The sequence below is a fragment of the Cervus elaphus genome, chromosome 13 (assembly GCF_910594005.1).
Source record: "Cervus elaphus chromosome 13, mCerEla1.1, whole genome shotgun sequence".
Classification (NCBI taxonomy): Eukaryota; Metazoa; Chordata; class Mammalia; order Artiodactyla; family Cervidae; genus Cervus; species Cervus elaphus.
In genome coordinates, this window is record NC_057827.1 from 59,865,717 (window position 1) to 60,442,432 (window position 576,716).

At 41.4% G+C, this 576,716-nt stretch overlaps 7 protein-coding genes and 1 non-coding gene across 19 annotated transcripts; 4 read left to right on the forward strand and 4 right to left on the reverse strand.

Moving 5' to 3' along the window:
* Positions 1-4,265: 4,265 nt before the first annotated feature.
* TMEM251 (transmembrane protein 251) lies at positions 4,266-6,104 on the forward strand. 2 transcript variants are annotated; one of them, XM_043922318.1, is made up of 2 exons: positions 4,266-4,390; positions 5,284-6,104. In XM_043922318.1, the coding sequence occupies exon 2, from the start codon at positions 5,300-5,302 to the stop codon at positions 5,693-5,695; it is 396 nt and encodes a 131-aa protein (XP_043778253.1). In that variant the 5' UTR covers positions 4,266-4,390; positions 5,284-5,299; the 3' UTR covers positions 5,696-6,104. The 2 variants fall into 2 exon arrangements, with proteins under 2 accessions (XP_043778253.1, XP_043778252.1); XM_043922317.1 differs by having other exon boundaries at positions 4,325-4,848.
* Positions 6,105-9,803: 3,699 nt separating this feature from the next.
* Positions 9,804-9,910, reverse strand: LOC122707280. Its single transcript, XR_006344792.1, has one exon. It is a non-coding gene; the product is annotated as a U6 spliceosomal RNA (small nuclear RNA).
* A 7,160-nt stretch (positions 9,911-17,070) lies between these two features.
* Positions 17,071-24,763, reverse strand: GON7 (GON7 subunit of KEOPS complex). Of its 2 annotated transcripts, none has more exons than XM_043921815.1 (2): positions 24,468-24,763; positions 17,071-18,157 (listed from the first exon to the last, which is right to left on the reverse strand). In XM_043921815.1, exons 1-2 carry the CDS (start codon positions 24,673-24,675, stop codon positions 18,063-18,065), a joined length of 303 nt encoding a protein of 100 aa, XP_043777750.1. In that variant the 5' UTR covers positions 24,676-24,763; the 3' UTR covers positions 17,071-18,062. The 2 variants fall into 2 exon arrangements, with proteins under 2 accessions (XP_043777750.1, XP_043777751.1); XM_043921816.1 differs by having other exon boundaries at positions 17,071-17,580; positions 24,468-24,743.
* On the forward strand, positions 24,717-42,490 carry UBR7 (ubiquitin protein ligase E3 component n-recognin 7). The gene is made up of 11 exons (XM_043921814.1): positions 24,717-25,079; positions 26,977-27,110; positions 27,730-27,790; positions 28,674-28,769; positions 29,829-29,882; positions 30,286-30,391; positions 32,327-32,535; positions 32,710-32,859; positions 33,356-33,518; positions 35,103-35,164; positions 40,212-42,490. Exons 1-11 carry the CDS (start codon positions 24,930-24,932, stop codon positions 40,302-40,304), a joined length of 1,278 nt encoding a protein of 425 aa, XP_043777749.1. The 5' UTR covers positions 24,717-24,929; the 3' UTR covers positions 40,305-42,490.
* Positions 42,491-51,715: 9,225 nt separating this feature from the next.
* Positions 51,716-142,282, reverse strand: BTBD7 (BTB domain containing 7). Of its 2 annotated transcripts, none has more exons than XM_043921385.1 (11): positions 142,000-142,282; positions 110,798-110,985; positions 109,214-110,293; positions 77,296-77,504; positions 72,456-72,531; positions 69,017-69,177; positions 65,438-65,581; positions 63,403-63,592; positions 60,423-60,601; positions 58,411-58,848; positions 51,716-56,997 (listed from the first exon to the last, which is right to left on the reverse strand). In XM_043921385.1, exons 2-11 carry the CDS (start codon positions 110,877-110,879, stop codon positions 56,185-56,187), a joined length of 3,372 nt encoding a protein of 1,123 aa, XP_043777320.1. In that variant the 5' UTR covers positions 110,880-110,985; positions 142,000-142,282; the 3' UTR covers positions 51,716-56,184. The 2 variants fall into 2 exon arrangements, with proteins under 2 accessions (XP_043777320.1, XP_043777321.1); XM_043921386.1 differs by lacking the exon at positions 142,000-142,282 and adding an exon at positions 141,465-141,810.
* A 19,889-nt stretch (positions 142,283-162,171) lies between these two features.
* On the forward strand, positions 162,172-163,416 carry LOC122706855 (cytochrome c oxidase subunit 8C, mitochondrial). The gene is made up of 2 exons (XM_043922370.1): positions 162,172-162,477; positions 163,089-163,416. Exons 1-2 carry the CDS (start codon positions 162,232-162,234, stop codon positions 163,179-163,181), a joined length of 339 nt encoding a protein of 112 aa, XP_043778305.1. The 5' UTR covers positions 162,172-162,231; the 3' UTR covers positions 163,182-163,416.
* Positions 163,417-204,853: 41,437 nt separating this feature from the next.
* Positions 204,854-472,486, forward strand: UNC79 (unc-79 homolog, NALCN channel complex subunit). Of its 5 annotated transcripts, XM_043922505.1 has the most exons (52): positions 204,854-204,968; positions 252,910-253,030; positions 260,523-260,668; positions 264,678-264,848; positions 274,187-274,279; positions 283,232-283,287; positions 283,959-284,088; positions 308,486-308,550; positions 313,609-313,697; positions 314,343-314,383; positions 316,927-316,955; positions 323,356-323,585; positions 325,441-325,612; positions 327,187-327,417; positions 342,631-342,821; positions 343,507-343,630; positions 344,159-344,299; positions 346,778-346,999; positions 348,972-349,199; positions 352,707-352,848; positions 358,193-358,272; positions 358,357-358,505; positions 362,723-362,880; positions 366,562-366,743; positions 368,803-369,004; positions 369,642-369,821; positions 371,231-371,296; positions 379,705-379,991; positions 384,045-384,227; positions 384,835-384,997; positions 387,495-387,644; positions 388,227-389,444; positions 399,139-399,246; positions 402,862-402,978; positions 405,595-405,678; positions 410,032-410,134; positions 412,248-412,388; positions 416,963-417,001; positions 420,911-421,023; positions 421,105-421,190; positions 422,330-422,503; positions 425,189-425,257; positions 429,331-429,441; positions 436,864-436,968; positions 444,772-444,849; positions 450,013-450,102; positions 452,436-452,611; positions 453,842-454,028; positions 455,705-455,902; positions 457,743-457,820; positions 469,889-469,930; positions 471,568-472,486. In XM_043922505.1, the coding sequence occupies exons 1-52, from the start codon at positions 204,947-204,949 to the stop codon at positions 471,766-471,768; spliced, it is 7,962 nt and encodes a 2,653-aa protein (XP_043778440.1). In that variant the 5' UTR covers positions 204,854-204,946; the 3' UTR covers positions 471,769-472,486. The 5 variants fall into 5 exon arrangements, with proteins under 5 accessions (XP_043778440.1, XP_043778441.1, XP_043778442.1 ...); XM_043922506.1 differs by lacking the exon at positions 402,862-402,978; XM_043922507.1 differs by lacking the exon at positions 387,495-387,644.
* Positions 472,487-487,829: 15,343 nt separating this feature from the next.
* PRIMA1 (proline rich membrane anchor 1) lies at positions 487,830-554,198 on the reverse strand. 5 transcript variants are annotated; one of them, XM_043922395.1, is made up of 5 exons: positions 553,896-554,022; positions 553,134-553,257; positions 545,327-545,462; positions 502,842-502,971; positions 487,830-488,594 (listed from the first exon to the last, which is right to left on the reverse strand). In XM_043922395.1, the coding sequence occupies exons 2-5, from the start codon at positions 553,224-553,226 to the stop codon at positions 488,492-488,494; spliced, it is 462 nt and encodes a 153-aa protein (XP_043778330.1). In that variant the 5' UTR covers positions 553,227-553,257; positions 553,896-554,022; the 3' UTR covers positions 487,830-488,491. The 5 variants fall into 5 exon arrangements, with proteins under 5 accessions (XP_043778330.1, XP_043778331.1, XP_043778327.1 ...); XM_043922396.1 differs by lacking the exon at positions 487,830-488,594 and adding an exon at positions 489,316-492,133; XM_043922392.1 differs by lacking the exons at positions 487,830-488,594; positions 553,896-554,022 and adding exons at positions 495,344-495,745; positions 554,060-554,198.
* Between the last annotated feature and the right edge of the window lie 22,518 nt (positions 554,199-576,716).

Sequence of the window (576,716 nt, forward strand, 5' to 3'; positions counted from 1 at the left end):
CGCTGCCACTTAGTTAGGAAAGCCTGGGCAAGTTACTTGACTTCTCTTTGCCTCCCTTTCATCTGTAAAGTGGGAAAACAAAAAGCTTTGCTTTCAGTATTGTTGGAGGACCAAATGCACTCGGTGGTGTTCAGTGCTTAGTCCACAGCAAGTGTTCAAAGTCAGCTGTTATTGACTCTGGGTAGATCTCTCTCCATGGCTGGGCTTATAACCTAAATTTAATTATACAATCACCCCCCTCCATCTCAATGCTTCACATGCAGGAGGGGTGCAGCATTTATTAACACCTATGTGTGCACACATTCACAATGTCTGTCAGCAAAACACAGCTAATACCACTTCCTAAGATGGCAAATGACTATATGCATATAAACAAGATCGGAGTTATATCTCTGATTTTATCCAGAGTCTATGTGTCATCTCCTGTTTAGCTTCATTTTCCTCACTTTTGGGTTTCCTTGGTGGCTCAGATAGTAAAGAATCGGGTTTGATCCCTGGATCAGGAAGATCCTTTGAAGAAGGGAATGGCTAGCCTCTTCAAAGTTCTTTACTGGAGAATTCCATGGACAAAGGAGTCTGGTTGTCTACAGTCCACAGGGTCACAATGAGTTGGACATAACAAAGTGACAAACACACTTTATTACACACTTGTATTTGACAAGTTAAAATTACATACATTTAAGGAGGTGCAACAAGATGGTCTGATATGTATTTAACCTTCTGTAGGGGGAACACAGGTGAATTTATGAAGAATGAAAGCATGATATTTATTCATTACAGAAACATTATACTATGACTTTGTATCTAAACCCAAAAGTGTATATCCCAAAACTGGTTCTTTGGGGATATTTTTATTAAAGACTTTCAGTATGATCTTTCAGCAATTTTCAACTTTCATGCTTTCATTCTTCCTTTTTGAGACCAAATCACTAGCCCATGTCCACCCTCCCTGCTGCCCACTGGTTTCACAGGTTCTCATGCTCCTCATTACAGCGTCCAGTTGGCAGTAGTGTTTAAGAAAGATGTTGTCTAGGGACTTTTCTGGTGGTCAACGGTTTGGACTCCGCACTCTCACTGCTGAGGGCCTGGGTTCAATGCCTAGTCAGGGAACTAGATCCCATATGCCACAACTAAAAACAAGATCCTGAGTGCCACAACTAGAGATTTTGCATGCTGCCTGCATGCTGCAACTAAGACCAGTCACAGCCAAATAAATATGTTCGTTCGTTCATTTGTTTTAAAAAAAGAAAGATGTAGTCCACACTAATTATTAAATGTTGTTAACAATCTGCCCGACTTCCCTTGTGAGGCTGGGTCCAGACACCCTTAGGACTGTTTCTCTTTCTTGGCAGTGGGAAGAACACGGGTCTTGCAGTAAGGCAGATGACAGAATTCTGAAACTAGTTGTTTCCCCATTTTGCAGGATTTTTACAAGGATTAAGTGAGGAAGTACATGGACCATTTAGTCTAGTTTGCCATCCAGAGGTATGCAATGATCCTGTCTTTCCCTTCACCCTCCAGATTCAACACATTGATACCTTGGGACCTGCTACTTGCAATCATTTGTGCAGTCTCATTTCATTCCATTGTGCTTCAGGAGAAGGTCCCACCAGCATTCTCAGTTTGAAAACTACTCCCTACCCCTGGGCACCAGGAGGAAAGTGTCCAAGGGACTAAGTGTCCAAAGGACTAAGACTGTGCAAATTCAGTGGCTTTCAGATTCATGCTTTTGGAACACCTTGTTCAAGTGAAATCGCTCTTGGAAACCTGGCATAAACAAAATAGGTAAAAAGGTCATTTTATTCACATTTGTTTATTTTATAAATTCACATCTATAATTGAACTGAATTCAATCTATAATTGAATGCAACCTATTAATATGACATTCACAACTAGATGCTTTGATGACGCACATGAGAAATCTGGGGTTAGAGATGGCAGCTGCAAACTCACCAACTACAGCATTGAATTCTGCCTCTTGTTTTGATGGCATAGATTCCTATTCACACAGAAAATAAAAACCACCGCTCATGATCTTCATGATTAATATAGGGCCAAACTTACCTAACTGGACATCCTTGGTGGCTCAGATGTAAAGAATCTGCCTGCAGTGCTGGAAACCCGGGTTCAATCCCTGGGTCGGGAAGATCCCTTGGAGAAGGGAATGGCAACCCACTCCAGTGTTCTTGCCTGGAGAATTCCATGGACAGAGGAGCCTGGCGGGCTACAGTCCATGGGGTTGCATAGTCAGACATGACTGAGTGACTAACACACACATGCACACCTAAAAACTACCTATGACGCATCATCACATCGGACAGCTATACTGGCCGCCCTACTATCACACAAGCCGACATCTGAAGGAGATCTGATCAGCACGTGCACCTGAGCCACGCCCGGACGTCCTCTCAGAGTATCACATGTGTGTAGTGATGACACTTTCTGTACAACTGTGAATGACTGAAAAACAAATCCATGGCTACACCCTTCTAATCAATGACTAGAGAGACATTTAGGAGACATCACACAGGCACAGAAATGACAAAGGATTATACGAAGAACTGCACAAACATGAGTTACTCGGCAGCACAAGGTAGGTTACTGTCTATCACTGAGTATACAGACTGTTCTGCCTCTATGCTCTGCTTGCTGAAGATGGCCCTTCCTGATTTCCCAAGATTCAGGTGAAATGTCCCTCAAGTCCTGCCTGGAGGAGGGCATCCTCCTCCTCTTCAGCTGCCTCTTCATACTTTATTAGTGTCAGTAACTCTACGAAGCCTGCCTGCGCGGTGTTCCGTGGACTGCTCCAGTAAGGACCTGCTCCATGTTCACTCAAAGGCTCCTCTCTCTACCAGTTTCTGTAGTCAAGTCTCCAGCCTTAGTACCTAAGCAATTTTCTCCCTCCTTCTCCTAAGTGGTCAGGTATTTGACCTGCAACTCCCAGAGCCTGCAGGCATTCAGGAGTTGTGAGTAAAGGATTGTTTATCTGGAGGACACAAATGATACTGGATGCTGGGTCTCTAAAGCTCTCTAGCAATCGCCTTCTTTTTTCAGCATCTTACGTCTTTCATAACCTCATCATTTGGGTAGTATGAAACAGCCAGGATTCACTCTTCTTCTGGCTCTGGAGGATCACTGCCTGAGAAAACTTTCGGTTTTTTGTATTTCAGGTGTTGAAGGGCAGGCTGAAGAGCCTCAAGAACTGTCAGCCATCAAAGGGGCCCGCATTCCTAGGATCACATCCTAGTGTAGATCAAAGGGTCGTTTCCATAGGCAAGAGCTCTGGTAAACTCACCCTCACCCTAACCTAACAATGTCACGCCCTCCCCCTCTAAGAGTTCATTTAATCTGCTTAAAAATTCACTATCTGGATTAGGGGGCTTAATGATCACTCTTCAGGCACCCCCGCCTCCGGATATCTCCTTAGGGACCAGAGCAAGATTTGTCTCCTCAGTAAGTCATATTAAGGCTACATTCCTGATCTCGTCCCTCCGGGACGATGTCCCGAGGAGTCGGTACTCCCCCAAGGGGGCTACACCAGCTCGCAGATTTCTGCCACATCACAGGTCTGGGCGATGTCGGCAACCAAAGGCGCTTTCCGTGAGTTCACATCCATCTCCCTACACCAGTCTCCTAAGAGCCTCAGCGTCATGGTGCCCCAAACAACAGATTTAAATTCCAATTTTTCCCACACCACTGATACCACCGCAATTCACAGTATTTCTTCGCGGTACTAGAGTTAAGTCTGGTCAATGTCCGGAGTTTCGACGGGCTGCGAGGACGAGGCAGTCAGGTCAGTTTGAAGGTGTCAATGAATGACCCGAGACTCGAGCCCGGAGAAGGCCCGCGCACCCGCGCCTGCGGCCAGTCCCACTGCGGCAAGGAGTCACCGGAACATCTCGGAGCCTCGGGTCTAGCTGTCGGTGTCCATCGCCTGCAGTCGAGGCACCAGGGCCTGCTCGCGACGCTTCCCGGACCACTAGGCCCGAGGAACGCTAGGGCCGGCCTCTTCTTCACTCGACGCACACCCGAGGAGGATAGCAGAGGCGCGCCGCGGGACAGCTGACCGCCCGACGCTGCGGAGTTTTCCGCGGGGCGAAACAGCTGGGGAACCAGAATCGCGAGAGAAGCACTAGGGCGAAGCTTTGAGGAGGGCTGAAGCGGCCAGGCCCGGACGGCCGCCCACCAGAAGGGGCTCTTTGCCACCACCCGCGCCTCCGCAACTTTTGCCAACGAGACAGCAGGAGCGATTGGAGCGCGCTGGAGGAGGTGTTGCCGCGGCCTGACGTCACGGGGAGGGGGCGGGGCACGCGCGCTTCCGGCCTGAGCCGGAAGCCCCGAGTGTGGCAGCATCCGGGACGGCGGGCAGGCGGGCCAACCCGGACAGGAGGTGAGACCCGGGACCTGCCCAGCTCTGCAACCTCGGCCGGTGGCCGCTGCCCGGCACTGGGCTCTCGGCGCTGCAAGGCGGAGAGGCCCGGGTCTGGCGCCGCCTGCGCAGCCCTGGTCGCGGCCAGCGGTCCCCGCTGCGCGACAGGGGGCGGGGCCGGCTGCAGGGAAGGCCCAGGTGTCGGGGGAAGCCTCCCGGCTGGGCCGAGCAACACAGGCTGGAGCTCGGGCAGCAGCGACGGGGGCCAGCCCGCCGCGTGACCGGCTGCAGTCACGCTGTGCTTAATCACACTTAGTCTTTGCTCCAGGCTGGCCGTGCTCACCATTCTCCCAGCCGGTGACCCCGGGGGATTTCTTTTATGGTGGCTTTTTCTCTGAAATGCCAAAGCAACCCGATTATTCAGAACTGAGTGACTCTTTAACGCTTGCCGTGGGAACAGGAAGATTTTCGGGACCACTGTAAGTGTTTAAGAGTTACTGTCTTAACTTGGGGGCTCCGACATAGGTTTGACTTGAAGAACCAAGCATTCATGTCTGCAGCAATACTATTAAATCAGAAAATATCTTAACTGTTAACAGTGAAATGTTCCGTAGGAAATTAATTACAGTTTAAGGGGCGGTGTGCTGGACCTGTTTAAGTCAGATATAGTGATTTATCTGTGGGCTTCAATAAAAAGCATGCTCAATATATAATGAAACTTTATCATATCTATTACATAAAACAACCTGTAAGTTGTTTACATTTCTTAATATATGTAAATTTAGTTATTTAAAACCTCAAGTGCGTTATGGGGTATTTTAGAGCTCACTGGGGAAAAAAAGTTAAGTATATTTGGAATAGTTGCCATGACAGCATTACTAGACCCTAACTGAGTTGTTGTTTTTAATTGGAAGGCACAGAGCATGGAGAATGATGAATTTCCGTCAGCGGATGGGATGGATCGGAGTGGGACTGTATCTATTAGCAAGTGCAGCAGCATTTTACTACGTTTTTGAAATCAATGAGACTTACAACAGGCTGGCCTTGGAACACATTCAACAGCACCCAGAGGAGCCCCTTGAAGGAACCACGTGGACACACTCCTTGAAAACTCGGTTACTCTCCCTGCCTTTTTGGTTCTGGACAATTGTTTTTCTGATACCTTACTTACAGATGTTTTTATTCCTTTACTCTTGTACAAGAGCTGACCCCAAAACGGTGGGCTACTGTATCATTCCCATATGCTTGGCAGTTATATGCAATCGCCACCAAGCATTTGTCAAGGCTTCTAATCAGATCAGCAGACTACAACTGATTGACACATAAAATCTGTCATCATTTTTTCCTTACAAGTACAAAACTGCCAGTACGATATGGAGCCTGATCACAAGACTGCAGTTTCTTCACAGATCTCAGGAAGTTGTGGTGGGGCAGAAGCTTTTTAAAGAATGTGGCTAGGGGGCTAACTTTATCTGAATAATGAATTTTTAGGTGAAGACTGAGAATCAGTACTACAAAATCATGTGGATGACTTCAGATTTTGGAAGTAAAATTTTATCTGTTATTTGCATTCCTTAGAAACTTGAATAAGTACCTGGACTCATATTTTTATTTTACTGTGCAACATAGTGATAATTCAGAAAATTTTCCTTTGGGGAAAAATGAATATGAACATTTCCATTGTGCTTAATGTAAAAAGGTCCAAACATGGTCATAAAATTTAAATTTTATACAATTACTTGGCTTGCTTTAAAATTCTTCAAACTAAAACACCAGTTCATCCCATTGTAGCTAAGGCACTATGCTCATTTGCTACTAGCTTGTGAGAAATTGGTATGAAATTATTGAGGTGATGGGTGTCTTGAGAAGCAAAATGTGATCTTCCTTTTGGTAATGATACCGGCGCTATCCATTAGCTAGAATTATTAATGCAACTTAAAAAAAAAAAACTACTTGGGGAAAGACAATGTTTGAAAGCTGAGCAATCTAACATATAGAAGGTGGAAACAAGGTGTCCAATGAAAATAGTTCAGTCCCTGTCAGATGTGTGCTGTCTAAACGATGCTCTCAAGTCACCATCCCTCTGATTTTCTTTTCTGCCTAAGGTCTAGTCTTCAGGCAATAGGTTAACTGCATGAAGATGTGATCCCTGTACTGCCTCTTTTGCATTTGTACTCACTACCTCATGTCTGGTAACAATACAAATAACTGAAAAATGGAAAACTAGATTTTAGGATTTTTTTTTTCCTTTTTTTTTCTGGGTGAGATCAAGATATATTTTTATAGTTATGTCATCAATACCAGAGAAATGTTTTACACTGATTTTTAATAAGAATCGTAACATTTTTTGGTGCTTCTCTTGGGCTCTAAGAGCTTTAACATGAATCAACTCATTTAGTCCTCCAATAGCCCTATGAAATAAGTTATTATTATCCAGATTTTACATTAAGGACAGTGAGCCGCAGTTCTGTAACTTGCCGGAGGTCACATAGCCAAGAAGCAAAGCCAGAGTCTAACCTGGCATCTGATGCCTTTAGTCCTAATCCCTGAGCTGTAGGGCTTCTCACAGATGACAGATGTTTCAGCACTGGGTACTGTCTGCCTAACCATGCTAATAAATGGAAAAGAACTGAGAAAGGTTTTTCTCAATTTGTATGAACCACTGAAAATCAAAAAGTTTTCAAGCAACTTCAAGTCAGGTTTGACCAGAATGGAAGGCTGAGCATTCCATAGGAAGCTTTTACTTGAAAGATAAAGCAGGTGCCATTGTAACTCAGGAGAGGCACAATAAGATTCTTCTCCAGTAGTCTCATTTCTCTCCTTTACTACTTCCAAAGGTCTAGTTACTGAAATGTTTTTTTGCTATAAGACGCTAATACACTGAGTCTTCAAATTAAGCAACAGTTTGAAATATGTGTTTTTCCAAGGGTCAGGTAACCAAATCACTTGCATCTTTTGAGTACTTACTAAAAGTTTGCATGGCTGCAGGCAGATTCCTGAGATATACACATTCATGCTGCATTAGAGTTCTATGATGCAAGCACGTGTTGGTACTAGTACCACTTTACAGAAGAGGAAACGAGGAAGCCTGAGGCACACAGAATTAATAACTTGCTGTTGGTCACACCGCTAGTGGAAGAGCCAGGATTTGAACCCAGGCTAATCTGGCTTCAGATCTCCAGCTACATCATTCTACTATACTGCTTATCAAAAGACATTAAGAAGTCACTGCACAGTTTCTTGTTTTATTTGATTTGTCCTAAGGCAGTGCTAGTTTGGAAATCGTTTAAGAACATTATTTCCATCACTTTTTGTTTTACAAATGATGTAATGAAAGGTTTGTGAGTTTGCTATTTGTCTTGTAGTAATTCCTTATTTTATTGAGGTAGACTTTCTTAGACTTAAAATTCTAGTATTTTGGAATTTGCTAAGTAAACACTCAGTCCTTTTTTTTTTTTGCCATGCAGAGCACCATGCAGGATTTTCATTCCCCAAGCAGGGATTGAACCTGTGCTCCCTACAGTGGGGGCATGGAGTCCTAACCACTGGACTGCCAGGGAATTTGGGGACATTTTCTGGTTTTAAAGACGCTACATGGAGAAGGAAATGGCAACCCACTCCAGTGTTCTTGACTGGGAAATCCCATGGACAGAGGAACCTGGCCTCCATGGGGTCATGTCTGAAGAGTCAGACATGACTGAGGGGAGGAAACGGTCCCACAAAAGTTGAGGCACTTGTCAAGGCCCCTCTAGAGCCCGTAACCACAACTACTGAGCCCAAGTGTACAACTACTGAAGCCCACGCACCCCAGAGGCTGTGCTCTGCAACAAGAGAAGCCACCACGATGAGAAGCCCACACACCGCAACTCTCCCACATGCTGCAACTAGAGAGGAGCCCTGTTTGCCGCAACTAGAGAAAAGCCCATGCAGCAACTGAAGACCCTGCATGGACAAAAAGTCATTAAAAAAAAAAACAAAACACGACAGTTTTAAAGGGAAAAACGTGATTCCCTTAGAATTTGATTCTACTTCAAACAAAGCTTTCATAAATTTCAAACAAAATTTCATAATCATTTTTCTTTGGGAAAGTGGAATCATCAGATAAAGTGCTCTGAAGTGACAGCACCCACAGAATAATCAAACCTGTATGTTTGTTCACCATGAGTTGTGTTAAAGTCTTTGTTAGAATTATCTACTGCTGATTTTCTTCTTGATGGATTTAACATTCTCAATCTAACACTGGCAGAAAAGGTTACCACAATACCACATGACTGATTTTTGCATCAAATATGTACCATACTTTATAAGTTCTCCAATATGCTTATAATGTTTTACATAATTCTAGACCATGGTTGGGAATCATCATGCATTGATATTGTTGTTTTGGTCTAAGGCAGTGAGTAGGTCTTGAACTGTGTCTGAATATTAGAATCACTCAAGGAAATAAACAAAACTGCAAAACTCCTCATATAAACAATGCTAGGATCCCTTCCCAGCTATCAATCCCTGGGAGAGGGGCCAAGGCAATCATGTTTTGAGAGCTCTTCAAGCAAGTCTGTTAGGGTTGAGAGTCACTGCACTGGAGTGTTGTTTTATTTTTTTCTTTTGGGCCAGGGGTTTTTATGCACCATAAAGCCTCAACTGTTAGTCATTGAGAGTTCTCTTTAGAACAGTGTTAACAAACATTTCATGGTAGGCTCACGCCAGCTGTTTGAATTCTGCAAATCTTTAAAAAGGTGTCTATATATCCTTTTTCAAAATATTTTCCCCCAAGGTTTAAATACACTTGTTACAAGGAGCCCTACTGAGCAGAGCCTTATAAACTAATATGTGTGGTCCTGGGATGTCAGCCATGGAGAGAGGTCATGAAGGTCAGATGCAGAAGGTCACTGTAACTGAAGGCCAAGTTCTAGGGGAGGCCAGCCAGGAATGCAGTAGACATGATCAGTTCAGGCTGGGGGTGGCCAGGTCACAGATAAAGGAGAGGACTCCTGCTTCTTGTAGTTCTCCAGGTGTGGCAAGGCCCAGCCCCAGGCAGGAGGAAACAGGAAGCAGGAGCTGGGCCCAGTGGCAACATCCACGGTCCTGACTGCTCCTGTAGTGGCTCGGAATGGATCTGGGCACGGGGCACTGGGAGCTGCAGGCCGGGCATGTCAGGACCCTCAGTGGCAGGGATGTCAGTGTAGACAGGACCACACCAGGTAGACTGCAGACAGCTGCCAGCCCAAGCTCACGGTGGGGAACGAGATGTCTGTATTTTCTGATTCTAATTCCTATCGTCCAATTTATCCTGAACACACTTCTGTCAGGTTTTTGTCTCTGACTCTATCAAAGTCGCTCTCTTGTCAACAGGTTGCCAGTCATTTACATATAACTAAACCCAGTGTCAAGTCTCAGTCTTCAAATTTTTTTTTTTTTGGTTTAAGCTGTGCCTAAAAATATGGAACACTTCACGAATTTGCGTGTCATCCTTGCGCAGGGGCCATGCTAATCTTCTCTGTATCGTTCCAATTTTAGTATATGTGCTGCCAAAGCAAGCACTCAAATTACTTTTTTTGGCCATGCCATTCCTTGGGGGATCTTGGTTTCCTGACCAGAGACTGAACCCACACCCTTGGCACTGAAAGCATGGAATCCTAACCACTGGACCATCAGGGAACTCCCCCTCAAATTACTTCTGGACACACTCCCTTGTCTTTGAAGTATTTTCTTCTGTTGGCTTCTGGAACAGTACTGCTCAGTAGAATTTTAGTGATGATGTAAATGTCCTCTATCTGTCCTGTCCCTGTCAACAGCCAGAAGCCACATGAAACGAGCCCTTGAGATGCGGCTAGTGTGACTGAGGAACTGGATTTTTTACATTTTAATTCAACAGCCACAAGTGGCTAAAGCGCCCAATTCTAGATACCTTTCTGTTAGTCTTCTTCCTCACCAGCTTTTCATATGCCCTTTGCTGGTTCCTCTTTGGGGCATCTACTCAATTTCTAAGAGGTGGCATGCCCACGTTTTCTTTTCTACTCCCTTGTCATCTTATCCAGGCTCACGGCTTTAAAGCCCAAATTTCTATCCTGAGTTCCAGTCTCGACTAGCTAACCACCTGCCTGACATTTACTAAGGTATCTTACCAGGACCTGCAATTTAACCTACTTAAAGATACGCTGCTGATCTCTCCAACCACCAAAATCAGCTCAAGTCCCCTACAAGTCTACCATTAAACAAGTGGTGAGGGATCATTTAAAAATGTCACTCTTCTCAAAAATCCTTCTATAGTTTCCCTTCTCAGAGTAAAAGTCAAAGTCCTTAACGTGGCACATGAAGTTCTAAGTGGCCCCGACTTCATTTTCTACTGCCTTCTCCCCACCCCTGCTCCACGCCACCCATACTGGTCTTCCTGCTGATTCTAGAACAAGCCAGAAAAACATGTTTCAGGGCCTCTGGGCTCAGTGTACTTTCTGCTTGGATGCTCAGCTCTGACCAGCTCCATCATGTTCTTTAGACCTCTGTTCAACTGTCAGCTTAGTGAGGCTGCCTCTGACCACCCTAATTAAAATGAACCATCCGCCTCCCCCGCTTCTCTCCAGAGCACTTCCCATCATATGACATGTTACACATTTTGTCAGAATCTAAATTCCATAAGAGCAGGCACTTGTCTGTTCATGTCATGTACCCTATGCCCAGAACAGTGCCTGGCACATAGCAGGTCCTTAGTAATTACTTACTACATGAATGATTTTTACTGCCACTCGACAACTCTCTCACTAGGCTACAAAACAATCTACTTCACTCTCTAGAGAGAAAAAAGATTAAGGTTATTGAGTGCATGGGTTTCCCTGGTGGCTCAGATGGTAAAGAATCTGCCTGCAATGCAAGAGACCCAGGTTTGATCCCTGGCTCGGGAAGATCCCCTAGAGAAGGGAATGGCTTCCCATGCCAGTATTCTTGCTTGGAGAATTCCATGGACAGAGAAGCCTGGCAGGCTACAGTCCATGGTGTCGCAAAAGAGTCAGACACTACTGAGGGACTACCACTTTCCAAACAAAAACAAAATGCATAGCATAATGTGTCACATGTTCTAGGTAAGTTTGGTTATTAAGCTCTTTCAGGTTTCAGCATGTGGGGATAATTTCTTTCCAAGGCCAAGATTTAAAATGAGTCTCCCAATGTAGTTTTGCCAACAATTCTTGTGATGTTGGCTGTCTTGGGATTTTTCTTACTGATATGAGAAAAACAAAGACCACATTCACAAACACGGTTTTCAGGGTCACCACTTAGAAGTTCTTAAATTACAATCATGAAGACAATGGCTTCCTAAACCACCAAACATATGCAGCAAGTTATCTTGACATTAAAGCTACAGAATACACTTTCAGTACTCTGGTACCAGGAGGCAATATCTTGGCCCTAAAAAGCACTCACTTAAACTAGTAATGGTGCCTCTAGAAGTTACTTCTATTCCCAGCAGAATTTTGGCATGAGAGTAAATTTCTATTTAAAACTGTACCTAATAGCCTTGTGCTGCTCCAATGTGAGCTGCTACTTTTTAAAAGATATAAATAGAGGCTTACTGTCTAGCATTCACTGTTTCCTGGGCCATGTCTTTAAATAGAGCAATTCTGATCCCAAAGGTCACCTGAGAACTGGAATAGTTACAATAACACTGGGAAATTCTTTTTATACTTTGAGAATAATGCATTCGCTAGAGGGTTACAGCTTTTTATACAGTTGTAATGGACTGTATAAATGTACCAATGCAATGGACATGAACTTTGGGAGACTCTAGAAGATGGTGAGGGACAGGGAGGCCTGGCGTGCTACAGTCCATGGGGTTGCAAAGAGTCAGACACAACTGAACAATAGAGGGTTACAGCTAGGACCATCAGTTTTAGAAATACCTCCTCTTTTATTAAAGTTACCCTATGCCGTATTTAGCCCAGCTCTCCTGACCTCTTTAGAAACTGCATTCTACTCCCCTTCTGACATAACAGTAGTCAGATGGGAAATGCAGACATTTTAAAGCCTGGATTGCTTAATTTCTGACCTGAATTACTTACACGACAATGTTTTAAACTGTTAACATGGCTGAACTGCCTTATTTAAAAAGCATGGGGGCATACGACCCAGTAATCCCACGGCCTGGCATACACACCGAAGAAACCAGAATTGAAAGAGACACGTGCACCCCAATGTTCATCGCAGCACTGTTCATAATAGCCAGGACATGGAAGCAATCTAGATGTCCATCGACAGACGAATGGGTAAGAAAGCTGTGGTACATAAACACAATGGAATACTACTCAGCTATTAAAAAGAATGCATTTGAATCAGTTCTAATGAGGTGGATGAAACTGGAGCTTATTATACAGAGTGAAGTAAGTCAGAAAGAAAAACACCAATACAGTATATTAATGCAGATATATGGAATTTAGAAAGATGGTAACGACGACCCTGTATGTGAGACCGCAAAAGAGACACAGATGTAAAGAACAGACATTTGGACTCTGTGGGAGAAGGCGAGGGTGGGATGATTTGAGAGAATAGCACTGAAACATGTATATTACCATATGTGAAATAGATCTCCAATCCACGTTCAACGCACGAGACAGGGCGCTCAGGGCTGGTGTACTGGGGTGACCCTGAGGGATGGAATGAGGAGGGAGGTGGGAGAGGGGTTCAGGATGGGGGGACATATGTACACCCATGGCTGATTCAAGTCAATGTATGGCAAAACCCACTACAATACTGTGAAGTAATTAGCCTCCAATTAAAACAAACAAACAAACAAAAGCATGGGGGGGCTTCCCTGGTGGCTCAGTGGTAAAGAATCTGTCTGCCAATGCAGGAGACACAGGTTTGATTCCTGATTTGGGAAGAGCCCACATGCTGTGAAGCAACAAAGCCTGTGAGCCACAACTGCTGAACCCCGCCTACCCTAGAGCCCACCCTCTGCAACAACAGAAACCACCGCAGTGAGAAGCGCCTGGGCCACCATCGACAGTACCCCTCCCCCCATCACTGCAACTAAAGAAAGCCCCCGCGGCAATGAAGATCCAGCAGGCCAAAGAAAAACCAAAACACGGGGTTTTTTTTTTTTAAAGCATGATTTTTTTTCCTGCTTTTGTAGAAAAATATGTAGCACGCGTTTTCTTTCTTTTTTTAAATATTTGGCTGCACTGGGTCTTCACTGCTGCACAGGCTTTTCTCTAGTTGCCACAAGCAGGGGCTACTCTTCGGTTGCGGTGCTTGGGCTTCTCATTGCAGTGGCTTCTCTTTTGCAGAGCACAGGCTCTAGGGCGCATGGACTTCAATGGTTGTGGTTCTCGGGCTCCAGAGCACAGGCTCAATGCTTGTGGCACACAGGCTTAATTGCTCCAAGGTATGGGGGATCGTCCCAGACCAGGGATCGAACTCATGTCTCCTGCATTGGCAGGCACATTCTTTACCATTGAGCCACCAGGGAAGCCGAGCATATGCTTTTTAAAAATGCAAAAAGGAAAATAAATAAATAAATAAATAAAAATGCAAAAAGAACAAGAGGATACATTGAAAAATCTCCCTCTCACTCCCAACCCCAACTCCCTCTTCCCAGACGCAGTCTGACTCTCCCTTCAGAGATACTATATGTGTATCTAGCCAGTACTCTCCACTAGAAGCATTCTACACACTGTCCTGTATCTTGCTAGTTTTCATTTAGCATCATATCTTGGAGATAGAGCCTGAACAACACATGGTCTTTTTAAATGGCTGCACAGAATTACTGTACTGAAATGCTTCTACTTTAACTAGGGGCTTCTGCTGATAAACATTTAGGTTGTTTACAATCTGCTGTTCTGGAGAAGGAAATGGCAACCCACTGCAGTAATCTTGTCTGGGAAAATCCCATGGACAGAGGAGCCTAGCGGGTTTCAGTCCATGGCACTGCAAGAGATGGACATGACTTATTGACTAAACCACCGCTACCAATCCTCTGTTACCAAGAATAATGCTGCAATCAATAGTTCTGTAAATATATCTGTGTATATGTATGCCATTATCCACAGGATAAACTCTATCAGTGAAACTGCTGATAGGGCCCAAGAGCATGCATCTTTTGACAGAGCCAACTTGACTTATAAGGAGCTTACACCAATTTACACTCTCACCACCAGCATCTTATAGATTTCACACCCTTTTCAGCTCAATATTGCATCAAAACTTTTGACCTTTCAGTCTGAAAAGTAAAAAAATGATTCCGTGTTGTGGTTTTAATTTTCATTTCTTTGAAGTGAAATTTCTGTTGTCTTTCTGACTTGTACACGAGAGCTATAAAAGGCATATTAGTTCTCGGTCATTTCTGTTGAAAACACTAAATACTTTACCCCACTTTGTCTTTTAACCTCATTTACAGAATGTTCAGAAATTTTTATTACATATAATTGTATTCATTAATCTTTTCTATCACAGTGTTTAGATTTCTAAAAGTCTTGCTTAGGTATCCTTACTCACTCTGATACTATTAAAAAAAAAAAAAAAACTCAGTCCATTTTTAGTACTTTTGTGATCTTTTCTTAAAATGTTATTTTATACACTAAAAATCTTGAATCTACCTGAAATTATGTTCAAAGTTGTGAGAAAAGAACCCAACTTTATCACAAAAACGAACTCGTTTTTCATTTGTTATTTGACAAATATCCTCCAATTTCTATAATAATTTTACATGCTAATCTTATTATATACTTAAATATGTAAGATGAAATCACAAAATGATCATAGTATAATTTCCCCAAACATGTTAATTTATTTGTAACTACCATAGTTACATCATTGCAAACTCTAGTACAGTTTTAACTCAGTGGTGCTCAGCTGCCCACCAGGGTAAGTTCAAACAGGAATTTCTTGTAATCATTTTATCACAACATAGTGGTTGAAAGTGAGTTAAAAAGCCTATGTTTTCAGGATGTTTTGTGTATGTGCCTTACTGCAGTATGTTAGTGTATCATAAAAAATGATACACTATATTTGTAAAAGAAATTAATTCTACTGAGGAATAGGTGTAACTTTAATAGGCTAAATAGGATCTAGATAAAAGTACTACAAAATAAACTGAGAGCCACCGATGTCTCCAACAGATTGTCCCATTTGGAAGAAAACATAAATTCTATTTTCTTAAAAATACAAGTCTTCTCAATAAAAGTTTTTTAAAAATTGAGCAGCTTGAAGAAATTCTAATATAGTACACTTCATAACATGAAGGAGTCAGTACAGGGGGCTAAGCTCCACAGAAACACATAGTAGGAGTCCTAACATCTCAGAAGCCAAGAAAGTTCTGCTGGAGGAAATTTTTTTTTTTTTTTTTTTGAGGAAATGTTTAAATGTTCAAATTTCCTAACTAATATTGTAGCCAAGCAACAGTAACCTGTTATAAAAGTGAAAGTTCTTGTCCTTGGTCACAGAATTCTATTGAAGACAAAAGCACTTACTTTTAGAGCACACATCTATTTGTATATGCCCATGTATTCCACATTTAGAACTCCATGTTTCATATTTTAAAAGATTATCTCAGTCTAGCATCAAGCTTATTTTTAGGTAGGAATGTGGGGTTGACTTTCTTGTATGAAAGCAAAGTTGTGGAGCTGTTTCAGACATTAACTGTGTCCTATACGCCTGTGGCTATTGTTATTACTTTTTAAAGGCAGCAGATTAGAAAACCAGCAAGGGATTTCTCTTCTACTGGTTCTTCAAACTACTCCCTCACACCTTCAAAACCTTTTTTGTCATACACGTGGCTCACTTACGAAGACAGTTTTAGAATCAGAAGATGATCCATCAGATGTATAACCCAGACCTCCAAACACCAGACCACAAGCATGAATGTCTTGGCATTTCTTCTTTATAAACTTATTTACTAAAACAAAGGAGATAAATGTTCAGGAGCAAAGTTCAGGTATTACTTTAAAACCATGAACTATTTTAATTTCACATGTTAAGCTTTTTTTCTTATTTATTTGTTTGGCTGTACCGGGTCTTAGTTGCAGCACTCGGTATATTTAGTTGCAGCATGTGGGATCTAGTTTCCTGACCAGGGATTGAAACCAGGCCCTGTGCATTGGGGGCTTGAAGTCTTAACCACTGGATCACCAGTGAAGTCCCAAGTTTTTTTAAGGAATGTATAAAGATAAAAGATTATTGTAAATCAGTAACTGAGCTGAAGTTCCAAGGTTAGAGACATACCACAAACTAAACAAACAAGGTAATTTCTGACCATTTATAACTTTTTCAAGTTGGTATTGTTTTAATTACATAAAAGTACTTGGTAGAAGCCTGATGTTCCAAGTAAAACAATGCTTTAACATATAAAAAGGTGTGTAAATTCAATTTCCTTAATACCATGTACTTTGTAAGCTACAGATTTCAGAATGTGTAACCGCAAAAGTACTACGGCAATCTTTTAAAGGCTGTGTGTATAATCCAGCTCTGCCAGTAAGTTCTGTAACTCAGGGAAAATACCTAAGATTCAATTTATCTCTGAGTAAATCATATCATCTGTAAGGTTACTTCCAACTCTAAATTTCTGTGACTACTTGTGTTTCAGTAGGTACCTGTTACTTGATTTTATTCTCTGTAGTTTAGCTATCAAAATGAATCAGGAAACATTTATATGTGTAGTAAATGAAAAATACCTTAGTCCCTCTGACAAGCAGAAAAGGAATACATACACACACACATTTTAGGAATATATACATATATATATTTAAAGGACCTGATAGTTCCTTGTTAATCAAAATCAAAGTCTGACTACAGAATGACATGAAATATCTAAGTTATAGTCAACACAGGTTGCTATCCATGTTAACATAAACAGTGTATCACAGCATAAAAGCACACCCCAACTTGACTCTCTTAAGGTGCAGGGCAAACACCCGTCCATGAGTGGCATCATCCCCAGAAGTCCGTGCACTGAGTCCAGGCGCAGAGTCAAGGTTTCCTGGGTCTCTCAAGGGCTCTCCTTCCCTTCAGTACCTCTCACTATCCCATTTCCCTTCTACTTACACGGAATTGCCATTCTTTAATTTAAATTAATTAATACATTTATTTGGCCGCACCAGGTCTTAGTTGTGGCATGTGCAGAATCTTCAATCTTCATTTCGGCATGCTGGGTCTTTAGTTGTGGCATGCAAACTCTAGTTGCAGCATGCAGGATCCAGTTCCCCGACCAGGGAAGGAACCCAGCCCCCCTGCATTGGGAATGCAAAGTCTTAGCCACTTGACCACCAAGGAAGCACCTACCATTTTTAAATTTAACACCATTTTCATCACTTGCTCATGTCAGTTCCTTGAAATGTCCATAAACCTCGACATATATTTTTATAACAGAAGCAGAAGCTAAAACATGTAGACACCACACAATTTAATCCAATGGGTATTTAAAAAGTATAAAGTAAGAATTCAGTTGCCAACTTACTGGATATTATACATTATTAAATGTCTATTTTATTTCCATAATTTGAAACTGACTTCTCACCGAAGAAAAGTGATTCATTTCTAAGCATTTATGTCTTTCTTTGATGAAAACAGAAGAAAAGTTTCCTCTTTGACAGAACTGTCCCAGGGGGAAAAAAAAACAAATGCTTTCCAAATTAGAGTACAAGTCTTCCTTAAAAGTCAGTGTGTGGTAAATAAGATATGGTAGCAGTCTTTTAAATTTCATAAAAGCTAGTTAAGGTGGTGTTTTTTGCCGTTTTGCAGATGGTCCATCTGAATTAGTTCTGTTATCAGTGTTATTTTCATCTTCTGAATCATCTTCATCATCACCTTTTAAAACAAATATTTGTTGTATGACAATATGTTCAGTGGTTGAGAGAAATATAGATAAAATGGTTGATAATGAGACCATTTCACTTCAGGGATTAATAAAACAATGCATATATCAAATCAGCAATATGTACAGTTAAAAAGACTGCAGGAATTATGTTGTTTAAAACCTTTCTCTTCTATCACTTTTTTTTTTTGAGATGTAATTCATACACCATAAAATTCACTTTCAAAGTGTACAGATTATTGATTTAGATAGTCACTAGGTTATAAAACCATCACCACTAATTCTAGAACACATTTCATCTTCCAAGAAAGAAATCTCATACCAATTAGCAGTCACTTCCCATTCCTGGGTCGGGAAGATCTGCTGGAGAAGGGTTAGGCTACCCACTCCAGTTTTCCTGGGATTCCCTTGTGGGTGAGTTGGTAAAGAATACACCTGCATTGTGGGAGACCTGGGTTCAATCCCTGGGTTGGGATGATCCCCTGGAGAAGGGAAAGGGTACCCACTCCAGTATTCTGGCCTGGAGAATTGCATGGACTGTATAGTCCATTTGGTCACAAAGAGTCGGACACGACTGAGCGACTTTCATTTTCACTTCCCATTCCCCTTCGCCCTTGGTGACCACTAATCTACTTTCCTCATTTAACTTATATGCAGAGTGTATCATGAAAAATGCTGGGCTGGATGAAGCACAAGCTGGAATCAAGACTGCCGGGAGAAATATCAATAACCTCAGATATGCAGATGATACCACCCTTATAGCAGAAAGAGAAGAGGAACTAAAGAGCCTCTTGATGAAGGTGAAATAGGAGTGAAAAAGCTGGCTTAAAACTCAACATTCAACAAATGAAGATCATGGCATCCGGTCCCATCACTTCATGACAAATAGATGAGGAAACAATGGAAACTGAGACTTTATTTTCTTGGGCTCCAAAATCACTGCAGATGGTGACTGCAGCCATGAAAATAAAAGATGCTTGTTCCTTGGAAGAAAAGCTATGACAAACCTAGACAGTGTATTAAAAAGCAGAGACATTACTTTGACAACAAAGGTCTATACAGTCAAAGTGATGGGTCTTTCCAGTAGTCATGTATGGATATAAGAGTTATAAAGAAGGCTGAGTGCCAAAGAACTGATGCTTTTCAACTGCGGTGTTGGAGAAGACTCTTGAGAGTCCCTTGGACTGCAAGGAGATCAAACCAGTCAATCCTAAAGGAAATCGACCCTGAATATTCATTGGAAGGACTGATGCTAGGCTCCAATACTCTGGCCACCTAATGTGAAGAGCCGACTCATTGGAAAAGACTCTGATGCTGGGAAAGACAGAAGGCAGGAGGAGAAGGGGACGACAGAGGATGAGATGGTTGGATGGCATCACCAACTCAATGGACATGAGTTTGAGAAAACTCCAAGAGTTGGGGATGGACAGAGTCCTGGCGTCCTTCAGTCCAAGGAGTCGCAAAGAGGTGGACATGACTGAGCGACTGAACAACAAAAATCTATTTTCTTATCCCTTTGTCTGTTCTGGACATTTCATATAAATGAATCAAAATATGTGGCCTTTTGAGTCTGCCTTCTTTCACTTATGCTTTCAAAGTACATTCACACTGTATAGCATTTATCAGTACTTCATTCCTTTTTGTTGCTGAGGAATATTCCACTGTATGGATACACGTTTTGTATATCCACTCATAAGATGATGGATATTTGTGTTATTTCTACTTTTTAGCTATTATCAATAATGCGGCTATGAACACGTGTGCATTTGTTTTTATGGGAACATGTTTACAGCTGTCTTGGGAGAACTTGGAGTGGAACTAAGAATCTCTAGGACTAGAACTGTTGGGGTCGAATGATAATTTTACATTTAACTTTTCTGAGGAACTATCAAAGTGTTTTCCAAAGAATGTATCCCATTTTACATTTCCACCAACGTATGAGGGCTCCAATTTCTTCACATCCTAGTCAAAACACGTGTTACTGTTCTTTAGCCTTTCTGGTGGGTATGACACGCTATGTCATTGTGGCTTTGATTCTCCTTTCTCTAAAAGCCAGTGATGTTCAGCATCTTTTCACATGCTCACTGGCCATTTGTATATCTTATTCGGAGCACTGTCTCTTCAAGTTTTCTGCACACCTGGCAATTGGATTGTCTTTTTTTGGTCATTATGATGATTTTTTTTTCAACTGAAGTATAACTGACCCACAACACTGTTAGTACAACACCATGACTCAGTATTTCTGTACATACAAAATGATCACCATTTGTCATTTTAGTATTGCATTCTATCACTTTTGTAATTTTTACATTTAAAAAATTTTATACTTGTTAATTGAGATATTATTCATATAAGACAAAATCCATCATTTTAATCTCTATCACTTTTTTTTTCTGGGCTGCACCACAGGGCCTGAGGGATCTTGGTTCCCCAACCGGGGATCAACTCTGTGCTCCCTGCAGTGGACGTGCAGAGTCTTAACCGGCGGATCGCCAGGGAATCCCTCTACCGCGTTCAACAAAGGACATTCAAACTGTAACTCTCTGGGGGCTTCGTTAAACGTACAAAAGCATGTCCTCTTATATGAAAATATTACTGACCCACTATTAGCAGAACAGGTAGAAGTTGTTTTTCCAGCAAGCCATTTTTTAAATGGCTCCATGTGTACCTGTCCTTATTCCAATGACAGTATTTTCAATGGTTTAGAGAGGATCTTTTGGAGCCAAGAACCAGGACTTCACGCTAATGGAAACAATCTACTGGCTGAAATTCATGTAATATTCTGAATTGGTTCCATCACATTATCTGGCACTATCAAGATGTAAACAAGACGGAAAGAAAAGAAAGTACAGTACAGTTTAAGCTTCTCTACAGAGGAGTTACACCTTCATGACCACAGCCTTGTCATGGCGAAGGGGCTCGCATTATTCAATGAAGCTATGAGCCATGATGCACAGTGCCACCCAAGATGGATGGGTCATAGTGAAGAATTCTGATAAAACATGGTCTACTGGAGTAGGAAATGCCAATCCACTCCAGCATTCTTGCCTAGAGAACCCCATGGACAGCATGAAAAGGCAAAAAGATGATGCTAGAAAATGAGCCCCCCAGGTTGGAAGGTGTCCAACATGTTACTGGGGAAGAGCAGAGGGCAATTACTAATAGCCCCAGAAAGAATGAAGCAGCTGGGCTAAAGCAGGAATGATGCGATGCTGTAAAGAACAATACTGCATAGAAACCAGGAATGTTTGGAAGGTAAATTGGACACAGTCAAGTAGGAAATGACAAGAGTAAACTTCGACATCTTAGGAATCAGTGAGCTAAAATGGACAGGAATGGGCGAACTTAATTCAGATGACCATTATATCTACTACTGTGGTCAACAATCCTTTGGAAAGAAATGAAGTAGCCCTCATAGACAACGAAAGAGTCTGAAGTGCAGTACTTGGGTGCAATCTCAAAAATGACAGAATGATCTCGGTTTGTTTCCAAGGCAAACCAGTCATCATCACAGTAATCCAAGCTGAAGTCTCAACCACTGATGCTGAAGAAGCTGAAGCTGATTGGCTGTATGAAGACCTACAACTTCTAGAATACCAGAAATGATGTCCTTCTCATCATAGGGGATTGGAATGCAAAAGCAGGAAGTCAAGAGACACCTGGAGAAACAGGCAAGTTTGGCCTGTTTCAAAATGAAGTACAAAATGAAGCAGGGCAAAGGTTAAGAGTATTGTCAAGAGAACATGCTGGTCACAGCAAACACCTTTTTCCAATAACCCAAGAGACAACTCTACACATGGACATCACTAGATAGATGGTCAATACTGAAATCACATTAATTATGTTCTTTGCAACTTAAGATGGAGAAGCTCCACACAGTCATGATCTGGAGCTGACTGTGGCTCATATCATGAACTCCTTATTGTAAAATTCATGCTTAAATGGAAGAAAGTAGGGAAAAACACTAGGCCATTCAAGTATGACCTAAATAAAATCCTTTATGATTATGGTGGAGGTAACAAATAGATTCAAGGGATTAGATTTGCAGACATGAGTGCCTGAAGAACTATGGATGGAGGTTTGTAACACTGTGCAAGAGGCAGTGACCAGAACCATTCCAACGTAAAAGAAATGCAAGAAGGTAATGTGGTTGTCCAAGCACGCTTTACAAAGAGCTGAGGAAAGAAGAAAAGTGAAAAGCAAGGGAGAAAGGGAAAGATATACCCTTCTGAATGCAGAGTTCCAAAGAATAGTAAGGAGAGATAAGAAGGCCTTCTTAATGAACAATGCAAAGAAACAGAGAAAACAGCAGAATGGGAAAGACAGATCTCTTCAAGAAAATTGGAGATACCAAGAGAATATTTCATGCAAAGACAGGCACGATAAAAGGACTAAAATGGTAAGAACCTAACAGAAGCAGAAGAGATTAAGAGGTGGCAAGACTACACAAAAAAACTATACAAGTCTTAATGACATGGATAACCACAATGGTGTGGTCACTCACCTAAAGCTGGATATCCTGGAGTCTGAAGTCAAGTGGACCTTAGGACTATGAACAAAGCTAATGGAGGTGTTGGAACTCCAGCTGAGCTATTTAGAATCTTAAAAGATGATGCTGTTAAAGTGCTACACTCAATATGCCAGCAAATTTGGAAAACTCAGCAGTGGCCAGAGGATGGGAAAAGGTCAGTTTTTATTCTAATCTCAAAACCACATTCGCGTCAAGAATCAACAGTTAGAACCAGACGTGAAACAACAAACTTGTTCAAAATTGGGAAAGGAGTATGTCAAAGCTATATATTGTCACTCTGCTTATTCTGAGCTGAATGAAGCACAAGCTGGAATCAAGAGTGCCAGGAGAAATATCAGTAACATCAGACATGCAGATAATACCACCTTAATGGCAGAAAGCCTCTTGATGAAGCTGAAAGAAGAAAGTGAAGAAGCTGGCCTTCATGACAAATAGAAGAAGAAAAAGTGGAAGCAGTGACAGATTTTATTTTCTTGGGCTCCAAAATCACTGCAGACAGTGACTGTAGTCATGAAATTAAGACACTTGATCCTTGGAAGAAAAGCTATGACAAACCTAGATAGTGTATTAAAAAGCAGAGACATCACTCTGACGACAAAGGTCTGTCTAGTCAAAGCTATGGTTTTTCCAGTAGTCACATACAGATGTGAGAGTTGGTTCATAAAGAAGGCTGAGTGCCGAAGAATTGATGCTTTTGAACTGTGGTGCTGGAGAAGACTCTTGAGGGTCCCTTGGAAAGTATGGAGATGAAATCTGTTAATCCTAAAGGAAATCAACCCTGAATATTCACTGGGATGGACTGATGCTGAAGCTCCAATAATTTGGCCACCTGATGCAAAGAGCTGACTCACTGGAAAAGACTGATGCTGGGAAAGATTGACGGCAGAAGGAGAAGGGGGAGACAAAGGATGAGATGGCTGGATGGCATTGCAGCTTAAATGTCCATGAATTTGAGCAAACTCTGGGAGACAGAGAAGGACAGAGGAGCCTGGTGTGCTACAGTCCATGGAGTTGCAAAGAGTTGGACACAACTGAGCGACTGAACCTCAACAACGACAAAAGGGGAAGTAAGCCCTGATTCCAATATTTAGTTCTTAGGTTCTTCAGCTCAGGGTATTCAAGACAAGACTTAAGGATACGGTTAAATTTTCTGTTTCTGCTTTCAAACTGCACCTACCACACTGGGAAATGAAAGGAGTCCCTGACAGTGAAGCCTTGTTCATCTGAAATCTATTCCAATCTTCAGAATCTGTTCCTATTCTGTATTAGATGGCGGTCTTTCAAACATATTTGTAAGTTCACGCCTGGGAAAATTCCTTTTCATCTTTCTAAGCCCAGCTTAGAAATCATGCTCTCTCTTAAGACTTCTTGGGTTCTCTAGGTTTGCAATAGTTACAGAGAAGCCTAGGGTCATTCCTTCTACTCTTTAATGTCTGTCTGTCTAACCTCCCACAGAGTTCCACAAGAACAGGAAATGAGTCGCATTCACTTCATTCTTTCTCCAGAGTTCAGCCCAGTGACTGGCATAGGGCCGCAGGCGTTCAGTACGTTTTTTGTGTGACATAAATGAGAAGGGAATCGTGAAAGCAGTCCTACATTTAGAGTCCAGGTACAGCCCAAATTTAGCGAAAATAGCTAAAAATTTTCATTTGGAATTCTTCTTCCCCCGAGGCTCACCTTCTCCAAGTTTGTTACTTTACACGTGTCATTTCCCCGACTCCGGGCGCCCCTGCCCGCCCTCCTGTCGCTCCCAGAACCGTCTCAGAGCTCACCGTCCAAGGCCTCGTCGGGAGCCGCCGCCACCCGGTCCTGTGCTTCCTGCTGTACCTGAGAGCCGAAGAGCTCAGTCACCAGCTCCCTCATCTGAGCCACACCGGACAACAAGCTCTGGAAAGGGTCGGTGACGCCCGGCGCCTCACAGGGCACCCGCAGCTGCTGTCGCTGCCCTTCCAGTCCGATGTACTCGCCCAACAGCTCCATAGCGACCGCTACGCTTCAGGAGCGCGCCACAGAGAGGCGCCACCGGAAACGGAAACCAGCACGCCGCGGACGCAGGCGCGGAGAAGGGAGAGGAGCGACTTCCGTTTGTCGGAAGTCGCTCCTCCCCCTTCCTTCGCTCCCCGTCTTTGGGATTGGTGCCTGGCGCCGCGGCCCCGCCTCCTCCGGCCCCGCCTCTCGCGACCGCTTTTCCCGCCTCCGCCGGGGCCGATCGGCGGTCCGGGTGACAGTTGAGGATGGCCGGAGCCGAGGAGCCAGCTGGGCGACAGTCGGAGTTGGAGCCCGTGGTATCGTTGGTCGATGTACTTGAGGAGGACGAGGAGCTGGAGAATGAGGCTTGCGCCGTCCTGGGCGGCAGTGACTCGGAGAAGTGCTCCTACTCGCAGGTGGGCGCGCGGCCCGGGCCTCGCCTCCCCCAGGCTCTCCTGAACCTCCCTTTCCCCACCTGTCTTTCCCTCTTACTTCCCGCCGGCCGCGGCCGGCACCCCATGGTGGTCCGGCGCAGCTGTTGGTCTTAGGCTTCCCCATCCCAGGCCCAGGTGCCCTTTTACCCTTAGTCTTCTGAGCCCCCTTCCTAACCTGTGGCCAGCAGGACGCCCCTCCTTTCTGGATTTTCCTCTGTCCGGCCCTCGATGTTTCTCCGGTTTTGGCCCCGGAGCAGCTGCTTTTTCCTTCCTTCCTCGTCTCTTCTCGGTGCCCCGGCCGCTTTTCACCAAACCAACTCCGTGACCTCTCACATCCTGAGCATCTTTGTCCCTACTTTTCCCATCCTCAGAGTGTTTGCTGGGTATTAAACGGGAGAGTCAAAGCAGAATTAAAGGAGGGAGCTCTGGATTTGAAAATCTCTCCGCGTAGGCTGGACTCCTGGACAGCTGGTTCCTCTGCAATTTAGTTTGACAAGTGCTAGCTGGTTTTTTGGCGAGAGGAAGCAAGACCACGTCTGTCTGCAGTCGGCCCCCCAGGGGGATAGACCGGAACCCGAACAGCTGGTGGCACTGGCAAAGGAAAGGAGGGGAGGAGAGATGGCATTCGGAAGATGGTGGGAACAGGGACTGGAGGGGGTGTGACGTAGTGTTTGGTGACTCATCCTATGTTTCTAGGTTCAAAAATGGAGAATGGTGGGTAGAAGAAAACTAATGAGAGATGATACTTGATAGGAAGAAGAAGGTTACCTTCCAGGCTGGTGGAGTGGAACATTGCAGGATGTGGAGAGAGACGTGGGGTCTTTATGTGGTGTGGCCTGAGATCACAATACCAGTTGTCATCAATGACCAGTTTACACTGCAAAGTGGTTAGATTTTTTTTTTAATACACCTGATATCAGAGGTATTTAATGTTGGCTGATATTTTAAAACCTTTGGTCACCACTGAAACAACTTTTTCTCTGCTTGCCTTTTAAAAAAAAAAGCCTGTATGTAAGTTATTTTTGAAAGGTAGTTAGATTTTTAAAACTGACTTCCTTAAAAAAATTTTTTGTATTGTTGTAAAATATATGGAAAAGTGCAGAAACCATGTATAAGTCTTAGGAAAGCAAAACCGAAAACACATGCAGGTACATACCACCCAAATCAAGAAATAGAACATTACCAGCATCACAGAAGCTTTCCTGGGACTCCTTCTTCCCAGAGGATGGCAGCCATTATCAGGATTTGCTTTTCTTTCAACTTTTTATTTTGAAATGTTTAAAGTCTACAGTTAAATTGAAAAAATAAAATTTTGAACACCTGTGTACCTTCACATATATTCACTTTTTAGCATTTTACCACATTTGTTTTATCTTTTACTTCTTCATTGTAATATACTTTGTTTTTTTTCCTGAACCAGTTGAAAATAAATTTCAGACCATGACACTTCAACTCTAAATATGTCAGCATACATCTAAAAATCAAAGGGATTCATTTAATGCATTGGTTTTCTCTTTGGTGGAATCACAAGCATTTTCCAAAATTAAAGTATGATTATTCCTTACATAAGCATACACACATTCTCCTGTATTTTCATGTGTTAAAATAGTTAAGCAGACCGGCTTATTCAAAGCTGACTGAAAATGTTAACTTCTATCACTTTGAGAAAAAGTTATATGAAACGTGTATGAAGCCTGCAACAGTGTTTTGGTATTCTATTGTATATGCTTTTTTATTAGTCTCAGTGGTTTTTACAGGAAGATCTTGACCACAGATAATCTGATTTCAGTTATTTCTCAGATCATAGTATGGGCGTTAGGTCACTCTGCCAATGTTTCATCAATTTTCTGACTTTTTCCATTGGGGGGCTGTCTTTTAGGGTTCAGTAAAGAGACAAGCACTATATGCCTGTAGTACCTGCACTCCAGAGGGAGAAGAACCAGCAGGAATTTGCCTGGCTTGCAGTTATGAATGTCATGGAAGTCATAAACTATTTGAGCTATACACAAAAAGGTAAAGTGGTCAGAGGATAAATGATCAAAGGTAAAATGATGCCAGATGCTTTGCAAATGTTTAGATTCTTTTCCAGTTGCACTTTTTTCCTTAATCATGTTTTTGCATTCAAAGTAGTTGTGCCCTGGTAAATTTAATGCAACTGTTTTATATAATATAATCAGAAAGAACAGTTTTTCCAGGGGACCTTTTAAAATATAATTATGGGGCAAACTCAAACTACTCCTGCTGTTCTGCCACTGTTTTATGTGTGTTGTGTGAGATACAGATATTTGTCTTTATGCATGTTAATTTCTTGGAGAAGGAAATGGCAATCCACTCCAGTATTTTTACCTGGAGAATTCCATGGACAGGGGAGCCTGGTGGGCTACAGTCCATGGGATTGCAAAGAGTCAGACATGACTGGGCACATAGCACACACATGTTAATTTATAGAATTATTAAATCTTTTATTATAATGTGCTTGGGAAAATTGAGGATTGGATACATGAACAACAACCAAGTCCAGTTTTTAGATCCTAGAAGCCAGTTGAAAGGGAAGAGGCTATGATATGAATGTAAAGAGTAGTCTTTAGATTTAGAAGAAAAATTAAAATTGGCTCTTCCTCCTTTCTTTCAGAAATTTTCGTTGTGATTGTGGAAACAGCAAGTTTAAAAATTTGGAATGCAAATTATTTCCTGTAAGTAAGCACAGTAAACGATAAATGCATGAAAAGTAGCTAAGATTGGTATCTGTCCTATGGGATTAAAAACCAAGAATTTTCAAAAAGGAAGTTCTATGCTTCTTCTTTGCAAATGAGCAAATCAGTGTTAGATTGTACCCCATTTTTTATTTGTGAAAACTAAGTAACCTGTTCAGAGCCTACCTTAGATTGTAATTAATATGAAAGGTTTTGGGGGTAGTGTTCTAAAGTCATTCAGGTTTAGTTGTGTTGATTGTGCTCATGCTCTGAGGCTTTTTAAAGAAAAGGGTATGACTTTTAAAACTAAATAAAACTGGGCAATAATGAGCATGGGTTATTTGCATTCAGAAGTTTTTCACTGCTTTTTGGATAATAAAGACTATCTTCTACAATAACTTTCAGTGAAATAACAAAAATGAAACAGAAAATAAGGGACTTTACAGTATTCAATCATGATTGCTAAAGTTGTCATGCTCTTTCCCTCCTTCAAAGATTATTTTTAGACAACTTCTTTTCCTACTTTTTACCTCCTAGTAATTTGGGGCTTTGACTATCACAGCTGGGCATTAAGAAATATTTTGAAATTCTAGACCAGTGTCAGCTTCCATAGGTTGATAGTTAATATTTATGATTCATTCTCCCCCAATTAGTACAAAGAAGGTATAGAAAATAAATTTTATCTTTTCCTTGTATTTCCTTGTATCCTGCAGAAAGTATTACTTTGTAGGATGAATTTTTTCCCTTGTACTTCGAAGACTAGCTTCCAGGGGAGGGAGGGGGTACAGATATTTAGTGCACAAATTTATTGAATGCATAAATTCCATGATGCATGAAATTATAAAGTTAGGCCATATTTTATATTGAAATTAATATCTTTCAGGACAAAGCAAAGATAAATTCTGGCAATAAGTACAATGACAACTTTTTTGGATTGTACTGCATTTGCAAGAGACCTTACCCTGATCCTGAAGATGAGGTAAGAGATTTGGAAGTCAGCACCAGGACTGTGTCATCTCCAGCCTTCACTCTCCAGCCTCTTGTCATATTTGGCCTTTTAGCTGTTGAGCAGGGATTTGGGGATTGTGAAAGTATTCTAGATTTATCCCTTCTTATGATCTGACCTGAAGCTACAAGTAGTACGGAGCCCAACTATTTTTCTCTTTCTTACATCATGAGAAATATTGGACAGGACTTTGTTAAGGTCAGAACTTTTTTCCTTCTTCCCTCTCTTTGCCTGCCTGTTTGCTCCTTTTCTCTGAATACTTTCCAGAAAATGACCTTCAACTTCTTGCATTCCTACAAGGAAAGAAAATAGGGTGCACTAATTGGATTCTCTTAAAAACTTCAGTTAGAGGTGTATGCAAAATTTTAAAAGAATTTTTATTCTTCCTCATTCTTGTACCTTCTTACCTCCCAGACATAACCACTGTTAACACTTTTGGTGTATATGTTTCTAGACCTTTTCCTGTGCACATATAAGTGAGTGAATGTGTGCTTTAATTTCTAGTTTCCTTTTCTTTTGACAAAGGCGAAATTCTGTAATTAACTGTGCAACTTGCTACAATTCACATTACCTCCCTGGGCCTGGGTTTGTGTGTGAAATGAAAATATATTACTTATTCATAAAGTTTTGTGGTAATCAGATAGAATAACTGATACAAAAGTTTTGATAATTACTCACAAAGTGCTTATCTCAATGTAACCCTTTTGTAACCCCAGTTCATGAAGAAAGAACTTCTTTGACCCCTTGAACTGCTGTTTCTCCCTGTCTCCTTGACTTTTTGCATGTGGATAGTGGCCTTACAGAATTGGTAGAGAATTATTTAATATCTAATTCTAATGTGTGCCAGACTTACTTTGATATTCCAGAGTTCATTGTCAGTCAGTTCATTCGCTCAGTCATGTCCAACTCTTTGCAACCCCATGGACTGCAGCACACCGGGCTTCCCTGGAGAAAGGAATGGCAGTGTTCTTGCCTTGAGAACTCCATGAATTTACTGTAATCATTAACAAACAAATTGTTTTTCTATGTTAGATTCCAGATGAGATGATCCAGTGTATAGTCTGTGAAGACTGGTTCCATGGAAGGGTAAGGAGAGCTTTGACCTTTTAAACCCATTGTCTTTACAAAGAGAAAAGATCTTGTCTTTTTTTAATTTTTTATTTTTTTGTATTAAAAAATTTTTTTTAAAATATTTATTTATTTGGCTGAGTCTGATCTTAGTTGTGGCATATGGAATCTAGTTTCCTAACCAGGGACTGAACCGAGGCCCTTGGCATTGAAAACACAGAGTCTTAGCCACTGGGTCACCAAGGAAGTCCCAAAAAGATCTTGTCTTTTGGAATTCAATTATATTTCACATTATCACTACTCTTCTAAAAAATACTATAGAGATATGATCAATGTACTGTTGCAATATTTTATAAAACAATGAACTTTTCGGACAACTTGGTGATGACAAGGAGAATAACTTGGTTTTCCGTGTTCCCAGCATCTTGGCGCCATTCCCCCTGAGAGCGGGGATTTCCAGGAGATGGTGTGCCAGGCGTGCATGAAGCGCTGTCCTTTCCTGTGGGCGTACGCTGCCCAGCTGGCAGGTAAGCGTCTGTGGAGTTGGCATGCCTCCAGCCTGGGCCATATGTTCAGTACAAATCAGCACAATTTGTTCAGTGTCTTAAGTTTTAGCTATTATGTTCTTCACTGTGTACTTTTACTTTATTTTATGTGGTTTGTTTTCTAACTTTTTATTTTGTAGCGGGGAATGGCTGACAAACAATGCTGTGAGAGTTTCAGTGAACCACAAAGGGACTCAGCCATAAGTACACATGTGTCCACTCTCCCCCAAACTTTCCTCCCATCCAGGCTGCCACATAAATTGAGCAGAGTTCCATGTTGCTAACATGGAACTATTTTTAAGGGACTCTGAGGTATAGAAAAAAGTATAAGAGCTGTTCCTTCTCCACAAGGTGCTTATAGATAGATTGGGAGACTGCCGAGAGTCAATTTATACTTAAATGGCATGATGCAGAATATGGATGAGACCAGATTGGAGAAAATGGAGAAAGCAGTTTTTAAGGGGATTTTGAAAGATAACAGAGCCGAAACAAGTTGTTCTTAAATATAAGACATGCTATTGGTTGAGGAAGGGGTGGCGACAGTTTGTCATCTAATGCTTTTACTGTACTCCGAGAAATTGACCACAAACCACTAATTAGTAATGAATGTTCTTAAGGTATGAAATACTTTATTTTACTCTTAATGCTATATGTGTTTATTTTTTAAATGGTAGTAATTCATAGTAGCTGTTGTTCCGGCCTCATAACTTCTTGCCCTTCTCACTTTTAGGGAACACTTCACCATTCAAACCTCAGGCAGCGTCCTACGTTTTTGTTTTGTCTCAAAGTTCTTGTACTTGGTGTGTCCTCTTTCTGTTCATATGCTTTTTTGTGTGTGTGTTTTAAAAATTTATTTATTTTTAATTGAAGGATAATTGCTTTATAATTACTGTGTTGGTTTCTACCATACGTCAGCACAAATCAGCCTGTTCGTATCCTTTTCAATTACGTCTCACTTTCTGCTAGACCTGAATCTTTTTCTCATTCACTGGATTTTCTTGACCCTTTCTCTCTGCCCCTTCTTCATTTCCTTCCCTGTCAGCAGATGGCCTCATTTCCTAATAAACTGAAAAGCCATCCTGCAATGTGAGTTCCCTTGTCATTTCTCTGCTCTCTGTCATTTCTGTCTCTGCAAGCGTCCTTTCTAATTTCCTCCTTGCATAAAGTAAAACTGTTGTTTTTGCAAAACTACCCTTCTCCTGTGTTTGCAGCTTAATCTCTTCCTATGGCCTCTTGCTTCTTGTGGTGTCCCTGGGTCTTTAACATCTATAGTATTTTCTGTTCTCATTTACATATAAAATGTTTAAGTAGTGATTGATATATTTTTTTAGCTCTTTTTTCCAGATGGTTTTTTTTTCTGTTCTTGGTTCACATTTTATTTTTTACTGGAGTGTAATTACTTGACAATATTGTGTTAATTTCTGCTGCACAATGAAGCGAATCAGCTATGAGTGCCCCTACAGTGTCTATTGCACATGCATGCATACTCAGTTGCTCAGTCATGCCCAACTCTTTGTGACCCCACAGACTGTAGCCTGCCAGGCTTTGTTCATGGGATTTTCCAGGCGAGGATATTGAAGTGGGTTGCCATTTCCTCCTCCAGGGGATCTTCCTGACCCAGGGATTGAACCTGCATCTCGTGCACTGGCAGACAGGTTCTTCACCACTGAGCTGCATGCATCCCTTCCCTCTTGAAACCACCCTTCCCACCAGTGATTGGTGTTTTTAAATTTTCTGTTATTTGACACTTTAGAATAGGCAGGCATAACCTAAAAAAGTGTCATTTCCTTTCTCATTATTCCAGAGATTCAGGTTAACTCTCTCCTTTTCCAGATTCTGAAGTATTTTTTAATACTAAGTGATTTCATTGTCTCACTAGTGTGTGGATGTGTGTGTGTGTTTTCATTGAACCTACAGTAACCAAAGTAACTACTGAAGATGATGGGTTGGTGCTGAATGTTGATGGAGTAGGTGATCAAGAAGTTATCACAACTGAAAATGGGGCTCATCAAGACAATGCCCTTGGAGAGGATGTTCCAGAACACGGAAAGGCTATCGTGAAGGAAGTTAAAGCAGAGCAGACAAACGAACCATGTACCAGCTCTAGTTCTGAATCTGATCTCCAGGTAACAAAATGAAATCTGAGCTGTAAAAGAAATAAAACTTAAGCAAAATTAATTCTGTAAGCTATGTAGCTTTAGATTTCAGTTGTACCTTTTGCCTAAGAAAATCCTTTTACAAAAATCTAAACTTTGAAAACGATGATAGTTTAAAATACACACTTCAAAACTTAATTTCAGAAAGCATGTCAGAATCAACATTTCAACACAGAATCACAGTCTGGCTGCAAACTTCAGGAGCTTAAAGCTAAGCAGTTTATAAAGAAAGACAGTGCCACCTATTGGCCCCTGAACTGGCGTAGCAAGTTGTGTACCTGCAAAGACTGTATGGTAAGTACCTGATCATGTTCAACATTAAGTGTTTTGTGGACAGATGCCTAAAATAAGAACACCTGGGAAGTTTATTTATGAAATTGGTATTAGAGTAAAGGGAATGTAAGGTGCTTTTTTTTATGAATTAGTGTTTGCAGTCTGAATGTTTATGGAAGCAATTAAGAATGATGCAATACTTATTTACTTATTTTCTTTTCAGTGGAAAATAGCTTTTCTATATCATAGAATTACTTGGAAACACAAATTTCTTGAAAGTTACAGTAAGTTGGTTTTTAAATAAAAATCTCTTAGATCATGCAGCATCTACTGGAAGTTGGGAGATTTCTAAGAGAAATTTGGACAGAAAGAATAAATCCTTCAAGCAACTCTGCCAAAAGGCTGGGATTTTTCTGGATATTAGGAAAATTAAATAAATTTTTGGTGATTCTCATGAGGTTGACTTTCTGAGAATGATATACAGTTCTAATGGGGAAACTGGTTTTATTTTTTAAAGAAAATGTATGGCGATCTAGATGTCCTGTTCCTGACAGATGAATATGACACAGTTCTGGCTTATGAAAACAAAGGCAAGGTTGACCAGGCGACTGACAGGAGAGACCCTCTAATGGACACCCTTAACAGCATGAACAGAGTCCAGCAAGTGGAGCTTATTTGTGGTAAATGCTGTTTGTGAAAATTCATAAAGTTCATGAAGTTTCCTTCACTATTAAAAAAAATTATATAGAAGGAGGACAACTAAAAATGGTTTAAATTTGGAATTGTATAGTAAGCCTCACTTATACTTGCTTGATTGTAACACTGCTGAGTGTTTAACTACTATTTCCATTGAGTCAGGGTTAAATGCTAGAATAACTGCATGCTTGAGAAACCATAACATGCTATTTTGATTAAGGGTAGATGTATAAGTACAGAATAAGAGGAAATCAATTTCTTTTTCCATCCATTGAAACACTTTTCACTGAACATTACATGCCATCTTTTTGACAGTTCTTGAGATGCTTCAGTGGTTCACAGGAAACCACTAGAGGGGAAAATATTCCCAAACCCTTAATTGCAGGCTTTTACATTTTTTCTCCCAGCATGCCCAACTTATTTTAGTGATTTCTGTCCTACAGTTTCTACTCTGATGCCACCACTTTTGTAACCCTTTTTTGACAGTGGTTATTTCTGTCTTGCATATGTAACTATTTGATTAATTTCCTTTTGCCTTTATTAGACTAAAAGCTTTTTGGGGATAGAGGCTATAACTTGAGGGATATAACCCTCAAGTTCCCATGTATATAATACAAATTGTTAAGTGAGTGAGTTTTAAAACTTAATGTTTGACAAGTCCAAGATACTTTAGCACTAGAATTACAGACAGATGGGAAACCTTTTAAAAAAATTCTCAGCTACAGGGACGGATTTTATTTTCTTGGGCTCCAAAATCACTGCAGACAGTGTCTGCAGCCACAGAATTAAAAGACACTTGCTCCTTGGCAGAAAAGCTATGACAAACCTAGACAGCATATTTCAAAGTAGAGACTTTACTTTGCTGACAAAGGTCCATATAGGCAAAGCTATGGTTTTTCCAGTAGTCATGTGTGGATGTGAGAGTTGGACCATAATGCAGGCTGAGTGCCAACGAATTGACGCTTTCGAATCATGGTGCTGGAGAAGACTCTTGAGAGTCCCTTGGACTGCAAGGATATCAGACTAGTCAATCCTAGAGAAAAATGCAACCCTGAACATTCATTGGGAGGACTGATACTGAAGCTGAAGCTCCAATACTTTGGCCAGCTGATGCTAAGAGCCAACTCATTGGAAAAGACCGTGATGCTGGGAAAGATTGAGGGCAAGAGCAGAGGAGGGCAACAGAGGATGAGATGGTTGGATGGCATCACTGACTCAATGGACATGAGTTTGAGCAAGCTCCAGGAGATAGTGAAGGACAGGGAAGCCTGCCATGCTGTAGTTCATGGGGTTGCAAAGGGTTGGATAAGACACAGTGACTAAACAACAGTCTTTTTGGGAGTGGGAATATCTGTTCCTTGAGGGTTTATTTAATGAAAAAGGGTTCCCAGATGTCAAAGTGAGGGAATTTGGGAGAAATTGAGGATAAATTTCTATGCAGATTTCACTTGAAGAAAAATATAGATTAAACTATTAACATACTCAAATAATGGTCAGGAAATCTTTTGTTCCTAAATGCAAATGGATTGTCTAAAATTTATGTCCTTTTCTTTGTTGTTTTGATTTAGAATACAATGACTTGAAGACTGAACTTAAAGACTATCTCAAGAGATTTGCTGATGAAGGCACAGTAAGTAGCGTTAACGAATTTTAATCATAGCCCTGTATGTTTTGAATAAAGTTTCTTTTTTTTTGAAGTGCAGTTGCTTTACAGTTTTATGTTACTTTCAAGTGTACAGCATAATAATTCAATATTTTTATAGGTTATACTCCTTTTAAAATCATTATAAAATACTAGCTATATTCCCTGTGCTTACAATATACCCTTGTAGCTTGTTTTATGCGTTGGACTTTATGCCTCTTAACCTCTTCCCCTGATGTGCCCATATGCCATCCCTCTCCCCATTGGTAATCACTAGTTTGATCTCTGTCTGTGATTGTGTTTCTCTTTTGTTATATTGATTTCTTTGTTGTATTTTTTAGATTCCACACATAAGTGATAACATACAGTATTTGTCTTTCTCTATCACTAAACATAACAACACCCTCTAGATCCATCTGTGTTGTTGCGAATGGGAGAATTTCATTCTTTTTCAAAGCTAACATTCCATGGTGTGTGTGTGTGTGTGTATACATACACACAACACCTTCTTTAACCATTCATCTCTTGATGGACACTTAGTTGCTCCCATATCTTGGTTCTTATAAACAGTGCTGCTCTGAGCGTTGGGGTGCACGCATCTTTTGAATTAGCGTTTTTGTTCTCCCTGGATGTACACCTGTGTGCTGTGCGGTGCTGAGTCGCTTCAGTTGTGTGCAACTCTTTGAGACCCCACGGACTGTAGCCGGCCAGGCTCCTCTGTCCCTGGGGAGTCTCCAGGTAAGAATACTGGAGTAGGTTGCCATGCCCTCCTCCAGGGCATCTTCCCAACTCAGGTATCAAACCCAGGTCTTCCGCATTGCAGGCAGATTCTTTACTGTCTAAGCCACCAGGGAAACCTGGATATATACCTAGAAGTAATTAACTGGATCATATGGTGGTTCTGTTTCTTTTTTTTGAGGGCCCTCCATACTATTTTCAATAGTTCATTTTCTCTGATGAAAAAGATGACTGAGAGCGTAGTATAGGTGGAGGGAAGGGAAATGAATAGTAGTGAACCGCCACCAGACCAGCCACATTGGGAGTCCTGCCCAAGCCTCCAGGTGAGGGGCGGGACCATCACCCAGGGTCTTGAGAGAGCAGTTGTAGCTTAGGAGGGGCCGTTGGATGGGCCACACTGGTTCTCCCAGTCCTGATCTTCCAGCAGGATTTCTTGGAGGAGGAAGCAAAAATGACCAGTCAGGGAAAAAATTTAAGCCAGACCTCTTTTCTGTGATTTGGGGTTCTATAGTTTAGAATAAAAGAATTTGATAATTAGGGGCTAAAACATTTGTCTTGCTGGTTAGGAGAGTCTAACAACTTTTAAGAGTGACACTAACACTATAATGCGTAATCTTTTTTTTTTTTTATTCATTTATTTATTGATTTGGCTCTGTCAGTCTGAGTTTTGATATATGGGGTCTTTAGTTGAAGCAGGGCAACTTTTGTCTAGTTTTAGCATGTGGGCTTAGATGCCCACGTAGGCATGTGGATCTAGTTCCTTGACCAGGGGTCAAACCCACATCCCCTGCATTGGAAGGCAAGTTCTTAATCACTGGACCACCAGGGGAGTCCCTACAATGTCTAGTCTTTTAAAATAGTTCTCCAGATGAATTTTCAAATACTTTCTAGTTCTTTACTACTCATATGTGTTTATGATGGAATTTTTTTCTAAAATACTTTTCTATCTTCCAAAGGGAGATATAAAATAAAACTTAACTTTTCTCTTCATGGCCTATAGTTGTCCTCCTGGACAGTAAATGTTCTGCTCTGCTACCGCCAGACAGACTAATGAAGTCAGACCTGGATCTGACAGACACTTAGGACATGCCCTGAGACTTGCTTTCTTGGGAGAAGTCTCTGCAGGTTGAGCGTTTTCTTATAAATATGGGAAGGTCTTGTAGCTGCCTGGATAGCTGGCACTGCTGCCTTGCGGCAGAATGAATTGTGAAGTCTGAGGGTAAAGAGTCTTCTGAAATGGTTTGCTCATTTTTAGAGAATGTTCCTCATTGTCACTGTGGATGTCCTTTTGTTTCCCAGCAGCTCTTAACTGTCAGTTATTCTCATTTCTGTTGCAGAGGCTGTCCTCTGCTTAATGAGGCCTCAGCCTTCTCTCACGGGAACTCCAAGTGTCCACGAGTGTAACTGTTTTAAGGTCCATGCTGTTAGTGGCTGTTCCAGGTCTTTCAGCTGTGTCAGTCAGCAGTGTCAGAGTGTACACTTGTGCCTCTGCTTCTGTGTAGTTTGTGGTTGCTGTGCTCATTATTGATTTTGTTTCACACACAGTTAAAATTACACACAAGAAAAAAAGCAGGTGTGGTGTCCTTTGCTTTTCACATTTGAAACAATTTTATCCGGAGTATTCACATGTGTCTTCAACATATGGGTCTTTGTTATCACTGGAGCCATTCTTAATGAGTCTGAGGTAATTTTTAAATCAGATGTGATGATTTGAAAGACAGAAAAAATATTTTTTATTGTTTGTTTTCAACATTACTAACTAGATATTTACAAATACCTCAAGTTGTCATAAAGCTTGTCTGCTTTGGTTGTGCTTGTCCATAATATGGTCTATTTTTTGTTTGTTTCCTTTTTTTTCTTTTTCTTTTTCATAATAAGGTCTAGATGTTGTCAAATAATGGCCTGCCCTTTATTTAATGTTTGTGTCTGACTTAAAAAAAAAAACACTTAGAAATGCACATTTTCTGAGACAAACCAATAAAATGATTTATTATTGGACCCAAGTATTATTAGGGCTTCTCCAGTGGCTCAGCAGTAAAGAACTGGCCTGCCAATATAGGAGATGTTGGTTCGATCCCTGGGTCAGGAAGATCCTCTGGAGAAGGAAATGGCAACCCACTCCAGTATTCTTGTCTGGAGAATCCCATGGACAGAGGAGCCTGGTGAGCTACAGTCCATGGGGTCGCAGAAGAGTTTGGACAGAACTTAGTGACTTAATAAACATTTACTCTTTAACATTTCTACTCTTTATGTTGGCTGTGACTGTTTGAGGATGTCTGGAAACTAAAAATGGCACACATTGTATGGTTTGTGGGTTCTTAAGTCTCCTCCTCCTGTATCTTTGCCAGAGAAATGGTTTCTTTGCATCACCTTTCAGTATTTAGTGTCTGTGATCCAAGCCAGGGACAGAGGCTTCACATGCGAACTCCCTAGTAGCCTACCTAGCAGCATTTGTAAATGGACATTCCCAAGCCCGGTCGCTCAGAGCTCTGAGCTGCGGTGACCTCAGTGTGTGTTAGCCGTGTGCATCTTGAGTCTGTGAGGGGTTCTCATTCCCACTGGTTGACCTCCAGCTTATTCTCAGTGTCTGTGAGGCTAGTGTCAGCTACCAGTCTGGTAGAATACTGACGAAATGTGAAGTTCTTTGAAGGATTAGTCAGTATCTTACCCCATTGAGTTCTTCAAGTTGGCTTTGCACTTGGGGGTGTTCGCACTCACTCTTGGGGAGAGGAGAGGGAGGTTTTCACTTTACACACAAGTATTTGTCTTCTGTCTTCCTTCTCTTTCTCCTTCTTCCTCCCTGCATTCCAGTGCTTTCTTTTTCTCTTTCCTTCTCCATACCCCACCTTTATTTCCTCATAATAATAAGAATGTGCTACAAAATTAAAAATCATGTTGGTAACAGCGTGCTGCCTTTGTAATTAAACATCTCATCAGGACTTCCCTGGCGGTCCAGTGGTTAAGACTCCTGTCTGAAAGCAGGAGACTTGATTCTATCTCCTGGTCAATCCCTGGTCAGTCAGGGAACTGGGATCCTGATAAATAAATAAATAATAGAAAATAAAACCCACATTAACAAACCTGTCAATTGTGGCACAAACTCCCTCTTCGAGTAAGCAGGAACTCCTTCCGGGTCATCCCGGTTTACTTTTTTAATCCATATTCCCCCTTATTTTCTTATTTTTAATGTTCTATTTCGCTGATATCATGAACACTTTTGATACATGAACAGTGTGATGCTCTAATCCTTTTTCCAGTAAAATACAAGATAAATTTCTCATTGTATAACATGAATATTCCATTGACTGAGAGTACTGCTTCCATACTTTTGCCAATTATTTGTCTGTTTATGTAGCGAATATCTTTAATTTTGGACTCCTGAAAGAGGGAAGAGTTTGGGGTTTCTTCTTTTTTTTCCAGTGTAAAGGAGAGAGCTTGCCGCTGCTGCTAAGTCACTTCAGTCGTGTCCAACTCTGTGTGACCCCATAGACGGCAGCCCACCAGGCTCCCCCGTCCCTGGGATTCTCCTGGCAAGAACACTGGAGTGGGCTGCCATTTCCTTCTCCAAAAAGGAGAGAGCACAAGTGTCAAAAAAGCCACCTTTGTTTGCTGGGGTGCTTGTGCGGAACTGAGGGACATTCCCAGGACAGCCGTGTCTTGAGGGAGCACGGTGGCCTCAGGAGACCTCGGGGCCCTCAGCATTCATGCTGGTTCTGTCACTTCTCTTTTCAGGTGACAGTATTCATAGAGAACCTACTCTGCCAGGCAGGGCTTTTACAGGCATTATGTCTCGTCTGTTCTTCAAATGGCCCTATTAAATGGGTACTACTTTCATCTCTCCCTTTAAAAAAAAAATTATGTATCTGGCTGCATTGGATCTCAGTTGCATTATGCAGGATCTTTCTTTGCCGTGCACGGGCTCTCTAGCTGTGGCGCTCGGGCCTAGTTGCTGGACAGCATGTGGAGTCAGTTCTTCGGCCAGGGATTGAACCCACATCCCCTGCACTGCAAGACAGATCCCTAGCCTAGCGGACCACATGGAAGTCCCCCTTTCCTCTCGTTTCAATGAGGAACCCAAGGGTGGCGGTGGAACCCCCACGGCACCTGTGTGCCATGTGCCTGCCATGCGACTCTGACCCCGCAGTCTCTGAGCCTGCATGAGCTCGTCTGTGCAGCGGAGACAGGATAACTGGGCGCCAAAATAATCCTCATCACCGATGTTGTTGGACCTGACTGTGACTATTACAGCTCTTCTGTAATGTGGCTGCCTTTCCTAATCTTTGCTTTCCATCCACAGGTGGTTAAGAGAGAGGACATCCAGCAGTTCTTTGAAGAATTTCAGTCAAAAAAGAGAAGAAGAGTGGACGGAATGCAGTATTATTGCAGCTAGAGAGGAGTGCAGCGCCTTCTATCCAGGCCGAGGAAGACCCACTTCCTGTTCCAGGAATAAAAGAGGCCGCCGCCGCCTCCAGCCTTGAGCTTCCTTCGCTCTCCTAACGGCAGTAGCCACAGTGTTTATGCTGATTTCACAACCAGCATTCTTCTTTCTGACTCAGCTAAGTGCAACTCATTCCATAGACTTGAGCCCCCCCACCCCCAGTCTAGCCAGGGTTATTTGTTCAGAAGTTTCAAGAAGTTTGATTTGTTTTTGAAAAAGTAAACTCGTCTTTTTTTACCCACCCCCCCCCAATGATTTGTTCTTTTAACTCCCAAGTGTGTCTGCTCTGCCACAGCCTCTGTCTTCTAGGACCTGCTTTGAGGAGTGTCGCAGAAGCCCTGCTCTCAGCTCCACAGGTCCCCTCACCCCTCTGATCGTGGTGCCTTGGGTCAAAGCTTCCTCAAGCCTGGTCTGCTTCTGTCCCGTGTCCCTGTTTTCTGAGGTTTGGTCATGGCCCAGAAGGAATCTCAGAGCTCACTTCATCTAGGCTGAACCTCCGGAGTTAGCCAGGACTGCAGCTTTTTGGTCTAGACGTGTGTCACACGCAAGGAGGTTGGCTGATGGCAGGATTGAGGAAGCCTACCTTTGTTACAAATTTTACTAATAAATTTAAAGTGAAAATGTCATTCACAAATCTACTGACACTAGAATATTAGAACTTCAGTACTGTAGTGCTCACAGGGCTTCCTGGAGAAAATCTGCCATTATATCAAGACTAGTCCCTCTCTGCTGCCTAGAAAATAGACCGGGTACTACCCCGTGAAATCTTGGTGGTTTACAAAGTCCTCTGAGTTTCTTTATATTATCAGGGATATTCATAAGCATATATTAAGAATAGACCTATTTTGATATTGTTCTGTTAAGAAAATGTTATTAGAAGCCCAGTAAATTATTTCCCCCTTAAATCTGTGCTGAAGAAAAAACATACTGGCTTAGCTTACTTGTAAGGAGCAGGGGCAGCGAGTGCCCTGTTTTGGGAGAGGCAGACTGTGGAAGAGATCCCAAACAAGGCCCCAGGCCGCGCAGATGGTGAGCTTTAAGTAAAGCATAGTCCCTAATGTCAGTCCGCAGCTAAGTCCCTAATGACTGTGAGATCTTCTTTCGAAGAACCTCATGGGATGTTGTTTAAAAGCCCATATTTGAGGGGATGTCCTTACAGTTGGTTTGAAGTGTCTTTAAAGCCCCTCAGTCTGTGTGGAAAACACCTTTCAATAAACAAGAACCCTCAGTTGCTCTCTCCCTCTGGAGGAGCATGGTCTTTCCTGATGGTAGACGACACACTTTGAGGTGTGTGACTATAAGCATTTGAGGCTTTGGGGCCACAAGTGTATATTAATTTTTTTGTGTGTCCAGCAGTCACATGTACCCACTGATCCCCGAGTACAGTGAACTCGGCCTAGAAGGCAAAGGCCTTCAAGAAATAGTACAGTTCATATTTTTCTGCCTCATACCTCCTAATTACAGATCCCCAGGAAGAGTGATGTGTGGAACGGGAAGATCTCGTGGCCACAGGAGAGGCGTGTGTGCTCTGAGCTGGCCTTGTGGAAGGCTGAAGTGGCCAGGGCCAGGGCTCCAGGCATCTCCGAGAGGGCCGCCACCCCCAGCTTGGGAGCTCTCTGTTCTGAGCCTGAGGATTTTTGAACCCTTCTCTGCAAGGTGATACTTGTTGTGTACCATTACGGCCTGAAAGGCTCTATCTTCTCAGGCATGTGAGTTAACCACCAGAAAGTTCCTTCCTTCCTTATGACAGGTCAGGACCAAGTCTCGGCATCACTGCACAGCACACCACAAACCCCCAGTGCTGAAGGGCTTGTTTTAGGAAAGGTACTGTTCCTCTCACGTTAACCAGAAGACCTCTCTTTTTTTTTTTTTCTTAAAACCTGTTGTTCACAACTAGTTTTCTTATTGACTGTATTGGACCGTCTCTTCTTGTAGAGACTGATTTTGGCCAACATGTGGCAGTTGATATTAATGCATGTTTTATGCAAAACAAGAATATGATATTAGTTACTTTTAAGGAGTTCTGGCATTGTATGTGCATTTTTGTAGAATTGTTACAGGACTTATAATTACATACTTAACTCTAATCAGGTTTCTGTAAAAATTTAAATAAATCAATTAAAAATAGTGGCTCTTCAGATGGTTTCTCGTCACATTTAAATGTATATGGCCTCCGTTTGCAGAAACAGGAACCATGTGAGTCCACTGTGGCAGCTCCATCCGCCCTGGGGCCTGCTCCAACAGAGGGGCTGGCTCCTGTCTCCCCAGGACGATGTGACCTGATCCCAGGACACACACACACACCCCAGACCTCAGGTCTTGCCAGCAGAGCTTCTTTGCACATGGGTGCACACGCATATATACACACCCGGCTTTACAACACCTCTGAGGAACACACACTCACCCCACTTTACAACACCTCCGAGGAGAGAGGGTCCATAATTTCCTAGGTGAACAGAGAACAAAGAGGGGTGAGGGTTGTGATGAATTGCAATGCGCTCAGGTCTTGCTCTATACAGGGGAGACAGCCAGGAGCCCACAGGCCAAGGAAGAGATGCTGTCCACCTCCATGGTAGCCATTATTTCAAAAGTAAATGTGAGGACAAACCAAGAAGCTAGTGAAGAGGCCCATCTGTGGCCTTCCCCCAGCTCTTGCTTCCTGGGGAATGATTCACAGTTGCAGTCATCGCCTGTGATAAGTGCTGGTGAATAAAGTGCTCTTCATAGCCCTGGAGCTGCTCTCACCGGTGAACACTCAGGATGAAAGAACTGTCCATGCCAAGAAAACAGCGCACCTCCCAGCTCCCTGAAAGGACCCTAGTGCAGCAGAAGAAAATTGAAAGAGCAATCCAAGTGATAACCGGACCTTGGCAGGGACCTAGTTCAGCACCCACAGAAGGTGAGTGTGTGTTGAGAACGTGGGAAGCACAGGAAACATGGAAATCAACCCAGCAGAGCCCCCAGGAGCCAGTGAGTCTGCCTCCCCGTCGTCCACCTTGAAGCAGCTATCAGACGCAAGCCTTGGCCTAAGAGGGCATCCGGGCTACAGCCAGAAGGGTGCCTCACTGGTGCCCTGGGCCACTGGGCACTAAGCGAGCATTCCATACTTAGGGTCCCAGGACCCCTCGGACGAAGGGACCCGAGAAGCCCCCCAGCCTCACGTCTCGGGACAGGGTCCCGTCTCGCAGGTGATCCTCAGAGGGTCCCGTGCTGGTCTCAGCCCCCTGGCCTCCGTGCCTCCATGCTCCTGGGGCAGCGCCAGGTGACGAGGGCACTAGGCCTTTCTTCTCTCTTGGCTGCCGGCATAACTCCTGCGAGCACCAGGGGGCCAGACTCGGGAGGAAGCCAACACCCTGGAAGGCAGAGAGGAGACAAAATCATCCAGGCCTTTGTTGTGGTTCAGGCACTCAGCCACTGGAGTAGTCTGGTCTGAAGCTTGTGGTCTGCAACCCCTGGACTCCGCTGCAGCAGAGAACACTTCTGCGGTGCTCTAGCATCTTCTGAGCACTGCCCGTGACAGAGCACTCCCTGCCACACATGGCGCCTGTCCCTCACTCTCCCAGGGCTGGTGCCTTTTCCTGTGGAAAAAGGCTGGACACTTCTGGACTTTTCCATCAGCCTCCCATCCAACGTTTTGTTCTGGTCTCTCCCAGGGATTCCTAGGTTGTTCCTGGCGATCTCCAGCCCCCTACTCAGCTTTGTCTCAACTCCCCCCACCTGGAGACTCCCACCTGGGTTTCTCTTCAGCCGTCTTTCCTCCTGTGTGGGGCCCATGCCTCATGCTACTCGGTTTTTCTCACTCACATCCCCACCTCCTGGCTTCCCTCTCGCCTCTCTGCCTCAGGCTTCTGGATGCAGCTGAGCTATAATGAGCCAAAATGCAATGTTCTACAACTGTATTGGGTTTCCCCTGGTGGTTCAGCTGGTAAAGAATCCACCTGCAATGCAAGAGACCTGGGTTTGATCCCTGAGTTGGGAAGTTGCCCTGGAGAAGGAAATGGCAGCCCACTCCAGTATTCTGGCCTGGAGAATTCCATGGACAGAGGAGTCTGGTGGGCTACAGTCCATGGGGCGTCAAAGAGTTGGACAGGACTGAGAGACTAATACACAACTGTATTAGGTTTTCCAGAGAAACAGAACCAACAGGAGATATACACACCTACCTCTCTGTCTACCTAGGTCTATAAAATAAGGAATTGATTCATGTGATTGTGATCTGCCGTCTGTAAGCTGGAGACCCAGGAAAAGTCAGTGGGGTGGTTCCAGCCCAAGCCTGGAGGTCTGAGAACCTGGGAGCTGATGATGTAAGTGTCCCAGTCCTGGAGGAGGCCAGTATCTGAGCCCCAACAGGCAGAGAGTAAATCCTCTCTCCACATTTTTGTTCTATTCAGGCCTTCAACGGATCGAATGATGCCACCACTCCAGGAGGGGCATCCGCCTTACTCAGTCTACAGGTACAGATGCTAAATGCTCTCCTAGGTGCACCAGGATAATGTTTAGCCAGACGTTCGGGCACCCCGCGGCCCAGTCAAGTTGACAGAAAATCAGCCATCACAACTGACCCGTCTCTTTGTCTCCTTCCACCCCGAGCAGCGCCCGTGGAGTAAGGAAGCCGCTGGGGTCTGCAGGGATGAGCCTGTGTGCTGGCTGTCCTCACGTCCTCGGGGCTGCAGGTGCCACTCAGGCCGTTCCGGTGGTAAGAGGCCCGTGGAGGCGCACAGCCGGGGGTGACCACGTTGGGAATCTCAGCACCCGATACGCGGAGGGATGGGGCTCTCCACCCCATCAGGAAAGCCTACCCCCCTGGCAGGCCTGGAGCTGGGGATAAAATGGGGCGGCAGCTGAGGACAGAGACCCTGATAAGAATGACAGACGCCCCTTCCCAACCAGTTTCTTCGCAAAGCTGCAGAGTCAGCCACAGATTTCATCCCCCAGGTTCTGTTCTCGGTGAATCAGCAGGTCAGCTGCCCTGACGGAGGCCCCGGGCTCTCTCTTTCCTGCCCGGCCTCCCCTCCCCTCCGTGACCTCTTTATTATAAATGGAGAGACCCCGCAGTGTGGCTAATATTCAAATTGTTGTTTTACTTTGTAACAGCATGTACCCCGGTCAGTAACGATATATTTGTGGGTTTATTTGCTTGGTATCTGTTCTCCCCACTAAACGGTAAATTTTTCAAGGTCAGGGTCCGTCCTTCCAACTTATGGTTAAAGGGCTGGAACGTGGGCCCACCTGCCCCCCTGTTGGGTGCATGGCCGTGGGCTGCATGCGCTTGTGCACGTGATCTTCTTCTCCTACCCACAGTGGCCCACAGAGTAGGATTGCCTGTCCCCATTTTACAGATGTGGAAACTGAGGTGATGAGAAGCCGGGGGGGGGTCCACCATCAGTGGTGATTCCCAGCTCATTTCACTCCACAGTCCAGCCTCCTTCACATGGGGGCACCGGAAACAGTTAAGAATCTCGGGGCAGAAATGATGGGAGATGCTGACAGCTTTTACCTAAATCAGGGTATATTGTGTTTGGCCCTGGGGTAGGAGGGACCCTGACTCTTTTTCTGAGTTTTCTTTTGGAAAATTCACTACACGACAGGACTGGACTGTCTTCCAGTGTCTAAACCACTCCAGGGAGGGGTTCCTACGCCTTCCAAGAAACACAACCCCAGCGCAGCGTGCCCAAGCAAGAGGCTGGGGATGGATGGTGACCCTAGGGGGAGAAAGAGGTGCCTCAGCTCACCGGAAGGGTCACAGAGGAGAGAAGATGAGGGACCTGGGGGTAGCTTATTTTGCCCGTGAGATTGAGCAGCAAGCTGGAGGGCGGCAGCCGTGAGAGGAGGCAAGGGCGCAAAGTGGCCGGGAGCCTGGGGACTGTGGGGACCGCGGCTGTACGACTGTCTTCAGCTGTCCCCAGAGCTGGCTCCAGATCCAGGAGATGGACGTGTCTATTATTTATGGGTTGAATCTGGCCAGAAAATTGGTGGCAAGGTGAGCAGGTCGAGGAGGCAGACACCTAGGGAGGCTGGGCTGTTCAAAGGCCAGAGATCCAGAGGAAGCGGGAGGTGGGGGGTGGGGGGCATCTGGGACGAGGTGGCCTGAGAGCAGGAAGTGAGGTAGGGTTTCAAAGGTGGAGCCTTTCTGGGGACAGGGGCGGGGTGGTGGAGTGGGAGGCAGGAATGGTGGAGCAGGCAGCTGGGGATGGTCCCGGCTGCTCCCCAGGCTGATGGCGGAGAGGCCAACAGCGAGGCTGAGCCGAGGCCCCAGGGTGTGACAGGAGGGACGGGGTGACAGTCACAAGGCTGAGGGTGGGACAGGCAGGTGGGGGAGCTGCAGGGATGCTGGGGTGCCACACAGGGGGGCGGCCTCACACCGCTCACTCTGACCCTTAGGTGTGGGAAGTGTTCCCGGGAGAGGCCTGCAGAGTGGGGGGAGGGCTGGGCCTCAGCCGAGGAGAAGGCCGGTGAAGAGGAGATGGTGGGAAGGAAGAGGCCATCGCAGAGGAAGGGCGGGGGACCGGGTCAGGGGATGGCCGTGGGAATCCAGGGGTGGAGCTGGATCATGGGAAGAGTCCAGGGGGCTGTGCAAGTGACTCGGCAGAGGGGAAACAGCAGGTCCAGGGGGACAGCTGACCCCCTCGCCACAAAGAACACAGTACTGGCAACCCCTTGTTTGGTGGTGGGAAGTTGGGACACTTGGGCCTCTCGGGGTGACCCACACCTGGACTGACCAGAGGGTGGGTGGATCTGTCCAGACGTGGAGAAATTACAAATGGTTGTAGTCCAGTCACAGAGGGTGGTGAGGTATTTGGTTCATCTGATGGAAGGTTCCAGAAATGGAGGACGTTTAAGGTAAGGGATTTCAGCAGGAGAGTGCAAAAGGCAAGAGCTGCCCATAGAGCCTCACAGCAGGCCTGCCAGGGGTATCGAGGAGCTTCTTCACCCGAGAACAGGAAGGCAATGCAGCATGACTCAAGGATTAAGAGGCAAAACGTGAGAAGTCCACACAGAGCTCAGACAGTGAACTACTGACACCCCATTTAAGGATGAGGACACACCGGCTGAGGTGGATGAGGTGGCACCCCAGTGATGGTCCCCACCAGACAAGCCCCCACTCTGGAACAATCCCCGTCCTCCCTTGGGATTTCTGGCCTTGGCTTCCTCAGTCTCTCACCAGCCAGCAGTGGTCACAAGCACGCTTGGACTAGCAGACTTTGTGGCTGCAGATGTCCACCCAAGTTTACAGACAGGTGACGCCCCCAAATCCGAGGCTCTGCAAGTTGTGAGGCTCACCCCAGGGCAGACCTCAGAGGAGGACGTCTTCACCCTGCCGCTGACACAAAGCCTCAGGGCCATGTCTGGGCTATTCAGCATGGTGAGCTCCGGGGGTTTTAGAGGCCAAATAAAAAGGGGCCAGAGTTGTGCAGATGAGGGACACACTGATGAGCCGTCGAGGCGAAGACAGAGATGAGGTCCGTGATGCCGGTGGTGTTCTCGCTATCAAGTGTAAGCTGCGTTTGGAGCTGGGACATTTCATGCAGGCTTAGTGGGGGATGGAGAGCAGACCCACAAAGTCACTGCCATCCTTTCTTTGCAGGGAGCATCCCTCAAACCTGGACAGATGAGCAAACGTGCAGACAAGGGTCTGGGAGGGTCCAGGGAACAGGATGGTCCCTTCTGGGGAATTCTTGTGTTCCTGGCATTCGGACAGATGACCAATACTTGTTGTTCAGTCATTAAGTCATGTCTGATGCTTTGCAATCCCACTGACTGCAGCACACCAGGCCTCCCTGTCCCTCACCATCTCCCAGAGTTTGCCCAAGTTCATGTCCAGTGAGTTGGTGATGCCATCCTCTGTCGCCCTCTTCTCTTGACCTCAATCTTTCCCAGCATTAGGGTCTTTTCCAATGAGCTGGCTGTTTGAATCAGGTGGCCAAAGTATTGGAGCTTAAGCTTCAGCATCAGTACTAGACCAGTACTAGAAATGACCAAAGGTCTCAATTCATCTGCTTTGGTCCTGTTACGTGGGGGATAGCAGGTTCTGGTAACAGGACAGGGACTTTCACAGGGTTCTCTACGGATTCGAAAATGAACTTTTGCTGCTGCTGAATGATTGCTGATACTTGGAGAAGGCAGCTGTGATTAGAAACAGGTTTTTTTTTTTTTTTTTTATTTGGCTATGCAACTTGTGGGATTAGTTCCCTGACCAGGGCTTGAGCCCCAGCCCTTGGCAGTGAGTCCTAACCACTGGACCACCAGGAAAGTCCCAGAACTAAGAGTCTTTTAAGAACAGATGATGCTGAGCTGGCCTCCTCCTCTTCCATGAGGGATAGACCCCCGTTGGGCTGCATCTGAGTGTGACTGCCTCTCATGATGGACACGTGGGGGTTGGCTGGGGCCCCTGACACCTCACCACTGCCACAGCCTCTGTCCTCTCTGCACTCATCTCTGCCCCAGCTGCTCCCTCAGGCTGTCTCCATGTATCCCACGTGGACTCCCACCCATCCCACCTGGCTTTTCTCTATCCTGCCACCAAACTGCTCTTGCCAAGCTCACTCACTCACCTTCTCCACGGTGCTGACCCAAATCATCTCTTGAGCCTGATTTTCCAAAAATCTCTGAGCAGCAGCCACCACTGAGTTAACTTTGGGAGAGGGGTGGAATTGATCCTTCATCTCAACCTTTAACTTGAAAAAGTAACACATGCAGGCAATTTAAAAATTCAACCAGTACAGAAAGTATACAATTAAGTTCCCCCCACCTGATTACAGTGCCTCTCGTGCAAATGTTCTCATAGGTTTTTGCAGACATTTTCTTGAATATGAAATTTATCATGTAGCTCCTTTTTCTCATCTTCTCCACAACTGGGGGTGTCCATATGCCCTGTTTTGTATTTGGCTTTTCACTTCATTCATTCTGAAGATCATATTCCACCCTTTTTGAACAGTCCCTCCTGCCCTTCTGAGAACCACACTGGTTTTCTACCTGGTAGGCAGCCCTTGGTCAGCAGCAACTCCCTCAAGCTGACCAGTAAAGGTGAGACTTCCTTGTTCATTCTTGGCCTTCTTTTAATTTCAACCGTCCCCCTACCTCACCCCGTCTACTCCCAAGGCTTTCACTGCCACCCAGTATGTGGTGGGCTATGGTCTATAGGGTCACAGAGACTGAAGCGACTTGTCATGCATACATGCATGTTTGTGGACAACTCTCACTGGCACCTCCAGCTTGGCCCTTGCTTCTGAGTCCCCGGCTTATATGGAATCACCAAGTGAACACAATCAACATTAAATTCATGGTTTTTCCCCTTGACCTGACTCCTCCCACTCTCTCCCCATGCCCAAGCAACCCCCAAGTCCTGGAGATACTACTCCCTAACCATACTCCTCTCTGCTCTGTTGGCTATCCAAGCTCTCCCCTGGAGGCTGTGCCAGCCTCCTGCCTGGTTTCCTGATCCACACCTGCTCCTCAGTCCTGTGATGTGGAACATACAAATCTGATTACATTTATGTCCCTGTTGAAAACCCTGCAGCCCTTCCTGTTGCTTTGAGGATCAATTTCAAAATCCTCAGGCTGTCCTGGAAGGGCTGGCAAGATGGGCCCAAACCACCTCTCGGCCAACTCTGGCTTCCCCAGTGCTCAGCCCCGGAAACTGCTGGAAACCGGCTCCTCTTCGCCCTGGGACTCTTCCTTCACCTGACTTTGATTCCACCTGGAGGACTTCCCAGTCCTGGCACCAGTCAGAACCCCAGCCTTACCTCTGTAATCCTGCGTCTTTTTTTCCCTCGAGACCCTAACATTCTCACTGCTAGGACTGTGGCTGTCTTGTTTATTCCTGTCACCTCAGGGCCTGGCAGAGCCTGGCAGGTAGAAGATGCTCATTGGGTGAATGTTTGAAGACACAAGTGCCCCGCTTATGCCTATCTGCACCCCCTGCACACTCTGGCCCCTTACCTGGGCACCATGCTTTCTGGTGTGCGGTACAATACCGTGGCTGAGAACTTGGGCTCTGGAGCCAGAATGCCTGGGGTTTGAACTCAGGCTCTGCCAACGAACTAGCTGTGTGACCTTGGACGAACCATTCAGTATCTCTGTGCTTTGGTTTTCTCATTTGTGGTGTTGTTCAGTCGCCAAGTCGTGTCCGCCTCTCTGCGACCCCATGGGCTGCAGCACACCAGGCTTCCTGGTCCTTCACTATCTCCTAATTTGCTCAAATTCATGTCTACTGAGTCGGTGATGCTACCCAACCACCTCATCCTCTCTTGCTCTCTTCTCCTAGGCACTAATAATAGTATGTGATTCACAGAGGATTAAATAAAACAATTCCTAAGTCACTGATTACAGGAAAAAAACAATCAAGTGCTCCGCAGTGAATCCAGTGTTTCTCCTCCCTTTCATCCCCGGCCCGAGGTGAGCCAGCTGTCCCCTCAGTCCCTCTGTACTCCTCCAGTGTCTCTCCAGCTACTTTAAGGCCTCTGAGAATAGGTATCCTCTCTGCTGTCTGCTGCTCCACAGTCCCCTGGGAAAAGCGGACTCAACACTTACTGCACTGAACAGAGGTTAAGGCTAACAGTGGCTAGGGAAGCTGGCCTCGACTCACTTTTCCAGGGGAATCTACAAGAACACAAGTGAAAGCTGACTTATTCGATTTCCTGTTTTAGAATTTGAAGAAGCTCACCTCCAGAAACTTTAGGTTTTATCTTGATACCCCACAGTTAAACCTAAGATGGTTATAAAACATTGTGAGAACTGCCATAGTGAGGAACAAAGGGTGAAATGCTAGGATGGAACTTATTAGTGAAATGAATAAAAGTTTTAAATAGTGATTTAACAAAATGCAAATTGGAAAGCTTTCTATTTTACATGTTTTCTTTTTTTTTTTCCAGAAAACTAGGCTCTAGATCATGACATCATTCCCCTTTCAAACTGAAAAGTACTAATTAATGCTTGGAGTTTGAATCGAAGCCAGGTGTCTGACACTTGGAGGCCTGTGAACCTTGGGATGTATCTGTGTCTCTCACCACAGCCCTTCCAGGCGCTGACTCATTCCAGGTGTTGGGTTCATGTGTTTTGAAAGCTGAAGTCCCTGTGGTGGCCCCTGCGCAAGTTACTTTTGTTTAAAGTGTAAAATGAAATCTCTCAGGAATGCCCCCAGTGACATCACAGGAAATTTTGAACTTGAATCAAATGAGAAGATGGTTATTTCCAAGAAATCCATTAATACTTAACAAGTCTCTGAATACCTGAAGGCCAAGAGACAGAGGAGAAGTCCATCTAGAAGACCTCCCACTTTCTACCCTGCTGGTGGGGACAAAATCGCTTCTGTAACTGAGGACTGTGTGCTACCTGCTAAAACAGACTGTATCCAACTCAGCGGGTTCTATCCAAGCCATTTATTTGAAACGCCAACTATATGTAGGATAAAGTCAGTGTTACATGCTTGTCAGTAACAGTAGAAAAATAGAACCAGTGAAAACCTCTGTACAACCGTAATGGTACTCAAAAGAGAAATGGATCGATCGTTTTACAATGCTTCCCACAGACGAGTTCAAGTTCGGAGGTACCTAAATAAAAATACTATGTATTTCTTTAAAAAACACTATGTACAGTCGAAGCGTAAACAAGTTTTACAAAGTACTGGTTATGCAGGTTGTAGAAAACACTTGCATAGGACATGAAATCAGTTTTAAGAAAAATTTCTGAGCCTTTAGCATTGAAGGCACTTGACTTTATACCAGTAACAGCACAACCACAAGAAATGCAGTGTTGTAGAAGACACCACCTCTCTCAAGTGCAGACGTGGTGCATAAACAGCAAGTGGAGTTCAGGAATCTCTCTCTCAGCCACCCCACCGAAGGGCAAGGTTCCGTCCCACCTGCCCATCGAACCCACACACACAGTCATGTGCAGGTACACCATGAAGCTTCCAGAGCTCCTCTCAGCTCTTGAGACAGAACCCACGTAAACACTCAAACACAAGAGGTTATTTTCAAGATACACACTTGCGAGTCATCTTTCTACAGAAATGGCCACAGCATTATAGTATTCAGAATATGGAAGATTGAGACTCATGGTCTGAGGGTTTTCTAGAGGAAAAAAAAAAAAATCAAAAGACTTGCCAATACAACAATTACATAACAGCTATTGCAATCAATAGGACAAAGAGACAACTTAACATTTCATAGAACATTGTTTACACAATAGTGTTAATGGAAAAATAGCACAATACCCTTTAGTGTGTGACGGTAACTCTTTTAGTAAGGTTATCTGTAATGAGGTTTGAAAGCAAACTCCTTAGTAGACAAAGTAAACTACTGCAGAACGGGGAGTAGCACCCATCACTGCTGCTTTAATAGTAACTTTCAACAGTAAGTTAAAGGTCAACCAAATAATTAAAAAGTCAAACATTTCCCTTTGAGTTCAGTCCTAAGATAAAAACATAAATGCTTTAGAATTGTGAACAGGTATCTTACAAGTGTTTCACGAAACTTATTTTCCCTAAAAGGCAGATTTAAACATGAAAATACATATTTTGCCGAGTTGTTACTGAGACCTCTAGAGACCGACACACGGCGGGGTCAGCTTTGTACCCTCTGCTGAGACGGCACGTGCTGTTTTCCATCCATCAATGGACAAGCGCTATCCACTGCTACTCAAGTTTGAAGAACAAATCCAAAGAAAACCCAATGAAGAACAGGTTTTTTTTTTTTTTTTTTTAAGGAGGGATAAACAAGAATTAGGTAAAGTTTCATAGAGAGTTCAATAATAACAAAAAAGAACTCAAATAAAAAGAAGTCATTTAAAATCCTTAAAATCTACCTGGTTACCGAAATGTCAGGAGAGCTTAGGTCTAGGGATGTGCCTAGAAAAAGCTACAGGGGCGCTGAGAAAGCTTATGCATGGTACGTGGACAATTCAAACGACTCTTTTTTCCGGAATATGTTTTGCCTTTCTTGCTATCTTTTCCCCTTAGGAGTCATACCTATGACTCTGAACTGAAATTATTAATCAAGATCATAGAATTAAAACAAAAATGTAAGAACAAGACCAACAGCATCTTGAAGAAACGCGGATCCTCTGCTTCCGCTCCAGGGTCTAGCTGGCATTCGCCAACCTCAACATGGTGGGCCCCAAAAGTGGCGATTGTCTAACGGCCTGATTGTCCATGGCCTCAAGAGGAGATCTGGTGTGTTGAGATTTGGTTCTCAGGAAGTTTCTACACCGAGTAAAACGCTAGGCCCTACGGCCTAAGTTTTATATTATACATGTTTTCTCAGAGCAATCTTACTCAGACTTCACATTTATCTTAGTACAGCACTGAAAGATTTTAATGCTTACGAAGCATTAAAAAAGATTGAAGAGATGGGGTCAAAAGCCAGAGGCACATAGCTATTCAACCTACCCTACTGACCATATTTCACGAGACACATTAAAAATCCATTAACCCTACCCTAACCCACGTCTGTTCACCCTCTGCAAGTCACAGCAGTCCACAGGCCCACAGCACGTTTCTCTCTATACACAGTTCAGCCAGGTATGCTGCCAAATTATTAAAAACAAACTTCATAAATTAAATAAAACTAGTAACAGTGGGTCACTTCTTTTCTATTTTGGGGACATGAAAGAATATTTAATAGATTTTCAGAAATATGCCATGTGGGGGGTCAATAGCTCTTATGTCTTTAAAAAAAACAAACACAAAAAAACAGGTTGGAGATCAGAAAGACTTCCCCACCAACTATATCTACTCACTCTTAATTGCAGTACCAGCACAGCACAGCACAGTCTGAATTCAGAAGAGAAATTTAAAACTGTATCAAAAGAATTCATGTCAACACATGTACATAACAAACCTTAAGGAATGCGATGGAATGAATATTTTTTGTTTCTGAGGAGAGACAGACCGAGATTAGTTTCAAAAGACACCATCATCTTATTACAAAAGGTCAAACCTCCTAAAAATGAGAACAGAGTCCTAAAGTTTTCCGTCTCTTAAAAAAAAAAGGAACCTCAGAGGTGATGATATGCAGCTGATCTCATAGCAGCCTGGTGCTGACTCTGGGAGACCCAGGGCTTGGTGTGCAGCGTGGCCAACATCGACGGATGCACGGGCAGCAGCTAACTAGTCAGGCAGCGGAGCGAGAGGCAGCAGTTTGCCGGTGTAGACAGATCAACTGACGTGTTCCCAGTTTTGAGACTATCTACTGTTAGGATTTTTTAAAATGTCAGATTATTCCTGAGTGTATATCCACAGGGTAAAGTAGGAAGAGACTGTAAGAGAAACTACAGTTTCGGGAAAAATCAGAGTTGTTGACATCCAATAGAAACCTATTTACTTAAAAGTGCATGTAATTCATTTATATGATAGCTTGTAAAGGCTCCCTAGCCCTGCATAGTTTTAGAGTGAGTGTGAGTGATTCAGAGTTGTATATATGTATATATACATACACAGAGAGGAGGCTCCCGAACATCCTTCAAGCGAGGGAGTGCTCAGAAAGTCTCTTTTCTTCTAAGTGCTACGGCTGGGTGTTATGTGTAAAAATACAAAGTGAATGCTCAAATAATGTTGAAGTGATTTAAAAACTCAAATGCTAATATATTTACATTGGAGAGTAAGAAAACAACAGTCCTTAGCTCACACATTGCCCTTCTAAGGGAAAGGATCTTAAAAGATCCCATGTGCTCAGTGGTTCAGTAAAATCCCAAACCAGCGTCCCCAGTGGAGTTCAAGTAGGACATGTAGTGTTTCACTGGAAAAAAAAAATGGTTTTTCTTTTTTGGTGACAAAGCATTATGCATTATACAATAACTTTTTAAAGGACACCAAAATTCTGACACACTTTGAAAAACACTTAAAACATCTACTTACAAACACCAATGACATCCATAAAACTGAAGCCCTTTTGTTTTTTTTCTTCCCCACCAGAGAGCAGGACAACTGAAGGCAGCAAGCAGTCACTCCCCTCTCAGCTGCTGAGTTGATGCTCAGAAGCAGCGATCCCGTAGTGCAAGCTTAAGTTACTAATTCCACTGCTTTAGGATTCCAAGAAAGCTGATCTCTTTCAAACCTCATCTAGTGAAACTCTAATCCACATGACCAGAACCTGCAGTGATTCTAACAAGAGTCTGCACTGTGGATGAAACAACAAGCTTTTGCCTGGACGCAGAAGGCTTTTCTCCTTGTTCTTTCCTGAACCAGGAAAACTTCAGGATTCCTGATTGGGCTCCTGCTGGAGGAATGAAGATCAGCTTCCAGGACTTATTTAAATAGGATGACATGAGATTTACGAAGACTGAGCAGGAAGGTTTCTGAACTGAAACAACTACGGAAAAGAGAGGAGCATTTTGATGTGCTGTTCTTTGGAATTTCTATAATTAAAAAATAAACACAGAACTATTTCATAAGAAAATACATCTTAGTGTGCAATCCAATGCACGTGGAAATAGGTAGATGAAAGGTAAAATGCAAAAAAGTATGAAAATACAGTTCTTTAAATGTGGCAATAAAGTTTAACATACTGATATAAAACCAATACAGATAAAACAAAGGTACAAGTGCAAAAAAATTCCATTGTTTGTAAAGAGGGAAAAAAAAAAAAGTGCCAGCTTGCTTGTTCTTAAAAATGCTTTCCCACCCAATTGTTCAAACACAAAACAGACAGATGCAGCATTCAAAATAACCCTCTTAGCATGCCATGTCTAATAAACATGTATATACAAAAACTAGAATAAAATAATGTGAAACTGAGTTATCAGCTGGCATCAATAAACTGGTCTCTAAGTTGTTGGGTTACATCATAAAATGGGATGTTTCACATCTCAGGCACGGACAACTTGGAGGTTGCTCTCAGAGGGCAGACTTTTTGTAGAGGAAGTCTGGCTTGCTCGGGGACCTCCTTCCTCTGCTGATTGAATCTTCCCTTTCCAAATCTGTATTTCGCTGAGCTACATGGCCCAGGGACTCATCTGCCAGTCTTCTGCCAGATCTCTCTTCTGGAGCTTCAGAGCTACATGCAGAATGTGAAGGTCTGTTAGGAGTCAGCCCAAAAGTCAAGTCAGTCTCCATTGCTGCTCGCCCCCTGACATGGGCTGAACCACTGCCGGCATTTTCTGGGGCTGCCAAGGGAAAATCTGGCCGCTGGGGAGGCTGCTCAACAACGTCGAGGTGTATCGGCTCACTCTTCTGTCTGTGTGGATGCCCATCGGGGGGAAGTGGATATTCTCTCCTAGTTTCTTCCTGCTTTTTAGGCGAGGTCTGGCCTGGTAGGTAGGCTGACTTTAAGCCACTTGGTGATGCCTTATTGTGGCTATACAAATCGGGACCAAGATATCCACCTTGTGAAGGGGAGGGGGTACGTCTGCCAGGGGCAGGAGTGGATGGTCTGCAAGCAGCATTTGAGAAGTCATAGAAATCCGGATATTCCTGCTGATTTTCTCGAGCATCTGTTTTTTGCTCTAGTGTGTGTTTCTTTCGAGACGTGTGTGTATGCCTCTGTGAAATACACGATAGATGCTGGGGAGGCCCTGGTCCTACTTCAGAAACTGCCTGGCTTAATTCTGTGTCCACAGCAAGTTCTGGAAGCCTCCTGTCCTTGAGTGACAGCGTGGACACACCCATGGCAATATCTGGCATTAGATCGTTTAGCACAGGTTGTGTGCACTGCAAACAGAAACAAAACAGGGGGAAGGTTAAAAAGGCCTGTGACTCCCTCTTTTTCAAATGATGTTCACTGATTTTATTTACTCATTATAAAAACACATGCTTAATTTTAAGAATAATAAAAATCTAGAAAACTATAAAAACCCCCACAAAACCCCAAACCTTCCCTACTGAGATAACCACTATTATTAACATTTTGAAGCAGTTCTCTCACCTTAATTTTGCACATATACTAATTTTCATAAAATTTAGTGCATATATAATACTGTCACTAAATTTTCTTTGAGATTTCTATTTAAATTACTGCATACTATTCCACTGTATTGATGAGGCATGACTGCTTAACTATTCTTCCACTGTGAGAACTTAAGGCAGTTTCCAATTTTTCATTATTATAATCAGGACTCCATGGAACATACAGATAAATTACCTTCAAAGGGAGTTTTATTTAATTATATAGTAGAATTTTTGTAACTGTGGCACTGAGGCCCAGGCCGATAAGATGGAAATTGGGTTTATCCAACACTATTAACCTTTGTTATTTCTTTTTTTTTTTTTGAGGGGTTGGAGTGGATAGCAGGGAGAATAGGCAGAAGGGTAAAACGTGAGGAAGGACCATAATTTGACTCAAGATATACACTCGTCCAGTCATCTTTCAATGGAGATTCCCTGAATATATGTATCTTTTATCTCTTATGTTGAATGCTACTGATAATGTGTGACTAAGCAGGAAGACTTAAAAATCAATATTGGTTTTTTTTTTTAAATGTATTATATACAACAGAAATTCAACCTTCAATGCAGTGCAAGATTAAGCAAGGAAGTCTCGCTTAATTTATTAGCGACTAGAGCTGGCAACTGTGATTTCCAATTAAATGAGTGCTCTGATCAAACAGCTTGCTAGAGGCAGAAACACTCATGAGGGTCAATTTTCTGCCTCTTTTATGAATGGGGAGTCTCCTGCCACACTGTTCCTGATGGTATGCTCAGCTACAAGTAGCTTCCCCTTCCCGCCCCAGCAAAGCCTTTGGGAGAATAGCAGACTCTACAGAATAGAGGCCAAGAACAGACTCTAGACATGCACATGCTTGAAGAGTACACTGTGAAACCAGTAACATCATCACCTGTGTTGCCCAGTAACTCCACCTCATCCAGACACCTGCACGTGAACATAAGGGAAGGCACTCACTTCTTCCCACCACACACATCTTGTCTCTTTTCTCTGGACTTTCTCATCCACCTACACTCTTTTTTTCTCTCCAATTTCCACACTCCGTAAGTCTATGCTTTCAGCTTGTCAGTTACACTTCTGTGCACTGCTGAGTCCCAGGTAGGGCTCCTGGGGCCTAGGAAATTACTTTTAACATTCCAGAAACTTTTACCTTTAGGTAAGTCAGTGAAGTGCGGACTCACCACTTGTTTCTCAGATGCTACTGCTGCTGAGGCGGCGGCGGCGGCCACCGTCTGTCTCCCCAGCCCCGTGGTGCTGGCACAGTCAGGGGCCGCTGCCTTCACACCTGGCAAGTAGACTGGAGGCGGGCCAGCTTTAGGGGCTGCTCTGGAGTGAAACAGTGAGTGATTACAGGGATACGAAAACGAACGCGACGGATGCTGACTGGGAGGTCTCTGCTTCCAGCCTGCTTTGAGCTGGTTGTGGACTGGGGTCACTGGCGGGTGGTAGGGAGGTGGTGGTGGGGGTAAGGGTGGATGGAAGGCCACGAAAGAGTCCAGGTCTGTAAACATGGTTTCTGCAGTGGGCGTGCTGTTAACTCGACCTCTCCCAGACTGTCTCATTGTCAAGAGTGGACTTTCATCTCCAAAGCGTTCATCAGGGAAGAATTTGTGAGGATTCTAAGAAAGAATGGAGGGGGAGAAAGTTAAGATATTTGTTAGCAGATTTCCTGGACAGAAATTTACAGGCTGAGAGAGTTAAGTGAGTACCTAAGAAAACCACATTCCATAAAAGTAAAAGGCACAAGATATTTTTCTAGGCCTGAAGCTCAAGGAAAAATAACCTTAAAAACACTATGTAAAACAGCAGAGTACAGCCTCCAAAGCCTAAAGTACAGCTATTAAGGAGAGCTGCTTAACTGAATACCCCAGAAAGCAGGTCAGTAATGTCTTGCAAGATTATGTGATTGATAAAAAACAGCAAATAAAACCTAATTCAAATAGGTCTTTCGTATGAAAATAAAATTACCATTAAAAACCAAAAGCAGAAAAAGCATACAAGTGAAGATCCTCCTATAACTTTCTGATAAAACATCTGTACGCATTCAGTCTGAAATAAAAACTACAAAATACTATTATATAGGAAAAAGTTTGATTAATATTTTGATAAATATATGGGGATACTTAAATTATACAACTTACACATTTAAGAGATCAAATTAAGATGTAATTTAGAATGGCAAAGAGAACAGAAATGAACAAAAACAAGACTTTTAGGGGTGGAAACTACAGTAAAAATTGAAAATCAAGAACCTACAAATGGTCTTCTCCTTGCCTAGGGCCACCATACCATGTTCCCCTTTGAAAACTCAGGCTAAAATGGTTTGCAGTCAGTGGCACGAAAACAATGCAATCACTTGACCAGATGAAATCATAGTCTCTGCTTTAGTTGCTGTGAAGATTACACATTTTATACAAAAATACTACTGTTTTTTGTACTAAATAATTATTAGAAATGGGTTTCTTCCTGCTAGTTCAAAAAGCTTATATGGTTTGAACTATCATGCAAAAAAACTTGTAAAAGGGAGGAGAGATGGGAAAAAGGGGGGCATATCAGGGAAAGAAAAGCAGCAGAGGGTCAGAATTTTCTGCTTTCTCTTCCACCTCTGTTGGGTGTACACACCATGAGCTTTCAGGAGTCACCATTTACGTGCTCATTATGTGCAAGACACACAGCTGCTTTATATACAGCCACCTGTATCTTCACAATTCATTTTACAGGTAAAGAAACTGATACGCACAGAGGTTATATAACTTGCTCTAAGTTAACTAACAGCTAAGCAGCATCGCCAGGATATAAAACCAGTTCTCACTCTAGAGCCTATGCCCCATCCACTCTACCACACTGCCCCTCACTGGGGGCTTTCAGGTCATCCAAGACACCAGGGACAGTTGAAAAAGCACATACAAAGAAAAGGACATGCTATGAGGGCTCCTTGGGATGTCTGAAAATACTGCCTGAGTGACAGCCAAGGCTCCTTGTATTTTATTTTTTTCAGGTACAAAGCTGACTATTTGTCTAGACTTAGAAATCACACATTGCAAATTTCAAAAATATGACAAATAACACAAACATCACAAAATCCAAAAGAATACCAATATTTTCCTTATTAGTAACAGTTGATCTAACAGCTGATCTGATAGCGATCTAACACAAGACTCCCTGTTTGAGGGGGCGGAGGCCTGCTCCCCACCTGCAGGAGCTCCGCCGCGGCGTCGGCGAGCCCAAACTCTCTCAGCACGCGGATCTGGATCTCGTAGCTGACCGTGGCGCCCTCCCCGCAGTTGAGCGCGTAGGCCCTCTGCACCTGTTCCGTGTGCCGCAGCTCCTGCAGGCGTCTGACCATGTCCTTCATGACGAGGAGACGGGGAACTGGAAGGAGAGAAACAGTCTGTAGGCACAGTACCTGAGCCACCCAAGAGACCACCTGCTGAGTGCAAGGAAAAAAAAAAAGCATGTGTTCTGCATCAGAATCGTCTCATACATTTTTGATAGTATTTTAATTCCCAGGAAAGATAGTAATTTATATGCATCTAATTATTTTTTTAGGGTTTTAAAATTTCAGTGCCCCAAAGGCTCTTAGTCATACCAAAGAGCCCCTGAACTGCATTATGAGTTCACAGCCTAAATAAAATCTTACTTGCATATATTCTCTGCTGAATCTCAGGATACTTCAAAAGTCTTTTAAATATATTCACTCTTTTATTCAAATAATTTTTTGAGTCCTGACTATGCACCAGGGATTAGACTCAGGTATTAGGGTGCACAGAACAAAAGACATGATCCCTATCCTTACAGAGCTCTGGTTTTAACGAAGTAAACAAAATAAACCAGCACAGCAGAGGGCCGTCAGTGATCGCAGAGAAAGATGTGCAAAGGACACTGAAGGAACTGGAGGAAGGGGCCCCCAATCCAGACTGGAAGCAGGCAGCGAAGGCTTCCTGGACGAGGTGAGCTCTGATTGGAGTCTTGAAGAATGAGAGAAAACCAGGCTGGAAAATAAAGTGGAGCCAAGGTTTTCTGAGCAGAAGGACCAGGCACGTGTAAAACATGCAAGTGAGACACAGCAAGGCACAATCGGATGGTGCAGCCAGGAGACGGTACGAGCAGGAAGGGTAACAGGAGAGGAGGCGAGAAAGGTTAGGGGCAGACCACAGATGACCCTGCATGTCATGACAAGGAATTTAATTTGTATCAGGGGAACAACAGGCAGGCGCTTGTGTGGGGGATCCGAGTTGTGATGTGCTAAGTGCATTCTGAAAGGAGTGGAAAGCAGGGGTTGGCAAACTATCGCCTGTAGGCTAAAACCACTTTGCCACCTGTTTGTAAATAAAGTTTTACTGGCTCACAGCCACACTCATCCGTTTAGGTATTGTGTATGGCTGCCTTTGGCCTATGACTGCAGAGCTGAGCATAGTGCAATAGAGACTGCATAGTGCAATAGAGACTGCATATCCCACAAAGCCCAAAATATTGACTACCTAGCCCTTCACAGAAGATGTCTGCCACGCTCTGGTATAAAGGCCAGAGTGGGAATAAGGTTAGAGACAGGTTCACAGGTTAGGAACCTGGACTAAGGATGCAGCAGAGGGCTGGGAAAGAGGGGATAGTCTCTAAGTACCTATGAGACAAAATGACTTGAGTGGTCACTGATTATTAATTCTGGGAAAGGGGAGCAACTGTTTATGGAGTGCTTACTTTGTGTCATGCAAACTCCATATTACTCACAGAGCTTCCTTAAATCTTCACAAGAACCCTAGAAAGGAGATATCCTCATTTGACAGATGAGGAAATTAGTGCTCAGGGAAGTAAATGTCTTGTCCAAAGTCACACAAAGTGGCAGAGCCAGAGCATGTGCCCAAGAGTTCTCTCCAAAACCTGGATGCCTTACATCAGCATGGTAAGCGAGGAAGGGAGAATTTTGATGGTACAAGCATAGGGCCATGTCTCATTAAACAACAGAAGGACAAGTCCTGTTTTTCTGAGCACACTTAATTGTAGATCTCTTTGGGCTTTTGGAAGTGAGTTCTAAGATTAAATTATACTGCTACTCAATCGTATTAACTCAAGTTGATAAAGTCCATGATAATTACCAAAGGTTCAAAAGCTGCACAAACCAGCTACAGAAATACTTCCCTTCATACTGTTTATCCAACGTACACTTTATTAAATAAATACACAGTGGTCAAATCTGATAAGGCAACAACCAATCAGAGATTAGTTCTGGAATAAAACGAATGTGTTCAATTAAAAGTTCCGTCGTTATATCTTTTATTTATCCTTAATTGAAGCAGACTTCTCAGCAAAAAATGCATAGCATCATTTCCAGTAATGCTATAGCTTGCTGATTTTTTGGACTCTTGCAATGGTAAGTGACAAGAGCTATACATTTCTGACCCCCTAGATCTCCGTGGATTTTCTTGTTTTAGAAACTGACATGACAGCCCTTTGGTTAACATCAGCCCTGACTGACGCTCAGATGTTTTCGGACATGACAATTATACCTTGATCAATAGACAATAAGATGGAAGCCTGAATTACAACGCATGTAACATTCACAAAGCAGATCGTGGGAAACTCGATCTCCCAGAAACCAATGCAATCATATTTTGAGAGGACATATATAGACTTGAAGATCTAAGTCGATAGTACTCTCCCCAAAGACTCTTATAATGTGAGAAACACTCTATGGTGATGAAAAATCTGAATGCCTCTAAACCAGGGTTCTCAACAGGCAGTAATTCTGCCCCACAGGCACATCTGGCAACGTGCAGAAACATAAAAGTGCTTCATGAGACTATCACAAGGTGTGTGTGGGTGCACGCACATGTAAACACACGTGCAACCGGCATCTAGTGAGTACAGGCCAAGGATGACGCCGAACACCCTACAATGCGAAGGCCGGCCTCCACAAGAGAAAACTGTCCAACCCTAACTGTCAAAAGGGCCAAGGCTGAGAAACCCTGAGCTAAACCTAACAACGGCATACATTTGTTACTGTAAAATAAAATACAAAACAAAAAAACTTAGCTTATAAGAATTTATTCTTTAGTGAGAACAATGCATAAAGGGTATTGGAAGGTGGAAAGAATCAGCATATATAGAGGGGTTACAAAATATGACCAGATTATTCACTTGAATATAAACACCTGGCACAAGGTTAACTGCCTTACCTGGGATTTCGTTTGCTACCACTGAAGGAGGGCTTGACTGGTTGCTGCTGATCTGCTGGTGGCTGATCACGTGGCAGCACTGTGGCACAGCGTTATTGACCATGTAGAGTGTGTCTGGCACATTGGACATTCTAACCATTCGCAAACGCACAAGATCTGTTTGTTCCACCATCATCTCGTCTAGCACTGACTGAAAACAATTCAGTATTAACAGAATTAGTCAACCTTACACCTTTGGTAAATCACATTTAGAGAAAGATTACTGCCATCATCACATAAAAAGAGAATTAATTTACTGTTTCCAGTGTATAAAGCCTAAAATTAGTGGTAAAAGGAGAAAGTAACCTCTTTAATTTTTTTTCCTACCTCTTCAATGTTTAAAGGAGCTTTTTGGAGCATCTTTGAAAAGAAATAACCATTTTCTGAAAAGTCTGCTTTAACGGAAGTATTTGAAATTTGAAGAAGGGTAATAAAATGAATCAGAAGTAAAATTATACATTAAATCACTATAAAGAAAACAATGTTTATATGGACTAAATATCCTAGCCAATAAGAAATACTCAAAATATAAAATATTAAAGACTGATATTAAATTCAACAGACCTATACATAAATAATTGTTAAATAAGCTTCAGAGGAATCCAGTTCAACAAACTGCAGAATGGTCGAAATGGCATAATGTAAAACCATTCACCACATTTACTGTGGGCATTTACCCGCGTATGCACGGGTACTGCATATGCGTACATGCACAGGACTGAATGATTAGCTTGCGGCCACTCTACTTTGAGACAGCAGAAAGGAGAGTAAGTCGAGTTTATTATGGACCTTTTAGCACTAGACTCAACCTTCCACAGAGGCCTCAGCTGCTTGAGTGACTTTAGGCATTGACCCAAAGTCACTTTAGGCATTGACCCAAAGACTTGCCCAACCATTCTGCCTCCCCCGCCCACCTCACCCCATTTTACAATTATTTAAAGTGCCAATTGCTTCCCAAGTGGTAAAGAATCTGCCTGCAATGCAGGAGACCCCGGTTGATTCCTGGGTCAGGAAGATCCCCGCCACCCACTCCAGTATTCTTGCCTGGAGAATTCCATGGACAGAGAAGTCAGGCAGGCTACCGTTCATGGCGTTGCAGAGTCGGACACGACTGAGCAACTTTCACTTTCAAAGTGTCAATTACTCAATAAGGGGTAGATTATCAACCTCATCAATAAATCTCTCACAAATCCTTTCATATATGTATCTTAAACTAGGGATACTTCCAATAAAAGGGAGAAAAATTTTAAGGTAACTATGTTTCTATATCCAAACACATTATTTTGCCTGTTAATTCATTTCATTAAGCTTAAAGGTGATTTCTGACTTTCAAAGACTGTCAGTTCCTCAAAAGCTCACCCCGAAGCTCCTTGGCTGAACATGTCTAATAAAGTTGCAGTATTTCATACTGCAGTATTTATCATATTTACTTAGAGAGTTCTTTATGTTATAATATAAATGACAATATAATATAAATGACAATATAATATAATATAATGCCAACTTTTTATTTAGTAGACCTGAAATTTGGTTTTAGCTTGTATACTTTTTTGAAAGCTAAATACAATTTCCAACAGTCAGCACTACAGAAATATGTTATAGGAAGTCATGGCATTTCTTTAGTTTACAAAGGGAAGAAATTATGTTTGCGGTCTTTTTTCAAACATTTTTCCCACCCTGAAGATAACAACATACTGATGACCATTTCAGTAAAATGAAGAAGTTTTTTCCAAGCTAACAGTCTGCAAGAAAAACTAAGATGAGAAAAATGTAAGATACAACTTAATATGATTTAAGTTATAAAAATAAAAACATGCTTGATAATTAAACATTTTGGAAAACTACTCTGGTAAGAAGTCAAAGCAGAATTTAGTTTCACTTTCCTTATTAATTGGACATTTAGGCTATTTCCAAATATTTAATTGATACCACAACAGATATCTTTGTGTTTATAGTTTGTAATAAAGTAGTTTAACATCTTAAAATGGTTTATTACCTTTGCTTCTTCTACGTAGGGAGAGAACAGTCGAGGACGAACATAGATTCCAGCATTTTTTTGCCGTAACCAGGCATTTGACTTTCCACCTTCTGTTGTAGGAAGCATATCTGATGGAGGAGTACTAATCAAGCCTCTTTTCATCTTGAAAAATAAATTATTTTTTAGAGAAACAGACATGTGTGTAGCACGATATAACTAAGATAAAAATAACTATAAGTCAACATGTTCAAACTTTACCATTTAAATATGAACTTAGGAATGCACATGAAACTTAAACATATTTTGAATGTTTAAAAGTATTTAAAGGATTCAGAAAGCCATAAAAAGGTACAACTTTCCATTTTTCTTTAAATAGAGGAATGATATTTTAAAAAACAAGAGTTATATTAATTAAAAATATGAGTCAGACTAACTTTCAGAACTCCGATTATTTTCCTTACTCATCTAGGAATTGATTCCTCCCCCAATCTATCCTCCACAAGATGAAATAAGCACACCCTTGGGCCAGTATCTATAGTGCGAAGACAGCCAGTCTGCACAGTGGTAGGGGCGGGCTCTGAGGGAAGAACTCGGCTCAGACCTTAACTCCCCTTTCGACAGCTACGTGGCCATGGACATCTCCTCTTACCTGGGCGTCACCTCAAGGACCCGAATCAGCCCTGGAGATGGGACACTGCAGGACCAACTAAATGTGGTGGTCCTGTGGTCTCCACATCTATGCTGGGAGAATACAAATCAAGTACTGTAGCCCATGAGGTGGCTGTGAGGAGGAAACGAAGGTAAGGAAGATAAAAGGCACTTGGCACAGTGCTTAACATACTCTGTAAGAGCGCTGTGGCTACCAACCAATATTAGTAAACTTTTACTGGGGACTTATGTGTTGGGCTTCCCTCATTACTCAGTTGGTCAAGAATCTGCCTGCAATGCAGAAGACCCCAGTTCGATTCCTGGGTCGGGGAGATCTGCTGGATAGGGGATAGGCTACCCACTCCAGTATTCTTGGGCTTCCCTTTGTGGCTCAGCTGGTAAAGAATCCGCCTGCAATGTGGGAGACCTGGCTTCAATTCCTGAGTTGGGAAGATCCCCTGGAGAAGGGAAAGGCTACCCACGCCAGTATTCTGGCCTGGAGAATTTCATGGACTGTGTAGTCCATGGGGTCACAAAGAGTCGGACATGACTGAGCGACTTTCACTACACTTATTATGTGTTAGGCATGGGATATTAACAGCAGAGCTATATATTTTCTAAATCTATTAAACAAAAGTTCTAAAGTATTTTTCTAAAACAAATTGAATCTGGTTTTAGTCCCAGATTTTAAATGAAACCAAATATTGTTTCTCTAATATTATTCTTGCTAAATATAACAAACGTCATTGCTGCATTAAAAATGTTTAACTAATAAAATATAGCATTAGACATATTTTGAAAATAGGCAAAAAAATCCTATAACTCTAATCTGTTATACCTGTAGTATTGTTGGTATATTTCCTTCCAATATTTTTTGGATAAATTTTTACCTAACTAAATTTTAGAATACATAAAAGCACACATTTTTTAGGACAGCAAAATATTCTGTCAAGTGGTTATGCTATAACTTACTTCCCCTGTTATTAGACATTTAGGTTATTTCCAACTATACTTAATGATGATGCTACCAATGTACCAGCTACACTTCCCCTATCAGACAGTAATATTATTTCAAAAACTAGTGACCTAATAGGTAAAAAAGTGATAACTTATTGTCTTATTTTGCTTTCTTTATTCTATATGCGCTTACTAGTGAGACTGAACATCCTTCTAATCAGAGATTCCATAAACATTTGTTTTCTTCTAGTTTTTCCATATTTCAACTTAATATTTAATTCTTCAATCTAATATGGATTAATTTTGTGTGCAAGTGAAATGAGGATTTAACTTTAAGCACATTTCTTCCCTCCTCCACTGATGGGTTACTGTAGCACTGTTTGTGATAGCTTGTTTATTATATGTTTAATTCTTATATTAATTAGGATCTTCTTCTGGGCTATTTTGTCTTCTCTATTAGGCTAACATCACAGACTGACTGTTAAGAGTTTTAAAATATATTTTACATTATGGAAGAGTTGTTGTGTGGTTACCCAATCATGTACAACTTTTTTGTGACCCCATAAACTGCAACACGTCAGGCTTCCCTGTTCCTCACCATCTCCTGAAGTTTGCCCAAGTTCATGTTCATTGCATTGGTGATGCTATCTAGCCATCTCATCCTCTGACACCCTCTTCTTCTTCCGTGCACAATCTTTCCCAGCATCAGGGACTTTTCCAGTGAGTCAGCTGCTTGCATCAGATGACCAAAATACTGGAGCTTTAGCTTCAGTATATCAGTCCTTCTAATGAGTATTCAGGGTTGATTTCCCTTAAGATTGACTGGTTTGATTTCCTTGCTATCCAAGGGACTCTCAGGAGTCTTCCCTAGCACCACAGTTCGAAGGCATCAATTCTTTGGCGCTCAGCCTTCTTTACTGTCCAGCTCTCACAAGTGTATGTGACCACTGGGAAGATCATAGCCTTGACTATATGGACCTTTCTCAGCACAGTGATGTCTCTGCTTTTCAACACACTGTCTAGGTTTTTCAGTTTTACTGCCAAGAAGCAACTGTCTTCTGATTTCATGGCTGCAGTCACCATCCACAGTGATTTTGGAGCCCAAGAAGAGGAAATCTGTCACTACTTCCACCTTTTCCCCTTCTATTTGCCATGAAGTAATGGGGGTGGATGCCATGATCTTAGTTTTTTTTTAATATTTAGTTTTAAGCTGGCTCTTTATTATCCTTATTTTTTCTTTTATAACTTAAAAAATTCTTATCAGTTTTTTCCCAGATGACTTTTACAATGTTTCTGTGCAGTTGAAAAAAACTATTATGTTTACAGCATCTTATTAAAGTTATAAACCAATCTGTGAAGAGTATTTTTGCCAACCACAGTAGTAGTGAAAGTCGCTCAGTCGTGTCTGACTCTTTGAGACCCCATGGACTGTAGCCCACCAGGCTCCGCCATCCATGGAATTCTCCAAGCAAGAATACTGGAGTGGGTTGCCATTTCCTCCTCCAGGTTGTCAACCATTAACTGGAGCAATTCTTATAGTCTAAAAAAATTCACATAAAAATTGTGAAAGTAACATGATCAGTCAGCTCCATTAATTTTTACCTGAAACACAATTATAGGATTCATTTACCCCTTTTACACTGAACCAATCTCTTCCTCTCTTGCTCTCTGATTTACTGCTATTCTTAAGACAGTCTCCAAAGGTAACTTCTACTCTTTCCATTTAAAATGAGGACTACTTGATCTACACTGATAAATTGCTGGATTAACTCCATTTAAAGACTATGCTTTTGCAAAAGTAAGACATACACCCAACTCAAGTCTCATCCACTAAACATTTATTTGTGCCATGTGCCAGATACTGGGGACATAACAAAACAGACATCTCTCTCTGTCTTCATGGAGTTTAGTCTCACGATACTCCATTAGGAGAAATGATTTTAAAAAAAGACATTATTTTCATGAAAGGGATAAATGAAGAAAGATACTTACTGCATCACTTAGGACTTCACTGTTTATAGGCAAGATGTGTTCAATTCGCACAAAGGGTAAGAGAGAGGAAAGGATCTCTCTAAGCTCTTCGATGTCCAGGTCCCGTCTTTTCACTCCTCTCTTGTTCACACTATGAGCAGTGCCACTCAGTAAGTTTGGCTCTATGACAGAAACAGAAAATGAGAGGTCTCCACTCAAATCCAAATTTCCAGAGAAAGGTTCTCTTTCTTCTCTAAGTATACTTTCAGTAACCCTCTGTATTAAATTTACCTGCTTCATAAAGTGTTATAAATAAGTTATTTTTATGGCTTAAGAAGTTTCCTTAATAGAGATATTCTTGGACAAAGAAAAAGCATGGTGTCAATAGTATGGTAACATTCTTTATAACTGTTCTGCATTAAAGAAGACAGAATACTTTTCTGCATACTAACTCAAAGGAGAAAAAACAACAATCTATTAAAATCTAGTTTGATCAAGGGCTTTTTCTTAATGTTCCTCACTTTTGGGGCCAGTTTTTTTTTTTTTTTTTAAATATAACTTACAATAAGGGTAATACAGAACAAATGTTATTTCTGTTAATTGTAAGTTATGAGTATGCTCATTAGGCTACTATATAGATTTAATAGGAATTTAATGAGTATCTAAAATTATATCACCTGATACCTTAAAGCAGCAAAACCTAATATACACTCTATTTAAGAATTTTATGAGTCTCCTAAATTTCCACAGAAATGTTAATGCATAAAAGTTCATGTGTAATATATTTCCACTGTCCACAGCAGAGAATAAATGTTTTCTTCATGGGGTATTAGTGAAAGAGGAAGATCTGAAGTATATATATGCTTTTTGATAGTGAGGTGGGAAGGAAAATAACATATATGGGGAATTTTTTTTTTTTTTCATATATGGGGAATTTTTAATCATATCTTTAAACTAGGGGGCTATATATATATATATATTTTTTTTTTGCTTAAAAATAAGATCTTTATCATTCACAATATAAATGCTGGATTTTTTTCATAAATACTACAGGTAAACTGGTATTTTCCCTTAAATAATGTGATAAAGAGATATTGTTTTTTGAGAGGCTTATTAAAATTGTTGCCAGTGTGTGGAAAAGCGTTTTTGTTCTTGCCTTGTTATGCTTTGGCTTCAATATGTATATAAGGCACTGCTTTTCAAAAGAAATTTTTTCTCAAAGTAGTGGTGTCCCATTTTCAAACGAAATATTCCATGAAATCCCAAGATACATAACAGGTAAGGGCAGAAACCTTATACATGAAAGTGACTGAAATAAAGGTGCAGTCTGGTCCGTGCAGCTTCCTTCTCATCTCTGTGGAAGAGACTCCCATTCTAACCCAGCCAGAAAACCACTGAACAATGGAAACTTTATCAATGATGCTCATTATCTGCCCCAAATAAATATGACATATCATTACCAGCCTTACATCAATAAGCCTTTGATGATTATGGAACCCTATATACACTCAGTTCTTGTTACTTGGGGTGGTATTGTTCTATAAAGCCACCACAACAATTAGTGGATACTGAACCATTGCTCCTAAGGGAACACAGAGTTAGGTTCCTTTGAGCCTCTGGTCACAGTATTTTTGTCAGCCAATGAAGACAAAGCCCTGTTTCATGTATGTTTCTGTTTAAGGACACCTTGTTAGTATATACTGTTGATTCATTAACAGTGAGCTCACAGCCCACAGCACTGTAACTCATGCACCTGAACAATGCTTATCTAACACACATTTTCTCCATAAGGCCCATCATAGCCCTCTTGGACTTAGGAACACTAGACAGTATTAATAGTGTTACACTTGGAGGCTATCTTAGACAGTGGGTTTACTAGAAAATCCTACTAAGATATAAAAAACACAGCACTAAAAAGACTATGAAAAGGCCACTTGTTTGAGAATTGACAGCGTATCACTCTGTTCACCATAAGCTGGAAACGTATGACAGGGGACTCAAATCTGTCATTCTGTGCATCTCTGCAAATGACTAAAAGTGTCATGAGCACTGATTTGGGGATCACAAATAAATTTTAGCAAGTAGGTGAATCTGCAAATTTAGAATCTGAAAAGCAGCAGCATAGACCGTATACCGGCATTTCAAAAATGTCCCAAATTAATAGTAGTGGTTTTTATATTTTAAAAATTCAAACAAGTATACTATCAAGGGTGAAACAGATCACCAGCCCAGGTTGGATGCATGAGACAAGTCCTCAGGGCTGGTGCACTGGGAAGACCCAGAGGGATGGGATGGGGAGGGAGGTGGGAGGGGGGGATCGGCGGGATGGGGAACACATGTAAATCCATGGCTGATTCATGTCAATGTACGGCAAAAATCACTACAATATTGTAAAGTAATTAGCCTCCAACTAATAAAAATAAATGAAAAAAAAATTTCAAATCTGAAACTTCTAAAGGCTTCTGCAGGCCACAGATTAAATTAGGAGAATTAGATAGGAGGACTGCTTTTGTTTCCTAGAGCTTGGCAGCAGTATATTAAAGGAACACTATAAAATGATTTGAAGGCAGGTTCAGCTTTACTTTTTAAAAATATTTTAAAATGTGGGCAGAACAACTCTAAGTATACTAAAAGACACTGACTTGGACACTTCAAACATGTGAACTTTATGGTATGTAAATTTATCTATATAAAGCTTTCAAAAATGAGAGGAAAGGGAAACCTGCATTTAATTTTTCAAATTAAAATATTTTGAAAAAATATATATATATATTTTGATTTGGGTTCACTATATAGACAAACACAGAATTATATAGAGGAAATCACACCGGTGGGTGGGCTCACCCTAGACAGAGATGTGAGACTGCTACATAAGCACAAGCTCCCAAAGTTAAGATCACAAGAGACATATGGTGCTGGCATCTTCTTCTGTAGTAGCCCCTAGTTGGAGGCCATGCAAAAGTATCATTTCTCCTTTACCTTTCACAAAAACTTCAAATAAACAACAAACATGCTTTCCTTTGGTAGTCATATTTTTTTTTTCTCGAGCAACATTCACATAGCATAAAATTTACCATTTTAACCATTTTAGAGTGTACAATGTAGTGGCTTTTAGTACATTTATAATGCATCACTACCACCTAAATCTAAAATATTTTCATCAACAACATGCCTTTGTAACACTTTACTCATTAATTGAAAAATTACACTCTAATTATAAATCATTCAATATACATTATTAAACACACAGGAAGAGAACATTAAGAGTTACAGTTTAAAGTGCGAAATTAAACTTTCTGATATGTTTATTTCTAACCAAGTATACCCTTTCCACTAAAGGATTTTTACTGATTGTAAATATTTCTATTTTCACAAGGCAACAGCGGTAACTGTCAAGACTGATGTGCAGCATATACTTCTGGGAAAAACTTAAAGTTGCAAGCTAGTTCTCTGAGCTTACCTCTGTCTGCTATTCTCTTCATTAACTGATGCTCACCCCATTTAATCAGATATTTAAGGATATCTTGTTCACTTGCCTATAATAAAAAAGTTTATATTTATTTTAGTGCAATCAGATAGACGTTAATCTCATTAAAGACTCTTATGTCATAAAGTATATACAATGTGCAACATGCCATGTTTCACTCATTACACTGGCTGTTTCAAACGTCTGACCTAAACCTATGGTATACCAGGAAGCAAATACATAGACCCAATTATATACATTTGGTCCAGTAACCTCACTCTTGGCTCAAACTAAATTTTTACTCTTATTTCCATCTTTATTTATTTTTTAAACTGTTTTCTTTCCCTGTTTTAAATTTATCTTACTGTATGGTTTCTATATAGCTGCCTTAAATTCTTTTGGGGACAAGATGGAGATTAATACATGAAAGTAAAAGTGTAAAGATACAGTGTTACTGCTATCTCCTTCAGGAGCAGAAAAAAACAAGTATGGCAACTTGTCTTGGCAGAAGACACTACTGATCTCCACGAAGTATGCTGCTGACTGGTGAAGGACCCCTCAGGCACAGTCTGAGAAATGGCAATGTGCTTCTCATTTCTTTGTACTGCACTTAAAATCTTAGGGCATAATCCAGGTTGCTCTCCAAGTTTTTTACATTCTAAGAAGAAACGCAAAGATTCTAAACAGTCATCAAGTTCAGTTCAGTCGCTCAGTCATGTCCAACTCTTTGCGACCCCATGGATCATGTCATCCTGTGTCGTCCCTTTCTCCTCCTGCCCTCAATCTTTCCCAGCATCAGGGTCTTTTCAAATGAGTCAGCTCTTTGCATCAGGTGGCCAAAGTATTGGAGTTTCAGCTTCAACATCAGTCCTTCCAATGAATACTCAGGACTGATTTCCTTTAGGATGGACTGGCTGGATCTCCTTGCAGTCCAAGGGACTCTCAAGAGTCTTCTCCCAACACCACAGTTCAAAAGCATCAATTCTTCAGCACTCAGCTTTCTTTATAGTCCAACTCTCAAGACATCCATACATGACTACTGGAAAAACCATAGCTTTGACTAGATGGACCTTTGTTGGCAAAGTAACGTCTCTGCTTTTTAATATGCTGTCTAGGTTGGTCATAGTTTTTCTTCCAAGGAGAAAGCGTCTTTTAATTTCATGGTTGCAGTCACCATCTGCAGTGATTTTGGAGGCCCCTCCCCCCAAAAAAATAAAGTCTCTCACTGTTTCTCCATCTATTTGCCATGAAGTGATGGGATCGGATGCCATGACCTTAGTTTTCTGAATGTTGAGTTTTAAGCCAACTTTTTCACTCTCTTCTTTCACTTTCATCAAGAGGCCCTTTAGCTCTTCTTTGCGTTTTTTCCATAAGGGTGATGTCATCTGCATATCTGAGGTTATTGATATTTCTCCTGGCAATCTTGATTCCAGCTTGTGCTTCATCCAGCCCAGCATTTCTCATGATGTACTCTGAATATAAGTTAAATAAGCAGAATGACAACATACAGCCTTGACGTACTCCTTACCTGATTTGGAATCAGTCTGTTGTTCCATGTCCAGTTCTAACTGTTGTTTCTTGACCTGTATACAGATCTCTCAAGAGGCAGGTCAGGTGGTCTGGTATTCCCATCTCTTGAAGAATTTTCCACAGTTTATTGTGATCCACACAATCAAAGGCTTTGGCATAGTCAATAAAGCAGAAATAGATGTTTTTCTGGAACTCTCTTGCTTTCTCGATGATCCAGCAGAAGTTGGCAATTTGATCTCTGGTTCCTCTGCCTTTTCTAAATCCTGTTTGAACATCTGGAAGTTCACGGTTCACATACTGTTGAAGCCTGGCTTGGAGAATTTTGGGCATTACTTTGCTAGTGTGTGAGATGAGTGCAATTGTATAGTAGTTTGAGCATTCTTTGGCATTGCCTTTTGTTGGGATTGGAATGAAAACTGACCTTTTCCAGTCCTGTGGCCACTGCTGAGTTTTCCAAATTTGCTGGCATGTTGAGTGAAGCACTTTCACAACATCATCTTTCAGGATTTGAAATAGGTCAACTGGAATTCCATCACCTCCACTAGCTTTGTTCATAGTGATGCCTCCTAAGGCCCACTTGACTCAGCATTCCGGGATGTCTGGCTCTAGGTGAGTGATTACACCATCATGGTTATCTGGGTCATGAAGATCTTTTTTGTGTAGTTCTTTTGTGTATTCTTGCCACCTCTTCTTACTATCTTCTGCTTCTGCTAGGTCCATACCTTTTCTGTCCTTTATTGTGCCCATCTTTGCATGAAATGTTCCCTTGGTACCTCTAATTTTCTTGAAGAGATCTCTGGTCTTTCCCATTCTATTGTTTTCCTCTATTTCTTTGCTTTGATCACTGAGGAAGGCTTTCTTATCTCTCCTTGCTATTCTTTGTAACTCTGCATTCAAATGGGTGTATCTTTCCTTTTTTCCTTTGTCTTTTGCATCTTTTCCTTTCTCAGTTATCTGTAAGGCCTCCTCAGACAACCATTTTGCCTTTTTGCATTTCTTTTTCTTGGGGATGGTCTTGATCACTGCCTCCTGTACAATGTCACGAACCTCCGCCCATACTTCTTCAGGCACTCTATCAGGTCTAATCCCTTAAAGCTATTTGTCCAAAAAAAAAAAAAAAGCTATTTGTCACTTCCACTGTATATAAGGGATTTGATTTAGGTCATACCTGAATGGTCTCGTGGTTTTCCCTACTGTCCTCAATTTAAGTCTGAATCTGGCAATCAGGAGTTCATGATCTGAGCCACAGTCGTCTCCTGGTCTTGTTTTTGCTGACTGTATAGAGCTTCTCCATCTTTGGCTGCAAAGAATATCCATCAGTCTGATTTCAGTATTGACCATCGGGTGATGTCCATGTGTACAGTCTCCTCTTGTGTTGCTGGAAGAGGGTGTCTGCTATGACCAGTGCCTTCTCTTGGCAAACCCTGTTAGCCTTTGACCTGTTTCGTTCTGTACTCTAAGGCCAAATTTGCCTGTTACTCCAGGTAGCTCTTGACTGCCTACTTTTGCATTCCAGTCCCCTATAATGAAAAGGACATCTTTTTGGGTGTTAGTTCTAGAGGATCTCGTAGGTCTTCACAGAATGGTTCAACTTCAGCTTCTTCAGCATTACTGGTCGGGGCATAGACATGGATTACTGTGATATTGAATGGTTTGCCTTGGAAACGAATAGAGATCATTCTGTCATTTTTGAGACTGCATCGAAACACTGCATTTCAGACTCTTTTGTTGACTATGACGGCTACTCCATTTCTTCTAAGGGACTCTTGCCCACAGTAGTAGGTATAATGGTATTCTGAGTTAAGTTCACCCAGTCCAGTCCATTTTAGTTTGCTGATTTCTAAAATGTCAATATTCACTCTTGCCATCTCCTATTAGACCACTTCCAATTTGCCTTGATTCATGGACCTAATATTTTAGGTTCCTAGGCAATATTGCTCTTTACAGCACTGGACTTTACTTCCATCACCCATCACATCCACAACTGGGTGTTGTTTTTGCTCTGGCTCTGTCCCTTTCTTTCTGGAGTTATTTCTCCACTGATTTCCAGTAGCATACTGGGCACCTACTGACCAGGAGAGTTTATCTTTCAGTATCCTATCTTTTTGCCTCTTCATACTGTTCACGGGGTTCTCAAGGTAAGAATACTGAAGTGGTTTGCCATTCCCTTTTCTAGTGGACACGTTTTGTCAGAACTCTCTACCATGACCCATCCGTCTTGGGTGGCCCTACATGGCATGGCACATAGTTTCACTGAGTTAGACAAGGCTGTGGTCCATGTGATCAGATTGGTTAGTTTTCTGTGATTGTGGTTTTCATTCTGTATGCCCTCTGATGGATAAGGATAAGAGGTTTATGGAAGCTTCCTGATGGGGGAGATGAACTGAGGGGGAAACTGAACTGACAAATCCTAATTGCTATAATGTCTGCATCAGGACAGTGAAATAATAAGGTTAATGAAAACAGATCCTAAACAGATCAAGACTGATTATGACAACATATGTACTGCAATCAAAGCAATGTATAAAGGAAAAATACAGATGCTAGTGGATTATTTAACCCTTCACTGCACTGCTGACTGAGATGAAAAGCATTTCATAATTTTTCTAGTACAAATACAAAGAAATAAGATATGGCTTAATGAGTTTATAACTTCATAACATTAACACTGCTGTACAGTTACCAGCATAAAAGTCATACAGCCAGTGCAAAAAAACCCAAAAAACCAACTTGAATAAACTACCTCAAGGTATTTTTTTAGCTTATTTTAAATATACTGTTAGTTTAAATTACTTAATTATAAATGATATATAAGAATACAAGAATTTGTTTAAGTGTACTTCTGACTAAAAATAAGTAGTTGAAAACATTAGTATACTTCAGCAGGAATCATACATTGAGTTTTAAGAAATGTCTGAATAGGTCAGAAATTGAATGTTGTTCTTACTTTGTGCTGCTTTAGTGTAAGTATCTTCTGATACTTTACCAAAAATAAAAGAAACTCTTATAGTGAATCTACTATTAACAGAAGCCAAGAGAATCACCACTGGGATATGCTTCTGACCCTGCCTACTGCCACAACCCCTTTGGTGAATAGCTGGTTAGGACCTGGGCTGGTTCACACTGTTCAGTGATGGTGGCAGTGTGCACAAAGGGCCAGAGACCTAGAAATCTTTGGCTGCACAAATATGAAGAGGGCATTCCTGGGTGGGCTGCTCCCTGGATGGGAGAATAACACAGTACAGATGGGCTTCCTGGTGCACATATGAATGACAATGAACTTGAGAGGTGTATAAATGATTACCTGTAGGTAGTCAGACTGGATAGCAGTAAGCAGATGGTCTTTGCTGAGTTCATAAAAAACATCCGAAGTCATGACCTGGGAAAATTCCTCACAGAGGAAATGTAAAGCTTGTCGGTGCACCCACTTAGAGCCATATGGATGAGAGCTCCACTTGAGGATGGCAATTAAGGTATCTAATGAGATGCTTTCAGCAATGATATCCTCACAGCCTAAAAGAGAAGGCAAATACTTCTTGAGATTAACCATAAATATTATTGAACATTAGTGTGTTAGACACCAATCTTAAAAGTAGCAACAGGAAAAAAGAACACAGAGATAATAAAATCTCATGGAAGTCACCAAGACTTGATGGGATGGGGTAGCAACTGGTAACCATAACAGATTTTGACAACTACAGGGAATCTGCTGTTCCACAAAGATTTACAGAAAAAGGTGGGAATCCTCGTAACTGTTTACGAAAATAAACATCTATGTCCAACTCAAAATCTGTATAAGACATAGCAGAGAGCACTAGACCAATGGGGAAAGAAGGAAGAATAGGTAGGAATGATACAGCTATGGGAATTGACAAGTTGAGGTTTGGATGACACCTGACGGATAAGTGAACCCACACTTAGGGATATGGGTGGGCTATCTTCTAGGAACTATGAGGATATGTGTTTTTGGTAATATTCTAGTAAAAAAACAACACTTTGCATTGTTGATAGTTTCATCCCTTAGAGTACTGCAGTGTTTTTTTTCATTTGTTGAACTAAAAAGAAATACATGGTTTAAGTGAAAAGGACCTGGATCCTGGAGAAAGTGACTATGGCACTTTAAGGGCTTTAAGAAGAGAAGAAAAACATCTGAGGATAGTCAGCTATTTTCCTTAGGAAAAATAATTTCAAAATACAAAGATAAAACACAAATAGAATTGGAGTGACAAAGACTGTGTAAGGGAAAATGGCTTAAGTTGGACAGACATTCTTCACAACCAAGTTACCAAAAAACACAAGAAAAATCCCAATAATGGGATTAGATGCCACCGTCACCACCACAAATGTGGCTAAACAGGCTGCTCTCTAATGAGCTCGGAGGTTTAAAAGATACAGTAAAAGACAGAAAGGTCAGCAATGAGCTCTGGAGACTTTCCAAGCTCAAAGTTCTTGTGAACCTATGAAAAGAGAAAGATAATGATTCCCATTTTCAGGTGATGTAAGATCATTAGGAGCCAACAGAGAGTTTGTAAAGTAACGCATCCTCCCCTTTTGATATGACAACAGAGAAACTGAGTATCATAGAGAACTATGTAACCTGATTTCTGTAAAGCATTTAACAGAACACTTCATGATGTCTCCAGATTGTTAGCTCAGAAGATGGGGACCACTGTCTTCACTATATCACTGGTATCTTCTTCCACATGGTAGACACTGAATAAAAATTTGCTGAATGTACAAATGAGATCTTTGAAGGTAAGACAAAAAGATGTGGAGGAGTGACAGAACAGTGGCTAACAGAACCATGTGTAAGAAGCATTGGTCAACTCCTGAGATGGAGTGGAGAGTCTCTAGTTTTCTGATGTTCATCAAGCTGGAAAGTAGGCTTCAAAGTCTTGAGACAGCCTAAAACCGGGAAACACATTTAAAAATATACTGGATAAAATGGTCAAAATTAGCTAAAAAGATGGATCAAAATGAAGGTGAAATTTAACTTAAAAAATCGCAAGTTCTATATTTAAAGAGAGTCAACTACAGAGTAGATGACAGGAAGAGCTAGCTTAACTACAACCATTATGTAAATATAGTATCTGGGTATATTAACTGAATGAATGCAAAATGTGAGATGGTTACTATAAAGCTAAAACAATCATAGGCTTTTAAGACACAAGCATAGAGTCGTAATCAAAGGAATAATGTTGCATTGCTGTCCTGTTGGATGCTGTTTTCTGTTCTAAGCCCTGTGGCTTTAGACCGGCAATGACAAAACTCTAGAATTCTCAGAGGAGGGCAAAAATACCGTGAAGAGTTTGAGACATGTTAATGAAAAAAGCTCTGAACAAACAATATTATTATTGATTTATGTAACAGAAACCCAAGGAGAGACGTAAGAGCTATCTTTCAATGTCTGATGGAACCTCATGAGGCAGAAAAAAAAAAAAGACCAATTATCTGTGGTTCCAATGGCAAGTCCTAGGAAACAGATGGATGGTAAAAGAAGAGTTTCTGACTATTAAGAAATTTCTAACAATCAAAACTGTTCTCCTTGCCTCTCCTCAATAAAAGGATCCCTCCAGAAAAATGTAGGAGCAGAGGTTAGCTCATCACATTATGGGTAGAGTACCAAGAACCCTGGGACCTCCCTGGTGGCTCAGCAGTAGAGAATCCACCTGCCAATGCAGGAGACACGGGTTCGATCCCTGGGTCAGGAAGATCCCCTGGAGAAGGAAATGGCAACCCACTCCAGTGTTCTTGCCTGGGAAATCTTATGGACAGAGGAGCCTGGTGGGCCACAGTTTATGGGGTCGCAACAGAGTCAGACATGACTTAGCAACTAAACCACAACAATAACCAAGAACCCTTATGGAACTAAAAAAGGATGACATCCAAGCTTTTTTTGGTCATAACGATAAAATCATGTTTAGAAATAACAGAGTAAGAGTGTCTGTGTGTGCAATGAGCACTCAGTTGTAACAGAGTAATTAAATCTAAAGACTGAAGATTAATTTATCTAATCTAAACCTTAAAATGGCATCCTTATAAAGTGATATCTGCATGTAAATGACACCAGAGGCATGAATGTGTGCTCATGAAAAGTGGGAAATGTGGAAGTCCTGGATAGTTCTCATGATGTTACAGTAAGTCTTGAATGCCAAGCGGAGGAGGACAGGCCTCGCCCAGTGGCCAGTGGAGGACTCTGTCAGTCTGTTGTTTTAGAGCAGGCGGCACAGTAGAGTTGGGTAGCATGAGTCAACATGACAGGGAAGGCAATCTGGTAGATGTGCTTGGGGACAAAGCAGCACAAATTAAGAGAAAAAGTGGTTATTTAAAGAATGTGTCACAGTCCTACTAAAACCAGGATATTGGCAGAGGAAAGAAAGAGAAAGATAACATCACATGTTTAAACTTTTCAAGTTTACAAAGAAGTAAGACATGATATGAAAAACGGACTTTGAAATCAGATTGTCTTGAAACCCCAACTTGGGCATTAAGCAGAAAAGTCACTTTGGGCAAACCACTTAACCACCCTGAGTCTCTCAATTTTTCCTTCATAAATCCTCCACATTCTCTAAGTCAGCTGAGATATTGCCTCTTTCAAAAGCCTACCTTGAGCCCATTCCCCAAAGCCTAAGTCAAAAGTTAGGTGTTCCTCCTACCTGAAATTTTCCACAATGTCCTGTGTTTCTCCCGTAATAGCATTAAATTCTCATACTAGTCCAGTTTACATTTCTGACATATTTGTTTTTTGACTCCCCTATCAGACTGAGCGCTCCTCTGAGGTAGTGAACCCCCTTTATTTCTGATGCTATGGCACCTGACACCTGGTAGATAATTAAAAACAAAACGTAATGCTAACATTTTTGAAATTTATTATGTACCAAGATCTGTGCTTAATTTTGATAATATTCTTGAAGAAGGTAATGTTATAATTCCTATTTTACAGATGAGAAAACTAAGACTCACAAAGACTAATTAACTTGCCCGAGGTCATACAGCCAGGAAGAAAGTAAGTCATACTTAATGAAGCATCTTTTACTTCCATCCTAAAAATCTCTTTCCTTGTCATGCCTCTTAACTGAGGTCTTCTACTATCAATGCTCATCGTAACTTCTTCACTTAGAACTGCCTCTCTCATGAACAGGAAAGTACCTTATAAATTCACCAAACATGGTGATGTTAACTCAGAAATGTATAAGAAAATTGGGCTAAAACAAAAAAAAAAAGTGGAAGGGACATTTTAAAGAGATTTATCTAGTATTGTCAAAATTAGTATTTTCATGTCATAGTAAACAATTTCACTTGGTGGTAATTTATCTTTTGTCAACGTTGTCAATAATGGAATGAAAATGTAAATACTACAGCAGCAAGGTCAAATGGATGCTGGCAGGGAAAAGCTAGGAAATGAGATACAAAGAGGCTTCATACAAAGACATTTCCTTGGGAAAATCTGGACCAGTCTTGTAAGTAAAAAAACACTACTACACACTCAAAGATGGTCAGATTCTTGGTGATGAAGTGTTAAAAACCCAAATCCTCAAAGACTAAGGGATAAATCAGAAGGTTCATTTATGTGCAGTGCAAATATTCATTTCTAGTCAGCGGAAAGTCTACCTTAGCTCTTCTCAAACTATCTTGCATCAAGGAACAGATTTTTAAGTCCGCTTTTTAAGTTTCCAATCTGCCATGAACCAATACTTTAGTAAAATTCAGTAAAAACACTGATTGAATACTGTGGCAATATCAAATTGCTACAAAAGTTTTAAAATGCATACTCTCAATTTCCTTATTATCTCATTGTAGACCCACTTTGAATCAGTTCAGTTCAGTCGCTTAGTCGGGTCTGACTCTTTGCAACCCCATGGACTGCAGCATGCCAGGCTTCCCTGTCCATCACCAACTCCAGGAGCTTGTTCAAACTCAAGTCCATCGAGTTGGTGATGCCATCCAAACATCTCATCCTCTGTCGTCCCCTTCTCCTCCTGCCTTTCAATCTTTCCCAGCATCAGGGTCTTTTCAAATGAGTCAGTTCTTCACATTAGGTGGCCAAAGTATTTGAGTTTCAGCTTCAGCATCTGTTCTTCCAATGAATATTCAGGACTGATTTCCTTTAGGAAGGACTGGTTGGATCTCCCTGCAGTCCAAGGGACACTCAAGAGTCTTCTCCAACACCACAGTTAAAAAACATCAATTCTTATACGCTTAACTTCTTTTATAGTCCAACTCTCACATCCATACATGACCACTGGAAAAACCATAGCCTTGACTAGATGGACCTTTGTTGGCAAAGTAATGTCTCTGCTTTTCAATATGCTGTCTAGGTTGGTCGTAGTTTTTTTTCTTCCAAGGAGAAAGCATCTTTTAATTTCATGGTTGCAGTCACCATCTGCAGTGATTTTGGAGTCCCCCAAAATAAAGTCACTGTTTCCACTGCTTCCCCATCTATTTGCCATGAAGTGATGGGACCAGATGCCGTGATCTTAGTTTTCTGAATGTTGAGTTTTAAGCCAGCTTTTTCACTCTCCTTTCACTTTCATCAAGAGGCTCTTTAGTTCTTTGTTTTCTGCCATAAGGGTGGTGTCATCTGCATAGCTGAGGTTATTGATACTTGTCCCAGCAATCTTGATTCCAGCTTGTGCTCCATCCAGTCTAGCACTTCATACGATATACTCTGCATAGAAGTTAAATAAGCAGGGTGACAATATACAGTCTTGACATACTCCTGTCCCGATTTGGAACCAGTCCATGGTTCCATGTCTGGTTCTAACTGATGCTTCTTGACCTGCATACAGATTTCTCAGGAGGCAGGTCAGGTGGTCTAGTATTCCCATCTCTTGAAGAATTTTCCACAGTTTTTTGTGAATCACACACCACTTAGAACAGTGCTGAACAGTGAGTAACACCGTTCTATCTAAAATCCCTTCCTCTCTGTCAGTTTCAGGATATATGGAGGTCAGACTGTTTCTTCCCATTTGGTCCTAATTAACTTCCAGAAGGCATGCTCGCTCTTCTTCCCTATAGAACTCACTGACTACATTTCCTCACTACAGACAAAATATTACTTTATTATATATTTCTTTCAATACAACTAAATGACACAGAATGACTACTTTATTTTTTTTTTTACTTTATCTTTTTAAACTAGAAGTTTAGAGCTTATGAGACTATTGTCCACATATGCTAAACTACTGTTTAGAGCTAGTCCCTACTAGCAGTTTTCTGATCCCCACCATCTCTCAATGGGCAGAGTGTTACTTCCCTGCAACAAGACTTTGGAACTGGCTATGAGATCAGCTTTGACCAATTAAATATTTGGAATTCTCCAGGCAGAATACTGGAGTGGGTAGCCTTTTCCTTCTCCAGGGAATCTTCCCAAACCAGGGATCAAACCCTGGTCTCCGACATTGCAGGCAGATTCTTTACCAGTTGAGCCACAAGGGAAGCCCAAGCATACTGGAGTGGAGAGCCTATCCCTTCCCCAGTGGATCTTTCTGACCCAGGAATTGAACCAGGGTCTTCTGCATTGCAGACAAGTTCTTTACCAACTGAGCTATCAGGGAAGCTCAATTAAATGTTAGTGAATGTGATATGACCAAAGGCTTCAAAAGTCCTTTTGGGAACTGGGCTTGCCCCCTTGCCTTCTGCCACTGCCATGGTAAGAACACACAGAGCTAGTTTGTTGGTCCCAGGAGGAAAATGAGCAGCAGCGGGAACAGAACCGCCAGTCCTACTCAACCACGGTGGCCATCAGAGTGACCCCAGCTGCTGCAAACTTAAATCTGTGATTTCAGTTCACCTGGAAATTTGTGACAAACATGTTTTTTGTTAAATGCCACTGAAATTCTCTGGTTGTTGTTATATAGCAATGGTTGACTAATAAACCAGAGAACTTTTTGGATGAATCAAAAGCTTTTAACAATTTCCTTATAACAGAAAAACTCATCTGGAGCCTAGACATTTGATATCTCAAAGACGCCCATGTATTCTGCTCAGATGGGAGATCTTCAATGATGCTGCTGCGAGGCTGGCAGAGAGTATGAAGTAAATATTTTACAGTTCTTTCTTGCTTGTGTGATAACTCCATTTTACAGATCCATCTTCTACTTTTTTAATCCTTTCTATTCTCTTTCACCAGAATATTTTCTTTCTAATCCTTAACGATGGCAGAAATGTTTCTTTTCAAAAATTTGAGCTACATAACATGAATGATCAAGGCAGAAATACAAAGAAGTAAAACAACTTAGACATTTAGTAATACCTATGACTGTTACTCTGCATATTAAGGGCCATTTTCTGTTTTTATTATGAACATGTTTGATAACTAAAATACACTTCGATGTTGACAGATTTTCTGAATACATTGTCAGGATCTGTCTTTACGGCTGCTCTCATACTCTTCATTACTCCCAGGTACATCATCATACATGTTTCACCAGTATCAGTGGGAAACCTTTTCACTGGCTCATAGCCATCAGAAAATATATAAGCTGCTTCCAGATTTAGAATTTCATATTGGGTCTGAGGTGGGAAGAGGAAGAAAGAGACAAGGGGGAAGAAAGAAAAGGAATCAGGGAGGAGATTATGGCTTGCCCCACAACGTAAAGCAATACAGTAAGGTTAAAGGAAGGCGGGCCTCAGAGCAGGCGCTTCAGCGGTGACTCTTCAGTGCCACCAGAGTTAGAATTAAGACTTCAAGTGCAAATAGGCTCGAGAAAAGAGCTGCTTCAATTCTTTCCTGCTAAACTGTACGGGACCGATTCCAAATCCTAAGGAAAGGAATTATGAAACAAGTGGGAAGTGACAGCAGCATGTAGTAGCAGACAGAGCACTGAAGGTTCTGGATTCAGGTAATTATATCACTAACTCTTGGCTCTCACTTATCACCCACTGTTAAGTGCTGGATCAAAGCACCCCACGCTATTTTGGTCTCATTTCCTTATACCCAGGATGAAATAACGCCATCAGAGTTCTGAGGATCATGTTAAAAATACTCAGGAGCCCATGTGTACATGGGGCTTCCCTAGTGGCTCAGTCAATAAAGAATCTGCCTGTAATGCAGGAGACCTGGGTTCAATCCTTGGGGTGGGAAGATCCCCTGGAGTAGGAAATGGCAACCCACTCCAGTATTCTTGCCTGGAGAATTCCATGGACAGAGAAGCCTAGTGGGCTACAGTCTGTGGGCTGGCAAACAGTCCAGCATGACTCTGAGCAATCAACACGTTCACTTTCAACCTGTCCATGAGCGCTATGCTTCTCCTAGGCAAGAAATCTTCAATCCGCTGTGCCAACTCATCCTCCTTTCTCTCTCCCTCATATACACACGAAACGAACTAGTTAATGTTTCTGATTCTTCCTTCAAAAACACTATTTGATTAGTTTTGTTTTCTAGCAACACCACCTTGGTTCAAATACTCCGTACTTCACACCTTGACGATAGAAACGCTCCCAACTGTCGCCATGGCTTCAGTATTCTAGCCCACGATGATCACACGTTGAAAGGCTTGCTTTCTGAGACACCACTATCAGCACGTCACCCCTGCACATGTTTTAAAAAGGGAACCAGAATCCCAGACCCAAGGCAGAAAGGAGCACCAGACACGGGGGTGAGAAGACAAGTCCATCTATGCCTTAGTGCCTTTCATTTCGAGTCCCTGGATTCTGCAACACCTGACAGCTGGTTAGATAAATGCTCCTCTCTGCCGTCCTTCAAGACCATTCTGAGGAAGACTGTACAAAACTCCTCAAGGCTCCTGGCAGGCTTGAAGCCCCGTAACCTGCAATGGGAACCAACACTACCGGCCACTCTCACGCTGCTTTTCCTCCTCCCCGGTTTCATTCCCCCCAGTTCTCCCCTGTTCATGGGATTCCTTACCAAGTAACTTCCTGCAAGCAAGCCTTTGTTTTAGGCTGTTTCAGCGCAGTCTATGGGGGAATAGGAGGGGACACTCACACTATGATAGAAAGACAAGTGGCTCCAGGAAATAAGATTCTTGAGAAAGATTCTGGAACTAGATCATTCCCCGATAAGGTGGCAAAGAGGACCCCACTCCTAATGGCAAGTGGGATGGTGACAATCCCGGCCTGTTGCAGTATGACAATACTAAGATTTTTCACTAAGTGAAGTGTTAGCTTAGTAGTAGTGGTTGTGGTTGCATTTGAATGGAAACATGAGTGATTCTAAAGACCTGGTGCTGGCTGGCTTAAAAGTCATAAAAAAAAGAAAATGACAGTCACTCTTGAAGCCTAAGATTTCTGTCAAAACCAGAAAACTTCTAGATTGGTGTTCAAAGATACCCTTATTTCCTAGAGCTGCAGAAAAGACTGCCAAAACTTAGGCTCAAGATTTAATTTTATCAAATCTATGAAGAAGATATGAACAAAGTCTTGACAAATCTATGACAAAATGTGGATCCTGAGAGGAAGAGCTGGACACAGAAACCTTGAAAGGGGCTATGTGGTGGATGAGGAATGCTAAGCCCCAAGATTCACTTGAACTTTCCAGGCTGGGAGAAGCAGCACCCTGCTCCCAACTCCCTGCTAGAGGACAGCAGCCTTCTCTTGCTAGAAGCCCTGAAGGTGCCTGAAAAGACAATGCTGTCCTCTTCAGTATCTGCCCCGGCCTCCTCTCACTAAGCTCCAAACCAATAATCAGGATCTGTTCAAGCATAATTACAGTTTGAGGGAGAAAGTACAATCCCTGTTCTGGGAAGAAAGAGCATATACAACCAAAGAACTGCACGACCTGGAGGTAAATACTGTGGGAGTGGTTACTGAGAGTCCTGGGCCAGCGTGCTAGGTGTGGGACAGGACAACAGGAGCAGGAAGGAGTTCTTCCAGAATCCAAGGGACTCAACTGCAGCACCTTATGGTGTTCTCTGCTCAGTGATAACGGAACCTGGGCAATTGCAGATACTTCTGGGATGAAGGTCTGAGTCCTCTCACCTGGTAGGCTACCTAGACCTGCTGAAATGTTGGCAAAGCAAGAAGAAAATCTAGGTGTAGTGATAGAAGGTGGAGACTGTGCTGATCTGTACTATTTAAGCTTGTCTAAGCTACAACTCTTTTCCATGATCATCCCCAAAGCTGGCCAAAACAGAAATGTGTGATGTGAAAGGAAGCAGCAGCAGCCATCACTCTCTAAAAATCACTGAAGCTAGATGTGGTGGAAGGCAGACACGGAGGTGCCCTGGACCCTAGCTGGTCCTTGCTCTCTGCACTCTGCATCCGCTCTCCCTCCCAACCGCAGCTCTGCTGACAACACTGGCCCCAGGCCACCACCAGGAGCGTGGCTGCAGACCCACAGATACAATGGCCACTCTGCCCTGTGCAGCCCCAGCTTACTGGCTCCCTGTCCTTGGCTTCCCAGGTGGACTGGTTGTTAACTCCTCTGGGTCCAACCCCCTCCACCACAGCAGACCTTCACTTCCCCAGCTTCTCCCACCACTGTATAAGGACCAATTCCTGTAATGATTCCCTTACCCCACAAGTCAGTGTTGCTCAGCTTCCCTGATCGAAACCCAAGTGATACAGTTATGTTGAGACTATCAATTAAAGCCTCCACCCAACTGCAGCAGCTGGGACTGGTATCATCTTTCCTGAATTGAGTCTTTTACAGAGGTGCGGCTGGTTAGCACCTTGAAGGCTCTGTGGTAAACTGGATTTAAATCACTGCTCTCCTCCAATTAAGTTAAATCACATGAAATTGTTGATATTAAACCATTCTACCCTACGAAACTCAGAAGATTAAATAATGTGTTTGTTTTCTGTTGCTAAGCAACAAATGATCACAAACATAGGGGGTTAAATCAACAAACAAATCATCTCATATTTTCTGTGGGTCAGGAGTCTGGGCACAAGTCACCTGGGTCCTCAGGGTTTCCTAAGGCTGCAATCAAGGTGTCAACTAGGTTCACATTCTCATCTTAAGGCCCAATCAGGGAAGAATTTGCTTCCAAGCTCATTCGCTTGCTGGCAAAAATCATTTCCTTGAGGCCCTAAAGGCCCAGCTTCTTGCTGGCTATTAGCTGAGGATTCACAACCTCCTCCAAGAGGCTGCCTGTAGTTCTTTCCATGCAGTCCACTCAACAGGCCATCTCACAACACAAAAGCTGACTTCTTCAAAGCCGGCAGGGTAAGAAGTCTCTAGTCTCTGGGGAACAGAAAGTTGAGAGGGCAGGAGACCTTTTGATGAGTACCATTTTGAATTCTGCTCCATTTGAATATATTATCTATTAAAACACACACACACCAGGCTATGGAAGGTGCCAGGAGTTCTTTCCCTCAGTGCTCAACATAAAATCAATCACTGTCCACAAAATGCAAGCAAATAGTGGGAGGGAAATCAGAAGGTTCTCTGCTCTGAGAACATGACTCCCTTTTGATGGGGAAGACACAAATCACTGAGATTCACGTTGCTTGTGTGTGAAAACATACAAACAGTGCTGGTGCTCTTCACTCTCATAGCTCTGCCAAGCTGTGGGAGAGGGAAAAAACAGACAAAGATGTGAAAGAAGCTAAAAATATCTACACAACAACTTTGGTAACTAGAGGAGGAGGCTAAAGCACAAAGACAACAAGTGATAAAAGACTGAACGGCTCTCTTTTTACCATGAAAGGAAACAAACGAAAAAGATCAAGATCTCTAAGGTATGTAGTTAAATACAGATTTGTATTTCTCTAATGATTATGCTATAAATTCTAATATGACATTTTAAATTATTTATTCCCTAGTATTTTCGGGGGTGAAAATAACATAATTAAAGGGAAAAGCAGTCATGGAGATGTCCATTCTCTGGACACAGATACTGTATATAAGCCTCTGCTAAATTAAAATGCAAGGAGATCTAATTCTGGGATCTACAGGATGCCTGAATTCCTTGAAATTGACACATGTTCTTTTGTTCAGGCATCTATCTGGAAGAGAGATGTCAAGATACACCACTAGTCAGACTGATCCGAGACCCAACACCATGATCTGAGACCCAATCCCCAACTCCCTATACCTGTGTGATGTGTGAAATTCTGCCTGTTTCCTCATCTGAAAAAATGTTTCCTCAGCCTACCATGTTGGGTTATTTTGAGGATTAAATAATATACACAGAGCACATAGCACATTAACTTATGATAAACATTAAGTAAGTAGCAGCTATTACTATAATTGGTGTGTTGCAGTCCATGGGTCGCAAAAAGTTGGACACAACTTAGCGACTGAACGACAGTTATCGTACTTAGGTTTTCTTGAAGACGGCATCCACTGTACTGGTGTATTCTAATTCAAAGCAAGTACAGGGATCTGTGGGGGTGAGAGAGGATAGGAAAGGAGCACAATCTTAAGAGAGCAGAGCAAAGATCATAAAGGGAACAGAAATGGCCAGTGACAACCTAAATGTATTGGGGCCTCTCACAGATCACTTGTTAAAATGCTACATAAAATCAACCCTAGTACTCAGTATGTGAAAAACTCAGAGGTTTTATCTAAAAACAAAAAAATACCCCTTTATACCTATACCTTGTTTATTACCCATCACTTCATGGCAAATAGATTGTTTATACCCATCACTTCACAGCAAACAGATGGGGAAACGATGGAAATAGTGGGCTCCAAAATCACTGCAGATGGTGACTGCAGCCATGAAATTGAAGGACGCTTACTCCTTGGAAGAAAAGCTATGACCAATACAGACAGCATATTAAAAAGCAGAGACATTATTTTGCCAACAAAGATCTGTCTAGTCAAAGCTCTGGTTTTTCCAGTAGTCATGTAGGTTGTGAGAGTTGGACTATGAAGAAAGCTGAGCACTGAAGAACTAGTATTGGAGAAGACTCGTGAGAGTCCCTTGGACTGCAAGGAGATCCAGCCAGTCCATCCTAAAGGAAATCAGTCCTGAATATTCATTGGAAGGACTGATGCTGAAGCTGAAGTTCCAATACTTTGGCCACCTGATGCAAAGAACTGACTCCTTGGAAAAGACCCTCATGCTGGGAAAGACTGAAGGCAGGAGGAGAAGGGGATGACAGAGGATGAGATGTTTAGATGGCATCACTGACTTGATGGACATGAGCTTGAGTAAGCTCCGGGAGTTGGTGATAAACAGGGAAGCCTGGTGTGCTGCAGTCCATGGGGTTGCAAAGAGTCAGACAGGACTGAGCGACTGAACTGAACTGAACTTGTTTATTATTCTTAAACCATTTTCCCACTAGTAACAAAATAGTAAGTTAGTATCCTTAATTCCATCATCATAATAAAGGAAAAATCCAAAGCGTTTGAGGGAGAGCCATGTAAATAATTAATGATTTTCAGAAAAGTTTTTGATATCTACTGGTTTAGTTATCTCCTCAGTATAACTGTGTGCTCCATTTCAAACAATGCACCTCACAGATGACTTCCACTTACAGAAATCTTATTCCCTTTCCCCTTCAAATAGAAAAGAATAGGTCTAGAGTTGAAAAACCAGGATTCAAATCTTGGCCTTACTAACACTTTCTAGTTGTAATCTCCAGTGACAGTATTTTCAAGCCTCAGTTTATCTGTAAAATAGAGATAATACCTACCACAGAGGACAATGTGAACCGAAAGCTTATACAATACCTGGCCAAAAAAATAGGTGTTCAAAAAAATTCTACTGCATAAACACATAAATAGAGTACAGAACTTTTAAAAAGAATAGTAATTTTTGATGTGTAATTTATATAGATTTTATCTGCTTAAAGAAAGTATACATTTAAAATAAAAACACTATTTCTGGAACAGTTCTTGTGGTCGCCGCTGCCTGCTGCAACCAAAGAGATCTTTCAGAAAATGTAAATTTAATCAGGTCACATGCTCAGGATAAAACCAAATGTCTCAGCATGGTATACCAAGTTCTTATTACCCAGCCATGCTGGTTGCTACATCCTACCTCGCTCTCATCTCTGCAACCCCCACAACCCGCCCCACCCTCCTCCTCCCCTCCAAAACCAGAAGTGCCCTGCTCTCACTTATCTCTAGACTTTGCCACCTGAAGTTCCTTCTGCCTGATATGGGCCTCTTTATCTCCAATCTTTATCTACTTAATGCCTATTCATTCTCCAGGGCACAACTTCTCTGTAAAGTTCTTCTAGATACCATCCCTCCTTTCCTAACTCCCCTGCCCTTCAGGGCCTTACTCTATTAGGGCATTTACACACTGGACCTGCCTACTGGCACCCGCCACTAGACGACCTAACTCATTCCTTTACTCTCAGAGTCTGGCATACAGTAAGAGCTCAGTAAGTGTTTGCTAAATGAACAAGTCGAGGAATCACAGTGCTAATTCTGTAGAAAGGTCCACTGGAATCTAAAGCTTATATTCCTCCCTCCCCCCACAATGTTCCATTTTTACCTCTGAAAACTCAGGTGCTGCTATTCTCTCGGGTTCACAGACCTGCTGCGGTGACCAGGTTTACAACATTCTATCTACTTCTGTTTCCCTTAGTACTTCTAAAAATTTGATAATCAAAAAGTAGGTTAGGAGGGGGTTCACACCACTGAAGACTTCAGATACCTAATACTTTTACTTACACTTACAAACAAAAACGAGGCATTAAAAAAAAGCAATTAATCATACATTTCTGAACCACTCACAATTAGATATAAGCTTGTTAGATATAAGCTCAGAAAGATATCAAGGTTTAGAAAACCAATATGATGTCCATGTATTTTCTACAAATAGTTCCGTGAATCAGGTTCCAAAATTCAGTACTGTCTTTTTTTTTTTTTGGCTGAGCCATGTGGCATGTGGGATCTTGGATTTCCTGATCAGGGAAAGAACCAGCACTGCCGTGCAGCGGAATCACAGAGTCTTAACCACTAACTGCCATGGAAGTCCCAGCATCATTCTTCAAAGGAGACTTTAACAGGACGTAACACTGACAGTGAAAACAGTATTAAAACAAACCCACTTCAGGGGCCTATTATGGTTGAAGAGGAACTTGGTTAAAAACAAAGACATGTAAGTGTGCAAACAGTGTTTTCAGTTTTCTGGCACAACTTTCAGATGTGTGGATACTTCACCTTCAAGTGCCTTGACATGTAAAAACATTTACTGGAAGTCGTATGGACACGTCCATGCTAAGCATGAAACATAAAAATGTTGTAGTGAAGAGAACAAAAATAGAGCTCAAAGCCTTTTAATATATCAAAGCTACCCTCTTTGTGGTGACATATTTAGTGAGGCTAGCTCATGTTAACTTATAATAGAAATTGATACTCCTTTTCATATAAATATGAGAAAAAATAGTTGTGAGGCAAGAACTTTCTAGTCAGTTTATATTCACTGAATATTTTAGCAGGTTCATAAATTAACACTCTAAACTAAGATTCAGTCTTCAGGAGATATTTATAAAAAAGTACTATTTGTCAACAGTGTTTTTCATTGGGGAGTGAGTCTAAAGGGTTTTTAAAACAACTTTTGTATTATCTGAATATCCAATCAGGGCATACTTTATATTTTTAGAAGCAAAAATATAGTTATTAAAATAAAGTGTTAGTCACTCAATTGTGTCCAACTCTTTGTGACCCCATGGATGACAGCCTACCAGGCTCCTCTCTCCATGGAATTCTCCAGGCAAGAATACTGGAGTGGACTGCCATTCCCTTCTCCAGGGCATCTTCCCAACTCAGGGATCGAACCTGGGTCTCCCGCACTGCAGGCAGATTCTTTACCCTCTGAGCCACTAGGGAAGCCTGGGTAGCTATTCTTTACTGACATCATTTTCCCAAAGTTTATTAAGTATGTAAAAAGCAAGACACAGGATAACATGTATAATGTGGTACTATTATATTACAACAGAACAAGAAATGCATTGAAATATACACACACATATCCAAACATATTCAGAGGTTTGTAAGAAAACTCAAACTGTTCAAAGTATGTCATCAATATGCATTTGGGGAAAGGAGTGGTAGTAGGAGATAATATGGTTTACTGATGAGCGTTACCAAACACAGTCTAAAGTTTTTTAAAGTGTAAAGGAAAGGGACTTCCCTGGCGCTCCAGTGGTCAGGACTCCATCTTTTCACTGCAGGGGGCACAGATCTGATCCCTGGTTGTGGAACTAAGATCCTGCATGCCATGCAATGTGGGCCCGCCATCCTCCACCCCCCCAAAAAAAGGAAAAAATATAAGAGAAGCTTCAGTACTTCATACAGAGTTGGGGCTCAGTATGTTTGTTTTGAAGTCCATTTTTTGATCAGCAGACGTGGCCTTGGAGAAGTTAACAACTTCAGTTACTCACCTTATCTCTGAAACGAGCAGGATGATAGCAGTTACCACACAAGCTACTGTAAAGCTTAAGGGAGGTCTTACACATAACGAGTTTAGCCCAATGTTTTGCACATAGTAACAGCTAGATATTCTAATCTATCTGAATTTCTGGAACAGTTTTCTCCAGCCACTTCCAAAACCAAAAGTGGACAGAATGCTTGTGTCTGGTCAGAGTTCTTCTACTTTGGATTTTTTAGGAGTTAAGTGCAATATTTGGTTTTAAGTCAGAAACGGCAACTTTGTACCTCAAAACTGAGTTTGAAAAAGCAGGAGACTTGTTCAATACAGAGGTTCTTCCTTCTACCATTTTCCTTCCTCACTCACTAATACCCTCTCCAAATCTTGTTTTCCACGTATCAGTCTAAGATGCATCTTAGACTGCATTAGTTTCTGCACTTCTTGGCAACAGAAGGTGTAAGAGGAGTAGTCAAAATCTGACAATGGCAGAGTTAGAAAAATAAAAATAACTTGAGGCTTTAGGAAATGGCCCATTCAGGCCATTTTCCTAGTGTTTCTAAGAGAAAAAGGGACTATAACTGAATCAAAGCAAAATGGGAGTTTACACCAAAAAGCCCACCACCACAGGGAACACTGTATGTACCATTTTTTTTAATGGCTCTGTTTTGCCATCTATCATTGGATATTTCTTGCAATTGTATCTTTACATGTATTAAATGTATTAAGACTTTTTAAAAAGTCTTAATTAATCTGGTAAACTTTTTAGGCTTTGGAAACTTGGAACTGTGCTGTCAAATGATGTGTAAGGAAAATAACGCAAAGCTTATCTTTAGAAATTGTCTACTAAGAGTTAATGTAAATAAAATTTAAAACCATTTGTTAAAGCCCAACTGTTAGCCAGGCACAGTGCTTGGTGCCTGCGCTTCTATGAAGAGGAATAAACAAGCTCAGGCTGAGGAACCTAGACAGAATTTATGTGGTTAGTATGTGGCAGAGAGGCAGGATGAGAACACAGATCTAGCTCCAGACTTCAGATTTATAAAATATTAATACCATTAAATTTGGGCATTATTTATGTACCTCTGAATCTCTCTGGGCAAATGGGAGACCCATTCTGCAAGCTTCATGGAGCTGTTGTGAAAATGACACGAAACAGCATATGCTTGCAGTTCAAGATGGTGGAGTAGAAGGACCTATGCTCATCTCCTCCTGTGAGAGCACCAAAATTGCAACTAGCTCTTGAACAACCATCCACAGGAGGTTGCTGGAAAACACTAATAAAGATACCCCACATCCATAGACAAAGAAGCCGCAGTGAGATGGTAGGAGGGGCGTAATCATGATAAAATCAAATCCCATAACCGCTGGGTGTGTGACCCACAGACTAGAGAACAATAATACCAATGAAGTTCTCACACTATTGTTGAAGGTTACATTCTGAACCCCAAGTCAGGATTCCCAGCCTGGAGAGCCGACAAGGGGACTGGGAATCCCAAGGGAATCTGGCCTTGAGGGCCAGAGGGATTTGACTGAAGGCTTTCCAGGGACTGAAGAGCAATCCCAAAGGTCAATACCAAAGAACATACAACAGCACTTATTGCACACGCTAACAAAGTAATGCTCAAAACTCTCCAGGCTTGGCTTCAACAGTTTGTGAACCAAGAACTTCCAGATGTTCAAGCTGGATTTAAAAAAAGGCAGAGGAACCAGAGATCAAATTGCCAACATCCGTTGGATCATCAAAAAAGCAATGGAGTTCCAGAAAAACATCCCCTGCTTTATTGACTATGCCAAAGCCTTTGACCATGTGGATCACAACAAACTGTGGAAAATTCTTCCAAGAGATGGCAATACCAGACCACCTTACCTGCCTCTTGAGAAACTTGTATTCAGGTCAAGAAGCAACAGTTAGAACTGGACATGGAACCATGGATAGGTTCAAAATTGGGAAAGGAGTACATCAAGGCTGTATATTGTCAGCCTGCTTATTTAACTTATATGCAGAGTACATCATGCGAAATGCCAGGCTGGATGAAGCACAAGCTGGAATCAAGAATGCCAGGAGAAATATCAATAACCTCACATATGCAGATGACACCACCCTTATAGCAGAAAGTGAAGAGGAACTAAAGAGTCTCTTGATGAAGGTCAAAGAGGAGAGTGAAAAAGCTGGCTTAAAATTCAACATTAAAAAAACTCAAGATCATTGCACTTGGTCTCATCACTTCATGACTAAAAGACGGGGAAACAATGCAAACAGTGACAGACTTTATTTTCTTGGGCTCCAAAATCACTGCAGATGGTGACTGCAGCCATGAAATTAAAAGACGTGTGCTCTTGGAAGAAAAGCTATGACAAACCTAGACAGCATATTAAAAAAACATTACTCTGCTGACAAAGGTCCATCTAGTCAAAGCTATGGTTTTTCCAGTAGTCATGTATGGATGTGAGAGTTGGACCATAAAGAAGGCTGAGTGCCAAAGAACTGATGCTTTTAAATTGTGGTCCTCTCGACTCTTGAGAGTTCCTTGGACTGCAAGGAGATCAAACCAGCCAATCCTAAAGAAAATCAATCCTGAATACTCACTCACTGGAGGAACTGATACTGAGGCTGAAGCTCCAATACTTTGGCCACCTGATAGGAAGAGCCAACTCATTTGAAAAGACCCTGATTCTGGGAAAGACTGAAGGCAGGAGGAGAAGGGGGATCGACAGAGGAGGCAATGGTTGGATGGCATCACTGACTCAACAGACATGAGTTTGAGGAGGCTCTGGAGATAGTGTAGGACAGGGAAGCCTGGCGTGCTACACTCCATGGGATCAAAAAGAGTTGGACATGACTGAGGAACTAAACAAGAGGACTGAGGGATACAGTGACTCCAGTTGTGGAAAGCACAAACAAAATTCTGCATGTACCAAGATCCAGAGGAGAGGAACAGTGACCCTACAGGAGACTGAACCAAAACTACCTGCTAGAGTCGGAGGGCTTCCTGTGGAGGTGTGGGTCAGCAGGGGCTCACCACAGGGATGGGGGCAGTGGAAGGTCCCCTTTGGCATAAACCCTCTTGGAGTTCACCATTAACCCTACCACAGAGCCCTAGACCCTAGGGCTGGGTCACTTCAGGCCAAACAACTACCAGGGAGGAAGTGCAACCCCACCCATCAGCAGATAATTGGATTAAAGCTTTACAAAGCAAGGCCCTGCCCATCAGAGCAAGACTCAGTTTTTCCCACTACCAGTACCCCGCCCCCCCCCATCTGAAGTTTACCTAGGTTTCTTAGCCTTCTCCATCAGAGGGCAGACAGAAGAAGCAAGCAGCAGCACAATCTCACAGTGGTTAAAACAAAAACCATTATTACAGAAAGTTAATCATGAAAAAGCAGAAAGTTATGTTTCAGATGAAGGGACAAGATAAAATCTCAGTAAAACAACTAAATGAAGTGGAGATAGGCAATCTTCCAGAAAAAGAATTCAGAATAATGATAGTGAAGATGGTCCAGAATCTCAGGAAAAGAATGGAGGCAAAGATTGAAAAAATGCAAGAAATGTTTACCACAGGCCTAGAAGAACCAAAGAACAAACAAAGAGATGAACAATACACTACAAGGAAGTAAAAGCAGAATAACTGAGGCAGAAGAACAGATAAATGACCTGGAGAACAGAAAGGTGGAAATCACTGCCACAGAACAGAATATAGAAAAAAGAAGAAATGAAGACAGTCTAAGAGACCTCTGGAACAACATTAAATGCACCAACATTCACATTATAGGAGTCCCAGAGGGAGAAGGGAAAGGACCTGAGAAAATATTTGAAGAGATAACAGCTGAAAGCTTACCGAACATGGTAAGGGAAATAGTCAACCATGGCCAGGAAGCACAGAGAGTCCTAGAAAGGATAAACTCAAGGAAAAACACACTGAGACACACAGTAATCAAACTGACAAAAAATTACAGAGATAAAATATTAAAAGCAGCAAGGGAAAAACAACAACAAATAACATATAAGGGAACTCTCATCATGCTATCAGCTGATTTCTCAACAGAAACTCTACATGCCAGTAGGGAAAGGCATGATTTATTTCAAGTGTTGAAAGGGAAGAACCTACAACCAAGAACACTCTACCCACCAAGACTCTCCTTCAGATTTGATGGAGAAATCAAAAGCTTTCCAGAAAAGCAAAAGTTAAGAGAATTCATAACTTTACAACAAATGCTAAAGGAACTTTTCTAGGCAGGAAACATGAGAAGGGAAAGACCTACAGAAAATAAATTCAAAACAATTAAGAAAACCTTAATAGGATCGTATGCTGTGCTTAGTCGTTTAGTCGTGTCCAACTCTTTGCAACCCCATGGACTATAGCCCACCAGGTTCCTCGGTTCATGGGGATTCTCCAGGCAATACTGGAGTGGGTTGCTATGCCCTCCTCCAGGGGATCTTCCCAACCCAGAGACTGAACCCAGGTCTCCTGCAGTGCAGGCAGATACTTTACTGTCTGAGCATTCAGGGAAGAACAGGATCAGCAGTTCAGTTCAGTTGCTCAGTTGTGTCCGACTCTTTGCCACCCCATGGACTGCAGCACGCCAGGCCTCCCTGTCCATTACCAACTCCTGGAGTTTACTCAAACTCATGTCTGTTGAGTCGGTGATGCCATCCAACCATTTCATCCTGTCGTCCCCTTCTCCTCCAGCCTTCAATTTTCCCAGCATCAGGGTCTTTTCAAATGAGTCAGCTCTTCGCATCAGGTGGCCAAAGTATTGGAGTTTCAGTTCAACATCAGTCCTTCCAATGAATATTCAGGACTGATTTCCTTGAGGATGCACTGGTTGGATCTCCTTGCAGTCCAAGGGACTCTCAAGAGTCTTCTCCAACACCACAGTTCAAATGCATCAATTCTTCGGCGCTCTGCGTTCTTATAGTCCAACTCTCACATCCATATATATAGATAATTACCTTAAATGTAAATGCATTAAACGCACCAACCAAAAGACACAGACTGACTGGGTGGATGAAAAATGTGCATGTATGCACCTCCACTTACCACATCACTCTGGTTGACCCCCTCCAATTGTATGTAATTATTTTATATGGTTAAAGTTAATCATGTTCCCATTATGGCTTGCAACTATAATTATCTTTTATTTTTTGTCTGGCTATTGATTGTGAAAACTGATAAACATATTTTACTATTGTAATTATGTAACTATTACTAACTTAATATCATTGTATCATTATTGGTCAAGAAAAAAATAACAGAATTCTTTACCATCAAAGAAAGTCTTACTCAATCAGTCGTGTCTGACTCTTTGTGACCCCATGGAATATAGCCCGCCAGGCTCCTCTGTCCATGGGATTTTTCCAGGCAAGATTACTGGAGTGGGTTGCCATTTCCTTCTCCAGGGGATCTTCCTGACCCAGGGATTGAACCTGGGTCTCCTGCACTGTAGGTGGATTCTTTATTGTCTGAGCCACCTGTCTCTAGGATCTAATAGAAAAACCTGTAATCATTTTTTTAAAATCCAGATATGTATCAGAATTGTCTTGAATTTTTTTTGAAAAATACAAACGCTCAAGTATTGCCTTTTTTTCTCTAGAGCTCCAGGTATGTTTCTAATGAGCAGTCATATTTAAAACCAACTGGATTATACGATGATCTTTTACTTTTATCCAGCTTGTTTCAATTTTTTATTTCGTATTCAGCACTCCCATTTCATTTAGTTTATGTTCTCCAATTTCTCCATCTTTTTTTTATGTTCTTTCTCAAGCCTTTATCAAGTGTAGTAGAAAAGCTTTTGTATACATATATATAATATATATTTTAGAAAACATTAATTTTTGCCTAAGAAAATTATGACATTTTGAGTCCACCTGTTTGACTTAGTATGACTAAAATGCTAGATTTCTAATTAAAAAATATATATGCAATAACCAACAAAGATTTATTGTATAGTATAGGGAACTAGAGTCAACATCTTGTAATAACCTATGATGGAAAATAATTTCAAAGATAAAATATGAGTATTTGTATAACTGAATCACCTTGCTGTGCACCTGAAACACTGTCAGCCAGCTAAACGTCAATAAAATATACATGTTAAAAAAAAAAGAAACCCGTGAGATGACCAGAGCTGTCACCCGCGCCAGGCAAGCAAGGCAGGTAACCATCCAAGCCACTCTAGGGCAGAGGACGAGACTCAGCAAGATGTTCCAGAGAGAATGACCCATACACTGAACTCCTGCAGCTACTCACTCGGTGAAGATGCAGAGGAGAGAGGGGAGAAGACTGCAGAGAACAGGAGACATGTGCTGGTGGTTCTGGAAGGCTCAGGCAGGTCACAGAGGATGGCTTCTGACAGAGCAGACACAGCTGAACCAGCAAGGGCACTTCTGCCATCCTCAGGGATCTGAGTTTTATATTAAAAGCCAAGGGGAGGCCCTGAAAGATTCTAAACAAGCCCGCCCCCCTGAAGGATTAACAAACCATTGTTCTACTGTCCACCTTAATCTTTATAGTGTATCTGCAAGAAACCTTGTGTTTTCTCTTTTGTCATCTCAAAAACATTTGTAGTAACACTTATCTGGGTCTTAAAGGGTGACCGATTTTTACGGCAGCGCTAGTTATGAGTCCGTATGGACGACTACTAGATAATAAATGCTTGCTGTGAGATTTGCCCCCTCCCCCCCCAAAATTCTAAGTTGTACAAATTAACATATTATTTATTATGAAGCAGCACCGACAAGCCTAAAGTGAAAATTAAGGTTGCGTTAATCACATTTCCTGAAAATTGAGGTACTTCTCATGAAAAAATAAAGACATTTCAAAATGGATTTTACTGCAAAGAGAAAAAGCAGTGATACATCCAGAATAGGTTACACATGCAAAACTAGTAACTAGTGAACTTGAGAATGGTAGGTAGAGTTGTTCAATGGTAGAGCAGGCAGATACAGAAGGTTAGCAGTTAGGAGGAATAGAAAAACGCTCGTCTACACAGTGCTGGGTCCCGCCAGGACTCTCTCAGACGTTCTCAATTTCCTTTAACGCCTGCCCAGGCATGCCACTCTCACGGCTCAAATGACCACCCATGGACCAACGACAGATGTGGTACTTTGAGTTTCCAGGAACAAGAAACTTTCTGCTACTTTTTTGAATGAAATGCATATCTTTTAAGAATGTAATGGAAAAAAAAGAAAAAAGAAATAGCACATGTGAAGCACCCATTACATACACAATGGCACTGAAAACTGTTTAATTCTTTTTTCCCTGGCACCGCACCTTGTAGTCAGCAACAGTGGTCAAAAAATGGTAAGCTGAAATCAAGTATCTCTGCTTCAGAGATGCATCTGCCAACAGGCAATACCACTGCAGATGCTTTCATACTTTTTCAACAATATAAATGCTCAGCTCTTTCTGATCCCACAGAAGTAGGGCTGTAGGACTATGTTGTTCACAGTTCTGTGTTCATATCCATACTAACAGAAGTATAGCTTCTCATATTTCATCTGATTAAAGCTATAAAATTCAAATTAAGTCCAACTGCTCAGACTCTGATATAATAAACACACAATTCGGATTGGGGAAAAAAACCAAACTAAATAAACCTTCCTCTATTTCATTTCCCTGCACTGTGGCGTTCTTGAAATTTCTGTATTACAAAAAAAAAGGATTTGCTCACTGTTGAGAAAAGCCTTCTAATTAAACTCCGTATAATTTTAAATAAAATGGAACTGAAGACATTATAGACTTTACTTCAAATGAACTGTATATGTTTTAAAATAACACTTCCTGCTATGAGTACAAAGTGCCTCGTATATATTTACATTCAAAAGTCATTTAACAAGTCACAATATTAATCTACACTATCTTTTACATATATAAGAGTGACTAAACATGACATTCAATAGACAAGAAAATGGCAATCTCTTTACAGTTTTACTTTCCCTTAATAAAACACGATAAATAAGTAAAAAGATGCTTAATTCAGAATAAGAATTTCCAAGTTACTTCAACATTTTGAATTATATTTGCATTATTACTGTAATTATGCTTTCATTAGTGAAATTCTAGATACATAATTAGTTCTTTGATCTAAATTATAATTAGCACAAAAGGTAAGATTATTCTTAAATTTTTTTGGCTTCAAAAGATTAACAGCCTTGACCGGCTTTCTAGAATATTCTAAATTCAATTAATATTTTATCTCCTGTTAATGGACCAAGAAAGTAAAGAGCTGATGAGACAATTTTATTTGAAATTTAACTTGAAACTGTTTAACAGTACAGTTATACATCATTTAGATCACATCTAAATTTATTTTTATAATAATACTTCATATTTGTCTCCTCGATTTAGGCTCACTGTTCTTTTTTTTTTTTTAACAACTAGGGTTAAACACTGATTACACTCTCCCCTTTTTTAAAAGAAAAAGTCATGCAGTCTGCATGGGTACTAAAGATAAACAAAATATATAACTGAGAGTCTACCAAGAGCAAAGGCCAGTGTTAGGTTCTTTGGGTGATTCAATGATGACCCAGATGTGGATCTTGTCTTTAGAGAATATAGTTGATACACATTGGTAGAGGAAAGTTACACAGGTTAATTTCAAAACAAGTCAGAAGATGTAAAAACCTAAAAGAATGATAAAAGAAGTGTTTTAGAAGTGTTTAGAAGAATGTAAAAGAAGTGTTTTCTGTTTTGCAAGCAGCAGAAAACACTTAATTTGAAATGTCTAAGACGAAACAAGGGAAGTAGCATATGAGTTTGGTCTTAAAGACAAGGGTAGAATTTGGACATTTAGTGAACAAAGTCAAAGATATTGCAAAACCAAAGAACAGTATGTGCAGAGGGTCAGAGGTGAAGAGTTTATAGTCTATATGAAAAAGTTTGAGTTATAAAATAAAATGTGGAATTAAATATTTTAAATATACACGTTGGAAACTTATTCACAATTCTAAGTGCTAAATTTCATTATGATTAGAGATGTCTAACTTGAGTCATTTGAACTGCCATTCCTGAAACAGATTAATTCTTCAACTATATCCCATGTTTAACTGAAACCTGTATTTACTACTTTGATCTGTTGATGACAGTCTTTAATTTAGCTCCACTGTTCTCTAGGAAGTATATCCAGACTAAGCTGCCGAAGAGGACACAATTACAGGGAGAGGCAAAATGAACTATCAGAGCAACCAAACGGAGACAGAAGGGAGCGTGTTCACATGGCGACAATGGAGAGGACGGGAAGAGGGAGGAATGGATTAGAGTGGGGGCAGTTTTTGTTACTCTGCATTTGTTTCAAGTCACATACTCCTGGAATCTGACCAAGTTGCTAAGAGAAAAAATTAGGTCATTGCTTTCAGTTGTTTCTCTGTTAAGAGTTTTAATTCAATAAAGTATAATCACATGCATTACAACTAAAAACAGGGGCAATGTATTTCAGAAGCTATTTTGGAACTAAAGCTATAAATAAATTTCATATTCCAAAGATTGAAAAATACATTTTTGATCAATAGGAAAAAACCCAAATCTGTATTTTAGAGCACACAACTGTAAAATGTCCCTGACTGGAATATGTATGCAGATGCTGGTGCTAATTCAACAGTATTTATGAAAAGGAAACAGAAGTTCTTTTGGCCTGTGGGTTGTTAAAGTTCATGAGAAAATCTATAGTTCCCCTAAAGAGTGGGTATTTACTAAAAGAATTACAAATCAATAATATATTCTCACTGTTCTCACATTTTCAGAGCTGTTTATGCAGTGTATTCTAAGGTCATTGTGTAAAGTCAGTGACTAACACCTGGTCCTTCATCTGAAGCTCTTCCAATCTAGTCATTTATTTTGGAATTTTATACACTAGTCTTTTAATATAGTTACTGTTATGAACTAGGCTTCTAACTGCAACCACAGAAAACAACTTCAGTTGGCTTAAACAGAAAAGGAATTTATCTGAAAGGATACTGTTAGCCCAGAGCTGCTGGGAAAGTTGGAGAGCAGGCTCAGAGAACAAACAACAAAGGAAGACTGCAAGGTGAGTGCTACAGCACAGAAACAGCCCAGTGGGACCTCGTGTGGCCTCGGGACCCAGGCCAAAACTGCTCCTGGACAGTGAATGCCATCACTGGCACCACTGATACTGACTTCTCTCCTTTTCCACTAGGTGTTGCTGTTCCCACCCTGCTTCCAGAAAGAATTTTCTACAGTCCCCAAATCTCTGTGCCATCAACGCTCTAGATTCAAAAAGTCTAGGTCACGTGGGGGAGCCCTGACCACAGAGACGACTGAGAAAACACCGGGAGGTGGGCTCTGTCTTCTGTGAAGACCTACGTGGTAAGGAATTGCCCAACGCAAAGGAGTTCCTCACTCAGGGCCATTGAAAAAGTCAAATAAGACCTGGGAATACTTATCTATCCAGGAAAGAATGGCCTGCTTAGCACAAAGCCCTCTGTTCTCTGGCTAAGGGCTCAGAAGCAGTCTTGAGTGGTGACCTACCCAGTTAGCCCACAATTCCCCCACATACGCACTGAACCACCCCCAAGCGGTTCAGTACCAACATGCTCACAGCTGAAATTCCTCTGAGTTGTTCCTACACCAGTCTGGTTGGCTCTTACCACTAGGTCACAGTGCCTCTCATCATCATCCTTAGAAACTGGTTTTCACACTGCTCCCCTGTTGCACCATGCCCAGATTCCTGGGCTTCAGGTTGGAAGAGCTGGTGTGACTCACAGCTTCATCACTTACAAGACGGGGAAAATGCTAGTTATTAATTTCTGAGCAACCGTACTCATAGGTTGTCAAGATAACCAAATGAGGAAAGTAAAGGCTCCATGTAGACCAAAATTATAAGTATGATCTCATTAGTTAACAGCCCTGATAGGTATGATAAATTCCCTAGTTTTTCAGGACCGTGGCCAATCCAGATCTCTCTGGTTCTTCAGGGTACTAAAGTCACATCTTTATTATAAAAAATTAATTTTGTAATCAAAGCAATATATGCTCATAATTTAGAAAGTCTTGTACTTAACAGCAATAAAAAGTGTATCCTAAAAGTAAAACCTTCTGCCCTTATCTCTCCTTCACTCAGTCTTGCTTCCCAGAGGCAACTATGCTCAATTTTTTAGTATTTGACTATTTTCTGATATTTATCTCTTTATAATTATAATTTTATAAATTTTATTAAACCAACATTCAGTGTTCAAATCATAATGACTACTTAAATACTACTTACTGCTGAACCAAGCTGTGTACTAGAATTATGTTTTCTTCCATATTTAACTTTAAATTTTTCTTGGAAATTATTAATTTCCTCTTTTCTCACTTGCTTCACTTTTAATAAATTAGCAACAGCTAATTTTTCAAAAGTGTACCAAAAGATCTGTAATACTTCTTTCAATGTCACTTGTCACTTAATTTTCAAACATTCAGGTAATTGGTGTCTTCCAAGATATCTACTTCTTGGAGACTTTCCTCCTCCTCATCCAGTCTAGACTAGATACCCACTAGATCTAATGCACAGCTAGTATCTAGGATTTTCTTTTCTTCTTTCTGGTGTTAGACCCCATTTTTTGGATCCCACACTTTCTGGTTCTTCATTTACTTCATCATTTAGTGGAATACATCCTTAGCAGCTTCCTGAGTAGGGGTAGGGGAGTTTAAATTTTTTGAGGCATGACTAGAAAATGCCTCATTTATTTAGCCTGACATTTGATTGACTGTTTGGCTTTGTGTTTAAAACAATTTTCCATCATCTTTTTAAAGGTACATTCAGTTGTTGTTACTGGGAAGTTCACTATCACTGTTTCCTATTTCTTGTATGGAACTTACCCTTTCACCTCATTTTAGAATCGTCTCTTTTTCTCTGGTGTTTTCTAGTGACGGGGATGAAATTTTTCAAATAAAGAAATCCCTTTAGCTTTGGCAATATTTATTATATTACTCCTTAGGCACTGTCTTCTCTTCCATTTTCTCTAGTATATACTTCTAAAGCCATTATTTAAGATGCTACATTTTCTGGATGTATACTCCAGTTTTCTTATTTGTCTCCACTGTTGTCCATCTCTTTGCTAATCTGTTCTACTTTCCAGATTCCTTCAACTTTCCCTTCCAATCCTCCTACAATTTTCATTTCCAAAAGCTCCTCTTTTCACTTTTATAGCATCCTATGTATGTCTCGTTGTTCAACGATATATTCTTTTATGTAAGGATATTTGGAGTCTATTGACGTTTTCTTCTCTCCCTTCATTGTCTGTTTCCTCTAGCATGTGTTCTTATTGTTGTCTCAATCTGGAAGCTTTTCTCAAACATCCAGTGCACCCTGGATGGGTTTTTATATGGAAGACTAAGGCAGTTAACAGCTATTTGGAAGGTCTGTTGCACAAGCAGGCTTGCTGGCTGCTGCCTTCCCTGTAGGACATCTGGAAGGCAAACCGGCTTTTTCACTGTATAACTCCTGAGCATCACTTCATCATGAAACCCCAAAGCAGGTCTATATACTCTTCATATAGACCACTTCTGGAGCACCAGTTTATTGTCTGGTATCTGTCCAGTTCGGGGCAGAGCAGGGAAGGGACAGAGTGTGTAGGCTCTCACATAATTCCAGATCTCAATCCTGTGAAGGCACAGGATTGTGCCTATAAAGAAGGATCCCCACCCTTCTTTATAGCTACTTCCAGATGTGGAATCTATTTTCCTTTCTTTGAAAATAAGCCTCAGGACTCTTTTGTTTAGAAGGGAATTGAGGAGGCAGGTCAGGATTTGCCACCTAGCTACAAACGATGTCAATGCAAGAACAGACAGGTGGATCACTGAACCAGAAGGAAAAAATGTTAAACCACGTATTCACGGGAGCTTAATAAAGGGTAGCACACATGAGTAAGCTGAAGCCTCATTACCTGTTAATTCACCTCCCTAATAGTGATTGCCTACTTCTCTGAATAAAACACATTCTCAATGTAAGCCAAGAATCCTCCCTTTTATCCACTTGCCAAATTACTCTGGCTGTCTGCCTATACTGCCTCTTTTTATGATGTTCTTAAAACTATTAAATCACCTCTCCACCTTGAAGAGCATATGTTGTCTCAAGGTCCTAGCTTCCCTTGATAGAATTTGTCTCCTTTTAAAACTGGGCTTTAATTTTTAAAGTCAAATCTAATTTGGAATAAAAAGGTTAACAGTCATTAGTTCATAAACATTTACTCAGTGCCTATTATGCCCCAGGCACTGGGGATACAAGGATGAGAACACTATGATCCTACACGCAAGCTGCCAGTCTAGTCTCACAGGCTTTCTTAACCGGGAGTCTTCAACTGAATCATAGAAGACAGAAAATTATTTTGGGGTCTATTTTCTTAATTCTCTCCAAAATGGTATGTAACTAGTACCACGCTAAACGCCGTGGAGAGATGCTAATTCATTACACGTAACAGATGCCTCAGAGTATTATAGGTTTAGTCTGCTTGCAGAACTCTAGTTGAGGCTTGAGTGACAAATGGCCAGATACAACAGTTTGATAAATGGTATGCACCAGTTTGCTAGGGATAAAATTACAATAAAGTCTTAAAAACAGTAATTACTCAAAAAAATTTTGCAAACTAGGCTCAATATGGGGTTTAGTCAATATAATTAAAAAATTATTTTTTAAAACTTAAAAAGTTAGTTTTAGAAGAGACTGTGGTAGTGAATAATATATGCTGTGATGATTTTCATTTAGCAGTTAACATTTATTGAATGCTTACTATGTCCCGGGCACTGTTCAGATCACTTGATATATATTATTTCCTTTAATCCTCATAATCCTACCTCATAGTGTTACTATTCTTATTTCACAAATGGGAAAACAGGGGCTTAGGGATGACTTACTTTAAGGTTAAACAAGTTAAAACATGATAGTAAAGAATTCAAATCCAGTTTGTCTGGTTTCAGAGCCTGAGATCTTAAGCTTTATGGTATAAAATCCCTCTTCAAGTGACTAAATAGTCTCCTTCCCATGGGAATGGGGTAAAAACTATGCTGGTTATGGTTGGTTATATATAAACCCTAGTATGAACAGTCTAATGGGTATGGGAGAAAGGTAACACCTACATGGTGTGCAAAATAACAAAACACCAAATAATTCAAACTCTGTAGTTTGAATAATGAAAAATTTGAATAATACAGAGTTATGTACACCCAAATTTAAGGGAATATTTGCTTGCTTGTTTTAAGTAACCAAAATTAAAAGTTCTACAAGGCGTGTTGTTTTACAGCTCTAAATGTGCTCCAAAAAAAAAAATATCTAGCTACTGATAAATTATACGTATAAAAATTAACTCAACATAAAAAAGAAAAAAACACTCTAGATCAAATATTATCCAAGATCCCAAGAGTTAGTTCACCATTTTACTTCCTGTTAAAAATTTAACAACAAAACAAAGAAACTATACCAAGGGATGCTTTCTCAGTTTTAAAAACAGTAAAGTATACACAATACACTTTGGTTTCTTATTATTTAAATGTTTCAAAAATAAAACCATTTTGAGAAAAGAGAGATTATTATACCTTTATGGTAACGCTGCAAACTGTTTTTCTGTAGAGGTATTTTCTGACAAATTTGGTTTTACAGAATGAAAGAATGGTAAGGCAAGCTGCTAGGTTATTTTTGAGAACATATTTTCCTATAGTCTGACATGTAATGGTCTACTATTACTCATAGTTTTGTTTTGAACTAGCAAGAAAATATTTTAATGACATTTTGATTTGGCAAGAGAACAAAATTACTACTACTACTACTACACAGGAAATGGTAAAATAAGATTTTAAAAGATTCTTTATGTAATAGAAATCTCAACTTTTTTCACTCATGCTTATCAATGTCTTCCAATAATCTTTCCCATTTTATCACTGACACTGTTATTTAACTGGGGCTTTTATTTTTTTCAAAGTGCTACTGACTTGTTGATTTAGCCACACAATACAGATTTTTTTCCAAACTAGAAAAATGTGCTTAGTTTTCCTTACTTAAATATGTATCTTTTACCCAAATCATTAACATTCTCTGCTAATTTGCAACCTTCTAGTCTTCTTTTAGCAAACACTCATCAGCTAAATTTCTGAAGTACCTTCATGTCATATAGCTTGTTTTCTTTTCTTTTTTTTTTTTTTTTAGTCTTGTTTTCTTTTAATATACGATCATAGAAAGCTAAGAGTACATTCTGTCAAGACAGCAAATTCTGTTTCTCTCCCATGGAAGGTCTCTTTCCAGCTCTGAAATGTTATGATTCTAATGTTTACCACAGATATACACTAAAAGATATATTCTTCTAGTGTAGCTGTAGTGCAATTATTTGCCTGTAACACAAAAAATGTGTCATTCCAACTTAGCAATTTTAGTTTAAATTAAATGAAGAAGGCACATGAGTTTAACAACAAACTGTGCTTTATACTCCATAAGCTGTTGCTTAATGCACAGCTGAACTTGAAAAGATATAGAATATTTAAAAAATTTCAGTCAGAAACCTTGTCCAATTCTTTGATTCAAATAAATCTGTATCTAAATGAGACTATCTTCATTTTTGTAATGAACTTCCATTCTTATTCTAAATATTTAACTGAGTGCCTTATATATGAGAATCTAAGTTACCCAAGGAGTCTCAGACCAAGAATAACCTTGAAATCTGGGAAACAGGACTAGCTCAAAGCTCAAGAGCAGACAGGGTGGTAGCTGGGTAATTACATATTCTCACACCAATCATCTTACATCAGGGAAGAAAGAGCCTCAAGTCTCATCTATTCTTAATCATTAGTTTTGAATGCTTGGTTTTAATACCAAATGAAGAGCCACATTAACACTAACGCTCATTCTGTCTCAGATGTCTTAACTACAGATTTGAAAGAACTGACTCTGTCACATCCCAAACACTGAAATCATGGAACATACTGGTTGTGCTTTCAATCTGGAAGACAAATGTGCAATTCAAGAGATCAAGATTAAAATTAAAAATCAGAATTTCATTACCTTGTGCAAGCATGTTAAATTCCAAGAACAGTGCTATGTGGTAAAGCTCCATGGCTTCTTCTGCCCTGGTCATGTTTGGCTTCCCTGCGACGAGAGCCTGAACTTCACTGAGACTCCCCACAGAGGGGCTACAGTGCAAAACGGCCAGGTCCACCATGTCGGTATACATACAGTGTAATATCACTTTTGCGTATTTTTTTGGTATAATGGACTCATCTAATATAATTCTTGTGGGAGTCCTCAAAGTTCGGTCTGTGATTTCTTCACCAGTCCGTATCCTTCTTTGTAATAAATTTCGAAAAAATGGGGACCGTGCTGAAATAATAGCCTTATGAGCTTTGAGCTCTTCATCTAAACAGTTCTGATTTCCACCAAAAGCTTCAACCAGTTCAGAGTCTGAAGAAAAACTAAGGACGACATCATAATAGCACATGTAATCAAAGAGTCCACGCATATCTACATCAAGGGAATTTGGTGTTCCAAATTCTTCCCTAAGCTGAACGAGGATATCAACATTTTGAAACCTTGAGTCCTCCATTCCAAACTCTCCTGTGTAAAGGTAGTGGAGCAAAGCAGAAAACATGGGCATATCTATACCAGCTGTATTGATGTCCATGATGATCTCTGCCCCATACTCAGGTGAGGAGGAAAGTAGTGTTTTAAAAAATGGACATCTTGCCGCCAAAATGGCACGATGAACAGGAAAGCAAGTTTCTTGAAATATTAAGTCTACATCAGTACAATACTTGTACTCATAAAGATCGGCCATATCTTTCTGCAATGTCCGGGCTTCTGGTCTAGCCACACTGGCTTGTAAAGAAAGCTCCTTTAAGGCTGAAGTTCCCTCATATTCCTCCACTAACGCATTGACATCTCGAACATCCCACCCAGAGAGGAGTTCTCGCATCTGCTTGGCGTGATCAGCAGACCGATTAGATTTTCGACGCTTGATAAACTTCTTTTTGAGGGTGGCAAGGCCAGAGGTTCTCTTTTTTTTGTCTTGTGGTTTTTCATGGCCATGGTCAAGACTATATAATTTTGATTCACAACCATAGCCTTGCTGAGAATAGGATGATGTCCCTAAGAAGGAAATTAAACAAGTAAAAATTTATTTCTTTTTTCTTAACGGTCATTTTCAACATTCAATTTAACATACATTTTGTGCTAAAATTTTTACAGACATTTCTGAACCATTCAAGTAAAACTGATTTTTGTTTCTATAAAGGAAGGTTAAAGAGTTTAAATAACTCATTTTTATATTAAATATAAAACTGGGAAAAACAGAGCAGATTATTCATTGTAAAAAAATGCTACATTTTTATGGGCACGATAAATGAAACAAGACACAAGAAACGATCAAAGATCAACTGTGCTACAGCAGCTTGATCAGGATAAGAATCATATAAGCCAGATTTATACTTCTGCGTATTTGCATAGGAAAAAACACGGATGCTACAGAATTATTATATATATATTAACTTTTTCCATAGCTCAACCCTCTTTTCATCCAAAAAGACCACTGAAAACACAATCCTATTTATATCCACAAAAGAAAATGAAGTTAAGAAAAGCTGAAATGGTTACCTATAAAAGTCTGCTGGGCTTGAGAATTTCCCCCTACCCTCGGGGAACATGAATGAGGATAGCTAGATGCATTAGCACCCATTTTCTTCAGTCACTCAGGCATTCCATCTGCTGGTTCTTCAGAGTATGATCCCAGAGGCCTTTACGAACTTTCAACCCTGGATCCAGTAGCCTCTTTTCATCCATTTCTTGATATGAAACAAAAACAATTTTACTGTTTCAAATGTATCTCAAATTGCACAGCTAAAAAAGAAAAACTTATTGAAAACAGCTTTTATTTGCAAATAATAACATACTGTCAAATTCACACGTAAAAATTGCAGAAATGTAATTAAACAGCTACGTTTGAATCATGAATCAGTGCTACCTGCAATTTTGTGCCAGAAAATGCACCAATTATATATATTCTAAGAAAGCAAAAAGTACCATATCACATTTATTCAGGCATTTTGCTGAAAGAGGGGGAAGGACAGTTCAAACTATCTTAGGCTACTTGTTCTGTAGCACAGAGATTTTGAGGAAATTATAATAAGTACAGTGAGGAGACACAAGGAAAAACAAAAACTTTCATCTTTCCTCCCCATAAAGCCTTGAAATAAAAACACTACTTGCTTTTACCTGATATTATGGCTTAGGAAGGACAGGGCAGTACCAGTAAGAGATAATTTTAACAATTACAGGATAAATTCCACATTATAGAACCTTAACTCTCAGAGCTGCAAGCTGAAGATATAAGCACAAAGAGAAGAAATTCTATGAGAGAAGAGTGTTAATAGGATACTTCTAAATCTTTATACCATCCAGATATATAAAATTTATTTGACCAGAATAAATAAATAATGGTTTAAGAGAAAACACAATTTAAAATCTATTATTGGAACTGTTAGGAAACCAGTCAGTAGGCAGTTAATATGGCCTCATGAAGAAGGATGAAACTTTTTAACAGTTAAGAGTTACACACACATCACAAAAGCCCTGCTGGAAAACAGAACTGTGTCAGGATCCTCAGCATTTGCTTTCATTTCTGCTGCGCAGGGTAACCTTAGGAAGTCAGATTTAAGAAAATCACTTAACATCTGTGCTTTCCTTCGATCTTTTCCCACTATGATCATATGGAAACTGGTTTATCTAATAAGCACAGAATTACCTACCTACAGTGTTCAAGAGGAGACTGGGAAACTCTACTAACTAGATACTATGCAAAGGAGCAGTAACTTCGATCAAATCATAAGCTCATGAGTAAATTTAACTTCCTATTTGAAATTCACCTACCTGTCATAGAACACAGAACATTAGACTTTCACTTCAGTACACACTAGTGATGCAGAGCAGCCAGAGATATGACAGTACACTCTGTTAGGAACTAACCAGCAAGGAATCCTGAGGGTTTAATATACTGACCATTTTGTGAATGTTAAATGGTCAATAAATTACTTTTTCCAGAAAAGTCAGTCTTCTTAAAGTCTGATGCTCAGTGTAGGTAAATTTATGTTTTCTAGTCTTAAATATTAAAAAATAGGGACATCCTTGGTGTTCCTGTGGCTAAGACTCCAACCTCCCAATGCAAGAAGCACGGGTTTGGTCCCTGGTCAGTGAACTAGATCCCGTAGGCTGCAACTAAGACCTGGCACAGCCTATATATATACACACACACACACAATGTATATTATATACTGTATAATTATATAATGTACATTGTATATATACATATATATGATATATATAATGTAGAAATATATATGTATATATGTTATATATATATATTATATATAATGTAGAAAACGCATTTTTTTGTAAGTCATTTTGAATGCTGTCAATTTTTATAAAATAGAAACTAAATCTGCTGTGTTAATTTCAGTTCAAACTTCAAAAAACAGTTAAGTTTAAATAACGGGCTTCCCTCGTGGCTCAGTCAGTAAAGAATCCATCCGCAATGCAGAAGATCACCTGCAATGCCGAAGACCGGGGTTCAATCCCTGGGTCAGGAAGATCCCTTGGGGAAGGAAATGGCAAGTCACTCCAGTATTTCTGCCTGGGGAATACCATGGAGAAAGGAGCCTGGTGGGCTACAGTCCATGAGGTCTCAAGAGTCACAAACAACTTAGCAACTAAACTACCACCACTACCATAGTCTAATTAATAAATCTTAGTTTTTGAATTCCTTAAAAGACTCAAGATTCTATTATATTTTTACTGGTTCTTTAAGAGAAAACAGACTTTCTAAAAAAATAATACAAATCAACTTATTTACAAAACAGAAACAGATTCACAGACATAGAAAACAAACTTATGGTTATCAAAGGGGAAGGGGAGGGATAAAGGACTAACAGATACACCCTACTATATATAAAATAGATAAACAAAAAGGATTTAGTCTATAGCACAGGGAACTATAGTCAATATCTTTTAATAACCTATAATGGAAAGGAAACTGAAGGTGTACACCTGGAACTAGCACAATACTGTCAATCAACTATAAATATTACAACAAAAAAGAAAGAAAAAACAGGATCCTGGAAGCCAAGTTTGTGGCCTTATTTACAAGTCAAGTCCTATTCTCAGTCACTAAAAATTTGTATTTAAAACTTAGAAACAGCGTAAGCAATCCTATGTGAACAAAGAAGTCTGAAATACACTAAGAAAAAATCCAGAGTGAAAACATGCAAAATAAAAGCCTTTACCAAAATGAGAAAAAAAAATTTTTAAAAGATGAGCTCTGAATATGGACGTATTGGTGGATGACAGAAAGTGCTGGTAAAGTGTCACTCCTGTGGTAGTCCTCTTCTCACTTCCTTCTTTACTCGTTCTTGAAGTTCCACGTTGTTTCATTTTGTTGTTTTGCTTTTTGATTTCTAATGACTGCAGAGTAAACTTACTAACACAGCACAAAGTATGCTGAAGCAGCAAACCAGGAACGGAGACTTGCGTCCAGATGAAGAAAAGCCAGAGTGTCTACAGAAATGGACAAAGTTAACTTGTTCTCACTCCATCACATAAATAAGATGAAGTTGACTATTCTCTCTTCATCATGTGCGTGCGTGTGCATGCGCACAAGCGTGCACACACACACACACACAAGAATTATCTTCATCAGAGAATTTCACAAAGTTTGCAGGGACAGAAAACATTTTTACACTGGTCTGTTTGAGATTTAAACCAGGCCAAAAATGATTAAAAAAAAAAAAAAGCTCAATTTTATGATTAGCACAATTAGATACTCTATAAAGTATTCACAGAAAGGTTAGAAAACCTCACCAGCCCCAATGAAGACACAAGAACACCCAGCAAACACTAGAGAAGTCACAGCTGAGATACTGATGCTTGGCCATTTGCCACTATAATTAGCACCAGGACAGCTGGGGTCTCTGATGAAGTGACTTGAGATAAAAAAGTCTTCAGGACTTAGGGACAGTGTCTCTTTCTGGCAGCTCCTAGTCAATGGAAATCCCCTTCAAGATGAACTGCTTTGGGTGACATTCATATCTCCTATTAGAGTTCTGATTACTAAAGTACACAGGCCTTGGAAAGACTTGATGGGAGAGACTTTTTCTGGATCAGATATAATCCTTAAATCCCTCCTGTGTCCCCAGTCCCAAATCCTAGGAGTCACTAAAGTTACTAAAGCCATATTTCTCGAAATTCTCAGGAAACAATTTCTTAGGTAACCGAAAACTCATGCCAAATGGAACACAGTATCTTGTTATTTATTTCTTAATTGAATCTGCTGCCTTTAGACGCTAGAAGTGAGCGTTAGTCACAGTCTTAAACTCTTCAGGGATATTTTCATCCTGGGCTAGCTCTGACTGTCTCCTACATAAAACATGATGAAATGTAACCTTTGGATGATAGACAGGAAAGGGAAAGGCAGGGCCTCGGGGACTGGGAGAGGCCCACAGGATGCAAATGGTCCTAGAAAGCTGATATGTCATTTTCCCAGAATCACCTTTTTCAGAGAGCTCCTGCTAATAGCTGACATGACCGATCTCTATTAGAGGACACAGCTGGCTTAAAATCAGCTTCAGTGGCTGTAGCATATCCAGCTATGGGAGAAAGGGGTCACGCTGAATTCAACAGAGAGAATTAACAACCCAGTGAAAAAGGATTTAAAACAAACATCACCTCTCCCCCAAAACCCCCCTCCCCCCAAATCCCTAGGCCAGCATTTCCAAAGAGCTTTCCCAGTGTTTTAGAAAATGCAGAATTAAACAAGGCTTTACTTTTCCTTACTTCAGAACTTTTTTTAGCATCTCTGAAGTGCTAAGGTGCACTGTGAACCTCCAAAAGGAAGTATTCAGCTTAATCTAAAGAAGCCCTTTTGCCCCAAAGAGCAGTAAAATAGACTGGCATAACACACTTGGAAAACTCTGAGCTTTGCCATAAAAATGTTTTTATCCTTTAGGCTGCAGAGAGAACAATGAGGGTCAGGTACAGTAAGTCCCATACATAAAAGCCTTCAAGTCTGTGAACTTTCAAAGATGCTAATGTGTGTTCCATCACCATCAGGCATGAGTGAAACTGCACCTTGCTTTCCATTTCCTATTGCCACCTACCCTTTGGCTCTACCATCTCCCACCTCCTCTCCCTCCACCAGTCAGGACTCTTGCCTGTTCACTTGATGCCAACTTCTCTATGCCAGCTGTTGTACTGTACCACTGTGCTTTTCAAGGTATACTGTACTTTAAGATTAAAAATGTTTTATTTTTGTGTTTGTTTTCTATGTAGTATCTGTGTGAAAAGTATTATAAACCTATTCCATATGCCAGTGCAGTGCTATATAGCTGATTGTGTTAGTTGGGTACCTAGGTTAACTTTGTTGGACTTAACGAACAAACTGGACTTACAAACGTGCTTTTACTGCATCTGAGATAGTTCTCTCTCATAACTAATTTATCACTTACACGGGATAAGTACATTTAACTTCTATGAATCTCAGTTTTTATAAACTGAAGTTGAGATGTATGGGCCACAACATGTACAAAATAAGTCAAAGTAGGGTTCCCAAAATTCACTGAAGTGTAAGACTTATTGATTTGTAAATGAGGATGGGGAAGGGAGTTATTTCTATATTAAATGTTATTTTTTCAATGAAAAAAAAAAGGCAACTGAATTTTGAATTTTAAACATGTTTTCCACCTAGTCCAATTATTAGGTATAATTAAAGAAGAACAGCAATGTGGAATACATGGGACTATGAAAAACAATTCATAATTTAAAAGAAATGCAAAACTATAGTAATATTTCACTTCTGTCAAATCTAAGAGGACTACATTATTCAAATCAGGATACTTGAGAGTGAAAAAGGGTACCACCGAGGCCTAATAAGGCAAAGCAGGATGAATGATAGCCTCTATCGCCAAATCTTACATTTGTAGAGCAGCTAGAAAAAAAATTTAAAAAGAAAAAAAAAAAAACAAAATCTAAGTATGTTTTACCCAAAATAACAGCTATCATTTATATACCAAACTCTGCTTAGAGCCTTTATATGTATTAAACCCATTTGATTCTCCAAATACCTCTCAGAACTTTCAGTTCTATCCTTGGACACATAAGAACAAAGCAAAAAGACTGTGAACAGTAAGTCAGAAGCAGTCAGCAAGACTTTTGCCTTTTGAAGGCATCTTCAAATAGATAAGATCAAAGTGGAAGGGGGTTTAGACCCTTGTCTGGGTCTCTAGCAGAGGTTAAGTGAGACCCAATGGGGCAAGCTGGACCAGAGCAGCTTGGCCCAGCTATCCCCAACACCAAAGCCTCTGTTGTCTTCTAGCAACAAACCATACTCCCCCTAACTGAGGCAGCTCTAGAAGCAGCAGGATAAATGTTCTCTAGCAGGTAGGAATAAGGGCCTACAAACAGAGGGTGGAAAATGATTATGAAGCCCTCCAAGAACTTGCTCAATCAAGTTTTATGGTAAATGGTGCCGTTTGGAACTTCTGTGTTCATAGCAGGAAGACTAGTTTTGAGCCAGGCACACATTATTTGAGTGAATAAATGAAATCACTTTTCTAATTGGGGACAACTGTTTTCACTGCTGGTTTAGTGGGCTTTCCTGGTGGCTCAGACTGTAAAGAATCTGCCTGCAAGGCAGGAGACCTGGGTTCAATCCCTGGATTGGGAAGATCCCCTGGAGAAGGAAATGGCAACCCACTCCAGTCTTCTTGCCTGGAGAATCCCATGGACAGAGGAGCCTGGCAGCTCCAGTCCATGGGGTCACAAGAGTTGGACACGACTGAGCAACTAACACAGTACAGAAAAGCAGCTCTGGATGATATGGAGAAGGAGATGACAAATCTGAGTCTAGACAGGAACCTACACAGGATCAGTAGAGAGAACTATAGCTGAAATCAGAGAACATGTTCAAAGCAACTGAATTTGAAGAAAAAATATGGAATTTCTCATAAACTTCACTCAAAGACAAAGTTTAAATTTTCTGACACCAACTCAGTGAATGTTAAAAAACAAAATACAAGGGCATATTTCTTGTTGATGAGTTTCTGTGGGCTCCCCAGGAAAATCTGGAGAAGAAAGAAAACATCCTGATGAATCTGACAGTAAGCCTGACACTATGGTTGCACATGGAGAAGAGAAGAATAACAAAACAGAAACATGAATACAACACTCAAAGGTACCTTCACAAGGACATCAAATGCTTAACTGTAACTTCTGATTGATCATCAGGAGAATCAGCAGGTGAATGGTCCTATGAATTATTCAAGTTCTTACAAATAGGAAGACAATAATGGTTTAGGAGCTGGAGTTAATTTTGTACTAAAATTCTATTTTTCCTCCCATCACTCAAGAGTAGAAGAGTCCAAACAGATATGAGGGAAAACCCACTAGTTTATATTTTCAGCCAAGAGTAAGGTATATACAATGTTGCTCTAGCCTTAATAATGGTCACTCATTCCATTCTGACAGGCTTCTGTCCATCAGAATACCTCTGATACTCCAGACTGTCAGCACGTCAAATGAAGAGGTATTTCTCCTAAAATTCTCCTGAAGTTCATAGTTAGAAAGAATCTTGCAGACATAAGTCCTAGCAAAGAAGTAGGAACTTCTCAAACTGTAGGTTTGAGGATGAACAAGTTTTAAGAAACCTCCATTATGAAAGACCCCTCTTACAGAGACAACAACGCCTCTTAGGTAAAATGAGAAGTAGAAAGTCAGACAAAACTCTTCCCCTCCTAAGGATTTTATGAGGTCTTTCTTGGATAAATGATAAAATATTCTCCCCTTTCTTTCCTCAATCCCACTGCTAATCCTGTGCTAATTACTCGTAGCTAAATGCTAGATGAGAATATTATAGTCTGAACAAATCAGACCAGAACACATATTCTGTAATTCATGTCCTGTTTCTGTAATACAAGTCGGCATCTTGAAACACTATTTTGCATTTGTTTAGGGCATCTATAACAAAAACTAAGACAACCCAGATGAAGTCCTTATCACAGAACACATAGTAAATGCTCACCTAGTTGGTGAGGGAGGTGGTGGAAAAGAAGTGGGATGATGATAAGGTCTACTTTGCAATGTGGTTGGCAATGCTGTGAGCCAAGAAGAAACACAGGACAAGCAATTTGTGGGTGAACTGGGAGTAATAAGGATAATGGGCTTGAGGTCCCAGAAAGACATACCAAGGAAGACATAATGCAAACAGAGAATACTTTAAAGGAGAAATCTATAAACTAGAGTTTCCTAATATAGTCGACCTTCTGTATCCACAGATTCTGCATCTGCAGATTGACCCAACTGCAGATAGAAATTTTTCAGAAAAAAAAAAATTCCATAAAGTTCCAAAAAGCAAAACTTGAATTGGACACATGCTCTCAACTATTTACATGGCATTTATACCATATTAGTTATTATAAGTAATCCAGAGATGATCTCAAGTATATGGGGGATATGTACATGTTATACGCAAGTTCTAAGCTATTTTATGTATGGGACTTGAGCATCCACAGATTTTTTTATCTGTGAGGATCCTGTAACCCACCCACCTTGGATATCGAGGGATGACTATGATATTTTCATTGCTCTAGAGGCTTAACACTTGGACATATAATACAGCATTATCTCAGTATGATAATTCATCTATTTCTGATGGAAGGTATCATTTATAAATGTCCTGTCAATGTTTGCAAAATATAAAAAAGAGTCTCAGAACGACAGAAGGACTAATATTATGTGATGCTACTTAAATGAGGTACATAGAGTAGTTAAAGTCACAGAGACAAAAAGAATAATGGGGATTGCCAGGGGCTGGGGAGCCACTCGCGAAAATGAAAAGGTCTGGAGATGGATGGTGGCGGCTGCACAACAGTGTGAATGTAACTCATAACTGGTGAAAATGGTAAATGCTATGTTACCTGTATCTTTAATCATAATTTTAAAAAAGTAAATGGAAAAAAGCCCCACTAAGACAGGAAAGCAATGACACGAGGTCCCCCTTTTTACATTCTTCTAATGACTGTAGCAGAAGTATCTTCTAATAGGGATAAATAGTTTACAAAACACTTTTCCACACATGAAGTCATTTTTATTCTCGTATCAAGTCTTCAATGTAGAGAGTCTTCAATTCATCTCTGAATGAGGCAGTTAAGGTAGAAACACAAAGTGACTCATCTAAAGTAAAATATTGGGTTGGCCCCCAAATTTTATCCATACAGTAAAATGGCAAAGCCAAAACTAGATACCAGTCATTCTGATCCCTAATCTAGTGTTTTTCCCCTCAACAAGGAAGCATCTCAATAGTCCTCAATCCTGTATCAACCTTTCTGATGGGAACAGCCATGTCTTCCTTATACTTCTTTACATATAACTGCACTGTTGATTTTGTTATAGTTCTTAAACTGTTAAATTTTCTACTTTATCACCCAACTACGGTTAAAGGACAGATCTTAAATTAATCTCTAGTGCTTCCCACTGTTGGTGAACAATAGAAAAGTTTCCTGATTGTGGATTATACTCCATAAACATCAAACCCCTTAGCATGCAAACACCAAAGACAATTACGACTATGGTTTTCTATTTTCACTTCTTCCTATCACTTGTTTTTTCCTCCTGCGCAGCAGATACTTTTGTAGTTTCTGCAATAAAGGAGAGAAAAACAACAAAAGTAGAGAGACCAGGAAGACAAAGCTCAACAATTACCAATTTGTAGCAGTTTTGTATCACTATATCCCAACCCACTTTCTGTCTAATCTCTTTGGATTATTTAGAAGCAAATCCCAGACAGCATATTATTTCATCTGTAAATACTTCCTTATGAATCTCTAAAAGAAAGGATACACGAGAGCAACTATAGTACCATGATCACATCTAAAATTATGAACAATAATTCCTTAGTATGAACTTCCCAGGGGAGTGCTGACATTTCCATCACTGGTTTATTTTTTCTTAAGTTTGTTTGAATCAGGATTCAAATAAGGCCCATGCATTGTGACTGAATGACTATGTCTCTTAAATTTCCTTTAAAAGGTCCCTCCCCAACCCTTTCCCCCTTGCAGTTTTTTTGTTATTGAAGAAATCAAGTTATCTGGTTGTTTCCCATAGTCTGAATTTGCCAAATATATCACTATGGTGTATCTTAACATGTTTTTCTGATCCTTGTAATTACAGTAATTGACAGATCTAATGACTTAAACAGATTTGGGGTCATTTTGGTACTTTTAAAGTTTGTCAAGATTGCTTCACAGGTAATGATGTATATTTCCAACATAGGTATCAAATGTCTAGTTCTCATTCTCAGTAATCACCAACTAGAGTCATTAATTCACTAGGGGTTGCAACATGATAATATTCTATCATTCCTTCTTTATTCATTAACTAAAACATTTTTGTAAGAGAAACTCACCCATCAACTATTCAGTTGTTAGCACAGAAAGGTCAGAATAAATGATTCTTTACATTTATTAATTTTCTTTGGCTTCAAAATCACTACAGACAGTGACTGCAGCCATGAAATAGAAAGACTCTTGCTTCTTGCAAGGAAAGCTATGACAAACCTAAACAGCATATTAAAAAGCGAAGCTATCACTTTTCCAACAAAGGTCTGCATAGTCAAAGTTATAGTTTTCCCAGTAGTCATGCAGAGACGTGAGAGTTGGACCATAAAGAAGGCTGAGCACCAAAGAATTGATGCTTTTTAAATGTGGTGCTGGAGAAGACTCTTCAGAGTCCCTTGGACTGCAAGATCAAACCAGTCAATCCTAAAGGAAATCAACCCTGAATGTTCATTGGAAGGACTGTCACTGAAGCATACTTTGGCCACCTGACGCAAAGCATCAACTCATTGGAAAAGACCTCGATGCTGGGAAAGACTGAAGGCAAAAGAAAAAGGGGGCAGCAGAGGATGCGATGGTTAGATAGCATCACCAACTCAATGGACATGAATTTGAGCAAACTCCGGGAGATAGTGAAGGAGAGGGGAGCCTAGGAGTGCTGCAGTCCAGGGGGTGGCAAAGAGACAGACATAGCAACTGAACAACAACTAATTTTTAACAATTAATATCCCAGCATTTCTCTAAAGATGATCAGCAAGTTAAAAACAATTATGTGTTCACAGATGTAAACATATTTGATGGGTTTCAATTATTTGTAGTTATCCCTGCTATGACACCACCCTTATGGCAGAAAGTGAAGAGGAACTAAAAAGCCTCTTGATGAAAGTGAAAGAAGAGAGTGAAAAAGTTGGTTTAAAGCTCAACATTCAGAAAACTAAGATCATGGCATCTGGTCCCATCACTTCATGGCAAATAGATAGGGAAACAGTGGAAACTGTCAGACTTCATTTTCTTGGGCTCCAAAATCTCTGCAGATGATGACTGCAGCCATGAAATTAAAAGACGCTTACTCCTTGGAAGGAAAGTTATGACCAACCTAGAGAGCATATTAAAAAGCAGAGACATTACTTTGCCAACAAAGGTCCATCTAGTCAAGGCTATGGTTTTTCCAGTGGTCATGTATGGATGTGAGAGTTGAAGAAAGCTGAGTGCCGAAAAATTGATGCTTTCGAATCGTGGTGTTGGAGAAGACTCTTGAGAGTTCCTTGGACTGCAAGGAGATCCAACCAATCCATCCTAAAGGAGATCAGTCCTGGGTGTTCATTGGAAGGACTGATGCTGAAGCTGAAACTCCAATACTTTGGCCACCTCATGTGAAGAGTTGACTCACTGGAAAAGACCCTGATGCTGAGAGGGATTGGGGGCAGGAGGAGACGGGGACGACAGAGGACGAGATGGCTGGATGGCATCACCGACTCGATGGACATGAGTTTGAGTAAACTCCAGGAGTTGGTGATGGACAGGGAGGCCTGGCGTGCTGCGATTCACGGGGTCACAAAGAGTCGGACATGACTGAGCGACTGAACTGAACTGAATCCCTGCTGCTGCTACTGCTGCTGCTAAGTCGCTTCAGTCGTGTCCGACTCTGTGCGACCCCAGAGACGGCAGCCCACCAGGTTCCCCCCTCCCTGGGATTCTCCAGGCAAGAGCCCTGATAGTGGGTTGCCACTTCCTTCTCCAAGGCGTGAAAGTGAAGAGTGAAAATGAAGTCGCTCAGTCGTGCCCAACTCTTTGCGACCCCATGGACTGCAGCCTACCAGGCTCCCCCGTCCATGGGATTTTCCAGGCAAGAGTGCTGGAGTGGGTTGCCATTGCCTTCTCCAGTAGTTATCCCTGCTGCTGCTGACACTCAAATTGCACCATATTTGAAGTGGAAGCTTATTCATATTAGCTCCCAAGACTTTGTAACCATTGTTACTTGTCTCAGAGAGCTGCTTTGCTTTCTAGGGTTATACCTTATTCTAGGCATATTTTAGCTTTTTCTTAGACCTGTAATCTATTTAAAGGAGCCCTTTCCTTTCAGTGGGAAATGGTATTTAGAAACCACAATCTGGGTGCTAAGGGGTGCTGACTGCCTTTTTAGTACAAAGCTAGGAAATGTCATACACATGTGTATATACATACACATACATACATGAGTATATACTGATGCTTCTAATCCAAACTCAGGTTTAGAGAATTTTTACTTAATCTCATTAACTTTATACCTGTTTCTCCTTTCTCACATGCCAAAACCCTATTCTCAAAGCTGCCTTCATAACTGTTCTTTTATTTTATCTCACAATATACACACAATAGCCAAGACTTAAAATGTCAAACTATCACCAACAATATGATAAACAACAATCTTTCTGGGGGGCAATTCTTTTTTACCCTTAGGATTTACCCAACTCAAGATATCTATAAATTACTGTGTATTTAAGTCACTTGGAACAGGTTGCTTTGGGTGATTACATCACTAACTGAAAGTACACTTTATTTCACTTTTGACTTTCAGGCAGTATATTTTTAATTAATGTTGCCATATATGTCTGCAAAATGTTTAGATGAATCTAAAGTCAAAACCATAAAAAAAGATACACTCAAAGACAAGATGCTCTCTCGGTCTACTTTAACCTAATCTCTCCCTACCCTGCAGGTAACTTTAATAATATTTTTATATAATACCCTAAATTCCCTCTTTTTTGGCTACTATCCACTGGCTCCCTACTTTGAGAAATACTGAAATTGCTAGTATCTTCCTCCTATCTCAATCCTCCAGTATCTAATTTTAAGTAACATATTTATTTACAGTTGGTATCTACAAAGTAATCAGTGAGCTTTTCTACTTTTCATATAGTCTTCCCACATACTTGGTAATTAAACTCTATCTATAGAATTTAACAATAAAGTACTACATACTATATTGTCTCTCAATTTTAGTTTCACCAATAAAATTTTAATGTTCACCACCAACTCAAAATACTAGTTTAAGAGTGTTATTCAGAACACAAGTCCATAATTCTTTATCAGGTAGAAACCTTTGGAGCTAGGTATATTCTAAAATTCAGACTCCTTTCCTTCTCTTTCTCTCACTTTTAAAAGAAAATAATATGATATATGAAATATTTACTATATACCATGGAAACAGCCCAGAGAGGTCTGTCATATTATCCCATATTTTGCAAAATTATTACCCCCTATTTTGCAATAAAATATATTAAATATTTAGACTAAGCTATGTTACTTCAGGTTAGGTTTTATTGTCAAATGAATTCAGGTCATATTATCAGTGTTTGCCATTAAATGAGTCTCCCTTAAAAAAATGGCTTTCAGTACTTTTAGAATTTCGAATTATAAATAAGACATTGTGGACCTGTAGTCAGTAGCTTAAGATCATGTATAAAAATAGTACTTTCCTTACCTACCTACCACCAATAAAAGGACAAGTCAGAAAACATTTTTACTCATTTTAAATAAAGATATCTGTTAAATTGCATTTTATTATAAAATGAAATTGTGTTACTGCAAATAGAGATTATTTGTTAGAGTTTGGCCTACGAGCATTTTACTAAGCCCATGTGGCCTTTTTCTAATATAACCTGTTATAATTTAAAACAGCTTGTTACTCTCCTGCTGCTATTTTTTTTTCCTATTAAAAACTAATTCTTAAAAAGGATATTTTTAGAAGTACATCCCATTCCACCAGTCTATGCAACATTCTTTTAAGGATAACAATTAGAATTTTTAAAACTAGAAAATGAGGGGGGAAATGCTGATAAATGAGGTGAGTCTGGTTCTTAGAACTCTCACTCTAGTGCAAACTCATACTATATATTCTTGGTATTCTTAGTATTTCTTGTTATAAATCATTTCTTAAATAAAATGTCTGCTTTTTAATGCCTATTCAGCATTGTCTGAAATATGTTAAGCCTTAGCTTTTCAAATGATTTTAAAAAGGTAATCTTCAAGGCATCATGAACAACATAGGAGTAATCACAAGGGAAACTATTGATCATCATTCTAAATAGGATAAGAAAACCAAAACCAGTGAAAGAATGATTAAATGAGATACTAAATTATTAGAAATGTTAACTGCAGCAATTTTCTCATTTATGAAAATTAAATGTACATTTAATCTTTAGAATTATTATGCATTCGGATGTGCATTAAAATATAAAATTAATATCAATATTTAAATAGGTTAGCCAAGAATAGCAATGGCAAACATTTAGTGAAAATAGTCAATAAAAAACAAAAACTGGAAGTGAACCATGTTACACATATTTTACTCCTAGACATCAAGCATGTGAATTATCTTGAATTTAAGCACAATATTTTAGGGGGCTGTTCCCAAATTTGGCCATTAGCTACAGGACTTCCATATTATTAACCTAATTATTGTTCTCTATACCCACACATTTGCTTTGCATAAAGAATAGACAATCAGTTTTGAATTTAAATCCCTAAATAATTATTCAATGCTTATGTTTAACTGCTGCAGGAAGGGGGACCCCTTCCAGGGCATGAAAGTGGGCTCTTGTCTAACACTCGGAAATGAACTATCCGAGGAGACACATGTGCTGACAAAGAGATTTTATTGGGAAGCGGCAGCCGGGCAGAGAGCAATAGGGTAAGGGAACCTAGGAGAACTCTGGCTCGCAGTTTCAGGGTTTTGCGGTGATGGGATTAATTCCAGGTTGTCTGGCCAATCATTCTGACTCAGAGTCCTTCCTGCTGACCAACATGGACAGCATATTAAAAAGCAGAGACATTACTTTGCTGACAAAGGTCCGTCTAGTCAAAGCTATGATTTTTCCAGTAGTCATGTATGGATGTGAGAGTTGGGCTATAAAGAAAGCTGAGTGCCAAAGAATTGATGCTTTTGAACCGTGGAGTTGGAGAAGACTCTTGAAAGTCCCTTGGACTGCAAGGAGATCAAATCAGTCAATCCTAAAGGAAATCAGTCCTGAATATTCACTGGAAGGACTGATGCTGAAGCTCCAATACTCTGGCACCTGATGCGAAGATCTGACTCACTGAAAAAGACCCTGATGCTGGGAAAGATGGAAGGCAGAAGGGGACGACAGAGGACGAGAAGGCTGGATGGCATCATCAGCTCACTGGACATGAGTTTGAGCAAGCTGCGGGAGATAGTGAAGGACAGGGAACCCTGGCATTTTGCAGTCCACGGGGCTGCAAAGAGTCGGTCACGACTGAGCAACTAAACAACAGTAACGATCTAATTTGAATAGAAACTAACGGTGCTATTTGGTGACAGCACGCGTGCACTGCCATCAAACAGTGTACACCCCCCCCTCTTAGTTTTGTGATTTTACAAGGTTAAAATGTAATTCTTTTCTTTATTGAAAATATGGAAACAATAATTTTTAGCATCTCTGTAATTTTTAGTTGTCTATTTCTTTCTCTCCCCAAAAGGGTTTTTGCCTTCTATGACTACAGTTTGAAAAGTTGAGATTTACACTCTTGACCCTGCATTTTAAAGGGTATAGAATAGACCATAATATACAAATAAAATACATGCTAAACCTTCTCAGGCCTACCCACTCCAGAACTTACGTTTTCCCATTCACTTATGAGAATTACACATTTGCTATTTAAATTAAAAAAAGAAAAAAGAAAAAAACCAGAGTTTAACAAAAGGCAATTTCCTAAAATCTGCCTCATAAAGACAGCTAATAACTATTTCGACTTTCCTAGCATTTTTGACATAAATCAACTTTAAATAGTTTTAGGTAGGGATATTTTACAAAGAGTTCTATAAAAAGCTATTTTCATTTCATAAAATATCAGGGATAGAGAGACATGGACAAATATAAATTTTACTTTATCTTTTAAAAACCTCTAACTATTGTGTAAATATGCCATAATTTATTTTACCAAAACATACTGAGAATCATTTCTAATTTTTCAATATTATAACAGTCCTGTAATCCTTTTACCTCTATCTTTAACCACTGTAACCTATGCCATTAGAATAAGTATCAGGAAGTAGCATTACTGGATAAAAGGGTATATATATATTTCTGATGTGGAGATTCGTCAGAAAAGTTGCAAATTTACATTCCTACCAACTCTGCATGAGAACATCAAAACTCTGGTCATTATTAATGTTTGTCAATCTGATGGGGGAAAAATGATCTCATTATTTTAATCTTCATATTAAAAATTATAAGAGAAACTGAATCTCAATGTATTTATTAGCCTCTCTTCTTTATACTCTTTGGCTATTTTTCTATGTAGCTGTTCCTTTTATTAATTTGTGATACTTTTTAATGTTAAAATATCAAGGCAGAATATTTATATTAGCCTTCTAAAACTATGATGGCTTTTGTCATAAGTGTTTAAATTTTTTATATAGTCACTTTTTTCCCTTTTCTTTTTGTAACATCTGGGTTTCACGTTCCCTGCTGTAAACGTTTTTACATCAGATACAAAAAAGTTCTCTTAATTTTTGTTGTCTTCTCCAAATTAGATTATGTAGGTAAACACACTCCTCAACCACAGCAGAAAGCTGACATTAGATAAAGAGTTTTACAGCACAGCTATTATTAAGTAATTCAGTGTGCTAATTTTAAGAAATTTATTAATTCCTAATATGAAGATAATTAAATTAACTGGTGTTGCCTGGAAACAAAACAGATATTTTTTCTGACTAACAGGAGGATGCTTTTGGGGAGAAGAAACTTAATTAGCCTTATCTATTCATATGTTCTTTGTTGAAGACATCTGGACATCCAGTGTCAAAACTGCAGGCATCTTTCCCTCATCTTTCTCCTCTATAACAAAGTGGTTCACCAATCCCACTGCAAACCACTTAGACTAAGTCACAATTTATTATCTTCCTTGAATTGTCACAAATCAATCTTGGTCTCTCCTTCTAGGCTAATTAATACAGCACACCAACACTGAATTAACCTAACAGAGGTTCAATCAAACATATACAATAAGTACAAACTCCTGGCCACAAATCCTGACTACGTGAAGTATTTTACACTTAAAAGTGCCAACTATGTGCCCTATGCTAAGTGTTGATGGTTATAGTTATGAGCAAAATATCTTGGTACTCATGTTGCTTACAATCAAGTGAGAAAAATGGACATTTAAACAATCTGTTGTTTTTGTTTAGTCAATAAACAGTGTCCAACTCTTTGCCACCCCATGGACTGTAGCATGCTAGGCTTCCCTGTTCCTTCACTATCTCAAACTCATGTTCACTAAGTTGGTGATGCCATCCACCCCTCTCATTCTCTGTCATCCCCTTCTCCTACCCTCAATCTTTCCCAGCATCAGGGTTTTTTCCAATGAGTAGACTCTGCGGCCAAAGTAATAGAGCTTCAGCGTCAGTCCTTCCAATGAACATTCAGGGCTGATTTCCTTTAGGATTGACTGGTTTGATCTCCTTGCAGTCCAAGGGACTCTCAAGAGTCTTCTCCAGTGCAATCTGAAAGCATCTATTCTTTAGCACTCAGCCTTCTTTATGGTCCAACTCTTACATCCGTACATGACTACTGGAAAAACCGTACCTTTGGCTATACAGGCCTTTTTTGGCAAAATGATGTCTCTGCTTCTTAATATGCTGTCTAGGTTGGTCATAACTTAATTTCATGGCTGTAGTCACTATCGGCAGTGATTTTTGAGCCCAAGAAAATAAAATCTGTCACCATTTGCACTGTTTCCCCTTCTATTTGCCATGAGGTGATGGGACTGGATGCCACGACCTTAGAGTTTGAATGCCGCGTTTTAAGCCATTTCCTTCACTTTCCTCTTTCAGGGTCATCAAGAGACTCTTTAGCTCCTCTTCACTTTCTGCCATTAGGGTGATATCATCTGTATACCTGAGGTTGTTGATATTTCTTTTTTTTAGTTTTTTAAAAATTAATTTATTTTAACTGGAGGCTAATTACTTTACAATATTGTAGTGGTTTTTGCCAAACATTGACATGAATCAGCCATGGGTGCACATGTGCTCCCCATCCTGAACCCCCCTCCCACCTCCCTCCCCATCCCACCCCTCAGGGTCATCCCAGTGCACCAGCCCTGAGCACCCTGTCTCACGCATCCAACCTGGACCTGCGATTCGCTTCACGTATGATAATATACACGTTTCAATGCTACCCTCTCAAATCATCCCACCCTCACCTTCTCCCACAGAGTCCAAAAGACTGTCTTTTACATTGTGTCTCTTTTGCTGTCTCACATATAGGGTCATCGTTACCATCTCTCTAAATGGTTGTTGATGTTTCTCCCAGCAATCCTGATTCCAGCCTGTGCTTCATCCAGCCGGGCACCTTGCATAATGTACTCTGCATATAAGTTAAATAAGCAGAGTGACAATATACAGCCTTGTCATACTCCTTTCCCAATTTTGAACTAGTCTGTTCCATGCAAGGTTCTAACTGTTGCTTTTTGACCTGCATACAGTTTCTCAGGAGATAAAGAGGCGGGAATACCGGATGACCTTGTTTAAGAATTTTCCAGTTTGTTGTGTTCTACATAGTCAAAGGCTTTAGCAAAGTCAATGAAACAGAAGTAGATGTTCTTCTGGAACTCCCTTGCTTTCCCTATCATCCAACAAATGTTGGCAATTTGATCTCTGGTTCCTCTGCCTTTTCTAAATCCAGTCTGTACATCTGGATGTTCTTGGTTCACATACTGCCGAAGCCCAGCTTGAAGAATTTTGAGCATTACCTCGCTAGCATGTGAGTCAAAGTCGCTTAATTGTGTCAGACTCTTTGCAACCCCATGCACTGTAGTCCATGGAATTCTACAGGCCAGAGTACTGGAGTGGGTAGCCTTTCCCTTCTCCAGAGGATCTTCACAACCCAGGGATTGAAACCAGGTCTCCTGCATTGCAGGCAGATTGTTTACCAGCCTAGCCACGAGGGAAGCCCTGCTAGCATGTGAAATGTGTGCAACTGTGTGGTAGTTTGAACATTCTTTGGCATTGCCCTTCTTTGGGGTTGGAAAGAAAACTGACCTTTTCCAGTGCTGTGGCCACTGCTGAGTTTTCCAAGTTTGGAAATAATTACAAAAATAAAATTATACCCTGGGATAAATGCCATGAAAGGCATGGCTGCTATGAGAAAAAATAAGTTGATTTATTGACATGAATAAGCCCATAAGACATAAAAAGAACACATACAGCATACAGAAGAGAGATCTTAAACACATAAATATAAATAATATAGAAACACAAATAACACTTGACATTATTTATTGGCAGAGGTAGTAGTGATGTGATGCTGGATAGTTAAGGCAAAGTCAACAGTTTAGCAAATTCCAGGAAGAGCAAGAAGGCCAAAGTAGCTGATGCAGGGGAAGTGGGGAAGCACAATACTGTAAGACGAGGGAAGACAGGCAGGAGGCGGCCAGGCCACACATATCACTCCAAAAGGCTGAGGGCCCTGTGAAAGTTATCTGATTAATTGCTTAATTCAATCTTCCTGAACCTTAATTAATCATGAAAATCTTTCTAAGAAAAACCAGTAACAGGTCATGGACAGTGTTCCATAGAACATACTTTCAGTCATATGACAGCAAGGGAGTGCAAAGTAAAGGTCTGCACTCTGCTAGTGCTGATACATTTTAAGAGAAAATGATACAATACAAAAACTGAGTTTTCATTTACTTATATTTTGAATTAAGAAGTGTCAGGCAGAAAAAAGCACAACAGGCCTAGAAACTGCTGGAAAGGCTGGCCCTGGCTGGTCTTCAAGGCCTTGGACTTTCTGTTTCTACCACTCCTTAACAGATAAGGACAGCTCTGTATACTTAAAACGTTTGCACAAACAGTATGGTTTATGCTCAATATCTGCTTTTCTTCTGGGAGCCTGGAATTTTGATACATGTTAGAGAGTGGATGCCTACGTGACCAGCCGTCATAAAAGCCCTCGGCGCTCCACTGAGACTCTAACGAGCTTCCCTAGTAGACCATCTTTCACTCGTGCTGTCACAAGCCCCTCCTGGAGGAACTAAGTGTGACCTCTGTGACTCCAGCAAGAGAGCTCCTGGAAACCTGTGCCTGCTTCCCTTTGGACTTTGCCTCATGGGCATTTTTTCTTTGCTGATTTTGTTTTGTATCCTGTGCTGCAATAAATGATATCCATGAGTATCACTATATACTCAGTCCTCCTCTGAGAGGGCAGTGGCACCCCACTCCAGTACTCTTGCCTGGAAAATCCCACGGACGGAGGAGCCTGGTAGGCTGCATGCAGTCCATGGGGTCGCTAGGAGTCGAACACAACTGAGCAACTTCACTTTCATGCATTGTAGTAGGAACTGGCAATCCACTCTAGTATTCTTGCCAGGGATGGGGGAGCCCGGTGGGCTGCCCTCTATGGGGTCGCACAGAGTCAGACACGACTGAAGCGACTTAGCAGCAGCAGCAGCAGCAGCCCTCCTAGTGAACCCAGCGATGTTCTTGGGGATTTCAATGCAAGAACAAAATGGAATACAGCAAGATGCCTCCCTCCACTGCTGTCTTCCAGTCTCTCAAAATGAAACTTAACTGTTTTAGAAAAAATATATAGTTGGTATTCAGGTATAGAGCATCTCTCTCTTTTTTTTATAGAAGCAATTACTATAAAAAGCAGAATAGCAGCTAACTTTAAAGCGACTGTGATTGAGACGAGGCATTGAGTGAGGTTTTGCTCATGTCTGTGCTGTGCTTAGGTGCTCAGTCGTGTCTAACTCTTTGTGAACACGTGGACTGTAGCCCGCCAGGCTCCTCTGTCCATGAGGATTCTCCAGGCAAGAAAACTGGAATGGGTTGCCATGCACTCCTCCAGGGGATCTTCCCAACCCAGGGATTGAACCCAGGTCTCCTGCATTGCAGACGGATTCTTTACCAGCTGGGCCACAGGGGAAGCCCAAGAATACTTGGAGTGGGTAGCCATTCCCTTTTCCGGGGGATCTTCCCAACCCAGGGATAGAACCCAGGTCTCCCCCACTGCAGTCGGATTCTTTACCAGATGTGCCACCAGGGAAGCTTGCTCATGCTTACACTGTTCTATTTCATGACTATGGTGGTGTTAAATTGAAAATAACTTAATAAAAAGGTAAGTTAAAATTGTTTATGTGCTTGTCTATTATTTCACAACAGAAAATGTTCTGTTATAGCTGGTATGGATTTGGAAGTTGTCAGCTGAAGTCTTAAAACCATCAATATATCCATTTCCTGAAGAAAAGGATATAAAAGAATGAACGGAAGGCTAAGTGCTGAGGCTCAGGAAATGCGTAGGTTTGGGTAGCTGGGGAAGAACACAGTTAAGGAAACCATGGAAAACACTCATCAGCTGGGCAGTGACCAGAATGGGCTGCGTGTTCAGAAGTGGTCTATGAATGAGGTTTACTTTGAAATGAGAAGTTGCCCCTTTCCTCTGTGTGACCAGAAAGTTTTGGATACACTTCAGTTTCAGTACTTACCACTCTGTACGGGTAAATAAATGCTAAGAGTTCTACATCCGCAAAGAGTTTAAGTTCTTACAGTACTGGCACTGTGTCCTTTTCAATTAACTTTGTATTCCAATTACCTTGAAGACGGCCTGGCTCGTAACGGGTCCTTAATAAATCAGGTGCTTAGAATGGAGAATGCGATCAGGCCCATATCACAGAAACCATGAAAGGAGAGAATGTATTCTATGATCAGTTTTAAATTTTCTTCATTTTTCTTCTTTTTCTCCTACTTTTGGCAACCTTTCAGGTCATTACTGTTTTTTCACTAAATCCTTTCCGCTCTACCGCTACCTCCTCAGCATTGCTTTAGCAACGACCTGAGCACCGACTATGTGCAGGGCACTCGGCCAGGTCCTGTCAGAGATACAGAGATGAGCTTACTGTGGGGCAGGACATATTCCAGCACATGAGTAACACAAAACTGTACATAGTCTGTGGAATACAGAGAGAAAGGATAGGACAATGGCATGGAAGTTAGAGGAGAGTGATTAGAAACAGCTTTCATGGGACGATGACATCTGCTTTTGTTCTTGAAGAATGTTAGAATTTAAACAGAAAGAAGAACAGGTAAGGGTGTTTCAATAGAGAGAACAGCTTAAGAATTAATAGGTATATGAACGAAAACGTACAAAGAAATGAAGCGAGAAAGGCAGGAGTCGACTAGATAAGAAAAAGAAAGAAGCAAAAATTATGTCATTGTCCGAGTGAGTAGAGCTGATAAAGGAGACCAAAACGGAGCTGCCAGAGATGCAAAGGAAAACCAGGAAAATGTGGTTTCATACAACTGAAGAGAAGAAACTGAAGCGGAAGAAAAAAACTTGGAGTGAGCAGATGTTTTATAACTCTTTTCAAAGAAAGACTGTAAAAAGGTGCCAAGAAGTGAGGTAGTGGGAGAGAGGATGTGAAAGTCTGGAAAGGTGTGTGTATGAAAAAGAGGGAGATATCATAACAAATGAGGAGGGAAGATGCAGTAAAGCATCAGTTTTCAGCTGGGTGACTTTGCTCCCCCAGAGACATCTGGCATGCCTGGAGACATTTTTGGTTGTCACTAGCTAGGGATGAGAAAGGTCACTACTGCAACCTAGTGGGTAGAGGCCGAGGATGCCGCTAAACATTCTGCAACGCACACGACCGTGCCCCACGACAAGGAATTATCTGGTCCAACATGTCAGCAGGGCCAAGGCTGAGAAACCCTGTACTAAAGCATAGCGGACACAAAACAAAGAATGATTAACCAAAGAAGCAAAGTCTTTGGTAAAGTGAGAATATTCAGGGAGAAAGAAAACTTTTCTGGTTCTCTATCTCTAGGACAGAGACAGCTTCAGGCTGGATAGCTTCAAGACATTACTTATTTGAAAAAGTACATTGAAATACAACACCCCAATTTTCCCCATATACATGAACGACAATGTGCATGCCTTAAATCATTACTTACCCTGTGAACAGATAAACCACTTATCTTCTGGGATACATCAAGGTTTAAAATGTGGGTACTTCTATTTTTTTCTAAGTTCCAAATATGTACAGCAGTCACACCCATTAAAAGGTTAATAGATATTGATTAGAGTCCATATACTAGTTAAAAATTTATAATTTGTAAAATCTCCTATGTACTATTTAGAAAGAAGTTACAAATAATCTATATTTTAATAGTTCATTGGAATACCATGTGAAATGGAGGCCTACAAAAGAAAGCACCAGTTTAAGATGCCAAGTAACACTGCTATAAAAGGACAGGAGGAGTTAACAGTGACTATAAAAATGGAGCTTGAACTACCTTTGGAACAAAGTGCAAAATATTTCAGACACAATGAACTTGATCATATACTTTTCACTTTGTATCATAAACATGAAAAGACTATTTACTGACATGCATTATGTGAAAAGTACTAAGAGAAATTTAATAAAAAATTCTGCTCTCAAGAGAATTTTCATTCATTTATATGTTTTCCAAGCATGAACTATGTGCTAATAATAGGCTTATGAGGATATAACAATGAAAAAGACAGACGTAATTTCTGCTTCAAAATTAATTAGGGATAGGACTTCCCTGGTGGCCCAGTGGTGAAGACCCCATGCTCCCAATACAGGGGGGCCCAGTTTGATTGCTGATCAGGGAACTAGATCCCACATGCTGCAACTAAGACTGGGTGCAGTCAAATATTTTTTTAAATTATACAAGGACAAGCTGGTAAATGACCCCAGGTGGCACTAGTGGTAAAGAACCTGCCTGCCAAAGCAGGAGATGATGTAACAGATGCTGGTTTGATCCCTGGGTCGGGAAGATCCTCTGGAGAAGGAAATGGCCACCCACTCCAGTCTTCTTGCCTGGAGAAACCCATGTACAAGAGGAGCCTGGCAGGCTGCAGTCCCTGGGGTCACACACAGTCAGATATAACTGAAGTGACTTAGCACACACACACACAAGCAGGTAAATAGGCAATTACAATGTAGAGGAAGCACAAATTAGTGAAGATGAACTCTAGAGCTGAACTATCTAGGTTTGGATTCAGATCCATTTATATAAGGCTTGTGATCTTGGGCAAACTGTTTACCTTCTCTGTGTCCAATGATGAAGCATTCACATTATGGGGTTGTTGAGAAAGTAACATCTGAGATAAGATCTAAGACTACAAGTGTGAACCTTTTTCTTGGTGAAGGTAATGGGGGGGGGGGGATGGGATACAAAAATAAAGCTCTAAACTGCAAAGGAAACTGACTATGTGAAGGCCCAAGAAAAGAACAAAACTTGGTTCACTAAGGAACTTAAAGCAATTCTATATGCAGAGTGTGAATGGGAAGGGGTTTGGCAGTAGTAAAGATATGAGCCCAGAGAAGCAGCAGAGGCTGGATAACAAAAAGCCATTTGATCCATGAAAAGGAGTTTGAACTTCATTTTAGAATTTTGTTAAACATACACACACACTTTTGCTTAAACTTGCTCTCACTCAAGAGTTAATAAGCCCACACGACAGAAAGAATGCACACATAAAGAAGAGAATTCTTGGCTTCAATTCTCAAAAGTTGAAATCCAAACAGCATTAAATATATTCACTTAATGTGGAAAAGTTGACAGAGAAAAAAAGAGATGCCTGAGCATCTCTGTTTAGAACACTATACTGTGTTTTCACATAGACTATTTAAATTAATCAAAGAAGAACTCTAAGGAAGGTGATACTATTCATTTTACAGATGCAGAAACTAAGGTACAGAAGCAACAAACTAGACATCAAAACATGAAAGCTGTTCACAAATCTGTCTTTGCACGCTCATCCCAACACATGATACTACAATTTCTCATGTGTACTGTATTCTTCTTTACCTTGTTTTGAAACAACTACAAATCACCATGTCAAAGTTTTATTTGCCTGAAGCCAACAGATGGAGAAGTATACCAAGTTGGGAATTTTAACTCTACTTCCCCATCCTTCCTCCTTTCTCAGACTTTACTGTTGAAGCATGTGACAGAACTATGACTCTGTAATTAAGGATAAAATGAGATTTCTCTGTCATAAGCTATTACTAACAATCACTACAAACTCACCTAAGGTTTCTGCCACAAAGCTTTTTTGCTAACCAGAAAATTCTCATGTCTCATCTCAAGCAAGCAAGAAATACTTTGGGAAAAGTCTGATGACAAGAATAATTAAGACTTAAGAAGAATATTATAGAATTTTTCTCTAAAGTAAACTCCAGATAAAACAGAAATTAAGTAAATATAATTTCAGAATGGGCTTCCCTGGTGGCTCAGAGGTAAAGAATCCGCTTGCAATGCAGGAGACTTGGGTTCGATCCCTGGATTGGGAAGATCCCCTGGAAAAGGGCATGGCAACCCACTCTAGTATTCTTGCCTGAAGAATCCCATGGACAGAGGAGGCTGGCAGGCTACAATCCATGGGATCGCAAAGAGTCGGACATGACTGGAGAGACTTAGCACACAGCACAATTTCAGAATACAGGGGAAAAGAATACACTATACTTGAAGTTGTTTTGGCATTCAGTCTCCCCCTAAAGAAGAAAGGAAATTACACACTAACAACACAATTCATTATTGCTCATTCCATGATTTCTGCTTTAGTAGGTAAGATTTTCATAAAATTCAAGGAATTGTAGCCAGAGGAGATTGTCAAACTTTTAATTTTCATCAATATTTTTAGAAAACAAGAGCAAGCAAAGAACACCTTGCATGCCTGGCCTAATTGATTTTTCCATCTCATTTTAGTTTTAAATACAATAATATACCTCAAATTTACTAAAAGATTGTTTACAAAGCATTTTCTCATGCTATTATTTCATCCCAACAACTCACTCTCTACAATTTACCAGACACTATGCCACATCCTGTAGGCTTTTGCTCCAAGTACAGAAGAGTTATGTGAAGGAGTCAAACGTACAAGCAACTGGTGATAATACAGTACAATAAGAACTGGAAGAAAGGTCCAAAGTACTAAGGGAGTGAGTATATGATTACTGGTAAAAGTAACTTTTGAACTGGGTCTTGAAGAATAAAGATGGCTTTAAGAATCAGGAGACTTTTTATTGCAAATAACCCCAAGTTGGCTTACACAATAGGGATTTATTCATGAACAGAAATCCCACCGCAGGCCCAGCACAGTAGGAGTCTAAAATGATATTATCATGGACCTACATTCATTCTACCTCTCTGTTCTGCTGTCTTCAGGGCGTGATTCATCATTCCCTGTGGTCACAAAACAGCTGCCAGTTGCTATTAGCACTGCTCCCTTGTTCACATACAACAGGGGAAAAAAAAAATCTTCTTCCCCCAAAATAGAATCTCTCTTTCCTTGTCCAGTTTAACTTGGACAAACAATAATTTACAGGGGAATGCCTTGAGCTGATTGGCTTGGTGTAATCAAGATCTACCGCTGAAATGGGTGATGAGTCATCTTCTCATAGTCTCCTGGATGGCAATGAAAAAGAACTCCAAACACTGGGATAAACACACTAAAAACAGTACAGGGAACAAGAGAAACAGTTTAGCATGGCTGGAGTGACGGGAAATCTAAGGTTGGACAAAGTTTACGAAACTTCTGTGAGTTTGGACTTTATCCAGTAGACAATGGGAACACAACGCAAGTTTTTTAGGTAGAAAAGTAACATCCTTCAATTGGGTTGTTTGTTTTTAAAGTGTGGTAGCAATATAGAGAACTGCAGAGAAGGAGAGGGAAAGTGGGAGAACAAACAGCAGCGATTCAGCTGGTAGGCCATTCGATAAACAGTCCAGACTAGTAAGGAAGTGGTAATAGGTAGGGAAAGAATGGAATAAAAAATACAGGGTGGCACAGTTGCTATGTAAAACTCTGTGTGCCTGTACTTCTTTCTTCTTACAGATGAAGAAATTATGCCTCAGACAGGTAAAATGGATTGCTTATGACTGCAAATCTTTCACCAGGCAGAAACTCAGACCCAAAAACGAATTTTCTTTTCTTAAAACATACCTGTGAATACACTCAACAAAACAGGAATATAAGGAAACTAGCTCAACATAATAAAGGTTATACATGAAAAATCCACAGCTAACATCATACTTAATGGTCAAAGACTGAAAGCTTTCTCGCTAAGATGAGGAACAAGACAAGGATATTCATTTTCATCATTTCTATTCAATATAATACTGGAACTCCTAGCCAGAGCAATTAGGCAAGAAAAAGAAAGAAAAGGTATTCAAATTGGAAAGAAGTAAAATTATCAGTTTGGAGATAACATTATCGTATATATAAAAACTCTAAGATCACACACACACACAACCTGATGGATAAGTGAATTCAGAAAGGTTACAGGATACAAAATCAATACGTAAAAATGAGTTGTGTTCTGTGACAATGAGCAATCCAAACAAGAAACCACATTGACAATCACCAAAAAGAATATTTAGGAGTAAACCTAACCAAAGAGATGGAAGACTTTTACACTGAAAACTACGAAACGTTGTGGGAGGAAACTAAACACAAATAAATGAAAGACGTCTGTTGTTTACAGATTGGAAGACTGGAAAAGATGTCATCACTATTCCAAAGAATCTGTAGATTCAATCCAATCCCTATCAAAAAAATCCCAATGACATTTTTTTGCAGATATAGAAAATCTATATCTAAATCTATTCTAAAATTTACATGGAACAATCTCAAGGGACCCTAAATAGCCAAAACAATTTCAAAAAAGAATAATGTTGGTGGCCTCATACTTCTGATTTCAAAACTTACTATAAAGCTAGAGTAATCAAAAGTGTGGTACCAGCATAAAGGCAGACTTACAGACAAATGGAATAGAAGATTTCAAAAATAAATCCCTGAATGTATGATCAAGTGATTTTTGACAAAGATGCCAAGACCATTCAATGGAAAAAAGATAGTCTTTTTAGCAAATGGTATTGGAAAAACTGGATATTCACATGTAAAGACCTAACTATAAGAGTTTTTGAGGGGAAAACTCTTAGAAGCGTTTTAAAAGGGGAAAGCTTCATGTCACTGGATTTGGCAGTAATTTCTCAGATGTAACACCAAAAGTATAAACAAAACAAAAGAAAAAACTAGATCAGTTGGACTTCGTTAAAATTAAAACCTTCTGTGCATCAAAATACACTCCACAGAGTGAAAAGGTAATGCATGGACTGGCAAAAATATTTGAAAATCATGTATCTGATAAGGGATTGGTATCCAGAATATACAAAGAGCTCCTACAACTCAACAGAAAAACAACTTAATTAAAAAAATAGGCAAAGAACTTAAATAGATTATTTCTCCAATTCAAAAGGCTGATAAGCACAAGAGATGCTAATATCATAGAGAAATGCAAGTGAAAACCACAATGAGATGTCACTTCATACCTATTAGGATGGATGTTATCAAAATAATGAAATTAACAAGTATTGGTGAGGATGTGAAGAAATTGAACTCTGACACATGCTGGTGGGAATGTAAAATTTTCTGGATATATACCCAAATGAAATGAAAAAGGCAGGGACTCAGATACCTGCACATCTACGTACATTATTATTCCAAGAGCCAAAAAGTGGAAGCATACAAAGTATCAACTAACAGATTACATACAATGGAATATTATTCAGCCTTAAATATGAAGGAAATTCTGACAAATGCTACAACTTGGATGAACATTATGCCAAGTGAAATAAGCCAGGACAAATATTCTATGAGTCTACTTATAGGAAATACATACAGTAATCAAATTCATAGAGACGGAAAGCAGAAAAGTGGTTGTCATGGGCTGGGTGTAAAAGGAAGTGGGGAGTTAGTGTTTACTGGGTACAGAGTTTCAGTTGGGAAAGATGAATAGAGTTCTGGAAATGGGTGGTGGTAGCGGTTGCAATACAAAGCGGATGCACTTAATGCCATAGAACTGTACAATTAAAACTGGTAAAAATGGCAAATTTTATGTTATGTATATTCTATCATGATAAAAACAACAACAAAGTTATACCTGCCCTGCATCTTTTCTAGGGACTCTATCAGTGTCAGGATCTCATCTCTTCCTACCCAGGTACTGCAACAGCTACTATTTTCCCTGGTTCATTCCACTCAACCTTATTCTAACTCAATCAACGGATCACTGACAGGTGCATCTTGGCAGTTTCATCAAATTAATGTCTGGCCTCCAAAGTTCCAAAGACTCCCCATATCTTGCCCAAGAGGATAAAAATCCAATCTCCTCAATCTGGCACTCAAACCCTTCTACCAACAGATACCCTTTCAATAGTCTAATGTCTTCCCAAGGAACTTCAGTGGTCAGCTCATTCAAGTTTTCCTCTTTTCCCCTCCCTTAAAACTAATCTCCATCTTATACTCCTGTTTTTCCCTCACAAAGTAACGGCTCCAATCTCTCTGTAAATCTAAACCCTCACAGAAGCTAGCTCAAGTGTTCCAGGAAGTTATTTAGACTCCTGAGGCCTCACTCACCTCCCTCTAACCAGAAAACGTACAGCATTCTTTGTACTAACAGAACTTTTAACTAGACTGCTTTCTAGGATCAGAGGGGTACATCTTATCTTTTCTGAGGGCAAAGTCTATATATTACACTTGTTTCTTCTGCAGCACCTAATACTGCAAAATACAAAACAGATCTTCAATAATCACCTGTGTAACTGAACACAAGGCACAACTTTGGTGTGTGAGTTTCAATGACTAGAATATGAAATCAGAATCATGTGGCATGACTATCTCTGAAGGTTAATCTGTGACACACAACACAGAAATTTCTGCGACTACGTGGAAACCAGGTGGCATAACACAGGTATTTTAAAGCCTAAAATGAGAGTCTGCTACAAAGAACCTTTTTAAAACCTGGTATTGCTGAACCAAACAACATAGTAGTTAGGTTTTGCGGGACAGAATATGAACCTATGGTTTTACTGAATGCATGCAAACACGAGCAATGCTATAATTGGACAGAAATACAGTCACAGGCCTATGAAAACTCTAAATGAAATGTCAGTTGGTTTTTATTAAATTCAGGTCAGGAAAAAATCTTCCTCAGTTACTTGTGGTAACTGACAGCAACTGTCAAGAATCAGCGTGAGGCGCACTCTCTGACTTCTCCTTTCAAGTCTATTGCACAAAGACCCAGCGAGGATGGTGGAGAAGAACGCAATCAATGAAGAACAGGGGCTTCAGCAGTGAGCGAAAAGTGCTCTCTAAATGGGGCGAAGAGAGGCCTAGATCCCCGTTTTGGTCCAATCCCTGGGCAGCTGCAGGACCCACAGTGAGTCGCTGATCTCCCTGAGCCTAGTTTCCCGGCTCTAAAACAAGTCACACCAGATCGCTCAAGGTTTTTCTGACTTCAAAATTCTAGGACAAGTTTCGTCACAGCTGCCATTAACGCGTATGATTCTTGCAATTTCAAATCTTTCTTCCACATCTCTAGGAAGAAAGTAATGGATTTCAGCAATCCAGAAGAAATGGATGCCATTGAGAGACAAAAGATTCTGTTACTTGGAAAAAAACGAAGGAATTCTGTAAAAATGTCTATTTCTTTATCACGCCAAGATATTTTAGCAGAGGGAACAGATTTCTGGTAAAAACCAAGACTGCTTCTGCAAATTAGGCCTAATCCAGATTACTTATTACCTGTGCTGGTATATGAAGAGGTGCTATTGTATTTCAAAAGAGGAGCAAACACTGCTCAGAGCTTCCCCCCAGCAAACGGTGAGAAAGTTCTCATCTTCGGGGCAAGGCTAGTAAATATCTGTGCAAATGACGAGATGCTGAAAAATGCACGCTTTTAGCCTTTCAAGTACTCCAAGCACAGACTTCTTTATCAAACACTCTGTATTGTCTCGTCTCTCTCCCAACCTACCAAAGAGCTGATTTCAGTTCGACCCCGAAACAGTAACTTACCCGGACAATCCAACTTCTCCCCGGGAGCAGCGGTCCCCAGGCCTGCTCTCTCCGACCCCCGAAGCCGGCCGGCTGCTCTCACGCCCACCCCAGGGCGGTCGCAGCCCGGCAGCCCGGGTAAACGCGCGCCCGAGCCTCGGGAGCGGTTTCCCGGCGTCCAGGGAGCGGCGGGTCCCGCCCCTCGGAGCCCTGAGTCGGGAACCAGCCGGGCCGCCGCTGCGGCCACCTCCGGCCGCTATCCCAGCTCGGGAGCGCCACACCTCGCAGCTCCAGCCCCCGGGACGGCGGCGCACAGTCCAGCCCGCCCCTCGGAGCGCACCAGGACCGGTCAGTCTGCCGCCGCCACCGCCGCCGCCTTAGCCCCAGACGGACCACAGCCTCCCTCCGCTCCGCGGCCCCGCGCCTCTCGCGGCAGCCCGCCCCCAGCCCTGCGCCCCCGCCGCTCACGCACAGCCCCTTCCCCGCCGGGACGCCCAGCGCCGCGCCGGGCACAGCCTCGCCTCACAACCTCGGAGATATCGAGGGGGACACTCACCCCGGAGGCTCCTCCCGCCGCTGCTGCTGCTGCTGCTGCCGCCGCTGGGACCGCGGCCGTCGCCCCCGCCGCCGCCGCCACCAGCACCGCCGTCCGCACCGGTGCCAGCGCCCCGGGCCATCCTCCTCCTGCCGTCGCCGCCACCGCCCCCCTCTCCGCTCCTGTCAGTGGCTCAGGCTCCGGGGCTTCTCCAGGTTCCCCTCGCCGCCATTTTGACGCCTGGAGCTGGCAGGAGGGGCTCGGCTCAGCGGGGACCTGGCGCGCCTGCGCGGCGCTGCGGAGCCGGCCCGAGCCCCCGCCCGTCCCCGCCGTCGCCGCGCCCGGGGTCACGTGGACCACCGGCAGCGCGCGCGCCGGGGCTGGCCCGGGAGGCGCGCTCACGGGATCCGGGAGCGGTCGGAGTCGAGTGCGCGCGCATTATTCCCGCTCTGTGCTCGGAGTTGGCAACTCCTCTCCTGCTTATTCCGGGGAATTGTGGCAAATCGTTTAAACCTGTCAGAATGGAACTATAATAACAACGTTACCGGACGACCGGTTCTACCAATTTTTGTTTCCATTCGGGGGCCGGCATCCTGATCTAGAACTCACAGTGCATCTTTCTCAAAACGAAGGCTAAGTCCGCGGAAATACCTTGTTTTTTTTTTAAACAGTCTTGGCGTTTGGGTGACATTGGCAGTTTATTTTAAGCCGTGTCTGTATGATACGTTTACAAACACCATCTTGCCAGTTATATAGATATATATTTTTTTTAAGTCATACACTGAAAAGTTTTCCTCAGCAAGATAGTCCCATAAACCTGAGATAAGAACTGAGGGAAGTTCACAGTCGCCACGTGGGAGAGCCAAATCGCTCTCCCCAGATGCCTCTCTTCTGGGAGTTTGCAATTTCAGTGGTGCATTAACAAAAGCACATATTTATGGAACACCTTACAGTTTGCAAAAACACTGTTAAATGCTTGGCTTCCTTTGAACACCAAAGCCCCACCCTTTGAGGTAGTGGGGACAAGTATTACAAGTATCCTTTACAAGCTTACTTTTACAAGAAGAAGGACAAGTATCCTTTTACGACTAAGGAAATAGACTCGAAAATACTAAGTCGTTTGCCCCCCGGGCGTACATGCTGCATTAGTAAGTGGACAAGCCAAGACTAGAACCCAGACATTCTCACCCTGGTCATCAGACAAATTACCCCTCACAGTTCTCCGACAGGCTTTTCAATACACCGTGTATTTGTCCTCTGGGAATTTATTGAAACCCCTCTTGAAAGTACTTGCTTTGTCAATCTCTACCCATCCTTTGAGAAACAAGCTTTCTAAGTCATGCCTCTAAGTCTTCTTGTTCTCAAACCATCTCTAAGCTTAAAAGACTAAGAACACTTTCAAATTTTGTGGTGTGTGTTTAACCATTTCTTGGTCTTTGGTTGGGAGATTTAGGTTTCTTTCTTTTTAAAAAAATTTTTTTTTACAAGGGAAGGACTTTATGAATGTGATCATTGCTTTTCTCTGGACTTTGTTCAGATTAGATGTATCTTTCTTGTGCTCATTCATCACCTCCTTACTTCCTTACAAAGATATTTCTTTCCAATTGGTATTATTTAATTTCCCCCTCCCCCAACCTTTCTCTCCATGCCTCTCTCCTCAACCCCAGTCCTCAAAAGGTTTAGAGATTGTAGCATTCCATTGTCAGGAAAAAAATGCCGCTTCTAACTGGTAGGAGTTTCTTCAACTGAGCGTGTGTGTGTGTGTGTGTGTGTGTGTGTGTGTACATGTGTGTTTGGGGTGTGTGTGCTTGTGGTGACAGGAGATAAGTACATGGAAAAGTAAGAAAATACAACGGAAATAGACCCATCTAGTTGGAGCAAAGGTTTGGCTCTGGGTGCGCACATCCTGTTCCCCTGTACTGTTATACTTCCCGTAAATGCATAAATGAATCTTATCTAAGTTCAAGACACCTAACATTATTTTCTATTATTTTGCCTTTGTTTTTAGCTAAATATTACACTAACTGAAAGACCTATTGTATGCAAACTAAAAATTTCATTGTCCTAACCACGTTTTGATAATTTACAAAACATTACATAAGATTGGTCCCCACTATTACACTTTCGGGCTTCCCAGGTAGCACTGGTGGTAAAGAATCCACCTGCCAGTGCAGGAGATGTAAGAGTTCAATCCCTGGGCGTGAAAGATCCCCTGGAGGAGGGCATGGCGACCCACTCTAATATACTTGCCTGGAGAATTCCATGAACAGAGGAGCCTGGCAGGCTGCAGTCCATACGGTTGCACAGAGTTGGACATCACTGAAGCACCTTAGCATGAACATATTTACAGTTTCTCATTTATTCCAAACCTTCATTGCTTGACTTAGATTGTGCTTTCTAGACACAATTTAACAAACAAAATTAAAACAATACAAACAATAGCAGAGATATTACTTTGCCAACAAAGGTCTGTATAGTCAAAGCTATGGTTTTTCCAGTAGTCATGTATGGATGATGTGAGAGGTGGACCATAAAGAAGGCTCAGCGGTGAAGAAGTGTTGCTTTTGAACTGTGGTGCTTGAGAAGACTCCTGAGAGTTCCTTGGACTGCAAGGAGATCAATCCAGTCAATCCTATAGAAAATCAACCCTGAATATTCATTGGAAGGACTGATGCTGAAACTGAAGCTCCAATACTTGGGCAACTCATTAGAAAAGAGCCAACTCGTTAGAAAAGATCTGATGCTGGGAAAGATTGAAGACAGGGGAGAAGGGGACGACAGAGGATGAGATGGTTAGATGGCATCATCAACTCAGTGAAAATGAGTTTGAGCAAAACTCCAGGAAATGGTGAAGGACAAGGAAGCCTGGTATGCTGTAGTCCCTGGGATGGCAAAGAGTTGGACACGACTGAGCAACTGAACAACAACAACAACAGCATTCTAAAATCTGAGGGTGGCACCGATTTTCTAAAAGCTTTTGATGTGGAAATCTATCAAAAGGCTTTTTGAAAAGCCAAATAAGTTCTGCTGGTTTCACCTTGTCCTTTTGTCTATCTGCATATTTGAAGAACTCTAGTAGACTAGTTGGGTGTGATTTACCTTTACAGAAACCATGTGTAGGTGCTCCATGATTTTTTTCCACCCTTTAATTCATCCACCTTGTGTTTTCTTATCATACTATTTAGTTGCACTTACAAGATACTGAATATACTTGGTTTACACAGCACCCGTTAGAGTTTAGATTTATCTATTTCAGTTCACTCCTACACACATTTTTTTTTTAATGCATCCAATACCATATGCCAGGCACAGCAATAGATGCTCCAGGTAAAAAATAAATGATTCTTTGTCCTTGATGAGCTTAGATCTAATAAGGCAGACTAATATATATATATATACATATATATATATATATATTTTTTTTTTTAAGCGCTAAGATAGCATTCAGTGGTGGTGAAGAGTAGGCACTCTAGGGTCAGACAGATCTAGTGGGCCTGTGACACAAGTCAGCGAATCAGCATCTATTCTGGAAATTTCTATGAAGTTATACTAGGAGATTTTTTTTTAATCTATTTCTCTGGAATTTTGACCTTAAAGGACAATGTGAATTATCTTCCTTAGTTATGAGAACTGCTGCTGCTGCTGCTGCTAAGTCATTTCAGTTGTGTCCAACTCTGTGCAACCCCATAGATGGCAGCCCACCAGGCTCCCCCGTCCCTGAGATTCTCCAGGCAAGAACACTGGAGTGGGTTGCCATTTCCTTCTCCAATGCGTGAAAGTGAAGTCGCTCAGTCATGTCCGACTCCTAGCGACTTCATGGACTGCAGCCTACCAGTCTCCTCTGTCCATGGGATTTTCCAGGCAAGAGTACTGGAGTGGAGTGCCATTGCCTTCTCCATATGAGGAGAAAGGCATGAGCAATAGGAGAGAATGGAGACCACAAGCAGAAAGAAGCAGAGAAACTGAGAAAAGGGAAGCCCTGACATCGTTTGAACTCCTGGGCATGGCTTGCCCTAAACCAATCCATTCCTAGTCTTTCAGTTTTTATGAGCTGCTAAGTTGCCCTGACTCTCCTTTTTTCATCTTAAACTGGTTGGAGGTGGATAAAAACAGTACATTTCTGTCTCTTGCAACCAAATGTTCTCTTCTTCCTCTCCGTGCTCCCTCCATCAATGTGTCACCCCATCCACCTGGTCAGGTATGCTTAAAACACAGATACTTCCTTTTCTAACTGTGTATACCATATTCTGTTACTCCAATCTGAAACTTCATTTTTCTACCAAATGTAAGCATCCACCACAGCCCCTCCCTTGGCTCATCTTTCTAGAGATAGAATATAGAAGCTGAATTTTTTAATCATGAAGAAAAGGAAAATTCTGTTTCTTCCTATGTTTTGCAATAATAATACTATTCCCCGTTTCCAAGCATTTTTCTGAATTTCCTGGAGTCTGAAAAATGAAGAGGAATGAAACACGTGTCAAAGTGCCTCTGACAGTGATCTTGAATGATGTGAAAGATATCTTGCCTGTACCAGGAGGAAAGAAATATTCTCATCACCAGAGACAGTAATCAAGAATGAGGGGAAAAAAAAAAAAAAGAATGAGGGAAATTTATATAAACATATCTTCTTAACCCTTATCTTCCTAGTCACTTCTCCACTATTAACTGCTCTGGTCCAAGCCCTTTTGTCTTGTCAGTTTCAATAATTTATTACTCTTTGTACAACACAATGCTTAGTGTATAAGCATTCAGCTCTAACTGCTTCTTTGGGTCTTAGCTTTCCTGTAGATCAGTCACCTAGAGCCAGACATCCTGGAATGTGAAGTCAAGTGGGCCTTAGGAAGTATCACTATGAACAAAACTAGTGGAGGTGATGGAATTCCAGTTGAGCTATTTCAAATCCTAAAAGATGATGCTGTGAAAGTGCTGCACTCAATATGCCAGCAAATTTGGAAAACTCAGCAGTGGCCACAGGACTGGAAAAGATCAGTTTTCATTCCAGTCCCAACGAAAGGCAATCCCAAAGAAAGCTCAAACTACCGCACAATTGCACTCATCTCACACGCTAGCACAGTATGCTCAAAATTCTCCAAGCCAGGCTTTAACAGTATGTGAAACATAAACTTCCAGATGTTCAAGCTGGTTTTAGAAAAGGCAGAGGAACCAGAGATCAAATTGCCAACATCTGCTGGATCATTGAGAAAGCAAGAGAGTTCCAGAAAAACATCTATTTCTGCTTTATTGACTATGCCAAAGCCTTTGACTGTGTGGATCACAATAAACTGTGGAAAATTCTGAAAGAGATCATCTGACCTGCCTCTTGAGAAATCTGTATGCAGGTCAAGGAGCGACAGTTAGAACTGTACACGGAACAACGGACTGGTTCCAAACTGGGAAAGGAATATGTCAAGGCTGTATATCGTCACCCTGCTTATTTACCTTATATGCAGAGTACATCATGAGAAATGCTGGGCTGGATGAAGCACAAGCTGGAATCAAGATTGCTGCGAGAAATATCAACAACCTCAGATGTGTGGATGACACCACCCTTATGGCAGAAAGCGAAGAAGAACTAAAGAGTCTCTTGATGAAAGTGAAAGAGGAGAGTGAAGAAGTTGGCTTAGAACTCAACATTCAGAAAACTAAGATCATGGCATCTGGTCCCATCACTTCATGGCAAATAGATGGGGAAGCAGTGGAAACAGTGGCAGATTTTATTTTTTGGGGGGCTCCAAAATCACTGCAGATGGTGACTGCAGTCATGAAATTAAAAGACGCTTACTCCTTGGAAGGAAAGTTATGACCAACCTAGGCAGCATATTAAAAAGCAGAGCCATTACTTTGCCAACAAAGGTCCATCTAGTCAAGGCTATGGTTTTTCCAGTAGTCATGCATGGATGTGAGAGTTGGACTATAAAGAAAGCTGAGTGCCGAAGAATTGCTGCTTTTGAACTGTGGTGTTGGAGAAGACTCAATCTTGAGAGTTCCTTGGACTGCAAGGAGATCCAACCAGTGCACCCTCAAGGAAATCAGTCCTGAATATTCTTTGGAAGGACTGATGATGAAGCTGAAACTCCAGTACTTTGGTCGCCTGATGCAAAGAGCTGACTCATTTGAAAAGACCCTGATGCTGGGAAAGATTGAAGGCTGGAGAAGAAGGGGACGACAGGATGAAATGGTTGGATGGCATCACCGACTCAATGGGCATGAGTTTGAGTAAACTGCAGGAGTTGGTAGTGGACAGGGAGGCCTGGCGTGCTGCAGTCTGTGTGGTGGCAAAGAGTCGGACATGACTGAGCGACTGAACTGAACTGAGAGGTTCCCATGCACATGTAAAAATCTGTATGCCTTTCCTTGTTAATCTGTGTGTGTCAACTTACTTCTCAGTCCCTGTCAGAGACCTTAAGAGGGTAGAAGTAAAGTTTTGCCTCCCCTACACATGGATCCAGCTACATTTAAAACATGAGCTTCAGTTCATCAGGATACACAGTAAGGAGAGTGAAAAGACAAGTCACACATTGGTAAAAAATATTTGTGAGGTAATTTTCAAAAAACCTGAACAAATGAAGAAATCAAAATAAAACAAATTAAAAGGTGCTCAACCAGGTTAATATAATGGAAATACAAATTATAGAGCTGCAATAAGATAATAATACTGGCTCATCACATTGGGTAAAAATTAAAAAAAAAAGGGGGGGGGGGGACAAGTCCAAGTATTGATGAAGATGTGGGTTAATAGGAACTCACTATACTACTGGTGGAGCTTCCCTGGTGACTCAATGGTATAGTACCTGCCTGCCAATGCAGGAGACACAGGTTTGATCCCTGGTCGGGAAGATTCCCCTGAAGAAGGAAATTCGGCAACCCACTCCAGTATTCTTGTCTGGGAAATCCTATGGCCAGAAGGAGCCTGGTGGGCTACAGTCCATGGGGTCACAAGAGTATCAGTGGCTACAGTCCGTGGAGTCACAAGTTGACTTAGCAACTAAAGAACAACAACAAATACTATTGGTGAGAGCAGAAATAGGAAGAACCATCTGGGAAAGCAGTTTGACATTACCTAGGAAAGAAGAAAATTGGCTTGTCCTACATCCAGCAAAAATCCACTGTTGGTTATATAGAGAAACTCATGCCCATGTGCCCCAGGATATAGAAACAAAAAGGTTCATAGCAGCGTTGTTTATATGAGTCCACTGATAACAACCCAAATATCAATAATATCATGGATAAAAACTGTGGTATATTCATGATTTAAATGAATTTGAGCCATGAAAAACATTGATCTTAAAAACACAAAAGTAACGTACAAGTTAATTCCATGTGTTGTATTTTTTCCTTTCTAAGACACAGATTTTTTTTTTTTTAACATTTTTAAAGGAATGCTGAAATTTGTTGTGTTACAGTTGGTGACCTCTTAATACTGGGTCATGATTTAGTTAATAGATTTTTTTTTCTTAGTGAGACATCAAATAATGACATCTTAAATTCTGTAAAATACAAAAACACATAAAGTTAAACCATTTGCTTTACAGATACATAAACCCTAAACTATATAGGAAAGTAAGTATAAAATATCATTTAAAGTATTTAAGATACTAAGGATGGTGACATCATCTTAAGTATTTAAGATGCTATGGAATGTTCTAGAGGTCTAATTGGCAAGGGTACCAGCCAATCCTTGATCTTTTGGAAGGATCTGTTTCCTCCACAAATCCTAGAGATGGAATTCAACCCAGTTTACTCAGCATCCTTCTTCAAAACACATTCTTACACACTGTCATGGTTCCTCAACCATTTTGCTGCTTCCTTTTTTTCTCATAATTTCTCACTTTCCCTGATCCAACATTTTACACCTGGTTGCCTAATGTGATTAAGATGTTCAGCAGATGCCCAGATGCCACTCCCTTGGCTTAAGAGATACATTCGGGGGAAATATGTAACCCCTCAAGAGCCAGGATGTGACTAGGACTTCTGGAAAAGAAAATATCTCCTGCAGAAGATGCTGGAACAGTCTCCTCTTCTATTAAACATGATTGAAATTGGATGTAGCCCCAGGAGCTTTTGGCAACCATTCTGCTACCAGAGGGGAGCTTGACTTAGGGTACAGCTAACTTGTGCCCTAAGGAAAAATGAGGCCTGGTGACACCATTAGAGGTGTTTAAATAAGCTTCCTCTGAAATCAGCTACTTCTGGCCTTTCCAATTATGTGACCCAATCAATTTCATTTGTTATTATATTTTCTGTAACACCGAATGAGGAACGTTCATCCAGATGGTTCAGTGGTAAAGAATCCAACTGCCAGTACAGGAGATGTGGGTTCTACCTCTGGGTTGGGAAGATCCCCTGGAGAAGAAAATGGCAACCCACTCTAATATTCTTGCCTGGGAAGTCCCATGAACACAGGAGCCTGGTGGGCTACAGTCAGGGGGTCGCAAAAGAGTAGGACATAACTTAGTGACTAAACAACAATCTTAACCTGTATATGTATACACACACACACACACACACACACACACACACATATATATACACTGCCTCATTTAACCTCTACATCAGCATTCTAAGAGAAGTAGTATTATACTTACTTTATTTGAATGAAGCTCCACAGCTAGTAAAGGATAGTACTGAGGTCTGATCTTTGATCTATTGGCTCCAACTGCCAATCTCTTTTCAGTATAAAAGAAATCCATTGAAGAATATCTGGATACAGATATATCTGCAAATATCTTGCAGTTTAGGAGAGGAAAAGGAATTTCAGATTTAAAAATGAAAGTGGTGTAAGAAAACTAAAACTGTTTCCATCACCCACAATTTTTTGAAGAAACACCCTATTTAAAAAAAGGTACAAATTTGAAAGAGTAAACTTGGAACATCAAGATTATCTTGTGAACTGCAGAAGGGCAATTCTTTCTCAGGATACTTTGAAATAATGGATGACTGCTTTAACTGGATCTCATATTAGCAATGTGTGTTCAATTCAGGAGTGTGATAATGGTACCAGTTGCATAACTGTGAATGTTTTCCCAACCTTTGCAACTGTCCGCTGTTGCTGCCTCCTTGAATTTCTTTCTTTGAGGTCATGCAACTGTAAAGATAGACATAAATAGACCCAGAGAGAGGCACTGCATTCCTCAAAGAACTTTGGTCCTTGAACAGAAATTAAAAGTGTTTTCTAGAGAGGAGAGAATTGAAGATGTTTGAACCTGAGTCTTAATACATTATACAATTTTCTAGAACCCTAACACCAGTTTATTTAGAGCATGAACACTTATAAAAATCACATTAAAAAGAAGCAAGTGGGCGAGTGTGCCTTTCTTTTTCATTGTATATACAGAGCTCAAAAAACCTGATCTCTAGGCTATAGCTCTAATTATGCCCTTTATATAACTAGCAGGAAGGTTCTGCGTTGTAGGTCACTGAGAGTATATTGAATCCAGGGCCCACTAAGCCCTTTATTGAAAATTGGAGAGGTTTGAGTTAACAGTGCTGGTCTTCTATAACTTGGAAATATAAAAGGCGCAACTGCTGTTTGTACCTGTAATTTGAGAAGCTGAAAGTGCCACCTCCAGGGGTACAGGTGGGCGGCAGGAGCTTAATTGTGTTGTGGCTGAATTTGGAGTCAGATTTACTGACACTGTCAAAAGTAATTTATGGGTTTTTATCACAGAGAAAGACCTAAAATGCCTGATTCTCACATCAGTGGCACACCAGTCTAAACTTTTCATAATTTGGATTAGTTCAGCCAAGCTTGTCTCTCACAGAACTCTTAGTTTCCTTCAGCATTTTTTATATCTTTTTTAAATTTAAGAGCAGGGAAAACTTGAGGGAAAAAAAGACTTGACTAACAGAGTCTTCATTAAGACTCTTTGGGTTGCAAGTGATAGAAATCCAGTTTTGACTCATTTAAGTCAAAAGCAGGATCTGTCATTAAGAAAGTAAAAAGTGGCCCAGAAGTCAAGGACAGAAAGTATCAGAGCTTCAGGAACAGTGAGAAACAGGGATCTGAACATGGTCAGGATGTTCCTTTTATTGCTTATCTCTGCTTCTGTTCAACAGCTTGGCTTCATTATTGACTCACCATGGAAGGGCTTTCTCTGTGGGTAGAAGAAAACATGGCTCCCAAGTTAGACCACAGCATTGTATATAAGAAACAGAGTTTCAGACTGCTGATCCCAAGTGTAACATCCCTGGAGTGGGATGCTTTGGCCCAGTCAGTTCAGTTCAGTTCAGTTGCTCAGTCCTGTTCAACTCTTTGTGACCCCATGGACTGCAGCATGGCAGGCTTCCCTGTCCATCACCAACTCCTGGAGCTTGCTCAAACTCATGTCCATTGAGTTGGTGATGCCATCCAACCATCTCATCCTCTGTCTTCCCCTTCTCCTCCTGCCTTCAATCTTTCCCAGCGTGAGGGTCTTTTTCAATGAACTGGGTCTTTTCCAAAGTGTCAGTTCTTCGATCAGGTGGCCAAAGTATGGGAGTTTCAGCTTCCGCATCAGTCCTGTCAATGAATATTCAGGATGGATTTCCTGTAGGATTGACTGATTGGACCTCTTTGCTGCCCAAGGGACTCTCAAGAATATTCTCCAACACCACAGTTCAAAAGCATTAATTCTTCAGCTTTCTTTATGGTCCAACTCACATCCATACACATATCACACATATCTCACATCTCACATCCATATGGAAAAACCATAGCTTTGATTAGATGGACCTTTGTCAGCAAAGTAATGTCTCTGATTTTTAACATGCTGTCTAGGTTGGTCATAGCTTTTCTTCCAAGGAGCAAGCATCTTTTAATTTCATGGCTACAGTCACTATATGCAGTGATTTTGGAGCCCCCCAAAATAAAGTCTGTCACTATTTCCCCTTCTATTTGCCAGGAAGTGATGGGACCAGATGCCATGATCTTAGTTTTCTGAATGTTGAGTTTTAAGCCAACTTTTTCACTCTCTTCTTCCACTTTCATCAAGAGGTTCTTTGGTTCCTCTTCGCTTTCTGTCATAAGGGTGGTGTCATCTGCATATCTGAGGTTATTTAATATTTCTCCTGGCAGTCTTGATTCTAGTTTGTGTTTCATCCAGCCCAGCATTTCACAAGATGTACTCTGCATATAAGTTAAATAAGCAGGGTGACAATATACAGCCTTGACATACTCCTTTCCCAATTTGGAACCAGTCTAATTGCTCCATGTCCCGTTCTAACTGTTGCTTCTTGACCTGCATACAGATTTCTCAGTAGGCAGGTCAGGTGGTCTGGTAGTCACATCTCTTGAAGAATTTTCTTCAAGTTTGTTGTGATCCATATAGTCAAAGGCTTCAGTATAGTCAATGAAGCAGAAGTAAATATTTTTCTGAAATTCTCTTGCTTCTTCTATGATCCAATGGGTATTGGCAATGTGATCTTTGGTTCCTCTGCCTTTTCTCAATCCAGCTCGAACATCTGAAAGTTCTTGGTTCATGTACCATTGAAGACTAGCTTGGAGGATTTTGAGCATGACCTCGCTAGCATGTGAAATGACTGAATTCTGCGGTAGTTTGAACATTGTTTGGCGTTGCCCTTCTTTGGGATTGGAATGAAAACTAACATTTTCCAGTGCTATGGCCACTGCTGAGTTTTCCAAATTTGCTGGCATATTGAGTGCAGCACTTTCACAGCATCATCTTTTAGGATTTTTAATAGCTCAACTGGAATTCCATCACCTCTAGTAGCTTTGTTCGTAGTGATGCTTCCTACGGTCCACTTGACTTTGCACTCCAGGATGTTTGGCTCTAGGTGAGTGATCACACCATCATGGTTATCCAGGTCATTAAGATCTTTTTTGTGTAGTTCTTCTGTGTACTCTTGCCACCTCTTCTTAGTATCTTCTGCTTCTGTTAGTTCCATACTGTTTCTGTCCTTTATTGTGCCTATCTTTGCATGAAATGTTCCCTTGGTATCTTTAATATTCTTGAAGAGACCTCTAGTCTTTCTCATTCTGTTTTTTCCCTCTATTTCTTTGCATTGTTCACTTAGGAAGGCTTTCTTATTTCTTCTGGCTATTCTCTGCATTCAGATGGGTATATCTTTCCTTTTCTTCTTTGTCTTTTGGTTCTCTTCTTTACTCAGCTATTTGTAAGGCCTCCTCTGACATCTATTTTGCCTTTTTGCATTTCTTTTTCTTGTGGATGGTTTTGATCACCACCTCTTGTACAATATTACAAACTTCCTTCCATAGTTCTTTAGGGACTCTGTCTATCAGATCTAATCCCTTGAATCTATTTGTCATTTCCACTGTCTAATCATAAGGGATTTGATTTAGGTTATACCTGAATGGTCTAGTGGTTTTCCCTACTGTCTTCAATTTAAGTCTGAATTTTGCAATAAAGAGTTCATGATCTGAGCCACAGTCAGCCCTTGGTCTTGTTTTTGCTGACTTTATAGAGCTTCTCCATCTTCTGCTGCAAAGAATGCTATCAATCTGATTTCAATATTGACCATCTGGTGACGTCTATGTGTAGTTGTCTCTTGTGTTGTTGGAAGAGGGTGTTTTGCTCTGACGAGTGCATTCTATTAGCACAACTCTGTCAGCCTTTGCCCCGCTTCACTTTGTACTCCAAGGCCAAGTTGCCTGTTACTCCCAATATCTCTTGACTTCCTTCTTTTGCATTCCAATCTCTTATGATGAAAAGGACATATTTTTTGAGAGGTGATAGTTCTAGAATTTCTTGAAGGTCTTCATAGAGCCGTTCAACTTCAGCTTCTTCAGCGTTACTGATTGGGGCATATACTTGGATTACTGTGATACTGAATGGCTTGCCTTGGAAATAAACAGAGATCATTCTGTCATTTTGAGATTGCACCCACGTACTGCATTTTGGACTCTTGATGACTATGATGGTACTCCATTTCTTCTAAGGGATTATTGCCCACAGTACTAGTTATAATGGTCATCTAAATTAAATTCTCCCATTCCCATCCATTTTAGTTCACTGATTCCTAAAATGTCGATGTTCACTCTTGCCATCTCCTGTTTGACCACTTCCAATTTACCTTGATTCATGGACCTAACATTCCAGGTTCCTGTGCAGTATTGTTCTTTCTAGCATCGGACTTTACTTTCACCACCAAACACAGCCACAACAGGGTGTTGATTTTTTTTGGCTTAGCCTTTTCATTCCTTCTGGAGCTATTTCTCTGCTCTTCTCCAGTAGCATATTGGGTACCTACTGACCTGGGGAGTTCGACTTTCAGTGTCATATCTTTTTGCCTTTTCATACTGTTCATGGGGTTCTCAAGGCAATAATGCTGAAGTGGTTTGCCATTCCCTTCTCCAATGGGCCACGTGTTGTCAGAACTCTCCAACATGACCCATAAGACTTAGGTGGCCCTACAGGGTATGGCTTATAGTTTCATTGAGTTAGACAAGCCTGTGATCCATGAGATAAGTTTGCTTAGTCTTCTGGGATTGTAGTTTTCATTCTGTCTCCCCTCTGATGGATGAGGATAAGAGGCTTGTGGAAGCTTCCTGGTGAGGGAGGGACTGGCTGTGGGTAAAACTGGGTCTTGCTCTGGTGGACAAGGCCATGCTCAATAAATCTTTAACCCAATTTTCTGCTGATGGGTGGGGCTGTGTTCCCTTCCTGTAGTGTGAAAGTGAAAGTGAAGTTGTTCAATTGTGTCTGACTCTTTGCGACCCCATGGACTGTAGCCTACCAGGCTTCTCCATCCCAGGCAAGAGTACTAGAGTGGGTTGCCATTTCCTTCTCCAGGAGATCTTCCCGACCCAGGGATTGAACCCAGGTCTCCTGCATTGTAGGTAGCCACTTTACTGTCTGAGCCCCCAGGGAAGTCCTGAGGCCAAACTATGGTAGGGGTAATGAGCCTCTTCCGAAAGGACTTATGCAAGCATGCTGCAGCTCCCAGGACAGTTGTAAGTCAGTGGCCCCATGGCAGGTCACTCAACCTGCGCCTCTACTGGAGACTCCAGGACACTCACAGGCAAGTCTGGCTCAGTCTCTTATGGGGTCACTGTCCCTTTCTTCTGGGTCCTGATGCTCACAAGCTTTTGTTTGTGCCCTCCAAGAGTCTCTGTTTCCCCAGTCCTGTGGAAGTTCTGTATTAAATCCTACTGGCCTTCAAAGTCAAATTCCCTGTGGATTTGCAGTCTCTTTGCTGGATCCCCAGGTTGGGAAATCTGTTGTTCGCCCTAGAACTTTCACAACAGTGTGAGAATTTGTATGGTATAATTGTTCTCCAGTTTGTGAGCAGCTTTACTGTGGGGCTTCCCGGGTGGCACTAGTGGTAAAGAATCCGCCTGGCAATGCTCAGCTCAGTTCAGTCACTCAGTCGTGTCCAACTCTGCGACCTCATGGACTGCAGCACGCCAGGCCTCCCTGTCTATCACCAACTCCCGGGGTTTACTCAAACTCATGTCCGTTTAATCAAACTCTTGCCTGCCAATGCAGGAGACAGTAAGTGACACGTGTTCGATCTCTGTATCAGGAAGATCTCTTGGAGAAGGGAATGGCAACCCACTCCAGTATTCTTGCCTGGGAAATCCCATGGAGAGAAGAGCCCAGCGGGCCCATGGGGTTGCAAAGAATCAGACTCGACTGAGCCACTGACACTTTCACTTTCACACAAGAAGAAGCACAAGCATAGAAATAATCTTATTACTTGGGCTATATATATCTTGATTTAAATCATTCTGTTGTTGTTGAGTTACTCAGTCGTGTTCAACTCTTTCAGATCACATAGTCTGCAGCACGCCAGGCTTCCGTGTCATTCTGTAGTGTCGACTTAAAAAAACGTGCAACACGAGAGTTGTGAGTTCAGTTTTATTTGGGGCAATATGAGGACTGCAGCCTGGGAGACAGCACCTATGATAGCTCTGAGAAACTGCCCCAAAGAGGTAAGGGGCAAGGACAATATATGTGTGATTTTAGTAAAGGGGAAGTCCATGCAATCAAGCACATATTTTTTGTAGAAAGTTTCTGCTGGTCTTGTGAAGCTTCTGCTGGTCACAAGAAATAATCGTCACCATACAGGAGATTCATGCTTTTCTAGATATGATGAGATACAACAATTGGGCTCATAAAATCAACTCCTGAGAATATCTGAAGAAAGATCTGTCTTGCCAGTATTCCCAGTGCACAGAGTACGTCATGTCTGCTCTCCACTCTGAACTCCTTCAGAGTGTGTTGGAGGTCAGCAGCTGCAGCAGTATATGATTTAACCCTTGTGGAGGTAGACATTCTCGTCGAGGTAGATGTCAAGCACCCATGGCAAGTGCCAATTTGTAGATGACAGTAGTCTGAATTTCTCTAACGATATGATAGCTCATTTTATGTCTCCTGGTCAGCAACTTTACTGCACGCTTCTCCTTTTTAAAATAAATCTTAAAAGTTTTTATAAGTAATACACAATATTATAAAAGTTACAGGTGTACAACATAGTGATTCCCAATTTTTAGAGGTTAGATTTCATTTATAGTTCTTATAAAATATTGGCTATGTTCCCTGTGTTGTACAATATATTCTTGTGGCTTATTTTATATCTATGAGTTTGTACCTCTTACTCCCCTACCCCTTATATTGTACATGGCTCTTTAGATATACTTTGACTATTTGTTGTGGCCTAATCCACAATTTTCCATCCCCTGTTGACAATTCACAAGAAAGCATGATATCATTATGTGATCTTTTATGTACCAAAGGCACATTTAACCATGAACTACAAGTGTTATTAATTCAATTCCACAAGTGAGGAAACTAAGGCTAAGAGAAGATGTAAGTAGTCCAAAGTGACACAGTTTAAAAATATCGAAGACAGGAAATGAACCTAGGTTTGTAGAATTTTGAAGTCCAACATCTTTTCGGTATTCCCTCTGGGCTCCTATCTAGAGAGAAATAAAGAAAGTCTTTCATAATAAACAAAGTCTCTCATTTCACAATTAGAGATGAAAGACTTAATTACACCTCTCCTCTTTTCTAATACCTATGTTCAATGCCAAAAATTTCCTTCTGAGTACTGCTTGAGCTACATTCCACAAAATTTGATGCATGTGTTTTAATTTTAATTCAGTTGAAAATCTTTTCTAATTTCCCTTGAGATTTCTTCTTTGACTCATGGGTCACTCGGAAGTGTATTGTTCAACTTTTAAATATTCTAGGAGCTTTTTCAGATACCCTTTTGGTTTTGATTTCTAATTTAATCCCATTGTTGTCAAAGGATATACCATGTATGAGTTCAATCCTTTCAAATGATTGTGACTTGTTTTATAATACAGAATATATTGTATCTTGGTAAATATTGCATGTATACTTCAAAAAAACATGTGTTTGGGTATCATTAAATGGAGTGTTCTATAAATGTCAATTACTTCAATATTGATGGTGTTAAGTCTTCCATATCCTTACTGATATTCTGTCTACTTGTTTTATTGAAAACAAGCATTATTGAAAGAGGAGTTTTAAATTCTCAAACTATAATTTTAGATTTGTCTATTTTTTCTTCAAATATGTTGAAGCTTTGTTATTAAGTGCATAAACATTTAGGAATTTAATATCCTGTAATGAGTTGACCCCTTAGTCATTATCCCTTAGTCTTCATCTGTGTGAAAATTCTTTGCAAGGATATTTACTTTGAGAGTACAGCAACTTCAGCTTTCTCTAAATTACATTTGCATGGTTTATCTCTTCCCACCTTTTCACTTTTGTCTATCTATACCTTCAAGTGGGTTTCCTTTAGGCAGTATATAGCTGGATCTTAAAAAAATCTAATATGACAACCTTTGCCTTTTATTACTCATTCATTTACATTTAATGTAAATGGCCTAAACATACAGTCTTATTGATATGAAATGTTTATGAATATGAATAATAAAAGATGACCTAGGGTTTAGATATGTCAATCGAAATATATACCTCGTCACTCCCAAAACAGTTTCAAATTTTCAAGTTTTTAATTCCAATTTTCCACATATTCTAAAGGGGACACTGGTGCTGTGCTGTGCTAAGACTCTTCAGTCGTATCCAACTCTGTGCCATCCTATGAACTGTAGCCCACAAGGCTCCTCTGTCCATGGCATTCTCCAGGCAAGAATACTGGAGTAGGTTGTTCTGCCCTCCTGCAGGGGATCTTCCCAACCCAGGGACTGAACCTGCGTCTCTAAGCCTGCACTGGCAGGCAGGCTCTTTACCACTGGGATAGATAGACTACCGCGATCCTTCTAAAAATCCCCTTTCCTCTTTCTTTCTACTTCACTCACATAGTACAATTTTTTTTTTTTTTCAGCTCTTCAGAAATTGCACCCAGTAGTGTCTTGAACTTCCTGTCCTTTGCCCCTTCTGTTTCCTCCTGATTCTGGATTATAAGAATTTAAAGGGATAGTTCTGACACCCCCCACTCCCCCCATCTTGAAGGGTGAGGGAGAGAAAAAAACTGAGTAGGCAAAACTCAAGTCCTCTTTGGCCCATAGAGGGAGAGAAATGTCTGGGAGCAATGATCCATTAGTACCCCTCCTCCAGCTGTGCTCTCCCATAGTCTCATGGCTACAAACGGGTGACCAATATTTACAGGTGCCATCGTGCATTCATTCCCTCTCTTCACAATCTAGTGCCTTCCTAATTGTCAATTTCTACTGTGTTGCAGAGGGTGTTCTCTCCAGAGAGTGTCTTTAGGTGGGAAGGAAAAGAGAGCAGGGAGACATGAGCATTCATTATTCACGCATTCAACAAATATTTACTGGGTATCTACTGTGTGTGAGGTGCTTCTTGGGGGTGCTTTGGGGTGAGCAAGTCAGACAAGCCTATTCCTGCAATGCTCACTTCCTAGTGAGTGAGAGACACAATTACCATGTTCAGATGGTCCTTATGGGCCATACATAATGCAGAGCAGGGGAAAGAGCCATGGGGAATCGGTAAGTGGCCGACTCAGTCATGGAGAAGAATGAAATTTTGTCATTTGCAGCAACATGGATGGATATTATATTGTAATACAATTGTAATGCTCATTGTAATACATTAGCATGCTAAAGGACACACCCACAAGCACCATGACAGTTCTGAGGCAGGTTCTAGAAGACCAAAAAGTGAATGGTGGCTCACCCAGTTCCTGGAAATCCCTGCCCCTTCTTTGAAATAGTTGGAATAATCCTCCTACTCACTAGCCTATGAAGTTACCCAGTTCATAAAAAATAACTACAAGGTCCGCTCTCACCTTCCGAGACAGACCCTGTTCTGTCTATGGAATGTGTGTCTCTGCTTTCACTTTACTATGACTTGTTCTTGAATGCTTTCCTGCCGGAAGCCAAGGACCTGCATTTGGTGGCCCATCCTAGGAACTAGCCCAAGACCTGGGACATGACCATCCTTTCATGTCTCATGCTCCTGCAACTTCTTTACAAAGATTATCAATAAATTTACTTCTTATAACTTTGCCTCTTGCAGAATTCCTTCTGTGCTGAGACGTAAAAAACCTCAGCTTCATTAAGTCCTGAGATGAGTTGTATGGTTTCCGTTGGAAGATTATGGGTTTGAGTCCCATCTGAGATGTATGGTTATATATTGATAAAGGATTCCTACAATAAATATAACATCTGTTACCATACACAGTTACAAAATTTTTTTGTGCAATAATTTTTAAGAACTAAAATTTTTTAATGAGATGTTTTTGCACTCTTTTTTTCTTACTAAATGCAATGGACTGAATGTTTACATTCCTCCCACATTCATATGTTGAAGTCCTAATTTCCAAAGTGATGGTATTAAGAGGTGTAGCCTCTGGAAGAAGATTAGGTTAAGAGTAGACCCTAGTGATTGGGATTACTGTCTTACATAATAAAAGAGACCACAGACAGCTCTCTGGATCCTTCCCCTCGTGTGAAGAGAAGACAGACTAGAGAAAATAGAGGGAAGGACATAAATAATACACAGAAGTAGATCTCCCAGAGGTTAAGAAAGTTCCAAGTCTTCAAGTTGAAAAATCTCACCCACTGCTGATTTGTATGAATGAAGAAAGAACCTTATCTAGCCATAACTTGGAGAAACTTAACAAGTCCAAACACAAAAAGATTCCAAGAAAAAAAAAAAAAAGAGGCTACATCAGAGGAATAAGAATTATATTGGATCACACTTAGCAGTTACACTAGCTGCTAGAAAACCAAGGGAATAATGCCTTTAAAATTCCTGAAGGAAATTATTTTGAGTCTAGCATTGCATACCCAGCCAAATTAGCAATTAAGTGTGGAGCAAAATATTTCTTTGACTTTTATGGATTGAAGAAATTTATTACTCACATTCCCTTCCTGAAAGAATTGCTTAAGGAATTGAAATAAGAATGAAACGAAAAAATAGGAAGCAAAATGAAACAGGAATCCAAAAAAAGGAAGAAATCAGGTAGTAGAACCTGAGCAAATCAAAAGAAACCCTAGAATGCTAGTTGCACAATAAGCCTAAAAATGAAATACTGTGAAGAAACTAAATCATCTTAGGGAGTAAGCAAAGGCTTCTTATATTATTAAATTTGAAAATCACAATATACCATTTTTGCTTCAAGAATTTCCACGTCTTTACCGGATCCAAACACTCGATTTGATCCTCCATGAATATTTTTAGATACTCGTTCTTGATTTTAATTTGGGGAATTAAATTATCGACAATGCATAGAAAATGTAATTAACATTAGAGGACAGGGTATAAACATTATAAATTCCACCAAGAGAAGTGATGGCACGTAGAGAGATACAGGTAGGGAGAAATGAAAGATAAAGGTAAGTTAAGTCTAGCGGTGTTCGCTATGCTTTATCTTGTACGCTTAGTCGCTTAGTTGTGTTCGACTCTTTGCGACCGCACGGACTGTAGACCACCAGGCTCCTCTATCCATGAATACTGGAGTGGGTTGCCATGCCCTCCTCCAGGGGATCTTCCCGACCCAGGGATCGAACCCAGGTATCCCGCATTGGAGGCGGATTCTTTACCGTCTGATCCCCACCCAACAGAAAATCGAGATACTGTGTGCCGTGGGGTTAGGAAGTTAGGCAGGGCGGGTAGGGGAGAGGGCGGTGTGGCATGGGTAGGAAGCAGGGCCTAGGAGCATAGGGATGGTGGAACTGCTGGCGATTCGCGAGGAGCAGCACACGAGAACTGAGGCAGCGGATACGCGCCTAAGGTCTGGGCTCAGCAGGGTGCTGAGCGGAAGGGGCGTGTCGGGGCGGGGCTTATAAAGGAGAGAGGAGTCGTGCCCCTCGCCCCTAACCTCCTGTGACCCCAGAAGATGCGCAGACGAGTCTCCTGCCCCGTTCTGAGGCTCGCGCGGTCCAACCTCGGGTTGCCTCGCTGCGCCTCACGTCTCCTCACCGCGCTTCGCGTCTACTCCTGGCTTCGCCGCACCGGACGAGTCATGCCGCGCCTGCCCGTGCTCTGCCTGTTTCCTCGCCGCCGTGTGACCCTGGTCGTCCTGCAGCCTGGCCTGCGCATGGCCCACTCGGAGCCTCCGCGCCAGCGCCCGGTGTCGACCATTGTGAGTTGGGGCCCATTCTCCCCGGCGGCGAAGGCGGGACGCGGCGGGCGGAAGCGCGTGGCTTAGACGGGAGCGCCCCGACGGGTGGAGGCAAGGAGGACGCGGCCGCTGCTCGGGTGGGAGGCTTGGGTGGTCCAGGGGGCTCGGAGGCCGCTGGGGAGCTGAGGCGGCGTCGCGGTGAGGGCGCCGGGGTTGGGCCTGAGGCGGTGGGAAGCGGGGACTTCGAGGAGCGCGAGGGCCTCAGAGGACCGGACCTTCGTCGTCGGTACCGTTTTGGGCGCAAAGTCCGAGGGGCACAGCCGTCGTTGCACCTCAGAATATCTCTCACTTCTATAGCGCCCTAAATTGCCAAGACCTAGCATTTTCGATAAAACGTTGGAAATCGCGGGCAGCGTCTAGCTTCCATATTTCAAAGGTCAGAACGGGGGCACCATGAGGAGGAAAATGGGTTTCCCTCAGAAATTTCTACTGGGTCACCTAGGAAGGGAGTTCTGCTTTTTAGGTGTCACCGGGCCCCCAGGTCGAGGACCACAGCCAGACTCCTCAAAACGTTTGAAGCAGTTTTCCAGGTCGGAAGCCTCCCTCCTAACAACGCTGTTCTCCTGTTCCAGGAAGTGGCTGTTGCCCTCGTGGTGTTTTTCACCGCCTTCCTAACCCCACGTGGGTACGTGCTGAGCAACCTGGACCAGTTCAGAAGAGAGTAGTGCAAGAAGATGTGGAGCAGCTGTTAACGTCCAGCAACTTTCAGAAAACGCTGTGCCCTCTTTAAATGAGTAAAAATGCTTAGTTGAGTTGATGGTGCAACCGTTGTGGGTGTTCCCTTTCCTGACCATATGCTTATGGTAAATATTTTGCACTTTTTTACTATGGTGCATTAGAGAAAGAGTGTGTAGTCATTTAAAAATGTTAAATAAAACTGAGGCACTTGTTTATGCTTGCTATTATGTGTGATCACAGGTTATTTTCTAAACATCGTGAAAGCTGATGAAATCTACTGAATTAAAATACGGTTGACCTTTGAAAGGTGGGAAGGGAAGGGTTGGGGGGAGGCAGGAGTGGAGGGGAGCACGGGAATTAGAATGCTGATCCTTTATGCAGTCGGAATTTCAAAGATAACTTTACAGTCCGCCTTCCAGTATCAGAGGTTCCATATTCAAGGAGTCGACCTACCTCGGATCCTGTAGTACATACTTATTTGGGAAAAAAAAAAAAGCTTCACGTGTTGCACTTTACATGGCAGTCCAGTGTTTAAGGTTCCTCGAATTACAATGCAGGGGTGCAATTTCACCCCTGGTCTTGGAACTAGGATCCCACAGGTGGCCGGAAAAAAAAAAAAAAAAACAACAAACCATGTAAGTGGACCTGTATTGTTCAGGGGCTAATTGTACAATAATGAGAACTTTAATGAATGATCAGTCTGACTGAACTTTTTTCTTCTCTGACTTGAGGTTTATGAGCTTTAGCTTCTAATGTATGCCTCCACATACTCCGAATAATAGCAAAGGACTGGCCTATCTTTGTGCTAGCTGGGAAAGAATATTGAACATAGGAGTCTTTAACATAAAACTGGAGCTTATTTTATGAACTTAATTTTATGAACCACTTTCTTGACACGTATTTATTGAGTATTCTCATAGAATAATGCTATAGGAAAATGGTAGCTTATTTTGGTGAACAGACTATTGCCCTGTCTTGTTAGTTAATTTTACATACATAAAAGTGTCACATTCAAAGTATAGTTGACTCTTGTTACTTGCGGTAGTTTTATTCTGTAGTCACTGTGAATGCTGAATTAGCAAATACTGAACCACTGCTCCTAGGGGACATATAGGCTTAGGTTCTTGTGAGCCTCTGGTCACAATATATTAATATTTCGCCACCTATCAATATATATTGGGCTTCCCAGGTGGCGCTAGGGCTAAAGAGCCTGCCTGCCTATGCAGGAGGTGCAAGAGATGTGAGTTCTATTTCTGGGTAGGACAGATTCCCTAGAGTAGGGAATGGCAACTCACTCTACTATTCTTGCCTGGAAAATTACATAGAGGATCCTGGCTGGCTTTGGTCCATGGGGCCGCAAAGAGTGGGGCACAGCTGAGCTGTGTCAGTGTATGACCTTATATGTCTTTCTGTTTAAGGACACCTTATTTATTATATATTATTGATTCATCAGTTTTGTACTCATGGCCAACAGCACTGTAACATGTCTGATCGAAGCTTATATAATACGTATATTTTCCCTCTAAGGCACATCACAGTTTTGTGCTTAGATACTCTGGGCAGCATGTCAGCCCTGGGCTTGGGGGCCATTTTTTCTCTTAGTTTTAATTTAATTTGTTTTTTTTAATTAATTTTTTTCAAGTATAGTTGATTTATAGTGTGTTCATTGCTGTACAGCAAAGTGTTTCAGTTTTTTTTATTTTTATTTTTTTCAATTTTATATATATACATTCTTGTTCGTTTTCATTGTGATTTATCACAGTATATTAGTTCGCTGTGCTATACAGTGTAGGACCTTGTTTATCCAAACTATATGTAATAGTTGGCTTGGGGGTCATTTTAAACAGTGAAATTGCCAACAAAAATATAAAAAAATGTGATGCTAGGTAGATCATGGCAAGGATGCTTGTTTACAATAATGAGTCAAAACAGGAATGCAGAACATAGCCTTGTTTGACCTTAGCATTGAGCAATTCAAATTTTTCACCACCCCTGCGTGTTTGTGAATATTGTGAAAGTGTTGTGAGTATTGATTTGGGGATTGCAAATCAATATTAGAAAGTAGGATTTGCAAATATGGACTCTACAAATAATGGGATTCAAGTGGAATTTCTTGGAGGAGGTCTTGCTCCTATTTGTGAAATGTTTGAGGAATTTTTATTTTGAAATTTTAAGGATTTACAGTATGTTCTTTTGGGAATGATTAATGTGTAGAATGGGCTTCCCAGGTGGTGCTAGTGATAAAAGAACCTTCCTGCCCATGTGGGAGACTTAAGAGATGTGGGTTCAGTCCCTGGGTTGGGAAGATCCCTTGGAGAAGGAAATGGCAAGCTACTCCACAATTCTTGCCTGGAGAATATCATGGACAGAGGAGCCTGGCAGGCTATGGTCCATAGGGTCGAAAATAGGCAGGACTGAAGTGAATTCACTTGCACGCATGAAGTGTGTAGAAACTTTTCATTTCTTCAGATTAAATTTTTGTGGAATAGTTTAAAATGTGAGTTTGGGGAATAAATTAAGTAGTTCAACTAGATTTAAAAGTGAAATTTGCCAGTAAACTAATGATTTTCTTGGTGAGACAGCCAGTTATAACATATTTGGCAGTGATATCATTGTACTTTATCAATAGAACTTTATCAATAGAACTTTCACAGTGTCTTAGAGTACTTTATTGGCTAACATCTAGTAGGTATAAAGTTCTGGTATTTGATAAAATAGCTAATCATCAGCATATAGATACAATACTTATCTATTTCATCTCCATAGCCAGATTTAAAATTTCTCAAAGTGTGAGGTATGACAGTTTTTTAATCATTAGATGTGGCATAGTGGATAAATAAAAATACTTACTCTTTGATCAAAGGACTTAAATTGGTCCTTCAATACACAAGCATTGGTCCTTGGTGAGCATGTGGTCTGTATAGAGAAAAGCAGTTCTTACTGTTTTTCTAACATTTAGCTCAATGCCTGGCACATGTTCTGAGCTCCTTTTTGTTTTAAATATATCTGTTGAGTGGTTAAACTGCTGATAAGACAAATAGGGTTCATCTCTCTTGCCAAATTCAGCCTTTTCTAGTAGTGGCTGTGTGTAATTCTGTGTTGAGGAAGATTATAGAAGAAATGGGATACTTTTAGTCAACAGTATAAATGAAATGTAGCATATATTGACTAAGCTTGTCAATTTTTCCTTGATAGGTTTTGGCAAATTTATAGAAATTATAAGTTCAGGTCTTTAGACAGGGACTTATAAATCATTTGTAACGTTGATAAGCATGATGAACACAATATTTAATTTGTAAGCATGATAAATACAATATTTGTGGCAAATATTTGTGTCAAAGATTTTTATAAGAAAGGTTGATAAGTATGAAATACTTCTATTCCGAAAGAGTGAGGTAAGCCATTTTTCAATACAGAAAAACCATTTTCTGCAAAGTTCCATTTATTTTTAAAGTTCTGTTGATATGGCAAGTTGCTGAATTTGGGTAAGTCATTTTACTTCTGGAGGGCTGTTTCCTTTTCTGTAAAATGAACAGGTTGACCTAGACCAGTGATTTTTAACTTTTTACTTTATTCAAATCAGTATGTTGTCAGTGAAAGATTCTCTGGCCTACTGTGTAAGCAAGACATGAAAATATTTTTTGAGCAGTAACCTAAGGTTAGTCAGAATTAAACTTTATTAATCAAGTATTGATTAAAATTTATCCTGTGTATAATTTATGCACGTATGCATAAACATGTACATTCAGTACGATGCTTGAGTAGGCCCATCATGGGGAAAATCACTTCTATAGCATCATACTCATTTAGTCAGCCTACACTTCTTTCAGCTCTCTTACTTCATTGTTCTCACTACACTTTTACTTGGCCTCATGTGGACTTCTACTCCATTCTCTTCTGTGAGGAACCTGCTGTTTTTCCTTTTTTACTTATCCAGCCTTTCCACTTTACCCACTCTGATTTAAGTGTTCTATTGCCAATACCTTTAACTTTGTCCTTTTATCTTTTTGTTCATTTGCCTTCCAAAATACAAGTCCTGTATCAGTCTTAGTTTCCTGATTTTGGCTTGGGCAAGAGCTGTAAGGGAATCAAAGAATTGCACTATTACTGGTATTAGAAATTCATTGTCTCCAAACTTATAAGCCTGCAGTGCTTCTTGAAACTCCTTTCTCTTTTTCTTTACTTTTTATGATAGTGGCCATTTTAAACTTCAAGTTGGTGAAATGCTATAACACCTGCTTCCCTGGTGGTCTAGTAGCTGAGACTGGACACTCCCAGTGCAGAGGGCCCAGGTTCTATCCCTGGTTAGGGAACTAGATCCCACATGCCAAAACTAAGAGTTTGCATGCTGCAACTAAAGATCTCAAATGCTGCAATTGAGACTAGGTGCAGCCTAATTAAATGTGTATCCTTTAAAAAAATTAAATCTCATGTTATCTCCATTTAGCACATTAGCCTTCTACTTAATCTAGTGGACTACCTTATCTCCTACTTCACAGAGAAAGTTGAAATGAATCCTTAATTTTTGCCTGAAAGTGAAAATGTAGTCGCTCAGTCCTGTCTGACTCTTTGTGATCTCATGAACTGTAGACCACCAGCTCCTCTGTCCATAGAATTCTCTAGGGAAGAATACTGACGTGGTTTGCCATTCCCTTTGCCAGGGAATCTTCCCAACCTAGGGACTGAACCCGGGTCTCCTGCATTGCAGGCAGATTCTTTACCGTCTGAGTAACCAGGGAAGCCCAATTTTTACCTGCCTTTCTACAAGTGTAATTGAATCCAATTCATCTTTCCTCTAATTGCAGTGGAACAATTACCATTCTAAGGCTGATCCCCTATCCTCTGCTCTGGGTCCTTCATTTTTCCTACCCTATATTAAGCTCTAACAGTTGTCTAACTTAGATTTCTCTTTACTGATTCTATCTCATGATAATTGAAATATGCTCAATGTTCATTCTTTAAGAAAGGGGAAAAAGCCCTTCTACCTTCTTTAACATAAGCATCCAAGTTTTTGGTAGCTTTCTCAACTTCTGCACCACTGATTGAGTTATCAATTAACTGAACACTTATTTCTACTCATCATTCCATTGATATTGCTACCCAAGGTCATCAATAGCTTTGTCACTAAATCTAGTAGGTAGATTTTAGTCCTTTCCATTTTGAGTATTTGGCATTTATTTACTCTGTTTTTGAAATAATCTCTTCAGTGGTATTACACTTATCACAGACTTATTTTTCTCCCATCACTTTGTTTTTTCTTAGTCTTGGCCTCCTTCCCCTTCTGCTTAAAATTCCTTCTCTCTGTGTTCTCACCTTTGGATGGCTTCAGGTACTTGTTGGTTACTCCCAAATCTGTCTTTTTGTCCTAGATCTTTCTTCTAAAATCCAGGTAGCTGTTTTTGTCTGCCTAGTATTTCCTCTTTGATAATGTGTAGTCACTTCAGATTAAAAATACTCAATCCTGAAATCTTTCTCCCTTCAAATCTGCTTTTCATCCTGTGTGCATTTATTCATTCAATGTTTGAGCACCTCCTGTATACCACAGTACACTGTGCTGGGTACTGGATATATACAAGAGAAATAAAGTCACTGTCCTAACAGTCTAGAGGAGGAAATACATAATCACAAATAAGATATGAAGAATAATGAGGGAACCTAACTTTAGTTGGGGGTAGGGGAGTCATTGAAGGTATGTTTGCTAGAATGATATTTAAGTTGAGACCTAAAGACAAAAAGGTGAAGTGAAGGGTGGGGAAGGGAATGAAACTATCAGAAGAAATATCGAGTATGAGACCCTCAGGAGACCAAGATCTTAATATTTTATAGAACTGAGGAAAGCTACGTAGCTTAAAATGCTGTGAGTGAGACAGAAAGTGTTGTGAGATGATGAGAGAATAGGTGGGAACCAAATCATAGATGGCATACAGTCCATGTTTGAATTAAATTTTTTTTACTATACATAGATGTGTGCATGCTAAGGCCACTCAGTCGTGTCCAACTTTGCAACCCTATGGAGCCCACCAGGCTCTAATGTCCATGGGATTCTCCAGGCAAGAATACTGCAGTGGGTTGCATGCCCTCCTCTAGGTGACCTTCCTGACCCAGGGATCGAACCTGCATCTCTGGTCTCCTGCATTGGCAGACGGGTTCTTTACCACTAGCACCACCTGGGAAGTCCATTATATGTACAGGAAAGCTATTAAAGGGTTTTGGACAGGAAAGTGATAGACTCTGATTTTAGGAAGATAACGCAAGTAATTTAGGCTTATGAAAGTAAATGTAACAAGTGAATCATGTTTGCCTTGAATCTGAAAAGTCAGATACCATGGTCTATCAGCTGCCTATACCAGAAATAACCATAGGAACCCTCCTTAACAGTCTTTCTTTACTGTTGTTCTCATCTTAAAAAGTCTTACTAATTGCACATTTTAAACTTTTCTTACATTTGACTTTCATCCAGCTGCAGCTTCACCTCTTAACTATTTTAGTTGTGCTGTAGTTATAGTCAACTGCTCATGTTTTCATATCTCTATCACATGAATACATGAATCTTCAGAATGCCTCTAGCCTTTGCATGGACTCTCTCTAGAATGCTTTCCCTCTTCTACTGTTTGCTTCTCCAACTTCCATTTTGGCTTGGAAAATTTTTACTCACTTCTATTTCTTTCTCAAGTCTCAGATTTAATGTGTCCTTTGGGAAACCTGTGTAGCCTTCATGTTCCTATGACATGTTCAGCTTACTCTTAAAATAGATATGGTCTCTTTATAAACCTATCTACTTCTGGTTGAATCTTCTAGATTGCAGTCTTTTGAGGTCCCAACCAAGTCAAGGGAGGTTCACCCACTTATCTGATTGCTTTCCTCCCTCTGCATTCCTTACCTTAGTTGACTCTGCACTTCAGCCCCTATGCCACTGCCTCAGAGACTGTCAAAATCACTTCTCAACCACTTCTTCCAGAATTGGAAAATGCAGGACTTACCTCTCTTAATCTCTATATTTATCAGTTTCTGACCTGGTAATTCTTCAATGTCTGTTTATACCTTGCAACAGTTTTTTTTTTTTTTAATATTTTGTTCCACTGGTCTAGTCGCTTGTCAGAAATACTAGTCTGACCTACCTGTTCTGCTGTTTCTAGAGGTGGAAGTCCCTAGAGTATACTTTGCAGTATATAAATATATAATCTAATTTTCCAGATATTGACATATTAATCTGTTTTTTAAATTATGTTAAAATAAATGAAAAGTTACCTCTATGTAAGAAGAATAGAGAATTCAAAATAATCTCCAGTTGTTTTAAAAAAGAACTTTAAAAATTATGTACTTATTTAGTTATTTTTGGATGTGCTGGGTCTTCGTTGCTATGTGCGGGCTTTCTCTAGTTGTGGGGAGTTGGGGCTACTCTCTAGTTGCAGTGTTTGGGCTTCTCATTGTGGCGACTTCTTTTGTTGTGGAGCATGGGTTGTAGGTACTCAGGCTTCAGTAGTTGCAACTTGGGGGCTCTAGAGCATAGGTTCAGTACTTGTAGCACATAGGCTTAGTTGCTGTGTAGCATGTGGGATCTTCCTGGAGCAGGGATCGAACCAGTGTCCCTGCATTGCAAGATGGTCTCTTTAACTCTTAACCATTAGGGAAGCCCCTTAAAAAAACTTTTGGTTGAAGTACAACATACATAAAGGTGTGTAAATTAATACAAATTAATTTCGCAAAGTTAATACAACTATGTAACCGACACCCAGACCAATAAACCAGAATATTACCAAGATCCAAGAAGCCCTTCTTGTGCCCGCTTCCAGTCATTGGTCCCTAAAGATAACCCCTATGCTGACTTCTAACAGCACAGATTAGTTTTGTCTGTTGAAACTTTACATGAGTAGTACAGAATGTATTATTATGTCTGTCTTAATGATGTTACGTGTATGAGATATATCCATATTGTAACTTAGGATTTATTTGAATAGGTTTGTTGTATGTGGGATGAGATTAGATAAAGAAGGTGGGCCAGCACACATGTTCCACTTTAAAGTAAACCTAGAGAAAAACTCAAAGACTAAATAAATAAATAACAATAAATTATGAAAGGCCTATACCTACATACATTATGGTGAAATCTGAGAAGACAAAGGGTAATAAGAAATTTCTTAAAAGCTTTCATACAGAAAAAAAAAGTTATCTACAAAGAAATAATCAGATCTTTCACTATCATACAATTTTGAAGGTAATGAAGCAACACTTTCAAAGATAGGCGGGACAATGATTTTCTTTAACTGATTAGAATACTATACCTAGCCAAAGAAGCATTTCAGTGAAAGTGAAAAAAATAATTTTTAGATGAGCAAGGCCTCAAAGTTTACCATTTGGGGTATTTCAGGTGGTTTGTGGAAAATAATCCTTGTTTTTCTTCTTTGTTCAGTCACTAAGTCATGTCCAACTCTTTACAATCCCATGGACTGCAGTGTGCCAGGCTTCCCTGTCCTTCACTGTCTCCTGGAGTTTGCTCAGACTCATGTCCATTGAACCTGTGATGCCGTCTAACCATCTCATCTTCTATTGCCCCCTTCTCTCCTCAATCTTTCCCAACATCAGGGTCTTTCCAGTGAGTCAGCTCTTTGCATCAGGTGACCAAAGTATTGCATCTTCAGCATCAGTCCTCCCAGTGAATATTCAGGGTTGGTTTCCTTTAGGATTGACTGGCTTGATCTCCTCGCTGTCCAGGGGACTCTCAAGAGTCTTCTCCAGCACTACAGTTTGAAAGCATCAATTCTTTGGCACTCAGCCTTCCTTATGGTCCAGGTCTCACATCTATACATACTGGAAAAACCATAGTTTTGACTAGACAGACCTTTGTCAGCAAGGTAATGTCTCTGCTTTTTAAGACACTGTCGAGGTTTGTCATGGGCTTTCCAAGTGGCGCTAGTTGTAAAGGAACCGCCTACCAATGCAGGAGATATAAGAGATGTGGGTTTGATCCCTGGGTTGGAAAGATACCCTGGAGAAGAGCATGGCAACCCACGTCAGTATTCTTGACTGGAGAATCCCATGGGCAGAGGAGCCTGGAGGGCTATAGTCCATAGGATGGCAAAGAGGCGGACATGACTCTTTGCTAAGTGACTTAGCAAGTTTGTCTTAGTTTTTCTTACACGGAGCAAGTGTCTTTTAATTTTATGGCTTTGGTCACTGTCCGCTGGATTTTGGAGCCCAAGAAAATAAATCTGTCACTGTTTTCACTTTTCCCCCATCTATTTGACATGAAGTGATGGGACTGGATGCCATGATCTTAGTTTTTTGAATGTTGAATTTTAAGGCAGTTTTTCAGTGCGTTTTCACCTTCATCAAGAGGCTCTTTAGGTCCTCTTCACTTTCTGCCGTTAGAGTGGTGAAATCTGCATATCTGAAGTTGTTGATATTTCTCCTGGCAGTCTTGATTCCAGCTTGTGAGTAATCCAGCCAGGCACTTAGCATGATGTACACTGCATAAGTTAAATAAGCAGGGTGACAATATACAGCTTTGATGTACTCCTTTCCCAGTTTTGAAACAGTCTGTTGTTCCATGTCCTGTTCTAACTGTTGCTTTCTTGACCTGCATACAGATTTCTCAGCAGACAGGTAAGGTGGTCTGGTATTCCCATCTCTTGAAGAATTTTCCACAGTTTCTTGTAATCCACACAGTCAAAGGCTTTAGCATAGTCAACGAAGCAGATGTTTTTCTGGAATTCCCTTGTTTTTTCTATGATCCAGCAAATGTTGGCAATTTGATCTCTGGCTCTTCTGCCTTTTCTAAGTCCAGCTTGTACATCTGGAAGTTCTTGGTTCACATACTGCTGAAACCTAGCTTGAAGGATTTTGAACATTGCCTTGCTAGCATGTGAAATGAGTGCAGTTCTGTGGTAGTTCGAACATTCTTTGGCATTTCCTCTCTTTTATATTGGAATGAAAACTGACCTTTTCCAGTCTTGTGGCCACTGCTGAGTTTTCCTAATTTTCTGGCATATTGAGTGCAGCACTTCACAGCATCATCTTTTAGGATTTGAAATAGCTCAGCTGGAATTCCATCACCTCCACTAGCTTTGTTCGTAGTAATGGTAAAGCCCACTTGACTTCATGTTTCTGGATGTCTGGCTCTAGGTAAGTAACCACACCGTAATGGTTATCTAGGTCATAAAGATCTTTTTTGTATAGTTCTTCTGTGTTTCCATCTCTTCTTTTATTTTTTTTAAATTAATTAATTTATTTGGCTGCACTAGGATCTTTAGTTGTAGCATGTGGGATCTAGTTCCCTGACCAGGGATCAAACCTGGTCTTCCTGGATTTGGAACACAGAGTCTTCGCCACTGGAGTACCAGGGAAGTCCCACCACCTCTTCTTAATCTCTTCCGTTTCTCTTAGGTCCTTACCATTTCTGGCCTTTTTCTTACCCATCCTTGCATGAAATGTTCCCTTTATATCTCCAGTTTTTTTGAAGAGATCTCTAGTCTTTCCTGTTCTATTGCTTACCTCTGTTTCTTTCCATTGTTCTTTTAAGAAGGCCTTCTTGTCTCTCTTTGCTGTTCTCTGGAACTCTGCGTTCAGTTGGGTATATCTTTCCCTTTCTCCCTTGCCTTTTGCTTCTCTTCTTTCCTCAGCTATTTGCAAAGCCTCCACAGACAACCGCTTTGCCTTCTTGCATTTCTTTTTCTTTGAGATGGTTTTGGTCACTGCTTCTTGTACAGTGTTGTGAATCTCCATCCAAAGTTCTTCAAGTACTCTGTCTACCAGATCTAATCCCTTGGATCTATTTGTCACTTCCATTGTATAATCATAAGTGATTTGATTTAGGCCTGAGTGATCTAGTGGTTTTCCCTACTTTTTTCCATTTAAGCCTGAATTTTACAATAAGGAGCTCATAATCTGAGCCACAGTCAGCTCCAGGTCATGTTTTTGCTGACTGTATAGAGCTTCCCCATCTTTGGCTGCAAAGAACATAATCAATCTGATTTAGATAATGACGATCAGGTGATGTCCATGTGTAGAGTTGTCTCTTGGGTTGTTGGAAAAGGATGTGTGCTATGACCAGTGTGTCTCTTGACAAAAGTCTGTTAACCTTTGCCCTGCTTCATTTTGTACTCCAAGGCAAAACTTTCCTGTTATTCTAGGTATCTTTTGACTTCCTAATTTGCATTCCAATCCTCTATGATGAAAAGGACATCTTTTTTTTGGTGTTAGTTCTAGAAGGTGTTGTAGGTCTTCATAGAACTGGTCAACTTCAGCTTCTTTGACATCAGCAGTAAGGGGATAAACTTGGATTACTGTGATGTTGAGTGGCTTGCCTTGGAAACAAACTGAGGTCATTCTGTCATTTTTGATATTGTACTTGGGTACTGTATTTCAGACTCTTTTTTTGAGTTTGAGGGTTACTCCATTTCTTCTAAGGGATTCTTGCCCACAGAAGTAGATATAATGTTCATCTGAATTAAATTCACCTATTCCTATCCATTTTAGTTCACTAATTCCTAAAATGTCAATGTTCACTCTTTCCATCTCATGCTTGACCATGTCCAGTTTACCTTGATTCATGGACCTAACATTCTATGCAATATTGTTCTTTATAGCATTGGACTTTACTTTCCCCACCAGACGCATCCACAACTGAGCATGTTTCTGATTTGGCCTATCCATTTCATTCTTTCTTGAGCTATTAGTAATTATCCTCTGCCTCTCCCCAGTAGCGTATTGGACGCCTTGCAACCTAGGGGGCTCATCTTCCAATATTGTATCTTTTTTGGCCTTCTCATACTGTCCATGGGGTTCTCCAGGCAAGAGTAGTAGAGTGGATTGCCATTTGCTTCTCCAGTGGACCATGTTTTGTCAGAACTCTTCACCCATCTGTTTTGGGTGGCCTTCCACAGCATGGCTCATAGCTTCATGAGGTACACAAGCCCCTTCACCACAAGGCTGTGCTCCATGAAGGGGAAATGAAGTGGTGGCATAGAGCAGATCAGATGCAGCATATCTTAGTGCATCTTTTCATGGCCCTCAGATTCTTAACGGAATGTGTAGCTGATAGGGATTATGTCCAGGAAGAAAAAAGGTACTCTTGGATCTGGGAAAACCCAAATCTTGCTTTTGCTTATGTCCATTTATACTTGGGGTTGAGATCACCAGATATAACTTATGTATGTGCTTCCAATAGGGGAAACAAATACTCATCTCTTTTCATTCTTACATAGAAGACAGCATTACCAAGGATGCATCTTCCTCTGTGAAGAGAAAGCAACTTTTGGTTTTGATTTTGAGTGATCAGTGGTTTATTCAGAGGAGGGGGAATACCGAAACTGAATGTCTTCCTCCCTTCCCCACCCCTGCTATCTGCTGCCTGCCCCCTCCGCCCCATAGTCCCCATAGGCCCTTGGAAGAGAGGACGGTGACAGGAAGGTTGATCCCCATCTTGCTGCTCCTGGTTTGGGCTTCTCTCCAGCTAGTGTCCAGAATTCCTGAGCCTCTTATTTCATAGAAATCTACTTTTTTCTTATCGCCCTCATCCCTGATTCTTAACCAGGTGACTTTCATACTGATTTTGGTTCGAACACTATCTTAAATCCATTTCTCCACCTTTCTCCTGGTGGTGGTTTAGTCCCTAAGTCATGTCTGACTTGTGAGCCAACGGACTGTAACCCACCAGACTCCTCTGTCTGTGGGATTCTCCAGGCAAGAATACTGGAGTGGGTTGCCATTTCCTTCACCTTTCTCCTATTAAATAGTTATTAGAAGCTTTATTCCAGGGAAGAGGAAGAGATGGGTCAATGAAATAGGAAAAAGGCCAAACAAAATAGTTAAGTCTAACTAATTTTTAATGGGTAAAATAAAACAATTTAATAATCTGGAACTGGACCCTCAGATGACTGCCTCAGGTGCTAGGGTATCTTAGGTGGATGGTGACCAGCAGGGAAGGCCCAGGACACTGAAACTGATGGAGAATTTTATTGGCCATGGTGGTGATATTTAAATGAACGTTTATTCTTTCAAAATTTAAGGGTAATTGTAAGGAGAATAGAAGTAGGTTATATATTTTCCAAACTTCTAGAGGATAAAATGGAAAAGAAAATGCATCTGAATTCCCTGATAGCTCAGCTGGTAAAGAATCCGCTTGCAGTGTAGGAAACCCCAGTTCAATTCCTGGGTCGGGAAGTTCCCCTGGAAGAGGGATAAGCTAGCTGCTCCAGTATTCATGGGTTTCCCTGGTGGCTCAGATGGTAAAGAATCCGCCTGCAATACAGGAGACCTGGGTTCAGTCCCTGGGTTGGGAAGATCCCCTGGAGGAGGGCATGGCAACCCACTCCAATATTCTGGCCTGGAGAATCCCCATGGACAGGGGAGCCTGGCAGGGCTACAGTCCATGGGGTCGCAAAGAATCAGACATGACTGAGCGACTAAGCACAGCACAGCAAAGGTAGGAAAGAGAAGACAACTATTAAGAATGACAAATTGGAAACATGATGTAAGAGGGCAGAAATAAGTTTAAAAATATTAATTACAGTAAGTGTGTTGACTCCCTGTGTTAGGCCCATGTCTGGGTAAACTCGGCTGTCCTGGGCAGTGGGAAGGGGAGGCAGACCAATCTAAGTGACAGGCTGCACAATTTGCCCTGGTCAGCTCTTACTCGGGGAAGCAGAACTGTGACCATTTGCCTTTTTTCTAGTCCATGATTTCTCCTACAGATGGGAATAACTAAAGAACCTAATATGAACACAGTAGCTCCATGATTCCTATGCCAAGTGGAGTCAATGTGAAAAGCAATAGACACACAGCATTCCTGTGACACAGGTTTGGATTTCTGTTTTTGTGTGAAATCTGAACTGCTTCCTTTGTTTTTGTTTAATATGCTCTCAGAGTGACTCTACTGTACCACCCACCCTGGAACCACTTTAGGCCCCTTCTAGTTTTGCTCATTTTGAAATCATAAAATGGGTTAGATATTACCTTTTCATTATATCAACATATCTCTTTATTTATAATTTATATCTGCATTTTGCTCAGGGATATATGTTTCTGATACACCGAGACATTTATTTTACTCACTAACTCAGAATTTTAATGAATCAAATACTTCTATTAAGTATTCAGGTTTTTAAATTCACCTATTTACTAGAGATACACTCCCCCGCACAACTGAAAACAAATGATGGATCTCGTGCAGAAGATGATGGGAAAAAAAAGTCTCTCTTCTTTGCAACTCACTGAAAATTATAAACATGAAAATGTAGCGGAAAAATGCCATTTTAAATAAATTATAAAATCCACAAGCTTAAGACAAAACTATACAGTAGCATACCTTACTGAATACTGTAAACAAGGGATTTTGAACAAGGACTGAAACAACAGAGCTGTCTATTCTCTAAGCAGAATTAAGATCTCACTGAAAGTTTTGACAGGTATATGCATCAATTCTTTGCTTAGAGGTGCTTAGATGGAGCCACAAGAGAAGTAGGAAGTATCTGTTTAGAGAACTGCCTACTATAGCACTTAGTGTACTTGCTATTGCTATGATCTCACCTCCTAGTAAAGAGGAGATTGCTAGAGGTGAGGCGAAGTGGAGGAAGGAGGAGAAGTGATTAGTGAATCACAGCACAAGATGCCTTAACTCAAAGGATGTTGCTGTGATCCTCTGCGAAAAAGGCAGCAAAGAAAATAAATTACATGAAGAATGCTGTAGACACCAAATCTGTGTGATATTCTCCAGCCTGTTTCCCATTACCCCTGCTTATACTTTTCTTCAGCATTTACCTATCCTGTTTCAAAAACGACTGCATGAAGACTTTTTTTTTTTAAATTAAAATATATTGGAGGATGTATAGTAAAGAATTTAACTTTACCTTTGTCCTCAGCTTAGAAAGGTCTCAGTCTTTAGAAAGTTGTTCCTAATAGAAATGTCTTTTTCACATGGTGCCCTTGGATCCCATTAGATAGTTAATGTGATTAGGGTGGGGGCTGGCTGCACTAGATGATAATGTGATTTATGGCAGGGGCTTTGGCTTATATAGTATGCTCAGCTCTCAGAGAGGCTGGGGACTGGAGACTGAGATGTGAGCAATCAATTATACCTATGTGATAGGACCTTAATAAAAACTATGAACACGGAGGCTTGCGTGAACTCTCCCGGTTGGCGGTCTTCTGTGTATATTGTTACATACCAATGCCAGGAGAGTAATACTGTCCCAACTCTATGGGGTAAAGGTCAACTGGAAGGTCTCTATTTGGAGCCTTCCTGTCATCTCTCCCATGCACTTTTTCCCTTGATTGATTTTAATCTATATCCTTTAGCTGTAATGAAAAAGTGAAAAGTGTTAGTTCTTCAGTCCTGTCCGACTCTTTGAGACCCTATGGGCTGTAACCTGTCAGGCTCCTCTGTCCGTGGAACTCTCCAGACAAGAATACTGGAGTGGGTAACCATTCCCTTCTCCAGGAGATCTTCCTGACCCAGGGATCAAACCCAGGTCTCCTGCATTGCAGGCAGATTCTTTACTGTCTGAACCACCAGGGAAACCCTTAGCTGTAGTGAACCACAACAATGAGTATAGTAGCTTTTGGTGAGTTCTGTGAGCTTCTTCATGAATCATTGGGGCTATGAGTGGTTTTGGGAGGCCTCTGACTTGCAAACATGTCAGAAGTGAGGACAGTCTTGTATAGGCTCTTTTCCCATGAAGAAACAGGTTTTCTGTAATTTTTTTTTTCTGTTTATTTTTTATTGAAGGATGATTGCTTTACAGAATTTGTTTTCTGTCAAACCTCAACATAAATCAGCCATAGGTATACATATATCCTCTCCCTTTTGAACCTCCCTCCCATCTCCCTCCCCATCTCACCCCTCTAGGTTGATACAGAACCCCTGATTGAGTTTCCTGAGCCATACAACAAATTCCTGTTGGCTATCTATTTTACATATGGTAATGTAAGTTTCCAGGTTACTCTTTCCATACATCTCACCCTCTGCTCCCCTCTCCCCATGTCCATAAGTCTATTCTCTATGTCTGTTTCTCTATTGCTGCCCTGTAAATAAGTTCTTCAGTACGATTCTTCTAGATTCCATATATATGTGTTAGAATATGATATTTATCTTTCTCTTTCTGATTCACTTCATTCTATAATGTGTTCTAGGTTCATCCATCTTATCAGAACTAACTCCAATGCATTCCTTTTTGTGGCTGAGTAATATTCCATTGTGTGTGTGTGTACCACAACTTCTTTATCCATTATTCTATCAATGGACATCTAGGTTGCTTCCATGTTCTTGCTTTTGTAAATAGTGCTGCAATGAACATTGGGATACATGTACCTTTTTCAATTTTGGTCTCCTCAAGGTATATATGCCTAGGAGTGGGATTGCTGGGTCATATGGTGGTTTTATTCCTAGTTTTTTAAGGAATCTCCATACCATCTTCCATTGTGGCTGTATCAATTTATATTCCCACCAACAGTGCAAGAGCATTCCCTTTTCTCCACACCCTCTCCAGCATTTATTGTTTGTAGGCTTTTTGATGATGGCCACTCTGACTGGTGTGAGGTGATATCTCATTGTAGTTTTGATTTGCATTTCTCTAATAAATGAACAATGCTGAGCATTTTTTCATGTGTTTGTTAGCCATCTGTATGTCTGTTTTTGAAAAATGTCTGTTTAGGTCTTTTCCCCACTTTTTGATTGTATTGTTTGTTTTTCTAATATTGACTTATATGAACTGCTTGTATATTTTGGAAGTTAATCCTTCATCAGTTGTTTCATTTGCTCTTATTTTCTTCCATTCTGAGGGTTGTCTTTTCACCTTCATTCTAGTTTCCTTTGCTGTGCAAAAGCTTTTACGTTTAATCAGGTCCCACTTCTGTTTTTTTTTCCATTACTCTAGGAGGTGGGTCATAGAGGATCTTATGTTGATTTATATCATCAAGTGTTCTGCCTATGTTTTCCTCTAATAAGAGTTTTACAGTTTCTGGTCTTACATTTAGGTCTTTAATCCATTTTGAGTTTATCTTTGTGTATGGTGTTAGGAAGTGTTCTAAATTCATTCTTTTACATGTAGCTGTCCAGTTTTCCCAGCACCATTTATTGAAGAGGTTGTCTTTGCCCCATTGTATATTCTTGCCTCCTTTGTCAAAAATAAGGTACCCATAGGTTCATGGGTTTATTTCTGAGATTTCTATTTTGTTTCATTGGTCTATATTTCTGTTTTTGTGTAAGTACCACACTGTCTTGATGACTGTAGCTTTGTAGTATAATCTGTGAGTCAGGTAGGTTGATTCCTCCAGCTCCATTCTTCATTCTCAAGACTGCTTTGGCTATTCAGGGTCTTTTGTGTTTCCATATGAATTGTGAAATTTTTTGTTCTAGTTCGGTGAAAAATGCAATTGGTAATTTGGTAGGGATTGTATCGAATCTGTAGCTTGCATTTGGTATTATAGTCATTTTCACAATATTGATTCTTCCTACCCAGGAAAGTGGAATATCTCTCCCATCTGTTTACGTAATCTTTGATTTCTTTCATTAGTGTCTTATAATTGTCTTCGTACAGTTCTTTTGTCTCCTTAGGTGAATTTATTCCTAGATATTTAATTCTTTTTGTTGCAATGGTGAGTGGGATTGATTCCTTAATTTCTGTTTCTGAGTTTTCAGTGTTAATATATAGAAATGCAAGTGATTTCTGAGTATTGGTTTTGTATCCTACAACTTTGCTAAATTCACTGATTAGTTCTAGTAATTTTCTGATACTATCTTTAGGGTTTTCTATGTAGAGTACCACAATAGATACTCTGTTGTGTGGATCACAATAAATTGTGGAAAATTCTGAAAGAGATGGGCATATCAGACCACCTGAATTGCCTCCTGAGAAATCAGTATGCAGGTCAGGAAGCAACAGTTAGAACTGAACATGGAACAACAGACTGGTTCCAAATAGGGAAAGGAGTACGTCAAGGCTCTATTTTGTCACCCTGCTTATTTAACTTATATGCAGAGTACATCATGAGAAATGCTGGGCTGGATGAAGCACAAGCTGGAATCAAGATTGCCAGGAGAAATATCAATAACCTCAGATATGCAGATGACATCACCCTTATGGAAAAAACGCAAAGAAGAGCTAAAGGGCCTCTTGATGAAAGTGAAAGAAGAGAGTGAAAAAGTTGGCTTAAAGCTCAATATTCAGAAAACTAAGATCATGGCATTCGGTCCCATCACCTGATGGGAAATAGATGGGGAAACAGTGGAAAGACTGGCTGACTTTTTTTTTTTCTGGGCTCCAAAATCACTGCAGATGGTGATTGCAGCCATGAAATTAAAAGACGCTTACTCCTTGGAAGGAAAGTTATGACCAACCTAGACAGCATATTAAAAAGCAGAGACATTGCTTTGTCAATAAAGGTCTGTCTAGTCAAGGCTATGGTTTTTCCAGTGGTCATGTATGGATGTGAGAGTTGGACTATAAAGAAAGCTGAGCGCCAAAGAATTGCTGCTTTTGAACTGTGGTGTTGGAGAAGACACTTGAGAGTCCCTTGACTGCAAGGAGATCCAACCAGTCCATCCTAAAGGAAATCGATCCTGAATATTCATTGGAAGGACGGATGTTGAAGCTGAAACTCCAATACTTTGGCCACCTGATGCAAAGAGCTGACTCATTTGAAAAGACCCTGATGCTGGGAAAGATTGAGGGTAGGAGGAGAAGGGGACGACGGGATGAGATGGTTGGATGGCATCACTGACTCAATGGACATGGGTTTCGGTAGACTCCAGGAGTTGGTGATGAATAGGGAGGCCTGGCGTGTTGCGGTTCATGGGGTCGCAGAGAGTTGGACACAACTGAGAGACTGAACTGAACTGAACTGAACTGAATACCTCTGAGGTTCATTCATTTTTCTTGTATGTATCAATAGTTCACTTTAATTGTCAAGTAGATTTTCATTTCATGGATATAACAGTTTATGCATTAATCTATTGATGGACATTTGGATTACTTTCAGTTTTTGTCAGTTATGAAAAGAACTGCTGTAAACCTCTGTGCAGGTTTTTGTGCAAACATATTTTAATTTCTGTAGGCAGAAATTAAACAGCTCACTGCCTGTTTTTGTAAATAGAGTGTTATTGAAACACAGTCATGCTCATTCACTTACAAATTGTCTGGTGACTTTCATGCTGTAATGACAAAATTGAGTAGTTGCAAAAGTGACTTTGTCCTATAAAGCTTATAGTATTTCCTACCTTACCTTTTTAGAAATAGTTTGCCAGCTTCTGCACTAGAAGTAAGAGTTTGCTCTTGTTTGCTTAACTTTATAAGAACTTTCCCAACTATTTGGAGGTTACCCTGGTGGAGAGGCTATGTGTCGGCTGTGCTGTGCTGTGCTAAGTCATGTCCGACTCTTTGAAACCCCATGGACTGTAGCCCGCCATGCTCCTCTGTCCATGCAGTTATCCAAGCAAGAATACTGGAGTGGGTTACCATTTCCTTCTCCAGGGGATTTTCCCAACCCAGGGATCGAATCCAGGTTTTCCGCATTGCAGGTGGACCTTCACTGTCTGAGCCACCAAGGAAGCTGCATGTGTAGGCACAGGGGTTTAAAACCAAAGCTGTGCCCAGCCTTCTAGTCATTCCTGTCAAGGTATCAGACATGTTTGGGACATCATCTTGGGCACTCTGGACCATTCCATCTGCTTGCTGAGTGACCCAGTGACCTCAATTAATGACATGTGGAGCATAAAAATAACCCAGGTGAGTTCTGCCCATATTCCTGACCAACAAAATTGTGGGTTATAGTAATTGATCATTTAGGGTGGTTTGCTTTTCAGTAATGATAACCAGAGCACTTAAGAGTACTGGGAGAAGAGAGTGTTGAGGCTGTTAGAGAGATTTTGGAGGAAGAACAGAATAATCCTATAGAGATTAAGCTTTTTTTGCATGCTGTGTAATGATGTAAAATCTTTTCCTCATCTTTGCTCACAAACTTCTAGGAAATTGTCATTATTCACTAACACATTAGAGTAAATAGAGTTGGTTTCCTGAAGGAAATTCTCACAATGCCAGATATCTATATAGCTGCCTGTCTATTAATATCTAATCTTATAACATATGTACATACATAGCTATATATATGTTATATGTACATATATATGTGTGCATGCATGCTAAGTTGCTTCAGTCATGTTCAACTCTTTGCAACCCTATGGACTGTTGCCCGCCAGGCTCCTCTGTCCATGGAATTCTCCAGGCAAGAATACTGGAGTGGGTTGCCATACCCTGCTCCAGAGGATCTTCCCGACACAGGGATCAAACCTGTGTTTCCTGCATTGCAGGCGGATTGTTTACTGCTGAGCCATTGGGAAAGTGCCACATGATTATGTGGACATATCTTTAAGTAAACTATTTTAGTTTTATGAAATAGATGCAAAAATAATGCAGAGTTTCCACATACTCTTACCCAATTTTTCCTCATGTTAACACCTTATATAGGGCTTTCTAGTTGGCTCAGTGGTGAAGAATCCTGCCTGCAATCCAGGAGATGCAGATTTGATCCCTGGGTCAAAAAGATCCCCTGGAGAAGGAAATGGCAACTCACTCCAGTATTCTTCCCTGGGAAATCCCATGGACAGAGGAGCCTGGTGGACCACAGTCCAGGGGATTGCAAGAGTTGGTTACAGCATAGCGACTAAACCATAACAATAAACATCTTATATAACCATGAGACACTTGTCAAAAATAACAGATGAAAATTGGTACATTACTACTAACTGAACTCTAAACTTTTTTGAATTTTGATAGTTGTTTTTTTTTTTTAAACGATGTTTTGCCAGCCTAGGATCCAATCCAGGGTACCATGCTGCATTTAGATGTATCTGTGTTAGAGTATTTAGATTAAACCTCAGGTCCAGCAGCCTTGGTTGGTGAAGACAATTTAAACTTAAAGATTTCCCTCTCTCCCTCTCTCTCTTCTTCCCCCACCCCCCACTCTTTTTTTTGTCCCCTCTCATTTTCTATACCTTTCTCTCATGCACTCACATACACACGCATGAGCATACAAATGATGAGAACTTTCCATTTCTGTTTGTGGGATCCAGAGAGCACTGAGACTCCAATCACAATTGCTGCAGCTGAGGCAGTGGAGTCTTCAAGATGCAAAAAAGGAGTGGGGTGAATCATAGTTGTTTCACGAAGGAGATGGTAGGTATACTCAAGGATGAGGACTTAAAAAGCACAGATGCAAAGGGTACAGGGAAAGTGTTGGAGAGAAGATAGGAATTGGAAAATGGGCATGATTACATGGGACACATTCTGAAGGCTCAACCACTGAGGTCTTGCTCATACTGTGTGATATATAATTGCCTTCTATGCTTAGCATTCACCATCATCTACTTTGCTTCTGAAATGTGATTCCATTTTCTTTTCTTTTGTGAGAGGATGGGGAGAGCTGGGAGTTGGGGTTGTTGAGGGAAATAGTTGTGAGTGGGTAGGAAGTAGGGTAGAAAATGTCTAAGATATTTGATTTTTAACTCAATGTAGAAAGAGCAGAAATCAGAATTCTGATCTCTGAGTCCCAGTTGTCTTCTTCTCAAGTAAATACTGCTTTGCATGGATTCTCTTTTTGCCTTCCCTAGTTCTGAGTTCTTCTGCTACACATGAGAGGAATCTAAATTTTAGAAAATTTATGAGGAGTTTTAGAATGTTGAGGAGGAGAAAGCAGAAGATCTTTGGGGGTATGTATGTGTGATGACTGGGGACAGTTGGTGGGGAGGAAGCTCTGCCTTTAGGCAGAGTTCATATTTTGGTATTTATTTTAAAATCAAAAAGCCAATTTATTAATTTACAATGAGAAATATGGCTGTCAAAGGGATTGAATATTGGCCTCATTTGGCCACTGCACTTACAGGCAAGTTATAAAAAGAAGTTTTTTGTTAACCATGTAAATAAAAGCAAGGGACATAATTATGTAATTGGAATGCTTGCTGCCATCAAGTTGAGATAATCTGATATAATGGCTTCCATAAAAGGGTTCACTAAGACCAGACAGTTTGTGTCCCTGGACTAGGGTACTGCTAAGTGACATAGTACTCCTTTTTCTATTCTTTCAGATCAACGAACCATTTCTGTAGATCATTATGTATGGATATGACTCATTCTTTTTTTCTTTTCTTTTAATGTTAAAAATCACGTAATGCAAAATTTACCAGGTTAACCATTTTAAGTGTACATTTCAGTTGTTGTTGTTCAGTTGCTAAGTTGTGTCAAACTCTTTTGTGACCTCAAGCTTCTCTGTCCCTGGGATTTCCTAGGCAAGGATACTGGATTGGGTTTCCATGTCCTTATCCTGGGGATCTTCTTGATCCAGAGATCAAACCCACATCTCCTGCAACGCAGGCGAATTCCTTACCACTGAGCCACCCGCGAAGCCCATAGTTCAGTAGTATTGACTTATTCTTTTTAAAAACTACTGTTCCACAGCATGAGTAAACCACAATATAGTCAATCATTCTCCTTTTGATAGACATGCAAGTCCTCCCTTTCTCCCTTCCTGCCTTTTTCCTTTCTTCTATTTTGTTACTTCCGACGAAGTTGAAAGAAACGTCTTTGTGTGTGTGTTTTAGATACTGGTGCTTTTATTTCTAAAGGATACATTTCTCCAACACAGGATATCTGGTGGAGAGCGTATATATTTTTAATCTTAGTAGATATTACCTGATTAGTTTCCAAAAGAGGTCGCAGCAATTCATATTCAAATCAGCAATGCATGAGAGTGCACCTTCCTCAGTACCTTCATCAATAATGGATAGTATTGCTTTAACATTTTTTTCTTTCTTTTTCTCCCCCCATTTTCATGGGTGAACAGTTTGAGACTACTTCCTAAGTAAAGCAATCTTTTTTTTTTTCCTTTTCCAGTATTTCATCCTTGGTGCCTGGATGGGGGCACTTCTTTTAAAAGTCACTGAAGAGCTTTAATCTTCTTTCTTATAAGGAAACTGATCTTCCTTTTTCATCCGTATCTTTGTAGTCTACTGTTGGAGGTAACATATCTTTACATCTTAGATTCAGAAAAGACTCAATTATTTTGTGTTTCAATGTGTCCAGATTGGCTTTTTCTAATAAAATTCACTGGCTAATATTTGTGGTGTGTAAAGACTGTGAATAATCTCTTTAGGATTGGACTGGAATGGATCAGCTCAAGCTTTTTATATCACTGAGTTTATGACTTAGATTCTCAGTAGAGAGAGAGTCTGAAAAAGTTTCGAGTTGTGTTACTATTTCTTGGTCAGGGAAAGATGGGCACCTCAATTAACAGTCCCACAAAGAGCATGAAAAGTTCCCTAAATTAAAATAAGGGTACCATAACCAAAAGAAATTGGGAAGGTAAAGGAAGCTGAAACAAGTTGCTTAAACCTGAGATGACAGAAGTAAAATTAAAGGTAAACTAATACCACTGACCATGAGAAAATAACTTTTGTCTGTGCAGGAACAGACATAAAATGACATGACAAAATAGAGACTAGAAATAGGGCCATCAATACATAGACACTTGATTACATAATGATGTCACTGCATAGCTTAGAATTAAGGATAGGTTTTTCCCCAATAAATTAAATGGACAAGTGGATATCGTAACACAATGTGAATGCTATGTAAATAGTTACCAGTGTGTGGCAAATTCAAGTTTTGTTTTCTGGAATTAAAAAAGACATGGTCAGTGGTTGGTTGAATCCTTTGATGTGGAACCTGTGGGTATATAGAGGGCTGATGTAATGAATCTTTAGTCCATTATTTTTTATGGAGATTATAATGACAGTGATCCCATATTCAAAAAGCTATGGAAGTGATTTGTTTCACCAGTGGCCAGAGGAAATCTCTAACAATTTCATTTTCTACTTCATTTCCATCACATGTTTCAGCATTTCTTTAATACACATCTTTCTTGGATCAGGATTGAGTGTTTTATTTGAAACATTCATTGCATGAATAACTACCCAAATCTCTTAGAATATAGCGAGAACTTTGTGTTCATACCACCTATTACTCACATCCTTGAAGAAATGAAGCATTGCATTTTGGCTACTGTTTCATCATCAGTGATAGGTTACAAAGGGTTTGGGATAAATTAAACTTCAGGACTGATATATGTTATGGGGACAACTTTTAAGATTAGGAAAGTTATAAAAAATATTGTGACAATTCCTTTAAAAGTTGATTTTGACTTCAGATTCTTACATATATATATATACATATATATTCTAAGCAAAATTTTGATAGTTTTCTCTTCTTTTAAAATCATCTTGTGTAAGAAGTAAGAAGGTAATCATCCCAGAAGGTAGGTAATTATTGCAACCTTTGGGGCTGAGAAGGGCAGCCCTCATTTAGAAATGAGAAGGGCAAGTATGAGGCTTTTATAATGTTGGCAATGTCCTGTTTCTTGACCTAGATGATGATTATACAGTGTTTGCTTATATAACAATTCATTAAGCTGCACATTTATGATTTACATACTTTCCTGTATGTGCATTTTTTTTCACAATATAAATGGCCTTAATGTGGGAGAAAATAATTGTAGTTTATGTGTTTTATATGTTATCTTCTTAAAGACAACAAAATGTTAGAATGGCCCTCTAGACCTTTGGCAAATTTGACTTATTAAAATCAGTTTCATTAAGGGTAAAGAGGTGGAATGGCTGATATTTTTGAAAACAGGTAGATAATAAGTAGCATAGCAGCCTGTGGTTAGATGTCTACATATGGGAAGCAGAGAGAGTCTTTGATCATCCAGAGACTGAGGAGTGGAATCTACTGCATGTAATAGGATTCAGTAAATGTTTCTTAAATTAACCCAGGACTCAGTTATTAAATGGGGCTCTTTTCAGAAACTGAAGGGCTCTTTTCAGAGCCCTTCATTAATATTTTACTGAGAATATAGGTTGCAGTTCTTCATAATTAACATAGGAAATAGGATTCTCTTCTTTATCAAAGTGAGCCAAATGACATAGGCTTATTTTCAAAATTTTTGGCTGATGAGTAATTTAGAGATAAAGACATTAAAGCATTACTTAAGTATCCTTGCTACTTTTGTAAGTGAAATTACATTTCTGGAGCAGTCCCATGAAGTTTATATATATATATACACATACATATATATATATATATGCACACATGCTTCTAGGTAGACTGGATAAATCTTTAATTTTTGCATTTTCCTTAAAAAATTCTTTTTATAGAAACAATTAAATTGAAACAGTTTTTGAAAGTCATGTTTTTATTAGAAATTCAAGAATTCTTTTTTTCCTGGTTGTGTGATTGGCTCTTTTTACCCTAGAAAATATTTATATTTTGGCTGGCCTTTTTCCCAATCTTCTGTTTCCTTTAAAATTTTTTAAAGTTTATTTATTTATTTATTAATCTGCATCAGGTCTTTTTAACTTCCCTGGTGGCTCAGATGGTAAAGCATCTGCCTGCAATGCAGGAGATCCGGATTTGATCCCTGGGTTGGGAAGTTTCCCTGGAGAAGGGAATGACAACCCACTCCAATATTCTTGCCTGGAGAATTCCATGGACAGAGGAGCCTGGTGGTCTATAGCCCATGGGATCAGAAACAGTTGGACACAACTGAATGACTAACAACCACAATCACATCAGGTCTTAGTTGTGGCATGAGGGATCTTTGTTGCTGTGTAGGGTATCTTTTTAGCAGCAACGTTTAGGATCTTTAGTTGCAGCATGTAGGCTGTAGTTTCCTGACCAGGGATTGAACCTGGGCTGCATGCCTTGGGAACATGGAGTCTTAGCCTCTGGACCACCAGGGAAGTTGTTCTTCTGTTTAAAGTCTCAGTCCTTGGTCCTCTACTATTCTCTATGCATGTTATTTCATTTAGGGAGCTACTGTTGTCCCTTTACATCAACCATCACTTTTATGATGATAATTTCCAGGCTTTATGTCCTGTTCAAACTGCAGTCCAATTTTGGTAGGTTCCTTTAGGATGTTTGAATGTTTTAACCATTACTTAAAGCTAAACATCTTCTGACAGAATTCTTAGAACCTATGAATAACTTCTTTTAAACTCACAGTTTCTACCAGTAGTTAGTGCTACTGTACTTTAAGGGGGGAATTAGGGTTATTTGGCTGTGAAATCTATTATCCCATTGATTGGCTGTGAAGTGTACTATCCCATTTATCATCAGGTTTGTTTTGCCTTACCTTGCTAAATGGTTCTCCGCTGAAGTTTCACACACATTGGTATAATAATAATAATGACACTTCACATAATTAAGTACTTACTTGGTTACAAAAAATACATTTTTATTGTCTTTTATATTCACCTATGTAATTGCCTTTTCAATGCTCTTTACTTCTTTTGGATTTGAGTCCTTTCATTTCATTCTCAAGGACTCTATTTAATATTTCTTTTAGGGATGTCTGCTAGTAATAAATTCTTTAGGTTTTTATTTATCTGTGAATGCCTTAATTTTATCTTCATTTTGAAGATACCTCTTTTGGATGTAGAGTTCTTGATTGACAGATTTTTTTTTTTCTTCTGTACTTTGAATATATCATCCTACTGTTTCTGGTATCCATGGTTTCTGATGAAAAATCAGCTGTTAATTTTGCTGAGTTTCACATGTAAAAGACAAGTGGCTTCTCTCTTGCTACTTTCTTTATCTTTGACTTTTAACAGCTTGATTGTGATATCTCTCGGTGTGGATCTTTTTGAATTTATTCCACTAGGAACTCGTTGAACTTCTTGAATATGTAGATTAATATTTTGCCTCCTATATGGGAAGTTTTCAGACATTATTTCTTTTATATTTTTGTACCTTTCTCTCCTCTCCTTTTTAGAATTCCATTATGCATATGTTGATATGCTTAATGATGTCTCACATGTCTCTGAGGCTCTGTTTACTTAAAAAAATTTTTTTTGGTTGCTCAGACTGGACACTCAATTAACCTGTGTGTAAGCTCACTGATGTCTTTCTTCTATCGGCTTGAACCTTCTGTTTAAGATCATCTACTGAATTTTTCATTTTGGTTGTTGTCATTTTTGGCTCTAAACTTCTTTTTGGTTCTTAAATTTAAAAAAAAATCTTTTTATTGCTATTTTCTAAATAGTGAGACATAACTCTTGTACTTTCCATTATCCTTTATATATGGGTTCCTTTAGTTCTTTGAGCATATTTAAAATAGCTGATTTATCTTTCTCCAATAAGAAAGCCTTTCTTACTTTCTTTTTTTCTGGCTTTCTCATAGCCAATTTCTATTGGTTGCTTTTCTCCCTCTGTGTGTGTGTGTGTGTGTTATGCTTTCTTAGATCACAATTTTTCTTGAAAACTGGACATTTAATTAAATATAATGTACCTCTGGAAACCAGATTTTTTTTTCCTTCACTAGGATTCGTTGTTTTCATTTTTAATGGTTTGCTTGTTTAGTGAGTTTTTTTGAATTAATTATGTAAAGTCTATTCTTTCTTGTGTGTGGCCACAGAAGTCTGTGCTTGGTTAGCTAAGTGGTCAGCTAATTATTGGGTGGAGATTTTCTTAACTGTCTAGAAAAATAAATCTTTCAGTCTTTGCAGAGAATGTGTGTGTGTGTGTGTGTGTCTGTCTGTCTGTCTGTGTGTTGCGGGTATGTATATAGCTCTCAGCTGAGCAGTGGACAACTCTGTCTTGGTCTTCACTTCCTATACAATGTCTTAAGGTCAGCCAGAGGTGAGAGCTTAGGGCCTTCTTGTTTTTTTTTTCTTGAGAATGTGTATACCTCAAGCATGTGGACAGTCTGATGTGTGTGAATGGACTTCTAGGTTCCTAGAAATATGCTGGAGCTTTTCAAAGCCCCTGCAATATCTCATTCTTCATCTTTTCCTTTTAAGCTTTTCGGTTAGTTTACTGTTTGTCCCAACTCTTATTATCCACCCCATCAGACAGCTGTGATGCCTGCAACTGTTTTTGACCAATGCCTCAGGAAAAGCCTTTTCAAATTTGCACATGGGCAAGCTCCCCATCAGGTCAAATACAGACAATCTTGTTAGTAGTATCTTGTAGGAAACCACCTGAGAGATCAAATAATGATAATCCACTGAGAACGAGACTTTGAAGGAGCCCCAGTCTGGTTCTGTCACATTCAGTTGCTGCCAGCTGCTACTTTTCACTGAAAATATAGCTTGTTAGTTTTCAAGGCTGCTTCAGAGCAGGAGAGTAGGGGATGGGACCAAGGCAAATTAAAATGCTACAAAGATCTCTGACCTTACTGAGGTTTTTTTTTTGTTTTTTTTGTTTTTTTTTTTTTAGTTAATGTTGCGTGGGTTGTTGCAAACCTTTAGTTAATGTCCAGAGTTTAGAAAAAGTTGATCCTGGTAATTTTTTGCCAGTTTTCTCTTGCTTTTATGGAGAAGAATTTTCAGCAGTCCTTACTCTCCCTTTTCATTGCTATCTCAGTAACTGTTAGGAGCTTAGCTTCTTTTGTTTTACATAATGTGGGTATATAGAAGCATAAGATATACTTTTTTTTTTTTTTTGCCACAAGAATCTTGTGATAAATGAGATCAGTCCTGGGTGTTCATTGGAAGGATTGATGTTGAAGCGGAAACTCCAATACTTTGGCCACCTCATGCGAAGAAGTGACTCACTGGAAAAGGCCCTAATGCTGGGAAAGATTGGGGGCAGGAGCAGAAGGGGACGACAGAGGATGAGATGGCTGGATGGCATCACCAACTCGATGGACATGGGTCTGGGTAGACTCTGGGAGTTTGTGATGGACAAGGAGGCCTGGTGTGCTGCGATTCATGGGATTGCAAAGAGTCGGACACGACTGAGCAACTGAACTGAACTGAACTGACAGGATCAGGGTAGGCCAGTCAGATGGGATGTTGTTCTGGGCACAAGGCTGAATGTAACTAGAAGGGTTATAGGTAAAAGCAACTTGAGGTAAGGCTTCCATCGTAGAGGAGCAGCAACATTATTGGGAAGATCCAAAGCTGGAACCTGGGTGATAATATTGCACATAAATTTGAAAGGGCACATAAAATTTGCACATAAACTTGAAATGTGGGTAGAAATAATGTATAATTTTTTGTTTGTTTTGGTCTCTAAGTTGTGTCATACTTTTTAGTGACCACATGGACTGTAGCCCACCAGGCTCCTCTGTCCATGGGATTTCCCAGGCAAGAATACTGGAGTGGGTTGCCATTTCCTTCTTCAGGGGATCTTTCTCATCCAGGGATCGAACCTGCACCTCCTTCATTGGCAGGCAGATTCTTTACCATTGAGTCACCAGGGAAACCCATAGAGTAATTAGTAGAGCCAAATCATGTAAGCAGGTCCAAGTGATTAGTTAAAGCCTGAGATTATAAGTAGCAGACTGGATCAGAGCTCTATGCATTTAATATCCATTGCTGAGCACTTTATACATATATTTCATTGATTCTTCACATCTGAGATTTTGAGGTTGTCATCACTAACCCCCCATTTTATACAGATTAAGTATTTGGCATTTTAGCTGGACCTTTTTGTTTCTGTGGAATCAAAATTTACCACACATAGTAGAGGGTTTATTGTGAGGGCCACCCATATATTAACTGGAGTCTTTCTTTGCAATAAAGATTTGGTTAAATTGGTCAAATCTCATTTATACAGCCTTTCTTTGATATCACTAGTTCCTCTGACATATTTTATCATGTTTCTCTTGATCTCTACTCCTGCTTCTCTGATATTATCTTAGTTTTACCTCATATCACCCTGGGCACAAAGTCCAGACTCTTCTTTCCACAAAATACCCACTTGCACCAAGACTTATTATTTAGATAACTTTATTGAATATTTAAAAGAGATCAGAGAAGAGTCAGGTCAAACACTGGAACAACTTCTGTCATTTTCCTGTCTCTGTCTTTTTCTTCTCTTTCCCCTCTATTTATCAGGATAATTCTCTTTATCCTTGACAAAATGGGTCACTCTGTATCTAAATTTATAGGACCTTCTTTTCCCAAACACTTGTAGGGTATTTACCAGAGCTATATAAATTACCTCCCAAGAGGAATTCTAGCTCCAGATTTTGAAATAAAATATAATAACATATTATGCCCTAATATATTAATAATAGTATAATTTTTTTTTTATTATGAATTGTGGTGCTGGAGAAGACTCTTGAGAGTCCTTTGGACTACAAGAAGATCAAACCAGTCAATCCTAAAGGAAATCTACTCTGAATATTCATTGGAAGGACTGATGCTGAAGCTGAAGCTCCAATACTTTGGTGACTTGATGTGAAGAGCTGACTCATTGGAAAAAACCCTGATGCTGGGAAAGATTGAAGGCAAGAGGAGAAGGGGATGACAGAGGATGAGATGGTTGGATGACATCACTGATTCAATGGACATGAGCTTGAGCAAATTCCAGAAGATGGTGAAGGACAGGGAAGCCTGGCATGCTGCAGTCCATGGGGTCACAAAATGTCAGACACGTATTAGCGACTAAACAACAATGACATAGTGTAATTTAATATTTACACACTTACATATTTGAAGATGTACAAGTGATGATTATACGGTGGAAGTGATGAGTAGATTCAAGGGATTATATCTGATAGAATGCCTGAAGAACCATAAACAGAGATTCATACTATTGTACAGGAGGCGATGATCAAAACCATCCCCAAGAAAAAGAAATGCAAAAAGACAAAATGGTTGTCTGAGGAGGCCTTACAAATTGCTGAGGAAAGAGGAGAAGTGAAAGGCAAAGAAGAAAAGAAAATGCAAAGTTCCAAAAAATAGCAAGGAGATATAAGAAAGCATTCCTAAGTGAACAGTGCTGAGGAACAGAGGAAAACAATAGAATGGGAAAGACTAGCGATCTCTTGAAGAAAATTGGATATACTATACCAAGGGAACATTTCATGCAAAGATGGGCACAATAAGGACAGAAACATTATGGACCTAACAGAAGCAGAAGATATTAAGAAGAGGTGGCAAGAATACACAGAAGAACTATACAAAAACGATCTTAATGACCCAGATAACCATGATGGTGTCATCACTCACCTAGAGCCAGACATCATGGAGTGCAAAGTCAAGTGGGCTTTAGAAAGCATCAGGTTGAACAAAGCTAGTGGAGGTGATGGAATTCCAGCTGAGCTATTTTCCAAACCTAAAAGATGATGCTGTGAAAGTGCTTCATTCAATATGCCAGCAAATTTGGAAAACTCAGCAGTGGCCACAGGACTGGAAAAGGTCAGTTTTCATTCCAATCTCAAAGAAAGACACTGCCAAAGAATGCTCAAACCACTGCACAATTTCACTCAATTCACATGCTAGCAAAGTAATGCTCAAAATTCTCCATGCTAGGCTTTAAAAGTATGTGAACTGAGAACTTCCACATGTTCCAGATGGATTTAGAAAAGGCAGAGGAACCAGAGATTAAATTGCCAACATCCCTTGGATCATAGAAAAAGCAGGAGAATTCCAGAAAAACATCTACTTCTGCTTCATTGACTACGCTAAAGCCTTTGACTGTGTGGATCACAGCAGACTATGAAAATTTTTTAAAGAGATGGGAATATCAGACCAGCTTACCTGCTTCCTGAGAAACCTGTATGCAAGTCAAGAAGCAACAGTTAGAACCTAACATGGAACAATAGACTGGTTCCAAATTGGGAAAGAAGTATGTCAAGGCTGTATACAGTCACCCTGCTTATTTAACTTATATGCAGTATACATCATGCAAAATGCTGGGCTGCTTGAAGCACAAGACAGAATCAAGATTACTGGGAGAAATATCAATAACCTCAGATATGGAGATGACACCACCCTTGTGGCAGAAAGCAAAGAGGAATTAAAGAACCTCTTGATGAAGGTGAAATAGGGGAGTGAAAACAGCTGGCTTAAAACTCAGCATTTAAAAAGCTAAGATCATGGCATCCAGTCCCATCACATCATGGAAAATAGATGGGGAAACAATGGAAACAGTGACAGACTTTATTTTTTTGGGCTCCAAAATCACTGCGGATGGTGACTGCAGCCATGAAATTAAAACACGCTTGCTCCTTGGAAGAAAAGCTATGATCAACCTAGACAACATATTAAAAGCAGAGACATTACTTTGTCAACAAAGGTCTGTATAGTCAAAGTTGTGGTTTTTCCAGTAGTCATGTATGGATGTGAGAGTTGGACCATAAAGAAGGCTGAGTGCTGAAGAATTGATGCTTTTGAACTGTGGTGTTGGAAAAGACTCTTGGGAGTCCCTTGGACTGCAAGAAGATCCAACCAGTCAATCCTAAAGGAAATCAACCCTGAATGTTCATTGGAAGGACTGATGCTAAAGCTGAAGCTGCAGTACTTTGGCAACCTGATGCAAGGAGCTGACTCATCGGAAAAGACCTTGATGCTGTGAAAGATTGAAGGCAGGAGAAGGGGATGATAGAGGATGACATGGCTGGATGACATCACCAACTGAATGGACAGGAGTTTGAGCCAGCTCCAGGATATGGTGATGGACAGAGAAGCCTGGAATTCTGCAGTCCATGGGGTCACAAAGAGTTGGACATGACTGAGTGACTGAACAACAATAAATTGTTATATTAAATAAAGGATATATTGTGTGTGTGTGTAGGAAACAGGAATCTTAGTAAAGCAGTAATCTTTAACAGTTATCTTGGAAAAGCTGAGTTAGTAGCCCTCAGATAGAATGGGAACCATTCTTACAGGCTGAAATAGAATTTGGAGTGAGAAGGTCCTTCATAGTCCTTGGCAGTTTTAGGAACCTTCGAACCAAACTCTGTGAATTGCTGTGTGGTTGCCTATCATTGACGTAAGTCAGGTAACCCTCCTTTCCTATTTATGTTTCTTTTCTCTTCTCTTTTTATGATTAAGTGCCTGATTCTTCTACTTTCTTATTTACATTTCTGTGGGGGAGATCTTTTGGGGAGTAACTTCTTGCACTCTTTCAGCAGAGGCTATTTGGGGTCAGTTTACCAGAGAAGAAACTGAGGGTATCAGGCCCAATGGTTGACAGATTAAATACTTAGAGAAATTTAGTATGCCCAAGGTCAAGCAGTGGCAGAGCCTGGATTTGAATGACAGTTTATCTCAAAGTTTATATTCTTTATACTGTTCTTGTGGGCAAGACTTTGTTTTAGGCTTGATATGGCTATGTAAATGACCCCTGTTCACAAAGAGCTGACAGTAAGTAGATAAATGTGGTATAAGTTAGCAGATAAGTGCCATATGAATGGTACAGGCAGGGCATCCTGGGAGTCAGATGAAGGAGAAATTTCTCAGATGTGAGATCAAGAAGAGATAAATTAGTGTTATAGCAAAAAGTATGGAAAGAAAGAATTGAGTTCCAGGACAGTTCTGAAAGAGAAATGTTAAAATTTGAAACCTGTATTAGTTTGCTACTACTATCAGTTCTGAGTGGCTTATAACAACAGGAATTTCTTTCTTATAGTTCTAGAGGCTGGGAAGTCTCTGATAAAGGTGCTGGCAGATTAATTTCCTTGGTGAGGGCTCCCTTCTTTGGCTGCCTTCTCGCTGTGTCATTATATGGAGGAGAGAGAGAGAGTGTGAGAGCAAGACCAAGAGTGAGAGAGAGTATGAGCTCTGGTCTCTCTTCTTGTTCCTATAAAGACACTAATAATGCCATTATGAGAGCCTCAGCCTCATGGTCTGATGTAATCCCAATTACTTCCCAAAGGCCCCACTTCCCAATACCATTATATCGGAAGTTAGGGTTTCCATATATGCATTGAGGAGGGAGGGGGACATAACACAGTCTGCAGGAAAGCCTGATCAGATTATATGGATGAGAGAATACTGGACAGTAAAACACCACTAGATTTCAAGTCTGGATAACAGTGAGACTAATGGCCTCAGAAAGAGGTGTTGATTGGTGTAGGAAAATAATGCATGATTGATGTATATTGAGTTTAAGGTATTAATTGTACAGTCAAACTACCATCTATCAAACAGTTAAAAATAAGAGCTTGAATCTTGGTAGACGAGTTGGGATGCAAAAATTAAAGATTTGAGAATCTTCAACATGTAAGTTGTAGTTGAAGCATGGGAATAGATAGTATATCTAAAGAAGAAAGATTTAGAGGAAAGATAAGAATTCCAAGGCTGAAGCTTTGAGAAACAACTCATATTTTGGGGGAGTGATTCAGAAGATGAAGGAAGGGTCAAATGGAATAGACAGATACTACTCATTCAAGACGGTAATATGTACATGCATTGGGCCTAAACTCATAGTAATGATAGATAGGACATGGCTGAGTTCAAAACAAGATAAAAATCAATTTGTATTGGAAAGTGAGCAGAAATGCAAATTTGTGAGTAGGGTTGATGTTAGAAACATGCTGTACTCCAGGCTGGAAGTAGGTAATGGTATTTTGAATCTTGCTCCTGTAGGGTAGTGGGGGTTAAAGTGTTCCCTGTAGGACAGGAACTAGAACCACACAGCATACTAAAAAGCAGAGACATCACTTTGCCGACAAACATCCGTATAGTCAGAGCTGTGGTTTTTCCAGTAGTCATGTACGGGTGTGAGAGTTGGACGGTAAAGAAAGCTAAAGGTTGATGAATGATGCTTGGATGCTTGTTGTCCAAGAGTCCCTTGGACAGTAAGGAGATCAAACCAGTCAATCGTAAAGGAAATCAATCCTGAATATTCATTGGAAGGACTGATGCTGAAGCTGAAGCTCCAATGATTTGGCCACCTGATGCAAAGAGCTGACTCACTGGAAAAGACCATGATGCTGGGAAAGATTGAGGGCAGGAGGAGAAGGGGATGACAGGGGATGAGATGGTTGGATGGCATCACTGATTCAATGGGCATGAGTTTGAGCAAACTTTGGGACAGTGTAGGACAAAGAAACCTGTGATGCAGTCCATGGGGTCACAAAGAGTTGGACACGACTGAGTGACTGAACAAGAACAACACATAGAGTATGTAGCTATCTTATCTAAAATTTACCTTATCCAAAAATTCCAACTTCTTTCAACATTTCCTATCTCTTTCCCCTGGTTTAGTATTTTTTTCTATTGTGTAATTATCAGTACCTAATATACTATTTATCTTGCTTATTTAATTTGGGGGAGGATTGTCTTCCCCACTATGATACTGGCTCCATGAAAGCAGAGATTTGTGTTATACATGTTCACGACAATATCCCCAGTGCCTACAACAGTGTTTGGCATATGATAGGTACTCAGTAAGTATCTGCTGAATCAATAAATAAACAGTATAAAAATATGAGTGTTTGATGAACCACAAATTAGGTTAAGTTTTATGGGGGTTTCTAGTGAATCTAAAATGTTTTTTTAATTGAAAATAAAATATTAGCATAAATATGGCAAATTATTAAGATCTGATGGCAGTGAAAGTGAAAGTCACTCAGTTGTGTTCGACTCTTTGTGACTCTTTCGAATTCTTCTTTGTGACTCTTTGTGACTCTTTGTGACTCTTTGTGACTCTTTGTGACTCTTTGTGACTCTTTGTGAATTCTTCAGGCCAGAATACTGGAGTGGGTAGCCTTTCCCTTCTCCAGGGATCTTCCCAACCCACGGATCAAACCCAGGTCTCCCGCATTGCAGGCAGATTCTTTACCAGCTAAGCCACTGATGGCAGTGGGCAGAGGCAAAATTAGTGTTTATGGCACTAATTTTTTTTATATTTCTTTGCTAAGAATACCTCATTAAATAATACCAGCACCAAAAAGCTTGGAGAAGATTTTTCAGAACATTATAGCATTGAACTTAAGGCAAAAAGGAGTTTCAAAAATGAATAGGGAGATATTTGATATGTGGAATTAGTCACTAAGAGATAAGATAATTGTAATTGACTATTAGGAAATTATTAGTGACTACAGAAAGAACCTCTTTCAGCAAGGAGATGATAATGGATTGGATGCTGAGAAAATGGAGGCAGTGGGTGGGAAAGTGGAGATCACTTATTCAGTGATGACAAGTACACCATTTCCAGGATGGAAAATTTATTCATGTCTGTGAGCACAATGGAACAATCCATTGAAAAAATATAGACTTAAAATGCTGGAAAGACAAGATGATTAATGGCAGTGTTTATAATTAGAGGTATAGATTAAGAAGAAAAGGGCACTTCACCTGGTGTAATGGGGCACTACTTCTGAAATAGAAGAAAAGAAAGAGAGAAAGTCTCCACTGATCAGTGGAGACTAGGAAATATGAAGGAGTTCATATTTGTTTCTTTGAAGCAGTAAGTCAGGCTATCTGACTAAGGGATATGATTCAGTTTAGAGAATTAGCCCAGTGGACATGTTAGGAGGCTGAACTTGTAATAGCCTGGGTTAATAATTAGGGTATCAGTAACATGGATGATTAACTGAAGCAACAGATACTAAGAAAAGGTGACAAAAATACACAGAAGAACTATACAAAAAAGATCTTCATGACCCAGATAACCATGATGGTGTGATCACTCACCCAGAGCCAGACATCCTGGAGTCTGAAGTCAAGTGGGCCTTAGGGAGCATCACTACAAACAAAGCTAGTGGAGGTCATAGACTTCCAGCTGAGCTATTTTCTAAACCTAAAAGGTGATGCTTTGAAAGTGCTGCGCTCAATATGCCAGCAAATTTGGAAAACTCAGCAGTGGCCACAGGACTGGAAAAGGGCAGTTTTATTCCAATCCTAAAGAAAGACAATGCCAAAGAATGTTTAAACTACCTCACAATTGCACTCAGCTCACATGCTAGCAAAGTAATGCTCAAAATTTTCCAAGTGAGGCTTCAACAGTACAGAAACTGAAAATTTCCAGATGTTCAAGCTGGACTTAGAAAAGACAGAGGAACCAGAGATCAAATTGCCAACATCTGCTGGATCACAGAAAAAGCAAGAGAGTTCCAGAACAACATCTACTTCTGCTTTATTGACTACTTTATTGACTATGAGCCTTTGACTGCATGGATCACAACAAACGGTGGAAAATTCTTAAAGAGATGGGAATATCAGACCACCTGACCTGCCTCTTGAGAAATCTGTATGCAAGTCAGGAAGCAACAGTTAGAACTGACATGGAACAACAGACTGGTTCCAAATTGGGAAAGGAGTACGTCAAGGCTATATATTGTCACCCTGCTTATTTAACTTATATGCAGTCTGCATCATTCAAAATGCTGGGCTGGATGAAGCACAAGCTGGAATCAACATTGCTGGCAGAAATATCAAGAACCTCAGATATGCAGATGACACCACCCTTATGGCAAAACGAGAAGAAGCCCTAAAGCCTCTTGATGAAAGTGAAAGAGGAGAGTGAAAAAGTTGGCGGAAAACTCAATGTTCAGAAAACTAAGATCATGGCATCTGGTCCCATCTCTTTATGGCAAATAGATGGGGAAACAATGGAAACAGTGACAGACTTTATTTTTTTGGGCTCCCAAATCACTGTAGATGGTGATTGCAGCCATGAAATTAAAAGACACTTGCTCCTTGGAAGAAAAGTTATGACCAACCTAGACAGCATATTAAAAAGCAGAGACATTATTTTGCTGACAAATGTTCATCTAGTTGAAGCTATGGTCTTTTTCCAGTAGTCATGTATAGATGTGAGAGTTGGACCATAAAGAAGGCTGAGCATGGAAGAATTGATGCTTTTGAATTGTGGTGTTGGAGAAGACTCTTGAGAATCCCTTGGACTGCAAGGAGATCCAACCAGTCGATCCTAAAGGAAATCAGTCCTGAATATTCATTGGCAGGGCTGATGCTGAAGCTGCAATACTTTGGCCATCTGATGCGGAGCTGACTCATTGGAAAAGACCCTGACTCTGGGAAAGACTGAAGGCAGGAGGAGCAGGGGATGACAGAGGATGAGATGGTTGGATGGCATCACCGACTTGATGGACATGAGTTTGAGCAAGCTCCAGATGATGACAGGTGATGGACAGGGAAGCCTGGCATGCTACAGTCCATGGGGTTACAAAGAGCTGGACATGACTGAGTGACTGAACTGACTGAACATAGATTATTTAAGGCTTTGAGGGATCTGAAACAGTTGAAACTAACCTTAATGAAATGGGTGTGCTTGAGTAGCTTGGACAGTAATGTAAAAAACAAGCACTCATATGTGCCATGACTCTTCTAGATTATTCTATATCATTTTTTTTATCCTATATCATTTAACAGCAGGGATTGTTCTAGATTCTCTGTTTTTAAAATTTTATTGAAGTGTAGGTGATTTACAGTGTTGTGCTTAATTTCTGCTATACAGTAAACTGATTCAGTTATATATTCTTTTCCATTATGGTTTATCACAGGATATTGAATAGAGTTCCCTCTGCTATACAGTAGGACCTTATGGTTTATCCATCCTACATATAACGGTTTGCATCTGCTAATCCCAAACTCCCAATCCTTCCTTCTCCCATCCTCTGCCCTCTTAGCGATCACAAGTCTATTCTCTATATCTAAGTCTGCTTTTGTTTTATGTTCATCTGTGTCATACATTCGATTCTACACCTAAGTGATATCACATGAAATTGTCTCTTTCTGACTTACTTCACTTAGTGTGACAGTCTCTAGGTCCATCCATGTTGCTGCAAATGGCATTATTTCGTTCGTTCTTATGACTCAATAATCCATTTTGTATGTATATATATTGCATCTTCTTTATCCGTTCATCTGTCAATGGACATTCAGGTTGTTTCCATGTCTTGATTATTGTAAATAGTGTTTCTATGAACATAGGGGTGCATATATCTTTTTGAATTATAGTTTTGCCTATTATGTGCATTCATTTAATCTAAATAACAACCTTTGATGTAGCTCTGTTATTCTGTGCATTTTGCAGGTGAGGAAATTGAAATATGGGGAAGTAACTTGTTCGAGGTCAAACCCAGGCAGAGCTGGAATCAGGCTGCCTGACTCAACCTGTTCCCCTTAACAATATTATACTTTCTCAGTGGGGCAGTAGAAAGTTTAATAAAGAGATGGGGAAACCAGATCACCTTACCTGTCTCCTGAGAAACCTGTATGTGGGTCAAGAAGCAACAGTTAGAACTGCACATGGAACAATGGACTGTTTTGAAATTGGGAAAGGAGTACACCAAGGCTGTATATTGTTACCCTGCTTATTTAACTTCTATGCAGAGTACGTCATGTGAAATGCTGGGCTGGATGAAGCACAAGCTGGAATCAAGATTGCCAGGAGAAATATCAATAACCTCAGATATGCAGATGATACCATTCTAATGGCAGAAAGTGAAGAGCAACTAAAGAGCTTCTTGATGAAGGTGAAATAGGAGAGTGAAAAAGCTGGCTTAAAACAATATTAAAAAAAACTAATGTCGTCCAGTCCTATCACTTCATGGCAAATAGCAGGGGAAATATTGGAGGCAGTGATAGATTTTATTTTCCTAGGCTCCAAAATCACTGTGGACAGTGACTGCAGCCATGAAATTAAAATGCTTGCTCCTCAGAAGGAAAGCTATGACCAACCTAGATAGTATATTAAGAAGCAGAGACATCACTTTGCCTACAAACGTTCCCATAGTCAAAGGTATGGGTTTGTTCTCCATTATTAAGATTTTGGCTTTTACTCCGAATGAGATGGGAAGCTGCTGCAGGGTTCTGTGCTGAGAAACAGGATGTTCTGTCTTAGATTTTAACTGGACTACTTAGGAAACTATTGAAAATCATGGATGGGGGACTAGGGAGGATTTTATACAATGAGCCAGGTGAAAGATTATGTTGGCTTGGGTCAGACCAGAAGTTACTTCAGGCCACTTGTGGTTTGAAAAGCTCTAAACACACAATAGCATATGCTGAGTAGATAGTAGCAGACCAAGTGTGGAATGAAAGGAATAATCTGGGCTGGAGGTAAACATAGGGAACTGTTACCAGGAAGATTGTATTCAAAGCCCAAAATATGTTTACTGAATGACTCAAGGTTGTTGAGGGAAGAGCTTTTTATCGAAAAAGAAATGTGAATGGTAAAAAGTTAGAGCTTTTCAAGAAATAGAGGGAGAATTCTCAGCCTAGGCAGAGAATGTAGAACCCTTGGAATATCACCCATCCAGAACCCTAGCCTCAAGGAAGATATTGCAGACATATATGGCTATGGAGTGAATGTTTCTTTGCCCTTGCCCCCCACAAAGTCATATATTGAAATCCTAGTCCCTGAGAAGGACGTGCACTTTTAGGAAATGGATTGGGATTGGCCCACAGAGCTCCCTTGCCCCTTCTGCCATGTGAGGTCACATCAAAAAGGCAAGGGTTGTGAACCAGGAAGCGAGTTCCTTACTAGACACCACATCTGCTGGTGCCATGATCTTTAGTTTCTCTTAACTGTCAAAGATTTCTTTTGAATATTTTGTCCATTTCATACATAATTTAATTACTCTTTTACCTAAACTGAGAATTTTTGAGATGGAAAAACATTGATTTAGTCACCACAGTGATCAATATTAAAAATAATTGGTCAATTTTCTCAGTTCTGTTCCCAAAGCTTTTGCTAAACCAACTCAGCTTTCACCAGCTACTGAAATTATTTGAATTAAGAATCGTCACAATGATTGGCACTTGTACAGTACTTCCATTATATCATTTGACCCACCCACTAACTCTTTCAGAGACTGAAGGTTTTATTGTTCCCATTTTACAGAAGAAGCAACTGAGGCTTAGTGAGATTAGGATTAGTCCTAGACTGAGTAAGTGGTAGCGCTGAGTCTTGAATCTGATTCTTCCTGACTCCAAGTCCAGGCTCAGAGTGTCTTTCCACACTGTACTTGGGTATTTAAGTATTTTCCTATTAATATGCTTAATGCGTGTTTCCATCGCCTTCTTTTTCTAATGGCTTCGTTTGGTTTCCCAGCAGAGGGTCTTCCTAAGAGGAAGAGGGTGCCTGTCTCCCTCCTGGGTGGTTGCATGGGCGCACAGCTGGTTCCTCCTGTTTCCGATCTTGCATTTCCCTTTTCTGTGGTCCTTTCAGCTTCACTCACCGTCGGAGGAAATCTCCTCCTTCCCTAGACTCGACTTCTAAAGTCTTCTCACAGCCCCCTGGCATTGGGACCTCCCATCTTAATCACCCGCAGGAGAGCCCATCTGAGAGGGGAGACAGAGGGCACGGACCGCAGCACGCCGGGAAGCCATGCTGAGGGTTACTTCTGCATTTCCTTCCTCGCGGTCCTCAGGAGCATTCTCGCCACCCTCCGGCCCCGGCTCTCTCCAGCCCGCCCCGGATCCGCCTCCCTCTCCTTCCTCTAGGAGGCTGAGACGAAGCGTGGGACGCACCTGTGTCCCTCTCCGGTCACCCCGTTGAGGCATCGGGGGCTACTCCCGAAGCAGGATTTACAGGCCCGGAAAACGCCAATGGGAGATCCAAATGGTCGGGGACTCCGGCACTTTAAGAGGCTTTTCTCTGGGAAACACCCGTCCCCTCCGTGCGCCTTATGAATGGAAATACTCCTCCCCCGGTCGAGCCCATTTTCCCCATTTCACCAGGAGCCGCAGCTTGCTCTCTTCTTTCGGTCTCCCCGCCCACATCAACGCGGGCAGCTCCAGGAGGGGACGGACAGGAAGCCTTTGGCCGCCTATTAAATCCCACCCATTTCTCCGGGGGCGATTTCCTAACCTTCCGGGACCGAATTCTGCAATTTGATGTGCGTTTTGTCCGAATGGTAGCGACACGGGCCTAAGGGAGGGGGAAAGCGAGGGGGTGGGGGGTGGGGGGTATGCGCTCTTTTCCTCGCAACATCGCTGGCGGAGCGAGGGAGCTCACACGACACAGATTTTGGGGCAAAGCCTTTCCATCTGGACAGCACCATGTCCACCAAAGCGGAGCAGTGTAAGTAGCAGCCGGCCCGGCGTTCCGGCCCGGCCTCCGGCTGGGAGCTATTGCAGTCGCGGCGTTTGCGGCTGCTGGGAGACCTTGGCATCGTGCTGGTGCGGGGGTGGGGGCTGAGGTTGGGGCGGGTGGGGGGGATGGGGGGTGCAAGAGAAGGTGGGGGAGGGTGGACGTTAATGGGAACGCGGCGCTGTCCCCGGTGCTGAAAAATTATGCGGGCTTCCTCGGCTTGGTGGTGGGGTTTCGCAAGACTGAAAGACCCTGGGAAATGAAATTAAAATGGGGTCATTCTTGAGGAAAAGAGGCCTCGTATCTTTCAGATAAACATTTCTGTATCTGTTGTTGGAGTGGGGGAAGGGGGGCAGCGGCAAATCAGGGGCGGGGAACTGTCAGTGCAACCAAAGCCTGCCTGGCCTTCTGAGCATGCCCAGTTCTCGGTGTTGGAGCCATAGGGGAGTTTGAGTCTGCAGTTTCCACTTCGGGTTGGAGAGGCTAAAAGGCAGGGAAGGGGGAGGGAGCCGAAAGCCAGGCAGAATTCTCGATTCCGTGTGAGAAGAAATCAACAATATGAGCACTAATGCTGAAACTAGCCCCAACCATAGGTTAAAGCAAGAGTCAGTGCTGGCAAGAAAGGGAAAGGGGCTCTGGGGAAATGATCAAATTATTTTTCCAAAGAGGTTTCTTTTGTCGGGCAGCTCACACAAACTATAACAAATCGCAGGGAGGTTTTCGTTGTCCCAGTCATGACTGGCTGTGTGTTTGGTTGGAGACAACCTGCTAACTCCTTGTGGACAGAGGAAGTTTCTAATCTGTTTCCTATAGCCTCTCTTTTTGCAGTGCACATTAGTAGGCCTTTGGTATGTACTTGGTAGGCTGATTATCATGTAACCTTTTCCTGAGTGCACTTGAAGCCTTCAGGAACTTAAACTTCTATAAATAAAAGGTGTTTTTACTAAGCAATGCTTTTGAATTTTTAACAAATATACTAAAACCTGTTCTTGGAATTGACTCTTCTTTCAAAGCAGTTATATTGCTAATGCTGTTACTGCTTAAAAGTCTTTTAAATTCTTCTTTGGAATGACTATTAAAACCATTTTGTGAAATGCTGAAAACAGTAGTCTCAGTATTTTGGGGCAGTAGCTTGTGTTTGATAAAATGCATGTGTCACTTATTCACCAGGTAGATTAAATTAACTGAAGACTCAAAGAATTCCCAGATCAATGGTTCATTAGAGATCCTTTATGTTCACCTACCATCTGGTGTGTGTACCTTTATATAAATTTTTGTTTGTTTATTTTTGGAATCTGGACTACCTGAGTTTGGATCCTAGTTCTGCTGTTTACTATTTGACCTTGGGCAAAATAATTGACTTCTTTGAACTTTATTTCCTCATCTGTAAACCTGGGGTAGTAATGCCAATGGGATTGTTGTGATTATAAATGAGAGAATATATATAAAATGTTGAGTGGTGAGTCAAGCATATAGCAAGTACTCAATAAATGATAGTTATGATACTGACAGCTATTCCCCACTTATTAGTTCATCTCTTCTAAATCATTAGGAAGTTCTTTTGTGATTTTTTTTGCCTATTTTAACAAGTTAAATCTAAACCTCAAAGATAAATTTTGCTTCTACAGAGGTTTTTGAAAAAATTGGATGCATTATATCTTGAGTAATGGTAACACAGTTGGAATTGGTACAGAACTTCCCATGTGAGAATATCACTCCCTTGAAAATTTTATTTTAGTACCTGTCATTTGCTTTTATAGTTACATATTATATAAGTAATATCAGGTGAAAGCCAGTGAGTATTACTGTCTTCTTCCTTGTTATATTTTGAGATGCACTGGATTCTTTGTCTTGTCTGTTTCCTGGGCAGTTAATGCCAAGATGAATATAATCTGTATTTGACTTGGTTGTGTAGTGCATGTAGTATGTAGTTTAGGTAATTTAGCATGTAATTTAGAATTTTTGTAAAATCAGATTTTTCTTTTTTCATCAGCAGATGATGGTAAGGATGCCATATTTGAAGTTAGAACATGTGGATTTGAGTTTTTCATGCTCTTCTGATTAACTGTGAGACACAATTAGCTGGACAATTAACTTAATAGTTTTGTGCCTCAAAGTTTCCATCTGTGAAGTAAAGAGTAGCAACTATCTTTGTTAGCTGCTAGCATTTTGGAGGGCAAAGGAGGTAACATGGGAGTAGGTTGTGAAAAGGATAAGGATGCTTTGGGTGTTTATAGGTATCTTTATTCAGGGTGAAGGGAAGTTAAGAATCTCTTTTCTGTCTCTCTTATATGTACCAACATGAATGAGTTGACACTGTAGTGCACATTATATACCTGAATATAGAGCAGACACATGAAAGGCTGTGTGGTTGCTGTTTGCAAAGGGTGACTACTTTTTAACAAAGAGAAGTTGCAAATCTGTGATATTTTATTCTTGGACTCAGTAGGAGTATGGCTAGGAGGAAGGGGAAAGAACAGAGAGGGCCGTGAGATTTTTCTGTCTGTTGGATGTGAAGACCACCGGAATGAGAATAAGTTCATTTCTTTTCTGCATTCAGAAGCGTGCACAGTACCACTTGCCTAAGGACCAAGGGGGGATGGAGGCTTAATGAAGTGTCAAAATATTATTTCTGTTATTTTTCTTTCTGCGGCCTCTTGATGTAGGTAGAGGTTTCTTTGGTACAGGAAGTGGACATAGTTTGGTTGAGCTGTCAAGAGGAAGTACTTGCATTTCAACCAAACAAATTACGTGACTTACCTTTGAAATGTAATGTATCCCAGATGTGTGAAAGATGATTTTATTTTTATGTAGTAGCATTTTCTTTCATAAAATAAGTAATAATGATCAAAGAGAGGCTAGGTATGTATAGTTAAGACATAGTTTGGGGCCTGTTTTTATACATTCGATCAGTTTCCTATGCAGTGCAGAACATCATAACAGAAGGTGAAAGCTGCCTAGCAATTTCCAGGCAATTGCACAGAGTTACAACTTTTTTCCTCCAAATGCTGCGGTTTTTTTTTTGTTTGTTTGTTTGTTTGTTTTAAAGTGAAACTTCATTGTAGTGAAAATATTTATGTGGCTGATATAGAATGATAAAAATAAGAATTTGTAGTTCTTTTATTTGGGATTCTAAAGAGGAGAAAGAGGAATCCACTTCCCTACCCCCCCAGTTTTTCCTGTCTTTTAAGAGTTAAAATTGCCCAACCTGGAACTTTGGGTGCGCTCTTTCAAGAAAAGCTTTCTTTTGATAACAGCAGAAGTTATAAAGAGTCAGGATTGTAGAATCAGACTGCTGCTTGGGTTTAAATCCTAGTTCTGCTTCTTACATTCTCTGTGACCTTGGACAAATTAACTCAACCTCTCTAAACCTCAACTGCATTATTCATAAAATGGGGATAGTCATAGTTGTTGTGAAGATTAAATGAGGTGATCCATGAAAAGTGCATAGCACAGAATCTTGACATACAATAAATTAGTAAATATTTGTGTTCATGCTCAGTCGCTCAGTCATGTCCGACTCTTTGCAGCCCATGGACTGTAGCCTGCCAGGTTTCTCTGTCCATGAGATTTTTCAGGCAAGAATACTGGAGTGGTTTGCTGTTTCTTCCTCCAGGGGATCTTCCCAACCATAATAAATATTAGTTATTATTATTATTATCATCAACTATAAAACCTTGTGCTTACTGCTAAAATAAGGATTTATAATGTTTGGCTCTAGACCCCCGGAGTGCAGCAGAAAAAAAGAATAGCCATTTTTTAAATGGTATATAGCCTATTAACTATTTTTTATTCTCCTTTCTTTGTCTCCAAGTCTCTTCTATAGCAATCAACCTAATCCATTTTGAATGGGAGGGAATCTCTGCATGACAATTCCTTGACTTGATATATCTAGCAGAGAACTAACTGATCATCTATAAAGAACATTTCTAAGGCAGGAATTTCCTATCCATTACCTTTTGTATTATGATGACAGTGTAGCATCTGGTTACATAAATCATGTACATAAATATCCATCAAAATATTTGTCAAATTTGGAAATTAACCTGCTGATACTTTGTGTATAAACTTACTATAGTAATTACAGAAATATGAATGTGTGCCATTTTTAAAGTGTTTACCCTATTCAACATATTTATCCTGATAACTAAAAATCTTTTGACTACATCTAAACAAACATTTTAAGAGTATAGCTAATTAGCACTATGATTTGAAGTTGAACTTGCCCCATCCCTTACATATTTAAGGGTTATGCTTGGAGAAATCAAAAGATAGTTTTATTTATTTTTATTATATTATTTGATAATATGACTAAAATATAAAAGCACTTCTTTGAATAGCACTGCAACCTGTAGCCATTTAGAAGTCTTAGCACAACATTGCTAACTTCTTATAGAAGGAACTCTAGTTTTATTCACATGTGTAAAAATTAGAGTGTGGCTATTAATCATGTATGTGGTCGCAAAAAGAGCATCTGGTTTTCAGCTCTGATTTCTCTTCATGGTTTGACACTAGCTTTTCTATTCCCTATTTAAACTCTCCCTTTCTTCTTTCTTTGCTGACTGTTGCTATTCAGATTTTTTTCTTAGGGCTACCTTTCTTCTCCTTATCTTTTTTTAAAAAATGTTTATTTATTTAGACGTATGGGCTTTCTCTAGTTGTAGTGTGCTGGCTTCTCATTGCAGTGGCTTCTCTTATTGCAGACCATGGGCTCTAGGCATGCGGCTTTAGTAGTTGTGGCTCGCAGGGTCTAGAGTGAGGTCTAGTAGTTGCGGCGTAAAGGCTTAGTTGCCTTGCAGCACGTGGGATCTTCCCTGCCAAGGAATCCAATCCATGTCCCCTGCACCGGCGGGTGGATTCTTATCCACTGGACCATCAGGGAAGTCCTCTTCTCCCTGTCTTTAAAAACAGGATTCTGTCATTAGTCTTGTTTTTCAAATCTCATGAATTCTTTCTCTCATTCAGTCTTGAGGTACCAACTCTCACTTCTATGTCGATGACACTCGAATTCAGTTTCTTAGTCTAAACGTGTTTCTTGGCCTCTGTCCATATTCAAGCAACTCAAACCAATATGCATTGTCTTTGGTCCTAAACTTGTAATTCTTTTTTATAGTACTCATTTTGGCAAATGGCACTATGATCTCCGCATTCACCTAAGTCAAAAAATTGGGAATCTTCCTAAACTTCCCATGTGTGTGTGTGTGTGTGCTCAGTCTGACTGTTTGCAACCCTGTGGACTATAGTCTGCCAGGCTCCTCTGTCTGTGGGATTTTTCAAGCAAGAATATTGGAGTGGGTTGCCATTTCCTTCTCTTAGGGGATCATCCTGACCCAGGGATCTAACCCAATGTCTCTTGTGTCTCCTGCATTGACAGGCAGATTCTTTACCCCTAGCACCACATAGATGGTATTATGTTCATATCTGTGTCTTTAGCATGTAAATCGTTGTCTGCGGCACAGAGTTGCACAAAAACTGTTTCTTGAATAAGTAAAATGGTTGAAGCTGAAGTAAGTGTTTTCTATAAAGAAGGATTACAGGGACTTCCTTGGTGGTCTAGTGGCTAAGACTCTGTACTCCCTATGCAGGGGGTCTGGGTTCGATCCCTGGTCAGGGAACTAGATCCTACATGTAGCAACTAAGAGTTCACATACTGCAGCTAAGACACAGTGCAGCCAAATAAATACATTTTTTTTTTAAGGATTGTGTAATTACATCTCTGGATATCATTCATTTGAAGAGTTCATATTTTCATTAATATGTGGTTCTATATTATATAAAATTTTCACATGCTTTTCAAATGGATTTACAAGTAATTAAAAATATAGTTAGCAAAAGTACTTAAAACATATTTGCTAAATCAAATTTTATAGTATTTCATTACAACTGATACTTTTCCTGAATGTTCATTGTATTTTTGGTTCTTTCTCCTAGCTAAAATTTTCTCTTAATACATTCGGCTTAATAATTACGATTCCTAATTGGTAGTCTATCTTATCACACAGCAGCTTTTTTTTAAAGATAAAGTGACAATACATCTGAAGTCAGGGACTCTTTGTGTTGTAACTTGGATCCTTTGATAACATATATGTTCAAGTTTTATGTGGTGATTACTCAATTAATAAAAAAGCTTTAAGTTGGGATTTTCATCTTACAGTATTATGTTGGAAATTCATATGTATTTATTTCTCTTATTCTGAAAAGATATTAGTAGCTCAGCATAAATGAACACATATATTGGCTTAGAGATGAAATGTTTATTTCATCAAAAGCTACATTAAGCAAAAATGTATACTTATCAATAAGCTCATTTCCTGTAGTATGGAAAGCTCAACCATTTCGTTTAAAATTTTTAGTTTTTTTTTTTTTTTCAATCTATACATTCCATTTCTGTCTGGTTTTTCTCTCCTTTTGGACATTTCTCGAAAGGACAACACGTCTAAACAGCGTCTCATTTCCTGTTTAATGTGGGATTAAAGTTGGAGAGAAATCAGCCTTTTAGGTTATATTTCTTCATTGGTCTCAGAAACTTGATTTGACTCTAGGACAAAACCTAAAGGATGTGTTTGTAGAAATAAGCACTTATATATGTGTGTGTGTTTATATATCTACACATTTATATATATAATGCTATTTGCATTTTAAGAAGAAATGAGCTTGCCTCAGAAGTGACAATAGATAACTCCTATGAGCGCCAAAGAATTGATGCTTTTGAACTGTGGTGTTGGAGAAGATTCTTGAGGGTCCCTTGGACTGCAAGAAGATCCAACCAGTCCATCCTAAAGGAGATCAGTCCTGGGTGTTCATTTGAAGGACTGATGTTGAAGCTGAAACTCCAATACTTTGGCCACCTGATGTGAAGAGCTGACTCATTTGAAAAGACCCTGATGCTGGGAAAGATTGAGGGCAGGAGGAGAGGGGGATGACGGAAGATGAGATGCTTGGATGGCATCACTGACTCAATGGACTTGGGTTTGGGTGGGCTCTGGGAGTTGGTGATGGACAGGGAGTCCTGATGTGCTGTGGTTCATGGGGTCTCAAAGAGTCGGACATGACTGAGTGACTGAACGGAACTGACTGAATCATATAACCAATTTGTCTTGTCAGAGTTACATGTATTTGAATCTTATGATCTCTAGAAAGGAGAGTTTAGATGTCTATTGTTTGTGCCTATTATGTATTAAGCACTTTGACATATATTAGTGTAATTCATTCTCACAATAGTTTTTTTTTTTTTTTAATTTTTTTATTTTTTCATTCTCACAATAGTTTTGAGAGTCAAATGTTATTGTATTAGTGCTCTGGTTTTATGTCTTAAACATTCCTCAGATCTCTCACTTCCTATTAATTCTTACTGTCACCATCCTAATTATGGAATTCATCATTTCTCTATTATTACAGCCTTTTAATTTATCTCCCCGTGTCTGCTTTTGTCCTCATCAAATCTATCCTCACATAGTTCCCTTAGTAATCCATCTGAAATATAGAGGCTTCCATGTCATTCTCATCATTCTTTTCTTTAAAACCCTTCAGTAGCTTCCTATCATGTTTTACCCATGTTAGAGCTCCACCTCTTTGGGAGTTGGGTGAGCTCCTCCTAGATGGTTAGACTGTATACTATATATGTAGAATTTTTGTTGTTGTTCAGTTGTTAAGTCATGTCTGACTCTTTGCAATCCCATGGCCTGCAGCACCCTAGGCTCTTCTGTCCTTCTCTGTCTCCTGGAGTTTTCTCAAACTCATGTCCGTTGAGTCAGTGATATTATCCAACCATCTCATCCTCTGCCACTCCCTTCTCCTTTTGCCTTCGGTCTTCCCCAGCATCAGGGTCTTTTCCAATGAGTCAGCTCTTTGCATCAGGTGGCCAAAGTATTGCAGCTTCAGCATCAGTCCTTTCAATGAATATTCAGAGTTAATCTCCTTGAGGATCGACTGGTTTGATCTCCTTGCTGTCTAAGGGACTCGCCAGAGTCTTCTCCAGTTCAAAAGCATCAATTTGTTGGCACTCATTCTTCTTTATGTTCCAACTCTCACATCTTTACCTGAGTACTGGGCTGAAAGTCCAAAGTAAAGGTGCTGGCAAAGCCTTGGCTCCTCTGCAGGCCTTCCTTGCCTCTCTTCAATCTTCTGGTGGTTGCTGGGGATCCTTGGTATTCCTTGGCTTGTGCTATATCACTCTAATCTCTGACTCTGTCTTCACATGGCCTGTGTGATCTCTGTGTCTCTGTACCCAGTCTCCTTCTCTTTTCTCTTATAAGTGCCCCATTCATTGGATTTAGTTCAGTTTGGTTCATTCACTCAGTCATGTTCAACTCTTTGCGACCCCATGGACTGCAGGATGCCAAGGTTCCCTGTCCATCATCAGCTCCCAGAACTTGCTCAAATTTATGTACATCGAGTCAGTGATGCCATTCAACCATCTCATCCTCTGTCATCACCTTCTCCTCCCACCTTCAATCTTTCCCAGCATCAGGATCTTTTCAAATGAGTCAGTTCTTCGCATCAAGTGGTCAAAGTATTGGAGTTTCAGCTTCAGCATCAGTCCTTCCAATGAATATTCAGGGTTGATTTCCTTTAGGATGAACTGGTTTGATCTCCTTGCAGTCTAGTGGACTCACAAGAGTCTTCTCCAGTACCACAGCTCAAAAGCATCAATTCTTCTGTGCTCAGCCTTCTTTATGGTCCAACTCTCACATCCATACATGACTACTGGAAAAACCATAGCTTTGACTAGACAGACCTTTGTTGGCAAATTAATGTCTCTGCTTTTTAAAATTTGTCACAACTTTTCTTGCAAGGAGCAGGTGTCTTTTAATTTTGTGGCTGCGATACCATCTGCAGTGATTTTGGAGCCCAAGAAAATATAGTCTGTCATTGTTTCCATTGTTTCCCTATCTATTTGCCATGAAGTGATGGGACCGGATGCCATGATCTTAGTTTTCTGAATGTTGAGTTTCAAGCCAGCTTTTTCACTCTCCTCTTTCACTTTCATCAAGAGGCTCTTTAGTTCTTCTTTGCTTTCTGCCATAGGGTGGTGTCATCTGCATATGTGAGGTTATTGATATTTGTCCTGGCAATCTTGATTCCAGCTTGTGCTTCATCCAGCCTGGCCTTTCACATGATGTTCTCTGCATGTAAGTTAAATAAGCAGGGTGACAACATACAGCCTTGATGGACTCCTTTCCCGATTTGGAACAACCAGTCTGTTGTTCTACGTACGGTTCTAACTGTTGCTTCTTGACCTGCATACAGATTTCTCAGGAGGCTCTTGAAGAATTTTCCACAGTTTGTTGTGATTCACACAGTCAAAGGCTTTATGTTGTCTATGAAGCAGCAGTAAATGTTGTTCTGGAACTCTCTTGCTTTTTCTATGATCCAGTGGATGTTGGCAATTTGATCTTTGGTTCCTCTGACTTTTCTAAGTCCAGCTTGAACATCTGGAAGTTCTCAGTTCACATATGTACTGTTGAAGCCTGGCTTGGAGAATTTTGAGCATTACTTTGCCAGTGTGTGGGCTTCCCTTGTAGCTCAGAGAGTAAAGAGTCTGCCCGCAGTGTGGGAGACCTGGGTTCGATCCATGGGTGGTAAGATCTCCTGGAGAAGAAAACGGTTACCCACTCCAGTATTTTTGCCTGGAAAATCCCATGGGTGGAGGAGCTGGCAGGCTACAGTCCATGAGATTGCAAAGAGTTAGACATGACTGAGTGACTTCACTTGCTAGTGTGTGAGATGAGTCCAACTGTGTTGTAGTTTGAACATTCTTTGGCATTGCCTTTCTTTGGGACTGGAATGAAAACTGACTGCTTCCAGTCCTGTGGCCACTGCTGAAATTTCCAAATTTGCTGGCATGTTGAGTGCAGCCCTTTCACAGCATCATCTTTTAAGATTTGAAATAGCTCAACTGGAATTTCATCACATCCAGTAGCTTTGTTTGTAGTGTTGTTTCCTAAGGCCCACTTGACTTCGCATTCCAGGATATCTAGCTTTATGTAAGTGATCACACAGCTGTGGTTATGTGGGTCATGAAGATCTTTTTCAGATAGTTCTTCTGTGTACTCTTGCCACTTCTTCTTAATATCTTCTGTTCTGTTACATCCATACCATTTCTGTCCTTTATTGTGCCCATCTTTGCATGAAATGTTCCCTTGGTATCTCTAATTTTCTTGAAGAGATGTCTAGTCTTTCTCATTCTATTATTTCCCTCTATTTCTTTGCATTGATCACTGAGGAAGGCTTTCTTATCCCTCCCTGCTGTTCTTTTGAACTCTGCATTCAGATGGGTATCTTTCCTTTTCTCCTTTTCCTTTAGCTCCTCTTCTTTTTTCAGCTATTCGTAAGCCCTTCTCAGACAACCATTTTGCCCTTTTGGATTTCTTTTCCTTTGGAATCGTCTTGATCACCGCCTCCTGTACAATGTCAGTTTGGTTAGTTTTCTGTGATTGTGGTTTTTATTCTTTCTGCCCTCTCATGGATAAGATGATTGGATTTAGGGCCCAGCTTAAACCAGTATGACCTCATTTTAATCTGTTTACATCTCCAAAGACCTTATTTCCAAATAAGTTTACAGTTATGGGTATCAGGGTTTAAGACTTGAACATGCTTTTTTGGGGACACAGTTCAACCCACTACAGACTATTGAATTTCATCTTTTTAGTGTCATCTCATTGTTGTGCCTGATTTTATCATTCAACATAATAACCATTCCTTCATTAGTTTTGCATCAGTTTCCAAAGTGACATGCATCCCTATATAAAATACCTCCTCCCACAATGTTGATCGGGAGAAAAGAAGTGAAAAAAGCATGTGATATGCCATTAAATAGCTTGTTTTGGGTTTACTTTTGCACCATTAATCAATACATCTTAAATAAGACAGCTTCACCAACTACAAATGCATCCTATTGTGGTACTCCCTAATCATATTTCATCAAGATGTCCGTTTTTTCTCTCTCTCTCTCTTTTTTTTTGGCAAGGCCTAGACACATGAGGGATTTTAGTTCCATCCAGGGATAGAATCAGTACCCCTCGTACTGGGCACTTGGAATTTTAACCACTGGACCGCCAGAGTGGTCCCAACTTATCCATTCTCTTATTCAAAAAATATTTTTTGAGTGTCTGGAATGTGTCAGGCTCTGTACCAGGCTTTAGAGGAGCTTACGGTTTGAGTTCACTTTCAGTTCAGTTCAGTAGCTCAGTCGTGTCTGACTCTTTGTGACCCATGGACTGCAGCATGCCAGGCTTCCCTGTCCATCACCAACTCCTGGAGCTTGCTCAAACTCATGTCCATCGAGTCGGTGATGCCATCCAGGCATCTCATCTTCTGCCATCCCCTTCTCCTCCTGCCTTTAATCTTTCCCAGCATCAGAGGTCTTTTCCAATGAGTCCATTCTTCACATCAGGTGGCCAAAGTATTGGTGTTTCAACTTCAGCCATCAGTCCTTCCAATGAATATTTGGGACTGATTTCTTTTAGGGTTGACTGGCTTGATCTCCTTGCAGTTCAAGAGATTCTCAAGAGTCTTCTCCAACACCATAGTTCAAAAGGATCGATTCTTCGGTGCTCAGCTTTATTTATAGTCCAACTCTCACATCCATACATGACTACTGGAAAAACTGTAGTTTTGACTAGATAGACCTTTATGGGCAAAGTGATGTTTCTGCGTTTTAATATGCTGTCTAGGTTGGTCATAGCTTTTCTTCCAAGGAGCAAGCATCTTTTAATTTCATAGCTGCAGTCACCACCTGCAGTGATTTTGGAGCCCCCCAAAATAAAGTTTCTCACTGTTTCCATTGTTTCCCCATCTATTTGCCATGAAGTGATGGGACTAGATGCCATGATCTTAGTTTTCTGAATATTGTGTTTTAAGCCAACTTTTTCACTTTCCTCTTTCACTGTCATCAAGAGGCTCTTTAGTTCTTCTTTGTTTTCCGCCATAAGAGTGGTGTCATCTGCATATCTGAAGTTATTGATATTTCTTCCAGCAATCTTGATTCTAGCTTGTGCTTCCTCCAGCCCAGCATTTCTCATGATGTACTCTTATAAGTTAAATAAGCATGGTGACAATATACAGCGTCGACGTACTCGTTTCCCGATTTGGAACCAGTCCATTGTTCCATATCCAGTTCTAACTGTTGCTTCTTGACCTGCATACAGATTTCTCAGGAGGCAGATAAGGTGGTCTGGTATTCCCATCTCTTGAAGAATTTTTCACAGTTTATTGTGAACCACACTGTCAAAAGCTTTGGCATAGTCAGTGAAGCTGAAGTAGATGTTTTTGGAACTCTCTTGTTTTTCTATGATCCAGCAGATGTTGGCAATTTGATACCTGGCTCCTCTACCTTTTCTAAATCCAGCTTGAACGTCTGGAAGTTCACTGTTCACGTACTGTTGAAGCCTGGCTTGGAGAGTTTTGAGCATTACTTTGTTAGCGTGTGAGATGAGTGCAATTGTGTGGTAGTTTAAACATTTTTTGGCATTGCCTTTCTTTGGGACTGGAATGAAAACTGACTGCTTCCAGTCCTGTGGCCACTGCTGAGTTTTCCAAATTTGCTGGCATATTGAGTGCAGCATTTTCACAGCATCATCTTTTAAGATTTGAAATAGCTCAACTGGTATTTCATCTCCTCTACTAGCTTTGTTTGTAGTGTTGCCTCCTAAGGCCTACTTGACTTCACATTCCAGGATGTCCGGCTCTAGGTGAGTGATCACACCATTGCGGGTATGTGGGTCATGAAGATCTTTTTCATATAGTTCTTCTGTGTATTCTTGCCACCTCTTCTTAATATCTTCTGTTCTGTTAGGTCCATATCATTCCTCTCCTTTATTGTGAGTTCCCTTTGCTGAGATGTATATATTCTACCTTTAGCTTTCCTTTGTTACTCTGTCCAGATTCCCCCAAAGAAATAAGACACTGAAGTGAACTTGGCATGACTTATTCACAGAAAGCCAGTCCTTGCTCTTTATGATCCTTGTTACACACTCTCTCTTTTTTAGACTGTAGACTAAATTTTTTTTGTAGAGAATTGTCCTGGAATCTTTTTTCCCTGATTCAACATTGTTTTTATTTTCCAAATTTTTCTGGCTGTTATTTTTTATTCTTTCAAACTAATTTTATGATCAACTTGCATAGCTCCAGAAAAAAGTTCGATGGTATTTTTGAGTATCACTTTAAATTTATAAAATAACTTGGGGAAAACTGACATCTTCAGGATACTGAGTTTTACTGTCTAGGAACGTTGTATGTCTTTCTATTTGTTTTCAAGTTTTTTTGGGCTTTCCAAAAGGTGCTTCTAGAAAGGGTGTTTTTTTAGAATTTCTTGTTAAGCTTATGCTTAGCATTTTTTGAAATATTTTTTCTGTCATAATTGAGGTTTGTCTTCTATATTTTTGTGTTTGTACATGAATGCTATTAATTTTTGTATGCCAAATTTATAATCCTAGTTTACCAAATTATTTTATTTTTTTACTTGTTTTTCCATCTATTCTTTGGGTTTTCAAAATGTAATTATATAATCTAGAAATAGAAAATAATTTTATTCTTTTCTATCGATTTTTTTGTCTCTAATTACTTTTTCTTTTATAATTGCATTAGTAAATATTTCCAACACAACTTTAAATATAACATAGAGACTGAGTATTGTGTTGTTCTGAACCTAGTAGGAAAGCCACTAATTTCTCTATTAAGTAAGATTTTTGGGGGTGTTGAGGTAACATATTAAGGTATTAAGGATGTGTCCATCAATTTTTATTTTACTGAGTTAAAAAAACTTGAGTGCTATTGAATTTTGTCAAGTTCATTTTCTTTATCTATGGAGACCATATGACTTCTCTTCATTAATATGCTGGATTGGAGTTTATCATGTTTTATTTAATAATTTTTGCATTGATATTTTTAAGTTAGATTGGCTCATTGTTTTTTGGAGGAATAGGGTGGGGAGTGATTCTAGTCAGTTTCTGGGAACAGTGTTATACTCACTACATAAAATGGGTTTGGAAGATTTCCTTTTTCCCCCTATGCTCTGGAATAATTAAAGTAACACTGGAAGTTTTCTGATCTCTCAAAGTTTGTTAGGGTTTCCATGTGAAATCATCTGGTCTAGTGTTTTTTTTTATAGTGAAACTTTTTAACTTCTTCCTTTATTTTCTTTATGATCTTAGTTCTATTTAGACTTTCTGTTTCTACTGGGGTCAATTTTGTAAGTTTTATTGGTCTAAAATTTTTTCCATTTCATCTAAGTTTTCGAATTTGTTTGCATAGAGTCAGAAAAAGAATCCTTTAGAAAACTTTTAATTTCTCCTGTTTTGATGTTTTATTTTCTCATTGTCCCTTCTGATGTTATGTACTTAATGTTGTGTATTTTGTTTTTTCTCTCCTAAATCCCACCTCCTTTTCCCCCTATATATTTAGTTAGTGGTTTGTCTGTTTTGTTAACTTTTTTCTAGGGAACTAGTTTTGGAATTATTTATTATTTCTGCTGCTTTTTTAGAGTTTAATTTCTCCTTTTATTGTTAATTCTCTTTTCCACAAGCATCTTTTTTTTTCCCCTAACTTTTTGTGTTGGGTGTTTAATTTTTTTTCATATAGGCATTTCATGCCATATGTTTTCTTTGACATTTCATTTAGGTGTAGCCTACAGATTCTGATAATATCAGGTTTTTATTATTACTTTCACAATGTTCTGCAGTTTAATTTTGTATTTTTGCCTTTGACTCAAGTGTTGTTTAAAAGTGTGCTTGTAAATTACCATGTGGAAGGGAATATTTGTTTTTTATTTCATATGTATGTTTCTGTTTCTTTTTAAAATTGAGGTTATAATTAAAATGTAACATTAGTTTAAGTTGTGTAGCATAATTCAGTATTTGTGTATAGAAACTTCCCTGGCAGTCCAGTGGTTAGGACCCTATGCTTCCAATGCAGGGGGTGCAGGTTTGATCCCTGGTGAAAGAATTAAGATCCTGCACGCTGTGCAGTGTGGCCAAAAAAAAAAAGAAAAACAAAAAACCAAAAAAAAACCAAGAAAATATTTGTGTATATTGCAAATGATTACTATATTAAGTCTAATTAACATCTTTTTATTTTGGTATTGATTTCAACTTTTATTGCATTATAGCATGAGGATGGTTATTGAGCTTTTCTCTGTGGCATAAGATTATTAGTTTTTGTGAATGTTCCACATGTACTTGAAAAGAAATTTTAATCATTATTATTGGGGTTCAAAATTTGATATAGATCTTAAAGATCCACCTGACCTATGTTGTTTTGGTCTTCTATACCCTTATTAATTTTTAGTCAGCTCAATTTTTGATTTTGAGATGTATGTTAAATCTCCTAACATTAGTGTGTTTCTGCCTATGTCTCTTTGAACTTCCTGTAGGTTTCAGCTTAATGAAAGTTATTGCTGTGTTATTGGGTGCATAAATATTAATAACTGTAATATCCTCATTGTGAATTGTAGCCTTAAGCATTATGCAATGACCTTTTTAATACATTGTAATGGTTTTTGGTCTCACTTCCACCTTGTCAGGTATCAAGATTAAGACCCCTGTTTTCTTTTTATTTGGTTTGCCTGATGCATCTTTCTCTACCCTTTTGTTTTTAATTCTTTTGAATTTCTTTGTTTTATGTGTATCTTTTGTAGTCTGCATAGTGTTGGATTTTGATTCATTAGCCAAACTGAAATCCTTTTCTTCAATAGAGGAGTTAAGCCCCATTTCCATCTACTGATATGATTAATATGTTTGACATCAGTTCTATCATATTGTTTTTTTTTTCTTTTTGGTCTTTTGTAGCTATGCTTTTTCTTTATGCAGTCAGTTTTATCTGCTTGTTTGTTTGTCCTATTGGTTAACTATATATTTAATTCTAACACCTTTATATAATACCATTAATATACTTTCTTTTGGGCTTACTGGTTCCCTGCATTGAACAATATTGAAATTATCTTTCATCTCTTCTTCCTTACTCCTTCTATGCCAGTATCTGATCTAAAGCAATATCGTATTATTTCCAGTTAACGTCTAATGGACAGTCATATCTACATGCACTCCTTATTCTCTTTTCCCCAATTTTTGATAATTATACTTGTCTACCAACTTCCCTGGTGACTCAGATGGTGTCTGCCTGCAATGCTGAGACCCGGGTTCGATCCCTGTGTTGTGACTATCTGCTGGAGAAGGGAACGGCAACCCACTCCAATATTCTTGCCTGGAAAATTCCATGGACAGGGGAGCCTGGCAGGCTATATCCATGGGGTTGCAAAGAGTTGGATATGACTGAGTGACTAACACACACACACATACACACATACTTGTCTACTATATTCTCTCTTTTGTGACCATGGGTTAACTTTGTTCTATAGGAATATTTATATTTAGTGCTCACCAATCATTCTTACGTTACTGTCTCTCATTCTTGGGTTGTCCGAATGTTTTTTTTTTCTAATATTAATAAATTCTTTAGTAAGGGTTTACAGGATCGATATACTTTGAGTTTCAGTAAGTTTATAATAGTTTGTTTGCTGCTTTGTACTTGGAGGCCAGTTTGCTACTGCTACTGCTAAGTCACTTCAGTTGTGTTTGACTCTGTGCGACCCCATCCCTGGGATTCTCCAGGCAAGAACACTGGAGTGGGTTGCCATTTCCTTCTCTAATGCATAAAAGTGAAAAGTGAAAGTGAAGTCACTCAGTTATGTCCAACTCTTTGTGACCCCATGGACTGCACCCTACCAGGCTCCTCCATCCATGGGATTTTCCAGGCAAGAGTACTGGAGTGGGGTGCCATTGCCTTCTCCGGGAGGCCAGTTTAGGTAGATGTAAAATCCTTGATTCATATTTCTCTTCCTTTAGTGTCTTAAATTTGTCACATCATGTTCTTTGTTCATCTAACTCAATGAAACTGTGAGCCGTGCCGTGTAGAGCCACGGAAGATGGATGGGTCATGGTGGAGAGTTCTGACAAAACATGGTCCACTGGAGAAGGGAATGGCAAACCACTTCAGTATTCTTGTCTTGAGAACCCCATGAACAGTATGAAAAGGCAAAAAGATAGGACACTGAAAGATGAACTTTCCAGGTCAGTAGGTGCTCAATATGATACTGGAGATCAGCAGAGAAGTAACTCTAGAAAGAATGAAGAGACGGAGCCAAAGCAAAAACAACACCCAGTTTTGGATGTGACGGGTGATGGAAGTAAAGTCCGATGCTATAAAGAGCAATATTGTATAGGAACCTGGAATGTTGTTAAGTCCATGAATCAAGGCAAGTTGGAAGTGGTCAAACAGGAGATGGCAAGAGTGAACATTGACATTTTAGGAATCAGCGAACTAAAATGGACTGGAATGGGTGAATTTAACTCAGATGACAACTATATCTACTACTGTGGGCAAGAATCCCTTAGAAGAAATGGAGTAGCCATTATATTCAATGAGAGTCTGAAATGCAGTACTTGGATGCAATCTCAAAATGACAGAATGATCTGTTTGTTTCCACGGAAAACCATTCAATATTACAGTAATCCAAGTCTATGCGCTGACCATAATGCTGAAGAAGCTGAAGTTGAATGGTTCTATGAAGAACTACAAGAGCTTCTAGAACTAATACACAAAAAAGATGTCCTCTTCGTTATAGGGGCTGGAATTCAGAAGTAGGAGGTCAAGAGCTACTTGGAGTAACAGGCAAATGTAGCCTTAGAGTGCAAAATGAAGCAGGTTAAAGGCTAACAGTTTTGCCAAAGAACGCATTGGTCCTAGCAAATACCCTCGTCCAGCACACAAGAGAAGACTCTACACATGGACATCACCAGATGGTCAATACTGAAATCAGATTGACTATAATTTTTGCAGCCAAAGATGGAGAAGCTCTATACAGTCAGCAAAAACAAGACTGGGAGCTGACTATGGTCAGATCATGAACTCCTTTTTGCCAAATTCAGACTTAAATTGAAGAAAGTAGGGAAAACCACTAGACCATTCAGGCATGACCTAAGTCAAATCCCTTACGATTATGCAGTGGAAGTGACAAATAGATTCAAGGGATTAGATCTGATAGACAGAATGCCTGAAGAACTATGGACAGAGGTTCATGACATTGTACAGGGGGCAGTGATCAAGACCATCCCCAAGAAAAAGAAATGCAAAAAGGTAAAATGGTTGTCCATGGAGGCCTTACAAAAAATATGCAAAAGACAAAGGAGAAAAGGAAAGATATACTCATTTGGAGCAGAATTCCAAGGAATAGCAAGGAGAGATAAGAAAGCTTTCCTCAGTGATCAATGTAAAGAAATAGAGGAAAACAATAGAATGGGAAAGACTAGAGATCTCATCAAGAAAATTAGAGATACCAAGAGAACATTTCATGCAAAGATGGGCACAAGAAAGGACAGAAATATTATGGACCTTACAAAATAGAAGATATTAAGAAGAGGTGGCAAGAATACACAGAAGAACTACATAAAAAAAGATCTTCATGACCCAGATAACCACGAGGGTGTGATCACTCACCTAGAGCCAGATGTCCTGGAATGTGAAGTCAAGTAGGCCTTACAAAGCAACACTACAAACAAAGCTAGTAGAGGTGATGGAATTCCAGTTGACCTATTTCAAATCTTAAAAGATGATGCTGTGAAAGGGCTGCACTCAATATGCCAGCAAATTTGGAAAACTCAGCAGTGGCCACAGAACTGGAAAAGGGCAGTTTTCATTCCAATCCCAAAGAAAGGCAATCCCAAAGAATGCTCAAACTGCTGTACAATTTCACTCATCTCACACACTAGCAAAGTAATGCTCAAAATTCTCCAAGCGAGGCTTCAACAGTACATGAACTGTGAACTTCCAGATGTTCAAGCTGGATTTAGAAAAGGCAGAGGAACCAGAGATCAAATTGTCAACATCCTTTGGGTCATCAAAAAAGCAAGAGAGTTCCAGAAAAGCTTCTACTTCTGCTTTATTGACTACGCCAAAGCCTTTGACTGTGTGGATCACAACAAACTGTGGAAAATTCTTCAAGAGATGGGAATATCAGACCACCTGACCTGCCTCTTGAGAAATCTGTATGCAGGTCAGGAAGCAACAGTTAGAACTGGACATGGAACAACGGACTGGTTCCAAATTGGGAAAGGAGTATGTCAATGCTGTATATTGTCACCTTGCTTATTAAGCACAAGCTGGAATCAACATCACTGGGAGAAATATCAATAACCTCAGATATGCAAATGATAACACCTTTATGGCAGAAAGTGAAGAAGAACTAAAGAGCCTCTTGATGAAAGTGAAAGGAGAGTGAAAAAATTGGCTTAAAACTCAACATTCAGAAAACTAAGATCATGGCATCCAGTCACAACACGTCATGGCAGATAGATGGGGAAACAGTGGAAACAGTGGCAGACTTAATTTTGAGGGGGCTCCAAAATCACTGCAGGTGGTGACTGCAGCCATGAAATTAAAAGATGCTTGCTCCTTGGAAGATAAGTTGTGACCAACTTAGACAGCATATTAAAAAGCAGAGACATCATTTTGCCAACAAAGGTCTGTCTAGCCAAAGCTATGGTTTTTCCAGTAGTCATGTATGGATGTGAGAGTTGGACTATAAAGAAAGCTGAGCGCTGAAGAATTGGTGCTTTTGAACTGTGGTGTTGGAGAAGACTGTTGAGAATCCCTTGGACTGCACAGAGTTCCAACCAGTCCATCCTAAAGGAAATCAGTCCCAAATATTCATTGGAAGGAGTGATGCTGAAGCCAAAACTCCAGTACTTTGGCCACCTGATGGGAAGAACTGACTCACTGGAAAAGACCCTGATGCTGGGAAAGATTGAAGACAGGAGGAGAAGGGGACAACAGAAGATGGGATAGTTGGATGGCATCATTGTATCAATGGACTTGAGTTTTGTTAAGTTCCAGGAGTTGGTGATGGACAGGGAAGCCTGGTTTGCTGCAGTTCATAGGATCACAAAGAGTTGGACATGACTAGCAACTGAACTAATGTTCTTTGAGCATTAGGAATTGGTTGAAAGGTCAGGGGACAATCTTGTTTTCTTTCTCTTATTGGTGTCTTAGCCTTTCTGCATGGTTGTCCAAGTGATGTTTTATTTTCTTTTTAAAGTAATTTAAATTGTAATATGATTCAGTGTTGGTCATGCTGAAATGATTGTGCTGAAATGATATACAAATCTGAGATTTTTTTTTCTTAATTTTAGGAAAGTGTTCTGAAATTAGAGAGTATAGTTTAATATTTATTTTGGCTTATCATTTGACATTCTTTGTGATTCCTGTCATATGTATGTTGAGTCTTTTTCACTTATCTTCTGTATGGATCACTTTTATTGGAAGTTTTAAAAATGTCTCTCTGCATTTCTTTTGAGGTTTTAGAGAGTCACCCATGCAGTATATCTTTATTAGTCTTTATATGAACTAACCTATTCATGGTGATTCCACATGCATATATATTTATTTAGCTCTTAAGTTGAAATGTCAAATATAAATAAAATTGACAGTATTTTGTTGAATATTATTACCTTACTTCTCATAAATCCAAGCTTATTCACTATAAATAAGTACAAGTGGCTACATCATTCTGTTTTCTAATGTAGCATGCCCAAGTATCTCCATATTCTAGTATGTGTTATTTTATCCTCTTTTTTATTATGGAAATAGTTACATAGAATAAAATCCTGTTTTCAGAACAAAAAAGTGTTTTCAAAGCACAGTTCAATGACTTTTGTTAAGCAGATAGAATTGTGTAAGCATCACCTTAAACAGTATATTGAATAGTTCTCTTACCTGAAGAAGAGTCCTTGTGCTCCTTTGCTCTTGATCTCCTTCTACTCCTAACTCCAGGCAGCCATTGATCTGCTTTCCATCAGTATAGTTTACCCTTTCTAGAACTTCATATAAATGGAATCATTCAGTACATAGTCTTTCAATTTGACTACTTTTATGTAGCATATTTTTGAGATTCACTAATGCTGTTGTGTGTGTGTGTGTATTTGCTCTATAGTGTTACACAATATGTATATATTATTTGTGTTGTTTTCAGTTTTTGGCCATTATGAAAAATGCTGCTAAAAGTTCTGCAGACATGTTTTCAAGGGGACATATGGTTTTATTTGTCTAGGGTGAATACCTAGCAATGAAATTGCTTGACCATTTGTATTTAGTGTTAGAAGGTATTGCCATATTGTTTTGCAAAGTGGTTGTAACATCTTGCATTTCCACCAGCAATGTTGGAGATAGTTCCAGCTGTTCCATATTCCATTCTCACCAACACTTGGTATTGACAGTGTTTTTTACTTTAGTCATTCGAGTGTGTGTGCAGTTGTATTTCACTGTAGTTTTAATAAGCATTTCTCCAAGGACTGGCAATGTTAAACATATTTTCATGTGCTTATTGGCATTTGTATATCTTTTGGGAAATGTTTGTTCCAATGTTTTGTCCATTTTTTATTAGCTTTTTTTTGTTGTTGTCTTATTGAGTTATGAATTCTTTATGTATTCTGAATAGCAGGTTTTTGTTTTGAAAAGTTTTGCTTCTGCTCTGTGTTTCACTTTTGAGAAGTGAAACTTTTAAACAATGAAGTCCATTTTATTATTTTTTCTTTTATTATTTGTGTTTTTGGTCTCCCTTTTAAACAATGTTTGCCTAACTCAACAACGTAAATATTTACTTCTAGAAATGTAATAGTTTTATCTCTAACATTTAGGTCAGTGAACATTTTTTTAAAAAATTTATTTGGCTGTGTCAGGTCTTAGTTGTGACATGTGGGATCTTTAGTTTTGGCAAATAAACACTTAGTTGCAACATGCAGGATCTAGTCCCCGAACAGGGCTTGAACCCGTGCCCCCTGCATTGGGAGTGAGGAGTCTTAGCTCCTGCATCACCAGGGAAGACCCTCAATGAACATTTTTGAGTCACTTTTTATATATGGTATGAGGAATTCTCCAAGCCAGGCTTCAGCAATACATGAACCGTGAACTTCCAGATGTTGAAGATGTTTTAGAAAAGATAGAGGAACCAGAGATCAAATTGCCAACATCTGCTAGAACACCAAAAAAGCAAGAGAGTTTCAGAAAAACATCTATTTCTGCTTCATTGACTATGCCAAAGCCTTTGACTGTGTGGATCACAATAAACTGTGGACAATTCTGAAGGAGATGGGAATACCAGGCCACCTGACCTGCCTCTTGAGAAACCTGTATGCAGGTCAGGAAGCAACAGTTAGAACTGGACATGGAACAGCAGACAGGTTCCAAATAGGAAAAGGAGTATGTCAAGGCTGTATATTGTCACCCTGCTTATTTAACTTATATGCAGAGTACATCATGAGACACGCTGGGCTGGATGAAGCACAAGCTGGAATCAAGATTGCCGGGAGGAATATCAATAACCTCAGATATGCAGATGACACCACCCTTATGGCAGAAAGTGAAGAGGAACTAAAAAGCCTCTTGATGAAAGTGAAAGAGGAGAGTGAAAAAGTTGGCTTAAAGCTCAACATTTAGAAAACTAAGATCATGGCATCCAGTCCCATCACTTCATGGCAAATAGTTGGTGAAACAGTGGGGACAGTGGCTGACTTTATTTTTCTGGGCTCCAAAATCACTGCAGATGGTGATTGTAGCCATGAAATTAAAAGACGCTTACTCCTTGGAAGGAAAGTTATGACCAACCTAGACAGCATATTAAAAAGCAGAGACACCATTTTGCCAACAAAGGTCTGTCTAGCCAAAGCTATGGTTTTTCCAGTGGTCTTGTATGGATGTGAGAGTTGGACTATAAAGAAAGCTGAGTGCTGAAGAATTGATGTTGAAGCTGGAACTCCAATACTTTGGCCACTTGATGCAAAGAGCTGGCTCATTTGAGAAGGCCCCGATGCTGGGAAAGATTGAGGGCAGGAGGAGAAGGGGACGACAGAGGATGAGATAGTTGGATGGTATCACCGACTCAGTGGACATGGGTTTGGGTAGACTCCAGGAGTTGGTGATGGATAGGGAGGTCTGGTGTGCTGCAGTTCATGGGGTCGCAGAGAGTCGGGCATGACTGAGTGACTGAACTGAACTGAACTGAACTGAAGGCTTCAAGTTCATTATTTCCATATACAATATCCAGTTGTTTCAGCATGTTTCTTACAAAAACTATCTTGTCTCCATTGAATTACTTTGGTACCTTTGTTGAAGATCAATTGACCATATATATGTCTAGCTATCTCTGGACTCTATTCTGTTTATCCATCTGTATGTCTATCTTTATGCCAGTGACATACTGTTTTTATTTTGTAAGTTTATAGTAAGTCTTGAAACCAAGTAGAGTAAGTCTTCCAACTTTGTTCTTATTTTTCAAAATCATTTTAGCTATTTTAGGTTTTTTTAAATATAAATTTTAAGATTAACTTGTCACTTTATTGAAAATAAGCTTATTTGGATTTTGGTCTCTAGATTAATTTGAGCAGGATTACTATATTAACAACATAGAGTCTTCGCTGATCCTTGGAATGATATATGTGTATACTTATTTAGATATTGTTTACTTCCCCTTTGTAATAGCTTGTAGTTGTCACGGCATTCATTAAACTTATTCCTAAACTTATTTTCTCATTAATTTTTGTGAATGAAGTTGTTTTTCAAATTTCATTTTCTTATTATTTTGTGTTAGTATAGAGAAATGGGCTTCCCTGGTGGCTCAGACAGTAAAGAAAGAATATGCCTGCAATGCAGGAGACACTGGTTTGATCCCTGGGTTGGGAAGATCCCCTGGAGTAGGAAATGGTTACCCACTCCAGTATTCTTGCCTGGCAAATCCCATGGACAGAGGCCGTCTCATGGGCTATGGTCCGTAGGATCACAAAGAGTCGGACATGACTAAGCGACACTTTCAGTTTAGAGAAATACAATAGATTTTTGTATGTTGACCCCATATTCTGCGCTCTTGCAATGCTCACTTATTAGTTTAGTCTAATTCTTAGGGATTATTTAAAGTTTTTAGCACACCATCATGTCATGTTGTTGGTCTTATGTAGAAAGCCTGAGCCTTTCAAAATATTAAACCATCCTTTGAAATAAACTACATTTGGTCATAATGTATACCCTTTTAATATTTTGTTGGATTCTATTTTTTTTTTTTTTGCCTGCAGTGCACAGCTTTTGGGATCTCAGTTCCCTCATCAAGGAATAAACCCAGGCCATGACTATGAAAGCGAAAAATCCTAACTGCTAGATCACCAGGAAACTACTTATTTGCTAATATTTTGTTAAGGATTTTTGTGTCTATGCTCATGAGAGATGTTGATCTGCAGTTTTATTTTCTTGTAATATCTTTGTCTGGTTTTTGGATCAGGGTAAAATTGACCTCATAAAATGAGTTAGGAAGTATTCCTTTTTTCTATATTTTCTGAGTTTGTTTAGAGTTGATATTCACTTTTCCTTAAATTTTTGATAAAATTGACCTTTGAAGATTTCTTTTTTTTTTTAAAAGTTTAATATTTTAAATTGTATTTATCTAATTGATATAGAACTCTTTGAGTTATTTTTTGTTATTGCTATTGCTTTAATTTATTCTTAGTCACTTTTGTTAGTGTCTTTTGAGAATTTGTCCATTTTGACCACTTGCCAAATTTGTTCAGTTGTCCATTTATTGTCATAAATTTGTTTGTAATAATCCCCTATTATCCTTTTTTGTATCTGTATAATCTGTTTCTGTGTCTCTCTTTTATTTCTGATATTGACATTTTATGTCCCTCTGTTTTTTCTGTGATCTGTCTGATAAGAGGTTTATCAGTTTTATTGATCTTCTCAATGACCTAACATTTGATTTTGATTATTTTCTGTTTTCTGTTTTATTGATTTCTGCCACTATCTATACTGTTTCCCTCCTTTGGTTTGCTTTAGATTTATTTGCTCTTCTTTTTCTATCTTCTTAGAGTGAAAGTTTATTGATGTGAGACCTTTCTTGTTTTTGAATATTGGTACAAGGCCATAAATTTCCATGTAAGCCCTATTTTAGCTGCACTCCATAAATTTTGATAGGTTCTATTTTTGATATAGTTCAGTTCAAAATATTCTCTAATTTATCTTGTAAGTTTTTTCACTGACCCAATGTTTCTTTAGAAGTGTGTTATTTAATTTCTGAATATTTGGAAATATTTGGATCATCTTATTTATTGTTTTTGATTTCTAACTTAATTCAACTTTTGTCAGAGAATATATTCTGTATGCGTCAATATTTTGACATGAATTGAGATTTGTTTTGTGGCCCAGAATATGGCCTAGACTTATCAACTTTCCATATGCACTTGAAAAGAACGTATATTCTGCAGTTGTTTGATGATGTGTTCAAATCTTCCATGTCCTTGCTGTTTTTTTTTCTCTTTTTCTGTCAGTTGCTGATAAAAGCATACTGCAATTTCTAACTGACTATGATTATGGAACTCTCTATTTTTCCCTATAAAACTGTCATATTTTACTTCTTGTGTTTTGAAGTTCTGATACTTGGGTCCTACTCAGTTATGATTTTTATGTTTCACTGTTGAATCATCCATTTTAACATGATGAAGTGTTTTTTTTTCTATCCTTGTTAATATAGGATAGATTTGTTTTGGAATCTATTTTATCTAATATTAATGCCATTCCAGCCTGCTTTTGTTAACTGTTTGTGTGGCATTTATTTTCTACCCATTTCCTTTTAATCTTTTGTAATTTCCTATTGACTTCCTAGCAACTATAACGTACAGCTTTAATTTCCACAGTTAGCTTATAGTTAATAATGTACTATTTTATTTAAAATACAGAAATCTTGCAACCTTGTACTCTCATATCTTGATTTTATAGAGATGTTGTATGTTACATACAACACAGGACATTGTTATGACTTTTAAATTTGTATGATTAATAAGGAAATTAAGAGCAAAAAGAAAATATGGTTTTTTATATTTACCAATAGAATTGCTATTTCTGATGCTCTTCATTCCTTCCTGAGGATCCAAGTTTCTATCTGACATTTTTTATCTTCAGCCCCAAAACTGCAATTGCAGAGCTGCTTATGGCCAAATTTCTTAGATTTCTTCGGTTTGAAAATGCCTTTGTTTTGCTTTTATTTTTGAATAATATTTTTTCTGAATATAGAATTCTGATTTGATAGCTTTTCTTTTTCTTTCAGTACCTTAAATTTATTAGTCCATCTGGCCTTCGTGGTTTCAGAGGGGAATTCAGCCATGGGTTGTATTATGCCCATAATATGTATATAATATATTGTTTTTCTTGCTGCTTTCAAGATACACTGTTTATCTTTGATTCCAACAGTTTGATTATCATATGGGCTTCTACTGGCATAGGCTACTAGATTTTATTTTGCTTGATGTTTGCTTATCTCTCTGTGTTTGAATATTTCTGTCTTTTATCAAATTTGGATATCTTTGGCCATTATTTCTTTAAATATTTTTTCTGCTCCATTCTTTCCATTCTCTTTTTCTGATACTCCAATTGTTGTTGTTTAGTCGCTAAACAAGAAGATTTTGCTTCTTGGCAGGAAAGCTATAACAAACCTAGACAGTGTGTTGAAAAGCCGAGACATTACTCTGCTGACAAAGGTCCATATAGTCAGCGCTATAGTCTTCCCAGTGGTCACGTACTGTTGTGAGAGCTGTACTTTAAAGAAGGTGGAGCGCCGAAGAATTGATGCCTTCAAACTGTGGTGCTGGAGAAATACTGAGAGTCCCTTGGACTGCAAGGAGATCAAACCAGTCAATCCTAAAGGAAATCAGTCCTGAATATTCATTGGAAGGACTGATGCTGAAGCTGAAGCTCCAGTATTTTGTTCATCTGATGTGAACAGTTGACTCATTGGAAAAGTCCCTGATGCTGGGAAAGATTGAGGGTAGAAGGAGAAGGGGGTGTTAGAGGATGAGATGGCTGGATAGCATCACTGATGCAGTGGACGTGAACTTGGGCAAGCTTTGAGAGATGGTGAGGGACAGGGAGGCCTGGCGTGCTGCAGTTCATGGGGTTTTAAAGAGTTGGACACAACTGGGCAACTGAACAAGTTGCTGAATTGTGTCTAGCTGTTCTGTGACCCCATGAATTGTAGCCTGCCAGGCTGCTCTGTCCATGGGATTTCCCAGGCAAGTAACTGGAGTCATTTGCCATTTCCTTCTCCAGGGGAATTTTTTTGACCCATGGGTTGAACCTCCGTTACCTTCTATGGCAGGCAGATTTTTTGCCACTGAGCCACTAGGGAAGCCCGATATTCCAATTGTTGTTGTTTAGTTGCTAAGTTGTGACCAACTCTTTGCGACCCCAAGGACTATAGCCTGCCAGGCTCCTCTATCTGTGAGATTTCCCAGGCAAGAATACTGGAGTAGGTTACCACTTCATTCTCCAAGGTATCTTCCCAACCCAGGGATCGAAGCTATGTCTTCTGCATTGCCATGAAGATTCTTTACCACTGAGCTACCAGGGAAGCCCATTCTAGTTACATATCCTTAATTTTACTGTTTGATGTTATATCCAGTGGTCATGTATGGATGTGAGAGTTGGGCTGTGAAGAAAGCTGAGTGCTGAAGAGTTGATGCTTTTTTTCTTTTTTGAATTGATGCTTTTGAACTGTGGTGCTGGAGAAGACTCTTGAGAATCTCTTGGACCACAAGGAGATCCAACCAGTCCATCCTGAAGGAGATCAGTCCTGGGTGTTCAGTGGAAGGACTGATGTTGAAGCTGAAACTCCAATACTTTGCCCACCTCATGCGAACAGTTGACTCATTGGAAAGACCCTGAAGCTGGGAGGGATTAGGGGCAGGAGGAAAAGGGGACGACAGAGGATGAGATGGCTGGATGGCATCACCGACTCAATGGACATGAGTTTGGGTAGACTCTGGGAGTTGGTGATGGACAGGGAGGCCTGGCGTGCTGTGATTCATGGGGTTGCAAAGAGTCGGACACGACTGAGCGACTGAACTGAACTGAACTGAACAGGTTTGTAGGCTCAGTTCATTTTGTTTTTCCAGTCTTTTCTTTCCTCTGTTCTTTTCCTTCGATACTTTTTATTGCTCTATTATCAAGTTAACGTACTCTTCTTTCTGTCATGTCCATTTGGCTGTTAAGTCCATCAGGTGAATTTCTTTTTTTATTTTTGGCTGTGCCACATGGCATACGGGATCTTATTTCTTTGACCAGGGATTGAACCCATGCTGCTTGCAGTGGAAGCACAGTCTTAACCACTAGACTGCAGGGAAGTCTCTGAGTGAGTTTTTTATTTCAGAAATTATATTTTTCAGTTCTAAAATTTCTATCTTTTTCTTTTTACTATTTTAATTTTTCTGCTGCGACTTCTTATTTCTCTGATGAGAGCTTCATGAATTGAAAGTATGTTTTTGTTTTACTTCATTAAGGATAGTTATAGTAGCTGCATGTACCTTGTCTCTTTTTCCAACCTCTCTTTCATTTAGTGATCAAACATGGGTAATTTTCTTTTCCTCTGAGAATGTGTTTTATTTTATTGGTTCTTCATGAAAGTGAAAGTCACTCAGTTGTGTCCGACTCTTTGCAACCCCATGGACTATACAGTCCATGAAATTCTCCAGGCCAGAATACTGGAGAGGGTAGCCTTTCCCTTCTCCAGAGGATCTTCCCAACCCAGGGATTGAAGCCAGGTCTCCTGCATTGCGGGCGGATTCTTTACCAGCTGACCCATGAGGGAAGCCCAAGATTACTGGAGTGGGTAGTCTACCCTTTCTCAAGGGGATCTTCCCGACCCAGGGATTGAACCGGGGTCTCCTGCATTGCAGGTGGATTCTTTACCAACGAAGCTATCAGGGAAGCCCTATGGTTCTTCATATGTTGGTTAATTTTTTATTGTATCCTGGACATCATGAATGTTAAATTGTGAAGACTTTGGATTCTGTTATTTCCCACTGGCAAATAGTTTTTCCTTTGTTTTAGTGAGTCATTTTCTTGGCAGGGTTTGAACTGTAAAACCCTGTTGCTTATGCAGTCACTCCTTACTCTGTTCAGCTCTTTTGCCTTTCACAGGATGACTTTGAGTCTCTTTTGTACTCGTGTGGTTCAGGGTTCAGTCAGGGAGGTAGATTCCCCTACTCTCTTTAACATTCACGGTTTGCCAGCTTTTCTTTTCTGTTTCCCCAGGCCAGAAAGCTTGTGGAGTTTTCTATGTGTTGCTCTCACCACTGTGCACACTTCATGGGCTGCAGTTAGCCCCAGGCCTGTGGAAGTGGAAACTTGCCGGTATAGTGGTCTGTCTTCCATCTTCCTTGGTAGCTGTAATGTCCCCACTGGAGTCCAAATGCTTCTCCTCACTCTTCTGTAGCCTCAGGTGGTTGCTTTCTCATTATGTCCAATTTTCTTAGTTGTTTTCTGTGAGAGGAAGAGGGATTGATGGTAGAGGTTTATTTTATCACAATGCAAAGTCTCTTCATTTCTTTTTAATTTTTAAGAGTTCCCTCTTTCCGTGTTTTATTTGTCTTAAGCATTATCCATTGTATTTATTTACTCCTAGGTTTCTACTGATTTAGTCTTCATTTAAAAAATATTTTCTCTTTTACTTCTAATTCTCTCGAGTTCTTTTACCTGGCTTTTCATAATCTCTCTTTTCTCTCATCACCTAATTTTAGTGTGTTAATAACACAGTTTTGATCATTTTCTTTGTTTAAAAAATTTTTTTAATTGGAGTATAGTTGATTTACAATGTTGTGTTACTTTCTGCTGTACAACAAATTGAATCAGTTTCACATATGCATACATCAATCATTTTCTTAATTTCTTTTAGCTTGCTTGGAAATATTGGGTTACAGTTTCATCTGCTTAGTGCATGTGCATATGCTTCTTACTCTTTTTCTCTTGTGATAAATTCATATGGAATTTTCTGTTGCTCATTTTTAAAGAAAAATAGTTTTTTATTGATACAGTTTTAAAGACAAGGGTGGTTCGGGATTACTTTAGGTCTCCTCTTCTATTTTTATTTTTTATTTTCTGATCAAAGTGATAAAAAATATACCTGTGTACTTTTTGAGATCTATTTCCTTTGGTTTTCTTTCCCATTTTAATTTGGACTCTTCCTCCTTTGTATCTAATATCCTGACACGGTTCAACTGGGATTCTATTCCCGGCAGTTTCTTCTGAGCACAGAGCTTTGTCTTAAGAGTAGGCTTGGTGTGTTAGTTTTTAGAATTGAGAGTCTGCTCCATCACTCTCAGATCTTATCATCTGAAGAACTCCTTCCTTGCTTTACTTCTATTTTCAGATTGGGACATCACAGTTTTCAGTGAGTGCCTTTGGATGGTTTGGGAGTTTTCCAGACCAGAGGACCATCAGAGGACCGACTGTCTTCCTTGTGTATCTTCCATCATGAATGCTGATACTGTGATGTGTAGCTACCAGATGATTGTCCCTATCCACTCATAATTGGTTTACTGGGCTGCCTTGTCACTAATTTTGTTATAGATTTTTAGATATTGTTAGCCTGTCTTCGGGTTTATCATCCTTGTTGACCTGTCTGTTTTTATTGGAGGGTCTTTGGATGATTTGAAACCTATGCTGTTGCCACTGGCCTCTTTCTGGAATCCTCCTCATTTAGTATATTTAACCTGACTCTTTAAAAAACCCTGTTCTTTGGTATTTAAGATCCATTTCTTGAATAAATGGCTGCTGCCTTTAGAACCAGGCTTGTGACTGCTCACTCACTCTCTACATCCGTGTCAAGGTGAAGTCACAGCAGATAGCAGTCTCTTTAGTCCTTTCTTCTTTTCTTTTTTCTGTTACCATTAAGAGGAGATGACCAAAACAGATACCACAGGAGCATTTCATGCAAAGATGGGCACAATAAAGGACAGAAATGATATGGACCTAACAGAAGCAGAAGATATTAAGAAGAGGTGGCAAGAATACACAGAAGAACTATACAAAAAAGATGTTCATGACCCAGATAATCTCACACACTAGTAAGGTAATCCTCCAAATTCTCCAGGCCAGGCTTCAACAGTACATGAACCGTGAACTTCCAGATGTTCAAGCTGGATTTAGAAAAGGCAGAGGAACCAGAGATCAAATTGCCAACATCTGTTGGATCATCAAAAAAGCAAGAGAGTTCCAGAAAAACATCTATTTCTGCTTCATTGACTATGCCCAAGCCTTTGACTATGTGGATCATAACAAACTGTGGAAAATTCTTCAAGAAATGGGAATACCAGACCTAATCTGCCTCTTGAGAAATCTGTATGCAGGTCAGGAAGCAACAGTTAGAACTGGACATGGAACAACAGACTGGTTCCAAATTGGGAAAGGAGTATGTCAAGGCTGTATATTGTCACCCTGCTTATTTAACTTATATGCAGAGTACATCATGAGAAAGGCCAGGCTGGATGAAGCACAAGCTAGAATCAAGATTGCTGGGAGAAATATCAATAACCTCAGATATGTAGATGACACCACCCTTATGGTAGAAAGCGAAGAAGAAGTAAAGAGCCTCTTGATGAAAGTTAAAGAGGAGAGTGAAAATGTTGGCTTGAAACTCAACATTCAGGAAACTAAAATCATGTCATCTGGTCCCATCACTTCATGGCAAATAGATGGGGAAACAGTGGAAACAGTGACAGACTTAATTTTTTTGGGCTCCAAAATCAGTTCAGATGGTGACTGCAGGCATGAAATTAAAAGATGCTTGCTCCTTGGAAGATAAGTTGTGACCAACCTCGACAGCATATTAAAAAGCAGAGACATTGCTTTGCCCATAAAGGTCCATCTAGTCAAAGCTATGGTTTTTCCAGTAGTCATGTATGAATGTGAGAGTTGAACCATAAAAAAAGGTGAGCACCAAAGAATTTATGCGTTTGAACTGTGGTGTTGGAGAAGACTCTTGAGAGACCCTTGGATTGTAAGGAGATCCATCCAGTCCATCCTAGAGGAAATCAGTCCTGAATATTCACTGGAAGGGGTTATGCTGAATCTGAAACTCCAATACTTTGGCCACCTGATGCGAAGAACTGACTCATTTGAAAAGACCCTGATGTTGGGAAATATTGAAGGTGGGAGGAGAAGGGGATGACAGAGGATGAGATGGGTTGCATGGCATCACTGGCTCGATGGACATGAGTTTGAGTAAGCTCTGGGAATTGGTGATGGACAGGAAAGCCTGGCGTGCTGCAGTCCATGAGGTTGCAAAGAGTTGGACACGATTGAGTGATTGAACCAAACTGAACTGAACTGACAAAAATCTGTAAATATGGGGGCCTCCTGATCAATGGCAATATTGAACTTTCCTTATTCCACTAGGCTCAGGCTTGCTGTTCAGTTTTCTGAAATGAAAAAAACTATGTTTATATACACTGTATACATGCTTAGGGGATGAAACTATAAAGAAAAGCAAAGGAATGATTCAGAAAAGTTAAAAAAGTATTTACCTTCATGGTGAGTGAGAGGGATGGAAATAGAGATAGATAGCTATAAGATTCAGGAAATGTTCTTTTAATCTGGGTGGTGGGTACATAAGTGTGCATTTATTGTTATTTTAAAATCTCTCTATATAAATTTATATATATATATATATATATATATATATATATATATATATACACCTGTATATATAAATTTATGTCCACTTTTGTAACATCAGGATAAGCTACATAGAATATCTGGAAAACAGTCTGAATTCAATATCCTTCTATCCCCTATTCTTTTGGGGATATCACTGAGCAAGGTCAGGAGTAAGTCCAGAAAAAGAAGTGTTAACCAGAGTTGAGGATTTTGTTGGATGCAGAAATGTGAGCCAGGTACTAGACCTCTGGCAAAAATATGATTGGAGAGGGAGTTACTCTGTATTTTCTGCTTGAGTTCAACATGACCAACCCCTAGCTCTTAGATGTAGGTCAAATAACCCTTCTTTGGTAGCAAAAACAGTGTTTTTAGTTGTTCTAGGAGACTGTGGAAGAGAGTAGGCACTTCACTGGCTCAAGAACAAAGGAGAATCTTGGGCACACTCACACAGGCCTTCTGCCTTGGGTACATAAGGTGAGGGGCTCTTTGTGATGACAGCCTTCAACACTCTGTGTTGGACCACAGTGGTCTGGCCTGGTTGCACTGGATGCCTGATGTATAGTTGGGCCTTTCCAGGAGAAAGGATGCATGGGAAATAAATTTTTTGAAACTGTGAATTGGAAGGACTGAAGCTGAAGCTGAAACTCCAATACTTTGGCTACCTGATGCGAAGAACTGACTCATTGAAAAGACCCTGATGCTGGGAAAGATTGAAGGCAGGAGGAGAAAGTGATGACAGAGGATGGGATGGTTGGATGGCATCACCGACTTGATGGACATGAGTTTGAGCAACTCTGGGAGTTGGTGATGGACAGGGAAGCCTGGCGTGCTGCAGGCCATGGGGCTGCAAAGAGTTGGACACTACTGAGTGACTGAACTAAACTAAACTGAAGCATGTCTTTATTTTTGATTCATAGTCGACCTGAATATTGAATAATTTATTGAGAATAATTTTTTCTCAGAGTTTTAAAGCCGTTGCTTCATTATTGTCTTGATTCAAATGTTCCTTTTGAGAAGTCCAAAATTCCTGATCTTTCCTAGGTGACATAACTTAAAAAAAAATCTCTAGAGGCACTTGGAACTTTGTTTGTCCTCAGTTTCTGACATTTCGTAAAAAGACATGCTTTATTCTACGCTGATTTTTATTCACTTTGATGTATGTTTTTAGTCTGACATTTTCTAAATTTTTTAAAATTAATTTTGTTAATTTTTTAGCCCTTCTGGTTTTGCTGTTGTTTTTTCCCTCAAGTTCCTTTTATTCTCATGTTGGATCTCTGGATTGATCATTGCTCTCTTACTTTGTCTCTGTCTTTTTGCTGAACTTTGGGAAATTTCCTCAACTGCATCTTCTAGCCCTAATATTGAGTATTGATTATTTATTTATGGGATCATGTTTTTGATTTGTAAGAGCTCTTTTCTGTTTTTTTGTTCTCTGTATATTGCTTTTTTAACAGCACCTCAATATTCGTCTGTGGTAGTCTCTCATATTCTGATATTAATAACAGGTTTTTAAAAAAGGTTTCATTCTCCTATGTAGATTCTTTTTCTCTGAGTTGATTTTTCTGTTTCTTCAGTTTGTCTTCCATGCTAGAGGCTTTCTTTTTGATGGCTGGCTATCCTTTGGTATCTATTCATTGATTACAGGTTGGGACTGAGGAGCTGACATGAGCATGTCGGTGGGCCCTTTATTGGGGAAACCCCTTATGTCAATGTCTGACTTTAGTTCTTTCCTCTTTGACTGGTCAGAGTCACAGAAGGAAGGAGTGAGAAAGAGGCTTCTAATCTCCAGCTTGAAGAGTAAGAGTCTAGCTGCTCATTGTGTGTGGGGAGAGGGGGCAGAGGTTACCTTATTCACTCGTCAGTATTCACACTTCATATAAGCACCAGTTCCTCTTGTTTAAGTGAGTTACCCTGGTCTTCAACTGTGTTTGGTTTCTTCCATTTCTGAGACCCTCTGGTGTATGTTCTCCTTAGGCAATAAACTTAAGAAGATCTGCTAAGTTGGTGAGAGGTAAGGAGAGAATTTAGGGATCTAACTGTTTTGTAAACAGCTTTGAACCAATTCCTCTTTTTTTTTTTTTTTCCTTTTCTTTTGGCTGTGTGTGCAGCATGTGGGATCCCAATACCCCAACCGGGTATAAAACCCATGCCCCCTATATTGGGAACTCAGAGTCTTAACCACTGGACCATCAGGGAAACCCCTTAACCCCCACCTTTTAAAGTTCATATTCCTGTACTCCCCCACCCCCTCCACTCCCAGCTCCAGAGCTAACTAGAGCTGACAGTTCCCTGACTTCTGAGAATCCTGAGATGCACATTGCTGTTTCTCAGCTTTCCTCACTGCCGGCCTGGGATTTGATTTTTTCGATCTGCCAAGTCAATGGCTACTTGTCTATTGGTTTTCAAGCTTCCAAAATTATGTTGCGATGTATCGTCTTACCTCTTGTCCCTTTCTTCTTGTGTTAAAACAATTCTTCTACTGTAGTTTGGCAGCATTTCAGATGTGCATGATTTAGATGTTTGTGTTTGCTTTTGTAGTCTTTTTTGTTTGTTTGTTTTGAATGCACCACAAGGCATGCAGGATCTTATTACCTCCACTGGCTAATGAACCTTACCCCAGCACCAGAAATGCAGAGTCTTAACCACTGGACCATCAAGGAAGTCCTTCATTTTTGTAATCTTAACCTAGAAGCTTTCTCCCACTTTTTCATGTCTATTGTCTTTATTTCATTTAAAACATTCTTTATGTTTTAAATATAATCTCTTCTGAGAGGTCTTCTGAAACCACTAGTGGGGCATTCCTTACCCTTTTCTTTTTTCTCTGTTTTAGCTCCCATCTCTATATAGACCTTTAAAGATATTTTTTATACTTTCTGTTCATCTTTCACTCTTTACCATAAGCAACATCAAGGGTTGTAGCTTTCTTTAATTTTTATTTTTTAGCTTTTTCATACACTGTTACATACTCAGTATTTGGCACATAGCTCAGGAAGAGAAGGGGACAACAGAGGATGAGATGGTTGGATGGCATCACCGACTCAGTGGACATGGGTTTGGGTAGACTCCGGCAGTTGGTGATAGACAGGGAAGCCTGGCGTGCTGCGGTTCATGGGGTCACAAAGAGTCCGACACGGCTGAGCGACTGAACTGAACTGAAATATCTGCTGAATGAGTGAAAGGACAAGGTATACGTAGGCATGAATTTTTAAAGTTGATAGCAATGCTCTCAGTTTTTACGTATGTAGGAAAAGAGCAGGGAATAAAATAACTCCTACCTCACTGGATTGTTGTGAGGCTTACAAATATTAAGAGGGGAAAGTGCTTAGAACAGTGCCTTGCACATAGAAAATACTACAGAAATGTTGTATTTTTAAGAGTCTTAAAAAAAAGAGTCTCTAAAGAGTTGTCAGTTTATATTTAAATGTTGTTTTATTATGGACTGAATTATTCTTTTCTTTAAGTTATTTTTAAAAATTTATTTTAATTGGAGGGTAATTGCTTTATCATGTGGTATTGGTTTCTGCCATACAACAACATGAATCAGCCATGAATATACTGTGTTCCCTCCTTATTGATGAATTATTCTTGAGTATTGTGTAGTATGTTCTGAGTCATAGCACATCTGAATTTTAACTCCGGGTTGATCATGAATCTCAATTTGGACTGTAACACTATCATGGAAGAGAATGTACTTTACCATGAAGGTAGGAGCCCAGGTATTTTCAAGTTTGTCCCTGTAGCCAGACACTTAAATTTTAGGACATTGCTGTCTATACTTCAGGTTCTTGTTTAAGGCTCTTGTTTAGGTTCTTGTTTAGTTCTGGGACATCTGCATCTTCTAAAGGAATGTAATATATTTTTGGTACAATCATTTTTTAAAAAATAGAGCCACATTGATTGGATAGGTGGTTGATAATTCACTTTGATGTAAAAACTTAAAGAATGATTCATTGTCATCAACTGCAGCATATCTCTGAAATTATTTAATTTCTACCCAATAACTCCTCAGTTCCTGAAAAATTTGTAATTATAAAGAGCTCAGTACAATTTAGCAACAAGAGTTAAAATATTCTTTGGTTTTCTTCTGCTAAATCTGTATGTCTAGATTTATACTTCCTTGAAAAAATCAGTAATACTCTTGTTCCCCTCTGTCCTTGCAGTTTCAAGTACAGTACTCAGATGTCTCATCACATCGGAAAGAAAGTACAGGCTTATGAGTCACTTTGTGGGTTGGGTGGGAAGTGCTTAAAATTTGGCCTCTTGATTCTTCAATTTCAAAATTTTGATCTGAGGAAGCTACCCAGTAAACTTCTAAAAAACAAACTTCTGTCACCTAACCTGATTGCATTAAAAAAAATAGAGATTCATATTCCATTTCAAATGTTACTAATATCCAACAAGCACTGAACTTCAATAAGATTCACCACCGTTGTCACTTTCTCCATCACAATGTGAAATAAATGACTTCCACTGTTCCTAGCACAAGCTCTCCTGATCAACAGTGCAATAGGAACCAAACAGCAATCAATCTTCTCTTTCCACTTGAATAAGTTATTTTTCCCCTTTTCTTTATTTCCAGTGCCCCATTTCTGACAAATGAATTGTTTCCATGTTAAGGTGTTTTCCAGTTGGCAAGTGGTCAGGTCCTACTAATTCACGCCTGAAAACCTTGGATGACTTTATGTATCTATGTGGGATTTAAAAAATATGCTAAAAAAATGTATGGTGGGCCACAACCTTTTCAACTGTTTCTCTTTATAGGTGACATGTAAGTGCTCTATTATTTACCTCCTCTGTGACCTTGGGCAAGTTATTTAACCTCTCTAAGCCTTGGTTTTCTCACTGGTTGTATGGGAATAATAATGATAACAAAAGAACTATTATTTTTATATTTACTGGCACAAAGTAAATCAGAATTTAGAGTTATTACTGTGACTGTGACCCAGAGGATGAAGATTACATCTTTTTTAATTGCTGATTCACCCATGCCACAAGGTGCCTGGCACACAGTGTGTTAATCAACAATATCTGATAAATGACTAAAAACACTAGTATCTTTCCCTTCACCTTTGCTGCTTAATTTTTGCTTAATGTCTAAAATTCCTTAGAAGGCCTAATTGTTTTTCACAAGTTTTCTGCTCAAAAAAATGTAACAAATAATGCATGTGGAAATGCTTTGAAAAATGTAAATGGCTAAGCAAATGTGATTGATGATGATGATATGATGATGGTGGTGGTGCTGGTGGTGCTGGAATCACTTGCCTGAGAATGGGAGTGTTCGCTGACCTCTCCTGTCTCCTGAAAGTGCCAGATAAAGTTTGCCTCCTGGAACTAAAACTGACTGAAGATTATACATGTAAGTATAAGAATATTTGGAAGAATTAACAATGAGATTTGTGGTATGTGACATCTTTTTGCTTTTGAGGGGAGAGTTGACTGTTTTGGCTCTCAAAATATGTGTGTCCTTTCCCATCACCCTTTATTTGTTTCTTTTATGAAGTTTTGCTTTCAGTTCAAGAGGATGACCTTCCTCAAAGAAGGAGGATCATTCTTTGATCATGGATTTGCAAAGAACCCTGGTTCCTCGTTAGAACTCCCAAGCCATGTGCTGTTGCGTTGTTCCCCCACATCTCCATTTTTGAATATGTTTATTATTAGCTGTATATATTCTTTAAAAAAGATGAGTTTCTGGATATAGAACTGGATTTCAGTACCAACTGCAGTTATTATATTGTCTGTGTATGTGGATGTGTGTGGATGTGTATAGGGGATTATGCTTGATTTTGTTGATTAAAGATCACTGCTGTATTTTCCTTACTCTATAGATCATTCTGTTTTGAGAGACAGAGTTTTGGCTTGGGAAGGGGGATGGAGAAGGATCTCACATGTAACTGCTAATTTTTGTAGCAATTTATTATCTACTATGTGCTAGTTGTTGTGCTAAGTAGTTTATATATGTAATATTTAAAAATCTTATATCAACCCTGTGAGAGATACCATTATCCCCATCTTATAGGTTAGGAAATTGAGGCTCAGAGTCTTGAAGGAGGCAGAGAGTTAGTAATTATAGCATTTAGTAATGAGTGCTATCACAGAGGGAAGCCCTGTGTGCTGTGAAAGTGCCGATAAAATAATTTAATGCAGCTTGTGGTAGGGAGGGTTAGTTATCTACAGCAGAAGTAGTTATAGTTGATATTTGGAATTCTTGGGAGGTGGTCAGTCAGGGAAGCATAGGTTGTATTTCTATAGAGAGAATAGCATGTGAAAACCCATGACAGGGTGAGAGCATCGTGAGTTGGAGTTTTTGCACATCAATATGGCTGAAGTATGGTACATAGGGAAGAGATGGAAGATGAAGCTTGACAGATGAGTAGGAATCGATTCACTCTGGACTCTATGTGCTAAGTTAATTATCTGGATTTCAACTAGCAGGAAATGAGGAAGATTTTGCATGTTGGAAAGATCACTCTGTCATGTTAAAAAAGGATCAGAAAAGAATCAGTCCAGATATGATGGCAATAATCTAAGAAAGAAATATTCAGGCATGAATTAAGGTGATGTAAGTATAGATGGAGAAGAGAGTTGATTTTAGAGATTATTTCTAGATAGAACCAATTGGGTCAAGGAGTTGAATCTATTGGACACAAGAAACACCTTGAGAGGCACAAAAATAGTAAGTTAAGACAGATCTGTAGAGTGATTAACGAGAGTGTCTGATTCCTTACTGATCCTCTAATCATGAGAAGAAATGAAAAAGGAACCAGGCATAATTTTTACTTTAACCATTGAGGTGAATATTTATAGCAATCCAAATTTGTGAAGTATGTCCAAATACTCCGTATTTATATCTGTCATTTTTCAATGAAAGGTGAAACTGAAAAGAAAATGAATAATTTCAAAGGAAGCAAGGACATCAAATCCATAAAGTCTTAGACTTTATGTAATGGAAGAGAAAATCAATGAAAAATAAGATGAAATTAGGATATATGCTTTCAGATGTACAACATAAATAATCAACTTTTGCAAAGAATGTGGATATATTATTTTAATTTCTCATTTGACAAAAACAGAACAAGACAAAAAAGCAAACAAGAACCCCTGAAGCTTAGAGATATTAAATGGTTCATTGAGGTCACACCTAGCTGTAGGTGAGAATTCACTGCATCCTAGAGCTTTCTGCAGGACACTGTGATGATCCCACCTCATGCACCCAGCATGTTTGGGGTCTAAGTCATGAACAATAAAATAAGTGGCCTCTTTGAAGAAAAGAAATGAGTAAATACTGCCAAAATAGTGAAGAACCTATGAAAATCTTTGGAGTATATAAAGTGAAATGATTATTTGGAGTTCTATGAAATGAAAAATGAGGGGAAAATAAATCAGGAAGAAGTGTTCTTTATTATTTATATGTTGTACAAATTTTTTTTTGGAACTTGCTTATTTGTATGTGGGAGACATGGGTTTGATCCTTGGGTTGGGAAGATCCTCTGGAGGACGGCATGGCAACCTACTCCAGTATTCTTGCCTGGAGAATCCCCATGGACGGAGGAGCTTGGCAGGCTAAAGTCCATGGGGTCACAAAGAGTCGGACACAACTGAGCGACTAAGCCCAGCACATAAATGATACTAGAATTTTAAGGAATTTATTTAGAGGATATTGATATAATATAGCTGACATTAAAAATTTTAACTCCTTCCAACCCTGTGTTAAGGTGACCATCTTTTTGTGCCCAGAGTTGTGATAAGTTCTAAGGGCATTACAAATATATATATGAGTTCTGTCCTCAACAATCTCAAGGGAAACTAGATGTGCAAACATGAAACTAATTTAGAACCATCCAGAACAGTTTATTTTATTACCAGTGATAAATTAATATAATAAAGTGGCAAAATTTTTGAGGTGGACGATGAGTGCTTTGAGTCGTCAGGAAAGGAAGGAAGTGATAAGTGTCTGGAGTCAGTTAGAAGGCTTCTTAATGGAATGATTCTTAAGATGGGTCTTCAAGAATTAAAGGGATTTAGTTTTTCAAGGAGAAAAGTCTGGGACTGGTGAAGTAAGCAAGTTTCATTTTATGTTTCCTAAAAAAATAAACAGATTTAATCTAATATTTCATCTGTTCACTCTAGTATAACTTAATGGAATACTGGAAACAACCTAAATGTCAAACAATAGAATAGGGGAAGTGTCAAAATTTCATGCCCTATTATATTTAATAATTAAACATCATTAAACTAGTAAAAATAATAAAGGAACAATGTGACATGGTGGGGAAGCCTGACTTGTAACCAGTTAAACTGTTGGTTCTACTACTTACTGGCTCAGTGGTAAAGAACCCACTGCCAGTGCAGGAAATGCAGGACACACAGGTTTGATCCCTGGGTCTGGAAGATCATCTGGAGGAGGAAATGGCAACCCACTCCAGTATTCTTGCCTGGGAAATTTCATGGACAGAGGAGCCTGGCGGTCTATAATCCACAAGGTCACAAAAGAGTCAAACACGACTTAGCAACTAAACAAGATACACATATACTTCAGTTCAGTTCCTCAGTCGTGTCCGACTCTTTGCCACCCCAAGGACTGCAGCACGCCAGGCTTCCCTGTCCATCACTAACTCCTGGAACTTGTTCAAACTCACCTTCATCAAGCCGGTGATGCCATCCAACCATCTCATCCTCTGTCATCACCTTCTCCTTCTGCCTTCAATCTTTTCCAGCATCAGGGTCTTTTCCAATGAGTCAGTTCTTTGCATCAGGTGGCCAAAGTATTGGAGTTTCAGCTTCAGCATCAGTCCTTCCAATCAATATTCAGGATTGATTTCCTTTAGGATTGACTGGTTGGATCTTCTTGAAGTCCAAGGGACTCTCAAGTTTTCTCTAACACCACAATTCAAAAACATCAACACATATACTATTGGTATGTAAAGAGATTCTGTCTTTCTGAAGGGAAACGTTTCAATTCTTATATAAAGCTTTAAAATGCGTATTTCCTGTTTGACTCAGCAATTCCACAGTTAAAAACTTATTCTAAGGAAAAAAGATGTGTGTACATATTTAAAAAGATATTCTTTGCAGTATTGAATAGATGATTGATAAAATAAATTATGGTTCACTTACATAAAGGACAATTATAAAGCTATTAAAATGCTGATGTAGAAACGTATTTCTGATATAGAAAGTAAGGAAAGAAGATTCTAAAACTATATACAGTATAACTCCATTTTTGTAAGTGTATATTTATGCTGAGAAAATTTTCTGGAAGGATAATATACCCAAACTGTTATCTGTGGTTGTCTCTGAATAGTGGGCAATTAGGTGATTTTTATCTTCTTCGTTGTACTTACCCAGATCTTTTACTTTTATTGTAATAAGCATGGATAATTAAAAATTTAAAAGTATAAATGGATCATTACTTAAAATACTTAGAGACATAGAAAAATGATTTAGATTTAAAGAAAAACATGTTATTTATTTTTGTTAAAGTATTTTTATATCTATCCCTAAAGTGAATGACTGAATTTTGCTTCTGTGGCTTTTTCTTTCGAAATGTAGCACTTTTCAAGATGTTAGGGACAGGATGAATAGTGAAGAAGCAGAGAGCAGAGGTTAGACTCATGTTTGCCTGAGTGAAAATCATCACTTTTTAGGCTCCCTTTTCTTGTTTTCTTCATTTTCATCACTGCTTTAACTGTTGGCTTCCTCGGCCATTTTCATAAAGAAGCAAAGTTTAACTCAGTTAGCCTCTGCAAACAGCCACTTTGTCCTCCCCCTTGCTCTTCCTTTCATTCTTACTAGCACCCAGCAAATGCAGCACTCACTAGTTACTAGTCACTGGGCATATACAGTGGTGAACAAGAGACATAGTTCTTGGAGTCTACTGTCCACTTGGGAGAGATAGTCAAGACAGTCAACAGTCACCCAAATAAGTAAATATTTAAGGCTTGTGCTAACTACTGTGAAAAAAAATAAGGTGTTGTGAGAGAGGAAAATGGGGGTAGAGTAGAGGGAATCAATTTCAACACAAGATCTTCATGGGTGAGTGATGTTTAAAGTCAGCCTTGAAGCATAAGAAGATGTTTGACAAAATGTAGAAGGAAAACCGTGGTAGGCAGAGGGTTAGGGTTAGGTTGTAAAGATTTCCAGGCAAAAAATAGCTTTGTGTGTTAAAGAAACTGGGGCAAAAGTCAGTATGCCTGGCCTTTGTGGTATGACAGGCTGGAAGATAAACAAGGGCCTGGTTAAGGGTTTTGGATTTTATTCTGAGGGCAATGGACAGCCACTGAGAGATTTGCATGAAGCAGTTTATAGTTTTTAAAATAACTCTTTGGCTCCTCAGAGGAAAAAGAACTGGAGAGAGGCAAGAAACAGAAAGGTGAATTAGGAGCCTTTGAGAATCGATCGGGAGATGATGGTGCCCAGTGATGATAGTGAAGATAAAGAACAGAAGACAGACGGAGGCGTGTTTTAGTAGTAACACTGACAGGACTTTGTGACAGATTGATTAGGAGTAGGGGATAGGGAATAGGAGCTGTTGATTACACTTTGCTGGGGTGACTTGGTGGATTACACGGATGGTGGTAAGGGAAGAGATAAGGGTTCAGTGTTGGATGTTTTTACTGTGCAGTATCTGTAAGAGAAATTGAATATATAAGATCTATTACTCAGAAGAATGACCTATCTGGGATGGAGATATGCTTTTAAGAGTCATTGGTACAGACAGTGCTTTAAGGCCTTTGGATGGAGGGAACTGTGGAGAGGAACAGAGAATCTGAGTCCTGAGGAATTCCGACATTTCGACATCAAGTAATAGGGCAGGTAGCAGGGATACATCAGGGAGGCAGGAGGAAGACTAAGAGAGTGTGGTTGTCACGGAAACCAATGGGAGATTTTCAAGGAAGGAGGGATTGGCTGAATGTGCTGAAAGGCCTAGTTAAAGGATGATTGGAAAAGGAGGGAGATGGGAGGGAGGTTCAAGAGAGAGGGGACGTATGTATACCTATGGCTGATTCATGATGATATTTGGCAGAAACCAATAGAATTCTGTACAGCAGTTATCCTTCAACTAAAAAATAAATAAAAAAAGAAAGTGCCCGTTGGATTTGGCAACATGGAGGCTCTAGATGATGGTGGGAAAAGCAGATTCAGTGCAGTGGCACAGGTGGAAGCTAGACTGGAGTGAGTCGAAGTAAGAATAGAAAGTGCTGGAGAGATGAGAGAGTGTACACAACTCTTTATCATCTTGGTTCTGAAGCGAGGCCAACATCTGGATGGGATTGTCAATTCAAGGGAGAGCTTTTTGATTTCCCTTTGACAAGAGAGATTTTAAAGTTTATTTGAATGGTTATGGAAATGATTTAGTAGGGAGGGAGAAATTAATGATGTAGGAGAGACAATTGATGAGTGGAGGACACTCGTGGTGGAATTGATGTTTGACATACTGTATGTTGAATGTATACTAGAGTTACTATGCTAAGTTATCGACATAATAAGTGATTTATTATTCACAATAGCCCCATGAAGTTGGTATGATTATTCCCATTTTACAGATGAGGAAACTGAGATTGAGTAGAGAGAGAACCAAATTCTTAGTCCAGAACTGTTTGATTTCAGAGCTCAGATTCTTAGCATCTACCTCTGCTCTAGAGGTCCACAACCTCCAGGATCTAATGCCTGGTGATCTGAGGTGGAGCTGATGTAATTATTATAGAAATAAAGTGCACAATAAATATAATTCACTTGAATTATCCCAAAACCATCACCCCACCCCTGGTCCATGGAAAAACTGTCTTCCGTGAAACCAGTCCCTGTTGCTAAAAAGGTGTGGGGACCACTGCTCTTAGAGGACTTCCTCTAACATGGTATTTTAGTCAGCTTGCCAGGGCTGTCATAACAAAGCATCACAGACAGGATGGCATGCATGACAGAAATTAATTTTCTTGCCTCCTGGAGGCCAGAAGTCCAAGACCAAGGTGTTGGCAGGTTTGGTTTCTCCTGAGGACTGTCTCCTTGGCTTGCAAATGGCTGTCTTTTTGCTGTGTCCTCATATGGCCCTTTCTCTGTGCACACACATATCTGGTGTCTCTCCTGGGCTCTTCTTCTTATAAAGACACCAGTCAGCCTGGATGAGAGCCCACATTAAGAGCCTCATTTTAATTTAATTACCTCTTTAAAGGCCTTATTTCCAAGTACAGTGACATTTTGAGTTTAGGACTTCAACATGTGAATTCTTGGAGACAAAATTCCATCCAAAGCAGATGGCTTCTGTTTTCTTAAAGTGTAAGGAAAAGAGTGGGCGTGAGGGGTAGTTTTGAAAAGCGTGGAGAGGGATGAAATAGTGATTGAAGAGGGTAGAAGGGGGAGCTTTCTAGAGAAATGTAACCCAAGGGTCAGGTGAGATTAGAGATGATTTGTTTACATCCAGCCAACTCAATTATCTAAGATTCTGCAGCAATATTCAGGCACACAGGTGGAATAAAGTATATGAAATCTGAGCTGCCACATAGCTGCTGTGATTTCAGCCAAATGGCCATCTTTTATGTGCACAGTTTGAACGTAAATGAGTTTCACTTACATTCTGAGCACAATTACAAATTGCTGTATGTCAGGGACCTTTCTGGCTGTTCTCAAATAGTAGAAGACATGAAAGTTAAATAAATCTATGATTGCTAGGATTTTGTTGCATTCATCAATGAGCAAATTAGCTTGAACATCTTTCCAACCGGTTCTGTTAAAAAAAATTGTCTTTAATGATTACTCATCATTATTTTTGTTCTTTCTTTCCCCCTTCTTTCTTCCTTTTTTCCCCCCATCTTCATTCATCAGTTTATTGAATACCTACTAGTTGTCTGGCACTAGGGGTAAAAAGAGTCCATAATCTAGTGTGGGAGACAGGTATATATGCAATAGAACCCCAAGTGATAGTGCTATTATTAAAGTAATAATTCATTTGTTCATTTAACCTGCAAATATATTGAGTGTCTGTTAAGTGCCAAGCAGTGTGTTAGGCTTGGGATAGAGACATGAGTAAGATATAATTTTTACCGTCAAGAAATTTACAACCTGATATAGAAAAATAAACAGGTAAGTAAACAAAAGCAATACAATGGAATGCTTGTAAAATGTTAAAAGATCCCAAAAAAGGGAACGACTCTGTCTATGCATTCCTCTGCATGTTTGGTTACCCATTGAAAAGAGTCATTGCTGCATTTTAATGAAAGGAACTGTAAAAAGCACATTCATTCATTTCACATTTTTGAATGCTGGCTGTCGTTGTGTAGTGAAAGTTTTGTAGTTCCTGAATAACAACAAGCTTTGAGTTGGGAGATCTATGACTTTTCTCCTCGTTTAGCTTATTGTCCCAAACCTGCACTATCAACACCTTTTTAAGGTGATAGAATGATTAATGGTATTCCTGAAATACTCGACGGAAACCTGCTGAATGTTAAAACTTGATAAAAGTCACAGTAGCAAAGCGTTACTGTGATGGTGGGTGTGGAGAAAGCATCTGCTGGCCTAGCAAATGTCTGATTCTTGAAATTCAGAACTGTGTATTAACGTAGGGGTTCCCTGTAATTTTTTTTTTAAAAGATAATGAAAAAATGATGATCGAAAACACTGAGAAGAAAATGGATTTTGTAAATTATGTAATTGAAACCTTTTCACTATCATCTATTTTTACTGCATGTCAGGAAAAAAAAATTTACAACCAAACACTTAGTGGGGTTAATTGAGACAATGGATATAAACTTGTTGCTTTTTTCAGAGGTGCTGTGTTAATATAAACTCAAGGTGCTACTATCTGCAATGTAGACAATTTTGTGGAAAAATGCTAACCATATTATGGAAATAGTGCAGATAGGAGAAGGAAGAAAAGGCAAATCTGATAAATGGTATATATGAGATTTAGAATGAATGATTAACAACAACTGAAGATTGCTTTGATGTCATGCAATGAAATCCCACAATCTGCACATCGACTTCATTCCAGATGGTATTCTAGAGTATGTCATAGTGGAAAGAGCCTTGGATGGGAGTCAGGGTCTATAAGTTCTAGTCTAGCTCAGCTGCTGACTACCGATGTGCCTTGTTTTCCCCCCCTTTAACATTACATGGTTATGGGAAAAGATCTCTAAGATCCTTCTAGCTCTATTTCATCATTCTGTGATTCTACGTCCCATGCCTATCAAAAGCATTTTGACTTTCTTCAAGTTGCTTAAGCCAGCATTTCGGTTAGAATGCATCCAGGAGCTTGTTTCCGTGGGCTGTTGGGAACAGCAAGGCTTTGCTTCTCCAGCACTTGATATGTCTTCTGTTAACTGCTGACAGTGAGCCATACCACCTAACAGGCTCCTTGGGTAGCCTTAAAGATTGAAAGGACAAATGGACAGTGTTGAGAGCTCTGTGGAAGAGGAGACCTGAGAGACGTTGATCATCATGGCCCCTTGGGATTTGCAAAGAGGAATGACTAGAACTGGGCCATTCACTGCAGCCAGGTCAAAGGTCAGGTCAGGAATGTGGACAATGCTGATGACTCCAGGTAGGTCTAGGAGGGTAAATAAGCCTATTTAGTCCCTCCTGAGTCTTGAGAAGATCTGGGCTGCCAAGCTCAGAAAGCTATTAGGAAGTCTCCTGATTCATGAAATTCCTTGGAAGAAAAATGTGACATTCCTTTTTTGTAATTTATTATCATCGAATTATTGTATTCTTACTAGTACTCACCAAGTTAATCTACTTTAACGATTCTCACAGTTCAAACATTGCTACACACTTTATGATCACTTATTGAGTTATAAATCTAGTTTTGATTGATGGTATTATGCAGTGGATTCCCTTTGTTTTAGGATTTTTAGTGTTGTTCAAAGACATTTGAGTTTTCTCTAGTTTTAGTTAAGTATAATTCTTGGGCTTCCCGGGCAGCTCAGCTGAGAAAGAATCCACCTGCAATGCAGGAGACTCCAGTTCAATTCCTGGGAAGTTCCCCTGGAGAAGGGATAGGCTACCCACTCCAGTATTTATGGGCTTCCCTGGTGGCTCAGATGGTAAAGAATCCACCTGCAGTGTGGGAGACCATCTTCAATGTGAGAGACCTTCTCTGGTGGCAGAGATATATATCCAGTATTATTTTTCTAATAATAGGCTAACTTGGGGATGATTATCAGATGATTTGGAGTACTGCCTTTCTTAGTTATAAAAAGTAATGGCTAATTTGTGACTAGAATGTTAAGCCAGATAACTAAAAATAATTTTGTGTGCTGAATACAATTACAAGTAATTAAGGGCTTTTATAACTGTCTCCATCATAGAATTCCAGTAAAAATTTACATATTTTTCTTAAGATACTGATTAAATTCCTGTGCTGCATGCCTAATACATATTACAAGATGATTCTTCTTCTTCTTCTTTTTTTGCTTTTATCTAGTTGCTTCCAAGATCCGGTACTTACAGGAATATCATAACCGGGTCCTCCACAACATTTATCCTGTACCTTCAGGAACAGATATTGCAAACACCCTGAAATACTTTTCTCAGACCTTGTTAAGGTAAGCTTTAAAATATCCTGTACTTTGAAAGAATTATTAGGTAGTTCTGCTGAATTGATTGGGACTTAAATTTTTATTGAACTGAAAGTTTTAGAGGGCTTTATGTTTTCTAGTGCTCTGCCAGAAGAGTCTGAACTCAAGCTTTCTGGGTGTGTATATAGCAGATGAGATCAGAGGCCTAAGTGAAATAAATGGCTACTGCCTGCTTTCCTCAGTTGAACATCTTTTCAAGAGATTCACATGGTGATGAAAGTTATGTTTGGCACTAATATAGAGTGGAATTAAAAGGAGGACCTATATTGCTTATAATGAAGAACAGAAAACACTAATGGTCTTAAAGAAAATCAGAATTATGAAGCATTTTAAGTTCATTAGCAGTATTTCCTATTTCTCAGAGTATAATTTATGATGATACAATTATTTTTAATCTGTGTAACACTTCAAGTGTTCAATATGCTTTACAATCTACATGAAGGACAGGAACAAAACCATGGCAGCCCTTTTTCTATTGTCTGCTTTGACTATAAGGTAGAGACAGGAGGAACCCATCTGCCTCACAGTTCTTACTAGGGAAACAACAAAACAACAATGGCTAGTCATGTCCAACTCTTTGGGACCCCATGCCAGGCACCTCTGTCCATGCAATTCTCTAGGCAAGGATACTGGAGTGGGTTGCCATTCTGTCCTCCAGGGGATCTTCCTGACCCAGGGATAGACCCCAGGTCTCCCACATTGTGGGCAGATTCTTTACCATCTGAGCCACCAGGGAAGCCAGAGAAGCACTAGGGCAAACAGGCAGGCAAAGGTGAGCCTTTCAGGTAAAGACTTAATTGCCGAGGACATAACATCGAAGAGATGCGAGCACACTTCACTTTCCATTAGATCCTAAGGCTTGGTCTCTTTCATTATTATGATCTTCATGCTCCAAATCTGATTTGGGAAATGTTTCTTTCAGCTCTATGAACAGCACAAGTTTTGTAGGACATGTATTAGGGAAAGACTACCATCTCAGAAAGGCCATCATGGCACTGGGCTTCCCAGCAGTCTGAGGCTTTGCCACGGGGGGCTGAGAAGGTTGCGGGAGTGGGGAACTGGGAATGAACATTGTAGAAAGAAGTCTTACTAGGTCAAGTCAGCTTCTAGTCTTCAGTGCCACAGTCTCTGGGTTCTTCTTTGAAATGTCTCTTCTTTAGAACCCTTAGTGTCCCTGTTCTGTGTTAAACGGATTCTGTTTATCAGATTTGTAGATTTCTTACTTGTGTAGTAAGTTTAGGACCTTGTTACAGAACATTTCTCTTCCAATGTCAGTGGAGTTATTAGCTCAGTTTTCACAGTAATGATCAGATAAGGTTGTGCACCAAAGCATCCGATTCTGTTCTCTTAAATTCCCCTTTTGTCTTTGAGGTCAGGGCTCTCAACGGGAAACACTTTCCTTTATCACAAATTATGAAAGCTCTCTAAGTGAGAGACACTTTTCAGTAGGAAGCAGATTCTGAATTCCATTTGCAAAGAAACTGTGACATTCTAGTTGGCACTTCAAAGCTTGCTGCTTAGGTCTTAGTCATGGTGCCAAAAAATTAAGAAATTTAGCATATTGAAGTCATTTTGCAAGAAATGAGGATTCCATTTTCTTGAGTAAGGGATGATTAGAATGTGATTATGGATGGTAACATTTTAATGGTGAAATTGGTGTTAAAACAGTTTGTTCAAGTGGCTGTTGAAAAAGATTCGATAAAATTGAGTTGAGTCCCTCAAAGGGAGACAACATCAACAATCACTACAAATGATGGTACTAATCCATTAACTCTTATTATTATAGCTATTGTTATCACAGCAATATTATAATACACAATAGTAATTATATTTTAAGCACTGTTCTAAGCACTTTACATCTCATTTAACCCCTCATAATAATTCTATGAAAATAAGTATATTATTATACCATTCTACATATAATGACATCGTGGTTAAATAAATTGCTCAAAGTTACATATCTGGTGAACATTGGAATCAGGATTTGACCCTGGGACTCCTAAGCCACAGTACACACTTTGAACAGTTAGGCTATGCTCTTCCCCTTATTATTGTTAGCTATCATATTCCAGTGACACTTCTTTTAGTAAAAACTTGGTTTGGGCTTTGGGAATGCTGGCATCCATTATGAATTCATAAAATATAGTTTGGGCTGTCTTTGAGATCAAGGAAAGAAAGGAAGTGCTTAGTGCAAAGGTTTACCATCCTTTGGGAAGTTATGAGCCATAACTGAGGTGATGTGGACAGTGTTTCAACTGCCAGAGATTTTAGCTCTGTCTCCCACTCAGAAATTTGTTGTGGCTAGTAGATCAGAGTTGACAGCTTGTGGGACACACACACAGCAAATGGGAAGAAGAGGGAAGACACTGAGGAATGTAACGTGTTACTGGTTGGGCTTTAATACTTAGAGGTTTAACTTGTGGGCTGAACCCAAGGCATTTTCTGTCTTCTCTTTGCCTATCTCAGTCAGTCAGTTAGTTCAGTCACTCAGTTGTGTCTGACTTAGTCATGTCGGACTCTTTGAGACCCCATGGACTGTAGCATGGCAGTCTTCCCTGTCCATCACCAACTCCTGAAGTTTGTTCAAACTCATGTCCATCGAGCAGGTGATGCCATCCAACCATCTCATCCTCTGTCGTCCCCTTCTCCTCCTGCCTTCAATCTTTCCCAGCATCAGAGTCTTTTCCAAGGAGTCAGTTCTTTGCATCAGGCGGCCAAAATATTGGAGTTTCAGCTTCAACATCAGTCCTTCCAATGAATATTCAGGACTGATTTCCTTGGATTGATTAGTTGGATCTCCTTGCTTTCCAAGGGACTCTGAAGAGTCTTCTCCAACAACACCACAGTTCAAAAGCATCAATTCTTCAGTGCTGAGCCTTCTTCCTGGTCAAACTCTCACATCCATACATAACTACTGGAAAAACTGTAGCTTTGACTAGATGGACTTTTGTCAGCAAAGTAATGTCTCTGTTTTTTAATGTGCTGTCTAGGTTGGCTATTTTACTTATACTATTAGAAAGTTCAAGACAAATAAGACAGTCTAAGTATTTGGTATCCAAGATTCTTTGACAGTAATGTTCTCTACTTACAAAGAAGGTTATTTCCTTTGCATTTTATATATTTAATACATATATTCAGCAGTATTTAATTCACCCTTAATATTTTCTTGTTTCTTATAAAGAATCTGAATTCTAAAAGCAAGAAATATTAAATACTGCTGAAAGTCTTGAACTTTGTTTTTCTATTTGGGTTTTCTCAATGAAGTTAAAATATGCAACCTGAAGTTCCAACAGCATTAGAATTGCATTTTTAGAGTAATAGTCCTTTGATATTCATGCATGCACATAACTCTCTGTGATTTCAGTAGAGTTTTATACATATTTTCAAAGTAGAGATTAGGCTAGATGTTTAACTTCAGTTAATTTAATCCATAGGAGAGGAAAGATTATATGTGGAGAAATGTGCAGACCCTAATTGACTATATCAGCAGTTGAACAGTCCACTTAGGTCCACTTAGTTCATAATTGAAGTCATATTAGAGTTCATGGAGGTTCCCCAAACTGTAGGGGAGCGGAAGGCAGTTGCTCTATATTATACCCAGCTTGCTAGCCCTTGAGCCTGGAGCAATGTTCCATTCTTAGAAGGGCATCGGTTTTTGTTGAATTGAATTGACTTTAGTCCAAGTTTCATCCATCACAGGAACTCTTCTAGAGCATTTACTTAGTCTACCAGTGACCAGGGGTCCTGGGTAAGATTTTATGTGAGTGCTGCGTTGTCCTCATTTTAATTCAGTAGGGATCTAAGTGTGGAAATGGACACACGGTTTATACACAACTTCAGAGTTTAGTTTTTTTGTTTGCTTTTAACCTTAGAAGTGGCTGAATTTCATCTAGTTTAATGCTCCTCATCACTATGTGGGAATCTGCCCACTTTATATTAGAAGCCCTCTGGGACCATATTTTAAACATCTAAGGTCTTCTGTAGAGATCTTGCCTTTTGACTGGTAAAGCATTTAAAAGCTTCCTTCTCGTCTTTCTATTTCAAATATTCTTTTAGAATTCCTTCCCCTAGATCATTCTTCTGGTGTCATTCAAACTGCTAGCGCACACATCTTAAAAAAAAAATCATTATGTTTGGGGCAATCTACTTGCTGTCAGCTCTTTAGAAAATCTTTAAAAGGGATTCTAGTTTCAGTTCAGTACTCATAACTGAATTCTAATATCTCATGGTTTAGGAACAACATATAGACCTTCAAATGAATGATTTATAGTCCACAGAGTAGCTTTAGATCATACAAAGCATGATCCAGTAAATTTTGTGACGTGAGTAGATCTAATTCAAATGTCAAAGTTCATTGTCTTATAGAAAGTCAGGGCCTCCCTGATTGTTCAGTTGGTAGAGACCCCAGTTCAATTCCTGGGTCATGAAGATCTGCTGGAGAAGAGATAGGCTACCCACTCCAGTGTTCTTGGGCATAGGAAGTTTATTTATTTATTTATTTTTTGTGCTATAAATACCTCAGGGCAACTTCACATCTTTCCCCAAACTACAGAGTTCTTCTCTTGGTTTCTCTTATGTTGGAAGTATATGTTTGATAATGAGGATCTCAAGAGTGAAGAGGAAAGGTGAAAAGTTGTCTGCTGGGTCAAACTCTTCTGAGCAGGGCATTCTTAATTCTTAATATTCTTTTGCTTGGGTGTACAGACCTCTGGGAAAGAATCTCAGATGGGGAAGATGGTTTTATCATTCCCAAGTTAGACAGTTTGGTTGGGGAAATAAGTTTTTTTTTTTTTTATTCTGAGTAAACTTCACAAAACATCATGAAATCACAATGCATTGTACATTTATTCATAAGCCCTTCTTAAGTTTTTCCACAAATGAAAACATTTCCTTACATTGAAACATGAATGGTAATTTAAAACTGGTTTCATGGATAACTCATCTTCAGCCATTTTTTTCTCAACCTCACCTACTTATTAAATTTAAAGGCAGTGAGAGAGAAATTTACTGTTTCAGTGCTGACCTTTTCCCTCCCTGCATATTATGAAGTTAGTGCTGCTCTCATTTGGGAACCATGCATATACAGGAAGGGAAAAATATCAATGTAGAACCTCCAAAGTTGATGTGACTAGTATTTGTTAAATTATATCAAACTTTGGAAAAATGCTACTGTTCATTTGAAAAAATAATGTGTTATATTTCCCCCACCAAGGAAAAATTTGATGAAGAAAAGTTAATTTGAAGAAAAGCATTAATGTATGCTATACAACTAATTTTATTCTCTAAGGCAAAATACTATTTTTTTATGCCACTTTTGTAAGAGCCACATCTTGTAATTTTGGAAGGATGCTGCTAGTAGGCTGATTTAGGGTTGAAGTTTGGTAAATAATATTTCTGACTTATTTCCGTTGTGATTTTAAGGAAATTTTCAGTGGGAAAAATCCTATAGGGTTAAAACAGATTTTTGATGAATGGGTTTATCAAAAATTTAACATTTAAAGGTGGTACTTTTAGGAGTAATTGAGTTTTATGATGAAAATATAAAATCTGATGGAAAATCTGATGGTATTGATGGTAGATGTAGGCAGACAGGGGTAACTGGAATGTTGATATTATACCATTGTAACGTGTAAGACTACAGAGTTAAATACATCACACACAAAAAAGGTATATTAAATCCCTTTAAAAATTAAAAAAAAATTACTCTAAATCTTAAGTTACTTATTGCTAAGAAGTATAACATAACTATTCTGAAATTATTTTTATTATTATTAATTGTTTTTCCCCTGGACATTGGGTAACAGAAGACAAAGGAAATCGAGGTAAATTAGGCACATGGAAAATAAAAAGCATGTAGTCATTTTTCTTACATTGTAACATATTTTGCACTAAGAGTAAATAAAACTAAATATAAATTTGAAATAGCAAGCATGCTTGACACTAACCAATTCTTCACACTACTGTAAAACTGCAAATGTAATATCATTAACTAAGAACTTAGTAATGTTTAATGCACATAGAATAAGTGTAAAATATGTAATGAAACATTTATAAATTGATATCTATTTTGATTAACATAGAAGTGTACTCTATCAAAGCACTTTGTAAGTGCAGCAGATATTATCATTATAATGTATAGCTATTGTCTTTAATGATTAAATAGTATAGCCTAATTTAAAAAACCTAAACATTTGGCTAAGCAATCATTTCTTCTATTTTTAAATTAACAACTTTTCTGCTTTATTGCTTTTCCTGAAAGATTTTTATTTAAAAATTAATGCTAAAAGAAAGCAAATTTTTTTTAAGAATTTCTTTTTATTCCCATTAAACTTTTTTTAACTTTGTAAATTATTTTTCCTTTAGTTTTTAGTGAGTTTTGTTGAATAATAACGTAAGTAGCAGCAGAAATATATGAGATCTTATTGTATGATGTGCAGCTATATGATAGATACTGCTTGCTTAGTCTTTAGAATTTTGAAGGTAACTATTTAATAAACCACTGTTCGTATTCATAAGATAAAATGTTTCCTCCCCAACATGCAAAATTTAAAAAACACACATAAATAACCATTATCATTAGTTCACAAACATATGCTATGGACCATCTACTCTATATTATTTTATAGCTTTTCCAATGTAGTTTAGCTAACATTTTAGAAATATGTATTATTTCTAAATTCATATGCCTGTTTAAACTTCATTATCTCAAATGATACTGATAGAATGTCATGAAACAGTATCATAATATACATATAGACATTATTTTGATGCAATAAACATGTGATTTTTAAGACTTTCTTAATAAACACACATGTTTATTCTTTGCTAAAACATGTTTCTGCAAGTGCCATACCTATATTTTGCAGGTTTTTACTTACCTGATTATGACAGTCTTGCTGAAAACGTCCTTTGCTTTGAAAGCTCCTTTTAATTAGGAATAAAAGCCCTAACTCCTTAAAGCCATGATTTTTCCTTCCAGGAAACCCCCTCCTTCATCAAATCAATAAACCGTAAAACATGGGTTTGGCACTGAAACATGCATTTTTCTATTTTTGCTCCTTACTAACCAGATAACACATGAGATGCAATGCAACTTCCACAAAAGAAATCTTACCTTATTGGTGTCTCTGAGCACGATGCTGTGCGACCTGCCTTAGATTTGTAGACGCTGCTGGTGTGGCAATTGCATCTTATGTGGGTGTATCTGGTGTTTTATTATTTGTTTTAGAGTGTCATTTCAATGTAATGTGCTGTTCTTTGTGTCTTTGTTGTCTCTTTTTTTTCTTTGTCCCCCCAACAGCATTTTGTCCCGCACAGGGAAGAAGGAAAACCAAGATGCCTCCAATTTGACAGTGCCCATGACCATGTGTCTTTTTCCTGTGCCATTCCCACTCACCCCATCTCTAAGACCGCAGGTCAGTTCCATCAACCCTACTGTTACTCGCTCCCTCCTTTACAGCGTCCTGCGAGATGCACCCTCTGAACGTGGCCTGCAAAGTCGTGATGCTCACTTGTCAGACTACCCTTCTTTGGACTATCAAGGCCTCTACGTGACTTTGGTGACTCTCCTGGATCTAGTTCCTTTACTACAGCATGGCCAACATGGTGAGCATTTAATCAAAACTTTTGAAAATATACATGTATGCTTATGGGTACTGGAGACCCTTGCTTGTTAGTATAGTACATTGCCTGAAAGGTCTTTGTGTGGCTAAAGCCTTTCTTACACTGAAACTTAATTATGGTTTCTATCACTTGTTCTATCATTTTTTTGCTGTCTTATGGGCAGGGGGATGTTATCCAAGTGGGTCTGCATTGGGCGCAATGGGCTTGAGAAAGGAGGAAAACTATAAAAGGAACTTTCTTATTCACCCCAACCTGCTTATCATGGCGACTGGTTGAAATTATGGTTTGGGGGTTGTTTTAAAAACAAGTCCACCCCCAGAAAAATGTAAGAAGTGGAGCTTGAAGGACAGGTCAAGTCTACTAACTAATTCTGTAATTTTGGGGAGCAAATCACAGAATCTCCCTGGGACTTGTTTTTCCTGTCTCCTAACCCAGGAGACTAGATAAGAAGAAATCTCTAGGAACTTCTCCAAATTTAACTATCAGTGGTTTTTAGAAAATGTCCACACGCTACAATATAGTATAGTGGTGCTGTATCCTGCGTATAGTATATGCATGCTGCGTACGGTGTATATTATACATGTATTAGTGACGCTTTATGACAGAAGCCCAAGAGCATGCTTCTTTGCTTAACTCTTCCCCTTCCTGCGTCTTTAGTCAATTTCATTAGCTTGCATGCTTACCAGATTCTTCTAACCCATTTAAAAGGAGCTCAGTAATATCTACTGCTTAAGTATTAAATATAGTAAGTCCTCTACATATGAATGAGTTATGTTCCAAGAGCACATTTGTGAGTCCAGTGTGTTCTTAAGTCCAACAGAGTTAACCTAGGTACCCAACTAACACAGTCGTAGTTATATAGTGCTGAACTGTAATAGGTTTATAATACTTTTCACATAAATAATACATAAAAAACAAACACACAGATATAAAGAAAGCGTTTTAAGTCTTATTAAACAGTACCTTGAAAAGTACAGTAGTACAGTACCATAGCTGGCATACAGGGGCATGTTTGCATATTTGAAAATTCGTAATGTGAAAGTTTGTATGTAGGGGACTTACTGTATTATATGTGGGAGAAAAAGGATTTTTTTTTTTGTAGCAAATGAGCTTTTAATACATCAGTTGTCTTAACTTTAAAAGCACTGATAATTTGGTCCATGGAGGTATGATAACCAAAGTTTCACTGCACAAAAAGTTGAAATTTGAGAAATGGGTTGGTGGTGGTGGGGGTTATTTTGTCTTTTAGTTATGGCTAACTCACCTAAGAGAATGCTCAATGGTTTATTTAGTAAGATGTGTTCTTAAACATTTAAAGTCTGCTTTTAAAAAACTGGTGAAATAATGATTATTAATTTTTTATATTTGTGATTCTGTATTACAGTGAATATAGAAAAATGTAGAAACTTGTGAGTTTGTTTATTGTACAATTTTGCTGCTATTTTAAGCCTAGTCACTTTTGTTGTGATCCTATCCCAGCCGAGAACTTAAAGGTGATGTCTCTCTGAATAAAATATTGCTGGAGCTTACTATGGTGATGAACTTGCTAGTGCTTTTCCTTTGTGACTGCCTGCCTGCCTGACCCTGGGATGGGCCACTTGTTAGGGCTCCTTGAATAAGATAAAAGCCTTCTGTTTGGTATCTTACAGGCCATCTAACTGCAGTTCATGTATAAATTGTGACAATTTCAGGGAAGATGATTTATATTTTTACTCTTTATATGCACAGCTATTTTGTGACCTTCCTCTTTTCTGTTATCTATGGGCTGTGTTCTTATTCTGCATAACAGATCTTAGAAGGTAGGAAAAACTCACTAGACCATCCCTTAGAGGTTCATGAAACAGTACAACACTGCTTTGGTCGATCTGAACAACATCAGAATTTCCAAGGAAGCTGGAAGCAAAGGAATTCTGGTTCCCGAGCTGAAACTTTTGAACAAGAGTGACTGAGGGGTGGGTCCTGAGGATCTGAATTTTTAAGTGGCTCTCTGGGTGACTTTTCTATGCCCTTGCTTTCGGCGCTGGAGGCTGTGTCCTCACGTGGGGCAGTGTAGTGTACCCAGCAGAACTGCGTTTTTGTTGTTCAGCTGCTTACTCTCACGTGACCTTCGGCAAGCACTTCCATCCTCAGGCCTCAGCCTCCTCATGTGAAAATTACCCCGGGGGGGCTTCAGGCTTCTTTCCGTGCCTGTGTTCTGTAGCTAGACTAAAATGCAGCCGAGGTGTCTGTTGTGCACAGCCGCAATCAATTCTTAATAAAACACTTGTGAGTTTTCTGTTTTATCGGTTTGAGCCCAAGGTCGACTGACCCGCGCCTCCCAGCGTGCAGTATGTCTCTCTGCTGTCCATCGAGGGGGCAAATTAATTCTAATGATAATCAGAAACAACATCAAAATAGCAACCAAAGTAGCACTAAGAAGCTCAATCTGCTACCAGACAAACAAATCTAATAATTTCTTTTAAAAAGGATACGAAAGTGATATAAGTTTTCATTGGCTGATGAAAACAAAAAACAAAAGTTTTCAAGACTTGGCTGATGATGTGAAATGCAGAAATCTGAAAATATATACTCATAGACTCAGTGTGATGTGATTTGGTCTACTTGCGTTCTAACGCTAAGTAGTTGTGATTTTTGAATGTCTTCTATTTTTACTCCTTGTGCAGGTAATAATAACAGTAACAATATTCACATTCATAGTAACGGCTGGTAGTTGTGGAGCACACATTTGTGTGCCGTGTTAGGTACTTTATGGTTTGTTCATTTAAACCTCCTAACAATCCTAATGAAGTGAGGTAGGTATTGTTCCTATCACTCACAAATGTTGATAGAAAGAGCACTATTAGGGGGCACGTCCTTCCGTGATATTTGATAACTAAATGCACAGGGCTGTGCAGTATTAGTTTACAGCTTCCTTTCATTGGTGTGTGCTGAATCTGCCACTGTGCTGGAAGATGCCAATTACCTCATTGCCCGAGACTTCAGATGTAGGAAGATTGTTCAGTTGATGGAGCAGAAATAGTCCGGTTTTATTTCCAGCCTTGCCCTTGAATTTTCTGAAACTTCCCGTGAGAAAATAATTTAACATCTTTGTGCCACGGTTATCTTGTGTAAAATGTAATGGAGGTAAGAACGCTGGAGGGATTTCAGGATTCGTTATCACGTGAAAGTGCTTTTGATTTATGAAATCAGGGAGTAATATGACTGAAGATGGATGAAGTGTTGAGGAAAAGCTCATGTCATAGATACAGGTGACCTTTGAATAACTCAGGGAGTTAGAGGCACTGACCACCTCCCCCTGCCCTCGCCCCGCAAGCAGTAAAAAGTCAGGAATTTCTGCTGCTGTCTCTGCCTCAAAAACAAAGGATTTGATAAATGACTCACTCAAGGGCAGGGAGCTGAAATGGTTTGGATAGAATCAAGACTCAAATCCTAGTTCTTTGGGTTCCATTTGTTGTGATCTCTAATTGACCACAAACGTCCTCCTACACTTAGTTTAAAGATCTATAAAATGAAGATGAAAAAATAGTCAAAAGTGTTAGTTGCTCAGTTGTGTCTGACTCTTTGTGACTCCATGGAACCGTAGCCCCCCAGGCTCCTCTGTTCAAGGAATTCTCTAGCTGAGAATACTGGAGTCCCCATTCCCTCCTCCAGGGGATCTTCCTGGCCCAGGGTTTAAGCCCGGGTCTCCTGCATTGCAGGTGGACTCTTTACCATCTGAGCTACAGATACTATAATTATTGGAAAAAAAAATCTATGTACAAAAGTGCACCCACACAGTTCAAACCTGTGTTGTTCACAAGTCAACTACATTTGTATTTTTTAGTTCTATCACTCATCAAATACTGTGCAGGTGCTATACAGAACTCTTAAAAGAAGGGAGTGATAGTTGCTTGTAATTTAAACCAGTTCATAAAAGCTTAAAATGTAAAGTTAGCTTTTTTTGTTTAAATGCAGGATATTCAATGACTGATTACTTGATTTTGTTTCGTAGATCTTGGACAGTCAATCTTTTATACAACCACATGTTTGCTCCCCTTTCTCAATGATGATATTCTGAGTACTTTGCCCTACACGATGATATCAACCTTAGCTACCTTTCCTCCGTTTCTGCACAAGGATATTATTGAATATCTTAGCACATCTTTTCTACCAATGGCTATACGTAAGTTCAATCTTACCTAATACTAGATTATTTTTATGTGTTATATGATGTATGAATGGAAATTGCTTTTGCTGTTTTAGGTTTGTAGATTTTAAAGATTATAATATAATCACTGCTGTATATATGTGCTTTGATTGAAATTCAGTCACTTCAGCATGAATAGTATGGTGAACATCAAAGACAGGAAAAGACAATAATACCTTAGAATTATTTTATGTACATAGTTTGATCTTATTAGGATAGGAAGAAAGAACGAGTCAAAACACAGTCTGCATTTCCTACATATAAATTAGAGTATTTTTTGCAACTTTAGAAAAAAAGATGGGGCAAAATGTTGTCTGGGATGTAGAAATTCTTACCTTTTGCATCTGAAGGCAGCAGGGTGTGCTGGGAAGAACAATGGATAGAGTCAGGGTATCCAGATATTCTGTAGTCTCACTTCTGTCCATAATCTGCTCTGTGAGATTGGATGATGATAGTATCAGCTTTCCCTCACAAGAATGTTGTGATAACACAGTGAGTCAAAGTTTATGAGAACACTTTGAAAAAAGCAAAAGCTTCCGACTCATGTGCCAGGTACTGTTATGAACATGGATTCAATTTGAATTCTGCTTCATTTTTATAAACAATTCTGCAGGCTTGTTATCCAGATGTGATAACAGAGAGGAAAAAAAGAAGTTCGGTGGTGATTTTTATGATCAAAATCCTTCTAAAGTATTTTTGAAAGAAATAGGTGATTAATTAATCTATATTTCAGTAGATAATCTGAAAAGATTATGGGTTTAGGAGTCAAACAGGTGTAGATTCAAATCACAGCTGTGCTACCAACTAATTGTATGAGCTTAGGCAAGTCACCTAACCTTTCTGTTTGTAAAGTGAGAATAGTGATAATACTGCCTCCTAAGGGTGTTGTGACCATTGAGTTGACTGACTGGAACATTGGTAGGTGCTGGCATAACACCTCGTGTTCAGTAAGTGTTGGTTTAATTCTCTCCTCTCGACTCTCATTCTATAATAATGCCTGTGTTGGTCACATTCAGTTCCTAGAGATCATTTTTTAACTGTTTTAATGTTATGCACTTAACGATCGTAGTACCGTTAAGTTGTCGCTTTGTAATAACAATTGATAAACAAATGTACCTTTGAGCCACATTTACTTATTTTACACTTGAGTTTAATTTTAGCTGTGGAATTGTAATTTTCATGTCTTTAAAACAGAGTCTGACTTCTGCCTAAATTATATAGCTATTAAAAATGAGCAGACTGATTATACTGTTCAAGTAATAGAATATTTAATTCTGTTTTAGAATATTTAATTTAGTTCTCTTTTTTCATTCTGTGTAACTCTATTGATAAGTACTCATGGATACAGCCTTAGAATTGTATGGTTGTTATTTTTTTTAGAAGTATGTTGACAGTTAAACTTAAGTAGAGACTTTAAAAAGAAAAGAATAACAGGTGGGTGTGTATCTTTCTGAGTGTAACTCACTATATCTTTCCTTCTTAGAAATAATAATTTTGGAAGAGGTACTACATATATCAGGCCCTTGGGGTTATACTTAGGAGTGAGTGAGCATGTGACAACTGGCAACTTGTTTCTTTATCCTAGATTATTAGTTTCTAATTAATTAGAAATGTATTCCAAGACATAGACTGTAGTCACGTTGGAATCCTTACTTATTTAAATGTGTGAGCCTTGGCAAATAGTAAATTGAGTTTATAAAATCTGTGTGAAAATTGTAATGCTTGTTAATGAAGTAGCTTGGAGTTTATTTAAAGGGTATGGACAAATCATTTCTGTCTCTGGGACCCTATTTTTCTTTAACTGTGAAGGAGAGGTTTAGAAAAATTGTTCCATCTCTAAGGTTATTTCTAGCTTAATTATTCTAGGTTAAATAACATCAATCTTTTTTTATGTAAGAGGCATATCTTCCTTCAATGCAATCGATGATCTGGTTCATTTATTTGGTTGCTCTGATTTTAGTCTTTTAGTTTTGACTGTTTCATTTCTTGTCATCATTCCTGAGATTCAACAGTAGCCAATCTTTGTCATCTTTAAATCTTTGAGAATAAGTTGTGATACTTATCTTTAAAGCCAAATTCTGTTAAATGATTCAGGTGTTTGTTTTGTCCTTATTTTTTCCTAGAGTAGATAAAAAGGACACAGATCCAAAGATGGAGGGAATTGGGTTCCAGACTAATCATGTCAAACTGAATCGATATGAGAATGTGTATCTGTTGCTTGCATCCATGTTGGTTTTATTTTGGGAAGTTGTTTCCGTGTTCAAAATTTCTGACCAGAACTAGAGGGGAGCATTTGATTTCTATGGGGATATTTTTACTTCAGGCCTGAGATAAAGGACATTGCATTTTCTGAGTACTTGATAAAGTCTTTAAGACAAAAAAGCTTTTACCTCTTTGGTGTGTTATTTGCAAGGTCAAATGTGATACACGGACAGTTTTTCAGGTGTTAAATGATTATATCATTAAGGACTTAGGAGATGAAACTCTGAACTCTCAAGTAGACCTAATGAAGTATTGCAGCTCTTTCAGTTGAAAAGCCCTGTATATATATCAGTTAAATCTATTATGCCATTTTTGTTAATAAACCAAGTACTGTGCTTTTATTTTAAATAACTCCTTTGAGGTGCTACAAAGCAAAGTGTAATTTATTATAAAAATTTCTTTGACATAACCTTTTTTTGTTAATGCCTTGTATATATATTAAGATATATATTGGTAAATATATATCTTGTATATACATTTGTATATATTTATATTTTGTATATATATATATTTGTATTTATATATACAGGTGTATTTATATATATTTGTATTTATGTTTTGTATACATATATATATACAATATATTATATATATATTAAGGTACACTTGTTTTTATTGTATATATATTAAGATTGTATATATAGTAAGATATATATATCTTGTATATATATTGAGATACACTTGTTTTTATTCCATATGTATGCAGTAGGCTTTGTGTAATATATATATATATATATATATATATATATACATATATATATAAGAATTGAGAAAGTTATTTGCATTTCACTATGGAAATCTCTCTTTTTCCACAAAGGTTCTGTATTGTGCACCAAATTGAAGTTTGGATGTTGGCAGAGAAAAGGAAAAGAGGTCCCAAATGAACATTATTTGATGTAGCATACATTATTTTAAACTGAATAATAAAGCTGAACAATTAAATCTGTGAAAGATCCTTCTAGTGGTTTCTTGGTATTCTGAACTGTAGTCTCATCTAGTTTCTTTTCCTACTTTATTTCCTCAAAAGTCACTTACCTTTAGGCAACAAAGGTTCATTTAGATCTTTGTATGGAATTGAAAGCAATTGTATGATTTAATTGAATATCTGCTTCTAAGCCTTTGGCCCTGTATCATTTTTTTGTTCTGCTGCTACCACAGAGGATGCATGTTATGTTCTATGATCTTCCAAATACTTATAAGTAAATATAATAGAAAAAAACACAGTAAAATACCAATGTAAGATATTAATGAATTTAAGTACTATTTTATATATAAAATCTGTTTTATTGGCTAATGAGTGTTTTTGTAAGGTAGATATTACTATACTTTTTTGTTGTTCAGTCACTGTGTCATGTCCCACTCTCTGTGACCCCATGGACTACAGCATGCCAGGCTTCCCTGTCCTTCACTATCTCCTGGAGTTTGCTCAAACTCTTGTCCTTTGAGTTGGTGATGCTATCTAACCATCTCATCCTCTGTCGTCCCTTCTCCTTTTTCCTTCAATCTTTCCCAGCCTCAAGGTCTTTTCTAGTGAGTTGGCTCTTCACATCAGGTGGCCAAAGTATTGGAGTTTCAGTTTCAGCATCAGTTCTTCCAGTGAATATTCAGGGTTGATTTCCTTTAGGATTGACTGGTTTGATCTCCGTGCAGTTCAAGGGACTCTTAAAGAGTCTTCTCCAACCAAAATTCAAAAGCACCAATTCTATATAATAGTATACTTTAGGAGCTTTAATATTGAATTATGAGAAATATTTTGGAATAGGAATCCAGAAGCACTGAACTGTAGTCCTTTGATTGTTGGCGAATCTCACAATCTTATCTAACTTTAGTTTCTTTAGCTGTAAATTTGTGAATAATTATAACTTTCTTTGTCTGCATCACAGTGGTTGTTGTGAAGGCCATGGCATAACATATGAGAATGGCCTTTGAATGTTGTCTGATGTTACACCAGTTTATAACAGACCAAGACACACAGTCAAATGACAGGCATGTCAAATCTCATTGCAACCCTTTCCAATATTCTGCTTAAAATTACATGTTGACCTGAAATTTCATCATCTTAAATATTGCTTGAAATAAGGGGCCATCTGCTGGGGCTTGGGAATTTTTCCCGAGAATGTGTCATGTAATAACAGTAATTGTTATACCAGGTTTTGATCTCATAGAACCTGACAGAACACCTCTTCAGTATTGAGGGGCAATCCTGTCTCTATGACTTTTTTTTTCTCTTCCAATCTTAGCATATATTTTAATGCTGCATAGACTTCAGGGTCATGGTATCTTTTGTTGAACTGATATGACCTGACAGCACAGGTATCTTATGCTCAAACCCTGTCTCATGGAGCACAGTTACCTCTGCTTAGACAAACAGAGGCCGCTTGCTAATCCAGGCAGCATAGGAAATGGTTCTGTCATATAGCAGAACTGGCATCAGAATGTTTTTTTCCTTCCCAGGTGATTCCCTTCCCTGTACCCCTTAAAAAGGTAGACAGCATCCAATAACTTCTGAGCTGGTCTCCCAGCCTCTACTCTTAGCCCTTCCAGAGCCTGCTCTCCACCAAAAAGTCAGAGCTGTCCTCCAAACATGGAAATCAAATTATGTCATTTTCTTCTTTAAAACAACTAGTAGCTTCCCATCACTCCTGCAAATCAAATTCAACACCTCTGCCTTGCTATGTGGCCCAGCTTATCTTACTACTTCATCCCTTGCCTCTGCTGGCGTTCACTCTGCTGGGTTCATATTGGCCTTGCTGCAGTTTCATAAAGGCACCAGGCTTTGCTTTTGCTCCAGGCTTTTTTCCTCTGTCTCTGTCTCACAAGCCCTTCTTGCACGTGGTCACATGATTTGCTTCCTCACTGCCTTCAAGTCTCAGCTCCAGTATTTACGGCTTCCCAGAGGCCCTTCTTTACCTTCAAGCTCAAACAGGACCTTCCATCATTTTCTACCTATTTCCTTGCCCTGCTTTGTATTTCTTCACAGGAATTTGTTTCCTGTTCCTCTAGAATAGCAACAGAACTGTCTGCAGTCATGGAAAGGTTATATAAAATTCTGTGCTGTTCAGTAGAGTAGCCATTAGCCACATGTGGGAACTGAGCACTTGAAATATATCTAATGAGACAGAGGAACTGAATTTTTAATTCAGTTTCCTTTTTGAGATTTATTTTTTATTTGTGGCTGTGTTGGATCTTTGTTGCCACCTGGGGGCCTTCTCTAGTTGCAAAGAGTGGTGCGCTGGCTGCTCATTGCAGTGGCTTCTCTTATTGCAGAGCAAGGGCCCCATAGTTGTGGCTCGTGGACGCCAGAGCACAGGCTCAGTTATTGTGGCTCATGGGCTTAGTTGCTTCACGGCATGCGGAATCTTCCCGGACCAGGGATCAAATCCATGTCCGCTGTGTTGGCAGGTAGATTCTTACCACTATGCCTACTTTACTTTTAATTAGTTTAAATTTAAGCACATGTGGCTACTATATTGTACAGCACAATTCTAGCATTACAGCTTCATAAAGACAAAGACTTGCCTGACTTATACACAGCTGTGTCCCAGCGTCTAGAATAATGCCTCATATGTTGGAGATACTGAAAAAATACTGTGTGACTGAGTAAGTGACTAGAGCATTAGCTATGAAGTCAAGTGACTTAGGCCATAGTCCTAATAATTAGGTTGGTATTCTTGTGCAAAATTTGATTTCTGTTTTATAAAATGGCTTTTCTTCTATATTTTTTTGGGGGGGGCTGAGAATCATATAAGAGCTATTTCTGATAATGTATTAGGAATTATAAAATGCAGGAATAGATTAAGAAATTGTTGTTCATAGAAGAAGGGGATGATGTAATAATTGTTTTGGTAGTGCTAAGAGGATCAGGTCTTAAGAGAAATAGGTCTTAAGACTTAATTGTATTTCCTGAGCACAATATTGCACGTAAAATTTCCTTATTTTGATTAATTCTCTGGTTCCTTCCATTGTATGTAGCTTTGACCTTATACACTCTTATGAGAACAAGCTGCATGTCTGTTTTTGTCATGCCTTTTTTAACAAGATTCAATAAATGATGTGTGCCTCTGCATGTTTGTTAAATTGGAATTGTGGTGACTTTGTTCAGTTCATTAGACGACCAAGAAATCGCAAGGCACAGTCTGTTTAAAGAAGTGCTGGAGTCTGTTTCCGAGGGCTTGAGTCAGGGGAACACTCTTGGCTTTGGTGTTGACCTTTCTTGAGGGAGGGCATGGATTTGTAGGGGTTAGGAGGGACATCCAAAAGTCACCAAGCCATTTGGACTGTTCTCCAAATGAACTTCACCTAAATCATCTGAGATATTTGGGCATCTCTCCCACTGTGCCTTCAGGCACAGTGATTCTCAGCCTCCCTTAATAGTTGTTTTCATTTTTAAGAAACACTTATAATTTAAGTTTGAAATGAGTTTATACAAAGGTGATGGATATAGTATACATATAATTATTTTTCCTCGCCTATGTTGAAGGCTACACTTTCTTTTGCTTTTCTCCCCTTTAACAAAAGAACCCAACGGTGTGCAATTATTCCTCCCACATCTGGACACCTTATTAAATATTTCCTTTCTCTTTTTCCCAAGTTTTATTTATTTAAAAATTTTGCCTGCACACTGCAACATATGGTATCTTAGTTCCCCAACCAAGGAACAAACCTGCATCCTCTGCATTGGAAGGCAGAGTGTTAACCGCTGGACTGCCCTGGAAGTATTTCCTTTCTTATCCTCATCCCTCTAGTAGTACTTCTCAAATGTAGCTCCAAGGTCCACTTGGTCAGAATCATTTGATGTCTTTATTAAATGCAGCTTTCCTGCTTCCCAAGTGAGTTAGACTCTCTAGATATGGGGCCCCTGAAGCCACATTTGAACAAGTATTAGTATCAGCCATTCAGTCATGTCTGACTCTTTGTGACCCTATGGACTGTAGCCCTCCAGGCTCCTCTGTCCATGGGATTCTCCGGGCGAGAATACTGGAGTGGGTTGTCATGCCCTCCTCCAGGGGATCTTCCCCCAGGGATTGAACCTGAGTCTCCTGCATTGAACTGAACTTGTAGATCAGTCAGTAAAGAATCTGCCTGCAGTGCAGGAGACCAGGGTTCGATCCCTGGGTTGGGAAGATCCCCTGGAGAAGGAAATGGCAACCCACTCCAGTATCCTTGCCTGGAAAATCTGCAGTCCATGGGATCGCAAAGAGTCGGGCACGACTGAGCGACTAACACTTACTTACTTACTTACTTACTCCTCATTGCAGGCAGATTCTTTACCATCTGAGCAGGGAAGAAGCCCAATTTGAACAAGCTCCTTGGCTAAAGTCTTAATTTGGCCCAAAGATATTTTTTCCTTGATTAATCATACTTAGTTCATCAACTTTAACATCTAAGAGCAGTGAACTGATCTTCGTATCTTTGTATAAGTATTAATACTTATTTATATTGTATAACCAAGCTAATTTATGTTCCTGAATATCACTGGCTTGGTGGGTTAGCAGCAGCCCAGCAGTAAGTGATTAATAAAAACCAACTCAGGTAAATGGGACTTAAATATAGATCCATTTTTGCTTGTTTGTGTATTTCTATAAAGCTATTGTAATGGCCACAGTGTCCATTGTGGTGCTCATTTTTTAAATATAAAATAAAAGAGAATCATGTTAAATTTGTTTGTCTTCATTATATGATAAATCTCTTTTAGTGCTTTAATACTTCTTTTATACATATATTTTATTATGTTACCTTATTCTTTTTGGCTATAGGTGAGATATTATTCCTACACATTGCACTTTAATGTTTTAAAATAAGACAGATTTTAGGGCTATCTGCTTTTTTCTTATTGTCTGTGTTGGTGGTCTTCTGCAGTATGTGTTGGAAATTGAGAGTTGACTTTATGAGGGTGTTTATTCACTATCTACTGTTCTGTTTGTGCTTTCCTGACAATTTGCCACAGGAGCCCAACTATAAGGCAAGGTTTCTGCTATTTCTGCAATTATCCCAGAAAAGGAATTCTATTTTCTATTTGAGTCCTTGTAAAGTTTCTCTGTTGTGGGCCCTCTCTGTTACTGTGTTTAGAATAATACAGTACATTGGAGACAACATGTTACCTCGAATGACCTCCATCAGAGCTATTCTGGATGCTTATAGAGGTTACCTGATACACTCATTAAAAAAGAGAGATTTGAAACAGTGTTGGATGTCTTCATAAACAGGCCACTTAAAGATGTCTTAAAAGCAATATGTAAGTGGTTATCGCATGGCATTCACAATTTTACTGCTATAAGATGAATTTTGAAAAATCCAGCTGACCTTGTGATTGAATTACTCTGGGACAGGATAAAATGTCCAGCAGCAGCATTATTCACAGATTCAAAAAGTGCTTTATTTCAAACAACTCAGGTGGATATGAAAATGGTAAGCTTTGGAAAAGTAAAAGAGTGATTGTCATGGCGATTAAGCTGCTGCTGCTGAAGTTACATGTGAAGGTTTGAATGAAATTGTTTAATGATAAGTGAGAGTTGAAAATAATTTTTAAATTAATATACTGTTTTTTATTATGCATGATTTAAAATTTATGTTTGTTACTAAGTGAATATACTGCGCAGTATAAGTAGACTCTTTCATCTGCATCTCTTAATACATTCAAGGCGTGTTAAAAAACCTTTTATTTTTACTTTCTTATTGGGATAAACTTCAACATGCCTTGTACTTGGATACCCAGAGGATTTTGTTTTTTCTTTCTTTTCTACCTAGATAAAAACATATTGGAAACAAAGATCACATCTAAGTAAAATTCTGATAAAACTATTACATTACATTCTGGCATTATTCCTGCTCCTTGAAGATTCTCACTAAATATGCCTGTGATAAAGACTATGGTAGTGTTTGTATGCCAGGACAAATTTTGTGATTTTATTTATGCAAAACTTCTATTGATTTTTTTCAAGTTTCTTTTCAGCTCTCATGCCCTATGCAAAGTAGCAGCAAAATATATAAATAAATATACATATACAAATATATGTATAAATTGTGTCTAATCAAAATAATTTTGGTTTCAGTGGGTTCCTCAAGGAGAGAAGGCGTTCCTGCCCATGTTAATCTCTCTGCATCATCCATGCTAATGATTGCAATGCAGTACACATCCAACCCAGGTAAGTGGAAATTTGGATGGATTTATTAATTCCAAGACCTATAATTGAATAAGATATCAAATAGGCAAACTAGAAATTCTTAGGAGATTTTCTTTTGGTGAACAGACAACTGGAGTTGTGTTAGAAAACAGATTTCAAAATTGAAATAAGTTTTACTTGCCTCTGGCTGTTAGTAGTAATCTTATTGGCTAGTGATATTTTTAGAATATTTGAGAACCGTTTTAGAACACTGACTGGAAATGGCTTGAATATAAGTATATAGAAATAATTCAATTATTGAAATAAAAATAAAATAATAAAAATAAAAACAATCACCTGCAATTCTAACAACTATAGATGACCACTGTGAATATTTTATGAATTTGCTACTCTAATACCACATGAATATCCTTGCACATAAATCTTTTATTATATTTGTGACAGTTTCCTTAGAGTAAGTTCATAAAGGAGGGAGTAATGGGTTGAAGGGCTTGAAAAAATTTTCAATATTCCCACTAATTATGTATGAAAGTACACTGTACCCAGTTATTGAGTGCTATAACATTTGTATAGAGGTGACTAGATAAAAAACAATATCTCATCTTGATTTGTGTTTCTTTGATTACTAGTAATGTTAGACAGATTTAATCAGGTATACTTTCTTTGACTTCCATTTATCAGTGTCACTGCAGATGAACTTTGGGAAACTAACCTAAAAGGGGACTGACTATTGGAGTCACATGCTAAGACATGATCTCAATTTTTATTTTCTTTGGGCAAGTAGACAAATTTGGTGGTCCTGTTTTTGACCTTCTACTTAATTACATAATGAGTAATAATTGAGTTTTTTAACTCAGGATGAGGAAACCAATTTTTTTTTCATTTCAAAATCTTAATGTTTCTTAATCTGAAATACCATCCTTCAAATATGAAATCCCTTATGATTATTATATGAGTTTAATTAAAATATGTATTTGGAGGAAGTTATATCTCATATCTCTCTTTGGTTTAAAGGATCCTCATAATATCATTTATATTTATTAGAATATAATGAATCTAGTTCGTTAAAGTCTCTAGTTAGTTATCTAAGTGTCTGTGAATCTAGTTAGTTAACTAAACTCTCTACATCAGGCTTTGGTCCTAATTTCCATGTGCGAGGCGGTTTAGCAGGTTGGGTAGAATCATGTGCTTCTAATCATGAGGTTAAGGGTATGTGAGTTCACATCTGAGCTTAGCACAAATTGACAGTTAGCTTAACTATGAGCAAGTTCTTTAACTTCCCTAAAACTAAGTTTTCTCATTTCGAAAATGGAAACAGTTCTTTCTGCAATAACTGCAAATGTTGTTGTGAGGATTTAATGGCTTAGGTCTGTGTGAAGTACTTCCTCAGCATAGTGACTTGGCACATCATGAACACTGCTCAGTAAATTGAAACGTGGATCTCTACAATCTGCCATTGTCTTCTTGGAGTTGAATGTTTCATTGGGAAACCACTGCTATCAAATAGTGTTACTTCTGTTATTTCTAAATCTGTGTCTTCATCTCTTCATGGGGGGACATGTCTGGCCAGCTATTCTATACTAAGAATGACATGTGGGACAGCAAGTTAATCTGGTGATGGGGGAAACGGAAGAAGTGAGGTGTTGTCCACCAGGGGGCTCTCTGAGACCAACTGGGTAGGACATTATTATCCCTTGAACTTTTATTGGGGGAGACAGCCAGTGGAGGCTTGATCCTTGTAGCTGATTGTGTATCAGGGATAGAGCCAAGTTCTTGCTCAGGTACCAGGAATTCATTGCATAACTCCTGTGTACATTGCTCTGTGCTCAGCACTGTGAAAACCACCCTGAAATGTAAGACATGGTGCTTGCCATGGAGCTTATGTCTAATTGGGAAGATTAGGCTTATTCACATAAATGATTAATTTACAGTGGAAAGTAGTATGTAAACAGTACCAAATAAATTCTACGGAAACTGTTAATTCATCAGAGGAGAGAACTGTATGGGTTGAAATGATCAGGAAAGGCTTTGTGCCACTTGATCAAAGTATGGGTCTTAAATCGGATAGAATTTTGATTGACAGGGTAAGTGGGGCATTCTGGGAGAGGAGGCAGTTTAAATAAAGGGACTCGCTAGGTCTGTTCATGGACAGTCAGTGGCCTCCTCTGAGCAAGGTTTGTGTAGCAAAGACAAGGAGAAGAGCAGACACCGTGGAAGGGAAAGTACCCCAGAGCAGAGAATGCAGTCGTGGCTTCACACAGTTCCCGATCTAGAGGACCATTTATAAAGTCAGCAAGCAGTTACTGAGTATCTGCTAGGTGCAGCCCCTCCTCTCTCTTCCTGAAGTTTATCATATGGTGGAGGGAGAAGACATTAACCCACATTACACAAGCAGGTGTCCAGTTTCCACTGTGACAAGTGCTTTGAACCATGTACATTGTGCCATGATGAGACCCTATAAAAGGGGATTTTTCTTTTTTTGAAGAGATTAGGGAGAGCTTTTCTGGGAGTATAACCTTTGCTCTGAGGACTGATGGATGAGTAGCACTAACAAGGCCTATCAGGGAGGGGAGGTTTCCAGGCAGAGGGATCTCATGTGTCAGAAGGGAAACTTGCACGCAGGTGGGACTGACAGGTCACTGTAGCTGGAGCTCAGAGTGAGGGCCGCCTGGTGTGAGATGAGACTGTAGGCATCCACAGGTCAGAACACGCAGGATGCTGTGGGCTCTGGGAGTCCTGCGCTCATCCCAAGTCTAATGGGGAGGTACTGAAAGACTTTGCGTGTTTGCGTGTGTGTGTCACTGGGGTTTCCCAGGTGGCTCAGTGATAAAGAATCTGCCTGCCAATGCAGGAGATGCGGGTTAAATCCCTGGGTTGTGAAGATCCCCTGAAGGAGGTAATGGCAACCCACTCCAGTATTCTTGTCTGGAGAGTCCCATGGGCAGAGGTGCCTGGTGGGCTACGGTCCATAGGGTCACACAGAGTCAGACACGACTGAGCATGCATGCACATATGTGTCACCCAGCTGCAGCTTAGAATGGAATAAAAGGAGCCAGAGTGGATATAGATTGACCCATGAGGAGGCCATTGCATTTGTCTATACATGTAAAAGTCAGGGTTGATTGAGGCCAAGAAAAGTGGATACACCTGAGAGCTAAAAAGGAAGTAAAAATTGTTAGGGTTTGGTGACATATTGGATATCCCTGAGAAAGAAGACACTGGAAGAGAAAGACCAGGCTTCTAAGGGAAGATCGTGAGGTCTATTTTGGACATGTTATGTTCAAGGTGTCTTTAAAATATTTGAGAGAAGATGATATACCTTGGACTAATGCTTTGTTGTATGTCAACTATATCTCAAAAACACTGGGGGAGAAACCTACACATAACCTCAGTGATAATTCTCTATGTCCTAAAAAATTGGAATTGGTTAAACAGGAGATGGCAAGAGTCAACATCAACAGTTTAGATATCAGTGAACTAAAGTGGACAGGAATGGGCGAATTTAATTCAGATGGCTATTGTATCTACTACTGTGGGCAAGAATCCCTTAGAAGAAATGGAGTACCCCTCATTGTCAACAAAAGAGACTGAAATGCAATACTTGGGTGCAATCTCAAAAACTACAGAATGATCTCAGTTCACTTCCAAGGAAAACCATTCAGTATCACAGTAATTGAAGTCTTTGCCCCAACCACTACTGCTGAAGAAGCTGAAGTTGCACGGTACTTTGAAGACCTACAAGACTTTGTAGAACTAACACCAAAAAAAGACGTCCTTTTCATCATAGGGGACTGGAATGCAAAAGAAAGAAGTCAAGAGATATCTGGAATAACAGGCAAGTTTGCTTTGGAGTACAAAATGAAGCAGGGCAAGGGATAACAGAGTTTTACAAAGAGAATGCATTGGTCATAGCAAAAACCCTCTTCCAACAAAACAAGAGACAATTCTAGACATGTACATCACCAGATGGTCAGTACCAAAATCAGATTGATTATATTCTTTGCAGCTGAAGATGGAGAAACTCTATACAGTCAGCAAAAACAAGACTGAGAGCTGACTGTGGCTCAGATCAAGAACTCCTTATTGCAAAATTCAGACTTAAATTGAAGAAAGTAGGGAAAACCACTAGACCATTCAGGTATGACCTAAATCAAATCCCTGATGATTATACAGTGGAAGTGACAAATAGATTCAAGGGTTTAGATCTGATAGACAGTGCAAAAGAACTATGGACGGAGGTTCATGACATTGTACAGGAGGTGGTGATCAAAACCATCCCCAAGAAAAAGAAATGCAAAAAGGCAAACTGGTTGTCTGAGGAGGCCTGACAAATAGCTGAGAACAGAAGAGAAGTGAAAAGCAAAGGAGACAAGGAAAGATATATCCATTTGAATGCAGAGTTCCAAAGACTAGCAAAGAGAGATAAAAAGCCTTCTTAAATGAACATTGCAAAGAAATAGAGGAAAACAATAGAATGGGAAAGACTAGAGATCTCTTCAAGAAAATTAGAGATACCAAGGGAAAATTTCATGCAAATGGGCACAATAAAGGACAGAAATGGTATGGACCTAACAGAGGCAGAAGAGATTAAGGAGAGGTGGCAAGAATACACAGAAGAATTGTACAAGAAAGATCTTAATGACCTGGATAACCACAGTGGTATGATCACTCACCTAGAGCCAAACAACCTGGAGTGTGAATTCAAGTGGGCCTTAGGAAGCATTACTATGAAGAAAGCTAGTGGAGGTGATGGGATTCCTTCTGAGCTATTTCAAATCCTAAAAGATGCTGGTGCTAAAGTGTTGCACTCAATATGCCAGTGAATTTGGAAACCTCAGTAGTGGCCACAGGGCTGGAAAAGGTCAGTTTTCATTCCAATGCCAAAGAATGTTCAAACTACTGCACAATTGCACTCATTTCACATACCAGCAAGGTAATGCTGAAAATCCTTAAGGCTAGGCTTCACTAGTACGTGAACTGAGAACTTCTAAATGTACAAGCTAGATTTAGAAAAGACAAAGGAGTTCAGTTCAGTCACTCGGTCACTGTGACTCTTTGCGATCCCATGGACTGCAGCACACCAGGCTTTCCTGTCCATCACCAGCTCTCAGAGCTTGCATCTTTAAATTTCATTTCATGAAATTCATTAAAAATAGTTTAATTTCATGGCTGCAGTCACCATCTACAGTGGTTTTGGAGCCCAAGTCTGTCACTGTTTTCATTGTTTCCCCATCTATTTGCCATGAAGTGATGGGACTGGATGCCATGATCTTAGTTTTTTTTTTTTTAATGATCTTGGTTTTTTGAATGTTGAGTTTTAAGCCAGCTTTTCCACTCTCTTCTTTCACTTTCATCAAGAGGCTCTTTAGTTCCTCTTCATTTTCTGTCTTAAGGGTGGTGTCATCTGCATATCTGAGGTTCTTGATATTTCTCCCAGCACTCTTGATTCCAGCTTGTGCTTAATCCTGCCTGGCATTTCAGATGATGTACTCTGCATAGAAGTTAAATAAGCAGGGTGACAATATACAGCCTTGATGTACTCCTTTCCCAATTTGGAATCAGTCTGTTTCATGTCCAGTTCTACCGGTTGCTTCTTGACCTGCATACAGGTTTCTCAGGAGGCAGATAAGGTGGTCTGGTATTCCCGTCTTGTTAAGAATCTTCCACAGTTTGTTGTGATCCACACAGTCAAAGGCTTTAGCATAGTCAATGAAGCAGAAGTAGATGTTTTTCTGGAACTCTTTTGCTTTTTCTATGATCCAACGGATGTTGGCAATTTGATCTCTGGTTTCTCTGCCTTTTCTAAATCCAGCTTGTACATTTGGAAGTTCTTGGTTCACATCTTGCTTGGAGGATTTTGGCCATTACTTTGCTAGCATGTGAATTGAGTGCAATTGTGTGGTAGTTTGAATATTCTTTGGCATTGCCCTTCTTTGATATTGGAACGAAAACTGACCTTTTCCAGTCTTGTGGCCGCTGTTGAGTTTTCCAAACTTGCTCGCATATTGAGTGCAGAGTACATCATATGAAACATTGCACTGGATGAAGCTGAATCTGGAATTAAGATTGCAGAGAGAAACATCAATAACCTCAGATATGCAGATGACACCATCCTTATGGAAGAAAGTGAAGGGGAACTGAAGAACCAGTTGATTAAGGTGAGAGAGAAGAGTGAAAAATCTGCCTTAAAACTCAACATTCAAAAAACTAAGATCATTGCATCCAGTCCCCTCAGTTCTTGGAAAATAGATGGGAAAAAAAAATGGAAACAGTGACAGGTTTAATTTTCTTGGACTCCAAAATCACTGCGAATGGTGACTGCAGCCATGAAATTAAAAGATGTTTGTTCTGAGGAGAAAGGCTATGACAAACCTAGACAGCATATTAAAAAGCAGAGATATCACTTTGTTGACAAAGGTCCATCTAGTCAAAGCTATGATTTTTCCAGTAGTCATGTCCAGATGTGAGAGTTGGACTGTAAAGAAGGCTGAGTGCCAAAGAATTGATACTTTTGAGCTGTGGTGTTGGAGAAGACTCTTGAGAGTCCCTTGGATAGCAAGGATATCAAACCAGGCAATCCTAAAGAAAATCAACCCTGAATTCCATTGGAAGGTCTGATGTTGAAGCTCCAATACTTTGGCCACCTGATGCAAAGAGCCAACTCCTTGGAAAAGACCTTGATGCTGGGAAAGATGGAGGGCAGGAAGGGAAGTGGGCAACAGAGGATGATATGGTTGGATGGCATCACCGAGTCAATGAACATGAGTTTGAGCAAACTCCAGGATATAGTGAAGGACAAGAAAGTCTGACATGCTGCAGTCCATGGGGTTACAATGATTCAGCCATGACTGAGCAACTGAACAACAGCAAAACACAAAAATGCAAATAAATTAGCTTCCTTCAGGAAAAAAAGAGGTGATAGTAATTAAGAAGTTGTATTATGAGTCTTTAACCCAGTACAGAATTCTGGACTAGAAGTAATGAACTTTGAGCCCTCATGTTCAGTGCTATTCACTGAGTTGTATATAGATGGTAAGTCAAGTTGTACAGTCATACCTTCTTTTACTATGTTTCACAGATCTTGTGTTTTTTTATGAAGTGAAGTTTTGTAGCATCTCTGCATTGTCAAATGATGGTTAGCATTTTTTAGCAATGAAATATTTTTAAATTGAGGTGTGTTCTTTTTTTTTTTTTAAGATATAATGCTATTGCACCCTTAATAGACTATAGTATAGTGCAACCATAACTTTTATATGCCTGAAGAAACCAAAAAATTTTTATGATTCACATTATCCCAGTATATGGTGTGGTCTGTAATGGAACTTGTAGTATTTCTGAGGCATTGCTGTATATGAGTGTGACATTGCTCATGAGAGAGTATAGAATGAAAAGTGGATTTTATTTATGATCAGACCTTTAGGAACTCCAGCAGATACTGGCCCAATGGAAGAGGAGGAGCTTGCCAAAGAGACAGAGAGCTGTTTGGCTGACTAATAGACTTTAAGCTATAAAAATGTTTGTTGTATACTTAATAGGAAGTCTTGGAGATAGCTGTATCAGAGGTCTGAGATGCCATCTTTGGATTTCTCTTGAATTTCTCCTCATGTTTGCAAGATATGCCACAGTGGAGGTTATTATATTCTTACATGGGTGTGTGCTCAGTCTCTAAGTTGTGCTGACTCTCTGCGACCCCATGGACTATAGCCCGCCAGTCTCCTCTCTCTGTGGAGTTCTCCAGGCAAGAATACTACAGTAGGTTGTCATTTCCTTCTCCAGGAGATCTTCCCGATTCAAGGATCAAACCCATGTCTCCTGCATTGCAGGAGGATTCTTTACTATTAAGCCACCCGGGAAGCTCATATTCTTAAACAACCATATCTAAAAAATGGGTTTCAAAAATATATCCAATCAAATCTTATCAAAAATAGGATCAGTCAGGATGATTAGAGAAAGGTCTCCTGGTGTGGCTCTTTCCTTTTGTCAAAGAGGAAAAATGAGTCTCAGAAGCTCCCCAGCAGATTCCCTTAGGTCTTGCTCGTCAGCACCAAGTCACGTGGCCTTCGCAGCTGCAGCAGAATCTGGTAAATTGTCTTGCTTTGCAGTCTGTGTACTGGGAGCTGAACAAGGAAGAAAGGGTTGCTGACAGCAGTTGAGTAGCAACAGCACTGCCTGCCACAGGTAACAGGAGAGGATCGGTCATAAAGTCAAGGAAAGAGGGTGTTCAGCAGTCCTGAATGTTGATGAAGGTCAAATGACAGGTAGACTGAAAAGTCTCCATGGAGCGAAACGACTCAGAGGTCATCAGTGACTAAAGGGAGACCAGCTTCAGTGCTGTGATAGGGTTGCAAGATAGGTTAGGGAAGATATCAAATATGTATCTAACTAGGGTGAAAATATCTTTCTTCCACAAGTAAACATAGGCAAGTCAAAGAAGCTTGCCATTGTATAGCTTTTAAGAATTCCTCAACTAGATGAATTGGTGCTAAAAGACCTTTCTAATCCATCAGTCTGTCCTTGCTATCTATCCAAACTTGGGCAAGATAGGAAACCAAACCTCAGTTCTTTAGGCGCAACATGGTGGTTATGAAATATGTAATGTTTAAAGCTCTTAAGCTCAGTATCTGGCACAAAATGAACACTCAATTAATGTGAACTTTTACTATGATTAAGCAATTTTTTTTCTGTGTCGTTCTTGATTACATTAATATAAGTTTATATTATAAAAGTATGATTACTAGGGAGTTTTCTTAATATTTCCTATGTTAATAAGATAAATAAAATACTTTTCAAGGATCTTGAAATAAAACTTTAAAATCAAAGGCTTATATGATTTTTGATAGATATGAATACATGAAAATAAGTAATTTCCAATTTAATGATTAGAGTGAAGAGTCCTACTAATATAGTTTATTACACAGGATCTTTTGTCTGGTGTTTACATCTGATACACCAATTATATTTTCTTCCTTTCAGTGTATCATTGTCAATTATTGGAATGCCTCATGAAATATAAACAAGAAGTCTGGAAAGTAAGTTTGGGGCCACGTTAAACTCACAGTCACAAACTGAATTTATATAATAGAGAAGAAGTTGTTTGCATATTAAAACTATTGTTTAGGTCAAATTTATTGATGTCTTATTATTTTGGTGTGGTAGAAATTATTCTTTCCCTACTGGTTAATTATTTATCATTCAGAGGAGAAATGAGACTTAGAACAGAATGACTTGACAGAAGCTTTAATTGGATATCTCTCATTTGTGGAATTTAGCAAATACTGTACTATGTGACAGTTTTATTTAATTTGAAAGGTTGCTTGGGAAACTCTCTTCTTTCAAATAGGAGATGTGAATTATTAAGAAATATGTTTTATGGAAATGTTTTTAAAAATGTAGTGTTTGGCAAACTGTCTTTATGCTGTTCTAACATCTTTCACATTATTCTAAATAGAGAAGAATTTGTTAAAAGATAGTATACATCTGAACACTACCAGGGCTGGCTTATTTACAACACCCATGAAAATAATAAAAGGAATATTCTAATGTGATTTAATCTGCAAAGCCCACTTAGATGATGAAGTTCCTGGGAAATTAACCACCTCAATCCCTCCACTAGAATTTTCACTGCTTTGGTAATATTGACTGAGCTACCTTTATTTTTACTTGATGATGTTGGTGAAAACATGTTTCTTGTTTCCTTTAGGATCTTTTGTATGTGATAGCCTATGGGCCCTCACAAGTGAAACCTCCGGCTGTGCAAATGCTGTTCCATTACTGGCCCAATTTAAAACCTCCAGGGGCAATAAGCGAGTACCGGGGCTTGCAGTACACAGGTAAGAGAAGATGAGCCCTGTGTGCCCCATTTTATTTCTCCGGTGCCTTATTTGGCTCACTTATTTTTTTAAATACTGTTAGATTATATTTACTGTACCCTTAGATATTGTTATAAATCCTTTCTGAAACTAGATGATATAAAAATAAATTAATTAAAATTAATTTCAAATCTTTTATGACATCATAGCAAATTGCGTTAAGTTTCAGCCCCATTTGCTATACACGGGCCTCTGGTTTTACCCTTGCTAATCACACTGATCACCATAAAGGTGTGAGCAGTTAGTAATGCTGCAGATTGGCTCAGATTTAGCAGGGTCCCTAGCGGCTGATTCTGCTCTGGTGAGAAGACTTGGAGTGCTTTCAGAATTACAAATTCAGGCACTAAATAAAAATTAAATGACTCTGAAAGCCTAGTTGGACATGAAGAGTCAACCACTGGTGAATACTGGTATAATTAATAAGCAAGTAAACACTGAGTTTATTGCAAAGACATACATTTAGCAAAAATGAAATAAATTAGCTGCTGTGTCACTAATGTTTATATGTTATAGAATCAAAGAAGCAATATATGGCTAATAACATTTCTGATGCCCCTGACTACCCTCTCAACCCCACTTAATTGTATACATATTCTTATGAAAATGTAAGAGGTAAATATTTTGGCATAGCTTTTATTCAAGGTATGGTGGTATTGTATATTGATGTTCTAAGAATGTATTTCTTTCTTGGCATTACTCAACTTTCTGAAAGTGATTTGAGGTGGTTCAAAGGGGATTTAACTTAATACAGATGTCTGTTTTTTGTTTCTGATGAAAGCCAAGTGTTAGAGATATTGATGGTCCTGGGTGAACTTATTCTATACTTGGAACAAATATTAGCCTTAGTGATAACAATGTTATTAACTGAAATGATGAAGGTAGATAATAAGAAATTGAAAAAAATGGAAATTGGTATTATTTATGTTTTATATCATTAACAGTAGAGGATGTTTAAGTGTTGCTAAGTGGATAATTTGAGTGTAAAGGCAAGAATTTGGAAATACTCATAAGACAAAAGATGAAACAACTGAAAACTTTGACAACAATCAATATATATATCAATGTATCCCAGAAATAAGCATTTATATGATGTATGAATAGGTAACCAGTATCAAATGAAGCTGATTTATTTGATAAATATTTGAGAATACTATATGAAAGAGAAAGCATGTGGCAGGAACTATACTTTTTATTGACAATAGAAGAATTGACACAAAACCAGACCTCATGGAGCTTAATGCAGTTTAGATACGGAAATTCATTCATTTATTCCACAAATATTTATGGGACATCTACTACTAACCAGACATTATTCTAGGCACTGGTGGTACAGTGATTTAAAAAAACAGGCTGAAACATTGGCCTGGGCATTCCAGTTGTGGTGGAAAGACCAGGAAACCATCTTTCAGTGTAAGAAGCACAGTGCCTTGCGGCGCTCAGTCGCTCAGTCGTGTCCGACTCTTTGTGACCCTATGGACTGTAGCCCGCCGAGCTTCTCTGCCCATGGTGATTCTCCAGGAAGGAATACTGCAGTGGGTTGCCACGTCCTCCTCCAGGGGATCTTCCCAACCCAGGGATCAAACCCAGGTCTCCCACATTGCAGGCGGATTCTTCATCATCTAAGCCACCAGAGCAAATACAGAGAGCTGTGGGAACACACAGGAAGGGCCTCTGACCTCACCCCAGTGGTGGGTTAATTTGGAGAAGGTTAAATTGTCAAGGAAGGTTCTGGAGTGTGTGACATGTAAGCTGATACCTGAAAGTTATGCGCACAATAGATAGAGTCATAAGCGGAGTGAATCATGAATGGGTAAGATGTGAGTTTGAAGCAGAAGGAACTTCATGGATTCAGACTTGGAGACCAAAAATAGCACAGTTGTATTTAGGAACTGGAAAAAATCTTATGCAGCCAGGTAGTGGAGGGACAGGAGGAGACTAGCTGGGAGAGAAGCAGAAAGCCTGACAGGGCCTGTGAAGGAGTTTGGGTTTTATCCTAGCAGCAAAGTGGAACCATGGACAAGTTTTAAATGGAGAAACCACATGATGAGATTTGCCTGTTCTGAGCATCTGAGAAGCCCACAAAGTGACCACCAATTCCATTTACCCCATAACCACACCCTTTTGGAAGGGCCAGCCAAAGCTGTCTCCCCGGAATAGCTCAGCCTATGCTTACTGAGACCAAAGAGACTCTTTCATCTTTTCTTGGTGTATCTGAACAAGATGTTTCCGTCTACAGGCATTCATTCTTCAATCCATTCTTGTATTCATACCCCCACACATTTCCATTCTTGCCATGTGTCATTATGTGCCTGCTACCTGCCACCCTCCATCCCGGGAAGTAGCTGTCTTGGAACTCCCGTGATAGTGGCGCATGGCATTCTGTACAGGAAACAGAAGATCATGGAAAAAGTTTAATCATTCTGTTCTGTGTATTACAATTTATCCAGCACTGGCTGTTTGTCAGACGTTGGTCTAGCTGCTAAGTATCTCATTTAATATTTTAGCCTGCTCTTAACTGGACAGAATTTGTGGACCAAGCACCATATTTAGTTTTACAGACAGTTTTTTCAATTTATTCTCACAAATATCTTGGGAGGTATATTTTCTTATTTTAATGTTACAGATCAAGAGTGGGACAGAGTTTAAGTAACATTACTAAACACACAAATAATAAAAGAGCACAGCTTGAGTTTGATCCTAGATCATCTTAATTAAAAACCTACATTTTTCTCTTCAGTTCAGTTCTGTAATTAGACTTTAGCTGGAGCACTGGAAATTTTCCGCAATTCTTCCTGCAATGAAATATGCACTAAAGAGTATCATCTGTATTTAGATGGTTTTACAACCTTAAATATTCTCCATAATAAAAATTGTGTGGAGATGGAATTTTATGGACCCAAAGATGAAATGCTTTTTAAGGCACCAGCAACACTGTATGTCTTCCCAGTGATTTGCTTCCTTTTTAAGATGTAAATTTTATTTTTTTGTAAAAGAAAAATTTGTTTTTAGAAAAATTATTGAAATATGAAAGAGAGAAAAAATATTACCAAGAAATGACCATTGTTAGCATTTTGGTTTATTACCCTCCACTTTTGTGATGTACCTTTTAAAATAAAATAGATTATATTGTATATAATTATACAAAGTTACCTCTCCCCTTTCATTATGACATTTTTCAAAAACAGAAAAGTTTAAAGACTAACACTATGAGCACACATACAGCCACCTAAATTTAATCATTGTAACTAATTTTAACTATGCATATGTTTATATTTAATGTATTGATTGCTTTTAAAGGATAGTAATGTGGGAATATTACAGCTCATACGAAGAAGATCAAATAGTGAGGATTTGGTAATCTACAATGTTTGCTTCTTTTGAGTTTATTAGTATTTATCATAAACAAAAAATTACCCCGATTATTTTGGTCTTTAAATACAAGTCCTAAAGATGCAAAAATTACAGGTTTCTTGGCAATGAAATAGCCATTATATTGTTCTATAAAGCTCTGCTTCTCTGGGGAGAAAGAAATCATTTAGCAATTTTCTTGCTACAATATGCCAACTAGTACATAATTTAGCCTTTGTTAGCAAAGATGAGCACCAGTTGTGTAGTTTCCATTTGAATTACAGGACAAAAATGTGGCACAAATACTTTCTAAGACTGAGATTGTGGCAAGAGTAGATAGAGATAGTACTACTAACTTAAGATAGTGTACGAGGTTAGACTTTGGCCTAGCCTACCAAATATATAATTCTACCTTAGTACAGTTGGATTTTTGAGTTGTATATAAGTTTAAAATACAAGAAAGCCTACCAATCCTTTAATGTCATAACTTCCTCCTCATTGAGTTCTTATTTATTTTATTGTATTGATTTTATCTCTACATAACTTAAAATGCTTTAAACCGTTTTATTGGTGCGTTATACACATATGAAGTAATACAAATTTTAAGTATATATGGCACATCTCCCACCATGTTTACTACGATGATTGCCTTTCCTTCTGTCCCACAGTTAACCACTGGCCTTGTTTCCAACATCAGAGGTTATTTTTGCCAATTTTTGAACTTTATATAAATGGAATGTGCACACATCATTTGTGCGCACACATGTGTATGTGTGATTTGTTCATGGGTTGAGCATAACTGCACTTTGTTTATTTTTTTCTATATACATATTTTACCAAATGTATGTACCACAGTTTATGTATCTATTTTCCTATTGATGGATATTTGGGTTGTTCCCACATTTTGGCTCTTATAAATAATGCTGCTGTGAACATTCTTCCACATATCTTTTGAGTATACACATGCATACAATTCTGTTATATATGCCTAGAGTGGAAGTACTGGATCAGAGGGTATGAATCTATCCAGTTTTAATAGATAATAATAAAATTTTATATCCTTTAGTGCAAATCTTTCTACCTCATAATTGTGGATCTCTTCCTTGTCTCCCCCTGCTTTCCTCTTCTTCCTTCTTCTCTTCCTGTTTTCCTTCTTCTTTCAAGTAGCTATTTGCTAAGTTGAAGAGTTTGTTAAGTTAAACATACACAAACACATACTTAAGCAACTAGGATTTTGATTGATAATTGCCTTGAATCCAGATCAATTTGGGGAACTGGCACCTTTGTAGTATTGAATCTTCGAAACCAAAACAATATCTTTCTTTAATTAGTTAGGCTTTCTTTAGTTTCCATCAATGCTGTTTTCTAGTTTTTGTGTAGATGTCTTGCCTATGACTCATGTAGTATGTCCCTAGGTATTTATTTATCTTTTGATATTATTATCAATGATAAATCTTTTAGAAATCACATTTTCTAACTCTTTTTGCTAATATATAGATTTGCAATTAATTCTAGTATGAAAACGAAAGTGTTAGTCGCTCAGTCGTGTCTGACTCTTTGCTACCCCATGGACTGTAGCCGGCCAGGCTCCTCTGTCCATGGGATTTCCCAGGCAAGAATACTGGAGTGGGTTGCCGTTTCCTTCTCCAGGGCATCTTCCCAACCCAGGGATCAAACCTGAGTCTCCTGCACTGCAGACAGATTCTTTACTGTCTGAGCCACTAGGGTATACTGATCTTATATTCAGCCTTATTGATAAATGCACTATAATATATTTGCAGACACTTTTTAATAAGTGCAGGCACTTATTAAAAAGTTTTCATGTGTAAAGCTATATTACTGTTGAATGATAACAATTTAGGGCTTTCCAGATGGCCCTAGTGGTAAAGAACCTGGCTGCCAATGCGCGAGACGCAGGTTTGATCCCTTGAGAAAGGCATGACAACCCACTCCAATATTCTTATCGGGGGAATCCCATGGACAGGAGAGCCTGGCAGGTTATGGTCCACAGGGTTGCAAAGAATTGGACATGAGTCAAGTGACTTAGCACAAACACGAGATGACAGTTTAATGTCTCCTTTTCAATCCTTATGCCTTTCGTGTCTCTTGCTTTGTACTGGCTAAAACCTCCTATGCTATGCTGAGTTCTGAGTTCTTTGAGGTTTCTTCTTTGACCCATGCGTAATTTAGAAGGATGATAATTTCTAATCATAGGGAGATTTTTGTAGTGAAGTTTTGTGTTGATTTATAGCTTGATTCCTCTATAGTCAGACAATATACTTTGTATTATTTCATTACTTTGACAATTTTAGCACTTTCTTTAGGGTAAGCTTATGGTCATTTTTGTAAATGTTCCTGTATATTTCAAAAGAACTTGTATTTAGCTATTGTTTGATACTGTGTTCTATGTATGTCAATTAAATAAAATTTTTTATTGTATAGTTCAAATGTTCTATATCCTTATTGCATGTTTGTATATATCTTCCATCAGTTACCAAGAGTAGAATGTTAAACTCTCCCATGATGACTGTGGATTTGTATGTTCCTCCTTGTAGTTGTCAATATTTGCTGTATAACTTTGGGAGCTGTATTATTAGATTCATACAAATTTAGAATATAGTATCTTCCTGGTGGGGCTTCCCTGGTGGCTCAGTGGTAAAAAAAATCGCCAGCAATGCAGGAGACACAGGAGATGGGAGTTTGATCCCTGGGTTGGGAAGATCTCCTGGAGGAGGGTATAGCAACCCACTCTAGTATTCTCGCCTGGAGAATCTCATGGGCAAGGGAGCCTGGTGGGCTGTAGTCCATAGGGTCACAAAGAGTCAGACACGACTAAAACGACTGAGCACACACACACGTGTTCCTGGTGAACTGAAACTTTTACCATTATGAAGCGCATGTCTTTAATTCTAGTAATGCCTTTTCGTCTGTTAAAATGTACTTTGTTTTATTTTAATATATCTACACCAGCTTTCAAGAGTGCATGCATGGTATTTTCCAATCTTTTGTTTTCAACTTTTTAATATTTTTATATTTCATGTGTGTCTTGTAAGTAGCATATAGTTCTATTTTTTAAACTCAATTTTCATGATCTTTGCCTTTTAATTGAAGCACTTTGTCTACATATATGTAATATAATTACTACTTGAATTGATTTTAAATCAAATTAAGCTCCTGTCAGTTGATTCATTTACAAATAATTTCTCCCATTCTGTAGATTTGCTTTTCATTTTGTTTATGGCATCCTTTATTGTGCAAACACTTGCGCATTTGATTAGGTCCTGTTTGTTTATTTATTTTCTTTCTTTTGCCTTGGCAGACAATCTAAGAAAATATTGCTATGATTTGTGTCAGAGAATATTTTGCCTATGTTCTCTTCTAGGAGTTTTATGGTGTTATGTCTTATATTTAAAACTTTTAAAGAAATAGTTATTTATTTATTTGGCTACACTGGGCTTTAGTTGCAGTATGTGAAATCTTTTAGTTGTAGCATACAGGATTTATTAGTTGCAGCATGCAAAATCCTTAGTTGCAGCATAGGAACTCTTCATTGTAGCATGTTTGATCTAGTTCCCTGACCAGGGATCAAACCTGGCCTCCCTGCATTGGGAGCGTGGAGTCTTAGTCCCTAGTGGGACCACCAGGGAAATCCTTTATTTAAGTCTTTAAGCCATTTTGAGTTTATTATTTTGTATGGTGTAAGAGTGTTCTAACTTCATTGATTTACATGTGACTGTCCAGCTTTTCCAACACAACTTGAAGAGACTGTCTTTTCTCCATGGTATATATTCTTGCCTCCTTTATTGAAGGTTCATTGACCATTTATTTTTGGGCTCTGTATTCCATTACAGTGACCTGTATGTATATTGTGCCAAAGCCTTGCTGTTTTGATTAATGCTGCTTTGTAGTATTGTCTGAAGTCTGAAAGGGTTATACCTCCAGCTTTGTTCTCTTTCAGCAGGATTACTTTGGCAATTCTGGATCTTTTGTGGTTTTGTATAAATTTTAGGATTATTTGTTCTAGTTCTGTGAAAAAGTTATAAGTAATTTGATAGGGTTCACATTAAATCTGTAAATTGTTGGGGTTATGTGGCCATTTTAACTGTATTAATTTTTCCAATTCAGAAGCATGGGATATCTTTCCATTTCCTTAAATCACCTTCAATTTCCTTATTAATGTTTTATAGTCTCAGTGTATACATCTTAAACCTGCTTGGTTAGGTTTATTCCTGGGTATTTTTTATTTATTTTTTTTCTTTTTTTTTTTTCAGAACTGATTTCCTTTATTTATTTTTTTTTTCAGTGGGTTTTGTCATACATTGATATGAATCAGCCATAGATTTACACGTATTGGGTATTTTTTAAAATGTGATTTAAATGGTTTTTTTTTTTACTTTCTCCTTCTGATAGTTCATTGTTAATGTAAAGAAAGGCAAAAAAATTTCTGTATAATAATCTTGTATCCTGCTACCTTGCTGAATTTATCAATTCTAATAGTTTTTGTGTGGAGTTTTTAGGGTTTTCTTTATAGAGTATCATGTCATATGCATATGAGACAATTTTACCTCTTCCCTTCTGATTTGGATACCTTTTACTTTTCTCTTGTCTGATTGCTGTGACTAGAACTTTAAATACTATGTTGAATAAAAGTGATGAGAGAGAGCATCCTTGTCTTGTTCTAGAATTTAGGGAGAAGTCTTTTAGCTTTTTACCAATGAGTATTATGGCTGTGGATTTGTCATAAGTGACTTTTATTATGTTGAGATATGTTTCCTCTATAATCACTTTGGGAACAGGTTTTATCATGAATGAAGTTGAATTTTATCAAATGCAGTTTCTGCATCTATTGAGATAATCTTGCGCTGTTTTTCTTTTGTCAGTGTGATGTATCCCATTGATTGCTTTCCAAGTGCTGAACCACCCTTGAGATCCTGGAATGAATCCAACTTGATAATGGTGTATGATCTTTTTATGTGTTCTTGTGTTCAGTTTGCTAATATTTTGTTGAGTATTTTTGCATCTATATTCATCAAAGATATTGGCCTATAATTTTCTTTTTTTGTAGTGTCCTTGGTTTTGGTATCAGAGGTGATGGTGGCTTCATAGAGTGACTTTGGGAGTGTTCCCTCCTCTTCAGTCTTGTGAGAGTTTGAGAAGGATACGCATAGTTAGTTCTTTGTATGTTTGATAGAATTCCCCAGTGAAGCCACCTCGTCCTGGACTTTTGTTTGAGGGGAGTTTTTTCTTTTTTTAATTATAGATTCTGTTTTATTTCTAGTGGTCAGTTTATTCAAATTATATTTCTTCTTGATTCAGTTTTGGCAGGCTGTATGTTTCTAAAAACTTGTCCATTTCATCTGGGTTGTCTTTGTTTTTGGCATAAAAGTCTACGTAGTGTTTTCTTGATTTTTTTCTTTTCTGTACTTCTGTGGTATTGGTTGTTATTTCTCCTCTTTCATTTCTTATTTTGTTTATTTGAGTCCTCTTTCTTTTCTTCTTGGTGAGCTTGGCCAGAGGGTTTTTTGATTTTGTTTATACTTGCAAATAACTAGCTCTTTGATTTTTTTCTATTTTTAAAAAATCTCTTATTTATTTCCTCTATGATCTTTATTATTTCCTTTCTTCTGCTTACTTTAGGCTTTGTTTGTCCTTCTTTTAATTTTTTTAGGTGGTAGTTTAGATTGTTTATTCAGGATTTTTCTTGTTTTTTTGATAAAGGCACATTCAGTTCAGTTCAGTTGCTAAGTCGTGTCCAACTCTTTGCGATCCCATGAACCGCAGCATGCAAGGCCTCCGTGTCCATCACCAGCTCTCAGAGTCCGCCCAAACCCATGTCCATTGAGTCAGTGATGCCATCCAACCATCTTACCCTCTGTCGTCCCCTTCTCCTCCTGCCCTCAATCTTTCCCAGCATGAGAGTCTTTTCAAATAAGTCAGCTCTTCACATCAGGTGGCCAAAGTATTGGAGTTTCAGCTTCAACATCAGTCCTTCCAATGAACACCCAGGACTGATCTCCTTTAGGATGGACTGGTTGGATCTCCTCGCAGTCCAAGGGACTCTCAAGAGTCTTCTCCAACACCACAGTTCAGAAGCAGCAATTCTTCTGCGCTCAGCTTTCTTTATAGTCCAGCTCTCATACATGACCACTGGAAAAACTGTAGCCTTGACTAGATGGACCTTTGTTGGCAAAGTAATGTCTCTGCTTTTTAATATGCTGTCTAGGTTGGTCATTACTTTCCTTCCAAGGAGTAAGCGTCTTTTAATTTCATGGCTGCAATCACCATCTGCAGTGATTTTGGAGCCCAAAAAAATAAAGTCAGCCACTGTGCCCCCTGTTTTCCCATCTACTTCCCATAAAGTGATGGGACTGGATGCCATGATCTTAGTTTTCTGAATGTTGAGCTTTAAGCCAACTTTTTCACTCTCCTCTTTCACTTTCATCAAGAGGCTCTTTAGTACTTCTTCACTTTCTGCCATAAGGGTGGTGTCATCTGCATGTATGAGGTTATTGATACTTCTCCCGGCAATCTTGATTCCAGCTTTTGTTTCCTCCAGCCCAGCATTTCTCATGATGTACTCTGCATATAAGTTAAATAAGCAGGGTGACAATATACAGCCTTGATGTACTCCTTTTCCTATTTGGAACCAGTCTGTTGTTCATGTCCTGTTCTAACTGTTGCTTCCTGACCTGCATACAGATTTCTCAAGAGGCAGGTCAGGTGGTCTGGTATTCCCATCTCTTTCAGAATTTTCCACAGTTTGTTGTGATCCACACAGTCAAAGGCTTTAGCATAGTCAGTAAAGCAGAAATAGATGTTTTTCTGAAACTCTCTTGCTTTTTCAGTGATCCAGCAGATGTTGGCAATTTGATCTCTGGTTTCTCTGCCTTTTCTAAAACCAGCTTGAACATCTCGAAGTTCACAGTTCACTTACTGCCGAAGCGTGGCTTGGAGAATTTTAAGCATCACTTTACTAGCATGTAAGATGAGTGCAATTGTGCAGTAGTTTGAGCATTCTTTGGGATTGCCTTTCCTTGGGATTGGAATGAAAACTGACCTTTTCCAGTTCTGTGGCCACTGCTGAGTTTTCCAAATTTGCTGGCGTATTGAGTGCAGCACTTTCACAACATCATCTTTCAGGATTTGAAATAGCTCAACTGGAATTCCATCGCCTCCACTAGCTTTGTTCGTAGTGATACTTCCTAAGGCCCACTTGACTTCACATTCCAGGATGTCTGGCTCTAGGTGAGTGATCACACCATCATGATTATCTGGGTCATGAAGATCTTTTTTGTACAGTTCTTCTGTGTATTTTTGCCACCTCTTCTTAATATCTTCTGCTTCTGTTAGATCCTGGCCATTTCTGTCCTTTATTGAGCCCATCTTTGCAGTAAATGTTCCCTTGGTATGTCTAATTTTCTTGAAGAGATCTCTAGTCTTTCTTTAATTTTTGCTGTGCAATAAAGTGATTCAGTTTTACATATATATATTCTTTTGTTGTATGCCATCTATTTCATGTATTTCAGTTTTCATTGTTGTTTTCCTCAGGCATTTTTTAATTTCCTCTTTGATTTCATTTTTGACTCATTGGTTTTTGAGTAGCCCGATTGTTTAGTCTCCATGTAACCGTTTTTTTCCTTTTCATACTGTTCCTGGGGTTCTCAAAGCAAGAATACTGAAGTGGCTTGGTATTCCCTTCTCCAGTGGACCCGGTTTTGTCAGGATTCTCCACCATGACCTGTCCATCTTGGGTGGCCCTGCATGGCATGGCTCATAGTTTCATTGAGTTAGACAAGGCTGTGATCCATGTGGTCAGTTTGGTTGGTTTTCTGTAATTGTGATTTTCATTCTGTCTGCCCTCTGATGGATAAGGATAAGAGGCTTATGGAAGCTTCCTGATGGGAGAGACTGACTGTGGGGGAAACTGGGTCTTGTTCTGATGGGCGGAGACATGCTCAGTAAATCTTTAATCCAATCTTCATTTGATGGGCGGGGCTATGTTCCCTCCCTGTTGTTTCCTCTGAGGCCAAACTATGGTAGGGGTAATGAAGGTAATGGCAACCTCCTTCAAAAGGACTCATGCAGGCACTGTTGTATTCAGTGCCCTGACTGCGTAGCAGGCCACTGTTGGCCCACTCCTCCACCCAAGACTCCTGGACACTCACAGGCAAGTCTGGATCAGTTTCTTGTGGGGACACTGCTCCTTTCTCCCGGCTCCTGGTGTGCACAAGGTTTTGTTTGTGCCTTCTAAGAGTCTGTTTCCCCAGTCCTGTGGAAGTTCTTTAATCAAATCCCACTGGTCTCAGTACATCATGTGAAACGCCGAGCTGGATGAAGCACAAGCTGGAATTAAGATTGTTGGGAGAAATATCAATAACCTCAGATAAGCAGATGACACCACCCTTATGGCAGAAAGTAAAGAGGACCTAAAGAGCTTCTTGATTAAAGTGAAAGAGGAGAGTGAAAAAGCTGGCTTAAAACTCAACATTCGGAAAACTAAGATCATGGCATCTGGTCCCATTACTTCATGGCAAAATAGATGGGGAAACAATGAAAACAGTGACAGACTTAATTTTTTTTGGACTCCAAAATCATTGCAGATGATGACTGCAGCCATGAAATTAAAAGATGCTTGCTTCTTGGAAGAAAAGCTATGAAAAACGTGGACAGTGTATTAAAAAGCAGAGACGTTACTTTGCCAACAATGCTTCATCCAGTCAAAGCTATGGTTTTTCCAGTGGTCATGTAGGGATGTGAGAGTTGCACTATAAAGGAAGCTGAGAACCAAAGAATTGATGCTTTTGAATTGTGGTGTTGGAGAAGACTCTTGAGAGTCCCTTGGACTGCAAGGAGATCCAGCCAGTCCATCCTGAAGGAGATCAGTCCTGAATATTCATTGGAAGGACTGATGCTAAAGCTGAAGTGCCAATATTTTGTCCACCTGATTACTCATCTGAAAAGATCCTGATTCTGGGAAAGATTGAAGTCAGGAGGAGAAGGGGATGACAGAGGATGAGATGGTTGGATGGCATCAAAACTCAATGCACATGAGTTTGAGCAAGCTCTGGGAATTGGTGATGGACAACGTAGCCTGGCGTGCTGCAGTCCATGGGGTTGCAAAGAGTTGGACATAACTGAGCAACTGAACTGAACCAAACTGAGTTGTTTTTTCCCTCATTTCTCTTTCTGTGGTTGGTTTCTAGTTTCATGCCAAGTTGTTGCTCTTTTGAAGATTAAACTGCCCTTTTTATTTTTTTGAAAAATTTTTCATTTTTTTTTCTATTTGAAATTTTCCTTTTTTTCTAGTTTTATTGAAAAGAACATATGTCACTGTATAAGTTTATGGTGTACATCCTGATGATTTGATTTGCATACATTGTGAAATTATTACTACAATAAGTTTGGTGCCCATCATCCCATATATCAACACAAGGAAGAGAAAGGAAAAAAATTTTCTCCATGTGGTGAGAACTCAGGATTTACTCTCTTAATAACTTTCCTATATAAATCCTATATATCATACAGCAGTGTTAGTTATAATCTTCATGTTGTACCTCAACTCCTAGTAATTATTTATCTTTTAACTGGAAATTTGAACTCTCATCTTTTATTGATTGATGGACACTTACGTTGCTCACATGTCATGGCTATCATAAGTAATGCTGCTGTGAAAATGGGGCTGCAGATATCCTTTCAAGTTACTGTTTTCATTTCCTTTGGGCATATTTCCAGAAGTGGAAATGGTAGTTCTATTTTTTAATTTTTTGAGTATTCCTTTTACTGTTTTACATAAGGCTGTACTAATTTACAATATTGCAGAAAGTTTCCGCATTTCTTATCTCTTGTCTTTTGGATGATGGTCATTCTATCTGGTGTGAGGTAGTATTTCATAGTGGTTTTTAATTTGCATTTCCCTAATGACTAGTGGTGTTGAGAATCTTCTCATGTACCTGTTCGCTTTTTGCATATCTTCTTTGGAAAATAGCTATTTAGGTCCTTTGCTTGTTTTTTTTTTTTTTTTTTTTTTTACTGTTTTCTTCTTTTTCTTTGCTATTGTGCTCTATGAATTCTTTATATATTTTGGTGTTAACTACTTATCAGATATATGGTTTATAAATATTTATTGCCATTCCATAGATTGCTTTTCACTTTGTTGAAGGTTTCTTTGGCTGTGTAAAAGACTTTCAGTTTTGTGTAGTCCCACTTATTTGTTTTTGATTTTATTGTTTATGCTTCGGTGTCACATTAAAAAGGTGATAATTAAACACATGTGAAGGTGCTTTATTCTTATGTTTTCTTCCAGAATTTTCATGGTTTCAGGACTTACATTTAAGTCTTTAATTCATTTTGAGTTAATTTTTGTGAGTAATACAAGATAGGGGTCCAGTTTTATTTTTATTTTTTTACATGTGAATATCCACTTCCTGAAGAGACTATCTTTTCTCCATTGAGAAAGATGGAGAATGGCTCCCTTGTCATATACTAATTGACTGTATATGCTTGGGTTTAGTTCTGGGCTTTCAGTTCTGTTCCATTGGTTGTAGATCTCTTTCTATGTTGCTATCATACTATTTTGATTATTATAGCTTAAAAGTATAGCTTAAAATCAAGGAATGTGATGCCTCATGCTTTGTTCTTTCTCAGAATTTCTTTGACTATTTGAGGTCTTTTGTGGTTCCTTATGCATTTTAAGAATGTTTTTCACATCTATAAATTATGTCATTTTAATATTGGTAGGAATTGCATTGAATCTATAGATGGACTTTGGTAGTATTGAAATTTTAACACTATTAACTCTTCCTCTTCATTAACATGGGATACCTTTCCATTTATTCGTGTCTTCTTTGATTTTTTTAAACAATTTTGTCTTATAGTTTTTAGACTAGAGGTCTTTTGCTTGCTTGGTTAAGTTTATTCCTAAGTATTTTATAATTTTTGATGCTGTTGAAAATTCAGTTGATTTATTTCTTTTTCACAAAGTTCAGTGTTAGTGTACAGAAATACTACTGATTTTTGCATCTCAATTTTGTATCTTGCAACTTAACAGCATTCATTGATGAGATGTAAGTTTTCTTGTTGTGTCTTTAGGATTTTCTGTATATAATATAATGTCATCTGGAAGTAGAAATAAGGTTACATCTTCCTTTCCAATTCTCATACCTTTTATTTATTTCTCTTGCCTAATTGCTCTAGCTGGGACTTTCAGTACTATGTTGATTAGGGGTGGTGAGAGTGGGTACTTTGTCTTGATCCTGAACTTAGAGTAAAAGCTTTCAAACTTCCACCACTGAGTATGATGTTAGCTGTGGACTTGTTATATATGGCCTTTATTAATGATGAGATATTTTCCTTCTATGCCTGATTTGTTAAGATTTTTTTTTTTATCAAGAATGGATATTGAATTTTGTCATATGCTTTTTCTGCTTCTGTTGAGGTAATCATATGATTTTTTCTTTCATTTTGCTAACGCAGTGTATCATATTTATTGATTTGTGTTTGTTGAACAACTTTTTCATCCTAGTGATAAGTCCCACTTGATGTGCTGTTGAATTCAGTTTGCTGGTATTTTATTGAGAATTTTTATATCTATATTCATCAGAGAGATTGGCTTTTACTTTTTTAGTAGTGACCTATCTGTGGGCTCCTAAATTCCTGGTGTGTTCGCCAAAGTTACTTACTTTGGCTATATTGGAAATACAGTGTATCTCTAGCACTATGTGACCTCTAAAATCACTGTTCACCTTTTAGCCATTAAGCCATTAAACTTGTGTTCTCTGCTAGTCCTTGTAGAGCTTTTCTGTGAGCCCATGAAGTTTAGGATTAAGCCAAGGACTTGAGGAGCATCCTTACACAGATTTATGGGACCTGTTCTCTGGCACTCCCTGTTGTTCTTACTTTACTCAATTTCCAGTTGCCTTAGCAATTCTTCACTGTGATGTTTCCTCTACTCACTGAAAATGCTAATTACTTATTGGGATCCACTTCTTTTTGCTGCAGTTTGGAAATATTCCCAGGCAGAAAACCAAAGTGAATGTAGAACTTTATTTGTGTGTTCTTCCTTTTTCAAAAGATTGCAATCTTGTGTTAAAATCTACACCCAGTGTTGGAAATGAATTGCTTTATACATTTTTTTCCAGTTGAAGGTTAAGTCCATGTATTATTAAAATATCATGGTTGTAATTGAAAGTTCCCTTATTTCTTCAGCAATGGCTTATACCATATTCTCATCTTTCTTTCTGAAATTCCAATGACACATGTGTTAGATCTTCTCTCCCATGTTGTCTATGGATATTTCTTGCATTCTCCTCTATTTCATCTTTCTATGCTTCATTCAAAATCTCTTTGTCTGATTTTTCTTCCTCCTCATTAGTTGTTTAGCCTCCCAAATGTATTTTTCATTTTGTTAATTATGTTTTTAAATTCTAGAATTTACATTTGGTGCTTTAAAAGTTCCAAGTATTTGATTATAATCTCTAATTTGTCTTACTTTATAGCATATATTAAGCATATTTATTTTAAGGTCTGTTTCTGATAACTCAGTATTCTAGATCTCTGGAGGCTATGATTCTATTGAATTTCTTTTGCTTTCTTATCTTTTTGTTTTATGTTCTTAAAAAAATAATTGTGCAAGATATTAGATAGAAAAACTATAGAGTTAATTTGGGGTTTAGGATTAAATTGTATTTCTTCAGAAAGTATTTATGTTTGCTTCTGGAAGGAAACTGTAGACATTGGTAACCCAGGTCACTTTAATGCAGCTCAAAAAAAAAAATCTACGGTAAGTTCTTGAGATATTTTGAAGCTCATCTTCAGTCCCTATGAGGGTTGGTTTATTTCTGTTTCCCCTTTACTCCTAGGGTGTGACCTCTTGGGACCTCTACCCACAGCCTAGGGTGATTTTTAGGTTTCCCATTCTTTGGTAGTCAACCAGTTCCAAATTTAGTTCTCTTGTGTCAGAGAGTCTGTTGGCTCATGTTGCAGAATTGGCAGAAAGAGAAATAGGCAAAGGAGAAAGAGTGGACTCAAATGCCAGGTCCACCTTTTGGCAATCCCTTCTTCTTTTGGATCATGGCCCCACAATTCTCCCATAAAATTCTCTGGGTTCATTTGTTTTTGCATTTAATTGTGTCTGGTTTTCTAAGTATTCTCAGTAGGAGAATTGGCTTGAATTAATTTGTCTATCATTTCTGGGGAAATAGAACTCAGAATTTTTTTTCTGTAATATTTTCAGTGGTGGAATGTATATATTTTTCAAGGTTAGGTATATTTAAGAGTGTCTTTCTATTTCATCATGAAAAAAACCTCTGCTTCACTGTGAAAAATATGTAAAAATTGCTTCACTGTTTTCTGGCATTCAGAGTTATAGAAGACAAGCCTTAAACCAGTGATTTTGTCTGTTATAGAAGTTACTTTTGTTGTTCTTAATTCATGGAGCCTTATCTGTTTTCTTAAAAAAAAGCTTTTTAAAAATATTGCTGTATAAATATATTTAAATTAATTTGTCATAGCTTTTTTTCCAAGTAGCAAGCATCTTTTAATTTCATTGCTCAGTCACCATCTGCAGTGACTTTTGAGCCCAAGAAAATAAAGCCTGTCAGTTTCCATTTTATCCCCATCTATTTGCCATGAAGTGAGGGGACCGGATGGCATGATCTTAGTTTTTTAAATATTAAGTTTTAGGCCAGCTTTTTCACTCTCCTCATTCATCTTCATCAAGAGGCTCTTTAGTTCCCCCCTTGCTTTCTGCCATTAGAGTGGTGTCATCTGTATTTTTGAGGTTATTGATATTTCTCTTGGCAATCTTAATTCTAGCTTGTGATTCATCCAGCCCAGCATTTTGCATGATGTACTCTGCATATAAGTTAAATAAGCAAAGTGATAACACACAGCCTTGACATACTCCTATCCCAATTTTGAGCCAGTCTGCTGTTCCATGTAGGTTCTAACTGTTGCTTCCTGACCTGCTTACAGGTCTCTCAGGAGGCAGGTAGGGTGGTCTGGTATTCCCATCACTTACAGAATTTTCCACAGTTTGCTGTGATCCACAGAGTCAAAAGTTATAGCATAGTCAATGAAACAGAATAGATGTCTTTCTGGAGCTCCCTTGCTTTTTCTATGATACAACGGATGTCTGCAATTTGATTCCTGGTTCCTCTGCCTTTTCTAAATCCAGCTTGTACATCTGGAAGTTCTCAGTTCACACACTGTTGAAGCCTAGTTTGAAGGATTTTGAGCATTACCTTGCTAGTATGTGAAATGAGCACAATTGTATGGTAGTTTGAACATTCTCTGGCATTGCCTTTCTTTGGGATTGGAATGAAAACTGACCTTTTCCAGTCCTGTGGCCACTGCTGAGTTTTCCAAATTTGCTGGCATATTGAGTGCAGCACTTCCACAGCATCATCTCTTAGGATCTGAAATAGTTCAGCTGGAATTCCATCCCCTCCACTAGCTTTGTTCATAATAATGCTTCTTAAGGCCCACTAGACTTTACACCCCAGGATGTCTGGCTCTAAGTGAGTGACCACACCATTGTGGCTATTCGGGTTATTAAGACCTTTTCTGGTACATTTCTTCTGTGTATTTTTGCCACGTCTTCTTAATCTCTTTTGCTTCTGTTAGGTCCTTACTGTTTCTGTACTTTATTGTGCCCATCTTCGCATGAAATATTCCCTTTGTATCTCTAATTTTCTTGAAGACATCTCTTTCCCATTCTATTTTTTTCCTTTATTTCTTTGCATTGCTCACTTAGGAAGCCTGTCTTACCTTTCCTTGCTATTCTTTGGAACTCTGCATTCAGATGGGTGTATCTTTCCCTCTCTTCTTTGCTTTTTGCTTCTCTTCTTTTCTCAGCAATCTGTAAAGCATCCGCAGACAACCGTTTTGCCTTTTTGCATTTCTTTTTCTTGGGGTGTTTTGATCACTGCCTCCTGTACAATGTTACAAACCTCCATTGTTCTTCATGCACTCTGTCTATCAGATCTAATTCCTTGAATCTATTTGTCACTTCCACTATATAATCATTAAAGGATTTGATTTAGGTCATACGTGAATGGCCTAGTGATTTCTCCCTGCTTTCTTCAATTTAAGTCTGAATTTTGCAATAAGGAGCTCTTGATCTGAGCTATGATAAGCTACAGGTCTTGTTTTTGCTGAATGCATATGTTGGTATAGCTTCTTAGGTTAATTTTCTTTATAACCTGGTTGACTTTTACCCTAACTGAGCACTATTTATTGCATTGAATGAGTGTTGCTAATTTTGCTGTTTCATTTTTAGTTTAATTGCATTTATCATTTGGCAACCCACTCCAGTACTCTTGCCTGGAAAATCCCATGGACGGAGAAGCCTGGTAGACTACAGTTCATGGGGTTGCCAAGAGTCAGACACGACTGAGCATCTTCACTTACTTCTTATCATATCTTTACCTAAATCTGTTTTTGTCTCATTCTGTTAGTATCCTTTGTCACCCTAAATTATTGTGACTTTCTGTTCCTGTTTTTATAGAGGTCTTGTGTTCTTGCTTTATGTTCGAGATGCCATACACTTTCCTAATTTGATTCAATGGCTAGATGATAATCAGATAAACATTTTCTCTCATGTTTCAGTACACTGTTTCTTTTCCTTTGAAGTATACATTTGGTTGATCCTTCATTTTTTAAAAAACAATTTTATTGAGTTATAATTTTCCTTTAGTAAAAGAATACATTTTAAGCATAGTTTGTTAACTTTTGACAAATGTATATACTAATATAATCAAAGCTATAATCAACACACAGAACATTTCCATCATTCCCAGAATATCTCCAGCTTTCTCTTCAGTAAGTTCACCATAGACAACCACTGCTCTGCTTTCTGTCATTATATACTAGTTTTGCCTGTCCTAGGATTTCATATGAATGGAATCACATAGTATATGCTATTTTTGTGTCTGCTTATTTCAGTTAGCATAATGTTTTTAAAGTTTATTCATGTTGGTATATCAGTAATTCATTTAAAAAATATCGAATAGTAATGCATTGTATGGCTATATCACAGTTTATCCATTGGTTTCTTGATGACCACTTTTACCTATCATGATTAAAGCTATAAACATTCATATAAAAAAGTATTTTTTATGAAGATACACATTTACTTCTCTTGATAAATACTGGGCTGTGAAAATACTGGATTGTTTCATAAGTATATGTTTACTTTTATAAGAAATGTCCAAATAAACTAAAAAAATCTTTAATTTCTTTCAGCGATATTTACTAGTTTTCAGTGTACAGGTCCTATTGATATTTTGTTAAAGGTATTCCTCAATATTTTATATTTTGGATGCTATTGTAAATAGTGTTTTAAAATGTAATATTCTACTTGTTTATTGCCACTATATAGAGTTATAATTTACATCCTTCAACTTTGCTAAATTCACTTAAGTTTTTGTAGCTTCAACCTTGCTAAATTCACTGATTTTTTTTTTGTAGCTTATCTGTAAATTTCTTAAGATTTTCTGTATACATGATTTGCTTTCTTGCAAATAAAGATAATTTTTTTTCCTTCTAATATGTTTGTCTGCCTACAGGCCTGGTTCCCTCCTTCTCTTTCCCTTCCTTCCTTTCTTTCCCCACTTCCTTGCTTATTTTCTTTTTCTCATTGCACTGGCTCTTATCTCCAGTTTAATATTGAATAGAAGTACTGAGCATGGATTTCTTTGTTTTTCCCCTTCATTTGTGGCAGGAAAGTGTTCAGACTTTCACTGTTAAACATGGTGTTAGCTGTAAGTTTTTCACAGATGCTTTTTATCATGTTGAGGGAGTCCCCATCTATTCATAGTTTGTTGAGAATTTTCATTGTGAATGAATGTCAGTTTTTGTCAAATGTGATTTCTCCTATTAAATGATCATATGACTTCCTCACTTAATTCCATTAATAAGGTGAATTACATTGATTTACTTTGCAGTATTAAAACAACCTTGCATTCCTGGGATACGTTCCACTTTTCAGCTATATTAGCCTGCCAGACTTAATTGCTCATTTTTTTGTTAAGTGTTCTTGCTCCTGCATTTATGAGGGATATTGATCTACCTTTCTTTTATTGTAATGTTTTCATCTAGTTTTGTTTACAAAGTAATGCCGGCTTCATAAAATAGGTTGAAAATTGTTTCCTTCTCTTTTATTTTCTCAGTTTATGTAAGATTTGTATTATTTATTCCTTTAATAGTTAACAGTGAATCCATCTGGTAAATCCATCTGGTCTTGAGGTTTTCTTAGTGGGCAAGTTTTGCATTATGAATTCAATTGAATAGAATGGGGCATTTAACTGTCTGCTTTTTATTGAGTTGAATTTTGTGATGAATGTGAGCATTTCATCCAACTCATGTAATTTATTGGCATGTGTCTAGTATCTGCAGTGATGTCCAACTTTCATTCCTGACATTGACAGTTTGTTTCTTTATATTTCTTAATTCATCAGTCTACCTAGGGGCTTATCAATTTTATTGAACTTTCCAAGAAAAACCACAGCATTTGTTTTATGATTTTCTGTTGGTTTTTGTTCTCAGTTTTATTGATTTGTACTTCTATCTTTGTTATTTTCTTCCTTCTACTAATATTGGATTGAATTCGTTCTTTTAGTATCTTATTAAATAGAAGTATCAATCGTTTATTTTGGACGTTTAAAATTTTTCAGTGCAAGAATTTAAAGCTAAAAATTTCCCTTTAAGCATTGCTTTAATTGCAGCCTACAAATTCAAAATGCTGTGCTTTCATTGTATTTTAGAAATGAATAATTTCTCTTTGATTTATGGATTGATTAGAAGTAAGCTTTTTTAAATGTACAAATATTTGGTTATATTCTAGATATCTTTTTGTTATTTATTTCTAGTTTAATTCTATTGAGGTCAGAGAACGTAGTTTATTTTATCACTCCGTTTAAATTGTTGAGGCTTACTTTATGGATGAGAATATTGTCTTAGTAAATGCTGCCTGTGCCCTTAGTACATGTCTCCTAGACATTGTGTCTGTTCCAGTTGTTGAGTGGAGAATTCCATCATTATCAATTAAGTCAAGTTGCTGAGAATGTTGTTCAAGTCTTCTATTTTTACTGATTTTTTTTGTCTGCTTGTTTCATCAATTACTGAGAGAGGATTGTTGAAATTTACAACACTAATTATGGACTTATTTCTTCTCTAAGCTCTGTCAGTTTTGCTTTATATAATTTGAAGCTCTGTCATTAGATACACTCATATTTATGGTTGTTTTGTTATATTGATGAATTGACCTTTTCATCAATGTGAAATATCGTTCTTTGTTCCCAGTAATATTCTTTGTCTTGAAGTCTATTTGTCTGATATTTATATAGACATTCCAGCTTTATTATGATTAGCATTTGAATCAAAGCAGTTTTTCTCTCATCAACTTTAACTTATCTCTTTTTATATTTCAAGTGTGTGTTTCTCTTAGGCAGCATATATTTGGGTCATGCATTTTGGGAAATTTAAATCCTATTTGACAATCTTTGTCTTTTAATGTATTTATTGTTTAGGCTATTTATACTTAATGTAATTATAGATATTATTAGGCTTATATCTGTTATCTTGTGTTTGTTTTCTATTTGTTGCATCTATTCTTTGTTCCTTTTGGATATCTTGCCTTCTTTTGGATTAGTTTTTACTGTTCCATTTTTCTCTCTTTGAATTGGTAGCTATAGCTTTTTTAAAAAAAGAATTACTTTACAATTCTTCAATTGCAATATGCACCTTTAACTTCATAGTCTACCTTCAAATAATATTATACTAGTTTGCATGTAATATAAAAGCCCTGTGCACTTTCATTTCCTCCTTCCCATCCTTTTAGTTTCTTATCAAATATTTTTCAGTCGCTAAGTTGTGTCCAACTCTTTGCAACCCCATGGACTGCAGCATGCCAGGCTTCTCTTTCCTTCACTATCACCCAGAGGTTGCTCAAACTCATGTCCATGGAGTTGGTAATGCCATCCAAACATATCATCCTCTGTCACCCCCTTCTCCTGCTGCCCTCAGTTTTTCCCAGCATCAAGGTCTTTCCCAATGAGTTGGCTCTTCACATCGCGTGGTCAAAATACTGGAGCTTCAGCTTCAGCATCAGTCTTTCCAATGAATATTCGGTTTTGCTTTCTTTCAAGGTTGACTGGTTTGATCTCCTTGTAGTCCAGGGGACTCTCAAGAGTCTTTTCCAGTACCACAATTAGAAAGCATCAATTCTTCAGTGCTCAGCCTTCTTTATGTTCCAACTCTCACATCCATACATGACTACTGGAAAAACCATAGCTTTGCCTATACAGACTTTGTCAGCAAAGTGATGTGTCTGCATTTTAGTACACTGTCTAGGTTTGCCATAAGCTTTTCTTCCACGGAGCAAGTGTCTTTTAATTTCATGGCTGCAGTCACCATCTGCAGTGATTTTGGAGCTCAAGAAAATAAAATATGCCACTGTTTCCACTTTTCCTCCATCTATTTGCCATGAATGATGGGACCAGATGCCATGATCTAATTTTTTGAATGTTGAGTTTTAAACCAGCTTTTTCACTCTCCTCTTTCACCCTCATCGAGAGGCTCTTTAGTTCCTCTTCACTTTCTGCCATTCAGTTCAGTTCAGTTGCTCAGTCATGTCTGACTCTTTGCAAACCCATGGACTGCAGTATGCCAGGCTTCCCTGTCCATCACCAACTCCCAGAGCTTACTCAAACTAATGTCCATTGAGTTGATGATGCCATCCAACCATCTCATCCTCTGCCATCCCCTTCTCTTCCCGCCTTCAATCTTTCCTGGCATTAGGGTCTTTACTAATGAGTCAGTTCTTCGCATCAGGTGGCCAAAGTATTGCAGCTTCAGCTTCCACATCAGTCTTTCCAATGAATATTTTTCACTCCCCTCTTTCACCTTCATAAAGAAGTTCTTTAGTTCGTCATTGACTCCTGCCATTAGAGTAGTATCATCTGCATATCTGAGGTTTAGAATACGGCAATTTACAAAAATGTCCTACTTTCAAACATGTAAACCTATGACTTTTTTATGGTGGAATATTGTTAACTAAGTGCTTTGGGCTATAGAATCTTCTGGATGATGATAAGTAATTGTAATTCTTGTTCTGATCTGTCTCAGTTCTCTTGGTTCTTGTCTTCACTCTGTGTGTATACTGTGTTGAGGAGTTGGGTATGAACAAACTAGCAGAGATTTAGACTGTGGGTAATGTGTGAAAGTCAGTTAGGGCATGACAACCCACTCCAGTATTCTTGCCTGGAGAATTCCATGGACAGAGGGCCCTGGTGGGCTATGGTCCATAGGGTTGCAAAGAGTTGGGCATAACTAAAGTGATTTAGCAAGTACAACATGTGAAAGAGGTGCATTTCATGTGGGCAAGAAACTCATCTTTTCAGTCCCCACATTTTATGGGGATGGGGTGAGAAATGGAACGGTGACATATCCACTTGTAGCAGTTATTATGAATATGAAAACTTCTTGGTGCCAACAATCTAGGCTGTTTAGCCTAGTATGCTATAGTGAAAAGAACAGAGTTTTGAGAAGCAAGAGATATGTGTTCTAGTTGCAGCTTGTCACTTACTAACTCTGTGGCCATAGCAACCTAACCTTTTAAATTTTAACTTACACATAAAGTGAGGTTAATAATCTGCTGTATCTCTCCCACAGAGTTGTTTGGAGGATCAAGTGCAACCATAAATGTAAAAACTTCTAAAAATTTACTAGGCATATCATCATGTAGTCATATTATGGTATCATCATGAAGTAATATTATGGTTTCTGGGTATGCCACCTTACACTAGCTTATCTTCCCAATGGGAAAATGGATGGAGTTGTGATGTGTTTGCTAAATTAGAAAATACTTCATAGATTAAAAAAATAATTATTTTAGAAAACCTGGTGATGGTTCTATTTAGGAAAAGGAAAAGTAGTGAAAAAAGAACTTTTTTTACTTAGGGCACAAATACTTTCAGTGAGAAATGCTCATCAGCTATGCTTTGATTTACAGCTTGGAACCCCATCCACTGCCAGCACATCGAATGCCACAATGCAATTAACAAACCAGCCGTGAAGGTACTGTTTTACCAGACCTGGGGCAATATTGTATTGTCAGTAGTGAAATTATCAGGAGCAAATTCCTAAGTGAAAGGGAGATTGCATCCTTTTCTGTAAAGCAGAAGCCTATTTTCTGTGGTAGTCTCAGATTAGTATACTCTGCTTTGATCTGACTGTATTTTGGTGGGTTGGTTCAAGACAGAGCAATGCATAGTGGTGTCTGCAAATCTGACTCTGAGTTCATAGCCAAGTGCTGTCGGAAACTGGGATAGTCACCAGAGTAATCCTGGTGAAACACATCGTCCTTGACTGGTTTCTCTTTGGGCTAATAAACTCAAAGAGATGTACTTTGCCCTGTTTTGATGTGTTTGCTACAACTTATGAGTGGTCTATTATTATGTGAATTCAAAGTCATAGGGCAAAAATAGATAAATTTGTGAAGTCTGAGCTCAATTCACAAATGTGACTTTTGTTGAAATGACTGAGAGGTTGTTGGATAGCAAATACATAGAAAATTACAGTAGAGGTAAGGGAACAGTGGTTTAGAAAGGTCAAGTAACTCTCCTAAGGTCACACAGCCTGAACTAGGTACCTTCTCAGCCTTATTCTTTTTCTAAAACATCAAATTGGTTCTATCCTATTATGACCCTGAATCTTTGAAGTTGAATATTAAGAAAAATGATCACATCACTTAACAAAATTATTTATGATATATTTGTCAGATACAACAGTTGGATAGAGAGACCTGTGTCTGGATTTGCAAAGGTTAAGTTTTATATTACAACAAGTGGGAATTAGGCCAAGTGACTAAAGTTCAAGTTACTTTTTAGAACCTGTTGTCATTGGAGTTTGCCTCCCTTGTTCTATAGACAGGTAGATAGGTAGGCTGTGAAGATTACCAAATAATAGAAAAATAATATTATCATTTTATAGAAACAGAGTAGAAAAGGTAAAATGAGATATAAAAAGTATGAATGGAACCACAAAAATATAAATGAAATAAAGTATGTGTTTCATACCCCAAAAGTGGAAAAGGAGTGTCAATCATCACATTGTCATCTAGACATATCTTACCAAAAAAGAACATCTTTGTGTTATTATGCTTTATCTTTTCTTTTGATGAAAGCAAATTGGATGAATTTATGCTTCCTGGTGGCTCAGACGGTAAAGAATCTGCCTGCAGTGCAGGAGACTCGAGTTTGAGTCCTGGGTTGGGAAGATCTCCTGGAGAAGGGAATGGCAACCCACTCCAGTATTCCTGCCTAGAGAATCCCACGGACAGAGAAACCTGGCAGGCTGCAGTTCCTGGGGTTGCAAAGAGTTGGACATGACTGAGCAACTAACACTTGCATGCTGAGAAAGAGCAGGTGAGGGTAACCCAACAATGGCAGCACAGTCCTCTCCCATTCCGCTATGTGCATCTTTCCGCAAACGTCCATAGACGTTTGGGGTTCACAGGTACTCTCTGGTGTGAGGACATTTTGAGCTAAACACGGATGAGTTCGAATGTTATTCACAGAGCTCAGCTTAATTCTTCACAATGGTGAGACTTTCACGGTTCCCCTGGTTTCTGTATCTGTCTTTTCTTCTTTCTGCCTGAGTCACAATGCCCTCTTTTGGTTTACCCAGACATCAACAGAAAATCTGTCTAATTTTCCAGTTATTTTTACTTGATTTTATGTCAGGCTGCATTCTGATTAGAAATGGCTTTTGGCTTCCTTCCCACAGAAGTCATCATGAATTAGAAATTCTCCCTCTCTTCTAGGCAAACAGTCCAGTCCTGTCCTCTGGACCAGCCTCAATTTTCTCACAGGCCGTTCCCTATAGCCAGTCCTCTGAAATAAGCCAAACCATTCTACCTTCTGTCACTTTTAAAATAGAGGTAGAATTCACATAGCATAAAACTAACTGTTTTAAAGTGGAAAATTCAGTGGCATTTATCACATTCACAATATTATGCAACCACCACCTCTGTCTAGTTCTAAAAAGTTTTTCTCATCTGTAAAAGATTACTTTCTCAACCCAAGTTTTCCTAAAGAACTTCCTCTTGCATTTTTGCTCTACACTTCCCAGAGAGGTAACATTCTTACTGACACTTCCTGTGCTGGGGCTGGTTTAACCACAGGTCTGGCTCAGGGTTGCTCTTTCTTTATGATATGAGCATTCCCCAAATCCACGGAGATATGAGCATATGACAATAGATCAAGTTACCCCAAATTCAGAAGCTTATAGAGTAATGTTAAATGAGAAGAAAATTATGAAATTACACAGTATGATGCCTATTTAGCTTAAAAATTAGGTATAAGGATTTTATATTCACATTCACAGTGAAAACCAACTGATAATGCTCATTAAAATGGTACTAGCAACTGCATTGAGATGGAGAGTTAATGAGTTATTTAAATTTTCTTCCTTCCTTTTCTCCATTTTCTGAAGCCTCTGCCTTGGGCATGTATTATATTTATAGACAGAAAATAACTATTTTTAAATGTAACAGATCAGTCAGATATGAACATATTAATATGGTTGTAAACTGATCTGTTCAGAGTAGAATGGGATTGACAGTACTAGCCACAAATCTAGTTATGGGTTATGTTAATTCATTTAACATGTCAGAGATCAACTAGCTAATCACTATTAACTATTTATAGTTATAACATCCTAGGAGTTTTTTGGGGTGAGTGGAATGAAAAAATATCTTTGTCTAACCAAAGTATCAATGACAAAGAAATGACAGTAAATTAATTATACTGAAGAACAGGTCCATATAGGGTATTTGGGAAAACCTCGGGGATTTATCTTCACAAAAAACCCAGTATCTCCATAACAGAGAGGCATAACACTAGGCAGCAATTGTTACCAAACTAAACTTGGGTTGCCCCACCTGCATGCAGTAAAGCTAAAACTACTGATACCAGGTTGTGGTGAAGGCAAGTGCAACATTTATTGTAATGTGCCATACAAATAGTCTGGGACAGGTAGTGCTGAAACAGCAAAGCATTTTCAAAGGCCAAGTGAGGTGAGGGAGCCGGAGGCGATCTCAGGGTCTGTGGTCAGATCGACACAATTCTCCGACTGGGTGAAGGTGGGGTAACACAGCAGTGTCACAGGGGTTAACATCATCAATCCTTAGGCACAGTACATCTGGGGCTACGTACTCATGATCATCAAATAAACTTCTTCCATTTGGTGGTGGTTTTAGTATCTATAAAACAACCTGAGAAATGTTCATCAGATACTGTTATCTGGGTAACTTCAGAGAGGAGCTACAGCAGAAGACTTGGGGGAGGTGTCTGTCTCCGGAAGGCCCCATCAGGTCCTGCTTGGTTACATAACTGTGAAAGTTGTTCAGTCATGTCTGACTCTTTGCGACCCCATGGACTACACAGTCCATGGAATTCTCCAGGCTAGAATACTGGAGTGGGGATCTTCCTTTCTCTTCTCCAGGGGATCTTCTCAACCCCCGGATCGAACCCAGATCTCCCACATTGCAGGCGGATTCTTTACCAACTGAGCCACCAGGGAAGCCTGGTTACATAATAATTTGCCAAATAGAAAAAATATTATCTTTTTTTTTTTTTGCAATAGGTTGCAAAAAAGTAAGAACAAGAGCCAAAAGTTATGATAGATTCTAAAAGGAAAGTATGTTGGAAATATAGTCGATTATATCACACTCTGCTTTTTGGTTTTACTTGGTCCTACTTGAAATAGCACCTTGTGAAATAGGCTATGGCTCTCAGCCAAATCTGACCTGCTGCCTGTTTTTGCAAATAAAGTTTTATTGGAACACAGCTATGCTCATTTGCTTATTCATTGTCTCTGGCTGCTATTACAACAGCAGGGTTGAGTAGTTGTGACAGAGAATGTATGACCCACAAAACCTGAAATTGCCCTTTGGCCATATGCAGAAGGTTTACCAGTCCCTGATTTGACATGCCAAAAAGTGGTTATTCGTTGCATTAAAGGAAGCATGAATCTTACCTAAGGAAAATTTTCACACTGGGCCTTTAGCACCAGGGAATATATAATTTACAGATTTTGATGGTATAATTGTTTAAATTCTAACCCTTGCTTCCCCAACCATTGAAACTCCTAAGGGTTTTAACTTTAAATGACAAGCTGTTTGGGTTATAAGTTCAGTTCACTTGTCCCTTTAAATCGGTGAAAAAAAAAAGAAAAGCAACAAAAACTAAAGAAAAGGCAGAGTGAAGTTTTAGAAGAATTTGTGTCCTAGGTATGTTAACTACATACTTAGCTATAGCATGGATTGATTATTTCTTGAAGGGCAGGAACAGAATTCAAAATTTCTTTGGTATGTCATAAACATTTAGACTGATGCAAAGTACAAAATCCAGTTTGTCTTCGAATATTTTGTCCATTTGATTTAAAACATCCAAGTATTTGAAATATCCTAGTGATCACTTAACATGAACACTTTTCATCTTTGTACTTAGGCTAATGAAAATAGCCATAAATAATTGAACAGAATACTATACAGTTAAACAAACTACAGATCATATGTGGACAAAAAAAAAAAAAAAAACACCTGAAAGTGAAAGTTGGATATCTAGATTTTAGATTCCAGAGTAAGACAAGGGAATCACTCAATGTTAGATTTAATGCTAAATTTTCTGAATGAGGTCTATTGAGAAGCAAAATTCTCTACTGCCAGCATTCCGCTAACAGTTATGATTTTTAAATCTTAATAATGCATTTTCCTATTCCCAAAGAGAGATTACTGTGTTTACCACATTACAGAGGGAATTACTGGGTGAGTAATACAGAAGCAATTTGAACAGCCACTGAATGAGATGATTTTTTATCTTTGTAGAATGAGGATGCATTTCTTGACACTACTTGTTTCTTGCATTGCAAATAACAGGAGAAATGAAAAACCACACTAGTCACATTTAAATCGCCGTATTGGAAAAACAGTTTTAGGTTGAATGGGTTTTACTAAAAAATGTTTATTCTGCTTTGCTTTCAAAAATCTGTTACTGAAACATTTGTGTCCTTGACATACGGCACGTGATAAATGGGGCAAGAGAGTTCATTCTGTCTTTTCCTGTGTTTCAGATGTGTATAGACCCCTCCTTGTCTGTAGCTTTGGGTGATAAACCACCCCCGTTGTATCTCTGTGAAGAATGCAGCCAGCGGATTGCAGGGTAGGTACAAAAAAGGCAATCTAATTGGGCTACGCTGAGAAGAATAATCACTTCGTCTTATATTGATTACGTTACTCTCATTTCCCATTAGCCTCTCAGTTTTTTAAAGGTTAGCTTGTCAGATATTTAATATATAGCAAACTTTCATTTGAAAAGACATCAGCTTTGAAATGTTTCAGTATTTCTCTAGCTTTGAAATGTTTCAGTATTTCTCTCCATGTGACAAAAGAAAGCAATTCCACTTAATAAAGCAGCTCCGATTTTCAAATGACCCTGTTAAAAAGGCCACAGTGAAAAAGAAAAGAAAGCTGTGGTTTTCAAACGTGACATAAAATTCATATGAGTTTTCTGTGCTTGTTAGTTTCACAGAATCACACTCAGCTTTCTACAAATCATGCGTATTTTGGTTGACTTAATTAGCATCTGGAAAATATCATTTAAAGATAACTGAATATGATGAAATGCCTATAATTTATAATTTAACTGGAATGCATTAGACATTTTAGAAGTTTATTAGGATAGTGCTCTTAATTACATGTCCTTTCTTTTAGAAGTGTTTTAACAATAGCGTGCAGCTTATAAACATTCATGTGGAAGGGTAACATTGCAGAAAGGCTCAAAAATGGATTCTATTGTTCTTTATAGGGACCACAGTGAATGGCTGATTGATGTTCTTCTGCCGCAAGGTATGGTTTACTTCAGGAAGGATGAATAATAAATAATTGTGATGGTATAGTTGATTTGTCTCCTTTTGTACTGTTTTTATTTTACAAAGACAGCAACCAAAGTATTATTTGCTATGAATATTCATTTATATGAAGCATTGTATCAATGTCTTGGTTGTAATATACCCACACATGAATATTAAGGTAAGAAGTATTACTTCTACCAAAATTAAGGGTAGGTGTTGGAATCAGGATTCTGTATAACCAAAGCTGAATTCTGTCTTAAGGGATTTTCTGTGTTGCCAATGATATGCTTGCTGTGCCAGGCCAGAACGAGAATAAAAAACATCAGTGAGAAGAGCATTGAATAATAGGTCTTTCTTTTGAATAATAGGTCTTTCTTCTGCCACTGTTACTAGCTCTGTGTTTTTAGGGAAAATCATTGAATCATTTTGAGTGTCAGTTTCTCCTTCAGTAAAATGGGATAAATAAATATATCTGGCCCATCTCAGTGAAAAGATGAGATTGTAATGCTTGCAGTTTGTTAGAGTTCTGAAAGCTATGCCTGGTAAGCTAGCAGGTGGAAGACAGAACATTTCTCTATGTGTGGGGAGGCAGATATCCCAGTCACCTAACTGCAGGCTGAAATGACCAGGAAAAATACTCAGGAAAGCAGAAGAAAGATGAAAGGTGGAAAAAGCTGGGGGCATACTGAGTATAGATCAGACACGTGGGAGGAAATTGATCTTTAACTTCAGAGGTAGATAATAGAAGAACTTACATGAAAGAATTTACATGTAAACACTTTATGTTAACTAATTTCAGTTTTTTTTTTTAAAACTAAAGGAATTTGCTTGACGATAATTATACATTGTTTCTTTATAGCTTAACTCAATATTAGATTATCTCAACCTTAAGAAATAAATTATTTAATCAGTGCTCTGCATTTGTAAAATGGATCAATAACGTCAGCCGCTATATCCTCCAAAGAGACATTTAAAAATTTATATAAGAATATCTGTAAAAAGATTTGGGTTTACATGGGTAAAGGTAACTTTTCCCCTCTTAAATTAGGCTACCTTGCAAGTGAACTTCCAGTGCTCTGAGGTAAAACCCATAGTCTGGTTCTAAATTACATTTTAAATACAGTTAAGTCCCCCTACATACAACCCTTCCAGTTGTGAGCTTTCAGAGATGCAAACTTGTGTTCGCATGTCCGATCTCATAAGTTAGTTCACATGTCTGGAATGTCTTGGGTGCGTGCGTTCTCCACAAGTGATTGTATTTTTGTGTACTTCACTGTATAGTACTGTATTATATAGAGTACAATAGTACAGTATCTTTATTTCAAGCCCAGAATGTCTGGAAGCAAGCATAAAAGCAGTGGTATATACAACTGATTGTGTTAGTTGGGTACCTAGGCTAACTTTGTTGGACATGATGAACAAATTGGACTTACAAATGCACTCTCAGAATAAAATGTGCAGTAGGGGACTTGTTGTATAGATATGTTGCTGAATTCTGGTCATCTCTAGATAATATTCATCTGTTGAAGAAAATTGATCATAACTTTTCATTACTTATCCAGAGAGATGACCCACTAACCTCAGCTTAAGATAAATGCCAGGATATCAAACTGTTAAATAACCATTAATTAAACAAAATCTGTTTTAAAAACTGAGTTGTTAATCTCATTGATTTGGCATTCACTAATTCATAATTTCCAGATGGAGTTTGGGAGACATTTACCTTTGATTTTGTTAGTAAGTTGTGATATAGACTATTAGCAATGGTTTAATTTATTTTTTGAGCACTTACTATTTCAGGGGAAATGTTAACAGATTCTTAGAAAAATTATTTTCAAGTTTTATCAACCACTAATTTTCTTGGAGATAGTTGGTATGCCTACTAAAAAGAGTTTTATCCATTTATTAAACTTAATCCTTAAGTACTAAGGTAGTTTGACAGCCTTACTCCAACTGACCTATCCATGGGTTTGAAAGATATTTTCTCTTAATAAGCCTGCAACTGGTTTTGCACTAGTTAAAGACTGATGTTAGTTGATAATTTGAGTCTAATTCATTTAAGTTATTAAGTTTTTTTCCTACAATTCTGATATAGCAAATCATCTCCATGGTGAAACTTTATCACATCAACTCAGTGTCATAGCATAATGGAAGAGCAGTAGACAGGGAATCCAGAGACATTTCTGGATTGATTGGTCTCTACCTTTGATAGTCTGTATGATCCTGAAGAACTCCTATAACCCTCAATTTTGTTCTCTGTCAAATGACTGGGTGAGATTAAAATTATTTGATCTGAATTCTAAGTCATATCTGAGAAGGTTGAATTATTTCTAAGTATAGGTAAAGTATTTGCAGCACACAGGTATTTTTAATCTCATTAAGAATGAGTAGATGACAATTCATGAGACAAAGGAGAAAGGTGTTTTGGCCAAATCTGGAGGTTGTGTTACTAAGCTTGTTTTTACTCTTCTTCATGGCTGCCCTTATTTAAAACGGGCTCTCTTTTTTGTTGATATTTTGTGTACCTTCCCCTTACAGCTGAAATATCTGCTATATGTCAGAAGAAGGTAAGAGCAAACCATCTGTGTGGTGAGGCATGATTTGCTGTGTTTGTATGTAAATTCATTCATTGACATCTGTCTCATTTCTGCACCATGGTTTCCCAGTACATACATGTCACTGTATTTGTGAAGGGGGAAAGGAAATTATTCAGCATGCAAGATTGCTATGTCTCGATGATCTCTATTTCCATTTCTGCTTTTGCTTACCCATCATATGCACAGTGTTTTTGAAAAATAATATGAAATAAAAGCATATGTGTAACTCTGGGGTAGAAATCTGAATACAAAAGTGAATGACAATGCAACTTAATTTTGGTAAAGGATGATCTTGTTTGCTAAAAATCTTTATTGTTTGGAAGTGGAGTGCAAGTGGTCCAACACTTGTGTGTCAAAAACATAACCAGACCAAATATATATATGGAAAATACATATTTATATGTGAGGTGAATGATATCTCTAGTTAAAGATTCTACCTTCAAATAGCCACTGTTCGTGACACTTTCCCTGAGCTATTTCCATCTTATTTTCTTGCTCTAGTTGTTTGAGAGGTACAAGAGAAGGTAGTATGATGTCATACAAAGAACTCTGGACTGGTTGATTGAGATATTTGGATTCTGGTCAGCTGTCTTCCCATCTAGCTATGAGACCATGTACATGTCATTTAAACTTTTTGGGAGTTGGTTATGAGTGGATACCTTTGGAGGGCTGTTTCAGTTTTCTATTGCCATGTAATAAACTATCCTAAAATGTGTTAACTTAGAACAGCAAACATTTGATCACAATTTTGTGGATCAGCTGCCCTGCCTACGCTCACCTAAAAAGTTCTCTTGATAAACTTCTAGGCTCACTCAGGTATTTGCAGTCAGTTAGTGGATTTGCTGGCCCAGATGACTTTACTCACATGTCTGGAGCCTCAACTGAGATGGCTGGAATGGTTGGGATGACTGGGGTGTCTGGCCCTCCCTCTTTCCATTAGGTGTCTCATCTTCCAGGAGTCTAGGCTGGATTTGTTCTCAAGGTATGAGTGTTCTGAGAAAGTGAGAGAGGAGGCTGCAAGGCCTTTTGAGACTGAAGTTCAGTGGTAGCCCAGCATCACTTCTGCTGCATTCTATTGATCAAAGCAAGTCCAAAGCACAGCACAGTTTAAACAAGTGGGCAAATTGACTCCTCCTCTTTTAGAGAAGGAGCAGCAAGAATTTTGTGACCATATTTAATCTACCACAATTCACCTTCTGGACATAATTACTTACATTCTTTCTGTATGACAAATATTCTTACCACCTTACAAGACCTGCAAAAGTCTAACCCCCTTATGGCTTCAGGCTTCAAGTCCATTGTCTTGTGATCCGCATCTGGTCTGCTCACTGATGAAACCCTCCAGGTGCAAATTTTCTTGAACCAGAGACTGGTGAATTAAAAAGCAAGTTATGTGACCTCTACATACCCAACACAAAATGGTGAGACAGGGATAGGATGACAGCAATAGACCTCTGCTCAAAAAGAGGAAGGGCAAGCAGATAGCTGTTACTAGTCTATAGCAACTCCAGCCATGAACACGTCAGCAGTTTTTCAGTCTCCAGGGATAGCAAATATGTCTTGATTAGCATCTGATTTTGCTTCCCGGGAGTAGTTTCCTAATTCATTTCTGTCCTGGGATCTTTCCTCCACTCTCTGACATGTTTCCTTTTTAATAAGAAATAACCCATGTTACAACTGAGTAACTCTCTCAGTCTGCCTCCCGCCTGTAGAAATGGGGTTCCATAGACCTCTCTTTGTGCCACTGTGTGTGTCCCTTTTAGTCTGCTGGTGGTGCTTTTACTAGTATGCCTTTCTTTAAAACTTTGCGGATTTTCTGTGAATCTCATTGGAGTTCAGTGCCCTCAAAGCCACATCTGTAATTCTTTCTGAGACAGTTCCTTTTATATTGTGGGCATTTCAGTCTGCCCTTAACATTATTAGAAGCTATAGTCTAGCTGAGACGCTCAACTGGGCATCACCTTATATCTTTTGGAAGTTTTAACAAAGGATCATAGTCATTCACCATACTTTTGATTTCATTTTTATCCTGAGGCTATTTCTTACTTTGAGAATCTTTTACAAGCTGGAGAGACTAGGATGAGAAACAGTTTTATTTTCTAAATCGACATTTCCTGGCTTTGGTGGTATACCTAACATATTTGACACCCACAATGGATCATTTTTTAACACTCTCCTCATTTATGTGACAAAATTATTTTCGGTAATAAGCTTAAAGTTAGCACATTTTATTACTTATTATTTAATAAATGTATTTTATATGAAAGTTCATTTTGAGAACTTTTATTTGGTTCATAATAGATCATAATGTTTCAAGCTTGCTTTGGGCAAAGCTTGTGTCTTTACCTCTTTCAGTACTAGATATTGTACACTTGAATTGTAGGTTTGAAATAAATGTCAAGATTGTATCAAATACATTGTAAATCAACTATATTACAGTAAAAAAAAGATTATGTCAAATAAGCATCAAGAAACAGACTTTTCTTAATTTCATTTTTGCTATTCTATGACACCACTTGGAATTACTTATTTATGTTTAAAATTCTAAGCAGTGAGGATTTCTCTGGTGGTACAGTGGATAAGAATCCACTGGTCTGGGAAGATTCCACATGCCATGGAGCAACTAAGTCTGTAGACCATAATTCCTGAGCCCACATGCTGCAGCTACTGAAGCTTCTCAACAAGAGAAGCCACTACAATGAGAAGCCCACGCACTGCAACTAGAGAAAGCCTGCACAAAGCAACGAAGACCTAGTGTAGCCAATAAATAAATAAAATTATGAGAAAAAATTCCAAGAAGTGAAACAGTGGTGTGAGTGAACATATGAAAACATACCCAGCTGAATCTGAACTCAAGAGAAATCTCTCTGGTTTATTTTTGAAATGAATGCATGTAGCTGAGTTCACAGCGTTGAGGACTGTCTGTGGCTTGGAAATATATTACCCCGGGTTTCCCACATTGTAGGCAGATTCTTTACCATCTGAGCCACCAGCGAAGCCCTATTTAAACTTAGTAGGTGCTGTACAGAAATTAACACAATGTTGTAAATCAACTATTGTTGTTGTTCAGTTGTTCAGTTGTGTCTGATTCTTTGTGATGGACTGCAGCACGCCAGGCTTCCCTGTCCTTCATCATTTCCTGGAGATTTGCTCAAACTCAGTGATGCCATCCAGCCATCTCTTTGTCATCCCCTTTTCCTCTTGCCTTCTGTCTTTCCCAGCATCAGGGTCTTTTCCAGTGAGTCGACTCTTTGCATCAGGTAGTCGAAGTATTGGAGCTTCGGCTTCAGCATTAGTCCTTCTAATGAATATTCAAGATTTGTTTCCTTTAGGAATGACTGGTTTGATCTCCTTGCAGTCCAAGGGACCCTCAAGAGTCTTCTCCAACACCACAGCTCAAAACCATCGATTCTTTGGTGTTCAGCCTTCTTTATTGTCCAACTCTCACTTCAACTAAAAAAAAAAAAAAATCGAAAAAACTTAGTAGGAACCATAGCAATTGTTTAGAACTTTGACCAACCAAAGGTTATTTAGGGGCAAGGTATTTTTATCACTGATATTATTTAGAATAGATGGTACATGGTGATAAAGCAGGTTAGGTTGACTTTAAGTTTATATTCCAGTTACTAATGTATGCAGTATACCCAGATGCTACCTAAGGAATCACTCAAAATGTAGCAGAATGAAACAACAACTGCTTAATTATGCTTTTAGATTCTGAGGGTCAGGGATTTGGGCAGGGCACAGTCCACAGCCTATCTCTGCTTGATGATATTTAGGGCCTCATTTGGGAAAACTAGCAGCTTCCCAGGTGGATCATTGTTAAAAAAATCCACCTGCCAATGCAGGAGATGTGGTTTGGAAGGTCTCCTGGAGGAGGAAATGGCAACCCACTCCAGTATTCTTGCTTGGGAAATCCCATGGACAGAGGAACCTGGTGGACTACAGTCCATGGGGTCACAAAGAGTTAGACACGACTTAGTGACTGAGCATGCATGCACACACTGGGGAGACTTGAATAGCTAGGGGCTGAAATTATCTAGTGGCATCTAGATCATATGTTAGGGCTCTGGGATGGGGTGACTTGAAGGCTGGACTTAGCCAGCCTTGTTGAGTAGAGACTTACTACCTCTCCATATGCCTGGGCCATGACAGAATCCTGAGAAGAGTATCCTGATGAGGAAGCTTCTGAAGAGAGAACTTTCTCAGACCGCAAGGTGGAAGCAGCATGTTGTTTTAGAAATTGCCTTGGCAGTCGTACAAGTATCACTCTGCCATGTTTTCTTGGTTCAAGCCGGCACAACCCATCTAGGTTCAGGGCACATGGTAGTCTATCTGAGGAATCAAACCCAAAGAGCCTCAACCACCGCTGGACTTAATTTAAATGAGACCACCTTGAACCTCCAGCTAGGAATTTGCATGTGGAAAGAATGTAAATAATTTGTGACCAGGGCATAAGATAGGAGATTGTAGGTCTTAAACATCAGGACTTTATTATAGCTAATAACTACCCACTAAACCCATCTGTTCGGTTTGTTAGTTGCTCAGTCATGTCTGACTCTTTGCGACCCCAAGGACTGTAGCCCTCCAGGCTCTTTTGTTCATGGGATTTTCCAGGCAGGAATACTGGAGTGGGTTGCCATTTCCTTCTCCACACTAAACCCATATCCACATTCTATTGTTTATGTAACAGTGGGAATCCCAGAGGAACAAAGACTAATTACAACCAAAAGGAAGAAATAAACGCTAACAATATACTCTGACATAAACCATGCTGCTAGTGATGTGGTTTGGTTTGGTTTGGAGAAGCCCCAAACCGGTAAGGATTCATGTGCTTCCAGAATGAAACTTGGTATGTCAAAGAGAAAGAAAGAGCACAAAGCAAGAAATATACCTCACGTGGAGAAGTCAGGACTGACTTGGATATTGAAGAAGACGTAGGCCTTGGTGCAGAAGAAATACATTGCATTTTAACAAATAATTTTAAAACCATTAATAAAAGGGAAAAAAAGATCATAAAAATTTAAACTTGCTTTTATGATTTATTGACCTGAGTCCTGTTCAGAAAATGAGATTTTCCCAGCACTTGTATCCAAAGCCTTGTGCTAAAATCGAAGTGGAACAAGCCTTACTTTGAAATGATTTTTCTGATAGGCAATTCAACACATGGTCAATGTCTGGATGTAGGTTTTGTACTTGCTTTCTTCTTTCTTCTGTTCCCCCAAGGTATCTGTCATAGAAGGTTCTCCAATCTTCTCTAAGCCCTGAGTTCATAATGGCTTAGGGTACTATTTCTCTGATTCCATATTTTTTAAAAAATGTTATTGGATAATAGTTGATTTACAATGTTCTGTTAGTTTCCTGTGGACATTCAAGTGATTCAGTTATGCATATACATATAATCGTATTCCTCTTCAGTGTTTTCCATCTTAACAGGCTCTATCAAAAGGGTGAAATGCTCTCTGACACCAGCTCTTGAGTGTGCGGTGGTGGCATCTCTAACAGGCTTGGGCACACTTTTATGGAGAGGTCAAGGATATTTCCTGACTGCTCCTCAGGTGACTTGATGTGGGCGTGGGTGCTGCCTCGCCCCTCTGCTTCCTGTAAGGGCAGCTCTGATAATAAACTGCCCTGAACTCTGGATCTCTCTCTTACACTGCACCGTTTTTCACACTTCATCTGTTGATTCTTTTTCTGTAGCTGATGTTCAACAGCTGTGTCTATGCATGGTTACTACTGTGCTTTGACGTTCCCATGTTATCAACTGACATATTCTTTAGGTCTTGATAGAAAGAGTGCTGGTGGGGATGGGCAAGCCAGCTTCTGGGCCATCAGCTGAGCACAGTACAGCTTTCCACCTGTCCTTGAATGCATCAAGGACAGATGAGCTGTGATGGAAATGTGCTCTTCAGGAGATGGATAAAATAATTTTGAAAGTTTATTTTAGGGTTTAAAATTATTCATTTCCTACCCTGATGTGCTGTGCTATGCTTTCTCTGGACAACAGTTTTCATTTTTTTAAAAATATTTCTGCTGAAAGCTCTTGAAACACTAACTTGAAATAATCTAGGAAGCACCCCCACCCGCCATGCCACATGGCTGAGGTCACGTTAGAGAGGACTTTTTAACACAGTTTCATGCATATTTAGAGAGTTTCTACCATTCAACACAAATAGAAACCACTTCTCACCTTAATTTTTAACTATGACTGAAATATAACTGGTTAGAGATGAGCTGCATTTTGGAAACCAGTGACACTTCAGGAAAGTCCTGCCTCTTCTAGTGGCCCTAGAAATTTCTGTTTGTTCCAGTTATTAGCCCGACTTACCTCAGTGATGACTTTTAATTGATTTCACTCTTCTCCTTCTAGAACTGCAGTTCCCATGTTAGAAGAGCTGTGGTCACCTGCTTTTCAGCAGGGTGCTGTGGTCGTCACGGAAACAGGCCTGTTCGGTACTGCAAAAGATGCCACTCAAATCACCACAGTAACGAAGTGGGGGCCGCCTCAGAGACCCACCTCTATCAAACCTCCCCTCCACCCATCAACACCCGGGAATGTGGCGCTGAGGAGCTTGTCTGTGCCGTGGAGGCCGTGATTAGGTAACAGCGTTGTTAGTAGTTTTCCCTGAAAACTGCCTTCTCTCTGAGCCACCCTTTCCACATTGAGATGTGCACATTTAATTCAACTTCAAGAGCCCTCAGCCAGACAGCTCACTTTCCACAATGTTGCAGTGATGATGTTTTAATTCACTCATTCAACAAATATTTTTATGGAATGCCAGTTATGTGCCAGGCATGTGGTAGGCACTGGAAGACAGAAGAAAGTGAAATATGGTCTCTGCCTTCAAGTTACCCGTGCTTCTATAAAAACAGAAGCATGAATTTGCCAGCCAAAGTGGTGAGCACAGTGACAACACAGAGATGGGGCTCTCAGGAATGGAGAGGAGGTGCTAGTCAGAGAGAAGGGGTGGGATAGAGGTGTCCCAGACTTGACTGTAGCAGCGAAGGGTGGGAAAACTCTAGATAATTCTGTATTAGAGTAAACCAGAAGGCTGTAGAGTAAGATGGACCAGATCCTGCAAGTAGCTGGCTTTTTCTATCACATGAAAAAAGGGAGCTTTACAAGTGATAACCTCTAGACTTGTTCTCTTTTTGTATACTGTTCAATGAGACAAGATTTTTAAAGATAAAGAAACAATATGAGAATGTATGTTTTAAAGATAAGGACTAAGTCTTCTGTTTCTCTTATCCCAGTGGCCGACACATGTGAAAGTGCAATAAATGTTTGCTAAATAAAACAATGCAGAAAGTTTGGACAGAGAAGAAAAAAACAATACTGCTGTCATCATCATCAGTTGTTTTTTTTTTTGTTGCATATGTTCTTCTAGTTTTATTCAAATGCTTATTTTACTTATATAATTGCAATCACAGTATATCCACGTTCTTTTTGATGTAACATTATACCATTCGCTCTTCTCCATGTTGTGTAGTTTCCACATTTATCATTTTTAGTGGGTACATAATATTTATCTAGATTATTTTCCTCCACCATTAGACACGTCAATTTCTTCCATTATTTTTACTGTTATAAATAACTCTGATAACTATTTTGTGTATAGTGCCATTCCTGTATTTTTTGTTTATTTAGGATAGATGGCCAGATGTGACTGACTGGGTCAAAGGGTATGAATATTTTAAGGACACTTGATACATTACCAAACTGATTTTCAAAGAGTGTATATGAATTTCATACATCATGATAGTTTTTGCTACGCTCTTGCCAACATTGTGTATTATTTTTTAAAATTGTCATCTGTTTAGAAAATTGAAAAAGGAATCTTTTTTGCTCACTGTCAGGTCTTTGAATTCTAGATATTAAATGTTTTCCATTTGAGTATCAGTTCCTCAAACTGTCCTTGATCATGCATTTGATGTCCACATAGCTTCATATGGGACTTCCCTTGTGGCTGGTCAAGAATCCACCTGCAATGCAGGAGACCTGGGTTCGATCCCTGGGTTGGGAAGATCCCCTGGAGAAGGGAAAGGCTACTCACTCCAGTATTCTGGCCTGGAGAATTCTGTGGACTGTATAGTCCATCGGGTTGCCAAGAATCTGGCATGACTGAATGACTTTAACTTTCACTTTTTTCTTTCATAGCTTCATATTAGATATAGGAGAAGCATTGTCTTCTAGTGGGATGATTGGTGAACTTGAAGCCAGAAGGCATCAGTTCTGGTTGACTGTTATTGATTGGAGGAAGTAGCCTTTGTGCCTCAGTTTATACATCTTTGAGATGGGGATGGAGTAGAAAATAACAAGGACATGAGGCTCCTTCCCATTTAAAGGAGAACAATGAGTGATGCTTGAGAACTCGTGAAGTAATTGCTTTGAATAGGATCATAATCTTGAGTGTGTTTTTGGGTAGTCTCACTTGAAATCTCTGCTCTTCTGCAGCTTGTTGAAAGAAGCGGAGTTCCATGCTGAGCAGCGGGAACATGAGCTTAATCGCCGGCGGCAGCTGGGCCTCTCCTCTTCCCACCACTCCCTGGATAACGCTGACTTTGACAACAAGGATGATGATAAACACGACCAGCGGCTACTCAGTCAATTTGGAATATGGTTCTTAGTAAGAAAAGAAATTAACTACTATCTAACATCTTATGTTTTAATCCAACATTGCCCTGATGATGAGTTTCTTCTGTTCATTTTAGGGAAGTAAATAGTAAATGGTGAAAAATTAACCTTAGCATTGACTACCACCAGTGTGTGTGTGCTCAGTCATGTCCCCCAGGGACTGGAGCCCACCAGTCCCCTCTATCCATAGACTTTTCCTGGCAGGAGTACTGGAGTGGATTACCATTTCCTTCTCCAGGGGATCTTCCCAACTCAGGGATCGAACCCCACTTCTTTTGTGTCTCCTGCAGTGGCAGGCGGATTCTTTACCACTGAGCCCTCTGAGAACCCAACCTTAGCATAGAAAGTCTATACTCTAGAACAGTGACTGCCCATTGGATTTACCTGTGAAGGCTTTTAAAAGATGTCATTGCCCAGATTCCATCCCAGAATCTTGGGAACTTTTTAAAAAGATCCCTTCTTGATTCTAATGAATAGCCAGGTGTTGGAATCTTTTGTGCCAGATTCTAAACTGTTGGAAATGTGTGTTTTGACAAGAAACAAGTGGGTAAGTTCCTAGTGTATATTGTGAAATATTGGATTCAATATAATTTACAGATCATTCACCTCCTACTGACGTAATATTTTGTTTGAAAGTTCAGTCACTGTGGATTTTTTTGTGTATTTATGGCAAGTGTGCAATACAGCCAGAAAAATTATAGCCAAACCAGTGCAGGGAATTTGACTCCTATTGACTGATTCAATTGAAGTATTCATTTAGGAAAGATCAAACATACAGATCCAAAGTTCCAAGAATGCTGAATTTGACAGTTCTGCAGAGAAGCAGACTTTTCTTTTTTTGCCCATTGAAGAAATAGATTAAGCGTCACTATCTCCATAGTGATATGTCTCTTTTGTGCTTTCATATATTTTTTGCTTTGTTTCGCTTTATCAAATTGGGGTTTAATTATTGATTTTGCATGTCTCACTCCTAGAACTTATTATCTAATGACATACTGACTACTATTGTGAACTCATTGAGGCAAAGATAATGTGTTATTTATTTTTTATATTCCTGAACCCTACTTCAATGCTTAATAAAAGATTAATGAGCAAATGGTGAACAGTTTTGAAAAGTCTATTTGTAATGTGGTGAAATGAGGCATGGTGCTCTAAGGTTTCAGAATTATTACTGCTAGGAAATTCTTGGTAAATCTGATCATTTTGGAACTGAAATATATATATATATATATATATATATATATATATATAATTTTTACACTGAAGGTATTTATGAAATTTCACCTTGTAGACTTAACTTTTTAAAAGTATATACCTAGTACAGAATATGTAATTGATTTCTTTTAGGTGAAAAAGCGTAGTGGGAGGTACAGTCTTGAGGGGAAGTTGTTGCAGTTCATCTCTCTATAGAGAAGAACAGTTTCCAGGATAAGTGGTCCTTCATCATTTATTTATGACTGCCTATTTCAAATGGATTATCAGGGACATCTTTTCTTTTTTTTTTTTTTTGTCTTTAAACAAACATATTATGTACTGAGGCTGAAGGAGAATCTAATCTATTTCCAGGTGAGCCTCTGCACGCCCAGTGAGAATACTCCTACGGAAAGCTTGGCCAGGCTCGTGGCCATGGTGTTTCAGTGGTTTCACTCCACAGCGTATATGATGGATGATGAAGTTGGAAGTTTGGTAGAAAAGCTGAAGCCTCAGTTTGTCACCAAGTGGTTGAAGACAGTATGTGATGTTCGCTTTGATGTCATGGTCATGTGCCTTCTTCCCAAACCAATGGAATTTGCTCGGGTAAGTGGAGGCTGTCAATAAAAAAAAAAAAAATTAATCAATAATTGATCTAGGAAAGAAATGGAGGGGAGAATGGATACATGTATGTGTATGAATGAGTCCCTTTGCTGGTCACCTGAAGCTATCTAATTAACTAAATTAATAATATTGCTAATTAGCTATACCCCAATAAAAAAATGAAAAGTTTAAAAAAAAAAAGAAAGGGGAAGTATTATTTGAGCCAACCTGAGGATTATAACCCAAGAGATAGTCTTTGAGAAAGCTCTGAGGATTGTTCTGTCTTTTGGAAGCCAAAGCACAGATATGTAAAATTTTGAGACAAAGGGTTTTATGTCAAGTGATGTATTATTGAGAGTTAACACAATCCAGATCTACACATACTAAGTGAGTAGTGCTGCTGTCCATGGGGTCACAAAGAGTCAGACATGACTGAGCGACTGAACTGAACTGAACTGAGTGGGTCACGGGTCATCATGGCCTCTTACAAGATAAGAAGGAAAGTTATTTTCCAAGCAGTTGTGAGGCTTGATGCAATTAAGAAGGAATGTTATCTCCTAAGGAAGTCTGGTTAATGCAACTGCACAACATGTACTAAAGGGGAAGGAGGAGGCCTAAATGAGCAGAGAAGAATTTTTATGTTTAAAAATTCCTTGTCCTGCTATAAAATACTCATTTTTTTCATCAAGACCTACAGCTTGGACCTTGTTGGAGAGGCCGACTTGGGGAGAAGCACTCTTGTTACTTAAAACCTGGGTTTACTTCTTGGTGGATGTTGAGCTAAAAGATACAACCAAGGCAAAGGTCAGGAGAAAGAAGGATTTCTTATTAATACTTGCAGTAAGGAGAACACCAGGGATCTTTCCCAAGGCAGTATCTCTCAACAGCAAAATTGGAGACCTTTTTAGGCTAAGGATACATGCATATTCATGAAGGGGCTTGAGCAGAGGAGAATTCAGCATAGAACTGGGGCAGAGATGGACAGAGTCTAAGCTTTAGTTGATTAAAGTCAAGAGGGTCAGAAAAGGTCAACACCATCATTCCTTAGATTCTGACCAGTGGGAGGTCTCGGCATGTTGTCACCATCCTCCACCTGGGTGGGGGCCTTGCGTCCTGCAGAACTCAAAAGTATGTATCAGATTGTGATGTAGATTCCTTGAGGAGGAACTAGGACTCTTATTGCTAGACTATTGTTTCTTGACTGATTTTCCTTTCTTACTGTCCTTAAAATGGTTGATTACTGAGACCTGTTCAAGGGCAAGCATCGTGAACAGGCTTAGATCACAAAATGGCTTAGGTGAAAGTGGCTTCTCTTCTGTCAAGAAAACCATGACTGGTTCTCTCTCTCTGGAGCCCTACCCTGTCTGCTGACACTACCGTAGCTACTGGAGTGTTATCAGTGTCTGCAGAAGAGGAACACCTCTCATTAATTTGGTCAATAGAGTTAAATGAGTTTAGTAACTACATTTTAGCTGATACGCTGTTTTGATGTTAGCAAACTAACATCAAACTAACATCTCAAAAGATGAGGAAGAATGGCAAGATGAATGTGTGACGTATCTTTAAAAAATTTAAGGGAATATTCTTTCCTGACATTGCTGAATATTTTAACCAAGAAACAGGAAATAAAAAAGCCTTTCCATGAGATTGCTAGAGCTCAGCCTTTTTCTGGTTTGGGGAAAGGCTAACATTTGACTAGGAGCAGTTTCTGTGGTTTCACATATATATCTAGGGATGAATGGTCCCTGTCTTCTCATGTGGAATGCCCAAAAGATTTAAGGTGAAAAAGTGAAAGTTGCTTAATCATGTCCAACTGTTTGCGACCTTATGGACTATACAGTCCATGGAATTCTCCAGGCCATTCTCCAGGGGATCTTCCCAACCCAGGGATCGAACCCAGGTCTCCCACATTGCTGGCGGATTCTTTACCAGCTGAGCCACAAAGGAACTGCCCAAATGCTCCTTTTCTTCTGGCTCCAGGACAAATTTCTCTGTGCTTGTTCTCTTGCTTCTGCCTTATTGGATCACTAGTTTCAGATGCACAGCTGTTAAGACTTCATATTTCCTGAATGTAATATCATTCATTTCTAACCCAGCAAGATGGATATCTAGAATCAGTTTCTGCCAGCAATACATGAAATTTATTTCAAGGTATTTTCTAAGTTTTATTTTTATTTGTGATTTTTGGGTTTGCTTTCAATGAAATCTTGAGGCAGTTTTCAGTCTAAATAAGAATTTTAAGAAGAAAACATAACACATACCTTCTAAAGAGAAGGTTTTATTAGATTTCCAGGAGTCAGAGCATTCTGTGCATTTATCAAGATACACTTCATTCTTCTTTGGTGCCACCTACTGACTCATATATAAGATCAGATTTTTGCATAATGGAAATTCCCCATTTCCTGGCATTCTTTGACTATATTGATATGTTTTCAATTACTGTTTCTTTTGGAACAGTAAAGAATTAGTGTGGTATGATTCTGAAAAGAGCTTCCCAGGCGGTGCTAGTGGTAAAGAACGCCTGGGTCAGGAAAATCACCTGAAGAAGGAAATGGCAACCCACTCCAGTATTCTTGCCTGGAACCCCATGAATTCTGAAAAATAAGAGGAAATTATTATATTGGGAGGAAAACTTTTCCTCTTCCAACTCGAGTCCAGCAGTTGGGAGCCTGCATGTAATTGGCAAGAGACATTAACAAGAATTTCCAGACGTTCAAGTTGATTTAGAAAAGGCAGAGGAACCAGAGATCAAATTGCCAACATCTACTGGATCATACAAAAAGCAAGAGAATTCCAGAAAAACATCTACTTCTGCTTCATTGACTATGCCAATGCCTTTGACTGTGTGGATCACAACAAACTATGGAAAATTCTTAAAAGAGATGGGAATACCAGACCACCTTGCTTGCCTCCTGAGAAATCTGTATGCTGGTCAAGAAGCAACAGTTAGAACCAGACGTGGAAAAACAGACTGATTCCAAATTGGGAAAGGAGTACATCAAAGCTATATGTTGTCACCCTGATTATTTAACTTATATGCAGAGTACATCATGAGAAACGCTGGGCTGGTTGAAGCACAAACTGGAATCAAGATTGCCGGAAGAAATATCAATAATCTCAGATATGCAGATGACACCACCCTTATGGTAGAAAGCAAAGAGGAACTGAAGAGCTTCTTGAAGAAAGTGAAAGAGGAGAGTAAAAAAGCTGGCTTAAAACTCAACATTCAATAAACTAAGATCATGGCATCTGGTTCCAGCACTTCATAGCAAATAGATTGGGAAACAATGGAAATGGTGACAGACTTTATTTTCTTGGGCTCCGAAATCACTGCAGATGGTACTGCAGCCATGACATTAAAAGACAATTGCTCCTTGGAATAAAAGCTACAACAAACCTAGACAGCATGTTAAAAAGCAGAGACACTACTTTGCCAAAAAAGGTCCATCTAGTCAAAGCTATGGTTTTTCCAGTAGTCATGTATGGATGTGAGAGTTGGAGTATAAAGAAAGCTGAGCACCAAAGAACTGATGCTTTTGAACTGTGGTGCTGGAGAAGACTCTTGAGAGTCCATTGGACTGCAAGGAGATCAAACCAGTCAATCCTAAAGGAGATCAGCCCTGAATATTCATTGGAAGGACTGATGCTGAAGCTGAAACTCCAATACTTTGGCCACCTGATGCGAGGAACTGACTCATTGGAAAATACCCTGATGCTGAGAAAGTTTGAAGGTGGGAGGAGAAGGGGACAACAGAGGATAAGATGGTTGAATGGCATCATCGACTTGATGGACATGAGTTTGAGCAAGTTTTGGGAGTTAGTGATGGACAGGGAAGCCTGGGATGCCGCAGTCCATGGGGTCACAAAGAGTCGGACATGACTAAGTGACAGAACTGACTTGTTATTAACAAGAGAAGAGACAAAGTTTATTTACATTTACACACAGAAGTACTCATTGATGGGAAGCTTTTTTGATGACCAGAGATAAAAAATTTATATACCAAACTTCTAGAGTGTGAGGGGCATTTGTGAGGAGGCTTGAAGGGGAAGATAGGGAAAATTCTTTTGGTTGTTTTGATGCTAATGGAACGGGGCAGCCTTTCTCCAAGGCAGCTGTATTCACAAGAACTCCCTTTGGAGGGGCTTAATAGAGGCCATATTTTCTGGAGGCTCCAGTTTAGTCAGATAAAGGAAGTTTGGATAAGATTTCTCTCTGTGTCTTCTTTAGTGCAAATATTTCAATCTAATATAGTCTTTATACCGACTCTGGGGGTCTGAGTGCCTCTCCACCTTTTCCCCATCTGTAACTTCCCTAGAAGTTTCACACAAAAAGGAATCTAGGTTGACTGACTTGGAGAGAAGATTTGGGTTAGGAACTGCTAGGTAAGAGATACGCAAAAGAGGAAAAGAACATAAATTAAAATAAGGAAATAGAAAACAAAGATTAGTGATTAGGGTAGACTATAAACCTAATTTCTATGGCCTAAGGAAAACAGTCAAGATTTCTAGATGCTGCGCTTGAAGCATCTTCAGATGATGAGCTCATCAGCGTCACTGTCATGGTCATTTTCTAGAGCAGAGCCTGGAAGATGTGGATGTTTGGTGAACTTCCCGAGTGGCCTAAACTGTTGAAGCAAGAAATCTTTTGAAGTTTATATCAAGCTGCCTGCTTTAGCTTGCTGGGCTTTGGGACAAGACAGCCTAGAGTCTCAGTAAGGATCTGGGCAGTCAGGTTTTAGTTCTCAGTGACACCAACTCAGGAAGGTAGGAAAAACAATTGGGAACATTAATTACTCACAAAGTGTGCATGACAGCGGGATCCAGTTTATAAAGAGGTGAAAAATAGCTCAGTGAAAAGGACTAGATCTGATAACCCACAAGTGTGAGTATAGTATTCTGTTGAAACAAACCATTTCTTAATTTTCCCAGTTTTGACCAAAGATAATGGAAGTAAGATATTCTGTTCACAAAGTAAGTCTAGCCTCATTAAATTTGGCCTGATTATTTATATACAACAAAAATGGTATTTGACCACATGGGCCTTCAAGGGTTTGTTTTGCTGCAAGTTTTTTTGAGAATCTCAGATTGGACTTTTAAAGGCCTTTCCATGCTGGGAAGCCAAGCCAAGAATTTGTCATATTTATCTGTAGTATTTGTAGATTTGTGTGAATTTTTCTTTTAGAGGTCCCTCGAATGCTCTAAGGTTTCTGGGTCTGTCAGGAAATGACTTTTCTTATTTGCTTATAGACTGGGGACATCAAAAGTCAAGTAGCAGACTGGTTTTTCCAAGAGGGCTTTATAAGCAGGGGCTTCATAATGTCCACCATAGTTCTTTAAAGCTGTCTGGTCATATTTGATTCTTTGTGTATCTTTCTCAAGTTTGACGTTTCAGTCAAAGCCTTGATAACATAACCAATTTTTGCTATTATGTCCAGTTACAAGGAGAACAGATTTTTATTAAGCTTGTGTAAATAACTGTGCATGTGTGCTAAGTCACTTCAGTCATGTTCAGCTCTGTGTGATGCTATGGACCATAGCCACCCAGGTTCTTTTGCCCACGGGATTCTCCAGACAAGAATACAGGAGTAAGGCTTCCCTGGTGGCTCAGATGATAAAGAATCTGCCTGCAATGCAGGAGACCCAGATTCGATCCCTGCATCAGGAAGATCCCCTGGAAGAGGAAATGGCAACCCACACCAGTATTCTTGCCTGGAGAATCCCTTGGACAGAGGAGCCTGGCAGGCTATGGTCAACAGGGTTGCAAAGAGTTGGAAGCGATTTAGCACAGTACACAAGTATAATTGATTTACTTTGCTATACAGCAGAAACGAATACAACATTGTAAATCAACTATACTCCAATAAAAATTAATTAAAAAAGAAAATGGCTGTGATTAAAGATCTGATGAGAGTAACTGGAATTATGATGTTAAAGTTATTCCATTATTGTCTACTATCAGGCAAAGCAGCATAAAATATAATCATGAGCATAAAAGGCACATAATTTTTACAAATTCCATATAATTTCTGAAATATTTATGTTAAAAATAATTACCTATAGAGATATAAGCTAGAGAGGGTTAAGCGTCTCTTCTTATTTGCCAATGCTTTTCGTGCAATTCAACATATCAAACAGACCTAATTAGTTTAACATCTCTTTTTACTAGGAGAGAAGAATCCTTTGAGATTTTCTGAAAGCCGTCTTAGAAGTCTCAAAGTCAATTTGAGATCAAGATTTTATTTAGGATTTGATTTTGGAAAGCAAAATATCTAAAGTTGTCAAAAGATCAAAAGGTTTGGATATTCAATTAATCAGGATGATACATTGCTATGAAGTAATACTTAGTTATCCATTCAACCAAACTGGAAATTCAAATTTCAAAAATAAATATGGAATCTAATGTGATAATTTTAAAAATTAGCATATTGGGTTATCATTACCATCTTTTTAAATTCCATATATATGTGTTAGTATACTGTATTGGTCTTTAACTTTCTGGCTTACTTCACTCTGTATAATGGGCTCCAGTTTCATCCATCTCATTAGAACTGATTCAAATGAATTCTTTTTAACAGCTGAGTAATATTCCATTGTGTATATGTACCATAGCTTCCTTATCCATTCGTCTGCTGATGGGCATCTAGGTTGCTTCCATGTCCTGGCAATTATAAACAGTGCTGTGATGAACATTGGGGTGCACGTGTCTCTTTCAGAAAAAGAGACACAGATGTACAGAACAGACTTTGGGACTCTGTGGGAGAAGGTGAGGGTGGGATGTTCTGAGAGAACAGCATTGAAACAAGTATACTATCAAGGGTGAAACAGACCGCCAGCCCAGGTTGGATGCATGAGACAAGTGCTCAGGGCTGGTGCACTGGGAAGACCCAGAGGGATGGGATGGGGAGGGAGGTGGGAGGGGGGATTGGGATGGGGAACACATGTAAATCCATGGCTGATTCATGTCAATGTATGGCAAAACCCACTACAATATTGTAAAGTAATTAGCCTCCAACTAATAAAAATAAATGAAAAAAAATTAGCTTTTTTCACATTGAGAAGACTTGGTTCTCTTAAATAATTGAGGACACGATGAAGATGTGTGCCCATCTCCCCCCCGCCAACAGATCCTATACAATTTTCTATTTTCAGTCATATTTCTGCCCTTCAGTTTCCTCTTTGTCACCCGGATAACCTTTATACAACCTCTAAACAGCTACTTTAGGACAGAATTACTCTTTCTTTCCTTAACAAAAAACACATCCTACATTCCTCGAATATTCTGCATACAGAGGTTTTTTCCTTCACCCTTATTATTTCTAGAAGTTTCATTTATATATTGATTATAATTTTCAACACTTAATGATCTCTGTTTTTCAAAGACCAGGAGGTAAACAATTGTGAATTGCTCATCACATACCAACATTTTGTAGCAAAGCTTATGATTATACTATTTTTTTATACTTTATAGTTTTATGATTATACTATTATACTCAGTGCTGATAACCTCTATCATAACTTCTACTGGATATGCTTCCTCATAGTGTAATTTCTCAGTATGGCAAAATGAACATATTTATTAGCAGATTCAAATAATTTTAGCATCTCTGTAAAAATAAGAAGCCAAAGGTAGATAAAATTAAACTTATTTAAAAATGATCTGGATATTCAATGAACATCTTTCATGTAACTTAATATAAATTTAATTTCAGGTTATGAAAAAGATTTTGGAAACTACTTCTAAGAAGATATGTCATAAAACACAATTATGGTTGAAATAAAGCTTGTCATAATAATTTAATTTGATTAAAATGAAATCTGTCTTATAATGTAAACATCTAGTAAATATAATATTACCTTATTTGACCAGTAAACCCATGTAGAATAAAAACTGTGTTCATATCAGACTCAGTGCTGGTAACTCAGAAGATGCAGCTGTTTTTATCAAACCAACAATATTAAAATAGTCTTATTTATCAAAGATTTACACAAACTGTTACAGAACTCAGATTTGGCTGATCACCATTTAAAAACCAACACTTGAGAGGCAAATGTTGGTGGAAAGGGAAAATTGCTTTAATTAGAAAAGCCAGCAATCTGGGGAGAAAGCAAATTCATTTCCCAATACCAAATTGGAAGATTCTGCTCCTTCATGACAGTTTTTTTAATTTAATTTTTTAGTTGAAGTACAGTTGATTTATAATGTCATGCCAGTCTCTGCTCAACAGCGAAGTGACTCAGTTATACACATGTGAAAATTCTTTTTTTAGGATTCTTTTCCATTATGGTTTATTATAAGATATTGAATATAGTTCCCTATGTTTTACAGTAGGACCTTGTGGTTTATCCACCCGATGTAATACTTTGCATCTTCTATTCCCAAACTCCCTGTCCTTCTCTTTCCCACCTCCCTCTCCCTTGGCAACCGCAAGCCTGTTCTCTACATCTGTGAGCCTATTTCTGATTTGTAGATAGGTTCACTTGTGCCATATTTCCACATTTGAGATTTCACATGTGTGATGTCATACGGCATTTGTCTTTCACTTTCTGATTTACTTCACTTAGCACGATCATCTGTAGTTGCATCCATGTTGCTGCAGATGGTATTATTTCTTTTTTATGGCTGAGTGGTATTCCATCGTGGGCTTCCCTGGTGACTCAGTTGGTAAAGAATCTTCCTGCAATGCAGGAGACGCTGGTTCAGTCCCTGGGTCTGAAAGATCCCCTGGAGAAGGAAATGGCAACCCACTCCAGTACTGTTGCCTGGGAAATCCCATGGACAGAGGAGCCTGGCAGACACAAAGAGTTGGACGCGACTTAGCAAGTAAACCACCACCAGCAGTATTCCTTTTTCTATATGTACCACATCTGCTTTATCCATTCACCTATTGATGAATGTTTGGTTGTTTCCATGTTTTGGCTATTGTGAGTAGTGCTGTTGTGAATATAGGGGTGCATATATCTTCTTGAATTACAGTTTTGTCTGAGTATATGTCCAGGAATAGGATTGCTGGACCGTATGGTAATTTTATTTTTAGTTTTTTGAAAAATCTCCATACTGTTTTCCACAGGGGTTGAACCACCTTACATTCCCACCAACAATGTAGGAGGGTTCCCTCTTCTTCACACCCACTCTAGCATTTGTTATTTGTAGACTTTGGATGATGGCTGTTCTGACTGGTGTTAGGTGGGACCAGCCATGACAGTTTTTATTTTTTTTATTTTTTATTTTTTTTTTAATTAATTGATTTATTTTTTCAGTGGGTTTTGTCATACATTGGCATGAATCAGCAATAGATTTACACGTATTCCCCATCCCGATCCCCCCTCCCCCCTCCCTCTCCACCCGATTCCTCTGGGTCTTCCCAGTGCACCAGGCCCGAGCACTTGTCTCATGCATCCCACCTGGGCTGGTGACCTGTTTCACCATAGATAATATGCATGCTGTTCTTTCGCAACATCCCACCCTCACCTTCTCCCACAGAGTTCAAAAGTCTGTTCTGTACTTCTGTGTCTCTTTTTCTGTTTTGCATATAGGGTTGTCGTTACCATCTTTCTAAATTCCATATATATGTGTTAGTATGCTGCATGACAGTTTTTAAAGGGAAAAAGGGGAGAGACTCTCAGTGAATGATCAAGGCAGGAGGTTGGGTTCTGCATCATTCTCCATTGGGTGCGGACTGGCTGACTCTTCAGATGGTATGTTACTTGTGTGATCTGCCTGTAGGATCTGCCTTGGGGGCTGCTGGAAGTAGAAAGCTAGTCATTCTTTAACTACTTAGCTCTTCATTCTTACTTCTTTTAATCTGGGAAAGGAATCAACAGGTTAGGCAAAGCATGGTGTACTTTCAGGAAAGCATTAAGCCAGGAATTAGGTTAAATTGCTGCGTGATCTCATTCGTAAAACAAATAGACAAACAGGAAAGGGCCAAAAAGCTGCTTACAAATCCCCACTTGTCCAACGTCATTTCGTATCTATGGGATTAGGGAGAAAAGTCCGTCTTCTATAACTTCTTCCTGCTGACATAGGGTTTTAGGAATATTTAATTTTATAAGCTCTTAGTTTCCTAGAAAGCTTATTGAGAATAGAAATCTTTTAAGGAATTTAATAACTTAATTTGGCAAAGCCATCCAGAAGAAGAAAATAGTGTATATACATACCATACATATAAAAACATATACATAAGGGACCCAAGTACATAAGGGCTTCCCTGGTGGCTCAAATGATAAAAAGAATCTACCTGCAATGCAAGAGACCTGGGTTTGAGCCCTGGGTTGGAAAGATCCGCTGGAGAAGGGAATGGCAACCCACTCCAGTATTCTTTCCTGGAAAATTCCTTGGCCAGAGGACCTGCCTGGTGGGCTACAGTCCATCGGATTGCAGAGTTGGACACGACTGAGTGATTAACACTTACTTACAAATACAGACATTATAGCAAAGACTATCATAGTAATACAAAACTCACTAGTATATGTAAGAGCTTGTTTTCATCTTGGCCTTGCTGCTGCTGCTGCTAAGTCGCTTCAGTCGTGTCCGACTCTGTGCGACCCCATAGACGGCAGACCACCAGGCTCCGCCGTCCCTGGGATTCTCATCTTGGCCTTACTTTTGTTCAAATTATGTTTTTAGAAGATGGAACAAATTGTTAGCTTCATATAAAGGATAAAACTTTTAATCAATATTTGTAGGGCAGACCCTTAAGAGCTTTTTTATTTGCCCTCATATGTAATCTTATGGAGTCTATGATTCAACCTCAGATAGTTATTTCAGCTGACTAAAAAGTTACTTTTTAAAGGCTGGAGAGTGCTAAGGAAAAAGGCATTGGGGGTTTGTTAAGAGGAGTGTTAATTGATGCGTATCAGGAGGAGAAATAAATTTCTCCTATTTTATGACAAGAGGCAATAGTACAAGTAAAAGCAAGGCATCTCTTGGGCTGAGAGCCACATTTATGTCCTTGAATATTTGCATTTATAGAGATGATTCTCAGATCCTTGAGAAGATAGTGCTGAATGGCAGAAGACTTAAGTCTCAGAGAGGGAGAGAAAGGATGCAGCTTTGTAAAATAACAATCTAAGGACATTTCAAGGACATGTTTGTCTATTAAAATGTTTTGGATGGGACAAACAGATTCTTTCGGTAGCACTGAGATTTTATAGGTATTTTGAGGGAGGAGATTTATTGGAGGTGGAAAAATTATTCGTGTTGAGAATCTGAAGTTTTTAACAGGTCCAAGTTGAGGCCTCAGTTGAGAAGAGGGCTCAAAGGAGCTTGTCTGAGGAAGCTGAGGCCTAAGGCAATTACTATTTAAGTGTTTCTTCTTAAGGGCGGGAAAGTCCCTTTTCCTTGTTCTGACTTTTCATAATATCTGTAAGCATCTTGAGATGAATAGGGGAGGCTTTGGGACTGGTAAGAAAGATAGATGAGCTTTGGGATTCTTCTAGAATCACAGTTACATTTTTGTAAATACTCAGTAAGGCAAGGCCACTTATTTTTAATTCTTCAAAGCATTAGATGACAGCCTCAATAATAACATTAAGGAGCTGGCCTGCCCACCCAACCCCATTACTTTGAATTAACTTCTATTATATCAGGGACTAGATTTTCAACTAAATTGGAAAAGACTCCTATGAACTGAGATTTGCAAATTTAGAGCTGTGTGCCTTTGTAATATTTTTTATAAATTGTATGACAAAGGTTTTAGACTGTATTCCTCTGAGTAGATCGTTCTATTTTAGCCCAATTAAGCTTCTGAGGGAAGGCCTTAATAATGTCTCCTACCAGGCTCTGAATGTCAACTTCCAACTGGGTCATTCGTAGGAGGGACATGGTAGAGGGGGGCTTATGGTGGATGTGGGTTTTAATTTTCTTTCTAAATCTGATTTCTGTTCTTGGATTATGTTAAGGGAGTCTTTTAGGCTAGCTGTGACTATGTGTGTGTGTGTGTTTCTGTCGGCTTGGTCCTCCCATAGTTGATAAGAGAACATTTATTTAGGGCGAGGGCTCTCTAGAATCTTCTTAAAAATAAAAACTTTCCCAAATCAAAGGATCCACTGTCTGGTCACTGACAACTTAAGATCTTCATAGGTAAATCTGTTTCAAAATGTGATTCAAAACCAATAGGCCTTTGTATGACTTAAGCATAAATTAAACAGCCCAAGGGACCTCAGTAATGATACTCCAACAGTCTGGGCATTATCAGTGTTAGCTCTTCTACGTACCTAATAACAACAATCTCAGAAATACAGTCACTTCCTGAAAACATCTAGTCAGGCATCTAGGATGTTGGCCAATGTGATACTAAATAGATACTTGAAATTTAAATTGAATTGATTTGTTTTAATGATGTAGAATTTTAGATATGAAAATTAAATACTGAAAATTGAATTCATTTAAAGTAAGATAGTTTTGGGACAATTAATCTATGACCAAGGAGGCAAGAATATACAATGGGGAAGAGACAGCCTGTTCAATAAATGATATTGGGAAAACTGGGCAGTTACATGCAAAAGAATCAAATTAGACTACTTTCTCATACTATATACAAAAATAAATACACAATGGATTAAAGACTTAAATGTAAAAGCTGAAACCATAAAATGTCTAAAAGAAATCATAGGTAGTATGCTCTTTGATATTAGTCTTAATACTATTTTTTAGATATGTCCCCTTAAACAAGGGAAACAAAAGCAAAAATAAGCACATGGGGCTACATCAAACTAAAAAGCTTTTGCACAGCAAAGGAAACTTTCACAAAAGGAAGAGGCCACATACTGAATGGGAGGAGATATTTGTAAATGGTGTATCTGATAGAGGGTTAATATCCAAAATATACAAAGAACTCAAACAACTCAATATAAGAAAATCTGATTAAAATTGACCAGAGAACCTGAATAGACGTTCTTTCGAAGAAGACATACAGATGGCCAGCAGACACATGGAAAGATGCTCAAGATCACTAATGATCAGGGAAGTGCAAATCAAAACCACAATGAGCTATCACCTTATACCTGTCAATATGGCTGTTACCAAAAAGATGACAAATAGCAAGTGCTGATGAGGATGTGGAGAAAAGGAAATTTTTTGTGCCTTGTCTATGGGAATGTAAATTGATGCATCCACTATGGAAAACAGTGTGGAGATTCCTCAGAAAACTTAAAAATAGAACTATCATATGATTCAGCAACTTCACTGTTGGCCATTAAAATAGATATATGCACCCCTATATTAATTGCAGCATTATTTACAATAGAGAAGACATGGAAGCAACCTAAGTGTCCATTGATAGATGAATGTATAAAAATGTGGTACATACATGATGGAATATTACTCAACCATAAAAAAGAATGGAAAAGAATGCTGCCTTTTGTGACAACGTGGATAAACCTACAGAGCATTATGCTAACTGAAATAAGTCAACGGAAGACAAGTACTGAGTGATTTCACTTATATCTGGAGCCTAAAAGACAAATGAATAAACATAACAAAACAGAGACAGAGTTGTAGATACAAAGAAGAAACAGTGTTTCCCAGAGGGGAGGAGGTTTAGGGGGAAGAGAGAAATAGGTGAGGAAGTTTAAGAGGTATAAACTTCCAGTTGCAAAATAAATGAGTCACAGATATGAAATGTACAGTGTAGGGGAAATAGAGTCAGCAACTATGTAATATCTTTACAAGATGACATGATAACTAGGTTATTGTGGTGATCATTTTGAAATGTATAGAAATGTCAAATCACTATGGAAAGACTGAGGGCAGGAGGGGAAGGGGGCGACCGAGGATGAGATGTTTGGATGGCAACACCAACTCAATGGACATGAGTTTGTGTAGGCTCCAGGAGTTGGTGACGGACAGGGAGGCCTGGCGTGCTGCACTTCATGGGGTCACAAAGAGTCAGACACGACAGAGTGACTGAACTGGACTGAACTGATGTTGTGTAACAGGAGCTAACATGGTGCTATAGGTCAATCATACTTCAAAAAGGAACAAACCAACTCATAGAAAAAGATCATATTTATGGTCACCAGAGGTGGGGGTGGGGGAAAGGGGAATTAGATGAAGGCAGTCAAAAGGTAGAAAATTTAAGTTATAATAGCAGGATATAATGTAAAAGCATGATAAATATAATTAACATTGCTGTTTATGTCAAAGTTAAAAGAGTACATTTTAACAGTTCTCATCACAAGAGAAAGAATACTTTCCTATTTCTTTTATTTTGTATCTACACGAGGTGCTGTGCTTAGTCGCTCATTCGTGCCCAACTCTTTGTGACCCCCTGGCCTGTAGCCCTCCAGGCTCCTCTGTCCATGGGGATTCTCCAGGCAAGAATACTGGAGTGGGCTGCCATGCCTTCCTCCAGAGATGGCTGTTCACTAAATCTACTGTAGTAATCATTTCATGATGTATGTAAGTCAAATCATTATGCTACACACTCTAAACTTATATACTGCTGTATGTCAATCATAACTCAGTAAAACTGCAAGGAAAAAATAATATAGTTTCTCCCAAATTTTGTGTTATATGGTAAAGATAGAGGACCAGTAAACCCTTTGTTACTTTGATAATAGTAATATATATTTACCTAAAATCAGAATTACAAACAGAACCTCAAGTTGTGATTTTAAGATTTTCTGCCTTAGAAAATTAACATCCTATCTTAATTAGTAAAAAAAAAATTTTTTTTTAAATTCATAGATTCAACCAGCTTTAGAACATTCTTAGGAAAAAAACTGTGACAGGATATGCAGTGTAGGAAAAAAAGAGTACTCTCTGCCACTTTATTTTCCACGATGAAAAGTCTCCAGTACAAAGAGTACGGTGGTAGAAATCCTTCTATGGTGGTAGAAGTTCCTTTGAAATGCAAGTTTAACTGCACATATTTGCAGTGGATTTGTCACACCTTAGAAATAAAACTTCATTGTTCTAAGAATAAATTTTTGGAATTTTAATGCACAGGCGATTTGGAAAATCTGCAGTAAAATAATTCAAATTCAGTCTCTGGTCAGTATTTGGATCTATTTGCAACTATTTTCTTTTCAGAAACTAAGGGATCCTGGTGGTTTGTAGTTTTTTTACAAACCTCGCTCAATATACTTGGCACAGATTTCAGATGTAATGGATTGTGGTCTTTCTTTGTACCCATTTCATTTAGTATTTCCTTGGGTATAAATGTAATGAGTGCATTTTGTTCTTTTCCCCTGTGGCTGTGGAAATCCTATCAGGTTGGTGGATACTGGGATAAATCCTGTAGCACAGTGACTCAGCTGAAGGAAGGTCTCAACAGAATCCTCTGCCTGATCCCCTACAATGTGATCAGTCAGTCTGTGTGGGAGTGCATCATGCCAGAATGGCTGGAAGCCATCAGAACAGAAGTCCCAGATAATCAGTTAAAAGAATTCAGGGAAGTATTAAGGTGGGTAAGTAGTTTAATGAAGTCACCGTAATTCTAACGATATCTAGCATTTATGAAGCATGTACTGTGTGCCAGGCACTGTGCTAAGCATTTTATATAATCTCATAGAATTTTTACAAGCTTATTGAGAAATTGGAATGTTCAAATTGAAATTTTTGTTGTTGTTCAGTCGCTCAGTTGCATGTGACTCGGCAACCCCCTGGGGTCGGACATAACTAAGAGACTGAACAGCGATTGCTGTAAATTGTGGCAAGATGATCTGTAATCGTTCAGAAAGGATTTTGTTCTGATGGGATAATAAATAGATATTGTTTGTTTATAAATAAAATATATAATAAAAACATTGCTTATCTTCAAATATAATTATGATTTGGATAAAGTTGGAAAAGTACAAAGGGACAATGTTTTAAGATGCTGAGGAGCAACTCTAGTTTCTTAGAAAATGCAATGCCTTCTATTAAACCCAATATAAATATGAACACTAATGTTATTAACAACCATAGGAATTATTTATAGCTATTCTACAGACATAAGCTATTACAGTAAAATGAAACATGCTAATAACAGTTCAGAACTCAGGCTAATCTAAAATGTTTGGTTCCCCAAATAAGATATAGTTGGGAAGACAACAGTAAACCCTAATATATGCCCATTGGTCATTTACCTTTGTTGCTCTGCTTTCCAGCAAAATGTTTGACATTGAGCTTTGCCCTCTACCTTTTTCAATGGAAGAGATGTTTGGCTTTATTAGTTGTCGGTTCACAGGATATCCTTCCTCCGTGCAGGAACAAGCTTTACTGTGGCTTCATGTAAGTGAATGATACTTTTGATCATTTTGGGCAATAGCTTTTAGCTTATGAACTTCAGCCCCTCAGGTAGATCAGCAGGGAGTTATTGCAAAGAATCGGTAAATCTGTATGTTTGTTAATTGCAGATTGCTTGCAGATTATACTAGTTCAGGAGAAAAGCAATGAACCAAGGCAACAAGAGTGACATGGAAAGAAGGGGACAGTCAGGAGATACTTTACTAGAAGTTTTATTAGAAAGAACATGGCATCGCTTCTCGGCCTTTTGGCTAAGATCAAGTGTAGAAAGAACATGGCAATTTATCCAATGTGGAGGGTGGAGGAGTGGGAATATTTGATGATAGCTTGGAATTTTTTAGTATGAAAAATTGAGGACAACTGCAGATAGAATAAAATTGAGGACAACTGCAGATAGAATATGTGAGGCTAATGTCCTTATGTTCAATATGTCACTTTAGGAAAATGTTAAATGTAGTTTTTTTGAGCTTTAAAGTTTATGTCTTGGGGGGACATATGCCTTTTTTCCCCCAGGTATTATCGGAGTTAGACATCATGGTTCCACTTCAGCTATTAATCAGTATGTTTTCTGATGGAGTTAATTCTGTCAAAGAACTGGCAAATCAAAGAAAATCAAGAGTCAGTGAACTGGCAGGGAACCTTGCAGCTCGAAGGGTAATTATTGCCATAATTGTCTTTGTCTTACTTGTTAAGATTTTGAAAACTCTTGTCAATTATAGTGGGCCTTAAAGTGGCATCATCGTAAACTGCTTTGGAAATGCCTTTTTATCCTATCCCACTCACTCTATTAACCTTTTAAGCACACTGAATAACAGAAAACATCGATCTAAGATATATTTGATATATTCTATAATCAGTTATTGAGTTTTCATATTCCTTTGAGTTTTTCTCCTACACATCTCTGTTAGCTATCTCTCCCCTTGATAAACCAAAACAGTAGCTTGTAGGGGTACTATGCCTTTTTTTTTTTTTTTTGGTTTTCTGGTGAAGAAGAATTCTTTACCAGGTACTGGGCAGATCAGTGCTTTACTTTGGGAATGAGGAGTTTGGATATTGTTGTTTGTATGTTTTTTTCTACTGTGTTTTGGGAAAAAATGATCAACTATAGTGGTGACTGAGTGATACTGTCACTGTGAACTAACTAAGCCCATCTTATTGATCCCTTTGTGCCTTTGAGGATGACAGAAGTCAGTACAGTCTGATCTAAAGCATATGGAAGCTGTTGGGTGTTTATAATAACTTTTCTATGGAGGACCTGATAAAGTTTCTGCTCTTGTGCTGACATCCCCAGACCATGATCAGCTTTGGAGAGGCTAACTATCAACTGGTGGTGGGTGAGGACTGTTCTGGTCCTCTAGTTCTGTCTAGCCTCTCCAAAAGATCTTCCCTGCTGTATACCACAACCCTCCAGCCATTCTACCTGCTATCTGGGGATTAGAGAACATAACAAAATCATGGGATCATAGATTGTATTTAGTGCTTTTTAAAAACTTTTACAATTTTTAAAAAATTTAAATTTGCTTTTATTTCTAAAAAACTGTTTTAGCCTCTAATAGTCAATGATCAAGAAAACTCATGATGCTCATAAGAGCCATTCAGAGAATTTAATCTCTATGTGACATTTATGTGCATGTGTGCCAAGTTGCTTCAGCTGGATCTAACTCTTTGTGACCCTATTGGGCTGTAGCCTATCAGGCTCCTCTGTCCATGGGATTCTCCAGGCAAGAATTAATGATATTTTATAATACCATCATATTCATAGGATTAATGCTTTTAAAATACTTAAAAAAAAAAAATCATTACTTCTTTTCTCATGTGCCTCATAGGAACCAGCTGTCCAATATTTATATTTTATTTCTTTCTTTGGTAACCTTTAATATTACAGTACATGATTAGCACTTTATACTGTGTAGTGTATTCACATGTGATGACATCACATGTGAAGATGTGTGAGGACTGTGTGAGGCCGTTGGAAAGAACTCATTATCCTCATTTGACAACTACTTAACCTGAGGTTCAGTGAACTGAAATGATTTGCCATAGATAACACTATCATGATCCAGGTATTCTGATTCTTAATGGGATATTTTTCTTTTTTACTTTAAATGTGGTGTTCAAAGAGCTTTCTGATTATTAGAGAGATTTTAAAGAGAGAAAATATGACTTGAGAATGATGTACAGGTATGTCAGTCAGGGTCCTGCTGCAGAATTTATCCCAGACGTTCAGTGAAGAGTCTTTAATGGATACTTGGCCTATAGAGTTATGGGAAAGGTTAAGGGGGCCGGTGAGACACCCAGAGGCCAGCAGTAGTTCACTAGGAAACCTTTATATGCCTATGCTTGAAGGAACAAGGGAAAGTGTTCCTGGGCCTTTTGGCAGCTGAAGTTATAGGGTAAGGCTGGCTAGAGGAACTGGAGAGAATGGAGATACTGCAGAAATGTAGCATCAAAGGAGGCAGGCGGTGGAGAGAAATACTCCTGCCTCTCTCTCTGCCAACTTCAGGTCTTCTGCTGGTGCCTCTCATTGACTGAACCCAACTGGAAGCCATAGGGCCAGAAGAGACTCAGTTCTTGGCATCCTTAGGCATAGAACAGGACAGAAAAGAGCAGTGAGGGCCTTTTGTGGGGAAAGAGTTCGTTTGCAAATGGAAAATAACTGCTACAATAGGCTTGATGTATTGTTATCTCATGATAGTGTAATAATTATTATTGTCAGAGACCATTCTTCTTTTACCAGTCAATCTGAGATTCTGTGCTAATGATTCTAAAAGTGATTTGCAATGCTTTACTTCTGGAAGTTGTCATTGTTCAGGTTATGGTTTTAGATAGATGCAGACAATTTAGTTTAGTTGGAAATGTTGGTGGGATGAAAAGTATAATGGCAAAGAGGCTGCCTTCTTTCTTCAGGGTGATGATGTGTCATTCACCTGACAGTTAGAAAGTTTGGATGATTTTCTTTCTTATTTTTATGTTTTGAGAAGATGCATAGGATTTGGAGGTAGTAATTCCATTGGCTAGGGGAGGAAATCAGTGTGACAGCTGGAAGTACCTTCCACAGCATCCTCAAGTATTTTGTATAGCCATTTGAGCTTCTATAAGTTCACTTATATGTGTTAATTTTCTTTTTTCTAGGTGAGTGTTGCCTCTGATCCTGGTCGACGAGTTCAGCACAATATGCTGAGTCCATTTCATAGTCCTTTTCAGAGTCCATTTCGGAGTCCTATGCGTAGTCCATTTCGTAGTCCTTTCAAGAATTTTGGACACCAAGGAGGAAGGACTATTGACTTTGATTGTGAAGATGATGAAATGAATCTAAATTGTTTCATCCTCATGTTTGATCTTCTCCTGAAGCAGGTAGCTGAAGCATGAACTTCCTTTAGTTCAGAGGTGAAGAATGAGGGGAAGCACTGAACAGTGATTCTTTCTTTGTGTTGGGCATCTTCACATTTACTGAAATGATACAGTATTACTCAGGACATTTCACAAACTTCTATGGGGATTTTCTAAACAGCCTGAAAAATACTTGTATGAATATCTGCAATGATGTTGACATATGAGAGTGGATATGAATTTTAGCATTGTTAGAATCAATTCTGTTGAAAAAACTTGGTGAACAAACTGAATAATTCTAGTTTGGCAAAGAGCAAGGTATAACTCTAGTGATGGGCTGATTTTCATATGAATTGATTTTTGAAGCTAATTTTAACAGGGAAGTTTATAAAAGGCTTTGGTCATGGAACATTTCTTCTTAATTTTTTATTTTGAAATAATTTGAGACTGGCAGAAAAGTTGAAAGAATAGTACAAAAAATTCCCAAGTACTTTCCCCCCAACTTCTCTGAATGTTAACATTGATCACATTTATTTCTCTTCTCTCTCTCTTAGTCTATATATGTTTGTGTTAATTATAGAATTTTTTAATGAACCATTTGAAAGTAAGTTGCACACAGGATATCCTTTTATCCTTAAATCTTTTAGAGTGTATTTTCTAAAAAATGGCATTTTTTTACAGAACTATATACAGTTGTCAAAATCAGGAAATTAATATTGTTATAATACTATTATCTATTATAAAGTTTACAGAAATTATTCATTAAAATCGATATAATAATCATATCATCTTTATAGCAAAAAAAAAGTGATTTTTGATTGAGGACTTAATCTAGCATCATTCATTGCAATGATTTTTCCTTTAGTCTTCTTTATTTCAGGACAGTTCTTCAGCCTTTATCTGTCATATTCTTAACATTTCTGAAGAGTTCAGTCCAGTTATTTTATAGAATATTTCTCAATATGAGTTTGATGTTTCCTTATGAATCAATTTGGGTTTAGCACTTTTGTCAGTCATACTACAGATTTGATATTACGTTGTTTTCAGTGTCTGATATTAGGAGGTACATGACATGATAATGTCCCATTTCAGTTGGTGATTACTTGGTTAAAGTGATTTCTGCCAGATTTCTCTACTACAAAGTCACTACTCACCCCTTTGTAATTAGTAACTAACTTATAGAGAGCTACTTTAAGACTGATTTCCCATTTCTCATCAGGCTTTCACCTAGTTTTAGCATCCATGGATGATTTACTTCTGAATCAACTTTTATTATGATGGTTACCAAATGATAATTTTCCAATTCCATCATTTCTTCTAATTTATTACCTGGAATTCTACTGAAGGAGCAGGTTCCCCCTCTCTCCTATTTATATATTGATATTTATTTGTTTAATCTGCTTATACCCAAATATACTCATGGATTCTTATTTTGTTTGGTGAGCTAAAATCCATTACTGTAATTATTTATTTTGAGACTCATATTTGGCCAATGGGAGGCCCTTCAAATTGGCTTCTGTGTTCTTTTGACATACACCCATCATTCTGTGAACACTTCCTTAATGTCTTGCATGTTAAAATGTTCCAGGCTTATTTTACATTTTTCCTGGAATCAGCCATTTCTCCAGGAGTTCTGGTTCCTTTAGTAGATAAAGGTATTTAGAAACCAAGATCTGGACATTGGGTGAGGAGCAGCATTATTTAAACGTTTAACATCTCACAAAGTGATGGGTTTAACAGAGAACCCTCTTTTAAATGTCTTACATGAATTTAAACATAATTTCCATTATTTTGTATTATGTATATATTCTTTTTGGAAGAGTCCATGGAAAGCAATGTTATATTCATGGTCTGCAAGCTGTATTATCTTTAAATAATTTAATATATTGTCATCAGTTAGTGAAAATTATCCCCAATTAGAGTGCTAATAGAGTATTGAACAAAAGGATCAAACTCCTCCTTCTTTTTTTTTTGGCCTTTTTTTGATATCTTTCAGATGGAGTTGCAAGATGATGGGATCACAATGGGTTTTGAGCACAGCTTATCAAAGGACATTATTTCCATTATAAACAATGTCTTCCAAGCCCCCTGGGGGGGTTCCCACACCTGCCAGAAGGAAGAAAAAGCAATTGAGTGTAACTTATGTCAATCTAGTATTCTCTGCTATCAGCTTGCTTGTGAACTCCTGGAGAGACTGGCTCCCAAAGAAGAAAGCCGACTGGTGGTAAGCACTTGAAGAAATGAGATGATGCACGAATAATAGTAGTCAAGACTGCCGTAGATGGTGGAATGAGTCTTCTCCAGTATTACCTTGTGCTTCATGCCGGGTAACATGTGCAATTGTGTTAAAATAAAGTTTCCCTGTTCCTTTCACCAGCTCAGGCTCCTGGTAATAGATATGAGATGGAGCTATCTTACACAGAAATCTTGAGATAGAATTCTTGAATCTTGAGTTATGGTTGCAACATATTTATTCATACAGTTTTCATAAATACAACACAGTACTGGTATTCTTTTTTTTCATCCTGTCAACAATTTAATATTTTGAATTAATTTTCATTGGACTAAAGTTGCTTTACAATGTTGTATTAGTTTCTACTGTATAGCAAAATGAATTTTACTGGTATTCTTGAAATAATTTTATCATAATGTTTTGTTACAAAGTTTAGATAGCAGTGAATACTACAAAATATACACATAAAATATTGAGTAGGTAGGTTGGATGTAGACATGAAAATTCCTGAGTAGCCTCAGTGTGTAAAACTCATTGACTCTATCAACAATCAATAAAGCTTTCATTTCATCTTCTGCTTTTTAAGAAAATTGTTTAAGTAGGGACTAGCTAATATATGTCATAAATTAGCTACTTCATATATTAGTTATTCCCTGTTTGGGCTATTTACCATCTTAAATACACACATCACCACCCTCATACCATCACAGGTGGATGAACCTGAATCATTCGAGCCAGTGTTCCACATCTTCTCTTTTTCTTCCGCTAGTGTTTGTCTAAGTAGAAAGTGACTTCTTTAAAAAAGAAAAAATCTTTTGAGGTCTAGTATACATGCAGTAAAGTGTTTCTTCAGTTTTTAGATACATTTCAGCCCATGTAGCTCATTAGTCTTACTTGTCACAATGTACTATTCCTGTGATATGGTCTTGTAAACTCATTGGGAATACAGTTTACATCTATTATGGATTTTATCTCAGTGACGATGGGGGAATCCTGAAGAGTTTTAATCAGGGTGCTGCTATCATTTGATGAATTTGAGAAATTCTGCCAGTGGAGGAGAGAGATGAGAGGGTTTGGATACCTGGAATAGGAACCTAGTCAGAAGGTTAATTGGTCACTCAGGGAAGAAACAGGGCAGCCTGAACTAAGGTCGCGATGGTGGTGGTGAAGAGAATTGACAGCACTTGGGGTTTGGTTAGTGGTTTTGTTTTTTGTTTTGTTTTGGCTGTGTTGTGCAGGATGTAGGATTTAGTTCCCTGACTAGGGATTGAACCTGTGCGCACCGCAGTGAAAGTGCAGAGTCTTGACCACTGGACTGCCAGGGAAGTCCCTAGTTAGTGTCCAGAGATGGAAAAATTGAGGACAAATCCATGCTTTGTGGTCTGGGAACTGATGATATTGCCATTTACAGAGACTGACAGGTGAGTTACTGGGTATATGCAGAAGAGTCAATATGCATCATGTCCAATTTTATGGAACTCAGTTTGTAATTTGACTTAACATCTTGTTTTTGGGTAACCTAGGAACAGGGCCAGTCTCATCAAAACTGAAGCTGGCAAGGATATTCTTCAGAACCCTCCTAGACACCGTTTTAGCTCTGATTTTTTTTTTCTTTTGTATCTCATCAGTATCCCTTTGTGTACCCCATCAATCATCTTTGCCTTCTTGCTTTGAGCTGGCAATCAAGTAATTCTTCAAATTTTTACTGGTTAAAGTGTTAAAGAGGATATTTAAAAAATTTATTTATTTTCAAAAAGTTTTAAGTTTTATTTTATATTTGAGTATAGTTGATTTACAGCATTGTTTCAAGTTTCAAGTGTACAGCAAAGTGATTAAATTATGCATATACATATAGCCATTCTTTTTCAGATTCTTTTCCCATACAGGTTGTAATAGAATATTGAGTAGAGTTCCCTGTGCTATTACAGTAGGTCCTTATTGATTATCTATTTTATATATAGTAAAATGTATATATTAATCCCAAACTCCCCCCACCCCAACCTTTCTCCTAAAACAGGATGATTTTAAAAGAGGATATTTGAAGGTGGAACTTCAAAGAAAGAATAAAACTGGAATAGGAGGATAACTAGAGATGGATATTTTAAATAGTGGCCATACCTAGCATGTACTCTCTCTCTCTTCCTTTTTAAATCTCTTCTACTCACTTTTCAGCTTGCCATGTATCTGTATATAGATGTACAGATGTGGTATTAAGTATATTCACATTGTTGTATAACCAATCTTTAGAATATTTTCATCTTGCAAAACGGAAACTCTATACCCATCAAACAATAATGCTCATTTCTCCCTCCTCTTAACTCTGGAGAATACCATTTCACTTTCTGTTTCTATGACTTTGACTCCTATAGATACCTCATATAAGTGGAATCATACAATATTTGTTCTTTTATGACCAGCTTATTTCACTTAGCATAATGTCTTCGTGCTCAAATGCTTGGTTGCATCCAACTCTCTGTGATCCCGTGGACTGTAGCCTGCCAGGCTCCTCTATCCGTGGGATTTCCCAGGCCAGAATACTGGAGTGGGTTGGCATTTCCTGCTCTAAGGGATCTTCTCCACTTATGGATCAAACCCGTGTCTACAGATCAAATCCATTGGCAGGTGGATTCTTTACCACTAGTGCCATTTGGGAAGCCTGGCATAATGTCCTCAAGGTCCATTCATATTGTATCATGTATCAGAATTTCCTTCCTTTATAAGAGTGAATAATATTCCATTGTATATATTTGCTACATTTTGTCTATCTGTTCATCTGTTAATGAACACTTGGGCTGCCATACCTAGCTCTCTTTAACTCGCATATTATAGAAATTTCTTGCTCCGAAAAATTTGACTTCCCCCAGCCACCAGTATTTGTATCCAAATATATTGATGTAAGGGCTTCCCAGGTGGTGCAGTGGTAAAGAATTCTTCTGTCAATGCAGGAGACACAAGAAATGCAGGTTCAACCCCTGAATTGAGAAGATCCCCTGGAGTAGGAAATGGCAACCCATTCCAGTATTCTCGCCTGGGAAATCCCATGGACAGAGAGAGGAGCCTGGTGGGCTACAGTCCATGGGGTCACAGAGAGTCAGACACGACTGAGCACACACACACATATTGACGTGAACCCCTTATTATTCTCTGCTAATTAAGTACTGTTACTGAGCAAAATGAGCATGGGTTGGAATTACTAGGTGATTGAGACAATCACAGGAATTAAAGCAGAGGTGAGAAAGCGAGCCTAGGAAGTTTAACAATGTTTTAAAGATTTTTTTTCCATATTTATTTTAAGCTAATGAAAATGTTTCAGAAAACAGCTGATCTAAATGCCCTTTAACCATTATGCCAATAACCATTATGGAGGCAGTGCCTTTGCTCCCCCGGGTTCAGCACAGGGCCTGGGACCAGCAGGTGCTCACCTCTCTTTGTTGAACTAAGAGGGACTTCACATCCCCAAAGGGCTGCTCATCCGGCTGCTTGTCATGTTTGTTTCAGGAGCCCACAGACAGCCTTGAGGATAGCCTCCTTTCTTCCAGACCAGAGTTTATCATAGGCCCTGAAGGTGAGGAGGAGGAGAATCCAGCGAACAAGCATGAGGAGAACCCTGGCAACTGCACCGAGCCCATGGAACATGCTGGTAGGTGGACTGTGGCTTATTGGGAGTGATGGGCACATCCCACCCCATCTGCACTAACTTTTACGACCTGGGTTGCTTAGACTACTCTAGACTTGGGCAAGTTCAGACTGGTACATGGCACATGAACCATTTCTGTCAACATTATGAAGTGAACAGATCCAGGGCGTGCTTCTAGTAGACCAGAAGTCCCTGAGCATGTTTCTGGTAATAGGAGCTTGTGAGCGACAAAAACCCACCTTGTTAGTGAAGGCAGCATTTCCACATTGAGTCGTGTTCAGTGAATCGTGTTCTCTATGGAGAAGTAGCTGTGAGCTAAGGTTGGAAGGCCAGACTCTGGGAGATAGTGAAGAACAGGGAAGCCTGGCGTGCTACAGTCCATGGGGTCACAAAGAGTCAGACACGCCTGAGCGACTGGGCAACAGCCACGTGGAGGGTGCCAGCACTCTTGAGAGTTACTCAGGTCATTTGGCCAAAGCACAGTGCTTTTGGAGAGGGGTGGCAAAGCTGCGCCCCAGGGCTCTGGCTGGGACCTTGCATGGGCTCACCGTGAGCAGCTGTCCAAGTCATACTCTGAAGCTACTTGGCTGGCTCTGCCCACAGCTGGGAGGAGGGATGCCCTCATTCTAGTTTGCTTATAGGCTCTGTGTAGGCTAATTGGGAGCAGCCAGATGGCAGGAACAGGCCCCCTTGAAATCATCTCCAGCTCGTGAAACTTGAAGGGGTTTCAGGAATTTAGGGTGTGATCTCACGTGCCTCTGGCAAAGCCTGGTTTCTGGATCTGCACTGTGGCACTCTCTGAATTTGTATCTTCCTGCTTTCACAATCCTGAACTGTAGGTATAGCTGGCCCCTAAGCGACCGGTTCCCCAGAACCAAAGTTTGGGAAGCACGGGCTTTCCATCACCCCTTCAGGGAACAGCAAACATTATTAAATGACTGTTTTGTGGGGCTCCTTTTCAGCTCATGGGACATCTGATCAGACCAGGGTAACTACATTGTTAGTACAATTAGTACAAAGTGCTTGGCTGGAACTCACTGCTTCAGCATGAATTGTATAAATAGTTAGTTGAGGGTGAATATATTGACTTCCTGGGTGGCTAAAGTGGTGGAGAATCCGCCTGCTAATGCACGAGACGTGGGCTTGATCCCTGGGTCGGAAAGATCCCCTGGAGGATGAAATGGTAACCCACCCCAGTATTCTTGCTTGGAGAACCCCATGAACAGAGGAGCCTGGCAGGCTGTAGTCCGTGGGGTTCCAAAGAGTCACACACGACTGGCACACACACACACAAACTAAAATGTTGACTCACACTGTTTAGAACCATTGACACTTAGAAGAGGGAACACCTGAGATCACCTACTTCATCGGTTCTGTGTGTACTAGAGGTTGTAATCTCTGTGTTTTCTTTTGACCATTCTTAATTGGGGTGGCCGTTGGTGAGAAGATATGGGCAAGGATGAGAAGACCCAGGCTCCCCACCCTGTTTCAACCAGGGTGCTCTGTCTTGTGCTATTTCATATGTTGGAGTTCTAAGTAAGATTCTCTTTCAACAAAGGATTTCATGGAAAGAGATTTGAAACCTGCCGATCTAGGTCAGCCTTCCCACTTTGTGGATGAGGAAAGTGCATCCAGGATGGTGACGAGCATCTTGCTTGTGGTCATGTAGCTCATATTGTTCATTCCTGATTTATACTTTATGCTTAACATGATTCCAAAATGTAATGGAGCATCAGGGTCATTTGAGGAGTTGAAGCACAAACACAGTGATATGAGCTCCACCTGCTCACCCTTGATCCTGGGTATACCTGTGGTGGGAGACTGGAAATTGGAAACCCAAATACTGTGCAACTAGTTAGTGGCAGGGATGAGACTAAAATCCACCTCTCTGGGTTTACTTAGATTTACTAATTATTTGCCAAGGCTGAGGTCCAAGGCCATGTTTCTATCAGAAATTAATGCCTAAGGAAAGCATGGATTTCACTTATTATTTTTTTTTCTCTGAAAGCTACTTGGTGGATTTAGTCTTTTTTAAAAAATTAATTAATTTATTTTAATTGGAGGGTAATTGCTTTACAATATTGTGGTGGTTTTTGCCATACATTGACATGAATCAGCCATGGGTATTCACATGTCCCACCATCCTGAGCCCCCCTCCCGCCTCCCTCCCCACCCCATCCCTCTGGGTGTCCCAGAGCACCAGCTTTGAGTGCATCAAACTTGTACTGGTCATCTATTTTACATATGGTAATATTCATGTTTCAATGCTATTCTCTCATTTCTTCCCACCCTTGCCTTCTTCCACGTAGGCTAAAATTCTGTTCTTTACATCTGTATCTCTTCTGCTGTGTTGCTATAGGGTTGTCGTTACCATCTTTCTAAGTTCCATATATGTGCATTAATATACTGTATTGGTGTTTCTCTTTCTGACTTATTTCACTCTGTATAATAGGCTCTGGTTTCATCCACCTCATTAGAACTGACTCAAATGTGTTCTTTTTTTTTAATAGCTGAGTAATATCCCATTGTGTATATGTACCACAACTTCCTTATCCATTTGTTTGCCGGTGGACATCTAGGTTGCTTCCATGTCCTAACTGTTGTAAACAGTGCTGCGATGAACTTTGGAGTACATATGTCTCTTTCAATTCTGGTTTTCTCGTTGTATATGTCCAGCAGTGGGATTCCTGGGTAGTATGGCAGTTCTGTTTCTATTTCCAGTTTTTAAGGAATCTCCACACTGTTCTCCATAGTGGCTATTCTAGTTTGCATTCCCACCAACAGTGTAAGAAGGTTCCCTTTTCTGCATACCCTCTCCAGCATTTATTGTTTGTAGACTTTGTGATGGCAGCCATTCTGACCAGCATGAGATGGTACTTCATTGTGGTTTTGATTTGCATTTCTCTGATAATGAATGATGTTGAGCATCTTTTCATGTGTTTGTTAGCCATCTGTATGTCTTATTTGGAGAAATGTCTGTTTAGTTCTTTGGCCCATTTTTTGATTGGGTCGTTTATTTTTCTGGAATTGAGCTACAGGAGCTGCTTATATATTTTGGAGATTAATTCTTTGTCAATTGCTTCATTTGCTATTATTTTCTCTCATTCTGAAGGCTGCCTTTTCACCTTACTTATAGTTTCCTTTGTTGTGCAAAAGCTTTTAAGTTTAATTAGGTCCCACTTGTTTATTTTTGTTTGTATTTCCATTACTCTGGGAGGTAAGTCATAGAGGATCTTGCTGTGATTTATGTCAGAGAGTATTCTGCCTATGTTTTCCTCTAAGAGTTTAATAGTTTCTGGTCTTACATTTAGATCTTTAATCCATTTTGAGTTTATTTTTGTGTATGGTGTTAGAAAGTGTTCTAGTTTCATTCTTTTACAGGTGGTTGACCAGTTTTCCCAGTACCACTTGCTAAAGACATTGTCTTTTCTTCATTGTATATTTTTGCCTCCTTTGTCAAAGATAAGGTGTCCATAGGTGTGGATTTATCTCTGTGCTTTCTATTCTGTTCCATTGATCCATATTTCTGTCTTTGTGCCAGTACTATCTTGATGACGGTAGCTTTGTAGTACAGTCTGAAGTCAGGCAGGTTGATGGATTTCACTTATGATCTAATAACCTGTACTCTTTCTCTGTAAATAGATTTTTTTTTTAACCCAACATAGCGCACAAATCAATTAACTGCCATTTGAACAATGGTTAAAATTAAGCAATTGATTTTTATAAATTACAGTTCCCTTGTGCTTAATAGTTTGTAAGCTCCACTTACCTAAACATTTGCTCTGTTCATCTCCCCCAAACACTACTTCAGGCTCTGGTCATGATTTCTGGTCTATTTTTCCTCTCTTCCTCTCTGCTGTTTGCAGGACACAGTTATAACTTGTCTCCTCAGGGAGGAATTGTTTTCCAAGACCAGCCTTCCCTGCTCAGCAGCAGGGAATCTGGTCCTGCTTCTGCTTTGTGGGTCTTTGGGCGGGGTTCTTGAGCTCTTCTGTTAGAGATTATAAAGACACTATTGATATATGTGTTTAGTGGTTTCCTCCTCTTTCTAGAGTATTTCCTGTTTCCTGTTTTGTGGCCTGGCACCTATTTCTTACAGTAGTCAGATATGTCCTCCATTAAAAATATTAAAAAAAAAAACCTTTATGTTAGACAAAGATGGTTTGACTCCCAGTGTCTCTGATCCTAGGAATTGCCAAAACATATAATAGTGATTTGAAAACAGTTTATACCAGTTCCTATATTTGAGAATTAAGTTGTGAATTCTTTTCTCTAGCATGCCTCATTTACAATATTACCTTCCTCAAGCCACCCCCTCCACCCCCAACTATAGAGGCAAAGGTCTTTTTAGAGATCTTCACAAGAAGATAAAACCATGAATAGTTCTGACTTAAATATGCTTAAGTCTTTAAAAGTATCCTTTTAAAGTATCCTTTCTTGTTTTGCAAGAACAAATCCTGTGCATGTGTGAAAATGGTACATGTGTAAATCCTTAGGTGTTAATACAACTTGCATATGTCTCTTTGAAAGAGAAAAAGAAAGTAAAAGTATTAGTTGCTCAATCGCTCAGTCATGTCTGACTCTTTCTGACCCCAAGGACTGTAGCCCATCAGGTCCTCTGTCCATGAAATTCTCCAGGAAGAATACTGGAATGGGTAGCCATTCCCTTCTCCAGGGGATCTTCCTGACCCAGGAATCAAACCCTGCCTGCATTGCAAGCAGATTCTTTACCATCTGAGCTACCAGGGAAGCCCACATCTCTCTTTAATACCTGCATTTCCTGGTGGCTCAGTGGTAAAGAATCTCCCTCCAATGCAGGAGACCTGGGTTTGATCCCTGGGTTGGGAAGATTCCCTGGAGAAGGAAATGGCAATCCACCCTAGTATTCTTGCCTGGGAAATTCCATGGACAGAGGAGCCTGGCGGGCTACAGTCCATGGGGTCATAAAGGGTCAAAGAATCAGACATGACTGAACAATTAACACTTTCACACTATACTATCTCCCTTTCAAATAGGAAAGCAAACCTAGCCAAGCCTTAGGCCCCTCCAGGTATCAGCGGAACTAGGTGCCCACAGGATCATAGGGCTGGGCTGGGGTTGCTTTGGGGAATGAAAGATGCCTGAATACACAGTGGAAGTTGGAAGCTGAGGATCTTAAATCTAGCTTTCCTGCACTTGAATTATGAAAAGTATATATGCTTACTTGGAGAGCAAAGAAACACATTACATGAATACTTTTTAGTATATTCTATTTCTATATTTACTCCTCTTCATTTTATGGTCTTGATAATTCATGAATGATGGGGAAAAGATTTGTGCTAACTTGTGTATAATTATTTCTTCCTAGCAATAAAGAATGATACTGAAAGAAAATTTTGCTACCAGCAGCTTCCAGTAACATTGAGACTAATATACACCATTTTCCAGGTATAGTTTTTGAGATGTTTGAATATTTTATTTGGTAGTATTGCCATTTGCAATAACTCAGTAAACATGTGATTCTTTGCATAGGAAATGGCTAAGTTTGAAGAGCCAGACATTCTTTTTAACATGCTCAATTGCCTGAAGATCCTCTGTCTACATGGAGAGTGTTTGTACATTGCTAGAAAAGATCATCCTCAATTTTTAGCCTATATTCAGGATCATATGTTGATTGCAAGGTATGTCTTCCTAATAGTGTTTTTGTCTGTTTCTATTTTAGATTTCATCTGTGAAAATCAGTGTTAGAATAAGACTTACCAAATCATTGAGTTATTTCCCTTAGTCAGGACAGACTAATTTGCCTATAGGAACTATTTTCATTTCTTTTATATAGTTTAATTTTTTAAGTATACCAATATGAGCAATAGTAATTTGCTAGATACTGTAGAAGTAGAAAAGGCAAAATAAGGATTACTTTATGCCTTTTAATTATTAGATGACTTAAGAATATAGTCTATGCTAGAAAAATGTCAATTGGTATAAGTTAATAGATAACCAAGTACAGCTGAGTAAGACTCAACATCTTACTTGAAGTAGAACTGCTAGTAAGCATCTAAATCTCTCCAAATATTGTTAGAAAAGTTATTTTTTAGAGATTGCTGAAACATTTTGAGAAAAATAATAAAATATTGTCCTAAATTTACTAATGATTTTCTTCCTGACAACCTTAAAATAACTGTTACAGTGTCCTTGGAAATAAGTCAAAAAATTTATTCTCATTTATATGTAAGCAAATGAGATAACTAAAAAACAAAAGTTTGGTTCAGGTTAACTTGGCTTCCCAGGTGGCTCAGTGGTAAAGAATCCACCTGCCAGTGCAGGAGATGCAGGCTGGATCCCTGGATCGAGAAGATCCCCTGGAGAAGGAAATGGCAGCCCACTCCAGTATTTCTGCCTGGAGAATCTCATGGGCAGAGGAAGCTGGAGGGCTATAGTCCAGAGGGTCGCACAGAGTCAGGCACGACTTAAGTGACTTACAATGGAAAGCGAGGCTGGAGGTTGGGATGCAAGAGTGAAAGGCCTTTGAAGATAGAGGCTTTGTTGTTGTTTAAAGTCACGTCTGACTCTTTTGCAACCCCATGAACTGTAGCCTGCCAGGCTTCTTTGTCTATGGGATTTCCCGGGCAAGAATATTCCAGTGGGTTGCCATTTCCTTCTCCAGGGGATCTTCCTGCATTGTGTCTCCTGCATTGATAGGTGGATTCTTTACTACTGATCCACCAGGGAAGCCCAATGTTTATGCTTGTTGATCTAATTATAATAATATAGACATGTCACGGTGGCTCAAGTGGTAAAGAATCTGCCTGTAATGTGGGAGACTGAGTTCAATCCCTGAGCTGGGAAGAAGGGAATGGCAACCTGCTCCAGTGTTCTTGCCTGGAGAATCCCCATGGAGCGAGGAGCCTGGCAGGTTACAGTGCATTGGGTTGCAAAGAGTTGGACATGACTGAGTGATGCACTACTACTACTACTTACTTAGTGGTATTTGGAGATCTGTGGAAGATTTTGAAACAATGAAGAGGATCAGAGTTGTACTTTCACAGCATGAGTATGAAGAAAAGAGGCGTCCCTGGTAGCTCAGCTTGTAAGGAATCTCCCTGTGATGCAGGAGACCCTGGTTTGACTTCTGGGTCAGGAAGGTCCCCTTGAGAAGGGACAGGCCATTCTTGGGCTTCCCTGGTGGCTCAGACAGTCAAGAATCCACCTGCAATGCAGGAGATCTGGGTTCGATCCCTGGGTTGGGATGTTCCCCTGGAGGAGGGCATGGCAACCCACTACAGTATTCTTGCCTGGAGAATCCCATGGACAGAGGAGCCTGGTGGACTACAGTTCGTGGGGATCACAAAGAGTCAGATGTGACTGAGTGACTAAGCACAGCACAGAACATGAAGAAAAGAGATCACGGGGAACCATCCACATTTGAGGGTATGCAAAGGGCTTGCAAAGGCTTTGGGAATGTTAAGATATAATACAGAACTTCCTTCTGAAAAGTTTGTTTGAAGAGGAGGGAACGATCAGATACTTACAGGGGAAAAGAAGTGGATGTCAAGTGTTTTTTGAGTAAAGAAGTTTGAAACATTTATGGTCCATAGAAAGGAGTAGAGGAAAGGGAGTAGTTGGTGGAGCCAACTCCTGGAAGGCAGGCACGTGTGATCAAGAACAAGGCTGAGGGGAAAGAGGAGGGATGCCTTTTCCTTTTAAAGGAGATGCATTTGTAGGAAAAGGATAAATGTCAAGGGGATCATAACAAGTAACTGGAACCTTAAGAATAGTAGATGCTGACATCTTCATCTGAGAGGGAGGGGGATAGAGATTGAGTTGGGAGCTTGAAGAATATGGAAAAAAGTATGAAACAGGTTATGTGAGGGAAGCAGTAAGGCATCAACAAGAAATCATCAAAGAAGCACTAGCCTCCGGGCCTTACTGAGGTTAGCTGGCACCTAACTGTGATGGGCCAGGCATGTAGGAATTTGTGGGTTTTTTCCACCAGTACTCTGGGGCCTGGAAGTGGATAAAAGTAGGCAATGGGTTTATTCAGGAGTGGGGATTAGTGTTTTGATTATGGTGGAAGATCAGAGCAATGAGGAATTCCAGAGGGACAAAATGGTTGACTCTGGGATCCCGTCTAAAACTGGAGACAAGCGAAGCCAAAAGAGGTTTGACATTTGGGGGAAGAGTATAGAAGAGAGGGAAAAATAGCCTAAGTCAGGATCAGAGGTGGGAACTGAGTGTTCTCAGCCTTCCAGAGGGGAGGTCAGTGGCTCATCCAATAGAGTAAGATAAAGGCCACTGTGACTGAGGAAGAGGTGGACCTGTGAGACCATGGCTGGATTCACTAGAGACATTGGCGGAGGCTTGGATCAGGAGGAAGACTAGCAGGGACCACATTCAGCAGGGAAGGGAGAGGGGACAGGGCCTTGTAAATAGATGGCATGGGTTTCAAAAGAAAGAGCTTGGTAAGACAAGGCCTGGAGGAATCCATGGGAAGCAAGGATTGTGTGAAGCTAGTGAAGACTAGGGTGAAGACTCAGAGAGAGGTTAAGGGGAAATTGTGTTGCCAGCAAGATGTCAGCTTTCAGCTAAGGTGGAGGGGGAAGTATTCTAGTTTCCTAAGCTGCCCTAAGAAATGACCACAAACTGAGTGGCTTAAAACAACAGAAATTTATATTCTTCCTTGGAAGAATATTGTTCAAAAATGTTGTTTTGATTCTGATATTAATTTTAGAGCCAAATAGGAAACAAAGCAAAATAAACCAAAGTGAAAACAAACAAAAGCCATAGTTTAGATAATTGAATAAAAATTTTGAAAATTTTACTACTAAAAATATACATTCAGAATTATTCTGGCATATATTGATAGGGACTTAGCTTTAACTTGCTAAGATGCGTTTTTGAGCAGTATTGGTCTGATTTTAGGAACGGCAAGTACTCCTAAGATGTTACCAGGGATACATTTCCCTTTCTGTTTGTTTTCTCTCTCTCTTCCCCCACCCCTTTCTCCCTCCCAGCCCAGTGCTTAGCCTAGTTTCTTCTTCTCAGCAGGCTGCCCCTGTGAGGTCAGCAGGCTGCTGCTGTGAGGCCAGCAGCTCTAGAGCCATATCTCACTTCATTCTTGAGATTTCAGAATACAGACCAAAGCCTGGAAAAGGATGCTAGCTTTCCCATGCTTGGTCACATGCCCACCCCTGGACTAGTCACTCTGTTCATTACATTGAAGTATTCTGATCAGTCTGGGCTTTGTGTTCACTCTTAGGATAGAGAAGATGGGGCAACTTGATTAACAACCCTGCCAGCTGGTGCAGAGGCTGTTCTTAATAGAAAAGAGTTGTCTGCTAGAATAAGAATAAAAGGATGCTAGGCAAACAAAACCAATAAAATTCTCCAGATGTTCACTATAAGAGCATTTAAAAAAATCATTTATCACCCCATCATCTTAACATAACTAATATCAGTTATTATTTAACATTTATTATTGTCCATTTATGTACCTGGATTTATAATATACAGTTTAAAACTTTATGTTAAAATGCAATATTAACTGGTAGCGTTTTTCTGTGTTCTTACATAAAAATAATTTCTTAAAAAAAAATTAACATAGGAAAGGGCTTCCCTGGCAGTTCAATGATTAAGACTCCACCTTCCAATGAGGGGGCTGAGGGTTTGATCCCTGGTCGGGGAACTAAGGTCCTACATGCTATAGAATGCAGCCAAACATTTAAAAAGAATTAACATAGAAAAAGAGCATAGAAACAGTGTATCAGAGGATTATAGCCTTGTGATTGAGCATCCCTACCAGCCATCTGTTAACGACACTTCCCGTAAATTAAGATAATAAGATTTATTTCTAGAAAGTTTGTTGTAACTGTAACCACTTTGCTTTTTCTTGATTCCCCAGCCTGTGGAGAGTCGTCAAATCTGAATTCTCCCAGCTGTCTTCATTGGCAGTTCCTCTCCTTCTTCACGCTTTGTCACTTCCTCATGGTGCTGACATCTTTTGGACAATCATAAATGGCAATTTCAACAGCAAAGACTGGAAGATGAGGTTTGAAGCAGGTACCTCTGTATTAGCTTAAAAATTCTCTCTGGTTCACAAGGTAAACCAGATGTCCAGTCATGGTATCTCTTTCTAGCCCTTCCTTTTCCTCCTTTCTTTTTAGAAAGTGTTGTCCTGCTTGCTATTGTTCTTTGTTGGCTCTACTTAATTGAGCTTCCTTGATAATAGAATTTTTCAGAATGATCCTTAGGTAGGTTGACCCTGTCTAGGTTAGTCTAAGATAGTCCCAGTGTACGCTTGTTGTCCAGAAGTGCTTATTAATTGTACCCTTGTTTACTCTCAAAGGGGTCCTGGTGTGAATGGTAGTCAGCCTAATAGGTTACTTGCAATGGAGCACCTGGAAATGTTTGCTTAAAATGCAGACTACTGGGCCCCATCTTAGACCTTCTGCATCAGAATTTTAGGAGGTGAGGCCAGAAATCTATATTTCTAACAAGTTCTCTCCAGGTAATTCAGTGAAGTTTGAGAAGCTCTGCTGTTGTACTCTGGCCGTTGGAACATCAGGGACCAAGTCTGCAGTGATGCGTGTGATTCCTAGTGCTTAGAATGGCAGGTCCCTAGAGGAACATGGTATGGAGTGGACATGGGTGTGTCTTAGTCTGTGTCTGCTGGCCTCACCGTCACGCGAATCTGCTGGTGCTCCCACTCTCAAGGGGCAGCAAGCGGGGTTGGCTCACCACAGTGTGCCTGATCAGAATGGTTCAGTATATTTTAGTGTCTCAGAAATTCTGCAGAGAAATGGAAGTTCCATCAGGTGAGTTAATTACTATACCTTGAGTTTAGTTCCCTAACATCTGGTCACCTCAAGGAGTTCTTGCTTTTAATGTCCTATGAATCCCAGGGCTGGTTCATTTATGTGACAGCACGTGATGTTGTATGAAATTAGAGTAAAACTTTCTAGCAAAAGACTACATGGTATTGACAACATTTTATAGACATTTGAATACAAATAAAGCAGATAATTATCTGATTATGTTGCTTTTCTACTGAAAGAAATTTTAATAGGTCTTTAGATGCCTAGAGAATAAAGTTCAGAGTCCTTAAACTGACATTCAAAGATTCCCATGGTCTAACTGCAAGTGTTTGCAGCCTTATTTCTCGCTTTTCTTTCTATATATACCATTGCTATTTCTCCATAGCTTTTTGCTTTTCTTCATCCATGTGTTGACCATTCTGTGCTCTCCATCTGAAGTCCTGTTCCATTCAAGTTCAGTTCAGTTCAGTCACTCAGTCGTGTCTGACTCTTTGTGACCCGATGGACTGTAGCATGCCTGGCTCCTCTGTGTATCACCAATTCCTGGAGCTTGCTCAAACTTGTGTCCATCGAGTCGGTGACGCCATCCAACCATCTCATCCTCTGTCATCCCCTTTTCTTCCTGCCTTCAATCTTTCCCAGCACCATGGTCATTTCTAATGAATCTGTCTTCCGTTCAAGGTCCCATTCAAATGCCAACTCCATTTCATGAGTCTTCAAATGCCCCCATTGAGTTTCACTTTCTCTATTCATTCAGTGAGAAGTCATTTCTTTATCCTCTAATCTCCCTTAGCATTTTATTTCTACCTCATTAATGGCAGTTCCAGCCTTTTATATTACATTTCAGTTATAACTGTACTTGTGTTATCTATTTTAGTTGACTTGACTTTGAAGTCAAGATCTGAGAATCATTAGTCTACTTGAGAAACCATAACAGAACACCATAGACTGGGTGGCTTAAACAACAGAAATTTATTTCTCATCATTCTGGAGGCTGGGAAGTTCAAGATCAAGGCTCCAGCTTATTGGGTCCCTTTGTGAGGGCTCTGTCCCTGTCTTGCAGATGACCACCTTCTTGCTGTATCTTTACATGCTAGAGAGAGAGAGAACTCTGGTCTCCCTTCTTCTTATTATGAGTTCACCAGTCCCATGATAGGGAGCCCACCCTCATGATGTCATCTAAACCTAATTACCTCCCAAGGTCCCACCTCCAAATGCCATTACATTGGGAATTAAGGCTCCAACATATCAATTTTTGGAGGGGACACAAACATTCAGTCCGAAACAGTTCATTTTCCCATTTACTTCCATCTCCCCCAGGTACTTCGAATGATCTCTTTTGTTGTTGCTCTTCAGTTGCTCAGTCATGTCTGACTCTTTGCAACCCCATGGACTGCAGCATGCCAGGCTTCCCTGTCCTTCACTCTTTCCCAGAGTTTGCTCAAACTCATATCCATTGAATCGGTATTGCCATCCAACCATCTCATCCTCTGTTGTCCTCTTCTCCTCCTGCCTTCAAGTTTTCCAGCATTAGTCTTTTCTAATGAGTTGGCTCTTTGCGTCAGGTGGCCAAAGTATTGGAGCTTCAGCTTCAGCATCAGTCCTTCCAATGAATATTCAAGACTGATTTCCTTTAGGCTTGACTGGTTTGTTTTCCTTGTGGTCCAAGGGACTCTTCAAGAGTTTTCTCCAACACCACAGTTTGAAAGCATCAATTCTTTGGCTCTCAGCCTTCTTTATGGTCCAGCTCTCACATCTGTACATGACTACTGGAAAAACCATAGCTTTGGCCATGTGGACCTTTGTCTACAAAGTAATGTCTTTTTTTTTTATATGTAAAATATTTATAGTTATATTTTATATAACAAAAGCAGAATGATCTCTTAGTTTTATATATATATATAATAAATGAATTTGTGAATTTATTGAATAAATACTATGTGTACTAGGTACTATGGGACTAAAAAAATAGTATATGAACAGATTCCTGCTCTTAAGAAGCTCCTAATTTAGTTGTTGTGACAAAATATATACATGTAAGAGGTTAAGAAACTATAAAGGTACAAATATAATTCAAGATCACAACAGGAAATATATCATATAGCTATATATGAACACACAAATGCCATAGGTAAATGAGTTGTAATTTTGCAGGTATTCATGGGATGGAAAGGACATTCTAGAAAGTCAGAGTGACTTTACAGAATAGTAGAATTTCAGCAGCAAACTTTTTAAGGATTAGAGTGTCAATAAGTGGAAAAGAATAGAAGGAATGTTCTCTCTAGGCTGCTGGAACAGCTTAAACAAAGACCTGAAATGTCTTTGCATGGAACTATATTGCTTTACTAGCTACTATAACTTTTATAAAGCTATGTTTAAAGAGTGGCTGGAATAATTCAACATAGATTTGCAGAATAATTATAACTTTATCAAGTAAGGGTGCATCTATTTCATGGAAGAAATATGTAGCTTCTGAAGCCCCAGGAAGAGTGGTTGTCATATCACTTCATGACATGCTAAGAACCTAGAGCTAGCCCTGGCGGGCACATCCCACCTCCCTTTGTGGTCTGCAGAGCCTCTGTAGAACATGCCTGCAGAATCTCTGTAGAATGGATAAAGAAATGAACATGGAGGCATTTTGAAGAGTTTGAAATATGATTGGAAGTTAAACAAAAGTAGAGACCATCAAAGAAAAAACACCCAGAACTAAATCAAGGCTGCCTGGCAGAAAACTACTGCACTGAGTAGAAATGCTCTCTGCCATACAGATAAACAGAACACTCAAGAAGGGTGGCATTGAAATTTCCTCTTGGTATTTAAGATCAGTGTGAGGGCACCCAGAACTAACTTTTTCCTCTGTGGGTTCATTTCTCAGACTGTCTAAACAAATGTCATTTTTGGTTGTTATGTGCCTTTGATATTGCAGTGGAAAAAGTGGCTGTAATTTGTAGATTTCTGGATATTCACTCAGTGACCAAAAACCACCTACTGAAATACTCCCTGGCACACGCCTTCTGCTGCTTCCTGACAGCTGTGGAGGACGTCAACCCAGCTGTGGCTACGAGGGCGGGTCTCCTGCTTGACACCATAAAGAGGCCAGCGCTGCAGGTGATGTTCCTGCCCTGTGATGTGCATTGTCTGCTCCGCAAATGGTGCCCTGCTCTACTGTACCAGCTCACTGAGTCATTGGTCACATGACACCCACAAAATGCTGCTGCTGCTGATAACACCAGAAATTTTTTTGTGTGCTTAGAGAAGGACTTTGAGAGATATTTACTCATTGGTGACAACTTTACTTCTTAATCTAATATCAATACAACGTCATAATAACAACTTTATTCCATCCTTGTATAGCACATTATCCTTTCTTAAGTGATATCCTGCATTTTTCCCTTTGATTCTTATAAACCCCTGTGATAACTGATAGGTAGACTAGTCATTATCATGGCTATTGAATCCAGGGAATGAAGCTGAGGTCACTGTCCTGGATAACTGTAGACTTCTTGATTGTCATGAGGCTTTGCAGCTTAACATTTCACATTTTGTGTGCTAACAATGTATGCACTGTGTATTTTTCCACATTCTGTACTATTAAAAGTTTCAGTGCTGTATTCCTGCATGTCCCTCTCTGAATTCTCAAAGAACATGTATCTAAGGAAGTCTTTACTAATCTCAGCTTCTGATTTCAGCACTGGAAATTTTAAAATTGGGAACAACATCCCGGAACCATAACCTATTAACAGACCTCTTGTTTTGTATGTTGATTCTTTTTTTTCAGTTTTTGTCCCCATGCTGCTATCATTTCTGCCAGATGCAGTGTTGTATAATTTTTTGTATGTGGCAGACTTTTAAACTAGGCTGATTTATTTTCTACCATTCAACTAACTCCAGGGTGAGAAGAAGTGAAAAGTGAAAGTATTAGTCGCTCAGTCATGTCTGACTTTTTGCAATCCCATGAACTGCAGATTGCTAGGTTCCTCTGTCCATGGGGTTTTCCAGACAAGAATACTGAAGTGGGTTGCCATTTCCTTCTCCAGGGAGTCTTCCTGGTCCAGGGATGGAACCCAGGTCTCCTGCATTGCAGGCAGACTCTTTACCACCTGAACTACCAGGGAAGCCCCAGGATGGGAAGTCCTTGTCATTAAAGCTAGATGCTAAGAGAAATCAGATGAATAATAATATAGATCAGAGCAAAATAAGAGAACATTTTGTTGAAACAAAATGCCACAAATTAATGTCAGAGAGACATGAAATATGAGACCTGGAGAGAATTGTTTATCCTATTTGGCACCTTTGTTTTATGCTTGAAGAAATGAAGTCTCAGAGAGATAATGTGACTTCTCAAAGAACACAGAGTAAATTCAGAAGAGAACCAAGTTTAGATCCTCCAAAGTCCTGTTCTGTTGTTTTTCCACATTCGCATATTGTTATTGTTAAAAGTAATGATAATGGGAAGAACCAAAATTTGTGAAACATGTATTGTATTTCCAGGGCAATGTATTAAATTGTTCCATCATGCATTACCTCATTTAATCCTCACAATAACCTCTTGTGTGTTCCAAATTTACAGATAGAGAAGTTGAGAGTTAGAAAAGTTAAGTAACTTTTTCAGAGTCACATGCCTAATAAGTGGAAGTGCATCTTCTTTTTGGTAGGAAAAAAAAGTGTGGGAGAGGAGTTTCTCCTAATCATTGAATATTCCTTTAATTTTGACTTAGAAATTTGAGCTACATGTATATTACTGATTTTTTCTGATACATTGTATATTAACCACTTAATCCATATACCCTCAAACCAATGTTCTTTTTTAATGCCTGTCGTGTCTATTAAGAGAATCATACTTCCAAAACTACATTTTAGAATACACATAGATAGTAGACAGTGAAAGTTGCTCATAGTATTGAGTATTTGGAGTAAGTGGTTATTATACAATGTATCAGAAAAATCAGTAATATACATGTAGCTCAGATTTCTGAGTCAAAATTCAAGAGATATTCAATGATTAGGAGAAATGTCTCTCCCACATTTTCCACCTACCGAAAGTCCAATCCAAGAAGATTTCAATTGAATCATTCTCCGTTATAAGTATGTATTGAGGAGTATGTGTTGTCTTATTTCACTTTGCTTGGTGTGTGTACATCTGACTTTTTTTAAACCTCTTCTCCAGGGTCTGTGTCTTTGTCTTGACTTCCAGTTTGATACTGTGGTTAAAGATCGACCCACAATACTGAGCAAGCTTTTACTCTTGCATTTTCTCAAGCAAGATATTCCTGCTTTGAGCTGGGAGTTCTTTGTCAACAGATTTGAAACGCTTTCTTTGGAAGCTCAGCTACATTTGGATTGTAACAAAGAATTTCCTTTTCCTACAAGTAAGCAAAACAAAGATCTTGCTTTGAAAGTCAGTTCCTATTCTTGTGCTTGCTGGATAAGCTGGATTCTCTGCGTGTTGTTTCATTTCCCGTTATGGAAACTACCTTGACTTCACAGACTCAGTTCAAATGTTTATTGAATATCTACTGTGGTGGTCTGCAGGTTAACTATTTTCTGGCATTTCAACATTAAAATTCTCATTTATTTGAGGACCAATGAGAACCATTTGTGACTCTGTGTTCCTTAAATATTATTCAAAATTTATGTTTGTGAGCAACTTTGTGAGATTTATTTGCACTTTTTAAATTTACACTTCCTTGCTTAATAATTAGTTACCTGCAGCTCTAAATAGATGGAGGAAAGACTTTGGTCACTCGATTATTTATCCAGTGATAACAAAATTAGGTAATTTAACCTTACAGTTTAAACAGAAAAATGATAAGTGATAGTTGAAACAGGTAATAGTTACATTTTTTAAAATATAAATCTTATCATAGAGGGAGACAGATGAATGAGAAGTGTATCCATGGAAATGATTTTTAATATTGAAAATACACACAGATGGATTATTTCAGACTAGTTGTACATAACTTAGCTAGTTAAGGAAAATGATCACCTCTAATTCCTTTTGCAAAGCTATCACTGCTGTGAGGACCAATGTCGCTAACCTCAGTGATGCTGCGTTGTGGAAGATCAAGAGGGCTCGTTTTGCAAGGAACCGCCAGAAAAGCGTGCGTTCCCTCCGAGACAGCGTGAAAGGACCCGCGGAATCCAAGAGGGCGCTCTCCCTCCCCGAGACCCTAACCTCCAAAATCCGTTGAGTATCTTCTTCCATCCTCCCTTTAAATCTGTTTGATGTCTTTCTGAGGCTGACCTGTCTTGTTGAATGTTCACAGAGAGTAATGTACGTAGCAAACCGAGCTCCTTCAGGTTCCCTAGAGGGTCCTCCCAGGTGTATCAGTGCCCTGGATGGCTTTTCCCAACTGCTGGTGAAACAAAGCCCTGATCCAGCAGTGGGTTGTTTTGAGACGTAGAAGGCAGCATATCCACTGATGCATGGCATGAAATTCAGAAGAAGCATTTGTTCCTAAGTCCTAGAATATGGAGGTTTCCACCACTAGTATCGTAACCTAAGAGTTTCCTGGATGAAACTCCGACAAGACCCATGACAACTAAGAGGGGAGAGTGGAAATTTGGAATGCATGACAAAGGCAGCCAGCAGACTCCCAGAAAACCAATAATAATGGTGTTTTCAAAAAAAGAAAAAGTAAGGCTGAGGAGAAGTTGAATTTCTGCCCAACTTCACCAGATAATTTATAAATAAAGACAAACATTATTGCCATCTAAAAAAAAAAAGAAGAACATATATTATTGTTTTCCAAAGGTCTTTCCTTATACAGCAGTTTTAAAGAAGACAAAAAATTATCAAATAACTAGATGAACGTAAGCAATGGCTTACGAATGACAATTAAAAACATAACTGTCATCGTATTAGTGAATGAGTGCATTAAATATAGTGCTAACTTATAACATTTATGAAATGATTTAATTTTTAAATAACTGTCGTGAAGTTAATAACATCATAAAGCATATTTTTTTATCCTGTCAGAAGCTGAAATGTTCGCTTTTTCATTGGCATTTCTTAGAAGACAGCTTTATGTGACATAACCATTTTTAATCATAAATATGATTTTATTTTGTTTATTGCATTTTCTCTATTTTATGACAAGCTATGGAAATGTGGTATTTTGAATTTTGGAAGAGTCATTGAAAGCCCTTTAAGCAATCAATAACTCAGCTTTTCAGGGATCAAAGATAAATAAGAGATGGCCATTTAAGAATAACCTCTAGCAGTATCAGGACCAGGTGAAACTGCATCAGATCCTAGAAAGCAGTACTTAAATAAATTACAATTTCTATATAAATTTCCCAGCTCTTTTATTTAACTAATCAGTTTGGGACCTAAAGTTTATTTTGATATTTCTTGTTCATTGATTCACATGACAATTTTGAAGGATAAGAATTGAAGTCACATTGAAGGATGTTCTTTAGATTCAAAGAAAACCACAAAACTTTTGGGACATAAACCTCTTGTCTGTGATGTTAATTACAAATAAGAAAGCAAAACTTACTCCTGCTATCCAATGCAGTTAGAGCTGAGTATGTTTTCTAGGCTCAAGTTGTTTTTAATGCTTATTTAAATAGAGTTGTTGTTGATTTTTAAGCTGTGAGGTTGACCAGGCATGAGCAGTCTGCTCCAGCTCTCGGTGGGACACCCGAACAAACGCCAGGTGGGTACTTCTGACGTTGAAGGGCTGTGTGCAAGTGTCTATCACAGGTGGACAAGGTAAAGAATGAGGTGTCTCTAACTGGACCTGAGTGATGTAATTACGATTGGAAAGCTCTAAGGGTTTCACCCCAGATGCTCAAGTGTTTGAGTCCCTGACATGGCAATTCTTTCCATTTTCAAATTGGCAGACGACTTTTAAACCTGTTAACTTATGGTCCAGTAAGAAGCATCCTGTTACCCAAGTGTGCACTTTTTCCCCCGAGAGCCAGTATGAATAGAATGATGCATAGCACTTATATTTGTATGTGTTTTTACACATAGAAATATTACTTTCATATATATCTGCTCTAGGAAAAACATTTCATTTACATTTTAAAAGGTTATATATTTAAGCCACCATCATTCACTCATCCTCTTAGCCATTTCTGATTCTTTGCAACTCTCACATGCATTTCTGTCTCTCAGAGAAAGGAGGATTTCCATTCTTTAGAGGATCATATTCAGCTTGGTAGAGTGTAACTATCCTTTGATATTTTGATAGATTAGTTTATCATGAAGTATCTTTAGGGTGGAAGGGATGCTGGCAAATCTGCTACAGACCGAATGTTATCTACACACTTGATGCTGTGCTTGTTGGGAAAATTGTGGAGATTCTGAGTACCTGCCTATTTGTCCAAAACAAACCTGGTTAACTACCACCTATGTATCATGCTATACAATGTCTGGTTTTTCATCTAAGAGTAGTTTTAAAATAAACTTTTCAGAATGGTACTGATACTCTCAGAAGGAAAATTTCAAGTAAGGAGACATTCAAGAATGTGTTCTAAAGGGACTTCCCTGGTGATCGATCTAGTGGTTAAGAAACCATCTGCCAATGCAGGGGACATGGGTTTGATCTCTGGTCTGGGAAGATCCCACGCGTGGCGGCGGGGTAGTGCAGCCTGTCTGCTGCAACCCCTGAAGCCTGTGCATTCTAGAGCCGGGGCTAACAGCATGAGGAGCCCCCACAACGAGAAGCCTGCATGTCACAGTGAAGAGCAGCCCCGCTCACTGCAACTAGAGAAAGTCCATGCCTAGCAATGAAGCCCCATCACAGCCAATAAATAAATAAGTAAATAAATTTATTAAAAAAATAATCTGCTAGAAAGAGAACCAGTGAGGGGTGGGAGGGGAGGAGAAGAGAGAGAGCCCCTAATATTAGGAATGCAAACGGCAGATGTTCGTCAAAGTGTATTTTCTCTTTTAAAACTGATGAGATTAAAGGGACAGCAGAAACCTCGCAGAGTCCCTCTACATTGTTTTTTTGTTTTGTTTTGGGCTGTGCTGGGTCTTCATTGCAGCGCATGGGCTGTTCGTTGTGGAGCGCGGGCTTTAGAGCGCACAGGCTCTTTAGCTGAGGCACTCCAGCTCACTTGCCCCATAACACGTGGGATCTTATTTCCCTGACCATGAATCGAACCCTCATCCCCTGCATTGGAAGGCAAATTCTTAACCACTGGACCCCCAGGGAAGTCCCCCCTCTCTCTACTTTGTTTTAAGCATCACTCAGGCCTCAACTGTGCTGAGTTTTTTTTTTTTTTTTAAAGAATAAAAATAAGAATTTCTGACCCTTTGTGTCATTAAAAATATGAAAATCATCCATTTCCTCTTCAGTTAAGTCTTTTTGAGATCGGTTCTTAGGCCATTTCATAAATTGTCTTTATCTCACCATATCTTTTTGTCTTAAGGCTTAGTTGAAAAGTTAGTCTTTATTATTACCCATTTAAACAATCCTATCATAGGAGTCCTCTCACATGTCTTTGGAAAAACATATCCATATGTATCTTGAAGTTAAGAAAAGCTGTTAGGTGTCTAATTGTCCCACCAAAAGTGACCAGATGGAAAAAGAGCAAATAACAGCATTGTTTAAATTAAATAAAAAGCTGAAGCTTCTGAAGAGGTAATTACATGATACCACCATAAGCAAAACTTGCTTAGATTTGGAAACAGATGGCTCAGCTTATAAGGCAATTTCAAACTAGTTTTTCATTTTTTCATTATTATTTACTGAACACTGAGTGTTTTACCTTGGAAGCAAAGACACGCCAGGATAATCATAAGATTGCACAGGGTGATTTAAGATAGTAATTAAATAGAAACCAAAGGCCTTGCTGTTTAAGGAACATACTTTTGTTTGGAACAAGTAATGAGCTCCTCTATGCAAAACCTCTTATTGATTAGGCCCGAAATAAGGCAGATGTCCTTTAATTATGCAGCAAGACTTAATTTTAGTTGATGTTTAAGTCAAAACTTTGGACTGGATATACAGTTTATGACTCTCTGATCTTAGCCTTTATATATTGCCCATAGCAAATTTTGCAACAGAAACATGCTTGTAGAGAGGGCAAACTCTGCAAGGCTACCAAAGAGTTGCGTTACTCTGTGACTTTTTTTTTTTTTTTGAATTAATAATCTGGTTTTTTTTTACATTTTATTTTTAATTGGAGGATAATTGCTTTACAAATTTGTGTTGGTTTCTGCCGTACAATAACATGAGTCAGTCATAAGTATATATAAATATATTTATCTCAAAGACCTCTGTGCATATAAGTAAAATTCATAGACTGTCATAGCTGAAATATTAGAGCTGTGTTAGCATTCTCATTTTCCAGAAGAGGGAAACTGAGGCTTCCAGAAAGGAACAAGTTTCACAAGCTTGTTGATGACTGATCTGGATCTCAAGCCCATATGTCTCGATCTGTCTCGCAAGACATGTATGGTAGTGCTAGCAGGAGCTCAGTACCTTTATTTAATCCTAACTGATGAAATACACAATTTCACTTGCTAATCGGAAGTTGGTATAATTATAAATTATATATAAGCTGTTTTTGCACTGATGCTGTGAGAACCAGGAATTCTTTGTTTTTGGTGATTCAGAACACCTTTTGAATAGTAATTGAATATAATTCAACAGTTACCGTAGGTTATAATTGGACAATACTGAAATAGTATCAACCTCATGGGAAATTTAATTATATTTCGTTCTCATCCCTTGGAATGAGTAATTAAATAATAGTAGGTATACAATGTTAATAATAAAAACAGCAACAACATTTATATATGTAGAGTACCTCTTTATAAAGAGTGTTTTTAATGCAAATTATCTAATTTCAATTTCACAACAATTCTGCATATACATAAAGTATTTTTTTTCCATTGATTTTTATTAGTTGGAGGCTAATTACTTTACAACATTGTAGTGGTTTTTGTCATACATTGACATGAATCAGCCATGGATGAGGAGTACATAAAGTATTTTTTTCCACTTTATATACAGACAGGAAAACTGAGGTCATGAGGGGCTAAGTAATTCTGCTTGCCTGATTTGCTCAAGGTCACAGGTAACTAATTAGAGACTTGAGTCCAGGAGACTTGATCTGCTTTCCTTTCCACTACAGCTACCTCTCAATGAGTTCATCTAAGGTATTCCTGTCCTAGGGTACGCGAGGACACCAGTCTTGTCAGGGAGCTGACCTGGGCATTCAGGCCCGCTACAGTGTGACATAAGCCCATGGATGCCCAGACCAAAGGATCTTCCTGAATAAGATTCACAAATTGGTCTGAAGAGCCAATCTAATCCCTAAAGGGATATGGATACTTTCAATTCTACTCCAACCTAAAGAGAAATCTTAGGATCTCTTGGTCTGAATTTATATCAACAAGAGAATGTTCTTAATACTGGGTATCATAGGTAAAACTCTCTTGTATTCCTGCCTCCCTCTTAGTGTTCAGCTTAAAATTCCAACTAACTTCTCTTGAGGGTCTTTCTTTTTTTCTAGAGGTGGTTAACAGTTAATGTTTTCACTAACTTGCAAAATTGGGATCTTCCCAACCCACGGATCAAACCTGGGTCTCTCGCATTAGAATTTAATTGTTTACATAGGAATGCCCTTGTCTGAAATGATAGTTTTGGAAATGAGAGTTTCTGTTGAACAAAGAATTATTGGGCACCTGCTGTACTAGGAGGAATGTAAAGATACATCAGAAATGTTTATACTCTCCACTTGCTTATAGTCAAGTAAGAGAGATAAAGTATGAACATAAGTGAACTCTCATCTCCAGAGAAAGTGATGGTAGAATGGGTTCATTCATGTCAACTGCAGTGGGAGGAGAGCTGGACGCAACAGGGAGGGTCTCGTGGACAGGTGACTTCTCAGCCAGGCTGAGACAGGTGGGTAGGAGGTAAGTCACGATAGACGTGGGGTAGGAAGAGACAAAGGCAGAGATGGGGAGTGTATGAGGCTTTGCAGTCAGCATCCGGCCCCATCTTTCCAGCCCTTCTGTGGCTCTGCGCACACACAACAGAACTGCTGTGAACGAAGGCTCAAGTTGAATTAATGAGCTAGGGAGATCAGTGAGGTAGTGTAGTTAGAACTACCAACATAATGCGGACTCATTTATAGTGCTCGATTATTGGTTTCTCTGGACCAAATGCAGAGTAAACTCACGGAAACCTCCTTCCACTACCTAATTGTCACTTGTTGGAGGTGTCAGTGAGTTGACTTACACAGAGGAATGGTCTCTATTTCTCTACCTACTTTCTTGCTGTTTGGGGACTTCATCCATTTTTCTCCCACGTAGAAAAGATCTGAAATACTTACTTAAATTCAGGGCACTTAAACATTTACAAGTAATGAACATCTACTATATGCCAATCACTGCCCCCTGTTCTGAGAGAGGTATAAAATTTGAATAAGACGTAGCACTTGCCTTCAAGGAGTCTTTATTCTCCCCTCCTTTCTTGTTTTTAGAGATTTTAGGGATCACAGTTGCTGAGAGGAGGGTGGGCATATTAATAAGAAGGGCTCCTGGGGGCCACATTCATGGGATAAAATTGGGGGTGGGGGTGGAGGGCCACCTTGCAAGGTGAATAGAGCACCATGAGAGAAGGCAGCAAGGTACAAAAGGCTGGCTCCATTCTGAGATCCAGAAGCAGCCCAGTGTTTATGTAAGGATGCTGAGCTTCTGGGATGGAGCAGTAGGAGATGTCTGGAAAAGCAGATCCTGATCCTGCCTGGTTTCAGATCTTCTGAGTAAATAAAATTGTATTCTACTGTGGCATTTCAATCAGTGTGCCATTCTGTGGACAGATCGTGATGGACCCAGTCCATGTTAAAGTTACGCTAGGAACAGTTCTGCCCCCATGACAATAAAGATGTTTACAGTTTTCTTTGAAAAAATGAGAAAATCAAATCTCTTAACATGTTCAATCTCTAAAGTTAAAACAGATATAAGAATTTTATAGACTAGAATTCAAAAGTAAATATGTTCATTGTCACAGTTTGGAGAAAATATTATAGGCATTTAGTTTTAAAATGGAAATTTTATATCCTTTATAGATAACTAAACCAGTTTAGTATAGATAACTCAACCAGTAATATTGTCTTTATCAATAAAGAATATTTCAGCTTTCCTAACCTCATTTTTCTTAGGGGTTTGATTAAGGTAACTTTTCTTAATGAAGAGTGGTGCCAATCACATTCTTACAGTCCTTTAAAAGAAAGACAATATACAAAGTACAGACTTTCAAAGCCCTCACTTGGAGAAGTGAATTATTGGAATTAAAAGATACTTTTTTTTTTTCACTTTATGAGAAAGGTTCCATTAACCAGTTCTGTTTTCAATACACTTAATGGTTTGTTAATGATCACTCATTACTCAGGGAAAGCAAAAAGCCACAACCTAAAAGCTAAGCACTGCAGATCAATGAAGATCAATCTAAAATGAAGATAGGGCCTTTGTGACATGATACTTAGTCACTGGGAAAATATGATTTGATTTGAAACGTTAAGGTGACACACTTTGAAAATGATTATCTATTTGCAGCGGGGCGAAGAGATTTGAAATATTTAAAGTTGAAGTCTGATGGTTTATTTTCTAGATTGAGGTGATAGAAGGAAATGGGGAGCCCATGTCCTAGCTGGGCCTTGTCTGGAGCTCCCTTTCTTCTGTTTGCGTTCTCTGGACTCTCAGGGCTGGACAACAAAGGTGCATTTCCTACTTGAATGCTCCTCAGTTCTATTTTAACTTTGGGGCTTTGGAGTCTAGCCAGTCTGGGCTTGGAGGTGGCCGAGCAGAACTGAGTGATAGCGTGCTCTCCTAAACCTTGCCCCCCAGAGCTAAGATGAATTGAGGAATGAAGCTATAGCATCATAACAGCCATTGCTTGCTGCTACAACGGCATTAAACCCTGCAGGGAACCTAGATTCTCATACTTGTCAGGTTTTTGGCCCAACTACTTGCCCAAAGCAATAACCTCCTTCTAGTTGTAAAGTAATAATACTCTGAAGAAAAAAAAAATCAAGATTAAATATTTTTCAATGCTGAAAGGATAGTTCTCTAAACTTCTTAAATGAGGATTTGGTCTGATCTTCTATTCCAAACATTTAATTATAATATACATCAGTGCTTTATATTTATGACCTTTCATGAAATAGGATGTTCCACATGAATTGATTTTTTTTTTTCTGGTGGCCCATGTGTGCCTAATAAATAATGATAATATTAACAACTTACTGACTATTCCTGCATGTGAAACAGCATCATAAACAAATCTTTAGGTTTTATTTGAGTAATTTTTGATAAAAAATGTCTATAAAGTACACTGCACATATTTATTCCTTCATGAACAGACTATGAGACAGAAAATGTTAATGTCCAAGGGTTGTAGTGAAGTTTGTTAGGTGATTTCCCCTGTATTAGATGTTCTTAGACTTGGTTGATTCTGTGACCTTTTCACTCATTGCCAAGATCCCATCTTAGGGTATCACTTTTGAGCAGATCAACATTCTTCTGATCGTCTGGGGAAGACTAGACAGCCAAGCACATAAACTGTACTATGTGTAGTTTCAAACTAGTAAATTTGGAATTTGACATTACCTTCATATCACTACCTCAGAGAAAGTGTTTAGGCTCTAGACAACTAATTTCTGTGGTCCCCAGAAAACATTCCTTCTATCTTGTTTCTCTTGGTTGATCCTGGAAGACAGATTAGTTGAGGAATTAAGGAATATGACTGGCTACCTAGCTCTTTGTTGTATTCTGCATGCTATAATTTAAATGGATAGAATCAAAGTTTGCTGTATAATGATTTGTAACCAAAGCTTGTCATCATTTAGAATGTTTTCTCTCAGAATGAGAGATGAGAATGATGTGCGCTGGTCTAAACCACCAGGCAAAAGCTTTGTTTCCAATTTAGAAATTCTCATGTCAAAGGAAGGAAAAGAATGCAGAGCGTATTTTGAATAAGGCCCCAAATATAAGTATAGGAGAGCAAATCTCATTTTTCCTTCCCTCAAAGTCCCAAACTAAAGGGCAGAAAACAAGGGGAGACAGGGTATAATTTCTGACTTTGAGAAATAACTGAGAAAGTTCATGTCAGGCACCTGTTCAGATGTGATTATTTGTTAGGCTAAGAGTAAGTTAGGGGCTAAGGTATTTTTTCTCTGCATGTGAACTTTCAGCTCACCTTCATGTGGCGTTTTTCTGTTTTTAAAAGTTCATGCTTCTTTCTTTCTGTCTGTGCCCTCCCACCCCTTGTGTGTTTCTCATTACATACAGCGGGGCTTATAATTTGTTATTTCTAATTTTGAATGTATGATTCAAAGAATACACACTGCTGTTATCTCAGGATTTGGAGAAGGAAACTTCTTTTTTGCCTCAGCTGATTTTTGAACATAACTGAATTGAGATAATAATTTAAACCAAGTAACCCAATGGATGTTTTAGTTGCTCAGCAGATTTGATGAATATTATCTTGTGGTTATTCTTACCTATTTATTTTACAAAGCTGGAAGGAAAATGTCTCTTTATTAAGATAAAACTTTGCTAAGGTATTTAAAAGTTCTCTAAATGCAAATTTGGTGTAGGTATTTGTCTTGCTGTTTGAAGATAACTTTGCTTTCTAGTGCCATGTTTTTATTTGCATTCCCTTATTCTTCCCAGGTGGCGCTAGTGGTAAAGAACCTGCCTGCTAAAGCAGGAGATATTAAGAGACCCAGGGTTCGATCCCTGGGTGGGGAAGATCCCCTCGAGGAGGGCATGGCAACCCACTCCAGTATTCTTGCCTTGAGAATCCCATGGACAGAGGAGTCTGGTGGGCTACAGTCCATGGGATCGCAGAGTCCAACATGACTGAAGCGACTTAGCACCCACACATTCTTCCCAAATTGGTTGTTGATACAACAACATAACTTCCATCCTGGGAGCAGTGCTTTGCTTAGTAGGCCATGTTATGTCCGAGTTTGTCTAGAACAGACCTTTAAATATTTAGAGGCAGCAAATAAAGTGGTGCTTTATTGATAAGTGAAATTTGACTGTAAACTTACTTGTGGGGGAGCCACCCACTGAAGGCCTTTCTTGTACTGACAGGACAACAGTCCCCTGAGAATGACAACACCATCAAGGACCTGCTCCCTGAAGATGCTGGAATTGACCACCAGACAGTGCACCAGCTGATTACAGTGCTCATGAAGTTCATGGCCAAGGATGAGAGCAGCGCCGAGTCAGACATCAGCAGCGCCAAGGCCTTCAACACAGTCAAGCGGCACCTGTACGTCTTACTCGGCTATGACCAGCAGGAAGGTTGCTTCATGATCGCACCTCAAAAAATGCGCCTGTCAACCTGCTTTAATGCATTCATTGCAGGAATTGCCCAGGTAAGTGGAAGCTTTCACGAGTCCTGCCATTAGGCTTTTAGTACAAACAAGTCATTAAATTCCATTTAGCCAACATTGGTTGAGTGTCAAGTTTTGCGCAAGTTACTTTATTGTGTTAGTCATTCAGTTGTGTCTGACTCTTTTGCGACCCTGTGGGCTGTATAGCCCTGCCAGGGTCCTTTGTCCATGGTAGCCATTCCTTTCTCCAGGGGATTTCCCGACCCAGGGATTGAACCTGTGTCTCCTGCGTTGCAGCTGGATTCTTTATCTTCTGAGCTACCAGGGAAGCCTAGGGGTGTATAGAAGACATCAGCAGCCTGATAACATAAAGGGAGTTGGGGATTTGCAGGGGTTGGGGAGGGGAGTATACATAAAACTTAGCATTTAAGAATTTAAAAAAATTATTTATTTATTCTTGGCTGCGCTGGATCTTCGTTGCTGTATGCAGGATTTCTCTTTCAGTAGTTGTGGCACACGGGCTTAGCCACTCTATGACATGTGAGATCTTCCTGGGCCAGGGATCAAACCTGTGTCCCCTGCATTGGCAGACAGATTCTTAACCACTAGACCACCAGGGAAGTCCAAAACTTAGCATTTCAGTCATTTTCAAATGTACTATTCAGTTGCAGTAAGTATATTCACATTCTTATGTAACCATCACCACTTTCATCTCTAAAACTTTTTCATCATCCTAAATTGAAACTCTATTCATTAAACAGTAAAGGAGTGTGGAATTTTTGTTTGTAGGGTTTTGTTTTTTTTTAAAATCCTTTCCCTTTTTTAGCTTCAAGTAGAGATTTGAGTTAATCATTCAACTTACTGCATATCATATTATCATCATTGGTATTTTCCATGTTTCTTTGTTACTCCTAACTACTGTGTTATACACCATGGTGTATATTTCTCATGATTTAACTATCCATTCCTTCAGTAATGGACACTCATATTGCTCCCAACTCCTCACCCTCTCACATAGATCATCAGTAACCATTCTGTACAGTCCAGTGATAGTTGCTCAGTTGTGTCCAACTCTTTGCAACCCCATGGACTGTAGCCCACCAGGCTCCTCTCTCCATGGAATTCTCCAGGCAAGAATACTGGAGTGGGTAGCCATTCCCTTCTCCAGGGGATCTTCCTGACCCAGGGATCGAACTGGCGTCTCCTGCATTGCAGGCAGGTTCTTTACTGTCTGAGCCATCAGGGAAACCCCAACCATTCTGTACATGCAGCCTTATTCAACAATGTGAGAGTTCTTTTGGGATATGGATCCAGGAGCAGAATTAATAGACCATCAGATATACATGGACTTCCCAGGTGGCTCAGATGGTAAAGAATCTGTCTGCAATGCAGGAGACCCAGGCTCAATCCCTGGGCATCCCTCAGATGCCCTGGAGAAGGGAATGAATACCCATTGCAGTATTGTTGCCTGGAGAATCCCATGAACAGAGGAGTCTGGAGGGCTCTAGTCTGTGGGGTCACAAAGAGTCAGACATGACTGAGTGCCTTTCACACTTTCAGTTCAGTTCAGTCGCTTAGTCATGTCAGACTCTTTGCGACCCCATGAACCGCAGCACACCAGGCCTCCCTGTCCATCACCAATTCCCGGAGTCCACTCAAACCCATGTCCATTGAGTCGGTGATGCCATCCAACCATCTCATCCTCTGTCATCCCCTTCTCCTCCTGCCCTCAATCTTTCCCAGCATCAGGGTCTTTTCCAATGAGTTAGCTCTTCGCATCAGGTGGCCAGAGTATTGGAGTTTCTGCTTTAGGTATATATATATATATATATGTAAAGTTTCACACTTTAGGTGCATATATATATATGCCTAATTTGACCAGTGCTACAAATCTAACTTTCCAAAATGGCTGCCCTAATCTGCAAAGGGTGTAGAACTTGGGGCTAGAGAGAAATGGATATGAATTTCAGCTCTGCCACTGTTATTAAAACTGTTACGGCCTTAAGCATCCTTGCTTCTTTGCTCATTGGTAGTAGATTTTGGGGGGAAAAATTAGAGACAACATATTGAAAATCACCTTCATGAGTGCCTGTCGCATGGAAGGAACTCATGATCATAGCTGTTACCATTTAGCTCAAATAGATTGCTAATATAGTGAACACAGAGAAGCAATGTGGGAGCAATATGCATGTCTCCTGCTGGTGCTGATAAGTAGATGAATCATCACTAATACTCACCTGTCTATGATAGAGACAGAAGACACCACTGCAGATAGCAAAATTCACTACCCTTCCTCCCTCACTTCTCTCTTTCTATATTCACATTATGTATATTTATTTTCAAAATATAAGCAAAAAATTAAAATGTAAATCTCCAGGAAACCCACGACAAAATAAGTTAGTAACATTTTGGTATATGTTGATGGCTCCAGATTTATATACATTCCTATATACATGCATACATACATAGGTGTGTGCATGTATAGGTAGCTTTCACTTTTACCATCTGTGTGAGAAGTAGGATAAAAATCCAGACTGCCCTCCCCCAGTACCTTCTGTAACTCATGTTTCAAGATCATTAGTAGTAGTAGTGTTAGCCGCTCAGTCGTGTCCAATTCTTTGTGACCCATGGATTGTAGCCTGTTGGGTTCCTTTGTCCATGAAATCCTCCAGGTAAGAATACTAGAGAGGCTAGCCATTCCATTCTCCAGGGGAACTTCCCAACCCGGGGATTGAGCCCAGGTCTCCCACATTGCAGGCAGGTTCTTTACCATTTGAGTTACAGAGAAGCTCTAATAAAAGCTATGCGCTTTTTCCTGCTTCTGAATACATGTTGCTGAATTGCTCCTGTCCTCAACTACGTGTATATGTCCACATGTTTTTTATAATGACGGGATCATTTATACATACTGATATATATATGTGCCTGAATGTGTGCATGTGTATGCATATACATGTATATACATACATAGGTCTGGGCTTGCCTGGTGGCTCTGTTGGTAAAGAATCTGCCTGCAATGCAGGAGACCTGGGTTTGATCCCTGGATCAAAAAGATCCCCTGGAGAAGGAATTTGCAACCCACTCCAGTATACTTGCCTGGGAAATTCCATGTCTCTTTTAAACCTAAAAATTGTTATGAAGCTCATATCATGTAAATAAATTTGTACAATATTCCATTTAATGTCTATAGAGTATTCTGTTGTTTTACTAATCTTTTGTAAAGATTACTAAATCTTTAGATTTCTAAAGATTACTAATAAAAGATTTACTAATAAATCTATTATTTACTAGTAAATATAAAAGATTTACTAATCTTTTAGTAATCTTTTGTTTTACTAATTCCATACTGTTGAATATGGAAGTCATTTTCAATTTGGAGTGGTTATGATGCTGGTTGTCTTTATGCATACATCTGGAAATGCCTGTCTGATTTATTTCCTTAGGATATGTTTAATTGCTATTTAAAGGCTATGTGCTTTTTCCTGAGTCTGAATACATGTTGCTGAATTGCTCTCCTGAAACGTTAGAGAAATACTCTCGCTAGTGGTGTCTGAGAATGCCTGTTTCCTCACATAATTACCAACTCTACATGCTTTCATTGATTCTAGTTAATAGTTTAATATGACTTCCCAGGTGGCCTAGTGGTAAAGAACCCACCTGCGTGCTGGGTCGGGAAGATCCCCTGCAGGAGGGCACAGCAATCTGCTCCATTATTCCTGCCTGGAAAATCCCATGGACAGAGGAGCCTGGCTGGCTACAGTTCATGGGGTCTCAAAGAGTGGGACGTGACTGAAGCGACTTAGCACGCACACAGTAGTTTAATAGGACATTTTCCAAGAGAAAATTTATTTTCAGCATATAATTAAGTAGATAAATAATTAGACAATTAAGTAGATGAAAACGAAGTTACAAGTTTTTAAATTCCTTGTGAGGTTGGACTTTTGTCCCTTTATGGATACCGGCCATTATTAATAATATTTTGTGAGATACCTGTTAATGATTTTGCTCGTGTTTTGATGGTTCAAAGTTTTCCTTTTGGCTTATAAATATTCTTTATAGTTTTCCTTCAGTTGTTAAATTTTTTTCCTGTTTCAGGTTATGGACTATAACATTAATTTGGGAAAACACCTTCTTCCCTTGGTGGTTCAGGTGCTCAAATACTGCTCTTGTCCTCAACTCCGGCATTATTTCCAACAGCCACCTCGTTGTTCCCTCTGGTCCCTAAAGCCTCACATCCGGCAGATGTGGTTGAAGGCCTTGCTTGTCATTCTTTACAAGGTGAGTTGCTGTAGTCAATCTTTTTTTTGGGTGGAACAATTCTTTTAGAGAGAACATTTAAGAGATCTAAGCTCAAAATTTTGTAAGATAGTAATTTGACCTTCAGAGGAAGATTCATGATGTACCATTAATATTCAGAAGTGAAGAACTTTTGGAATGAAAATAGAAATGTAGACCATGCCAGTATATACTCTAAAATGTTTAAAGCCGAATATGATGAACATCAATCCATAATCTCTGTTTATGCTCAGAACCTCATATTTTATCTATGTATTAATTATTACATCAGAAAACAAGAAAAGTATTTAAAATTGTACTCCTACATAATGTTTATGCCAGCTCATTTTCTTGAAATGAATTGAAATTTACAAACTGGCATGCATTGCCATCCATAATTTGGTGGTGCAAGAGGGTGGGAATACAATCACTTGTTCAATAAGACCATGGTAAGAATTGACGTCTCTGCTTTTATATAAATATATATATAGATATTTATTTATTTATTATACCCAGAAGAGACTGAGAAAAATAGCTAGCAAGATCAAGTGGAAAAGCTTACCCTTGAAAATAACTGTTTATGTTTTTCTCCCTCCATTTCATTGAGCAGTATCCATACCGAGACTGTGATATCAGCAAGGTCCTCCTGCATCTGATTCACATAACAGTCAATACACTCAATGCACAGTATCACAGCTGCAAGCCCCAGGCCACGGCAGGACCTTTGTATAGTGACAACAGTAACATAAGCAGATACAGCGAAAAAGAAAAAGGTACTTTACATGTCTCAATTTTATCCCAAACTCAGCTTGCATATGTGATACATTTCTGGACAATGTTTTCCTTAGACCGTAGAGGAGCACCCCCAGGTACTATTCTGGAGTTAAAAAAAAAAAAATGACATACTGCTTCATTAATTCTCCAAATTTCCCGTGAATGTTGCTGCTTTCCTTGTTTTAAAATGAGCACTCAAGAGAAATAATCGATATGCTTCTAAATCCCCTTTCATGAGAAATCATGTTTTGCAAAAAAAAAAGAAAAATTGTCTGCTGTCTGGTTAAGGAAATTTTGTAAGTCTTTTCCTTCGTGTTGGAAACATCTTGCTTTGGGCCGTGAAATGATTCTTGGTTGGTACTCAGTGGCGCCATGATCCTGTGCAACTCAGGTTTGCTTCTGACCTTGTGATCAGATTTGAATGGAGTCTAAATGTGCTGAAGTGGTCTTTCCTAGCCTCCTTATTCAATATGAATTAATTTAAAGCAACTGAAATCAAATATTTTGCATAGGTTTAAATTATTTCTAGTATCAACACTTGTTTGTATTGATAGCTTTTCTACAAAGGAGGCAGCAGAATGAAACTTTAGCTAGAGTAAACTTCCAGCCTGGATATTTTCAGGTGAGAACTGCAGAGCCAAGGTTTGTGTTTTTAGTGTCTGTTGCAGGGTGACTAGACTCATGAAAGGCGACATCATCTCATCCAGTCCTGGGAGAAAGCCAAGTGCCCCATGACTCTTGGTAGTGTTAGTAGATTCCTTTTTGGTAGAACTGCTCTGCAGATGTCTGAATAGGATGGATTGGAGCCAGTATTCTATTATTCATTTATTACCCAAAAGCTCAAGATGCTAGGTTGGCCAGAGATGAAACTGAGAGAAAGTTCTTTAAGTTCTGATACCATTCAGATCCTTCCTGAAGAGTATCTTGTCTACTATCTTAGGTCCCAGTTTCTGGGAAATTGGACAGACTCAGTTAAACTATAGATGTCATCAGTGTGGGGCTCAGTACTTGGGCCAATCCCAGATGAACATTTCTGGGTGAGAGGAGCCATGCTGAAGTCTTCCTGTCACTCTCATTCAATTCATTTTGAGAATTATCATTGATACAAAGTTATATAAGGGGAGTTGCATAACTCTTGCTCCAAAAAAGCTGTATTTTTCAAAGGAGAGTATTTTTAAGAACGAAATAAATAAAACAGGACATTGTATTGACAGGCTTCCTCATCAGTGCAGAAGTTCACTGGGAGTTTTGTATCCATTTTGATCATTAACCCTAATTTTTTTTTCATTTGACCAAAAAGATTATTTTGATTACTTTGTCTAGCATCTGCTGCTCAAATTTCATTTACTTATAGAATCTTGTGTTTAAGAGAGAATCGGTCCTTAAAACTTAACTCTAAGCTTATACTCCCTTTATACTCAGAGAATCTTAAATAATCATAATCATTTTGTATACAGGTAGATATAAATATAGGCCAAACACCATGATTTCAATGATGTTCAGCTTGAATAGTAGGTTAATTCCATTCACTGTGGTGTTAATGTGTTTTTGTAGCCTCTTCTCTTGCTGTTTTGTACATGGCTTTGGCCTTTTCAAAGGAAGAAAGAAGAAAATTTATTAAGGGAATTTTGTGGGTTGCAATATAATAACCTTTTCCTCATTAATGTGTTTTGGGGTTTCTCTTTGACTTAAAAGTGGCCAAATGGGGGTACAAAAGGACATAGAAACAAGCTTGCTAGGACTCTAAGTGACCAGTTTGTTTATGGAGCCTCAGGACCATAACAGTCAAAGATTCTTTCTGGGATTCATAAAAGCTGCCCATGGCAAACTAGAGAAGAGTCTTACTTTAGTGGGGAAATGTTATTTTCTGTTTACTTTTTCCTTTGTTTACCCTTTCAGTCCATAATCATTTGTGAAGCTTTTGAGATGACCAGTGGCTTTTCTAAGCTTTTTCTGTGTGTCATGTGTTTCATTATCAAGTGTAGAGTACAGTATTTTGCATTCACAAAGTATAAGGTGCATGTACTGTTAGGCTGTGTCTATGCCAGTTCTCAGATCCCAGGAAGGCATGTATTTGTGGAAGGGGCAAGATCTACTCATTTTGTTTAATTTTCTTTTGCCAAATTAGCCTGAAAATTCACCCAAAGCAGGCACATTTCAGGAGTGTCCCAGATTCCTGACATGTATTGGTTATCTGATTATTAAGTGCATTGAAAAGGTTCCCCATGAAGGCTCTATTGGAATATTGAGATGCCTCTTTTGAAAATGCTGCCCTTTGTGACATGGAAATTGAGGGGCAAACTTGTAACAGTTTGTTCCGCTCAACTTATGAATAATTTGATGCCTGAATAAAATGCCCAGCTGGGCTAGACTTGGGCTGGTGTAGGAACCACCCCAGACTGTGTTCCATGATGCTTTTGTTGAAATGCTTGTGTAGACACAGCCTAAGAGAGAATAACCTCTTAAGTGTAATTTTGACTTTCTCTCCCCAATTAGAAGAAGATAGTGTTTTTGATGAATCTGATATTCATGATACACCTACTGGACCCTGCAATAAAGAGTCTCAAACTTTTTTTGCAAGATTGAAAAGGATAGGCGGCAGCAAAATGGTGAAATATCAGCCGGTTGAGATGAATGTTCAGAGAAGTATGAATTTTTTCCTCTTAGTAATTTTATGCAGAAATGTTGTACTCTACCATTTGTTTGGGGTGAAATCTTAATTTTATTATGTTACTACACATTTTAATACTGTTGATTTTATATATATGTATGCATAACCAGTATATATATATACACACTTATATATATACGTGAATTGACAGATACATCATTAACATCATGATTGTCTTAGAGGGCCATTGCTTGATTTGATTTGTTGCGAAATGTTTGCTTCCCTTCCACACAATTTGAATACAGTTTTCTAGATCGACCTCAGCCAAAAGCGATCCCCTCTCCCGCACACAAATGAATAGAGCTGAGGGATTATCCTGAAGCCTGATTTTGGAAATAAGATCTTAAACTGCCATTTGGGGGTTCTTTCATTCCAAAGTTTTCTGGTTTTTGAAATTAGAATGAACCTGATGAAAACTTGGCCAGAAAGTCAGTTTTCCCTTTTGGTGGAGCTGGGGTTGTGATTATTATTGATGCCAATTGTATGCCCAAGTATGAGGGGAAAAGAAAGTTGAAATCTCCAAGTAAAATAGTACTAGCTTTTTCTGTTTTAATCAGGTGAAATAGAACTGGCTGAGTATAGAGACACGAGTGCATTACAAGACAACATTCTACAGTGTGTGAGAGAAGAAAGCATTCAGAAGAAAAAGCTGCGCTCTTTAAAACAAAAGTCTCTTGATATAGGAAACGCAGACTCCCTCTTATTTACGTTAGACGAGCACCGTAGGAAGTCCTGCATAGACCGCTGTGACATAGACAAGCCTTCTGCCCAAGCTGCTTATTTTATGCAAAGACAGCATGACCACGGACGATCTAGACAGAATTCCGCTACAAGGCCCGACAGTGCCGATATCCCCGAGAACCTAGCTGTGGAGGGTTTTCAAGAATCTCGGAGGCCGGTGATACCGGAAGTTAGGTTAAATTGCATGGAGGCATTTGAGGTGAAAGTTGATTCCCCAATAAAGCCTGCCCCCAAAGAGGATTTAGATCTGATTGACTTGTCCTCAGATTCAACATCCGGGCCTGAGAAACACTCTTTGCGCTCAACGTCGGATAGCGACTCGCTTGTGTTTGAACCTCTTCCCCCTCTGCGAATAGTGGAGAGTGATGAAGAGGAGACCATGGACCAAGGGAACGAGGGCGCCTCTGGTCAGAACGCCGCCTCTTTCCCCTCCGTCCCCGGACACCCCTCTGGCCTCAGCCTCAGTACAACGCCCCTCGTGCAAGTGAGCGTGGAGGATTGTTCCAAAGACTTTTCTTCTAAGGACTCAGGAAATAACCAGTCCGCGGGTGACAAGGGCGCGTCTCTCATAGCTCTGGAAGACCCCACAGACTCTGAAGAGCTAGTCAAGCCGGAGGAGCTGCAAGAGTTTTCCTATGGCAGCCCGCTCACGCTGAAGCAAAAACGAGACCTCCTTCAGAAGTCTTTTGCCCTCCCCGAGACGTCACTGGACGATAACGCTGAGCCCAGCCCCGAGGAGGAGAAGCCTGGCGGGCTGATGCCAAGTTCAGGGACAAAAACTGTCCTCCTCAAGGTCCCTGAAGATTCAGAGAACCCGATGGAGGGTGAGAAGCCCAACGCCGTCGCTGAATCAGACACGGAACAGAACCCCGAGAGGAAGGCAGATGAGGAGGGAGCCGAGGAGTCGGAATTTAAGATTCAGATTGTCCCCCGGCAGAGGAAACAGAGGAAGATTGCGGTCAGTGCCATCCAGAGAGAGTACCTTGACATTTCCTTCAACATTCTAGACAAACTGGGTGATCAGAAAGATCCAGGTGAGCGCCTCCTTCTTTCTCCCAGCCGTATGTTCAAGTTTGTGCCTCTTACTTGTGAGGGTCTTGGCACTAAGTATGCATCAGACTCTCTGCCTTAAAATGTCAGGGGATGACGTTATCATTGCTTCATTATCACTCTGAACCCTTCCTGCTTACTGCAGCGTGTTGGATTCAGATGTGGTTCTGTTGGCTCCATAAATGTTTCTGTATTGGTTGTTCCTCAACTCTATAGTCAATTCTTGATCACCCTTGGCAACAAGAGGCAATGATAAATTAATATCAAGAATTCCAAATATCATTTTTGTTTTCCTCAAACAGCAAAAGTCATTAATTGAACTCTTTTTGCTTTCTTTTTTTTCCTTGCTGTACTTCAGTGAATTATGATACAGACCAAAGGAGGAACAAACAGAAAGGGCTAAAATAAAGCAAAGAGTACTTGGAATGATTGAGAATTGATTGTAAAATCATTTAGGGTCTATAGCTGATTACATATTCTAACCAAATATCAGCAGCCTGGCAGACATGGTGTGCCCTTGGGAACCAAAATGAGCCCAGTTACACCCCACTCTAATCCATGGTCACCAGTTGATAGTGAAGCTGCCAGAGAACTAGATCTTCTTGCCTCAAATGCCACGGCTTGTGTTTCTTTGGAGGCACTGATTCTAAGAGGGATTAACTTGAAAAAGTGACAAGTTGATAATCCAGCTCATCCTAAAACACAGTCCTCTGCTCTGTTATCATAATACTGATCAGAATGTCTCTTAATTTCTCAGCTCATATCTTTAAAAAAAATAGAATAGGAATCTTCAGAAAAAATAGGAATTGGTCTGGGATGATTATTTTAGTAGATTCATAGACTGAAAGACATTGGGCACTGGCAAAAGTCTTGGGGACATCTAATCACCCCTCATTTCCTACAGGAGGACACCGACCCTGAGGAGGTGATGTGCCCCGCGCTGGGTCGCACATCACTTCTCCCTCACTCCACAATAAAAGCAGCTCCCGAGAGAATAGGCTTGGCCTTTTTATTTGTTCCGGGCATTTCCTGAGGTTTCCAGCAGTTCTCTGCCTCATGAGACAGAGCTGTGTAATCTCAAAGGTGCCCTGTAAAAATCTGTTGAATGAACATGAATGTAGTTGGAAAAGGTCATGCTCCAGCAGGGCAGGGGGGGAAGAAAAAGATTCTCATGATAACAAGAAAGTTTAAGCGTGTTTCTAAGGAAACTGGGACACCTTTTTATTATTTGGAGCCAAGAAAATTTTTGCATATAGATGGAGGAAAGCACTGACCTATTATAGAAACTATGGAGGTCTACAGGTGGATGTATAAAGAACCTTATAAAGTCTATGAGGGTATGGCAACCCATTCCAGTATTCTTGCCTGGAGAATCCCCATGGACAGAGGAGCCTGGCAGGCTACAGTCCGTGGGGTTGCAAAGAGTTGGACACAACTGAGTGATTAAACACATAAGGTCTATGTATGGGTATATAAGAAACCATTTAAGGTCTATAGGGTGGGTATATAAGAAACTATATGAGGTCTCCTGGGTGGGTATATATGATATATAGGTTGTATATAGGTTGCCTTATGTATGTTTTCATGTATCTGTGTGTTTGCCTTCTTTATTCATCCTTAGGTCAGATTGTTCCCCAGGCTGCCAAGAAGGAGATTGGTATTAAATTAATATATTTGTTACCAGAATAAGAAGGGAAGTATCTGACAATTATGATGACATACATTTAAAGTTTTCATAGTATAGATTATACTATCATAATAATTTTATATCTGTATAGTGTCCCACAGATCACCCCTTCCTTGCTGGGGGTTGGAAGGAGGCTCACATGCTCAGAGTAAGACTCAGGCTCCCTCAGACCTTCTTGCCTCTCTCAGTGGTAGTCAAGGGAGACCAGACCTACAGCCTTGCTGTTGCAAATCACCTTGAGGCTATCAGGTCTCATGGCATTGTGTACTTTCCCTCTGTTCATGTCAGTCCCTGCAAGAAGCCCCAGATCTCCCTTTTTCTCTCTCACTCCCGTTTCCATGAGGCCTTGCGCATGTCCTGTCCAGCACCTTTCTTCTATCTTATCCCAACTCCTGAAACTTTTCCTCCATCAGAAATGCATCGTGCTTCATGAGCAAAATCCATTATATGCTCTCTCTGTTGTTTTCCTTTACCTTCCTAGTCAAATGAAAGTCCAGCTCTTCCCTGAAGATACTATGCCTTAGGCTAGGGCCAAGGTGTGGACACCTTCCTTGCTCATCATTTCCCCTTTCAGACTATTTCCACGGTGTCTCTAAAAACACTCAGCTCTGAATCTCACATTATTTACCCCCAACTTTCTCACTGATTGACAATTTTAACATTGGGCTCATTTTTACTCTTTCCTAAACTATTCCTGTCTCAATTCTCGTTGATTTCAATATTAGTACAGAGAGTACAGAGTCTTAGTACAGTGTCTTCTGACACCCTGGCTTCTCAGCTCCTTGAATTCATCTTCTCCAGAGACTGTTTTTCATCTTCCACCGTTGCTCACTCATTCCCATGATCATATCACAGAACTTGTTATTATCAGTAGCTGCAGACTGTCCATGATGTCAGTCCAATGTCTCCCATTCTCTGATTACCATTTCCTTTCTCTCTGGATAGCACTGTATTGATCCTGTTGCCTTTCACTATCCCTCCCCTACTTCATGTCTTTTCTTCTCGAGTCGATTATTATAATCCCTCCCTGCCTCCATCATCCCTGACCTTTGCTTTTTTCAGACTTGCTTGGCTAAACACAACCCTTGTCAAATCTGTCTTTCCATCTACCAGCACCTGTATCTATCAGATGAGTGTGACTGGAGGAAAACATGTAATAGTATTGACTGATCTCATTTTAAATTCATGACTACAAACATCAACTAGGTCCTTTAAGCTACTTGGCAATCACATCGTATATCCCTCATCCATTTACGTTTCCATCCTCCTGACATAGCTGCTTTTCCTTTCAAGCTTTCATGTCTCTTCCTATTTGACCTAATCAGGAGGGATTTCCACATCCTTCTCCCCCATTATCTGCCTCCCTTCTGTCGTCTACACTCGTACACCTGGGCTGCCCAGCTACAGGTGAACTGTGCTTTGGTCTGAAGTCAGCCTTTCTGCATGTGGATTCAGTTCCGTCTCTCTTACTTACTCAAGAATGTAGACCCGGAAATTCTCCCCTCTTGCTCTTCCCTTAGTTTTTTCTAAGATACGTTTGACTTGAGATGCAAACGTCATCTCATTTATGTCTCTTAAGAAAAATTCCTGATCCCAATTCTCCCAATCGTTATTTCATTTTGCTTTCTCCCTTTTAGCAAAACTTTCCCCCCTTTTTTACTGATGTAAAATTGATACACAATATTATATTCATTTCAGGTGTACAACATAGCAATTTGACATTTACATAGTGCGTTACAGTGATCACCATGATAAGTTTAGTTACCATCTGTCACCATTTACAGTAAAACAATGTTGTTGACTATATTCCCTATTCTGTATATTATCCTGTGACTCGTTTTATCACTTAAGCCTGTGCCTCTTAATCCTCTTTACTTATTTTGTGCATATCTCCATCCCCCTCCTTTCTGGCGACCACCAGTTTGTTCCCTGTATCGGTGAACCTGCTTCTGTTTTATTTGTTCATTTGTTTTGTTTTTAAGAATCCACATATAGGTGAAATCATATAATATTTGTTTTTCTCTGTCTGATTTACTTCACTTAGCATAATACTCTCTGAGTCAGTGTGAGTGAAAGTTGCTCAGTCGTGTCCAACTCTTTGCAACCCCATGGACTGTAGCCCTCCAGGCTTCTCTGTCCATGGAATTCTTCAGGCAAGAATACTGCAGTGGGTTGCCGTTTGTTTCTCCAGGGGATCTTCCCCACCCAGGGATTGAACCCCAGTGTCCTGCATTGCAGGCAGATTCTTTACCATCTGAGCTCCCAGGGAAGTCCCTTAATACCCTCTAGGTCTTAGCAATACTTTTAAAGGAGATATCTATAATATCACTATCTCCAGTTTCATTCCTATGAAGCTTCCAGAGTTCACTCAAATGTCACTTGTCAAGGTCACCTGTGGCTTCCACTGTTAAATCCAATGGTCACTTCTTAGGTATTATCTTCTGACTCAGTAGTTCACAAAGTTTCTCACTTTCATTTCACTTGGCTTCTAGGATACACATTCTCTTGGTTTTCTGCATATTCAATGGTCATTCCTTCTCAATCTGTTTTTTCAATTCCTCCTTATCACCCTAATGAGGGAATTGCCTAGGGTCTTTCTCCTTGGTCCTTTTCTCAGTTCTGCCTACACTGGTATTGGTGATCTCATCTAGTGGTGGCAATCTCATCTAGTCTTATGGTTTTCCATATTTTCTGTATGCTGAGGCAACTCCATTAGGTACCTGCTCCTGGAATAATGCTGCATAACAAATATTCATACAAATACCAGCAACATTTAACAATATGCATTTCTTCAATTCAAGGGCTATTGATTATCTGTGGATCAGCTAACCTAAGCTGGACTGGGTGGCCAGCCTCCTCCTGGTACCCTTGAAGGCTGGAAATATTTTTTTTATGGTAATGGAAGAGGCTTGAGAGCAAGCCCAATTGCATAAGAGCTCTCTAAACCTTTGGTTGTATTATCCCTGCACACATTCCATGAGTCAAAGCAAATCACCTGGATGGACCAAAGTCAAGAAGAGAAATATATTCTGCCTCTTCAATGGGAGGAACTTCTAAGTTACAGGGCAGAGGTCATTGACTCAGAGAGGAGTGAAGAATTGGGGCCGTATCTGCCAAGTATTGCATGAGACATACTCATACTCAAAAAATGATCTGTTGTTTATCTAAAATTAAAATTTAACTGGGTGTCCTCTCTTATCTGGCCACTTTAATCTACCTTGTAAAATCTACCCAGAATCTGGCCCTTTCTCACTGTCTCCGGTGCTTCCACTTTGGTCTGAACTATTAACATTTCTTATCAGGATCAACTGCTATAGCTTCCTAGCTGGGCTCCTGCCTTCTTCCCTTTTGCCTTCGTATCTTCTCAGCATAGCAACCACAGTGATCTTAAAAACATGAAATCTCATGTTTTTTACTCTGTTTTTACTGAATAAAAAGTAAATTTTTAACCTTTACTCTGCTTAAATTCCTCCACTGACTCTCATTTCGATCATATTAAAAATTCAAGTCCTTTATATGGCTGGAATCGTGTGTGTCTTAATTCTCATTAGTTCTCTGACTTCATTTTTCAATTAATTAGTTCTCTGACTTCATTTTTGCATGATTCTCTCCATATTTCTTCTATTCAGCCCCAGTGGCTCCTGCCATTTATTGAACATTCCTTTTATTTTCCTATCTTGAGGCTTTCACACTGGCTGATCCCTCAGCCTGAAACTGTCTTCCCTAGATACCCGAAAATGCCTGACTCTTTCTCTCATTTTGCTTAATTCTCTGACCAAACATCAGGTTCCCAATGAGGCCCTTCCATCCCTACCTGGCATCTTAGAATCACTTTCTCTTCTGCAAAGACTTACTCTCCTAACATATAATAATTTATTTACTTTTATATATGTTAATTATTGTCTGTTTTCCCCACTAAAATGAAAGTTCCAAAGGCAAGGAATTTTCTATGGTTTGTTCTTTGTTTATATCCCAAGTGCCTAGTAGAGAGCTGGCAAATATTTGATGAATGAATGAATCAATAATATGATATTTTATTCACATCAGTATGAAAAATTGAATAGAAAAATTTTCAGCTAAGTGTATAGCTCTATTCAAATATTTGTTGTCAAATTATATATAGATGGAAGGCTTCATAAAGGCCTTAAGAGGACTGATTTTCTGTCAGTCCCATAATGATTTAAGACTGAGCAAAAATTTCCTGGCTCAAAGAATCTTCATACACTAATGATTATTAATAACTGTCTTACAGTAATGATGCTTCTTTGAAACTAAAGATACCAATGATTTTAATAAGCATATCCAAACTCTAAAAGTCTCAATAATATATCAAAGAATTCTTGCTTTTAAGCTTTCTCATTCTGCATCACTGGTAAGGTTATTATGCCGTGTGTGTGTGTGCTCAATTGTGTCCACCTCTTTGCGACCCCATGGACTGTAGCCTGCCAGGCTCCTCTGTGCATGGAATTTTTCAGGCGAGAATACTGGAGGGGGTTGCCATTTCCTTCTCCAGGGGATCTTCCTGATTCAGGGATCGAACCTGTATCTCTTGCATCTTCTGCATCATCAGGCATATTCTTAACCCCTGTGCCACCTGGGAAGCTACTGTTACTATTATTATTTATGGCATTCTAGCAGCAAATATAGAGACAAATAAGAGTAAGAGACGTAATTGTGCTTGTTTTTAACTAGTGGTTTGTGGAAAATACCTAGGAGAAAAACAATAACCTAATCTTCAATATCTTAATGACTAAGGAATTTAAAATGAATAGTAATTTTATACTTTATATAGGAGAGTTTGGGAAACATTGTAACAATTATACTTTTTTGTTATCAAGAAATTTCTTACCTGACAATCATATCTATTCAGAAAGACCTCTGAGAATGAAAAATAGATGTTCCCAAATCAATTTAAAAGCTTTTCTCCTCAACCCCAACCTAGGATGTATTTTACTTTCATTTCCGACAGTTTAATAATCACCCAATCGAACAGCGTCAGGATGCTTACATTGTATGTGTGTGTGAATGTATGGTGACTTGCTCTGGGGCAAGAACAAACAATTGGTAATATATTGCAGAGGAGGAGACAGTTGTCATGAAGCTTATGAATTTGAGGTCTTTTAGGGTGGACATGTTGTAATCATGGAAGCCCTAGTGGTAATTCCAGACTGCCCATTGAGTTCAATATATAGAGAGTATTGCTTAAGATGGCAAGGAGGCTTATAAAGAATTTTAGCGGTTTGCTGTCATAAACTATTGAACTTTTAAAAAACTTTAAAGAGTCATCTTCACCTAGAATAATGTGGGACAGCTTGTTTCTCATTATGCACAGATGAAAAAGACAGTATTATTTTGCAGAAAATATTTCAGCTTAGATACTTTTGTCAATAGCAGAAACAAATGATGCAGTCTGTTTCTTGCTCAACTAATAAAATAGAATATAATAAAATTTTATTTTATTTTCTAACAAAATAGAAAAATCTGAGTTACTAGTAAGTAATTATTCTGACTTAGATACAGTCCCTGCTTTTAAATTAGTTATGGTTTAGCAGAGGTTCAGTTCGGTTCAGTCAGTTCAGTCGCTCAGTCGTGTCCAACTCTTTGTGATCCCATGAATTGCAGCACACCAGGCCTCCCTGTCCATCACCAACTCCCGGAGTTTACTCAAACTCATGTCCATCGAGTCGGTGATGCCATCCAGCCATCTCATCCTCTGTCGTCCCCTTCTCATCCTGCCCCCAATCCCTCCCAGGATCAAGGTCTTTTCCAGTGAGTCAAATCTTCATATGAGGTGGCCAAAGTATTGGAGTTTCAGCTTTAGCATCAGTCCTTCCAATGAACACCCAGGACTTATCTCCTTTAGGATGGACTGCTTGGATCTCCTTGCAGTCTAAGGGACTCTCAAGAGTCTTCTCCAACACCACAGTTCAAAAGCATCAGTTTTTCGGCGCTCAGCTTTCTTCACAGTCCAACTCTCACATCCATACATGACCACTGGGCCTTGACTAGACGGACCTTTGTTGACAAAGTAATGGCTCTGCTTTTTAATGTGCTATCTAGGTTGGTCATCACTTTCCTTCCAAGGAGTAAGTGTCTTTTAATTTCACGGTTGCAATCACCATCTGCAGTGATTTTGGAGCCCCAAAAAATAAAGTCTGACACTATTTCCACTGTTTCCCCATCTATTTCCCATGAATTGATGGGACCAGATGCCATGATTTTAGTTTTCTGAATGTTGAACTTTAAGCCAACTTTTTCACTCTCCTCTTTCATTTTCATCAAGAGGCTTTTAGGCTTTTTAGTTCCTCTTCACTTTCTGCCATAAGGGTGGTGTCATCTGCATATCTGAGGTTATTGATATTTCTCCTGGCAATCTTGATTCCAGTTTGTGCTTCTTCCAGCCCAGCATTTCTCATGATGTACTCTGCATATAAGTGAAATAAGCAGGGTGACAATACACAGCCTTGACATACTCCTTTTCCTATTTGGAACCAGTCTGTTGTTCCATGTCCAGTTCTAACTGTTGCTTCCTGACCTGCATACTGGTTTCTCAAGGGGCAGGTCAGGTGGTCTGGTATTCCCATCTCTTTCAGAATTTTCCACAGTTTATTGTGGTCCACACAGTCAAGGCTTTGGCATAGTCAATAAAGCAGAAATAGATGTTTTTCTGGAACTCTCTTGCTTTTTCGATGATCCAGCGGATGTTGGCAATTTGATCTCTGGTTCCTCTGCCTTTTCTAAAACCAGCTTGAACATCTGGATGTTCTCGGTTCACGTATTGCTAAAGCCTGGCTTGGAGAACTTTAAGCATTACTTTACCAGCGTGTGAGATGAGTGCAATTGTGTGATAGTTTGAGCATTCTTTGGGAATGCCTTTCTTTAGGATTGGAAAGAAAACTGACCTTTTCCAGTCCTGTGGCCACTGTTGAGTTTTCCGAATTTGCTGACATATTGAGTGCAGCACTTTAACAGCATCATCTTTCAAGATTTGAAATAGCTCAACTGGAATTCCATCACCTCCACTAGCTTTGTTCATAGTGATGCTTTCTAAGGCCCATTTGACTTCACATTCCAGGATATCTGACTCTAGGTGAGTGATCACACCACTGTGATTATCTGGGTCATGAAGATCTTTTTTGTACAATTCTTCTGTGTATTCTTGCCACCTCTTCTTAATATCTTCTGCTTCTGTTAGGTCCATACCATTTCTGTCCTTTATTGACCCATCTTTGCATGCTTCCCCAATGGCTCAGTGGGTAAAGAATCTGCCTGCAATGCAGGAAACACAGGAGACATGGGTTCAATCCCTGGGTCGGGAAGATCCCTTGGAGAAGGAAACCCACTCTGGTATGGTGGCCTGGAAAATCCTATGGACAGAGGAGCCTGACAGGCTACAGTCCATGGAATTGCAAAGAGTTGGACACGACTGAGCAGCTAGCAGATGTTATGGACAGGTAAATAGACACTTGCATTTTAGTGTGTTAATTTTGGTAAAGGTTAGGACAGGGTACTCTGGGATTACATACACATGATCCAGTTTTTTGTTTGAATGTGGGTGTGGGGATCCTGCTTGCCCTTTTGGAGGAGGAATTATCTGTACAAATTGAGATGTAAGTGATAGACAAAGGTGAAGTGGTAACATGAAACAGGTGGATTACCTGTAAGTGTCTTTGGGATTTGTATGAAAAGATATCCAGTTCTTGAAAGGTGTGGGAATATGTGATGTGAGCGTGCCAAGCCCTAGCTTTGTAACTGTGCTGTTGTTAATCTCTGAGAGGCATATAGACACATGCAGAGTGTAATGTGGAAGCAACTCTCCGTGGAACTTTGAAGTCAGTGTGTATGAGGTTCCAGTAAAGTCATTAGTAGGGCCAGAAAGTGTGTAATGATTTCAATGGGAGTATTGGGCAAGAGGGGAGAATATATGGAAAAGTTTCCCAAACTTGCTTTTAGTCAGTGTCCTGAATCCTAAATAATATTTTTGTTGGTAGATCCTGCTACTAAAGGACTTTCAACTTTGGAAATGCCGCGAGAATCCTCGTCTGCCCCTACACTGGACGCGGGTGTGCCAGAGACGAGCAGCCATTCCTCAATATCAAGTAAGGTTTCCTTTGATGATCGTTTCACTTGTCCATCGACTGTAGAACATTATCTGCTGCCTTGTTTTCAATTTCACAGTCTTGGTATTGTTTTTTTCTTTAACGTTTGTGTTAGCTTCCTAGGTAATGCTATGTTGTGTGTTCTCAGAGACTATGAGATAGAGGTCCACTTTTGTCAGCATCTCAAGTGTTTGATAAATCAGTATGGTTAATGATAGGCCAAGAATCCTAATTTGTTATGGAATAATCACTGCATTTCATAATTCAGTAAAATAAGTATTATATATGACTGGATTAAACACAAGACGTGGAACTGGTTTTGGGACAAGTGAAAAACACCGTCTGTGACAGAATTTTTACATGAAGCACCTTTGTTTAATTTGAATCACCTCCATCATTGACAAAAATTTTCTCTAAGTTGTCATCAAATAAATGTATCAGATATATCATGATTCCAAAGTTATTTCTGAATGTAGCCCTCTAGGATCAGAAAATTAAATTGGCATGAAACTTTACTGGATCTATAGGAGGCAACTATTTTGAAACTGTCCTGTGTTGTTGGGTCCTAGATTTTCCCCATGAGGAGCTTGCATTCTACTGAGGTTTGAAAATAAGGGTGTCCATCTGGCTCAGTGGAGTCAATTAAGAGATTTTAGTATGGGAAATTCTCAGAGATAGAAAGATACAAACAGACCTGTAATTTCCGCAGACCCTCGTCACATGTGCTGATATATTTTGTGTTCCATGTGGATGCTGCCTCAAGGCTAGTGAATTTTCGTTTGACCATCTTTTGAAGTAAAGATGATCTTGAAAACCAGATAAAGATCTTAACTTAAATGTTGGACTGGTAGTATGGAACAACATCACCTTCATCATTCATTTATTCATGCTTTCATTCATTCAGCAACTATTTATTAAGAGTTTGCTGAGTGCCAGGCATGATGCTTGGCACTGATGATCAAAGGTGAATAAATAAGATATAACCTGTTCTTCAAGCATTTACAGACATAAATAGCAATAATAGCTACCAATTACCATGTTCCAGGCACTGTGCTAAATGGTTTATACACATTGTTAGTCTATTAAGTCCTCCCTTTGGTACTGTATGACAGATAGTATTGACCCAGTTTTATAGACTAGGAAACAGAGGTTCAGAGAGGCTAAGTGACTTGTCTAAATTTGCACAGCTATTAAGTGATAGAGATAGGAATTGATGCTAGGTCTGTTTGATTTTTCAAGTTCATGGTATTTTTTAGTATGGAACACAGCTTAGAGCTTCCCCGGTGGCTTAGTCGGTAAAGAATCCGTCTGCAGTGCAGGAGACCTGGTTTTCCCTGTGTTGGGAAGATCCCCTGGAGAAGGAAATGGCAACTCACTCCAGTATTCTTGCCTGGGAAATCCCATGGACAGGGGAGCCTGGTGGGCTACAGTCCATGGGGTCTTAAAGAGTTGGACACAACTTAGCAACTAAACTTAGCGACTAGCCGCTGCCTTAGAATAACTTAAATTCAGTTATAATGGAGATTATAAAAATTCTAAGAAAATGTTTCAAGTAACATTCATTTTCCCTTTTGATAGCAAAGACGAATGGCTCATTCTGAACCTAATTGTTCTTATTTATCACACACAAAAAAATCTGTTTTAAAGCATGATAAAATACCCATTTTTAAGTCCACATACTAAAATCATGAAAATGTATCTTCTCTTCCTAATTTGCAAGAGTCATCTAAAAAGAGGTAGTGAATTACATAGTTAGAATTCCAAGTTGAGTACGATTGGGTCAGGATGACTAACTCAGTTTGACTTCAGTGCTAGCTAAATGTATCACAAAATAAATGTGTCAGATAAATCATGACCCAAAATCATGATTGAATCCAGCCGTTTGGGATTTAGCATAATGCATCATTAGATTTCCGCCTTTCTCCTCTTCTCCATTAAAAGCATGTATTGGATACACACCAGTTTTTGATGGTGTGTTCTTAGAGGACAATGCCAGGTGCTTTATACACTGTGCTAAACATGAAGAGTTTTTACTCTCAGGGAATTCTTCTGTCTTTAAAATCAACTGATAATTGGAGAAATTGTTCTATCACTAGAGGTTTTTAATCTTTCTTTGATTTTGTCTGATAGATGCTAATTTTTAAATTTGGTAGATCTTCTCAAAGATTTCCACTTTTGAATTTTACATGAAATTTGTTGAATTTTCTGAAAGATTGCTGCCTTTGAATTTTACCCAAAGCTGCACTTTCAGGTGAATCATGAAGCTGTAAAATTTACCAGTCAACCCCAAGAATCAGATTTTTCATATTACTTTGCATAGTCATTTCCATGAATTCAGTTAACATGGAGTCCAAGACGCAAGAATTCCCATCACACCCCTCTCTTTTGCTGTTTGTCAGCTGATTATTTTGTAGCTAAACATGCCATAGCCACCATGAATGAAGCAGCATGTTAATTACGTTAAAAATAATGTCATAATTGAGTTCACATCACTCCAAGTTGCTGTCTTGGTACCATGACTATGAAACCTGTATATAACATGTAAGGCTTTCTAAGGGCCATACAGACTTATTGGTTTCTACCATCCTCTTCTAGACCGTATAAATTTTAGAGCTTCAGTTTCTGAATTTGTCCTTATAAGAAAGTAAATAACCCCAAATTCTCAAATATCTAGTTGTTTGGGATCATGCAGAAAAGGCCTGTCAGATATGCCCTTCCTTTCTCACTGGGTTGGTGACAGGTATTAGTGGGACCACTTGAAGAGGAAAAGAAGGGTAGGAGACAAATTGCTTTCTCACTCAGCAGTCTATTGGCAGAAGGGCTTTTCACTGTTTTTCTGGTTTGAAAATGCTTAATGTACTTGACATATCAATCATGGGATATCTGTCAGTGCCTAATTGCAAGATAAAAATGTTACCACTATTTCATTTAAAACAAAGATGTGTACTACAATATGCTTGTGGAATGTTATTTGATTCACATTTTTCAGACAGTAAGCAGAGGCTTATATAGAGATTGAAAACAGCATTGATTTTGGAGTCAACACGTTTTGATTTTATGACCACTTCATTAACTCGTTGGTTCCAAGTAACAATTTCATTTGCTTCAATTTCCCTCTAAAAATTGGGGTTGATGTGTGTCATCCTACTCCAAAATATACATACACACACACACACACACACACACACACACTCACACAGGACCTCAGGGGGATATCAGGAGACTGAAACCATGTATGCACAAGCTCCATTAAAGAAAGTTAAGCTATAAATTATTTACAGAAGTAGTAGTATCTATCTGGAGCCTTTTGAGGAACAAGAAAGAGTATATAAATGAAGAAGTAAATGAAAAGATTATACTGTTGTAACTGGGGTAAATATTTACAGGCTACAGATGAGTGCTCATAGCCACTCTTTCTTCCTTTATTGAGTAAAGAAAGGCGCCAACAATAGCATAGTGCCTTAGTTTTTCATCTGAACAGAAGCATACAACTTACTAAATGATTATAAATAGCGGATGAAGGTTCAATTAAGATTCTGTATGGCTGTGTAGAGCCTTTGTGTGCTGTGCATATTTATTCCCCTTAGTAATCATCTCCTAATTTCCTCCATATAGCTCAGTATAGGCAGATGAAAAGGGGATCCCTGGGAGCTCTGACAATGAGCCAGTTAATGAAGCGACAGCTGGAACATCAGTCTAGCGCCCCCCATAACATCAGCAACTGGGACACTGGTGGGTCAAGCTTTTCTTCTTGTTTTACCTCTCAGATTAGGGAATGCCACTTTCTCTGTGTCCCCTCTGCTTCCTTGGGAAGGAATAGACTTTATCTTGTATTCTGTGGTTCAAACATTTTTTTTTAAAAACCTAAGGTAATTAATAAGTCTATTTAAACTTTCTGAGTGTTCGAGAGCCACAGGTTCTTCCATCTAAGCTGGTCCAACTCTTTTATTTTTTTTCCTCTAAGACTCAGATTCCAGATAATTTTAGGCCATTTCTTTGGGGGTTAAATGATGTAAATGCATAAAGGAGGGTATGGAACTATGATTTCATGTTGCAAATTAGAAAACAAAACACCAGATGATCAATATTCTCTGTTTTATAAGTGATGATGTATCAAAAATCAGGGACTAATGATAGTGATGATGACAGTCATAACCAATGTCAGCTTGGTGACGTCATGATCTGTGGGCAGGCCTGGGAATATGAGCTCTGTGTTTTAGTTAGCAGGGTCACCAGGTTGCAGCCGCACACCCTCACGCTCATACGATGGAACTGCCTCTAGCCTCAATTTTAAAGTGAGAATTGACTGCCATGACATGTCTATTTTTATGATCACCCTGCATTTTCTAAACCTTGTTACCACGTTCTGCACATGTACTCCTTCCTCGAGCCAGTAGTACTGCCGCAGTTTTGCTCTTTTGAGTGCGTGCCTTTCCCTTTTTTCTTATTTTAATTAAATGGGTCATTTGATTACAAGATTATATTTGTGAAAGCTTATCACAAGATGCACACTCTATGAAAATATCAGGATTTACTAGTGTGATATGCTCTGGGGGCCAGCACTTGGATAGGACTATTTTCAAATCTTGGTTAGTACTGTCTGGCTACAGTTAGGTGAAATTATTTTAATAGCCTTCCTTATGACCAGGAATTGCAGTATCCACAAGACCAAAATATTAAGATCTGTTAATTTCTCATAGCCATAATATCTACATAGATTTCATCTTATTTTCCCTCACTATTCTTTAAAAAAAAAAAGAAAAAAGAGAGAGAACTAATCTAGATAACTAACTCTTACACACCATACCCAATCCTATACTTAACAGATAATTTCAACTCTCCTGGTCTTTCTAAGGTTCTTAACATTTGAAAGGTATAGTGTTTTATCTTCCTTTTAGTGATGAGTGGTAGTGAATAATGAAATGACCAAAAGCCAGTGGGTTAAGGGTGACAAGGAGAAAGACACTGAATAACCAGCTTTGGGAGTTCACTGGGTTTGGGTGAAGCTTTTTTGTTCACACCAGAGGGGACCTTGTTTCTCTCTTCACTGAGCTGATGCTATGTCAGGAACTGACAATGGAAATGTTTGTTCGGTTCATTCTCTGATAACTAAACACCTATCTTTTGATAGGTGCACCTGAGGCCCTGGAGATTTTTTTTTTTATTATGCTACTACTGTTTTCTGTAACAAGCTCAGCCTAAGCTAACCATTGTAGATTCTGACTACAATTACAACCTGGAGTGGTCGACTCTGTAAAGTTATAAAAAGGCAAATAGATATAAAATTCGCTTCCAAATTTTAATCTAGAAAAAAATCTACATGATGCCAAATAACCCATTTAACTGAATTTTTCACTTTTCAACCAAACTGCAGCCTTGTTCATATCATTCTGATTTCTCATTTAATACTTGCCATTGACATGCTGTCTGAGTTTCTTTCCTCTGAGTTTTCCTGGGCTTGTTTTCCATCCTCCAAGTTGATTCGCTAGTCACCAAGTCCTCCTGGAGCTTCATCTCAATATTCTCGCTTTTATTAGTATTATGAAAAGTTCCCCCCAAATCCAAGGCCAGAGGAGAGTTGATGAGTGTGGAGCTTCATGTTAGGTGGCATGTCACTGTATACCACATACAGTGTCATGTTGATTCAGTGACCTGCTAGTCTCCAAAAGAACACATCTGGTCCTGCAGACACACTGAGGAAGGCAGCCTAAAGCCTGGTCATGATCAACTTACAGCGGCATGCACCTGCTCATTCACAGAGTACTTGCCACTTCTCCACCCTTGCACATCTGATGGCTTGCTTCTTTGCCTCATCTTTCACCTGAAACAAATGCTCCTGGAGTGCTGCTCCTCCATCTGCCCCTGTCCCCTTATTCCTGTTCCTCAGCCCTCAGTCAGACGCCTCTCATTTCCTTGCTACCAGTTCCACATGTTTTCTGGATGATCTATCTGGACATTGCTGCAAATGATCACCTATGTTTTTATTGATTTGCATAAAACATTTTTTTCATGGCTGTGACATTGGCCTTTCATTTTTTTCTTTCATTTCATATCAAGAGATATGGGACTTGAGCTTTTTGGGAGTGGAGATTAGAGAATCTAGACTTTGGGGGGATGGTTTCAGATGCTGTCCTGCTTTCAGCTGCATTTCATGCACTTGAATGGCAGGTTTATAGGGAAAGCCCAGGCAACCCCTATGCTAAAGTCTAGAATGTTTCCTATAAATGTTAATAAGCAACACTATCAATCACCAAAGATGGCCCCGAGAGATTATTGGTTAAATTCTTTGTATTGTGAATTGTGTGCAGTTGACCACATTGAAGACTGAAATGTTCTATTTATCCACAGAACAGATACAGCCCGGGAAACGCCAGTGTAATGTGCCAATGTGCCTAAATCCTGACCTGGAGGGACAGCCATTGAGAATGAGAGGTGAGCTGTGTCACAAATCTGACTATAAGAGTGAAAGGAACTGTGTATGTCAATCATCTAGTCACCCAGCAGGGGCTGAAATCTCTTATTCAGAGGACTTAACCTTTGCTCAAATTCTTCCACGACTTAGAAGTGAGCGTATGACATATGACATCCCATCTTTGAACATGACTGACAAAAATCTCTTCTTGACAGTGAAGTTTTAAACCTTGGGGCCACACAAAGCAAGTCTAGATTTTCTCATTTAACTTTTTAGACATTTAAAGAAAGCCACCAGTTGCTTATTTCCTCAGTCTTTTCTGGACCACACAGCCCTGGGTCCTTTGGTGTTCCTCCTAATACCTATCAGTTTTCCACAGTATCCCGTATCTACTTCTCTGAGCATGTTCATCTTATCTGTGTTCCTTCTAGATTATTGAGATCATAGATGGACAGCTTCTTTTCAGCTATCTGAAACTGAGCAAAATGAACACTTGACTTTGTGCTGATTAGAGGAGCAAGCTGAGAATAAGTCTATGCTAAGATAATCAGAATATTTAAAACAATTTTTTTGGCCATGCTGCGAGGCATGTGGGATCTTAGTTCCCTGACCAGGGATCGAACCTGTACTCCCTGTATTGGAAGCATGGCATCTTAACCACTAGATTGCCAGAGATGTCTAGAATATGTATTTTTAAAATTCATCTTATGTCTAGTTAATTGTTACTTTTGTTCTTTTTTCTTTAAATTTAGAAGGCAGGTTAACCTATCATTGGTGAAAACCAGAAAGCAAAAAAGAATTATGACCACATATTTTAACTAGTCCCGTAAATCAAGCAGGCCTATTGTTTTGGACCATATCACTTCTGATTCTCCTTAGGAATGAATGAGGAGACACTTAACTCCGGCTTTGGCTAAGATTTATTTGGCAATGAGTAGCAGTCATATCCCCTGTATCCAACAAGATGAGACTTCTCATTCATGGGCCTAGGGAAACCTTTTTAAAAAATTTTTTTAATTGGTGGAAAATTGCTTTACCATGTCGTGTTGGTTTCTGCCATACAACAACATGAATCACTCATAAATATGTGTGTGTGTGTGTGTGTGTGTGTGTGTGTGTGTATATATATCCCCTTCTTCTTGAGTCTCCCTTCCCTCCCCTCATCCCACCTCTCCAGGTCATCACAGAGCACCAGGCTAGGCTCCCTGTGTTATATAGCAAGTTTCTACTAGCTATCTATTTACACGTGATAGTGTGTATATGTCAATGACACTTTCTCAGTTCATCCCACCCTCACCTTCCCCTTCTGGGTCCACAAGTCTATTCTCTCCCAGGTTCACCAGTACCATTTTTCTAGATCTGATATATATGCATTAGTATTTGATACTTGTTTTTCTCTTTCTGACTTACTTCACTCTGTATAAGAGGCTCTAGGTTCATCCTTCTCACTATGACTGACTCAAATTTGTTCTTTTTTATGGCTGAGTAATATCCCATAATATATATGTGTCACATCTTCTTTATCCCTTCATCTGTCAGTGGACATCTAGGCTGCTTCCATGTCCTGGTTATTGTAAATGTTGCTGCAATGAACATTGGGGTACATGTGTCTTTTAGAATTGTGATTTTCTTAGGGTATATGCCCAGTAGTGGGATTCCTGGGTCATATGGTAGATTTATTCCTGTTTTTTTTTTTTTTTAAGGAATCTCCGTACTGTTTTCTGTAATGGGAGAAAATAATTGCAAATGAAGCAACTGACAAAGGATTAATCTCTAATATATACAAACAGCTCATACAGCTCAATATCACAAATAATCCGATAAAAAAATAGGCAGAAGACCCACACAGACATTTCTCCAAACATGACATCCAGCTGGCCAATAGACACATAAAAAATGCTCCATGTCACTATTTGTTAAAAAAATGCAAATCAAAACTACAATGAAGTATTGCCTTACACCAGTCAGAATGGTAATTGAAAAAATCTACGAACAATAAATGCTGGAGAGGATGTGGAGAAAAGGGAAAGCTTTTATGAGCAGAAGCCAGGGATGTCGAACAAACTCTGGTGCTTGGCCATGATCTAGGGACTCAGTCAGTAGAAGCAAAAGTGGAATGAGGTAATGAGAACAGAGACAGAAAGTCTGTTTCTTGGTGAACTGAAAAACCCACTGGTAACTAGGGGACTGAGGTGTGCATGTACACGTTGAGACACACCAACACCTTTATACTTTCTCCAAGACTCCCAAAGGGACTTTTGTCAAAATGTCCAACTTTGAAGCTAGGCTTTGGAGGAGGTCTCCTCTCTCTCTCTCTTTTTTTTTTTGAGGTCTTTTTTAAATGTTTTCTTCATTATGGTAAAAGTCACATAATATAAAACATACTATTTTAACCATATTTAACTGCATAGTTCAGTGGCACTGCTTACATTCACATTGTTGTGCAGCCCTCACTATCATCCATCTCCTAAAATGAGACTCTTTCCCCATTAAACACTAACTCTCCATGCCTCTACCCCCAACCCTGCCCCCTGGCATCTACTAATATACTTTCTGACTCTATGAACTTGACTATTCTAGGTATCTCGTATAAGTAGAACCAAATGGTACTTGTCCGCCCCTAGTGTATATTGGAATGCATTTTTAATACATGACCTACAAACATATAGTAGGAGGTTTCCTTTTCATTCAAGTTTCTAAGAACCTTCTATGTCTGTTCCCTAATTCCATGTAGAGTACACTTTGGACATTCCGTAGATGAACAGTAGTGGTAGTATCAGAAGTGTTGCTAACAACTGGGGATAATGGAACTCCATTTAATAATGCAGAGTTTGTTGTGACTTGTTTATAACAAAAGGAAGCTGAGCTCAATGGCTTCCTTTTTGCATTGCCCACCTGCAAATATTACTCTTTGCTGCCTTACCATAAGCAGTATTTAGAAATCCACTGATTCAGCTAATGTTGCCCTATAGGGGTCAATATCTCATAAACTATCTGCTTTTATAAATGACTGTCATAAATATTGCATTGTACATTCTGTGTTGTCATGTGGAAAAATAAATTCACGATGCTACTGTCAAAAATATCTATTCCTCGGCATTTATATTGGGTAATGATTGGTTTGAAACCTCCTAAATGACTTTGCTTCCCTCTGTTTTTTTGAGTTGCATTGTGATTTCTGTGTAAGTAATAGTCATTGGCAAGAATCTTCTAAAACCCTTGACTCAGAGTTGCTGGTTTTTGTTTTTTTTTAAATCAATTTCTTACATTTCTAGTAAGACTGCATATATATCATCATGTATCTTGTGGGCTGAGTTTTCCCACTTTTAGCATAGGCATTTTGGCACCTGGTATATATGGAGTGTCAGTGTTCAAGAAATGTGAAGTACTGGATTTGAACCTTCTGTGTTTTGGTTTCTTGAAGCATTCAGGCATTTGGTTTCTTCAAGCATTTCTTGAAGCATTGGTTTCTTCATTCTATTTACCTAACTGTTTTAATAATCAATCACATCTTCTTTTATCTTGGCCCAGTTCTTGCCTTTTCGATTATTAATCAATTTATACATTTGCTTGTAATAACTATGTTGCTTTCACTCAAAACATCATCCTTGTGAAAAAATTGAAGACCTTTGTTAATGATACAATTGGGTACACTTAGCAAAGTCTGTTAGATCAGAGATAGCTGATAAATACAGTAGCAAAATTCAGATTCCATTTTGGATCTTCAGAAGTGACATATTTTCAGATAATTTCCTTTGCCATTGGGATCCGAAGGTCTCCTTATGAACAGATTTTGTAGCCTTTGATCAGATGAGGGAGTCTGTATGAAGCATCTTGACTCTTCAAAGGCTTTGATATTATTTTTTTTCTCCCTCAGGTTGAATAACCTTGACCACTTGGTGAAGTTTCCAAAAGTTTTTATGTTGATTCCTTTAGATAACAATTCTCTGAATCATTTGTTGTTGTTGTTCAGTTGTCCAGTTGTGTCCGACCCTTTATGACCCCATGGACTGCAGCACACCAGGCTCCTCTGTCCATGGATTCTCCAGGAAAGAACACTGGAGTGGATTGCCATTTCCTCCTCCAGGGATCTTCCTGCCCCAGGGATCAAACCCACATCTCTTATGTCTCCTGCATTGGCAGGCGGGTTCTTTACCACTAGCACCACCTGGGAAGCCCTTAAAATGATATAAGCCGAAACAAATCACAGTCTTTCTTGAATGTGTTTCACTCTTGATGGTTTTTCACAATGAAATTGGGCTGTGCCTGTCACATCCTGTGAAGGGGGTCTTGGCAGGATTTCTAAGAGGAGAATAGGGCTTTTCCAGGCTCTGAGCAACAGGCATTTATTCACCAGTTGTCTATTTATCCAGGGGCCACGAAATCCAGCCTGCTGTCAGCACCCAGCATCGTGAGTATGTTTGTGCCTGCACCTGAAGAATTCACAGACGAGCAGCCGACGGTGATGACAGACAAGTAAACTCACAGTTATTTTCTTCACTGTTTACAGAATTACAGGGTTGGCTCTCCATGGGTGTGAGAAAATATCAGAGGAGCATGCTATGCTTTTAAGTCATAATTTGTTCTTCAAATGGTTGTAGCCGTGAGTGTTGTTATTTTAGAAATGCAGTATTGTATGAGCAGTTTTTGTTTATGCCAAGGCATTTTTCTTTTTTTTTCATTTGGGTTTATGCAAATGATGTCCACTTACTGATCATTCCTAGCAACAACTTCACATCAATAAAATCCCCCAACCAGAGATTCTAAATTGTTAGGATGGGACTGAGTTTGAGGCTTGATTCTTTTTCCCATCCTGCTGGCAAGATCCGTTCTCTGAATCTCAGATTGGCTATGTTGCCTCTTGTTTGTCTGCCTTCAGTATCCCCAGATTTCTTGCAAAATCCAAATGCTTTTAGCTGATTATAAAAAGCCCTCCAGGTTGTGAAAGTATGGACTTAACCACTCCTCTCCAGGACCTCTTTCTCTCCTCCACAAATTCATAGGTGCCCTTCTCTCCGCCTGGTGAACGCCTGCTCATGCATCAGAATCCAGCTTAAGGCCAAGTTTCTCTGATTTCACAAGGCAGAAGGCATCATGCCATTCTCCAAGTTTCCATAGTATTTGATACATCTCTCTAGTCTACCACTTGGCACACTATTTTAATTGTGTAGTTGTTTATACACACATGTTTTGTAACAGATTGTGAGTTCCTTAGGACTCACAAGGACCTCCTTAGGGCTTGGACTCCTTCCTCTGTATTTTGTAGTCTGAGATCCCTGTACCTTGCCTGGCACGTAAATGCTCTTCAGTAAGTATGATAAAGAATAAGACTTGTAGGATTTCAAGCTTGGAGAGATCTCTCTTGGGCTGAGGAGGCTTCCTGGTAAAGGTGAGCCAAGTGACAGATTGAGTAAGTTTGTGATAAAAAGGGAGGAAGGTGAGGCTGGAGTGGGTGGCGTGAGGATCCTTGCAGCTGGCCACAGCCGGCCGTCGTTACTGTGGAAGGGAAGGGCCTATCTTGAACAGCTGCCTTAGAATGTCCACATGGGGAGCATCTACTTGCTTGTGAAGGGCTCTTCTTAGCTCCTTCTTTGGTATAATTTCCTCATTTTTGTGTCCTCCTCCAAGTCTCAATCTTTCCTAATTGTCTTCCCAGTTACCTTTGTCAGGGGAACTCGATTCATTGGGTTCCATAACAGCGTATGGAAAAACCCGAACAAACTTTTGGGCCAGTCTGATATCTATTTTTTAGTTACAAAAGTGAACTTTGTATTTTAAAAAAGTCAATTTGTAAGGAATGATATATATATACACACACACATGCACACACATATTTTAGAAAGTTTTCGGATAGAAAGTCACGGTAGCAATTGTAGTTCTGCTCCCTTTGCTTTTCCTAGTAGACTTCCCTTCACTTTATAAAGCTGCCCAGCTACAGCTGAAAAAAAGAGCTCTGCTTTCATTGAGATGAAACTGAACCTACCTTAGGTACCGTGAAGAGCAACAAGTTGGAAGTTCCTTAAGAGCAAGGGCCATTGTGTTTTTATAGACTATACTCAGTAGGTGGTAAGTTCATAAAACTGATCTGAGTGAGGTTTTCTATAGGGTTCTATTGACTTTTCTTTTTCTCACAAATAGGACATTTTTAGATCTGAAAGTTTAGGAAGGCTTCCCTTTGTGTCTAGACATTTTTCACTTCTAATTTCAACCAATGGAAAAAAAATCTGTTTATTGATTATCTCTGGCAATAATTTCACATACATAAAATCCCTCAACCAGAAACCTCAAATTATTAGTCCATTTGGTGCTTCTTGTAAAAGGGATCAATAATGCTTGTATAGACCAGATAGCTATGAGTTGAAAGACCATTTTCAGTGATCAGTGGAAGCTTCCTGGTCTCTTCTGTGTGTGCTATTTCTGTGTCTAAGGTGAGACTAGTGTTCGAGTGTCTTATTTATTATTAAAAAGGGACCACTGACCTCCTTTTGGGGATTTTTCCAACTCTCACCAAAAAAAAAAAGGTATATGCACTTATATCTTGAAACCATTGTCAGCTCTCGTAGAAAGCATTCCTCCGTTTTCTTTGCAGATGCCATGACTGTGGGGCCATTCTTGAAGAGTACGATGAGGAAACCCTGGGGCTGGCCATTGTGGTCCTCTCCACGTTCATCCACTTAAGCCCAGACTTGGCAGCCCCCTTGTTGCTGGACATCATGCAGTCTGTGGGAAGGTGAATGTCAACTTCTGTTTTGACTGGTAGGAAGGAGCCTTACTCAGTCTATTTCCTGGAATAAAAACCGTCAGTTCAAGGTGAAACAGTTTGTAAGCTTACAGATGCTTAATATCTGTGGGATCAACTCAGACTTAATTTCACAAACCGAATGGACCAAATTTTTGGTTGAGTTCTACAGCCATGTAGGGTCACAGGTCACCATGTCAGAGTTAGAGGAAATGGCACTGAGAAAGCCCTGCTGGTTCCTTGTTCCCTGTTACTCTGTGAGCCAATGTGCGTTACAGCACTCAGAACTGTGCGTTCTTCACGCTAAACACTGCAACTTTTAGATATTATTATCTCTCTTTGTTTTAAGATGGGTTCTCTAGGCACTTTGTAGTCTGGGGGTGGCTCACTTCATTACGCAGCGTGGGGCACTGTCATATGAAGGGATACATGAAACTATAGCAGTTTTATACTTCTGACTCAGAAAAAGGAAGGAGGCACACATTTGGGGAATAGAGCCTTCAGCCTGACTGATTAAAACTTAGCTGCTCAGAGAATTTTCATGTTAAGAAAATTCCATTTAGTACATAGGACATTAGAAGAAAAGTGCTATATTTCATGGATATAAGTAGAGTTCAAATTCAGTAACAAATTGTAGTTCTAGCATAGACAACGTACAGGAGAGGACTGCATTAGATTCCACATGAATGGTACTGGGGCTTCCTCGGTAGTTCAGCAGTAAAAACATCTGCCTGCAAGGCAGGAGATGTGGCAGGAGTCATGGGTTCAATCCCTGGGTTGGAAGATCCCCTGGAAAAGGAAATGGTAACCCACTCCAGTGTTCTTGCCTGGAAAATCCCATGGACAGGGAAGCCTTTTGGGCTATAGTCCATGGGGTCGAAAAGAGTCAGCCATGAATTAGTGACTAAACAACAACAACAACAAAGGAATCTTGTGTCCAGTCTGTGCTGGCAGAGAGCTCGGTCTTTAGGCTGCAGGCATTACACCGAGCTCTTGCCTGTAAGTGCTTGGTGGCTTAGCTGTTGAAGAGGACTGTGATGTGTGGAGAAAGTGAGTAGCCATAAAAGATGGAACATCATTAAGAGCTGTGGTGGGTGTGTGTGCTGAGTGCTGTGGGAGTTCAGGATGGAAATGATTTCTTAGGGAAGAGGCTCTGTGAAGGAGGTTGGAGAAAAACTGAGTTCTACAGATTCCTGGTATTTTTTTTTAAATAAAAACTTTAAAAAAATGTATTTATTTATTGGCTATTCTGGGTCTTTGTTGCTGCATGCGGGCTTTCTCTAGTTGCAGTGTGAGGGTTTCTCATTGTTTTGGCTTCTCTGGTTGCAGAGCACAGACTCTAGGGCAGAGGCTCAGTAGTTGTGGTACATGGGTGGAGTTGCCCCACAGCAGGTGGTTATATTCCTGGACCAGCAATTGAACCCATGTCTCCTGCATTGCAAGACAGACTCTCAACTACTGGACCACAAGGGAAGCCTCAAATTCCTGGTACTTGATGGAGGAAAGAGAATAGATATCAATGGAGCTAAAATTTAATCTTTTCAATGAAAAAAATCAAAGATGATTTCACGTTAAAGGCAAACAGGGCAGCATTAAAATCCCTTTCGATGTGTATATTTTGTGCTGTGCTTAGTCACTCAGTTGTGTCCAACTCTTTGCAACCCCATGGACTATAACCCACCAGGCTCCTCTGCCATCGGGATTCTCTAGGCAAGAATAGTGGAGTGGGTTGCGATGCCCTCCTCCAGGGGACCTTCCCAGCCCAGGAACTGAACCAGGAGCTACCAGGGAAGCCCAAGAATACTGGAGTGGGTAGCCTGTCCCTTCTCCAGGGGATCTTTCCAACCCAGGAATCGAACCAGGGTCTCCTGCATTGCAGCGGATTCTTTACTAGCTAAGCTACCAGGGAATACCTTAGGAGTATATAATCAGAGATGGTGTAACTATTCCACCTCTAATACTTAGAAATAGCCAATGTGTAAAGTAAGTGATGAACACAGAGAGATAAGAAAAGATGAATTATTTCATTTAAGCCCTTGATTTTAACTTAATCATAATAAACAAGGAATAAATGTTATACCAGCTATGAGCAAGGCTTGTGAAATTGGAAGTTTTTATTAATGCAAGGTCATAATTCCAATTATTAATACTTTTCAGTTTTAGAACAGACAGAATTATTGCTCTGGTCTTCTACTATCTCCTTGAAATAGCTGATCTGTTCTAATAGATACATAGAAGGGTTTTTATTTTGTTTTTGTTTGTTTTAACATAAGAGAATGAACCATGTTCAAGCATCGCCAACTGTTAGGATGGAAACACACGAACTTTGAAGAAAAGAAAACAGTGCAGATATATTTTTAGATACTTATGTGTACAAATGGTGGTCCAGTGGTTAATCATCCACTTCACTGCAAGGGGCATGTCTTCCATCCCTGTTTGGGGAACTAAGATCCCACATGCTTCAAGGCACAGCCAAAAACACCCCCCCGCCAAAACAAAAAAATTAAATCTCTACCTTCTTTGGACAGACAAGCAAGAGACAGGGAGAGCATTAAAGCAAGCTGCCATGATTCTTAGCAGCTAGAACTACCGATAAAGCAAATTGAGTAGTCACCTGGTTTAGGGTTTCCTAGCATGCCTCAATTCCGAATGAGGTAATGTGGATTTATGAACACTTAATTTATATATTCTAGTCCCACAGGAACTATTTCCAGCATGTTTTAAGAGTGTGTATGTTCAGCACATCCCTTTTATCACACAAGACTTTCTATATGATTTCATTTTTTTGCTCTCTACTTCAGTTCAATCCAGTCACTCAGTCATGTCCGACTCTTTGCGACCCCATGAATTGCAGCTCGCCAGGCCTCCCTGTCCATCACCAACTCCCGGAGTTTACTCAAACTCGTGTCTGTTGAGTTGGTGATGCCATCCAACCATCTCATCCTCTGTCGTCCCCTTCTCCTCCTGCCCCCAATCCCTCCCAGGATTAGGGTCTTTTCCAATGAGTCAACTCTTCGCTTGATGTGGCCAAAGTATTGGAGTTTCAGCTCTCTACTTAGATCCCTCTTAATCTACTCACCCCTTTTTCTAGATGCAGCCTTCAAGATCACATTGACTGCACCCTTCTTTACTATTTATTTCATTTGCCAGTGCTTACCTCTTCACTGTAATGTCATTAGTATGAAAGAGCCAACTGGGAATCGTGTCTGGTATTACTGGTGCTGGACCCTCTGTTCCTTTCCAAATGTAGTCTGGATTTGATCCACTGTTGTGGTCTTAAATAAATAAAATTTTAGCATTCTCTGTGTTTGTTTCTCCAATATCTTACTGATCAAGATATGTTTTTACTAAACCCATCAATTTAGTACACTCTTTTTCTTTCTATACATCTAGAGTATTTCCATTTATATAGAACCATATAATTGGGACTTTCCAGGTGGTGCTAGTGGTAAAGAACCCATCTGCCAATACAGGAGACATAAAAGACTCAGGTTTGATCCCTGGGTGGGGAAGATCCTCTGGTGGAGGGCATGGCCACCCACTCCAGTATTCTTGCCTGGAGAATCCCATGGACAGAGGCAGGCTACAGTCTGTAGGGTCATGAAGAGTCAGACATGGCTGAAGCAACTTAGCATGCACATATTGACTACTTAACCTAAAAAATTTCTCTTCCCAATATGTCATTTCAACTTAACAATTAGCTGACAAATGCCTTTATTACACATTTTACTATCTTCTAGAGGTTTTTACAGCTTGTGGCTTATTTGTGGTTAGGTTTCAGAAGTTGTATACAAAGAAATGAATTTTTAAAATTAATTTTTATTGGAGAATAGTTGCTTTACAATGTTGAGTTCGTTTCTGCTGTACAGCAAAGTGAATCAGTTATACAAAGAAATGAATTTTGAGTCGAGTTAAAATGGGGATAGGGCTTCCGTCATAGCTCATTTGGTAAAGAAAGCCTGCAATGCAGGAGACCTCAGTTCAATTCATGGGTCGGGAAGATCCACTGCAGAAAGTATAGGCTACCCGTTCCAGTATTCTTGTGCTTTCCTTGTGGCTCAGCGGGTGAAGAATTTGCCTGCAATGCGGGAGACCTGGGTTCAATACCTGGATTGGGAAGATCCCCTGGGGAAGGGAAAGGCTACCCACTCCAGTATTCTGGCCTGGAGAATTCCATGGACTGTATAATCCTTGGGGTCACAAAGAGTGGGACACGACTGAGCGACTTTCACTTTCAGTATAGGGATGGACTAGGTCAAATGCTGTCCTGACATCTGTTAGATTTGGTTGCAAAGGCCATGCTTGTAGATTGGCTGGGTGATAGTCAACTAACTCAACTGTATGCCACAGAAATATCTAATTTGATGCAGAAAGCAGAGTTCAGAAACTGGATTAAGTTGAACCTGGAGACTGACCCCTGAGTGGGTCTTCTGTCCCTGCTCAAGGGAATTGTCAGTGGTTTTACATGTCCTCCATCTAAATGGGAGCTGCAGTGGGGCATACAGTTCTCTTGTATTTCATCATGAAAGCTTGACACTCAAGTGACTGTTTACTTTATTTCCTAGATTGGCCTCCAGCATGACTTTTTCTAATCAAGCAGAAAGGTAAGCTCCTTAAGTGAGTCAAAACTCACTTTCTTTTTGTCCTTTGTGCATGTTCATCCATTTCTAAAGCACAAGTGTGTTTACCATGAGATTAATATTGTTATGTTCAGTTGCAACTCCAGAGACCACACATTTATTTTGTGTTCACACCTGCATTTATTCACTCATTTTAATCAAGAAATACTTTTAAGTCCACTCCATATCAGGCAGCATGCTGGATACTTAGGTTTCCACTGGGAGCAAAACTGACATGATTCCTGCCTTTGAGGGGCTTAAAGTCTATCTGGGAGGCAAACATGAATTAAATATTTGCGTGAGTTTATGATAGTAAACTGCTAAATGCTATGAACAGAAGGAATATTAAGACTTGTATGTGCCTGTGTGCATGCGTGCTAAGTTGCTTCAGTCATGTCCGGCTCTTTGCAACCCTATATCCATAAGGTAGCCCACCAGGCTCCTGTGTCCATGGGATTCTCCAGGCAAGAATACTGGAGTGAGTTGCCATGCCCTCCTCCAGGGGATCTTCCCACCCAGGGATCAAACCTGCTTCCTTTATATCACATCTCCTGAATTGGCAGGCAGGTTCTTTAACACTAACATGAAGTGAAAGTGAAAGTTGCTCAGTCATGTCCAGCTCTTTGCGACTCCATGGACTATACAGAGTCTGGCCTGGATAATGGAGTCAGTAGCCTATCCCTTCTCCAGCAGATCTTCTTGACCCAGGGATTGAACTGGGGTCTCCGGCACTGCAGGTGGATTCTTTACCAGCTGAGCTACCAGGGGAGCCCGAATTCTTTACCACTAGTGCCACCTATTCAGCAACTCTTTATGGAGTGACTGCTAGCAACTGAGGATGCCCTAGTGAACAAAAGAGCAAATCCTGGCTCTCAAGAAACTTAGAGTCTAGTTGAGGAGGCAGACAATGAGCTAATTAACAAAAAAGGAAACCTGATAATTTAATATCATTTAGTGCTAAATTCTATGAAAAATAATCAAGAAAGCCCAGGAGATAGAGAGGGGTGGAGGTGGTATTTTAGATATAGTAGCTTTTCTGAGCAAATGATATTTAAACAAAACATGAGACAGTAGGAGAGTGCTCCACACAGCAATTTATAGAAAGAATGTTCCTGGTGGAGGAAGCAGCAATGCATACACCCACATAACCCAAGGGCTTCCCAGGTAGCTCAGTGGTAAAGAATCTGCCTGCCAATGCAGGCCATTCAGGGGACGCATTTTTGATCCCTGGGTTGGGAAGATCCCCTGGAGTAGGAAATGGTAACCCCACTCCAGTATTCTTGCCTGGAGAATCCCATGGACAGAGGAACCTGGCAAGCTACAGTCCATGGGGTCGCAAAGAGCTGGACACGACTTAGCGACTAAACAACAGCAAAATTTCCAGGTTCTTGGTCTTTTTCACTGATCCATATGTTACGCTGGAGCTGTAGAGTAAGTCGTGAAGTCAGAGAGTATAAATCTTCCAACTTTGGTTGTCCTTTTCAAGAAGATTAGTTTGGATATTTTAGATTTTTTATGTTTCCATATAAACTTTAGAATAAGCTTTTCAATCTGGGGAGAAAAAGCCTGCTAGGATGTATTCAAACTATAAGTCAATCTGGGGATAAATGACACTATAAAAATATTGTCTTTTAATTCATAAACATAATGTATACTCTCATTTCATTAGTCTTTGTTTCTCTCAGCAGTTTTTTGTGGCTTTCACTGTAGAGATCTTGCATAACTTCTGTTAAATTTACTACCAGAAATTTTGTTTTTTTAAAGCCAGTGTAAACAGAATTAAAAAAAATTTCCATTTTCTTACTTTCTGCTGCTGATATACAAATATACTATTTTTTTAACACTGTACTGTAATAAACTAAATTCACTTTGTTGTAATAGCTGCTTTTTAGACTCCCTGAAATATAAACATACTTATATGTAAAAAATCATGCCATCTGTAAATAGTGACAGTTTTACCCCTTTCTGATTTTTTATGCCTTTTTTAATTATCCTATTGCAATGACTAGGACCTCCAGTACAATAATAAAGATGTGAGTGAGCATCCTTGCCTTGTTCCTAATCTGACAAGAAAAGCATTTGTTATCTCACAATTAATTATGTTTACTATAGGTTTTCATAAGTGCCCTTATCCAGAAAGGATGATTCCTTCTATTTCTAGTTTTTTGAGAATTTTTTTTATCATGACTTCATGTTGAATTTTGCCAAAGGCACTTAAATAATGGTATGTGTTTTGCACTTTTTTCTTCAAGGTATTAAATTCCATTAATTGAGTTTTGAATATCTAGTCATTCTTACATTCTTGGGATAAATTATTTGGTCATGGCCAATCATTATTCTTACGTACAGTTGGATTCAATGTCCAGGAAGACTATTGGTTTGTCCTTTTTCTTTTTATTTCTTTTATGTTCCTTCTTGGTTTTCGTTCTGGTTTATTTTGTTTTGTTTGTGATGCTTTATCTGATTTTAGCTTTAGGGCTATGCTAGCCTCATAAAATAAACTGGGAAGGGTTCCCTCTTCTAATTTTTGAAAGAGTTTGTGAAAACTTGGTGTCATTTCTTCCTGAAAATTGTTTTTGACCTATAAGTTTGAACCAGCATATCAGGGTAGACAGACAGAACAATTTAGGTAAGAGGGACTTTATATGAGTTATCTGTCTGGGCTCTTTGATTTCCTCTTTCTTCCTTTCAGCCACTCAGCCAGAATCACCTCTGGGAATGTCCTTTCTGATGCTTTGTGAGATTTTTAATGTTTTAATCTCATTTATTTATTTATTTTTGGCCACACCATGCAGCATGTGGGGCTTCCCCAGTGGCTCAGACAGTAAAGAATCTGCCTGCAATGCAGGAGACAGGGATTCGATTCCTGGGTCAGGAAGATCCCTTGGAGAAGGAAATGGCTACCCACTCCAGTATTTTTGCCTGGAGAATCCTATGGACAGGGGAACCTGGTGGGCTACAGTCCTTGGGATTGCAAAGAGTTGGACATGACCGAGTGATTAACACGTGCAGCATGTGAAATCTTAGTTCCCCAGCCAGGGGTTGGATCCATGCTCCTTGCAGTGGCAGCATGGAGTGTTAACTCCTGGACTTTCAGGGAAGTCCCTTTTCTGATACGTTGGTCTAAGGGAAGAGGGCACATAATCATCTCTTGGCTCCCTGTTTTGACATGCAGAGGTAGTGCAGAGGGTAAAGGGGAAAACTGGATATATCAAAGTCCTGACCTTTTTACAAGTACCAGTTCAGAGTCCCTAAGAAAATGTGCCTGCTCTTCCAATAGGAATGAACATCTCTCTCTCTGCATTCTTCCTTGGAGGTGCTCAGCCTCATAGCCAACGACACTTTATGGGAGGATCTTACTGATAATCCCCATCCCGAATTCTAGTCCTGACTCTGCCACTCTCTGGACTTGTAACCTTTGTTGTTGTTGTTCAACCACCAAGTCATGTCTAATTCTTTGTGACCCCATGGACTCCAGGCTCCTCTGTCCACTCTCTCCTGGAGTTTGCTCAAATTGGTGTCCACTGAGTCAGTGATGCTAGCTAACCATCTCATCCTCTGCCACCCTCTTCTCCTTTTGCCTTCCATCTTTTCCAGCATCAGGGTCTTTGCCGGTTACCTTTTCTCTCTGGACCTGGGAACCCTCATCTGCACAGTGGGGTGGCTGGAGTTAGTCTGAGACCAACTCTGGCATTACCTGGTTCCCTCTTTCTAAAAGCTTACTGTTAACAGTGATGCCGTGTGACTGGAATATTTCATCTCATTAATGCAAGTGACAATGAGTTATTCTGTAAGAGGACAGATGTGCATGTGAATAAATAAGTAAATAAGTATCTGAACTCATGCTCAATGCTCCAAGATTCCTTGTTCTTTCCTCTCCCTGCTCAACCCCAGCATGATGGTCCCCGGCAATGCAGCTGGGGTGGCCAAGCAGTTCCTGCGCTGTATCTTCCATCAGCTGGCTCCCAATGGCATCTTCCCACAGCTGTTCCAGAGCACCATCAAAGGTAATTCATCCATAGGGGAGGCTGACACGTGGCTAGTCACTGAAAGGCGAGCGCTACTAAATCTGACCATTGACTTTCCAGATGGGACTTTTTTACGGACCTTGGCCACGTCTCTGATGGACTTCAATGAGCTGAGCTCTATTGCTGCTCTCAGCCAGCTCTTGGAGGTAGGTTTGCCTTGTCGACACTCTAAGCCCCTGCTGAAATCGCTTCTGAGAAAGAAATTCAAAGTCATTTAATTTAAATATTAAAATTTTAAATGTTAAATTAGAGGCTGTATAATTTAAAATGTAAAAGCTTAAAAGATAAAAATGGCCAATGCATAGAATAGTCAGTTGGACATTGCTATTTAGTGTGGATGTACTTAAAGCTTTTGGACACCTCCACTAACGGGTGGATGCCAGCCTCTGAGCACTCACTCTGAGCTTTCAAAATGTGTGGTGGATAAAGCCGTGTGCGCTGCATTATGCAACTTTAGATTCAAATTTCAGCTTCACAGCTTTGTTTATCTCAGGATCTGGGTTCAAAGTCTGCCTATTTTCTGTATCTCAAGACTTGAAGCCAGTTCACACCTCCACAGCTTATTCATTGTATCACTTAACTTGGAGTCTGTCTCTCTTCCTCTACTTATTAACTCTTTCAGTTAACTTGGATGGTTGGCAGCTTGCCGTGGGGACTTTGCTGTTCCTATAATGTGTGTTAATCACTCAGTCATGTCCGACTCTTTGTGACCCCATGGACTGTAGCTCTCCAGGCTCCTCTGTCCTTGGAACTTTCCAGGCAAGGATACTGGAGTGGGTTGCCATTCCCTTCTCCAGGGGATCTTCCCAACCATGGGATTGAATCCGGGTTTCCCGCATTGCAGGCAGATTCTTTACTGTCTGAGCCACCAGGGAAGTTTTTTAAGAGAATGAGCAAGTTTCCTGAAATTCAAATTTGGAGTGAGAGGAACAGCCATGGAGAGTTTCTGTGTGTGTTAATCGCTGCTGGTAGAGATACTAGCAAGCATCATTCACTCTGTCTTCTGAACACCTGACCACGCCAACTGTAGATCCTGGAAAGGTATTTCCAGTTTCCTGCTCACGTTTCACCTTTTCTCACTGAGTCAAAAATCACAATTCCCCCTACCCCCAAGTATCTATAGATTAGTTCATTTTTCTCTGTATTCATGCCAGGTACAAAGCTTACACACAACACATGTTTTTAATGTGAGTATATGATTTAAAAAAAACTGATCTTCACCAAACAGCTGTCTGAATTCCCACACCATTTCAGCAGTTGATTGCCTATGCTTTTGTGTTTTTAGGGTCTAAATAACAAAAAGAATTTACCAGCAGGGGGTGCTATGATACGCTGTTTGGAAAACATTGCTACCTTCATGGAAGCTTTGCCCATGGATTCTCCTAGTAGCCTCTGGACCACAATCAGCAATCAGTTTCAGACATTTTTTGCCAAGCTGCCTTGTGTTTTACCTCTCAAGGTAAGCTGAACCCAGGATTTCATTTTAAATCACTTCCTTACTGTTTGCAGGCCACCTGGTCTAGGAAGATTTAACGTTTCGTAAAGGGCTAGAAGGAATCTCTGTTAGCCACAGAGTAGAAAGTGTTATTGAGATTTTCTCTCCAAATATTGCAGAATGACATTAATATTCAGTGGGCATTCTGACTTAGTGATTTCATGTTTCCAGTTGATTAAAAAATAAAAAGTTCAGGAAGATATTAGTAGATTGTGTTTATAAAATATTCTGAAATGGATGTTAAATAAATTTGTAAATAAATAGTTTCATCTGAAAGGAGACCAGACATATAATGTAAAGCTTCAATTTTAGAGAATTATCTAAACTTCTGTGTTTGTGAATAAAGTACTTGCAAGACCAAGATGATATTTCTGTTTGACGGCTTTACGCCCGTCCCCACCCTCACTCCCTACCCAGTGCCATGCCACCCTCCAAGAATACCACACAATTATCTAGCTGGAAATCTGGTAGCCTAAGGAACATTTTCAACATGCACCCATTCAATGCAAAGACAGAATCGTATACTGTTAAAACTGGAAGAGACCTATAAACACCATCCTTTTCGATACTCCCATCTTTCCAGACGGAGAACTGCAAATTCAGAGAGATAGTGGCAGTGAAAAGATCAGAACTCAAGTCTTCTGACTAGTGTCCTTTCCACCAGTAGACTCTTAGAGTCATTCTCAGACAAGAGTGAATTGAAGGCATTCAGGTCTCCACAGCAGGGAGAAAAGAGGTGGCTAGTAGTAACCACCATTATGTCTTTGAACCTCATGGGTTCCGCAAGCTTTTTGTGCTTTATCCAGATCACAGAATGAAAATATTCAACTCACAACAAAATAAATCACTTGTTGATCTGCCAAGTGAAGTTACATGTTGGCAGCACCACTTCTGAAATCAGTATTACATATATGTAACATGTTTTTTTTTTTTTTAAATCCAACCATCTCTGATAATACTTTTTCTTAATTGGCAAATTTGGAAAATATGACCTTCAATAATGTCTGTAAGGATGACAGTTCAGGGACCCTTAGCTTGGTGTGTTCTGCTTTCTGAGTCTGAAATTACTGTGAGGAGCAGGAATACTGAGATCTTTAGCATCTCTCATGTTCTCTCATCCTTGTCTATCCAGAAATCTGAAATAGTTGAATAAATCCAGGCAAAGAGGATGAATACCTTGAAACTATGTATGTATATAGCTACTGTACAGATACACTGAGGAATGCAAGTGCATGCATTTTAACAAGACCACATGGATCTTCTCTAGGACTGGAAAGCCGGTCAGGGCCATTCATTGTTTACGAGCCACACACTGGTAGAGAAGGGGTGAGGGGCAGGCATGGCAAATTTGTAAGCCTAATTTACAGCAGTCAGCCCTGTTCAAAGGGACCCTGACTGCAAGGTAAACGAGTAGAGTGGAGTGAGATGAGAAGGAGAATCGAGATTCTTGAGAACTAGAAAACACATCCTTTCTAATGGGATTCCAGTCAGTTGTTATTTGAGAATGCCTTCCTTGTGTTGCTCATCTCCCCATGTTTTCCAGGATATTTCCTGACTTCCTTCATAGGTCACTATGGGGACCTGATGAGCAGCTGGTCTCCCTGGTCTAAAGTAATGTAAATGTCACATCAACTCCTATGGGTATTGAGCAGATTAAATAGAGCAATGGTTTTCTTAGAAGGTTCTTGTGAAATACTTTCAGAATTTATCTGAAAACTCACCCTGCTGGATTCTATCTGGGCACTTCCTCTGACCATCCTGTTTTGTATTTAATCTCTGGGGAAAAGATTAAGCCATTGAGAGACTTTCTGTAGACTTTCTGAGACTTTCTCATCAATTTAGAGAAATGGATTTCAAACTTCAGTGTGTATCAGGGTCCCCGATGGACTTGCAAAAAGTCTAACTCCTGGGCCTTATTCTGAGAACTTCCAGTTCAGCAGGGTTATGACCTGAGGATTTGCATTCCAACTAGTTTCCAGGTAATACTGATGCCGCTAGTCCATGCATCACACTTGAAGAACCACTGAGTTTGTTTATACTATCTTAAAGAGGATAATATTCTACACAACTGCAGAGATCCGCTGTTGTGATATCATTAACCATGTTAAATAATATCATTGCTTATTCTTGCTGTAACATTTTTCCCCCAATCCCAAAACATATTATTTTAAAAGTACATTTTGATGTGGAATTGTGCCAAAATACAGTGCTGTTTGATTTGTGAGGCATGGTTTTCTTTTGTAGAAACTTTACTGCTTTCCCCCAGGTTTTTGTTATGTCTTTTAGTAGCAGAGAAAGGACAGATTAAACATTCTTTATTTGGATTAATAACTCTAATTATTTTAAATTGATCTAAATAGGTTTTTTATTTCAACATGGCCTTTCACAAATTACCTCTTTAGAACTGGGCACATTTAATATCAATTAATATTATTTAATTGTTTAACTGTTTAATGAATGACTTAATTAAATTTTTTAAAGCTAAGAATTCTTTTTTTTTTCCCAACATGAATGTATAACATGGAAACCTGTAAGAAGGCAGATATATTTCAGATATTTTTCCTAACATAAATTTGCTTGGAGAAAATATATGAAGCAGAAGATGTATTAAGAAGAGTACTGACTTTTGTTTTTTTTATTGGTTCACAGTGTTCTTTAGACTCCAGTTTGAGAATTATGATTTGCCTCTTGAAGATACCCTCTACCAATGCCACAAGGGTATGTATGTTTCAGAAAAACATAGCTAGTTGGTTATGCAGTTATTTTTTTAATTGCTTTTTATTGGAGTATAGTTGCGTTACAAGGTTGTGTTAGTTTCTGCTGCCCAGCAAAGTGAATCAGCTATGCATGTACGTATAGCCCCTCTTTTCTGGGTTTCCTTCCCATTTAGGTCACCATAGCGCATTGAGTCCTGGAGAAGGAAATGGCAGCCCACTCCAGTACTCTTGCCTGGAGAATCCTGTGGATGGAGGAGCCTGGTGGGCTGCTGTCCATGGGGTCACACAGAGTTGGACACGACTGAGGCGACTGAGCCTGCATGCATACATTGGAGAAGGACATGGCAACCCACTCCAGTGTTCTTGCCTGGAGAATCCCAGGGATGGAGGAGCCTGGCGGGCTGCCGTCTATGGGGTCGCGCAGAGTTGGACACGACTGAAGTGACTTAGCAGCATCAGCAGCAGCATATTGAGTCCAGTTCCCTGAGTTCTGCAGTAGGTTCTCATTAGTTACCTATTTTATACATAGTATCAAAAGTATCAATATCCCAATCTCCCAATTCATCCCCACTCTTTCTCCCTTGGTAATCAGTTGTTTTTTAACCCCACAACCACAGACATGTAATAATACTGAAGAGATAGTTATCACATACTAAATGCTTCACTTTCAACCTTTTGAACGTGCCTAATATGAAAAAACTCTAATAGATCACAATATCATTGGTTCTCTTAGTCCCGGGCCACATCCATCGGTTCATCCCCCAATACCATGATCTAGATGATCCTTCCAAACACAGATCTGTTTGCATAGTTTCCTTGCTTAAAATCCTTGTTAGCTTCTCCTTTCTTTTAAGATAATGTCCTGATTCCTTAATGGAGCATGCAAGAAGGTTCTTCATTAACTTGCAAGCCTACCTTTCTAGTTTAGTCTTTGGCTGCTTGCCCCATCCCCATGCTTCCTGTGTACTTTCAGAATCACTATCATCATCACCATCAAAACAACAACTACTGTTGGTTGAGCACTTACCATATGGCAGACAGGGTGCTAATTGCTATACATTTATCATCTTATTTAAGTTCATACTTCCTTGCCTTTGCTTAGGCTATTTCTTTTGCCTGAAATGCTTTATACCCTTATTGGAGACTAAGCTCTTTCTCATTCTTCAAGATGAGAATTTGATTCCATTCCAATTTTAAAATGGAAAGCTCAGGACTTCCCTTATAGCTCAGTTGGTAAAGAATCCACCTACTGCAGGGGACCCTGGTTCGGTTCCTGGGTTGGGAAGATCTGCTGCAGAAGAGATAGGTGACCCACTCCAGTATTCTTGGGCTTCCCTTATGGTTCAGCTGGTAAAGAATCTGCGTGCAATGCAGGAGACCTGGGTTCGATCCCTGAGTTAGGAAGATTCCCCTGGAGAAGGGAAAGGCTACTCACTCCAATATTCTGGCCTGGAGAATTCCATGGACTGTATAGTCCATGGGGTTGCAAAAAGTTGGACACAACTGAGTGACTTTTGCTTTCACCAATTTTAAAAAGGCTCACATTCTCTGTAGCAACTTTGCTAGATCCACACTCTATCAGATCCACAGTACCTGATAGAGCTCTCTGTATTAGCAGTTATCCTGTCGTCTCCCTGGTGAGCCTGTGAGCTTTACAAAGTCCAGCACTATGTCTTATTCACTTTTGTATTCCTGGCTACGTTTCCAGGCTGTGTTATATGCAAAAATGCAATAGTTTGTATTGCAATGGATTATAGTTATGGGAAGTACCAAGTAGTTACTAGATGTACCAAGAAGGCACATCCCTTGTAACTTTTTACCTTGACTTTGCTTGCATAGACTCATGGAAAACTGCAAAGATATTATTTAGTCTAGGCTGTTCATTTAGAGATATAGGATCAGAGAAATGAAGCGTCTTGACCAAGGTCACATAGCTGGTTAATGGAAGATTTGAGACTTGAATCTAGGTTCTTTGATTTCAAGTTTTTGTCTCTAGTACCGTACTGCCCTATTACCATGCTGCTTTACTAGATAAAAGAGCAAGTTTCTATATAGGTTCAATCCAGGGTTTCTTTTTTTTTTTTTTAGCCAATAAGGATGTATTATGTATCAACACAGGCATATTTCTCTCCCCAATCATCCATTATTAGTGTTTCAAGGCAACAGCATTTATACAGAGCAAAGAATACTGAATCGATAGTACTATTTTAAAGAGTGTCTTTAAGATTTTCTGTATGGAAAGCACTACATGGTTCCTGTGGGTAATACAGATAACCAACATAGTTCCTATCTTCAGGGGCAGCTAACATGTAATGAATTCATTTTTGTGTCCATAAGGAAAAGGACCCCAAAATGCACAAAATTTTTGATATAGTCATTCTTTTCCTCAGAATCTATTCTGAAGAAACAAGTGCAAATTTCATGCAAAAATATATTTGTTGAGATCTTTTTATACAATAAAATCTGACTTGTGGCCATTAAGCTGGATCTATATGAAGAATTAAATAGCCATGGAAATTTCAGATATTACTATCTTAGCAAAATGTATTATTATATTTGTGCCAGATTTCAACTGAGTAAACTGGTGTGTAAAGAAGAAGAGAAATATATCAAAATGTTATGTGGGAATATGGAGGACTTATTTCCTTATCTTTACTTTTCTACAGATCCTCCTTTTGCACACTGAGCATGTGTTACTTTTATAATCCAGACAGGACCATAGAGGTTGAGAAATAGTGGAAATCGCAGCATAAAAGTCCTTTGGAGTCCAATTAAAATCCTGTCTTCCCTATAGAGCAGTTCTCTCTCTGGAAGATTGCCCCGGAATTTGAGTTTGAATTGCATTCAATAGCTGTATGGCCTTAGGCAAGTTACTTGTCTACTTAACTGTCTCAGCAGCAGAATGGGGATATTAAAGCTTCAGAGATGTGCAGATCATAACTAACAGTGATGAGAGGCTTACTGTTGCCAAGTGCTTTACTTACATCATCTTCTTTAATTCTCACAGCAATATTGAGATGGAGGTCATTGTTATCATCATTTTACATGGGAGAAAATAAAGTCCAGAGATGTTAAATCACATATTCAAAATCACAGAGAGCTAAAATTTGCTCTCTATGTAAAATTCTAGAGTTTGTGTCATTAATTATTATAATATATTGTCTCACCACGATTTTTATAAGAATTTTATAAATGATGAGGTAAATGATATAAAAGCATCTAACTCTGACTGATACTTAGTAGGTACTCAGGAAATGTTTCCAAGTGACTTAAGAAAGCATATGGATCTATAACTGACTCTTTATGGATTGGATTCAGAAGGGAAAGTGAGAAATGACAATGCTTTCCTGGTAAACATTGGTAGGAATCTGAGTCCTGATGAGTTTTATTAAGCTAATAGTCCTTTGGTACTTACATGCAAGGGTGGTTTTTGCTACTTAACTGAGATGACAGATTTCTAGGTCTGATGAGCTAGGGCTTCCCTGATAACTCAGATGGTAAAGAATCTGCCAGCAGTGCTGAAGACTGTGGTTTGATCCCTGGGTCAGGAAGATCCCCTGGAGAAGGGAATGGCTACCCACTCCAGTATTCTTGCCTGGAGAATCCCACGAACAGATAAGTCTGGCGGGCTATAGTCCATGGGGTCACAAAGAGTTAGACATGACTGAGCAACTTTTACGTCACTTCACTTAGGTCTGATTAACTCATAAATGCCTAAAGATTCAGAGAAATAGTACCGGAGATCCTCACACAGACATCACAGAGTCTCGATTGCTTAGGGGTGGGTATGAGGATAAGATTAGAGAGTTAGGTTGGTTTATAAGTGATGCCACTTGGAAAGATGGATTTTTTGTTTTTGAGCAATAAAATGATTAAATCATGTTCTTTGAGCTACGGATTGAAGACTCAGTTCTTGTTAGACCAACCAGTTTGCTACAGTAGCCACCTGGCAACAGATTTTAAATTAAAGAATGATCCCCATTGGTTAAAGTGTCATTAGACTTTAAGTCCTCTTTTTTTTTTTTTTTATGAAAGAAGCAGCGATTGATTTTTTTGGCCCCAATCTCATTGCAGAGTTTGTTGGAACCATTTTCAAAACTGCTCAGCTTTGTAATTCAGAATGCCGTCTTCACGTTGGCCTACCTGGTGGAGGTGTGTGGCTTATGTTACCGAGCTTTCACTAAGGTAAGGTTGCATGTTTGTGTGTGTCCTGGGAAACTGAAAACTGGTAGAAACATATTCTTTCTAATCAGTATCAAATCCCTCTTAGGTGAGTTGCCTCAACATAATTTAAAATGAATAATTCTACTGAGGTCTAATAAAAATCATCAGAAGGAAACACTTTGTACACACAAATATATAATCTGTATGTTAAATATGCAGATTTGGAGAACTGAGGGTCATATGGTTTACAGGAGAAGAGGTATTTTGAATGAAATGAAGTAATGGTCTAAATGACCTCTAATGTCTTTTTCAAGTTCACCATTGCATGATTAGTGGGCTAGTCATCAGCATATATCAATTTTATACCCAAAGTAGAAAAATATCAGCTTGTTGTTTGTAAAAGCCAGTGGAGAGGTCCTTAATTCTCATCATCTGTCTGTTTCCCAGTTCTGGGTTCTTGGTCTCTGAGATTGTAATCTCATCTTTTGTCATCTTGCATTGATAATGGTTTCTCTATTGCATTATCTTTAGTATCCCCTGCCCCACTACTGAGGAAGTGGAAAAGTACTGCTTGCTCAATGCATATAGCAGCCTTGTTGGTACTGGAAAAGCAGAAGGCGGGTCAAATAGAGAGCATGTCTGTCCTTAGAACAAAGTGTCAATGTTACTTCTCTGACTTCCAAATTATCCAAGTTTATTTTCAGTGGGGTTTCTGTGTCTGCTGTTTCCTCTTAAACGTTCAGAATACTCCTTTATTCATGTTGTTCACTTCTACAGGCCCTTTATTTTCTCATAAAAATCTAATTTTATATCAAGGTTTTCATTCTATTTAAAACATTCGTTTCCTTTCTTACCATCACGTGTCCATTCTGCCATGTTAACTGTTTTGTGATAATCTTCTGTTTAATCTTTCTGACTGTAAACTATTACTCTGCCTGGAGCAATATGTTTTCTAAATACCGAAATAATCAATATTTTTTTCTTCTTTCAAATTCTTCTTGAAAAATGGCTTCTTTTTCTTTTTTTCCGCTGAAGAAAATAGATCTGTAAGACAGCACCAAATGCAATGAAAAGATATTCTATTTTTAGAAGTCACTTTATTTCTTAATTTTCTTTATGCGTGATTTGTTTAAATTATGTATATATATTTAGAGGAAGAACCGTAATGAGTTTGTACTTTCTGTGTTGTATACTGTAAATATTGATTACATCAGACCTTCCACTATTTTAAAATCAAGATATTCTTGGTTTTGAGTATTCATCATGCATTATATCCCCTCAAAATCTGTCATAGCTTTAGTGGCCGGTCATTTCTTGTCATCTACCCTTCCTCATTCTGCAACTCACAATGACAGTTTTAGAAATCTTTGATCTAGGTTGTTCCCACTTTCTTTATAGATAATGAGAAACTATAAGAAATAGTTAAAGAAAGAGCAGTATCTAATTGAGTCTTTCCCCTTGTTTAATCAAAAGAAAAGTCATGGAAAGGTAAGCGCTTTGGAGGCTTTTCTGTTAGATATTCAGGCAAGCTTGATAACTTGACAGCTGTCCCACTTAAAATGCTGGAAGTGCAGGATGAAATGTAATAAACATGATTTTAAATATATAGCTAATTTTATCAGAGTGAAAGGGGCAAAAATGAAGAGGGAATTGAGAACCAGAGTGATATGCATATAAACTGATATTGTAATAGTCTTGGGTTAGGGAAATTGTCTTGGTAAACTTAGCGGCTTGAATTTTTTGTTTTTAACTGAAGTATAGTTGATGTTGGACTTCCCTGGTGACTCAGTGGTAAATAATCTGCCTGTCAATGCAAGAGACTTGGGTTTGATCCCCGGGTCAGGAAGATCCCCTGGAGAAGGAAATGGCAAACCACCCCAGTATGCTTGCCTGGGAAATCCCATGGACAGAGGAGCCTGGCGGGCTACAGTCCACGGCATTGCAAAGAGTTGGGTACAAATTAGCAACTAAACAATAGCATAGTTGATGTACAATATTATATGAATTGCAAGTGTATAATATAGTGATTTATAATTTATAAGGCTTATACTCCATTTATATAGTTATTATTAAAAATTGGCTATATCCCTGTATTGTACAATATATTCCTGTAGCTTATCTTGCACTCAGTAGCTTGTACCTCTTAGTTCCCTGCTGTCTTCCCTCTCTCCACTGGTAACCACTGGTTTGTTCTCTATCTATGTGAGTCTGTTTCTTTTTTTATTGTATTCTTTAGTGGCTTGAATTTTAAGGCCCACACAGAGAAAGTAGATTGTATCTTGGGGCTATCTTAGTTGGGAGTTAGAGCTGAGTTGTCCCCAGCAGAAAGTCAAGGCCCATGAAAGGTTATATGTTTGATAAAAGACATATATCTTTTGGAGAGAATGTATTCTTATATGCAGGTGACAAAGAATGGGATCTGTCTGAGCCTGGGAACTGAAAGATCTATAGTTTCCCTTGTGAATGAGTAAACATGAGCCTATTTTTGAATATTTTTGGAGTTTGAATTTGTAATACCTACATGCTCTATGAACCCCCAAACTGGAAAGTCAAATAAATTGGTATTGGGCACATAATAGCATTGCAGTGTCTGGCAGAAGCAAGCTCAGAATCAATCCTCAAACCTCTCTGGAGGGATATGCCTTCAACCTAGGCCCAACAGGATTCTTATAATTAAAATCCAGATGAACAAGAGATCACAATCTAAAATTACAAAATACATGAAGAAATAATCCACAATGAGGTACTTTAGTATAGTTAATAAAAAGCAAGATTATTCCCGTTAAGAACGTCCATATTAGAACTATGTGATAAAGACAATAAAAACATATGCTGAATGGTAAGCATATAAAGGATGAATTGCAATCATGAGAAAATACCTAATTATTAAAGAATAAAGAGCCAGATAGCTTTTTTTTTCTTTTTCCTAAAGGGAAAAATATTTATTATCTTTTTTTTTTTAGACAAGGAAGCTAAACCTTAAAAAGGAAAGGTAACTTTCCCTCATAAACATGGGTAGTAAAGTGATGGAGTTACTCTTCAAACCCAGTCAGTGGGTCTTTTTTCTAAAACTTCTTATTTTGTATTGAGGTATAGCCAGTTAACAATGTTGTAAGAGTTTCAGGTGATCAGCGAAGGGATTCAGCCACACACATACATGTCCCCCTTCTCCCCCAAGCTCTGCTCCCATACTGACATTGAGCAGAGTCCCTGTGCTATGCAGCAGGTCCTTGTTGGTTACTCATTCAAAATACACAGTGTGTACATGTCCATCCCAAACTCCCTAACTAGCCTTCACTGGCAACTGTAAATTCACTCTCTAAGTCTGTGAGTCTGCTTCTGTTTTGTAAGAACCAGACAGACTGGAACAAAGTAACAATTCTAAAAATGAAATAGTCATTGAAATTGAAAAACCAAAACAAAATAAAACCCTCAGTGGACAGGTTAGAGAGCAAATTAGATTTAACCAAAAAGGGATTTCGTGAAATGGACAATAGATGTGAAGAAATTATACAGCATGCAGCAAAGAGAGATCTGGAGAAGGGATTAGCAACCCACTCCAGTACTCTTGCCTGGAAAATCTCCATGGACAATGGAGCCTGGTGGGCTATAGTCCATGGGGTTGCAAAGAGTTGGACATGACTGGGCAACTAATACTTTTGGCTTCACAGGTGGCTCAGACAGTAAGGAATCTGCCTGCAATGCAGGAGACCCAAGTTCCATCCCTGGGTCAGGAAGATCCCCTGAAGAAGGGAATGGCAACCCACTCTAGTATTCTTGCTTGGAGAATCCCATGTCAGTCTACAGTCCATGGAGTCACAGAGTTGGACATAACTGAGCAACTAACACTTATCTATACTTATATATCAAGAGAGATCAAGGGCTGAAGGATATAAAGAGACAATCTAGCCAGTACATTTGAAATCTTGGAAAATAAGGATAATTTTCTAGAAAACTGTAATATATAACAATCAAAAAAAAAAGATAGCTAGACTTACATGACAAAAAAAATGATTTGGTGGTTGAAACCATTCCACTTTAAAAAAAAAATATTTATTTATGTATTTGGTTGCACTGGGTCTTAGTTGTGGCACATGGAATTTTTAGTTGTGGCATGTGGGATCTAGTTCTCTGACCAGGGTTCAAACCCAGGTCCTCTGCACTGGAACACAGAGTCTTAACCACTGGACCACCAGGGAAGTCCCAAACCATTCCAATTTTAAAGACAACTTCTATTAAACATTTAAGATTGAGCTCTACTTTATGCAAACTAATACAGAGAATAGGGAAAAGAGAACAATTCCCAACATATTTTATGAGGTCAGTATAACCTCAATACCAATCAGACAAGGGCAATAGGAGAAAGGAAAATTATAGGCCAGTTATACTTCAAAGATGCAAAAATTCTGAATGAATAATCCCAAATTAATGCATTAAAAATAAAGCCTCACATTCAGCCACATGAAAGAATGAAATTTTGCCATTTGCAGCAGCATGGATGGACTTGGAGGGCATTATGTTAAATAAAGAAAGTCAGAGAAAGACAAATACTGTACAATATCCCTTATATGTGGAATCTAAAAATATAACAAAAGAGAAGCACACTCACAGATACAGAGAACAAACTAGGATTATAGTTGGTAGAGGAAAGTGAGGAGGGACTCCATAGTAGTAGGGGATTAAGAAGACAAACTATTATATATAAAATAAACTATAAGGATATATTGCACAACATGGGGAATGTGTGAAATATTTTATGATAACTATAAATGGAGTGAAAGTGTTAATCGCTCAGTCGTGTCTGACTCTTTTCGACCCCATGGACTGTAGACCACCCACCAGGCATCTCCATCCATGGGATTCTCCAGGCAAGAATACTGGAGTGGGTAGCCATTCCCTTCTCCAGGGGATCTTCCCGACCCAGAGATCAAACCCCTGCCTCCTGCATTGCCAGTGGATTCTTTACAAATGTGAGCCACCAGGGAGGCCCATACATGGAAATGGCTACCCACTCCAGTATTCTTGCCTGGAGGATCCCATGGACAGAGGAGCCTGGTGGACCACAGTCCATAGGATTGCAAAGAGTCAGGTACGACTGAAGTGATTTAGCAACAGCAGGAGGAGATAGAAAAGAAGCATTCTATATAATTCAACATCCATTTATGATAAATCTTGTCAAACTAGGAGTAGAAGGGAACGTCCTTAACTTATAAAGGGTGTCTGCCAGAAATCTCTAGGAAATATTATACTTATGGTGAAATGCCAACAATAGTCCATTTAAAATCACAAGTAAGACAAGAATGCCCATTATCATAGCTTCTATTTGTTATGGTACTGGAGGTCCTTCAGTAAGATAGGAGGAATAAATCAAAGTATAAGGATTAGGAAGAAAAAAAGCTCTAACTTTTCATAGATGATGTGATTACAAATGAGCTGAAGAGAGCTTATCTATAGATATCTTTTTATAACTTTTATAAGAGAGTTCAGCAAGGATGCTGGATACAAATGAATACTCAGAAATCATCTACCTTTAATATTCAGCTATTAATATAAATGATTATAAGATATACTTTAAAATATCATTTATTGTGGCAACAAAAATTAAATCTAACCAAAATACACAAGGACTTTTTGGAGGTAACCAGAACATTTTATTAACATTAGATAAATGGAGACAGATCTCCTGTTCATGAATGAGGACCCAGCATAAGAAAGATAACTAATTCTCACAAAATAACCTATAAACATAGTGTAATTCCAATAAAAATCCTTGACTTTCCCTCCTGCTCATGAGGGACTAGATAATTTGAACCCATCCTCCCACTTAATTTTAAAAGTTTCTGAAAACTTTTAAAAATCATCAAAATACTATCCAGACTTAGAAGAATTACTAAGCTAAGGTCTGAGAGAACACAGAAATGCAGAGATGTGAGCCTGACACTGAAGACCTTTTTTTCCCTGGGAGTGTTTGCCTATCTGAAGGATGTGACAATTCTGAAAGATCCAGGAGGCAAGGAGGAAAAAAGTCAGAATCTAGGAACTTCCAAGACTGGGGACTCTGTCTGATTCTGCACTGCCCCTACCTTTTCATTAGGACCACAAAATAAAGATAATTTAGAAGTAAGCTTGTCCTCACATGGACATAGATCCATGTCAAGACCTTTGGGGGCCCATGATAAGATATTTCAAGGCTTGTTATGTGTATTAAGGTAATACCCTGGACCACGAGTGCCTCCAGTACCTGGTGAAAAACAAATGGAAAACTTTTTGGAGGAAGATGGTATTTGAAGCCTCAAATTGTTTCTGAAAATAATTTTAAAATAAAGCATGCAACATGCAAAGGTAACCAGACAAATAAGGGGGCAAGACACCATAAGTGAGAATGAGTAGAAAGAAAAGACAGTGGATTCAGACCCACAGGGTCTCCAGGAAGTTGGTGATAATGAGGGAAGGACACACGGGGCTTTTAAGGTGCTTGTGATATGCTGTTGACCTGGGTGACAATTTCATTTGTGTTCAATCTGTGTTAATCCATCTGTTAGCTTATATGTTATGTACTTTTCCACATGTGTGCTATGTTTGGCAATTTTTAAAGGCTTACAAAATTGAAAATATTCTAGCATTCCATTATTGAGGACAGATCAATGAATTTTGGTGTGTTCATACAATAAAATATCATTAAGCTATTTAGTTAAAAGAATGAGAATTATGTGTTATCAATAGGGACTAATTAAAAAAATGTAATGTAGAAAAATTCAGAAAGATACACACTGTAGGAAATTTAAAAACATGCAAAAATAATATTAAACATTATAATGGTGGCATACATATGTAGTAAAGGTGTTAAAATATACAAGAAATAATAAGCACAGATACAAAATCGTGGCTATTTCAAGGAAGGGAGAAAGAAAAGAGAGAACTGTGTAGGTAGTAGCTTCAGCTATTTCTGTGATGCTTGACTTATGATGAAAAATGTTGAAAGATGGATAATAGGTACAAGATATATTCCATCTATTTTTCCGTATGCTTGAAATGGCCCACTTAAAAAGTAAGTTTCTTTAGAGAGGATATGAGACCCTTTCAACAGTGTTAAATGTTTCTAAATCATTTTCTATTGAAAAAACTCTTCTAGATTTTTTAGTTTTTACCTTCTTGGACATATTCTCTATGAGTAAGAATCAAATCCTATAGTTTCAGTATTTAAGAGATAGCCAATCTTTTTCTTATCCATTAAATTATGTGTTCTCAGTGCTTCACTAAACCCATTACAAACACAAAAATGCCTTTTTTCATTTTGAGTTTATTTCTTCAGGACAGTTCATTATGCATTTTTAAGCAGTGTTTTTTATTTCTGATCTGTGACTCTTTTGGAAGCTCTTTTGACATAGATCTCTTCTAATTGAATTTTCAGAAGTCACTTATCTTCTTTTTTGTTTTATTTAGGAGCGGGATAAATTCTACTTGTCTCGTAGTGTTGTTCTAGAACTCCTGCAGGCCCTGAAGCTCAAATCTCCTTTACCAGATACAAACCTCCTTCTGCTTGTCCAGGTAGGCTTATGCCTCATTTATAACACTTTGCATGAAATTCACTCAACGTTTAGAATATTTAAGGAAGGTGTGGGGCATATGCATAAATTAAATGCCTCTGCCCAGAAATGAGAAATATCTTAAATGAGCCATGATCTATTACTGTGCTCTTGGCACTTCCACTGGCTAACAAAAGACCCCAAAAAAGGGTATTTATTTTGTTCCCACTGTGGAACTAGTTCTGTGAGAGATATAAGAAGAAGAATGAAACAATAATCTGTCCTCGAGAAATTTATAGTCCAGGAGGTGGGAAGGATAGACCATTAATGGCTACTAGAGTTGAGGTGGGTTTAGTGAAGCCGAAAATGGGAGAAGAGGCTAAGATATGATTGCAGTGTGATGTGAGTATGGGTGGGTCACCAAATCTCTGTGAAGCAGAAGGGAAAGTGAGGGTGGGCCCAGCAAGATGTGGGCAAATGGCAGGACGGACTGAGTCCAACCAGGGAGGGAGGTGGGTGTTAAGAACCAACACCCATAGGAACACTGAGTCAGGTTGTGGGGGGAGCTTGAACACATACCAGGTAGGCTCGAGAGAACTTGCAAAGATGAATGCTTTTGGTTGGGGGGCTCCAGCTCTCATCCCTGGCATTCTTAGTTCAGCGTCTTACGTGAGACTGTGATTAGTGCCACAAGTGAGAGAGAGAGGTAGGTAGGTAAAGTCCTAGGGGAAGTTGAGAGCAGGAGGAATCCTGTCTTGCATGGTGTGAAATTAAGGAAGACTTCATGAAGAAAGTGGCATTTGGCAGTTGAACTGGGTCACAAAGGACTGGTGGGTGCAGACAAAACTCTTTGCCTGGGGTTGGAGTTCAAAACCACAGGCTGACTGTCTTCAAGCAATAAAGAGAGACTTCAGCAGAAAGATGGTATAAATTTAGGAATAACCACATGAGGATGGGATTGAGAAAAAGGCTGGCCAGGCCAGGGGTGTCAGTCCATGATCTGTCCCAGGTAACCTGAGACCCTGCCTTACCCCAAAGGTTCAGGCTAGTTAAGGTCTTTATCATGAGCTACTGATGGGGTCAGGGTCACATTCAGACTGCCTTTGTGCAAAGTGCCCAGGAACTGGGTCAGAGCTGTTTCAGTTCTCCCTGCTGGGCATTATTACCAGGCCCTGAGTCTGAACCTACAAGGTTGAGGTTAAATGACTGAAGGAAAATAGGAGCTTGATATCAAGAACTGGACAGGTTTCCCTGAATCTCAGGTACCTTGGGTGCAATTTAGAAAGATGAGAAAAAAGGGGCTAGTAATGGAGCACATATTATGTGCCAGACAATATTCTGGGGCTTTATATACCCACCTCACTTAATCCTTACAACCATGTGAGGAATTGGTTCTGTATCACGGATGAGGAGACTGAGGCTCAGAGATCACACAAGATCACCCAGCTGGCATAAATAGCCTAAGCATCTGACCACAGAGTCTAATCAGCAATTAATAATCCAGTAGTCATGTATGGATGTGAGAGTTGGACCATAAAGAAGGCTGAGCACTGAAGAATTAATGCTTTCTAATTGTGATGCTGGAGAAGACTCTTGAGAGTCCCTTGGACAGTAAGGAGATCAAACCAGTCAATCCTAGAGGAAATCAACCCTGAATATGCATTGGAAGGAGTGATGCTGAAGCTCCAATAACTTTGGCCACCTGATGCAAATGGCTGACTCATTGGAAAAGACCCTGATGCTGGGGAAGATTGAAGCCAGGAGGAGAAAGGGGAGACAGAGGATGAGATGGTTGGATGGCATCACCAACACAATGGACATGAGTTTGAGCAAACTCTGGGAGATAGTGAAGGACAGGGAAGCCTGACCTGCTGCAGTCCATGGGGTCGTAAAGAGTTCAACATGACTTAGCAACTGAACAACAATGACAACAGGGTCTAATCAATACAGAGCCCAGCCTAGTTAGGCTCTGTCCATCCCCTGCCTGGATTACCATAATGATGCTTAGCTTTTTGCACTGTCTTCATTTCTCTCTACGTCAATCCAGTCTTCTTACCTATGGCTGCCTAGAGGAATTTTGCTAAAGCTCTGCTTTTTATCAGATCTCTCTGTGCATTGAAAACTTCCAGTGACCCTGAAGTACCTGAATCATCAAGGTCTTCCATCATCTGGCCATTTTTGACTATTCAGCATTATTTTCCATTACAAATGCTTATTGACCATCTGTCTTGGGCTAGGTTCTGGGGATATAGAGATGGAAAGGCATAGACACTATCCAGATAACGTGCTAACCAGTACACTGAAAGTCTGTACAGTATATGAACTACTGCAGAGGAGGGAGTGGCCAGCTCAAGAGTGGGAGGTGGAGGAAGGATCATTAAGCCGTTATGAGCCCTGACCTGGCCCAGAGGCTGGAAAAACAGAGATGAATAAGTCATGGCCTCTTCTGGGAGTTTCCTGTCTGATAGGTGAAGTTGACATCTAAATAAAAACTCTCAACATAGCGCAATGGGTACAGTAGCAGTTGTATGTACTGAGTAAGGAAGTGGTGTCGGAAAGGGACTGTGTGTTTTTGAAGGATGTGCAGAAGTTTGGGGGTTTACCTGGGAGAAGAGGAGGAGCACCCTTGCCATTAACCATGTAATATCCACTAACTGGCCCCTCCCCCTGCCCCACCTCATCCTACTAATCCTTGGGACAAAAAGTGAGTTTGTCTCAAAGGTTCGAAATTTAATAAAAAAGTGGGTGTTCTTTCAGTGAAGAAGGGTCTTTAAAGAGCTTTCCCAGGCACTATGATGCTTTCAGAGAAGAGTGATAGCTGAAGAGTGACAGCCGTGGATGCTGGTCTGACATGGTCAGAGTGAAATGGCTCCATTGTACCAAGATGCTGGACAGCCCAAGAGGAGACAACAGCTGTGCTCAACGAGGAAATACGTGTTTCCCCAAGGAGAGACAGGCCTGAGTCTCTTCCAGTGGGTTGCCATTGGCAAGTCCCGCCTACTCCCTCATCAACAGCAACACCACTTTTGAGTACAAGCAACTTGGATGCAAACTGACCATAAAGGTTAATAGGATCAACACTGGTCTGGAGAAGAGGGCAGGTGAAGTAGGCTTAGTGAAATAGCCCATGAGAGATTTAGGGCCAGCAGGGTGACAGTGTCTGGAAGTTACTTGCTTCTGATTGCGTTTAGATTGGGGACCTGCCACCTTAAAGCAGCCTGGGTTCCCGGCCCTGAGGGTGATATCCTCTGGGCGTCAGAGGCTGTTCCCTTGAGTGCTCTCGGTTTTAAGCAGGCACATCTGTGTGGCTGATCTTCTTGGGTGCTAGCACCTCACTCTGTGACTGCAGCTGGGGACGGGGTTTTTCTGTGAAGTACGTTAGCTGGCCATAATAAGCACTTGTCACAAGAAAGAAGACTGACAGTTTAAATTGTTCAGTACTTAAGGAAACCATGAAAACAGTGATTATTGCATCACAGCTAGGTGAATAAATAACAAAAAACATTATCTTTAGGAAGAAAGAAGGCAAGAAAAGTAAATTCTTCTGTGTATTTTGGATTCTCTCATGCCGTTTCAAATGTGTACATTTTCGTCTTTAAAAACAAATACATATTTGTCATTGAGTCATTATGTTAAATTTCAAAAATAAAATTGTAAATTTATTTAGATCAGAGAGATATCTGGGGGAACGTTTTGATATCACATCCATGAGAAACAGCCTTGTGAATAATATCTCAGCCTTCTCCACCAAAAAGTATTAAACACCATGTCATTTTGAAGTAACGTATCCTTGTTATATAAACTCTCAGAATGAAAATCATTTTAATTACTGAGAGAAATAAAAGTGAGGCATACCTTAAGCAAGAAAAAACAGAAATAGTTCCCTTTCCCCCCTGTGGTTCCTGGCTAAATCATGGAGAACAGGCCTCCATGGGGCCACTCATAGAATGAGGGAGAAGCATCTTTTGTGTCTCTACAGGAAATGGTGCACCTTTCTGTAGGGTTTCCCTCTTCCTTTTTCTCTTGCCCTTGACAAATGTTTCAGTAGATAGCAGAAGTGACAGCCTGTTCTTTGGTGGCTTCTCTTAAACCAGAGACTTTAGCGTGGAGTCAGAGAGAAGCTTTCGCCTTTTCTGATGGGCAGTGTCAGTTCCTGGCACTTGGAAGATCACATTCACAGACAGAAAATGTGTCTGGGGCAGACAGTCGTTTCCTTCTTGGATGTCATGACCAGCATCTCAGGGCGCTGGAGGTGACTTTGTTTAACTGAAAATGCAACTTGGAAAAAAAAAGAAAGTAACAGTTGGAAGGAAAAAGTCCTCTGGTGGGAAGAGGGAAGGGGAGGAATACATTAGAAGTTTGGGATTGACATGTACACACTGCTACATTTAAAATAGATAACCAACAAGGACCTACTGTATAACACAGGAAACTCCACTCAATATTCTGTAGTAACCTAAACAGGAAAAGAATTGGAAAAAGAATAGATAGAAAGTCACCTTGGTGTACACCTGAAACTAACTTAAGATTGTTAATTCACTGTACTTTAATATAAATTAAAAAAAAAAAGAATGATAAAGTCTTAAAGAAAAAGTCCCCTGGTGATCCATCATGAGTGGCCTGTGTCCCATTACTGAGAAGATTCAGTTGGTCAAACCTTAAATTTATCATTCATTCTTTCACCCCACAGGGAACCTCTGGGATAGTCCCTCTACTACTCCTCTGATTAATAATTTAGTAGATAGATGGGTTCACAGAGAGGGGGCTGTTTATAATTCTTTTCATGGGTAAACCATGCTTTTGTTATTTACCAAACACTCTGGCAGTAAGAGTGTCCCTTTAAAGGATAGTGGAACACTTGCCCAAGGGATGCAGGGTTATTTAAGTTCTAAACATTTCAAAGCTGAGACAGGTACCAATCTGGTTTTCAATTTCTAGAACTTCTTCCTAGAAGCCTGACACCATAGGAAATCTCCCAGCCTGCTATATTATGTTTGCCCAGGCGTTACTTCCATTATTTAACTTGCATATAAAATCGTGCCTATTCAGTCGCTTCAGTTGTGTCCGACTTTTTGCAACCCCATGGGCCGTAGTAGTCCACCAGGCTCCTCTGTCCACGGGATTTTCTCAGCAAGAATCCTGGATTCTTTACCACTGAGCCACCTGCATTGCAGGAGACACAAGAGACGCAGGTTGGACCTCTGGGTTGGGAAGACCCCCCCTGGAGAAGGAAATGGCAACCCACTCCACCATTCTTGCCAGGAAAATCCCATGGACTGTGGTCCAAAGGGTCAGAGAGTCAGCCATGACTGAGTGGCTGAGCACACATAAAATCAGGGAGACCTGGGTTGGATCCCTGGATTGGGAAGATCCCCTGCAGAAGGGAATGGCTACCCACTCCAATAGAATTGCCTGAGGAATTCCATGGACAGAGGAGCCTGGCAGGCTACAGTCCATGGGGTCACACGACTGAGCAATTGTCACTTTCACTTAAATATTCAAGTGGATGTTTTTTTGAAAAGAAAAAGAATCTTGGAGACAGGAAAGAATTCTCCAAACAATCTTCTATTGTTGAACATCAGGGCAGTGTTCTCCTTTTACACTTTGTACAGATGCCCTGTTTGTTTTGATTCAGATCTGCTGATGTTTTTGCTTTCACTTAGAACATTCTCTCTATGGTGTGCTATAGAAATTTTACATGGAATATGATGTTATTCTTGTTCTCAAGATGGATTTGAGTTTTCATAATAGAGTAACTCATTGAAAGCCACCATAAAATCTATATAAGTTCAAATCGAAAAGAAGTTCCTCAGTTCTTATTATGTGTCAAGGGTAGACATTCTGCTGAAGTGCATGGAACACTCCCACAGTGTGGGACATACCTGCATATTCAAGCTGCGAGAAATCATGTGGGTGAAAGGTTTTCTTTTAAAGATAGTTTAGTTGTGGGCTGGAGGACAAAGAAACAGCAAGGTATGGCTGTTGTTTTTAATTCCCAGTTACTACTTACGTGGGGTTATTAGTATTAGTTGAGTTAGTAATAATCCGCTCACTCTCTGGGGTGAGAGGTGGAGATACTATTTTGAGGATCATTTTGATAATGATTTTAGTAATTACACTTAATGGGTTTTGTGAGGTTTTTTTATATTCTTTCGTATTCATTCAGGAGTGCATTTTTCAGTGGCATATTTCTGTCTTAAAGGATAGAATTCTTCCTTCTATAGCCATGATCCTTTTCCCCTCTGATTTAAGTTACATCTTTATATTTCGAACCACTCTCTAAAATCATAATGGAGTTTTTCAGTTGGCAGCTATATAAGATGAAGATGGAAAGTTTATTAAGATTTTAGTTGTACATCTTATGTAAAATTACACTGGATGAAAAGGTGTTGATAAAAAATAATAGATGATTTTCAAGGCTTATATACTTTTATGCCTTTTAATACACCAGATGCTCTGAGACACCTCTGTAATTTTAGAATTTTTTCTTTTATTAATCCTGACTTCTAAAATTAGCTATTAGCTCTCACAGATCAGACATTTGAATTTGGCCTCAAATATTTTTAAATTAATTTTTAATGGAGTCTAGTTGCTTTACAATGTCATATTAGTTTCTACTGTGTGGCAGAATGAGTCAGACATATGCACACAAATATCCCCTCACTTTTGGACTTCCTTTCTGTTCAGGCCACCACAGTGCATTAAGTAGAGTTCACTGTGCTATATGTAGATTCTCAATAATTATCTGTCTTATACATAATATGAATAGTGTATACGTCAATCCCAATCTCCATATTCCTCCCACCACCTCTCTTCTCGACAGAGGATGAGATGTCTGAATGGCATCACTGACTCAATGGACATGAGTTTTAACAAACTCCAGGAGATGGTGAAAGACAGGGAAACCTGGTGTGCTGCAGTCCATGAGGTTGCAGAGTCGGACACAACTGAACAGCTGAACAACAACAAAGCCATTAATAAATAGTTGGGCATTGCATTCACTGGGGAAACACCTGTAAAAATCTGTAATGAAGCATATTAAATTGTAATTTGGCAAATCCATCCTCGCCATGCACTTGAGTCATCCCTGATTAACCATTTCATTTCACAAACTCTGTTTTTAAAAATTAATTTATTTATTGCTGAGCCCCTCTGAGGTGTCAGTCAGGAAGCTAGTGCTGGAGGTGAAGTGCATCCAGTCTGTGGTCTCAAAGAGCTTGTAACTGGTTGAAAAATAGACGCGTAGATCATTGCAACCTGCTGTGATGACTGTTGCAGTGGGAACGTGTGAAGGTTTTATGTGGGGGACAGAGCAGAAATCAGGGGTTATCATCAGCACAGAGGGCAGGTGGGAAGGAAGTGGGACGAGAAACACCGGATACTGAGGGATCTCGGAGGGAAATAAACAGGTATAATACTCACTCTGAGGTTGATTGTTTTTCTGTTTTCATCGTGATATGACATAATGATAGAAGTCTGGAAAATCCACGAAAGTTCAGAAACTGTCAAAAAGTGCCAAAGAATAAATAACATGACTTCAGAGTAAATCTGACTATATTGATATCTTTCCTTTCTTCCTTGCTGAATGTACCATTTCAGTGTTACACAACTGTCTGGGTAAAATGAGAATCTCTGTGATAATCCCAGTATTATGATTCTGAATTTCTGGTAGGAGTGAACTTTCATGACTAGCAAGTCCCATATATCCAGAGCAGATTGTCACTAAAGTAAAAACTAGTGAATCTAAGCCAAGTTAATAAAATTACAAATTACTATTACTGTCCAAGTGCTCTTAAAAATAATTATCCTTTCAATTTCTTATTAGTTTATTTGTGCAGATGCTGGAACCAAACTAGCTGAGTCAACAATCCTGAGCAAGCAGATGATCGCCTCTGTACCTGGAGTAAGTCTTGAATGAATTAATTATCTACATTTTCTATTGCTTCTCACTTCCTAATTTGGCAAAGAGGCATTTTTGGCCTGTGTCCTGGTTCACTTTTGATGGAACAAACATTGTAAAAATTGAAAACATATTAACATCTTGTTTAAAAGAGCACTGGTGAAAATTTAAATTAATCTCTGCCCCTGGAAACTTTTAATTCCAGGAAACATGAATAAAATTGAAGCATCCAGTTAAGGAAAGAAATTATCAGACATACAAAATAGATTTAATTAAAGTTCAGTTTTTCCCAAGTTAATTTTCTTATACTGGCTCCTGTTAGCCAATTTGATTTAACTACTGCCGGAAAGAAATAAGCATTGTAATACCTTGTTTTCCTTTATAATATTTCCTCTGAAAATTTAAAAAACTTCTGTTATCATTAACTAGTGAACTATTTGGTGAAATATGTTAAGATTCTCATAGATGGAACTGGATATCAGAAACCACAATAACTTATTAAAGCAAGGTTATTTCAACAAACTGAGAAACTGTAGAGATTTAAATTGTTAGTGGAAAATTTTAATAAGATAAAGGGTCACATAATATTCTGCCCTAAAATAGGAACTCTATTGTTTTGGGAAAATTTCTCATGTTTTGATCTACTTCAGTATCATAATTTGCTTATTCCCATATTGTTGGATATTTATATATTGGATTGGCCAAAAAGTTCATTTGAGTTTTGAAAAACCTGAATAAACTTTTTGGCCAACCCAATACTTTCTAGTTTTTTGCTAGTATAGAATAACATAGTATATAGCATATATACAAAGATCCTCTTCACATTTATTTTGAGTGATATTCTTGGATAAACTCCTTCATCAGTGAGCAGGAATATCTTCATAGTACATATTCACAAGAGGTTTTTATTAATTTATATTTGTAAGTATACCAGTTTTGCCCATAGAACACTAAACATTACTTCAGTTCTTTTTTGATGTGGAGAAATATTACGAGAGGGGAAAAATAACAATCATTCAACTCAGAGATAATTTTACTGCTAACATATTAATGAGTTTTCTTTCTTCTTTTTCTGCGTATATTTGTTTAAACATAGTTGAAACCATAGTTGAAATATAGATGCAGATTTGGCTTCATATGTCTTAAGCATTTTCCTTAAAGTCATACTAGCTCATACGAATGCACCATAAAACAATAGTTGATAATATGGGTTTTGATTCACAACAGAGTTTGATAACTGACATTTACCAACTATGTGATCAAGAAAGTTATTTAATCCATGATTCTTTGATTTATGTTATCTGTAGAATGGGCTATAACAGAGCCTAAGGTCTAGGTTGAGGATTGAATGAGATAATGCATGTAAAGCACATTAGCCTGGTGACAAACATATGTAAGTGCTGTGTGAACATTAGCTATTGAAAATAATATTAATGGAGGTGGGGGACAGAACTGTCATGTTTAAGGACACAAACTTATAATGAACAGTAAATAAGTCCTAGAGATATAATGCAAGTACAGTGAATATAGACTACAATATTGTATTATAATAACCAAACTTGCTAAAAAACCATAAATTATTCCTACCAAATGGAAGAGATAATTAAGTAATGTGATACAGTGCTAATTATCACTACAAGGGCAATCATATTACAGTATGTAAGTGAGTTAAATTGACATATTGTATACCTTAAATTTATACATAGTTATATGTCAAATATGTTTCAATAAAAAATAAAACACACCTAAAAGTTTAAAAAGTACTGTTAATAAGCACTATGTATTATTGGATATTTTAGTTATTTTCAGTATTCTACAATTATAACTAATGTGTAATAAACATCTTTGTGCTTAAATCTTTGCTCATATTTTAGGCTATTTTTTATAATAGATTTCTGGTAGCAGAATTAATAGACTTTGGGTCTTTTTAAGGGTTCTTGATAATAGTTGGGGCAATGCAAGATGCTATGAGATAAAATCCCAGTTCTTAGCGACTTAGCTCAAAAAGGTTTATTGTTTGCTCATGTGAAGTTTAAAAGGGTGTCCTGATTAATAAAGGGAGGAGGACTTCCACATGAATGCACAGAGGTCGGGTTTCTTCTGTCAGGTGCAGTCCTCTGTAATCAACTGGTGGTTGGGGAAAGAGGAGAGCTTATATTACATGGAAGGTTTTCATGGATCAGGTCTAAAAGTGGTGCACATTTTTCCTACTCATGTTTCATTGGGTAGAACTCAGTCACATGGCCACACCTGACTGCAAAGGAGGATGGGAAATGTGGTCTAGTGCATCTTAGGGAAGAAGAAAAATGGTTCTGTGAGTAACTTGCCAGTCTCTGTCCAGTCACTCGCTTCCTCATTTAATTGTCTAAACTTCAATAATTGCTACCTATGTGATAGCTAAAAAATAATATCCCTAATATATAAAGGTTTATTGAAATCAACAAGTAAAAGACAAATATTCTAAAACAATAAAATAGCAAATTATAGATCTACATATAAAACCCTTTACAATGACCAATAAGCCACTCAAAATAAATCTTTTACCCTGACTAGCAATCAGTGAACTGTAAATTAATGTAAAATATAAAATACTTAAAAATATAAAAATTAAAATCATCTGGCATATCAACAAGTTTTTCCTAACAATGAAACTCACTGATGACGAAGTAAAACAAGCGTTCTTATAAGATACTGGTGGTAGTCAGTCTTGCTGAAGAACACTGTGACAATCTATTTCTAGGTACATGTTTGAGAAAATAAATATAGAATTATCTATAAGCACATAAAGGAGCATTTGAAATAGCAAAATTATAGAAACAAAATTAATGTGCAACATTAGGATATTATTTAAATAAAATGAGGTACGTCTTCCCTGTTTGCTCAGTAGTGAAGAATCTGCCTGCAATTTAGGAGATATGGGTTCAAATCCCTGAGTTGGGAAGATCCCCTGGAGAAGGATATAACAACCCACCTCAATATTCTTGCCTGGGAAATCCCACAGAGGAGCCTGGAGGGCTGCAGTCCATGGGATTGCCGAAGAGTTGGACATGACTTAGTGTCTAAACAGCAGTAACAGCCCATCTGTAAGATGGACTATTATGTGGCCCAAATCGAATTTAAGAATATTTCATTGCAAAGTATTTATGATGGATCTAATTTAAAAGCAGCTTAGAAAAAAATAATCTCAATCTTTTAAAAATTTTATATGTGTGTATGTTATATGCATTAAAAATGTTTGGAAGGAATTATAGCAGGGGTGAGTTCAGATGTGGAGAGCAGGAATTAGGATTATGGTGATTTTTCTTAATTTATATTTTCCAAGTTTTCTGCATTGAACACGTGTTATCTTTATAATTCAAGAAATGTAACTTTAAAATCAGATACAAGTTTTGAGGAAAAATTGGATACGAATAACTTCAATTCACATTTTTGAGATTAGAGTATGTTTTCAACTCGTTTATCATCAGCTTTCCCATTCAAATTAACATAGGTCTTCTGAAACAAGCTGAGTTTGTCTCTGTGCTTTTTTATTTTTAAAATAACATGCTAAGATTATACTTATGTTTTACAAAGTAAAAAAGTTATGTGGTTTATTTTATAACTGGCTCATTGAAGTTATCCTGGCTAGAAAGTGTATTGTAAGACTTTTTATTAGATGTAATTACTCTAGAGCAAAAGTAACTGGCAATAGTAAATTCTTTCCTCTCACATTTTTGAAATTCAAAGGTAAAAGACAAATACCGAATAATGCTCCAAGTAATTATTTTCTGTGACATTTGCCTAGTTGAAATGGTATAAAATATTGCCTCTGAAAGAAACAAATCCCTTTCAGGAAATTCAGGAGCAGAGTATATGCTCTTATTTGCATGACATGTGAAAGGTCAGAGAAAACGGAATAAATCGGGGGGAGGAAGTCCTTTCTTGCACTCAGGGATTAATATTGCCAAAGCAGGAGCACAATAACCTTTTATAACTCCTTCACTTGATTTAAATTAAAAGAAGAAAACCTTAGAATATATGAAATGCTTGGAAAACACTCTGACAGAGCTGCCAATGACCTTATTTTACTGTTTGTTATCCTGTCAGAGGAACTGACAGGCGTGACATTCTAGAAGAGATAGAAGGTGATACAGTTCGGCGCTGTGCAGATTTACATGAATATGGGAAAATGAGAGCCACTGGGTGAGCTAGTTAAGTATATAATGTTTCAGATTTTCCTAAAGAGACTAAGAAAGGGCTTAGCATGGTATTCAGATGGCTTCAAAGAGGGCCTGCTTTTGATCCACATTATATCCAGTCTTCGGTATGGGTTCTCTGGTACAGCTTTGATGTAGCAGCCTGGCTGTCCATTTTCCTTTTCTGTGCATGTAATCCTAAATTCACTGCCTTGCCCTGAGAGAGCAGGTTTATTCCATTTAATAACCGGAAACACAAGTATGTGCCCTGAGAGCAGGTTTATTCCATTTAATAACCTGAAACAGTGTTTTTTCTTTTCCTTTAAGATTTCTCAAAGACGCTGCTAGAAGTGGGGAAGATGACCAGCTTGTTTGTTTCTCTAGTTTTCCCTAGCAAGAATTCAATAATAACACATTCATCTATTTAATAGTATACCTGCTATGTATAAGAAGTTGTAAGTGCTTGAACATAAGAATTTTTCAGTCTTTGAGCAGACACAATATTTGCTTGTGTACTTTTTGCTTTTAACAGAGAAAGATATCTAAGATTATGGTGGTAGAATTTAGTGGTACGTATTTTATGTGCATCTGAGATTCCCTGGAGTGATTAGGTGTTATTGCTGTTTTAAGGTGATTCATGTCGTAAAGATGATACTAGTGGCTTCGCACAGGCTGTCTATATATCAACCAGTTAACAAACAAGCAAACAAAAATCAGTTAAATCACCCAGTGGAAAAGAAGCATGTAAACCCTGTCTCCCATAGGCTACCCCTACTTCTTTGCTCTCCACCACAAATCTTTTCATTAATTGTTGTCCAAAGTGGGGGCAGTCAGAGACTATGGCTGAGAGTAACAGAGTGAGTCAGAGGTCCAGAAAGTGAAACAACTCCTTAGTAAACAGCGGGAAATCAGTCAGACGATCACGGCAGTCAGCACTAAAGAGCTGGCGTGACTCAGAGCGCCCGCCCAGCGGTGTCCTTGTGTATTTCAGTGCGGGACGGCGGCCATGGAGTGCATGCGGCAGTACATCAATGACGTGCTGGACTTCATGGCAGACATGCACACGCTGACCAAGCTGAAGGTAAGCGGGCTGCATCCCCTCACCTCTCAGGTGAGCGAGACGGAGAGGCATTTGTGGGGAATTTAAGCAGCCAGATGGAAATTTATCCTCACGTGGAGAGGTAGCAATGGCAGTGTTGAATGATCCCATGTCCTGGGACTCTGAAGAACCAGGTTTGCCTCTGCAAAGAGGGGATGGAGAAAGAAAAGGATATTTCCACAGTGGTGTCAGTTCTGTGCATACCTTTATTTTTACCCCATTTATTAAATTCTTACCAGACCCGTATTATAAAATATTCCCATTTTATGAATGTAGACCCTGAGGCCTGAAGTGGTGCAGTCTTTTGCTGAAGGTCACACTTCTGATAACTGATGGAAACAGGGGTGACCTGAGACTGTAGGGACCTCCTCCAATCCAGCCTCTTTTCACTGAACCACCCAGTGTCATTTAATTACTTTGAGCCTCAGTTTCCTCATTTGCAAAAGAAGTCTAATGAACCCACCTAAATAAACCTAGCTTTGTTGACCACTACAAGATTTGGTGTGAAATAATGCATGTGAAGAGACTTCTGTAAACTTTAGTTTGTAGGAAATGTGTACACATTATGCAAACATAAGCTGTTTATGGTTTTTATCTGTATCAAAGCTATCTCCTTCCAGAAAATAATTAAAGACAAAGCAACATTTAATTTGCATAGGGACAAAATCCCAGTGAGGTTGTTGAGGTTATTGATTGCTTTGCAGGGTGGAATGAATTGCTGATGCCAGTCAACTTCCTTGTTGTGAGTCAGCTAGGTAGCTAAAATACTGATGGTGTGAGAGATTTTAGGAAGACCCAGGAAAAAGAGCAGAAGAGGATCCAAACATGGTCCAATGAGCAGCCAGGTTGCAGTCTGGCACTAAATGTGGCTTTTTGAGAAATAGGAGCTGGTTGTCCCAGAAGTTTATCAGCTAAAACTACAGTCCTTTCAACACCCAGCTCAGCTTCCAGACCACTCAGATGATCCAAATGTTTCTTGGGAGTAGGGATAGCTGGAGACTGAAATAAAAATTTAAATTGATGATTTCTCATGATATCCAAATGCAGTCATTTCTGAGGAAGCGTCCCTAATGTTTGGTCATGCACAGGTTACTGATTGCTAAACCCGGCTGCTCACACTGGGACAGTTTTGATTTCTGAAGAGGAAATATTATATAAACAGTTTTATAGCCACCTTGAAAATACAGAGAAAAATATTAAGAAGGACCTATGATGACCAATTGGTTGGGGACTCCTGACCTAATCCAACTCTCTGAATTTATATATTAGGGAAACAGATCAGAAAAGTCAAGTGGCAAGTGGCTTATCTAAAGTCATGTGAGTTTAGGACAGAACTGGGTCTAGAACCTACATCTCATCTCCCAGTTCAGTGCTCTTTCCACTAAGCCACACTGAGCAATGAAATTTTTCTGAATTAATTCACCAATATGTCTTGAGTAACATGCCTGACATCATTCTAGACATTTAAGGATGTGATGATGAGCAAAAACAGACCACAGCGGCTGCCCTCATTTAATTTATAGTCTGACAGTGATGGCCAGTTTTAATGAGAATTTCATACAAACTAAAGTGAAGTTGTGACTTTCACATTTGCTATAAAAGGGGTAGACAGTGCCATGAGAGCTTCTAATAGGGTGAGATGACCTAGCCAGGAAATTTAGTGAAGCTCATAGAGGAGGTCAGGCTTCCCAAGTGGCTCAGTAGTAAAGAATCCGCCTGCCAGTACACGAGATGCAGGAGAAATGAGTTCAATCCCTGGGTTGGGAAGATCCCCTGGAGGAGGAAATGGCCATCCACTCCAGTATTCTGGCCTGGAAAACCCCATGGACAGAGGAGCCTGGCAGTCTATAGGGTCCGTGGGATTGCAAAGAGTCAGACATGACTGAGCGACTGAGCTCGCACGCATACAGAGAAGGTCAAGGAAGGCTTCCTTGAGGAGGTGACATCAGAGTTAAAATATGAGTAATGAATAAGGTTAACTAGGTAAAGAGAGGCAGAAACAATATTTCAGGCAGAGAAAACAGCATGAGTGAAGGCCAGTGATTGGTGGGGAGCATGGAGAGCCAGTGAAGCTGGACCACAAGGATGAAGGGATAAGGTGCAGAGGTCTGTGGTGTCTAGGCTGTCTCAGGTAGCTTAGGCCATGATAAAAGTTTCCCTCTTTGTCGTGAAACCCCTAAAGAAGTTCAAATCAGTTGTAGCTTGGGTGTGATGATAGAAGGCGTGGATATGACAACCAGATCTTTTTTAAAGAGTGTCCTGAAATGTCCCTGGGTACTTTGCCAAAGTCACAAAAACACCACTTGGTTTTGTAGAGCCACATGAAGACATGTTCCCAGCCTCTGCATGAAGATACCTTCGGTGGACATCTCAAAGTCGGGCTGGCTCAGATTGCAGCCATGGAAATCTCCCGGGGCAACCACAGAGACAACAAAGCTGTGATCCGCTACCTGCCTTGGCTCTATCATCCCCCTTCTGCAATGCAGCAAGGGTAAGACCCTTATTATTCTGGCAACGAGGCAGGAAACACCCCTGAGCTTCCTGGGGTTCAGTAAGAGCTGCTGAATGCACTGAAGATCTAGAGGATAAATATTATTGGTTGGAAAGATGGGATTTGAAACCAGTTTCCATACTTATTTGACAACCCGACAGCATTTTTTGAACACAAGTACTTCATGACGTATAGGCTTCCCAGGTGACTCAGTGGTGAAGAATCTACCTGCCAGTGCAGGAGACACAGGAGACTCAGGTTAGATCCCTGGATCGAGAAGATCCCTAGAGAAAGAAATGGCAACCTGCTCCAACATTCTTGCCTGGGAAATTCCATGGACAGGGGTGCCTGGAGGGCTACAGTCCATGGGGTTGCAAAGAGTCAGACACACTTATCGACTGAGCACATTGACATGCTGCCAATAAAACTTGTGCTTGTACGGAAGACTCAGAGTCCTTTTGATGGGTGTTGAAAACTTGGAGCTTAGAACTACCACTTCAACTCGTAGTTTCCACTACTTAAGTACATCGATAGGTATTTATTTTAGTGCTTACATTGCTTCTGCCTTCAATGAGCTTAGATTGTAGCTGGAACAGAATCTACAGCAGAGATGAAATAGAGTGCAAGGAAGTGTGAGCACCTGACCCTGCCCGAAGGGAGGCCGAGAAGAGAGAGGTGCCCATGGTCTAGTTTATTCGAGAACTCAGAGCAGGCTTGGCCTGCCATCTTGCATGAGCAGCTTCCAGGCTGGAGGAAAGGTTTGAAGGTGGGATGGAGGCCGGCGGTGGCGGGGTGTTGGGGGGGGGGGGTGGAGGAAGGGGGAGGAGGCTGGAGGAGGGGGAGAGCAGGAAAAAGGGTGGCTGTGTGTTTTAGCTCCTGTTCTATTCCTCCCCTCCTGGTGGGTATATCGAGAACTGTCTAATGAGAAGAAAGGAAAGAATTTAGAAAGAGAAACTAATCCGAAAGGCAACCAGATTTATGGAAGAATGATATTTAATCCTGTGTCACCAAAGGCTGCTCTTTGCTCGAGAAGCTGAGCTCCAGTATTAGAGTGGGGAACAAGAAAAACAGATTTATCACTTCGTTGGCACTTTGTTGCTTTGGTGTTTTATTTTATGTAATTGCCTACAAGGCCACACTTTTACACCCCTCCATCAGTAAGTGTTTGTTGAGCAGCCAATGAAACAGAAAGCCCAAAAACATCTCTAACACTTCCTTCCTCCCTTGTAGACCGAAAGAATTCATTGAGTGTGTCTCCCACATCCGGCTCTTGTCCTGGCTGCTTCTGGGTGCCCTTACCCATAATGCGGTGTGTCCCAATGCCTCCTCTCCCTGCCTGCCCATACCTCTGGATGCAGGTTCCCATATTGCAGACCATCTTATTGTTATCCTGATTGGATTTCCAGAGCAATCAAAGGTAAGTGATTTCTGCAAGATTAAAGCCATACGCATCAAGATTGCTAATGGAAACCCTTATCAGTCAATTACGTTTCTTCTGAGAAGAAAATGCACCTTATCACTTGCCCTCCTGTGGATGCTAGGAAAGCAACTTTGTGCTAATGCCTTATTTAAAGTTGTTTAAATTCCCAGACTATCTTCTCTTCCCCCTAAGTTGTTTTTCGGTTTACTTTTATGAAGATAAATTATAGAGGCAAGCAAGAGTTAGCTTCCTAGGCATTGCTATCTCAAAATAATGAAGAGAAATAAAAGGCTAGAAATATAATAAAACTTCCGTGATCAGTTTTTATAAACAAATATGAAGTGGAGGGAAATTTATTCTCTCATTTTTCATGCACTGTCTTTTCATCTCAAATCTCTAGAGATATATGAAGATACAAAATGAAAATAAGGCCAGTTGGGAACTCACTAAATTATATATGGGAATCAGTGACACGGAGGAACTTATAAATTGTAGAGACAGGTGGTGTGCTTAAGGGAATAAAGTAAATCCAAGGCTTAGCATCAATCATGAGCCTGTACAAGCAAACCAGACACACTGGCACTGCTCAGCTGTGAGGAGCCTAAGCCCCTCACAGAGCCTAGGCCAATTCTAGGAGCTCGTGGTGGTTTTGGGAACAGCTGGGATTTAGGCTAGCTAGGGCAAGCTTCACCAGCAATGGATTTTTTTTTTTATTCTGCAGTAAAATAGAGCACCCATCCCAATTACCTGAATGATGTTTACAAAAGGAAGTAGGCAGTCGGTTCCTAATATTTCAACCCAATCTGTGTTTGATTCCTAATGATGGTACTTTGTAATTCTGTGACATTGAAAAAGTTACTTAACCTCTCTGAGCTCCAGCTTTTCAGCTGTAAAATAGATGAGATGGTGTGAGAATTATGAAGGTAAACTCTGACTCTTTAGCACAGTGTTTGGGACATTGTAGTCAGTACTTGCTACTAGTTAGGAGCCCTATCTCTACTACTGCTGCTGGTGCTGGCATTATATATCACCTCATTTACTCCAAGCTAAAATTCTCTGAGTGGGGTACCATTACCCCCATTTCACCGAGGGACAGATATCCTAAAATGGTAGAATGATTGTTCTTTCTAATCTAGTTTAGGGATAGGAATGTCACTTTCACTAAAGGGCAAGGGGGTGGCAGGGGGCAGGGTGGTGTTTCCTTGGTGGCCCAGTGGTGAAGAATCTGCCTGTAATGCAGGAGATATAAGTTTGATCTCTGGTTCAGAAAGATCCCCTGGAGAAGGAAATGGCAACCCAGTCCAGTATTCTTGCCTGGAGAAGACACGGGAGCCTGGTGGGACCATGGGGTCATGAGAGTTGGACACAACTGAGTGACTAAACCACCACAACCACCAAGGAGGTGGGCAGATTTATTCTGCAAACCAAGGTGCCTTCTCTCTGAAAAGATGCTTGGTCTCTAAGCGCCCTCCCACTGACTGAGTGAAGAGCAGACAATTTGAAGGTGATGAATCATGAGTTTGTATCTCGGAGATGGCTCCTCCAGCCTCGGATCAGTCGAATTGCATATACTTTGGCTGTGTCCCTTGGAAGGCCAAAGTCATGCGGGGAGAGCTCCTTGGAGCACCACAGCCCACTAGAATGTAACGGTTCCCTGTCTGCTTTCTTTTCAGACCTCCGTGCTGCATATGTGTTCTCTTTTCCACGCATTTATCTTTGCTCAGCTCTGGACCGTATATTGCGAACAAAGTGCCGTGGCGACGAATGTACAAAGTCAGAATGAATTCAGCTTCACAGCAATCCTGACAGCGCTGGAGTTCTGGAGTAGGGTGACCCCCAGCATCCTTCAGCTGATGGCCCATAACAAAGTGGTGAGTTCTCAGATGGGGTTCCCCTCTTGGATAGAATCTCAAAACGTGTAAGCACTCTTAGTCTTCACATGACATGCTTTTTAAAGACCTCAGTTGTAATACTATGTAAATGGATGTGAATTTCTATGTGAAAAACAGGATATTCTACATGTATAATAATTTTGATGAAAAGCAAAGCAAACAAGTAAATTCAGTTAAAACAGTGTTTGTTTTCTCTGCCTAGTGGCAAAGAAAATGTATGTGAAACTTCTACCTTTACAAGGTGTCTTGTTATATAAAGTCAGAGAGTTAGGAAGGGGTTTTATATTATTTTTGGATTCTAAGGCAGTTTGGGAAAACTATAGTCAATTAAGAGCAGACTGGCTGTATGTGTTAATTCCACTTAGGGTAAAAAATCTGAAAAGAGTTTCACCTTTTTGAGTTGCCCTCTGAGGACCTAGGCTCCTTAGTCTTTAAAGCCAGTTGCATTTTAATGTGGATGGTTTACCTTGTTGGAAAAGAACTGAGGTATGGCTAGCATGGGTCCATGTCATTGAACAAGCTTGGCTTAGTCCAGTAGAGTCAAGATTGGCGGGTATATGGGAGGAATTTCCAAAGGAGTCCTCTAGTTCAGTTTGCTGCTTTGAAGGAGGATCCTCAACTGGGAAGGCAGCATCCAGTGTCTTGGTTATGGGCGTTTCATCAGTAGAATTCTTATCTGTGAAGGGCAAAGGGCCTGGAAGAACACCATAATGATGATTCCAATGTGCCCAGAAACCCAACAGTTCACTGCCCACAAAGGCATTCTGGAATGGCTTTTGATTGATTGAATAATTAGTCTCAGAAACATTATCTTTTACTTATCATTGGAAAGGGGAATATCTTTTACTTTCAGTGAAGCACTTTCTTTAGAGAAGCAGATATTATTAAGCAGTTGTGTATGGAGGGAGATGTTTTAATTCAGCTTAAAGGAAATTTATGTGAAAACTTTAGGGTGTGCAAACAGTTCTGACCACCACATAAATAATTACGTTTATTAGATGGCAGGGTTGGGGACTGAAGAAGCACGTGGAGGTCAAATTTTCTATTCTGCTATTTTATAGACGATGAAACTGAGACCTTAAATTTAAACTAGAGATTCAGGGTTTCCTTCTATTGTCACTAGTTTTTTTTTGGTACCATTAATACCTCTCCTCTAAATCTCTTTTAATATTCAAATGCTGGAAATGGATGTATTACAGGTGAATCTTGTACAAATAATGTTACAAATTAATTTGAATTAATTTTAAAGTCCGAAAATTTGGTTAAGCCAGTCTGGTAAAATCTCCCCTGGAGTGTTTAAAATCTAGCTATAGGGTTCTCTGATGAGGGATTATCATTTCTATTGTATTTCTGAACTGTCTATAAATATGTCATAAATATGGCTGCCTTGTTCCATGGAGAACAAAGCCTCAAACACAGATGGTGCAATAAATTAAACAACCTCTCCACTCTCCAAGTGGTGAAACTGTGGCGAAAGCATCAAGATGGAGGAAAGGACCTACGCCCAAGAGTTCTGCAGTTGGAAATGAAGGAAGCAGAAGCCATTTATCCTCTGGTGTGAATCACAGCATGGTACAGATTAGTGAGGTCAATACCTGAATTCCGTTGGCAGCCTGAGTTGGATGAGCAAGGCATGGCAATTGCAAAACCTCTGCAGTTTATAAAATCCAATTTCTAGCTGAAGTTTTAGAGATGAATAAATACCATTCCTTGTGGTCCTGTCTGGTTGTTGTGCAAAAAGTCCTCATGGGCACAGGGTATGGGTTTTTCTGTGGCTGCAGACTGGGAGTGGAATTGATTTTCATATTTGTTGTTTCAGATGGTAGAAATGGTGTGTCTCCATGTGATTAGTTTAATGGAGGCATTGCAAGAATGCAATTCAACAATTTTTGTCAAGGTAGGAAATTCTTATGATTTTTATAGACCTTTACTTGCTTCTAAAAACAAATGTGGATTTATCTTGAATGTACCTTCTGAAGAGGAAAATAAAACTGATTTAATTTTTACATTCAAAGTTGAGGCTGGAGGAATCATATAACAACCTCTTCACTAAATAGTTATTGTGTACTTTTTCCTCTTGCTTCACCACTGTGACCAATTGTAGCTGGGTTAGATACGTTGCACCGTGATTGCATGCAGCACAAGTAATTAAAAATATTACCAAAAATGTTGATCTGGAAATGACCGTGGAGTCATATAAATTGTTTGGTGGAGCCTCATCTTGCAAGATATTCAGAAAACCAAGGAAAATAGTCTGTCATTGTTTGACTTGTTAGCTGATGCTTTTCTCAAAGATAAATTAATTTATCTAATTTTTATCTAAATTTATCTATTTATCTATCTAATTTAGCTTCTAATATTACTATTCTAAATCATTGTACATAATTCAAGTAATTCAAGTATTGTTAAGTAAGTAATTCAAGTATTTGTTATTTATCCAGGAACATGAGAAACATCCTAGTGTGATAAAAAGATAAAAGAGCAAAGGAGAATGTGGTTTCTTGATCACTTTCTCTTCTTATTTCCCTACTTTTTCCTTTCCATCTCTCTATCTCACTGATTCTTTGTCCTTCCTCTTCTTGTACCACTTTTTGGCCTTCCATTTCTGTATTCCATTATCTCAGGCACCATCACCACCACCCTCACCCCCCACCATGGAGTGCCTCAGCTTGGAACCTTTTAACTTCCTATTTTCACTCTTTTTTTGACTCCCTTCAATTAAGGACACTTGTCAAGTTAGCTCACACAGAGCTGTGAATTAACTGGATTATCTAGGTGAATCCTAGAGTCCCTAAATGCAATCAGTGTATCCTTATAAGATGGACACACAGGAAAGAGGAGATGAAAAATGGGACCATGACTTGGGATGATATAGCCAAAGCCTAGGAAGGCCTGGGGCCACCAGCAGCTAGAAGGTACATGGGACAGGATCACCTATAGGGTCTCTGGTTAGAGAACCCAGCAACCACCTGGATTTTAGACTTCTTGTTTCCAGAACTGTGAGATTAAAAATTGCTGTTCTTGTAAGCCATCCAGTTTGTGGTGATTTATTATAGAGCCCTAGGAAACTAAGACCCTAACTGTGCTTCACTGAACTTCTTTTTTCAAACACGATGCATAAACAGCGCATTATTAGGGAAAACTTGACTGTTACCAGGAAACTGCGAGGCAGTTGGTTCAAATGGAATAGATATAGCTTATCTAGCTTAACAGTCAATAGCAAATGTCAACATTATAAGAGAAACTATATGACTGACACTTGGGTGATCATACCTGGTTTTAGTTTTTACAGCTTTATGAAAGTATAATTTATAGACTGAAAAGTACACACATTTAAAATGTACAATTTGGTATCTTTATATCACATGTATGATGCCCATGAAACCGTCACCAAGGTCAAGGTAATGAATGTAGTCCTCACTCTCTAAAGTTTTCTCTTCCACATTTGTTAATCTCTGTTCCGCCACTTCCTGTATCCCCACCTCCTCATCCCCAGGCACCTTCTAATCTGCTTTCTGTCGTAATAGCTTAGTTTCATATTCTAGAACTTCATATAAATAAATTTATATAGCAGTTAAACTTCTTTCTCCTTCTTTCATGCAGAATAATTATATTGTGATTAATCCATGTTACATGTATCAGTAGATTATTTATTTTATGTCTGAGTAGTATCCATTATATGGATATAACACATTTCATTTATCCATTCATCAGTTAATGGACATCTGAGCTGTTTCCAAAAGTTTGAGGCTATTAAAAATAAAGCTTACTCATGAATACCTGTACGTAAGTCTTTGTGTAGCCATAGGCTTTCATGTATGTTGGATAAATACTGAGGAGTTGAATTGCTGGGCCATGTGATATGTGTATAACTTTTAAAGAAATTGGCAGACTGTTTTTCCAAAGTGATTGTACCCTGTTACATTCACACCATCTGTATGCATCCCAGTGCCTGTACATCTTCATCAACACTTAATGTAGTTAATCTTTAATTTTAGTCATTCTAAGAACCATGTAGTGGTGTCTGATCATGGTTTTAAATTGCGTTTTCCTATTGGCAAATGATCCTTGACATCTTTTTGTGTGCTTATTTGCTATCCGTACATCTGCATGGTAAAATATCTTTTAAAATTATTTGTCCATTAAAAAAAAATCAAGTTGGCTTTTTTTCCTTATTATTGTTCAGATACAAGTCCTTTATCAGATATGTCATTTGCAGTGATTTTTTCTGTGTTTGTTGTTTCATTGTCTTCACAGTGACTTTTGAAGAGCAGAAGGTCCTAATTTTGATGAAGTACCATTTATCAAATTTTTCTTTTATTAATTATGCTTTTGGTGGTGTATTGAAGAAAACTTTTGCCTAATCAAAGACAGAGTTTTGTTTGTATTTTCTTCTAGGTATTATATATGTTTTCTTCTAGGTGTAAGTTTGTATTTACGATCCATTTTGAGTTAAATTTTGTATGTGTGTGGTTTGGATTGAGGTACTTTTTATGTGTAAAGATATCCAGTCATTTCAAGATTGTTAAAAATTCTATCCATTGAATTACATTTGCACTTCTGTCAAAAATCAATTGACCATTTATATGTATGGTTCTATTTCTGGATACTCAATTCAGCTCTATTGATCTGTTAGTCTTTCTTTGACCACACTGTCCAGGTCACCATAGCTTTCTAATGTGCCTTGAAATCATGTAGTGTTAGTCCTCTGAATTTCTACATCTATTTCAAAGTTGTTTTGGCTATTCTACGTCTATTGCATTTCTAGATACATTTTAAAATCAACTTGTCAATTATTACACAAAGCCTACTGGGAATGTGGGTTGCATTGAATGTATAGATCACTTGAAGGAGAATTGAGATATTAGCAATATTGAGTCTTCCAGTCCATGAACACAGTGTATCACTCTATTTATGTCTGCATTGACTTTTCTCAGCAATATTTTATAATTTTCCATATATGGACCCAGAGTATTTTGTCAAATTTATCCCTAAGTGTGTTATCCCTAGTAGTACAGATGATAAAGCATCTGCCTGCAATGCAGGAGACCTGGGTTTGATCCCCTGGATCGGGAAGATCCCCTGGAATAGGAAATGGCAACCCATTCTAGTATTCTTGCCTGGGGAATCCCATGCAGAGAAGAGCCTGGTGAGCTATAACCCGTGGGGTCACAGAGTCGGACACAACTGAGTGACTAACACACACACACACACACACACACGTGTGTAATAATTTTATAGTCTTATAAATAATATGTTTTTTTGCATTAAAATTTTTATTTTGTTACTATTTATAAATAGTAACTGATTTATATAACTGATTTATAAATAAATATAACTGATTTATACCTTATATCCTGCAACCTATTAAACTCATCTATTCTGGTAAACTCATCTATTAGTTTTCTTGCAGATTTCATCAGATTTTCTATTTAGACAATTATGTCATGTGCAAATAGAAGCAGTTTTCTTTCATTGTTTTGAATTTTTATAGTTTTAATTTCTTTTTCTTTTCCCTCTGCTCTGGCTAAATCCTCTAGTAAAAGTTGGATAGAAGCCATGATAGTTGAAAACCTTGTCTTGTTCCTAATCTTAGGAAGAAAGCATTCATTAAATATAAATGTTAGCTGTTAGTTTTTCATAGATACCTTTGTCAGATTGAGCAAGTGTCTCTTCTCTTCCTAGTCTGCTAAGAACTTTTGTCAGGAATAGATGTAGGCTTTGTCAGATGCTTTCTCTATGTTTATTGAGATAGTCATTAAATTTTTCTTTTTTGACTGTTAACAGCGAGTTTCAGGGATTGAGTTTTTGAATGTTAAACCAACCGTATATTCCTGGGACAAACCATTTGGTCTTGAGATATTGTTCTCTTATATATTGCTGAATTCTATTTGCTAAGTCTTTAAAATGATTTTTTGCATCAGTGTTTATGAGGGATACTGGACTGTAATTTTCTTTCCTTGTGATAACTATATTTTGATTTTGGTATCAGGGTAATGATGGCCTTATAGCACAAATTGGGAAGTATTCCTTTTCTATTTTCTGGAAAAGTTTGTGTAGGTTTGGTGTTATTTTTTTCCCGGAAGTATTTGGTCGTATTCACCAGTGGAATTGCCTGAGCTTGGAACTGTCTTTTCAGGAGGGTGTTAAACTTCAATTTCTTTAACAGATATAGGGCTGTTTAAGTTATCTGCTTATTTGTGAGTGACCTTTGACAGTATGTGCCTATCAAAGAATTTGTCCATTTCATCAAAATAGTTGATGTTATTGGCATGAACTTACTCAGAATATTCTCTTATTATACTTTTAATATTTGTAGGATCTGTTGTTGTGCTACCTCTTTCATTTCTGGTAATGGTGATTTGTGATCTTACTTTTTTTTTTCTAGTTAGTCTGAATAAAGGTTTATCGATTTTAGTGAATTTTGATTTAAAACAGTGACAACAGTAATCAGCTTTTGGTTAGTTTTCACTGATATTCTCTATAGTTTTTGTTTCATGGACTTCTGTTTTTATCATTTTCTTTCCTCTATTAGCTTTAAATTTCACTTGCTCTTCTTTTTCTTATCTCTTAAGGTAGTAGTGGAATTCACTGATTTGAGATTTTTATTCTTTTGTGACAAGAGATTACTGCTATGAATTTCCATCTAACCACTGGTTTAACTGCATCCTACAATTTGGTAGCTGTGTTCTCATTTTTGTTCAGTTCAAAATACTTTCTATCTTCCCTTTTGCTTTCTTTTTGGATCCATTGCTTATTTAGAAGTATGTAATTTAGTTTTTAAATAATTAAGGCTTTTCTAGAGATTTTCTGTTCTGGAGCTTTTTAGTTTAATCACGTTGTGATCAGAGAACATAGTTTGTATAATTTGACTCGTTTTAAATTTTTTGAGGCCTGTTTTATGGCCCAGGATATTGTCCATCTCGGTAAGTGCCTTGTGTTCCCTAGAAAAGAATATGTCTTCTGCTGTTGTTGGACACAGTTTCCTTTGTCAGTTGGGTCAAACTTCTTGAGAGTGCTATTCAATTTTTTTTCATGTCCTTTGCTCTTTTTCTATCTGCTTAGTCTATCAATTATTGAGAAAGGGGTATTGAAATATCTCCCTAATTTATCTTTTCAAATCTACCAGTTTTTGTTTCACATATTACACAGCTATTATTAGGTGCATAAATGTTTAGGATTGTTTTATCTTCTTAGTGAATTGAATTTATGGAATAGTTCTCTTTAACTTGGTAATATCTTTGGTAATAATAGAGGCAGTCCAATTTTCTTTTGATGAGTGTTAGGACTGTATTTTTTTCTATCCTTTAACCTATTTGTGTCTTTATAGTTCAAGTATATTTCTTATAGGCAGCATATAGCTGGGTGTTGCACTTTTTAAAAATCCAATCTGACAATCTCTTTCAATTGGGTTTTTTAAACCATTTTTACTTAATGTGTTTTGTGATAGTATTTGGCTTAAAATATCTTGTTATTTGTTTTGTATATTTCCCACATACTCTTTGTCCTTTATTCCCTCTTATTCTACCTTCTTTTTGACTGATTGAGTTTTTAATGATTAAATTTTGGATATAATTTCTTCTTTTTGGTCTAGTTTCTTAAGGGGAAACTGAGATCACTAATTTGAGTACCTTTTTCTATCCAGTTGTCAGTGTTTAGTGCTCTAAGTTTCCTCCTAAGTACTGCTTTAGCTGTATTCCTCTGAATTTTTATATATTCTCATCTTCATTCAGTTCAAAATAATTTCTAATTTCCCTTTTGACATCTTTGACCCATGGGTTATTTAAGTGTGTTTTTCAGTTATCTTATTAGTTATCTGTCTTAGTTGCTGTTGTTTCAGTGGTTGACTTAGAGTTAATTGTCTACATTTTTAACAACCCAATCTACTTTCAAATAATAATATACCACTTCATATATATAATAAGAATGTACAACAATATAGTTCCATTTTCAGTCTTTGTGCTGTTATTGTCATCCGTTTTACTCCTACATATGTTATAAAGCAAACCACAATTTTTTTTTGTTTGAAACAGTTACCTCTTAAAGCAATTTAAAATTTGTTTTTTATTTATTTGTATTTGCGATAATTGCCATATTTGCACTTTTCAGTTTTATTTATTCCTTTCTATAGAATTAAACTTCCATTTTCCTTCCGTCCAAATGACTTTCTTTACTACTTCTTGTGTAGTTCTGCTGAAGCTTAATTCCTCCAACTTTTCTATATCTGAGAAAGTCTTTACTTTGCCTTCATTTTTGAAAATATTTTCACTGGATCTTGAGTTTAGGTTAAAGGTTTTTTCCCTAGTATTTTAAAGATGCTATTCATCTACTATCTTCTTACTTCCATTATTTCTAAAAAGAAATCTTTGTCATTCTTATATTTTTTTCTATATATAATATGTCTTTTTTCTCAGACTGCTTTTAAGATTTTTTTCCCTTTACCATTGTTGCTAAGTAACTTGAAGATGATATGCCTTGGTGTAGCTTTCTTCATGTTTCTTGAGCTTGAGTTTGTTCAGTTTGAAAAAGTATCACCTATTGTGTCTGTAAAGTTTTCTTCTACACCTCTATTCAACATACTCAGTATTTCTTCTACCTTCTCAACTGTATTGAATATAGTTATAATAACTGTTTCAGTGTCCTTATTTGCCAGTTCTGTTATCTATGTCACTTGGGGGTCTTTTCCAGTTGCCTGAGTTTTCTTCTCATTTTGGGACCCATTTCCCTGCTCCTTAGTATGCCTGGTAGTTTCTTATTGGATTCTTGACATTTCGAATTTGACTTTTGGGGTGCTATTTTTTATTCCGATAAGTATTTTTATAATTCCTATAAGTATTCTTGAGTATATTCTATGATATAGTTAAATTACTTAGAAAGAGTTCTATGCCTTTGAGACTTGATGTTAAGCTTTGTTCAGTGGGATTGGGGCAGCAGTTTGTATAGGGTTACCATTTCTTCACTGTTCAGGTAATATCCTTCTGAGTACTCAGTGTTCTAATGATTTGCAAGAACATAAATCTAATGATTTCCATTTGCAAGTGGAAATCTAATTTCCACTCTAACTAGTGGAAACACAAACTATTGCTATGTGATTACCAGGGATTTTCCCCTCTAATCTTTTTAGGTTATTTTTTCTTCAGCCTTGAATAGTTTTCTCACATGTGTATACTGGTCAGTATTCAGCTGAAGACTCAAGGGAAACCCCTCAGATCTTCGAGAATTAGTTTGTGTGCTCTCTGTCTGTCTTTCTCTCTCTCTCTGGACAGCTCTCTCCTTTCCGCTAGCCTGCCTTACAAACTTTAGCTCCCTTGGCCTTTCTGGTCTCCTCGCTCCATTTCCTCACCTCCTGAAGACTGCCAGACTGCCTGGGTTCCTCCTCCTTCTGTACTGCCTGAAAATACTTTCTAGGCAGTGACTTGGGATAATCGCAGGGCTCACCTTGTCTGCCTGCTCTCCCTCACTGATCACTATCCTGCACTGTTGACAATTAATGTCTGAAAACTGTTGTTTCATACCCCTCACCTGGAATTTTAATTTTGCTTTAGACAGGAGTGTAAATCTGGTCTTGGTTATTCCACCTTGGCTGAAAGAGGAAGTTACATGACTAATTTTATTTTGAGGACTAGAACAAGCGTGGAATGAAATGAATATAATCCAACAGAATTAGAAATCTTCAATGTATCCCATAGCATAAACTAAGATAAGAGGAAGACTATTACTTTTATTTTGGTGAAAAACAACCTATTTTTTTAAAACGTCCTTTGGTTTTCCAGATATTGTTTCTGGAGAACAACAACAACAACAAAATACCAACCAATTTTATTATAACATTATAGAGCTCAGAATAAATTATATCTAATTCTAACTGACAGCTTTGTCAGAGCCACTAGCAAAAGGGTACTGAAATGAATCTTATTCAATAAAGTCAATTAGCATTCCTGAAATAGGATGACTGCTGGGTTGTATAATGCTGTCCTTCACAATGAACTTTAACCTGATGCTTTCAGTCAGGTGATTCATAAATAACAGATCTGAAGGCCCTGTGCAAGTATGTTTAGAATCTTGTGGTCACGTGTTACATCGATGGGGAAATAAGACACTTCTAAAATCAGTGTCCCCCTTGATTCCCTCATACAGACCCTTAGCCCCAGGGGCAACCCTGAGAAAGACATCCACCTAGCAGCAGAGGAATCAGTGTTCCCTGATCCTTAGTCTCTCAGAATTCTTAACAAGAGAGGTTAGTTCAGGTATTCCCCAAATATCAAGAGGTAGGCAAGCTTGCTTCCATATTAAATGGGTCAAAAGACAATAAAAGTCTATAGGCATTAGGGCCCTCAGGGCTTGTTTTTGCCCTGCAGATATTAGGGAGGAGGCGGTTAGACTAATTTATTTATTCCTGTTCAGGATGTCAACATGAGCCAGTCCTCTTATATGCCAGAGAGCACAGCCTTATCTGGCACCAACCTTTGTAATCCCACAATTTTATTATGAGGATTGAGGGCGGGGGAGACAAGCGAGTGTGTTATTTCCTGAAAGTTTGATCACAGCTATCAGAAGTCCAATCATAACTTCTGGGACACACCATACTTCATTTCTAAACACAGTAGTTACATTACAGACAGAGACTTAAATGGCTGCAATATAAATATTGTATTTAGGAGTAAACATCAGTGAAGTCAAATTAGCAAGTTGTATGCATCTATAGAAGGTTGAAGGCTTCCCTGTGGCTCAGATGGTAAATAATCTGCCTGCAATATGGGGGACCCAGGTTCAATCCCTGGATCAGGAAGATCCCTGGAGAAGGGAATGGCAACCCACTCCAGTATTCTTGCCTGGAGAATCCCTTGTACAGAGGAGCCTGGCAGGCTACAGTCCATGGTGGTGTGAAGAGTTGGACACGACTGAGTGAGTGACACTTCTGCTTTCATAGAAGGTTGAAAGCAGAAAAACAGCCAGATGCAGCCTTAGGAACAGAAGCACAGAGAGGAAACATGATTTATCACTTTGCCAAGTTAATTTTTTAATGGTTTGATGAATTAGATGAGACTAGCAGCTATAGCCATGACTAGTGAACAGAGAGGGCATTTAAATGCTATCCCCCATCCCAGCAGGCTCTCATTTTGATTCTCTTGTTTTCTTCATTGCCTTGCTGTTCTCCACGTGGCCCAGGCTAACTTTTAATCTTGTCCTCAATCCAAAGAGCAAACTAGTCCTCAGACCCTCACAGGTTGTCTCTGAGGACAGCATCCTTCTCCATCCCAGAAGCCACGCAGGTCTTACCTGGACCATGGGGGCTGCCTTCACACTGGGCCCTGGGCTCCATCTTCCGTGTCCTTCCTCTGGTCTGTAGACTGCTGCCACAGTGAGCTTGCTGGAGCAGTTCTTCTCATGGTGAATGAGGCTTTCCTCATCAGAAATTGTATTGAATTTGAAATATGATCCAAACCTTCTTATGTGGCATCCCAGATCATCTGTGGGTGGATGTTGAGAGGCCCCACCTTGCTCTTCTAAACTTCTTTTTCATGGCCCTCTCCTAAGAACCTCACCCTTCAGCATCTCGTGAACCCCACTGCCTCCTCACCTCTTGGCATTCTCCTGCCTCTGGGCTTTGCTTCCCTCTTATCAGTTTGCTAGGCTGCTGGGTACTACAGATTGGATGACAAGTAACAGAAATATACTGTCTCATGGTTCTGGAGACAAGAAGTTATGAGATCAAGGTGACGCCAGGGCTGATTGCTTCCGAGGCTGTGAGGGAGCATCTGTCCCAGTCTCTCCCCTGGCTCCTGGGGAGTCGCTAGCCGTCGTTCCTTGGCTTGTAGATCTCTGCTTCATCTTCATGTGGCATTCTCCCTGTGTGTGTGTCTTTGTCTGGATCTCCCCCTTTCTATAAGAATACTAGTCATGATCAGAGAAGGAGAAATATTGTATGACATTCCTTATATGTGGAATCTTAAAAGAAATGATACAAATGAACTAACATCCAAAACAGAAAGAGACTCACAGATTTAGAGAATGAATTTATGGTTGCCCAGGGAATGGGTGGGACGGAGGGATCGTTAGGGTGTTTGGGATGGACATGTACACACTGCTCTATTTTAAATGGATAACCAACAAGAATCTACTGTGGAGCACAGGGAACGCTGCTCGGTGTTATGTGGAGCCTCGCTGGGAGGCGAGTTTAGGGGAGAATGAATCTATGTATGGGTGAGCCCCTGAAACTGTCACAACATTGTTAATCGGCTATGCCTGATACAAAATAAAAAGTTAAAAAAAAAAGAGATGCATAAAAAAAGAACACTAGTCATATTGAATTAGGATTCACCCCTACTCCAGAATGACCTCATCTTAACTCACAGCATCTTCAATGATCCCGTTTCCAAATAAGATCACGTTGGAGGCTGTGTGGGCTAAGACTACAACAGTTTCACGCGAGGACACAATTCAGTCCACATCTACTCTGCTCTATTGGAGGAGGGTCAGAAGAAGCACGGAGTGAAACGATATGATCCATTTGAGCTCATTTCAAGATCTGAGCAGTCCGGAAATAAACTAGTATTTCCAAATTTATTAGATCATTGCCTTCCTTTCCCACTGAACTAGAGTTCTGTGGAACACACTTTGGGAAACGTTGTGTTCTGTCCCTGACTTCAGGATTTATGAAGCCACCAGTATTGACTTGTGTTCAGAAGAGCTGAAGTGTGGTGAGAGACCAAAGCAGAGCAGAGCCGCTGCTGGAGGCACTCTGGCAGGGCACCTATGACCTCCTAGGAAGGGCCTCAGGGCAAATCAGAGACAGTGAAGGGGCATGGAGGGTATGCCAGGTGCCTGGGGTTTGAGAGTCTCACTCTGGGCCAGAGCAGGGGCCTACTTCTCACCTGCCAAAGAACCCACCCTGTTGAAACCCCTGCCCCAGCTCACCCTTGCTGTGTTTCACAAGTCACAGCCAGGCAACCTCAGGGCTTGTCTATCACTAAAGCATTTTAACTGCTTCTCAGTGATGTTTTATATTTTTGGAATATAACTGTTTTACAATGCTGTGTTAGCTTCTACTGCACAATAAAGTGAATCAGCTATAAGTATCCATATATCCCCTCCCTCTTGAGCCTACTTCCATCCCCCCGCCACCCCACCCCTCGTCATCACAGAGCATCGAGCTGAGCTTCCTGCGCTATGTAGCAGCTTAACACCAGCTGTCTATTTTACACATGGTCGTGTATGAAAGGGTTTCCCTGGTGGCACAGTGGTGAGAAATCCACCTGCCAAGCAAAGGACCCACGGTTCCGTCCCTGGGTTGGAAAGATCCCCTGGAGAAGGAAATGGCAACCCACTCCAGTATGTGTTCTTGCCTAGGAAATCCCAGGGACAGAGGAGCCTGGCAGGCCGCAGTCCACGATGTTGCAAAGAGTCAGACACGACTTAGCAGCTGAGCACGAGTATATGAAAACAGAAATGTAGATCAGTGGAACGAGATGGAAAGCCCAGAGACAGACCCGTGCACCTATAGTCACCTTACCTTTGACAAACGAGGCAGGAATACACAATGGCATGAAGTAAGCCAGTGATATTTTCTTAACGACCGCAGGCAGATAGCATCACCATGCTACTTGTAGACACAGTTCTGAAGATCCCATGGAGGAAATGCTATTTCAAGAAAGTGAGGATTTTAATTAAATAAATACACATTTAATTTCCCGTGCTTGGTAGCTTTCAAGAGACAATCAGTCATTTACTCTAAAGTGTGTGGTTGAGGCACTCATGGGGCGCTTATTAACCTCCAAATGCCACCAGCTCAGCGGGGTTTGGCCTCAGAGAGACAGTTGTCTGATAGCAGTAACTCTGCAGCTAGGGCCCACATCCTTTTGTGATGTTAAAGGGGTTCTGTGCTCGCTCTGCCTCGCAGTAAGCACAGCTTATGTGGGAGAATGCAGAACAGTCATAATGGGCCTTCTGTGTCTCTCCATACAGCTCATACCTATGTGGTTGCCAATGATTCAGTCAAATATCAAGGTAAGTCACCCCTGGGTGGCCTGGAAGCTCACTTCCCTCCAAAGAGGCTCATTACATTCATAGGGCTCCACCATGCTCCACTCAACTGCCTGTTTGTGGTCCCTGGGGACTAATAATGCAGGAGACCCTGTGGACCAGGTAAGGAGCATGTGGCTGAGGTGACAGCAAGAGCCGATATCCTACTACTCATCACTGATGAAAGGAGAGGGGGAAGATCCCAGAGCTGGACAAGGCTCCGTTACTGACTAGATAGAATATAGGTGAGCAGCGACTCTGCCTTCAGTGGATACCCTTGGGGTCTGGTCCCAGGCATGTCCGGTGCTATTTCCTGGCTGCCAAGTTTGACTTTTTGTCATGGGAAGGATTATATTAAGAAAAGATAGCATTGAGTGAATGATAGAGTTGAACAAGAGGGGACTTGCCCACACCTCTGCCGTTTTACATAAGAGGAAGCACAGGATCAGAAAGAAGAGTAACTTGGACAGGGCCGCCAGCCAGGAAGCAGAAGACTGAATGTATTTCTCACTGCCAGGCCCCACGATGAGTGACGCATTGTCACTGTGGGGCCAGACATACTCCGCGGCTGGGAGTGTAGTTACTGGGGCCTAGCATTAAGCTGGTGGCGCTAACCACCCACTCCATCCAAAGCTGGGTCCTGTCTAACAGGCACTGGGAGTGTCACAGGAGAAGATGGAAGTCTTTTTGCTGGATCTCCTCTCAGAGTTGGGATGGGATGCTCATGGAAGCAAAGGAAGTGACCTCAGGGGGCCCAGACCCCAAGGTAGAAATATAGCTGCCAGCTATAACCACAGGCTTTGAGCCCTGGTTCGTGGCATTGCTGCTGTTGGTGGCCACCGGTAAGCCCAATGGCTTTGCTGAAAACCTCATTGGAACAGTAGCTTCTGTTGTGAAAACTGCTTAGACTTCCACCCCGAGGCATTCTGCGCTGCCCTCCTCCCTGCGTGGTGGTCATCTGTGGCAATTTGACGTGGCCCAGAGTGCTGAGAGGAGGCCAACAGAACTTGATGAAAGGCTAGGAAAAAGAAGAAAAACTCACAACCTAGCTCCTTCCAGTGCATGAACTTGAGAACAGAAAGACTATAATCGTGATTAAGATGTCCCAAGCACTTACTGCGTGCCAAGTTCTGTTCTGATCCCTGTTAACTCATTTATGAGTGAGTGTTATGAGCCCTACCTTGCCCACGAGCAAATCCAAACACAGGTCGTAAACTTTGTTCCCTAAGTTGTTTACAGAGGAGGAGCCAGGATTTGAACCCAGGGAGCCTGGCAGCAAAGCCTTCAACGACAGGTGCTCATAGTGAACAGCTCCTGGGGTCAAGTCTAAGTGTCAGCCTGTACGCTGGAGTTGCCGTGCATCAGTCTAGATGGGAAAGGCATCATCTGGGTGGATTTGGGCCAGGTGGGCTCTGAGGTGGGCTCTGAGGACATGGTACCAGCCCACATCCCTTGCCCTGGGCGCTGCCACAGTTGAGAGCCGGCCTTCTTCAGGCCAGTCAGTCCCCATGCCACATGTAAGTTCCACCTGCAGAAGGAGTCCAGGCCAGCACTCCCTGGGAGGATGGGGAACCTCAGGAGGAAAGAAACTAAACTGCCTGTTCTTGCCCCTTCCTTGACAGCACTTATCTGCGGGACTCCAGCTCCGCCTCCAGGCCATTCAGAACAACGTGAACCACCACAGCCTCAGGACGCTGCCGGGCTCCGCCCAGAGCAGCGCCGGCCTGGCCGCCCTTCGCAAGTGGCTGCAGTGCACCCAGTTCAAAATGGCGCAGGTGGAGATCCAGTCCTCAGAAGCAGCCTCTCAGTTTTATCCTCTCTGAGCGGACTCCACGGCCCTCAGTGTCAACACTCTGGTTTAGCAATAATGGGTTTCCAAACAAAACAATTCGATCCAAGCAGGTTGGGGAACATATTGGTACTGTACATTCTCTTTCTAGTTTAGTAAAAAGACGTGCAGAGGCCGGAGAGTGCCACAATGACGCTTTCTTGCTACACATTTCTGATGACTCCTTGGGCTATCTGATTAAGTGTTTCCTTACATTATTTTTTAAAAAAACCAAATCATTTTTCTTTAACTAACTTCTATTTTTTTTAAGAAAAAAAAAAAATAGACTGGTGGGTACTCACAGAAAAGTTGTATAAGTCCCCCTGTTGCTATTTTTGATGATAGAGAATAAATAGGGTTTTTGAAACCTTTGTAGTGTTTTTTCTTAAAATCCACTCTTGGCAATGCAATAAAAAAAAGAAAAAAGAAAAAAAAACCGTCACCATAAGCCAGTGACACTTGACTGAAGCTTTTTTGTCATTATCCTGGGAGAAGCGGCAGCTTGCAAGGACCATTACAAAGTGCACTTAGAAATTAGGTGGTTAAACTGTGCCAATTGTTTCCTTTGTTTCCTAATGTCATTTTCCAGGACTGTCCAGTACGTTTTGATTATTTTTAAAACTAGGTTTTTCAGCTCATTCGTTCTAGGCTGTACTTTCTTGTATGCTTTATGATGACCACTTTAGTTTTGTGAATAATAAATTTTATTCTTTTGTTAACATTTGTATACAATTCAATTTAAAACTGTAGACTGCATACTGGACCATACGATTCCCCACGCTGGCACAGAACACTGCACCTGGAGCTACATTTCATAAAACAGAATTTTAATAGTGTAAGAGCACCAAGATTTCTCAGCACTTATACTTAGCGTTTGACTGTGCATTCACAAATGATATTTCTCTTCTCTATCCCTGTAATGCACTGACTAAAAGAATACTTAATATACATTTAAGCTGTATATTGACATGCTATTAAATGCATTTTTTATTATCTTTGTGAGCCTGGGGTTTTTTAAAATCAGTTTATAGAGCTAGGGTTTAGTTCCCGACAACCATTTCTTCTAAACTTTTAAAATGTATAAGTTCTCTTAACAGTGAGTACAATTTTAAGAGGAGAAGGCTTTCTTTAAGATCATTTGGTGAGAGGAATACCCAATGTGTTTGAAGTCCCTTCTCTTGGAGGAACTTTGAGGGCTTGAAACTTTTTTATTTACATTAGTTATGAAGAAGTTTCTCTTTTCTTCTGGGAAGTCTGATGTCTTAATGCTTCTTGGGGAAAACAAGTCCTCAAATATTTAAGTACTTTGCAGGAGTTCTGGAAAGATAGAGTGTCAGATCTCCATTCTTATGAAAACTTATGGGGAACAAATAGGTCCCTAGAATAAGTATATAGAAATGATTATTCTTCATATTTTGCTAATGAACTCTTGAAAAGGGCCTTTCGAGTCAGAATTCTCTGTCCCAGTCGTGCTTGGTTATGCTTCTGTGCACATTATGTCTTGTATTATGAAAAGTCGTGCATGTACTTATCTCATGTGTAAACTGTGATGGCTTTGAGGATGTGTCCTGTCTATATCCCTAGGGTTTGGCATGTAGTATGTATTTAATTAATGTCTAGTGAATTGAATGGATTTGATTAAGCAGCAGGTCTTTCTTGAGCTACCCAGTGGGCTCAGCAAGGGCTAAATTGTGATTTTCTAATTTTTATGCAAGGATTCCTAGAGGGGGTTACAGAAATGGCCAGAGCAGGAGGCCCTGGCTGCTTTCCCTGGGGTTTAACTGACTTCCTATCTGGGCTCAGCTGTAGACCCAGCTCCTTAGTAGTCCTGAGCCCACGCTGCCACAGGCAGCCAGGATCTTGGTGGCCCAGTCCTCCCAGAGTCATCCATGGCTACTTCTCCAACTCCATTTCCTTGAATGAACTGCCTCGATTTCCCTTGTATTCGCACCCCCCTACAAGGGCTGGAGATGACTCCTTAACTCAGCCCTCTTAACTGGATCCCTTCTAATGCTTCCTGCTATCCAGACCTATTTCCTTCACACCAGTTACAACCTGGTGACTCGGTCCCACTTTAGGAGGTCTCCTTCCTTGCCCCTCAGAATTGTGTGACTGACCCGAATACTGTCTCTGCTGGGACCCTGCCGCTTCTCCGGCTGATAGAGACCAGCAAGTTTCTCTGGCTTACAGCTCCCTCCTTCTCACTTCACTACCCAGAATCCCTATCTTTTTTTGTTATGTCATTGTGTTAATCTCTCCAGCAAGTGGGGCTCAGGTACTTGGAAGAGAAAAGCCAGGAAAAGAAAGGACAGATGGAAGTTTAGCAGGATTGGGTCCTTACAAGGAGAAGCAGAAGCCATTCACCTAGGTCAGGAGTCAGACAACTACAGCCCACACCTGTTTTTGTAAAAAGTCTAATGAAACACAACCACACCATCCATTTGCATATTGTCTACGGCTGTGTTTGTGCTAGGACGACAGCAGAACTGAAGGATCATGACAGAGACCATGTGGTCCTGAAAGCCTACATTATTTACCATCTGACCCCTTTACAGAAAGTCCCCTGACCCCTGGCCTAGGTGAAGGTCACCGAGGAGCACTGAGTTGAACCCTTGCATGGGTGTATTTTCCCTAAAGCCTCAGGGTTTTTGAAATTGTATTATTAGTGTTTCCTCATCTGTGAAATGTGGACAATGACACATTCTACCTCATGGGGTTGTTGAGATGATGAAATAAAAGAATGCAAGGAGCTTAGATCAATGCCTGGCACATGTTAAGCACTCAATGAAAAGTTATGTGTTATTGTTTTATATTCTCATGTTAAAGCCTGGAGAAGTAAGCCTACTTGTCCAAGGTCTTACCGCTAGTCAGAGGCAGAACTAGAACTTGACCCCAGGTTGCCAGACCCCAGGGATTGTGTTCTCAACCACTGCCCATGTTGAGCCCTGCGACCCCATACTCCAGCCCAGGGCGATGCCTCTAACAGCAGCACAGACGTCAGAGAGACTCCAATCCCAATTTGGCCAATGCTGAATATTGGCTTGGAGAAGGGCCAGGAGTCAATTGTTTCCCTTCCCTCACTGAATCCTACTCATTCCAGAGTGTGAAAAGCACATTCTGAGATTCCCAAGGGTGGAATGGGCCAACATCTGCAAATGCATAGATTCCATGATTGTTTGCTGTGGGCACACCTCTTACTAGTTGGGTGACCTTGGACGAGTTACTAAGCCTCTCTGGACCTCTGTTTTGCCTTATCTGTAAAATGGAGCCGTCTACCATGGAAAGTGCAAATGAGTGGAGGACTGAGGTGGTGGTTGGGAGACTGTGCCAAACACTATGGACCTCCAAGAAGACCTGTGCCACCTTATGAAGACCACATGAGGGGACAGCTCACAACTGCAGGCTCATTTGGGTTTTCCTTCAGCCAGTCCCTCTGAATCTAAACCTACAAGACCCACAGGAGCTGAAATGCACTCATTAACCAAGGATGTCCAGTCTTCATTGTATACCATCTTTACAAGCGTGTCGTTCCACCTGCAATGGGATATTTTCAGCAACTCTCTTCCCCAAGAGTCTCATCTGAGGCCAAGGGATTGCAGCATCTTTTCTTCATTTCCAAGCAACAATAGGCCAATCAGATTGGATTGGCTCGGAGAAGATGTGTTATGCACCAGACTCTTTCGTGAGCTTGGACTCAAGGGCTTCTGGCATTAATTGGACAATGTAGATCATTTAATATACCTCTTTAATAGAATTAATGTGCAAATATGTATTTGGGGTATATTGGGTGTTTTAACAGTAATGATCTTAAGGAGCATGAAGGGAGCAATTGGAACACAATGAAATAGAACCAAGCTATGTTTTTATGAGAGTTGAACCTTTTGGAAGAAAAAGGGTTACTAGTAAAAGGCTGGTCAGTCAGTCAGTTCCTTTCACTGACAGCAGTGAGCCTCTTGTGAAGGGAACTCCAGAGAGACCACAAAAATTACCGTTTATTGAGCATCAGCTAGGCCCTAAGCATTTCACATACATTATCTTTACTCCTCTTAGCCCTTTCCTCCCCATGAGATAGCTGTTATTATCATTCCCAGTTTGCAGGTAAGGCAACGGAGGCCCAGAAGTTAAATAACTCATCCAAGTCATACTACATACATAATTACATAATCAAGTCATGCGACATACACACTGCATACATCAAGTCACACTACTGCAGGTGGCTGTAGTCACATAAGGACCAAAATGCCATCTGACTTCAAGTCAGAGCTTCATTCAGTAAATGTTAATTTCTCTTTCCCCCTCCCCGCCCCTGCTTTTTATGGGTCTGGGCTCTTTTGGCTAAAATGTGCCAAGAGCATGGGGATACAAATCTGAGGGCTTCTTCTGAGGCAGCCCAGTCTTGTTAGTGTCTCTGTTTATTATTAATCATCTATAATAAATTTCTCTCAAGCCCGTGTCACTTCATCTGAAAAGGCATTTTCTCCTTTGCTTTGGGAATTCATTTGAAAGAATTGTAGCTCACAAATGAAATCACAGTTTCCCACTTAATAGTTTTATGACAAAGAATAAAATTTATGAATTACAGATTGTGATGATTAGATTAGGGGTCTGTTAAGCGTTCACTCAGCCCTATGGAGACATGCCCCTAATTCAAATAATCATAGGGACCCTCTGTGACGGCTTACTACATGTTAGGCCCTTTAGGTACAGTAATCTCATTTAATCTTCTCGACAATGGCGTAAGGCAGGCATTTCTATTATTACATATTACAGATGAGGAAACTGAGGTCTGGAAAGACAGTATTTGTGGGAGTCACTCAGTAAAAGGCAGAGCAAAATTTGAATCCAGATATATTTGCCTCCAAAAACGTGGCTCTTTCTACTACATAATCCTGGTAGGTAAGTGATAGGTAGATCCTTTGCTATTCGCCAAGTTAACCTAGAACTATATAGACCAGAATTCACCGGCCTGCTGGTTAAACTTGGCCCACGGCATATTTTCTTCGATGAGCTTGAACTTGCCATTTCTCCTCTGACTCCCAAGCAGGAAGACCCCACAGCCTCTCGGCCAACACCCTGTAGCCTCTGGCTTGGGGCGTCACTCATTCACCTGCTCCACCCTGCAGGCCTGTAAGTTGCCAGACCCTCTCATTTCGTGGGGATGGGATTGCCACAGTGTCACTCAGCAAGGCAGTGGCCAAGCAGGACTCGAGGCCATGCTTTCAGCCTCTCAGGTGCCCACTTCTCCCTAGCATCAACGCCCCCATCTACATGACTATGGCCTGCCACCCTGCCTCTACACACCCCCACCAGTCAGTTTGACCTCATTCCAGGTCAGGGCTGGTCTCTCCAAGGTGAGCCCCCTGGCAACAGCTCATCTCTGAAGGGTGCGCGGGACATTGGCGGAAGCCACGGATTTGGTGGAACGAAGAACTGGCTTTTGAATCATGCAGTCCAGACAGGCCCCCGCCCTCCGGCCAGTGGAGAGGGAGCCTCCTGGGGCTGCCTGGCAGACGCCCTGATTTCCACTCCTTCAAGTGGCCACTTGGGAAAGAAAGAAACCAGCAAGTAATCAGGCATGAAGGACAGAAACCCTCCAGGTGAGGACAATCCCGCTGCTCAGATGGGGGTGCAGGGGCGGGGGCGGGCATGGCGGGGGGAGGGCTCCAAAGAGGCGGATCGGGCCAAGTTCAGACCGCAGGGTGTGTGCCCAGAGCCTTCAGCTCAGAGAGCTCACTGCGGGGCTAAGGGCTGGGGGGCGGATGGCGGGGAACACAGACAGGTTCTGCAGCCAGGTCAATCAGGGACGTTCCCGACCATCCGCTTTCTGACCACCAGCGAGTCATTCCATCTGGCTAAGACTGCGTTTCATCAGCTCAAAATGTAGATGGTAATTCCCCTCTCCCGACATTTTTGTGACGAGTAAATGAAATGATGTCTGTCGAGTACTTAGTACAGAGAGGGAATCATAGAACAGGAAGAAGTGCTAAACTTAACGGCGATCACCTTAGGAAATCCAGGCTCCTAGGAATGCCAGGCTCCTAGGAATGCCAGGCTCTGGGCTAAGCAGCTGACACTCAGGCAGCCATTTCTTCCAACTGCAATGTCGTGTGACAGCTGGTGTTTTGCTGAAATGAAATCACAGCTTGCAATGGGCATTTGGCTCCATTCTTTGGGATGCGGCATTCCTACGCTGCTGGGCTGCATGTGTGACTCAAGGCTTCCCCACGTTTCTCTGTCTGAATGAGCAACTGGGAAATCCTCGCCCAGATGGTGCATTGCCTCGTCATTTGGACTTCGTATGGTGTGAACACATCCTTGTGTTTGTCAGGGGGATAATATTTTGAAAATAATAAATGGATATGTCTTTTGTTCTTCTCCAGGAAACCGTGTTCCCCAGCCTAGCTCCGGGGCTGGTGTGGGGTGGGAGGAGGTTCAGACCACACAGGTGGAGGGAACGGAGAGTCTGCCTCTTCTGGACCCTAGTGGACTGGTGGCCGAAGCCAAAGGCAGACAGATGTAAGGCGGGGCTGGGAGGCCAGGGGGGCCTGTCTGCAGCTTCCCTCTCTGGGGTGAGAATGGTGTGCCCAGACGGAAATGTATCAGGGCACCCACGACATGGTGGCACACAGCCTCCAGGAGAAGGGCCTACAGCCCTGGGGTGGGGTTGGGGAGCCGTGAATAGAAGCCCGCACCCCACCTCCAGCAGCTTCTCCCGGCTTGCCTGAGTGTGCAGATTCCAGAGCCCCAGTGGCTAGGCTGAGAGAGCAGGAAGACGGGCAGACCTGTGGCCGGGAGAAGGAGCCTGCCGCAGTGTGGACACTGGCAGGGGGAGGTGTGGCCACCCTCACAGACCGGAAGGGCCCAGAAATAGCCCTGCAGTCACCTGTCCTGGAAGGAGCCCGGGCCGGCCATGAGACCTGCCAGGACCCCGAAGATACACGTGATCTGAACCTGACTCTACCCGCGCCAGAGACCACAGACCCCCACTCAGAACCCAGCTGGGTGCCTCCTGGAGGGGAACAGGCCTGAGGAGGCAGTTCTCAGTCTGAGCACCTACCCCAAAGAGACTGAGTCATCCAAAAGAGACCAGGGAAACTGGAGGAGGCCCAGACACCAACAGCTGGCAAATTCAAGTTTTCCTAGCCCCTCAGCCGCTCCCTTCCATGCTCAATGAGGTGGGAATATGCTCTGAACAGTTATGGGGAATAAAATGCTATATTCTCTTCTTGATGCTATGTGGACAGTGTTAAATGTGTAACCCACAATTAAATAATCAATTAATTAATTCTACAAATATTTCTGGTGCCAATCACTTCGGGAGTCTGGAGATTTGGCAACGACTAAGACCCTCAAATGGAGAAGGAAATGGCAACCCACTCCAGTACTCTTGCCTGGAAAATTCCATGAATGGAGGAGCCTGGTAGGCTACAGTCCATGGGAACACAAAGAGTCGGACACGACTGAGCAACTTCACTTCACTTCAAGACCCTAAAGGGCTTCCCTGGTGGCTCAGCTGATAAAGAATCTGCCTGCCATGCAGGAGACCTGGGTTCGATCCCTGGGTTGGGAAGATCCCCTGGAGATGGGAACGGCTACCCACTCCAGTATTCTGGCCTGGAGAATTCCATGGACTGTATAGTCCATGGGGTCACAAAGAGTCAAACATGACTGAGCGACTTTCATTTCCACTTTTCCACTTTAACTTTCAAGACCCAAAAGTAGAGTAGGCCCCTGTCTTCATACTCCTTACTTTATGTGGGAGAGGAAAGACAGGAGATGCATACATTTATCAACAAGTGTCCTTAGCTGGTGAAAAAAGTGAAAGTCGCTCAGTCGTGTTCAACTCTTTGCAACCCCATGGACTATACAAGTCCATGGAATTCTCCAGGCCACAATACTGGAGTGGTTAGCCTGTCCCTTCTCCAGGGGATCTTCCCAATCCAGGGATCGAACCCAGGTCTCCCACATTGTTGGCAGATTCTTTACCAACTCAGCTATCAGGGAAGACCTTAGCTGGTGAGATGCGCCATATTAAAAATAAACTAAGGGGACATTTAGAGAGGACTAGGAGTGGTTGAAGAGAGCCACAGCTGATAACCGGAGAGAGAGTGGCTGCAAATACCTCAAATGGCAAGGGGCTGGCATACGTGAGGAGGTCAGAGAGGACAGGGTAGCCGAGGGGAGGAGGGCCTGGGAGAGAGGGTGAGGGGGTGTGGGTACAGGAGAAGCAGAGGCTTTGTGAGCCAGTGTAAGGAGTGCAGTTTTTAAGTGTAAAAAATGTCAGGGGCAGGATTTTAACTCATGTATGATCTGAGGTATGTTTTGTAAGGACCCTTCTGGCTTTTGTGGGAAGGATCCAGAGGGCGGCAGGGTAGAAGCAGAGCACCCAGGCAAGGGTTTTCTCTGTGGTCCAGGCAAGAAGTGATGGTGGTTTGGATGGGGGCGGTTGGGGCCGAATTAGGCAGACGGATGTAAGTGTTTTGGAGACGAAGTTGATAGGACTTGCTTGCTTATTGTGTGCGTGCATGCATGCTAAGTCACTTCAGTCGTGTCTGACTCTGCAACCCTATGGACAAGGTCCCTCCAGGCTCCTCTGTCAGTGGGATTCTCCAGGCAAGAAAACTGGAGTGGGTTGCCATTTCTTTCTCCAGGGCATCTTCCCGGCCCAGGGATTGAAACTGTGTCTCTTCTCCTGCATTGGCAGGTGGGTTCTTTACCATTAGCGCCACCTGGGAAGACCTGCTGGCTTATTGGCCACTGGCAGATGTTCATCCCTGAGGACATGTCCCATTTGAAAGGTAAGGAGGAATAAAGGCTGATTGTCAGGGTTTGGGCAGAGAAACAGTGGTGGTGGAAGAGGCCAGGTGTGGAGGTGAGGACATGGGGTGAAGAGAGATCATGGGCGAGAGTCAGGAATCCTTCTGGGTCTGACAAGATGCCCCCGGACAGCAAGTGTGCGGTCAGGTGCACTCAGATCTGGGATGATGGGGGGGCATGGTATGCATTTGAGGGGAGGTGAAGGTGGGACAGGATGAGCTCCCTGAGAGGGTGTGGCAGACAGACGAGAGGGATTCCCCAGAGAGGCCCGGCCAGGGGGAGGCAAGCCGGCCACGGCGCCCGGCTAGCGTCTTTTCTCATCACCCTCGACAACTAAAATTGTGCTGTTTGTCATCGCCGGGCAGTGAACACGACTGTGGGCCTGAAATCTCATGTATTCATTCCTAGGATCCAGACATGGTTATTACACTTATTTTTAGTTTGACATAAAAATGAAATAGAAGATTAAGTTCTCACAGAGAACATATGAACCCCTGATAATATATCCCACTTGAAAGGTTGAGGGCAAACCTCCAGGTGAAAAATCAGTGGGATGAAGCCAGCCCCCTGGAATTCCACAGGACAGGGGCCCCCTACTTGTCAGTCCTCTTTGAGGACAGGTTCAGAGCAGACTCACTGGAGACTATCTGTGTGGTGGGCTATGTGGCCACCATCCTCTGGACCCCTTGTCTTTCTGGGTAGATATTGGGCTGGGCTCACGTCAAGGGGGTGGTGCCCTGTACTCTGACGTCCCCTGACCTGCATGCCCACCATCAGAGTGCCTCTTTCTTTGCGGGGAGGGGGTTGGGGGGGCTGCCCGACTCCCTTTAAATAATTGGGTTATTTTCACGTATCGGTGAGTCTGAAAAGGAAGACGTTTTTGAAAAAATTAAGGGTTGTCAGGAGGGGACTTGAAGATCAACAAACCAAATTTTGTGCTTGCTCCTGGTTTCTGACGGTGGAGACAACAAGTCACTTCTTTGCTGTGGGAGGATTTCCTGACGGCCCCTCTTAGCTGGCAGGCAGTACGCACTCATGACCTTTGGGAAGGGTGGCTTGTGTTTGCCTAGGGCAAAGGCAAAGGAGCACGCTTGCCCTCAGCCAGCTCTGAAGAGGAGAGAGATTAAGCCTGGACCTCCTGCCTTTTGGGGTTCACCGTTCTCTGTTGGCCCCAGATGGCCCTGGCTGAGGTTGGCCAATAGGAAACGACCCCAACCCCCCTGAGGAAACCTGAAGACATGGGGCTGTGGCATGCGTGCAGGAGCACTGGGGGGGGGGGGGGGTCAAAGGTCAGGGGCTTCTGTCAAGGGGATGACGGAATGACCGCCTTGCAGCCTCGTCAGTGGTGACCGTGTCCACCAGAGGGCTAAATGATGAGAGCCCAGTGCAAGCTCACGGGGGCAGAGTTCTACTTCCTGTCCCTGAGCAGCCGTCCCAGGAAGACCCTCTTGATGCCACCCGGTCACCCACAGAGAGCCATCAAGAGTGAGGCCCACAGTCAGGCTCCAAGGGAGCCTCGGGCCACTGCTCCTCACAGCGAGCCCTGGATCGGGCGTAGTGGGGGAGGAGCAGGCTCTGTGCTTCCGGCCAAGAGGAGGCGGGCGGCCCAGGGTTGCCATTCACATTGTTCTGGGAAGCCCTGCAGGCCTCTCTGTTTTCCAGGAGCCCTCACTACTCCCCGGGGGCCTAGTGAGGATGCCTCACCTTTGGTCGAGGGGCTTCCCAAGTCTGTGGCCCCCATGACTGGGGCGAGACCTCCTTGAAGAGTGAGAGAGGAGGGACCACCTGTGTACAGGCCTATCTCTGGGTGCTTCTCCGGGGTTGAGGGCATCCTTAGAGTCCAGGTGCCAGTATTAAATGGCAGAGAGTGAACAGGAACTAAAGAGCTTCTTGATGAGGGTAAAAGAGGAGAGTGAAAAAACTGGCCTAAAACTCAGCATGCAAAAAACGAAGATCATGGCATTCAGTCCCATCACTTGAAGCAAATAGAAGGGAAAAAAGTGGAAGCCGTGACCAGATTTTATTTTCTTGGGCTCCAAAATCACTGTGATGGTGACTATAGCCATGGAATTAAAATCACTTGCTCCTCGGAAGGAAAGTTAGGACAAACCTAGTGAAGATGAAAGTGTTAATCTCTCAGTTGTGTCCGACTCTTTATGACCCCATGGACTGTAGCTGCCAGCCTCCTCTGTCCACGAATTCTCTAGGCAAGAACACTGGAGTAGGTAGCCATTTCCTTCTCCAAGGGATCTCCTCAACCCAGGGATGGAACCCGGGTGTTCAGTATTGCAGGCAGATTCTTTACCGCAAACCTAGATCGCATATTAAAAGCAAAGACATCACTTTGCTGACAAAGGTCCATATAGTCATAGCTATGGTTTTTCCAGTAGTCATGTATGGATATGAGAGTTGAAGCATAAAGAAGGCTGAGCACTGAAGAATTGATGCTTTTGGATTGTGGTGCTGGAGAAGACTCTTGAGAGTTCCTTGGATAGCAAGGAGATCAAGCCAGTCAACCCTAAAAGAAATCAGCCCTGAATATTCATTGGAAGGACTGATGCTAAAGCTGAAGCTCTAATATTTTGGCCACCTGCTGTGAAGAGCTGACTTATTTTAAAAGACCCTGATGCTTGGAAAGATTGAAAGCAGGAGGAGAAGGGGACGACAGAGGATGAGATGGTTGGATGGCATCACCCACTCAATGGACATGGGTCTGAGCAAACTCGGAGATAGTGAAGGACAAGGAAGCCTGGCATGCTACAGTCCATGGGGTTGCAAAGAGCCAAACATGTCTTAGCGTCTGAACAACAACAGCAGCAACAAATTGGGTGAAAGGGGTAGGGGAACTTGAAGGCATTTAGTGCCTGGGGGCGGGGGGTGGGGCAGGGGAGAGTGGAGGAGGAAAGTGAGTGTCCAGTGGGGCTGGTCACTAGTCAGGCGGGGTGTGTGTGTGTGCCCCAGGATGAGGCCTTAGGGAGGCCACCGCCTGGAATCAAGTGCCACTGGTCACTCCCGCTCACCGAACCGTCTTCTGAGATGCCACACTCGGTGTGTCTCAGTGCGGTATTGCAGAGAAGGAAGAATGGCCATTCCCCCTTGGTCAGGGGCAGTCATTCCAGCACACCTCCGGGGGGCCCTCTGGGGGGGCCTGTGGATCCCACTGTGTCTCACACCAGGGTGGCAGCAGCGGGACCCCAAGCAGGAGGTGGGAGGCTCATGGGTGGGCATGAAGCCGGCAGGTGGGCAGAGCATATGCTGCTGTTTGCCATGTTGGTCTCGAGCTGGAATCTCAGCAACAAGTCCCAGAGATGTGAGTGGAGACGGGACGTGGCAGGGGACTCTGCCTATCTGTGCTGACGGCTCCCCAGCCCCGGTCCTCGGCCCCTCCCCGCCCCCTCTCCCAGGCTGGCCCTGCTTCCTGCTGCCACCCCCACCCTCCACTCCCTGCCCGGGCACCTGCAGGAGTTGGCAGCGCCTCGCACACAGGCCTGGTGTCGCCTGCGTCCTGCCTGTTTGGCCTCGGGCTTTGCTCCCACAAATTCTACCAGGCTGGAGCTCAGGGCCATCGGGACGAGGCCTGAAGTGTTCCACCGGATCTCTACCAGGGGGTACCCGAGTGGGCCACCAGCGGGTAGAAGAGCTCTTGCTGTGGCCTAGATGGCAGTTTTTTTATTAACAACAGCAGTGACAATGATCGCAGTGATGGCCACTGTCCACTGTGGGCCCAGTGTATGCCAGGACCTGTGTTGGGTTTCAGCAAATGACAGCTCGTGGAATTCCAGGGGGTACCACTGAGATGACGACCTCCTGGCTCTCAGCGGGGACCTCCATGGATTCCCCGCTCTGCCCTGATCCCAGGTGCCTGAGACATGGGCCCTTTCCTCCTGAGACCCTGTGCGGAGCCGACATCCCCCTGAGCTGTCGGGTTGGACAGCACTCTGACCCCCCAACTCTGGGCACACAGAGCCCTCCCGATTGCCTCTGTGGAGCTGACTCTGAAGCCGTGGGGACCCAGGTGATGGGGCCCTGCGGCATCCCAGCTGTGGGGAGATAGTCTGGGCTGGGATTCCCTCCGTCATGTCCGGCGGCTGTGTGCTGAAGGCACTTGCGTCTGTGTGCAAACCCAGCCCCACCCACTGTCTGTGTCTGCGTGACCTTGGCTGTCTCCAAACTGTTGCCTCAGCCCTCAGATAAAACCGATGAGGCTGCAGTCTCTCTCCATCTCACCCTGCCAATCAGAGAGAAACCCCTTCCCTCCAAAAACCCGGGGAAAGAGGACTGCTCCTGCAGGGCTGGGACCCATCTGCCTGGGGGCACAGGGCAGGCCACCACAGCGCTCTGAGCTGCTGGGTGAGGAGGCGCTGCAGACCAGAGGGGGCCGAGGTCCGGACCGGGGGTAGCAGGAGCCCCGCCCCTGGCCACAGCTCCGGCCATCTCCCCTCCAGCGTGGGCTGCGGGTTCTTGCCCCCCATGATTCCCACGAGGACTTGTCAAATGAGAGTGACTGGCTCGTCCAATCCACCTGGCGCTTTTCCAGTTTCAGCACCAAGGGTTTGATGTTTTAGGAAAACCTCCCAGTCCCAGGTGAACTAGGATGGTTGACCAGCCTCCTCTTGATTGAGTCAAGGATCAAAGTGGCTGGATCCGGGGTGAGGGAAAAGCTGAGTGCCTTGGAATCCCCATAAATGCCGACCTCGGGGAAGTACGATGAAACCATATAGAAAGCAGGCAGGCAAGGGACCAAGACCAGCCAGGTGTCCAAGGTACCCGGGTCTGTAGCAGAGCCTCAAGGGAGGACCACACCTGTGCACTGTCTGCCCTCTCCTTCCCACTCTGCCCCCGGCCAAGCCCCCACCACAAATGACAACAGCCAGCCATCTTTATAAGTATATTTTTATTGAAAATAAAAAGGCATGGTGCTTTCTTCCTCGTAAGTAGCATGTAGCCCACCCCTCACACTGCCTGTCCTGCTTCCTGCAAAACATCTCAGCACAGAGACGACATCAGAGGCTCGTTGGTGGACAGGAGGGCGCCGACGTGTGTATTGGTCCATTGAGACAGAACTGGGAACAGGAGCCATCTTCCCGTGCACTCTTAGCAACCGTGAGGAAGGCAGGTCTCAGGGTATTTACATTCATGCATTAGATATCGCACACTACCTGGGCTGTTGAAATCATACTTTGTACAGATTCAGAGAGTACAGTAATTATATATATATATAGATAGATATCTCTTTAAATATATATAACTATATATAATATATATGTCTATTTTTACAGCTATTAGTCTTTCTTCCAAAACTTGCTTTAGAAGCATCTAAGGAACACCTGAAACCTCTGGAAGATCCTATATGCCATTCTAAAGCTGGGCTTGACAGGAGACGGTCGAAAAATATCTATTTGAGAAAATGCAGAAAAGGAATGTGCCTGTCGTTCTCAAAGGTTCAGAGTAGCCTGAGGATTGGTCCGTGTTTAAGGGCTGAAGATATATTCTTGAAATTTAAGTTTAAGCTCAAATACCAGGCTGGGTGGTTTTATGGATCTTCTGTTGCTTAAGCTGAAAATCCACGGGGGGCTCTCTCCCTGCACCCGTGAGGGCTGTCTTCCAAATGGCCGGTTCTGGGTTTGTTCTCAAGTGAATTCTCTTTTAAAAACTGGGGTCTTTTCTTAGTTTTCACTAACTGGGTGAGGGGAGGTTTGACAAACCCAATTTGGGGGGATTTATGTGCAAACGTTAGCTTTTCACGGAGCCTGGGCTGTGTGTCCCCAGGGAAGTGGATACTGGCTCCGGAGTGAAGGACTGATGGTTTTCTGGGGATCCTGATGGGGAGCCTGGCTGGGGCTGGAGGATTAAGTTAATTGCAAAATCTGAGCCACTCAGGTTTAAGCCCAGGCTGGGGAAGGTGGGATCAATGGGCTTTTGCAAAAGCTGGAGTGTGCCCTGCTTCCCTCGATGTCCCCCCAGACTGACTGCCCAGGACTCCACGACCACTCAGCCAGGATTCTTCCCTCTGGTCACAGATGCTCTCCCATCACTCCTGGACCAGGAAAGTGTGTGCGTCGGGCTGGGGTCCTGCCTGGGTGTCTGCTCAGGGGACAGGCAGGGGATCAGCAGGAGCCACAGGCAGTGAGGAAAGCACGCTGGGATGGGGTCTGTCCTGCTGAGGGGCCCACAGCCTCTGGCCTGCTTGTCACTCAGCTCTGCATCCTTGGCAAGTGGAGGGCACAAACTGTCAAGTACCCACTGGGTGGGGCAGGGAGGAAGGCCACAGGGGGCCCGTGCTAAGGCACACAGGGAGAGCAGAAGCCAGTCCTTACTCGGGGAGCACTGAGAGGGGGGAAGAGCCTTTCTGGGACGCTCTGCCCGGGGCCTGTCCTCAGCCTGCACCCACTGACCTGGCGACAGGACCTGGGCCAAGGTCACGGCGTGTTCACCTTCTGCCCTGCTCTCGGCACACAGATGCCTCCATGGGCACCAGGGCTCCCGGACGATGGATTTTGAAGGTTCAGCCCAAACGGGGATTGGTTTTCAGTCTGTCAGTCTCCCCTGGATGTGAGAGTCTCATCTGCGGCCCAAACGCCCTCCAGAGAACAACTGACACTTGTGGTCCGGAAGGCAGGCAGGGTCCCCAGCTCGGACCCTACATAGCCAGAGAGCGGAGCCCCTGGCTGTGACGGGTTCCTCTCAGCAAGTGCGTGGAGGGTGAGGGAACCAGGGCCCCAGAAGTGTTCTCCCAGCCCTCCGGGAGTGCAAAACCGCAAGGCTGCTGTCTCCGGGGCCCCAGTGATGTGCCCACAGGGTGACTGGCCGCCGGTGAAACAGGCTGGCAGGTGGGGGTCACTCGGCCAGTAGATGGGGGTCACCAGGCCTGGAGGCTCCCTCTCTTCCCATCTCCTTTCCTTCCCTTCGTCCACCAACCACTCCGGAGGACTCAGCACCTTCAGAGCACAGGGGACATTCAAGGCGCCCATAGAAGCATGCGGGCTCCCTCGGGATGACGGCAGGCCTGGGGGCTCTCCGGGGAGGGTCTGAGTACCAGGCCTCAGGGAGCGCTCAGGGGCCCAGCGCCAGGCCGGTGGGTCCAGGCCGGAGCGCCGGTGGTGGGTTTGGCACGGGGGTAGCCTCTGCCGGGGGGACGGCAGGGTCTGGCTCACAGGGAAGCGTCGGCTCCTCTGAGGGTCAGATGTGGGAGTGAGTCTGAGGACAGGCGTAGTGGCCCCTGTTCTTCCGGGGCCCCAGGCCCCGGGGGTGTGACCGGGCTTCTCGGCTCAGTCCGGACTCCTCAGGCGGGGCGCACAGCCCCCCGTGGCGGGGAGTCAGGAGCCAGGGGCCCTGGGTGTGATGGAGATGGGAGGGAGAAGGCAGGCCCTGAAGACTGAGACAACGACGGGGCGGCGGGTAGATGGGTGGGAGCACCTTTGAACGGGGACGTCTCGTGGCTGCGCCCATGGCTTCTGTCGGGAACGGCGTGGTCAGGGAAGAAGCAGGTGGGCTTCCTGGTGGGGAGGGGAGGTCTCCTTTAGGCGAAAGGGGCGGGGGCACCTCTTCGCCCCGGCAGACAGGCTCCCGGCCTTCTCAGGGTGTGTGCTTTAGGCACCAGCTGGGGGGCTGTCCGTGGATCAGACACAAGAGGAGGAAGAGACACGGGGCCTCAGATGGCGGCGCTACCCTGGAGGCTGCCCGCCGGTGAGCCTGGCTCAGCCTGGTGTCCACAGCATCCACGCCGTGGGCTGACCAAGGGGCGAGGCTAGGCAAAGGAGGCTTTCTCCTTTGGGAGGCTTGAAGCCTGCAAGGCGATGAAGTCCTGGGGAAGCCCAGTGTCAGCTCGTGTCCACCTGCTTTCCCGCATCCACCAGTGCCACCAAGGTGTCCCTCTGGCCAGCAGTCCAGGGCCTACGGACTCATACCACGGCGCTGTTCGCATCCACCCCTTTGCTGCTCTGCGAGGAAGTCATAGGGTACTCAGCAACGCCAGTGCCGTTCTCCTCTTTTCTCAGGGGTTTCCTGGGGGCAGGTGGAGGAGTGGGGAAGGCAAAGGAGGGGGAGGCAGGGACATCCATTAGTTATCAGCTGCTGGTGGGGGTGTATCTTACCCTCCCAGTTACCCCACCAGGCTCTGGTCCAGGTCAGCATCCTTGGGGTGCTAGCCCTTGTGGTCTTATATTATAGGGTGACCACATACTGTGTCAAGCAACCGGACATAGTGAATAACAAAGCAGGGAAAATAGGTGTGACTTGGAACTGTTCTGGACAAACCATGATGTATGCTCAGCTTGGTATGCTATCTGGTCAGCCTTTGGTTGATCTCTTTGATATGAGCAAACAGACATGAAGACGAATATTTGGGGTGCAGAGGGTTAAAAGAGGCAAGGTGCTTGTGGTTGGGCTTTATAGTCTTATCTCTGGGAAGTCAAAGGCAAGAGGAAAATGTGATGAAGTGGGCGGTGGCAGTGCTGTTGCTGGTCATGGCGGTGGATGGGGTGGGGATGGAGATGATGGGGTGGTGGCCTCGATGGTAAAGGCGGTGGTGATGGTGAGCGGAGATGGTGGTGATAGTCATGGAGGTGGTGGTGGGGAGGATGGTAGAGTTGATGATGGTGATGCTGGTGGTGGAGTGGATGGTGGTGATGACGGTGATGGTGATGCTGGTGGTGGAGTGGATGGTGGTGATGACGGTGATGGTAATGCTGGTGGTGGAATGGATGGTGGTGATGACAGAGATGGTGATGGTGGTGGATGGTGGTGATGACAGCGGTAACAGAAACGGTGGCATAGTGGATGGCAGTGATCATCATGGTGATGGCAGAGAGGGAGACAGTGGTGATAGTGATGGTGAATGTCCAAACTAAATCAGTGCACACCCGTGGTTCTCAAACACTTCACGTCGCATCATTGGAAGCTCATTCCAAAGGCCCTATAACCCCAGGAGCCATTCCTCCTAGGCACGCCGGGCATGGGGAAGGCTGGGAGGGAAACTCTGAGAAGGCTTGTGCTCACTTGCTGAGACTCTGAATTCGCAGCACTGCTTTCTGGCCTGGCTCAGATCCCACCTCCTCTCTTGGTCATTCAGGAGGACTTCAGCTCCCAGCCCCAGGCCTGAGTGACCACAGCCTCCTGATGGGTCCACACCATATAGGCTGTGTAGCCCAACCCCATGGCACAATCCTGCTGTCTCTTGGGTGGACCTGAGGCCCAAGAGGTGGCAGCTCGGTCACCTCCTGTATCCCCAAAAACATTGGGGCTGAGCCTGAACTGGCCTTCATTGTGTGTTGTCTAAACTGAATGTTTAGGTCATCGTTGAAAGCCTAGGGATTGATTGAAAGCCTTCTCAAATGTCCCTAGCGCCTCCCCAAACCCAGCAGGAGGACTGGTAGGCAGACAGCTTGATGCCTATGGGATAAGGTTGTTGGCGATTAGTTGAGGGGAGGGAGGGTCTGTGAGGTGGTTATCAGTAGTTTCATGGGGACGGGACTATCAGGCCTGTTCAGAGGCAACATGATGAGCAGCCACACTCTTGTCCCCTCTCACAATGGTCCCCTGAAGAAGCCAGACCTGAAGTTGCGAGATTCATTTCATAGGGAAGCTGAGGCTTTGGGAAAGCTGTGACTTGCCCGATGACCACCCCCTACCCCACCCACCTGTATGTGGTGAGGCTTGGAGCACCACTCACTCCTACCATGTCTTGATCCAAACATCTTTCTACTGAATCACCATTCTGCTGCTACTGATGATAAAGCGGGCCTCCCCCACCCTCCATCCCCAAATGGGCCCTGTAGTCCAATCACCTTGGGAAGGCCCTCCTCCACCCTCCTCTTGGAGATTCCCCTAGGTTCTCAAGACTCTGCTCCCAGAAGCCTGTCTCATTTTGCTTTAACCCAGCACATGCTGTGTTCTAGGGTCCCCCAAACCCCATTTCTATAGATGCTCACAGACACTTTCTGGAACTCAGAAAAGGCTCAGAAGAGTTGCCTTGTTTGTGATGGGCTCCTGGAAATGACAGGCTTTGAGTCTCCCTCTCCCCCAGGCCTTTCTCCCTCTGTTTCTCTTACCCTTCCTCCCTCCCACCTATCCCTTTCCAGGGGCCTCAAGTACTTTTGACCTTGCTGTGTGGGTTTGATTCTGACTCAGTGAGTTCTACCTGACCTGAAAATTGGGGGTGTGGGTTGCATTTTCTTACAGTGAGATCCTGTGTGGCCCCCAACATGAGGCCCCTGAGGGACTTAACTGACATTCCTAAATTTATCATCAATACAGAGGGATTTCATCAGAATCAGAATTCCAGAAAATAAAGTAAAAAATCTCTGCCCCCTCTTCCCCCAAAAATCTCTGGGCCCAAAGATTTCTCTGCTTTTCTCCCTAATAAATATTCAGTCTTGGGCTAGGTCTGAAAAGTCAACTGAAATGGGTAAGGACAGGGGAGATGAGGCTTAAGGGCCTTTGAGGGTAGATAATGCCAAGATGAAGGGGTCCTGGAACTTAAATGGAGATGGGTAGAGCCTGGAGGGCACACAGTTCAGCCCTTTTTAGGGAGGGGGTAGGAAATGAGCAGTATTCCTTCCTCCATGAGGAGAAGGGACATTTCTAAAGCCAGGCTGCTGGCTGCGAGACCCCCATTCCTGGGACTTGGGTGGAGAGGACGGCGGCTGGAGGGACACTGGGGTCAGGACCAGTAGAGAGTCCCAGGGCCTTCTCAATGGCTCAGCCAGCTTCCCAGACAGGAAAGGGGGTCTCAGTGGGGGCTCCATCCAGCAAAGAGGGCAACTTTTGGTTAGCGCAGCACCTCTCAGGAGCAGTCCAAGAGCCTGGGCGGGGCGAGGGGAGAATGGGCTGTCCCAAGGACTCTCCTGAGAAGCACACTTGGTCTGCTCCCCTCCCCCATGGAGCTGAGTTGTCAGCCACTCTGCTCCCTGGGCTGCTGCCCCAGCCCACTCCCCGAAGCCCTTCCATGATTCACTGGAGCCTGGTGGACATTGGAGTTTTACCTACAGTAGGACAATGCTCTGTCTTGAACACCTACCCCCATCCCCAACCTCTCTCTCAGCACAGCACTTCAGGGTGATGCTGCGGAAGGGCTGGGAAGCAGATGTCTGGCTCACTAAACCCAGCTCTCCCACCTTCTAGCTGTGTAACTTTGGACAAGTCACTTAACCTCACCATGCCTCGGTTTCCTGGTCTATAAAACGGGCACAATAACGGGGTCCATTTCATAGACCTATGGGGAGGATTAAATATGTTAATGCATGTCAAGCCCCTCAAGGAGCATCTGGCATACAGTAAGTGCTCCATAAGTGCATGTTAGTTCTCAGTATGATACAGCTGGAAAGGGGTCAGCGCAGAGCTGCTCCTGTTGCCAGTGGTCTCCAGTCTGCAGAGACTTCCTACCTAGTGTGCACCCCAGGGGGCTCCTGAGTGCCAGGGGGGCTGGTGGGGACCCAGCCCGGCCCCCTTTGAGCCACCTCTGGTTCCTGCTAAACCAGAAAAACACCTTTCTGCCTGGGTGCAGGAAAAGCTGGGCACACACGGCTGCCTACATGGCCTGGTTCCTAAAATCAAGAAAAAGGGAAGTGAGATTTTCCTTGGCTCCATGTCCAATTCCCAAATGTCGCAGGGCAGGGTCTCCCACCTTGAGAAAACTCCCACCCTGGGCGCCCCACGTTCTCTGCTTGGAGGGCGGCCCTGACGGCTCACCGCCAGCAGAATACCTGGGCAGGGAGAGCCAGGACCCCCTTCCGTTTCCTGCTGACAGCGCTGTGATGGGTTCCCCCCTCAGCCTCCCACTCTGTCGGGGGTGGGGGGAGCTGGAGGCAAAGAACAGCTCTGAGACCCTGAGAGTAGAGGCTGCTGGCTCGTTTCCTGTGTCCCACAGCCCATGGAGGGTCTGTTCTAAGCGACGTGAGGTTAAAGGTCTCAGACTTCCTCTTCCAAAGGTATTTATTCTCCCCATGGTCCACCCTCAGCACACACACATCCATGCCCATATACACATTCAATAATACACATCCACACATGCATGCACATATACACTCATACATGCCTATACACACATGCATACATATGCACGTACACACACACACACATCCATGCACACTCACATACACAGAATTCCACCACGAGATGCCTCTGTACACTGCAGACTTCTCCAAATCTGGGTCTAGAAACCAAGAAAAAAAAAAAAGCCTTTCTGGGCCACTGAGGGCGTCCCCTGACAATGAGAAGCAGCACCCCATTTCTCGCCCCAAATCCTCTGCCATCACCAGGGGAGATGAGCCAGGCATGTGGCTATGAACAGCCCCACACTCAGTCAAGCCGCCTGTGTTCACTGCCCCTGCCCCCACCCCTGCCCAGGGTTTCCATGTTCAGCCATGTCTGCTGAGCCTGTTGAAGGATGGTGCTGTGGAGGTTCTGGGATCGGGTCCTTCTTGGGACCCGGCTGGCAGGACAAGGCCTCTGGATCTTATTCTGAGTGCAGTGGGAGCCATCGAGGACTCCTTGTATGAGGAATTGCTATTTATCCCTTTACCCTACCCCATGACCTTGACCCAGTGTATCTGGAAAGCTGAGTTCCAAGAGAATGGAGTTTCCTGGGGATAAAAAGGTCTAAGAAGCAGAGACTTGTCTGAGTCTCCCATCTGCCAGCACTGGGCTCCACGGCCCCACTGCGCAGAGGATCCCAGGCAGACAGAGCAACTGGCCCTCGCAACCTGCCTCCTACTGCCGGGAGGGGATTTCACCACCTATCACAGCACGCAGGACCCTTGGAGAGGGATGTTAGTTGCTCACTCATGTCCAGATTTTGCGACCCCATGGACTGTAGCCCGCCAGGCTCCTCTGTCTATGGGATTCTCCAGGGAAGAATACTGGAGTGGGTTGCCATTTCCTTCTCCAGGAAATCTTCCCGACCCAGGGATTGAACCTGGATTTCCTGCATTGCAGGTAGATTCTTTACCGTCTGAGTCAGTTTTAAAGGTGGAATTTCTCAAATCTACACAAACAAGCTTCCATTCATGACACGGAAAGTCATGGAAGAGTTACTACCTGCCAGGTACATGCCAGGCGCTGTGGCGGAGAGAGACATCATGGGTGAGAAAGGATGGCGGCTTCCCCCTCTAATGTGTGTGTGTGTGTGCACCGTCACTCACACACTCGAGCACACGAACATGCAAACACCAAATGTTTTTAACTGACCTAGAGCAGAAAGCAGAAACACAAATCCAGGGAGAGCTACAACTCAAAGAACCTGGTGAGAAAGAAAGATCCACCCCAGCCCAGGGCACCATGACTGAGGAGGTGTGTTTGAACTGGGTCTTGAGTGAGCAGTAAGGACTCAGCTGGAAGCCAGGAGGGTAGCTACCTGAATCCTCAAAGAATGAGAGAGGAAGGCTGGAAACCTCTGTGACCTGAGCCACAGCTTCCTCCTATGACCATGGGGGCTTATTCTGGCTCAGACAACAGAGGGATCTCTCTTGCCCTCCTCCACAGTCTCCCAGCTGCCCGGGGAACCACGGCTTCTCAACTTGTCACACACTCAATAAGAGCTAACCCTCTGCTGGGCCACCCCAAAGCTCCCAAAATAATGTAAATCCTAAAAAGAAAACTAACTTCACAGACTGATCTGCTATTGAGTCTATGATTCAGGAAAAATCTTGGAAAAATCTTCCATGATGGAGTCAAGCTGAAGAAACGAAGAACTGGAGTGGGAGGTGGAGAGGGAGAGAGCTGAGTGTGACAAGCTCCCAGAGGGGAGGCTTGGAAAGCTGCTGAAGACAACGATAGCCCAATGGCTGCAGATCAAGCCCAGAGAGCTACCATTCACCTGCAGAGGAGGACGGAATCTCCAAGACAAACACGGAACTGACAAATTGATCACCTAATGCATCTGACCATATTGGGAGAAGGCACTGCTAACTCCAGAGAAGGAAACTAATCATAGTACACTACATGACTCAGCTGTGAACAATATTTATACATTGTCATATGGAGGGGACCTTGGGTGGTCACTGATCCCCTCACTGGAGGTACCTAGAGGAAGTAGTTGGGAAGAGGGCAGGTGTTTTGTATTATAAATTTCAGAGTAGTATTAGGTTTCTAAATCTTGTACCTTCTATAGTGAAAAATCAGTGGATAATGTTTAAAATTAACAGAAAATGTAGAGTATCCATATCACTTAGGGAAATACCAGGAGAAACAACTAACACTCAAAAGTGGTTGCCTTTGGGACTTCCCTGGTGGTCCAGTGGTTAAGAATTCACCTTGCAATGCAGGGGACGTGGGTTCAATCCCTGACTGGGGAACTACAATCCCACCTGCCATGGAGCAGTTAAACCCGGGCCATACCTGGAGAGACCATGTGCCACAACTGAGACCTGACACCGCCAAATAATAAGTAAATTAATACTTTTAAAAAAGTGGTTGCCTCTTACGAATGAGATTTGGGGGAGAAAGAGGAACAATTGGGGGCTGCTGGTTTTCTTAATAGGCTGAGACTCATTTTACTTTTTTTTTTTTTCTTTTCTCATTTTACTTTTTTAGTTACTTGCATATATTGCTTTAGTAAAATAAAAATTGAATTAAAAAGTGATAATGAACATTCAAAGCCCTAACCATACTTTCCAACCATAAAGACCCCGCAAGGGGCACGCATGACACTGACACTTGGGATGGAGAAAGCAACCTCGCATTTACCCCCTTCACTTCCTCTCCCCCATTACCCTGAGTTTTTTTTTTTTTTTTCCCTCTTCATAGCACTCATAGCCTTTTAAAACAGTTCGTTTATTAATTTGCTGGTGTGTCTATGTTTGATCTGCTTCCCCCATTAGGAGGGGATGAACAGGAACTCAGTCTTGCTTATCACCACATCCCCAACGCCTAGTCTAGGCCCCAGCACACAGTAGGTGCTCAATAAATATGTGTGAGCAGTCTGTGCCAGTCAGTGGGTCCTAAGGCCGGTCAAGCAGACCTGGGTGTTCAAAAGTGCCTGTTCTACTGGAAGCAATTCGACCACAAAAAGCTGACGCGCGTGCCCGGGAACACTCGGGCACGCGCACACACTGCCGCTTGCTCCCAGGAGCCTCAGGCTTGCTCGCTGTCTGCAATTAGCGGCCTGCAGGGTCTGCCAAACTGTTCCACATCCTTTTATTGGTCTTTCAGCCAATACCCTGTAAATTAGAAGGAAATGGCTGTCAAGTGACTTAATGGCTAATCGATGGCAGAGGGTGCAAGACCCACGCTGTGCGCGGCCAAAGGAGGCGGCGCACTCTTCCTGCGCCTGGGGAGTGGGGATGGCTCCAGGGAGGGGCCTGGGAGGGGTGGGGCCATGTCTCCGCCATACCGGCCTCTTCTCCCCATGAAGGGTGGAGGGCACAAACCCACCTAGGATAGCGGCCCCAGTCTTGGGAGTCCTCGTGCCTGTGGGGTGCTCCCTGGCCCTCCTACCCAGGCAGTGGACACCGTGCACCTTGGAGCTTGTCTTTGTCTCACCGTGGACAAGGTTCCTCCTCCCTGCTCACAGAGCCTTGGTCTTCCCTCCAGACACGACTCTCCCATTGCAATACTACTACTTTGTCAACAAAGGTCCGTCTAGTCAAGGCTATGGTTTTTCCAGTGGTCATGTATGGATGTGAGTTGGACTGTGAAGAAAGCTGAGTGCCGAAGAATTGATGCTTTTGAACTATGGTGTTGGAGAAGACTCTTGAGAGTCCCTTGGACTACATGGAGCTCCAACCAGTCCATCCTAAAGGAGATCAGTCCTGAGTGTTCTTTGGAAGGACTGATGTTGAAGCTGAAACTCCAATACTTTGGCCACCTGATGCGAAGAGCTGACTCATTTGAAAAGACCCTGATGCTGGGAAAGATTGAGGGCAGGAGGAGAAGGGGACGGCAGAGGATGAAATGGTTGGATGGCATCATCGACTCAATGGGCATGAGTTTGAGTAAACTCTGGAAATTGGTGATGGACAGGGAGGCCTGGTGTGCTGCAGTCCAAGGGGTCACAAAGGGTCGGACACGACTGAGTGACTGAACTGTGGAGGGGGTGGGGGGGTGGGTCTGGTTAACACCCACGTGTCCTTGCAGAAGTGTGGGCAGTGAGGCCAGGGGCTGTGCTGGAAGTGCCCAGGCCAAGCACAGCCCTGGCACCTGGCCCAGTATTTACACATCTGGCAGCGAAAGGATCTGGTGACACTGGTCCCCCCGACATCCCAGGGCCGGGAAACAAAAGCTCAGGGAGCTGGGTAGAGACTAGGAGGGCTCCCCCACTTTACAGATGAGGGTAGTGATACCCACTGAACTGGGCTGGGGCTGGGAATCGAATGCAAAGGTCTGGACACCCAGTCCTGGGTTCTTCAAACAGCTCCAGGCTGTCCTGTGGTCTGATGACAGGTACATGCCAGGCCCTGGGTGGGGAGGAGGCCTGGATGGAGCACGACGTCCAGAACACCCAAGGGCTCTGGGGCCTGACCATCCTGTGCCTGCGGATAAAGAAGTTGTTCACGCCAAAGCCAGGGCAATGAGCCACTGAATGCAAACTGTGTGGGCTTCCCATGGTGGGGAAATCTCCAGAATTTGGATTATTGACAGAGGACTTGGGGGCCACTGCATGTGTTAGTCCCACTGGTTAACACGTGGGATGCCCATCCTCTTCCAAAAAAACTTCTCAGGGCCCCTGGTCTGGGTGAGGTCCCCTTCCTCTGGGCTCCCCCGACCTGGATGCCCCCTGTGCACCTTATCACCTAGCAGAGCTGGGACATTGGGGATGTTTGCTGAGTCACAAGATGAAATTTGATCCACTGAGTGTGTGTGTATGTGCATGCATACTAAGTCACTTCAGTTGTGTCTGACTCTGCGAGCCTGTGGACTGTAGCCCAACCAGGCTCCTCTGCTCATGGGATTCTCCAGGCAAGAATACTGGAGTGGGTTACCATTTCCTCCTCCAGGAGGTCTTCCCGACCTAGGGGTCAAACTGGCGTCTCTTATGTCTCCTGCACTGGCAGGTGGGTTCTTTACCTACTAGTACCACCTGGGAAGTAGTGTCTGTATGTAGAAAGTCCTAACCACACCCAACCTCCCTGCTATCAAGGTCAATGACTAGAGAGGGCACGGAGAAGGTGCTCTGTCTGCATCTGCTCCCCAGTTTCCTCCCCTCCCCAAGGCCATACCCCACATGCCAAGCCAAGCTGGCACCTGCAGAATCACCTCCTTTCCATCCCAATTGATTCTAGAACCATCCTTTAAGCAATCTGGCTCCAAAAGGCTGTGTTGTGGCCATTCACAAAGATCTCTAGGAAGTCCTCCCCTAGGACTCCAGGCGGTGAGAGGGTTTTTTTAAGAAAGCAGGGTTTATCACTGAATTTCCCTTCTAATGGTTTCACAGCGACATGCAATGCTTTTGTTTCCTGAGAGAGAAGGCATGTTTCAGATGAATTATTAACCAAAGAGAATTGATTGAGAGGAAGAAATCCTCCATTTACTCTGGAGAGAAATGCACACAGACAGCTGCTTGGCTAGGCTATCTCTTACAGAGGTCAGCTGGGGGAGTGGGGAGGGGGCGTTTGCTGTCCTGCACTGGGTGTAACTTCTGCTGCCTCCTTCTTCCGCAGCCCACAAGGGGCTGATCCATCTTCTCCAGGTCAAGCTACCTTCCAGGAGGGTTCTGGGAGAACCAGACTCTATTGTTGCCTCCATTGGCCACTCGGGTGCCTGAGTAGCACCCACTCCTGATACAGATTATCCATCTTTGGGCGCCAGGGACGCCCTCTCTGGACCGTGAGGATCTGGACTGGCAGAGGGCTGGGTCTTGCTCCAGAAGAGGATGCAGATTTTGGCGCCAAGGCAGAAAAGGGACTGCGCTCCATTTACTACATGGGCTGGGGTGCTGACACCTTTGCTGGTATCTCCTGGGCTCCCCTGTTTCAGCCAATGGGAGGCACCTCAGGATAGCTGGGAGCGTGGAGAAAGGTTGGGGAGTTTTCTCCACCCACTTGTTTTTCAGGGCTGCCATCTCCAGCAGTTCCAACCACAGGTCCTGCTGATTAGCCCCTCTTTTGAGTCTCCAGGCCCTGTAGGTTTCCCTGGTACTGCACCCATCCTCTGTCCTGGGGGGTGCTAACAGCTTGCACCTCTGTTGTTCGTGAAATGCTTCAAGAATTCTATTGTTCTCAGGATCTGCCCAAGCCCCTGGAGGGAGCTCCGCCCATTCCTTTGGCTGGAGCCCCGCCCACACCCCTGGGGAGGAAGCACCGCCCACACCCCGGAAGGCGTCCCATCCACGCTTCGGGAGGGATCCACTAAGCCGTCTGAGGTGAGTTGTCTGTCTTTCCAGGCGGCTGACAGGCTCGGGAACCAAGACCCCAGAGCCGGTGGAAGGAAACGAGGGAGGCTCCTCTGGTGCTCTGACGGGAGGTGGGGTGATACCTTCCCTCGCCTTCCCGGGAGTCCCCCAGCTCGGTGGAAGCAAAGCCCGGCAGGACAGACGCGGTGGACACGCCACAGAGCGGAGACATCCAAGTGAGCTGCTTCACCTGTTAGGTTCGCCCAGCCCTCCTACTGTTGGAGCAGGTAGCCCGTTTCTTCAGGAGAGGTTTGGAGCAGAGAGGCGGCAGAAGCGTATCTTTTGGAAGAGCCTCAGTTTATTAAAAAGATGATGCATTTTGAAACCATAATTCTAAAAGATGCATGCCTCATCTTTTAAATAAGTTTGTGCTCAGTCGCTAAAGTCGTGTCTGACTCTTTTTCAACTCCATGGACTGTAGCCCGCTAGGCTCCTCTGTCCATAGGATTTTCCAGGCAAGAATACTGGAGTGGGTTGCCATTTCCTTCTCCAGGGGAACTTCCTGACCCAGGGATCGAACCCGCTTCTCTTGCATTGGCCGGTGGATTACTTACCACTGAGCCACCAGGGAAACCCACCAGGAGGTGGGTTGGAGTGATAAATTGGAAGACTAGGATCGACATTATACACACTTCTATAGAAAAAATGTTAATCGATAACTAATAAGGACCTACGGAGCTTTGCAGGTGGCAGTAGTGGTAAAGAGCCCACATGCCAGTAAGAGACGTGGGCTTGATCCCTGGTTCGGGAAGATCCCCTGGAGGAGGGCATGGCAACCTACTCCAGTATTCTTGCCTGGAGAATCCCATGGACAGAGGAGCCTGGCAGGCCATAGCCCTTAGGGTGGCAAAGAGTCGGACACGGCTGAAGCGACTTAGCATGCAGGGACCTACTGTATAGCATAGGGACCTCTACTCACTACTCTGTAATGGTCTATACGGGAAGAAAGGAATCTTAAAAAAATAGATGATGCAGCCTGTCTCTGAGGGAAGGGGGTCTTTGAGGGGACTAGTACCCCCAACTCTCTGGCAGTGTCCCCACCCTCTTGACAGTGCCCTGGGTGGATCTTGAACACTTTCCCTAAAACCTTCAATGGCTCCCTGTGTCTACTGAATCATGGGCCAGCAGCGGCTACACCTGGTGGGACAACCACTTCCCCTTGTCGGGCTTGGGGCTTCCTCCAGCCTCCCTCTACCCTCATCTCCAACCCCCCCACCCCCCCCATTTCCCCATCCCACCCCCATCACAGGGGCTTCCTGGTGCTTTTGAATGCCTGCCCTGCTCTGCTTCTTAAAATCCTCCTCCCGCTGCAGCAGGCTCTCAGCTGAAACGATTTTTTATCCACATCAGGGTTCACATGACTCCTGCCTCTCCTGCCTGGTCCCGGCTGTTGGCGTCCCGGCTGTTGGCCTGATGAGGCCCTTCGCCCTGGGTGCCTGACCATATGCAGGTTTTAAGACTTTCAACTTAATGGTTTACTCTTTCCACTTTTCAATTATTAAAGTGAAATCACATAGAACAACTGATTAAAAGGGCAAAGTTTAAATAACTTTGGTCTTATGATTGCTCAATAGAGATCCTCTAACTTTGGGCCTTAGGGAATTTAAAAAAAAACTTTCTTAAAAACATATTAACAAATCCTCTGGTGTTTTGCAAGCAACATTATTGTTCCTCTTTTGATTATATTGTCCCCTAACGTCCCCTGAAGCCCGGCATGCTGCAGTCCATGGGGTTGAGGCCGTTGTTTGGGAGGGGGCTAAGAACTGGAAATTGAGGGGTGGGGCCAGAGCTACTGTGTTGTAATCGCAGTCAGGCCTCAATAATAACAACATGGAGCTTCAGACCCCAACTCAATAAGGTGCCTGCTTGCTTGAAACGCAAAGTGAGATGGTGGTGGTGTTCAGTCGCTCAGTCGTGGACTGCAACACGTCAGGCTTCCCTGTCCTTCACCATCTCCCAGAGTTTGCTCAAACCCATGTCCATTGAGTTGGTGATGCCATCCAATCATCTTATCCTCTGTCGTGCCCTTCTCCTCCTGCCTTCAATCTTTCCCAGCCTCAGGGTCTTTTCAAATGAGTCAGTTCTTCACATCAGGTGGCCAGAGTATTGGAGCTTTAGCTTCAGCATCAGTCCTTTCAATGAACATTCAGGATTGATTTCCTTTAAGCTTGACTGGTTTGATCTCCCTGATGTCCAAGGGACTCTCAAGAGTCTTCTCCAACACTACAGTTCAAAAGCATCAAAGCGAGATGGTAATTAACAGAAATAACAGCAAGTGTTCAGTTCAGTCGCTCAGTCGTGTCCGACTCTCTGTGACCCCATGAATCGCAGCACGCCAGGCCTCCCTGTCCATCACCAACTCCCGGAGTTTACTCAAACTCATTCCCATTGAGTCGGTGATGCCATCCAGCCATCTCATCCTCTGTCGTCCCCTTCTCCTCCTGCTCCCACTCCCTCCCAGCATCAGGGTCTTTTCCAGTGAGTCAACTCTTTGCATGAGGTGGCCAAAGTACTGGAGTTTCAGCTTCAGCATCAGTTCTTCCAATGAACACCCAGGACTGATCTCCTTTAGGATGGACTGGTTGGATCTCCTTGCAGTCCAAGGGACTCTCAAGAGTCTTCTCCAACACCACAGTTCAAAAGCATCAATTCTTCGGCGCTCAGCTTTCTTCACAGTCCAACTCTCACATCCATACATGACCACTGGAAAAACCATAGCCTTGACCAGATGGACCTTTGTTGGCAAAGTAATGTCTCTGCTTTTTAATATGCTATCTAGGTTGGTCATAACTTTCCTTCCAAGTGTTACTGAAAGATAATATGCTGTTTGGGTCATTCATGACCCTTTGGGAGCACTCCTATTCATCCTTCAAAACCCAGTCTTCTTGTTGTTCAGTCACTATGTTGTCTCTGACTTTGGGACCCCATGGACTGCAGCATGCCAGGCTTCCCTGTCCTTCAGTATCTCCCGGAGTTTACTCAAACTCATGTCCATTGAGTCGGTGATGGACAGTGATGGTTGACAGTCAGTATCTAACCATCTCATCTTCTACCGCCCCCTTCTCCTCCTGCCCTCAATCTTTCCAGCATCAGAGTCTTTTTCCAGGGGGTCAGCTCTTCGCATCAGTTGGCCGAAGCATTCACAGAAGACCTTCTCTGAGGCATCTCTACTTCTCCTTCTCCCAAGAGAACCTTGCTCCCTTCTCTGTCATCCTTTTTCTATCTTCCACTATGGAAACAGTGAAAGCTGGTGCAGCTCTTGGTGAGCATGCACTTATACCAGACACTGCTGAGTATACATATTGTGCAGACCATTCACAGAGGGCATCTCACCTCTGCCTGGGGGCAAGATAATTATTCTTTATCCCCGTTTTACTGATAGGGAAACTGAGGGCCAGAAAAGTGATTTCCTCCTGGTCACACAGCTTGAACTGGAGTCTGAATTTCGATCAGATTCCAAAACCCAGTTCCGGCTCCAAACTAGCATGGTGCCCCCTCCAGGGGATTCATCACTCACCCTGCAAGAATTATTTCCATCCTCCCAGGCTTGGAGTGAGCCCCTAGCAGTGGGGCCTGCCACTTACAGGTAGAGGAGCTTTATCCTGCCTCCAGCCTGACATATAATCAGTGTTCATCAAATGCTCGTAGAACCCCCTAAAATGATGGGGGGGGATAATATCTGAGATCAACTTTAAAATACTTTAGCAAAGAAAAAGATACAAGGAACAGGAAACAGTAAATATTAGCCAAATCTTGATAACTGTTGAATCAGGGTGAAGGTAGGTGGGTGTTCTTTGTATATTCTTTCTGCTTCTTAAGTGCTTAACGATTTTTATTATTAAAAAACAAAACCGAATGGAGGTGGGTGGAGGAGCCCTGAGCCCAGTTAGGGTCCCCTCTGGCTCCAGAGCTGGGTGAACACTCACCTCTTGATGGCTTTGTAGCAGATGATGACAAGCACAGTGAGAAATACCAGGGAGGCGCAGCATACCGCGATGACAATCACCAGCCCTGACCACCAGCTCTCCTCCGCAGGACACGAGGTAGCGTTGGGAGCTGAAAGAGACAGGAGCAGCCTGAGTGTCCCCTGGATGTGTGGGTCCACGCCGGTGTCAGAGGCGAACCGTCACAGGTGACAGCAAGGCTGGCCTCGCCACCATCCATCACCCAGATGAAGCCTCTCCAACCTGTCCTGCCGTCCCCACCCCCGCCCAGTGGCAGGTGACATCATGGCTGGCCCCCAGCCAGGTGACGTGCTCTGAGCTGGGGTTAAGCACTGCACCCTGGGCCATCCATCCTTCCTGGGCATGAGCTAACTGACAGCAGGGTCGGGTTTAATTTCCCATGAAAAATAACAGAACATCTTCTCTCAGCGTGGGTATTAAATCTGCTTCCTCTGAAGGTGGGAGTGAGGAGTTGGGCTCAGAGTACACGGGTTGTGGGCGGGGGAGCAGGGAGGAGAGAAAGGGAGACCTGTCAACATCAGTTTCTTAAGCTATTATTTTTTTTTTGCAAGAGACAAATTTTCTGTCTTCTTGGGTTTGGTCCCTGTGGTGGGTACCAGTAGCTGTCTCAGCCTGCACAGTGGCTGCAATTTGAAAAAAGTCATTGACAAAGCATATGACAAGGGTTGCTGCAGGACCACCCTTCTTGTTACTCAGTCCATGGGGTCCTTGGGGAGAACCCGTCCTTCGATTTGGCACAGGCTGGGTGAGGGGACCCACACACAGACAAAGCTTGCAACAAAGTCGGTTTGCTCTGCTCTGAGAAAAGCAGAGACATCATACAGCTTTACCCCAGAGGTTTTGGAAGACCTACACCCAACTGGAAAGAATTGCTTGGAATTGCAAAAGGAACGGAAGTGAGGGAAAGAGAAAAGGGGAGAGGGAGAGGGTGGAGGGACAAATAGATACATAGACACTACTAGTTCGGGACAGTCCTTCAAGACATGTGAATATATGTAAAAGAATCAAAACTATGCCCTAGATTTAATAATAGGCACCATGAAGGGTGCAGCAGTATGTGGGGAATAAGTGAATGATTTCCCAAAGGATACCATGGGTGGTTTCATTATTATATTATTACTGATGATATTGTTGTTGTTTCAGTCATCAGGGTATAATTTACATATAGTGAAATGCACCCATCTGAACGGTACCATCTGATCAGTTTTGACAAATACATACACTAGTGTAAACCTCTGTCATGACCCACAATATCATTATCACCCCAGAAAGCTTCCTTGTGCTTCTAGTCTGTCCTGACCCCAGAAGCAACCACTGTTCTGCTTTCTAAAATCACAGATTAGATTTGCTTGTTCTTGAAACTCACATAAATGGAATCATGCAGTGCCTGGGTTTTTTTTTTTTTTTTTTTTTTTGCTTCCTTTATTTAGCAGTGTTTTTGTGATTCACCCACAATGTTGGATATTTACGTAGTTCCTTTCTTTTACAGCTGAACAGTATTCCATGATATGTGTATACCACAGTTTGTTTATCCTGTTCAACTGTTGATGAATACCTAAGCTGTTCGCAAGTTTTGACTTTTATAAACAAAGTTGCTGTAAACATTCACAAATAGGGTATAGACATGCTTTCTTGGTATAGACATGTTCATATTTCTCTTGGATAAATAACTAGAAGTGGGATCACTGAGCCCTATGCTCTGTTGTTTTCCCCAAGCCCTTGTACTCTTGTTCGGAACAAGGAAAGATGCAGAAAAGGAGTGATTTTGTGGCTTTGTTGCAGCTGGATTAGGAGATCCGGGAAGCCTTTATATGCTTCTCAGGGACGAGGTGCTAAAGCTCCATTAACAGAAACCAAGGTCACCAGAGGCGGAGCTGAGATCCTCACTGAGACCAAGCAGATACAGAAATGTTTCCTAAGAACTGACTGGGACGAGGATGTCACTGAGCTACATGACTCTGTCAGCCTGGGTAAAAACAGGCCTTTAGAAGCCCTAACACTGAAAAGATAGAAAGGGACTTCCCTGGTGGTCCAGTGGTTAAGAATCAGCCCTGGACTGCAGGGGAGGTGGGTTCCATCCCTGGTTGGGGAACTAAGATCGTACATGACAGGGTGCAGTTAAACCCGCCAGCTGCAACTAGAGAAGGCTGTGCACCACAATGAAGAGCCCACGTGCTTCAACTAGGATCCAGTGCCGCCAGATAAGTAAATAATTAAAAAAAGAATATAGAATTCAAAAGACAACCTGTAGAATGAGGGAGAGGTAATCCAAAAGGATTCTCATTTCCCCCATGATGAACTTCTTCAGTGCTTTTTCTGTGAAATATCAAACGAAATTCTTCCCCCAAATCGTTCATCATGGGGTATCCCTGGCTTGCCTGAGTCTCCCCAGGGGACTGGGCACAGATCTTGCCTGCAGCACTGGTCATAGCTGGAGAATCAGGAGAGCAGCTAGATACACAGGGTCCCAACCCCAAATGGTCTGCATTTTCACTGCAAAGGGAAGCAATTTTGGTTTTTGTCAGTTCTACCTTGGGCTGCGACACCTCTGGGCCAGTCTCCAGGACCAGGCCTGCAGCCCGTGGGATGCTCACACCAGGGGCCCACAGTTTACCCAACATTGCCAAGGCTGGAGCATTTGTCTACCAGAGAGTGGGCTCAGTGGGGACAGCACCCCTCCCCAGGCAGCACTTGGAAATCTTTGATGGCGGGGGTGGGAGGGGCTGTTTTTGATCACCCAACAACTATGGATGTTAGCAACAATGAGCCAAACACTCCCACACGTGGTAGAACTGTCCCTCCAAAAGCCCACCAGGGCCCCTGTTGAGAAATTCCATCCACTGGAAACCGAAGGACAAGTTGATTCTAAACTTCATTTGGAATTAGATGCTAAATTTCAGAGCGCCTCTCTTGATGTTCTTTTCTTTGCCTTCGATATTAATGAGGCGAGAATCTGCTTCTTGCTGACTGTTTTCAAGCACAGTTGAGGCCGAAAGCAGGAAGGTTTGTTCGAGAAGGTCCTTCTGCAGAGAGTTCCTTGCTAATATTCAGCAGTGTGAATATTACTCACCGCTTACATGCGAGGAAAGCACCCCAGGCAAAAATACTACCAGATATGAAAAGAAGGAGGTGTTCTGTGAAACAGTCCAAGATATAAATCGTGGATTTTGCCAAGAAAACAGCTATTGTGTTCAAAGAATGCATCCTTATTTATCCTTGCTTGACTCATTCTTTTTATATTAGAGAAGATCAGGGGATGCTGGAGTCAGAGGAAGGCTGAGTGTGTGTGCTAAGTCGCTTCAGTTGTGTCTGACTCTATGCGACCCTATGGACTGTAGCCTGCCAGGCTCCTGTCCATGGGATTCTCCAGGCAAGAATACTGCAGTGGGTTGTCATGTCCTCCTCCAGGGGATCTTCCTGACCCAGGGATGGAACCCCTATCTCTTAATGTCTCCTGCATTGGCGGGCAGGTTCTTTACCACCCGCGCCACCTAAGAAGCCCAAGAGGAAGGCTAGGAGGGGTCACTTCAGAAAAGAAAATAAATACTGAGTGAGGCACAGGATCAAACAGCTTTCGCAGGGGCCAGGATGAGGACACTGGATCTTTAGGCTGCAGGCCAGGTCCACCCCTGCCCAAACTTCTTTCCCATTGGGTGTGGCCTCTCCTGCTTTCCAGTCTGTCTAGACAAGACTCTTTACCCTGTGGGCAGACTGAAGGTTCATATTTAAGAAAATAGAATAAAAATGAAGGTTTTCATTCATTTGTTCATCCACCAAACATTTACTAACAAGCACCCTCTGTGCCTGGTAGCGTGCTGGGAGCTGGGAGTACAAGGATGAATTGGATGTCAACTGTGCCCAACCCAGGTCTTAATGCCAGCTGCCCAAAATCTGATCACCTCGCTTAAGGAGCCAGCAGTCTCTGAGAGAAGAGACCCAGAAGTGCTAACGTGCAAGGTCAAGGTCATTTGTGGCCAAGGAGAGGAAGCCACTTGGCGCCAGGGTTCAAGGGAGAGGGGTGATGCCTTGTGAGAGGCAGGTGGTCAGATGGAGGAGGCTGAGGCCACCAGAGTGTGAATTCCCTGGACACGAGGCTGCCAGAGCGCTGCCTCTGTCACCCGCCTCGCTCTCAGCCAAGATTCTGCAAACAAGACAGAAAGGCAGGAGCTGTGATGATATCTCAGGGGTCACGACACCCTCTCTCCTGGAACTCAATGGGGCTTTGTCTGCTGCATTCATTAAACACTCCTGATGCCTGTAAAGATAATGAGGCTGGCATCCAGAGAGCGGTTTAGAACGACATGGGCCGAGTTTCGCTTTATCAATGGAGTTGCTGTCTTTTCAGTCAAGAAATGCATCATTAAGAGCTCATATTCGGGACTTCTGCTTCTGGCCAAGATGGGGTAACAAGGGCCAGACTTGGCACCATTATACCCCATCTGGGAAACATCTCAAAAAAATACCAAAAATATAAAAATGGTTTTCCAAATAGTGGACATCAAGGTAACAAAAGGCAGATCCTTGAGAGACAAGAAACAAAGGAGGTGAGTTCCCTGGTGGCCTCGTGGGTAGGGTCCCAGTTTGTCCCTGCCATGGCCCGGGTTCAATCCCTGGTTGGGGAACTGAGATCCTGCAAGCCAAGTGGCACAGCCAAAAAAAGCTCTCCCCAAAACCCCAAAATCCAAAGGAGGTGAGCTCTATGGCTTCTCTAGCTTACTGCTGGGAGACAGGTCCAAAATATCAGTCCTGGAAGGGCAAGACCCTCCCCACCCCGGTCTGGCCCACTCAGAACATCAGGGAAGTTGGGCTGGGAGGGAGCAAGACAGATGAGAGTCCCCCAAGGGGACTTCCGGAAGAGCAGACAGAGCCAACAGCACACAAGTAATTCCGCCCACAAATAGATAATTACATGCTGGGGCGAGTGCTGGAAAAGAAACGGAGAAGAGGCCGAGATGCCCCCACAAGTGTCTGGAAAAGAAGCAGTTGGGAGGGGGTCGCTTCAGATGTCCCCATCTGATCACACATCACGGGCGCTGAGCAGACCAAGGAGATTCCTGTCGGGGTGGGTGGACCTGCCTGAAGTCTGGTGTCACGGGGGAACTGCATGACGTCCCCGGCTCTCAAGCGCCTCCCCTGTATTCCTCACGGGGTGTTTGTGCTATCAAATGGGATGATGGAGACTGTGTTCTTGAGGGAACCAGGAGGAGCACCAGCATTTGTTGAGCACCACCCCCGAGGCTGCTTCTGCGGCCCCTTTCTGCAGTGGGGACACAGCCAGGGACCTGCTGGGGCTGGAACCCGGTGTGCCTGTGACAGCACTCACGGCGAACTCAGTACATGTTTGCCTTCGACTTGGGACGGGCCACATCCATATCGTCCTCAGCGCTGGCTGTGCATGGGAGATATCTGATTGACAGGAAGGAATCAAGTGGGGCACGAATGAATCAAAGGAACAGCACATTAGGAGGAAACAACCTCAGTCCAGAAAGATATTTTTCTAGGATTTCTAGAAGGGAGTGAGAGCCGTGTTCTTTGTTTTAACCTGATGTTTCCATTGTGAGGTTGTGGTGCTTGTTCAGTTGTGTCTGACTCTGCAACCCCATGGATTGCAGCACGCCAGGCTCCCTTGTCCTTCAGCATCTTCTGGAGTTTGCTTGAGCTCTTGTCCATTGAGTCGGTGATGAAACCATTGTGAGGTGGAGGCTGTGGTTTATCCATGTCTCGGCCTCTGGGCCCACACGTGGCCACCTGCAGAGGCCAGCCCCTTGCTCACCTGGCCCCCCCATTTCTTGAGTGCAGCCTGAGTGCCAGGCCCTGCTGGTAACACCACAGGTATGCCAGGGCATCCTTAGATGTCTCTAACTTTCATAGTTTGGCAATTCATGGCCAGGCTTCCTAACCGATGCCCAGGAGCTGACCTCGGTCATGGCCAGGGGAGGAGGTGTGACCCGCACAGAGAGCGGCGACTCAGCTCCCAGCCCACCAGGCAGATCACAGCCGCTGAGCGCGGCTTGTGTAGGGTCCCCTGAGCTACAGAGACCCGTCTCCTTCGAGGGGCTAAGGTCTGTGAACCTGCTTCTCAAACCACAGTGGACACACTCAGCCTTTGCTGTGGAAACTGAAGTCAGCCTCATGACCAGCCTCACGACATGGCCAGGGACTTGCCAGCCTCGGGTGTCAGGGGCTGGGCTGGACTTTGGGAGTAGATGCCAAGGGGGCCACACAGCGTCAATCCAAGGGACAGTCTCAGGGCACAGTTGGCCCTCAGGATGGGTGGGCTCCCTCTTGGGTCCATGCTCTCCTGCTCACCCGGAAGGCCTTGAGGACCCCATCCATCACGTCTAGGAATCTGCTGCAAGTTGATGGAGTGTCTGAAGAGCAATGAAGAGGATGTGTTCTCTCGCTCTGCCTCAGTCTGCTCACCTAAACACCCATTGGTTTTATCTGGTTCATGAAGACAGCAAGGGGTCCAGGAACTTTGCTAATACACTTGTGTGATGGCAAAACCTGGTCCTCAGACCCTTCAGACAAAGGAGGACCTGAGGCTGGGGGTGGGGGGCAGATCTGGGCCTCAGGCCCCCCCAGCCCTGCTTCATGTGATGCCCCCAAGGACCACGAAGGACCTGGGTTTGCAGTTCCTTCACGGTCTTTTCCCTTCACTGCCCCGGGGCCCCCAGCTCTCTGCTGAGTTGCTTGACAGAGACTGCAAGTCCACTGGGGGGAAGGGGGCACAGGGCAGGGCCCCCCTCATGCCCCGCCCCCACACAGAGCCCATTGTCTCTGGACACAAGGGACCAACTCAGGCCGCTGCTCTCCATTCATGGGCACCCAGCCTCCATGGGGAGGCCTGTGCCAGGGGCGTCCAGCCGCCCGCCTGGGCCAGCTCGGAGTGGGGCCCTCGCTCGTTTCCTCCCCAAAGATGCCAGAGTGTGTGGCCCGGCTTTAAACCACAGATACAGGCTCAGATCTTGGTGCTTTATACAAACCCCCAAAATGAGCCTCCACTTCTACAGAGAAAGGAGTCGTCTCCTTTGAGTCGGCCCACATGAAAATAGTGATCCTTTGCACCTCAGCTCGGGGGGTCTTTCCCCCTGTCCTCTGCCAATGGCAATCTGGCTTTGGGTGCAGCACAGAGACCCCCTTTTTCATGTCTTCCTTGTGCCTCCCCCAGACCCGAGGTTCTCAGAGCAGGAAGCCCCTGGTTGACCAGTAACAGCCGGCAGAAGGCCTGAATTCCTGGCTCCTGGGGGAGCCTCCGCACCCCACCTCAGCGGCGCTCCCTCTCCACCCTGCAGGTTGGACACTGCAGCCTGAACGTGGGTCCCGGCATCCAGTCCAGGGCAGGGAGGAGGTGGTGTTCTTGGGAAGCAGGGCTGTACTGGGGCTACTTGGAGTGGGGGGTCTGTCTCGTCCATCACCCTGCCCACCGTCCTATTCCTGGTCTCCACTGCCTCCCAAATCTGGCCCAGGACCCCCGTTCCTGCTCTCGTCAGCTGGGCTGTGGAGGCCACAGCTGAGCATTCCTGGTTTTTGTTCACTGTAGACTGAGATCACTGGTCTATGGAAACTCAGGAGGCCTTGGCCAGTTCTGGCCATTGACATGACGGGGAACGTCTGCTGGGCGCTTCCACAACTGTCTCCTCGCTGTTGAAGGAGAGGCATGGAAACAGGCAGGCCTCTTTTCCTCGTGGACAATGCCATGTCCTCTTTACCCCCAAACAGAGCAGCTCTGGGGGGGCTGGGGTGCTGGGTGGATTACAGTGTAAAGTAGAGTGACCTCCATGGGTGACTTTTGGCCAAAGACTGGGATTTGGTGAAGGTGTTCATCACACCAGTACCTGAGGGAAGAGTCAGAGCAAAGGTCCTGAGGTCACTGCAGGCTTGGTGTGTCGTGGGCAAGGGGAGGACAAAAGTAAACAGGGTGGCCCAGGATTGAGGCTGTGAGAAGGGTTTGAGCTTTTACACTAAGAACGAGGTGCCCGGCAAGGCTGGAGAGAGGGTGAGGAGGTCTGAGTTACGTGTCGGCTCAATCACTCTGTGTTTAGACTATAGACTGTGTGCGTTTGTATGCATGTGTGTTTGTATGCGTGCGCACGCGTGTGTGTGTGTGATGGGGAGTGTGGGAATCTGGGAGGATACTGCTGAGAGCTGACAGTGACTCACGAGGGTGTCAGCTCTGGAGGTGGTGAGAAAAGGTAGATTCTGAGTATGTTTGGAAGGTAGAGTCCCTGAAAACTTGGATGTGGGTGTTAGAGACAGAGAAGAGTTAAGAATGACTTGAAGGATTTGAGGTTGAGCACGCAGAAGGATGGAGCTGCCATGGAGGGATGCGAAAAGCTGGGGCAGGAGGGGCTTGCTGGGTGTGGAGGCTGGGGGTGAAGTCTGAAATTCCCATCACACACGCGAGGGAGAAGGCAACCCAGCAGTGGGATCTAGATTCTGGGTTGAGAAGCAAAAGCTCTGCTGAAGGAACACACTTGGGGACTGTCAGCACAATTCCTGAGATGGCGTGAGATCGTCAAGTGAGAAAACTATGGATAGAACAGTGCAGACAGTCTAGACCTGAGCCCCGAGGGGCCCCAGGTGAAGAGGCCAAGGAGCAGAGGAGGAGGCAGGCAAGGAGGCCGGGAGGAGAGGCCAGCAGGGGTACCAGCCAAGGCACGGTGGAGTCCTGTGGCCGAGTCAGGGAAGGACGTCGAGGAGGAGGGGATGGTCAGCGCCTCTGTGCCCACTGTGGCTGAGGAACAAGCGCCATGCGTCTCAGAGCCAACTGCTGGATGGAGCAACATGGTGGTCCCCGTTGACCACCATAGAGGTGGTTTTGCAGGAGCAGTGGAAGAAGCTTGACTGGGGCCATGTTGGAGAGAATGTGCCGAGAGGAAAGGGAAACAGCATGTGTGCACAGCTTGTTGGTGGAGTTTTGTTGCAAAAGGGAAGAACAACATGCAGCCATAGCTGGGGGGAGAAATGGTGGAAGGGAAGGATTCTAAGATGGGAGGTGGAGCATTTGTGTGCTGGTGGGTGTGACCCAGGGGAGGGTCGGCCCGAGCACAGGTGGGGAGTGCTGTGCCGTAGAGGAAAGGTAGGGGGAGGGAGGGGGTGGCTGACAGGTGGGAGTCGGTGGAAGCTGCCTTCAAACAGTGTCCGTCATCTCAGTGAAGAGGGAGGCAGGTCAGCAGCTGAGAGAAGGATGAAGGACAGGTGATGGGTGTTCAAGGGGAGCAGAGAAGGTGTGATCTGGTTTTCTAGGAGGGCAGGTGAGTGACTGGCTGGGGAAGGGAGGAGCTTAAAGGACCAGGGATGTCCAGTTCCAGGTTGGCCAGTTTGCCCAGCTGCCGTCAGTTGCCGAGGGGAAGCCAGGTTTGCCCAGCATGTATGATGAAGTGAACGCAGGGTGAAGGGGTTGAGGGCACACCTGGGGGGTGAACTCAGGACCAGAGGCAGGAACTGAGACACAGAAAGTGCTCACATGAAGGCGTCCAGCTTCACTTGGGTGGGTGCTGGAGCTGGGGTTTGAACCCAGACATCTGGCTCCAGGGTGGACCCGTAACTGCTACACAGATGAAAAACAAGTGAGCAAGCAAACCCAGAGGGAAAAATGCCGCGTGTGGAAAGGAGAGATGAGTGTCACCTTGGGCTGTGGGGAAGACTCTTTGAGGAGGTGGCATTTTGGCTGAGTCCCGCAAGGTTAAGAGGAGGGGACAGCCCTATAGAAAGGTCCTCTCTGGGTTGGCCTAAGTCACAATGGAAGGGACGGGGAACAGGCAGCTGGCGCCCCAAATCTCTGTTTCTCCACCGGTGCTTGGAGGGGTGAAGCCCTGGAGAGGGGCACCAGGCCCTTCCATCTGTGAGTCCCAGCCGGTTCCCCAAGCTCCATGGGACGTTCACTCCTCTGATTTATTTCCACCCGGCATCCCAGGCACAGAGCCCAGCATGGTGGCAGCGTGGCTGCTTATCATAAGACACACAGTTCTCAGGCTCGGCTCCTGAGGAGGGCACTAAATAAAGCCTGATACATTATTAATAACTGTCTCCATCATTCCTGGGCCTAATTAGGAAAGGAAAATTATGAATTGGACTGAAGTCTCTACGGTGGGGGCGGCCTCGGCATTCCCTGTGTCAGGGAGAGGTATAGGCGGAGGCCGGGCAGGAGCTGAGAACAGCCGGCCGCTGCCTGGGACCATTCATCCTGCCTCTGGCGGCGACTGCAGGACACGTCTCCCCTTGTTCTTGGCCCAAACAGTCCTCTCTGTGAGGCTCCTGAAGGCCGGGACTTGTCCTCGGCAGCCCTGCTGACTTCCCGGAGCTGTAGCCCACCCTTTGTCTGTGCCCGGCCCTGGGGACCCTCCCCAGATGCGTGAGGCTCAGTTCCCTCCCAGGGCTATGGATGCGCTGTGACCCAGAAGGGCCACATTTGCCAGTTTAGAACGGCACAGTGCTGTCCAGAGGTGATGAGACAGTGCCATGGGCGAAAGCTCTGGGGGACCACCTAAGCCCGACTCATCATTCGAGGGCAAATCCATTCACTCACTCGATACCTATCCACTAAGAGTCTATCCTGTGCCAGGTGCTGGAGAGATGAAGGTCAGCTGTCAGGGCCCCTGCCCTTGTGATCCAGGCTGCTGGAGAATGGACACTAACTCTGTAACCACCAGCTAAATGAATACTTCACTCCTGCCTCAGTGAGATAACTGTGCATGTGCCTTAGGTGCAAACAGCAGAAAACTACAAAACAAAACAAAAAAGAATTCCCTGAACCCGAAGACCCAGTATAGGTTGACTGGGAACAATGGGCTCATCCCTGTGAGCAGCTCGTGACTTTGGGACAGGAACATGCTCCCAATGGTTTATGTTAAATGCCCAGCACCTAGTTGATATTCAATACATGTTGGATCACTTTCTCCCCTTCCAGAGGGCGCTTAGATGATGGAGTCTCATAACTTCCTGGTCAGGTAGAGTCTGCTTGGTCCAAACAGCTGTAATAATTGTGAAGAGGGGTTCAGGATAAACTCAGACCACTGGTTGACCAACTCTGGTCCACAGGCCAAATCTGGCCCACCACTTGCTTTTGTAAATAAAGTTTTATTGAAACACAGACAACGCCCATGTGTCTACATAATATCATGGCTGCTTTCTTGCTGCATGGGCAGAGTTGAGTAGCTATAGCAGAAATTGTATGGCCCACAAAGCCTAAGCTATTACTCTGTGGCCTTTTACAGAACAAGTGTGTCCACCCCTCCCTAACTTGCGGTGCTCTTAGCCTGAGATTCTTAGACAAGCTTAGAAGATTGACCTGAGAGTCCCCTAAAGTGACACTCCCCAAATTTGCATTTTACATGTAAACAGTCCACTCCTTCCACTTTATATTTTAGAAGGTCCCTTTACTCCAAATGTCACACTAGTGCCCTGGCGGGAGGTGTCTAGACGTGGAACATGCGGCCTGTTCTGTCTGGGAGTTTAACAGCGACAGTCTTTTTTTCTTTTTAAATTAATTATTTAGTTTTGGCTGTGCTGGGTCTTTGTTGCTGTACAGGCTTTTCTCTAGTTTCGGAGAGTGGGGACTACTCTCTAGCTGCGGTGTGCGGGCTTCTCACTGCAGTGGCTTCTCCTGTGGAAGAGAAGGGGCTCTGGACCACAGGCTCTGGAGTTGCGGCTCACGGGTTAATGGCTCCGTGGCATGTGGGATCATCCCGGACCAGGGATCAAACCTGTGTCCCCTGCACTGGCAGGTGGCTTCTTCCCATCTCAGCCACCAGGGAAGCCCAACAGTGACAGTCGTGACTTGGCCACACCACACCTGCTAAGTGCTCAGTTCCCGGGTGGGCATGACACTCCTTGGAAGGCTGATGGGGTGATCTACTATGGTAACATGCCAAGTATCGTCTGGAGCTCTACTGCAGGGGCGAACAACCAAGGGCAGGGTTACCACCGTAACATACTTGATGGTTCTTCAATTCAGGTCTAGGGCCCGTGAGTAGAGGTAACGGGACTGAGGCAGAGTTAGGACTGACATCCCCAGGAAATGCCTAAAGTGTCCCTCAGTGGAGCAGGCTGACTCCTAAGGCTGGGACAGCCGGCTACTTTGGCGTCAGGCTCCAAGACACTTCTGGCTCCAGCTCTGATGAAAGGCTTAGCCTCTCAGCAGTGGCACAGGCGGCTGTGTTTCTTTCCTCCTCTGACAGTTCTAAGCACTCAAGGGAACCTCTGGCCCTTCCTCCTTCCCAAAGGCCCCTAGGGTACAATCTTTTTTTTTAAAGATTTTTTTTATATGGACTATTTTTAAGGTCTTTATTGAATTTGTTACAATATCACTTCTGTTTTATGTTTTGGTATTTTGGCACTGAAGCATATGGAATTTTAGCTCCCTGACCAGGGATCGAACCCCTGCATTAGAAGGTGAAGTCTTAACCACTGGACAACCAGGTAAATCCGTCGGGGTCTTTTTCTTTGTTGGGCATTTGGACATCAGATGTTGCAGCTGCCCCAGCCCAGACTTGGCTGTGAAGGTATGTGAGGTAGGGTGGGAGCTGCTTCCTACCTGTGCTGGCATGCAGGAAGTGGGCAGCTACCCTGACTTTCCTGGGCACCTGCATTTTCTTTAGAAGACTGCCCCGGGCTGCTGGAATGGCAGACAGCCAGGGAATTTACTCCCCGGAAGCCCAGAGAGTCCTCAACCAGTGCCAGGTATGAGATGGGGCAATCCAGCCTTCACCACTGGCTGGGGACAACAGTGAGGCCTCACTAACCCTCAGAGCCCCTGCAGGATCAGGCTCAGGCCTCCTGGACTCTCACTTGGCTTCGTCCCCCTCCTTGTCCCCCTCTCTTCCAGTTCCTTCTAGTCTCCCCTGGGAACACCTCCTTTAAGAACCTCTGTGACAACCTAGTGGGATGGAATGAGGTCGGAGTTGGGAGGCAGGTCCAAGAGGGAGGGGACATGTGTATACCTATGGCGGACTCACATGGAGGTATGGCAGAAAGTAACCCAAGACTGAGCGACTAATACACATTCACATACCGCCCCCCCCACAACATTGTAAAGTAATTACCTGCCAATTAAAATTTTTTTTAAAAAAAGGGAAAAAGACAATGCTATCAATAAATGAATGACTGCTCAGAAAAAAAAAAATGATGATGAGAACCTACTGTATAGCACAGGGAACTCTAGTCAATGCTCTGTGGTGACCTAAACAGGAAGGGAATCTAAAAAAGAGGGGACATATGGATACATGGGTTTCCCAGTGGTGCTAATGGTAAAGAACCTGCCCGCCAATGTGGGAGATGTTAAGAGACATGGGTTCAATCCCTGGATCAGGAAGATCCTCTGGAGGAGGGCATGACAACCCACTCCAGTATTCTTGCCTGGAGAATTCCATGGACAGAGGATGGGGGGGCTATAGTCCATAGGGTCGCAAAGAGTTGGACACAACTGAGGCAACTTAGCATGCACACATGTATACGTCTAACTGATTCACTTTGATGTATAGCAGAAACTAACACAACAGTGTAAAGCAACTAAACTCCAATAAAAATTGAAAAAAAAAAAAGAATCCTTGTCTCTATACACACTGCTATATTTAAAATGGATGACCAACAAGGTCCTACTGTGTAGCACAGGGAACTCTGCTCAACGTCCCATGGCAGTCTGACTGGGAGGGGAGTCTGGGGGAGAATGGGTATGTGTGTGTGCGCGCGCTCAGTCGTGTCTGACTTTTTGCGACCCCACGGACTGTAGCCTGCCAGGCTCCTCTGTCCATAGGATTTTCCCAGGCAAGAATACTGGAGCAGGTTGCTGTTCTGTTCTCCAGGGGACCTTCCCAACCCAGGGATGGAACCTGCATCTCCTGGGACTCTTGGATTAGCAGGCAAATTCTTTACCACTGAGCTACCTGGGAAGTCCAGGATATATATATCAGTCAGTTAGTTCAGTTGCTCAGTCGTGTCCGACTCTCTGTGACCCCATGGACTGCAGCACGCCAGGCCTCCCTGTTCGTCACCAACTCTCGGAGTTTACTCAAACTCATGTCCATTGAGTCAGTGATGCCATCCAACCATCCATCTCATTCTCTGTCGTCCCCTTCTCCTCCTGCCTTCAGTCTTTCCTAGCATCAGAGTCTTTTCAAATGAGTCAGCTCTTCGCATCAGGTGACCAAAGTATTGGAGTTTCAGCTTCAGCATCAGTCCTTCCAATGAACATTCAGGACTGATCTCCTTTAGGATGGACTGGCTGGAGTTCCTTGCAGTCGAAGGGATTCTCAAGAGTCTTCACCAACACCACAGTTCAAAAGCATCAATTCTTTGGCACTCAGCTTTCTTCACAGTCCAACTCTCACATCCATACATAACCACTGGAAAAACCATAGTCTTGACTAGGCGGACCTTTGTTGGCAAAGTAATGTCTCTGCTTTTTATATATGTATATGTATAGCTAAGTCCCTTTGCTGTCCACTTGAAACTATCACAGCATTGTTAATTTGCTATACTCCAGTATAAAATAAAAAGTTAAAAAAAAAAAAAGAATCCTTGACCTAGCTCTGAGGACAGGGTCCATGTCAAGAGCCCCAAACATAAGGTCACCAGGGTACTGAATGATCATGGTCTGCCTTTTAAGCATAATATAGATGAAATTGCATCCCAAAGAAATTCATGTACACTTTCTATGTTCTTGATTATTCCTTCCCAGAACCCCCCTTTGCTAGTTCCAAGTCCTATTTTAAAGGTCCTAGTTGGGTTAATCTAAGGATGAATTTTGTCTAGGTCGCAACTTCAAAGGAACGGTGACACAGCTAGAAGAGATCACTGCTGCTCAGTTGGTTTTTGTTTGAAAAGGAAGAAGCCTGCAGTGTCTGTGGCTTTGGGATAAAACCATAATATTAAGGAGAAAAGAAACTCATACGGATGGTCCATGGCTGAGCTCCGATAGAGAAGCCACCAGCCCCATGTGACTACCTTGGTTTAATTAAGTTAAAAATTCGGTTCCTCACTTGTACTAGCCATGTTTTAAGTGCTCAGTAGCCACATGTAGTCAATGGCTACCATAGAGACAGCACAGATACGGTTCATTCACATCATCGCAGGAACTGTACTGGCTGGCACTGGTCCAGGGTGACGCGAGGTGAGATGTTCTACTTCCCTTTCCAAAAAGGCAGCCAAGAGTAGTTTTCATACCTCGTGGAAAACAAAATCTGATAGCCCCATATATGGCGACAGTGCTATTTTCAAAGCATTCTTTTCTTCAGATTCTTTTATTTCATTCTCATTTCTCCTCCCCTGCAAATAGGGCAAGGCAGGACTCATGAGCACCATTTTATAGGTAAAGAGACTGAGGGTTCCTACGGACCAAAGATGCAACGTCACAGAACTGCTGGTAGAGGGACAGAACTGGAGCTTCTGAGTGTCAGGCTTCTGCTACTGCTGCTGGGTCCTAGAGAAGGAAATGGCAACCTGCTCCGGTATTCTTGCCTGGAGAATCCCATGGACAGAGGAGCCTGATGGGTTACAGTCCATGGAGTTGCAAAGAGTCAGATGCGACACTTAACACGTCATTGTCACCACCGCGGGGATGATGGGAGCAGTGGGGAGGCCCAACAACTCAGCTCTCCGATGTAAGTGTGTTGGGGCACAGCCCAACACCCGCGCTTGGTGGGCACCCTCAACAGCCACGTGACTCGGGGAGCGGAACACGTGACCGGAAGGGTGGTCACTGTGTCTCTGAGATAATGAGGCAGAAGTCTTCCGAGTGGCTGTGCACGCCATGATGAGCAGTTGGGCAGAGTTTCGCTGCTGGGGAAGGGGCCCAGGCCCATGAGAACCCCACCACCACATTCTCCGTAGACAACTTCTATGATGCTGGCCTGTCTGAAGGGTGGGGCACGCTGACACTGGGTGGAGGATCTCAAACGTGGCAACTGGCTCCTGCCTGGGGATTCTGTTCTCTTTCTGAACAAGCAGCTCATTCTAAAGATCAAGGCCACATAAGCTGAAGGGGTTGCTTGGAAGCCCCTGGAACTTTTGAAAGTCACTTCCTTAGTCTGGACTTCAAACACCCATGGGGCAGACGGGAGTGGTGACCTTGGTCTGGAGCAGGGTTCCTCAGCCTCGACACCACTGATATGCGGGGCTGGATCATTCTTGGCTGGGGGAGCTATCCCGTGCATCGGACACGCCGGATGCCAGCCTCTACCCACTAGATACCACTAGCATCCCTCTCCCAACTGCGACGACCAAATGTTCCCTGGGGACAAAGTCTCCCAGTTGAAAATCAGGGGACTGGAAGGCCTCCAGGGCTCTTCCCTGGCTCCTCCACGTGGCGCAGACACGGATGCCTCCAGGGTGGGCAAAGCCAACAGTGCAGCCCAGACCCGCCCCCCAGAGTGCACCGCACCAATCCCAGCCAACGGAAGGAGTCAGACCTGATGCCCTCCCGGCTGGAACCTGAGATTCCAGGCCAATGGCCGCCACGATGACCCCCAGCTACTGAGAGGCTGTGCGGCGGAACTGCCTGTAATAGCGTCCAAGAAGAGGCGAAGGCATTATTTTCCAAAGCCTCCATGATTCTCTCTGCCAAGGCAGGAGACAATGTGCCTTTGCCACCCACAGTCCAGTTCATTCTAAATTGGAGAACAAGGAGCCCATTCTCTCTCGGGAGGAGCGGGGGCCAGGCCGACATCTCTTCCAGGAAACGGTGGCCTTTGGCCTTCTCTGATTGCTGGCGAGGGTGACACAGAAACTGGGGAGCTGGGAACAGGCACTGCTCATATTGTCTTGTTTTTCTTTGGTGAAAGAAGGGGACATAAACCAATGGATGTTTCTCCCTGACGTGCCAGGCCGAACTCTGTCATCTCTCCTGGGGAGGAGGCCCAATAATAGTGGTTCTTCTAAAAAGTCACCAGAGACCATCCCTTGCTTAGCTGGAGAGATGATACCACCCTCTTTCAAACAGCACTCCTTCGATGGTGGAAGGTCCAGTGGAGCAGGGTTTCTCTGTCCTATTCCAGGCAGAGCAACTCAATGTCCCAGTGCAGGAGACCAAGGCCCAGGATGCATTCAACCCCACAAGGTGAATGAGGAACAACTTGCCTGTTGTACAAAGATGCTGTGATCACCATCTGCAAAGTCATGGCCACTATCATCTATGTTCACATGCAACACCAGACCTCTAGACTGGGCCCGCCAGGCTGTTTCTGAGCCTTCACTAACGTTTCTTGTTTGTCATCTGACAGGTGAGCAAATGCCTAAGGTTTCAGAAGATTTTATGGAGGAATACATTTATATCTGAAAAATATTTTAAGGAGCTTAATAAAAATATAACGATAATAATACTCTACCTGCCCCCACCCCGCTGTTTTAGTAATTGCTTGTTAAGTCACATTGCATGCATGCGTATCATCTGATTGAGGTCCCTTGATTCGTCAGGGCATGTGGGTGTCACTGCCCCCAGCTAGTCCCCAATTTCAGAAGCTCAGTAAGGACAGGTCACGGGGGAAGCCAGGATTCCTGCACCAACTGATGTCCAAGTCCATTTTCTTTCTTCCATACAGATCCTATTGCTGGACCAAGCAAAGACCACCGTCACTAGATTTTAGCAGCAGGGCACCTTGGTGTGGCTGGAAGAACAGTTTAGAACATTGCCTGGGGGTGCCTGGACCTCAGACCTGTGGCTTCATTGAGGAATGTCCCTAGCCACACTCCCAGCCCTTTACTTCTTCCTCTTAAGGGTGGAGGGCAGGGCTTATTCAACCAAAGGGTCTGTGTGATATGCTCAAGACCTAGGAACACAAAGCTTGCTTCATGCCCACCCTGAACCCCAGGAGCAATGGAAAAGGGAAATAAAGTTCTCAGCAAGGGAGAGATTAGGGAGTAACTTTTCATTTGACATTCAGGATGAATTCTCCCCTCTTTAATTCCATATAGTCATAGTCTCCCTAGACACACTGTTCCAAAATCCAATGGCCATTAAACACTTCAAGAACACAGACACTGTCACCTGTTCTTTATTTTTCATGACAGCTGGCCACGCAGGTCACCATAACCAACAGTCCCATCACCTGCCTTTGACAGGGACATCAATGGGGCCTCGAGGTGATGGCTGCCTCATACAGACAGGGTGATGCTTCAGGAACCAGCTGTGTCCACCTGCTTCAGAAACCCGAGGTACCATAAACAAACGCCACGGTTGCGAGACAGCATCCCATACACACACTAGGGATGTTATCAGGTAGAATATTTATTCCACTTATTATATTTTGGCAGTGTTTTCACATCAGTATGATCAGAGCTGCCTTTTTAGAAATTTGCTGAATGGCGTGCCATGGCATGGTTTAGCCAGTCAGTTCGGAAGAGACTGTCTTTCAAATGCAGGACCTCAACTCTCTGTCATTTGCTGCAAAACCTGAGTTGTGGGGAAGTGGGTTTGTGATTCATTTCATTTAGTGTGAACATCCACACGTTTCACTGCAGAACTATTATCAGGTGCTGGACTGCCCGGGGGTGATATTTAATCCACAGTACATATGTGATACTGCTTTTGTAAAATCTGAAGCATTCTGATTCTGAAACACAGCTAGTTCCAAGCTTCAGATAAAGGGTGTGGAGCCTTTCCAGTACTTCTCTTAGGTGGAAATGTGGTAGACTAGACGCAAGGAGTTCCTGTGGCCTTGGTTCCTGTCTCAGATTCACCCCGACACCAATTCAGCATCTCCCCTCCCCCGACCCCATCTCCAGGACCAACCTACAGGCAGTAATGAGGAACAAGCATTTGCCAAAGCTTTCCTAGAGCAGGGGCCCCCAACCCCCAGGCCAGGTACTGTCTGTGGCCTGTTCAGGAAGCAGGCCGCACAGCCGGAGCTGAGCAGAGGGCGAGCGAGTGAAGCTTCATCTGTATTTACAGCCGCTCCCCATCACTCCCATTACCGCCTGAGCTCCACCTCCTGTCAGATCAGTGGCGGCATTAGAGTCTCAAGGAGCTCCAACCCTGCTGTGAACTGTGCATGCAAAGGATCTAGGTTGCGTGCTCCTTGTGAGAGTCTAAAGTCCGATGAGCTGATTCTGAGTTGTACAATTATTTCATTATATATCACAAGGTAATAATGATAGAAATAAAGTGCACAATAAATGTAACACACTTTTACATGAATCATCCCAAAGCCATCCTCCACCAATGTTCAGGGGAACACTGTCTTTCACGAAACGGGTCCCTGGTGCCAAAAGCTTGGGGACTGCTGCCCTAGAGAAGCAGGAAAGGATCACCAAGCTTAGCAAAGAACACAGACTCCCTCCAGTCCCTCCAGGCTCCCCTTCCCCAACCCCCACCAGAGTCCCTCCTGCCACCTGCAGCCACCTTCTCTCTCCTTTCCTCCCCTCCCCGAGCTCACACTGCCTCAAACTCCCCTTGTCACCTTGAGGACTCCACTCTGAACCTTGGTTCACACTTCCCATTCAATAGCACAGGGAGATGCTGATTTTTAAGAGAACACAGAAATCGGGATTTTTAAAAGGTATCTTTTATTCCCAGCACCTTGCCCAAGCTCCCGACTGAGCATCTCCACCTGGATAGTCCACAGGTCATTTCAGACTGCCCGTGTCCCAAACACAACTCCTCATTTTCACCCCACAACCCCCTCCTCCCCCAATCACCCATTCACCCACCTGCTCATTTCAGAAACAACACTATTGTTTCTTTCGTTTTTTTAAACACTGGGTGTGGCCCGTGAGGGCACAGCCCATCAGTGTGGTATGCCTTCCGGTACCATCCACCTGGGTGATGGCCTCGGTAGTGGATCAGCTTTAATCTAGCTCTGGGAATAAAGGAGGGAAAGGAAGCTGTCATCTTGAAAAAGGGAAAGAAAGTGGCGGCAGTGTTCTTAGGTCCTGGGCTGCATGTGGCCTCTCTCTGGCCTGCCTCGCCTTCTTTCCTGTCTCTCTCCACACTCGCTCCCCAGAAGATGCATGCAGTCCCAGGCCTTCAAACACCAGTCAGGTGCCAGCCACTCCCATATTTACAGTTTTATTCCCAGCACCTCTCCCAAGCTCCTGACTGAGCATTTTCACCTGGATAATCCACAGGTTGTTTCAGACTGTCTGTGTCCCAAAACCAACTCCTCACTTTTCACCCCACAGCCTCCTCCTCCCCCAGTCACCCATTTACCCAGCCGCTCATTTCAGAAAGTTGGGCGTCTTTCCTGCCACCCTCCCCCTCCACCGCTCCCTCCATTCAATCCAATAAAAGTCAGTTCTTCCTGTGAACTTGGCCTACAGTCCCTTCTGCCCTCACCTGCCCCCTTGACAGCAGCCTTCTAACTGGTCTCTTCCTTCCCTCATCCGTCCTCCACCCGGCTGCCAGAATCTTCCTTGCAAAATGTAAATCAGATGCTGAACTTTGGCCATGCAGGTTCAAATCCTAATAGGGAAGAATCTAGAAACTTTCCAGGCAGTGATGGAACTGCTAACGCCAGCACAGAGTGGGAAGACTTCCAAGCAGTGGGGATGGAGAAGTTGTGGGATGTGCGTTCAAAAAAAAAAAGCAAGCAAGAAAGGAATTAACTGTATTACTTAATGGCTGTGCCTCGGAGACAGCAACACTTAATAAACGTCAGCTGCCACCACCACCTCACGCTCACCCTCCTGGAGTGTCTCTCGGAATGAGGAGCAGTTTGGTGGAAATACCTGAGCCAGTAAATCCCACAGGGCTTTAAGGGGCCCACGGAAAGCATCTTAGAGTTGAGTACAGAGATGAACCGCTTTGCTGGTTGTGAGCCCCAGAATGTTCTCAGAAATGAGACAAAAATCCTTTGTGTATTTCTGACTGTGAAGGAATGCAGGGTTCTGGCCTTGGGAGTGGGGCCTGGAGGGTGGGTGCTTTCTGCTGCAAATCGGCCATAGCTTAGGGCTGGGGTGACCAGCCCCCCTCCATGTGTGGCCCTCCAAGCTCTCCAAGTCTTTGTGGTGAGCAGGGGGCTTCAGGACACTGGGCTCTGTCCTAATGGGAACAAGAGACCAATGGAAAGGGAAGACGAGGAGACTGAAAAGAGAAAAAGTGGGGAGATGCTGAGGGAGACATTTAAAAATCTCCTAGGTATTAAGACAAAACTGGGTAGGTCTGTATAGTGATAGATGCTGCCAGATTTGATCCGAGAAACTGAGAGCATGTTACAGGGCACCTAGCTTGATGGAGATCCTCCTGGCTTCTAAGAGGAATGAGGAGACGCTGTTGGGGTTCCCCCAGGGCAGTTGGTGATTTGGAGGCATAAAAGGTTGCCCCCTTGGGACTACCCTGGTGGTCCAGTGGCTGACTCCACACTCCCATTGCAGGAGATCCACGTTCAATCCCTGGTCAAGGAACTAGATCCCACTTGCTGCAACTAAAGATCCCACATGCTGCAATGAAGATTGAAGAGCCCACATGCCACAACTAAGACCCAACAGAGTGAGAAGAAAAAAAAAAGGCTGGGGCCGCTCCCATCCCAAGCTCCTTATGGTTTCCCCTTAAACCATATGCTTGATCGGCTCCTTCCGTTTCCAGTCCTGTCTCTCTCACTTCCCTCCTGCTTCCTCCTGAAAGCCCTCCTTCAGTAATAACACACCCCTGAACCCAGCTCAGGCTCTGCCCCAGGGCACCTGACATAAGACGAGATGACCGATGAAAGTCAATAAAAGCATGATGCCCATGAAGATACAACCTAACACAAACACCTGACCATGTAAGACCGTGTATCCAAGCTCAACTTCATATATCGGCACCGACAGCACAAGAAGAACAATGGCCCTGGTGACGGACACAGAGTCCTGCCCTCCAGCCAACCAGGATGCCAACAGCCACAGCCAGCACCCTGGGGTCCGTGCAACACGCCCCAAATCACTGAGAGTCTGGGAGCAGGGCGCTATTTAGAGCTCTGTGGGGGTAGGCATGGGGATGAAGTGGACCCATTCTCTGCCTTCCAGGGGCTTGTGAGTTGGTGGGGTCCTCAAAGACCACTAGAGTCACTCAGCAATATAGCCACAAGCTCTCTCTAAGGACCTGGGCCAGGTCTTGCCTATTCTTCATGTCTCTGCTGTTGGCAAGGTGCTTTGTAAATGGTTGAGAAATGAATGTGAACTAGCCTCAAGCCATCATCCGAACTGAAACAGAATCATCAGAAGAGACAGTAACTGTCTTTCACGGCAGCAGCGATGTGGGTCACTGAGTTTTCCAAAAATGGAAAGAATGAACTCTCCTCGGGACACTTGAAATCTGGCTGCATCAAAACAAGGCTTGGTGGCTATGCAGTTTCTCAGCAGGTCCCTATTAGTACTCCTCTGAGGAGGGACTTTGTTGTGTAAATTGTCCCCTGCAGGACATTTGTCATCCCTGGCCCCAATCATCAAATGTCACTTCCACCCCAAGTCATTTTGACAATAGACAGGAATCCCCACATTTCTAAATGGACTCTAGGGGGGCTGTTTTTACATCCCCCCACCATTGAGAACCAAAGGTGGGAGCAAAGTCAGCTCAAGGTGAGAGAGGGAGGGAGAGTGGAGGAGGGCAGGGCACCGCCTGTGTGTGTGGTAGGGTGGGGAAGAGAAGATTCATCAGAACTTGGAAAAAGAGTGAACTTGGAGTACAAGGGAAAGGACTTGAAAGGGAGGAGAAGGGAAAGAGAAAAAGTGCCTGTTACAGAGAATCAAGGGATTCTTGTACATAGTAGTAGATATAATGGTTATCTGAATTAAATTTGCCCATTCCAGTCCATTTTAGTTCACTGATTCCTAAGATGTTGATGTTCACTCTTGCCATCTGCATTTCCAGCACAATCAGAGTTTAGAATCTCTTGAGCTCAGCAATTTTCCTGGCCCAGTAAGAAAGGAAAACAAACAAACAAACAAAAAACAGCTCTGTCTCAGGTGGCTGCTGGAGCAACCCATTTGTAATCCCAAATTCCAGACCTGGAGGAGGGAAGGATTCCAGGGGAGTCCAGGAGGGGAGGAAGTGGAGTGACCAAGAAGAAGGACTTGCTGTCACCACCTGCTCTGGATGTGGGCAGAGGCCCCAGTGTAAACGTCACAGTCTGAAAGCTTCCCAGACAGACTGGTCCCAGACATCTTAAATCTTTACTGGGTTCCTTCTTCAGAGGCCAAAGGGCAAAGGGTAGCATGGAGGCCAGGTCCCAGCCAGTCTAGATAAACTGAAGGAAGGCCCTCGCTGAAGGACTAACAGACACCATCCCCAGTTGCAGCCTGACCATATTTAGAGAGAGGAATGGGATGGAGAGGGAGCATAAATCAAGTCCCAATGAACCGGGCTGTAACAGGGATCAAAACAAGGCCAACATCCTGGCATGATCTTAGACGCACAAATGTGCAGGGACTCAGCCTCCTTCCCATCTCTGTGAGATTAATAGTCTTCAGACACCACCGGATCAGCTTAACTCAGCTCAAAAGCTTTCACTATTCTAAAATCACATCCCAAATCCTCAGCCGGTCCATCCTGATACAGCTTTACTCTCCCATCACCCTCCCTTACCCCCCTCCCCAGTATCCTACACTTCCAAGTGGGACCATGCTGAGGCTTCCAACAGACCTTGGGACTCCTGATTGCCTACTTTTCTCATGCTGTTTGTCTCACCTAGAGTGAACGTGTTTCACCTTACGTCAGTGCTCATACGCTGCTCTCCCGCTGCCCTCACCCCATCTGCTCGTCAAAGTCCTAACTGCTCTCCGAGTCACAGCTCCTCCGAGCAGTCATCCTTGATGGCTCAGAGCTCCCACCTCTGTGCTCAGCAGCACTTTGTATCCATTGTATGCTGCTCGATGACAGCTTTCCATCCCCTCCTCCTCTAGCCAGTGAGGGCAGGGAACAGTTCTGGCTTATCTCTGTGTTTATCCCCGCCTCTTCTAGTCTCCTCCAGGGCAGGGAACAGTTCTGACTTCTCTCTGTGTTTATCCCCGCCTCCTCTAGCCTCCTCCAGGGCAGGGAACAGTTCTGACTTCTCTCTGGGTTGCCTGACTGAGCACCCAGTAGGCGCATAGGAGGTGTTACGTACAAGTGAGCTGAGTGAATCAGCGCCTTGCTCGGCAGATGGTCCCAGGGCCAACAAACTCTTGGCAGACACTGGTTGGCATCAACTTATAGTCTTCCTATCTCCTCCCTTAGACTCTCTCTTTTCCCTCCTCATTTCCCTCCACCCCATCCTGCTGGCTCTCTCTCCAAACTGCATTTGGGCTCTGTCTGTCGACCTCTCCTTCCCCTTGGCCACTGCCCTCATCCAGGCAGTCATCTTCCTTCACCTGAACAACAGCTGTGGCTTCCTGGCTGGTCTTCCCTATAGCTCTTTTGCCCCTCCAGCCCACTCTACACTCAGTCACCAATGATTGTCCTCAAAAGTAAAACTGTTAGTGCCACCTTCAGAGCCCAAACTTCTTTAATGGCTTCCCATGGCACTTTGGAAAAAATCCAGCTCTGTAGTCTGTAAACAGGGCTTCACGAGGCTCTGTTTGACTTGGCAGTAACACCTCTAACATCATTTTAAACCACTTTCCCCCTTGATCACCATGCCCAGCACAACCCTGACAGTTGTCCACACACAGAGTTGTCATACATGCTGTTCCTTGCCTGCAATGCCCTCCCTTAGTCATCACAAGGCTAGTTCCTTCTTCTTCAAATGTCAGACAGCTTGGAGAGACATAGCCTGGCCACTCTGTCCAAGGTAGGGCTCTCTCCATAGTCTCCACTTCTGCCCTGTTTCCACTGCTATACCTTCACATATATATATATATGTGTGTGTGTGTGTTTGTGTGTGTGGTTCCTGCGACAGCATCCAGCCCAGAGTAAGAGTTCAGCAGATGTTTGAACACCTACAACAATCTCCCCCTGGACACATAAACTCTAGTTTCATTTGGTTCTTGACTAACAAAGTTAGAAGGGTTTAGGGTTGTGAGCTTTTTTTTTTTTTTTTTAAAGCAAAAACCAAGAGTGGTTTATTGATGAATGTTTTTCAAAAAACTAAAAATAGAACTACCATATGACCCAGCAATTCCACTCCTGGGTATATATCACCCCCCCAAAAAAAAACCCCACTAATTCGAAAAGATATATGCATCCTAATGTTCACAGCAGCATTATTTACAATTGCCAAGTTATGGAAGCAACCTAAGTGTCTGTCAACAGATGAATGGATAAAGAAGATACAGTATATATATGTAATGGAATGCTACTCAGCCATAAAAAAGAGTGAAATTTTATGATCAAAGGGTCAGTCCAAGAAGATATAACAACTATAAATATGTATGCACAGAAGACAGGAGCACCTTAATATAAAAGGCAAATGTTACAGACACAACAGAAGAAACTGACAGTAATACAATAATAGTGGGGGACTTTAACACCTCACTTATATCAGTGGAGAGATCATCCAGACAGAATATCAATAAGTAAAAACAGGCCTTAAATAACACATTGGATCAGATGGATTTAATTGATATTTATAAAGCATTCCATCTGAAAGCAGCAGAATACACGTTCTTTTCAAGTGAACATGGAACATTCTCCAGGATAGATCACATGCTGGGCCACAAAACAAGTCTCAGTAAATTTAAGAAAAATTTGAAATCATACCAGCATCTTTTATGATCACAATGCTATGAGATTAGAAATCAAACACAACGAAAAAACCACAAACACATGGAGGCTAAATAATATGCTACTAAATAACCAGTGGAACACTGAAAAAAATCAATGGGTCATGGTGGAGAGTTCTGACAAAATGTCGTCCACTGGAGAAGGGAATGGCAAACCACTTCAGCAGTCTTGCCTTGAGAACCCCATGAACAGTATGAAAAGGCAAAAAAGAAAAATCAAAGAGGAGATCAAAAAATACCTAGAGACAAAAAAAAAAAAAAATGAAAACACAGTGATCCAAAATCTGTGGGAGGCAGTAAAAGCAGCTCTAAGGGGTAAGTTTATAGTGATACAAGGTTACGTCAAAAAACAAGGAAAATCTCAAATAAACAACCTAATGTTACACCTAAAGCAGCAAAAAAGAAGCAGATTCACAGATATAGAGAGCAAACTAGTGGTTACCAGTGGGGAGAGGGAAGGGGCAGGGGCAGTATAGGGGTAGGGATTAAGAGTACAAACTGTTATGTATAAAATAAGCTCAAAGATATACTGTGCAATACAAGGAATACAGTCAATATTTTATAATAATCAGAAATGGAGTATATCTTTAAAACTGTGAGTCACTATACTGTACACCTGTAACTTATATAATATTATATAATAACTTTAGTAATTTATATATATATATATAATAAATTCAGTAAGTTATATAATAACTTCAGTAAAAAAAAAAAAGAGTAACTTCTTGCTTCTGAGTATATTTAGCCTCTTTACTGTTATTTTCATTTGTCAACATGGATTCTCTTCAGAGAAACTATCCCTATGTTTCTTGTAGAGTTCAATTCTCCTCCTGTATCCACAGCAATAACTTTCCCTGATGATTCCTCCACAACAGGCTTCTGCCCTGGGTCAGGTGTGGGTACCGGGATGAAGACCCGAGAGGCAGCTTTGGGAATGTCAGTCTCAGGGTCCTGGTGGGTGCTGGTGGGGCAAACCTGGGCTGTGTGGCTGATCACAGAGCTATGAGAGCGATGAAGGACTCGGATCTCACAACCAGAAGCACTGGGTGGTGGGAGTTCATCCATCACCCAGCAGAGGCATAACTCCTTTCCCCCTCCTAATTACACCAATACCAGCCCACTTACAAAGCCCTTTATCAGAGCCTTGTATGAACTGGAGCATTCATTGAGGGGCTGTCTGGGACCTGAAACTGAATGGCTGTGTCCTGCTCCCAGGACAGTCCCTGCCCAGCATCTCTGGGACAGGTTCCCAAGCATCACTGGTGCTGCTTGCCTTGGAGGAACTTCAGGGTCCAGCCACCCCTCATGGCTCCCTGTCCCAGTCGCCCAGGACACTCCTGTTGGAACCCAGCCTATTCAGAAGTGCAATGAGCCCTTATCCAGAGTCTCATTTTTCTCACCCCTCTGGTGCCACCTGTTCCCAGAGGTTCTCACCTCTCACCTGGATTACTGCAGCAGCCTCCTAGCTCATCTCCCGGCTTCTATCCTGACCCACCGTCTGGTCTAGCCTCAACACAGCAGCCAGATCGATCCTATCAGAGGTGAGTCAGATCGTGACCTGAGCCCCACAGGGGCCCCCACTGGACAGCAATTACAGAAGATACCCTCACAAGGGCCTGTCAGGCCCCACTCCATCTGCCTCCCCGCATTCTCATTTCCCATCCAAACCCCAACTCCCCTCCAGCCCCGCTGGCCCCTGGCTGCTCCTTAGCCACCCCAGGCCTCAGTCTGGCTGTCCTTTCCACCAGGGACAGCCTCTCCCAGTATGATTGAGTTTTGCTGCCTCACCTTCATGCATTTGCTCCATCTTCCCTCCAGCACCGTCTTCCCTCCACGTGGCCCAAGCTTGCCTTGCTCTAGTTCACTTTCTTCCCACACCACTTACATTTCTAGCACACTCTACAGCCCACAAGTTTGTTGGGTTTATAGTTTTCTGCTCTCTCTCCTATGCCAGAATGGCAGCTTTGTCTACAAAGGTTCCACGGGATAGCCCAAGCTCTTGGAATGTAGACTGGCACAAGAAATATTCAAATGAATAAAGGTCTGTGGGCCCTGCCATTGCTTCCCCCAGCCTCAGCTCCTGACATTCTGGGGACTCTGCCTCTGAACCCCTACCAGTGTACTCACCTCCTCCTTGAAGCCTCCCTGGATTAGACTAAATTTATCACCACCTGACTTCCAATGGTCCCTAAGTGGGAGCCACACATTTGTTTCAATTCTCAAGCTTCCTCCCCCTTCATTCTTCTCCACTCTTAAGGAGCAGATAAACAGATGCAAGAGGGTGGATACCAGCACCTGCTTACAAATCCCATGAGCTCTCTCCAGCCCTCGGCTCCTTGCCCCCTCCCAGCTCACCTCTCCTAGTGTTCCTCCTTCCTATCTCGCTGCCCTGTTTTTGGGCTCCTCTTCCCCCAAGCCCCAAGATCTGTCCTCCCCACACTCTCCCTAGGTGATTGATCTCCAGTGGTTTTGGTACCAAGCCCACTGGTGCTCCCAGCCCATCCATAGGGCTGGCTCAGACCTCTGCCCTCAACTCCAGACCCACCAGCTGACCATCTCCTCTGCTGTCCTGTGCCCCCTCCAATGGCACGTGGCAAAGCCTGGAACTCTTGCGGCCATCTCTCTCCCTTTGTGTCCTATCTCCAAAGGCGGAATCTGATTAGACACTGTCATACGCAGTCTTCCCTTTCCCTCATCCCTGATAGTGGCTGGTCATTGAATCCTGAATGGACCCATCTGGGTCTGCCCACAGCCATTGCCTAGTGCAGGCCACAGCTTCCTCCCCATCCTCTGCATTTAGCCTCCTTCCTCTCTGTCCCCAGGCAGGGCTGAGTAAAGGCTGCTTAGGTGGCAGCCCTCCACTCAGACCCTCCAGGGCTCGGCACCTCCAGGAAAGTGGGCCTGAGATGCCTGCACAATGTCAGGCTTTGCCACGCCCCTACTCTCCTCTCACCTCGCCTCCCATCTCTTCCAGTACTGGGATGAACTGGCTCTGTGTGGCTTCCCAACCTTTGGCCCTGCTGTTCCCTCTGGCAAGCACGCCCAGCCCTCACCTGGAGAATTATCCAATCTCCTTAGCTCAGCCAGGGCCTCCTTCAGGATACCTGCTCTAGGACAGACCCTTTCCTCTCAGGGGACTAACCCCCTTTAGATTCTTGGCGGTCCATTGAACCTACAACTCCTGTGCGTTCTGCCTCCCCTGGCTGTCCATGGGCATCCCCAGATCCACATGAGATAAAGCAGAACCCTGACTGTGCTCCACTGACCCTTCCCTGGCTTCACCCTGTCTTAACCTCTGCATCCTCCTTAGTCTGTGACCTCAGCGGAGAGCTCTCCATATATTTGTTGAATGAGTAATTGTATGTGAGTGATTTACTGCTCTTTAAATATATAAATTAGGTATCCTTCTGAAAGGAGAACACTCGCTTGAATGTGGATGAGCTCTCTTTGGTGCTAAAGAGAGGTGTGGACTCCTACCTAGAAGGAGCTAGGAGTGGACCCATGGGGGTCTGACCAGGGTCAAGGTCACCTGTGGCAATCACAGTGGAAGAAGGTGACAGCCAGTAGCAGATGCTGTTCATGCCCTTCCTGGGCTTGCTGACTGGGCTTGCAACTGCCAGGGCTGCAGCTCTGCTTGAGGAAATTGACCCCACTTCCGTCCAGCCCCAAATAAGACATGGTCCCAAGTGCTCCCTGGAAAATGGCAGACATTATTTTAAAATGTCAGTCCCTCCCTCTCCCCGCCCTTGTCCTGGACAGTTTCTCTTTTGTCTGTCTCACTTAGTCACACATGGATTCATACATTCAAACACTCCATGTGCACTTTCCACGTTAAGCTCTGAGCTGTCTCGGGACAAAGGTAATCAACAGTCCCTGACCTCAGGGATTAGATCAGAAACTTAACAGGTCAGGCTGGCTGCTTTGACCAAGATTCCTAGATGAAATCTGTAATAACATGAAACCGCTAACTCTAACAAGGTGATCACCCTGTGCTGGCAGTGTTCTAAGCACCGTCTCCTTCAGACTCATGTGACCCTCTCAACAGCCCAGAGGAAAACGAGGTCCACACAGAGTCACAGGGTGCCAGAAATAGCCCTCCATCCCAGCACAACAGGTGGGGCCCTTTAACCAGGATCAGACCCCCCTTCCCGAGCAGGATTCCCTTCCATTATTGGGGCCACGTCCTCCCTGCCCTGTGCCAGGCAGTGGGCAGACCCTACCTACGTCCTCTGAATTCCCTCACAATAACACTGAGGGAGGAGGCTTCATACTCACTGGGAGATGAGGAAACTGAGGTTCAGAGTGCCCTAGAACACCCAGGTTTACGTGAAATGTCCGGAACAGCAAATCCATAGAGACAGGAAGCAGATTACTGGTTGCCAAGGACTGGGGGAGAGAGGGTGTGTTGGGAGGTATAGGATTTCTTTTTGGGGTGAAGAAAATGTTCTGGAACTAGATGGTAGTGGTGGTTACACAACAGTGTAAATATACTAAAAACCTTATGCTTTAGAAAACCATCATATACTTTAAAATGGTTAGAACGGTGAATCTGGAGCCCCCAGGAAGCACATGTTGGCCTGGATGTGTGCTCTTGCCGAGATCTGTGTTTTCCTGTTTTCATCTCAGGGTTGAGTCTAGACTTCTCACAAGATTCTGAATTCCTGGAGGGTAGGAGCCAGTTTGGCCCCAATTCTGGGGTCACCACAGCCCCTGCAGCAGTTCTGAGAGGTCACTCCTGTGCACGTCTCACTGGCCTTGTGGCCCCGATTCCATTGTACCTCACTTCTCCTCTTTTTCAGCGCAAATCCCTTTCTTCTCCGGGTCTCTGATTATAGCCGAGGGTCTCAATCTCGACTCATGCAAGTATCACCTCCTTTGAGGTGGGCCCAGACATCAGTCGTTTCCCGGGGGATACTGACATGTAGCGGGGCTCAGGCCTCCAGCCAGAGGCAGGCAAGGCCGTGCACAGTTCATCTCTGCAGCCCCAGGACCTATCTCTTGGCAAACGTTTGTTCAATAAATCAATAAACATAGGAGTTTTTTGTTTATTTGTTTTTCCGCTGTGAGGCTTGCGGGATCTTGGTCCCTCCACCAGAGACTGAAACGACGCCCTTAGCAGTGAAACCTCAGAGTCCTAACCACTGGACCACCAGGGAATTCCCTAAATATGGGTTTGTTGAGTAAATTAACATGTAATCTTTTATTTGCTGTATACAAGCAAATACACAAAAGACAATTCCATGCACTGAATGGGAAAAATAAAATTCAGCACTTACAAAAATGAAATCAATAAAATAGGTAACTAATAAGAGCCTATTGTATAGCACAGGGAACTCTACTCAATGCTCCTGGTGACAAAGAGGGGATATATGTACACATATAGCAGATTTGCTTGCTCTACAGAAGAAACTATCATGACATTGTATAGCAACTGGACTCCAATAAACACAAATAAACTCTAAAAATCACTTTTAAAAAAGAGCAGGAAATGATGAAAGATATTACGGATATCAGATGCTCAGGTTCAGGCAGAAAAATCACATTACAGTGGTGCTAATGGTAAAAAATCTGCCTGCCAAGGTGGGAGACACAAGAGATCCAGATTTGATCCCTGGATCGGGAAGATCCCCTGAAGGAGGAAACGGCAACCCACTCCAGTATTCTTGCCGGGAAATCCCATGGACAGAGGAGCCAGCTGGGCCACAGTCCACGGAGCTGCAAAGAGTCAGAAACGCCTGAGCATACGCTTGATGATCAGTGTTGAGCGAAATGCAGGGCAGAACAAGTCCTCTTTATGGATGTGGGAGCTGAGATCGGTTTGGATAAGAGGTTTGACAAGAGTCTGTTTCCTGGGAGTGTGAATGCAGTAGGTACTGGGCTAGGCCCACATATTATTCATGTTCCCACAAGCACCTTGGGAGGACCACATCCTGATTCCCCTTTTGCCGATGAGGAAACAGAATCGCAGGCTGAGTGAGTGCCAGAGCTGGGCCCGGCTTCCTGGTCCTTCTACTATTGGACCAGGCAACTGGCACAAAGATCACAGAACAGATAACCTGCTTTCAGCAAATAATGAACATCCAGCATCCCAAGGTCTGCATCAATGGTGACAGTGAAGACCAGCTTGGCACCAACACGGACGGTAAAACAAGAAACAATTCAAGTGACGTGGCCTGTGTTTGATGCCTGGAGTCTCTCATCACATGCTCAGCTTTCCTGGCACACCTGAGTCTGCTTCCTTATCCCATGGCTGAGGCCACAAACATCTGAGAGCAGCCTGTGAGTGATGTCCCGAGGCTCATTCACTCCACAGAACCCAACAGCATCCTTGCTTCCCTCCCCCTACAACCTCTCTCCAACATCACCTCTCCTCCAACATCATCTTAAATCAGACCAAGGCTTGACTGCCTCTCCCCTCCCTGACCCGGGCCACCTCACTGGCCCTCCTATCACCACCTGGACTGAAGTGACAATCCCCTCACTGGGAGCCCGTCTCTGTAAAGTATAAATGAGGCCAGGCCACAGCCCTGCTCAAAACCCTCTAGAAGCTTCTGCTCACACTTAAGATAAAACCCCAACCCCTTCCCTGGCCTCCCAGGCCCTCCCTCTGGGCCTCGCCTCCTCCTGCGTTGCTTTGCCCAGCAGCCAGCAGCCACGCGGGTCTTTCACACACCCTGAGGGACCGCGCACTGCTGTTCCCTCTGCTGAGAACACTCTTCCCCCAGGTCTTCCTCGCCCAAGACTTCCCTTCAATTGGTTCTCAGCTGAAGCGTCATCTCCTGTCCCCAGACCATGCAATCTAAGTGACCACCCACTCGGTGGCTCAGATAATAAAGAATCTGCCTGCCATGTGGGAGACCTGGGTTTGATCCCTGGGTTGGAAAGATCCCCTGGAGAAGGAAGTGGCAACCCACTGCAGTATTCTTGCCTGAAGAATCCCACGGACAGAGAAGCCTGGTGGGCTAAAGTCCCTGGGGTCACAAAGAGTCAGACATGACTGAGCAACTAACACTTTCACCCCCATCAGATCTTATGATTTTATTACCTTTGTAGCCCAGGTCACCTTCTATTTTTCTGGCGCTATTTTTGGTTTGTTTATTTTCTGTCCCAGCCTCCCTGCCCTGACTGTGCATACGCACAGTGACCCTTCCGTCCTGTTCACCACTGCATTCCCCAAACCTTGCACAGTGCCTGGCATATAGTAGAGTATAAAAATCTTTGCAAAAGAAGCAAATAGTAGCTACTGAGGACCTGTGAGGTGCCAGGCATGTACTAAGGAGCTGGAATTCTAAGTGGACACAGCAGACACATGGCAATGACTTATATCTAGCAAAAGACCCAGGCATCAATCAAGAAATTGACTAGATATTTTAAGAGTAGGATGACTGCTATAAAGGAAAATGAAAAGTTCAAAGAGTGTGTGCATCTATGTGCGTGGTTTAAAAATGTGCGCAAATTCTCTGACACTCCTTTACCAAGAAATAGAATTCCCTCTGCCTAGAAGGTGAGCAGCCTTGGTCACTTGATTCCGAGGAGCAGAAAGCAGCAGAAATGATGTTGCATGACCTCAGTTACACCCTCAAGGGCGTTCAGCTTCCACCTGCTTCTCAAGCTTGGAACCCAGCAGCCATGCTGAGAGGAAGCCCAGGCCACACGGGAGCATCATGGAGGTGTTCTGGTGAACAAGACCAGCTCTGGACCCAGCCAACAGCCAGCACCAGCCACCAGACACCAGCAAGGAAGCCTTCCAGATGGCTCCAGCTCCAGCCAACTGATTACAGCCAGGTGAAAGACCCCAAGCGAGACCCTCCTGGTGAAGCCTGTCACCCTCTGTAATTGTCAGAGGAAAGGACAGGACATTTGTTTTTTCTTTAACCACCAGCTTTTGGGGAGACTGACTCCGTGGCCATAGAGAACCAGAACAGGGAATGTGGAAGTCAGGGAAGGTTTTCCTGGAGAATATTTGAACTCAGATCTTCCCAAGCTGAGGTTAACTACTTTGTGGGGGAAGCCTGGCAGACACGAGGACTAGTGTATACTCCTACAAAGGAGCTCTTCAGTCACTAAGCCATGTCCGACTCTAATCAACCCCGTGGACTGCAGCACTCCAGGCTCCTCTGTCCTTCACTATCTCCCGGAGTCTGCTCAAATTCATGTCCATTGAGTCAGTGATGCTATCTCACCATCTCATCCTCTGTTGCCCCCTTCTTTTTTTTTGCCTTCAATTTTTCCCAGCATCAGTGTCTTTTCCAATGTGTCAGCTCTTCACATCAGGTGGCCAAAGTATGGAGCTTCAGCATGAGCCCTTCCAGTGAATATTGAGGATTGATCTCCTTCAGGATTGACTGGTTTGAGCTCCTTGCAAATGAGTACGTGAGGATTAAATGAGACGAGAAGCACAGGGCTTCCACCTCAAAATGGGAGGACTGAGTACTGGTTCTTCCTAGTGTTCTGGGTGAGTAATAAAATCATTCTAGAACTTTCACAGTCCTGTTTGTTTCCCTCTTTAAAACATGTCCCTTGGCACATAGTAGGGGAACCAAGTGATCCCATTCCTGTCTCCACCACGGCTGTGCAATCTTGAGGGAGCCAACCTCTCTTCTGGCTTCTCTGTCTCTCTCTCTCTCTTTTTTAATGGGGGCTATCTTTGAAGTCTTTATTGAATTAATTAAAATATTGTTTCTGTTCTATGTTTTGGTTTCTTGGCCATGAGGCATGCAGGATCTTACCTCCCTGACCGTGGGTTGAACCCACATCCCCTGCACTGGAAGGCAAAGTCTTAACCACTGGACCGTCAGGGAAGTCCCTGGTTTTTCTAAAAATAAAATAAATGCCAAAAACCAAATCAATCTCAGTGCTCTGAGCTCCTTAAAGACAGGCACTATGGGAATGCAGGCTCACGCCTTTGTGCTGCCATAGCTATTTTTGGCCCCATCGGCCTCAGAAGCAGGTCTCGTGGAGGGGGTGTACGTGCTCTTCCTTGAGGGCTGGTATACATCTCCTTCCTTGACCGCAGCATCTGAATCACACACAGGGACGAATGGGCCATCGCTGACATTTACAAAGTCGGCTGGGTCCTGAGCCCTGGCGGCTGCCGTGGGCTTTTCGGTCGGGCCCTCGAGCATGTGTGCTCTTTGCTTTGCCAGAGTTCACCCCTTGTCCACGTCTTGCAGAAATACCTCCACCCAGGGGTTCTGGGGCTGACCCTGGGGATCACAAGCCTGGTGATGGCTGCCCCTAATGGGGCATGAGTGGTACTCTGGATAAATCTTTTCTGTTGAATACCTAGGGGTGTCCACACCTCCTTAAGGCATCCTTTCATCCATGAGTATCTAAACAGATACTCCTTTCTCTGCTTAAAAATGGTGCCAGAACCATTTTTAAACAACTCCCAACCTGTAGGTCAGTGACCTAGTATTTATTATTACTAAATAGATATCATTTTTTATTAGTTATCATTAATATTACTTATGAGATGCCATTGAGTGAGTGTTAACTTGGGTTCCAGGTTCTGTGCTGTGTGAACTTTATAGCATCAAATTCTCACAAGTGCCCAAATACAGTCATTAGCCTCATTTTACAGATGTGGAAACTGAGGCTCCAAGCAATTAAGGCTCTATTGCCCAAATCACTTAGCTCATGAACAAGGCTGGACCCCAGATCTAGAAGGCAGGACAACCAGGCTGAGCCACTGTGTTGTAACATCACTTTTAAGTATGTTGTCTTTGCCAAATACAGGCTGTATAATTTCCAGGCTTCACTGCAAAGCCCCCTCAGGTAAGTGTCACTGGCTCCATTTTACAGATGAGGGAACTAAGGCTGAGAAGTGTAAGACGTGCCCAGTGTCACAGAGCTAAGAGTGGAAGAGCTGCATCTGACTCCAAAGTCTCTTGACTTGACTGCCATCCTCTAGGACGCTGGTTCTCAAAGGGTGCACCCTGGCTGGGGTAGGGATGAGGGGGGTGGGGAGTGGAATCAGTTTGACCTGAGAAAGTTTTAGAAATGCAAAATCCTTGGTCCCACCCCCAAACCTACTGAATCAGGAATTCTGGCGATGGACTCTGGCAACCTGTGTTTAAACAAGCCCTCCAGGGGATTCTGACCATACTCCGCTTTAGAGAACTGCTGGTCTAGTGCCTCCCACAGTCTGCAAAACTTACAATGCAAAGCACTGCGGGCAGAGCTTGGGAAGCAAAGCATCTCCACACAAAGTGGAGATGCTGTCCAAGAATCTTCCGCATTAAAGAACACTTTCCAGGATCCTTCTCAACCATCAGGCAAGACAGGGCAGGGCTATCTCCATAGACGTCCAAGGCTGCTGGGAGTGGCAGCTGAGTTGGGGGCCCACAGGGAAATGTGGGCCGAGCTGCCCCTATGATCAGCAAGTTCTAGTATGGAAGTGGGATGGGGAGAGTAGTGCTCTTGAAAGTTTCACGGTGGAACAAAAACAAGCACAGCAAAAACAACGAGAAATAAACTGAAAAACCATGTTGCCTTTGCCAGAAGAAGGGTGGACAAGCAATAGATGACCCATCATCCTGGTCTGCCCAGGACTAAAGAGTTTCTGGGTGAGAAATGGAGTATTTCCTGCCATATCAGTAAACAAGGATGTCACAGTCATCAGCGATTGCAGCCTCCAAAGTGAGTTCCTAAGCCTTGAGGGCACTCAGGAGGGAGAAGAATACCTGTGACATCAAGACTGCAGCCACTCCCTATGGTGAGCCCCGAGGGAGCTCAAGATGTAAAAAATACGGGATTCTGGCCCAGGACAGCTGAGATACATGTGAAAGGAATGATTGCAGTGAGCCCAGACTCTTTCATCTTCCCATACAGAGAAAAGCACTAAATTTCTTAACTTGGGATATCTGGCTTTCTTTAAGTAACAATACTATTTTGATGTTCAGGCCACCTGTCCTTTGTTGCAAAACTTCTATATAACCCTCGCTTCCTTGGAACAGTTCTCCCAGGGTCACCTGTGATGCTATCTCCCAGGCTTGAAGTCCTAAAAATTCTCATCTAATAAAACATAATTCTCAACTTTTAGGTTGTGAATATTTTTTAAGTTGACACTGGGATGCAGAGCTTCCAGGGCTAAAGCCAGGAGAGTTCCAGCCAACCCAAGACATTCTGCTTGCCCTGAGCAGCCGGGCAGCAGCAGGTGCTATTTGGATGAAAGGGGAGACCTGCCTGGCCACGGGGATGATGCCCCACAATTCTGGCAAATATTTCTGTTCCATCCTTACAGGAGTCTTTACCTGTCTGCGTGAGCAGGTGCAGAGGTTTCCTTTGTGTGCTCTTTCTCCCCCTACCCCAGACACACACCCTGAGGTCCACGCTCCTGAAGAAGGACATTCTACAGCAGGGCCCCTCCTGTGTGATCCTGATACTCCTAACTCCTCTGCTTCAGCCACTCTAAGGACTGTCCAGCCTCCCTCTGCTCCTGCCTATTCAAGGTCTACCTGGGAATTCTCCCATGTCATCCTGGATCCTCCTTTCCTGCCCTTTTCAGAATTAAATACACTTCCCCAAAGCACCATTTCCTTTCCCAAGTCTATCACTCACAGGGTGCTCTTCATCAGAATGATTTTCATGGAACAATTAGCAGCATATCCAGTATCCATTACACGAATCCTCCAGTCAACCCCATTGGTGGGTGAAAACCTTACACCTTCAACTCAGACTTAAGTTTACCAGCCCTTTCTGAACCCTCCTACACTGTTGGTAGGAATGTACATTGTTGCAGAGACTATGAAGAATAGGCAGATGCTTTAAAAAACTAAAAATAGAGCTGCCATAGGATCCAGCAATCCCACTCCTGGATATATATCTGGAGAAAATCATAACTCAAAAAGATACAAGCACCACTGTTTACAATAGCCAAGATATGGAAGCAACCTAAGTGTTTTTCCACAGATGAATGGATAAAGAAGATGTGTTATATATTTATGGATGTGAGAGGTGGACTGTGAAGAAACCTGAGAGCGGAAGAATTGATACTTTTGAACTGTGGTGTTGGAGAAGACTCTTGAGTGTCCCTTGGACTGCAAGGAGATCCAACCAGTTTATCCTAAAGGAGATCAGTCCTGGGTGTTCATTGGAAGGACTGATGCTGAAGCTGAAACTCCAATACTTTGGCCACCTCATTGCAAAGAGTTGACTCATTGGAAAAGACCCTGATGCTGGGAGGGATTGGGGGCAGGAGGAGAAGGGGACAACAGAGGATGAGATGGCTGGATAGCATCACCGACTCGATGGGAATGAGTTTGAGTAAACTCTGGGAGCTGGTGATGGACAGGGAGGCCTGGCGTGCTGCGATTCATGGAGTTGCAAAGAGTCGGACACGACTGAGTGACTGAATTGAACTGACTGATAGATATATATAAAACATTACTCAATCATAAAAAAGAATGAAATAATGCCATTTGCAGCAACATGGATGGACCTAGAGATTATCATACTAAGTGAAGTAAGCCAGACAGAGAAATATAAATGATACTACTTATGTGTGGCATCTTAAAAAATGATGCAAATGAATTAATTTAGAAAACAAACAGACTCAAAGACTTAGAAAACCAACTTACACTACCAAAGGAGTGGTGGGTGGTGGGAGGGATAAATTAGGAGGTTGGGATCAACTTATACATTTTACTATATATAAAATACAAAATCAACAAGGACCTACTGTATAGCACAGAAAACTCTACTCAATTCTCTGTAATAACCTATATGGGAAAAGAATCTGAGAAGAAATCGATATTTGTATATGTATAACTGAATCACTGTGTTGTACATCTGTAACTAACACGACACTGTAAATCAACTATACACCAATATAAAATTCAAAAACATCTTACCAGCCCTCTGAAAATCATGCAGAGAAGGTGGCAGTGCTAACACCCCAACCCAGGCTCAGGGCCTCGGCCTCTTAAGCTGTGTTCTCAGTTTTTTTTTTCATTACTCAGGCCGTGCAGGTGAGGACGAGTCCCCTTGGGCCTCCAGTGCACCCAACACAGGGCTGGATGCAGAGCAGACACTCAACAAATGTTCACCAGGTAAACCAGAAGCCCTTGTGAGTGGCGGGGATGCAGGCACCTCTGATGACCAAAGGATCAAAGCCCTGCATCCTGGGAAACCCTTTAGTCCTGGCCAAATCAGGATGATGGGTCACCTATTGCTGGAGTCAGCCAGACGCTCGGAGCCAGTGTATCCAGAAAGATGGCAGGAAGGACTCTCCCATGGACATCCTCTGCAGAAGATGGGCCGCTGGACCGTGAGCTCCCTGCGGGCAGGAGCTGCCCCTCTCTTGCTCACCATTTACGTCCTAGCTCCTGGCATGTGCCAGTACCTGGGGAGCTCTGTGCACACCTGCTGAACGACCACACAGCCTTCACAGCATTGAAGCCCTGTTCCCCCTGGGGGAGGCTAGTTCCTCAAGGATTACAGAATGAGCAGAAGTTGTGCATGTGGCCATAGGTCTGTCTGAGATTACTGGGCTGTACTCAAGGGTGAGCTTCTGGGCTGAGCTCAGTGAGGACCAAGAGAGTGTATAAAACACATTCTCCATTCCTGGTCTAATCTACCAGGCATACCAAGGCTATGGAGTTGCATCCACTCCCCTCCTGCCCAGCGTCCATATCGTCATCCTTGGGTTACAACCCCTCTACCTGGATTTTCCTTTGAGAAGCCACCATCCCCTTAACCCCTATCCATAATACTTCAATTGTCCAGGGTGGTCACATGGCCCAGGCCTGACCAATCAGCACATTCAATCTCACAGGCTACCATGATTGGTCCAAGGATGGACATGTGGCTCAAGCTGGTCCAATGAATGTCAGCCTTGGGAGCTTTGGTTGAATGATTAAGAAAGAGAAGCTCTCCTAGTGAGGAGACGACTAACTGCAAGGCTGATGGAATCGTGGAAACTGGAGCCACAGGGACTGGGCCAGCTTGAGAGAAAAGGAGACCCAGGAGAAATCAGAAGAGGGAGATGGAGACAGAAACCCAGTTCATCATATAAGGCCTGTTGCTGGAATATTCCAACACACGAGCCAAAAACCAAACATCTCTCTCTAGCTTTCGCATCACTTACGCCACTTCAAGATGGGTTTCTGCCACTCCTAACTGAAAAAGTTGCGTCATAGAAACAAACGACACCTGCTGTCCTGTCACCCAGAAGGGCCCTCAGGCCCCACACTTACACGAGGCTTCTGCTCCCTCACACCTGGCAGTCCTGCCCACTTCCCCTTCTCTACAGTCCCCTGCCTGGCTTCAGGCCCTCGTGGGTGATCTGGGGCCTGGAGTATCTCAAGGGTCCCCACTTGACCCCAGTCAGGCAGCTCACCCCAATCCACCCCCTGTGTTGTCAGGACAGTTGAGTTTCTGAAGCAGATGGTGTGTTACTTCTTTGCTTAATACCTCCATGGGCTCGTGGCTACCAAGAGCAGGGTTTCCTACAGGAGGGGGTGCAGGTCCCTGTAGGTAAGTGAGCTGGTCTTGGCCAGCACATGGAGCCAGGACCCAGACACATGGTAATATAACAGGAAACGTAAGCTCCTTTTGCTTCTCTTGCAAACCTTCTGATTTCTTTCTAGAGAACATCTCTGCACAGGGCGACTGTGGCCCTGACAGGTCTCTCCAACCTACTGCGCTCCCTTTTTAGCAGAAAGAGAGAAGGCCTCGAGCTCGGAACCTGCCATGACAGGCCGGGACGTTAAAACGCTGGTTCGTGTCCATCACCTTTGTTTCTACAGTCACCTTCTATTTATGTAAGTGATTCCGGTTTTGCATTCAGAGTAGTTACAGAAAGTTTCCTTTGGAGACTAATTTGTATAAACACAAAAGTAAGTCTGTTTAAAGTAAAAAAAAAAAAGAAAGAAGGCAAACCACAGGAGGTATTTGGATGTGGTGAATGTTTGGCAAACAACGGTAAAACAGGATGAAATGTAACCTACTCAGCCAGGCACACAAGGCCTTTCACTGTCCACCCCTTGACACTGTCCACCCATTCCTTCAAACCGTCGGAGGGGCCTGGGCCTCCCAAGACGACTTACAGAGTCAGACCTCTAAGACTCTGCTCTTGCCGTTCCTCTTGCCCCGATGCCCTTTCCCCATAGCCTCCTCATCAACCTAGAACAACTCCACTTACTATGAAGACCCAAGTCAATGTCACTGTTTCCTATGGTTGGAGTGGGTCCAGCTACTCTAGGATTTCCAGTGGGCCTAGAGAGCAATTTCTGTGCTCTCAAGTGACTCTGTGTGGGTTCCTTGAGGCCAAGAGATCCCAGAAACCAGAATGGTCTTTCAGGTCTGCGTCTGGCACTAGAGGCTTAGTTAGCACAGGATGAACTGAACAGGCTGTAACTGGGGGATGTGGATCCATCAGGTACCAACAGGCCTGGAGGGAGCGCAGGCCTGGAGTCTGAAAAGTGGAGGGAGAAGGAATTCTAAGGCAGGGAAGGGAGTGAGGGGCAGGGGCCTGAGGCCGGGCCCCACAGCTTTCCTTCAGGAGAGAGGAGAAGGGTGAGCATATTGGGATAGTAGGATCCTGTGTGGTACTGCCACAGAGGGCCTGGTAGGCTGAGGTTCTTGACTCTAACTTGCATCTGAATCCCCTCAGAACTTGTCAGGATGCCAACTCTGAAGCCCCACCCCAAAGGCTCTGACTCGGTGGGTTACAGTGAGCCTGTGAAGCTCTACTTTAAAATGAACACTTCAGGTGACGCTATGGGCCACTCTCTGAAAAGCACTGAGCCACAAGTGTCAGGAAAGACTGGACACAGGTAGGGACCGACAGCTTCCCTGGTGGCTCAGAATCTGTCTCTAATGCGAGAGACGTGGGTTCGATCCCTGGGGAAGGGAATGGCAACCCACTCTAGTATTCTTGCCTGGAGAATTCCATGGACAGAGGAGCCTGGCAGGCTGCAGTCCATGGGGTCACAAAGGGTTGGATGCAACTGAGATACTAGCACTTTCACTTTTTTGGGGGGACCTACAGACAAAATGCAGAAATACACATGAACTGCCAAAGGTCCCCCAGCACACTGCATCCCCGCCTGGACACCAGAGCCTGGAAACAGGGCTTACCAGAGAACAAACCTCCTCAAGGTTATTTCAAATATGCCCCAAATAACTCAACGGAGATATGTTTAATGAGGTGGATCCACACACAGTGCTGGCACATTCTACAGGCTGCAACTTGGGTGATCCAACCAAAATACAGAACCTTTTGTTACAGATCTTATCAACTGGTGATTGTAGACAGGGAACTTAACCCCTATGGGTCAGGACTGAGGCTCTTTCTGGCTAAATAAAGAAGCCCTCCTTTGTTTGCAATCAAATTGTTCAGAGATGAAATCCAGGCAAACAAGTTGGGGTTGGGGAGGGGGAGGTTAGCAGAATAGGCTGCAAATACCCAAGAGGCATCTGTGTAACTTTGCTCCCAAAGCCTCCACTTGGGTTCTATACTAATTGCTGTCTTACATGTGAACGAAAATCAGAAAACGCAACCGTGCCCACGGGAAGGGGATTTCAGGCCAGTGTCCGTGGCTGCCCCCTCTTCAAGGTCTGGCCTTCGGAACAATCCAGGCAGAGTCACTCATCAAATGGAGATTGACTTTTATCTGATTACCCGATGGAGAAACATCCTTCTCCATCTCACAGGAGCACGCTGTGGGAAAGGCGTTTTGCAGACTGCAGGGAAAAGTTAGGCCTTGGCTTCCCTCCTGCTCGGCCAGTGGAAAATTACAAAGAAAGCAAGGCTGCCCTCTGCTCTCCTCAGGGGTTCTTCCTGGGCCCCGGAAAACACAGAGAGAAACCGGAAACGGAGGGAGCCTGCTTACCCGGGGCGGAGAGGAGTCTGGGAGGCGGCGGGGGCGGCGGGGGCGGCGGCAGCGGGGGCGGGGGCCGGCACTGGCAGACGTGTTGACAGCTGTCGGTCACCTTGGAGCAGGACTTCTGGGGCTCGCCGTGCGTCACCTGCAGAGATGGGCACAGGTGCCCAGAAGAAGCCAGTGAGGCAACTGGGAGCCCAGATGCTCTCTCCCCACCGCCCCCCACACTCCTCACCACCCCCGGCCTGGGCAGGAAGGACGGAAGCTGGGTTGGCTCAAAGGAAACTGCGTTATGGGAGGCTGGCCTAGCAGGACTGGAGAGCAAGGTTTCATTTCTAGCCCTGCCAGGAGCCAGCCATGGGATGGGGGCAATAGGCTTGGGCACCCGTGAGAGGCAGAGGAGTGCTCGAAGGTGAACTCCTAGAATCTCCCCACCGAACAGACGAGGAAACTGAGGCCCAGGCGGGAGAAGTGGCCCCCTGAGGCTCTCACACCCAGAAGGTGACAGAACGCTGATTCCACCTCCTCAGTGACCTGACCCACTGCCTGCTTCTCCAGTCTTCCTTGCTCCGGGGTAGGACCAAACCCTGGCCTCCTCTCTGGCCACAGCTCTGGATGGCCTTCCTGTGTCCACTCTGGGCCAGCGTCCCCTCATCTTGAAGGAGGACCTTTACCCAGCCAGGCCTCCTCTTTGGTGGCTGTGTGACTAAGGGGACTAAAGCAACATTCCCAGTGTTATCCACGAGGCCCGCGAGTGGTCTTGTGGGAAATACACCTGATCAAACTGCCTGCACTCAGCCCTCACCAGCCCTGAATGCCTGTCCACAGCTCAGGAGATCCACAGGGCCCTGCGCGGGAGGGCAGCCCTCCCTTCATGCTCTGGCCCTCTGCTCTGCTCTGCTCTCAAAGCCCTCTTTCCCGTCCTTGGCTCCTGGCCATGCTCCCGCCTTTTGCACTGGCTGCTCCTGGAATTTTCTCCCACACCTTTCCCCCTCCTTTACCCGTTATTCAGCTCGTTATTCAGTTATATCACCTCCTCAGGGAAGCATCTCTGACCGCCCTGGCCAGGTCACCTCGCCATTACAAGCTCTCCTGGTACTGGATTTCATTCTACGGGACAGAAATCCACATTGGAGTGTTTACCCAGTTCATCCTCCTCTTACTGGACTCTAAGGTCTGTGGGGTCAGGAGCCAGGCCTTTTTCCTCTTGCCTTCATATCACCTAAGCAACTGCCTGAAATTTACCAGAATCCACACCTCCTGAATCCTGGACTGGTGCTCTTTCGACTTCAGTCTCAGCTTCCCCATGTGTAAGCTACAAAGGGGAGCAAAAGTGGGTGGGTGTTCACCTAGGGGATGCCAGCCCTGCTTGCATGTTAGAATCTCCAGGCATCTTTAAAAGATACTCATGCCTGAGCCTCTCTCATGCCACTCAAATCAGAATTTCTGCAGGTGGAGCTGGGCATGCGAATTTTGTTGAAGCATCCCGGGTTAAACTTCTAGTGCATAGTCAGTGAGAGAATAGCTGGTTTAGACACACTCCCAGCATCCCTCCCTATGGCAGACCGCCATACATCTTTGATTCTAGCATTCTCTGCCTGTACCGGAGAACAGTTGATTTAGACATGAAGGAAAGGGTTGGTGGTCACCTGCTACCTCAGGGAGGCCCACAGTTTATTTCTCTGGCTGTCATCTCCCATGAGTAGAAACCCACAACCCCAGTTTCTCAGGAACTGGCTAGGTTAGGCCTGCCTTTAGAGGCCAGTGTAGACCTGTCTTTGGAGGCCAGTGTAGACCTGTCTTTGGAGGCCAGTGTAGACGCTCTGCTGCACGTGTCCCGGGCTGGCAGAGATGGCCAGCAGGGCTCAGCTGCTCCCTTGACACATGGCAGATGTGAGCAGGAAGGGTGAAGGCTGCAGGAGGTGGACTGACTTACAGCCCTGACTGAATATCTACAAGGCTACGAAGCTCCTGCTCACCACCTTTTAGTGTTTTTAAAGCACCACTGACTGCATTTCAAACCCTGGAAGGCCATCTTATCTCGCAAGAACATATCCTCAGATGGTGAGCCTTTTCTCAGTTATCTTATGGAGACGATGAACTCCTTAGACGTCACGGCCAAACCACTGGGTTCTCCCCCAGCGCAGTGGTCAGCCCTCTCCTCACCCATCATTGACACTGTTCTCTGGATTACGACCTTCCAAGACCCTGGGGCCTGCTTGAAAGCTCCCTTCTCCCAACCTCTGGCCTCTGAGATCGCTTCTCCACTGAACTCCACCAAGTGTGTGAACATCAAGCAATGCCATTGCCAAAGCAATTACTCCCCCCACCACACCAAGGTGCAGTTCACACGAGAAGGTTCACGATGAGCACGTTTGTTTAACCTAGCCCAACCCAGTGACCTGTTTTTGTGAGAGGCTAGGAGGGCACAGATGGATCAGAGGGCTTCATGTGATGAAATTACAAGCAGAGAAACCAGGACCGAGTTTCGAGGTAGAAGGGGGAGGGGAAGTGAAGGCACACCCTACATCTTAAGCATCTGGTCTTTAGTATCATGGTCCCACTGAAAAGTGAGTGAGCACAACTGCTTAACCAGCCACAAGAACACACTAATGTTGTCATCACCCTATTAGCCAGCCTGGGTGGGCTGTCCTTCTCCCGGAGGTGGGGGTCCACTTGGGTCCCTCACTGGTTTGGACCAGTAGAAGCCGGTGGCTGCTGAACCTCCCTTGACTGACAGCTGGTAACACAGGCCCTTCATCCACATCTGTACATCCTTCAGGCCCAGCTCTTACATGGTCTTCCCAGGCAAGCTATCCTGAAGCCCACAGCCCCCAGAATTAGACCCAGCTACCCAGAGCTGCCCCTTCACTCCATAAACCCTCCTCTCTGGGGGCGCTTTCCCCCTGTTACGTAATGTCTGTCTCCCTGCTCCCCCCCCCAACACACACACACACACACACACACAAGTGGTGAGCATTTTGGAAGAGAAAGGCAGGTGGGTCTGTGCTTGATGAGTCCTGATGGAACATGACTTCCTGAGCCTTGCTGTGTGTCAGTCCCATGACACAGGCGCTGATTTCACCACGAGAATAATCGAGAGATGGAGCTGGTATCATCCATACCTATAGGACGACAGGCTGGGCAAGGCTGAGTGATGGACCAGAGTTGCCCAGGGCCCGGCACTCGGCTGGTGCTCAGTGCAAACGTGTGCTGTGGAAGGTCTGCCCGGCAGTGGGCAAACATGGAACCTACCCCGTACACCAGCTCCGGGTCCACTAGTTCCACCGATCAGCAGTGTTTTGTTTAGACTAGTGAAGAGGAATCCGCAATACCACACGCTTGTCTCAATCCCTGGCTGGGTTGGGTTACATCTTGGGGAGTCTCACAGGAGAGTAAACTTGCCCCTAAGTCACCTGCTGTTAGCTGGACTTGACCAAGAAGGAGCAGAGGCCCAGAGAGGGTCAGTGACCCACCTAAAGCCTGTGATCACCTTTTATTCCAGTTTTGTCATCACCTGACTTCCTTTCCTCTCTGCAGTGTTCTCCTGAGGCTGAATCTCGAGGTCCAGAGAGGTCCCGAGAGGTCCCGCAGTCCCTGGCATTTGGTCCCCGGCACTGTGGTCTGGGGAACACGGGGCTCGTGGCAGCCAGTTTCCACACCTGGCTTCCTCAATATAAATCAATTTTTGTGAAAATCAATTAGAAAGAAACCCTCCAGACAAGTAGAATGGATAAAATCTTGGCTGGAGGCGCTGGAAAAATAATCTACAAATGATAATGAGTCCCTGAATCCATCCACTTCTCCTCATTCCATGGCCACAGCCCTAAACCAAGTCACCACCACGTCTTCACATCTCCCTGACTCTCTCCAGGGCTGCCTGGTAAACCATAGGAATCATAAATTATAGGACACCCTGTAAAGTTTTAGGTAAACAATAAACATTTTCAAGTATAAATTTATCCCAAAGACTGTATGGGGTATTTTTATGCTTAAGAATAATCCATTGTCTATCTGAAAATTTAACTGGACAGTCTATATTCTTTTTAAATAATTTTTTTGATGTGGACCACTTCTTTAAGCCTGTATTGAATTTATTACAATATTGCTTCTCTTTTATGTGTTGGTTTTTTGGCCACCAGGAATGTGGGATCTTAACTCTCTGACCAAGAACTAAACCCCGCACCCCCTGCATTGGAAGGCAAAGTCTTAACCACTGGACCACAACGGAAGTCCCCAGCTTGTATTTTTGTTAGCTAAATCTGGCAACCTGACTCTCATCAACCCCTTGCCTCACTCCTTCTCTGAATCCTAATCTTGTGTTGAAGCTGGTTGGAGATGTCTAAAATGCTAATTTAAGACTGTGTCATCTCTTTCTTAGAAAAACTTTCCTGGCCCCCAGAGGCTTCAGGATCAAGTCCGAACTGTAAGACATAATGTTAGTGGCTTACAACAGAAGCCTCGCCTGGGGAACCCCTCCCCGGGGTTCTTCCAATGCCCTGCCCTCTCCTCCCACCTGGGGGCTGTTCCCTCCACAGTCTGGACACTTCACTCAACTCACAGTTGCATCCTGACTCCTGACTTCTTGTTCCTGTCTCGGCTAAAGCACTGCACCTGCATTTTCTCTGGATCTTCCACCAGCTTCCATCTCTAAGCTATTTGCTCCTACTGAGCGCACTTGCCTACCATGACTTAACAATCTCTCCAGTACCAGACTGTCAGTGCCATGAAGGCAGGGACCACTAGATCCCTTGCCCTTAACACGGGTCCTGGCAGACAGTAGGTGCCGGATAAATGCAGCTGACTAAATAAGTGAAGCTGTAATGACTGTCCACAGGGGCGGGGGCTTGGCAATCGCTTGGGTCCGGGATGGTTCCTTGTTGCCGCTCAGAGACCCACAGGCCCGGATCTGAGCCTGTCTCCTCGATGACTGCTTTTGGAGGGCGCCCACAAAGATGATGGCTTCTGGCATCTTTTATCAAGACAGGCCAGCACCACAGTAACTTGATGAGACACACTCCTGTCACACCTAATAAATTCGCCAGCCTGTCATCCTCTTTACTTGCAGAAAAAAAGGACTCATCTGGAAGTGAACTTAGAAGAACCCTAAATCACAAAAGCTCAGAATCTCAATTCCAGACACATGAAGGAAAAAAAGAGAAAAGGTTTAACAGTGCCCCCACCAACCTTGTGGCTATTTAATGTCATCTGACTTTAATGATTAAGTTTCTTTTCATCCAGGCAGCAGCCAGAGGCTCCGGGCTGATCTCAAGGTTGGAACCTGGTGCTTGGAGGGACCACACAAAGCTCTGGCTTCATCAACCATCCTGTTAATTACAGGACTTGGTTGTGCTGGCTCACACTGCCAGATGTTTACAACTCCTCCAGCAAAAAGCTCATGAAAGCATAGACAGATTTTTTTCTATTCAAGAAACTCCTATGACGTCACACATGATAATCTCTCCACTTAAAGGGAAACACATGGCTTTGCTCACTTCAAGTTTTCTCCCCTCTCTTCTCCTGAATTCAGCTCTGTTGCTCAAAAACCAGATCAATTCATTCCAAAGCCCCCTTTCCCCTTGGCTTCTCAGTCCTTATCATTTGTAGATTATTTTTCCAGCGCCTCCAGCCAAGATTTTAACCATTCTACTTGTCTGGAGGGTTTCTTTCTAATTGATTTTCACAAAAATTGATTTATATTGAGTAAGGACATCTGAAACACACACACACACACATACACACACATCTGCTGGTGGAAGTACTGCCTGGCTGAAGGACACTGCTTAAAAAAGGAGCTACTTTACAGAATTATTTCTCTTGGTGGTGGGGGTGTGTGGGGAGGTGGTAGGTCTGCTGTCTCTTTCCTGCTAGTTCCCACAGCAGAATTCCAGTTCTTGGAGATTAACAACGTCACCATGTTGCTCTCCATACTAGCTGGAAAAGTCTCCCAGAAGAGGGCAAACTGTAAACAAATGAATATAAAAAGGAAGTGAGCTGAACATCTGAGGTTCAGCTAAAAGTTGAATGAGAAGAACTGGTCCCAAACCTCCCAAATGTTTAGAAGTGACAAAATTCTGGATCCCAAGAAGGCACAGCTGAGTTTAATAGCTGCTGTTTCACACATTAAACAAAGCTGTCAGTTCCTAAGGGAAAACAATTATGAGTGAGACAGGCAAGTCAGAGAAGAAAGCAGAGGATGGGCCTGGTGCTGGCCAGGGGTGGTGTATACAGCCCACCGCCCCCACTCAAGCAGACCCACTTTCTCAAGCTTTCCACCTAGATAGCTGGTTCCAGCATTAGGGCCCCTAGTTCTCTCCCAGTGGCCACCAGGGCTGCCGTCCAAACAGGACTGACCAAGCTCATTCTCAGCGGGGCCCTGTCGCTTGGGACAGCTCATGAAACTTGGTGGCCTGGCAAGCAGGGTTGCCCCATCCCTTCTTCTCTGGACAGTCACCTCATACTCAGGGCAACTATCTGAATAGTCCCCAGCCCCCAAAATGCCACCAGGAGAACACAAAGCTGCAAATATCCCAGAGTGGGCATTTCAATGTCTGAAATGGTAAAAATGTCCTCCAGACCCTGCTGAACCTCTAGCAATTCAAAAGTGTTGCTGGGACTATGTGGCGATCAACGGCTAGCCAGACAGATGCGCGATGTTACTGTTGGTGACTTCCTAACATCAACAATGGCAGAAACAGCTTCCATTCAGTGTTTAGCATGGTCGAGGCACCACACTAAATCATCTTTGTCTCATCAGGTACTTATAATTGCACAGTGAGGAAGTAGACATTAAGGTCCAGAGAGGTTAAGCACACTGCCTAAAGTCCCCCAACTGGCAAGGGGCAGAGCTGGGGCTCAAAATTCACCATGCATATGTGCTAAGTTGCTTCTGTCTTGTCCAACTCTTTGCGATCCTAAGGACTGCAGCCTGCCAGGCTCCTCTGTCCATGGGATTCTCCAGGCAACAATACTGGAGGGGGTTGCTGAGCCCTCCTCCAGGGGATCTTCCCAACCCAGGGAGCTGGCAGCAAATTGCACCTCTTCACCATTCCAATGGACCACTGACTGTATTCTGGGAAGCTCTACGGAACATCCCATCTAACCATCTCTCTGACCCTAACACAGGTCACTGGAGTTGGTGGCTATTTGGTCTCTGTCCTGGGGGCATGGTGGGCCCAGGGTGAGGATTCCATCCTCAGGCAATCCTTACAGATGGACAGCACCTTCCTACATCCCCCATCAGTGGCCACCTTGCAAAATCTGTCCCACATCCTCAGCTCCACTACCTGCAAGAGTAGTGAGTTGAACCACTTCTGAGTTGAAGTGCAGTTAAAGAAGGCTACTGTGAAGTTTTACTAGTGGCTCTGATAGGAAGGCCTGGTGTGCTGCAATTCATGGGGTCACAAAGAGTCGGACACGACTGAGCGACCGAACTGAACTGATAGGAAATCAAGAAGGTATATTCTTGGGATCATTTTTCTCCTTCTAAGTTTGCCAAAGCTCTAAGGTTTCTTTCTCTGCATTTCTGCAATGGAATATTATCATCCAGAAGGCATTCCCTGTGACCTGTGTGCTCCAAGGTGCTGTCCTGCGGGCCTCACTCTGCAGGCCAGGACTGAAGTCTCCTTCAGGAGTTTCTTATCTTTCCATGGCCAAAGTACGGGGAGCCAGAGCATCTTTTCTTTCCAACTCTTCCCGGGACCAATCGGACGGGCAACCGCAGAAAGCCAGGGTCGTGGGAGTGAAGGGACAACCACCCGCTACCCCGTCCTGCCCAGGAGGTCGTCCTGGGCGCGAAGCCCGCGCCGCCGCTCACCTGCACGAAGCCCCAGAGCGGGTGGAGCGCGCAGTGCAGCAGCAGTGACGGCCAGCAGCAGCCTCGGCGCAGCACCAGATCCCGGAGGAGCATCTCGGCCCGCGGCTCCCGCTCCCGGGGCGAACTGTCAGGGGAGGAAAGCTCGAGTCAGCCGGGCGCCACAGGCACCATCCTGGTGGCGCACCCGCACCCGCAGCAGTCCGCACGCGGTGGGCACTCCCCGCACCCTGGGGCACCCTGGTGACCCAAGCCTAGCCCTTCACTCCGGCTTGCACCCTCGCCGACCCTTGGTGCACACTCACGGAGGCCGGCATTCCGGAACTCACTCCGTCGTGGCGCACGCCCCCGAAATCCTGTGTGCGTACCCTGGCCCCAGGCACACCTCCAGAAACAGCCAAGCGCTCTTCTCGAGCCCATGCACCTCCCCGAAACAGTCGTGCACAACTCTCTCCCACTGTAAGCACACTTCAAACCCGGCGGGCGCCGCTCACCCTGCGTGCACACCCACAGAACCTGCCGCTCACACCCACCGACTCCTGCCCGCACACTCGCTGACCCCCGCAGGTACGGCACCGTGAAATCACACGCCGCGGGCACCCTGTCTGCCCCGCCGGCCCTCACTGCGCACACTCCAACAGAGGCACCTCGGTGCGCTCCCCGCTAGCCCTCGCGCGCTCCGCCGAGCCCCGGCCTCCCGCCTCAGGGAGGGAGCTTCCCCCGCGTCTCCATCTCCGCCCGCACCCCTCCAGTGCCTCACGCCACCTTGCCTGGCGGCGGCCCCCACCGATCTTCGGCGCGGGGAAGAGAGGTCCTCGCTCGCTACCCCCGCCCGAGGCAGAATCTGATCGCGAGCCGCCGGACGGCCCCCATTTAAAGCCAGCCGCCTCCCCAGTCCCCCGCCCTCTAGGCGGGGCCTCGGTCCTCACCCTGGCGACTGCGCGGGCGCCGAGGGGCTTCACATGCCCAGGAGGAACGCCGGGCACTGGAGCAAAAGTTTGCGCGCGGCTTGGGCCTCCGGGGCTGCTGAGCCCGGGGCCCGGGCAGGGCGCGCTCGCACGGGGCGCAGGGCGCGGTGGCTCCGGGCTGCGCCTGGCCGCGCGCGGGCCGGAGGGGCGGCACCCCGTGTCCAGGGCCCGGGCGGGCTGCCGAGGCGGAGGCGGAGGGCGGGGAAAGTCTCCCCCGAGCCTCCCGGAGCCGGCAGCGCGTGCCCTCCCTGGGTCCCCGCCCTTCGCGGTGGCGCCGCGCGGCTGCCCGGGGCGCGGGGGTGCCCGGGCTCGGGCCGCCCCTCACGCCGGCCAGCGAGAAGCAGCGGATAGAGGCGCTGGCTGGGAGTGCCCGCTCGGGCCGCAAGGCCGCGGGCGGAAGCGAAATAAATAATGCACGAAAAAGGAAAACAGACGTGAGCCGAGCCAGAGCTCGCCCGCCTCCCGCCTGGTGCTGCGCGCCCGCCCGCGCTCCCCGCCGCCGCCGCCAGCGCCGCTGCAGTGATTCCTCGTCTCCATCTAGCGAGGCTATTGTGTATTGGGCGCTTTATAATTTATTTATCCACCCGCGAGGAAGAGGACTCCCAGCTCCCGAGGGGTCTTGCTCCTTGCCTGCTGTCCTCTTCCCCTCCCGGCCCCCCTTACAAGTTTCTTTGAGGCGGCGAGAAGGGGGTAAGGACTGACTTGCGGAGACCCCTCTGTGGCGATCGATCTTTGCGGACTCCCTCCCCTCCCCCGCCCCATTCCGAAGGAGGAGAAAATGCCCGGGTGGCCCGGGCTGGAGGTGCAGGCCGCCCCTCCCGGGGCCAAGTGCTGTGTTCTCCCTTCTGTGGTCCCGGGCCTGGACACCGCTCCGGCCAGATGACTGCATCTTGGAAGGAGTTGCCGGTGACTCCTGGGGAGGGCCTCTCCACCCGCCACCACTGCTTTTCACAAACTCCTATTTGAGGCGAGATTGTCAACAAGTCGGTGGCGAAGTAGCGGGTTATATCTCTCTGAAACAAGCCGCCCCGGGCCCCCGGCCTCCACCGCAGGTACGCACGGCCTCTTCTGATGGGGTGGAAGCACTTGGCAAGCGCTTTGATTGATTGAGTGGCCTTCCAGAGCACCCTACTCCGTCCTCCCGCAAGGCATGGACAATCCTATTTTTAGCTGGGGTCAGGACAGCGAGCGGAGAGCCTGACATCATCGCTCATTCATCGATGGAACATTTACTTAGTTTCTTTCCCCCATCTCTCCAGGCACCCTTGTCACCACATATAAACCCACACTCTTTGAGTATCAGCTGCTCTGCAAACCAGCTTTCAGACAAATTTCTTAGCGACCTCTTCTGTGCTGAGTGCTGACCCCAGGCGATTCTCCTCCACACACTCTCTGTAGAGACAGACGCATCTGAGCCAGTGAGATGCTTGGATCCAAGCGAGAATGAGGCCCCGCCCCTTCCCTCTAACAGCTTGGGGTCTGATCTAGGAGACATCCAAATCCCTGGTGGCTCAGAGGTAAAGAATCTGCCTGCCAATGCAGGAGATGCAGGTGCGATCCCTGGGTCGGGAAGATCTCCTGGAGAAGGAAATAGCAACCCACTCCAGTATTCTTGCCTGGAGAATCCCAGGGACAGAGGAGCCTGGTGGGCTGCTGTCTATGGGGTCGCACAGAGTCGGACACGACTGAAGTGCCTTAGCAGCAGCAGCAGCCAGTATTCTTGCCTGGAAAACCCCATGGACAGAGGAGCCTGTAGGGGCTACAGTTCACGGGGTTGCAAAGAGTCAGACAGGACTGAGGCTGAGCACACACTAGGAGACAGATAATAAAGCCAGACAGTCCCCTGTCCACAGCCATCCCACTGTCCACTGGCATTCTGCTGTCAGCTCTAATGTGACAAAACCACAATAAGCGGAGGACAGAGCAATGAAGACTGGAGGGAGGGTCAGGAAAGCCTTGCAAGATGGGGTAACCTGCCAGGAGTGGGGGAATATTTCAAGCATTGGGAACCCCTTGGACAAAGATGTGGAGATACTTGTTCATTGGTTCATTCATTCCATATATAGTGTCTGGGAATACCTACTAAGGATCAGATAGACCATTATGTACTGGGTATGTGATAGTGGACACATCAGCTGTTGTTGCCTTTAAGGAGCCCACCATCTAGGGAGGAGGGAAGATAGTTCTGGTGTTGTGAGGGAGAAGCTTCCTGGATGACTTTCTTTCAACAATGGTTTGAAGCAGGAGAATGAGGCATCAAATGAACCCTGTTGATCAGCTGAGGTTAAAATAACACTGCATATTCTATTACCTTCCCATTTAAGCTAGCCAGGGCATTTGGTTAAGTCCGTGACTTCAATCTTTTCTTGTGACAGCAGCCCCTGAGGTTAATATGGAGCTCTGTGCTACTGAAAAATGTTCTTAAATCAGATTTTAATTCAATTCTTACATCTCTGTGGGGTAAATGTGATTGCCCCATTTGATAAGTTCAGAGATAAGGCTTTCCAGAATCACACAGTTGCTCACCTGGGATTCAGAAGTCTGGCCCCAAACAGAAGACTGATACTTCAGGAGAACCTAGGTGGGTTATGTGTGCTGGTAAGCCTGCGTTATCCACTCTTGTCATCAGTATTCCTATACTGAACCCTGTCTGTCTGTTTCTTGAGTGTCACCTGGCTCCACATTCTCCCAACTCTCCTAACACGGTGAAATATGACACCTGCCTGAGGGTGAAAACAAGGCTCTGTCTTGGACCCCCTGGTGCCATGGCAGGACCCAGGGAGGCTTGACTCCTCTCATCCCTTCTAGACCCAGATGGAAACCCATACCTTCTCTGGGATGTCTGGGATCTGCCTACCTGGGCCAGGCATCTCTACTCAGAAATTCAGAAAAGTTAAACCTTGTAGCAAATTTTGACCAACAAAAGACAAGAGATGGGAAGGGCCCGGCATATGGATGGTAGCAGTTCCTTTGACCTGTCAGGAGATGTCCAGGAGATGTGATTGAGTAACTGGCAACATTTTTTCCAAAGATGCAGCCAGCTCAGATAACACACAACCTCATATTTACTGCCCACCTTCCTTCGGTGGCTCAGTGGTAAAGAATCCACCTGCTATACAGGAGACCTGGGTTCCATCTCTGAGTCAGGAAGATCCCCTGGAAGAGGAAATGTCTACCCACTCCAGTATTCTTGCCTGCAAAATCCCATGGACAGAGGAGCCTGACAGGCTACGTACAGTCCATAGGGTCACAAAAGAGTCAGACATGACTGAAGCGACTTAGAGGCAGCAGCAATTCCTTCCTCACTTCCTTTTTCCTTTTATTTTTCTTGCCCTAGGACTGTAGCCCTCAATAAAGTATAAGCAAGCAATCATTGCTTCATACTCTTTCACCTAAGAAACCAGGGACAGTGGGTACCACAAGTGGTCCAGAAAGTAAGTCTTCATAATGAGATGTTGGAGCTGCACTTCCCATGTGTCTGGAAGCCACAGGGGCCCCATTACTGATGGGAAGCAGATCATATCAGGCATGCAATTGACATTACTATTTCTAAAGCTTTGCCACTGGCTTAGTGAAATGAGATGGAATAGAAAGCAAGGCTATGGGAGGTCTAGTGTCCACTACATTTAATCAATGCAAGGAAATGATAATCATAAGGATTGTGAGGTTAGGTGGCTTCTTCTGACAGTCCTAAAGGTTTTGCAGAATGGAAGTAATAGGGAAGCTGTTTGCCAGATTAAGGCAAGTTTTGTGAAAGCTTTAAGTACACTTTCATCTCTTGACACCCACAAAGCAGACTGTGCTGAAAAGTAGACTCAGGATTTGATTTTAAGAGTGGCAGAGCTGGAAAGCATACTACACTTGGAGCCATACAGGTGTTCACATCAGGGCTCTGATAGGTAAGAAGCTGGACCTTGTGATATAGAATGGGAATACTGGGGTGAACAAGCCTGAAAATCTTGGGCCTGCAGGAATAAGTGGTTCAACTAGTTGCTTACGGAAAGAACAATACTGAAAACTCAGGGGCATGAAAGTCAGGTACACAGTCAACGGATGCACTCATGGGAGTGGACACAAAAGATACGAGTTTCCTGTTTCATATTCATACTCACCAGGGAGCATTGATTGCCAGGGAGGCTCTCTGCAATCTGTTGGACAAGCATGACCCATCCTGTGGAAGTTAGCCAGCCTTTCTCTCTGGTCATCTGGGTGCTCCCCTGAATGACAGCCTGATCTGCTGAAGGCTGAGCTATGGCCTCAGCTTGAAGACAACAACCTGTGGGGTTGGGCCATTGTTCTCCTGGATGTAGTGTGAGTTGACAGGTGTGTCTCCAACAGTAAAACTTCTGGGAACCAAGAAGTGAGGTGAGATTGGCCCTTCTGAGCCCACCTACCAGTGAGATTCCTGCAGAGCCTGTGCTTCTTGCTTCTGCAAATGTAGACTCTGAAGGATTAGAGGTCCTGGCTCCTAGAAGCTGAAGTTTCCACCAATGCAATGGTAAGGGTTGCACAAAACTGAAAGCTGTAATTACTACCTGGGGCACCTTGGGCTTCTCTTGCCAGTGGACCAGCAGAGAGAGGAGTTGCAACAGTGATAGGCTGATCATCCTTGATCACCGTGGGCATCTTGGATTGCTGTTACACAGGGTCTTGTCTTGTGCTCATGCTCGGTCATGTGTGACTCTTTGTGAATCTTTGGACTGTAGCCCACCAGGCTCCTTTGTCCATGGGATTTTTTCAGGCAAGAATAATGGAGTGGGTTGCCATGTCCTCTTCCAGGGGATCTTCCCAACCCAGGGATCTCCTGTGTCTCCTGCATTGCAGGCAGATTCTTTACCCACTGAGCTTTGTTTGGGGAGGCTTTGTTACACAGTGAGCATAGTGCACACCTGGTGCTATTAACTGAGTTCTGTACACTCTCCTCTAATTCATATGCTGAAGCCATAATTCACCAGTGTGACTGTATTTGGAGAAATGGTCTTTAGGAGGAAATGAAGGTTAAATGAGGTCCTAAGGGTAGGGCCCTAATCCGATAGGATTAGTGCCCTTCCAAGAAGAGGAAGACAGATCAGAACTCTCTTTCTCTCTCTCTCTGCATGTACTCAGAGGAAAGGCCCTGCAAGTCAGGAAGAGAGCTCTCACCAGAAACTGACTTTGCTGGACCCTTGTCTAGGACTTGCAGCCTCCAGAACTGTGAGAAAATGAATTTCTGTTGTTTAGGTCACCCAGCCTGTGGTGTTTTGTTACAGCAGCTCGAGCTGATACTCTGGGATTCTCTGGAGCATCTCCGCTCAGAGATAACTTGAATGGGCAGTTAAAGACATCCAAAGACCCTCCAGGTAGGACCCCAGATCAACTGAAAAGCTGGCCATAGAAATCTAGAGTGGGAGGTTTGGGTGGGTGAAGATGATGCAATCAGTTATGGCCCTGAGACCACCAGCAGCAGTAAAACATAGCTTGATTTGCTCATGCTTTCTGTCTTGTTGCTGCTGCTGCTGCTGCTGCTGCTGCTAAGTCACTTCAGTCGTGTCCGACTCTGTGCGACCCCATAGACAGCAGCCCACCAGGCTCCCCGGTCCCGGGGATTCTCCAGGAAGAACACTGGAGTGGGTTGCCATTTCCTTCTCTAACGCATGAAAGTGAAAAGTGAAAGTGAAGTCGCTCAGTCGTATCTGACTCTTCACGACCCCATGGACTGGAGCCTAACAGGCTCCTCCGTCCATGGGATTTTCCAGGTAAGAGTACTGGAGTGGGGTGCCATCGCCTTCTCTGTCTTGTTAGGAGGTTACAATCAACCACTTCAAAAATTGGACTTGCACCTTCGCTGTCAAATTGATGGCATTTTCTTCTCAAATTAGACACAAATAGCATAGGAGGATGTGATCAGTTTTGAATAACTTCCTTCCAATGCAAGGACTGCATTGGACCCTATTTAGGCACCTGGATTTGTTTGGCTCTATCTGCTTTCACTTCATGGCAAATAGATGGGGAAACAATGGAAACAGTGACAAACTTTATTTTCTTGGGCTCCAAAATCACTGCAGATGGTGAGTGCAGCCATGAAATTAAAAGGCGCTTGCTCCTTGGAAGAAAAGCTGTGACAAACCTAGACAGTGAGTTATAAATCAGAGACATTACTTTGCCAACAAAGGTCCATCTAGTCAAAGCTATGGTTTTTTCCAGTAGTCATGTATGGATGTGAGAGTTGGACCATAAAGAAGGCTGAATGCAACGGAATTGATGCTTTTGAACTGTGGTGTTGGAGAAGACTCTTGGGAGTCCCTTGGACTGCAAGGAGATCCAACCAGTCCATCCTAAAGGAAATCAGTATTCATTAGAATTACTGAATATTCATTAGAATTACTGATGCTGAAGCTCTAATACTTTGGCCACTTGACTGAAAGAGCTGACTGATTGGAAAAGACCCTGATGCTGGGAAAGATTGAAGGCAGGAGGAGACGGGATGACAAGATGAGATAGTTAGATGGCATCACCAACTCAAAGGACATGAGTTTGAGCAAACTCTGGGAGACAGTGGACGGGGTAGCCTGGAGTGCTGCAGCCCAAGGGGCTGCAAAGAGTGGGACATGACTGAGTGACTGAATAACAACAAATCTGCTTCCTCACTGTGCTCCATAGAGAAGACAACTGTCCCATCTCCTAACACTGTGCCTGTCTCAGCCTTCCCCATGGCAGAGCTGAGCCTCACTGTGGCCTCCATCATGCCCACTGTGGGAGGGTCCCCAGCAGCAATGGGGCCACGCCCAGCCTAAGCAGACTCATGGAGGTTTGGGCTTCTACCACCAATTCCATACTCATGTGGAGCCTCACACTGTGGTGGGTGGGATCTGACTTCCTAGCAGCTATCTATAGAGGCCAAGGAATATGACCTGAAAGTGTAGCCTGCCAGGCTCCTCTGTCCATGGGATTTCCCAAGCAAGAATACTGGGGTAGTTGCCATTTCCTACTCCAGGGGATCTTCCTGACCCAGGGATCGAACCTGCATCTCCTGCATTGGCAGGTGGATTCTTTACTACTGAGCCACCTGTGAAACCCATGGTCAGACCAGTGAAGGCCCCACATTTCCTCTGCCTTCTTTCCTTCCCTTCCTCCCTGCCTATTTCCTCTCGTTCTTTCTGACCTAGAAATGCACCTCCCCGCCAGTGTCAAATGTGTTATTATATCTGCTTTACTTCCAGTTCCCTTTTCTGGGGAGTTTAGGCTTAGACAAATTCTTAGAAGCTTGGTGGACCCTAGAGGGTGTGGTCAAGTGTAGAAGATGAAGTAGGATGCCACGGCAAAACTGAATATTTCATATCTGCAACCTCTGAAGAACTGTGGCAAATTCAAATTCAATACTTAAATTCTTCAAGTATCTGAATGGTGCTCCTCAGGCCCCTACTCCTGTGTATCTAGGCAAATTCTAGCTGGGAAGACTTCATGCAGCTTGAGAACACCAGATCTTGACCTAGACTACTTGAATCTCATGAGCTGTGGAACCTTTGGAGAGTTCCCTGAACTGTAAAGCTGGCCTCCTTTTCTTTGTCTATCAAGAATTATAACAATACTTCAAGTTAGACTGCAGAATTCTTGGAAGGATTAACTGAGCTAACTCATATAAACACTTAGCCTGATGCATAGTAACTGTTTAAGGAAGGCATCTTTAATTATATTGAAGGATAAAATGCAGGCCCTTTGCAGCAGTGCTAATTGGCATCAAGGATCTTTTTGACTAAAACACAAGGAAACAAAGGAAGCACTTTATGACCAACAAAAGAGCACTCATTGAACCATGAAATTACGCAGTCTAATTATGTCTTGAAATGCTGCAAATAAATAATTATTGAAAAAGACACTGGTGTTGTCCAAATTGTTCATTACCTCTGCTTGAATTAAATATGTAACTATCCATATCATATTTTATAGGTCAGCTGTCACTCTGTCCAGAAAAGACATTTTCCTGATGGACGTCGTATGGGGGAGGGAGAACCCAAGTCTTTTCTAGGTATTGTTGTCCCAGACCTCAACTGGTCTTTCTAAGGTTGGTCCTACACTCCAACCAGTAATCTAAGAACTGAGCTAGATTGGTTCTGTGAGCAGATTTGCTTTGCCCCAAGCTCTGAGTTAGGCCCTTTCCCCAAGAACATTTTGGTCTGGATTTCTTGTAGTCAGACCTTTGGGCATAGAGGAGAGTCAGGAAGAACCCCAGATTTTAAGCTTTTGTTAAAACCACCTTGGTCATCCTTTCTTAAATCCTAAGAAAGATCAAAGCTTTGAGGAAAAGTGTCTGGATTGGGAAAGTTTTGTGGCACAGCCTGGCCCAGTGCCAACTTCTTTTGTCGTGGGAGAGTCCAATCAGATATGGTCCAAGAGAACATTGAGTTGGAACTGCTTGGTGGGCAACCTCTCTGGCCCAGCAGGCCAAATCCAAATGCCCACCCAGCTGGGAGAGCCCACTTCATCTCTTCTCTTCCATGTGCTGGGCCAAGCAGGAGCCATCAAGGTGAAGGAGACAAATCCTCGCCTCCAAGACTTTCTAGTCAAGGGAGAGGAAATATACATGATCCTTACACTGCAAATAGGGCCACTTCTCTTCCCTGCTTTAAACTCCCCAAAAGACTCTCACATAGCACCCAAGCACGCCTGACCCTTGCCACCCTCCCCCTCCCATCCACTCACCCCTTTGTATTTGATGTTTCAGCACTTCCTTCTGTTTCACATCTCCATGCCCTTTTCACCCTGTTTCCTGCACTGAGAATCCCCTCTCCTTTTGCCAACTTGACTAATTCCTATGCAGTCATGCCTGATTCCCTTCTGATCGTACACACCGCTCCATCATGGCTCTTTAATTATCAGGACATGGGCAGTCAGGGATACGACAGGGCATGAACTTAATGGAGAGAACTTGGATATTGGTGTTGCTTGAATGTAGGAAGAGTATGGAAAGTTCCCTTCACCTCTCTGAGTCTCACTCTTCCTTTCTGCAAAAGAAAGATGCTGCTACTCACTTTGCTGGGTTCAGTTCAGTTCAGTTCAGTCTCTCAGTCATGTCCAACTCTTTGCGACCCCATGGACTGCACCTGCCAGGCTTCCCTGTCCATCATCAACTCCTGGAGCTTGCTCAAACTCATGTCCATTGATTCAGTGATTCCACTGAACCATCTCATCCTCTGTAAGCCCCTTCTCCTCCTGCCTTCAGTCTTTCCCAGCACCAGGGTCTTTTCCAATCAGTCAGGTCTTTGCATCAGGTGGTCAAAGTATTGGAGCTTCAGCTTCAGCATCCAATGAATATTCAGGACTGAATATTGACTGGTTTGATCTCCTTGCAGCCTAAGGGATTCTAAGGAGTCTTCTCAAACACCACAGTTCAAAAGCATTGGTTCTTCAGTGCTCAGCTTTCTTTATGGTCCGACTCTCACATCCGTTCATGACTACTGGAAAAACCATAGCTCTGACTAGCCAGACCTTTGTTGGCTAAGTAATGTCTCTGCTTTTTAACATGCTGTCTAGGTTTTCCACAGCTTTTCTTGCAAGCTGTGAAAGAAAATGCTTGAGCAAGCGTCTTTTAGTTTTATGGCTACAGCCACCATCTGCAGTGGTTTTGGAGTCCAAGAAAATAAAGTCTCTTACTGTTTCTGTTGTTTCCCCATCTATTTGCTGTGAAGGGATGGGACCCGATACCATTATCTTAGTTTTCTGAATGTTGAGTTTTAAGCCAGCTTTTTCACTCTCCTCTTTTACTTTCACCAAGAGGGTCTTTAGTTCCTCTTCACTTTCTGCCATAAGGGTTGTGTCATCTGCATATCTGAGGTTATTGATATTTCTCTTGGCAATCTTGATTCCAGCTTGTGCTTCATCCAGCCCAACATTTCACATGATGTACTCTGCATAGAAGTTAAATAAACAAGGTGACAATATACAGCCTTGACATACTCTTTTCCCAATTTGGAACCAGTCTATTGTTCCATGTCTGGTTCTAACTGTTGCTTCTTGACCTGCATGCAGATTTCTCAAGAGGCAGGTAAGGTGGTCTGGTATTCCCATCTCTTTAATAATTTTCCACAGTTTGTTGTGATCTATACAGTCAAAAGCTTTGACATAGTCAATAAAGCAGAAATAGATGTTTTTCTGGAACTCTCTTGCTTTTTCTGTATTCCAATAGATGTTGGTAATTTGATCTCTGGTTCTCTGCCTTTTCTAAATCCAGCTGGAACATCTGAAAGTTCTCAGTTCATATACTGTTGAAGCCTGGTTTGGAGAATTTTGAACATTACTTTACTAGATGAGTGCAATTGTGTGGTAGGTTGAACATTCTTTGGCATTGCCTTTCTTTGGGACTGGAATGAAATCTGACCTTTTCCAGTACTGTGGCCACAGCTGAGTTTTCCAAATTTGCTGGCATATTGAGTGCAGCACTTTCACAGCATCATCTTTTAGGATTTGAAATAGTTCAACTGGAATTCCATCACCTCCACTAGCTTTGTTTGTAGTGATGCTTCCTAGGGCCCATTTGGCTTCACACTCCAGGATCTAGGTGAGTGATCACACCATCGTGGTTATCTGGATCATCAAGATCTTTTTTGTATAGTTCTTCTGAGTATTCTTGCCACCTTTTCTTTATATTTTCTGCTTCTGTTAGGTCCATACCATTTCTGTCCTTTATTGCACCCATCTTTGCATGAAATGTTCCCTTGGTATCTCTAATTTTCTTGAAGAGATCTCTAGTCTTTCCCATTCTATTGTTTTCCTTTATTTCTTTTCATTGATCACTTAGGAAGGCTTTCTTGTCTCTCCTTGCTATTCTTTGGAACTCTGCATTCAGGTGGGTATATCTTTCCTTTTCTCCTTTGTCTTTAGCTTTTCCTCTTTTCTCGGCTATTTGTAAGTCCTCCTCAGACAACCATTTTGCCTCTTTGCATTGCTTTTTCTTGGGGATGGTCTTGATCCCTGACTCCTGTACAATGTCAGGAACCTCGGTCCATAGTTCTTCTGGCACTCTGTCCATCAAATCTAATCCCTTGAGTCTATCTGTCTCTTCCATTGTATAGTGGACCACAGCCTTGTCTAACTCAATGCAACTATGAGCCATGCTGTGAGTGCCTCCCAAGACGGATGGGTCATAGTGTAGAGTTCTGACAAAACGTGGTCCACTGGAGAAGGGAATGGCAAATCCCTTCAGCATTTTTGCCTTGAGAACCCCAAGAACAGTATGAAAAGGCAAAAAAAAAAAAAATGACATTGAAAGATGAACTCCCTAGGTCTGTAGGTGCCCAATATTTTACTGGAGAAGAGTGAAGAAATAACTCCAGAAAGAATGAAGAGACAGAGCCAAAGCAAAAACAATGCCCAGTTGTGGGTGGGGCTGGTGATGGAAGTTAAGTCCGACGCTGTAAAGAATAATATGGCATAGGAACCTGGAATGTTAAGTCTATGAATCAAGGTAAATTGGAAGTAGTCAAAGAGGAGATGGCAAGAATGAACATCAACATTTTAGGAATCAGTGAACTAAAATGGACTGGAATGGGTGAATTTAACTCAGATGACCATTATATCTACAACTGTGGGCAAGAATCCCTTAGAAGAAATGGAGTAGCCATCATAGTCAACAAAAAAGTCTGAAATGCAGTACTTGGATGCAGTCTCAAAAATGACAGAATGATCTCTATTCATTTCCAAGGCAAACCATTCAATATCACAGTAATCCAAATCTATGCCCCAACCAGTAATGCTGAAGAAGCTGAAATTGAATGGTTCTATGAAGACCTACAAGACCTTCTAGAGTTAACACCAAAAAAAGATGTCCTTTTCATCATAAGGGACTGGAATGGAAAGTAGGAAGTCAAGAGGTACCTGGAGTAATAGGCAATTTTGGCACTGGAGAACGAAATGAAGCAGGTCAAAGGCTAATAGAGTTTTGCCAAGAAACACCCTCTTCAAACAACATAAGAGATGACTCTACACATGTACATCACCAATTGGTCAATACTGAAAACATCTATTTCTGCTTTATTGACTATGCCAAAGCCTTCGACTGTGTGGATCATAATAAACTGTGGAAAATTCTGAAGGAGATGGGAATACCAGACCACCTGACCTGCCTCTTGAGAAACCTGTATGCAAGTCAGGAAGCAACAGTTAGAACTGAACATGGAACAACAGACTGGTTCCAAATAGGAAAAGGAGTACGTCAAGGCTGTATGTTGTCACCCTGCTTATTTAACTTATATGCAGAGTACATCATGAGAAACACTGGGCTGGAAGAAGCACAAGCTGGACTCAAGATTGCCGGGAGAAATATCAATAACCTCAGATATGCAGATGACACCACCCTTATGGCAGAAAGTGAAGAGGAACTAAAAAGCCTCTTGATGAAAGTGAAAGAGGAGAGTGAAAAAGTTGGCTTAAAGCTCAACATTCAGAAAACTAAGATCACGGCATCTGGTCCCATCACCTCATGGGAAATAGATGGGGAGACAGTGGAAACAGTGTCAGACTTTATTTTTTGGACTCCAAAATCACTGCAGATGGTGACTGCAGCCATGAAATTAAAAGACGCTTACTCCTTGGAAGGAAAGTTATGACCAACCTAGATAGCATATTAAAAAGCAGAGACATTACTTTGCCAACAAAGGTCCGTCTATTCAAGGCTATGGTTTTTCCAGTGGCCATGTATGGATGTGAGAATTGGACTGTGAAGAAAGCTGAGCACCGAAAAATTGATGCTTTTGAACTGTGGTGTTGGAGAAGACTCTTGAGAGTCCCTTGGACTGCAAGGAGATCCAACCAGTCCATCCTGAAAGAGATAAGTCCTGGGTGTTCATTGGAAGAACTGATGCTGAAGCTGAAACTCCAATACTTTGGCCACCTCATGTGAAGAGTTGACTCATTGGAAAAGACCCTGATTCTGGGAGGGATTGGGGGCAGGAGGAGAAGAGGACGACAGAGGATGAGATGGCTGGATGGCATCACCGACTCGATGGGCATGAGTTTGAGTAAACTCCGGGAGCTGGTGATGGACAGGGAGGCCTGGCGTGCTGCGATTCATGGGATCGCAAAGAGTTGGACACGACTGAGCGACTGAACTGAACTGAACAGAACTGAAATCAGATTGATTATATTCTTTGCAGCCAAAGATGGAGAACTTCTATACTGTCAGCAAAAACAAGGCTGGGAGCTGACTGTGGCTCAGATCATGACCTCCTTATTGCAAAATTCAGACTTAAATGGAAGAAAGTAGGGAAATTTTACTAGGCCATTCAGATATGACCTAAATCAAATCCCTTATGATTGCTGGGCTGAAGGGGGGAGTATTAGAAATAAAACATATAAAGCTTTGAGCGCAGTGACTTCATAGCACAAGTCCGCAAGAAATCATGTCCATTTTATTTAGTTGCAAGCTTGTCTCCCCTCCTAATTTTTCAGTCCTTGGGGGCAGGGGTTCTGTTTTGTTTATCTTTGAGTGCAGGCACCTGGCAGCCACCAACATCTAACAGGAGCTCCATAAATATTTGAGAGCGACTTCACTTTCACTTTTCACTTTCACACATTGGAGAAGGAAATGGCAACCCACTCCAGTGTTCTTGCCTGGAGAATCCCAGGGACGGGGGAGCCTGGTGGGCTGCCGTCTATGGGATCACACAGAGTCGGACACGACTGAAGTGACTTAGCAGCAGCAGCAGTAAATCCAGTGCCACTGGACCTCTGTAGAAGGGTCCCCTTCCCTCTCCAACCTCCTTTCTCACTGTTGCCTAGTACCCCTCCCTCATCCTCCTTGCTCTTTATACACTCAAGCCCAAGCCTGCTTCAAGGTCTTGGCCTGACTGTTCCCTCTGCCTGGAACACCCTTCTCCCATTTCAGCAAGACCCAGTCCTTCAAGTCTTTCAAGTCTTTGCTCACATGTCGTTCTTTGAACCGCACCCATTCTGACCATCCTATTTAAATTGACAGCCTATTTAAACGGACAGCCCACGCACACTGGCTCTCCTCCTACTCCTGCATGGTTTGATTTTTCTCAGTAATACATGTTTTGTAATACACACTTTAAAAGCTTGTTTCCTGTGGTTAGTATGTATCTCCTCTCACCAAACTGTAAGCTCCTTCAGGACAGGGGGTTGCATGGCCCCGAGCAGACACTTCTTGCATCCTGCACCCCACGCCCTCAACCCACTTCTGGTTTCAGCACAGTCGTGATGGACAGCTGCTCTGCACACTGGGGTTCTCCTGTCCCCAACTCCCTACTAAGCTGCTCATCTCTTTTCTGCCTGAGAGTCAAGGAAAGCAGGCAGAAACCCGAAGCGCAGGGGGTAAAGACTCCAGAAGGACTTGAACAATGGAGTCACTGGAGTTCTGGACACATACCCTGGCCTGCCTTTCTTTCTTTCTTTATTCATTCATTTATTTATGGCTGTGCTGGATCTTCATTGCTGCATGCGGGATTTCTCTAGTTGTGGGGAGCCAGGCGACTGTCTAGTTGAGGAGTACGGGCTTCTCATTGTGGTGGCTTGTCTCATTTCAATCATGGGCTCTAGACATGCAGGCTTCAGTCACTGTGGCACTCGGGCTTAATTGCTTCTAAGAAGAGAAGACTCCTCTGAGGCTCATTCTTACAATTCCTTGGGGGACCCCAGTGGACTGAGGCCCTTTTGACTGTGGGGGGTAACAGTCTCGATTAATACAGCCTTAACTGGATCCTCCCTCTTCCTTCCGGGCTCACCTCCCAAACACATCACCCGCCTGAATACTGGTCTCATCTCTGCTTTTGGGAGAACCCAAGAGAGACCACCACACTCCAAGCCTACAGCATACTTGACCTATGAGGGTCTGGTACATGTTTGTTGAAGGAATGAACAGAAAGAGAGACAATTTACAGGATTTTACATTTTGCATCTTGCTTTGTGATGAAATATTTGGGTGACTTTTTTTAAATCACAAAGAGAATTTGCTGAATCTTGTTTCTTCTTGTTTACACTAGGATTTTCACAGAATGAAGCTTCTGCCTGGAAACCTGGCTTTGAACTTTGTAGATTTTTTTCAGGGAATGAGGGTTTTGTTTTTTTTTTTCCTATTTACTTTAGTCAGAAATGTCAGAAGCATCCAGGAGCTTGAAGACCTGCCTTGACCAGCCCAGCACTCAGCTATTTGTTATAACTGTTCAAAGAGCATGCCTATCTTGGAGTATGATGAGAAGGATTACTTTGGTGAGTTTGTCCCTGAAATAATTGAGTTAATCCATGCCTATTTAGGCACTCAATCAGCATTTGTAGAACACAGATTGTGTCAGACTTGGGCAATGGGGATCAGAAATGCCTGAGACAGGGTCCCTGACAGCCCTCCAGGAGCCCCTGGCTGGTAGGGAAGGCAGAGAAGGGAGGAGATGATTATGTACATGATGTGAAGGGCTTTCCCTTTGGCTCAGGGCTCAAGAATCCACCTACTGACGCAGGAGACACAGGTTCCATCCCTTGTCTGGGAAGATTCCACGTGTTGCAGGGCAACTAAGCCCATGTTCCACAACTACTGAGTCTGTGCTCTAGAGCCCAGGAGCCATAGCTAGTGAAGCCCGCATGCTCTGGAGCCCGTGCTCCACAAGAGAAGCCTCTGCAATGAGAAGCCCGCACATAGCAACTAGAGAGTAGTCCCCACTCATCACGGCTAGAGAAAGCCTGTGCATAGCAACGAAATCCCAGCACAGCCAAAATTAAAATAAATATGTAAAATAAAATAAATTTAAAAAATATGATGCGAGAAGGGCTGTTATAGAGCTGAGCACAGGATGCAACCTTGCAGGAAGAACCTAGTGCTTTTGGGATCTCGGTGTAATCGTACTTTCTGTTTCAGATTACCCAAACTGTGATCTTCTGCACACATTTGCTATTTACAACTCCTTACCTTTGCCTGTAGTTTCCTCTGTCTGGAATGCTTTCCTCTCCGTCTTCCTGACAAAGTCCTGGTCATATTTCAAGTCCTAACTTACATCATTTCACCCAGGAAACATTCCCTCTCCTATCCCAACACCTCACTTCATCCTGTCTCGTGTTGTGTGAATCCTGCCCTTTATACCCTCTTGTGTGAGTGATTAGTAATTGACAGAGTTGGTGGGGAGGGGCTCATGATTCAGGAGAAAAACATATTGACTCTGATGTCAGAGAGCTAGGTTTGGATCTCCCATACTATTTTTTCCCGCCTATAGTTCCTGGGCATGGCTTGAAGAGAGTGTGAGAAATGAGAAAGTACAAGGAAAGAGGCTGTGGGAAGTAAAGACTTGACCATGGTGAGCCTCATTAACCATGCTAACACATTCAGAATTCATTTGGGGGGCAGTAGGGGAGCACTAAACAGTTTTAAGCAAGAGAATAGCATCATACATTGTGATTTATTAAGATCATGTTGGTATCATGGGGAAGAGGGATTTGGATGAAGGGATAAGCAGATGGAAGGCAGGCAAGCCAAATGCTGGCTGACAGCTTGGACTTAGAGCCACACGGTCCAGGTTTGAATAGCAGCTTTTATCTAGTTGTATGATCTGGACAATCATTTATACTCTCTGAACCTCAGTTTCCTTATCTATAAAATGGGAACAATTATTTACTTTCTTTTCCTGGAAAAATCAGAAGAGAACATAAATGCAAATGGGTTTTGTCAGCTCTAAAATACCATGCAAATACTAGACATGATCAGTAGTCAACAGGGGCTTTAAACATGGTAATTTATTTCTGGTAGAAGGAAGCCTGAGTCTAATATGGTGCTCCACAGAGTAGGGGTCAGGTTTTTTCTAGACCCTAGCATACATGTAAGTTTCTCAGCATATAGGTTGCTTTTTACCTTGTGGTTCAAGATGGCTGCTTGAACTCCAGCCATCAGATTCACATTCCAACCAGCAGGGAAAAGGAACAGAAAAAGAAGGATATGTTCCTCCCTTTAAGAACACTTTCTGGAAGTATCCAATGACATTTCTGTTTACATCCTGTGGACATGGGCATAATCACATGACAACACCTAGCTGCAAGAGGAGCTGGGGAAAACATTTTGGAGAAGCTATGTGCCCAGTTTAAAATCAGAAATGTGATTACTAATGAATAAGAGAGATACTAATATTGAGGGACAGTCAGACAACTAGCAATTTCCTAATATGCATTGTTCAGTTTCATATGTTAGATTTCTTAAAAGTGAAATGTATGTTACCCAAAGGCCACTGAACAAGAAAGCAACCCCAGAGACAGTGTTGCAGGAGCAATGCTTGATTGTGTTACATAAGAGGTTCAAGGATATCCCTTTTCCCCCAGTGATGGGGGCCTAAAGCAGAAAGTGACATTTACCTGCTTAGGGGTGGCTTGAGCAGACCCTTGAGTTGATGTAACCTCATGATGATGAGCAAAGACAGAGGACGGCCTCATGGAACTCAGGTCTGAGAGGCAGGGGGCTGAGGGCCCTGGGTTAGCAGCTGTCCAATGAACCGTCAGGAGGGAGGCAAGCTTGAGATTTACAAGAGCGTAAAACAGGCTCTAAACCAGAGACAGCCAGCCTATATGGACAACACGGGGCCACACAACCTGGAACATGCGAGAATGTCTACCTGGAGGCTCAGACACTCTCTCTCCAGCCTCTCTGCATCTCCTTGATGGGTGGAGCTGCAAGCTGAGACCAGATACCACCAAACTTCCTCCAGAATCCATGTTCCACATCGAACTGAGTGTAGAGAAAGCTTTAAAAGAGCCCCAGAGTAAATCATTCTTTCCAGGTACTTTTATCTTTAAATTCTTAGCACACGTAGATTCTACCCGACTAATAGAATTAAGATTCTGGTATGCAGAATTTGCTCCTTGGAAGAAAAGCTATGACCAACCTAGACAGCATATTAAAAAGCAGAGACATTAATTTGCCGACAAATAGTCAAAGCTATGGTTTTCCCAGTAGTCATGTATGTATGTGAGAGTTGGACCATAAAGAAAGCTGAACACCAAAGAATTGATGCTTTTAAAATGTGGTGTTGGAGAAGAGTCTTGAGGGTCCCTTGAACTGCAAGGAGATCAAACCAGTCAATCCTAAAAGAAATCAGTCCTGAATATTCATCAGAAGAACTGATGCTGAAGCTGAAGCTCCAATACTTTGACTACCTGATTCGGAGAACTGACTGATTGGAAAAGACGCCGATGCTGGGAAAGATTGAAGGCAGGAGGAGAAGGGGGTGACAGAGGATGAGATGGTTGGATGGTATCACTGACTTGATGGACATGAGTTTGAACAAGCTCCGGGAGTTGGTGATGGACAGGGAAGCCTGGCGTGCTGCAGTCCATGGAGTTGCAATGAACCGGACACGACAGAGCGACTGAACTGAACCCAGAGTTAGGTGAACCAGGCAATAAGAATGAGTAATATTTCTTGGCTGTTTACTAAGTGCCAGGGCTTCCCTGATGGCTCAGATGTTAAAGTGTCTGCCTGCAATATAAGAGATCTGGGTTCAGTCCCTAGGTCGCGAAGATCCTCTGGAGAAGGAAATGGCATCCCACTCCAGTACTCTTACCTGAAAAATTCCATGGACAGAGGAGCCTGGTAGGCTACAGTCCAAGGGGTTACAAAGAGTTGGACATGACTGAGCAACTTCACTTTACTAAGTACCAGCCTCCGTTTCAAAGGTATAACTGTGTTAATTCCTTATATCCTCATGGCAACTTTATACGAAGTTCTTGTACATTTTATAGGTAAGGAAACTGGCAAAGATGGGTGAGCCTGTACCGGTGTAGATGAATGCCTCTTGTGGCATCCATCCTCCATGCCATGTGACTTGGTATTGTCCTCCCACTGACTCTGGGCCTCTGCCACCTACTTTGGACCCACTGGATGTTGGGAAGTGTAATGCAAGCTGAAGCTTGGAGGGTGCTATGTAACTGGGTTTTCTTACTTTTGCTTCTCTTCCATGGCCACATGATGCCCTGGCTAGCCTGCCAGAAGGTGAAGGACAGAATTGGGTTGCTCCCACCTGAGGCCACCCTAGATCAGCCAACAGTCAAGAGAATCTCAGACCTGTGGGTGATCCCAGTCAAGATCAGCAAAGCTTCTCAACCAATTTGCAATTGATCAGCAGAGCCTACCCAGATCAAGGGGGTCCCACAGATCCAGGAGCTAGGTAGATATTTCTCATTGCACACCACTGAGTTTTAGCATCATTATCATGTCACCGGAGTGCTTGTACAGGAGACTATGTAAATTCCCAGCCAATCATTGACACAGCCAGGAATTGAATCCAGGGAGCTTGCCTGCAGAGCCCACACTCTTAGATGCTCTTCTGGTCTATAGTGGTTGGCAAACTATGGTTTGCTGGTCAAATCTAGTCTACCACCTGGTTTTGTACAGATCACAAGCTAAGAATGATTATTACAGATGAATATTTTCAATTGATTTGATAATAGGGAACAGTTACTTTGAACCTCAGCTGAACAAATGCTATCCCACAAAAATGAATTCCATTCTTCTCATTGTGGACCTATTATACAGAATTTACACTTAATTATTATATTTCTAATTTCATCAATAATTACTCATGGAAACTTGTTCATATTATGTAGATATCTATACAATATCCTTGATTTTGCCTCTTAGCTTGAAAAGCCCCAAATATCTACTCTCTGGCTCTTTACAGGACAAGTGTGTCCGCTCTTGTTCTATATGATGGTTTGACTGAGATGTTTCGTCTTTGAATTTTGTCCTCAGGCCCAGAAATGAGAAGAATGTGATTCCTAAAAGAGTTTCTAATCGAAACTTAGAAACAGAATGAAATCCCAGTCTCTGGTCTCCTGGCCCAGAACTCTTCTTCTACTTTCTAGAGGAGCTGATAAATAGTAATGTGAGTCCCCTACATACTAAGGAGTTCATTCTGAGAGCATCTTAAGTCCAGTTTTGTTCATTAGTCCAACAAAGTTAGCTAAGATACCCAACTAACAATTGGCTACATAGTACTGTAATAGGTTTATAATATTTTCACACAAATAATACATAAAAAGCAAATATCAAAAATAAAGAAAATGTTTTTAATCTTATAGTATGGTACCTTGAAAGGATAGTAGTACAGTACAACAGCCGGCATACAGGGGCTGGCACTGAGCGAACAGGCAAGAAGAGGTCCTGACTGAGGAGGGAGAGGAGGTGGGAGATGGTGGAGCTGCAGGGTTGTCAGCAACAGGAGACGGAGGGCGAGCTGCAATTTCGTTCATGCCTGACGTGATGACACAGGTTCTGGCTTCCTTGTTGGAACCAAATACGCATTTGCATCTTTGAAAGTTTGCAATTTGAAGGTTGATATGTAGGGGACTTATTATAGTTGTATTTGTTTGTCGTTGTTTCGTACCTAAGTTGTGTCTCTTTACAACCCCATGGACTGTAGCCCACCAGGCTTTTCTGCCCATGGGATTTCCCAGATAAGAATAGTGGAGTCGGTTGCCATTTCCTTCTCCAGGGGATCTTCTCAACCCAGGGACTGAACCCATGTCTCCTGTGTTGGCAGGTGGGTTCTTCACCACTGAGCCACTTGGAAAGCCCAGTTGGATTTGTTTAAAGGCCTCCAAACCTCCAACTGGATTGTGTTTGGTATCCACAGGCCTCCTCCTCTCATCCTCCCTTCCGTGGGCTCACACTCACTCACGTGAGCATGCATGATTCACTGTTTTTTTTTCCTCCAGCTCTGCCCCAAACCATCTCACATTAATTTGTGCCATGTGCTTCTGTGATAATTTAAAAATTTGAACATTTAAGAACAATTTTTCACTGGAGACAGTGGAGAAATTCTCTCCTAAAGAGTTTCACAATGTGGCCTCATTAGAAAGGAGAAATGGAATGGGAGAATTAAAAAGAAAACTCATTTCGTCCCTGAGTGTGTTAATGAGCTAAGCCACAGGAGGCCATGTGTAAGTTGGGCTGCAAGCAGCTGTAAATTAAATTTATTACGCGCCAAGGGATTCTAATAAACATTATTTAAAAATAGCAACAGACAGTCATTTGTATTATGTCATGTGACCTGGTTATGGCCACACGTTTGTGCCTCTGCTATTAATCAGAGTTACTTTGAGAGGCAGTTGGTAAATTCTTTTAGAGCTACTGACACCTTCGACTTAATTAAGATTGTTCTGGAAAAAAAGCAGGGTGAGTCAAAAATAGTCATCATGCATAGATAGCATTGCACCCTGGAGGCCCTTGGTGTTCATTAGGCAATGCTTGTTATGCTTTCCAAGAGGGATAAACCTGAAAGAAAATGCCACTTCCCTTAATAAAATCCCATGTCCTGGAAGGTTAGTGTTGCAGGGCATTCATTTTCTTAGGGTGAGGGCGGGGGTAGTGGGGGAGGGAACGGGGACTGCTGAACTCTGCTGGGAGAAAGTCACCCTTTGCATCAAAGGGGGATGGTGCTAATCACTGCTGCCATCCCTACTCCAGCCTCATGGGGGCGCTGCTTGCCCTTTACCCCTCTGGGCCCAGTACGGACAAAAACCATTCTTGCTTTCTCTGGAACCCAGAAGAGAAGGATCTGACCATGCCCAGAATTATCTTTGGAAAATACCAGACGTGCGCTTGTCACTCCCTCCTTTATTTATTTATTTCTTTTTTTTAGCATTATTTGTCTGTGATGAGTCTTAGGGATCTACACTTCCTGCTTGAGGATCTACACTTTCTGCATGTAGAATCTAGCTCCCTGAACAGAGATTAAACCCAGGTCCCCTGCACTGGAGGCATGGAATCTTAGCTTCTGGGCCACCAGGGAAGTCTCCACTCCCTCCTTTAAACTCAGAATTTGTGGCTGCGATCTAGCCCCCACCTCCTTTCCTAGCCCTGTTCTCACCATCTCCACATGTACCACTGCCAAACAAGCAGGTGCATTCATAGGGCTAAGACCTGAAATCTTGTTGACCTATGTTTGAACTACGGTTCTGCCATTATTAGATGAGCCACCATGGGCAAATGACTGAACTCTTACCTCCAGTTTTCTCATCTATAAAATGGCGACACTTGTGTCTAGCACATAAATTATCATGAGGATTACAAGAAATAATCCAGGTGAGGGCTGAGCACTTAGGAAAACTCTCCAGAAGTATAAAAAAAACAGCAAAGAACCTTGGCAGTAGTTCCTTGGCAATGATGTTCCTTTTTATTTCTCCTGGCTCCAACCAACCTCACCCCATGCTTTGCCTCATTAACAACTTTTCATCCTTTGAACCCCTCAGATCCCTGTTGTTCAGTTGCTGAAGCATCATTTATATATTGAGAAGACTTCTATATCCCTGTCTGATGTAGAGACCTTCTTCTGGGCTCCGTTCACGCATGGGTCCTTGCCCGCATCAGCTCACTTTAATAGTCAGTGTTTCTGTCTGGGACTGCCATAAACCAAGTTGAGGTCTTCAAGGACTGAGATCATGTCTGGTTTACCTTTGCACCGCAGTGTCTGGTGCAGATCAAGTGCTCAAAAAAGCATCTGCTGAATAAAAGCACCAGCAGAGAATATTACGAATAGAGGAAATGGGGCTCATAATGAATAAGATGTGAAGCTGTCTTAGCTTGGGTTCCCTGCAAAATAGAGTCTTGGGCAAGGAGTTGGGAAAAGGGAGTTTATTCTGAAGGGGAGAGGATGGGGAA

Bases quoted from the DNA above. Each gene is read 5' to 3' on its own strand.
- TMEM251 (XM_043922317.1), top strand. From the start codon at position 4,769: ATGCCAAAGCAACCCGATTATTCAGAACTGAGTGACTCTTTAACGCTT. The intron at 4,849-5,283 runs GTAAGTGTTTAA...TTTAATTGGAAG, and splicing joins GGAAGATTTTCGGGACCACT to GCACAGAGCATGGAGAATGA.
- GON7 (XM_043921815.1), bottom strand. From the start codon at position 24,675: ATGGAGCTGTTGGGCGAGTACATCGGACTGGAAGGGCAGCGACAGCAG. The intron at 18,158-24,467 runs GTGAGCTCTGAG...TTGTTTTAAAAG, and splicing joins TCCCGACGAGGCCTTGGACG to GTGATGATGAAGATGATTCA.
- UBR7 (XM_043921814.1), top strand. From the start codon at position 24,930: ATGGCCGGAGCCGAGGAGCCAGCTGGGCGACAGTCGGAGTTGGAGCCC. The intron at 27,111-27,729 runs GTAAAGTGGTCA...CCTTTCTTTCAG, and splicing joins TTTGAGCTATACACAAAAAG to AAATTTTCGTTGTGATTGTG. The intron at 29,883-30,285 runs GTAAGGAGAGCT...CCGTGTTCCCAG, and splicing joins AAGACTGGTTCCATGGAAGG to CATCTTGGCGCCATTCCCCC.
- BTBD7 (XM_043921385.1), bottom strand. From the start codon at position 110,879: ATGGGTGCTAATGCATCTAGCTATCCTCATTCATGTTCCCCGAGGGTA. The intron at 110,294-110,797 runs GTAACCATTTCA...TTTCCTTCTTAG, and splicing joins AGCCCAGCAGACTTTTATAG to GGACATCATCCTATTCTCAG. The intron at 72,532-77,295 runs GTAATCATTTAT...TTTTTATTATAG, and splicing joins TCCAGTCTGACTACCTACAG to GCAAGTGAACAAGATATCCT.
- LOC122706855 (XM_043922370.1), top strand. From the start codon at position 162,232: ATGCGCAGACGAGTCTCCTGCCCCGTTCTGAGGCTCGCGCGGTCCAAC. The intron at 162,478-163,088 runs GTGAGTTGGGGC...CTCCTGTTCCAG, and splicing joins AGCGCCCGGTGTCGACCATT to GAAGTGGCTGTTGCCCTCGT.
- UNC79 (XM_043922505.1), top strand. From the start codon at position 204,947: ATGTCCACCAAAGCGGAGCAGT. The intron at 323,586-325,440 runs GTAACAGCGTTG...GCTCTTCTGCAG, and splicing joins GCCGTGGAGGCCGTGATTAG to CTTGTTGAAAGAAGCGGAGT. The intron at 371,297-379,704 runs GTGGGTACTTCT...TTGTACTGACAG, and splicing joins GACACCCGAACAAACGCCAG to GACAACAGTCCCCTGAGAAT.
- PRIMA1 (XM_043922392.1), bottom strand. From the start codon at position 553,226: ATGCTCCTCCGGGATCTGGTGCTGCGCCGAGGCTGCTGCTGGCCGTCA. The intron at 502,972-545,326 runs GTAAGCAGGCTC...TGTCTCTTTCAG, and splicing joins CAGACTCCTCTCCGCCCCGG to CTCCCAACGCTACCTCGTGT. The intron at 495,746-502,841 runs GTGAGTGTTCAC...TCTAATTTACAG, and splicing joins TGCTACAAAGCCATCAAGAG to GGTATTGGCTGAAAGACCAA.